Source organism: Myotis nattereri (assembly GCF_964212035.1).
Source record: "Myotis nattereri genome assembly, chromosome: 16".
NCBI classification, from domain to species: Eukaryota; Metazoa; Chordata; class Mammalia; order Chiroptera; family Vespertilionidae; genus Myotis; species Myotis nattereri.
This window is the reverse complement of record NC_138091.1, coordinates 7885839-8462554: the sequence shown is the minus strand read 5'-3', so window position 1 is coordinate 8462554 and position 576716 is coordinate 7885839. Positions and strand designations below refer to the sequence as shown.

General features: G+C 46.3%; 5 protein-coding genes and 1 pseudogene across 7 annotated transcripts; 3 read left to right on the top strand and 3 right to left on the bottom strand.

The window, feature by feature from the left end:
• Positions 1–58001: 58001 nt before the first annotated feature.
• On the top strand, positions 58002–70719 carry LOC308532624 (phosphofurin acidic cluster sorting protein 2-like; the record flags this gene model as incomplete). The annotated part of the gene is made up of 4 exons (XM_081110138.1): positions 58002–58049; positions 61502–61612; positions 63181–63297; positions 70297–70719. The coding sequence occupies 4 exons, from the start codon at positions 58002–58004 to the stop codon at positions 70717–70719; spliced, it is 699 nt and encodes a 232-aa protein (XP_080966264.1).
• An 82834-nt stretch (positions 70720–153553) lies between these two features.
• LOC308532623 (phosphofurin acidic cluster sorting protein 2-like) lies at positions 153554–166260 on the bottom strand (the record flags this gene model as incomplete). Its single annotated transcript, XM_081110137.1, is given in 6 exon segments — positions 153554–154009; positions 154013–154494; positions 154497–154800; positions 155002–157207; positions 165789–165900; positions 166236–166260. Coding segments are annotated over 6 exon segments (3585 nt in total).
• A 7251-nt stretch (positions 166261–173511) lies between these two features.
• Positions 173512–479322, top strand: LOC308532622 (phosphofurin acidic cluster sorting protein 2-like; annotated as a pseudogene). Its single transcript has 4 exons — positions 173512–173602; positions 173659–174300; positions 174470–174754; positions 479124–479322. The product of its transcript is annotated as a phosphofurin acidic cluster sorting protein 2-like (transcript).
• Positions 310172–322701, bottom strand: LOC308532557 (phosphofurin acidic cluster sorting protein 2-like; the record flags this gene model as incomplete). Its single annotated transcript, XM_081110088.1, has 5 exons — positions 310172–311510; positions 311625–313912; positions 321857–321965; positions 322360–322471; positions 322680–322701. 5 exons carry the CDS (start codon positions 322699–322701, stop codon positions 310172–310174), a joined length of 3870 nt encoding a protein of 1289 aa, XP_080966214.1.
• On the bottom strand, positions 388366–401069 carry LOC308532556 (phosphofurin acidic cluster sorting protein 2-like; the record flags this gene model as incomplete). The annotated part of the gene is made up of 4 exons (XM_081110087.1): positions 388366–389704; positions 389819–392020; positions 400725–400836; positions 401048–401069. The coding sequence occupies 4 exons, from the start codon at positions 401067–401069 to the stop codon at positions 388366–388368; spliced, it is 3675 nt and encodes a 1224-aa protein (XP_080966213.1).
• LOC308532914 (zinc finger protein 286A-like) lies at positions 444171–456927 on the top strand. Of its 2 annotated transcripts, none has more exons than XM_081110596.1 (6): positions 444171–444451; positions 444744–445030; positions 445951–446039; positions 450295–450409; positions 452526–452618; positions 456734–456927. In XM_081110596.1, exons 2-6 carry the CDS (start codon positions 444994–444996, stop codon positions 456754–456756), a joined length of 357 nt encoding a protein of 118 aa, XP_080966722.1. In that variant the 5' UTR covers positions 444171–444451; positions 444744–444993; the 3' UTR covers positions 456757–456927. The 2 variants fall into 2 exon arrangements, with proteins under 2 accessions (XP_080966722.1, XP_080966723.1); XM_081110597.1 differs by lacking the exon at positions 456734–456927 and adding an exon at positions 453738–454129.
• Positions 479323–576716: the final 97394 nt, after the last annotated feature.

Here is a 576716-nt window from a genome sequence, read left to right as displayed (position 1 = left end):
TCTCAATGCCAACACCTGCCCCTCCTGGAAGCCTGGACTCCGCCTCCCAGGGGAGTCAGCTTCCCTTTCTGCCCGACTCAGTGCTGGCCTCCCACGGGGGCACCTGACTGAGAACAGAGGCTGGTCAGCCAGCCTTGGGCCCCACTGCCACCCATCCCAGTGGCCCCAGCACTACCCGCTCCTGCTGTCCCATAAACTCCATCCTCGTGAGGCAGAACAGCAGAGAAACACCAAGGACCAATGTGGTACTGACCACCTGGCACACTGACTGGACAAACTGGGCAAATACCTGATGCCACCTTCCTGGGCAGGGACCCCACTTTTGTCCCCACCTCTCTGTGTTTTTATAGATCATTTGCTACAACAGGAGTTGGATCCACCATGTACCAGGTGAGCTCCTGCCCCTGCACAGCACAGTGGTCATTTGGCCACTTGTTTGCTGTGAATCTTCAGGTCACTGCATGTCTCTAAGTGATTGTTCCCCAGAATGTGAGGCCCAATAGGGTTATTGAAGGGTCTCAGTGGGGTGCCTCTGGGTGCCTGGACAATGGTGAGGTCTGCTGGAGGGCTGTGTTTTAGCCAATTGCTTATTTTTTCATTCTGTTGACAATGTCTCTGCCAAATTTGTGATTCTACTCAGGGCTCAGGGCTAAGCACTTTTCTCATTAGATAAAGAGATTGGAGATCCATTATGAGTCCCGGTCCTTGGTGAAGCCAGATCAGAAACCCCATGTTTGAGAGGTGGAGTTCAGACTCACCCAGCTGTCTGAGATGGGCATGGTTTGGGTTCATTCATTCAGCAAATATATGAGAAGCCCTGCCAGGTACAGACATATCTCTAAGCACTGACCATAATCCAGTGCACAGAGCAGACCCCAAGCCTGCACTCCAGAGCTTCCTTCTAGTCGAGAGGACTTCTGCAAGGACTCTTCCTTCTGCAAGAGGGCAGAGGTCTGAGGGCTTCTTCTAGGAAAAAGGGAAGGACTCAGAGAACTGTGCATGTAGATATGGGTGGAGTGGGCGAGTGGGGAAGTCAATGGACAGAGTGAGCCCCTCAGAAAATTCATACCCTTCTGCTTCTAATCCCAGCCCAGTCTGCACCCCTATCCCGGGACCGTGCTCACTAATCTGGTAGAACCTCCTCAGTGGCAGCTTGGCTGTTGCTCTCTACCCATGGGAGTTAACTGTCAATTAGAGGAGAAGAACCCCACAGGGCAGCTAGTGAATTAGGTAGCATGTAGGAGCAGGAGCCAAAGTTTGAGGTGTGAGGTAGTCTCTGGACATCAGAAATGCAGATGGATTTTCTTCGTTTACTCATTGATCAGCTATTCCTGGAGCACCTACTGTGTGCCAATGAGTGACATGAACAGAGTGGAAACCAGCTCTCCCTGTCCTCATGGAGTTGACATTTTGGCAGGAGGGTAGTAGGAGGGTACAGGGACACTGAGAGAGCATGTCAGGTTCCCCTGAAGAAGACGACGGCGGTTCCCTAATTGTTGCAGAGCTGTCATTTAGGTGGGCTTTCTGCCATGCCCTCTTGAATGACCAGGCACATCTCTGCCAGGACTGCCAGGTTGAATGTGGGCAAGGGATAGGTCTGCCTTCTGGATGGGCAGGAGCAGCAGGCACAGGACCCCAGGCTCTCTGAGTGGTGCTCTGGGAGGGTCATGTGGAAAAAAGGCCAGGCCTCAAACCCTGCTGTCTGTCTATCTCTCTCCCCAGGGTCATCTCCTGCATCTTGGGCATCTAACTGGACCAGTACCCTGAAGATTTTTATTAGCCGCCAGAATTTCCCAGCCTGATCATGCTTTTGGCCTCTATAGAGCTCACCTTTCCAGTCCTAGACCTGCCAACCCAGTGAGTTTAATAAGATTATTTATACTAGTGACCAGAAGACAATTCTGGATGTGTCCAATGAAATTAGAGCAGCCTGTGAGTGAGAGAAAGAGACAGAGCTGGGAACCAGTGGACTGAAACGTCTTGGGTTTGATTCCAGTCCAGGTACATACCTCAGTTGCAGGCTAGATCCTTGGCCCTGGTCTGGGCCAGGGAACGTTATCCTTGGGTGAAGATTGACAAAGAAAACTGTAGTGATAAGAATGGCACTGCCACTTGCATTAAAACCTCAGGCACGTTAGCTGAATTCTTTACGTCTTGTTCTTTTCACGTGAAAAATGAGTTGCAAGGATAAAATTGAATAATAAAGTGCTTAACATAGAGAGTTGGCATATGGTAGGCACTTAGTATATATTGCCCATTACTATTATAAATACACTAGAGGCCCGGTGCACGAAAATTTGTGCACTGGTTGTGGGGGGTCCCTCAGCCCAGCCTACCCCTTATCACATACTGGGAGCTCTAAGGGGATGTCCTAGTGACGGCTTAGGCCTGTTCCCTGTTCCCCTTGGGGAGCGGGCCTCAGCCACAGTCTGGCCTCCCTTTGTGGGAGGCGACCGGGCTCATCAGGGGAAGGCACCAGCCCCATCACCCCACTGTTGCAGCCATTGCCAGTCACCACAGCCACCAAGGTGTTTTCATCAACACGGACTCCAGTCCCTTCACCATGAAAAAAAGACAACTTTCTTTAGGGATTTTCAAGATGTGTCTTTCATAGGATATTGAAGTAGGGGATCCCTCGGGGGTGAAAGGCTGGGGTACTATGCATGTGGCTCTAGGAGTTAGTTCAGGCGGGCATTGCTACTTCCTGGTGTGCCAAGGAAGCATGTCATCGTGGAGTGTGCTCACACCATTGCAACAGCCACAGCGCTGAGACATACTTCCTGAGCTCTACTACAGGATATGGCATTTCTTTCTTTCTTCCTTTTTTTATCCTCACCTGAGGATATGTTTCCATTGAATTTTAGAGAATGTGGAAGAGAAAGCGAAAGACAGAGAGAAACATCAAAGTGAGAGGAACACTTTGATTGGTTGCTTCCTGTATGAGCCCTGACCTGGGCCCAGGCCAGGGAGGAGTCTGCAATCTAGGTACATGCCCTTAGTCAGAATTGAACCCGGACCCTGTGGTGGGCAGGCCGAGGCATTATCCACTGAGCAAAACCAGCTAGGGCAGGATATGACATTGCTTAGCCCTCCAGTAGCAGACCTTTCTTTTTTTCTCCAGGAGTGTGGTAAAAATACCTTAGATCACCTTATTCGATTCTCATTACGCAAGTTATTAAGAATATTACAAGTAGCATACAGGGAGCTTAGCCAATGAGCAGTCAGAAATGGTGTTTCCTTTGTAGTTACACCAATTGCTGGCTCTGCCCCTGCCCAGGCCTAATGCCTGTGGCCAAGTCATTAGGCCTGGGTAGGGGACGTCCAGCTCCTCGCCATGGCCGGCTCCGCCCATGTTCCCCACCATCGCTGGCTCCGCCACTGCCCAGGCCTAATGACTGCCTGGGCAGGGGACTCCCAGCTCCGCGCCTATGTATGCCAATTAACTGCCATCTTTGTTTGGTTAATTTGCATACTCATCCAATTGGCTGGTGGGCATAGCAAAGGTATGGCCAATTTGCATGTTTGTCTATTATTAGGTAAGATATGTATGTAAACAATCATCAGGTGGAAATACCATGTGTAACATCAACAAAATAATCTAAAGCAGTAAGATGTTAACAGGAATTGCCCAGGGCCTTCCAACACTCTATTTCTCCATTTAATCACAAATGCATGGACTTACGCATTTCTGGATAGAAAGATAAAATATTATAAAGGGACATACTCTCCTGGATTAATCTAAAATGTACATATATATGTAATATGCAAATTAGGCCAGGAAGCCTTAACGCAGTTGTTCTCAACCTATGGGTTGCGACCCCTTTGAGGGTTGAACAGCCCTTTCACAGGGGTCACCTAAGACCATTGGAAAACACATATATAATTACATATTGTTTTTGTGATAAGTATGTTCAATTTGTAACAATGAAAATACATCCTGCATATCAGATATTTACATTATGATTCATAACAGTAGCAAAATTACAGGTATGAAGTAGCAACAAAAATAATTTTATGGTTGGGGGTCCCCACAACATGAGGAACTGTATTAAAGGGTTGCGGCATTAGGAAGGTTTAGAACCACTGCTTTAAAGGGTCACGACCAGACAGGAGGAGGTTGCCTGTGCAGGTGAGGCCAGGGACAGAGATAGAGACAGACACAGGGGGCCTGCCTGAGCCAGAGCTGACACAAGCAGGGGGGGCAGGGAGGCCTGGGATGGGCAGAGTCACTGCGCCTGGCTAGGGCAGCCCAGGAAGGGACACAGGAAGGGAGCAGGGGGGCCTGGTGAGGAAGTCAGTGTGGGTCCCACTGCCTGCAGCATGGGTCAGGTCCAACTCCTGTGGCAGCCTTCAGGGTGCCTCCTCCCGTGATTTCAATAGAGCGCTGGGCCTCTAGTTTAAAGTAAAAAATTATAATAGGATTTTGGGGAAACAAACACTCTTCTAAATTTTAGCTACAAATAAATATGCAAACAAATCAGGAAACAGTTGACAAGAATATAGGAAGGGGACTTGCTCTGTCAATTAGGAAGGACTCTCAAGCAGTGCGGCCCTGGTGCTGGAGTGAGCAGGTCCTGGGAGATGGGCAGCGACATCAGGAACAGGGCGCAGCACACATGAGACTCAGGGGATTATTGTGGGGGCCCTTTGGCAGCAATTAGCACTGGGGCAGCTGCTCAATTATTGAGGGGAAAACTTTAGATCAATATTTCAGATCTCACCCAAGACATTTTAATGTATTTACGATTAATATATTTTACTGTCTTTTCCTTCTGAAAACCGAATGAAGGTGGAATCAAAATTTTAAAAATAAAAAATGAGAGAATATACATAAACTCTATTTAATTCCATGATATAAAGAACACTTTCCACATGTTGATGTCTCTTTTGGGTGAGATGTAAAGGAGAAAAAAGGTCAGTCCTATGAAGTCCTGAGCAAAGAGCCTTGCAGACAGAGAGGTGTGTGTGCAAAGGCCTGAGGTGGGAAAGAGCCCACTGGGGTGAAGGAATGACATAGGGGCCAGGGTGGCTGGAGTTAAGAGGAGAGTGTGAGACAGGACGTTGTGCTGGCCAACGGGGTCCCCACGCCTGCCGAATCCTGTTCAGGCTGTAAAATTTATTCCAAGTGCAATGAGGACATTTAGAGGATTTTAAGTGAAAGACATTTAGCAACTATCTTTCTGTTTGTACTTGAAAATAGTACTTTAATAATCAGTTTCAGCAGTTGCATTTTTGATCAGGTGCTTTTTCAGTGCCTAGCACTTTTTATTAACTTTTATAAAGATACGGTTTTTATTTTAGACTATTCATTCCTAGGTTTAATTTCTTAACAAACGTACAGCATCTGAGAAACTTATTTATTTATTTTTAATTTATTTTAATTTCAGTATCGTTGACATACAGTCTTATAACGTTATATTTTTTCTGGTGTACGATATAGTGAATTGACTATTTTATCACCTCACCAATTCATATAACCATCTGTCATCATGCAAACTTATCACAATATTATTGACTATATTTCCCTTCCCCTTTTCACCCACCCCCACACCCTCCCTTCTGGTAACCATTCCTTTTCTTTCTTTTTTTATGAGTCTGTTTTTGTTTTGTTTTGTTTTTTTTTTTGATTCCACATATACATAAAGCTCTATGGTAATAGTCTCTGGCTGCCTGACTTAGTTCACTTAGCATAATACCTTCTAGACTAGATCAGTGGTTCTCAACCTTTGCTGCACATTAGAATCACCTAGGAACCTGTTTAAAATCCTGATTTCTAGGCCTCATCCTCCGGAAATTCTGTTTCTTTGTTACTAATGTTGTGGCCCCACCCCATAACAAAGAAACAGAATTTCTGGGGGATAAGGCCCAGAAATCAGGATTTTAAAAAGATTCCCAGGTGATTCTAATGCACAGCCAAGGTTGAGAACCACTGTTCTAGACCCACCCATGTTGTTGCAAATGGTAAGATTTCCTTCTTATTTATGGCCCAGTAAGATTCCATTGTACATATGCACCACATCATCTTTATCCAGTCATCTGTTGATGGGCACTTAGGTTACTTCTGTATCTTGGCTATTGTCAATAATGCTGCAGTGAACATAGGGGTAGAGCATAGGTGTAGAGCTTTTAAAGCTCTCCTAATATTAAACCATACTTGTGTTCCAGTATAAGCTAATGAAGTAGATATGCTCATGTTTGGTCCTCTTAGTCACATTTATTAATAAGTTGGTCCACAGCTTTTTATTTTTATGTGCCAAACTTCCTTTTTATTATGATAACTGTTGCATTAACTTCCATATTAAATTTGTATCCACATATGTTTATTTTCTACTATTTGGATTTTGTTGAATTTTTGTAATATCATCTAATCTAATAAAAGAGAAACATGGTAATTGGCGTACGACCGCTACCCTTCCCATTGGCTAATGAGGGAGATATGCAAATTAACTGTCAGCCAAGATGGCGGCCGGCAGCCAGGCAGCTTGAAACTAACATTAGGCTTGCTTGCTTCAGTGGCGGAGGATTCCAACATTTCCCGCCTGCCTTGCCAGGCTCTGAGCCTGCAGTTTGAAACATTTTAATAAATATAGAAGCTAAAAAACCCCCAGAAACCAGCTTTCAGCGAACTGGGATCTCAGAGCTGGAGTCAGAGCTGGACTTATACATTGTTTCGATTACTTACTTTCAGCAGCGGAGGCCTAAGAGCTGGAGCCTCAGAGCTAAAGCTGGCCCAGAATTCAAAAAAAAAAGGAAAAAAGGAGCGGTTGGGAGCTTCCGTCACCCGCCAGCCTGAAAACAGCCCTCAGCCCCTCACCCAGACTGGCCAGGCACACCAGTGGGGACCCCCACCCTGATGGGTGTGTGACCAGCTGCAAAGAGTCCTCAGCCCCTCACCCAGGCTGGCCAGGCACCCCAGTGGGGACCCCAACCCTGAAGAGTGTGTAACCAGCTGCAAACAGCCATCATCTCCTCACCCAGGCTTGCCAGGCACCCCAGTGGGGACCCACACCCTGAATCAGAACACCCTTCAGGGCAAACCAGCCAGCCCCACCCATGCACCAGGCCTCTATCCTATATAGTAAAAGGGTAATATGCCTCCCAGCACCGGGATCAGTGTGACAGGGGGCAGTGCCCAAACCCCCTTATCGCCCTGTGGCTCTGTGTGTGACAGGGGGTGGGGCCGCAACCTCCCATCCGCCCTGCTCTGTTCGTGACAGGGGAAGGCGCCCCAACCTCCTGATCAGCCCTGCTCTGTACCTGATACGGAGGAGCTCCCCAACCTCTGATCGCCCTACGGCTCTGTGTGTGACAGGGTGCATCGCCCCGCCCTCCGCCCCGCCTATAGGCCCTGCTCTGTGTGTGAAGGGGTAGAGCCATAACCTCCCCATCGGCCCTGCCCTGAGTGTGAGAGTGGCGGCGCCCCAACCCCCTAATCAGCCCTGCTCTGTTGGTGATAGTGGGTGGTGCCACAACCCCCTGATCTGCCCTGCTCTGTGTGTGACAGGGGGCGGTGCCCCAACTCCCCTATCGGCCCTAGTCTCTGAGTGACAGGGGGGAGCTCCTCAACCCCCTGATCGGCCCTGCTCTGTGCATGACAAGGGGTGGTGCTGCAACCTCCCTATCGACCCTTCTTTGAGTGTGACAGCGGGCAGCGCCCCAATCCCCCAATCAGTCCTACTCTGAGCATGACTGGGGGTGGCATTGCATCCTCCCGATCCGCCCTGCTCTGTGCATGACAGGGGGCAGTGCCCCAACTCCCCAATCGGCCCTACTCTGAGCCCGACCAGGGGCTGCACCTAGGGATTGGGCCTGCCCTCTGCCACCCGGGAGCAGGCCTAAGGCAGCAGGGCGTTATCTCCCGAGGGATCCCAGACTGCGAGAGGGCACAGGCCCACTGAGGGGACCCCCTTCCACCCGAGTGCACAAATTTTTGTGCACTGGGCCTCTAGTTAAAAATAAAATGTAAAGGAAGTAAAAATCACCCAGGTCTTGTTAACAAAATTCTTCCAATTTTTGTTTTCTTACTAAATTATTTTTATTCACTCAATGTGCTGGTGAGCATACTCTGTAAATATTTTCATCATTTTTAATGGCTGCATGCTATTACATTTTGTGATTGCATCATATATATTTTTAATCAATATTGTGATGATGATATTTAGCTTTCTTTCTGTGTTCCTATTCAGACAATGCATCAGTAAATGTGTTTGCACATCACTTTTGGACAGATTTTTAGGTACATTCAAAGGGAAGCACACTTCATTGTTATACATATTGCCAGAGTGTCCTCCAGGGAGATAGTTTCAACTTGCATTCCCCAAGTTCATGGAAACTGTCAGGTTCATGCAGCCCTGCCAATCTGATCTGTGAAACAGGTTTAATTCTCACAGCTCTCCATACTGATAAATCAAGGTGAAGATAAACAAGTTGTTGTTTTTAAAAAATTAATATCTTAAGGAAATAGCAAAGGGAACTTTTTGGAGCTAAATCACAAATATTGAAAAAGGTATCTCTCCAAGACGCAAGGATAAGAATCATAAATGATACAGAAAATTATTGCAGATACATGAGACCCAGAAACTGTTTGCTTTTATGCTAGAAATCATTGTGATAAGATTAGTCACTGAAGCAAATACCAAACTGCTTATATTTGTTCTTCCAGTTTATTGTAAATTTAATTTTACATTTCTTGAAAGTCTTGGAAGTATGCTACACAGTCACTTCTCTCTCTCTCTCTCTCTCTCTCTCTCTCTCTCTCTCTCCCCCCCCCTCCTCTCTCACTCTCTGTTATTCTTTAAAAATACTGTCTCCATATTACTGAGTATTTTTCCACACACACCAAAAAGGAGAAAAATGTACATTCAACATTGTCGTTTTGTGACTTTAAAAAATAAAGTAACAAAAGGACATGCTTTTGATTAAGTTCTAGTTCTAGAAATTTATCTTAAGAATATAATTATCTATGATGGTGGGATTGGGCCAGGTGCTGGGTTGCTTTCCCTCATGGACTTTGTAAACCAGCACAGGAGAGAGCTCCTCAAAGCAAGCAGACAGGACAAAATAACCACAAACCCATAAATGCTGCAAGGAATCAGTAATCTGAAATAGAGAGTCATGGCGGGGTGGGGGAGGGGGGGCGGGGGTGGGTGAGAAAAGGCAACGTCTTAGATTAGATGGTCAGGGAGGTTTTCTCTGAGAGACATTTAAGCTGAGTCGGACAGCTGAGAGTGTCTGATACTCAGAGAGTTGGGAAAAGAGCTTTGCAAAGAGAAGGAAGAATATCTGCAAAGACACAAAAGTGTGTCTTAAGGACTGAAAGGAAGTCAGTGCTGGTGTTTTGTGAGTGAGGCTGTGAGAGACACTAGTTGGGGCTGGGAAGTCCATGGGACACAACAAGCCAGTGAGTCATTCTGTTTTATGTTTTAAGGACAATGAGAAGTCATTAAAGTGTCTTAAGCAGGTAGGGTGGGATGGCTGGTTTTAAGTTGAATGGATCACTCTGGTTGCAGGGAGGAGAACAGGTGGAAGACAGGACAAGATCAGAAGCAGAGAGAGCAGAGGCCCAGCAGATGGGGATGGTGGCCTGAACTAGGACAAGAGCAGGGAAAGTAGGAAAAGAACTGACTCCACTTGGAGATGAAATCATGACATGTCAATGGTGGACTGGGTCCTGGAGATACAAGGTAGGGTCAAATCAAGGATGACCCTTCATTTTAAACTAGGGGACCTACAGGAGGGTCCATAAAGGGTTAATATGGGGAAGAGTTTGAAGTCCTGAGAGGTGAGCAGGAGAGAGGGCAGGAAGGAATTTAGATGCATAAGTCTTGGATGCTGGTATGAATTTGGAAGAGGAGACACTACTGATAATAGAATGTAATTGAGTAAGACAGGGAAACAGGGCAAAGGAAAGTCACAGTAAAGGTAAAATTGGGGAATGAAAACCAAGACAGGAGGTCAGAAAATGTTACCACACTTTGAACGCTGCATCAAAGCAACAAAGTGGGGAGCTTTTAAATTATGAAGCCAGGGAAACAACTTTAACCACACTTTCCTTTGACAAGTTCAGAAAAAATAATTTCACTTGCAGATGAACAATAGGAAAAGTTGAGTACTGGAAAGAGTGTGAAAACATGGCCACTCATACATTTTAGGGAAACATTTTATTGGGACAAACTTATTAGAGAATAATTGAGAGCAAGGGTCCTCAAACTACGGCCCGCGGGCCACATGCGTCCCGCCGAAAACATTTATCCGGCCTGCAGGGTGTTTTTGCCACCGCTGTGTGCATAGGAATTTGTTCATAGTTTTTTTTTAAACTATAGTCCGGCCCTCCAACAGTCTGAGGGACAGTGAACCGGCCCCCTGTTTAAACAGTTTGAGGACCCATGATTAGGAGCATACATACAAATTAAAATATTCAATATTTTTGACACAATTCCACATTGAACTTATTTTATAGGAATTCAAGACAGTGTAAATGTTGAAATATATGAGTACTAGTAAATTTATGACAACATTGTCATCATAAAATTTGCATTACGGCAACATCTATCAATAGACAACAGAGAAAAAGACATTATTGTGCATACATAATGAAATACTTGTGCAGTTGTTAAATGGAGTCATGTTATCTTAAGGTAGACATGAATTTTTCATGATGAAGTTTAAATGAAAAGCACAAGTGTTGAGTAAGACTCCCTCCACGTTCTGCGTGGAGTAGGGTTCGGTATCTGAAAGAGGAGCCGCACAACAAATGAGAGAAAAAGGCACGAGATAATTTTGCAACATTGGGGGACCAGGCGGCCAAGTCCTGAAGGACTTCCACCCATGCTCAGGCTGCTCCAATCTTTTATTGATCCAGAGTAGCCCTTAGGCACGCGACCTGCCATTAACAGGCAGACTAGCCCATCAGCAAGGATTTACATAATAATAAATGGAGGAGTTCTTCCAGCTACCACTGTCTGCACAAACAGAGGTGGTGCCTACCTCAGACCTTTGCTAGGGCTTCAAAGGCACCCAGCCTTCTGGGGGTTTCGGGGAGTTCTCTGTCTATGCTTATCAGATAGTGAAGGCAATAAATAGTTTCCCACATCTCCCCCTTATTTTTTCATTAAAAAACCAGAAATAAACATATAAGAACAAAAAATGTTTAAGTCCCAAAATCAATGTCCAACAGTTCTGAGTCCATGTTTCAATGTCCGACAGTTCATGTGTACACGCCAGGAATGAAATGCTGGATCTGGATGGTGGACAAATGCAGGTCTGGTCCTCTCCGGTTTGGTCCTGGGCACCCTGCAGCGACGCACAGCTGCTGACTGCTAGCATGGCAAGGCGTCTTCACCATCTCCATCTCTGAACTGTCTCTTCCGTCTTTGTGGCTGGCTTTCTGTGATCCGTTGTCACAGGAATCCACATGGTCTCGTAGCTGTTCTCTGAAAGTCTACAAACAGTCTCGACCAAAGGTTAAAGGAAAAAAAAAACTTACTTGGGGTCTTTTCTTTCACATGATCTTTCCCTGGCTTACCCTGGCATAATGTGTGTTTTTCTGGGTGTCTCACTATTAGCATTATCAAAGAAAAAATTTTTTCTCTAAATGTAATTTAGTTACAGGATCTTTTTCCTTACATGGTATTCTTCCAATATATTTTCCACTATCCCCCTTTTTTTTCATTTAATTAGGAGACTTCTTGGAAATTTTATGATGCAGTCTAGATAGATTTAAATATTAAATTTTGGCAAGGAAAAAAAATGAACCTGAGCATGCTAAACTATTGAAAGGATGGTCAGCTCAAGATATCAAGTTTTATGCCACAACTGGTCCAGTTTTTCCTTTATCTACTTGGTCTAGAACAGCATTGCTGGATATTGGAGATACTAGAGAAGTGAGGTTTCACTCTGTTTCACTGATGATTCACTTCATATTACATTTGCCCCATACATAAGTAAGATGTTAGTAATAAGGGAAATTGGGTATGGTGTACATGGCTATTATCTTCACAATTTTTCTGTAAATCTGGAACTATTCTAAAATAAAAAAATCCATTAAAACAACACTCAGAAACCTAGGAAATGGTAGCAACTGATCATAGTGGAATGGACCACTGAAATGACGGGGGAGTATGGGAATTGTCTTAGAGGAAACACCACCTCCCTGCCATATGCTGGACTCTAATGCAACTAGAGGAAATGAGAGAGAGAGGTCAGTCTGGGAAAAATTTTAGGAGTTAAGAGGAAGGTCTCTTCTATAACCAGAGTGTCTTAGATTTCTGGGGAGGAGCAAGATGGCGGCGGTATAGGCAGATGTGTCCCAGGTCCTGTCCTGGAGCAAATGGAGTGAGCACCTGAAACTAGTAACATCCACCCCGAATTGGCGAAATTGCTCAGCTGGTGAGACCGTTTGCAGCCGGGAAGAGCAGAACTCCCCTGGAAGGGTAAAAAAAAACAGGGATTTGGGCAGGAAAGTTTGCCAGACCTCTGAACCCAGAGAGTCGGAGGGAGACCGCCTGGCAGACAGCCGTGTCCCTTGGGACAGGCACAGCCCCTGACAGGGGAAAGGAGAACCGCGGGATTCCTGGCGCCGCCAGGAAAATTGAGAGCTGGGTTCTGTGATCACAGAGGACTGAGCCTAAAGGGGGCAGCCTGAAGAGCTGACCAGACCATGCAGTCCCGGTAAGAGAAGAAGTTTACAGAAACCAAGCCTTTCCCGTTTCCGCGGCCAGCGTTTGTTTGTTTGTTTTTACTGAATCCTGTTCATGGGACATTTCGGATACAGACACTCACCTGTGCTGAAGAGAGGGAGAGTGTGCGGAGGAGTGGAATCTGGGGAGAGACTGAGGAGAGAAGAGGGGCCGGGAGAGGTGGCAGGGAATTGAGGGCTGAGACCCGCCCCCCCCCCCCCCCCCAGCCCAGGTCTGGGGCAGACATTCTCTCCAGAGAGTGAGACTCCTCCCCACAGCCCCCAGGCAAGGAGCACAGCCACACCCAGATTCCACCCTGTAGGAGATCAAGGATTAAAATAACCTGATCAGTCCTTGGGAGTTAACAGGTTCTGGCCTATAGAGGGATTTTCAATCCCAGCAACAACACAGCCCTGGTAACTAACTATTACGCAGCCAGCTCTGGGCAGTGAACCTCCACTGGACAGAGAGGCCCTATAGCCTCAGAGGCCAACCCCAGAACACTGCCACCCAGAGGCTGACCCACAAACTGACTCTTTGCTAAACACAAAATAAGGCAGTCTGGGAAACAAATGCGGCTTGCTTTAAAATAAGGACTGTGGTTTACAACACAGAGGAACAGTGTATCGCAGGGAAACTCAACACTCTCCTGAATACCTGGCAGGTCTAAGGCGAGCCACACTGAAGAATAGAAGAACCGAAGGACCTTCACTACTGCAATTTTTTTTTCTTTCTTTTTTTACCTTTTAACTAAGAAACCGATTTTTTTTCTTTTTTTTTCTTCTTTTTTTTCTTTTCTTCTTTTTCCATCACCTGATTTTACCCTTTTAATTACCACCTTCTTATTTTTAACCAGTATTATTACTGCTACCATTTTACCATTTTTTTAAAGTGCCATTTTATTTTCTCTTTATTTTATTTTGGGATTAGTGTTCTCCATTCTATTTTCATCGTTATATTATTGGTTGTTTCTAGTTTGCATTCATCTCCAGGGAGGTGTTGCTGGAATTTTTGGGATTAATGGCTGTTCCATAGGAATATTCTCCTCATATAAAATAAGTCTCCTCCCCTCTTCCACTTCATTCTCTTTTCGCTCTTTTTTTTTTCTTTTCTTTTATTTTCTCCCTTTTATTTTCCCCACTCCTTTTTCCCAATTTCATTTTTGCACTCCTTTTTTTGGTCCCTACTTTTCTTTTCTTTTTTCTCTTTTATCTTTTTCTCTTCCTTCTTCCTTATCCCCTAATTCTCTTAATTCAGGTGGTCACCTTTATTTGGGGTTATTAATATCGTGAATATATTTGTTTATAGTGCCTGGTACGTGGTGCCTTGTTGTGTTGTATTTTGTGCCTTTAAATCAACGCAGCAGATCCAAGCACAGCAGCCTCATGAGCACCACACCCTCTGCTGAGGAACAGCAGCTGTACGTGAAACCTCGCCCCACCAGCCAGAAGAGCCACCACAGCTATGAACAGCACCCACCAGAGGAGCTGCTGCCAACTGAAGAGCAGCTGCTACCGCAACCGCCCGAAGAGCAACCACAGACCAAGGAGTCACTGCCACCAAGGGAGCAACCACTGAACGACTCAACGTCTAGATATATCAGTGAGATCAAACATGGGTAGACAAAGAAACCCCCAAAATAAAGAGAAGGAGGACTCTCCAGAAAAGCAGCTAAGTAATACGAAGGCATGCAACATGACAGAAAAAGAATTCAGAATAAGGGTCCTAGAGTGCATAAACCGGATGGAGGAAAAAAACGACAACCTCTGCAAGAAGCTAGAAGAAACAGATGAAAAAATCAACAACTTAAGTAAGACCCAAGAAGAAATGAAGAGTGATATAGCTGCAGTGAAAAACTCCATTGAAAGTATCAACAGTAGACTAGGAGAAGCGGAGGACCGAATTAGTGAATTAGAAAACAAGGAAGCAAAACACACCCAAACTGAACTGCAATTGGAGAAAAAAATTAAAAGACAGGAGGAGAGCCTAAGGGAGCTTTGGGACAACATGAAACGAAACAACATACGAATAATAGGGGTACCAGAACAACAGAAGGATAAACAAGGATTAGAAAACCTATTAGAAGAAATAATATCAGAAAACTTCCCTGAGGTGGGGAAGAAAAAAGTCACACAAGCCCAGACAGTCCCAAACAAGGTGAACCCGAAAAGACCCACACCAAGACACATCATAATTACCATGGCAAACGTTCAGGACAAAGAGAGAATCTTACAGCCTGCAAGAGAGAGACGGAAAGTTACCGAGTGTCTGAGATTTCTGCATCCTCTGCCACCCCCGCCCCTCCTGGATGGTCAAGCTGAGGCTTTGTGATGTCAAGCCACACCATGGCAACCACTGATTTTGGGCAACCAGAGCTGAAGTGAGTGGCTCCTCCTTAACCTAAAGAGTATATATAGAGGTCAGGACCCTTTGAGTAGTGTCTGTTGCCTAAGGATAGCGAAACTTAATAAGACGATATTGTAGACGAGTAGAGATAGGGAATAAGACTCCAAACACAAGGATGGATGAAGAAACTACAAGTCCAAAAGTGAATTTATGTTTGTATTGTGAGAGGAGGGGTGGGATTGATGGTGGTGGTCGCAGTCATGAGGAACAGGGTTCTGTGTTAGTGCTGGAAGTGTATAATAAAGTATTTGGTTTCCTTTTTACATGGCAGACTATTTAATATTGTTAAACTATGGAAAGGATGGTCAGCTCAAGATGTGAAGTTTTATGCCACAACTGGTACACTTTTTCCTTTAACATCATGGTCTAGAACAGCATTGTTGTATATTGGAGATACTAGAGAAGTGAGGTTTGACTCTGTTTCACTGATAGGGAGGGATCTAAGGAGGGGGCAGGCATGTGAGAAGGGAGTAATGTAGATTTCTTTAGTTGTGGCACCAGACAAGCCATTCCATACTGAGCCAGACACTTAGAATAAGGCCAAGGAGAAGGATGAATGGCCCCACCCCATAACAAAGAAACAGAATTTCTGGGGGATGAGGCCCAGAAATCAGGATTTTAAAAAGATTCCCAGGTGATTCTAATGCGCATCCAAGGTTGAGAACCACTGTTCTAGATCCACCCATATTGTTGCAAATGGTAAGATTTCCTTCTTATTTATGGCCCAGTAAGATTCCATTGTACATATGCACCACATCATCTTTATCCAGTCATCTGTTGATGGGCACTTAGGTTACTTCCATATCTTGGCTATTGTCAATAATGCTGCAGTGAACATAGGGGTAGAGCATAGGCGTAGAGCTTTTAAAGCTCTCCTAATATTAAACCATACTTGTGTTCCAGTATAAGCTAAGGAAGTAGATATGCTCATGTTTAGTCCTCTTAGTCACCTTTATTAATAAGTTGGTCCACAGCTGTTTTTTTGTATGTGCCAAACTTCCTTTATATTTTGATATCTGTTGCATTAACTTCCATATTAAATTTGTATCCACATATGTTTATTTTCTACTATTTGGATTTTGTTGAATTTTTGTAATATCATTAAATATAAAATGTAAAGGAAGTAAAAATCACCCAGGTTTTTTAACAAAATTCTTCCAATTTTTGTTTTCTTACTAAATTATTTTTATTCACTCAATGTGCTGGTGAACATACTCTAAACATTTTCATCATTTTTAATGGCTGCATGCTATTACATTTTGTGATTGCATCATATATATTTTTAATCAATATTGTGATGATGATATTTAGCTTTCTTTCTGTCTTTCCTATTCAGACAATGGATCAGTAAATGTGTTTGCACATCACTTTTGGGCAGATTTCTAGGTACATTCAAAGGGAAGCACACTTCATTGTTATACATATTGCCAGAGTGTCCTCCAGGGAGGTAGTTTCAACTTGCATTCCCCAAGTTCATGGAAACTGTCAGGTTCATGCAGCCCTGCCAATGTGATCTGGGAAACAGCTTTAATTCTCACAGCACTCCTTACTGGTAATTCAAGGTGAAAATAAACAAGTTGTTGTTTTTAAAAAATTAATATCATTTTTTAAAAAATATATTTTATTGATATTTTACAGAGGAAGGGAGAGGGATAGAGAGTTAGAAACATCGATGAGAGAGAAACATCGACCAGCTGCCTCCTGCACACCTCCTACTGGGGATGTGCCGGCATCCAAGGTACATGCCCTTGACCGGAATCGAACCTGGGACCTTTCAGTCCGCAGACCGACGCTCTATCCACTGAGCCAAACCGGTCTGGAAAAAGATTAATATCTTAAGGAAATAGCAAAAGGAACTTCTTGGAGCTAAATCACAAATATTGAGAAGGGTATCTCTCCAAGATGCAAGGATAAGAATCATAAATGATACAGACAATTATTGCAGATACATGAGACCAAGAAACTCTTTGCTTTTTTGCAAGAAATCATTATGATAAGATTAGTCACAGAAGCAAATACCAAACTGCTTATATTTGTTCTTCCAGTTTATTGTAAGTTTAATTTTACATTTCTTGAAAGTCTTGGAAGTATGCTACACAGTCACTTCTTTCTCTCTCTCTCTCTCTCTCTCTCTCTCTCTCTCTCTCTCTCTCCCGCTCTCCTCTCTCACTCTCTGTTATTCTTTAAAAATACTGTCTCCATATTACTGAGTATTTTTCCACACACACCAAAAAGGAGAAAAATGTACATTCAACATTGTCGTTTTGTGACTTTAAAAAATAAAGTAACAAAAAGGACATGCTTTAGATTAAATTCTAGTTCTAGAAATTTATCTTAAGAATATAATTATCTATGATGGTGGGATTGGGCCAGGTGCTGGGTTGCTTCCCCTCATGGAGTTTGTAAACCAGCACAGGAGAGAGCTCCTCAAAGCAAGCAGACAGGACAAAATAACCACAAACGGATAAATGCTGCAAGGAATCAGTAATCTGAAATAGAGAGTCATGGTGGGGCGGGCTGGGGGGAGAGAAAAAGGCAACGTCTTGGATTAGATGGTCAGGGAGGTTTTCTCTGAGAGACTTTAAGCTGAGTCAGACAGCTGAGAGTGTCTGATACTCAGAGAGTTGGGAAAAGAGCTTTGCAAAGAGAAGGAAGAATATCTGCAAAGACACAAAAGTGTGTCTCAAGGACTGAAAGGAAGTCAGTGCTGGTGTTTTGTGAGTGAGGCTGTGAGAGACACTAGTTGAGGTTGGGAGGTCCATGGGACACAACAAGCCAGTGAGTCATTCTGTTTTATGTTTTAAGGACAATGAGAAGTCATTAAAGTGTCTTAAGCAGGTAGGGTGGGATGGCTGGTTTTAAGTTGAATGGATCACTCTGTTTGCCAGGAGGAGAACAGGTGGAAGACAGGACAAGATCAGAAGCAGAGAGAGCAGAGGCCCAGCAGAGGGGGAGGGTGGCCTGAACTAGGACAAGAGCAGGAAAAGTAGAAAAAGAACTGACTCCACTTGGAGATGAAATCTTGACATGTCAATGGTGGACTGGGTCCTGGAGATACAAGGTAGGGTAAAATCAAAGATGACACTTCATTTTAGACTAGGGGACCTCCAGGAGGGCCCATAAAGGGTTAATATGGGGAAGTGTTTGTACTCCTGAGTGGTGAGCAGGAGAGAGGGCAGGAAGGTATTTAGATGCATAAGTCTTGGATGGTGGTATGAATTTGGAAAGGAGGCGCTACTGATAATAGAATCCAATTGAGTAAGACAGGGAAACAGGTCAAAGGAAAGTCACAGTAAAGGTAAAATTGGGGAGTGAAAACCAGGACAGGAGGTCAGAAAATGTTACCACACTTTGAACGCTGCGTCAAAGCAACAAAGTCGGGAGCTTTTAAATTATGAAGCCAGGGAAACAACTTTAACCACACTTTCCTTTGACAAGTTCAGGAAAAATAATTTCATTTGCAGATGAGCAATAGGAAAAGTTGAGTACTGGAAAGAGTGTGAAAAAATGGCCACTCATACATTTTAGGGAAACATTTTATTGGGACAAGCTTATTAGAGAATAATTGAGAGCAGGGGTCTTCAAACTACGGCCCGTGGGCCACATGCGGCCCGCCGAAAACGTTTATTCGGCACGCCGGGTGTTTTTGCTGCCGCTGTGTGCATAGGAATTTGTCCATAGTTTTTTTTTAAACTATAGTCCGGCCCCCCAGCGGTCTGAGGGACCTTCAACTGCCCCCCTGTTTAAAAAGTTTGAGGACCCCTGATTTAGAGCATCCATACAAATAAAAATATTCAATCTTTTTGACACAACTCCAATTTGAACTTATTTTATAGGAATTTAAGAAACAGTGTAAACGTTGAAATATATGAATACTAGTAAATTTATGACAACACTGTCATCATAAAATTTTGGCATTACTGCAACATCTATCAATAGACAACAGAGTAAAAGACAATATTTTGCATACATAATGAAATACTTGTGCAGTTGTAAAAAGGAGTCATGTTATCTTAATTTAGACATGAATTTTCCAGGATGAAGTTTAAATTAAAAGCACAAGTTTGTGTGATCCTATTTTTAATTACCTTTATGTGTGCTTGTATGTTACCAGAAAAACCTGCAAGTCCATTACTAAATTATTATGATCAGGATTTTATTTTTAATTGACAAGATATTAAAAGAATCATTGTTCATATAATTTGATTCTATAATTCTATTTCCACTGATAGAGATCCTCATAAATCATTCAAAATGCTATACATTTTATAAAGAAAGATATCCATCGCAGCATTATGTATGTATTTTAAAAACAAAAAGAGCATAAAGACCCATTTAGGCAATACTTAAGCACATGATGGTACTGAAACAGATGAAATATTATGCAGCATGTTTACAGGCAACAGGCATTTCTTGTGAGATAAGAATGACAAGATTGAAACTATGTCAACATTCACAGGATAATACTAGGAACAAATATACTAATATGTTGCATGTGATTGTCTCTGGGTGATGGAATCTGAGGTGATTTGACTTCTGTCTGTTTGTCAGTGGACTGAGATCCAGGACTGCTCCTGGGTAAGAATTACTCTTTCCTTTGAAGGTCCCAAGGGCTCAGGCAAGGTCTTGGGGCCCAGAAGACATGGGTACTGTCTGCCTAAGGGGAGATCATGTGGCTAAGCCTCCAGGAAGGATTGGCTTCCCCCAAGCTGCTCATTCAGATACGAATCAGTAAGAAAATACTACCCACCAATGAGCTTGCTCAGTAAGTAACATTGGGTGTTGGATCTCCCTGAACAGTGTCTGAGAATATGGCTCTAGAGCAGCGGTTCTCAACCTGTAGGTCGCGACCCCTTTGGGGGTCGAACAACCCTTTCACAGGGGTCGCCTAAGACCATCGTAAAAAATATATATAATTACATATTGTTTTTGTGATTAATCAGTATGCTTTAATCATGTTCAATTTGTAGCAATGAAATTGTGGGTCACCACAATATGAGGAAGTGTATTAAAGGGTTGCGGCTTTAGGAAGGTTGAGAACCACTGCTCTAGAGCACCTCAGAGAAGCAGGCCATTGGATAAAGCCAGCATCCACTCTATTCTATCCATTGAGAGTTTGTCTCTCAGGACCAGACAGGCAACCAAAGGAAACACCGCAACAACTCTTTGAACACCAACTGACAAATGCATTTGCAGAGCATGCCCTGTGCTTCTCTGGGCACTTGAAGAAAAATGTGGAGGGAAATCCCAAGGTCCTTTCCCCCAATCAAGGAAGGCTTCAAGCGATCACTTTTGATCCACAGGTGTTTCTTGATACCTAATGGGTGTCTATTCCTGCCCTGGGCACCTAGGCACAGAGCGACCAGACATGGTGGAAGTTTGGTCCCCAGATCTCCTGACACCAGGTCATAAACTTGTGCAAAGGGGAAATAACAAGACATGTTAACCTGGATTATCTCTGATGCCAGAGATAAGACCTGGCACCATGGAGCCCCAGGGAAATGTGGAACTAGGCTGAGAGGGAGCATCAGGAGCCCCCCACCAGGTCAGGCATGAGGCTGCCTCAGGGCTCCCATCTGTGTCCTTACTAATGAGGCTCCAGGGAGGTTCTGCTTCCTCTTCCCTCCAGGTTCCTTGACTCAGATGCTGCATTAATCACTAGGAAGTCCTTTGCCATTCAGTTCCACCCGCTTAGTAGGTAAAAGTTGGATTATTTGGAAGGTCTCTCTGAAAACCAGTTCCCCATCGCAGATGTGGGTCTCCACAGGGCGAAGAGAAATAATGGGTAGGGAGGTGGGTGGTAGCTGTTGTTTTGATTTTTGTTTTCTTGGTTCAGGGCTCCGTAAATAACATGCTTCAATTCATCCCACCTCCTCACCACCATTCCTTGCAAGACAACTTCCAGGTTTTATTGTCTCTTATTACCGCAAATCTCCATTCCCTTCCTTTCCCTCCACATAGTAGCCACTTCAAAATTGGCATGTATGCTTAAAGAATTTATGTCTTTGTATGTCTGTGTGTTTGATAGACACAGGAAGTGTTGTGTTAAAAGTCCCATTGTGTTTCTCACTGTCTATGTTGACACTAATTTTTATGGTCCACTCTCCTTGCTGTGTAAATACTCAAATCCCTGCTTGTTTTATCTTTTTTACCAAAACATTCTCTCTACACACAAATTTTCTTAGTCAAAATTGAACCCTATCACTTTCTGCTTAAAGCATTTCAAAAACTTCCATTTACAATTAGAAAAAAAAAAAAAATTGGAAACCAGCCTATGAGGTCTCCTTTTTGGCTCCTACATACATCTCCAACCTCAACCAGTGTCCTTCTCTTTCTTCTGCTCCCCACACTTCATTCTCACTGGCTTTCATTCAGTTTGCTGAATTCACAAAACTCTTTCTTTCATCTCAGCACCTTTGCCTTCTCCCCCTCCCCCACCTCATCTCTAGGATGGGCTTTCTCTTTCTCAGCCTTCAAGCCTCTCCTAACTGTGAACATTGGTGCAGCCCTTCTGGAGAGACTTAGGCAATATTAGTCATCCTGGGCCAGGTTCCCTGGCAGCAGTGACTCCTGGGAAGTGGGACAGAGTTTAGTGAAGGAATGACCTCAGAAAAAGAAGATGGAGGGAGGTGAGCAGAGATGTGGACTCAGCACATTACGTTCAGCCTGGTCTTGAGAGGGGATCTGGAAGAGGAATTGTACCCATTGAGTGATTCCCATTTTAGGTAAGGAGCCAGGCTTATCTACCCAGTACCAGTCATTACTGGCCTCCCATGGTAGTGGACTGGGAGCACCTACCCGCTGAGGACAGGGGAAGGGCCATCAGGAGCCATGAGCAGCCAACATCCACAGCAGCTGGGAGGGGGGATGGCTGAACCAGCCAGTGAAGTTGCATCCACTAGTAAAACCTAAGGTGTGCAGGGCCTTCCTGCTAGAAATTCATTCTTAGCAACATACTCTAGAGAAGCTACATTCATGTGCCCATGAAGGATACAAGAAAGTCCATTTCAGCATTGTTTATGACGCTGGAAAACTAGAAATAAGCTAAATGTCCTTCAACAGGAGAAGAAAGTTATCATAGTAAATGCCTAGTAAAGCGGTGAAACTAATGGACTGCAGTATGTGTGGCAATGTGGACAAATCTCAAAGCATGATTTGTGTGGAAAAGAAAGTGTCAGGGTACATTCTGAATGATGCTATTGAAATCAAATTTCAAAAATGCAAAAACAACTCTAAATTAACTTGTGTGTACACAACCTTTGAGTAAAATTATAGAAAGCTACTTAGGGACAAGCACCAAGTGGATGATAGTAGGTAGCTCTGGGGAAGGAAAACTGGGATGGAATCAGGAGTTCAAAGGTCTCCCAACTGTCACCCTAATGTTCTATTTAAAGACACACAGGCAATGGCAGAATTTAAGATTTAATAGGAACACAGGTGATCACAATTTATTCTACATAGATTTTATTCTTTTACATTTAATCCTGAATAGTCACACTTTAAAAATTACAGAAAATATTCACGTGGCCCTATGTACACCTTGAGTGATACTTCTGTCTTTTTGTTTTCCCTATACTATCGTTTTACTTTCAGATGATAGCAGAAGAAAGTACACAGATGATCCATTTTCTCTGTTTAGACTCCATCACAGCACTTTGCCACATTTCATCATGTCACAGGAATTTGTTAGCCATGCTGTTCATATACAATGCAATTAACATCGCGTAAGGATATTTATGTCAGTGGGAAAATACTCATAAAAAAGGCTAATGTCCTTTAGGTGGAATTGACAGGACAAGTTTTGGGAACCCACTTATTCCAGGTGTCTCTTTGCTATCTATTCTAGCCCATATTTCCCGTGGTCCATTCCCACCCAGTGATGCTGATCAGAAGAACCAGATTCATGCTCTTAGACTCTGAGGGGTTATATTTTGACACAGAAGGCCTGCTCTCCCCCCTGTATCCCAGCCAAGGAAATGTTATTCAAAAAGTGATCAGAGGAGATTGGGCGCTTTGAGGGTGGTATGGCCATAGACAGGGAAGCATCTTTCAGATGCTCAAAACTCAGCGGGAAGGCGGGGGGGATGGGGGGTGGTGCGGTGAGGGGGAAAGATCAACCAAAGGACTTGTATGAATGCATATCAGCATAGGTGATGGATGTGGACAACAGGGGGAAGGGAGAGGGGGAGGGCAGGATTGGGGGGATAAGGTGATATTGGTGGGGTAATGACACATTTGTAACATCTTATTCAATAAAGAAAAAAAAATGATCAGTTCAAGATTGAGAATGAGAGGCCTATGTTATAGGTTCTCCTATGGTGATTCTTTTGCTCTTCGGACTTAGCAAAATTATATATATGAATATTCAAATATATAAGAGCATATTTAATTTTGCTAAGTACTTCTAGATGGCCCTCCTGGGTGCCTGTACTAGTTTACACTCCCATCATAGCCCATGATGTTCCCATTTGTCCCATAGCCTCACCAACACTTCCCATCATCACACTCTAATTTGTCTTGCAGATCGGTGTAAAGAGGGCCTCATTACTTCTCTGACTACAAGTACAATTCAACATCTCTGCATATCTTACTACAAGTGCAATTGAATACCTCTTCATACCTTGTTAACGTTTTGGGTTTCCCTTTATGAAATTCCCTTTTCATATACTCAACCCATTTTTATGTGACAGACATTTCTTATAAAATGTATCTATTAATCGCAACAAGGGATTTCAGAGATCACTTGCAGGTTTTAAGATAAAGCTCCCATAAACATTTGTGCTCAGGTTTCTGAGTGGATGAAAGTTTCTATTTCTCTGGCATAAATGCCCCAGAGTGCAATTGCTGGGGTGTGTGGTGGTTGCATGTTGAATTTCATAAGAAACAACCCAAGTACTTTCCCCAGTGGCTGTAATAGTCTACATTCCCACCAGCACTGTATGAGTGAGTTTTTCCACATCCTCCCCAGCATCGAGTGTCATCACAGTCTTTTGTTTCAGTTAGTCTCCTTGTGGTCTAAATAACCTTTTCCTAATGGCTTATGATGTTGAACTTTTCCAGTGCTCATGCGACATGTTATAGCCTCTTCAGTGAAGTGTCTGTTCATTTATTCTGTTTAATTCTCCAGTGAACCACCTGGGCCTGGATTCCCTTCCTTAGATGCTTTAACTACAAATTCAACTTCTTTCATAGACTAGTCAGGGCATCACTTTCTCTTGAGGAAGGTTGTATAGTTTGTTTCCTCCCAGGTATTGGTCCGTTTTGCCTAACTGGTTAGCGATATGCGCACAGCGTTTTTCTCTGTTTCTTGGTCAGTCTGGCTAGAAATCTGTTTGTTTTACCAGTATTTTTAGAGAAGCAGTTTTCTGGTTTGTTGAAGGCTTTTCAAATTCTTTGTTTTACTGATTTCTGCCATTATGTTTCCCCCTTTCCTTGTTTCTTCTAAGTCACTCTGTTGCTCTCTGTAATTTTCTATTTGGATACTTCAATCTCTCTTCCCAGCTGTAATGCTTTCCTTAGAAGTCTATTTAAAACAAAAACTCTGGCTTTTATGGCTGCTTTTGATATGCAGCTTTTCTTTATTGTTTTTTAGTTGGGAGTATTCCATAATTTCACTCATAATTTCTCTTGAACTCAGGGTTTGTATAGAATATACTTCACTTCAGCTTCTGCTGTATTTTCGAAACTGTCCAGATATTTGGTGATTTTAAAGCTATTCTTTATTATTAACTTCTTACCTTAGTGCATTAGGGTTAGAGAATATATAGGCATCATGCATTATGGTTCATGAACATATCAATGGAGAAAAAACATATATATCTTCTTTGGAATTTATTGAGACTTCCTATGTGGCATAGTGTGTGGTAATGATTTATTTTGTTTAAAAGACTGGGTATTATCTGTTAGTCTGATATAATATGTCTAACAAAGCAAACAATAACTTCCATTTGTCAAATTTTCTTATTTTAAAAAATCCTTTATTGCTTCCCATTTCATAGGTCCTATTTCAGATGGCAGGTTTAAAATTAATGAATTCTATTTTGCAAGACAAGGTGCTTTCCCATAACTTAAAGTACATGCACTTAAACGTATCCCTGTGATTTATTACACATATCTATATTTTCCTCAGCAAGACATGCTCTTTAATATGCCCTCCTGGGTATCATTCGTCTACCCTCATCAACTACACAGTGCTGACACTAATATTTTAGATTTTTTCCACTCTTTTCCTGTAATATTTTAGTCAAGAATAAAATGAGCATGGGGCCACATGGCTCACTTCTGGGATTTTTGGTTCTGGCTTCACCCAGGACACCGACCCCTCATAGACTCTCCAATCTGTATCTAAGGAGAAAGGAGCTTAGCCCAAGGCCTTGTGGAGAATCAAATGAGGCTGAGGCTTTGTCACGAGGCAGAGAAGATGGCCAATGAGCTCAACCACAGCCCGTGCAGCAGACCTCTCCACTGTCCAGGCACCCAGAGAGCACTTTCCAGGGAGGACCCCACTGAGTTTCAACACTAAACCTGTGAGCTTGACCCTAGGTCAGTGATGGCGAACCTATGACACGTGTGTCAGAGGTGACACGCGAACTCATTGGTTGATTTTTCTTTGTGACATGGCATTTAAGTATATAAAATAAATATCAAAAATATAACTCTTGCCAAAGCCGGTTTGGCTCAGTGGATGGAGCATCGGCCTGTGGACTGAGGGGTCCCGGGTTTGATTCTGATCGGGGGCATGTGCCTGGGTTGCGGGCACATCCCCAGTGGGAGATGTGCAGCAGGCAGCTGATCGATGTTTCTCTCTCATCAATGTTTCTGACTCTATATCCTTCTCCCTTCTTCTCTGTGGAAAATCAATAAAATATATTAAAAAAAATTTAAAAAATATAACTCTTTGTTTTACTATGGTTGCAAATATCCCAAAATTTCTATATGTGGCACGGCACCAGAGTTAAGTTAGGGTTTTTCAAAATGCTGACATGCAGAGCTCAAAAGTTTCGCCATCACTGCCCTAGGGTCACCCTGTGGTTAGAGGCACAAGCACTCAGAGACATGAAGTGCCCTGAAGACTCCCAGCAAGCAGGGGGCCGCGTGACCACTGTGCTGTGCAGGGACAGGTGCTCACCTGGTACATAGTTGGACCCACACCTTTTGGGTGGAACACATGTTCTGTCATAACACAGAGAGATGAGGGCGAAAGCATAGGCCCTGCTCAGGAAGGCGGGCAGCTGGTACTGCACCAGTGTGTCTAGCCGGTGTGCCTGGGGGGCTGTACCACACACCTATTTTTTTAGGAAAGCACGAGTGGATGGTGTGGGGCCGCCTGGCGGGTTGGCAGCTGGGGCCCAGGGCTGGGCTGACTGGTCTCCATGTTCTGCTCAGGATGCCCGCAATGGGAGGCCAGTCCTGGGCATCTGACCACCAGCTCTGAGTCCTGTGGAGGCAGAGTCCTGGCTTCCAGGAAGGGCAGGTGGAGAAGGGAGAACCCTTCTCGCTGGGAGTGTTAGGTGTCCTGAGGCCAAAACTCACCTTCCATGATTCTCCAGCTCAGCACTGCCCGCCTGACCCCCAGAGAGTTCTGGTTAATCAGCAGAGCAGTTGGGGCTCCCAGTGGGGGCTGCACATTAGCTTCCGGGTAGTGAGCACTTTTGTACTTAAGAAGGTTTCTCTTTGTGTTTCCAGGGTCGGTTTCTGCACTAAACTGAAAGGTGAACAGAAAAGCAGATGGGCCCTTCTGTGCTTGGCATCTGCAGGGTCGCAGGCAGGGCAGGAAGGTGGAGTCAGAATGTCTGGAGATGCAGATGGGGAAGTGGTGGATGCGGAAGGACCCTGGGCTGCCAGCTGGAAGAACTTCATTCCACACCACACCTTTGATGAGGACCCGCAGAATGTTCTCCTGCTCCTTCGCCCTGCAGACCAGGTGGCTTATGCCCCCAAGCACTGGCTTTTGGATTTTGGACTCCACGCCCTTGTTCTGGTTTTCTCGGGCGAAAACAACACCTTCTTTTTCTTCTCCTTGGTGAGTCCTGTCATGCACATGGTGGGTGTTCCTTTAGCCTGGCCACTGCTGGGCAGCCTGCTGACCTGGAGAGACTGGAAGGTGCACTTGAGAGTGTTGTTGGCGGTAGGCAGGTCTTTCTTTTTCGAGTCTTTCTTACTGTCTGTGGGCTGGGCTGCCGTCCAATAATCCACCTGACGCTCCATCAGCTTGGCGCCATCACCCTGGCTTGGGGAGGACAAACCCCACTCACTGACAAGATGAATGGGATGACAAGGCATCATTGGTAAACACAGGTAGGGACAAAGGGAAGGATAAAAGCACGCTGCAGCCCAAGGGGGTCCATCATCTGAGTCTCCCAACGTGTCTGAGGACTGTTGCACTGTACCAACTTTCACCTGCCACCCTGAAAAGAATGAACTATAAGGAATCCTCATTGGGTGTCTTTTGCTTGTAGGAGAGCAGGGCTTCCTTGATGGGAAGCTGAGAGGAACAGTTGTTCCCGTGATGTACTGCGTGATTCTCGTCACGATGTCCAGTGGGCCTTGTATGGTGCTCTGGGCCTCCAGGTTATGGAACAGGTCCCATCAGGCCAGGTCCTGGGAGAAGCTGTTGTAGCAGTAATGCATGGAGCCCAGGTACCTGGCCACAACGTTGGAACCCAGCGGGACGACCAGGAAGTGCACATCGCCCAGCCAGCCGAGCATCTTGTAGGACAGCAGCTCCAGGAAGACCCGCAGCACAGCGCTCAAGTAGTGCTGTGCCCCTTCCACCATCATCTTCAGCGGCTTAAGGGGCTGGGAATTATCGTTACAGTATCTCTGTATCCACCAGATGATGGAGCTGAAGGCCACAGGACGTCAGCCATGAAGCAGATGCACAGCACAGGCAGCATGTGCCCCTGCAGGGTGTCTGAGGGGAACTGCTCCTGCCAATCACAGGTTTGACCAGGATGATGTTCTCTGGCAGCTGGTCATCAGAGATGAGTATGCGGTTCAGCTGGTTGTACGTGGTCTTCCTGGGGATCTGCAGCTGGCTCCCTGGGTCTGGCCATGCTCATTGTCTGGGCTCTTGGCTCACTTGTTCTATGGCTGTGCCGTCTGCCGCCCCTTCAGGAACCTGCCCAGCCATGGTGGCGGGGATGCTTCCCCTTGGCCTTGGTGGAGGGGATGAGAGACTCAGTCTTGGTGATGCGCCTAGTGAGCAGCATCTTCTTGGTGAGCATGTCCAGGGCTGAGGTCTCTGCCTTTGGGCTGTCCTTGGGCGGTGCTGGGTGCTCCCCTGGGTGGGCATGCTCTGGGGCTCTAAGGGGGTGACACTGTCACTTGGCTATTGCTGACTGAGCTTGGTCTTTTTGGGCACTTCAGCTGGACTAGGGGGCTCCTTTGTTTTGCTTTGTTTGTTTTGTTAACCCTCAGCAGAGGTTATTTTTCCACTGAATTTTTAGAGAAACTTGAAGGGACGGGGAGAGACAGAAAGGGAGAGAGGCATGGATGTGAGAGAGACACATGGATTGCTTGCCTCCTTCATGTGCCATGGCCAGGGCTGGGGATCAAGCCTGTAATCAACACAGTTGTGCCCGTGACCAGATTTGAACCCGGGACCGTTTACTCCGTGCGCCAATACACTAGCCCTCAGCGGAACCAGCTAAAACTCAGAAGCTCCGCGTGGCTCTGGGCACCATGGATGCTCCCCATGTCCATTTCTGAACTGAAATGTGACAGGCCTTCGCAGTATGGCCTGAGCTTGGGTTTGGTGGTGCTGAGAAGGCTGTCATCTTCTTCCCTGTCGGGGCTACTGTCACTGGTTCTCCAGCATGTTAGACAGAAGGTGCGGGGCCTCCTCTACTTGGGGACATGATCTGCAAGGTCCTGCTCACGGTCCAGGGCCTCCTCCGACACTTAGGCCCTGCTCAGCCAAGCCACGACATTCTGCTTGTCATGGACCTTGTTGTGACTTTCAATCGTCACTGCTTCCTGATCCAGTTCCTATCCATGGGCGGCATCTTCACCGGCCTCCTGCTCAGAGAAGCTCTCATACTCCTTTTTAGAGTAGTGATTTGTAGACTTGGTCTTGGGCAGGCCTGCAGGGCGCTGTCCACACGGTGAGTGGACTGGCTAGACATGGAGGAGGTCAGGCTTCTGGCGACTTCGGGGGAGGGGGTGCTGTGGGCCACCAAGTCTGAAACACTGTGTCCGGGCTGCTTGATCCTGAGGGCTCACGTGTTTTCTTGCACTTTGGCCTTGATTGCAGACTCCTTTTGTCTCCGGGCCCTGTGTATGCTTCCGTCTGTTTCTGTGAGCTGGAGTGTGCCAACCCTTCAAAGAACAGTCTGAGCTTGGGCTTGTAGGTGCTGAGGGTGCTGTTCTCATCCTCCATGTCTGGGCCACTGTCCCTGGGGTTTCGCAGTGTGTTAAATAGAAGGTCCATGTCCACTCCAACTCTGGGACATGCTCTGTTGTGTCCTGCTCAGGTCCACAGCCTCCTCCAACACTTTGAACTTTCCCAGCCATGCCACCACTTTTTCCTTGATATTTTGTGGCCTGGTAATGCACATCTTTTCTAATATCCATGGCCCCTACTTCTTGAGCATCCCCATGTCAATTCCCTTCTCAGACAGATTCGGTCCATAGGTGGCATAGTTGCTGGCCTGTTGCTCAGAGGAGAAGCTCTGATGTACCCCCTCGGTGTAATTTACCCTTGACTTAGCCTTGCATCTGTCCTGTATGGCACTGTCCTCCCAGTGGATGGGCTGGTTGGACAGGGAGCAATCCAGATCTCGGCCACTTTAGCAGAAGCCTCCTCAGCCACTTTGTCCACCCTTCAGGGTTCGCTGCCTGACCTTGGCCATGCGGATGGCGCCCACAGGGAGTGTCTTCTAGCTCCAGATGGTCTGGTTCTTAAAGCACTTCCTCCAGTGCAACAGGGCCTGTAGCTTGTTGCCTTCTCACAGAGGAATTGGGAGTCCTGCAGTGAGGTCAACCCCAGGACTGTCTCCAGTTGTTCACTGGGGAACAGCATACTCCCGTAGGATGTATTGGAGCCCTGCATCTTCACAGTGATCACCATCGATATGAGGTTGGAGTACTGCATCTTCATGGCGATCACCATGGAGATGAGGTCCTTCTCCAACTTTTTGAACACCATCATCTTCATTAAGGTCAGGTTGCACAACCTGGGCACGAATCTGAGGCTGGGGCTGTCCAACTCCTGGGTAGCAAACAGGTTCTTGGGCATTGGTGTTGAACCTGGGCACAGGTGTGGGGGAGCGGGAGGTGTGGAGACCAGGACTGTGGGCAGCAAGGTAGCAGCAACTTCTTACAGCATACAGGTCCTGCTGCATTCTGGGGTGATGGTTTCCCTTCCTGTGTTGGGACAGAGGAGGGACATTCCCTCAGGGGCAGTTTATGAACTGCCTGGTGGGTTGGGGCTTTAGTTCGGACCAATCCCCTAAGTCCATGATTGGCAAACTGTGGCTTGCGAGCCACATGCGGCTCTTTGGCCCCTTGACTGTGGCTCTTCCTAAGCCTTAGGAGTACCCTAATAAAGTTAATAACAACATAGTTACCTATATAATTTAAGTTTAAAAATTTTGGCTCTCAAAAGAACTTTCAATCGTTGTGCTGTTATATTTGGCTCTGTTGACTAATGAGTTTGTCGACCACAGCCCTAAGCACTCAGTGACTGTTGTCAGGAGGTGGGGCACAAGTGATCCAAGAACTGTGTGTGTGAAAAGGAACCACATGCTCACTGACTAGCTCAGGGAAGCCCTGTGTGGTGTTCTTGCAAACTCAGAGACCTAAAGTTATCCAAAAGAATGTTCTGAAATGAAAACTTTCAAACTAAAAGCAGTTTATGGTGGGTAGTCATGTCCTAGGCTGGCATCTTCCCTGACAAAGGTCAATCTTAACCTTCACTGAGCCTGTCTATTGCCTTTTGGCATCTACAATAACATATAATTTGGAATGTCAAAGGAATTTTCCTATTTCCAGGCCCCTCATCACATAGGCAATGCTCTGTGGAGACCACAAATCCCTTCATTCTTACTGAGTTCATTGATGACTTGTAACTATCCTATATCCACCATGTAAAAGAAGTATGTCTGTGTCATTTTACTGTTTATCCAGTCACAGAGAATTTGCCACTTTGATTTCTCTGAAACCCTAATGCATCATCACTGGGTTTCCTGTTACCACCATACATCTCCTGTTCTGATTGTAATGTATAAAATAAGGTGCAAAACTGCCAGAGAGAATTTCTCAATCCGCTGAGATTTTCATCCTGCCAGTCATTGACAGTGGGACTTAAATAAACGACCAAATTCTTGACAAGTTTGAATGTTTCATACTTTAACATTTACTTGACGTAGTGGGTCAGGATTCCAAAAGAGCTCACCCAGGACTAACCCGTGGACATGGTGTCAGTGTTCAACAAAGGACCCATTGAACTGCTGGTTCTCCACCCATTCGGTGAACCTGGGTGATTTGTATCATAAATCCATGACTTTTCCCTTGCTGGTGGTAGAGGGTGAGATTTATTTGAGCTGTATTTTTAAATACTCCAGATAGAACTAAGATTAAGGGTTGATGGAACTTAGGTTAAGACAAGACAGTACGAAAAAAAATTGGGGGCTGTTGTTAAATTGTGGCTTTCCAATCGGAATTGCTTTCTGAGAATCAGAGGAAAAAAAAAAAAAACAAAAAAAAACAAAACCCCAAACATTATCATGTAAATTAGAGTTGAACTAAATCAGCTCCAAAAATACAGTGTCATATTCTCCCTCAGGTCCGAGTATTAGGTATTCCTAGGGAACTAAGAATCTCTGTGGATGTGTGATGTCATTCCTCATGATGTGCAGGAGCCCCAAAGCAAAATGTCAACACAATTGCAATTAAAGTGACTTGTTCTGGTGGGGGAGCACCCATAAGGTTTGGTCAACCGTTCCCTGACCCTCTGGTTGTTTGAGACAGCAGGGAGATCAACCGAGGCACATCAGAGGTTTGAATGTGATTTGAGGGGTGAGAGCCTCATGGAGCTCAACCGATAAGCAACACAGGTTGACCAACTACATTATATAACAACCCTAGAAAATTTGCTCCGATTCTGCAGATATCAGAAAGAAAAGAAAAACCACATACACATACACACAACTACAAAACAACAACAACAAAACACACCTAAAATTAACATGGGAAGTGGTGCCTCCAAGTCCAGGAGATGCCCGATCCCAGCCCTCACTAATATTCCTGATAGGAAGCTTTTACTTACACGTGCTTTACAGAAATGGGAAGATTTAATTAGAAAATATCCTCCAAAAAATGGCCAAAGTGCAGTTTTATTTGTGTGCCTAAATTAATTTTTGGCATGCAATAAAAATTAGGAAAATGGCAGGTCTAACATTAAACTGAATGAATGAATGGAAGCATATCTTGATTTGGAAATCAGGAGATTTTCAGAAGCACATATAAATTCCTTTAAAAACAATTCAGGAATTAGAAATTGTATAGACTGTCTCTGAACTCTTCTGAAGGTAATAATTGCCAACACCCCATTCTTCCACCTTCTCTAGTTCCCCCACTCTATTCTGCACCCTTTTCCATCCTTCTTCCTTTCCTTTCAGTCCCCTCCACTATCACTTCCTACTGACTTAAGAGAAAATGAGAATAGGAATTCTAACAACTCCCTTTGGAGTAAAGCTTGTCTCAGCAAGAGAGGAACCAGCAAATGTTCCTGATTTTCTCAATGACCCTGATGGATTCAAAAAGGAATTTAACTCTTAGAATATGTAATCCTGGATATTCTAACTGATTCCAATTAATATAGCTAATGGTTTTTGTCAGCAAATGCAACACAAATTCTAAATAAGGCTTTCAAGAAAATTCCTGTAGAGAAATCTGTTCACTGAAATGGGATGTAGAAAACCAATAACAAACAAACCACACACAAACACACACACACACACACACACACACACACACACACACACACACACAAATATAGGGTTGATCCATGGGTGTTTCCCTTCTCACTGATAGTTTGGGAGCAGGTGAAATTATCATAGAAAGAGAAGCCACTAAGACCCCTGTAGACACTGGGGCTACTCTATTTATTCCTAACCACAGCCAACTAATTATCTTCTCCTTCAGAGTAAATCATCTGTGCAAATGGCAGGAATATTTAACCAATGTCTGTTTTTAATCAAAACCTGTTTCCAACTAGGGAATGTTATAGCAATATTAGCAAATATCTCTCTTTGCTAATAAAATATGCCCCAAATCAGCTGATAGGGAGAGGTGTTTAGTTTGCTTATTTGTTTGTTTTATGAAATCAGTGATACACACACATGCTTTTTCCAGAAAGGTAATATGTGTTTAGAAATAAATGAACAAGATACTGAGCCCAACAGAGCCTGAGATGAACCCAGCGGTGTGTCCTCAAAGTAGGGGTTCTAGCTGCACCCAGGTTTCCTCGGGGGCTCTGGAAAAAGATCTGCTGGTGACATCATGCACAGACATGGAGAGGCATGGGGGGGATGGTGAGCATTCAGCAGGTAAATGAGCCTTTGGCCAGTATTTGACTGAAAAGGAGCCCAGAGTTGGAACCACAGGCATGGACCTCTGTCCAGTGCCCACCCAGGGTGGAGGGAGCTGGGCCCCTTTGTTGTGAGGTCAGGCTTATGCAGTTCTGAACCCAACCCTCAATGGAAAATTGGGAAACTGATGTCCATAGAGTGGCAGATATCACCCAATGTCCATGACATTCAGAGCCCAGAGTTCAGGAATGTTCAGACCTTCCAGGCCAAGGCTCCCACCTCTCCAACAGAGTTGGTCTGGACATTAGAAATCCTGACATACTGGGAAGCTCCTGCATGTTCCTCCGTCTCTAGGGCTAAGGAGGCGCTTTGTTCTGGGACCCAGAAAGAGCACTAGCTCTTTTTTTTTTACTAAGAGAAATATTTGTATTATTTTATTTTATTATGTTTTAAAGTATAACATATGTTTCCATTTTTCCCGTAGACCCCTCCCCAGCTACCCCCACCTGCAGCACATGCCCTTCTACCCCCTAAATGACTGTGTCCATTGATTATGCTTATATGCATGCATTCAATACCTTTGCTTGGTCTTTTACACTCTCCCCCACTCTCCCCTGCCTTCCTGCTGAGGTTTGAGGGTCTGTTTGATGCTTCTCTGTCTCTGGATCGATTTTTGTTCATCAGTTTATGTTATTCATTATATTCCACAAATGAATGAGACCGTGTGATATTTATTTTTTTCTGACTGGCTTATTTCACTTAGCATAATTCTCTCCATGTCCATGCAAGCTGTTGTGAATGGTAAGACTTCTTTCTTTTTTACAGCAGCATAGTATTCCATTATGTAGATGTACCACAGGTTTTTTCCACTCAGCTGCTGTTGGGCACTTACGCTGATGGGAATTTAGGCTGTTTCCAAATCTTAGCTATTGTGCTGCTATGAACACAGGGGTGCATATATCCTTTTTGATTGGTGTTTCTGCTTTCTTGGGATATATTCCAGAAGTGGAATTACTGGGTCAAATGGGAGTTTCATTTTTAATTTTTCAAAGAAGCTCCATACTGTTTTCCACAATGCCTGCTCCAGTCTACGTTCCCACCAGCAGTGCACAAGGGTTCCTTTTATTCCACATAATCACCAGCATTTGTCCTTTCTTGATTTGTGGATGATAGCCATTCTGACAAGTGTGAGACGGTATCCGATTTTGTTTTGAAAAAATATATTTTTATTGATTTCAGAGAGAGATAGAAAAAAATCAGTGATGAGAGAATCATTGATTTGCTGCCTCCTACATTCCTCTATTGGGGATCAATGCCCAAAACTGTGCATATGCCCTTGACCGGAATCAAAGCCTCTATCAAGACTCTATCCACTGACTAAACCGGCCAGGGCCCTCGTTTTTGTTTTCATTTGCACCTCTCACATGATTATTGACCAAAACCATGTTTTCACAAGGCCATGAGACATATGCAAACGGAACTTTTTTCCTTGTGACTAATAAGAAGAATTTTATTCAACTCACTGAAGTCACATGTCCACATACAACCGTCATCACTCTGGCCAGGTCAGTGAGCTGTGCTGATAACTCCACTCTGGAGCCTTGACCCAAACTCCCCAGACCACCTGGATATGGAAATTGGAGCTGTTAGAAAGGGGGAAATGGAAGTCATGTCCCCCACAAGCCATTGTCAAATAAAATGTCAACTTTTGGTTTCCATTCTGACATATGACCTTGTAAGTTCTTACTCTCATCCTTACAATAAGAAAAAAGATGAATAATCCAAAAAATCAGGAAGTCTTTTTAGTTCCATCAGATCATTGAAGTCATATGGCTATGAAATTAATCGTTGCCTCTGCAAACTACTGTATTCAGGCTTTGTTAATACAACCTAGCACTAGCATATGTGTGTGTGCGCGCACACAATCTCTCTCTCTCTCTCTCTCTCTCTCTCTCTCTCTCTCTCTCTCTCTCTCACACACACACACACACACACAATCAAATGACTCTGGGTGGAATTAAAAGAAAATCAGACACCAAGGAGGTGACAATAGGAAGAAAAAGAGGTTGTAGGCACTTTTGCCTTGTGGCATTCCTCCTCCTACTTTATAGCTACTTCCTTCAAGAGCGTAAATAACGCTAAGAAGCACATGCTGCAATAATCCATTGTGCAGGCAGAGAAGAGACAGGATCTAACAGGCACAATGACTTATGCAGGATCAAGAAGAGGTAAGAATGAGGGGTTGAGTCTGAGCCCTGGTCTGTCTCCTCAAACCTAGTACCCTGGCTGCAGCTAAACCTTGTGGAGAGGGTGTGTTCGTGTCACTGTGTACAATGTTGGTATTCCATGGAGAAGGTAGGTGAGCAGTCAGCAGCCCACAGGACTATCTATAGCTGTTATTAGGTGAGGGGAGTCATCAGGGAGGCAATTCCAGGAAGTGAGGTCACTTCCTAATAGAACTTGGAACCCCTGTAACCAGGCACCCACTTTCTAGCAACTGCCCAACTGCCACTCACTTGGCAAGAGACAGTTGACAGTTCAACATGTTCTCTTGTTGTGTTCCCAGTTGTGGGGGCTCTGGTTCCCGGAGACCCTGCAGGGAGCGTTGTTCCAGACTCTGTAGACGGTTCACCACTCGTGCCCGACATCTCTGGCCGTTTTCAAGAAGATCCCCTCAGGTAAGTGAAGGTGGCCTGGGTCAGACCCATTCACGCCAGGCCAGCTTCCTCTGTGGGCCATCCCTGTGCAGCCCACATCCCCCCTCTTCATGTGGTGGATAGGGGGTCCTGCAGGGAGAACCGTGGGAGTGTTTGGAGCAGTGGATAACCTCGATGTCCTGTGTGATCACACCCCAGCATAGGGCAGGCAGGTGGAGATGGGGCTCTAGAGGGGTCCCTTATCTATGCCAATGGGAGTCCTAGGCCCTCAGGCTGTCATGCCTTTTCCTTGCCATTAGAGGTCTCAAAAGATCACATTCTGTGTGTCTGGAGTGGAGAGTCACAAGTTTTAGAGAACCAGCAAAACAGGGCTCTGAGGTTTTCCTCTGGTGACTGGAAACTGTCTTTATAGAGCTCTGCACAGGAGAGCAGACCGGAGCCGACAGATGGGGTCTTCAATTCCACGCCCTTGCAGGCGGCACAGACACCTGAGATATCCTCAAGCCTGAAGCACCGCCGCAGGGTGAGTGTAGGTGCCCAATTGACCCAAACTCCAGGACCCCAGGGAGTCAACAGGACTCAGGTTCCAGAAGGCACCCTGCTACTCCCCTGAGATCCCTCCTAGTGTCCAGTTCCCAAAGGAATCTGGGTCCTCATCTCCTCCATGTCAGGAGCTGCGGCCTCCCACGGCTGCACATTGTATGGGGACCGCGACTGCTTATCACAGAGATCCATGTCTTTTTTCTGTGGGACCTGGACTTAAAACCTTCCGTTGCCATGACAACGGTGCCACCCTAAACATGCCACATGTCCTGACATCCAAATCCTCCACCCCAGGAAAAGCCTGTGTGTTCTCATCACACATTGGGATGTTCTGTCAGAAATCGCACGGGTGGCACTGTTAATACAAGCATGTGCTGTTTGTCCTCTGCTAAGAGAATGACCTAAGATACTAATGTGCTTCATATTCCTCACCTGCAATTCTACTTTTCCTGCCAAGAACCTTTTCTCTTATTAATGTGAAAAACTTTCAGAGCTCTGAAAAATTTGTGTGTGTTTATTTGATCCCAAGTGTCAACAATTGTGAGCGAGAAAAATCTCAATGGGTGGAGAGAATGCTCCTGAGAATGACAATTTTGCACCTTATTTTATACAATACAAGCAAAAGTGCAGACTTATGTGGGTTGCTTGAAATCCATGGGTGATTGATTAGGGAGACAGGAGAAAGCAAATTGGAGACACTTCTGTGATTGGATAAAGGGTAAAATGATAGGCACATATTTCTTTTACAATGGTGGATGTAGGATAGTTTCAAGTCAAAAATGAACTCAATAGCAACGAAGGGATCTCTGATCTCCGCAGAGCACAGAACAGTGCCTGAGCATGAGGTGTCCAAAATAAGGAAAATCCAATGATATGTTATCATAGAGGCAAAAAGGCAGTACACACACTCAGTTAAGGTAAAGATTGGTCTTTGTCAGGGAAGATGCCAGACAAGGATCTGACGACCCATCATGAGCTCCTGTTAGTGTTTTAATTTCAGACCATCCTTTGTAGTTACTTAAGGTCTCTGACTTTGCAAGGCTGCCTTGCAGGACTTCCCTGAGCTAGTCAGGTTAGCATGGGGCTCCTTTTTCATTCACACACCCTCCTTTTATTCAGAAATCGATACAAATTATGCATTGATGATGAGTGTTAGTGTTATGTCTTCCTGAACAATGGACCATTCGGGATAAGGTAAGACTATAACCTTAAATGGCATTCAAAGTGGAATTTTTATTATTAAACAAAATAAAAAGGCAGGTGCATGGGAGGCATGAGATCCTATGTGTTCTTGTTAAAAAATATTCTGTATCAATTTTATATTTTGAGCTAACATGAGCAGAGTCCGTTTGCTGCTTGTCTTAAGTTTTGGTATTTTGCATCTAGTATAACATTTACATACCAGGGACAAAAGCAACAACATTAAAGCAGGAACACTGCTTAGGAATAGAAAATGTCTACTACTAGACAAGAAAGTGACTAAGGAAAATAAGCATCCCAGCCAACCAAAAACCCTTTGCATGTATTTTCATAATTGCTTATTAAGCTAATTATGTTTCCTTCTTCATCCACTGTTCCTTGTACTTATGCTATGTTTGACCTGAAGAATTAAGACTCTCTACTGTTTCCTTACCATACTGATCATTAGAATGTACTTGTCTAGTAGGTGGGAAAACTTAGCAGATATCAAAATTCAACTACTCATAAGTAATAAGATGTGTAATAAAAATATAAAAATCAGTTGGTGTACATATAATCAATAACAGTTAGGAGATAGAAGAAGAAGGTTTGAGCAGCAGTAATCTGTCAGCATCCAGGCCTTGTTGACTTCTTGGGAAAGCTGTCAGCCCCCACGCCCAGTGGTTTCTCATCCTTGAAAAGTCTTCAGTCTCCTTGGTGGATGGAGGGCAGTGTCAGTGACAGAGATCCATTTATGGTTAGGCCTCTAATAAGGTAACATCCTTTTTAACACATTGGAGAGAGTCTTTAATTAATGTGTTTCAATAAACAAAATCTCCAGGTTGTAGGTTTTGGTCCTTGAAGTCTTTGTCTCTTGGGATTACTGTGAAATGAATGTCACTAATGTATCATTGCCTCTAACCTTCCTAGTGAGTCATGGATAGTAATGTAGAATTTCTGCTTTTCAGTTTTCCTTATATTTGAAAAACAAAATGATTTAAAAATCAGCAGTATTTTAAACAGAGTCATAACAATAATAACCATCTTCTCTTCATTTAGTTCCCTACCCATTTTGTTGTTTATCCTGGTTATTTGCTAGTATTTTCGTGAATTCATTCATTCCTTAGAGATCTATACTTCTGCATTCAGTTCAGAGATGTGACCTGCGTAGAAACCTGTTACTTAGAGTAAGTCAAGCCCTGACCAGTTTGGCTCAGTGGGTGGAGCTTAGACCTGAGGATTCAAGGGTCCCAGGTTCAATTCAGTTCAAGGGCATGTACATTGGTTGCAGGCACATTTCCAGTAGGGATTGTGCCAGAGGCAGCTGATCGATGTTTCTCTCTCATCAATAAAATCTATGAAAAGAATAAAAAAATAGAGTAAGTCAAGAGTCCTTTTCATGAATTTTTCTAAAGATGTAACATATTTGAAAATGCAGTAAAGTAAAACAATATCTATGAACGACAAAACAAAGTGGTATGGTTATAGTTTTGATTGCAATGCAATTGATGAAAAACTGCCTTTTTGGTAAAATATAACATTTCAAGGCAATAATTTTTGGATAACAACAATTACTGTAAAATTACAGAGAACGATATGAAAATATATAAGTATATGTATATATTTGGATTCAATACATAATTTCAATATAAAAGGAACAGAAAGCATGTAAGATTTTAAAACATTGTCCATGGCTTCTTGTATTGAGAATTGGATATAATTCATAAACTTCCAATGTTTGTGCCACAAATACCCGGAGTCGAACTGCCAGACACCCTCACAGGGAACCATGCTCTTGGCTGGCCTGGTGTCGCTGACCCCAAGACCACTGTTACAACAGAGTGTTTCCTATTTGAAATTTTCTTGAATCTTTTTATGTTCCTTCCTAGGGAAGGTTGAAATCTTTAGAACAACCATTTTAATAAAAATATAGGTACACAAATAGCACAGTTATTTATATTTTTTAATTTTTTAAAGCTTCTCAGGTAATTTCAAGCATATTAAGTAGTCCTAAATTAGTTAAAAACGTTTCTCTAATAAGGAGAGAGAATAAATCCTTGAGGTACTCCAGGGCCCATTGGAATTGACTCAAAGTCATCTCCTGTTTTAAAAGTGTCTTACAATAGAAACTTTGGGAAGGTTGCAAATATACTTGTGCAAAAGATTATACCATGGACTTTTTGTAAATCTACGTAAAGCAAACACAGACTTAGGGTAACTAACTCTAAAAGATATTAATCATACTTGCAAGCAGTTGTAATATTAAGTATTTTGTCCAGACTACAGAATTCTCCTTAATTTACAGAAGCATTTAATCTTTGTAGGCCAATAAAAGATTATATCCTAGTAATGTCATATGGAGGCTGACAATTCACCACACATAACACACAGATGAACACATATCACACAAAAACTATACACACAATTTGAATTATTTTTTTGGTAGAGAAATAAAAGAATATTTTTATATAAAACTTTCACAAAATTGTATAGCCTATACCCCCTTTTACAAACCTTTCCTCACCTTTTACAAACCTTCTTACCCATTCAGAAATAACTATCCTTAGAGAAACTTACATGTGACCTTTTCCTTCAAATATGACTCTCCATACCTCAAGCCTTCTATTGTCATAACTGTATAATTTCTTCCAACTTAACTGGAACTTTTAACTGTTAGGAGCATTAATTTCCAATCATAAGCACACAAGTGAACAAACAGCATTCCTTAGATTGACGTTGATGAACATATTTTAATCAAACTCTTACTTTCAAAAAACACACCTTCAGCAAAGCAAAAAACATTACATCAACAGCTCCAAATCCATTTTACAGACCTTCTGCAATTAAAAAACCCCAAAAGCAGTGAACTTCAGACTTGTCTAGCAATCAATGTGTCAGTATTCACGTTATTTCAAAATGTGTAGATATTTAATAACTTTCATTAAAACTTACTAAGTTAGAAAGATATAGTTGAAAAAGCTAAAGAGATTTGTGTAGGTGGGTAAGGTATTTTTTTTTTTCTATTGGGATAAATCATATCTTCCAGAGATCTGTATTTTTAAAAATGGCCTAGACAAGACGTCTTGGTGAACTGAGGTATTTTCACTTCAAAGGTTCTGGGACTTTGGTTGCATGAAGCCAATTATCTGTAAGACTCCAAAATGAATAGGGGAGGTTTGGGGAAGGGAGAAGGACTTTGTGGGCTTTGAATTGTTTCTGGAGCAAAACCTATGGCACCTTGAAAACTTCATTTGTAAAACAAGGATAGTCATTTTCAATACCTCAGGAACTGGGTTGCCCCCCCCGACAAATGTTAGCAAGGGATTGACAAATTCATTCACCCATTTTTGGATGGTTTCTTTCTATTTGGGAATATTTTTCTAGTTTCCAGAAAGCTCACAACTCTGAGAGGTATAAAGACTTTCAGGTATAAGAAACCGCCGTCTGTCTCCCCTGGGAATGGAAACACAGGTCCCAGGTACGAGATAGTCTTAAAGTTAATGGTGCCAAAGCCTCTCTATTACCCACTTTATATTGCAACCAGGTAATTGGTGTAACAAAAGAAGATTGGCTTCTTGTTTGAGGCACTCAGGGTCAAGTTACTCCCATTTGGTGAATATGTACCCCAAAAGAGAATTCTCACTTCACTGTGGGCTGGCCCCCCATCTTTAGGCAGAAATATGGGAAAGCCTAGTGTTAGAGGCATGTCTGCATGTCTCTGGGCTGTTTGGGGCCATTCTGAGTAGGGTGGGTACCCTGTTCAGCCATCTCTCAGGGTCTTGTGGAAGATAATACTGAAGAAGAGATGATTAGCAAACATTCGGTCAGTCTCAAGCTTAGTTTCCTCCTGGAAGGTTCCTTTAAAATCATTACTTTCCCTTTTGGTTCAGTATCTGGTTCATTTATTCTAAGTATATATGTTACTATTCTGGAGAAAGCATATGTCAGCATCACTGATTTCATTAAACAGTAAAAAAACCCCACTCACTAAACAGGGGAATTGGGGAAGATTTGATAAGCAAACCATATATATTCTCATAACATTCCCTAGTTGGAAGGAAACAGGTTTTGATTAAAAAACAGACATTTGTAGGAAAGCTTTATTCCGATGTTGAAAGCAAGTAATTGGTTGTGGTTAAAAGCAAATAAAATAGCCTCAATATATACAGGGTACTTAGTGGCTTCTCCCCCTCCCCCTTTTTTAAAATAGATTTTTTATTGATTTCAGAGAGGAAGGGAAAGGGAGAGAGAGATAGTAACATCAATGATGAGAGAGAATCTTCAATTGGCTGCCTTCTGCACGCCCCCTAATGGGGATCAAGCCTGCAACCTGGGCATGTGCTCTTGACCAGAATCAAACCTGGGACCCTTCAGTCTGCAGTCAACACTCTATCTCCTTAGCCAAACTGGCTAGGGCAATGGCTTCCCTTTTAATGATCATTTAAAATTCTCCCAAAGTATCAGTGGGAAGGAAAAACAAGCTTGGAGCAGCCCTAGGCATGTTTCTGTTTGTATCCTTTTTCTAAATCCTGTTTCAGTTTCCTATATCCCTAAAGTGTGGAGGCTTCTCTATAGGAGTTTTCTATAAACCTTATTTAGTACTTCTCTTGCTTTTGCTCCCAGAAACCAGGAGTATATTAATTGCAATAGGTTAAAATAGCCAGGATTACATGTTCCATCAGTTAAATTTCTCTGTGAACCAATCAGGGCCATAGAGAAAATGGAGGATGATTGCTGATTCCTCTCTGGCTGAGAGCAGCTTTTCTCCAAAGGGAGTTGGCAGAATTCCTAATCTCATTTTCCCTTAAGTCAGTAGGGAGGGGCAGTGGAGGGGACAGAAGGGGAAGAAAGAAGGGAAGGGAAGGAACACATCTGGACAAGGAAGCTCAGAGAGCAAAAGATATAGGGGACGTGCTATAGAAGGGGGAGGATGGGGTGTTAGCATGTATTAGCTTCAGGAGAGTTGGAAGGTAATCTCTGAAATTTATTGTTCATTTATTTTTTAAAGAGAATTTGTCTCTGCTTCTCCTTAGAAGTTTCTAATTTCCAAATCAAGATGTGCATCCTATGCACTCAATCAGTTCAATTTTCAGGCCGCCATTGTTATAGTTATTTGTTTCTTTTGTTTTATTTTGCCTGTGAAAAATTAATTTAGGCACCCAAAGAAAACTGTACATTGGCCATTTCTCAGTTCATATTTTGTAGTTAAATCTTCCTACATTTACCCTTCTGTAAAGCACTTGCAAGTCAAGGCTTCCTAACAGGAATATTAATGAGGGCTGGGGCCTGGGAGTTCCCAGCCATGGAGGCACAACTTCCCATGTTAATTATAGGTGTGCTTGTTGCTGTTGTTTTTATTGTTTGCTATCTTCAGAGTCTCAGCACAGTTTCTAGGAGTGTTATGTAGTGGGTTAAAGTTTGTTGCTTTATGGGTTGAGCTGCAAGTTGCTCACTCACCTAGAGTCTCATTCAACCTTCTTATGTGCCTCAGTTTCTCTCCTTGCTGACTACAACAACCAGAAGGGCTACCAGCAGAGGTGGACTAAACCTCATTAGTGCTCCCCCTGAAGAGCCAGTTAGTTTAATTGCAGTTGTGTGGGAATTTCCTTATGGGGCTCCTGCATGTCATGAGGAATGACCTCTGACACATCCGCAAAGATCCTCAGTTGTCTAAGAACATCTGAGATTCATGCAGGAAGGAGGATGTGCCCCTGTATCTTCTGAGCTGAACAAGATCAGCTCTCACTTAAACAGCTAAGGTGTTTGCCCAGACTCTCAAAAGGCAAATCCTATAGAAAAGCCAGGGGGAAAAACCAGTCCCATTTTCCCTCCTGTCTCTGCATAGCCTGGGATCTATCAACTGTTAACCTTTGTTCCACCAAGAGTATTACAAAATATGGCTCCAATAAAGTCAGCAACACAAGCAAGGGAAGGTCCTGAATCCAACAGACAAGTGTCACAAGTACACCGGCAGGCAGGGAACTGGTGCGTCAATGGACCCTTTGCTGGATGCCAGCACCAGGTGTAGGTCTGCAGGGTGGTGCTGGGTGAGATTTTCTGGAATCCTGCTGTATTGTGCCAAGTAAATGTCCATGTCAGAAGCATTCAAAACTGTGAACAATTGTTGAGATTTATCTGAGCCAAATGGTCATTTGCCTTGAATCAAAACCTCAATGGATTGAAATAATGCTCTGGAGAATGGCACTTGTCACCTTATTTTAGATATTACGGTCAGAAGTGGCGATGTATGTGAGTTGCATGAAATCCATTGGTGATAGATTGGATGAAAAGTGAAATGACAGACACATACTTCTTTCCCATAGGGGGATATAGGACAGAACAGCTAACAATGAACTCAATAACAGTGAGGGGATTTGTGGTCTCCGCAGAGCACAGAGTATCCAAAAAATAGGAAAATTCCTTTGACGTTCCAAAGCTATGTTCTTGTAGATTCCAAAAGACAGTAGACAGTCTCAGTTAAGGTAAATAATGACCTTTTTGCAGAAGATTCCAACCTAGGACCCAGCGACCCACCGTAAACAGCTTTTAGTTAAAACGTTTTAATTTCAAAGCATCTTTGTGATAACTTTAGGTCTCTGAGGTTAAAAGACCATCACCCAGGCCTTCTCTGACCTAATCACAGATTAGCGAGTGGCCGCTTTTTGTGTGTCCACACTCTCCTTTGATCACTCATGCCCCACTTCTTGCCACCAATCATGTCCCTCCTCTGTCCCACCACAGGAGAAAAAACCAGCAACCCTGAGTAGGAAAAGGTCCGGTAGGGTGCCAGCAGCTGCAGCTTCCTCACGAACTGTGGGCCTGGCCAGCACGTCCACGGTGCTCAAAATACTGGTCCCCCAGAACCTGTTCGCCACCTGGGAGGTGGACTGCTCCAGCCCCAGCTGCGTGCCCAGGTGGTGTAGTCTCACTGTAACGAAGCTAGTGATCTTCCAGAAGCTGGCCAAGGACCTCAACTCCGTGGTAATTTCCGTGAGGATGCGGGACTCCAAGGGCATCCTGAGGTCCCAAGAGATTGTGCTGCCCCGCAGTAGACCAGTGCACACCAACCTGGCGCTCACCTTCTCCCTGCAGTACAACCACTTCCTCAAGGGAGAAGGTAACAAGCTCCTGATCCTGCTGGAGCAGAGGAAGTGCTCTAAGAATAGAGATGTCCTGGGCTACAAGACACTGGCCTCTGGCGCCATCCACATGGCTGACGTCATGCAGCGAAACCCCAGGTGTGGCCAGATGGTGAGCCTCTTTGGCAGCATCAAGGAATCCTCCACTGCGGTGGCCGAGATCTGGATCTCCTCCCTGTGCAGTGAGCCCATCGAACACGAGGACAGTGCCATTCAGGTCAGCCCTAAGGCCAAGTCGGCAGGGAACTACGAGGGGCAGGATGAGCTGCAGGCCAGTGGCAGGGGAAAGCACAGACAGGACCTGCACAAGGATGCCTTGGAGAAGGGGGAACCAAAGAAGCAGCGGCCATCCATAGGAGGAAACCTGAAGCTGAAAGTCCTGGCGCTGTTTCACAGGTCCAAAGTGTCAGAGAGGGACCTTCGGTCTGACATGATGGGGAAACGCAGGAAAAGTGACCCATACCTGGAGGATGATGAGAGCGTCCTCAGCACCCCCAGGCCCAAGCTCAGGCCATACTTGGATGGCCTGTCAGACTCCAGTTTGCAGACGGAGATGTGGGGCAGCCACAGTGACAGGACCCAAACAGAGCCTCTGAGTCTGCCCCACATGCCCGAGAATTCGTGGGCCCTGGGAGGCAAGCAGCCAAGTGAGACGGACAATGGATTTGTGGCCCACAGCACACCCACCAGCAAGGTGGACAACATCCAGATCTCTCTGTCCATGCCGCCCATCAACCAGGAGAACAGCGCCAGGCAAGCCAGTCCCGAGGCTGAGTCCTCGGACAACTACTCTGAGTGCATGTGTGAGAGCTTCTTCTCGCAGCGGGAGGCCAGCTACCACACCGCTGACCAGGAGGAGGGTGACTATGATGAGGGGACTCTCATATTCACAAGGAGCACCCTGACCACGCAACAGAGCTACCAGCAGAAAGTCCTGTTATGGCTGCTCACAGTGCAAGGTTCGGAGGAGGTCCTGGACCCTGAGGAGGACCATGGCGAGCATGTCCCGGAGGTGGAGGAGGACCTGGACCTCCTGTATGACATGCTGCCGAACCCCAGTGACAGTGGCACAGACACTGAGGACGATGGCAGCGTCCTCAGCACCACCATACCTAAGCTTCAGCCATACTTTGAAGGGCTGTCTAGCGGCCCAGTCATGAAGGACAATCACAGTGTCCTCAGCAGCCCCAGTCCCAAGCTCAGGCCATACATGGAAGGCCTGTCAGACTCCAGCTTGCCGATGGAGATGCGGGGCCTCCACAGCACCAGGATCCAAAAGGAGCCTCTGAGTCTGGCCCACCCGCCTGAGAACGCGAGGGCCCCGGGAGGCAAGCAGACCAGCCACAGTGACTCCCAACTTGTGGCCTACAGCACACCCACCACTAAGATTCGAATGGCTTCCCTGTCCCGCCAGCCTATCGATCAGGAGGCCACTGCCATACCGGCCAGCACTAAGGCCCAAACCTCGCATAACCACCTCGCCAGCACATCTGAGAGCTGCTTCTTTGAGCAGCCGGCCAGTCACAATGCCGTCCACAGGCAGTCCCAGGAGAATAACTTGGACCAAGGGAATCTCATAGTAAGAAGGAGGTGCATGAACAGGCAACACAATTACCACCAGGAAGCCGTGGCATCTATGCTCAGGGCCCAAGTGTCGGAGAAGGTCATATCCTCAGAACAGGCCCTTGTGAGGCATGTCCCCAAAGTGGAGAAGGCTCTGCACCGTCGGTATGATATTGTGCTGAGCTCTAGTGACAGTAGCCTAGACACGGAGGACGATATCAGTGTCCCCAGCACCCCAAAGCCCAAACTCAGGCGATACTTTGACAGCATGTCAAGTGATAGTAGCTCTGACTCAATGGCCCACACAATTCGCTCCCCTGGGAAGCAGCTGGCACAGCTGGAGGACAACCGGGAGGCAGGGTCCTCCGCCCAGCATTGGTTCACCAAGAAGCTGCCATCCATAGTGCGCTTCACCAAGTCTCTGGTCCTGCCCTCCAGCAGGTCCAAGAGGAAGCAGGCTGGCCACCGGGGCTGCGGCACAGCCCTGAATGAGTGGGTTAACAGACTGGGCAACGAGAGCCCATACCCACAGAGCCAGTGGCAGATCCCCAGGAAGCCCATCCATGACCAGCTCCACAACATCCTCATTTGCCAGGACAAGATGCCCGAGAACATCATCCTGGTCAACACCTGCGCCTGGCAGGGCCAGTTACTTTCGGACATCCTGCAGGGGCACATGCTGCCCGTGGTGTGCACTTGCTCCACAGATGACGTCCAGGAGGCCTTCAGCATCATCGTCTCACACATGCAGAGATACTGCAACTGCGATTCCCAGGCCCTGACGCCTGTGAAGATGGCGGTGGCAGGGGCACAGCCCTACTTCAACGCTGTGCTGCGGGTCTTCGTGAGGCAGCTGTCCCAGCAGCCACCCCAATGGCTAGACTACATGCGCTTCCTGGTCATCCCGCTGGGTCCCCACCCCTTGGCCAGCTACCTGGGCTCCATGGACTGCCGCTACAACAACTTCTTCCAGGACCTGTACTGGCGGGACATGTTCAACAACCTGGAGTCTGAGAACACCTTGCAGGACACACAGGACGTTGTGTCGAGAATCTCTGAGTACGTTGCAGGGGCCAACTGTGTCTACCTGCTGCCCATTGCTGAGGCCATTCTCATGTCTAAGCAGCAGCGCCCCAATGAAAAGTCCACACAGCTCATCCCCTTTGTGGGGGCAGTGAAGGTTGGAAGAGTGGAACCATCTGCAGCCATGTCAGGAGGCTCAGATGATGTAGTCACCTCATGCTCCGGTGAGCTTCTGTCCCCTACCGGGAAGGCCTCACCCAACACACTCTCCCCCTCATCAATGAGTGGGAGCCTGTCCTCCACCAGTCAGAGTGTCCATGCACAGATGATGGAGCTGCAGGTGGATTACTGGACAGCAGCCCAGCCAATAGATACGAAGAGAGTCACAGAGAAGAAACAGCTGCCTACCACCAAAAACACACTCAAGTGCTTCTTCCAGTCTGTCCAGGTCAGCAGGCTGCCCCGCAGTGGTGAGGGCACAGCAACACCTGCCTTGTCCATGGCTGTGGTCACCAAGGAGAGAAAAAAGAAGGCGCCCAAGAAAACCACGGATGAGAATTTGGAGTCCCAAAGCCAGTGCATCCAGGGCATTGGTCGCCTGGTTTGCAGGGCCAAGCACCAGCAGAGCATGCTGCCGGTCGTCATCGATGGCGTCGAGTGGAATGACGTGGCGTTTTTCCAGTTGTCAGCCCAGTGGTCCTCCCACGTCAAGCATGTCCCCATCTGCATCTTCGGACACAACAATCCCACCTTCTAGCCCTGCCCCTTCCCCTGCCCTTCACTCTGCCTTGGCCAAGACCAGAAGGACCCAGCTGCTTTTCTGTGAAGAGTACAGTTTCCTACAGACACAGACCCTGGGAACGCAAAGAGAATGTGCTCACAGCCTGGAACCTAAGGGGGTTGCCCCTCCCTGGGAGCTCCTCAATGCTCTGTTCAGTAACCAGAAGGCTGTGGCGGGTGGGACTCAGGAGGGCAGTGTTGAGCTGGAGCATCATGGAAGATGTGTTTTGGCCTCCGGATGCCCAACATTCTCAGTGAGAAGGGTTCTGGCCTTGAAGACCTGCCCTTCCAGGAAGCCAGGACTCTGCTTCCCTGGGAGACAGCTCCAACCTGTGCCCAGACTCAGAGGTTGGCAGCCAGAGGTCAAGGGCTAACCTCTGATGGCAGTATTCTGAGCAGAACTTGGAGTCCAGTCAGCCCAGCCCTGGGGAAACAGCTGCCAGACAGCCAAGTGGTCTAGCACCACCTACTCAGGGTTACCAGTGAACTCCAGCCTCACAGGCAGAAAGAGAAAAGACCTGTATGGTGCGCATCGCCCTAGCACACTGGCTAGACAAAGTGGTCGATTACCTGAGGAGGGAACCCACCTTCGTTCCTGTTACTACAGAACATTTGTTACCACCCAGCAGCTGTGGAACCAATTATTTACCAGGTGAGCCCCTCCCCCTCCAGAGCACATGCTCACCAGGCCACCTGTTGGCTGTTTGCCTTCAGGTCACTGCAACTCTCTGAGTGTTTGTTCCTCTGAAACCTCCCAGAAGCAGGGAGCAGGCTCATAGGGTTATTGTAGGGACTCGCTGGGTTCCTCCCTGGTAAGTGTTCTCTGGGAGCCTAGGCAGTGGAGAGGTCTGCTGCAGGAGCTGTGATTGAACCAACTGGTGATTTTTTCTTTCTGTTGAAGAAGCCACTGCCAAATTGTGATTCTCTTTGGGGCCTTGGGTTTAGCTCTTTTCTAATATTCTAAAGAGATTGGAGATACTATTAGGGGTCTCTGTCCCAGGTGAATCCAGATTAGAGATGCCAGGGGTGAGCAGTGGAGCCCAGGCTCACCCAGCAATCTGAGGTGGGGCTGGTTTGGGCTCATTCAATCAGCACGTATATTAGAAGCCCTGCCTGGTACAGAAATGTTTCTAGGCAGTGACCATAACCCAGTGCTCAGAGCAGACCCCAAGCCTGCACTCCAGAGCTTCCTTCTGGGAGGGAGCGATTCAGTCCCACTAGGCTGCACAGGCTCATAGTGTCCACAGAACACCTGATGTGACGTCCTCCTGGCCTCCTCTCCCTATGGCTGCATCTTCGCGTATTGTGAAGAGGATGGTAAACCTCTGTTCAGCAGAAAACGTGAGTCAGTTTTGGATCCGATCCATGAGGGGAGTATGGAGACTGTGAATTCAAGGTGTTGGCAAAACCATGGATCCCACTCATGGTGGGATTTCTGCAAGAGGCAGAGGTCGGAGGGCTTCCCTAGAAAAAAGGACATGAGTCAGACAGCTGTGCAAGTGGATATGGGTGATGTGGGCGAGTGGGAAGGTCAGTGGACAGACAGCCCCTCAGACAATTCATAGCCTTCCACTCCTAATTCTAGCCCAGTATGCACCCCTATCCCGGGACCTTGCTCCCTAATCTGGTAGAACCTCCGCAGTGGCAGCTTGGGGTACCCCACCCTGTGGGAGTTGAGTTTCAGTGGGAGGCAAAGAACCACACAGGACAGCTAGTGAATGAGGCAGCATGTAGGTGCAGGAGCCAAAGTTGGAGGTGATAGGAAGGCCCTGGGGTTTGTTTTTTTGCTCAGTGGTCAGTATTCCTGAAGCACCTGCTCAGTGCCAATGAGTGACATGAACTGGGTGGACACCAGGCCTCTCAGTCCTAATGGGAGGGAACAGGGACACTGCGAGAGCATGTCAGGTTCCCCTGAAGAAGGGGACAGGTGGTTCCCTCATTGATCCCGAGCTGTCAGGTAGGAGGGCTTCATGCCAACCATTCCTGGGTGACCAGGCCCATCTCTGCCAGGACTGCCAGACTGAAGGTGGACGAGGAGAAGGTCTGGCTTCTGGATGGGCAGGAGCAGCAGGCATAGGACCTCAGGCTCTCTGAGTGGTGCTGTGGGAGGGCCGTGTGGAAGGGAAAGGCAGGCCTCACATTCTGCTGCTCACCTATCTCTCTCCCCAGGGCCATCTCCTGCATCCTGAGCATCTGGCTGGACCAGCACCTTCAGAATTTCCCAGCCTGATGATGCTGTTGGCTTCCATAGAGCTCAACTTGCAGTCTCCTACCTGCCAAACAAGGCCCAGTGCCTCAGCGGGAGCACCTGAGCCCACTGAGGCCGAGACAGGAGGAGGAGGAGGCCTCCGGGGGTGGTGTGGGTGAGTGTGCCTTTGGAAGGCACACAAAAGGGAGTGAGGGTGGTAACATGTCCTCTTCTTGCATCGACAGAACCAGCTCCAGAAGAACACCAGGAAAACCCTCAAGGGCAACGCCACCCTAGTGGCCTCTCCAGAGCCAGAGCCGGATCCAGGCCCAGCTTTCACTCAACTTCAAGAGGCAGAAGAACCACCTGCAGCATTTGAGCAACTCACCCCAGCATCTGTGCGGCCTGTGGTGCTAGATCCCAGGCCAGAGCGCGTGTCAGCAGCGATAGCAGAGAGGGCACCCTCCTAACCCCATTTAGACACAGTGTTAAATGTGTAATATTCTTGTTACATATGTTTATAATTTTATTATATTTTTATGATATTTAATCACATACAGTGTACTGTAGAGAAAATATACTGAAGTACTAAACAGAAAGTTAATTTAGAGTCTATAAAATTTAACCCTAAAAACCCTCAAAGCTTTGAGCAAGTCTGTTTTTCTGGACCCTGACCCACCCAGAGAGAACTGCCCTCACCTTCTCCACCTGCCCTTCCTGCAGCCAGGACTCTGCTTCCCAGGGAGCTGGATCCACCCTGTGCCCAGACACAGTGCTGAGCTCCCAGTGGGGGCATCCTAAGCCCAACATGGAGGCCTCTCAGCTCACCCCTGGGCCTCCATGTTGTCCCCAACACCACTCACTCAGGCTTCCAAATAAGCTTGACCTTCACAGGGCAAAAAAAATAATAATTAAAAATAAAAATGGACATGTAAGGTGCAGACCTCCAAGCAACTGGTCAAATACTTGGTGCCCAGCTTCCTGGGCAGCGTCCCCACCTTGGTCCGCACCCTCCCTTCTGTGTTAATACAGAACTTTTGGGACTCACCAACGTGTGTGGGACCAACCATGGACCAGGTGAGCCCTGCCCCTCCACAGCACAGTGGTCACTCAGCCACCTGTTGCTGTGAGTCTCCATATCACTGCATGTCTCTGAGTGTTTGTTTCTCTGAACATGGGGAGAGCCTAGGCCCAGCTTCTTGGGGTTATTGTAGGGACCTGGGGCGGCGGGAGGGGGGTTCCTCCCGGAAAAGGCCCGCTGGGAGCCTGGACTCTGTAGAGGTGTGCTTGAGGAGCCGTGGTTGTTCCAATTGGCCATTTTCTCTTCTTTTAAAGAAACTTGTGCCTTATTTGTGATTCTCCTCAGGACTTAGGCTAAGCTATTTTCTCTTTTGATAAAGACGTTGGAGATTCCATTAGGGGTCTCTGTCCTGGGTGAAGTCAGATCAGAAATCCCAGGCTCACCCAGCCTTCTGAGATGGGGGTGGTTTGGGCTCATTCATTCAGCAAAGGCCCTTACCCCAGGTCTGCACTCCAGTGCTTCCTTCTAGTCAGGAGTGATTCAGTCACTGTAGGCTGAACAGGCAGGTAGCATCCACAGGACAGTCGGTGTGACTTCTTCCTCAAAGTATCGCTGATCTACACGTATTATGAAGTAGAAAGTGGATCTCTGGACCAGCAGGAAAAGTAAACGGGCTTTGGATCAGAGCCTTAAGGAGAGTATGGAGATTTTGACTTGGAGAAGCTGGCAACACCCTGGATCCCATGCCTTGTGAGATTTCTGCAAGAGGGCAGAGGTCTGAGGGCTTCTGCTAGAAAAAAGGGAGGGAGTCAGAGAGCTGTGCATGTGGATTGGGTGGTGTGGGTGAGTGGGGACCGGGCTGGCCCACACCGAAAAGATCTCCCAGAGGCTGAGCTTAGGCAGGAGCATGGAGCCGCTCAGGTCAGTGCCCATGGCCTGCAGTCTGGAGGGCTTCCTGGGGTGGGGGCTTGAACTGGGACTTCAGTGATGGAGATGGGAGGTTCCTGCCTTGGAAGGCACACAAAGGCAGTCATGGTGGTAACATGTTCTATTCTTGAGTCTACAGAAGCAGCTCCAGAGCAAGGTGAAGAAATACCTAAAGGGGAAACACCAACTCTGGAGCCCTAACCTAAGCCAGAGCCGGCTCCAGGCACAGCTGTCACTGAGCTTCTAGTGTGGACCCACCTGCAGCTTGTGAGCCACTCGCCTGAGCTCTTATGAAGCCTGTGGTGCCAGGTCCTGGGCCACAGAGTGTGTCAGCTGCCACAGCAAATGGGGCTCCAATACACCCTTTATGTACAGTTTTAAAATATTTGTATTTATTTTTTATATGCTTACAATGTTACTGTATTTTTCTCATACTATTCAGTAACCTACAGTCTATTTTAAAGAAAATGTAACGAAAAACTGTTAAACATAAATGTAATTTCTATTCTATAAAATGCAACTCTACAATCCTTCAGAGCCTTAAGAAACTCTGTTGCTTCTGGGCCTCCATCGTGTTCCTATGAGTCATAGGTTGGGAAGAATTAGTCTCTCAGGAGCCATCTGCTCTACGAGTGATGATGCTCTTGAGGCCCAGGACAATGAGACTTTAGAGGAAATTGACTGAGGAGCATTGGGGCAGGGACCTTTTATATCAGGGCTGCCCTGGGAACCCACATTTTGTTTGACTTCATCTCCCAGCAGCACATGGGCCAAGCATGGCCTTAAGCGCCCCCTGGCATCCACGTTGCAGAATGCTGTAGGGCAGTGGTTCTCAACCTTGGCTGCACATTAGAATCACCTGGGAATCTTTTTAAAATCCTCATTTCTGGGCCTCATCCTCCGGAAATTGTTTCTTTTTTATGGGGTGAGACCACAACATTAGTAACAAAGAGACAGAATTTCCAGAGGATGAGCCCCAGAAATCAGGATTTTAAAAAGATTTCCAGGTGATTCTAAAGAGCAGCCAAGGTTGAGAACCACTGCTCTAGGGTTTAACCAGCAGCAAGCAGTTCCTGAACACTGACTTCCACCTGCACCTGCACAGAAACCCCACCTGCTCCACGGGCACTGAACAGCTTTCTGAGTCTCCTCTGTCGGCCGCAGCACTGAAGAGGGGGCAGGGCATGTCCCAGGGCCCGGAGTCCTCACTCATCTCCTCCACAGGCACCGCTTCCAAGTCTCCTCTGGGGTCAGCGCCTCTCTCCGCCCTCAGCCCCTGAGCTCTGGTTCAGCTGGGCTTTTTCCTGAGGCTCTTCTGTCTCACCAGAGCCCAGCGGCAATTCTTTCTCACGCCCCAAGGCTGAACAAGGTTGTGGATGTGGCCTGGCTTCTCCATTTACATCAGTCCTCCTCACCGCTCCAAACCACCCTGTAGAGAAAGGACTGACACCCTTCTAGGCACCATGCCCTGGAAAAGCTGCAAAGTCTCTGAACAAATGGGAATAAGCTTTGTACCAGGCATACAACCCATGCCCTCAAGATGAGCACCTCTCTGGGCTGACAGGGGTACTGAAAAATTCTAGTGGAATGTGATTTGTCCTATGGTTGCCATGGCACCATAAGCACTGAGAACAGGAGCCCATCTGGGGACCATACACAAGGCTCTTTAGGATCAGATTCCTAAAGCAAACCGGAAGATGCATAAGGACTTGTCTACCCACTTTATCCTGATTTTTCATGCTCCAAGGTAATTGAGGGAAGAATTGTGAGATTAAACAAAGGCTGGAGAAGTAAAGGGAGGGTAGGTCTACCTTAGAGGCATGGGCCTTTGTACATTTTGGATTGCTGTTAACAATATTAACATTCAGTAGTTGGGATGGACCAGAATTTGAACAAATATATTTAACAACACAACAAAAAATGGTTTTAGAGTTAGTCCTGTGTGCTGGAACAGCTAAGTACTAGGGACCAGCGATGCTAATGTCTTTTCATCACGATTATCATTGGAATACAGATATATGAGAACAATGAAATCATGTGGTTCCCATAGTACAAGTGGGCTTAGGGTGACAGGAAGAGGACATTTCTTTGTGGAGAAGTATGGTGTGTCCACTTCCAAAGAGAGTCCCTATAGAGAACTTTCTATATCTAGTCAGTGGAGATATATGATATTAACCAGGCAAGCCAGGCATTGAGAGACATTTCAGGCAGAGGGAAGAATTAGAAAAATAGAATTGAGTCAGGAAACAATAAGGAATGTGGGGGTGGGCTTGCAAGTACTGGGATCATCAGGGGGTTGGTTCCCAGGACCAGGACAGAGATGGCTGAGCAGAGAGCAAGTCAGACACCAGCTCTGGGAGCCCTGGCATGATGGTCCCAACAGTGACCCACAGACCTGGTGCAGGAGGAGAGAAGGGAAGCAGATGTTCCTGAGTTTGAGAGCAGGTGGAATGAGAAGCAGAAGGGCATGCACAATAGTGAGGAGAGAGTGAGGTGTAGGTGGTTAGATGTCACACATGTCCTAATGATGAAAAGCTGCAGAGTATGGTGAGGACAGATGTCCATGAAGTGGAGGGAGGTGATGGTCTCAGCACTGAGGTGCTAATGAAATGGTGGGAGTAAGAGGTGGACGAGGCAACTCAAGGACAATCTCGAGTTTCCTGCAGGTGAGACAGAAGGAGATTTTGGAGACTGTTGCCTACTTTGTCCCTAAAGAATGTGGCCTGATTGATGGGTTAGTAGAAGACTGTGGCAGAAGGTAGTGGTTACCCACCTGGATGATGGAATCTCAAGAAGGGGGGGGGGCTCCTGAAGCAAAAGAAGCATGTCTGGAGGAGGCCCTGAGTATACAGGTGAGTGCTGACTGGCCTGCTGGTGCCATGGAGACACCCCCAGCTGTGGGGAGAGCCAGCGCTTCTCAGGTAGCCCGTGTGTCCTGCTTGTTTCTGAAATCCTCAGCTGCTAGCACCCTTTATGATCTTGAAAAGCCCAAGGGTAATGACATGACCCTTCAGATGACAGATGAAGGGCCTGGTTATTTAGGATGCTCAGCATAGCTCTCCACTCCCCCCTCAGTGCCCTCTCCTCCCTGCTCCCCTTCAGTCCTGTCTGCTCACTGGGAACCCCGAGGTTGTCTGCAATCCAGGCCTAGTTTACTCCTCATACTTGGAGCACCATCACCAAGTGGTTTTCACAGACCAACAGCTCCTGGCTTTCAGAAACCATTGTGGGAATCAGCTCACCTCCATAGGGACACGCACACAGTCTTAAATACACAGATGCACACTGAGAGAACACAGCTTAGGAGCCCATGACACAGGACTAGGGAGCCAGGCCTCTAGGCACAACTGAGTGTCTCATTCCCAGTGCCCACATGTCCCCAATGCTCTCCACAGAACCCCTGTTTCACTGGTGCCCTCTTCCCTATGTCCTCCGCATCATGCTGGGCAGAAGTTGGTAGGTGTGAGGTGCTGTGTTGATACCTGGGCTCCTGCTCACTCACTGAAGTCCCTTGATTCTCAGATGCGGATCCAGACTTGAGGAGGAAAAGCATGGCTGGGTTAAGCAGAATGTTTTGTGCTGCTCACCCCTGGGACCTGGCACGTGGGCTGCACTAGGGAGCAGGGGCAGCTGTGGAGAAAAGGCCCTGCTGAGAGAGAGGGTCACTTATGCTGGAGGCCAGCGGGAGGGTGCCCTGCTAGCACCTTCCTGGGTAAATCCCCTCTGCAAATTTCAACAGTTAGATTTACCAAGAAGTGGCCATTTTAACAGCATATGTAGGCAAAGAAAAGCAGCAAAGAGGCCATATCTGGGAGAGGAGACACTTTATTGATACTCGGGGTATCAGAGGCCTGGGGTTGAGCTGGGCTCACTGGCTTCTCCCAAAAGGGTGCTGCTCCGTGGCTCTGATTGTGGCAGTCCATGGCTGTGTCCCCACCAAGGACAGAAAATCAGAATACAGGACATGTCTTCACTCTTTTCCCTTTCCTCAAAGATATGGGACAAGTCATTTTCTCAGAACAGCCCCAAATCTCAGCTTAAGGTGACAGAGTCAGTGGATCATGAAAGGGTCAAACAAAGTAGTAGACAGTGAGCAGAATTTCAGGTTCCAATAGGGACAGAGAGGGGCCAAGTCAGAACAGCCTCATTCCTCTGTGGACCGAGCAGGCGCTGAGCTGAGGGTGGGTGGGCGGGACGATGGTGACTGTCACAGACTTCACGTTATGGGACAATTGCTGAGACTGGAGGTGAAGCCCCTTCAATCACACACATTTCTCTTCCCATAAATACTAAGATGCCTGCTGTGCCCCTGAAAAGCCTTGGGGATTGCACCGGTGAAAAACTGACCTGCAGGTTCCTGTCTCAGAAGACACACTTGTAGAGGGTATAGACCTCCCACAGACACACACCTCTAACCGAGATGAGCAAGCAGCCAGCCTGGTTCTGCTGAGATCTCCTGTCAGTCACTGTCCTCAGGTCTCCCAGGTTTCAGAGACAGTTGGATGTCTTAATGGTAGGACCACTTGCTACCTAAAGATCACTATCACCAAGACAGGGCTACATGATTGACAGATATCTCTAATACGTCACTTGTAAGGTCAGAGATACTTTAGAGAGAAATATCTTTATACATGGCTGGAGGGAGAGAGGTAGTTAAGGAGGTGCATATACAAGGTGGGACACATGATTTTACATGTCTGTGTCACAAGTGACAGCTGCCAGGGAGTTGATCTTATTATTTTTGTTACTTCGAGAGGATTTACATTAACTTCCAAATTAAATTGAAGGAAAAAATCAAATGAATATTTCTTAGAGAAATCCTTGAAGTTGATGAAGCACCTTCTGAAAACAGGCGAACTTGTCAAAGTTGAAAGGGGGTCAAGGCCATTGTCATGAGCTGCAAATGCACTGCCCTCCAGTGGACAAGTGAGACATGGCACACATGGTTCTGACAGCAATAGAAGCAGACACCAAACTGAGCCTTGGCCTCGGCTTGCCTTTAGAACAAAATAAAATCAGTCAGAGTCAATTTTATGGGGTGCCTCCTGGTAGAAGTCATTGTCCTGTCACTTCACACTAGGAAGACACAGGCTTTGTCCCAGGTCTGGTATTTCAGGGAGTCTGCATTGAGCCCCTGAGTCAGGCCCTGAGTTCCCGGACAGAAAAGCCAGACAAGGTCCCAGTTCCTCGACTCCAGGGCAGGGGCAGGGAAGTGTGGGGATAATGGGCCTTCATCACAATGCAATTTGTCTGGTTGAAAACAATATACATAAATCAAAGCATGTTGATGGAAGCTGCCCTTGTCAGTGGAGAGGAAAGGGACTGATGACCGACATGGCAGACTTGGCAGATACTATCCCCCAGCATGCACTTCTCTATGACCTGTCCCATCGTGCTGATGGAAGCATATGAGGTGAGGTCCTAGGGATGAAGAAGGCTCATGAGGGAAGAACTCTGGGTTCTTGAGTGACCACAGAAGGATGCATCTCTCCAATCTGAGCATCCTCCCCACAACACCAGCACTGGTATGACATGCTATGAAAATTTGGGGGGATTTTTCCATAATTCAGCATAAGTTAATCCCCCCTAAGAGGTTTAAGCCACAGGATGAACTTACATGATTATCCTTCTAGGCCATTTAAAATGACAAAGTCAATTTGGCTCTAAGAACTGAGCTGATCTGTAATGGATGGATCTGCCTTTCTGTTCCCTCAGCAACTGTGTCCTGAGCACTCACACTGGTCCATGAGGAGAAACCATAGGGCCTGCCCTCTAGGAGCTCACAGGCTGCAGGCAAGGTAGACACAACCATGCAGAAACAGTCACGTGATAGGGAAGAGCAGTGGCTGTGTAGAAAGGAAGCAGGTGCTGAGAGGAGGGCTGGAGGCTTCTGGGTGAGGGGCTGAAAGCCTGCACTGAGGTGGCATTTATTTTCACATCAGCAGGACCAGAAGGATCCAGCCCTGCACACACTCAGGTGTAGTTAGCCCGGCGGAAGGCACAGCTAGCTGTGCAGACACTTAGAGGCAGAAAGTGTCTGGATAGAGAGGAGGTTAGAAAGATGGACGCATGGCTGGAGGGAACTGGGAGGAGATAAGGGAGGGAGGGAGGGCAGGCTCAGGGCCTGGTGTGGGATGACTGTGCTAGTGATCTATTGCTGAGAGTTACCCCACACTACAGACTTAACCAACAGACACGTATTAGCTCACAAGTCTGTGACAAGGAATCCCGCATGGCTCAGCTGGGACTACTGTGGTCTCACCTGAGGCAGGATCTGTCACTGAGGATCTGAGCTCACTTGGCGGCTGGGGGTCTTTAGGATTCAGTTTGGATGGAAGGCCTGACTCCTCTCTGTCTGTTGGTCTCATTCAGTGCCAGGCCATGTGGGTCCCTCCAGATAGCAACTCCCAGCACAGAGGCTTATTCCTCAGTGTGGCCTGAGAGACAGAGAGGTAGAGAGAGAGACAGACAGATGGACAGAGAGAAACAGTTCAGTGTGAGCAAGTGTGAGGCACCGACTTTTTGGAAAACAAAAATTAATTGATTTTATAGAGCACGGAAGGGAGAGACAAGTAGAGAAACATGCATGCAAGAGAGCAGCATCGATTAGTTGCCTCCTGTACCCGCCCCAACCAGGGATTGAACCTATAGCCTAGGCATGTGCCCTGTCATGGAATTACACCAGCAGCCTTTTGGTGCACAGAATGACACTGAACCAACTGAGCCTCTCTGGCGGGGCCAGGCACTGATGTTTAGAACCAAGTCACTGAGGTTGTGTTGGATCCCTTTGGCGTCTTCTCTGCAGGCACTACTGACACCCACACTTAAGGGGATGGCACACATTCACACCACAGGAGGAAGGTGAAGACCATGGGGAGTCCCTGAGGAGAGAACTGCTGACCTGAGAGGTCCATGCCTTGCCCAGGATCACAGACGGTCAGAATGCAGAGCTGGAAGTAAACCCAGCTGTGTGTCCTCAAATTTGGGATCCTAGGTGCACCCAGGTTTTCTCAGGGGCTCTGGTAAAGGCTGTGCTGGTAGAATCTTGTGCAGACATGCAGATGGCATGGGGGAGATGGTGGGCATTTGGCAGCCTAGACAGTATTTGTCTGAAAAGTCGCTCAGATCTGGAATCACGAAGGTGCTCCTCTGTCCACAATCCACCCACAGTGGAGAAAGCCAGGCCCCCTTATGTTGAGCTCATGCTTACGCAGTCCTGAAGCACATCCTCATTGGATAACTGGGAAATGGAAGCCCGTCGTCAGGCAGAGATTGGCCAGGGCACATGGCATTCAGGGTCCAGAGTTCAGGAAAGTTCAGACCTTCTAGGCCAGTGATGGCGAACCTATGACACGCATGTCAGAGGTGACACATGAACTCCTTTTTGGTTGATTTTTTTTGTTAAATGGCATTTAAATATATCAAATAAATAGCAAAAATATAAATCTTTGTTTTACTATGGTTGAAAGTATAAATTTTTTTTATGTGTGACACGGCACCAGAGTTAAGTTAGGGCTTTTCAAAATGCTGACACTCTGAGCTCAAAAGGTTCGCCATCACTGTTCTAGGCCAAGGCTCCCACTGCCCCCACAGAGTTGGTTTGGAAATTAGAAATCCTGACCTATTTGGCAGCTCCTGCCTGTTCCTCCCTATGTGGGGGTCGTTTTGTTCTGGGATCCAGAAAGGGAGCACTGGTATGCGTGCGCGAAAACACACACACACACACACACACACAACACACACAGAACACACACACACACAACACACACACACACAGTCTAGATCTGATGATCTTGGGTGGGGTTAGAAGAAAAGCAGACACAGAGGAGGTGACAACAGGAATGAAAAACAGGTTGGAGGCACTACCTACATGTGACAGTCCTCCTCCTACTTTACAGCTCCTCCCCCACAGGAGCCTGAACAGCCCTAAGAAGCACTTGCTGTGTAACCCATTGTGCAGGCAGGAGAGAGATGGGCACTGACAGGCACAATGACTTATCCAGGATCAAGAAGAGTAAAGAATGAGAGGTTGAGTCTGAGCTCAGGTCAGTTTCCTCAACTCTGGCACCCTGGCTGCACCCAGAGCTCCTAGAGAGCTGGGGGTGTGTTGGTGTCACTGTGTACAGATAAGGGGCTTCATGGAGAAGAGGGGTCTGCAGACAGCAGCCCACGGGACTATTTGCATCGCTGTCATGAGATGAGTGGACTCAGGGAAGACAATCCCAGGTATGAGGTCACTATCCAATAGAACTTGGAACCCCCGTAACCAGGCACCCACATTTTAGCCCAACAGGTAGCTCACTTGCCAGGAGGCATTTGCCCATGCAAGATGTTCTCTTGTTGTTTTCCCCGTGATTGGTGCTCTTGCTTCGGGAGACCCCGCAGTGAGAGCTTTTGGAGACGGTGCCGACGTTGGTTCAACCCTCGTTCCAGACGTATCTGGCCTTGTCCAAAAACATGGCCTCAGGTAACACAAGGTGGCCTGGGTCAGACCCATTCAGACCAGGCCACCTCTGTGCGCCATCCCTGTGCAGCCCACATCCCCTCCCCTTGATGTGGTGGGAAGAAGGACCTGAAGGGAGAAGCCTGGGGCAGGAACAGCTTTTGGGGCAGTGAATCCCCTAGAGGTCCTGCTGTGATCAGACCCCAGGACAGGGCAGGCAGGTGGAGATGGGCTTCCAAAGGGGTCCCTTATCTGTGCCAATGACACTCCTAGCCCTCTGGCTGTCAGACATTTTCCTCTGCAGGGGAGGTCTGAGTTCATCACACTGTGTGTGTGTCGGCAGTGGAGGGACACAGGGTCACAGAACCAGCAAACCAGGGCCCTGAGGCTTTCCCCCTGGTGACTGGGAACTGTCTTCACAGAGCCCCACGCAGGAGAACGGCGAGGAGCTGAAAGACGGGGTCCTCACCTCCATGCCCCTGCAGGAGGCACAGGAGCTCCATACAAGCTCCAGCGAGCAGCATGGCCCCAGGGTGAGTGCAGGTGCTGAGGTGACCCAGACTCCAGGACCCCATGCAGTCAAAGGGGTCCCTGGGTTCCAGAAGCTGCCCTGTTATTCCCTCAAGATCCATCCTGGATTCCAATTTCCAAAGTAATCTGGGTCTCCATCTCGTCCTCCCAACCCACTCTCACTGTCGTCATCTTTCAGATGAGATGCAAAGTCACTGCCCACAAAGTTTTAGGAATATCAGAAGAGAGACTTCGTACCATTTCACCTCATGCTCAGTCAAGTGTATTTTTGCATTTCTCTATAAACGCTCCCTTTTTAACACCCATCTCCAACTGTCCACGTCGGCCTGACCATCCTTACACACCTTCTCCCACTCTTACACATCATTGTGATTAGTGGCGATGCTTTTCCCAAAAGGACATGGGGCTCAAGGTACCAAGTCTCTTGCTTTGCCCTTTGCTGCCCCGAGGACCACATCCCTGTGGTCCTTCCAGGTCAGGAGCTGGGGCCTCCCAGGGCTGCACAACATACCGAGAGGGGGACCTGTTATCAGGGCTGGCGATCCAACTGATCACTCCTGTGGGATGTGGACATGATCACCTCCTGTGCCATGTCGAGGGTGCTGCCCTGAACACCCCACTTGTCCTAATATCCAGACCCTCCCACCCCTGGAAAAGCCTCTGTGTTTCCCTCTCAGAATGGGATGTTCTGTCAGAAATCCCAGGTTGACATTGTTCACACAAGGAGGTGCTGTCCATTCTTTGCTAAGAAAGTGACTAAGGTACTAATGTGTCTCATCATAACTCTACTCCAAGTTGATTCTGCCAAGAACCTTTTCTCTTGTCCATGTAGAAAACATGAAAACCTGTGAAGAATTTTTCAGAGTTTCTCTGAGCTAAAGTGTAAACAATTGCGCTGAAGCAAAATCTCAACCGAATGAGATAGTAATGCTCCAGAGAATGGCAGCTTTGCACCCTGATTTATACATTACAAAAAAAGAGAGACTTGTGTGGGTTGCATGAAATCCATTGGTGATAGATTAGGGAGGCAGGAGAAATCAAAGCAGGGAATCTCTGGGGTTGGATAAAAGGTAAAATGATAGACACGTACTTCTTTTACATAGGTGTGAGCAGGATAGTTAACAGTCAACAATGAACTCAATGACAATGAGCGGATTTGTGGTCTTTGCAGAATGATGCCTGTGCTTTGAGTGTTCTGAAAGAAGGAAAATTACTTTGACATTACAAAAATATGTTGCTGTAGATTCAAAAAGACAATAGACAAGCTCAGTTAAGGTAAAGATTGACCTTTGTCAGGGAAGATGACAGCCTGGGACATGACTACCCACCATACACTGCTTTTACAAGTAGTTTAAAAAACACTTTAATTTCGGATCATCCTTTGTGGTTACTTTAGGTCTCTGAGTTTGCAAGGCCACCAGGTTAGCATGTGGTCTCTGTGATCACTCTGGCCCCACCTCCAGCTACCATTCCCTGAGTGCTTGGGGTTCAGTCTGAGCTGTAGCCCCCAACCCACCAGGCAGTTTATGAGCTGACCCTGATGCTATGTGCCCCCTCTGTCCCAACACAGGGTGGAAATAAGGCCTCTATAGGGCCTGCGGCTGCAGGCCTGGACAGTATGCCCGCTGCACTCAACACTCAGGTGCCGATGAACATCTTCGCTACCTGGGCGGTGGACTGCTCCAGCCCCACCTGTGTGCCTCGGCAGTGCAGCCTCACCTTAAACAAGCTGCTGATCTACAAGGAGCTGGAGAAGGAGGTCAGGGGTGTGGTCATCAGTGTGAAGATCCAGGGCTGCCAGACCATCTTGAGGTCAGATGAGATCCTGCTGCCCCCCAGTGGTCAAGTGCAGACCAACCTGGCGCTGACCTTCTCCCTGCAGTACCCTCACTCCCTGAAGAAGAAAGGCAACACCTTGCAGATCCTGCTGCAGCAGAAGCAGCGCCTCAGCACCCAGGCCCTCGTGGGATATAAGACACTCGCCATGGGCACCATCAACATGGCTGAGCTGATGCTGCGACCCCTCCAGGGCGGCCAGATGCTGAGCCTCCATAGCACCATCACGGAGACATCTGCCCATGTGGCTGAGGTCAGCATCTCCTCCTTGTCCAGCCAGCCCATGGAAGTGGAGGACAGCACCCGGCGGGCTGGCCCCAAAGCCAAGTCCAGCTTTAGTTACTCTGACCATCAGGCTAGCCATGGTCCCAGGCTCTGGCAGGACCAAGAGGAGGAGGATTTTGACTTTGGGGAGTCCAAAAAGCAGCTCCAAGGAGTAGGAAGTGTGCCACCCACGACAGGGGAACAATATGCCATCGAAAAGGTTGGGGCGTGGCTGAGTGGGGCGAAACTGTGGGAGGAAGAACTGAGCCTGGAGCAGGAGTCTTGGGAGAATGTCATCAAGGAGGACCTCAATGCGCTGTATGATTCGATTGAGAACTTTAGTGACAGTAGCTCATGAGAGTGTCCTCAGCACCCCAAATCCCTGGCTCAGGCCATTCTAGGAAGACCTATGTTACCCCGGCTCTCAGAGGGAGATCTAGACCATCCACAGTGCCGGAGCCAGAAGGAGAGGCCAAATCCAACCAACGTGACAGGATGAGATGCTAGAAAGCAGCGGGCACATCAGCAAACCGAGTCTCTCCTCATTCTCTCCCCCAGATCCTCTGGGCAGCAGGTGGGCTGTTGGGGCTGGAGCCCATCCCAGAAGGAGCGACAAGGGGCACAGCCACACAACAAGCAGGTCAACAGCCTGGACAAGCACTGTCCTGACCGACCGAGCCAGCTGCAGATCCCCAGGATGACAGTGTATGATCACCTAAACTGCACCCTCATCTCTGACAGCCAGCTGCCGGGAACATCCTCTCCTCAATGCCTCTGACTGGCAGGGGCAGTTCCTGGCTGAGTCCTGCAGCAACACATGCTGGCGAGGTGTGCACCTGCTCCAAGCCTGAGGTCCAGGCAGCCCTCAGCACCATCATCTGGAGGATACAGGCCACTGGCCTCATCTCCTTTGAGGCTTGTGGTCCCAGGTCCTGGGCCACAGCATGTATCAGCTGCTATGGCAGGAGGGCTTCCCCTCCCTGATAACAGCAATATAAAAAAAAATATTGTTTATCTTACACATACTTCGAATTTTAGTGTATTTTTCTTATATGATTGAGTAAAAGAATACTTATTTAAAATAACATTTATTTAAAATAAATTTAAATTATATAAATTTTAACCCTATGATCCCTCAAAGTGTAAATTCCAAATTCAAGTACATTCACAATTTTTCACAACTGTCACATCACATCACAAACACACTCTAGTTCTGGAACATTTTCAGAACCCACAACCTAGGTATGTGCCCTGACCAGGAATCAAACCTGCCACCTTCTGGTGTATGAAATGACTGTCCAACCAACTGATGAGGCACCCTGTCCAGGGTGTGAGAGAGCAATATTTTCATTTGAATTTTTCATTCTGGTTTATACTGCAATTGGATACCTTTTCACATACTATTTGGCCTGTTTCTTGTTTTGGAATTTCAGTTGGAGGGCTTTTGCCCTCTTTCCCATTGGATTGTTAGGAAATCTCAGTTGCTGTGGATATCAGCTTTTTGCCATGTCACTTGCAAATGGTTTCTCTAGCTTGCCATTGTCTCCACTTGCTGTGTGTTTTGCCAGGGAAATGCCTTACATTTTGATGTGGTCAAATCTGTCTTCTCTTATGCTTTTGATTTTGTTTCTCACTTTGAGGGAAAGAGATGTTTTCTGTCTTATCTGGAAGATAGGCCAGGTTGTGTTGTGCTAACACAGCCCTAAACCTCAATGGTTTGCAGCAGCAAAAGTTAGTTTCATAGTCATGTGACTTCAATGAACTGATGGATTTCAAAAGGGTTCCTTTTTTCAGATTGTTCACCTGTTCTTAATTTTTTTATAGTGAGGATGAAAGTAAGGACTTCCAACTTCTTATATGTCAGAGTGGAAACCAGAAGTTGATGTTTTATTTGACAATGGCCTGTGGTGGACATGACGTCTATTTCCCCCTTTTCTTACAGCTTCCCGTTTCCACATCCAGGTGGTTCTGGGGAGTGTGGTTCAGGGCCCTGGAGTGGAGGTATCAGCACATCTAGCTGGCCTGTTGCCTTTTGGATCAGATGCGTTTTCAGTGGTTGTATGTGGACATAAGATTCTTTATACTAGTGACCAGAAAAAAATTCTGGATGTTCTCAATTAAATTAGAGCAGTCAGAGAGTGAAAGAGACAGAGCAGTCAGCCAGTAGTAGCGGGGAGCCAGCAGTCTGAAGGGTCTTGGGTTTGATTCCAGTAAGGGCACATACCTTGGTTGCAGGCTAGATCCTTGTCCCTAGTCTGGGAAGAGCAGTAGTCAACCAGTTGATTTCTCTCTCACATTGATGTATCTCTCTGTCTGTCCCCCTCCCTTCCATTCTCTCTAAAAAGCAATGGAAACTTATCCTTGGGTGAGGATTAACAACAACAACAACAACAATTTAGTGAGAAGAATGGCACTGCCACTTGCATTAAAACCTCAGGCATGTTGGCTGAGTTCTTTAAGGATTACTCCTTTCATGTGGAAAATGAGTTGCAAGGATAAAATTAAGTAAAAAGTGCTTAACATAAAGAATTGGCACGTGGTGGACACTCAATATATATGGTCCATTACTTTATAAATACATATGTATGTAAACAATCATCAGGTGGAAACACAAAGTGTAATGTCAACAAAACAATCTAAAGCATTAAGATGTTAACAGGAATGGCCCAGGGCCTTCCAATGCTCTATTTCTCCATTTAATCATAAGTGGATGGACTTACTAAGTTCTAGATAGAAAGATAATATATTGCAAGGGCACATAGTCTCATGAATTAATCTAAAATTTCCTTCTTTGAAGTAAAAATCAGAACAGGATTTTGGGGAACCAAAAACTATTCTAAATTTTATCTAAAAATAAATATGCAAACAAATCAGGAAACAGTTGAAAAGAATATAGGAAGGGGACTTGCTCTGTCAAGTAGAAAAGACTCTCAAGCAGTGCGGCCCTGGTGCTGGAGTGAGCAGGTCCTGGGAGCTGGGCAGCGACATCAGGAACAGGGCCAAGCTCATGTGGGACTGAGTGGATCATTATGGGGCCCTTTGGCAGCAAATAGCACTGGGGCAGCTGTTTATTGCCGTGGTTCTCAACTTTGGCTGCACATTAGAATCAGCTGGGAACCTTTTTAAAATCCTGATTTCTGGACCTCATCCTCAGAAATTCTGTTTCTTTGTTATGGGGTGGGGCCACAACATTAGTAACAAAGAAACAGAATTTTCGGAGGATGAGGCCCAGAAATCAGGATTTTAAAAAGATTCTCAGGTGATTCTAATGTGCAGCTAAGTTTGAGAACCACTGATTTAGGGGAACATATTAGATCAGTATTTCTGATCTTACCAAAAACATTTAAAATGAATTTAAGATGAATACATTTTACTGCGCCTTTTTTTTTCTTTTGAAAGTCTAATGCAGGTGGAATGAAAAATTTGAAAAAAAAAATGAGAGAATATGAATAGACTCTATTTAATTTTATGATGTAGAGATAGATCTAACACTTTCCACATGTTGATTTTTTTGGGGGGGAGATGAGATGTAAAGGAGAAAAAAGGTCAGTCTTATGAAGTCCTGAACAAAGAGCCTTGCAGACACAGATGTGTGTGCAAAGGCCCTGAGGTGGGAAAGAGCTCCCCGGGTTTTAGGAATGAAATACAGCCCAGGGTGGCTGGAGTAAAGAGGAGAGTGAGACAGGAAGTTGTGCAGAGCAAGGGGTCCAGAGCCTGCACAGTCTTGTTCAGGTTGTAAGATTTATTCCAGGTGCAATGAGGAATTTTAGAGGATTTTAAGTGAAAGATTTTAAGTGAAAGATATTTAGCAACTATCTTTCTATTTATATTTTACGAAGATATTTTAATAATCAGATATGGCTGTTGCATTTTGGATCAGATACTTTTTCAAAGCCTGTCACTTTTTATTAACTTTTATAAAGATACCTTTTTAAATTTTAGAATATTCATCCCTAGGTTTAATTTTCTAAAAAGCTTACAACATCTGAGAAATGTAATTATTTTCATTTGAAATTTATTTTTAAGAATAGTTGATATACAATCTTATATGGTTATAGTGTTTCAGGTGTTTGATATTGTAATTTGACAATTTTATCAGCTCACCAGTTTTTTCTTTCTTTCTTTTTTATTAATAATAGCTACTTCAATCTATATATATATATATATATATGTATGTATATATTTATTGATTGATTAAGATATTACATATGTGTCCTTATTCCCACGTTACCCCCTATCCTCCCGCTCTTGACCTCCCCTCCACCACCCATGGTCCGCGTCCATTGGTTAGGCCTATATGCTTGCATATAAGTCCTTTGGTTGATCTCTCCCCCTTACCCCCAACCTCCCCTACCTTCCCTTCAAGGCCCGACAGTCCAATCCATGCCTCTCCGTCTCTGGATCTGACATTGTTCATCAGTTTATGTTGTTCATTATATTCCACAAATGAGTGAGATCATGTGATATTTATCCTTCTCTGACTGGCTTATTTCACTTGGCATAAATGCTCTCCAGTTCCATCCATGCTGTGGCAAATGGTAAGAATTCCTTCTTTTTTACAGCAGAGCTACACATATAGTGGAAGTGCTATAGAAGGGGGAGAATGGGTGTCAGAATTTATTAGCTTCAGGAGAGTTCAGAGATAATCGCTGAAATTTCTTAATTTCGTTTTTAAAGAGAATTTATCTGTGCTCCTCCTTAGAAGTTTCTAATTTCCAAATCAAGATGTGCTTCCTATTCATTCAATCAGTTTAATTTTCAGGCAGCATTTTTCTAGTGGTGGTGTTTGTTTTTCTTACCTGAGAAAAATTAATTAAGGCACCCAAAGACAACTGAATATTGGCCATTTTTCAGTTAATATTTTCTAGTTAAATCTTCTCATTTCTGTAAAGCACTTGCAAGTCAAGGTGTCCTATCAGGAATAGTAATGAGGGCTGGAGTCTGGGATTTCCCAACCGTGGAGGCACAGCTTCCAATGTTAATGATAGGTGTGTTTGTGGCTCTTGTTTTTCTTGTTGTTTGGTATCTGCAGTCTCTCAGCAAATTTTCTAGAGGTGTGATGTAGTGGATTGAGGTTTGTTTCTTTATGGGTTGAGCTGCATGATGCTCACTTTCCCAGAGTCTCATCCACCCCTCTTATGTGCCTCGGTTGCTCTCCCTTTTGTCTACAACAACCAGAAGGGCCACAAGGGCAGGTGGACCAAACCTGATTAGTGCTCCCCTTGAAGAGCCAGGTAGTTAAATTACAGTTGTGTGAGAATTTCTCTATGGGGCTCCTGCATGTCGTGAGGACTGACCTCTGACACAGCAGCACACATTCTTACACATCTAAGAATACCTGAGATTCATGCAGGAAAGAGCATGTAATTTGATATTGAATTAAAATATTAAGTGAAAGATTTTGACAATCAAAATCCCCTTCATCCTCTGAGATGAACAAGACCAGCTGTCATTTGTACAGCCCAGGTGTTTGCCCCAGACTCTCAAATGGCAATTCCAATGGAAAAGCCAGTGGTCAAGTCCAGGCCCATTTTCCCTCCTGTCTCTCCTTAGCCTGGGATCTGTCAACCGTTAACCTTAGTTCCCCCAACAGTATTAACAATACGGCTCAAATAAAGTCCGCAGCACAAGCAAGGGAAGGTCCTGGGTCCAAGAGACAACTCACACAAGTTCACGGAACGGGCAGGGAGCTGGGAGGTCGATGGGCCCTTTGCTGCATCCTGGCACCAGGTGTAGGTCTGCACAGTGGTGCTGGGTGAGCTTTCCCGGGATCCTGCTGTACTGTGCCAAGTACATGTCAATGTAAGAAGCATTCAAAACTGTGAACAATTGTTGAGATTTTATCTGAGCCCACCTGTCAATTGCCATGAAGCAAAATCTGAATGCATTGAAATAATGCTCTGGAGAATGGCCGTGTTCACCTTATTTTAGATATTACCATCAAAAGTGGAGATGTTTGTTTGTTGTATCAAATCCGTTGGTGATAGATACACACATACTTCTTCACACTGGTGGATATAGGATAGAACAGCCAACAATGAACTTAATAACAATGAGGGGATTTGTGGTCTCCACACAGCACGGTGTGTCCAAAACAAGGAACATTGCTTTGACATTCCAAAGCTATGTTTTTGTGGATTCCAAAAGACAATAGACAGACTCAGTTAAGTTAAAGATTGACCATTTTTTAGAGAAGATGCCAGCCTAGATGTAGCGAAACACCAAAAACTGCTTTTGATTAGAAATGTTTTAACTTCAGGACATCCTTTGTGAATACTTTAGGTCCCTGAGCTTAAAAGACCAGCACCCAGGCATTCTCTGACCTAATCACAGGTTAGTGAGTGCCCACTTTTTGTGTGGCCACACTCTCCTTTGATCACTTATGCCCCACCTCTTGCCACCAATCATGTCCCTCCTCTGTTCCACCACAAGAGGACAAACCATCAACTCTGAGTAGGAAAAGGTCCGGTAGGGTGCCAGCAGCTGCAACTTCCTCACGAACTGTGGGCCTGGCCAGCACGTCCACGGTGCTCAAAACACTGGTCCCCCAGAACCTGTTAGCTACCTGGGAGGTGGACTGCTCCAGCCCAGCTGCGTGCCCAGGTGGTGCAGTCTCAGTTTAAAGAAGCTAGTGATCTCCAAGAAGCGGACCAAGGACCTCAACTCCGTGGAGTTTTCCGTGAATATACAGGACTCCAAGGGCATCCTGTGGTCCCAAGAAATTGTGCTGCCCCGCAGTGGAGCTGTGCAGACCGACTTGGCGCTGACGTACACCCTGCAGTACAACCACTTCCTCAAGAAAGAAGGCAAGAAGCTCCAGATCATGGTGGAGCAGAGGAAGCGCTATAAGAACAGGACCGTTCTGGGCTACAAGACACTGGCCATGGGCGCCATCTCCATGGCTGACGTCATGCAGCAAAACCCCAAGTGTGACCAGATGATGAGCCTCTGCCGCAGAGTCATGGAGTCCTCCACCAAGGTGGCCGAGACCTGGATCTCCTCACTGTGAAGTCAGCCCATCAACAAGGACATGGCCATGCAGAACCAGCCCCAAGGGCAAGTCCACAGGTAACTACACTGAGGGCAGGATAAGAGCTCCTTTTCTGAGTTGTAGGCAAGCTACAGTGGAAAGCACAGACAGGACCTGCACAAGGATGACTTCGAGAAGAGGAAGCCAAAGAAGCTGCAGTGATCAATAGAAGGAATCTTGAAGCAGAAAGCCCTGGCGCTGTTTCACAGGTCCAAAGTATCAGAGAGGGACATTCAGGCTGACATGATGGGGAACCGTAGGAAAAGTGACCCCTACATGGAGGATGATGAGATCATCTTTAGCAACCCCAGGCCCAAGCTCAGGCCGTACTTCAAAGGCCTGTCAGGCTCCAGCTAGCAGATGGAGATGTGAGGAAGCCACATTGCCAGAACCAAAACAGAGCCTCTTACTCTTGCCCACATCACGGAGAATGTGTGGGCCCTGGGATGAAAACAGCTAAGTGACAGTGACAATGAATTTGTGGGCTACAGCACACCCACCAGCAAGGTGGACAAGATCCATACCTCCTCCCTGTCCTTGCCATCCATCAACCATGAGGACAGCGCCAGACAAGCCAATCTCAAGGCTGAGTGCCCAGAGAACCACTCTAAGGGCAAGTCTGTGAACTTCCTCTCGAAGCTAGAGGCCAGCTGCAGTGCCAGCCACAGGCAGGACCAGGAGGAGGATGACTTCGACGAGGGGAATCTGATAGTCAGAAGGAGGTCCATGACTCGGCAACAGAACTACCAGCAGAAAGTCTTGTTATGGCTGCACACAGTCAAAGTGTCAGAGGAGATCCTGGACATTGGGCAGGAAGGACTATGTGGAGCATTCCAGGAGGTGGAGGAGGACCTGGACCTCCTGTATGACATGCTGGAGAATGCCAGTGACAGTGTCCAGATATTGAGGACTATGACAGCGTCCGCAGCACCCCAACACCTCCGCTCAGGCAATACTTCGAAAGCCTGTCTAGCAGCCCAGACATGACGACAATCACAGTGTCCTCAGCAGCCCCAATCCCAAGTTCAGGATATATATCTAAGGCCTGTCAGACTCCAGCTTGCAGATGAAGATGTGGGGCCTCCACAGTGCCAGCATCTGAAAGGAGCCACTGAGTCTGGCCCATCTGCCTGAGAATGCGTGGGCCCAAGGAGGCAAGCAGCCAAGCCACAGTGACTCCAAATTTGTGGCTTACAGCACACCCACCCGTCAGATGGAGAAGATTCTGGATGGCCACCCTGTCCAGTCAGCCCATGCATCATGATGTCGGTGCCATACAGGCCAGCACCAATGCCCAGACCTTGCATAACGACTCTGCCAACATGTCTGAGAGCTTCTACTTTCAGCAGGCAGCTAGCTAAAATGCCACCCACAGTTCATCCCAGGGGAATAACTTTAACGAAGAGAATCTGATAGTAAGAAGGAGATGCATGACCAGGCACCAGAATAACCAACCGAGAGCTGTGGAATGCATGCTCATGGCCCAAGTGTCGGAGGAGATCGCATCCTCACAACAGGCCCTGGACTTTCGGTATCACACTGTGGAGAGCTCCAGCAAGAGTAGTCTAGACGATGTAAGTGTCCCCAGCACCCCAAAGCCCAAGCTCAGGCGATACTTTGACAGCTTGTCAAGTAATAGTGGCTCTGACTCAATGGCCCAAGGAATTCGGTCCCCTGGGGAGCAGCTGGAGGACAGCCTCGAGGCACAGTCTTCCATCTGGGGTTGGTTCACCAAGATGCTCCCATCCATAGTGCGCTTCACCAAGTCTGTAGTCACCCCCTCCAGCAGGTCCAAGGGGAAACAGGCTGGCCACCAGGGCTGCAACACAGCCCTGAATGAGTGGGTCAACAGACTGGACAATGACGGCCCAGACCTACAGAACCAGCGGCGGATCCCCAGGAAGCCCATGAGTGACCAGCCAAACAACATCCTCATTTCCCAGGACAAGCTGGCCGAGAACATCATCCTGGTCAACACTTCGGACTGGCAGGGCCAGTTACTTTCAGAAATCCTGCAGGGGCACACACTGCCCGTGGTGTGCGCTTGTTCCACAGTTGATGTCCAGGAGTCATTTAGCATCATCATCTCCTGGATGCAGAGATATTGCAACTGCAGTTCCCAAGCTCTGATAGCAATTTTCCCACCAACAACCTCAATAGCTGGACTACATGTGTTTTCTGGTCAACCCGCTGGCTTCCCACCCCCTGGCCAGCTACCTGGGTTCCATGGAATGTCGCTACAACAACTTCTTCCAGGACCTATACTGGTGGGTTACGTTCAACAACCTGCAGTCCCAGAACACCTTTTAGGACACACAGGACGTTTTGTTGAGAATCACAGAGTAGGTGCCAACTGTGTCTACCTGCTGCCCATCGCAGAGGCCATGCTCAATGAGCAGTACAAGCGCCCCAATGAGAAGTCCTCACAGAAGCTCATTCCCTTAGTGGGGGCAGTGAAGGTTGGAAGAGTGGATCGATCTTCAGCCATGTCAAGAGATTCAGATCATGTGGACCCCTCATGCTCCAGTGTTCTTCCTGCCAGGAAGGGCTCACCCAACACACTCTCCCCTCTGTCAATGAGTGGGGGCCTGTCCTCCCCCAGCCAGTGTTTCCATGCAGAGATGGTGGAGCTGCAGGTGGATTACTGAACAGCAGCCCAACCAATATACACAAAGAGAATTGTGGAGAAGAAAGACCTGCCTACCGCCAAAAGCACACTAAAGTACTTCTTCCAGTCTTTCCAGGCCAGCAGGCTGCCCAGCAGTGGTGAGGACACAGCAACACCCATCATGTCCATGACAGTGGTAACCAATGAGATGAAAAGAAGGAGCCCAAGAAAAACCAAGAACAAGGATGTGGAGTCCACAAACCAGTGCATTGAGGGCATCCGTCACCTGGTTTGCAAGGCAAAGAACCAGCAGAAAATGCTGCCAGTTGTCACTGATGGCACAGAGTCGAACGACGTGACGTTCTTCCAGCTGACAGCCCAGTGGTCCTCTCACATCAAGCTCTTCCCCATCTGCATCTTTGGACATTCCAATTCCACATTCTAGCCCTGCCTCTCTCCCTGCCCTTCGCTCTGCCCTTGCCAAGCCCAGAAGAACACAGCTGCTTTTCTGTGAACAGATGGGTTTACTACAGACACAGACCCTGGAGACACCCAAGGAGAAACTATTTTGAGTATGAATGCACTCAGAGCCTGGAACCTTAGGGGGTTGTTTCTCACTGGGAGCTCCTAACTGCTCTGTTCAATAACCAGAATGCTCTGGTAAGTGGAAGGTAGTGTTGAGCTAGAGAATCATGGAAGGTGTGTTTTGGCCTCAGGATGCCCAGCATTCCCAGTGAAAAGGGTTTTGGCCTTGAGAACCTGCCCTTCATGGAAGCCAGGATTCTGCTTCCCTGGAAGCCAGCTCCAGCATGTGCCCAGACACAGAGCTGGGTGGCAAGAGGTCAAGGGCTGGCCTCTGACTGTGAGCATTCTGAGCAGAACAGGGAGGCCGGTCAGCCCAGCCCTTGGATCCAGCTGCCAATCAGCCAGCTGGTCAAGCACCACATTCTAGAGATTTCCAATGAACTTCAGCCTCACAGGGAGAAAAAAAACACACAAACAAACAAACAAAAAACCTGACCTGTATGGTACACATGGCCCTGGCATACTGGCTAGACAAAGTGGTCGAATACCTGAGAAGGGAACCCACCTACATTCCTGTCTATACTTACAGAACTTTTGCTACCACCCAACAGCTGTGGGACCAATTATTTACCGGGTGAGCTCCTCCCCTTCGAGAGCACATGATCACCAGGCCACCTGTTGGCTGTTTGCCTTCAGGTCACTGCAACTCTCTGAGTGTTTCTTCCTCTGAACCCTCGGTGAACCCAGGCGCTTGCTCATAGGGTTATTGTAGGGACTCACTGGGTTCCTCCCTGGTAAGTGTTCTCTGGGAGCCTAGACAGTGGAGAGGTCTGCTGGAGGGGCTGTGATTGAGCCAATTGGTTATTTTCTCTTCCTGTTAAGGAAGCCACTGCCAAATTTGTGATTCTCTTTGGGGTCTTGGGCTAAGCTGTTTATGCATTTCATAAAGAGATTGGAGATACGATTAGGAGTCCACTTCCCAGGTGAATCTGCATCAGGTATGCGTGGGGTGAGCAGTGGGGCCCCAGGGTCACCCAGCTATCTCAGATTGGGCTGGTTTGGGCTTACTCATTGAGCAGATATATTCGTCGCCCTGCCAGGTACAGACATGTCTCTAGGCACTGACCATAATCCAGTGCTCAGAGCAGACCCCAAGCCTGCACTGAAGAGCTTCCTTCTAGTCGGGAGTGATTCAGTCACACTAGGCAACACAGGCTCGTAGTGTCCACAGGACAGCCAATGTGACATCCTCCTGGTCAACTTTACCTATGGCTGCACCTGCCTATATTGTGAAGAAGACAATAGAACTCTGTTTCAGCAGAAAACGGGAGTCAGTTTTGGATAAGAGCCATGAGGGGAGTATAGGAATTGTGAACTCTAGGTGCTGGCAAAACCCTGTATCCCACACATGGTGGGATTTCTGCAAGGTGGCAGAGGTCTGAGGCTTCTCCTACAAAAAGGGAAGGAGTCAAGAGAGCTGTGCATGTGGATTTAGGTGGTGTGGGAGAGCAGTGGGAGCTCAGTGAGAGAGTCAGACCCTCAGCAAATTCATATCCTTCCCCTCCTAATCCAAACTTGCCTGCACCCCTATCCCGGGAACTTTGATCACTAATCTGGTAGAACCTCCTCAGTGGCAGCTTGGCAGGTGCACCCCACCCTGTGGGAGCTGAGTTTCAATGGGAGGCAAAGAACCACACAGGACAGCTCCTGAATTATGTAGCATGTAGGTGCAGGAGCCAAAGTTTGAGGTGATAGAAAGGCCCTGGGGTTCGTTTTTTCGGTCATTGGTCAGTATTCCTGAAGCACCTGCTCTGTGCCAATGAAAAACATGAACACGTTGGGCACCAGCCCTCTCAGTCATAATAGGAGTGTCGTGAGAGGAGCAGGGACTCTGAGAGAGCATGTCAGGTTCCCCTGGAGAAGGGAACAGGTGGTTTCCTCACTGTTCCAGAGCTGTCAGTTAGGAGAGAATTCTGCTAGCCCCTCCTGGGTGACCAGGCATTTCTCTGCAAGGACTGCCAGACTGAAGGTGGACAAGGAGTAGGTCTGGCTTCTGGATGGGCAGGAGCAGCAGATACAGAACCCCAGGCTCTCTGAGTGGTGCTGTGGGAGGGCCGTGTGGGAAGGAAAGCCCAGACCTCAGACCCTGCTGCCCACCTATCTCTATCCCAAGGACAATCTCCTGCATCCTGGGCATCTGGGTGGACCAGCACCTCCAGGATTTCCCAGCCTGATGATGCTGTTGGCTGCCCTAGAGCTCAACTTTCCAGTCGCTGACCTGCCAAACCAGGCCCAGAGTCTCCATTCACAGCTGCACCACTGAGGAGGAAACAGAGGAGGAGGAGGCCTCCGTGGGTGGTGTGGGTGAGTGAGCCTTTAGAAGGCAAAAAAAAAAAAAAAAGCCTTTCCTCTTCTTGAATCTACAGAACCAGCTCCAGAGCAACATCAGGAAAATGCTCAAGAGGCAACGCCACCCTAGTGGCCTCCCCAGAGACAGAGCCGGATCCAGGCCCAGCTTTCACTGAACTTCAAGAGGCAGAAGAACCACCTGCAGCATTTGAGCAACTCACCCCAGCTTCTGTGCGGCCTGTAGTGGCAGATCCCGGGCCACAGCACGTGTCAGCAGCCATGGCAGAGAGGGCACCCTCCTACCCCCATTTAGACGCAGTGTTAAATGTTTTCGGTTCTTGTTACATATGCTTATAATTTTACTATATTTTTATGATATTTAATAACATATAGTGTACCATAGAGAAAGTATACTGAAATACTCAACAGAAACTTAATTTAGATTCTATAACATTTAACCCTTTAAATCATCAGAGATTTGAACAAGTCTATATTTCTGGACCTTGACCCACCCAGGGAGAACTGTCCTCACCTTCTCCACCTGCCTTTCCTGGAAGCCAGGACTCTGCTTCCCAGGGAGCTGGCTCAGACCTGTGCCCAGACTCAGAGCTGGGTGACCAATGCCAAGGGCTGGCCTCCCATTGGGGGCATCCTCAGCCTAACATGGAGGCCAGTCAGCTCAGCCCTGGGCCTCCATGTTGACCACAACACCACTCACTCAGGCTTCCAAATAAACTTGACCCTCACAAGGAGAAAAAAAGACATGTAAGATGCAGATCTCCCAGGAACAGTGACTGGACAAACTGATCAAATATTTGGTGCCCAGCTTCCTGGGCAGTGTCCACACCTTTGACCCCACCCACATTTCTGTGTTAATAGAGAACATGTGCTACTAACCAACGTGTGGGACCAACCATGTACCAGGTGAGCCCGGCCCCTCCACAGCACAGTGGTCACTCAGCCACCTGCTTGCTGTGACTTCAGGTCATTACATCTCTCTGCGCGATTGTTTCTCTGAACATGGGGAGAGCTGAGGACCAGCCTCATAGGGTTATTGTAGGGACTAGGGGTTGGGGGAGGAATCTCCCTGGGAAAAGGCTCTCTGGGTGCCTGGATACTGGAGAGGTGTGCGGAGGGTCTGTGGTTGTTCTAATTGACCATTTTCTCTTCTTAACAAGCCTTCTGCCTTATTTGGATTCTTCTTGGGGCCTTAGGCTAAACTATTATCTATTTTGAGAAAAAGATTGGAGATTCCATTAGGCTTCCTTATCCTGGGTGAAGCCAGTTTAGAAATCCCAGGGGTTCCCCAGAGTCACCCAGCTATCTGAGATAGGGCTGGTTTGGGCTCATTCAGTCAACAAATGCCCTGACTCCAGGATTTCCCTCCAGAGCTTCCTTCTAGTCAGGAGTGTTTTAGTCACAATAGGTTGCACAGGCAGGTAGCATCCACAGGTCAGACCATGTGACTTCCTCGTTGCAATATCGTTGCACCTTGGCATATTTGGAAGCAAAAAGTGGATCTCAGGACCAGCAAAAAAAGTGAATGTGCTTTGTATCAGAGCCTTAATGGAAGTATGGAGGCTGTGACTTGGAGAAGCTGGAAAAACTTGGATCCTACGCCTTGCCTTGTGAGATTTCTGCAAGAGGGAAGAGGTCTGAGGGCTTCTCCTAGAAAACACAGAGGGGTTCAAAGACCGCTGTGCATGGTGGTGTCTGTGAGTGGGGAGGGAATGGAGTGGATTCCACAGAGAAGAGCTCCCAGAGGCTGGGATAGGCAGGAGCAAATAGTCCCTCAGGTCAGTGCCCCATGGCCTGCAGTGTGGATTACTTCCTGGGGTGGGCTCTTGAGCAGAGACTTCAGTGATGCAGATGAGAGATCCATTCTTTGGAAGGTACTCAAGTCAGTCAGTCATGGTGGTAATATGTTCTTTTCTTGGATCTACAGAAGCAGCTCCAGAGTAAGATCAAGGAACACCTAAAGAGGAAACACCAACTCTGGTGCCTTCTCCAGAACCTGAGCAGGCTCCAGGCACAGGTGTCACTGAACTTCCAGATGTGCAACCACCTGCTGCATTGGAGCAACTCACCGCAGCTCCTGTGAGACCTGTGGTCCCAGATCCTGGGCCACAGCCTGTGTCAGCTGCCAAGGCAGAGGGGGCTCCCGCCCCCTGACCCCTGCCCCTTATATGTGGTTATAAAATATTTGTGTTTATTATATATATACTTACAATTTTACTGTGTTTTTCTTATACTATTCAGTAGCATACAGTATATTTTAAAGAAAATTTAATGAAATACACTTAAACATAAATTTAATTTTGATCCTATAAAATTTAACTCTGTAATCCTTCAAAGCCTTGAGCAAGTCTGTTTCTTCTGGGCCTCACTCATGTTACTATGAGTCATACATTGGGAATAATTGGTCTCTTAGGAGCAATCAGATCTAAGGATATGACGTTCTTGAGATCCAGGACAATGAAACTTTGGGGGAAATTGACCAAGGAGCATTTGGGCAGGGACTCTTTATGTTAGGGCTGTCCCTGGGAACCCACATTTGACTTGACTTCATCTCCCACCAGCACATGGACAAAGCATGGCCTCAAGCGCTCCCTGGCTTCCACTTTCCAGAATGTTGTAGGGTTTAACCAGCAGCAAGCAGTTCCTGAACATTGATGGCCACCTGCACCTGAGACAGAAACTCCACCTGCTCCACTCGAACTGAACAGCATCCTGAGCATCTCCTCTGTAGGCCCATAGCACTGAAGAGCTGACAGGGCATGTCCCAGGGCCCAGAGTCCACACTCATCTCCACTACAGGCACCACTTCTAATCTCCTCTTGGGTCACAGCCTCTCTCCACTCTCAGCCCCTGAGCTCTGGTTCAGCTGAGCTTTTTCCTGAGGCTCTTCTGTCTCACCAGAGCCCAGTGGCCATTCCTTCTCATGCCCGAATGCTGAACAAGGTTCTGGATGTTGCCTGGCTTCTCCCTTTACATCAGTCCTCTTTAGCCCACCAAACAACCATGGAGAGAAGCGACAAAAACCCTTCTAGGCACCATGCCCTGGAAAAAGCTACAATATCTCAGCATAAACGGGAATAAACTTTGGACCAGACACACAAACCATGCCCTCAAGGACAACACCTGTCTGAGGTGACACGGGTATTAAAAAATTCTAAAAGAATGTGATGAGTCCAACAGTTAGCTTGGTACCATAAGCATTGAGAACAGCAGCCCATCTGGGGATCATACACAAGGCTCTTTAGGATGAGATTCTCAAAGCAAACCAGAAGATGAATAAGGATTAATCTACCCACTTTATCCTGATTTTTCATGCACCATGGCAATTGAGGGACACATTTTCAAATTAAGCAAAGGCTAGAAAGGAAAGGGAGCTTAGGTCCATTTTAGAGGCCATGGGCCTTTTTACATTTATGATTGCTGTTAACAGTATATGTCATGAACCAGATAACAAAAAAAAAATGGTTTTAGAGTAACTCCTATGTGCTGGAACTGCTAAGTACTAGAGATCAGTGATGCTAAAGTGTTTTCAACAACATTCTAATGTAATACAGAAACATGAGAACAATGATCTGATGTGGTTCCCATAGTACAAGTGGACTTAAGTAGACAGCAAGGGGACATTTCTTTGTGGGGAAGTATTGTGTGTCCACTTCCAAAGAGAATTACTAATGAGCAGTTGACATTTCTAGTCTGTGGAGATACATGATATTAACTAAGCAAGCGAGCCATTGAAAAACATTTCAGACAGAGGGAAGAATTAGAAATATTGAACTGAGTCAGGAAACAATAACGGATGTGGGGGTTGCAAGTACTGGGATCATCAGGATGTTGGTTCCCAGGACAGGAACATGGATGGCAGAGCAGAGAGGAAATCAGACACCAGCTCTGAGAGCCCTGGCATGATGGTCCCTAGCAGTGACCCGCAGTCCTGGTGCAGGCGGAGAGAAGGGAAGCAGATCTTCCTGCGTTTGAGAGCAGGTGGAATGAGAAGGGGAAGGGAATGGACAATAGTGAGGAGAGAGTGAGATGTAGGTGGGGCAAAGCTCAAACATGTCCTAAATGATGACAGGCTGCAGAGTATGGTCAAGACAGGATGTCCCTAAAGTGGAGGGAGGTGATGGTCTCTGCACTTAGTTGCTAATGAAATGGTGAGAGTAGGAGTTGGAGGTACATTCTCATGGATGAATCCCGAGTTCCTGCAGGTGGGACAGAAGGAGATTTTGGAGACAGTTGCCTAATCTGCCCCTAAATATGTGGCCTGATTGAAGGGTTAGTAGGAGACTGTGAGCAGGAGGTAGGGAGTGACCCACCCAGATGATGGGATCTCCAGGAGGGGGTCTTCTGGAGCAAGAGAAGCATGCCTGGTGGTGGCCCTGTGTATACAGCTGAGTGCTGACTGGCCTCTTGGCACCATGGAGTCACCCACATCTGTGGGAAGATCCAGTGTTTGCTCAGATAGCCCTGTGTCCTGCTTGTTTCTGAAATCCTCAGCTGTTAGTACCCTTTTGGATCTTGAAAGGCCCAAGGGTAATGACATGACTTCAGATGACAGATAAAGGGACCGGTCATTCAAGATGCCCAGCATGAGCTCTCCACGCCTCCCTCAGTGCCCTCTCCTCCCTGCTCCTCTTCAGCCCTCTCTGCTCACTGGGAACCCCGAGGTTGTCTGGAATGCAGGGCTAGCTTTACTCCTCGTACCTGGGGCACCCATCACCAAGTGGTTTCCCCTGACCCCAACCCCTGGCTTTTAACAAACCATTGTGAGGTTCAGCTCCGCCAACAGGGTGACTCTCTTCCCTCCACAGGACACCCACACAGGCTTAAACACACACACAGATGCACAGTGAGAGGACACACCTCAGGAGCCCAGGACACAGGACAAGAGATCCAGTCCTCTGGGCATAACAGTGTCTCATTCCCAGTGACAAGTGCCCACGTGTCTCCAGTGCCCTCCACGGAACCCCTGTTTCATGATGCCCGTTCCCCAATGTTGTCAGGGTCATGCTGGGGCAGAAGCTGGTAGGCCTGAGGCACTGTGTTGGTACTTGCTTTCCTGCTCACTCACTGCAGTTTCCTGATGCTGAGATGCGGATCCAGACGTGAGGAGGAAAAGCATGGCTGGGCCAGCAGAATGCTTTGTGCTGCTCACCCCTGGGACGTGGCATGTTGTCTGCACTAGGGAGCAGGGGCAGCTGTGAGAAAAGGCCCTGCTGAGAGAGGTGGTGACTTATGTTGGAGGCCAGAGGGAGGGTGCCCTCACGGCACCGTCCTGGGTCAATCCCCTCCTGCAAATTCCACAATTAGATTCACCAAGAAGTGGTGCTTTTGACAGCATATGTAGTCAAGAAAGGCAGAAAATGGGCCATATCTGGGGAGAGGAGTCACTTTATCAATTCTCTGGGGTCTTGGAGGCTTCGGGTTGGGCAGGGCTCACTGCCTTCTCCCGAAAGGGTGCTTCTGTTGCTCTGATTGTGGTAGTTCATGGCTGTCCCCCCACCAAGGACAGAAACTCAGAACACTGAACATGTCTTCATTCTTTCCCCTTTCCTTGAAGATATGGGACAAGTCATTTTCTCAGAACAGCTTCAAATCTAAGGCTAAGGTGACAGAGTGCACAGGCCCAGTTCCACTGGGTCATGAAAGGGGCATAGAGGGAAGATGACAGAAACAGAATTTCAGGTTCTGATAGCAAGGAAGTGGGGTACACAAGTCTTTGGAAGGTACACAAGTCAGTCATGGTGGTAATATGTTCTCTTCTTGGATCTACAAGAGCAGCTCCAGAGTACGATAAAGGAACACCTGAAGAGGAAACACCAACTCTGGTGCCTTCTCCAGTGCCAGAGCAGGCTCCAGGCACAGGTGTCACTGAACTTCCAGACGTGCAACCTTAGTAAACAGTGGCCAAGTCAGAGCAGCCTCCTTTCCCTGTAGGCGCTGAGCTGAGTGTGAGTGGGCAGGACTATGGTGACTGTCACAGACTTCAGATGACGGAGCAGTTGCTGAGACTGGAGTTAAAGCCCCTTGAATAGCACAGCCTTTTCTTTCCATAAATAATAAGATGCCTGCTGTAACCCCTGCAATGCCTTGGGGGTTGCACCGGTGAAAAAATTGGCCCTCAGGACTCCTATCTCAGGAGACACAGTTGTAGGGGGCCACACCTCCTACATCACACTCCTCTGACCAGAGATATGCAAGCAGCCAGCCTGGTTCTCCTGAGATGTCCTGCCAGTCAACCTCCTCCAGCCTCCCAGGTTCCAGAGACTGTTCTGCAGTCTTATGTGTAGACCACTTGCTACCCAAAAATCCATATCACCAAGATGGGGCTACATGATAGACAGATGTCTCTAATAAATCACATGTAAGGTCAGAGACACTTTGCACAGACCTTTATACATGGAGGGAGGGAGAAAGGTAGGGATGGAGGTGGACACTCAAGGTGTAATATGTGATTTTACATGTCTGTGGCACAAATGACAGCTGCCAGGCGAGGATCATCTTATTTTTGTAACTTGGAGGGTATTGACATTAGTTTTCAAATTAAATTGAAGAACATAATCAAGTGAATATTCCTCAGAGAGATCCTCCAAGTTCATGAAGCACCTTCTGAAGAAAGTGAAATTGTCAAATTTGGAAGTGGGTCAAGCTTATTCTCATGAGCTGCAAAGACTGCCTTCTAGTGGCCGAGTTCGACAAGGCTCATTTGTTGTGGGGCACCTGGTTCTGTCAGCATTGGAAGCAGACACCAAACTAAGCCTTTGCATGGGCTTGCCTCCAGACTACAATAAAATATTAAGAGTCAATCTTTTCGGGTACCTTCTAGTAGAAGTCATTGTCCCGTCATTTCACACTAGGAAAACACAGGCTTTGTCCCGAGGCTGGTATTTCAAGGAGTCTGTATTGAGCTCCTGATTCAGGCCCTGGGTTCCAGGACAGAAAAGCCAGGCAAGGTCCCAGCCACTGGACTTGAGGGCAGGGTCAGGGAAGTAGGGAGATAATGGGTGCACATCACCTTGCCATATGTTGGTAGAAAAAATAGTACATGAAATCAAAGCATATTGATGGAAGCCTTCTGATTAAACAAACATTTCAGATGATTGGATCATTCCCCCTCAAGCTATTTGTATACTTTCATCTAAATGTAAACACAGTTATTCCTAATATGGGGTCACCCTACATTCCCACTCACCATTCATTTAACATGAATATTATCCCTGTTCTTTAATAATTTTGAACCTATGATTGCACAGTTGCATAGCACTTCTTATGATACATTGTACATACCTGTCCTGCTGCCTACCACTTGGCTAACCACATCTGTTTGTCTCTTCAAGTGCAGTTCGACAGCTAAGAGCTCCAGGTAGCTTCCAAATGTACAATCATTCACTATCCCTCCAGAGCACACGCACCACATTCGTTACCCTTAAAGTGCCAGCACTTCATGCTATGTTTTATCTCCTTGAGATCAGAAGCTTGTCCCAGGCCAAGATTCTGCTCAATCAGACCTCCATCCAGCTCTTACCACAGCACTTGGCATATGATAAACAGTCCATAAAGACATGAACAGCAACATAATTCTAAATGAGTTCCTCATGGTGTCAGAGAACTAATTGTCCATCAAAACCCATTCACCCAACTTGGGGAGCACAGCTGCATGGCACAAGCCAGCCCCCCCTGGCTGCCCTCTGAGCTGCTGTTGACAGTGGGAGAGGACCAGAACTGAGGTGTGCTACGGTAGACCTGGAAGATACAATCCACTGGTCTAGATGTAATGACCTTGGGTGGGAGGAGAAGCAAAGCAGACACAGAGAAGGTGACAACTGGAAGGAAAGAGAGGTTGGAGGCACTACCTACATGTGACAGTCCTCCTCCTACTTTATAGCTCCTACCCAACAATGAGCCTGAACAGGCCTAAGAAGCACTTGTTGCAATAACCCATTGTGCAGGTGGGAGAGGGACAGACCCTGACAGGTACAATGACATATGCAGGATTAAAAAGAGGTAAGAATGAGGGGTTGAGTCTGAACCCAGGTCTGTCTCCCCAACTCTGGGACCTTGGGTGAGATTAGGCCTTCTAGGGTGCTGGGGAGAGGGGAGTGTTGGGGGCAACTGTGTACAGATATGGTGTTTCCCAGAGAATAGGGATCTGCAGGCAGCAGCCCACAGGACTATTCGCAGAGCTGTTAGTAGGTGAGGGGACTCAGGGAAGACAATCCCTGGAATTGAGGTCACTTCCCAATAGAACTGGGGGCCCTTGTAAACAGGCTCCCACATTCTAGCCACAGCCCAACTGCCAGCTCACTTTCCAGAAGGCGTGTGCCAGTTTAAGATGTTCTCTTGCTGTGTTCCCAGTGACTGGTGCTCTTGCTTCCGGAGACCCTGCAGTGAGAGCTTTTCCAGATGGTGGAGACCTTCATTCAACCCTCGTCCCTGTTCTCTCTGGCCATTTTCCAGAATATGGCCTAAGGTAACACAGGCGGCCTTGGCCAGACCCATCCTGGCTAGGCCACCTCTGTGCACCATCCCTTTGCAGCCCACATTGTTACAGAAAAACCGGAGAAGAACCAAACGACGCTCTGAGAGTTTGGAGTTACACTTTATTCACCACGGTGGGCTTAGGGAAATGAATCCAAATTCTAAGCCCCGCTACAAGCAGAACTTCCCTTTTGATGGAAGAGCCAGCCCTTTGTCTGCTTGCTGGTGGCGGCCTTGAAAACTACACAGTTCTATCCAATTAAAAATGCACCTGGCATGGCATTGGGTGTATCTAGTCTCTGGCCTACAAGGTCAGACAGCTAAGTTTATCTCCCCCATTATTCAAGCAGGCTAAAGCGGGCTAGAAAGCAAACTTATTTTTTGAATAAGAGGCCGTCTAAAGAATAGCAGAGAATTCCAAACAGTAGTTTTACAGAATAGGGGTGTGCCTTCACAACATAACCCCTGGGGCAGGAAGAGGCTGCTGGGTGGTGGATAACCTAGCAGTTCTGTCATGGTCACACCCCAGGAATGGAAGGCAAATGGAGATGGGCTTCCAGAGGAATATCTTATCCGTGCCAATGGGAATCTTAGGGCCTCAAGCTGTCATGCCTTTTCCTCCCCTTTGAGGGTCTAAGCGGATCATGGTGTGTGTGTGTGTGTCTGCAGTGGAGGGTCACAGGGACCAAGAACCAGCAAAAGAGGGCTCTGAGGCTTTTCTGGTGACTGGGACCTGTATTTACAGAGCTCTGCACAGGACAGTGAAATGGAGCTGACAGATGGGGTCCTCTACTCCATGTTCCTACAGGGGAAACAGGTGTCCCATACATCCTCAAGTGTGCAGCACAGCCTCAGGGTGAGTGTGGGTGCTGAGTTGACCCAGACTCCAGGACCCCATGTAGTCAAAGGGAACCTTGGGTTCCAGAAGCTGCCCTGTTACTCCCCTAAGATCCCTCCCAGATTCCAATTTCCAAAGGAATCTGGGTCCCCATCTCTTCCTCCCAACCCACTCTCACTGTCCATTCTCTGTCAGATGAGATGCAAAGTCACTGTCCACAAAGTGCTAGGAATTTCAGAGGAGAGACTTAGTTCCATTTCACTTTATGCTCAGTCAAGAGTATTTTTGCAATTTTTCTACTTACTTTGCCTTTTTAATGCCCATCCCCGAGTGTCCATGTTGGCCTGACCATCCTTACACACCTTCTCCCACTCTTACACATCATTGTGATTAGTAGGGATGCTTTTCCCAAAAGGACATGGGGCTCAAGGTACCAAGTCTGTTGCTTTGCCATTTGCTGCCCCGAGGACCACATCCCCTTGGCCCCTCCAGGTCAGGAGCTGGGGCCTCCCTGGGCTACACAATATACCACGAGAGGGACCTGTTATCAGGGCTAGCGCTCCATCTCTTCACTGCGGTGGGACCTGGACATCATCCCTTTCTGTTGCCATATCAACCATGTTGCCCTGAACATCCCACTTGTCCTAATTGCCTGACCCTCCCACCCCAGGAAAAGCCTCTGTGTTTTTATCTTTGAATGAGATGTTTTGACAGAAATCCCAGGACTGATACTGTTAATACAAGCATGTGCTGTCCGTCCTTTGCTAAGAAAAGACCTAAGGTACTAATGTGTTTCACCAGTCCCCACCTCCAATTCTACTTTTCCTGTCAAGAATATTTTCTCATGTCAATGTAGAAATTTTCAAACCTGTGAAGAAGTTTTGTGAATCTGAGCCAAAGTGTCACTAATTGCCTGGAAACAAAATCTCAATAGAAGGAGATAATGTTCTGGAGAATGGCAGTTTTGCACCTTATTTTATACATTACAATTCAAACAGGAGACCTATATGGATTCCACAAAATCCATTAGTGAGAGATTAGGGAGGCTAGAGACAGCTAAGTGGGGAAACCTCTGGGATTAGATAAATAGCAAGATGATAGACACATATTTCCTTCACTTATGTGTGTGTAGGACAGTTAACAGTCAACAATGAACTCAGTAACAATGAGGGTATGTGTGGTCTCTGCAGAGAGCAGAGTAGGGCATGTGCTTTCAGGAGTCTGAATAAAGGAAAGTTATATTGACATTCCAAAGATATGTTATACTATAGGCAAAAAGACAATAGACAGGCTCAGATAAGGTAACAATTGATCTTTGTCAGGGAAGATGCCTGCCTAGGACATGACTACCCACCATAAACTGATTTAGTTTAAAAGTTTTATTTCAGAACATCCTTTGTGGTTACTTTTGGTCTCTGAGTTTGCAAGGTAGCCAGGTTAGTGTATGCCCCTGTGGTCACTCCTGCCCCACCTCTTGCCACCAATCACTGAGTGCCTATGGGTTCAGTTTGAGCTGTAGCCCCCAACCCATCTGGCAGATTATGAGCTGCCTCTGATGGAACTTGCCGTCTCTGCCCCAACACCGGGTGGAAATAAGACCTCTATGGCGCCTGCAGCTACAGCTTTTTCACCACCCGCAGAGCTGGACAGCATACCCCCTGCCCGCAACAAACAGGTGCCCATGAACCTCTTTTCTCCCTGGGAGGTGGATTGCTCCACCTCCACCTCCACCTCCACCTGCATGCCCAGGCTGTGCAACCTCACCGTAACCAAGCTGGGGGTTCGAAAGGCCCTTGCAAAGGAGATCACCTCCTTAGTGATAGTGTGAGAATTAAGGACTCAAAGTGCATCCTGAGGTCTGATAAGATTCTGCTGCCCCCCAGTGGAGTAGTGAAGACTGACCTGGAGCTGACCTTCTCCCTGCAGGGCCCCCTCTCCCTGTAGGCAACAAACTGCAGATCATGCTGCAGCAGAAGCAACACCTTACAAAACAGATCATCCAAGGGTACAAGATGCGCCCAGTGGGTAACATAGACATGGCTGAGGTGATGCAGTGAGCCCCTGAGGATGGCCAGGTTTTGAGCCTCTACACAACCATCAGGGAGGCATCTGCCTATGTGGCGGAGGTCAGCATCTACTCCCTGTCCAGCCAGTCCATGGACCCTGAAAATAACACTCAGCAGGCCGGCCCCAAAGCCAAATCCAGGGTTCAGTACACTGAGAGGGAAGATGAAATCTTCTCTGAGCAGCAGGCCATCCATGATCCTGAGCAGGGGCAGGACCTGGAAAAGGAGGACTTCAATGTGGGAGAAGCAGAGAAGCAGCACAAAAGAATAGTAAGCATGCCATTCATGACCAGGCAACAATGTTCCAACAAGAAAGTTAGGATATAGCTGTGCAGGGTGCAAGTGTGGGAGGATGACCTGGACCTGGAGCAGGAGTCTTCAGAGCATGTCCCTGAGCTGGAGGACCTGGATATGCTGTATGACTCACTAGAAAACCTCAGTGACAGTGGCACATGACAATGTCCTTGGTACCCCGAAGCCCTGGCTCAGGCTAGACCTGGAAGACCTGTTCCACTCCAGCGCTCAGATGGAGATGGAGAATATCCACAGTGCCAAAGCCAGAAGGAGCCTCCAAGTCCAACCCATGTGCCTGAGAAGATGAGCCACAAGCAACCAAGGCACTGTGTCTCAGGCTCAGTGGCCCACAGCACGCCCACCCCAGGGAGAAACTGGCACAGCCCTAGGAATGACCAGAGGCATAGACCTCAGCCCTGGATGTGTCCACAGAGATGCTGCCAGATTGTGTCACCAAGACCAAGTCTCTTATCCTCTCCACCAGATCTCAGGAGAAGCAGGTGGGCTGCTGGGGCTGGAGCACATCCCAGAAGGAGCAGCAGGTGGGAGAACCAGGAACAAGTGGTCCAAAAGACAGGACAGCAAGCACTGCTGAGACCTGCCCAGCCAGCTATGCAGGGTGCAAGTGTGGGAGGAAGACCTAGACCTGAAGCACGAGTCTTCAGAGCAAGTCTCTGAGGTGGAGGAGGACCTGGATATGCTGTATGACTCACTAGAGAACCTCAGTGACAGTGGCCCATGACAGTGTCCTCGGTAACCCGAAGCCCTGGCTCAGGCTAGACCTGGAAGACCTGTTCCACTCCAGCTCTCAGATGGAGATGGAGAATATCCACAGTAGTCAAGTAGCCACAGCACCATTCACTCGGGGTTCCAAATAAACTTCACCCTCACAGACTAAAGAAAGGACCTGTAAGATGCACACTGCCCAGGCACCCTTCCTGGACAATCTGATCAAATCCCTCGTGCCCACCTTCCTGGGCAGTGACCCAACCTTCATACCCACCCACCATTCTGTGTTAATACAGAACATTTGCTACTAACAACCTGTGTGGGACCAACCATGTACCAGGTCAGCCCTGTCCCTCCACAGCACACACAGCCCTGACCCTCCACAGTGGTCACCCAGTCACCTGCTTGCTGTGCCTCTTCAGGTCACTGCATCTCTCCTATTGTTTGTTCCTCTGAACACAGGGTAAATTAAGGCCCAGCCTCATAGGGTTATTGTAGGGACTCCAAGGGGTTCTCAATAGAAAGTGCACAAGGGGTGCCTGGACAGTGGAGAGGACAGCTGGAGGGGCTGTGGCTGTGCTAATTCTCCATTTTCTCTCCCTCTTGACAAAGACTCTGCCTCATTTGCGATTTTTCTCTGTGCCTTGTACTAAGCTATTTTCTCTGTTGATAAAGAGATGAGAGATTCTATTAGGTATCTCTGTCCTGAGTGAAGGCAGATTAGAAATTCCAGGGGTGAGCAGTGGGGCTCCAGGGTCACCCAGCTATGTGAGTTGGGGCTGGTTTGGGCTCATTCATTCAGCAAATATATTTGAAGCCCTGCCAGGTACAGACCCATGTCTAGGTACAGACCCGTGTCTAGGCACAGACCATAATCCAGTGCACAGAGCAGACCCCAAGCCTGCACTGCAGAGCTTCCTTTTATTCAGGAGAGATTCAGTCACACTAGGCTGCACAGGCAGGTATGTCCACAGGATGGTTGATGTGACATCCTCCTGGCCTCCTGGTGTATCTCTGCATCTCCCCATGGATTGAAGAGGAGGGTGGACCTCTGTACCAGCAAAAACTATGAGTGGGTTTAGAATCAGACCCTTGAGGGGAGGATGGGGACTGTGATTTTCAGAAGCTCACAAAATTCTGGATCACACAAGTAGTGGGATTTCTGCAAGAGGACAGAGTTCTGAGACCTTCTCCTAGAAAAAAATGGAGGGAGTCAAAGAGAGCTGTGCATGTGGATTTGGGTGTTGTAGGTGAGTAGGAATGGGATAGAGCTGGGGCCACACAGAGAAGAGCTCCCAGAGGCTGGGGTTAAGCAGAATCATACAGTTGCTCAGGTCAGTGCCCAGAGCCTGCAGTCTGGAGGACTTCCTGGGGTGGGGGCTTGAACTGAGACTTCAGTGATGGAGATGAGAGGTTCCTTCCTTGGGAGGTGCACAAAAGGCAGTCATGGTGGTAACATGTTCTCTTCCTGGATCTACAGAAGCAGCTCCAGAGCAAGATGAAGAAACACCTAAGTGGGAAACACCAACTCTGGAGCCCTCTCCAGAGCCAGAGCAGGCTCCAGGCACAGCTTTCCCTGAACTTCTACATGTGGACCCACCTGCACTTGGTGAGCCACTCACATAGGCCCCTGCGAGTCCTGTTGTCCCAGGTCCTGGGAGGCAGCCTCTGTCTGCCATCACCAATAATAGCAATTTTTACAATGTTTGTGTTTATCTTACATACATACTTTGAATTTTACTGATTTTCTTATACTATTGAATGAAATGAAATGTATTTTGAATAAAATTTAGTAAGATACTATTAAACATTAATTTAAATGATACAAAATTTAATTCTTTCTTTCTTCAAAGTTTCAATTTCAACATCATTAAGTACATTCACAATTTTTGGCAACCACCACATCACATTACAATCTTCTCCAGAATATTTCCTCCGGACCAATCCAGGTGGTTCCAGTCATTGCTCATCCTCCCGACTCAGCTTCTGATAGTCCCTCATCTCCAAGTGTCCCCATGGATTTACCTATTGTGGGTTTTCATGGAAATGAAATCATAGCATATGAGGCCTTTGCTGTCTGACTACATAATGAATTACATGAGAAGACTGATTGTGATTTGGTGAGAATAAAAACAATTTTTATTAAGAGGTAAAAGTCCCCCAAAAGGTGAACATAATGAGTAAAAAAAAAAAAACACCCATATTAAATATTTGCATTACTTTGGGGGAATGGACCACTTTGAGAATTATGACATGAGAGCTGGTAACCATGGGGAAATGCTTGGATCGCTGAGACACCTTTCTTTTCCTGTTTCTATTGTGCATAGAATGAAAATATGAAAGTCAGATATTTTCCTTTATTGTCATATATTAAGTAATAAAATATAGGTTTTTTAAAGTTTTAGAAAAAATAATGTTTTAAAAATGTTTTTATTGACTTTAGAGACAGAGGGAGGGAGAGGGATAGAGAGATAAAAACATAGATGAGAGAAAACCATTGAATGGCTGCATGCCTCCTAAGGGGATCGAGCCAGCAACTGGGGTTGTGTGCCCTGACCTGGAATCATACTGGGGACCTCTTGGTTCCCGGGTCAACACAATACCACAGAGCCATATTGGTTGGGCAGAAAAAAATGATGTTTATTAGTTAAATAAGGATTTAAATGTGAACCAAAAGGAGATACACTCAGTGCTTCTACCAACAAATAATTGCCATGAACAAGAGGTTTCCATCTTTTCATCTCAGGGCTGCAGTGTGTGGGGTGTTGTTGGGAGAGCCTATCAGGACTCTGCTCTTGTGTGACCTGACATCTCCACAGGTGGGCACAGCACAGCCTCGTTCCCCTCATTCCTTCTCAGTGACCTCCACAAGAATACATCATAGGAAAGGTGTATTGTTACCTCGTCAGTGTGCAGCTGCCTGCCATATGGGACCTTACTTTGAAGGATGTAGGAAGCCACCCATTGTCTTCACTAGCAGAGAAGTGTAAACAAGGATCCCGGAATGCTGGTGAACCTTGAATACATGGCAAGGGCCAGCATTATGCACCGGTTGTCTAGTCCAGACAATTGGGGTTCAAGTTATTTCCTGATCAAATAGTCTCAGAGTAAATCCTTCTAATACTTACTGACCTTTAAGATAGTCTGTTTGTTACCACAATTACCTGTCTAAGAGCTAGATGTGTATCCATAATTGAATGAAAGGCTGGCAAACCCAGGGCACCGGGGAAAGTCATTCCCCTTAAATTGGGCTGGCCCACCTGGCCCCCAATATTTCCAAATTATTTCTTGTCTCTTTCATTTGTGTGCAGCCCTTCTTCCAGATCCTGAACCCTGAACCACATGGGAAGTAGGGGAACATTCACAGAAGGACTATTTTGTCTAGTAGCTCCTTGTTAGCATTGGCTATATGGCCACTGGCTCCTACTGTTGTTTCTTAAATCAGTGAGTGAGATACAAGGCGCCTTAATGAGCCAAATAATTAGGAGTCATTTATTGCAAGCAGCCCAGAGGGAGGTGTTTCTTCCAAATCTCTGGGCAAAGTCACACAGGAAGTCCTGTATTTGTACCTTTTGAGCTTCTTTGTCTGCAGATTTTACAAAGAGCTCTGTGTGAGTTATTGTTACAGACAGTTTGTAATCTTGGATACATAAAGAACAAACATTTAGCATAAGACTATGGGAATTATTATCAGTATTAGTTCATTATGTCAGATGGCTAGCTTGCAAGGTCAGACAGTGCTGATGGCCACAGGCTGCTTTACCTTCTTCACCCCATAAGGGCTCATGATCACGCCCTATTCCGGATTGTCCAAGCCATCCTCCGAATACCCTCAGCCACTGGGAAGTATAACGCCTTCTCCACCTGTGGCTGTGAAGGACAGATTGGCCAGAGAGGATAAATGGGAGTGTGCAGGCAGGAGCCAGTGCCTCTGACCAGGATCAGGAGCCCATTTCCCACGCCGTGACCAGGTTTATGCATAGGAACATGCAACACAGGACCTGCGGGTCTGCAGGACTCTCAGCGTTCCCAGGAGAACATTGGAGACTCTGCTTTGGTGGCCTCCATTCATTTACCCAACTGTCTGCAACATTGGCACCAAACAATGTTTGTTTTCTAAGTGTCTTCAATTGAACAGTGACATTCATAGGAGCAAAGTGAAGTATAATGTTAGCATTGATATAACTTAGAGTAAACTATGTAATATCTTTAGATTAGTAAGACAATGAAAACAGGCACACCCATATTACTTGGAAAATGCTTTTGCAATTTAATCTTTCCAGCTACTTTTAATCTCACTGCATGAATAATGTCTTATTTCAAACCCTACATTTCACAGTACTCCTGAGATGCTTAATGATTGCTATATTATGATAGTTAATGGATTTAAAAATGATATTTAAAACAGGGTATGTATTGTAACAAATGGCTATTGTCATTTGGGCAACGGGGAGGATGAAAATATTGGAAAAGTGAATGTCATGGAAGTATGCTACACAATCAATTTAGATAATTAATTTAGAGCATCTACAAAAATTAAGATATTCATTCTTTTTGAGATAATTCCACTCTTTGAACTTATTTTACAGGAATTCAAGCAACTGTGATGAAAATAAAATATGAGTACTAGTAAATTTATGACAACCTTGTCATCATAAAAATTTGGATTCACTACAACATCTATCAACAGATATGAGTAAAATACATTATTGTGCATCATAATGAATACTAACTAATTCAGTTATAAAAAAGTGATGTTTTCTTAATGCAGATATGAAAAAAGTTCCCATGATGAAGTTTAAATAAGAAACACAAGTTTGTGCAATCCTATTTTAATTATATACATGTGTGTTTGTATATTATCAGAAAAATCACACCATTAAGATTGGGTGTTTTATTATGTAAAAAACAAGCTATTAAAAATATAATGTTCATGTGATTTGACTCTAGAACTCTACTCCTATGGAATTAGTTTTATAAAGGAAGATATCCATCATAACATTTTGTACATTTTTTAAAATAAAGAGAGTCTAAATACCCATACCCATCAAATAGGAAATTTCTAAGCACATGATGGTCCCTAAACAGGTGAAATATTACGCAGCATTTTTATGGGACCAGACATTTCTTGTGGGATAAGGATAACAAGATAGAAACTATTTCGACACGCACAGGAAATACTAAAAGCAAATATGCTACTGTGTTGCATATGATTGTCTCTGGGTGATGGGATTTGAGGTGATTTTACTTCTGTTTCTCAGTGGACTGAGATCCACGACTTCTCCTGGGTAAGAATCGCTCATTCCTCTCAATGTCCCAAGGGTCCAGCACAGGACTTGGGGCTCAGAAGACATGAGTACTGTCTGCCTAAGGGAGACCATGTGGCTAAGCCTCCAGCAAAGTTTGGCTTCCCCCAAGCTCCTCGCTCAATATGAATGACTAAGAATCTACCACCCCGCTAGGAGCTTCCTCAGTAAGTAACATTGGGTGTTGGAATTTCTTGAGCTGGGTCTGAGAATGCGGCTCTGGAGCACCTCAGAGCAGCATCCACTCTATTCTCCACTGGGATTTTGTCTCACAAGGCTAGACAGAGAAACAGAGGCACTACCTCAACAAACTCCTTGAACACCAACTGAAAAATGCATTTGCAGAGCATGCCATGTGCTTCTCTGACCACTTGAAGAAAATATAGAGGGAAATCTCAAGTTCTTTGCCCCCAATCAAGGACTCAAGGGGTCACTTTTGATCCACAAGCATTTGTTGATACTTAATGGAAATTAGCCGATAAGGTTTACTTGTCTGGCTCCTCCATACATCTCCAACTTCTACCGGGGCACGGTGTCTACTCTTGCCCTGGGCACCTAGGCACAGAGCTACCAGACCTGGTAGAAGTTTGGTCCCCAGATCTCCTGGGACCAGGACATAAACTTGTGCAAAGGGGAAATAACAAGACATGTTAACCCGGATTATCTCTGATCCCAGAGATGAGACCCGGCTCCATGGAGCCCGCAGGGAAAGGGGGAATTAGGCTGAGACGGTGTATCAGGAGCATCCACCAGGTCAGGCATGAGACTGCCTCAGTGCCCCCATCTGTTTCCTCACTAATGAGGCTCCAGGGAGGTTCTGCTTCCTCTACCCTCCTGGTTCCTTGACTCAGATGCTGCATTAATCACTAGGAAGATCTCTGTCATCCAGTTCAACCTTCTTAGTGGGTAAAAGTTGGATGATTTGGAAGGTCTCTCAGAAAACCTGTTCCCCATCCCAGGCTTAGGTCTCCACAAGGTTAAGGAAAACAATGGGTAGGGAAGTGGGTGGTTACTGTTGTTTTGAATTTCCTTTTCTTCGTGCAGAGCTCCCTAAATCATATGCCTCAATCATGACACCTCATCACTTCCATTCCTTGTGAGGCATCTTCCTGGTTTTATTAAAATTTTTTTTTACATCTGATCTCCTTTTCCTTCTTCTCCCTCCACATATGTAGCTACTTCAAAATTGGCATGTATGCTTGAAGATACAGATATATTCATGTCTTTGTATGTCTGTATGTTTTATAGACACACATAGTATTGTGCTATAGATTCCATAGTGTTTCCTACTTTCTGTGTTGACACTATAATTTTTATGATCCACTGTCATTACTGTATGAATATACTAATCCCTGATTCTCTTATCTTTTTTCCAAACCATTCTCTCTACACACAGACTAATTTTCTTAAAGTCTAAATTGAACTGTATCACTTTTCTGCTTAAAGCATTTCAAGAACTTCCTATTACAATTAGGGAAACAATGGAAACCGGCGTATAATTTCTACTTGTCTGGCTCCTACATACATCTCCAACTTCCACCAGTATTATTCTCTTTCTTCTGCTCCCACACTTCAGCCACACTGGCTTTCTTTCAGTTTGTTGAATTCACAAAGCTCTTTCATCTCAGTGCCTTTGCCCTCTCCCCCTATCCCACCTCAACTTTTGAATGGCTTTCTCTTTCTCAGCCTTCAAGCCTCTCCTAACTGTGGACATTGTTGCAGCCATTGTGGAGAGACTTGGGCAATATTAGTCACCTTGGGTCAGGCTCCCTGGAAGTGGAACAGAGTAGAGTGAAGGAGTGACCTCAAAAGTACAAGATGGAGGGAGATGAGGAGAGATGTGGACTCAGCACATTACATGCAGCCTGATCCTGATAGGGGATCTGGAACAGGAATTGTACCCACTGAATGAGTCCCATTGGAGGTAAGAAGCCAGGCTTGTCTACCCAGGGCCAGTCATTACTGGCCTGTGGCTGAGCCTACATCCCAGGGCAGTGGAAGGGGAACACCTAACCCCTCTGGCCAGGGAAAGGGCAGTTTGGAGCCATTAGCCACCAAGATCTACAGCATCTGGGAGGTGGCTGAACCAGTCAGTGAAATTGCACCCACTAGTAAATCTTAAGGTGTGCGCGGCCTTCCGCCTACAAATTCATTGTTAGCAGCATACTCTAGAGAACCTTCATTCACGTGCCCAGAATGGAGTATACAAGAAAGTCCATGTCAGCATTGTTTATAATGGTGAAACACTAGAGATAATCTAAATTTCCTTCAACAGGAGAATAAAGCAATCGTAGTAAGTATCTATTAAAGCGATAAAAGTAATGGAATGGAGTATGTGTAGCCATGTGGATGAATCTCAAAATATGATTTGAGTGAAATAGCAAGTTTCAGGATACATTCTGATTGATACTATTGATATAAAATTTCAAAAATGTAAAATCAAAACTAAAATGTCTTGTGGATACACTACTTTAGAGTAAAATTATAAAAACGTACATAAGAAGGACAAGCACAAAGTGGATGATAGTACCTAGCTCTGGGGAAGGAAAAACTGAAATGGAATCAGGAGTTCAACGGTCTCCCAACTGCCACCCTAATGTTCCATTTAAAGACACAAATGCAAGGGCAGCATTTTATGATTTAGGAGTAATACCGGTGATTATATTTTTTTCTAGACCCTGGTCTATGTATTTGTAATACTCACACCTTAAAAAATTACAAAATATTCATGTGACTATATATACACCTAAAGTAATACTTCTTTATTTCTATGTCACCTCTTTACTGACAAATGACAACAGAAGAAAGTACACCAATGATTCATTTTCTCTTTTGAGGATCTATCACAGCACTTTGCCTCATTTTATCATGTCAGATAAATTTGTTAGCTATGCTGTTCATATACAATGCAGTTAACATTGCCTGAGAATGTTTTTGTCAGTGAAAAAATAATCATAAAAAGACTCACGTTTTTGAGATAGATAAGGTTTTGGAACTTATTGCAGCTGTTTCTTTGCTATCTATTCTAGCAAATATTTCCAGTAGCCCATGCCCACCCACTGATGCTGACCTGAAAGCTGGGTTCATGCTCTTAAACTCTTAGGGGCTACAATTTGACACAGAAGGCCTGCTTTTCTCATGTGTCCCAGCGCAGCAAATGTTATTCAAAAAATGACAATTCAAGCTTGAGAATGAGAGACCTATGCTATAAGTTCTCCTACAGTGATTCTTAACGCTCTTTGGCTTGTTTCCTGCGGGGCGGTGGCCAGGAGCAAGCATCTGATCATTTCCACTGAATGAGATCATATGAGGAGGCACGGCTCAGTGCCATGCACGTGAGGTAGTGCTTAGGTTTAGTTGAGCACACAGATCCTGAGTGATGAGAACGGGACCATGCGCAGTGAAAATGCTTTCCCTGACCATGTCTTACCTTGTCCCTGTGTGTCCATGTCTAGAGTACTGTGGACCCAGTCAGAGCAATGCTTCTTTTACCAAATGCATGTATCCACCAGAGTTTATTTATCCCTTTCCCCAGGTGATGAACACCTAACTGCACACCTCTACAAACAAGGCTGTGATGAACGGCCTTGCATGTCTCACTATGGACCTTAAGACGAGTCCTGTGAGGTATATGCCAGGAATGGGATTCTAGATAGATAGATAGATAGATAGATAGATAGATAGATAGATAGATAGATATAGATAGATGGATTAGTGGTTATATATACATGCAAATATATGTATATATAGTATATATCCTAATATAGGACATCAGAACAACTATCAGGACTTAGAAAAAGTATATATATGAATATTCAAATATATATAAAGTATTTAATTTTTCTGTGTACTTATAGATGGCCCTCCTGGGTGCCTGTACTAGTTTATGGTTTCATCACAGTCCATGGCATTTAGAGTGGTGTAAAAAGCATCTCATTACTTCTCTGACCAAAAGTAATATTTAACATATCTTCATATTGTGTTAACATTTCAGGTTTCCCTTTATGAAATTCCATTTTCATATACTTTACCCATTTTTTGTTCTGATTTTCTTCCTACCTTTATGTGACAGACATTTCTTACAAACTCTATATATTAATAGCAAAAAGGAATTTCAGAGATAGCTTGCAGGTGTTAAGGTAAAGCTTCTGTATTTGTACTCAGGTGTTTGAGGGGATGTAAGTTTCTATTCCTCTGGGATAAATGCCCAGGAGTGCAAATGCTGGGTTGTGTGGCAGTTGCATGTTTAGTTTGGTAAGAAACAACCAACCTGCTTTCCCCAGTGGCTGTAACAGTCTCCATTCCCACCAGCCCTGCATGAGTGACAGTTTCTCCACATCCTCCCCAGCATTGAGTTATTGCAGGGCTTTATTTCAGTTAGTCTCCTTGTGGTTTAATTAACCTTTTCCTGATGGTTTATGATGTTGAACTTTTCAAGTGCTCATGGGACATGTTATAGCCTCTTCAGTGAAGTGTCTATTTATTGCATTTAATTCTCCAGTGAAACTACCTGGGCCTGGGTGCCCTTCATTAGATGCTTTAACTACAAATTCAATCTCTTTAGTAGACTAGTCAGGGCGTCACTTTCTTTTGACTAAGGTTTCATAGTTTGTTTCTTTCAAGGAATTGGTTTGTTTCACCTAACTTGTTGGAACTATGGGCACAGTGTTTTTCTCTGTTTCTTGGTCAGTCTAGCTAGAAATCTGTTTATTTTACCAATGTTTGCAGAGAAGCAGTTTTCCAGTTTGTTGAAGGCTATTTTAAAATTCTTTGTTTTTTTTTGTTTTATTTTTTTAAATTTTTACTTTATTTATTTTTTTCTTTATTGATTAAGGTATTACATATATGTCCTTATAGCCCCATTACCCCACACCACACCACTCATGCCCTCACCTTCCTGGTGTCTGTGTCCATTGGTTAGGCTTCTATGCATGCATGCAAGTCCTTTGCTTGATCTCTCCCACTTACCCCCACCCTCCCCTACCTTCCTTCTGAGGTTTCACAGTCTGGTCAGTGCTTCTCTGTCTCTGGATCTGTTTTTGTTCATCAGTTTATGTTGTTCATTATATTCCATAAATGAGTGAGATCATGTGGTATTTGTCTTCTCTGACTGGCTTATTTCACTTAGCATAATGCTCTCCAGTTCCACTCAGCGTAGTATTCCATTGTATAGATGTACCAGAGTTTTTTAATCCACTCATCTGCTGATCAACACTTAGGCTGTTTCCAAATCTTAGCTATGGTGAATTGTGCCGCTATGAACATGGGGTGCATATATTCTTCCTGATTGGTGTTTTTAGTTTCTTAGTATATATTCCTAGAAGTGGAATCACTAGGTCAAAAGGGAGTTTCATTTTTAGTTTTTTGAGGAAGCTCCATACTGTTCTCCACAGTGGCTGCACCAGTCTGCATTCCCACCACCAGTGCACGAGGGTTTCTTTTTCTCCTCATCCTCGCCACCACTTGTTTGTTGATTTGTGGATGATAGCCATTCTGACAGGTGTGAGATGGTACCACATTGTCCTTTTGATTTCCATCTCTCAGATGACTGGTTACTTTGAACATGTTTTCATATGTCTCTTGGCCTTCTACATGTCTTCTTTACAAAAGTATCTATTTTGGAAGAAAATAATTCTTTGTTTTACTGATTTCTGCCATTATGTTTTTCCCCTTCCTTGATTCTTGGAGGTCACTCTGTTGCTTTCTCTAATTTACTATTTGGATAATTTTTAAAAAAATATATATTTTATTGATTTTTTAGAGAGAGGAAGGAAGAGAGATAGAGAGCTAGAAACATCGATGAGAGAGAAACATCGATCCGCTGCCTCCTGCACATCTCCCACTGGGGATGTGCCTGCAACCCAGGTACATGCCCTCGACCGGAATTGAACCTGGGACCTTTCAGTCGCAGGCCTATGCTCTATCCCAGGGGTGGGCAAACTTTTTGACTCGAGGGTGACAATGGGTTCTTAAACTGGACCGGAGGGTCAGAACACAAGCATGGATGGAGTGTTTGTGTGAACTAATATAAATTCAAAGTAAACATCATTATATAAAAGGGTATGGTCTTTTTTTTTATTTCAACAGTTTTATTCAGTTCAAATATTTTAACAAGAAGAATGTAAACACTAATTATTATAATTTGAAACTTCAAAAAAATGGAGGAATCATAGCACAATAACATACCTTATATTGAAGATGGCAAAGGCAAAATAAAATTGCCTAACAGAGGAAAGGTACAAAAGCCTTTCAAATTAAACTTAAATATAATAAAATAATTTAAAACTAAAACAAATAGAAAAGAACAAAATGTGTAAACAGTAAAACATTTTCTTTAGCGCAATTTCCAAATTATGTCCGGGACGTAGATGTAGATGGCAATGTAGACTGGGTTGAAAGGTTTTTGGTCTTTAAAACATCAACTTCAGTGGGAACAGTGTTGTTGGTCTCCTTTTTTAGCTAATGCATCAAAGTCTGGAGTTAGTTTTGTTGTGGCTATTCTCAGGATAGATCTGAGGTGTTCGTCAGTTAAGCTGGATCTGCGAGGGGCTTTGTTGATATTCATGACGCTAAATGTCTGCTCACAAACATAGGTTGACCCAAACAGCACCAGTATCTTCTGTGCCATCCTCCGGATGTTTGGAAAAGTGGCTTCATTAAGTGAAGCATAAAAGTCTCTTAGTTCAAGAGAGCTGAATTTCTCCTTTAGGAAAAAGTCAGACTGAAGATCGATGAGTTCCAGTTGCACCTCTTCTGGTGCTGTTTCAGGGTTTTGTGACAAAAGACAGGCCACCAGTTGAAGTGACTGGTCAATTTTTTCAACATCAGAAAACCGACGACAGAATTCTGCATGCAGGTCATCCAGTGATTTGCTATATTTATTCACGTTTTGGATGGTCTCCTTCTGTGTGGCTAGTGTGGCAAAATGAGTGAAGACTTTGTCTGAAATTTGTCTGGAAAAGAAAATCAGCTTTGATTTAAAGGCTTTCACATTAGTGTACATGTCATGTACATACAGATCTTTTCCCTGTAGCTTCACATTTAGCTCATTCAAATGTGAAAATATATCTACAGCAAATGCAAAGTCACACAGCCAATTCTTGTCACTCAGCTCAGTAAATTCGTCAGACTTCCCCTTTAATTTCAAAAATGCACCAATCTCTTCTTTGAGCTCCCACATTTGTTGGAAAACTTTGCCCAAACTCAACCAGCGGACACGAGAGGGTAAAGTAAGTCATGGTGATCCGCATCAGTTTCCTCCAGAAACTTAATAAACTGACGGTGCTGAAGTCCCTTTGCTTGAATGAAATTAACAAGCTTTACTACTGGATTAACAACATGATTAAGTTGTAATATAGACTTGCACAATGATTCCTGGTGAATAATACAGTGAAGAAAAATAACATCTTGGTTAGGGTTCTCCTCTTTCACTTTATTCTGAATTCTTTTTAGCAGTCCAACATTTTTTCCAGTTAAATTTGGAGATCCATCTGTTGTGACATTAGCAAGTTTACTCCATGGTAGCTTCATTTTCTCGATGACAGTAGACATCTGGTCATACAAGTCCTCTCCCCGTATTTTTCCTTTCAGTGGCTCCATGGCTAAAAACTCCTCTGTAATTTCAAAATTGTCACTAATCCCTTGGATAAAAATTAAGAGCTGAGCAGTGTCCTTTATGTCATTACTTTCATCCAATGCTAGTGAATAAAACTTAAAGAACTCTGCCTTACTATTTAACTTGCTGGCCAAGTCTTCATCAATCAGTTCCACTCGACGAGTCACTGTCCTGAGCGATAAACTGAGTTTTTCAAACTTGCCTTTGCTCTCTGGACACAAGAGACCTGCTGTCTCTATCATACATTCTTACAAAACTCGCCTTCAGAGAGAGGTTTGCTAGCTTTTGCTAATTTGAATGATAGCATAAAACTTGCTTTGGTAGTTGTCTCTTGAATTGCAGTTTGTCTGTGAAAAGACATTTTGCTGAGCCTGTAATTTAGCCATCAACCTCTGTGCAGTAGCCTCCTGTTCTTGAGGTGGTTGCTTGCTAGCAGAGTTGCCATGCTTTGTGGCAAAGTGACGGCTGAGATTGTACTCTTTGAAGACTGCAAGTGTTTCCTGGCATATCAGACATACCGGCATTGATCTGACTTCGGTGAAAAAATATTTTGTTGTCCACTCCCTCTTAAAAACTCGGCATTCACTGTCCACTTTCCCTTTCTTTGGTCTACTCATGTTTAATATTGGGCTAAAACCAACAGTACCGTTCTCTTATTAAATTCTTTACTAAAATAAGACAGTAAAGTGTAAAAACAAGTGATTAAATTTTCTCTACTATAACATTTTTGGTCTTCTAAAAATATATATATAACAAAATCATCTGAAAAAGTTCAGACATGGGACAGAGGCACACCCTGACCATAGAGAACAACCCCTTTCCTCCATAGGAAACCTGTGTATCTTTCACACAGGCCCTTTGTTTACGGTAACACACATAGCTGCACATTGCTGTGTCTTCCAGACACACTTGTATGGGAGGTGCTAAGGCAGTGCAAAACATGGGTAACCAGTAGTTACCACTAGCACTTCCGTTACTGGCAAAAAGTAGCCGCAGTGCACATAAGTGTGAAAGAGCCCATTATCAATGTCAGATTGCATCCACTGGACTCTATAAAAACAACCAAGTGCCACTTTTAAATGCCCATTGCAACAGTTTTTCTTATTAAAAGCTGGAAATGGCAGGATATTTATATATATACCCCTACTGTGACAGCCTGGCAGAGCATTACAAAGGAGAAAACCCAGCATCTGGTGATGTCCATAAGTACAAGACTTCAGGCTGTCATTACCAGGAAAGGGTTTCATCCAAGTATTAGATATGAACATTTGATTTCCAGTTTTTCATTTGTCCAATTACTTCTGAAACCCTGAAATTAAGTGATTTTGTAATAAAATCTTTAGTTCATCACATTTCTATACAATCTTTTTGTTCAACCCACTGAATTAGGGTTTGTTCACACTAGCCGTGCTGCCGTTGCAGTGTGGTGCAGTACTGCAATGCAGCGCAGCTAGGGTTAATGCAGGGTACACAGGTTTCCATCATGTTTGCGTTGATGCTAATGTGCAGTGGTGCATGTTAACACAAATGCCCTGTAACACGCATTTTTACAGCTGAAAGTCTTTGTTGTTTTATTAACAAGTCATTGTGATGTACAGAATGTGGGAACAGGAAAAAATTGTGTTTGAGTAGAGCTCTTAATTTTACCTCAGAAAGGCTCTGATATTGTGCTCTCCAGGGGCGTGTCTCCCTACATCACCACGATAACGTGTCTACCATTCCCAGGGTGAAGTAAGGAGACGCGTCCGCGGGCATTACAAGGAGCCTCTGGAAGATTGAGAGGTTGTTCCTTCTACTGAATGGGCGGATATATCCGCCCATTCAGAAGAAGGAGCTGCCGCCGTGTTTCCCGACGTTGCCATGTTAACACTGCTGCTGGTGAAGGAGCAGAGGGGAGAGCAAGAGAACCCTCCGCTCTTTTGGCTCCGTGGGCCGGATAGAACAGCTGAATGGGCCGGATCCGGCCCGCTGGCCGTAGTTTGCCCACAGCTGCTCTATCCACTGAGCCAAACCGGTTTCGGCCTATTTGGATAATTTGAACTCTCTTTACAATGGTAGTTCTTTCCTTAGAAGTCTATTTAAAACTAAAATTCTCTCTTTTATGACTGCTTTTGATTTTGTTTTTCTTTATTATATATTAGTTGTAAATATTCCGTAATTTCACTCTTGATTTCCTTTGAACCCAGGGTACATGTAGAATATACTCCACTTCAGGTTCACTTATGCTTTCTCATGTGCAGATATTTGGTTTTAAAGCTATTCTTAATTATTTACTCCTTAGCTTCCTGCATTATGGTTAGAGAACATACTTGCATTACGTATTATGGATCATGAACATAGCGATGGAGAAAAAACATATTTTTCCTTTAAAATTTATTGAGACTTCCTATGTGACATAGCACAAGCTAATGTTTTATTTATTTTTTTTTTAAGACTGGGCGTTAAATGTCAGGTGCTAATATAATGGGTGTAACAAAGCAAACAATAGCTTCCATTTGTCAAATTTTCTCCTGATTTAAAAAAAATAACTTACTGCTTCTCATTTCATAGGTCCTATTTCTTGAGAGAGGTTTAAAATGTACACACTCTATTTTACAAGCCAGCATCCTTTCCATTAACTTAAAATGCATGCAGTTAAATGCATCCCTAGGGATTTCTTACACACATGCATTTGTTCCCCAGCAAGACACACTCTTTAACATGCTCTCCTGTCTTGTATTCCCCTACTCTCATCCACTACACAGTATTGACACTATCTAGTATTTGAGAATTTTATTTAACACTTTCTATGTTTCCTTTTAGTCAAGAATAAACTTTGCTATGTTATTTCTCTGAAATCCACATCCACGCCTCTCTTTGACTCCTTCCCATTTTACTAGGAGAAGTCCTCCGACCTCTGGCCTCTTGCAGAAATCCCCCCATGTGTGGGATCCAGTTTTTGCTCAGCAACTGGAATTCACAGCCCTCATACTCCCCTCACTGCTATGAACCAAAGGCCACTCTCTTTTTCTCCAGTTCCAGAGATCCACCATTTTCTTCACAAATGGGAAGATGCAGGCACAGGTCCTGGTTGATGTCATTGACTGTCCTGTGGACACTAGGAGCCTGTGCAGCCTAGAGTGAATGACTCACTCCTAACTAGAAGGAAGCTCTGCAGTGCAGGCTTGGGGTCTGCTTTATTCCCTGGATTATGGGCAGTGCCTAGAGATGTGTGTGTACCTGGCAGGCCTTCTGATATATTTGCCAAATGAACACAAACCAGCCCCTCTCAGAGCTAGGTGAGCCTAGGGCCCCATTGCTCATCCCTGGGACTTTGGGTTCTGGCCTCACCGAGTTCACGGACCCCTCATAGAATCTCCAATCTCTTTATCTAAGGAGAAAAAAAGCTTAGCTCAAGGCTCTGAGGAGAATCACAAATGAGGTGGATCCTTGGTTAAAAGGAAGAGAAAATGGCCAATTAGCTCAACTATAGCCCCTCCAGCACACCTCTCTACTGTGCAGGCACTCAGAGAGGACTCCACTGAGTCTCTGCAATAAACATATGCGCTTACTCTTTGGTCCCCTCACCTCTCTGGGTTCAGAGGAACAAACAGAGACAGGAAGTGACCTGAAGACTCCCAGTAAGCAGGTGGCTCAGTGACCACTGTGCTGTGGAGAGGCCGGTGGTCACTGGAAAGTAGTTTCTCCCACACCTGTTGGGTGGTACTAATGTTCTGAAGTAACATGGAAAGGTAGGGATGAAATCAGAGTCCCTGCTCAGGAAGGCTGGCAGCTAGTATGCCACCAGTTTGTCCAGTCAGTATGCCTGGGGTCTGCATTATTCTGTTGTTGTTTTTTCTCTGTGAGTCTGGATTTTATTGGGAACCATGAGTAGGTGGTGCAGGGGCCACTTGGCTGGTTGGAGGTTGAGTCATAGGGCTGGGCTGACCGGCCTCTGTCTTATGCTCAGGATGCCTCCAATGCAAGGCCAGTCCTTGTCATCTGACCACCCAGCTCTGAGTCCTATGGAGGCAGAGTCCTGGCTTCCAGGAAGGGCAGGTGGAGAAGGTGAAAACCCTTTTCATGGGAGGGTTAGGGGTCCTCAGGCCAAAACACACCTCAAATGATTCTCCAGCTCAACAGCGCCCGACTGACCTCCCATCCGCCAGAGAGTTCTGGTTAAAAAACAGAGAAGTTGGAAGCTCCCAATGGGGCCACCACATTAGTTTCTGGGTTGTGAGCACATTTGTACTTAAGAAGGTTTCTCTTTGTGTTTCCAGGGCCAGTCTCTACTAAACTGAAATGTTAACAGAAAAGCAGTTGGGCCCTCCTGTCCTTGTCATCAGCAGAGCCACAGGCAGGGCTGAAAGCTGGACTCAGAGTGCCTGGGTGCAGGTGGGGAAGCATTTGATGTGGGAAGATCACTGGGCTTTCAGCTGGAAGAACTTCAGGTCATTCCACACCACACCTTTCATGAGGACCCACAGCATGTTCTGCTGGAGCTTGGCCTGCAGACGGGGCGGCTTATACTCTCCAGGCACTGGCTTTTGGACTCCATGACCTTGTACTTGGTTTTGTTGGGCAAAAACAGCACCTTCTTGTTCTTCTCCTTGGTGACCACTGTCATGGATGGTGGGTATTGCTGTATCTCTTCACTGCTCAGCAGCCTGCTGACCTGGAGAGAGTGAAAGTTTGCACTTGAGTGAGTGTTTGGCAGGAGGCAGGTCTTTCTTCTTAGAGTCTCTCTTCCTGTAACGTAGGCTGGGCTGCCATCCAATAATCTACGCAACCAAATCAGCTCAGTGCCATCGCCCTGGCTGGGGGAGGCCAAGCCACACTCACTGATGGGGAACAGAGTGGGGTGACAAGGCCTCTTTGGTGACTAGAGGTATGGAGAGTAGGATGGATGAAAGAATGCTGCAGCTCAAGGGGGCCCGTCATCTGAGTCTCTTGACATGGCAGAGGACAGTTCCACTATTCCAATATTTAACACCCCCCCCCCAACACGAAGGAAATGAATTGCAAGGACTCCTTTTGGGGGCTCTTCTGCTTGTAGGAGGGCATGGCATACTCAATAGGCAACTGGTAGGTACAGTTGGCCCTGTGATGTCCTGTTGTTTTCACCACAATGTCCAGCATGTCCTGTTTGGTGCTCTGTGACTCCAGATTATGGAATGGGTCCTGCCAGACCAGCTCCTGGAAGAAGTTGTTGTAGCAGTAATGCATGGAGCCATGGTACCTGGCCACGTCTGGGAACCCAGGGAAATGACCAGAAAGTGTACATAGCCCAACAAGTCGAGCATCTTGTAAGACAGCTGCACTAGGAAGATCCGCAGCACAGTGTTGAAGTAGTGCTATGCCCCTGCCACCAGGATCTTCACCATCTTCAGGGGCTGGCCATTACAGTTACAATATCTCTGCATCTGAGAGATGATAATGCTGAAGGCCATCTGGACATCAGCCATGGAGCAGGTGCACAGCGATACAGCGTGTGCCCCTGCAGGATGTCTGAGGGGAACTGCTCCTACCAGTCAGAGGTGTTGATGAGGATGATGTTCTCAGGCAGCTGGTCATCAGAGATGAGGATGTGGTTTAGCTGGTTGTACATGGTCTTTCTGGGGATCTGCAGCTGGCTCCCTGGGTCTGGGCAGCACTCATTGTCTAGGCTGTTGGCCCTCTTGTTTTGTGGATGAGGTGTCTGCCACTCCTTCATGTACCTGCCAAAGCCAGCATGGATGGGCTGCTTCCCCTTGGGCCTGGTGGAGGGGATGATGAGAGACTTGTCATGGTGATGCACCCACTGGGCAGCAGCTTCTTGGTGAGCATGTCCAGGGCTGAGGTCTCTGCCTCCAGACTGTCCTTGGACTGTGCTGGCTGCTCCCCTGGGTGGGCATGCTCTGGGGCACTAAGTGGAAGACACTGTCACTCACCATTGCTGCCGGGGTTGGTCTTCTCGGGCACCTCAGGCAGACTAGGAGCTCCTTCTGTTATTTATTTATTTATTTATTTATTTATTTATTTATTTATTTATTTATTTTGTTAATTTGCTCACCCTCATTTTTCCATTGACAGAGTGGAAGGGAAGGGGAGAGACAGAGAGCGAGGCAAGCATTAATGTGAAAGAGACCATGGATAGGTTACCTCCTGCATGTGTCACAACCAGGGCTTGGGATTGAGCCCGTAAACAACATGGGTGCCATTGACCAGAACTAATCCTGGGACCCTTTAGTCTGTGGGCTGAGGTTCTAGCCCTGAATGAAAGCTGGTAGGGCTTGGAAGCTCTGTCTGCCTCTGGGCACCATGGATGTTCCCATGTCCATTTTCAAACTGAAATGTGACAGATATTAGAAGTATGGCCTGAACTTGGGCTTGGTGATGCTGAGAATGCTGTCATCATAGTCCCTGACTGTGCTACTGTTGCTGGTGTTCTCCAGTATGTTAGACAGACTGTGAAGGTCCTCCTCCACTGGGGGACAAGATCTGCAGGGTCCCGCTCCAGGTCCTGGGCCTCCTCTGACAGTTGGGCCCTGCTCAGCCAAGGCATGACTTTCTGATTTAAGTTTGGATGTCTTGTCATGGACATTGTTGTGACTTTCAATAGTCGCTGCTTCCTGGGCTCCCCCATGTCAAAGTCTTCCTCGTCCAAGTCCTACCCGTGCGTGGCAACTTCCCTGGCTTCCTGCTCAGAGGAGCTCTCATACTCCTCCTTAGAGTAGTGATCTGTGGACTTGGTCTTGGGCTGGCCTGCATGGCACTGTCCTCATGCTAATCATGGAGGAGATACAGACCCAGGTGACTTTGGGCTTGGGGGTGCTGTGGGCCACCTTGGTCCAAACACTGTCGCTGGGCTGTTTGATGCCTGAGGCTCATGTGTTCTCTCATGCTTTGGCCAGATCTGCAGGCTCCTTCTGGCTCAGGGCCCTGTGGATGCTCTCCATCTTTCTCTGTTGCTGGAGGACGGTCCATCCGCTTGACACAGTCACTGCAGGGAATGTGCACACAACCAAGGTACATGCCCTTGACAGGAATCAAATATGAGACCCTTGAATCCGCAGGCCAACGCTCTATCTGCTGAGCCAAACCGGTTATGGCTGTACAATGGAATATTACTGGACCATAAAAAAGAAGGAAATCTTACCAATTGCAACAACATGGGGGGATCTAGAAGGTATTATGCTGCATGAACTAAGTCAGGCAGAGAAAGAAAATTACCATAGAGCTTTATTTATATGTGGACTCTAAAAACAAAAGAGAACAAAACAAAAACAGAATCATAATAAAAGTGACCAAAGGATGATTACCAGAAGGGAGGATGTGGGGGATGGGTGGAAAGGGGAAGGAAAATAGAGTCAGTAATATTGTGATAAGTTTGCATGGTGACGGATGCTTATGAGAATTGGTGAGGTGATAAAATTGTCAAATCACTATATCATACACCTGAAACAACATAAGCAATAGATGATTACATAGCAACCATACTTAAATAAAAATAAATTTCCCAGATACTGCAGTTTTTTTCAGAAAATTAAACCTAGGAATGAATATTCTAAAATAAAAAAGGTATCTTTATAAAAGTTAATAAAAAGTGATAGGCACTGAAAAAGCATCTGATCAAAAATACAACAGCCATAAATGACTATTAAAGTGCTATTGTGAAATGCAACTGGAAAAACATTTGCTAAATATCTTTCCCTTAAAATCTTTCACTTAAAATCCTCTAAAACTACTAATTGCACTTGGAATCAATTTTACAACCTGAACAAGACTCTACAGGCTCTGGACCCCCTTGGCCTGCACAACTTCCTGTCTCACTCTCCTCTTTACTCCAGCCACCCTGGCCTGTATTTCATTCCTTCACCCCAGTGGGCTCTTCCCCACCTCAGGGCCTTTGCACACACATCCCTCTGTTTTCAAAGCTCTTTTCTCAGGACTTCATAGGAAAGACATTTTTACTTCTTTACATCTCATCCAAAAAAGACATCAAAATATGGAAAGTGTTATCTATATAAATCATGGAATTAAATAGAGTCTATTTATATTCTCTAATTTTTTATTTTAGAATTTTCATTCCACCTGCATTTGATTTCAAATGAAGAAAAGGCACAGTAAATTCTTTTTATCTAAAATACCTTTAAGTGTTTTGGTGAGATCTGAAATATTGACCTAATATGTTCCCCTAAATAAACAGCTGCCCCAGTGCTATTTATGCCAAAGGACCCCATAATGATCCACTCAGTCCCAGGTGTGCTCACTACTTTTCCTGATGTTGCTGCCCAGCTCCCAGGACCTGCTCACTCCAGCACCAGGCCACACTGCTTGAGCTTCCTTTCTACTTGACAGAGCCAGTCCCCTTCCTATATTCTTTTCAACCACTTCCTGGCTTATTTTCATATTTACTTTTGGATAAAAATAGGATAGTTTTTGTTTCCCAAAAATCCTGTTATGATTTTGACTTCAAATAAGTAAATTTTATATTAATTCAGGAGAATATGTGCCTCTGCAATATTCTATCTTTCTATCTAGAAATTAGTAAATCCATTCCTTTATGATAAGATGGAGTAAAGTAGCATTGGAAGGCCCTGCACAATTCCTGTTAACACCTTGATGCTTTAGATAATGTTTTGATGTTTCACATTGTATTTGCACTTGATGAATGTCTATATACATTTACATCTATAATAATAAAAGCATAATATGCTAGTTAGACCAGATGTCCTTCCAGACGTCCTTCTGGACAACCTTCTGAATGATGCCAGGCCTGCGAGGGAAGCTTGGGTCCCATGTACCAGAGGGAAGCTGGTGCTAGCAGCTGGGGGAAGGAAGGCCTGTTCTGTATGAATTTCATGCATCGGGCCTCTAGTATATTTATGATAGCAATGGGCAATATTTACTGAGGGGCCACCACAGGTCAACTCTTTGTGTTAAACATTTTATTACTTAATTTTATTCTTGCAACTCATTCTTCACATGAAAAAGGCAAGTCTTAAAGAGCTCAGCTCACTTGCCTGAGGTTTCAGTGCAAGTGGCAGAGCTCAGACATGAATCCCAGAGTCTGACAACACAATCTTAACCATTGCATTATGGCCTCTGGGAACACCATTACCTTTGACTCTATTCAATATAAGTGGCCACTGTACTGAGGTTGCTTTTTTAAAATATGTAATTTATTGACTTCAGAGAGGAAGTAAAGATAGAAAGAGATGGAAACATCAATGATGAGTGAGAATTGTTGATGGGCTGCCTCCTGCACACCCTTTATGGGGGATTGAACCCACAACCTGGGCGTGTGTCCTGACAAGGAATCTAACCTTGACTTCCTGGTTCATAGGTTGGCGCTCAAACACTGAGCCATGCTGGCCAGGCTGAAGTTGCTTTTTATTTCTAGTGGCATTTCAGTTATTTATCTTAGGTTTAACAGATAGATCAACTTTTCAGCAAATAATAATACTTTCCCTTCACTTTTCCAATATTTTCATCCTCCCCATTGCCCAAATGACAATAGCCATTTGTTACAATACATACCCTGTTTAAATATCATTGTTGAATCCATTAACTATCATAATACAGCAATCATTAAGCATCTCAGGAATACTGTGAAATGTAGGGTTTGAAATAAGACATTATTCATGCAGTGAGATTAAAAGAAGCTGGAAAGACTAAATTGCAAAAACATTTTCCAAGTAATATGGGTGTGCCTGTTTTCATTGTCTTACTAATCTAAAGATATTACATAGTTTACTCTAAGTTATATCAATGCTAACATTATACTTCATTTTGCTCCTATGAATGTCATTGTTCAATTGAAGACACTTAGAAAACAAACATTGCTTGGTGCCAATGTTGCAGACAGTTGGGGAAATGGATGGAGGCCAGCAAAGCAGAGTCTCCAACGTTCTTCTGCTGGGAACGCTGAGAGTCCTGCAGACCCGCAGGTCCTGTGTTGCATGTTCCTATGCATAAACCTGGTCACAGCGTGGGAAATGGGCTCCTGATCCTGGTCAGAGGCACTGGCTCCTGCCTGCACACTCCCATTTATCCTCTCTGGCCAATCTGTCCTTCACAGCCACAGGTGGAGAAGGCGTTATACTTCCCAGTGGCTGAGGGTATTCGGAGGATGGCTTGGACAATCCGGAATAGGGCGTGATCATGAGCCCTTATGGGGTGAAGAAGGTAAAGCAGCCTGTGGCCATCAGCACTGTCTGACCTTGCAAGCTAGCCATCTGACATAATGAACTAATACTGATAATAATTCCCATAGTCTTATGCTAAATGTTTGTTCTTTATGTATCCAAGATTACAAACTGTCTGTAACAATAACTCACACAGAGCTCTTTGTAAAATCTGCAGACAAAGAAGCTCAAAAGGTACAAATACAGGACTTCCTGTGTGACTTTGCCCAGAGATTTGGAAGAAACACCTCTCTCTGGGCTGCTTGCAATAAATGACTCCTAATTATTTGGCTCATTAAGGCACCTTGTATCTCACTCACTGATTTAAGAAACAACAGTAGGAGCCAGTGGCCATATAGCCAATGCTAACAAGGAGCTACTAGACAAAATAGTCCTTCTGTGAATGTTCCCCTACTTCCCATGTGGTTCAGGGTTCAGGATCTGGAAGAAGGGCTGCATGCAAATGGAAGAGACAAGAAATAATTTGGAAATATTGGGGGTCAGGTGGGCCAGCCCAATTTCAGGGGAATGACTTCCACTGGTGCCCTGGGTTTGCCAGCCTTTCATTCAATTATGGATACACATCTAGCTCTTTGACAGGTAGTTGTGGTAACAGACAGACTATCTTAAAGGTCAGTAAGTATTATAAGGATTTACTCTAAGACTATTTGATCAGGAAATAACTTGAACCCCTATTGTCTGGAGTAGACAATCGGTGCATAATGCTGGCCCTAGACCTAAAGTAACCACAAAGGATGTTCTGAAATTGAAACTTTTAAACTAAATCAGTTTATGGTGGGTAGTCATGTCCTAGGCCAGCATCTTCCCTGACAAAGGTCAATTGTTACCTTATCTGAGCCTGTCTATTTTCTTTTTGGCCATAGTAAAACATATCTTTGGAATGTCAATATAACATTCCTTTATTCAGACTCCTGAAAGCACATGTCCCACTCTGCTCTCTGCAGAGACCACACATCCCCTCATTGTTACTGAGTTCATTTTGACTGTTAACTGTCCTACACACACGTAAGTGAAAGAAGCATGTGTCTATCAACTTGCTGTTTATCTAATCCCAGAGGTTTCCCCACTTTGCTGTCTCTAGCCTCCCTAATCTCTCACTAATGGATTTTGTGGAATCCATATAGGTCTCCTGTATTGTAATGTATGAAATAAGGTGCAAAACTGCCATTCTCCAGAGCATCATCTCCTTCTATTGAGATTTTGTTTCCAGGCAATTAGTGACACTTTGGCTCAGATTCACAAAACTTCTTCACAGGTTTGAAAATTTCTACATTGACATGAGAAAATATTCTTGACAGGAAAAGTAGAATTGGAGGTGGGGACTGGTGAAACACATTAGTACCTTAGGTCTTTTCTTAGCAAAGGACGGACAGCACATGCTTGTATTAACGGTATCAGTCCTGGGATTTCTGTCAAAACATCTCATTCGAAGATGAGAGCACAGAGGCTTTTCCTGGGGTGGGAGGGTCAGGCTACTAGGACAAGTGGGATGTTCAGGGCAGCAGGGTTGATATGGCAACAGAAGGGGATGATGTCCAGGTCCCACAGCAGTGAAGAGATGGATCGCTAGCCCTGATAACATGTCCCCCTCCTGGTATGTTGTGTAGCCCAGGGAGGCTCCAGATCCTGACCTGGAGGGGCCAAGGGGATGTGGTCCTCGGGGCAGCAAATGGCAAAGCAACAGACTTGGTACCTTGAGCCATGTCCTTTTGGGTAAAGCGTCCCTACTGATCACAACGATGTGTAAGAGTGGGAGAAGGTTTGTAAGGATTGTCAGGCCAACATGGACACTCGGGGATGGGCATTAAAAAGGCAAAGTAAGTAGAAAAAATTGCAAAAATACTCTTGACTGAGCATAAAGTGAAATGGAACTAAGCCTCTCCTCTGATATTCCTAGCACTTTGTGGACAGTGACTTTGCATCCCATCTGACAAAGAATGGACAGTGAGAGTGGGTTGGGAGGAAGAGATGGGGACCCAGATTCCTTTGGAAATTGGAATCTGGGAGGGATCTTAGGGGAGTAACAGGGCAGCTTCAGGAACCCAGGGCTCCCTTTGATTGCATGGGTTCCTGGAGTCTGGGTCACCTCAGCACCCACACTCACCCTGAGGCTGTGCTGCACACTTGAGGATGTATGGGACACCTGTTTCCCCTGTAGGGACAGGGAGTAGAGGACCCCATCTTTCAAGCTCCATTTCACTGTCCTGTGCGGAGCTCTGTAAATACACGTACCAGTCATCAGAAAAGCCTCAGAGCCCTCTTTTGCTGGTTCTCGGTCCCTTTGACACTCCACTCCAGACACACACACACACACCCCATGATCCGCTTAGACCCTGGAGGAAAAGGCATGACAGCTTGAGGCCCTAAGATTCCCATTGGCACGGATAAGATATTCCTCTGGAAGCCCATCTCCATTTGCCTTCCATTCCTGGGGTGTGACCATGACAGAACTGCTAGGTTATCCACCACCCAGCAGCCTCTTCCTGCCCCAGGGGTTATGTTGTGAAGGCACACCCCTATTCTGTAAAACTACTGTTTGGAATTCTCTGCTATTCTTTAGACGGCCTCTTATTCAAAAAATAAGTTTGCTTTCTAGCCCGCTTTAGCCTGCTTGAATAATGGGGGAGATAAACTTAGCTGTCTGACCTTGTAGGCCAGAGACTAGATACACCCAATGCCATGCCAGGTGCATTTTTAATTGGATAGAACTGTGTAGTTTTCAAGGCCTCCGCCAGCAAGCAGACAAAGGGCTGGCTCTTCCATCAAAAGGGAAGTTCTGCTTGTAGCGGGGCTTAGAATTTGGATTCATTTCCCTAAGCCCACCGTGGTGAATAAAGTGTAACTCCAAACTCTCAGAGCGTCGTTTGGTTCTTCTCCGGTTTTTCTGTAACAATGTGGGCTGCAAAGGGATGGTGCACAGAGGTGGCCTAGCCAGGATGGGTCTGGCCAAGGCCGCCTGTGTTACCTTAGGCCATATTCTGGAAAATGGCCAGAGAGAACAGGGACGAGGGTTGAATGAAGGTCTCCTCCGTCTGGAAAAGCTCTCACTGCAGGGTCTCCGGAAGCAAGAGCACCAGTCACTGGGAACACAGCAAGAGAACATCTTGAACTGGCACACGCCTCTTGGCAAGTGAGCTGGCACTTGTGTTGTTGCTAGAATGTGGGAGCCTGTTTACAAGGGCCCCCAGTTCTATTGGGAAGTGACCTCAATTCCAGGGATTGTCTTCCCTGAGTACCCTCACCTACTAACAGCTCTGCGAATAGTCCTGTGGGCTGCTGTCTGCAGATCCCTATTCTCTGGGATACACCATATCTGTACACAGTTGCCCCCAACACTCCCCTCTCCCCAGCACCCTAGAAGGCCTAATCTCAGCCAAGGTCCCAGAGTTGGGGAGACAGACCTGGGTTCAGACTCAACCCCTCATTCTTACCTCTTTTTAATCCTGCATAAGTCATTGTACCTGTCAGGGCCTGTCTCTCTTCTGCCTGCACAGTGGGTTATTTCAACAAGTGCTTCTTAGGGCTGTTCAGGCTCATTGTTGGGTAGGAGCTACAAAGTAGGAGGAGGACTGTCACATCTAGGTAGTGCCTCCAACCTCTCTTTCCTTCCAGTTGTCACCTTCTCTGTGTCTGCCTTGCTTCTCCTCCCACCCAAGGTCATTACATCTAGACCAGTGGATTGTATCTTCCAGGTCTGCCATAGCACACCTCAGTTCTGGTCCTCTCCCACTGTCAACAGCAGCTCAGAGGGCAGCAAGGGGGGGCTGGGTTGTGCCATGCAGCTGTGCTCCCCAAGTTGGGTGAATGGGTTTTGATGGACAATTACAGTTCTCTGACACCATGAGGAACTCGTTTAGAATTATGTTGCTGTTCACGTCTTTATGGACTGTTTATCATATGCCAAGCGCTGTGGTAAGAGCTGGATGGAGGTCTGATTGAGCAGAATCTTGGCCTGGGACAAGCTTCTGATCTCAAGGAGATAAGACATAGCATGAAGTTCTGGCACTTTAAGGGGAATGGATATGGTGCGTGTGCTCTGGAGGGATAGTGAATGATTGTACATTTGGAAGCTACCTGGAGCTCATAGCTGTCAAACTGCACTTTGAAGAGACAAACAGATGTGGTTGGCCAAGTGGTAGGCAGCAGGTCCGTTATGTACAATGTATCATAAGAAGTGCTATGCAGCTGTGCAATCTTAGGTTCAAACTTATTAAAGAACAGGGATAATATTCATGTTAAATGAATGGTGAGTGGGAATGTAGGGTGACCCCATATTAGGAATAACTGTGTTTACATGTAGGTGAAAGTATACAAGTAGCTTGAGGGGGAATGATCCAAACATCTGAAATGTTTCTTGTTTAATCAGAAGGCTTCCATCAATATGCTTTGATTTCATGTACTATTTTCTCAACCAATATATGGCAGGGTGATGTGCACCCATTATCCCCCCACTTCCCTGACCCTGCCCTCAAGTCCAGTGGCTGGGACCTTGCCTGCTTTTTCTGTCCTGGAACCCAGGGCCTGAATCAGGAGCTCAATACAGACTCCTTGAAATACCAGCCTCGGGACAAAGCCTGTGTTTTCCTAGCGTGAAATGACGGGACAATGACTTCTACTAGAAGGTACCCCAAAAGATTGACTCTTACATTTTTATTGTAGTCTGGAGGCAAGCCCATGCAAAGGCTCAGTTTGGTGTCTGCTTCCAATGCTGACAGAACCAGGAGACCCACAACACATGAGCCATGTCTCACTCGGCCACTAGAGGGCAGTCTTTGCAGCTCATGACAATAAGCTTGACCCACTTCCAAATTTGACAAGTTCACTTTCTTCAGAGGGTGCTTCATGAACTTGGAGGATCTCTCTGAGGAATATTCACTTGATTATGTTCTTCAATTTAATTTGAAAACTAATGTCAATACCCTCCAAGTTACAAAAATAAGATGATCCTCACCTGGCAGCTGTCACTTGTGGCACAGACATTTAAAATCACGTATTACACCTTGTGTGTGCACCTCCATCCCTACCTTTCTCCCTCCCTCCATGTATAAAGTTCTGTGCAAAGTGTCTCTGACCTTACATGTGATGTATTAGAGATATCTGTCTATCAAGTAGCCCCATCTTGGTGATATGGATTTTTGGGCAGCAAGTGGTCTACACATAAGACTGCAGAACAGTCTCTGGAACCTGGGAGGCTGGAGGAGGTTGACTGGCAGGACATCTCAGGAGAACCAGGCTGGCCGCTTGCACATCTCTGGTCAGAGGAGTGTGATGTGGGAGGTGTGGCCCCCTATAACTGTGTCTCCTGAGATAGGAGCCCTGAGGGCCATATTTTCACTGGTGCAACCCCCAAGGCCTTCAGGTGCACAGTAGGTATCTTATTATTTATAGAAAGAAAAGGATGTGCTATTCAAGGGGCTTTACCTCCAGGCTCAGCAACTGCCCCGTCATCTGAAGTCTGTGACAGTCACCATCGTCCTGCCCACTCACACTCAGCTCAGCGCCTACAGAGAAAGGAGGCTGCTCTGACTTGGCCACTGTTTACTGTTTACTGTTTACAATGCAGCAGGTGGTTGCACATCTGGAAGTTCAGTGACAGCTGTGCCTGGAGCCTGCTCTGGCACTGGAGAAGGCACCAGAGTTGGTGTTTCCTCTTTAGGTCTTCCTTGATCTTACTCTGGAACTGCTTCTGTAGATCCAAGAAGAGAACATATTACCACCATGACTGACTGACTTGTGTATCTTCCAAAGACTTGTGTACCCCACTCCCTCGGTATCAGAACCTGAAAGTCTTTTTACTGTCATCTTCCTTGTTTTCCCCTTTCATGACCCAGTTTACATGGGCCTGTGCACTCTGTCACCTTAGCCTTAGATTTGAAGCTGTTCTGAGAAAATGACTTGTCCCGCATCTTCAAGGAAAGGGGAAAGAATGAAGACATGTTCAGTGTTCTGAGTTTCTGTCCTTGGTGGGGGAACAGCCATGAACTACCACAATCAGAGCAACAGAAGCACCCTTTTGGGAGAAGGCAATGAGCCCTGCCCAACCCGAAGCCTCCAAGACCCCAGAGAATTGATAAAGTGACTCCTCTCCCTAGATATGGCCCATTTCTGCCTTTCTTGACTACATATGCTGTCAAAACCACCACTTCTTGGTGAATCTTATTGTGGAATTTGCAGGGGGGGGGGATTGACCCAGGACGGTGCCGTGAGGGCACCCTCCCTCTGGCCTCCAACGTAAGTCACCACCTCTCTCAGCAGGGCCTTTTCTCACAGCTGCCCCTGCTCCCTAGTGCAGACAACATGCCACGTCCCAGGGGTGAGCAGCACAAAGCATTCTGCTGGCCCCAGCCATGCTTTTCCTCCTCAAGTCTGGATCCGCATCTCAGCATCAGGAAACTGCAGTGAGTGAGCAGGAAAGCAAGTACCAACACAGTGCCTCAGGCCTACCAGCTTCTGCCCCAGCATGACCCTGAGAACATCGGGGAAAGGGCGTCAGGAAACAGGGGTTCCGTGGAGGGCACTGGAGACACGTGGGCACTTGTCACTGGGAATGAGACACTGTTATGCCCAGAGGACTGGATCTCTTGTCCTGTGTACTGGGCTCCTGAGGTGTGTCCTCTCACTGTGCATCTGTGTTTGTGTTTAAGCCTGTGTGGGTGTCCTGTGGAGGGAAGAGAGTCACCCTGTTGGCGGAGCTGAACCTCACAATGGTTTGTTAAAAGCCAGGGGTTGGGGTCAGGGGAAACCACTTGGTGATGGGTGCCCCAGGTACGAGGAGTAAAGCTAGCCCTGCATTCCAGACAACCTCTGGGTTCCCAGTGAGCAGAGAGGGATGAAGAGGAGCAGGGAGGAGAGGGCACTGAGGGAGGCGTGGAGAGCTCATGCTGAGCATCTTGAATGACCGGTCCCTTTATCTGTCATCTGAAGCCATGTCATTACTCTTGGGCCTTTCAAGATCCAAAAGGGTACTAACAGCTGAGGATTTCAGAAACAAGCAGGACACAGGGGCTATCTGAGCAGGAACTGGATCTTCCCACAGATGTGGGTGTCTCCATGGTGCCAGGAGGCCAGTCAGCACTCAGCTGTATACACAGGGCCACCACCAGGCATGCTTCTCTTGCTCCAGAAGACCCCCTCCTGGAGATCCCATCATCTGGGTGGGTCACTCCCTACCTCCTGCTCACAGTCTCCTACTAACCCTTCAATCAGGCCACATATTTAGGGGCAGATTAGGCAACTGTCTCCAAAATCTCCTTCTGTCCCACCTGCAGGAACTCGGGATTCATCCATGAGAATGTACCTCCAACTCCTACTCTCACCATTTCATTAGCAACTCACTGCAGAGACCATCACCTATCTCCACTTTACGGACATCCTATCTTGACCATACTCTGCAGCTTGTCATCATTTATGACATGTCTGAGCTTTTCCCCACCTACATCTCACTCTCTCCTCACTATTGTCCATTCCCTTCCCCTTCTCATTCCACCTGCTCTCAAACACAGGAAGATCTGCTTCCCTTCTCTCCTCCTGCACCAGGACTGGGGGTCACTGCTAGGGACCATCATGCCAGGGCTCTCAGAGCTGGTGTCTGATTTCCTCTCTGCTCTGCCATCCATGTTCCTGTCCTGGGAACCAACATCCTGATGATCCCAGTACTTGCAACCCCCACATCCCTTATTGTTTCCTGACTCAGTTCAATATTTATAATTCTTCCCTCTGTCTGAAATGTTTTTCAATGGCTCGCTTGCTTAGTTAATATCATGTATCTCCACAGACTAGAAATGTCAACTGCTCATTAGTAATTCTCTTTGGAAGTGGACACACAATACTTCCCCACAAAGAAATGTCCCCTTGCTGTCTACTTAAGTCCACTTGTACTATGGGAACCACATCAGATCATTGTTCTCATGTTTCTATATTCCATTAGAATGTTGTTGAAAACACTTTAGCATCACTGATCTCTACTACTTAGCAGCTCCAGCACATAGGACTTACTCTGATACCATTTTTTTTGTTAAATATATTTGTTCAAATTCTGGTTCATGACATGTACTGTTAACAGCAATCATAAATGTAAAAGGGCCCATGGCCTCTAAAGTGGACCTACCCTCCCTTTACTTTTCTAGCCTTTGCTTAATTTGAAAATGTTTCCCTCAATTGCCATGGTGCATGAAACTCAGGATAAAGTTGGTAGACAAATCCTGATTCATCTTCTAGTTTGCTTGGAGAATTACATCCTAAAGAGCCTTGTGTATGTTCCCCAGATGGACTGCTGTTCTCAATGCTTATGGTACCAAGCTAACTGTAGGACTCATCACATTATTTTAGAAATTTTTAATACCCGTGTCAACCCAGACAGCTATTGTCCTTAAGGGCATGGGTTGTGTGTCTGGTCCAAAGTTTATTCCCGTTTATCCTGAGATATTATAGCTTTTTCCAGGGCATGGTGCCTAGAAGGGTGTTAGTCGCTTCTCTCCAGGGTTGTTTGGAGGGCTAAAGATGACTGATGTAAAGGGAGTATCCAGGCTACATTCACAACCTTGTTCAGCATTAGGGCATGAGAAGGAATGGCCACTGGGCTCTGGTGAGACAGAAGAGCTTCAGGAAAAAGCTCAGCTGAACCAGAGCTCAGGGGCTGAGAGCGGAGAGAGGCCTGACCCCAGAGGAGATTAGAAGCGGTGCCTGTAGAGGAGATGAGTGTGGACTCTGGGCCCTGGGACATGCCCTGTCAGCTCTTCAGTGCTATGGACATACAGAGGAGATGCTCGCGATGCTGTTCAGTTCGAGTGGAGCAGGGTGGAGTTTCTGTCTCAGGTGCAGGTGGCCATCAGTGTTCAGGAACTGCTTGCTGCTGGTTAAACCCTACAACATTCTGGAAAGTGGAAGCCAAGGGGCTCTGGAGGCCAGGATTTGCCCATGTGCTGGTGGGAGATGAAGTCAAGTCAAATGTGGGTTCCCAGGGACAGCCCTGACATAAAGAGTCCCTGCCCAAATGCTCCTTGGTCAATTTCCCCCAAAGTTCCATTGTCCTGGATCTCAAGAACATCATATCCTTAGATCTGATGGCTCCTAAGAGATCAATTATTCCCAATGTATGACTCATAGTAACATGACTGAGGCCCAGAAGAAACAGACTTGCTCAATGCTCTGAAGGATTATAGAGTTAAGTTTTATAGGATCAAAATTAAATTTATGTTTAAGTGTATTTCATTAAATTTTCTTTAAAATAGACTCTATGCTACTGAATAGTATAAGAAAACCACAGTAAAATTGTAAGGATATATAAAATAAACACAAATATTTTAAAACCACATATAAGGGCCAGGGGGCGGGGGCAGGAGCCCCCTCTGCCTTGGCAGCTGACAAAGGCTCTAGGACCAGAGGTCTCACAGGAGCTGCGGTGAGTTGCTCCAATGCAGCAGGTGGTTGCACATCTGGAAGTTCAGTGACACCTGTGCCTGGAGCCTGCTCTGGCTCTGGAGAAGGCACCAGAGTTGGTGTTTCCTCTTTAGGTGTTCCTTGATCTTACTCTGGAGCTGCTTCTGTAGATCCAAAAAAAGAACATATTACCACCATGACTGACTGATTTGTCTACCTTCCAAAGAATGGATCTCTCATCTGCATCACTGAAGTCTCTGTTCAAGAGCCCACCCCAGGAAGTAATCCACACTGCAGGCCATGGGGCACTGACCTGAGGGACTATTTGCTCCTGCCTATCCCAGCCTCTTGGAGCTCTTCTCTGTGGAATCCAGCCCCATTCCCTCCCCACTCACAGACACCACCATGCACAGCGGTCTTTGAACCCCTCTGTGTTTTCTAGGAGAAGCCCTCAGACCTCTTCCCTCTTGCAGAAATCTCACAAGGCAAGGCATGGGATCCAAGGTTTTTCCAGCTTATCCAAGTCACAGCCTCCATACTTCCCTTAAGGCTTTGATCCAAAGCCCATTCACTTTTTCTGCTGGTCCTGAGATCCACTTTCTGCTTCCAAATATGCCAAGGTGCAGCGATATTTCAAGGAGGAAGGCACATGGCCTGACCTGTGGATGCTACCTGCCTGTGTAACCTATTGTGACTAAAACACTCCTGACTAGAAGGAAGCTCTGGAGGGAAATCCTGGAGTCAGGGCATTTGTTGACTGAATGAGCCCAAACCAGCCCTATCTCAGATAGCTGGGTGACCCTGGGGAACCCCAGGGATTTCTAAACTGGCTTCACCCAGGATAAGGATGCCTAATGGAATCTCCAATCTTTTTCTCAAAATAGAAAATAGTTTAGCCTAAGGCCCCAAGATGAATCCAAATAAGGCAGGAGGTTTTTTAAGAAGAGAAAATGGTCAATTAGAACAACCACAGACCCTCTGAACATCTCTCCAGTGTACAGGCACCCAGAGAGCCATTTCCCAGGGAGATTCCTCCCCCAACCCCTAGTCCCTACAATAACCCTATGAGGCTGGTCCTCGGCTCTCCCCATGTTCAGAGAAACAATCGCACAGAGAGATGTAATGACCTGAAGTCACAGCAAGCAGGTGGCTGAGTGACCACTGTGCTGTGGAGGGGCAGGGCTCACCTGGTACATGGTTGGTCCCACACGTTGGTTAGTAGCAAATTTTTTCTATTAACACAGAAATGTGGGTGGGGTCAAAGGTGTGGAAGCTGCCCAGGAAGCTGGGCACCAAATATTTGATCAGTTTGTCCAGTCACTGTTCCTGGGAGATCTGCATCTTACATGTATTTTTTTCTCCTTGTGAGGGTCAAGTTTATTTGGAAGCCTGAGTGAGTGGTGTTGTGGTCAACATGGAGGCCCAGGGCTGAGCTGACAGGCCTCCATGTTAGGCTGAGGATGCCCCCAATGGGAGGCCAGCCCTTGGTCTTGACCTGCCAGCTCTGAGTCTGGGCACAGGGTGGAGCCAGCTCCCTGGGAAGCAGAGTCCTGGCTTCCAGGAAAGGCAGGTGGAGAAGGTGAGGACAGTTCTCCCTGGGTGGGTCAAGGTCCTGAAAAATAGACTTGTTCAAAGCTCTGATGATTAAAGGGTTAAATTTTATAGAATCTAAATTAAGGTTATGTTTAGGAGTATTTCATTAAATGTTCTCTACAATACACTATATGTTACTGAATATCATTAAGAAGTACAGTAAAAGTACAAGCATATATAACAAATACAAAACATTAAATACTGCATCAAAATGGGGTTGGGGGCGCCCTCTCTGCAATGGCTGCTGACACAGGCTGTGGCCCAGGATCTGGCACCAAGGCCTCAAAGGAACTGGGTTGAGTTGCTCAAATGCTGCAGGTGGTTCTTCTGCCTCTTGAAGTTCAGTGAAAGCTGGGCCTGGATCCGGCTCTGTCTCTGGAGAGGCCACTAGGGTGGCGTTGCCTCTTGAGCATTTTCCTGATGTTGCTCTGGAGCTGGTTCTGTAGATCCAAGAAGAGGAAAGGCCTTTTTTTGCCTTCTAAAGGCTCACTCACCCACACCACCCACGGAGGCCTCCTCCTCCTCTGTTTCCTCCTCAGTGGTGCAGCTGTGAGTGGAGACTCTGGGCCTGGTTTGGCAGGTCAGCGACTGGAAAGTTGAGCTCTAGGGCAGCCAACAGCATCATCAGGCTGGGAAATCCTGGAGGTGCTGGTCCACCCAGATGCCCAGGATGCAGGAGATGGTCCTTGGGATAGAGATAGGTGGGCAGCAGGGTCTGAGGCCTGGCCTTTCCTTTCACATGACCCTCCCACAGCACCACTCAGAGAGCCTGGGGTTCTGTGTCTGCTGCTCCTGCCCATCCAGAAGCCCGACCTTCTCCTTGTCCACCTTCAGTCTGGCAGTCCTTGCAGAGAAATGCCTGGTCACCAGGAGGGGCTGGCAGAATTCTCTCCTAACTGACAGCTCTGGATCAATGAGGAAACCACCAGTCCCCTTCTCCAGGGGAACCTGACATGCTCTCCCAGTGTCCCTGCTCCTCTCACGACACTCCGATTATGACTGAGAGGGCTGTTGCCCACCGTGTTCATGTTATTCATTGGCACAGAGTAGGTGCTTCAGGAATACTGACCAATGACCAAACAAACGAACCCCAGGGCCTTTCTATCACCTCAAACTTTGGCTCCTGCACCTACATGCTACATAATTCAGGAGCTGTCCTGTGTGGTTCTTTGCCTCCCATTGAAACTCAGCTCCCACAGGGTGGGGTGCACCTGCCAAGCTGCCACTGAGGAGGTTCTACCAGATTAGTGATCAAAGTTCCCGGGATAGGGGTGCAGGCAAGTTTGGATTAGTAGGGGAAGGATATGAATTTGCTGAGGGTCTGATTCTCTCACTGAGCTCCCACTGCTCTCCCACACCACCTAAATCCACATGCACAGCTCTCTTGACTCCTTCCCTTTTTGTAGGAGAAGCCTCAGACCTCTGCCCTCTTGCAGATTCCCACCATGTGTGGGATCCAGGGTTTGGCCAGCACCTTGAGTTCACAGGCCCCATACTCCCCTCATGGCTCTGATCCAAAACTGACTCACGTTTTCTGCTGAAACAGAATTCTATCATCTCTTCCCAATACAGGCAGATGCAGCCATAGGTAGAGGAGAAGAGGAGGACATCACATGTGCTGTCCTGTGGACACTACGAGCCTGTGTTGCCTAGTTTGACTGAATCACTCCCGACTAGAAGGAAGCTCTTCAGTTCAGACTTGAGGTCTGCTCTGAGCACTGGATTATGGTCAGTGCCTAGAGACATGTCTGTACCTGTCAGGGTGACTAATATATCTGATGAATGAATAAGCCCAAACCAGCCCCATCTGAGAAAACTGGGTGACCCTTGGGCCCCACTGCTCACGCCAGGCATACCTGGTGCAGATTCACCTGGGAAGTGGACTCCTAATCGTATCTCCAATCTCTTTTTGAAATCTGGAAACAGCTTAGCCCAAGACCCCAAAGAGAATCACAAATTTGGCAGTGGCTTCCTCAAAAGGAAGAGAAAATAACCAATTGGCTCAATCACAGCCCCTCCAGCAGACCTCTGCACTGTCTAGGCACCCAGAGAATACTTACCAGGGAGGACCCCAGTGAGTCCCTACAATAACCCTAGCTCCTGGGTTCACCGAGGGTTCAGAGGAACAAACACTCAGAGAGTTGCAGTGACCTGAAGGCAAACAGCCAACAGGTGGCCTGGTGATCATGTGCTCTCAAAGGGGAGAGGCTCACCTGGTAAATAATTGGTCTCACAGCTGTTGGGTGGTAGCAAAAGTTCTGTAAGTATAGACAGGAATGAAGGTGGGTTCCCTCCCCAGGTATTCAACCACTTTGTCTAGCCAGTATAGCAGGGCCCTGTGCACCACACAGGTCAGGTTTTTTTTGTTGTTGTTTGTTTTTTTCTCCATGTGAGGCTGAAGTTAATTGGAAATCTCAAGAATGTGGTGCTGGGGCCATTTGGCTGGGTGTCAGCTGGATCCAAGGGCTGGCTCACCGGCCTCCCTGTTCTACTCAGAATGCCAACAATCAGAGGCTAGCCCTTGAGCTCTGGCCACCCAGCTCTGAGTCTGAGCACAGGCTGGAGCTTGCTCCCCAGGGAAGCAGAGTCCTGGCTTCCAGGAAGGGCAGGTTCTCAAGGCCATAACCCTTTTCACTTGGAAGGCTGGGGATCCTGAGGCCAAACCATATCTTCCATGATTCTCCAGCTCAACAATACCCTCCTGAACGTCCACGGACCAGAGCATTCTTGTATTGAACAGAGCAGGTAGGAGCTCCCAGTGAGAAACAACCCCCTTAGGTTCCAGGCTCTGAGTGCATTCGAACTCAAAACAGTTTCTCTTTGGGTGTCTCCAGGGTCTGTGTCTGTAGTAAACTGATCTGTTCACGGAAAAGCAGCTGTGTTCTTCTGAGGTTGGCCAAGGCAGGGGGAAGGGCAGGGAGAGAGGCAGGGCTAGAATGTGGAATTGGAATGTCCAAAGATGCAGATGGGGAAGAGCTTGATGTGAGAGGACCACTGGGCTGCCAGCTGGAAGAACGTCATGTCGTTCCACTCCGTGCCATCAGTGACGACTGGCAGCATTTCCTGCTGGTTCTTTGCCTTGCAAACCAGGTGACGGATGCCCTCAATGCACTGGCTTGTGGACTCCACATCCTTGTTCTTGGTTTTCTTGGGCGCCTTCTTTTTCATCTCATTGGTGACCACTGTCATGGACATGGTGGGTGTTGCTGTGTCCTCACCACTGCTGGGAAGCCTGCCGGCCTGGATAGACTGGAAGAACCACTTGAGTGTGCTTTTGGCGGTAGGCAGTTCTTTCTTCTCCACAATTCTCTTCGTGTCTATTGGTTGGGCTGCTGTTCAGTAATCCACCTGCAGCTCGATCATCTCTGCATGGACACTGTGGCTGGGGGAGAAGAGGCCCCCACTCATTGACGAAGGGGAGAGTGTGTTGGATGAGGCCTTCCTGGCAGGAAGCTCACTGGAGCAGTAGGGGTCCACATCATCTGAATCTCTTGACATGGCTGCAGTTGGTTCCACTCTTCCAACCCTCACTGCCCCCAGTAAGGGAATGAGCTTCTGTGAGGACTTCTCGTTGGGGTGCTTCTGCTACTCATTGAGAATGGACTCTGAGATGGGCAGCAGGTAGACACAGTTGTTACCTACTCTGTGATTCTCAACAAAATGTCCTGTGTGTCCTGCAAGGTGTTCTGGGACTCCAGGTTGTTGAACATGTCCCACCAATATAGGTCCTGGAAGAAGTTGTTGTAGCAACATTCCATGGAACCCAGGTAGCTGGCCAGGGGGTGGGAACCCAGCAGGATGACCAGAAAACGCATGTACTCCAGCCATTGGGTGGGTTGGTGAGAAAACTGCTATCAGAGCTTGGGAATTGCAGTTGCAATATCTCTGAATCCAGGAGATGATGATGCTGAAGGCCTCCTGGACATCAACTGTGGAACAAGCGCACACCATGGGCAGCGTGTGCCCCTGCAGGATGTCTGAAAGTAACTGGCCCTGCCAGTCTGAGGTGTTGACCAGGATGATGTTCTTGGGCAGCTTGACCTGGGAAATGAGGGTGTTGTTTGGCTGGTCACTCATGGGCTTCCTGGGGATATGCCGCTGGTTCTGTAGGTCTGGGCCATCATTGTCCAGTCTGTTGAACCACTCATTCAGGGCTGTGTTGCAGCCCCGGTGGCCAGCCTGTTTCCCCTTGGACCTGCTGGAGGGGGTGACTACAGACTTGGTGAAGCGCACTATGGATGGGAGCATCTTGGTGAACCAACCCCAGACAGAGGACTCTGCCTCCAGGCTGTCCTCCAGCTGCTCCCCAGGTGAATTCCTTGGACCATTGAGTCAGAGCCACTATCACTTGACATGCTGTCAAAGTATCGCCTGAGCTTGGGCTTTGGGGTGCTGGTGACACATCGTCTTCCATGTCTAGACTACTCTTGCTGGAGCTCTCCACAGGGTGATACCAAAAGTCCAGGGCCTTCTCTACTTTGGGGACATGCCTCACCAGGGCCTGTTGTGAGGATACGACCTCCTCTGACACTTGGTCCATGAGCATGCATGCCACAGCTCTCCGGTGGTAATTCTGGTGCCTGGTCATGCACCTCCTTCTTACTATCAGATTCCCTTCGTTAAAGTTATTCCCCTGGGATGAACTGTGGGTGGCATTTTAGCTAGCTGCCTGCTGAAAGTAGAAGCTCTCAGACATGTTGGCAGAGTTGTTATGCAAGGTCTGGGCCTTGGTGCTGGCCTGTACGGCACCGACATCATGATCCATGGGCTGACTGGACGGGGTGGCCATCCAGGATCTTGTCCATCTGACGGGTGGGTATGCTGTAGTCCACAAATTTGGAGTCACTGTGGCTTGGCTGCTTGCCTCCTTGGGCCCACGCATTCTCAGGCAGATGGGCCAGACTCAGTGGCTCCTTTCAGATGCTGGCACCGTGGAGGCCCCACATCTCCATCTGCAAGCTGTAGTCTGACAGGCCTTCCATGTATATCCTGAACTTGGGATTGGGGCTGCTGAGGACACTGTGATTGTCCGTCATGTCTGGGCTGCTAGATAGGCTTTCGAAGTATTGCCTGAGCTGAGGCGTTGGGGTGCTGAGGACACTGTCATTGTCCTCGATTTCTGGATCACTGTCACTGGCATTCTCCAGAATGTCATACAGGAGGTCCAGGTCCTCCTCCACCTCCTGGAATGTTCCACATAGTCCTTCCTGCCCAATGTCCAGGATCTCCTCTGACACTTTGACTGTGTGCAGCCATAACAAGACTTTCTGGTGATAGTTCTGTTGCCGAGTCATGGACCTCCTTCTGACTATCGGATTCCCCTTATCGAAGTCATCCTCCTCCTGGTCCTGCCTGTGGCTGGCATTGCAGCTGGCACTTAGCTTTGAGAGGAAGTTCTCAGACTTGACCTTAGAGTCGTTCTCTGAGCACTCAGCCTTGAGATTGGCTTGTCTGGCACTGTCCTCATGGTTGATGGACAGCATGGACAGGGAGGAGTTATGGATCTTGTCCACTTTGCTGGTGGGTGTGCTGTAGCCCACAAATTCATTGTCACTGTCACTTAGCTGTTTTCGTCCCAGGGCCCGCTCATTTTCTGTCATGTGGGCAAGATTCAGAGGCTCCATTTTGGTCCTGGCAATGTGGCTTCCTCGCATTTCCATCTGCTAGCTGGAGCCTGACAGGCCTTTGAAGTATGGCCTGAGCTTGGGCCTGGGGTTGCTAAAGATGATCTCATCAACCTCCATGTAGAGGTCACTTTTCCTCCGGTTACCCGTCATGTCAGCCTGAAGGTCCCTCTCTGACACTTTGGACCTGTGAAACAGCACCAGGACTTTCTCCTTCAAGATTCCTTGTATTGATCACTGCAGCTTCTTCGGCTTCCTCTTCTTGAAGTCATCCTTGTGAAGGTCCTGTCTGTGCTTTCCACTGTGGCTGGCCTACAACTCAGAAATGGAGCTCTTATGCTGCCCTCAGTGTTGTTACCTGTGGACTTGGCCTTGGGGCTGGTCTGCTTGGCACTGTCCTCCTCATTGATGGGCTGACTGCACAGTGAGGAGATCCAGATCTCGGCCATCTTGGTGGAGGACTCCTTGACTCTGCTGCAGAGGCTCACCATCTGGTCACACTTGGGGTTTTGCTGCATGACGTCAGCCATGGAGATGGCGCCCATGGCCAGTGTCTTGTAGCCCAGAACGGTCCTGTTCTTATAGCGCTTCCTCTGCTCCACCATGATCTGGAGCTTCTTGCCTTCTCCCTTGAGGAAGTGGTTTTACTGCAGGGAGAAGGTCAGCGCCAGGTCGGTCTGCACAGCTCCACTGCGGCCAGCACAATCTCTTGGGACCACAGGATGCCCTTGGAGTCCTGCGTATTGACGGAAATCACCACGGAGATGAGGTTCTTGGCCAGCTTCTTGGAGATCACTAGCTACTTTAAAGTGAGACTGCACCACCTGGGCACGCAGCTGGGGCTGGAGCAGTCCACCTCCCAGGTAGCTAACAGGTTCCTAGGTACCTGGGCTTTGAGCACTGTGGATGTGCTGGCCTGGCCCACACTTCCTGAGGAAGCTGCAGCTGCTGGCACCCTACTGGTCCTTTTCCTACTCAGCTTTGATGGTTTGTCCTCTTATGGTGGAACAGAGGAGGGACATGATTGGTGGCAAGAGGTGGGGCATAAGTGATCAAAGGAGAGTGTGGTCACACAAAGAGTGGGCACTCACTAACCTGTGATTAGGTCAGAGAATGCCTGGGTGGTGGTCTTTTAAGCTCACGGACCTAAAGTATTCACAAAGGATGTCCTGAAGTTAAAACATTTCTAATCAAAAGCAGTTTTTGGTGTTTCGCTACATCTAGGCTGGCATCTTCTCTAAAAAATGGTTAATCTTTAACTTAACTGAGCCTGTCTATTGTCTTTTGGAATCCACAAAAACATAGCTTTGGAATGTCAAAGGAATTTTCTTTGTTTTGGACACACCGTGCTGTGTGGGACCACAAATCCCCTCACTGTTATTAAGTTCATTGTTGGCTGTTCTATCCTATATCCACCAGTGTGAAGAAGTATGTGTGTATCTATCACCAATGGATTTGATACAACAAACATACATCTCCACTTTTGATGGTAATATCTAAAATAAGGTGAACACGGCCATTCTCCAGAGCATTATTTCAATGCATTCAGATTTTGCTTCATGGCAATTGACAGGTGGGCTCAGATAAAATCTCAACAATTGTTCACAGTTTTGAATGCTTCTTACATTGACATGTACTTGGCACAATACAGCAGGATCCCGGGAAAGCTCACCCAGCACCACTGTGCAGACCTACACCTGGTGCCAGGATGCAGCAAAGGGCCCATCGACCTCCCAGCTCCCTACCCGTTCCGTGAACTTGTGTGAGTTGTCTCTTGGACCCAGGACCTTCCCTTGCTTGTGCTGCGGACTTTATTTGAGCCGTATTGTTAATACTGTTGGGGGAACTAAGGTTGACGGTTGACAGATCCCAGGCTAAGGAGAGACAGGAGGGAAAATGGGCCTGGACTTGACCTCTGGCTTTTCCATTGGAATTGCCATTTGAGAGTCTGGGGCAAACACCTGGGCTGTACAAATGACAGCTGGTCTTTTTCATCTCAGAAGATGAAGGGGATTTTGATTGTGAAAATTTTTCACTTAATATTGTAATTCAATATCAAATTACATGCTCTTTCCTGCAGGAATCTCAGGTGTTCTTAGACAAGTAAGAATGTGTGCGGCTGTGTCAGAGGTCAGTCCTCACGACATGCAGGAGCCCCATAAATTCTCACACAACTGTAATTAAACTAACTGGCTCTTTAAGGGGAGCACTAATCAGGTTTGGTCCACCTGCCCTTGTGGCCCTTCTGGTTGTTGTAGACAAAAGGGAGAGAAACCGAGGCACATAAGAGGGTTGAATGAGACTCTAGGAAAGTGAGCATCATGCTCCTCAACCCTTAAAGCAACAAACCTCAATCCACTACATCACACCTCTAGAAAATTTGCTGAGAGACTGCAGATACCACAGAACAATAAAAACAAGAGCCACAAACACACCTATCATTAACATTGGAATTTGTGCCTCCACGGCTGGGAACTCCCAGACTCCAGCCCTCTACTATTCCTGATAGGACACCTTGACTTGCAAGTGCTTTACAGAAATGAGAAGATTTAACTAGAAAATATCAACTGAAAAATGGCCAATATTCAGTTGTCTTTGGGTGCCTTAATTAATTGTTCTCAGGCAAGAAATACAAACATCACCACTAGAAAAATGCCGCCTGAAAATTAAACTGATTGAATGAATAGGAAGTTCATCTTGATTTGGAAATTAGAAACTTCTAAGGAGGAGCACAGATATATTCTCTTTAAAAACGAAATTAATAAGAAATTTCAGAGATTATCTCTGAACTCTCCTGAAGCTAATCAATTCTAACACCCATTCTCCCCCTTCTATAGCACTTCCACTATATGTGTAGCTCTGTTGTAAAAAAGAAGGGATTCTTACCATTTGCCACAGCATGGATGGAACTGGAGAGCATTATGCCAAGTGAAATAAGCCAGTCAGAGAAGGATAAATACCACATGATGTCACTCATTTGTGGAAAATAATGAACAACATAAACTGATGAACAATGTCAGATCCAGAGACGGAGAGTCATCAATTGTACTGTCGGGCCTTGGAAGGAAGGTAGGGGAGGTTGGGGGTAAGGGGGAGAGATCAACCAAAGGACTTATATGCCAGCATATAGGCCTAATCAATTGACACGGACCACAGGGGGTTGGGGGGAGGGCATGAGCGGGGGGGTAGGGGGTAACATGGGGATGACACATATGTAATATCTTAATCAATAAATATATATACATATATATATATATATATATGAATAAAGTAGCTATCCTATCTAATAAAAGAGAAGCATGGTAATTAGCATACAACCGCTACCCTTTCCATTGGCTAATCAGGGCGATATGCAAATTAACTGCCAGCCAAGATGGCGGCCAGCAGCTAGGCAGCTTGAAACTAACATGAGGCTTGCTTGCTTCAGTGACGGAGGACACCAATGTTCCCCGCCTGCCGCTGCCGGCCTATGAGCCGGCAGTTTGAAACATTGTAACAAATATAGAAGCTAAACAAAACCCCAGAAACCTGCTTTTAGTGAGCCGGGATCTCAGAGCTGGAGTTATACATTGTTTCGATTATAGAACCCAAACAAACCAGATACCTGCTTTCAGCAGCAGAGGCCTCAGAGCTGAAGCCAGAGCTAAAGCTGGCCCAGAATAAAAATAAAAGAAAAAAAGGAGCAGTTGGGAGCTTCACCCTTCAACCCCTCACCCAGACTGGCCAGGCACCCCAGTGGGGACCCCCACCCTGAAGGGTGTGTGACCAGCTTCAAACAGCCATCATCCCCTCACCCAGGCTGGCCAGGCACCCCAGTGGGGACCCCCACCCTGATCCAGGACACCCTTCAAGGAAAACCAGCCAACCCCACCCATGCACGAGGCCTCTATCCTATATAGTAAAAGGGTACTATGCCTCCCAGCACCAGGATCAGCGGTGCCGAGAGGCCTCCCGGCAACAGTATCAGCATGTCAGGGGGCAACACCCAAACCCCCTGATCACCCTGCGGCTCTGTGTGTGACAGGGGGTGGGGCCACAGCCTCCCTATCCACCCTGCTCTGTTCGTGACAGGGGAAGGTGTCCCAAACTCCTGATCAGCCCTGCTCTGTGCATGATACGGGGGAGCTCCCCAACCCCCTGATCGGCCCTGCTCTGTGTGTGACAGGGTGCAGGCCCAACCCACACCCCGCCCCCCCCCTCCCGCCCCATGGGCCCTGCTCTGTGTGTGACAGGGGAGCCATAACCTCCTCATCAGCCCTGCCCTGAGTGTGACAGCGGCGGTGCCCCAACCCCCTGATCCACCCTGCTCAGTGTGTGACAGAGGGCAGTGCCTCAACTCCCCTATCGGCCCAACTCTGTGAGAGGGGAGAGCTCCTCAACCCCCTGATCAGCCCCGCTCTGTGCATGACAGGGGGCAGCTGCCCAACCCCCTAATGGGCCCTGCTCTGTGCCTGACAGTGTATGGAGCCCCAACCCCCCTGATGGGGCCTGCTCTGTGCGTGATAGGGGGCAGCGCCCCAACCAACTGATCGGCCCTGCTCTGTGTGTGACAGGGGGTGGCGCCGCAACCTCCCTATTGACCCTGCCTTGAGTGTGAAAGGGGGCGGCGCCCCAACCCGCTGATTGGCCCTACTCTGTGGGTGATAGAGGGCGGCGCCCCAACCCCCCCCATCCGCCCTGCTCTGTGTGTGACAGGGGGGAGCTCCTCAACCCCCTGATTGGCCCTGCTCTGTGCGTGACAAGGGGGAGCTCCCCAACCCCCTGATCGACCCTGCTCTGTGCGTGACAGGGTATGGAGCCCTAACCCCCCTGATGGGCCCTGCTCTGAGCGTGATAGGGGGTGGGACTGCAACCTCCCTATAGACCCTGTCTTGAGTGTGACAGGGGGCGGTGCCCCAACTCCCCAATCGGCCCTGCTCTGAGCCCGACCAGCGGCTGCACCTAGGGATTGGGCCTGCCCTCTGCCACCCTGGAGCAGGCCTAAGCCAGCAGGGCGTTATCTCCTGAGGGGTCCCAGACTGCAAGAGGGCACAGGCCAGGCTGAGGGACCCCCCCGTCCCCCCGAGTGTACAAATTTTTGTGCACTGGGCCTCTAGTTATTAATAACAAAGAAAGAAAGAAAGAAAGAAAGAAAGAAAGAAAGAAAGAAAGAAAGAAAGAAAGAAAGAACTGGTGAGCCGATAAAATTGTCAAATTACAATATCAAACACCTGAAACACTATAACTATATAAGATTGTATATCAACTATTCTTAAAAATAAATTTAAAATAAAAATAATTAAATTTCTCAGATGTTGTAGGCTTTTTAGAAAATTAAACCTAAGAATGAATATTCTAAAATTTAAAAAGTTGTCTTTATAAAAGTTAATGAAATTGACAGGCATTGAAAAAGCATCTGATCCAAAATGCAACAGCCATATCTGATTATTAAAATATTGTTGTAAAATACAAATAGATAGTTGCTAAATATCTTTCACTTAAAATCTTTCACTTAAAATCCTCTAAAACTCCTTATTGCACCTGGAATAAATCTTACAACCTGAGGTGGGAATGCAGACTGGTGCAGCCACTATGGAAGACAGTATGGAGTTTCCTCAAAAAACTGAAAATGGAACTCCCATTTGATCCTGTGATCCCACTTCTAGGAATATATCCCAAGAAACCAGAAACACCAATAAGAAAGGATATATGCACCCCTATGTTCATAGGAGCACAATTCACCATAGCTAAGATCTGGAAACAGCCTAAGTGCCCATCAGTAGATGATTGGATTAGAAAACTGTGGTACATCTACAGGATGGAATACTATGCTGCTCTAAAAAGGAAGGAACGCTTACCATTTGCAACGGCATGGATGGAACTAGAGAGAATAATGCTAAGTGAAATAAGCCAGTCAATGAAGGAAAAATACCACATGATCTCACTCATTCATGGATAATAGAGACCATTATAAACTTTTGAACAATAATAGATACAGAGGCAGAGCTGCCTCAAACAGATTGTCAAACTGCAGCTGGAAGGCCGGGGAGGGTTGTGGGGCAGGAGGTAGGGGGGTAAGAGATCAATCAAAGGACTTGTATGCATGCATATAAGCATAACCAATGGACAAAAGACACTGGGGGATAGGGAGGCTAGGGGACTGTCTAGGGCGGGTGGGGGGGCGGGGGGAATGGACACATATGTAATACCCTTTGTAATACTTTAAGCAATAAAATAAAAAAAATAAATCTTACAACCTGAACAAGACTGCAGGCTCTGGACCCCTTGAGCTGCACAACTTCTGTCTCACACTCGTCTTTACTCCAGCCACCCTGGCCTGTATTTCATTCCTAAAACCCAGGGAGCTCTTTCCCACCTCAGGGCCTTTGCACACACATCTGTGTCTGCAAGGTTCTTTGTTCAGGACTTCATAGGACTGACCTTTTTCCTCCTTTACATCTCATCTCCCCCCAAAAAACATCAACATGTGGAAAGTGTTATCTATCTCTACATCATGGAATTGAATAGAGTCTATTTATATTCTCTCATTTTTGGTTTTTAAATTTTTCATTCCACCTGCACTAGACTTTCAAGAGAAAAAAAGGCGCAGTAAAATGTATTCATCTTAAACTCATTTTAAATGTTTTTGGTGAGATCTGAAATACTGATCTAATATGTTCCCCTAAATCAGTGGTTCTCAAACTTGGCTGCACATTAGAATCACTTGGGAGTCTTTTTAAAATCCTGATTTCTGGGCCTCATCCTCCGGAAATTCTGTTTCTTTGTTACTAATGTTGTGACCCCAACCCATAACAAAGAAACAGAATTTCCGAGGATGAGGCCCAGAAATCAGGATTTTAAAAAGATTCCCAGCTGATTCTAATGTGCAGCCAAGGTTGAGAACCACGGCAATAAACAGCTGCCCCAGTGCTATTTGTTGCCAAAGGGCCCCATAATGATCCACTCAGTCCCACGTGTGCTGGGCCCTGTTCCTGATGTCGCTGCCCAGCTCCCACGACCTGCTCACTCCAGCACCAGGGCCGCACTGCTTGAGAGTCCTTTCTACTTGACAGAGCAAGTCCCCTTCCTATATTCTTTTCAACTGTTTCCTGATTTGTTTGCATATTTATTTTTAGATAAAATTTAGAATAGTTTTTGTTTCCCCAAAATCCTGTTACGATTTTTACTTCAAAGAAGTAAATTGTAGATTAATTCATGAGACTATGTGCCCTTGCAGTATTTTAACTTTCTATCTAGAACTTAGTAAGTCCATCCACTTAGGATTAAATGGAGAAATAGAGCATTGGAATACCCTGGGCAATTCCTGTTAACATCTTAATGCTTTAGATTGTTTTGTTGACGTTACACTTTACATTTCCAACTGATGATTGTTTACATACATATGTATTAATAAAGTAATGGACCATATATATTGAGTGTCCACCATGTGCCTATTCTTTATGTTAAGCACATTTTACTTAATTTTATCCTTGCAACTCATTTTCCACATGAAAGGAACAAGCCTTAAAGAACTCAGCTAACATGCCTGAGGTTTTAATGCAAGTGGCAGTGCCATTCTTCTCACTAAATTGTTGTTGTTGTTGTTGTTAATCCTCACCCAAGGATAAGTTTCCATTGATTTTTAGAGAGACTGGAAGGGAGGGGGACAGACAGAGAGAGATACATTGATGTGAGAGAGAAATCGACTGGTTGACTACTGCTCTTCCCAGACTAGGGACAAGGATCTAGCCTGCAACCAAGGTATGTGCCCTTACTGGAATCAAACCCAAGACCCTTCAGACTGCTGGCTCCCCGCTACTACTGGCTGACTGCTCTGTCTCTTTCACGCTCTGACTGCTCTAATTTAATTGAGAACATCCAGAATTTTTTTCTGGTCACTAGTATAAAGAATCTTATGTCCGCATACAACCACTGAAAAAGCATCTGATCCAAAAGGCAACAGGCCAGCTAGATGTGCTGATACCTCCACTCCAGGGCCCTGAACCACACTCCCCAGAACTACCTGGATGTGGAAACAGGCAACTGTAAGAAAAGGGGGAAGTCGACGTCATGTCCACCACAGGCCATTGCCAAATAAAACGTCAACTTCTGGTTTCCACTCTGACATATAGGAAGTTGGAAGTCCTTACTTTCATCCTTACTATAAAAAAATTAAGAACAGGTGAACAATCTGAAAAAAGGAACCCTTTTGAAATCCATCAGTTCATTGAAGTCACATGACTATGAAACTAACTTTTGCTGCTGCAAACCATTGAGGTTTAGGGCTGTGTTAGCAAAATACAACCTGGCCTATCTTCCAGATAAGACAGAAAACATCTTTTCCCCTCAAAGTGAGAAACAAACTCAAAAGCATAAGAGAAGACAGATTTGACCACATCAAAATGTAAGGCATTTCCTTGGCAAAACACACAGCAAGTGGAGACAATGGCAAGCTAGAGAAACCATTTGCAAGTGACATGGCAAAAAGCTGATATCCATAGCAATTCAGATTTCCTAACAATCCAATGGGAAAGAGGGCAAAAGCCCTCCAACTGAAATTCCAAAACAAGAAACAGGCCAAATAGTATGTGAAAAGGTATCCAATTGCAGTATAAACCAGAATGAAAAATTCAAATGAAAATATTGCTCTCTCACACCCTGGACAGGGTGCCTCATCAGTTGGTTGGACAGTCATTTCATACACCAGAAGGTGGCAGGTTTGATTCCTGGTCAGGGCACATACCTAGGTTGTGGATTCTGAAAATGTTCCAGAACTAGAGTGTGTTTGTGATGTGATGTGACAGTTGTGAAAAATTGTGAATGTACTTGAATTTGGAATTTACACTTTGAGGGATCATAGAGTTAAAATTTATATAATTTAAATTTATTTTTAAAAAATTTTATTTTAAATAAGTATTCTTTTACTCAATCATATAAGAAAAATACACTAAAATTCGAAGTATGTGTAAGATAAACAATTTTTTTTTATATTGCTGTTATCAGGGAGGGGAAGCCCTCCTGCCATAGCAGCTGACACATGCTGTGGCCCAGGACCTGGGACCACAAGCCTCAAAGGAGATGAGGCCAGTGGCCTGTATCCTCCAGATGATGGTGCTGAGGGCTGCCTGGACCTCAGGCTTGGAGCAGGTGCACACCTCGCCAGCATGTGTTGCTGCAGGACTCAGCCAGGAACTGCCCCTGCCAGTCAGAGGCATTGAGGAGAGGATGTTCCCGGCAGCTGGCTGTCAGAGATGAGGGTGCAGTTTAGGTGATGATACACTGTCATCCTGGGGATCTGCAGCTGGCTCGGTCGGTGAGGACAGTGCTAGTCCAGGCTGTTGACCTGCTTGTTGTGTGGCTGTGCCACTTGTCGCTCCTTCTGGGATGTGCTCCAGCCCCAACAGCCCACCTGCTGCCCAGAGGATCTGGGGGAGGGGATGAGGAGAGACTCGGTTTGCTGATGTGCCCGCTGCTTTCTAGCATCTCATCCTGTCACGTTGGTTGGATTTGGCCTCTCCTTCTGGCTCCGGCACTGTGGATGGTCTAGATCTCCCTCTGAGAGCCGGGGTAACATAGGTCTTCCTAGAATGGCCTGAGCCAGGGATTTGGGGTGCTGAGGACACTCTCATGAGCTACTGTCGCTAAAGTTCTCAATCGAATCATACAGCGCATTGAGGTCCTCCTTGATGACATTCTCCCAAGACTCCTGCTCCAGGCTCAGTTCTTCCTCCCACAGTTTTGCCCCACTCAGCCACGCCCCAACCTTCTCAATGGCATATTGTTCCCTTGTCATGGGTGGCACACTTCCTACTCCTTGGAGCTGCTTTTTGGACTCCCCAAAGTCAAAATCCTCCTCCTCTTGGTCCTGCCAGAGCCTGGGACCATGGCTAGCCTGATGGTCAGAGTAACTAAAGCTGGACTTGGCTTTGGGGCCAGCCCGCCGGGTGCTGTCCTCCACTTCCATGGGCTGGCTGGACAAGGAGGAGATGCTGACCTCAGCCACATGGGCAGATGTCTCCGTGATGGTGCTATGGAGGCTCAGCATCTGGCCGCCCTGGAGGGGTTGCAGCATCAGCTCAGCCATGTTGATGGTGCCCATGGCGAGCGTCTTATACCCCACGAGGGCCTGGGTGCTGAGGCGCTGCTTCTGCTGCAGCAGGATCTGCAAGGTGTTGCCTTTCCTCTTCAGGGAGTGAGGGTACTGCAGGGAGAAGGTCAGTGCCAGGTTGGTATGCACTTGACCACTGGGGGGCAGCAGGATCTCATTCGACCTCAAGATGGTCTGGCAGCCCTGGATCTTCACACTGATGACCACACCCCTGACCTCCTTCTCCAGCTCCTTGTAGATCAGCAGCTTGTTTAAGGTGGGGCTGCACTGCCGAGGCACACAGATGGGGCTGGAGCAGTCCACCTCCCAGGTAGCAAAGATGTTCATCGGCACCTGAGTGTTGAGTGCAGCGGGCATGCTGTCCAGGCCTGCAGCCGCAGGCCCCATAGAGGCCTTATTTCCACCCTGTGTTGGGACAGAAGGGGCACATAGCATCAGGGTCAGCTCATAAACTGCCTGGTGGGTTGGAGGCTACAGCTCAGACTGAACCGCAAGCAGTCAGGGATCGGTAGCTGGAGGTGGGGCCAGAGTGATCACAGAGACCACAGGCTAACCTGGCGGCCTTGCAAACTCAGAGACCTAAAGTAACCACAAAGGATGATCCGAAATTAAAGTGTTTTTTAAACTACTTGTAAAAGCAGTGTATGGTGGGTAGTCATGTCCCAGGCTGTCATCTTCCCTGACAAAGGTCAATCTTTACCTTAACTGAGCTTGTCTATTGTCTTTTTGAATCTACAGCAACATATTTTTGTAATGTCAAAGTAATTTTCCTTCTTTCAGAACACTCAAAGCACAGGCATCATTCTGCAAAGACCACAAATCCGCTCATTGTCATTGAGTTCATTGCTGACTGTTAGCTATCCTGCTCACACCTATGTAAAAGAAGTACGTGTCTATCATTTTACCTTTTATCCAACCCCAGAGATTCCCTGCATTGATTTCTCCTGCCTCCCTAATCTATCACCAATGGATTTCATGCAACCCACACAAGTCTCTCTTTTGATTGTAATGTATAAATCAGGGTGCAAAGCGGCCATTCTCTGGAGCATTGCTATCTCATTCGGTTGAGATTTTGCTTCAGCGCAATTGTTTACACTTTGGCTCAGAGAAACTCTGAAAAATTCTTCACAGGTTTTCATGTTTCCTACATGGACAAGAGAAAAGGTTCTTGGCGGAATCGACTTGGAGGTGAGTTATGATGAGACACATTAGTACCTTAGTCATTTTCTTAGCAAAGAATGGACAGCACCTCCTGTTGTGAACAATGTCAACCTGGGATTTCTGACAGAACATCCCATTCTGAGATGGAAACACAGAGGCTTTTCCAGGGGTGGGAGGGTCTGGATATTAGGACAAGGGGGTGTTCAGGGCAGCACCCTCGACATGGCAAAGGAGGCGATCATGTCCACATCCCACAGGAGTGATCAGTTGGATCGCCAGCCCTGATCACAGGTCCCCCTCTCGGTATGTTGTGCAGCCCAGGGAGGCCCCAGCTCCTGACCTGGAGGGAACACAGGGATGTGGTCCTCGGGGCAGCAAAGGGCAAAGCAAGAGACTTGGTACCTTGAGCCCCATGTCCTTTTGGGAAAAGCATCGCCACTAATCACAATGATGTGTAAGAGTGGGAGAAGGTGTGTAAGGATTGTCAGGCCGACATGGACACTTGGAGATGGGTGTTAAAAAGGGAACGTTTGTAGAGAAATTCGAAAATACACTTGACTGAGTATGAGGTGAAATGGTACAAAGTCTCTCTTCTGATATTCCTAAAACTTTGTGGGCAGTGACTTTGCATCTCATCTGAAAGATGACGACAGTGAGTGTGGGTTGGGAGGAGGAGATGGAGACCCAGATTACTTTGGAAATTGGAATCCGGGAGGGATCTTGAGGGAAGAACATGGCAGCTTCTGGAACCCAGGGACCCCTTTGACTGCATGGGGTCCTGGAGTCTGGGTCACCTCAGCACCTGCACTCACCCTGGGGCCATGCTGCTCGCTGGAGCACGTATGGGGCACCTGTGCCTCCTGCAGGGGCATGGAGGTGAGGACCCCGTCTTTCAGCTCCTCGCCGTTCTCCTGCGTGGGGCTCTGTGAAGACGGTTCCCAGTCACCAAGGGAAAAGCCTCAGGGCCCTGGTTTGCTGGTTCTGTGACCCCTGTGTCCCTCCCCTGCCGACACACACACAGTGTGATGAACTCAGACCTCCCCTGCAGAGGAAAATGTCTGACGGCCAGAGGGCTAGGAGTGTCATTGGCACAGATAAGGGGCCCCTCTGGAAGCCCATCTCCACCTGCCTGCCCTGTCCTGGGGTCTGATCACAGCAGGACCTCTAGGTGATTCACTGCCCCAAAAGCTGTTCCTGCCCCAGGCTTCTCCCTTCAGGTCCTTCTTCCCACCACATCAAGGGGAGGGGATGTGGGCTGCACAGGGATGGCGCACAGAGGTGGCCTGGCCTGAATGGGTCTGACCCAGGCCACCTTGTGTTACCTGAGGCCATGTTTTTGGACAAGGCCAGATACGTCTGGAACGAGGGTTGAACCAACGTCGGCACCGTCTCCAAAAGCTCTCACTGCGGGGTCTCCCGAAGCAAGAGCACCAATCACGGGGAAAACAGCAAGAGAACATCTTGCACTGGCAAATGCCTCTTGGCAAGTGAGCTGCCTGTTGGGCTAAAATGTGGCTGCCTGGTTACGGGGGTTCCAAGTTCTATTGGATAGTGACCTCATACCTGGGATTGTCTTCCCTGAGTCCACTCATCTCAGGGCAGCGATGCAAAGAGTCCTGTGGGCTGCTGTCTGCAGACCCCTCTTCTCCATGAAGCCCCTTATCTGTACACAGTGACACCAACACACCCCCAGCTCTCTAGGAGCTCTGGGTGCAGCCAGGGTGCCAGAGTTGAGGAAACCGACCTGAGCTCAGACTCAACCTCTCATTCTTACTCTTCTTGATCCTGGATAAGTCATTGTGCCTGTCAGTGCCCATCTCTCTCCTGCCTGCACAATGGGTTACACAGCAAGTGCTTCTTAGGGCTGTTCAGGCTCCTGTGGGGGAGGAGCTGTAAAGTAGGAGGAGGACTGTCACATGTAGGTAGTGCCTCCAACCTGTTTTTCGTTCCTGTTGTCACCTCCTCTGTGTCTGCTTTTCTTCTAATCCCACCCAAGATCATCACATCTAGACTGTGTGTGTGTGTGTGTGTGTTGTGTGTGTGTGTGTGTTTTCGCGTGCGCATACCAGTGCTCCCTTTCTGGATCCCAGAACAAAACGGCCCCCACGTAGGGAGGAAAAGGCAGGAGCTGCCAAATAGGTCAGGATTTCTAATTTCCAAACCAACTCTGTGGGGGAGGTGGGAGCCTTGGCCTAGAACAGTGATGGCGAACCTTTTGAGCTCGGAGTGTCAGAATTTTGAAAAGCCCTAACTTAACTCTGGTGCCGTGTCACACATAAAAAATTTTTATACTTGCAACTATAGTAAAACAAAGATATTTTTGATATTTATTTGATATATTTAAATGCCATTTAACAAAAAAGTCAACCAAAAAGGAGTTCGTGTGTCACCTCTGACACGTGTGTCATAGGTTCGCCATCACTGGCCTAGAAGGTCTGAACTTTCCTGAACTCTGGACCCTGAATGCCATGTACCCTGGCCAATCTCTGCCTGACGACGGGCTTCCATTTCCCAGTTATCCAATGAGGATGTGATTCAGGACTGCGTAAGCATGAGCTCAACATAAGGGGGCCTGGCTTTCTCCACTGTGGGTGGATTGTGGACAGAGGTACACCTTCGTGATTCCAGATCTGAGCGTCTTTTCAGACAAATACTGTCTAGGCTGCCAAATGCCCACCGTCTCCCCCATGCCATCTCCATGTCTGCACACGATTCTACCAGCACAGCCTTTACCAGAGAGCCTTTACTGAGAAAACCTGGGTGCACCTCGGATCCCAAATTTGAGGACACACAGCTGGGTTTACTTCCGGCTCTGCATTCTGACCGTCTGTGATCCTGGGCAAGGCATGGACCTCTCAGGTCAGCAGTTCTCTCCTCAGGGACTCCCCATGGTCTTCACCTTCCTCCTGTGGTGTGAATGTGTGCCATCCCCTTAAGTGTGGGTGTCAGTAGTGCCTGCAGAGAAGACGCCAAAGGGATCTAACACAACCTCAGTGACTTGGTTCTAAACATCAGTGCCTGGCCCAGCCAGAGAGGCTCAGTTGGTTCAGTGTCATTCTGTGCACCAAAAGGCTGCTGGTGTAATTCCATGACAGGGCACATGCCTAGGCTATAGGTTCAATCCCTGGTTGGGGCGGGTACAGGGGGCAACTAATCGATGCTGCTCTTTTGCATGGATGTTTCTCTACTTGTCTCTTTCCCTTCCTTGCTCTATAAAATCAATTAATTTTTGTTTTCTAAAAAGTTGGTGCCTCACACTTGCTCACACTGAACTGTTTTCTCTCTGTCTGTCTGTCTTTCTGTCTGTCTGTCTCTCTACCTCTCTGTCTCTCAGGCCACACTGAGGAATAAGCCTCTGTGCTGGGAGTTGCTATCTGGAGGGACCCACATGGCCTGGCACTGAATGAGACCAACAGACAGAGAGGAGTCAGGCCTTCCATCCAAACTGAATCCTAAAGACCCCCAGCCGCCGAGTGAGCTCAGACCCTCAGTGACAGATCCTGCCTCAGGTGAGACCACTGTAGTCCCAGCTGAGCCATGCGGGATTCCTTGTCACAGACTTGTGAGCTAATACGTGTCTGTTGGTTAAGTCTGTAGTGTGGGGTAACTCTCAGCAATAGATCACTAGCACAGTCATCCCACACCAGGCCCTGAGCCTGCCCTCCCTCCCTCCCTTATCTCCTCCCAGTTCCCTCCAGCCATGCGTCCATCTTTCTAACCTCCTCTCTATCCAGACACTTTCTGCCTCTAAGTGTCTGCACAGCTAGCTGTGCCTTCCGCCAGGCTAACTACACCTGAGTGTGTGCAGGGCTGGATCCTTCTGGTCCTGCTGATGTGAAAATAAATGCCACCTCAGTGCAGGCTTTCAGCCCCTCACCCAGAAGCCTCCAGACCTCCTCTCAGCACCTGCTTCCTTTCTACACAGCCACTGCTCTTCCCTATCACGTGACTGTTTCTGCATGGTTGTGTCTACCTTGCCTGCAGCCTGTGAGCTCCTAGAGGGCAGGCCCTATGGTTTCTCCTCATGGACCAGTGTGAGTGCTCAGGACACAGTTGCTGAGGGAACAGAAAGGCAGATCCATCCATTACAGATCAGCTCAGTTCTTAGAGCCAAATTGACTTTGTCATTTTAAATGGCCTAGAAGGATAATCATGTAAGTTCATCCTGTGGCTTAATCCTCTTAGGGGAGGATTAACTTATGCTGAATTATGGAAAAATCCCCCAAAATTTTCATAGCATGTCATGCCAGTGCGGGTGGTTGTGGGGAGGATGCTCAGATTGGAGAGATGCATCCTTCAGTGGTCACTCAAGAACCCAGAGTTCTTCCCTCATGAGCCTTCTTCATCCCTAGGACCTCACCCCATATGCTTCCATCAGCACGATGGGACAGGTCATAGAGAAGTGCATGCTGGGGGATTGTATCCTCCAAGTCTGCCATGTCGGTCATCAGTCCCTTTCCTCTCCACTGACAAGGGCAGCTCCCATCAACATGCTTTGGCTTATATATAGTGTTTTCAACCAGACAAATGGCACTGTGATGAAGGCCCATTATCCCCACACTTCCCTGCCCCTGCCCTGGAGTCGAGGAACTGGGACCTTGTCTGGCTTTTCTGTCCTGGAACTCAGGGCCTGACTCAGGGGCTCAATGCAGACTCCCTGAAATACAAGACCTGGGACAAAGCCTGTGTCTTCCTAGTGTGAAGTGACAGGACAATGACTTCTACCAGGAGGCACCCCATAAAATTGACTCTGACTGATTTTATTTTGTTCTAAAGGCAAGCCAAGGCCAAGGCTCAGTTTGGTGTCTGCTTCTATTGCTGTCAGAACCATGTGTGCCATGTCTCACTTGTCCACTGGAGGGCAGTGCATTTGCAGCTCATGACAATGGCCTTGACCCCCTTCCAACTTTGACAAGTTCGCCTTTTTTCAGAAGGTGCTTCATCAACTTCAAGGATTTCTCTAAGAAATATTCATTTGATTTTTTTCCTTCAATTTAATTTGGAAGTTAATGTAAATCCTCTCTAAGTAACAAAAATAATAAGATCAACTCCCTGGCAGCTGTCACTTGTGACACAGACATGTAAAATCATGTGTCCCACCTTGTATATGCACCTCCTTAACTACCTCTCTCCCTCCAGCCATGTATAAAGATATTTCTCTCTAAAGTATCTCTGACCTTACAAGTGACGTATTAGAGATATCTGTCAATCATGTAGCCCTGTCTTGGTGATAGTGATCTTTAGGTAGCAAGTGGTCCTACCATTAAGACATCCAACTGTCTCTGAAACCTGGGAGACCTGAGGACAGTGACTGGCAGGAGATCTCAGCAGAACCAGGCTAGTTGCTTGTTCATCTCGGTTAGAGGTGTGTGTCTGTGGGAGGTCTATACCCTCTACAAGTGTGTCTTCTGAGACAGGAACCTGCAGGTCAGTTTTTCACCAGTGCAACCCCCAAGGCTTTGCAGGGGCACAGCAGGCATCTTAGTATTTATGGGAAGAGAAATGTGTGTGATTGAAGGGGCTTCACTTCCAGTCTCAGCAATTGTCCCATAACGTGAAGTCTGTGACAGTCACCATCGTCCCGCCCACCCACCCTCAGCTCAGCGCCTGCTCTGTCCACAGAGGAATGAGGCTGTTCTGACTTGGCCCCTCTCTGTCCCTATTGGAACCTGAAATTCTGCTCACTGTCTACTACTTTGTTTGACCCTTTCATGATCCACTGACTCTGTCACCTTAAGCTGAGATTTGGGGCTGTTCTGAGAAAATGACTTGTCCCATATCTTTGAGGAAAGGGAAAAGAGTGAAGACATGTCCTGTATTCTGATTTTTTGTCCTTGGTGGGGACACAGCCATGGACTGCCACAATCAGAGCCACGGAGCAGCACCCTTTTGGGAGAAGCCAGTGAGCCCAGCTCAACCCCAGGCCTCTGATACCCCGAGTATCAATAAAGTGTCTCCTCTCCCAGATATGGCCTCTTTGCTGCTTTTCTTTGCCTGCATATGCTGTTAAAATGGCCACTTCTTGGTAAATCTAATTGTTGAAATTTGCAGAGGGGATTTACCCAGGAAGGTGCTAGCAGGGCACCCTCCCGCTGGCCTCCAGCATAAGTGACCCTCTCTCTCAGCAGGGCCTTTTCTCCACAGCTGCCCCTGCTCCCTGGTACAGCCCACGTGCCAGGTCCCAGGGGTGAGCAGCACAAAACATTCTGCTGGCCCAGCCATGCTTTTCCTTCTCAAGTCTGGATCTGCATCTCAGCATCAAGGGACTTCAGTGAGTGAGCAGGAGCCCAGGTATCAACACAGCACCTCACGCCTACCAGCTTCTGCCCAGCATGATGCGGAGGACATAGGGAAGAGGGCACCAGTGAAACAGGGGTTCTGTGGAGAGCATTGGGGACATGTGGGCACTGGGAATGAGACACTCAGTTGTGCCGAGAGGCCTGGCTCCCTAGTCCTGTGTCATGGGCTCCTGAGCTGTTTTCTCTCAGTGTGCATCTGTGTATTTAAGACTGTGTGCGTGTCCCTATGGAGGTGAGCTGATTCCCACAATGGTTTCTAAAAGCCAGGAGCTGGTGGTCTGTGAAAACCACTTGGTGATGGTGCTCCAAGTATGAGGAGTAAACTAGGCCTGGATTGCAGACAACCTCGGGGTTCCCAGTGAGCAGACAGGACTGAAGGGGAGCAAGGAGGAGAGGGCACTGAGGGGGGAGTGGAGAGCTATGCTGAGCATCCTAAATAACCAGGCCCTTTATCTGTCATCTGAAGGGTCATGTCATTACCCTTGGGCTTTTCAAGATCATAAAGGGTGCTAGCAGCTGAGGATTTCAGAAACAAGCAGGACACAGGGGCTCCCTGAGAAGCGCTGGCTCTCCCCACAGCTGGGGGTGTCTCCATGGCGTCAGCAGGCCAGTCAGCATTCACGTGTATACTCAGGGCCTCCTCCAGACATGCTCCTTTTGCTTCAGGAGCCTCCCCCCCCCCCTTCTTGAGATTCCATCATCCAGGTGGGTAACCACTACCTTCTGCCACAGTCTTCTACTAACCCATCAATCAGGCCACATTCTTTAGGGACAAAGTAGGCAAGAGTCTCCAAAATCTCCTCTGTCTCACCTGCAGGAAACTCGAGATTGTCCTTGAGTTGCCTCGTCCACCTCTTACTCCCACCATTTCATTAGCATCTCAGTGCTGAGACCATCACCTCCCTCCACCTCATGGACATCTGTCCTCACCATACTCTGCAGCTTTTCATCATTTAGGACATGTGTGACATCTAACCACCTACACCTCACTCTCTCCTCACTATTGTCCATGCCCTTCTGCTTCTCATTCCACCTGCTCTCAAACTCAGGAACATCTGCTTCCCTTCTCTCCTCCTGCACTAGGACTGTGAGTCACTGCTAGGGACCATCATGCCAGGGCTCCCAGAGCTGGTGTCTGACTTGCTCTCTGCTCAGCCATCTCTGTCCCGGTCCTGGGAACCAACCCCCCGATGATCCCAGTACTTGCAAGCCCACCCCCACATTCCTTATTGTTTCCTGACTCAATTCTATTTTTCTAATTCTTCCCTCTGCCTGAAATGTCTCTCAATGCCTGGCTTGCCTGGTTAATATCATATATCTCCACTGACTAGATACAGAAAGTTCTCTATAGGGACTCTCTTTGGAAGTGGACACACCATACTTCTCCACAAAGAAATGTCCTCTTCCTGTCACCCTAAGCCCTCTAGTACTATGGGAACCACATGATTTCATTGTTCTCATATATCTGTATTCCAATGATAATCGTGATGAAAAGACATTAGCATCGCTGGTCCCTAGTACTTAGCTGTTCCAGCACACAGGACTAACTCTAAAACCATTTTTTGTTGTGTTGTTAAATATATTTGTTCAAATTCTGGTCCATCCCAACTACTGAATGTTAATATTGTTAACAGCAATCCAAAATGTACAAAGGCCCATGCCTCTAAGGTAGACCTACCCTCCCTTTACTTCTCCAGCCTTTGTTTAATCTCACAATTCTTCCCTCAATTACCTTGGAGCATGAAAGATCAGGATAAAGTGGGTAGACAAGTCCTTATGCATCTTCCGGTTTGCTTTAGGAATCTGATCCTAAAGAGCCTTGTGTATGGTCCCCAGATGGGCTCCTGTTCTCAGTGCTTATGGTGCCATGGCAACCATAGGACAAATCACATTCCACTAGAATTTTTCAGTACCCCTGTCAGCCCAGAGAGGTGCTCATCTTGAGGGCATGGGTTGTATGCCTGGTACAAAGCTTATTCCCATTTGTTCAGAGACTTTGCAGCTTTTCCAGGGCATGGTGCCTAGAAGGGTGTCAGTCCTTTCTCTACAGGGTGGTTTGGAGCGGTGAGGAGGACTGATGTAAATGGAGAAGCCAGGCCACATCCACAACCTTGTTCAGCCTTGGGGCGTGAGAAAGAATTGCCGCTGGGCTCTGGTGAGACAGAAGAGCCTCAGGAAAAAGCCCAGCTGAACCAGAGCTCAGGGGCTGAGGGCGGAGAGAGGCGCTGACCCCAGAGGAGACTTGGAAGCGGTGCCTGTGGAGGAGATGAGTGAGGACCCCGGGCCCTGGGCCATGCCCTGCCCCCTCTTCAGTGCTGCGGCCGACAGAGGAGACTCAGAAAGCTGTTCAGTGCCCGTGGAGCAGGTGGGGTTTCTGTGCAGGTGCAGGTGGAAGTCAGTGTTCAGGAACTGCTTGCTGCTGGTTAAACCCTAGAGCAGTGGTTCTCAACCTTGGCTGCTCTTTAGAATCACCTGGAAATCTTTTTAAAATCCTGATTTCTGGGGCTCATCCTCTGGAAATTCTGTCTCTTTGTTACTAATGTTGTGGTCTCACCCCATAAAAAAGAAACAGAATTTCCGGAGGATGAGGCCCAGAAATGAGGATTTTAAAAAGATTCCCAGGTGATTCTAATGTGCAACCAAGGTTGAGAACCACTGCCCTACAGCATTCTGCAACGTGGATGCCAGGGGGCACTTAAGGCCATGCTTGGCCCATGTGCTGCTGGGAGATGAAGTCAAACAAAATGTGGGTTCCCAGGGCAGCCCTGATATAAAAGGTCCCTGCCCCAATGCTCCTCAGTCAATTTCCTCTAAAGGCTCATTGTCCTGGGCCTCAAGAGCATCATCATTCATAGAGCAGATGGCTCCTGAGAGGCTAATTCTTCCCAACCTATGACTCATAGTAACACGATGGAGGCCCAGAAGCAACAGAGTTTCTTAAGGCTCTGAAGGATTGTAGAGTTACATTTTATAGAACAGAAATTACATTTATGTTTAACAGTATTTCGTTACATTTTCTTTAAAATAGACTGTAGGTTACTGAATAGTATGAGAAAAATACAGTAACATTGTAAGCATATAAAAAATAAATACAAATATTTTAAAACTGTACATAAAGGGTGTATTGGAGCCCCATTTGCTGTGGCAGCTGACACACTCTGTGGCCCAGGACCTGGCACCACAGGCTTCATAAGAGCTCAGGCGAGTGGCTCACAAGCTGCAGGTGGGTCCACACTAGAAGCTCAGTGACAGCTGTGCCTGGAGCCTGCTCTGGCTTAGGTGAGGGCTCCAGAGTTGGTGTTTCCCGTTTAGGTGTTTCTTCACCTTGCTCTGGAGCTGCTTCTGTAGACTCAAGAATAGAACATGTTACCACCATGACTGCCTTTGTGTGCCTTCCAAGGCAGGAACCTCCCATCTCCATCACTGAAGTCCCAGTTCAAGGCCCCACCCCAGGAAGCCCTCCAGACTGCAGGCCATGGGCACTGACCTGAGCGGCTCCATGCTCCTGCCTAAGCTCAGCCTCTGGGAGATCTTTTCTGTGTGTGCCAGCCCGGTCCCCACTCACCCACACCACCCAATCCACATGCACAGCTCTCTGACTCCCTCCCTTTTTTCTAGCAGAAGCCCTCAGACCTCTGCCCTCTTGCAGAAATCTCACAAGGCATGAGATCCAGGGTGTTGCCAGCTTCTCCAACTCACAGTCCCCATACTCCCCTTAAGGCTCTGATCCAAAGCCCGTTCACTTTTTCTGCTGGTCCAGAGATGCACTTTCTACTTCATAATACGTGTAGATCAGCGATACTTTGAGGAAGAAATCACACCGACTGTCCTGTGGATGCTACCTGCCTGTGTAGCCTACAGTGACTGAATCACTCCTGACTAGAAGGAAGCACTGGAGTGCAGTCCTGTGGTCAGGGCCTTTGCTGAATGAATGAGCCCAAACCACCCCCATCTCAGAAGGATGGCTGAGCCTGGGGTCCCCCTGCTCACTCCTGGGATTTCTGATCTGGCTTCACCCAGGACAGAGACCCCTAATGGAATCTCCAACGTCTTTATCAAAGGGAAAATAGCTTAGCCTAAGTCCTGAGGAGAATCACAAATAAGGCACAAGTTTCTTTAAAAGAGGAGAAAATGGCCAATTGGAACAACCACAGCTCCACCAGCACAGCTCTCCAGAGTCCAGGCTCCCAGCGGGCCTTTTCCGGGAGGAACCCCCCTCCTGCTTCCCCAGGTCCCTACAATAACCCTATGAAGCTGGGCCTAGGCTCTCCCCATGTTCAGAGAAACAAACACTCAGGGACATGCAGGGATCTGGAGACTCACAGCAAGCAGGTGGCTGAGTGACCACTGTGCTGTGGAGGGGCAGGGTTCACCTGGTCCATGGTTGGTCCCACACACGTTGGTGAGTCCCAAAAGTTCTGTATTAACACAGAAGGGTGGGTCTGGACCAAGGTGGGGACGCTGCCAGTAAGCTGGGCACCAAGTATTTGACCAGTTTTTCCATTAACTGTTCCTGGGAGGTCTGCACCTTACATGTCCATTTTTATTTTTAATTATTTTTTTTTTTGCCCTGTGAAGGTCAAGCTTATTTGGAAGCCTGAGTGAGTGGTGTTGGGGACAACATGGAGGCCCAGGGGTGAGCTGACAGGCCTCCATGTTGGGCTTAGGATGCCCCCAATGGGAGTTCAGCACTGTGTCTGGGCACAGGGTGGAGCCAGCTCCCTGGGAAGCAGAGTCCTGGCTCCAGGAAGGGCAGGTGGAGAAGGTGAGGGCAGTTCTCCCTGGGTGGGTCAGGGTCCAGAAAAACAGACTTGCTCAAAGCTTTGAGGGTTTTTAGGGTAAAATTTTATAGACTCTAAATTAACTTTCTGTTTAGGAGTATTTCAGGATATTTTCTCTACGGTACACTGTATGTCATTAAATATCATAAAAATATAATAAAATTATAAATATATGTAAGAAGAATATTACACATTTAAGACTGTGTCTAAATGGGGTTAGGAGGGTGCCCTCTCTGCTATCGCTGCTGACACGCGCTCTGTCCCGGGATCTAGCACCACAGGCCGCACAGATGCTGGGGTGAGTTGCTCAAATGCTGCAGGTGGTTCTTCTGCCTCTTGAAGTTGAGTGAAAGCTGGGCCTGGATCTGGCTCTGGCTCTGGAGAGGCCACTAGGGTGGCGTTGCCCTTGGGGGTTTTCCTGATGTTCTTCTGGTGCTGGTTCTGTAGATGCAAGAAGAGGACATGTTACCACCCTCACTGCCTTTTGTGTGCCTTCCAAAGGCACACTCACCCACACCACCCCCGGAGGCCTCCTCCTCCTCCTCCTGTCTCGGCCTCAGTGGGCTGAGGTGCTCCCGCTGAGGCACTGGGCCTGGTTTGGCAGGTAGGAGACTGCAAGTTGAGCTCTATGGAAGCCAACAGCATCATCAGGCTGGGAAATTCGGAAGGTGCTGGTCCAGCCAGATGCTCAGGATGCAGGAGATGGCCCTGGGGAGAGAGAGAGGTGAGCAGCAGAATGTGAGGCCTGCCTTTCCCTTCCACACGGCCCTCCCACAGCACCACTCAGAGAGCCTGGGGTCCTATGCCTGCTGCTCCTGCCCATCCAGAAGCCAGACCTACTCCTTGTCCACCTTCAGTCTTGCAGTCCTGGCAGTGATGGGCCTGGTCACCCAGGAATGGTTGGCATGAAGCCCTCCTACCTGACAGCTCTGGATCAATGAGGGAACCACCTGTCCCCTTCTTCAGGGGAACCTGACATGCTCTCCCAGTTTCCCTGTTCCTTCCCATTAGGACTGAGAGGCCTGGTGTCCACCCAGTTCATGTCACTCATTGGCACTGAGCAGGTGCTTCAGGAATACTGACCAGTGAGCAAACAAACAAACCCCAGGGCCTTCCTATCACCTCAAACTTTGGCTCCTGCACCTACATGCTGCCTCATTCACTAGCTGTCCTGTGTGGTTCTTTGCCTCCCACTGAAACTCAACTCCCACAGGGTGGGGTACCCCAAGCTGCCACTGTGGAGGTTCTACCAGATAAGGGAGCAAGGTCCCGGGATAGGGGTACAGACTGGGCTAGAATTAGGAGTGGAAGGCTATGAATTGTCTGAGGGGCTGTCTGTCCACTGACCTTCCCACTAACCCACACCACCAATATCCACTTGCACAGCTCTCTGACTCATGTCCTTTTTTCTAGGGAAGCCCTCCGACCTCTGCCTCTTGCAGAAATCCCACCATAAGTGGGATCCATGGTTTTGCCAACACCTTGAATTCACAGTCTCCATACTCCCCTCATGGATCTGATCCAAAACTGACTCACGTTTTCTGCTGAACAGAGGTTTACCATCCTCTTCACAATACGCGAAGATGCAGCCATAGGGAGAGGAGGCCAGGAGGACGTCACATCAGGTGTTCTGTGGACACTATGAGCCTGTGCAGCCTAGTGGGACTGAATCGCTCCCTCCCAGAAGGAAGCTCTGGAGTGCAGGCTTGGGGTCTGCTCTGAGCACTGGGTTATGGTCAGTGCCTAGAAACATTTCTGTACCTGGAAGGGCTTCTAATATACGTGCTGATTGAATGAGCCCAAACCAGCCCCATCTCAGATTGCTGGGTGACCCTGGGCCCCACTGCTCACCCCTGGTGTCTCTAAACTGGATTCACCTGGGACAGAGACCCCTAATAGTATCTCCAATCTCTTTGGAATATTAGAAAAGAGCTAAACCCAAGGCCCCAAAGAGAATCCAATTAGGCAGTGGCTTCTTCAACAGAAAGAGAAAATGACCAGTTGGTTCAATCACAGCCCCTGCAGCAGACCTCTCCACTGCCTAGGCTCCCAGAGAACACTTACCAGGGAGGAACCCAGCGAGACCCTACAATAACCCTATGAGCCTGCTCCCTGCTTCTTGGAGGTTTCAGAGGAACAAACACTCAGAAAGTTGCAGTGACCTGAAGGCAAACAGCCAACAGGTGGCCTGGCGAGCATGTGCTCTGGAGGGGGAGGGGCTCACCTGGTAAATAATTGGTTCCACAGATGCTGGGTGGTAACAAATGTTCTGTAGTAACAGGAACGAAGGTGGGTTCCCTCCTCAGGTGGTCGACCACTTTGCCTAGCCAGTGTGCTAGGGCGATGCGCACCATACAGGTCTTTTCTCTTTCTGCCTGTGAGGCTGGAGTTCACTGGTAACCCTGAGTAGGTGGTGCTAGACCAGTTGGCTGTCGGGCAGCTGTTTCCCCAGGGCTGGGCTGACTGGACTCCAAGTTCTGCTCAGAATGCTGCCATGAGAGGCTAGCCCTTGACCTCTGGCTGCCAACCTCTGAGTCTGGGCACAGGTTGGAGTGTCTCCCAGGGAAGCAGAGTCCTGGATTCCTAGAAGGGCAAGTCTTCAAGGCCAGAACCCTTCTCACTGAGAATGTTGGGCATCCGGAGGCCAAAACACATCTTCCATGATGCTCCAGCTCAACACTGCCCTCCTGAGTCCCACCCGCCACAGCCTTCTGGTTACTGAACAGAGCATTGAGGAGCTCCCAGGGAGGGGCAACCCCCTTCGGTTCCAGGCTGTGAGCACATTCTCTTTTGGTTCCCAGGGTCTGTGTCTGTAGGAAACTGAACTGTTCACAGAAAAGCAGCTGGGTCCTTCTGGTCTTGGCCAAGGCAGAGCGAAGGGCAGGGGAAGGGGCAGGGCTAGAAGGTGGGATTGTTGTGTCCGAAGATGCAGATGGGGAAGTGCTTGACGTGGGCGGACCACTGGGCTGACAACTGGAAAAAAGCCACGTCATTCCATTCCACGCCATCGATGACGACCGGCAGCATGCTCTGCTGGTGCTTGGCCCTGCAAACCAGGCGACCAATGCCCTGGATGCACTGGCTTTGGGACTCCACATTCTCGTCCGTGGTTTTCTTGGGCGCCTTCTTTTTTCTCTCCTTGGTGACCACAGCCATGGACAAGGCAGGTGTTGCTGTGCCCTCACCACTGCGGGGCAGCCTGCTGACCTGGACAGACTGGAAGAAGCACTTGAGTGTGTTTTTGGTGGTAGGCAGCTGTTTCTTCTCTGTGACTCTCTTCGTATCTATTGGCTGGGCTGCTGTCCAGTAATCCACCTGCAGCTCCATCATGTGTGCATGGACACTCTGACTGGTTTAGGACAGGCTCCCACTCATTGATGCGGGGGAGAGTGTGTTGGGTGAGGCCTTCCCGGTAGGGGACAGAAGCTCACCGGAGCATGAGGTGACAACATCATCTGAGCCTCCTGACATGGCTGCAGATGGTTCCACTCTTCCAACCTTCACTGCCCCCACAAAGGGGATGAGCTGTGTGGACTTTTCATTGGGGCGCTGCTGCTTAGACATGAGAATGGCCTCAGCAATGGGCAGCAGGTAGACACAGTTGGCCCCCGCAACGTACTCAGAGATTCTCGACACAACGTCCTGTGTGTCCTGCAAGGTGTTCTCAGACTCCAGGTTGTTGAACATGTCCCGCCAGTACAGGTCCTGGAAGAAGTTGTTGTAGCGGCAGTCCATGGAGCCCAGGTAGCTGGCCAAGGGGTGGGGACCCAGCGGGATGACCAGGAAGCACATGTAGTCTAGCCATTGGGGTGGCTGCTGGGACAGCTGCCTCACGAAGACCGCAGCACAGCATTGAAGTAGGGCTGTGCCCCTGCCACCGCCATCTTCACAGGCGTCAGGGCCTGGGAATCGCAGTTGCAGTATCTCTGCATGTGTGAGACAATGATGCTGAAGGCCTCCTGGACGTCATCTGTGGAGCAAGTGCACACCACGGGCAGCGTGTGCCCCTGCAGGATGTCCGAAAGTAACTGGCCCTGCCAGGCGCAGGTGTTGACCAGGATGATGTTCTCGGGCATCTTGTCCTGGCAAATGAGGATGTTGTGGAGCTGGTCACGGATGGGCTTCCTGGGGATCTGCCACTGGCTCTGTGGGTATGGGCTCTCGTTGCCCAGTCAGTTGACCCACTCTTTCAGGGCTGTGTCGCAGCCCCGGTGGCCAGCCTGCTTCCTCTTGGACCTGCTGGAGGGCAGGACCAGAGACTTGGTGAAGCGCACTATGGATGGCAGCTTCTTGGTGAACCAATGCTGGGCGGAGGACCCTGCCTCCCGGTTGTCCTCCAGCTGTGCCAGCTGCTTTCCAGGGGAGCGAATTGTGTGGGCCATTGAGTCAGAGCTACTATCGCTTGACATGCTGTCAAAGTATCGCCTGAGTTTGGGCTTTGGGGTGCTGGGGACACTGATATCGTCCTCCGTGTCTAGGCTGCTGTCACTAGAGCTCAGCACAATATCATACCGACGGTGCAGAGCCTTCTCCACTTTGGGGACATGCCTCACAAGGGCCTGTTCTGAGGATATGACCTTCTCCGACACTTGGGCCCTGAGCATAGATGCCACGGCTTCCTGGTGGTAATTGTGTTGCCTGTTCATGCACCTCCTTCTTACTATGAGATTCCCTTGGTCCAAGTTATTCTCCTGGGACTGCCTGTGGACGGCATTGTGACTGGCCGGCTGCTCAAAGAAGCAGCTCTCAGATGTGCTGGCGAGGTCGTTATGCGAAGTTTGGGCCTTATTGCTGGCCGGCATGGCAGTGGCCTCCTGATCGATAGGCTGGTGGGACAGGGAGGCCATTCGAATCTTAGTGGTGGGTGTGCTGTAGGCCACAAGTTGGGAGTCACTGTGGCTTGGCTGCTTGCCTCCCGGGGCCCTCGCGTTCTCAGGTGGGTTGGCCAGACTCAGAGGCTCCATTTGGATCCTGGTGCTGTGGAGGCCCCGCATCTCCATCGGCAAGCTGGAGTCTGACAGGCCTTCGATGTATGGCCTGAGCTTGGGATTGGGGCTGCTGAGGACACTGTGATTGTCCTTCATGCCTGGGCCGCTAGACAGCCCTTCAAAGTATGGCTGAAGCTTAGGTATGGGGGTGCTGAGGACGCTGCCATCGTCCTCAGTGTCTGTGCCACTGTCACTGGGGTTCGGCAGCATGTCATACAGGAGGTCCAGGTCCTCCTCCACCTCCGGGACATGCTCCCCATGGTCCTGCTCAGGGTCCAGGACCTCCTCCGAACCTTGGACTGTGCGAAGCCATAACAGGACTTTCTGCTGGTAGTTCTGTTCCGTGGTCAGGGTGCTCCTTGTGAATATGAGAGTCCCCTCATCACAGTCACCCTCCTCCTGGTCAGCGGTGTGGTAGCTGGCCTCCCACTGCGAGAAGAAGCTCTCACACATGCACTCAGAGTAGTTGTCCGAGGACTTAGCCTCGGGACTGGCTTGCCTGGCGCTGTCCTCCTGGTCGATGGGCGGCATGGACAGAGAGATCTGGATGTTGTCCACCTTGCTGGTGGGTGTGCTGTGGGCCACAAATCCATTGTCCATCTCACTTGGCTGCTTGCCTCCAAGGGCCCACGAATTCTCGGGCATGTGGGGCAGACTCAGAGGCTCTGTTTGGGTCCTGTCACTGTGGCTGCTCCACATCTCCGTCTGCAAACTGGAGTCTGACAGGCCATCCAAGTATGGCCTGAGCTTGGGCCTGGGGGTGCTGAGGACGCTCTCATCATCCTCCAGGTATGGGTCACTTTTCCTGCGTTTCCCCATCATGTCAGACCGAAGGTCCCTCTCTGACACTTTGGACCTGTGAAACAGCGCCAGGACTTTCAGCTTCAGGTTTCCTCCTATGGATGGCCGCTGCTTGTTTGGTTCCCCCTTCTCCAAGGCATCCTTGTGCAGGTCCTGTCTGTGCTTTCCCCTGCCGCTGGCCTGCAGCTCATCCTGCCCCTCGTAGTTCCCTGCCGACTTGGCCTTAGGGCTGACCTGCATGGCACTGTCCTCGTGTTCGATGGGCTCACTGCACAGGGAGGAGATCCAGATCTCGGCCACCGCAGTGGAGGATTCCTTGATACTGCCAAAGAGGCTCACCATCTGGCCACACCTGGGGTTTCGCTGCATGACGTCAGCCATGTGGATGGCGCCAGAGGCCAGTGTCTTGTAGCCCAGGACGTTTCTGTTCTTAGAGCATTTCCTCTGCTCCAGCAGGATCAGGAGCTTGTTACCTTCTCCCTTGAGGAAGTGGTTGTATTGCAGGGAGAAGGTGAGCGCCAGGTTGGTGTGCACTGGTCTACTGCGGGGCAGCACAATCTCTTGGGACCTCAGGATGTCCTTGGAGTCCCGCATCCTCACGGAAATTACCACGGAGTTGAGGTCCTTGGCCAGCTTCTTGAAGATCACTAGCATCGTTACAGTGAGACTACACCACCTGGGCACGCAGCTGGGGCTGGAGCAGTCCACCTCCCAGGTGGCGAACAGGTTCTGGGGGACCAGTGTTTTGAGCACCGTGGACGTGCTGGCCAGGCCCACAGTTCGTGAGGAAGCTGCAGCTGCTGGCACCCTACCGGACCTTTTCCTACTCAGGGTTGGTGGTTTTTTCTCCTGTGGTGGGACAGAGGAGGGACATGATTGGTGCATGAAGTGGGACATGAGTGATCAAAGGAGAGTGTGGCCACACAAAAAGCGGCCACTCGCTAATCTGTGATTAGGTCAGGGAAAGCCTGCGTGATGGTCTTTCAACCTCAGAGACCTAAAGTTATCAGAAAGATGCTTTGAAATTAAAACGTTTTAACTAAAAGCTGTTTACGGTGGGTCGCTGGGTCCTAGGTTGGAATCTTCTGCAAAAAAGGTCATTATTTACCTTAACTGAGACTGTCTACTGTCTTTTGGAATCTACAAGAACATAGCTTTGGAACGTCAAAGGAATTTTTCTTTTTTTTTTGGATACTCTGTGCTCTGTGGAGACCACAAATCCCCTCATTGTTATTGAGTTCATTGTTGGCTGTTCTGTCCTATATCCCCCTATGGGAAAGAAGTATGTGTCTGTCATTTCACTTTTCATCCAATCTATCACCAATGGATTTCATGCAACTCACATACATCGCCACTTCTGACCGTAATATCTAAAATAAGGTGACAACTGCCATTCTCCAGAGCATTATTTCAATCCATTGAGGTTTTGATTCAAGGCAAATGACCATTTGGCTCAGATAAAATCTCAACAATTGTTCACAGTTTTGAATGCTTCTGACATGGACATTTACTTGGCACAATACAGCAGGATCCCAGAAAATCTCACCCAGCACCACCCTGCAGACCTACACCCGGTGCTGGCATCCAGCAAAGGGTCCATTGACGCACCAGTTCCCTGCCTGCCGGTGAACTTGTGACACTTGTCTGTTGGATTCAGGACCTTCCCTTGCTTGTGTTGCTGACTTTATTGGAGCCATATTTTGTAATACTCTTGGCGGAACAAAAGTTAACAGTTGATAGATCCCAGGCTATGGAGAGACAGGAGGGAAAATGGGACTGGTTTTCCCCCTGGCTTTTCTATAGGATTTGCCTTTTGAGAGTCTGGGCAAACACCTTAGCTGTGTAAGTGAGAGCTGATCTTGTTCAGTTCAGAAGATACAGGGGCATATCCTCCTTCCTGCATGAATCTCAGATGTTCTTAGACAACTGAGGATCTTTGCGGATGTGTCAGAGGTCATTCCTCATGACATGCAGGAGCCCCATAAGGAAATTCCCACACAACTGCAATTAAACTAACTGGCTCTTCAGGGGGAGCACTAATGAGGTTTAGTCCACCTCTGCTGGTAGCCCTTCTGGTTGTTGTAGTCAGCAAGGAGAGAAACTGAGGCACATAAGAAGGTTGAATGAGACTCTAGGGGAGTGAGCAACTTGCTGCTCAACCCATAAAGCAACAAACTTTAACCCACTACATAACACTCCTAGAAACTGTGCTGAGACTCTGAAGATAGCAAACAATAAAAACAACAGCAACAAGCACACCTATAATTAACATGGGAAGTTGTGCCTCCATGGCTGGGAACTCCCAGGCCCCAGCCCTCATTAATATTCCTGATAGGAAGCCTTGACTTGCAAGTGCTTTACAGAAGGGTAAATGTAGGAAGATTTAACTACAAAATATCAACTGAGAAATGGCCAATATACAGTTTTCTTTGGGTGCCTAAATTAATTTTTCACAGGCAAAATAAAACAAAAGAAACAAATAACTATAACAATGGCGGCCTGAAAATTGAACTGATTGAGTGCATAGGATGCACATCTTGATTTGGAAATTAGAAACTTCTCAGTAGAAGCACAGGCAAATTCTCTTTAAAAAATAAATGAACAAGAATTTTCAGAGATTATCTTCCAACTCTCCTGAAGCTAATACATGCTAACACCCCATCCTCCCCCTTCTATAGCACATCCCCTACATCTTTTGCTCTCTGAGCTTCCCTGTCCAGATGTGTTCCTTCCCTTCCCTTCTTTCTTCCCCTTCTGTCCCCTCCACTGCCCCTCTCTACTGACTTAAGGGAAAATGAGATTAGGAATTCTGCCAACTCCCTTTGGTGAAAAGCTGCTCTCAGCCAGAGAGGAATCAGCAATCATCCTCCATTTTCTCTATGGCCCTGATTGGTTCACAGAGAAATTTAACTGATGGAACATGTAATCCTGGCTATTTTAACCTATTGCAATTAATATACTCCTGGTTTCTGGGAGCAAAAGCAAGAGAAGTACTAAATAAGGTTTATAGAAAACTCCTATAGAGAAGCCTCCACACTTTAGGGATATAGGAAACTGAAACAGGATTTAGAAAAAGGATACAAACAGAAACATGCCTAGGGCTGCTCCAAGCTTGTTTTTCCTTCCCACTGATACTTTGGGAGAATTTTAAATGATCATTAAAAGGGAAGCCATTGCCCTAGCCAGTTTGGCTAAGGAGACAGAGTGTTGCCTGCAGACTGAAGGGTCCCAGGTTTGATTCTGGTCAAGAGCACATGCCCAGGTTGCAGGCTTGATCCCCATTAGGGGGCGTGCAGAAGGCAGCCAATTGGAGATTCTCTCTCATCATTGATGTTTCTATCTCTCTCTCCCTTTCCCTTCCTCTCTGAAATCAATAAAAAATCTATTTTTAAAAAGGGGGAGGGGGAGAAGCCACTAAGTACCCTGTATATACTGAGGCTATTTTATTTGCTTTTAACCACAACCAATTAATTGCTTTCACCATCGAAATAAAGCTTTCCTACAAATGTCTGTTTTTTAATCAAAACCTGTTTCCTTCCAACTAGGGAATGTTATGAGAATATATATGGTTTGCTTATCAAATCTTCCCCAATTCCCCTGTTTAGTGAGTGGGGTTTTTTTTATTACTGTTTAATGAAATCAGTGATGCTGACATATGCTTTCTCCAGAATAGTAACATATATACTTAGAATAAATGAACCAGATACTGAAGCAAAAGGGAAAGTAATGATTTTAAAGGAACCTTCCAGGAGGAAACTAAGCTTGAGACTGACCGAATGTTTGCTAATCATCTCTTCTTCAGTATTATCTTCCACAAGACCCTGAGAGATGGCTGAACATGGTACCCACCCTACTCAGAATGGCCCCAAACAGCCCAGAGACATGCAGACATGCCTCTAACTCTAGGCTTGCTCATATGTCTGCCTAAAGATGGGGAACCAGCCCACAGTGAAGTGAGAATTCTCTTTTGGGGTACATGTTCACCAAATGGGAGTAACTTGAACCTGAGTGCCTCAAACAAGAAGCCAATCTTCTTTTGTTACACCAATTACCTGGTTGCAATATAAAGTGGGTAATAGAGAGGCTTTGGCACCAGTAACTTTAAGACTATCTTGTACCTGGGACCTGTGTTGCCATTCCCAGGGGAGACAGACGGCGGTTTCATATACCTGAAAGTCTTTATACCTCTCAGAGTTGTGAGCTTTCTGGAAACTAGAAAAATATTCCCAAATAGAAAGGAACAATCCAAAAATGGGTGAATGAATTTGTCAATCCCTTGCTAACATTTGTGGGGGGGCGGGGGGCAACCCAGTTCCTGAGGTATTGAAAATGACTATCCTTGTTTTACAAATGATGTTTTCAAGGTTCCATAGGTTTTGCTCCAGAAACAATTCAAAGCCCACAAAGTCCTTCTCCCTCCCCCAAACCTCCCCTATTCATTTTGGAGTCTTACAGGTAATTGATTTCATGCAACCAAAATCCCAGAACCCTTGAATTGAAAATACCTGAGTTCACCAAGACGTCTTGTCTAGGCCATTTATAAAAATACAAATCTCTGGAAGATATGACTTATCCCAATAGAAAAAACAATACCTTACCCACCTACACAAATCTCTTTAGCTTTTTCCACTATATCTTTCTAACTTAGTAAGTTTTAATGAAAGTTATTAAATATCTACACATTTTGAAATAACGTGAATACTGACACATTGATTGCTAGACAAGTCTGAAGTTCACTGCTTTTGGGGTTTTTTTAATTGCAGAAGGTCTGTAAAATGAATTTGGAGCTGTTGATGTAATGTTTTTTGCTTTGCTGAAGGTGTGTTTTTTCAAAGTAAGAGTTTGATTAAAATATGTTCATCAACGTCAATCTAAGGAATGCTGTTTGTTCTCTTGTGTGCTTATGATTGGAAATTAATGCTCCTAACAGTTAAAAGTTCCAGTTAAGTTGGAAGAAATTATACAGTTATGGCAATAGAAGGCTTGAGGTATGGAAAGTCATATTTGAAGGAAAAGGGCAAATGTAAGTTTGTCTAAGGATAGTTATTTCTGAATGGGTAAGAAGGTTTGTAAAAGGTGAGGAAAGGTTTGTAAAAGGGGGTATAGGCTATACAATTTTGTGAAAGTTTTATATAAAAATACTCTTTTATTTCTCTACCAAAAATATAATTCAAATTGTGTGTATAGACTTTGTGAGATATGTGTTCATCTATGTGTTATGTGTGGTGAATTGTCAGCCTCCATATGACATTACTAAGATATAATCTTTTATTGGCCTACAAAGATTAAATGCTTCTGTAAATTAAGGAGAATTCTGTAGTCTGGACAAAATACTTAATATTACAACTGCTTGCAAGTATGATTAATATCTTTTAGAGTTAGTTACCCTAAGTCTGGGTTTGCTTTATGTAGATTTGCAAAAAGTCCATGGTATAATCTTTTGCACAAGTGTATTTGCAACCTTCCCAAAGTTTCTATTGTAAGACACTTTTAAAACAGGAGATGACTTTGAGTCAATTCCAATGGGCCCTAGAGTACCTCAAGGATTTATTCTCTCTCCTTATTAGAGAAACGTTTTTAACTAATTTAGGACTACTCAATATGCTTGAAATTACCTGAGAAGCTTTAAAAAATTAAAAAATATAAATAACTGTGCTATTTGTGTACCCACATTATTATTAAAATGGATGTTCTAAAGATTTCAACCTGCCCTAGGAAGGAACGTACAAAGATTCAAGAAAATTTCAAATAGGAAACACTCTGGTGTAACGGTGGTCTTGGTGTCAGTGACACCAGGCCAGCCAAGAGGATGGTTCCCTGTGAGGGTGTCTGGCAGTTCGACTCGGGTTATTTGTGGCACAAACATTGGAAGTTGATGAATTATATCCAATTCTCAATACAAGTAGCCATGGACAATGTTTTCAAATCTTACACGCTATCTGTTCCTTTTATATTGAAATTATGTATTGAATCCAAATATATACATATACTTATATATTTTCATATCGTTCTCTGTAATTTTACAGTAATTGTTGTTATCCAAAAATTATTGCCTTGAAATGTTATATTTTACCAAAAAGGCAGTTTTTCCTCAATTGCATTGCAATCAAATCTATAACCATACCACTTTGTTTTGTCGTTCATAGATATTGTTTTACTTTACTGCATTTTCAAATATGTTACATCTTTAGAAAAATTCATGAAAAGGACTCTTGACTTACTCTATTTTTTTATTCTTTTCATATATTATATTGATATTTTACAGAAAAAGAGAGGTCTAGAGAGTTGGAAACATTGATGAGAGAGAAACATCGATCAGCTGCCTCTGGCACAATCCCTACTGGAAATGTGCCTGCAACCAAGGTACATGCCCTTGACCTGAATTGAACCTGGGACCCTTGAGTCCTCAGGTCTAAGCTCCACCCACTGAGCCAAACCGGTCAGGGCTTGACTTACTCTAAGTAACAGGTTTCTACGCAGGTCACATCTCTGAACTGAATGAAGAAGTACAGAACTCAAAGGAATGACTGAATTCATGAAAATACTAGCAAATAACCAGGATAAACAAAAAATGGGTAGGGAACTAAATGAAGAGAAGATGGTTATTATTGTTATGACTCTGTTTAAAATACTGCTGATTTTTAAATCATTTTGTTTTTCAAATATAAGGAAAATTAAAAGCAGAAATTCTACATTACTATCCATGACTCACTAGGAAGGTTAGAGGCAATGATACATTAGTGACATTCATCTCAGTAATCCCAAGAGACAAAGACTTCAAGGACCAAAACTTACAACCTGGAGATTTTGTTTATTGAAACACATTAATTAAAGACTCTCTCCAATGTGTTAAAAAGGATGTTACCTTATTAAAGGCCTAACCATAAATGGATATCTGTCACTGACACTGCCCTCCATCCACCAAGGAGACTGAAGACTTTTCAAGGATGAGAAACCGCTGGCCATGGGGGCTGACAGCTTTTCCAAGAAGTCAACAAGGCCTGGATGCTGACAGATTACTGCTGCTCAAACCTTCTTCTTCTATCTCCTAACTGTTATTGATTATACGTACACCAACTGATTTTTATATTTTTATTACACACCTTATTACTTATGAGTAGTTGAATTTCGATATCTGCTAAGTTTTCCCACCTACTAGACAAGTACATTCTAATGATCAGTATGGTAAGGAAACAGTAGAGAGTCTTAATTCTTCAGCTCAAACATGGCATAAGTACAAGGAACAGTGGATGAATAAGGAAACATATAATTAGCTTAATAAGCAATTATGAAAATACATGCAAAGGGTTTTTGGTTTGCTGGGATGCTTATTTTCCTTAGTCACTTTCTTGTCTAATAGTAGACATTTTCTATTCCTAAGCAGTATTCCTGCTCTAATGTTGTTGCTTTTGTCCCTGGTATGTAAATGTTATACTAGCTGCAAAATACCAAAACTTAAGACAAGCAGCAAACGGACTCTGCTCATGTTAGCTCAAAATATAAAATTGATACAGAATATCTTTTAACAAGAACACATAGGATCTCATGGCCTCACATGCACCTGCCTTTTTATTTTGATTAATAACAAAAATTCCACTTTGAATGCCATTTAAGGTTATAGTCTTACCTTATCCCGAATGGTCCATTGTTCAGGAAGACATAACACTAACACTCATCATCAATGCATAATTTGTATTGATTTCTGAATAAAAGGAGGATGTGTGAATGAAAAAGGAGCCCCATGCTAACCTGACTAGCTCAGGGAAGTCCTGCAAGGCAGCCTTGCAAAGTCAGAGACCTTAAGTAACTACAAAGGATGGTCTGAAATTAAAACACTAACAGGAGCTCATGATGGGTCGTCAGATCCTTGTCTGGCATCTTCCCTGACAAAGACCAATCTTTACCTTAACTGAGTGTGTGTACTGCCTTTTTGCCTCTATGATAACATATCATTGGATTTTCCTTATTTTGGACACCTCATGCTCAGGCACTGTTCTGTGCTCTGCGGAGATCAGAGATCCCTTCGTTGCTATTGAGTTCATTGTTGACTTGAAACTATCCTCCATCCACCATTGTAAAAGAAATATGTTCCTATCATTTTACCCTTTATCCAATCACAGAAGTGTCTCCAATTTGCTTTCTCCTGTCTCCCTAATCTATCACCCATGGATTTCATGCAACCCACATAAGTCTGCACTTTTGCTTGTATTGTATAAAATAAGGTGCAAAATTGTCATTCTCAGGAGCATTCTCTCCACCCATTGAGATTTTTCTCGCTCACAATTGTTGACACTTGGGATCAAATAAACACACACAAATTTTTCAGAGGTCTGAAAGTTTTTCACATTAATAAGAGAGAAGGTTCTTGGCAGGAAAAGTAGAATTGCAGGTGAGGAATATGAAGCACATTAGTATCTTAGGTCATTCTCTTAGCAGAGGACAAACAGCACATGCTGTATTAACAGTGTCACCCGTGCGATTTCTGACAGAACACCCCAATGTGTGATGAGAACACACAGGCTTTTCCTGGCGGGGGAGGGTTTGGATATCAGGACATGTGGTATGTTTAGGGTGGCACCGTCGCCATGGCAATGGAAGGTTTTAAGTCCAGGTCCCACAGAAAAAAGACATGGATCTCTGTGATAAGCAGTCGCGGTCCCCATACAATGTGCAGCCCTGGGAGGCCCCAGCTCCTGACATGGAGGAGACGAGGACCCAGATTCCTTTGGGAACTGGACACTAGGAGGGATCTCAGGGGAGCAGCAGGGTGCCTTCTGGAACCTGAGTCCTGTTGACTCCCTGGGGTCCTGGAGTTTGGGTCAGTTGGGCACCTACACTCACCCTTCGGTGGTGCTTCAGGCTTGAGGATATCTCAGGTGTCTGTGCCGCCTGCAAGGGCGTGGAATTGAAGACCCCATCTGTCGGCTCCGGTCCGCTCTCCTGTGCAGAGCTCTATACAGACAGTTTCCAGTCACCAGGGGAAAACCTCAGAGCCCTGTTTTGCTGGTTCTCTAAAACTTGTGACTCTCCACTCCAGACACACAGAATGTGATCTGCTGAGACCTCTACTGGCAAGGAAAAGGCATGACAGCCTGAGGGCCTAGGACTCCCATTGGCATAGATAAGGGACCCCTCTAGAGCCCCATCTCCACCTGCCTGCCCTACCCTGGGGTGTGATCACAGCAGGACCTCGAGGTTATCCACTGCTCCAAACACTCCCGCGGTTCTCCCTGCAGGACCCCCTATCCACCACATGAAGAGGGGGGATGTGGGCTTCACAGGGATGGCCCACAGAGGAGGCTGGCCTGGCGTGAATGGGTCTGACCCAGGCCACCTTCACTTACCTGAGGGGATCTTCTTGAAAACGGCCAGAGATGTCGGGCACGAGTGGTGAACCGTCTACAGAGTCTGGAACAACGCTCCCTGCAGGGTCTCCGGGAACCAGAGCCCCCACAACTGGGAACACAACAAGAGAACATGTTGAACTGTCAACTGTCTCTTGCCAAGTGAGTGGCAGTTGGGCAGTTGCTAGAAAGTGGGTGCCTGGTTACGGGGGTTCCAAGTTCTATTAGGAAGAGACCTCACTTCCTGGAATTGCCTCCCTGACTCCCCTCACCTAATAACAGCTATAGATAGTCCTGCGGGCTTCTGACTGCTCACCTACCTTCTCCATGGAATACCAGCATTGTACACAGTGACACGAACACACCCTCTCCACAAGGTTTAGCTGCAGCCAGGGTACTAGGTTTGAGGAGACAGACCAGGGCTCAGACTCAACCCCTCATTCTTACCTCCTCTTGATCCTGCATAAGTCATTGTGCCTGTTAGATCCTGTCTCTTCTCTGCCTGCACAATGGATTATTGCAACATGTGCTTCTTAGCGATATTCACGCTCATGAAGGTAGTAGCTATAAAGTAGGAGGAGGAATGCCACAAGGCAAACGTGCCTACAACCTCTTTTTCTTCCTATTGTCACCTCCTCGTCGGTGTCTGATTTTCTTTTAATTCCACCCAGAGTCATTTGATTGTGTGTGTGTGTGTGTGTGTCTGTGTGGGTGTGTGTGTGTTTGGGTGTGGGTGTGTGTGTGTGTGTGTGTGTGAGAGAGAGAGAGAGAGAGAGAGAGAGAGAGAGAGAGAGAGAGAGAGATTGAGTTATCAGCACAGCTCACTGACCAGGCCAGAGTGATGACGGTTGTAAGTGGACATGTGACTTCAGTGAGTTGAATAAAATTCTTTTTATTAGTCACAAGAAAAAAAGTTCTGTTTTCATAGGTCTCATGGCCTTGTGAAAACATGCTTTTAGTCAATAATCATGTGAGAGGTGCAAATGAAAACAAAAACGAGGGCCCTGGCCAGTTTAGTCAGTGGATAGAGTGTTGGCCTGAGGAATGAAAAGTCCCGGCTTTGATTCCGGTCAAGGGCACATGCCCAGTTTTGGGCATTGATCCCCAATAGAGGCATGAAGGAGGCAGCTAATCAATGATTCTCTCATCATTGATGTTTTTCTCTCTCTCTCTGAAATCAATAAAAATATATTTTTTCAAAACAAAATCGGATACCGTCTCACACTTGTCAGAATGGCTATCATCCACAAATCAAGAAAGGACAAATGCTGGTGATTATGTGGAAAAAAAGGAACCCTTGTGCACTGCTGGTGGGAACGTAGACTGGAGCAGGCATTGTGGAAAACAGTACGGAGCTTCTTTGAAATATTAAAAATGAAAGTCCCATTTGACCCAGTAATTCCACTTCTGGAATATATCCCAAGAAAGCAGAAACACCAATCAAAAAAGGATATATGCATCCCTGTGTTCATAGCAGTACAATAGCTAAGATTTGGAAACAGCCTAAATTCCCATCAGCGTAAGTGCCCAACAGCAGCTGAGTGGAAAAAACCTGTGGTACATCTACATAATGGAAAACTATACTGCTGTAAAAAAGAAAGAAGTCTTACCATTCACAACAGCTTGCATGGACATGGAGAGCATTATGCTAAGTGAAATAAGCCAGTCAGATAAAAACAAATATCACACGGTCTCATTCATTTGTGGAATATAATGAATAAAATAAACTGATGAACAAAAATCGATCCAGAGACAGAGAAGCATCAAACAGACCCTCAAACCTCAGCAGGAAGGCAGGGGAGAGTGGGGGAGAGAGTAAGAGACCAAGCAAAGGTCTTGAATGCATGCATATAAGCATAATCAATGGACACAGTTATTAAGGGGATAGGGGCATGTGCTGCAGGTGGGGGTGGCTGGGGAGGGGTCTAGGGGAAAAATGGAAACATATGTTATACTTTAAACCATAATAAAATAAAATAATACAAATATTTCTCTTAGTAAAAAAAAATAGAGCTTGTGCTCTTTCTGGGTCCCAGAACAAAGCGCCCCCTGAGCCCTAGATACGGAGGAACATGCAGGAGCTTCCCAGTATGTCAGGATTTCTAATGTCCAGACCAACTCTGTTGGAGAGGTGGGAGCCTTGGCCTGGAAGGTCTGAACATTCCTGAACTCTGGGCTCTGAATGTCGTGGACATTGGGTGATATCTGCCACTCTATGGACATCAGTTTCCCAATTTTCCATTGAGGGTTGGGTTCAGAACTGCATAAGCCAGACCTCGCAAAAAGGGGCCCAGTCCCTCCACCCTGGGTGGGCACTGGACAGAGGTGCATGCCTGTGGTTCCAACTCTGGGCTCCTTTTCAGTCAAATACTGGCCAAAGGCTCATTTACCTGCTGAATGCTGACCATCTCCCCCATGCCTCTCCATGTCTGTGCATGATGTCACCAGCAGATCTTTTTCCAGAGCCCCCGAGGAAACCTGGGTGTAGCTAGAACCCCTACTTTGAGGACACACCACTGGGTTCATCTCAGGCTCTGTTGGGCTCAGTATCTTGTTCATTTATTTCTAAATACATATTACCCTTCTGGAAAAAGCATGTGTGTGTATCACTGATTTCATAAAACAAACAAATAAGCAAACTAAACACCTCTCCCTATCAGCTGATTTGGGGCATATTTTATTAGCAAAGATAGATATTTGCTAATATTGCTATAACATTCCCTAGTTGGAAACAGGTTTTGATTAAAAACAGACATTGGTTAAATATTCCTGCCATTTTCACAGATGCTTTACTCTGAAGGAGAAGATAATTAGTTGGCTGTGGTTAGGAATAAATAGAGTAGCCCCAGTGTCTACAGGGGTCTTAGTGGCTTCTCTTTCTATGATAATTTCACCTGCTCCCAAACTATCAGAGAGAAGGGGAAACGCCCATGGATCAACCCTATATTTGTGTGTGTGTTTGTGTGTGTGTGTGTGTGTGTGTGTGTGTGTGTGTGTGTGTGTGGTTTGTTTGTTATTGGTTTTCTACATCCCATTTCAGTGAACAGATTTCTCTACAGGAATTTTCTTGAAAGCCTTATTTAGAATTTGTGTTGCATTTGCTGACAAAAACCATTAGCTCTATTAATTGGAATCACTTAGAATATCCAGGATTACATATTCTAAGAGTTAAATGCCTTTGTGAATCCATCAGGGTCATTGAGAAAATCAGGAACATTTGCTGGTTCCTCTCTTGCTGAGACAAGCTTTTCTCCAAAGGGAGTTGTTAGAATTCCTATTCTCATTTTCTCTTAAGTCAGTAGGAAGTGATAGTGGAGGGGTTTGAAGGGAAAGGAAGAAGGATGGAAAAGGGTGCAGAATAGAGTGGGGGAACTAGAGAAGGTGGAAGAATGGGGTGTTGGCAATTATTACCTTCAGAAGAGTTCAGAGACAGTCTATACAATTTCTAATTCCTGAATTGTTTTTAAAGGAATTTATATGTGCTTCTGAAAATCTCCTGATTTCCAAATCAAGATATGCTTCCATTCATTCATTCAGTTTAATGTTAGACCTGGCATTTTCCTAATTTTTATTGCATGCCAAAAATTAATTTAGGCACACAAATAAAACTTCACTTTGGCCATTTTTTGGAGGATATTTTCTAATTAAATCTTCCCATTTCTGTAAAGCACGTGTAAGTAAAAGGTTCCTATCAGGAATATTAGTGAGGGCTGGGATCGGGCATCTCCTGGACTTGGAGGCACCACTTCCCATGTTAATTTTAGGTGTGTTTTGTTGTTGTTGTTTTGTAGTTGTGTGTATGTGTATGTGGTTTTTCTTTTCTTTCTGATATCTGCAGAATCGGAGCAAATTTTCTAGGATTGTTATATAATGTAGTTGGTCAACCTGTGTTGCTTATCGGTTGAGCTCCATGAGGCTCTCACCCCTCAAATCACATTCAAACCTCTGATGTGCCTCGGTTGATCTCCCTGCTGTCTCAAACAACCAGAGGGTCAGGGAACGGTTAACCAAACCTTATGGGTGCTCCCCCACCAGAACCAGTCACTTTAATTGCAATTGTGTTGACATTTTGCTTTGGGGCTCCTGCACATCATGAGGAATGACATCACACATCCACAGAGATTCTTAGTCCCCTAAGAATACCTAATACTCGGACCTGAGGGACAATATGACACTGTATTTTTGGAGCTGATTTAGTTCAACTCTAATTTAAATGATAATGTTTGGGGTTTTTTTGTTGTTGTTTTTTGCTCTGATTCTCAGAAAGCAATTCCAATTGGAAAGCCACAATTTAACAACAGCCACCAATTTTTTTTCCTACTGTCTTGTCTTAACCAAAGTTCCATCAACCCTTAATCTTAGTTCTATCTGGAGTATTTAAAAATACAGCTCAAATAAATCTCACCCTCTACCACCAGCAAGGGAAAAGTCATGGATTTAAGATACAACTCACCCAGGTTCACCCAATGGGTGGGGAACCAGCAGTTCAATGGGTCCTTTGTTGAATCCTAACACCATGTCCATGGGTTGGTCGTGGGTGAGCTCTTTTGGAATCCTGACCCACTACGTCAAGTAAATGTCAAAGTATGAAACATTCAAACTTGTCAAGAATTTTGGTAGTTGATTTAAGTCCCACTGTCAATAACTGGCAGGATGAAAATCTCAGCGGATTGAGATATTCTCTCTGGCAGTTTTGCACCTTATTTTATACATTACAATCAGAACAGGAGATATATGCTGGTAACAGGAAACCTAGTAGTGATGCATTAGGGTTTCAGAGAAATCAAAGCGGCAAATTCTCTGTGACTGGATAAACAGTAAAAGAACACGGACATACTTCTTTTACATGGTGGATATAGGACAGTTACAAGTCATCAATGAACTCAGTAAGAATGAGGGGATTTGTGGTCCGCAGAGCATTGCCTATGTGTTGAGGGGCCTGGAAATAGGGAAATTCCTTTGACATTCCAAATTATATGTTATTGTAGATGCCAAAAGGCAATAGACAGGCTCAGTGAAGGTTAAGATTGACCTTTGTCAGGGAAGATGCCAGTCTAGGACATGACTACCCACCATAAACTGCTTTTAGTTTGAAAGTTTTCATTTCAGGACATTCTTTTTGATAACTTTAGGTCTCTGAGTTTGCAAGAACACCACACAGGGCTTCCCTGATCTAGTCAGTGAGCATGTGGTTCCTTTTCACACACACAGTTCTTGGATCACTTGCGCCCCACCTCCTGACAACAGTCACTGAGTGCTTAGGGCAGTGGTCGACAAACTCATTAGTCAACAGAGCCAAATATAACAGCACAACGATTGAAAGTTCTTTTGAGAGCCAAAATATTTAAACTTAAATTATATAGGTAACTACATTGTTATTAACTTTATTAGGGTACTCCTAAGGCTTAGGAAGAGCCATAGTCAAGGGGCCAAAGTGCCGCATGTGGCTCGCGAGCTGCAGTTTGCCAATCATGGACTTAGGGGATTGGTCTGAACTAAAGCCCCAACCCACCTGGCAGCTCATATACTGCCCCTGAGTAAATGTCCCTCCTCTGTCCCAACACAGGAAGAGAAACCATCAGCCCAGAATGCAGCAGGACCTGTATGATGTAAGCAGATGAAGCTACCTTGCTGCCCACGTTCCTGGTCTCCACACCTCCCGCTCCCACATCCCTGTGCCCAGGTTCAACACCAATGCCCAAGACCCGTTTGCAACCCAGGAGTTGGACAGCCCCAGCCTCAGAATCGTGCCCAGGTTGTGCAACCTGACCTTAATGAAGATGGTGGTGTTCAAAAAGTTGGAGAAGGACCTCATCTCCATGGTGATCGCCATGAAGATGCAGTACTCCAACCTCATATCGATGGTGATCACTGTGAAGATGCAGGGCTCCAAGTACATCCTACGGGAGTATGCTGTTCCCCAGTGAACAATTGCAGACAGTCCTGGGGTTGACCTCACTGCAGGACCCCCACTTCCTCTGTGAGAAGGCAACAAGCTACAGGCCCTGTTGCATTGGAGGAAGTGCTTTAAGAACCAGACCATCTGGAGCTAGAAGACACTCCCTGTGGGTGCCATCCGCATGGCCAAGGTCAGGCAGTGACCCCTGAAGGGTGGACAAAGTGGCCGAGGAGGCTTCTGCTTAAGTGGCCGAGATCTTGATTGCTCCCTGTCCAACCAGCCCATCCACTGGGAGGACAGTGCCATACAGGACAGATGCAAGGCTAAGTCAAGGGTTAATTACTCCGAGGGGGTACATCAGAGCTTCTCCTCTGAGCAACAGGCCGGCAACTATGCCACCTATGGGCCGAACCTGGCTGAGAAGGGCATTGACATGGGGATGCTCAAGAAGTAGGGGCCATGGATATAAGGAAAGATGTGCATTACCAGGCCACAAAATATCAAGGAAAAAGTGGTGGCGTGGCTGGGAAAGTTCAAAGTGTTGGAGGAGGCTATGGACTCGAGCAGGACACAGCAGAGCATGTCCCAGAGTTGGAGTGGGACATGGACCTTCTATTTAACACACTGCGAAACCCCAGGGACAGTGGCCCATACATGGAGGATGAGAACAGCACCCTCAGCACCCACAAGCCCAAGCTCAGACTGTTCTTTGAAGGGTTGGCACACTCCAGCTCACAGACACAGACGGAAGCATCCACAGGGCCCGGAGCCAAGAGGAGCCTGCAATTATGGCCAAAGTGCAAGAAAACACGTGAGCCCTCAGGCATCAAACAGCTCAGAGACAGTGTTTCAGACTCGGCGGCCCACAGCACCCCCTCCCTCAAAGTCGCCTGAATCTGGACCTCCTCCATGTCTAGCCAGTCCACTCACCGTATGGGCAGCGCCATGTAGGCCGGCCCAAGACCAAGTCTACAATTCACTACTCTAAAAAGGAGTATGAGAGCTTCTCTGAGCAGGAGGCTGGTGAAGATGCCACCAATGGATAGGAACTGGATCAGGAAGCAGTGACTATTGAAAGTCACAACAAGGTCTATGACAAGCAGAATGTAGTGGCTTGGCTGAGCAGGGCCTAAGTGTCGGAGGAGGCCCTGGACCGTGAGCAGGACCCTGCAGATCATGTCCCCAAGTAGAGGAGGCCCCGCACCTTCTGTCTAACATGCTGGAGAACCAGTGACAGTAGCCCCGACAGGGAAGAAGATGACAGCCTTCTCAGCACCACCAAACCCAAGCTCAGGCCATACTGCGAAGGCCTGTCACCTTTCAGTTCAGAAATGGACATGGGGAGCATTCATGGTGCCCAGAGCCAGGCGGAGCTTCTGAGTTTTAGCTGGTTCTGCTGAGGGCTAGTGTGTTGGCGCACGGAGTAAACGGTCCCGGGTTCAAATCTGGTCACGGGCACAACTGTGTTGATTACAGGCTTGCTCCCCAGCCCTGGCCATGGCACATGCAGGAGGCAAGCAATCCATGTGTCTCTCTCACATCCATGCCTCTCTCCCTGTCTGTCTCTCCCCGTCCCTTCAAGTTTCTCTAAAAATTCAGTGGAAAAATAACCTCTGCTGAGGGTTAACAAAACAAACAAAGCAAAACAAAGGAGCCCCCTAGTCCAGCTGAAGTGCCCAAAAAGACCGAGCTCAGTCAGCAATAGCCAAGTGACAGTGTCTCCCACTTAGAGCCCCAGAGCATGCCCACCCAGGGGAGCACCCAGCACCGCCCACGGACAGCCCGGAGGCAGAGACCTCAGCCCTGGACATGCTCACCTAGAAGATGCTGCTCACTAGGCGCATCACCAAGACTGAGTCTCTCATGCCCTCCACCAAGGCCAAGGGGAAGCATCCCCGCCACCATGGCTGGGCAGGTTCCTGAAGGGGCGGCAGACGGCACAGCCATAGAACAAGTGAGCCAAGAGCCCAGACAATGAGCATGTCCAGACCCAGGGAGCCAGCTGCAGATCCCCAGGAAGACCACGTACAACCAGCTGAACCGCATACTCATCTCTGATGACCAGCTGCCAGAGAACATCATCCTGGTCAAACCTCTGATTGGCAGGAGCAGTTCCCCTCGGACACCCTGCAGGGGCACATGCTGCCTGTGCTGTGCATCTGCTTCATGGCTGACTTCCGGTGGCCTTCAGTTCCATCATCTGGTGGATACAGAGATACTGTAACGATAATTCCCAGCCCCTTAAGCCGCTGAAGATGCTGGTGGAAGGGGCAGAGCACTACTTGAGCGCTGTGCTGTGGGTCTTCCTGGAGCTGCTGTCCTACAAGATGCTCGGCTGGCTGGGCGATGTGCACTTCCCGGTCATCCCGCTGGGTTCCAGCGTTGTGGCCAGGTACCTGGGCTCCATGCATTACTGCTACAACAGCTTCTCCCAGGACCTGACCTGATGGGGCCTGTTCCATAATCTGGAGGCCCAGAGCGCCATACAAGGCACACTGGACATCGTGACGAGAATCACGCAGTACATCACGGGAACAACTGTTCCTCTCAGCTTCCCATCGAGGAAGCCCTGCTCTCCTACAAGCAGAAGACACCCAATGAGGATTCCTTATAGTTCATTCTTTTCAGGGTGGCAGGTGAAAGTTGGGACACTGCAACAGTCCTCAGACAGGTCGGGAGACTCAGATGATGGACCCCCTTGGGCTGCAGCGTGCTTTTATCCTTCCCTTTGTCCCTACCTCTGTTCACCAATGATGCCTTGTCATCCCATTCATCTTGTCAGTGAGTGGCGTTTGTCCTCCCCCAGCCAGGGCGATGGCGCCAAGCTGATGGAGCGGCAGGTGGATTACTGGACGGCAGCCCAGCCCACAGACAGGGAGAAAGACTCGAAGAAGAAAGACCTGCCTGCCGCCAACAACACCCTCAAGTGCACCTTCCAGTCTCTCCAGGTCAGCAGGCTGCCCAGCAGTGGCCAGGCCAAAGCAACACCCACCATGTGCATGACAGTACTCACCAAAAAGAAGAAAAAGAAGGTGTTGTTTTCGCCCAAGAAAACCAGGACAAGGGCGTGGAGTCCAAAATCCAAAAGCCAGTGCTTGGGGGCATAAGCAAATTGGTCTGCAGGGCGAAGCAGCAGGAGAACATTCTGCAGGTCCTTATCAAAGGTGTGGTGTGGAATGAAGTTCTTCCAGCTGGCAGCCCAGGGTCCTTCCGCATCCAGCACTGCCCCATCTGCATCTCCAGACATTCTGACTCAACCTTCCAGCCCTGCCTGCGACCCTGCAGATGCCAAGCACAGGAGGGCCCATCTGCTTTTCTATTCACCTTTCAGTTTAGTGCAGAAACCGACCCTGGAAACACAAAGAGAAACCTTCTTAAGTACAAAAGTGCTCACTACCCGGAAGCTAATGTGCAGCCCCCATTGGGAGCCCCAACTGCTCTGCTGATTAACCAGAACTCTCTGGGGGTCAGGCGGGCAGTGCTGAGCTGGAGAATCATGGAAGGTGAGTTTTGGCCTCAGGACCCCTAACACTCCCAGCGAGAAGGGTTCTCCCTTCTCCACCTGCCCTTCCTGGAAGCCAGGACCCTGCCTCCACAGGACTCAGAGCTGGTGGTCAGATGCCAAGGACTGGCCTCCCATTGCGGGCATCCTGAGCAGAACATGGAGGCCAGTCAGCCCAGCCCTGGGCCCCAGCTGCCAACCCGCCAGGCGGCCCCACACCATCCACTCGTGCTTTCCTAAAAAAATAGGTATGTGGTGCAGCCCCCCAGGCACACCGGCTAGACACACTGGTGCAGTACCAGCTGCCCGCCTTCCTGAGCAGGGCCTATGCTTTCGCCCTCATCTCTCTGTGTTATGACAGAACATGTGTTCCACCCAACAGGTGTGGGTCCAACTATGTACCAGGTGAGCACCTGTCCCTGCACAGCACAGTGGTCACGCGGCCCCCTGCTTGCTGGGAGTCTTCAGGGCACTTCATGTTTCTGAGTGCTTGTGCCTCTAACCACAGGGTGAACCTAGGGCAGTGATGGCGAAACTTTTGAGCTCTGCATGTCAGCATTTTGTAAAACCCTAACTTAACTCTGGTGCCATGCCACATATAGAAATTTTCGGATATTTGCAACCATAGTAAAACAAAGAGTTACATTTTTTAAACTTTTTTTAATATATTTTATTGATTTTCCACAGAGAAGAAGGGAGAAGGATATAGAGTCAGAAACATTGATGAGAGAGAAACATCGATCAGCTGCCTGCTGCACATCTCCCACTGGGGATGTGCCCGCAACCCAGGCACATGCCCCCGATCAGAATCAAACCCGGGACCCCTCAGTCCACAGGCCGACGCTCCATCCACTGAGCCAAACCAGCTTTGGCTAGAGTTATATTTTTGATATTTATTTTATATACTTAAATGCCATGTCACAAAGAAAAATCAACCAAGGAGTTCGCGTGTCACCTCTGACACACGTGTCACGGGTTCACCATCACTGACCTAGGGTCAAGCTCACAGGTTTATTGTAGAAACTCAGTGGGGTCCTCCCTGGAAAGTGCTCTCTGGGTGCCTGGACAGTGGAGAGGTCTGCTGCACGGGCTGTGGTTGAGCTCATTGGCCATTTTCTCTGCCTCGTGACAAAGCCTCAGCCTCATTTGATTCTCCACAAGGCCTTGGGCTAAGCTCCTTTCTCCTTAGATACAGATTGGAGATTCTATGAGGGGTCGGTGTCCTGGGTGAAGCCAGAACCAAAAATCCCAGAAGTGAGCCATGTGGCCCCATGCTCATTTTATTCTTGACTAAAAGATTACAGAAAAAGAGTGGAAAAAAATCTAAAATATTAGTGTCAGCACTGTGTAGTTGATGAGGGTAGAGGAATGATACACAGGAGGGCATATTAAAGAGCATGTCTTGCTGAGGAAAATATAGATATGTGTAATAAATCACAGGGATACGTTTAAGTGCATGTACTTTAAGTTATGGGAAAGCACCTTGTCTTGCAAAATAGAATTCATTAATTTTAAACCTGCCATCTGAAATAGGACCTATGAAATGGGAAGCAATAAAGGATTTTTTAAAATATGAAAATTTGAAAAACGGAAGTTATTGTTTGCTTTGTTAGACATATTATATCAGACTAGCAGATAATACCCAGTCTTTTAAACAAAATAAATCATTACCACATACTATGCCACATAGGAAGTCTCAATAAATTCCAAAGAAGATATATATGTTTTTTCTCCATTGATATGTTCATGAACCATAATGCATGATGCCTATATATTCTCTAACCCTAATGCACTAAGGTAAGAAGTTAATAATGAAGAATAGCTTTAAAATCACCAAATATCTAGACAGTTTAGAAAATACAGCAGAAGCTGAAGTGAAGTATATTCTATACAAACCCTGAGTTCAAAAGAAATTATGAGTGAAATTATGGAATACTCCCAACTTAAAAACAATAAAGAAAAGCTGCATATCAAAAGCAGCCATAAAAGCCAGAGTTTTTGTTTTAAATAGACTTCTAAGGAAAGCATTACAGCTGGGAAGAGAGATTGAAGTATCCAAATAGAAAATTACAGAGAGCAACAGAGTGACTTAGAAGAAACAAGGAAAGGGGGAAACATAATGGCAGAAATCAGTAAAACAAAGAATTTGAAAATAGCCTTCAACAAACCAGAAAACTGCTTCTCAAAAAAATACTGGTAAAACAAACAGATTTCTAGCCAGACTGACCAAGAAACAGAGAAAAACGCTGTGCGCATATAGCTAACCAGTTAGGCAAAACGGACCAATACCTGGGAGGAAACAAACTATACAACCTTCCTCAAGAGAAAGTGATGCCCTGACTAGTCTATGAAAGAAGTTGAATTTGTAGTTAAAGCATCTAAGGAAGGGAATCCAGGCCCAGGTGGTTCACTGGAGAATTAAACAGAATAAATGAACAGACACTTCACTGAAGAGGCTATAACATGTCGCATGAGCACTGGAAAAGTTCAACATCATAAGCCATTAGGAAAAGGTTATTTAGACCACAAGGAGACTAACTGAAACAAAAGACTGTGATGACACTCGATGCTGGGGAGGATGTGGAAAAACTCACTCATACAGTGCTGGTGGGAATGTAGACTATTACAGCCACTGGGGAAAGTACTTTGGTTGTTTCTTATGAAATTCAACATGCAACTACCACACACCCCAGCCATTGCACTCTGGGGCATTTATGCCAGAGAAATAGAAACTTTCATCCACTCAGAAACCTGAGCACAAATGTTTATGGGAGCTTTATCTTAAAACCTGCAAGTGATCTCTGAAATCCCTTGTTGCGATTAATAGATACATTTTATAAGAAATGTCTGTCACATAAAAATGGGTTGAGTATATGAAAAGGGAATTTCATAAAGGGAAACCCAAAACGTTAACAAGGTATGAAGAGGTATTCAATTGCACTTGTAGTAAGATAGGCAGAGATGTTGAATTGTACTTGTAGTCAGAGAAGTAATGAGGCCCTCTTTACACCGATCTGCAAGACAAATTAGAGTGTGATGATGGGAAGTGTTGGTGAGGCTATGGGACAAATGGGAACATCATGGGCTATGATGGGAGGGTAAACTAGTACAGGCACCCAGGAGGGCCATCTAGAAGTACTTAGCAAAATTAAATATGCTCTTATATATTTGAATATTCATATATATAATTTTGCTAAGTCCGAAGAGCAAAAGAATCACCATAGGAGAACCTATAACATAGGCCTCTCATTCTCAATCTTGAACTGATCATTTTTTTTTCTTTATTAAATAAGATATTACAAATGTGTCATTACCCCACCAATATCACCTTATCCCCCCAATCCTGCCCTCCCCCTCTCCCTTCCCCCATGTTGTCCACATCCATCACCTATGCTGATATGCATTCATACAAGTCCTTTGGTTGATCTTTCCCCCTCACCTCACCCCCCCCCCATTCCCCCCGCCTTCCTGCTGAGTTTTGAGCATCTGAAAGATGCTTCCCTGTCTATGGCCATACCACCCTCAAAGCGCCCAATCTCCTCTGATCACTTTTTGAATAACATTTCCTTGGCTGGGATATAGGGGGGAGAGCAGGCCCTCTGTGTCAAAATATAACCCCTCAGAGTCTAAGAGCATGAATCTGGTTCTTCTGATCAGCATCACTGGGTGGGAATGGACCACGGGAAATATTGGCTAGAATAGATAGCAAAGAGACACCTGGAATAAGTGGGTTCCCAAACCTTAATCTGTCAATTCCACCTAAAGGACATTAGCCTTTTTTATGAGTATTTTCCCACTGACATAAATATCCTTACGCGATGTTAATTGCATTGTATATGAACAGCATGGCTAACAAATTCCTGTGACATGATGAAATGTGGCAAAGTGCTGTGATGGAGTCTAAACAGAGAAAATGGATCATCTGTGTACTTTCTTCTGCTATCATCTGAAAGTAAAACGATAGTATAGGGAAAACAAAAATAAGTATCACTCAAGGTGTACATAGGGCCACGTGAATATTTTCTGTAATTTTTAAAGTGTGACTATTCAGGATTAAATGTAAAAGAATAAAATCTATGTAGAATAAATTGTGATCACCTGTGTTCCTATTAAATCTTAAATTCTGCCATTGCCTGTGTGTCTTTAAATAGAACATTAGGGTGACAGTTGGGAGACCTTTGAACTCCTGATTCCATCCCAGTTTTCCTTCCCCAGAGCTACCTACTATCATCCACTTGGTGCTTGTCCCTAAGTAGGTTTCTATAATTTTACTCAAAAGTTGTGTACACACAAGTTAATTTAGAGTTGTTTTTGCATTTTTGAAATCTGATTTCAATAGCATCATTTAGAATGTACCCTGACACTTTCTTTTCCACACAAATCATGCTTTGAGATTTGTCCACATTGCCACACATTACTGCAGTCCATTAGTTTTACCGCTTTACTAGGCATTTACTATGATAACTTTATTCTCCTGTTGAAGGACATTTAGCTTATTTCTAGTTTTCCACCGTCATAAACAATGCTGAAATGGACTTTCTTGTATCCTTCATGGGCACATGAATGTAGCTTCTCTAGAGTATGTTGCTAAGAATGAATTTCTAGCAGGAAGGCCCTGCACACCTTAGGTTTTACTAGTGGATGCAACTTCACTGGCTGGTTCAGCCATCCCCCCTCCCAGCTGCTGTGGATGTTGGCTGCTCATGGCTCCTGATGGCCCTTCCCCTGTCCTGAGCAGGTAGGTGCTCCCAGTCCACTACCCTGGGAGGCCAGTAATGACTGGCACTGGGTAGATAAGCCTGGCTCCTTACCTAAAATGGGAATCACTCAATGGGTACAATTCCTCTTCCAGATCCCCTCTCAAGACCAGGCTGAACGTAATGTGCTGAGTCCACATCTCTGCTCACCTCCCTCCATCTTCTTTTTCTGAGGTCATTCCTTCACTAAACTCTGTCCCACTTCCCAGGAGTCACTGCTGCCAGGGAACCTGGCCCAGGATGACTAATATTGCCTAAGTCTCTCCAGAAGGGCTGCACCAATGTTCACAGTTAGGAGAGGCTTGAAGGCTGAGAAAGAGAAAGCCCATCCTAGAGATGAGGTGGGGGAGGGGGAGAAGGCAAAGGTGCTGAGATGAAAGAAAGAGTTTTGTGTATTCAGGAAACTGAACGAAAGCCAGTGAGGCTGAAGTGTGGGGAGCAGAAGAAAGAGAAGGACACTGGTTGAGGTTGGAGATGTATGTAGGAGCCGACAAGGAGACCTCATAGGCTGGTTTCCAATTTTTTTTTCTAATTGTAAATGGAAGTTTTTGAAATGCTTTAAGCAGAAAGTGATAGGGTTCAATTTAGACTAAGAAAATTCATCTGTGTTGAGAGAATGGTTTGGAAAAGAAGATAAAACAAGCAGGGATTTGAGTATTTACACAGCAAGGAGAGTGGATCATAAAAATTAGTGTCAACATAGAAAGTAAGAAACACAATGGGATTTTTAACACAACACTTCTTGTGTCTATAAAACACACAGACATACAAAGACATAAATTCTTCAAGCATACATGCCAATTTTGAAGTGGCTACTATGTGGAGGGGGAGGAAGGGAATGGAGATTAGCGGTAATAAGAGTCAATAAAACCTGGAAGTTGTCTTGCAAGGAATGGTGGTGAGGAGGTGGGATGAATTGAAGCATGTTATTTACGGAGCCCTGAACCAAGAATACAAAAATCAAAACAACAGCCACCACCCACCTCCCTACCCATTATTTTCCTTCGCTGTGTGGAGACCCACATCTGCGATGGGGAACAGGTTTTCAGGGAGACCTTCCAAATAATCCAACTTTTACCTACTAAGTGGGTGGAACTGGATGGCAGAGGCCTTCCTAGTGATTAATGCAGCATCTGAGTCAAGGAACCTGGAGGGAAGAGGAAGCAGAACCTCCCTGGAGCCTCATTACTAAGGACACATATGGGAGCCCTGAGGCAGTCTCATGCCTGACCTGGTGTGGGCTCCTGATGCTCCCTCTCAGCCTAATTCCTCCTTTCCCTGTGGCTCCATGGTGTCAGGTCTTATCTCTGGGATCAGAGATAATCCAGGTTAATATGTCTTGTTATTTCCCCTTTGCACAAGTTTATGACCTGGTGCCAGGAGATCTGGGGACCAAACTTCCACCATGTCTGGTCGCTCTGTGCCTAGGTGCCCAGGGCAGGAGTAGACACCCATTAGGTATCAATAAACGCCTGTGGATCAAAAATGATCTCTTGAAGCCTTCCTTGATTGGGGGCAAGGACCTTGGGATTTCCCTCCACGTTTTTCTTCAAGTGCTCAGAGAAGCACAGGGCATGCTCTGCAAATGCATTTGTCAGTTGGTGTTCAAAGAGTTTGTTGAGGTGGTTCCTTTGGTTCCCTGTCTGGCCCTGAGAGACAAACTCTCAATGGATAGAATAGAGTGGATGCTGGCTTTATCCAATGGCCTGCTTCTCTGAGGTGCTCTAGAGCAGTGGTTCTCAACTTCCTAAAGCCGTGACCCTTTAATACAGTTCCTCATATTGTGGTGACCCACAATTTCATTGTTACAAATTGAACATGATTAAAGCATGCTTATTAATCACAAAAAAAATATGTAATTATAAATATTTTTTACGATGGTCTTAGGCGACCCCTGTGAAAGGGTTGTTCGACCCCCAAAGGGGTCGCGACCTACAGGTTGAGAACCGCTGCTCTAGAGCCATATTCTCAGAAGCTGTTCAGGGAGATCCAACACCCAATGTTACTTACTGAGCAAGCTCATTGGTGGGTAGTATTTTCTTACTGATTCGTATCTGAATGAGCAGCTTGGGTGAAGCCAATCCTTCCTGGAATCTTAGCCACATGATCTCCCCTTAGGCAGACAGTACTCATGTCTTCTGGGCCCCAAGACCTTGCCTGAGCCCTTGGGACCTTCAAAGGAAAGAGTAATTCTTGCCCAGGAGCAGTCCTGGATCTCAGTCCACTGACAAACAGACAGAAGTCAAATCACCTCAGATTCCATCACCCAGAGACAATCACATGCAACATATTAGTATATTTGTTCCTAGTATTATCCTGTGAATGTTGACATAGTTTCCATCTTGTCATTCTTATCTCACAAGAAATGCCTGTTGCCTGTAAACATGCTGCATAATATTTCATCTGTTTCAGTACCATCATGTGCTTAAGTATTGCCTAAATGGGTCTTTATGCTCTTTTTGTTTTTAAAATACATACATAATACTGTGATGGATATCTTTCTTTATAAAATTTATACCATTTTGAAGGATTTATGAGGATCTCTATCAGTGGAAATAGAATTATAGAATCAAATTATATGAACAATGATTCTTTTAATATCTTGTCATTTAAAAATAAAATCCTGATCATAATAATTTAGTAATGGACTTGCAGGTTTTTCTGGTGACATACAAGCACACATATAGGTAATTAAAAATAGGATCACACAAACTTGTTGTGGGAAACTGTTTATTGCCTTCACTATCTGATAAGCATTGACAGAGAACTCCCCAAAACCCCCAGAAGGCTGGGTGCCTTTGAAGCCCTAGCAAAGGTCTGAGCTAAGAGCCACCTCTGTTTGTCCAGACAGTGGTAGCTGGAAGAACTCCCCCATTTATTATTATGTAAATCCTTGCTGATGGGCTAGTCTGCCTGTTAATGGCAGGTCGCCTGCCTAAGGGCTACTCTGGATCAATAAAAGATTGGAGCAGCCTGAGCATGGGTGGAAGTCCTTCTGGACTTGGCCACCTGGTCCCCCAATATTGCAAAATTATCACGTGTCTTTTTCTCTCATTTGTTGTGCGGCTCCTCTTTCAGATACCGAACCCTACTCCACGCAGAACGTGGAGGGAGTCTTACTCAACATCTGGCACCGGACGGGTAATCTGGAAGTGTAGGCCTCGCTGGAGCGAGAAAAGGAAGTTTTCACCGAAAAGGTGTGGAAAGCTCACCGAAAAAAGGTGAGGGGAATCTACCGCACCCAATGCCCAGGATCAACTACAGAAGCCCGGGTCTGTAAGTACACTGGGAACGTTTTCTTAACCAGGCTAACAAACGGGGCAGGATTTGGCTTTAAGAAAGTAGATTCGGCTTTAAAAAGGTATATTTGGCTTTTAAAAACTAAGAAACTTTATTATAGGCTTTTGATTTGCATGTTTAAAGTGTTAAAATTTTAGAAGGTAATCTTCTACAGTTTTTGCATGTTATTATAGAACATAACCTTTGTTTTTCTTGAAAAAGGTACTCTTTTAGATCAGGCTGAAAAAAGAGTGCCATGGTCATCTTAATGTGGTTTCCTGTCCAAATTAAAATCTTAATTTGTATTTGGAACCTAAAATCTGCAATAAGAAATGAAACCCTGCTGCTGAGTCCCCCTCTGGTGTGGAGAGATTCAAAGGTGGCAAGAAAGGGCAGAGCTATAAGCTCTCCCACAATGAGATTACTTAATGTTTTATTTAAAAATTACCGGAGAACATCTTATGACAACCAAACTTTGGCTAAGATAACCTTGGGTGCTCACAGCCATTGCTTTAGAAAGCGAAATAGGGAAAAACTTAAAATGTCTTTTTCTATTAAGCATGACTTTGGGGAAAATATGCCATCTGAGTCATTTGCTGAAACTTCCTCCAAAAGCAGGATGGGGTGGAAAGAGAAAGGGAGCACATGGCGATCCAATATGGACGCCTCCTCTAATTTAAAGTCTCCTTCTTGTAATTGAAAAGTTTTACAAAAATTTAAAATGCGTCTGGGATTTCTGTTCCCGTGTAAAGAGAATACTTGGCTTGGAACTAATGCGCGCTCGTTCTGATTTTGGACATTTAGATAGAGTTTTGAGCTGGAATTTCTTTACAAATGTGCAGAATAAAACCCAAGACTGATTATTTCCTAAAGAAAATGGCGAATTTGACCCAGGGTAGAAATTCTAGCAACAAGATTGGTATTTTTCCATAATAATGTTAATGAAGCCTATTCCAAAGCTAACTTTAAGAACTCTACAAGGAAAATCAGTAAAATTGTCTCTGTTACAAAAATTTGCTAAATTAATTGCCTTAAAATAATTGAATTTGAATCTCATAGTTAATTGAAAAGGCTGGCCAAAACATTTCTAATGAGAAAAGGGGCTAGTTGCTTCCTGCCTGTAGCAAATTCTTAAAGAATATGGTCAATTTATATCTGATTGGTCCAGGGTAGGCCAAACCTGTTCTTCCAGGGAAAACAGTTCCTCCCCGAGGCCAATATTGAAACTTCCCACCAGCAAGCCAGGGGCAGGAAACAATGTAGCTACCACCTTGTTTCTTGACCTTCCCCAGAGGAAAAAATTATGGTCCTTTTAAAATCAAAGGCTGGGCCAGGCCTGCCTTGCCAGCCTCAAATGTGGTTTTCCAAAGCTGCTGGGAAATTTAAGACCTTGGGAGTTTATACCTAGGTATCTTGAAATGACATCATACTGAAATAAATGAGATCTGAGTATGCCTCATAGAAAATCTAGAGGACAGTATTAAATCTGTTGGTTGATTATGTCTTGCATTTTTAAAGTTTAGTCTTAATGTTACTGATTGAGAAATGCTAAAGATTTGAGTTGCCAGCTAAAAGTTTAAATTCGGATTGAATTGGGGAAAAACTGTATAATTATGATAGCTAAATGCCTTAAAAGTAAAAAATAATTTTTTTATTTTTGAGAAAATAATTTTTGTTTTCTCTGAAATAATTAGAATTCAAAATATGTTGCTTATTGATCTGATTAAAAAGGAGGATTAATTTTATGATCTCAACTGAATATTTTTAATACAAAAACCAGTTTAAACTTAATTGATATTCTTTAAGATAATTATAAAGGGTATAAACAGCTAATGAGATTTCTGTTTGTCTACAATATAATGTTGGCCATCTATCTTTTAGGGATTTTGGTTTCCTCTTCCCTTGTTTATTGTGAGAATAAGGAAATCATGTTTTCTGTCAGAGAACAGTGTAGACAGCCATAATGTTGAGCTGCCTGACTTGGCATCCGCCATGATGGCCACATGGCTTACCACGCCCTGGGGGCCACCATCTTGGAAGAGCAAAGGCCCCGCCCTCTGATTTAGCCAATCACAAAAGGAATGTCTGCTCACTGAGGCAGGATGGGATTTCAGGGGTGGAGTTTTAAGGCAGCATTTTACTGCGGAAATGTGGATGGGGCAGAAAGTGTGCTTGCCTCTCGGATTTATTTAATACTACTTATAAGAAGATATTTTTAATGCTTAATAAATTAGCAATCATGGTCTTAATATAATTTCAGTGGTATGATAGACCAATGTTTTAAGCAGTTGGCTTTATAAGGGCCGACAATAGAGGTCATATTTCTCAAAAGGCTTGTAGATACATTTTTAAAAGATAGCTTAAAATTTCAGTAGAACCACAGATATGCATATATCATAAACAAATTAAGAGTAGTTGATTCCATGGTCAAGACTCGATCCTATTATGTTGAGAACTGTTTAAAAAGTGTTGAAAATGTTTTAATTAGATATGTATTTGACAGTTTTTCCCGAGTGCAATATTTCAAAATATAATATACTTGGTTGCATAAGGAATTTCTGCCAAATAAAAGAAAAAATTGATTTATTAGTAGCAATGTCTTTATTTAAACTAACAAAAGCTCCTCGCCGCTGCATTTAAAATTAGGCTGGAAGTGAAGCAGCATTTGCATCTCGTGTATCAAAATAAAACTTTACTAAATTTACTAATCTTTGTAAGCAATTGAATTTTAATAAAGTAAAATTCTTCTAAAAAGTTACTGAAGGCTTCCCATGATCCCTCTGTATATGCAAATAAGCCAAAGAGTATATTCTTTAAAAATATAATTGCTAACATTTACAGATTGTTGTTGAAATACTAAATCTGACAATAATTAGTGACCATAAATGAAAAATCACTTGAAATATATAGCTTTGCGACAGTATTATTTAAAATCTCAAAAGGCAACCATGTTCCTTACATTTGTTGCTGTGTGAGGAAGAAAGCTGTTGGGAAGGAAATAAAAAGAGGTTTCCTTCAGATGTCTAACTAAAATTAAAAATCAATATATTGGGCCTCATAAGCTAAATTAAATAATTTGTGTTTTGCCTCCTTAAACAAAGTTTATGTAAATTTACTTAAAGACTAATAACAGAAATTTAATTACTGTCATTTACTGTCCATAACTTAGGACAAGTCAAGTTAAAAGAATAAATGTTATTTCAAACTGACTTAAAATTGGCAAATTGGGCTAAGTGGATATTCAGGGGAACTTAGCTGTCACCTATTAAAATATAAACCACTACAATTTTTACATAAGACCTCCATTATTATACCAAAAAATATTAGACAGGAACCAATTCCTGGAGCTTTAACTGTTTTTACTGATGGGTCATCTAATGGGAAAGCTGCCTATCATACTATAAATTCTGACCGAGTCATAGTGACCAGTCATACTTCTGTGCAAAGAATTGAATTAAAAGCTATTAAGACTACGTTGCAAGATTTCCAACAGCCAGTTAACATAATTTGTGATTCCTCTTATGCTTCGGGCCTAGTAAGTAGAATTGAAACTGCCCGGTTGAAATGGTTTAGTGACCAAAGTTTATTCTTACTATTTAAGCAAGTTCAACAGATTGTGCAGCAGAGAAAATACCCTTTTTATATCACCCACATCAGGGCTCACAGCATATTACCTAGCCCATTAACTAAGGGAAAGGCACATGCTGATCCATTGGTTGCTTTATTAAAAGAGGCTTCAGAGTCTCATCAGCTTTTAAAAATCCCAACTTGAAAAACAAAAAAGGGGGATGATGGAGAAATCACCTAGGAGTAGGCTGCACCTAGCTTTAATTACTCTAAATCTTTTCACTGGTGATGCTAATGGAAAGACACCTATGGAGCTACATTGGGGTCAGAATAAAAGGAACATCCCAGAGACCACCTGGGGCACGGTAAAGTGAAGTATGGTAACAATCCTTTCAGGTAAAAACTATAGTTTCATACTGGTCTTAGAAGGCACATTTTTCCTTTACCTGGGAAGGACAGCATAGCTATCCCAAAGTCAGAGGGCTCCAGATAACTTGTCAACTCAGTGCTCTGGAGACCCAGAACTGTAATTTAGATAGCATACTGTCTCTGCTTCTGTAAATTTCTTCTTCTTTTTTTAAACTAGGTTCCTCATTCCAAATCTTGAGTTTAAAATTTAAGTTGTCATGACCTGGAACAAAGAATATTCTTACATGGTGTTATTCACAAATTTCATTAATAATTTTTGATGCTTTACAACAGTATATTGTGCATTTATCCCAAACAAATTTACAAATGAATTTGAATGTATTACATGAAGGGATTTATTCCTTTCCACTGTGTGGAGGGCCTCCTGGGGAAGGCACTTAAGCATTCTGTGTTGACCGCTCTCAATTTTTTTTTTTTTTGCCTAAAGGATTCCAGTTGTCTACAGCTGTTATCTAGGCTCTCCGTTCAAGCTAAGATCATGAAAAGCTGGTACCATGGATCTGTCTCTTACCCAATGGCGTAAGCTGGGCCCTCTCTGGAGAAGAAACCTGGGTTCCCTATGATCAATGCCGGGGCCCCGCCAGCAGGCGAGGGGATCCAAAGGCAGTTGCTGGGCATGGAGGCCAGAGGGACATAGGCTATCAAGGAGACAGAACTGAACCTCACATCACCCTACTTGGCCCAGAGATGGCTGGAAGTCAAAGACGGGTAAGACCCCCACAGGGTGGGGTGACCAAAGACATGCACAGTCTTGGGCCAGTAGGAGAAAACTTGGGCATCAACAGAGGTGGGGCACAGATCCTCACCCCCCTGCCAATGGTGCAGGGGCTTGAACACTCACCCCTTCTGAGGAAGGTCTCCTGTCCCCATGGCTGCTTCTTGCTTACCATGCCCAGACCAGATCAGGAACCAAATAACAAAAGAGATTTGGTCCAGCTGAAATCAGAATCCAGATAAACAGAGGCTTGGCTAACAGACCCTATGTCTAAATCTAGTCTAACAACAGGAATGCTCAGAGCCTTCTCACATGCCTGCCCCCTCCTTAGATCCCTCCCCATCAGTGAAACAGAGTCAAACCTCACTTCTCTAGTATCTCCAATATCCAACAATGCTGTTCTAGACCATGATGTTAAAGGAAAAACTGTACTAGTTGTGGCATAAAACTTCACATCTTGAGCTGACCATCCTTTCAATAGCTTAACAATATTCAATAGTCTGCCATGTAAACAGGAAACCCAATTTTTTATGATACACTGCCAGCACTAAAACAACACCCTGTTCCTCATGACTGCGACCACCACCATCCATCCATCCCTCCTCCCACAATACAAACATAAATTCACTTTTGGACTTGCAGTTTCTTGATCCATCCTTGTGTTTGGAGTCTTATTCCTTATCTCTACTAGTCTACAATATCGTCTTATTAAGTTTCGCTATCCTTAGGCAACAGACACTACTCAAAGGGTCCTGGCATCTATATATACTGTTTCGGTTAATGAGGAGCCACTCACTTCAGCTCTGGTTGCCCAAAATCAGTGGTTGCCATGGTGTGGCTTGACATCACAAAGCCTCAGCGGAACACCCAGGAGGGGCGGGGGTGGCAGAGGATGCAGAAATCTCAGACACTATGGTTATAGAACAGACACCTTCCTCTTTACTCCTAAAATTTTTCCAAAGTGACCTCTCTCTCTCTCATATTCTCTAGTTCCATTATAGTCCAGCATATGGCAGGCAGGTGTTGATTCCTCTAAGACAATTGCCATACCCCCCCGTCATTTCAGTGGTCCATTCCACTATGTTCAGATATTAAGGTTTCCTAGGATTTTGAGTATTGTTTTAATGGATGTTTTATTTCTGAATTGTTCCAGATTTACAGAAAAATTGTGAGGATAATAACCATGTCCACCATACCCAATTTCCCTTATTACTAATATCTTCCTTATGTATGGGGCAAATGTAACAAGAAGTGATTCATCAGTGAAACAGTTAGAGTGAAACCTCATTCTCTAGTATCTCCAATATCCAGGAATGCTCTTCTAGACCAAGTTGTTAAAGGAAAAACTGGACCAGGTACGGCATAAAACTTCAGATCTTGAGCTGACCATCCTTTCAATAGTTTAACAATATTCAATAGTCTGCCATGTAAAAAGGAAATCAAATTCATTATTATACACTGCCAGCACTAACACAGCACCCTGTTCCTCATGACTGCGACCACCACCATCCATCCCACCCCTCCTCCCACAATACAAAGATAAATTCAATTTTGGACATGCAGTTTCTTCATCCATCCTTGTGTTTGGTGTCTTATTCCTTATCTCTACAAGTCTACAATATTGTCTTATTAATTTTCGCTATCTTGAGGCAGCAGACACTACTCAAAGGGTTCTGGCCTCTACATATAATCTTTAAGTTAATGAGGAGCCACTCATGTCAGCTCTGGTTGCCCAAAATCAGTGGTTGCTATGGTGTGGCTTGACATCACAAAGCCTCAGCTTGACCAACCAGGAGGGGCGGTGGTGGCAGAGGATGCAGAAATCTCACCCTGGTTATCGAACAGAGACCTTCCCGTAACTCCTAAAATTTTTCCCCAACTGTCCTCTCTCTCTCTCTCATTTCCTCTAGTTCCATGAGAGTCCAGCATATGGCAGGGAGGTGGTGTTTCCTCTAAGACAAATCCCATACTCCCCCGTCATTTCAGTGGTCCATTCCACTATGTTCAGTTGCTCCCATTTCCTAGGATTTTGAGTGTTGTTTTAATGGATGTTTTATTTTATTTTATTTATTGTTTTTATTGCTTAAAGTATTACAAAGGACAATACATATGTGTCTTTTTCCCCCCCTGCCTTTGACTGTCCCCTAGCCTACCCTATCCTCCAGTGTCTTATGTCCATTGGTTATGCTTATATGCATTCATACAAGTCCTTAGGTTGATCTCTTAACCCCCTACCTCCTGACTTCCAACCTCCCAGGCCTTCCCGCTGCAGTTTGACAATCTGTTTGAGGCAGCTCTGCCTCTGTATCTATTATTGTTCAAAGGTTTATAATGGTCTCTATTATCCATGAATGAGTGAGATCATGTGGTATTTTTCCTTCATTGACTGGCTTATTTCACTTAGTATTATTCTCTCTAGTTCCATCCATGCCGTTGCAAATGGTAAGAGTTCCTTCCTTTTTAGAGCAGCAGAGTATTCCATCATGTAGATGTACCACAGTTTTCCAATCCATTCATCTACTGATGGGCACTTAGGCTGTTTCCAGATCTTAGCTATGGTGAATTGTGCTGCTATGAACATAGGGGTGCATATATCCTTTCTGATTGGTGTTTCTGGTTTCTTGGGATATATTCCTAGAAGTGGGATCACAGGGATAAATGGCAGTTCCATTTTCAGTTTTTTGAGGAAATTCCACACTGCCTTCCATAGTGGCTGCACCAGTCTGCATTCCCACCAGCAGTGCACAAGTGTTCCTTTTTCTCCACATCCTCTCCAGCACTTGTCGTTTGTTGATTTGTTGATGATAGCCAGTCTCACAGGTGTGAGATGGTACCTCATTGTTGTTTTGATTTGCATCTCTCGGATGATTAGTGACTTTGAGCATGTTTTCATATATCTCTTGGCTTTCTGAATGTCCTCTTTTGAAAGATGTCTATCTAAGTCCTTTGCCCATTTTTTGATTGTACTGTTTAACTTCCTTTTGTTAAGTTGTATGAGTTCCCTATAAATTTTGGAGATTAGGCCCTTATCAGATATGACATTGGCAAATATGTTTTCCCACACAGTGGGTTTTCTCGCTGTTTTGTTGATGGTTTCTTTTGCTGTGCAGAAGCTTTTTATTTTGATGTAGTCCCATTTGTTCATTTTCTCTATAGTTTCAAGTGCCCTAGGAGTTGTATCAGTGAAGAAATTGCTTCGGTACATGTCTGAGATTTTGTTGCCTTTGGATTTTGCTGGTATTTGTATGGTTTCCCGTCGTATATTTAAGTCCTTTATTCCTTTTGAGTTTATTTTTTGTGTATGGTGTAAGTTCGTGGTCTAGTTTCATTTTCTTGCATGTATCTGTCCAATTTTCCCAACACCATTTATTGAAGAGGCTATCTTGGCCCCATTGTATGTTCTTGCCTTCTTTGTCAAATATTAATTGAGCATATTGGTTCGGGCTGATTTCTATTCGGGCTCTCTATTCTATTCTATTCTATTGATCTATATGCCTGTTCTTGTGCCAGTACCAGGCAGTTTTGAGAACAGTGGCTTTGTAATACAGCTTGATATCTGGTATTGAGATCCCACCTACTTTGTTCATTTTCAGAATCGCTGCAGCTATTCGGGGTCTTTTTTTTTTGATTCCAGATGAATTTTTGGAGAGTTAATTCTAGATCTGTGAAGTATGCCGTTGATATTTTAATGGGAAGTGTGTTGAATTTATAGATTGCTTTGGGTAGTATGGACATTTTAATGATGTTGATTCTACCAATGCATGAACATGGAATGTTCTTCCATCTGTTTATGTCTTCCTCTATATCTTTTTTCAAAGTCCTGTAGTTTTCTGAGAAGAGGTCTTTTACCTCTTCAGTTAAGTTTATTCCTAGGTAGCTTAATTTTTTTGGTGCGATGGTAAATGGGATTGTTTTTATAATCTCTCGTTCTGAAAGTTCACTATTGGTGTATAGAAATGCCTCAGATTTCTTGGGGTTAATTTTGTATCCTGCTACATTGCCAAATTCGTGTATTAAGTCTAGTAGATCTTTGATGGAGTCTCTAGGGTTTTGTATGTATAATATCATGTCGTCTGCAAATAAGGACAGTTTTACTTCCTCTTTTCCAATTTGGATGCCTTTTATTTCTTCTTCTTGCCGAATTGCAATGGCTAACACTTCCAGTACTATGTTGAACAGGAGTGGTGAGAGGGGGCATCCCTGTCTTGTTCCTGTTCTTAGGGGAAATGGTGTTAGTTTTTGTCCATTGAGTATGATGTTGGCTATTGGCCTGTCATATATGGCTTTTATTATGTTGAGGTATGATCCTTCTGGTCCCACCTTACTGAGAGTTGTTATCAAAAATGGGTGTTGAATTTTGTCAAATGCTTTTTCTGCATCAATTGATATGACCATGTGGTTTTTTTCTATCAATTTGTTTATGTGATGTATCACGTTTATTGATTTGCAGATATTGTACCATCCTTGCATCCCTGGGATAAATCCTACTTGGCCATGGTGTATGATCTTTCTGATGTACTGCTGGATCCGATTTGCTAAGATTTTGTTGAGGATTTTGGCATCTATGATCATAAGGGATATTGGCCTGTAATTCTCTTTCATTGTGTTGTCTTTACCTGGATTTGGTATTAGGGTGATGCTGGCTTCATAGAATGAGCTTGGAAGTGTTCCTTCCTCTTGAATTTTTTGTAGTAGTCTGTGGAGGACAGGTTTTAGATCTTCCTTGAATGTTTGGTAAAACTCCCCTGTGAAGCTGTCTGGTCCTGGGCTTTTGTTTGATGGAAGCTTTGTGATGACTGCTTCAATTTCTTCCATACTTATTGGCCTGTTGAGATTATTAGCTTCTTCCTGATTGAGTTTTGGAATGTTGTATTTTTCTAGGTATTTGTCCATTTCCTCCAGGCCCTCTGGTTTGTTGGAGTAGAGCTGCCCATAGTATTTTTTAACAATCATTTGTATTTCTGTGGGGTCTGTTGTTATTTCGCCTCTATCATTTCTGAGTTTGTTTATTTGGGTCCTCTCTCTTTGCTTCTTGGTGAGTCTGGCTAGAGGTTTGTCAATCTTGTTTATCCTTTCAAAGAACCAGCTCTTGGTTTCATTGATTTTCTGTATTGCTTTTTTGGTCTCTATGTCATTGTCATTTATTTCTGCTCTAGTCTTTATTATCTCCTTCCTTCTGCTCACTCTGGGGTTTTCTTGTTGCTCTCTTTCTAATTCTTTGAGTTGTAGAGTTAGATGATTTACTACCATTTTTTCTTGTTTTTTGAGATAGGTCTGTAGAGCTATAAACTTCCCTCTCAGGACTGCTTTCATTGTGTCCCATAGGTTTTGGATTGTTGTGTTTTCATTGTCATTAGTTTCCAGGATGTTTTTAATTTCTTCTTTGATCTCATTGGTAACCCAATCAATATTTAATAACATGCTATTCAGCTTCCAGGTGTTTGAGTATTTTGGGTTATTTTTATTGTAGTTTAATTCTAATATTATGCCATCATGGTCTGAGAAGATGCTTGTTATGATTTCAATCTTCTTGAATTTGGGGATACTTTGCTTGTGACCCAATATATGGTCTCTTTTTGAATATGTCATATGAGCACTTGAGTAGAATGTAAATTCCGTGGCTTTGGGTTGAAGTGTTCTGAAGATGTCTATTAAGTCCATGTGATCTAGTGAGTCATTTAGGATTGCTGTATCTTTGCTGATTGTTTGTCTAGAGGACTTATCCAGTGCTATCAGTGGTGTATTGAAGTCCCCTACTATGATTGTATTGTTGTCGATCTCTCCTTTCATATCTTCCAGGAGTTTTTTTATGAATTTGGATGCTCCTGCATTGGGTGCATATATGCTTACCAGGGTTATATCTTGTTGTTGTATTGATCCCTTTAGTATTATGAAGTGGCCTTCCTTATCTCTTGTTATGGCCTTCACTTTGAGGTCTATTTTGTCCGATATAGGTATTGCTACCCCAGCTTTCTTTTCCTTTCCATTTGCCTGAAAAATATTTTTCCATCCCTTCACTTTCAGTCTGTGTGAGTCCCTTCTAATGAGGTGGGTCTCTTGTAGACAGCAGATGTATGGGTCATGTTTTTTTATCCATTCAGCCACTTGACGTCTTTTGGTTGGAGCATTTAGTCCATTTACGTTTAAAGTTGTTATTGAAAGGTACTTGTTTGCAGCCATTTCTTTTTGTGTGTGGCTGTTTTCTTTGTCAGCTTTGTATTTCTTCTTTTTAGACCAGTCCCTTTAGCATTCCTTGCGTTGCTGGCTTGGTGGTGATAAACTCCCTTAGCCTTTTTTTTGTCTGTGAAGCTTCTTATTTCCCCTTCAAGTTTGAATGATAGCCTTGCTGGATAGAATATTCTTGGATTCAGTCCTTTGCTTTGCATCACTTTGTAAATTTCCGTCCATTCTTCTCTGGCCTGATGTGCTACTGTTGAGAAATCATTTGATAATCTAATGGGAGATCCTTTGTATGTAACTTTTCGTCTCTCTCTTGCAGCCTGTAAGATTCTCTCTTTGTCCTGAACATTTGCCGTGGTAATTATGTTGTGTATTGGTGTGGGTCTTTTCGGGTTCACCTTATTTGGGACTCTCTGGGCTTGTGTGACTTTTTTCTTCCCCAAATCAGAGAAGTTTTCTGATATTATTTCTTCGAATAGGTTTTCTAATCCTTGTTCCTCTTTCTGTTGTTCTGGCACCCCTATTATTCATATGTTGTTTCGTTTCATGTTGTCCCTAAGCTCCCGTAGGCTCTCCTATTGTCTTTTAATTTTTTTCTCCAATTGCAGTACATTTTGAGTGTGTTTTGCTTCCTTGTCTCCTAATCCACTAATTCGGTCCTCCGCTTCTCCTAGTCTACTGTTGATACTTTCAGTGGTGTTTTTTTATTTCAGCTATATCACTCTTCATTTCTTCTTGGGTCTTACTTAAGTTGTTGATTTTTTCATCTGTTTCTTCTAGCTTCTTCCATATGTTATTGATTTTTTCATCTGTTTCTTCTTGCTTCTTGCATAGGTAGTTGACTTTTTCATCTTTTTCTTAGCTTCTTGCAGAGGTTGTTGATGTTTTCTTTCATCCGGTATATGCACTCTAGGACCCTTATTCTGAATTCTTTTTCTGTCATGTTGCATGCCTCTGTATTACTTAGCTGCTTTTCTGGAGAGTCGTCCTTCTCTTTCCTTTGGCGGTTTCTTTGTCTACCCATGATTGATCTCACTGACAGATCTAGACATTGAGTCATTCAGTGGCTGCTCCCTGGGTGGCAGTGGTTCCTTGGGCTGTGGTTGCTCCTCGGGCAGTTGTGGTAGCAGCTGCTCCTCTGTTGGCAGCAGCTCCTCTGGTGGGTGCTGTTCACAGCTGTGGTGGCTCTTCTGGCTGGTGTGGGGAGGCTTCACGTACAGCTGCTGTTCCTCAGCAGAGGGTGTGGTGCTCATGAGGCTGCTGTTGCTTGGGTCTGCTGCGTTGATTTAAAGGCACAAAATACAGCACAACAAGGCACCACGTACTAGGCACTAAACACAAATATATTCACGATATTAATAACCCCAAATAAAGGTGACCACCCGAATTAAGAGAATTACGGGACAAGGAAGAAAGGAGAGAAAAAGATAAAAGAGAAAAAAGAAAAGAAAAGAAAAGAAAAGAAAAGAAAAGTATGGAAGAAAGAAAAAAAAAGTAGTGAAAAATGAAATTGATAAAAACAAGGGGGAAAGAAAAGAGAAAAAAAGAGAGAGAGAAAAAAAAATAGAGCGAAAAGAGAGAATGAAGTACATGAGGGGAAGAGGCTATGTATATGAGGAGAAAACTCCTATATAACAACCACTAATCCCAACAAACACCAGCAACAGCTCCCTGGAGATGAATGCAACCTTGAAACAACCAATAGTATCTAGAAAGTCAAGGGAAAACAGGAGCACAAAAATAACCAGGGGGGAGGGGGTGGAGCGATGGTAAAAACCAGAAGAAAAAAAGAAAAAGAAAAAGCAAAACAGCCTCACAACCAGTCCTAAACACACACACACACACACACACACACACACACACACAACAACAACAACAACAACAACAACAACAACAAACCAATATACTCAACAATCAAGCAAACAGCAGCAAAACAATAGAAAGATAAAAGAAGAAAAAAATTGGATAGTGAAGAAAGATAAGGGATATGTGTATAAGGTTTTAGAGCAATGAATTGGAAATAGGATATATAAGTAGGGTGAAATTTTGACAGGAGGTGAACAGAAGGAATAGGGAAAATCTAAAGCAGGAGTAGGGTAAGAGAAACAGGACAACAAAAGGAGAAAAGTGAGGGAAAGGGTTTTAGCAAAGAGGTAAAATTGAGGTAGGGAAAATTGATGCTAAAGAAATGATGAAACAGAATACAGAACACTAATCCCAAAATAAAATAAAGAGAAAATAAAATGCACTTTGAAAAATGGTAAAATGGTAGTAGTAATAATACTGGTTAAAAAATAAAAATGTAGTAATTTAAAGGGTAAAATCAAGTGATGGGAAAAAAGAGAAAAAAAATGGTTTCTTAGTTAAAAGGTGAAAAAAGAAAAAATAAAAAAGAAGAAAAAAAAATGCAGTAGTGAAGGTCCTTCGGTTCTTCAACTCGTCAGTCTGGCTTGCCTTAGTCCTGTCAGGAATTCAGGAGAGTGTTGAATTTCCCTGTGATACACTGTTCCTCCCTGTTGTAAACCACAGTCTGGATTTTAAAGCAGGCCATATATGACTCCCAGACTCCTTAATTTGTATTTAGCTAAGTAAGTTTGTGGCTCAGCCTCTGGGTGGCAGTGTTTTTGGGTTGGCCACTGAGGCTAAAGGGTCTCTCTGTCCCATAGCTTGGGTTTATCGTCTCTATTACACTTAAAACTGGTGTGGGGAAGTCTATTGCCCAGAGCTGGTTCCTTAATAGTTACCCACTCTGTGTTGTTGCTGGGATTGAAAATCTGGATGTTTTATTTTAGAATAGTTCCAGATTTACAGAAAAATTGTGAAGATAATAACCATGTACACCATACCCAATTTCCCTTATTACTAATATCTTACTTATGTTTGGGGCAAATGCAACATGAAGTGAATCATCAGTGAAACAGTGTGAAACCTCACTTCTCTAGTATCTCCAATATCCAGCAATGCTGTTCTAGACCAAGTAGATAAAGAAAAACTATACCATGGTGGTATAAAATTTCCCATCTTGAGCAGACAATCCTGTCAATAGTTTAACAATATTCAATACTCTACCATGTAAAAAGGAAATCAAATTCACTATTATACACTGCCAGCACTAACACCACACGCTGTTCCTCATGACTGCGACCACCACCATCCATCCCACCCCCCCGAATCCAGACCTAAATTAAACATCAGCTTCTTTTCTTCCTTGCTTACTGGAGGTTGTTGTCTTGCTTATTGGAGGTTTTCCCCTTCCTATAGTAAAACACAATTATCTAATTCTTTCTGTCTTTCTCCCTCTTGTCTACATTCCGCTTAAAGTCTAAAGTCACCGTTGGCACTATCTTGGTTATGTAGTTTGGAAACAAGTTAATCACAGAAAGACATTGGTTTTGGGGAAAAATTTGCAAAATGTTTAGGAAATGTGCTTGTAATTGGATGACAGTGGATTGAATGAGGAAGTGTCTGTGGCCAAAAAGCACAAGGCCAGAATCTTGGGAGAGGAATTATTGGGGAAGGGGTAGTTTTGAATATGGTATTCTGACCTTATCCACTTCTTCGTCATGCAGTTGAGAAACTGACTTCTAATTCACTTTAAGACTTGCAGTTTCTACATCCATCCTTGAGTTTGGAGTCTTATTCCTTATCTCCACTAGTCTAAAATATCTTCTTAGTAAGTTTGGCAATCTTGATGCAACGGACACTGCTCAAAGGGTCCAGGCCTCTATATAAACTCTCTAGGTGAATGAGGAGCCACTCACTTCAGCTCTGGTTGCCCAAAATCAATGGTTGCCATGGTGTGGCTTGACATCACTAAGCCTCAGCTTCACCATCCAGGAGGCGCGGGGGTGGCAGAGGATGCAGAAAATTCAGACACTCTAGACATAGAACAGAGACCTTCCTCTTCACTCCTAAAATTTTAACCAAACTGACCTCTCTCATTTACTCCAGTTCCATTATAGTCCAGCATATGGCAGACAGGTGTTGTTTCCTCTAAGACAATTCCCATTCTCCCCAATAATTTCAGTGGTCCATTCCACTATGTTCAGTAGCTAACATTTCCTAGGATTTTGGGTGTTGTTTTAATGGATGTTTTATTTTAGAATAGTTCCAGATTTACATAAAATTGTGAATATAATAACCATGTACATCATACCCAATTTCCCTTCTTACTAATATCTTACTTATGTATGCGGCAAATGTACCATGAAGTGAATCATCAGTGAAACAGAGTGAAACCTCACTTCTCTAGTATCTCCAATATACAGAAATGCTGCTCTAGAACAAGTTGTTAAAGGAAAAACTGGAACACTTGTGGCATAAAACTTCAGATCTTGAGCTGACCATCCTTTCAATAGTTTAATAATATTCAATAGTCTACCATGTAAAAGGAAATCAAATTCATTATTATACACTGTTAGCACTAACAAAACACCTTGTTCCTCATGAATGCGACCACCACCATCCATCCCACACCCCCAATCCAAACCCAAATTAAACATCAGGTTCTTATTCCTTGCAAGGATGGGAAAGTGTTGAGAGAAAAAAAATCCCCATTCAGACTTCTCCTTGTCCTTATTCTAAGTGTCTGCCTCATTATGGAAAGGCTCGTCTGGTGCCACAACTAAAGAAATCTACATTACACCCTTCTCACATGCCTGCCCCTCGTTAGATCCCTCACCATCAGTGAAAGAGAGTCAAAACTCACTTATCTAGTATCTCCAATATCCAACAATGCTGTTCTAGACCATGATGTGAAAGGAAATACTGTACCAGTTGTGGGATAAAACTTCAGATCTTGAGCTGACCATCCTTTCAATAGTTTAACAATATTCAATAGTCTGCCATGTAAAAAGGAAATCAAATACTTTATTAGACACTGCCAGGCCTAACTCAACAACCTGTTGTTCCTCATGACTGCGACCACCAGCATCCATCCCACACACCCCCCACCCATACAAACATTATTGACTTTATGACTTGCAGTTTCTTCATCCATCCTTGGGTTTGGATTCTTATTCCGTATCTCTACTAGCCTACAATATCGTCTTATTAAGTTTCGCTATCTTGAGGCAACACACATTACTCAAAGGGTCCTAGCCTCTACATATACTCTTTAGGTTAATGAGGAGCCAATTACTTCACCTCTGGCTGCCCAAAATCAGGGGTTGCCATGGTGTGGCTTGACATCACAAAGCCTCAGCTTCACTATCCAGGAGGGGCGGGGATGGCAGATGATGCAGAAATCTCAGACACTCAGGTTATAGAAGAGAGACCTTCCTTTTAACTCCTAAAATTTTTCCCAGACGGACCTTCTCTCTCATTTCCTCTAGTTCCATTATAGTCCAGCATATGGCAGGGAGGTGGTGTTTCCTCTGAGACAATTCCCATACTCCCCCGTCATTACAGTGGTCCATTCCACTATGATCAGTTGCTACCATTTCCTAGTAATTTTAGTGTTGTTTTAATGGATGTTTTATTTTAGATTAGTTCCAGATTTACAGAAAAATTGTGAAGATAATAACCATGTACACCATATCCAATTTCCCTTATTACTAATATCTTACTTATGTATGGGGCAAATGTAACATGAAGTGAATCATCAGTGAAACTGTTAGAGGGAAACCTCACTTCTATAGTATCTCCAATATCCAGCAATGCTGTTCTAGACCAAGTTGTTAAAGGAAAAACTGGAACACTTGTGGCAAAAAACTTCAGATCTTGAGCTGACCATCCTTTCAATAGTGTAACAATATTCAATAGTCTACCATGTAAAAAGGAAATCGAATTCATTATTATACACTGCCAGCACTATTACAATACCCTGTCTCTCATGACTGCGACCACCACCATCCATCCCACACCCTCAACCCAAACCTAAATTAAACTTCAGCTTCTTTATTCCTTGCCAGTTTGAGAAAGCGTTGAGAGAAAAAAATCCCCATTCAGACTTCTCCTTGTCCTTATTCTAAGTGTCTGCCTCATTATGGAATGGCTTGTGTGGTGCCACAACTAAAGAAATCTACATTACTCCCTTCTCGCATGCCTGCCCCTTCCTTAGATCCTCCCCATCAGTGAAAGAGAGTCAAAACTCACTTCTCTAGTATCTCCAATATCCAACAATGCTGTTCTAGACCATGATGTTAAAGGAAATACTGTAGCAGTTGTGGCATAAATCTTCACACCTTGAGCTGACCATCCTTTCATTAGTTTAACAATATTCAATAGTTTGCCATGAAAAAAGGAAATCAAATTCTTTATTAGACACTGCCAGCCCTAACACAACAACCTGTTCCTCATTACGGCGACCACCACCATCCACCCCCTTCCCCGACACCCCCCCCCCCGCAATACAAACATTATTCACTTTATGACTTGCAGTTTCTTCATCCATCCTTGGGTTTGGAGTCTTATTCCTTATATCTACTAGTCTACAATTTCATCTATTAAGATTCGCTATCTTGAGGCAACAGACACTACTCAAAGGGTCCTGGACTCTACATATACACTTTTGGTTAATGAGGAGCCACTTACTTCAGCTCTGGTTGCCCAAAATCAGTGGTTGCCATGGCGTGGCTTGACATCACAAAGCCTCAGCTTCACCATCCAGGAGGGGCGGGGGTGGCAGAGGATGCAGAAAATTCAGACACTCTGGTTATAGAACAGAGACCTTCCTCTTAACTCCTAAAAATTTAACCAAACTGACCTCTCTCTCTCATTTCCTCTAGTACCATTAAATCCAGCATTGGCTGGGAGGTGGTGTATCCTCTAAGACTATTCCCATACTCCCCCATCATTTCAGTGGTCCATTCCACTATATTCAGTTGCTACCATTTCCTAAGATTTTGATTGTTGTTTTAATGGATGTTTTATTTTATAATAGTTCCAGATTTACAGAAAATTGTGAAGATAATAACCATGTACACCATACCCAATTTCCCTTATTACTAATATCTTACTTATGTATAGGGCAAATGTAACATGAAGTGAATCATCAGTGAAACAGTTAGAGTGAAACCTGACTTCTCTAGTATCTCCAATATACAGCAATGCTGTTCTAGACCAAGTTGTTAAAGGAAAAACTGGAACACTTGTGGCATAAAACTTCAGATCTTGAGCTGACCATCCTTTCAATAGTTTAACAATAAACAATAGTCTGCCATGTAAAAAGGAAATCAAATTCATTATTATACACTGCCAGCACTAACACAACACCCTGTTCCTCATGACTGTGACCACCACCATCCATCCCACCCCCCCAATCCAAACCAAAATTAAACATCAGCTTCATTTTTCCTTGCCAGTTTGAGAAAGTGTTGAGAGAAAAATCCCCTATCAGACTTCTCCTTGTTCTTATTCTAAGTGTCTGGCTAAGTATGGAATGGCTTGTCTGGTGCCACAGCTAAAGAAATCTACATTACTCCCTTCTCACATGCCTGCCCCCTCCTTAGATCCCTCCCCATCAGTGAAAGAGTCAAAACTCACTTCTCTAGTATCTCCAATATCCAACAATGCTCTTCTAGACCATGATGTGAAAGGAAATACTGTACCAGTTGTGGCATAAATCTTCACACCTTGAGCTGACCATCCTTTCAATAGTTTAACAATATTCAATAGTCTGCCATGTAAAAAGGAAATCAAATTCTTTATTATACACTGCCAGCCCTAACAGAACAACCTGTTCCTCATTACTGCGACCAACACCATCCATCCCACCCCCGCCCAATACAAACATTATTGACTTTATGACTTGCAGTTTCTTCATCCATCCTTGGGTTTGGAGTCTTATTCCTTATCTCTACTAGCCTACAATATCGTCTTATTAAGTTTCGCTATCTTGAGGCAACAGACACTACTCAAAGGGTCCTGGCCTCTACATTTACTCTTTAGGTTAATGAGGAGCCACTTACTTCAGCTCTGGCTGCCCAAAATTAGTGGTTGCAATGGTGTGGCTTGACATCACAAAACCTCAGCTTCACTACCCAGGAGGGGCGGGGGTGGCAGAGGATGCAGAAATCTCAGACACTCAGGTTATAGAAGAGAGACCTTCCTCTTAACTCCTAAAATTTTTCCCAGACAGACCTCTCTCTCTCATTTCCTCTTGTTCCATTAGAGTCCAGCATATTGGCAGGGGGGTGGTGTTTCCTCTAAGACAATTCCCATACTTCCCCGTCATTTCTGTGGTCCCTTCTACTATGATCAGTTGCTACCATTTCCTAGGATTTTGAGTGTTGTTTTAATGGATGTTTTATTTCATATTAGTTCCCGATTTACAGAAAAATTGTAAAGATAATAACCATGTACACCATACCCAATAACCCTTATTACTAATATATTACTTATGTATGGGGCAAATGTTACATGAAGTGCATCATCAGTGAAACAGAGTGAAACCTCACTTCTCTAGTATCTCCAATATAGAGCAATGCTGTTCTAGACCAAGTTGTTAAAGGAAAAACTGGAACACTTGTGGCATAAAACTTCAGATCTTGAGTTGACCACCTTTTCAATAGTTTAACAATAAACAATAGTCTACCATGTAAAAAGGAAATCAAATTCATTATTTTACACTGCCAGCACTAACACAACACCATGTTCCTCATGGCTGCGACCACCACCATCCATTCCTCCTCCCGAATCCAAACCCAAATTAAACATCAGCTTCTTATTCCTTGGCAGTATGAGAAAGTGTTGAGACAAAAAATCCCCATTCAGACTTCTCCTTGTCCTTATTCTAAGTGTCTGGCTCAGTATGGAATGGCTTGTCTGGTGCCACAACTAAAGAAATCTACATTACTCCCTTCTCACATGCCTGCCCCCTCCTTTGATCCCTCCCCATCAGTGAAAGGGAGTCAAAACTCACTTATCTAGTATCTCCAATATCCAACAATGCTGTTCTAGACCATGATGTGAAAGGAAATACTGTACCAGTTGTGGCATAAAACTTCACATCTTGAGCTGACCATCCTTTCAATAGTTTAACAATATTCAATAGTCTGCCATGTAAAAAGGAAATCAAATTCTTTATTAGACACTGCCAGCCCTAACACAACAAACTGTTCCTCATGAGTGCAACCACCACCATCCAACACCCCCCCCCCCCGCCCCCGCAATACAAACATAAATTCACTTTATGACTTGCAGTTTCTTCATCCAATCTTGTGTTTGGAGTCTTATTCCTTATCTCTACTAGTCTACAATCTCGTCTTTTTAAGTTCCGCTATCTTGAGACAACAGACACTACTCAAAGGGTCCTGGCCTCTACATATACTCTTTAGGTTAATGAGGAGCCACTTACTTCAGCTCTGGCTGCCCAAAATCAGTGGTTGCCATGGTGTGGCTTGACATCACAAAGCCTCAGCTTCACTATCCAGGAGGGGCGGGGATGGCAGATGATGCAGAAATCTCAGACACTCAGGATATAGAACCGAGACCTTCCTCTTAACTCCTAAAATTTTTCCCAGACAGACCTCTCTGTCTCATTTCCTCTAGTTCCATTATAGTCCAGCATATGGCAGGGAGGTGGTGTTTCCTCTAAGACAATTCCCATACTCCCCCGTCATTTCTGTGTTCCCTTCCACTATGATCAGTTGCTACCATTTCCTAGGATTTTGAGTGTTGTTTTAATGGATGTTTTATTTTATATTAGTTGTAGATTTACAGAAAAATTGTGAAGATAATAACGATGTACACCATACCCAATAATCCTTATTACTAATATCTTACTAATGGGGCAAATGTAACATGAAGTGAATCATCAGTGAAACAGAGTGAAACCTCACTTCTCTAGTATCTCCAATATCCAGCAATGCTGTTCTAGGTCAAGTTGTTAAAGGAAAAACTGCAACACTTTTGGCATAAAACTTCACATCTTGAGTTGACCATCTTTTCAATAGTTTAACAATAAACAATAGTCTACCATGTAAAAAGGAAATCAAATTCATTATTATACACTGCCAGCACTAACACAACACCATGTTCCTCATGGCTGTGACCACCACCATCCATTCCTCCTCCCGAATCCAAACCCAAATTAAACATCAGCTTCTTATTCCTTGGCAGTATGAGAAAGTGTTGAGAAAAAAAATCCCCATTCAGACTTCTCCTTGTCCTTATTCTAAGTGTCTGGCTCAGTATGGAATGGCTTGTCTGGTGCCACAACTAAAGAAATCTACATTACTCCCTTCTCACATGCCTGAGCATTAGAATCACCTGGGAATCTTTTAAAATCATGATTTCTGTGCCTCATCCCCTAGATATTCTTTTTCTTTGTTATGGGGTGGGGCCACAACATTAGTAACAAAGAAACAGAATTTCTGGAGGATGAGGCCTAGAAATCAGGATTTGAAAAAGATTCCCAGTGATTCTAATGTGCAGCCAATGTGGAGAACCACTGGTCTAGAAGGTATTATGCTAAGTGAACTAAGTCAGGCAGGGAAAGACAATTACCATAGAGTTTTATTCATATGTGGAATGAAAAAAGCAAAACAAAACAAAAACAGACTCATATAAAAAGAGAGAAAAGATGTGGTTACCAGAAGGGTGGGTGTGGAGTGGGTGAAAAGGGGAAGGGAAATATAGTCAATAATATTGGGATTAAGTTTGCATGATGACAGATGGTTATATGAATTGGTGAGGTGATAAAATTGTTGATTCACTATATCATACACCAGAAACAATATAACCATATAAGATTGTATATCAACTATACTTAAATTAAAAATAAATAAAAGTTTCTCAGATGCTGTAGGTTTTTTAAGAAATTAAACCTAGGGCCCTAACTGGTTTGGCTCAGTGGATAGAGCATCAGCCTGCAGACTGAAAGGTCCCAGGTTTGATTCCAGTCAAGGGCATGTACGTGGTTGTGGGCACATGCCCAGTAGGGGGTATGCAGGAGGCAGATGATCGATGTTTCTCTCTCATCGATGTTTCTAACTCTCTATCCCTCTTCCTTCCTCTCTGCAAAAAAATTAATAAAATATATTTTTTTAAAAAAAGAAATTAAACCTAGGAATGAATATTCAAAAATAAATCCGTGTCTTTATAAAAGTTAATAAAATGTACTAGGCACTGAAAAAGCATCTGATCAAAAATGCAACAGCCAAGTCTGATTATTAAAGTACTATTTTCAAATACAAATAGAAAGATAGTTGCTAAATGTCTTTCACTTAAAATCGTCTAAAAGTCCTCATGGCACTTGGAATAAATTTTACAGCTTGAGCAAGACTCTGCAGGATCAAGGACCCCATTGACCAGCACAACGTCCTGTCTCACACTCTCCTCTTAACTCCAGCCACCCTGGCCCGTGTGTCATTCCTTCACCCCAGTGGGCTCTTTCCCACCTCAGGCCTTTGCACACACACATCTCTGTCTGCAAGGCTCTTTGCTCAGGACTTCATAGGACTGACCTTTTCTCTCCTTTACATCTCACCAAAAAAAGACATCAACATGTGGAAAGTGTTCTCTATATCATGGAATTAAATAGAGTTTATGTATATTCTCTCATTTTTTATTTTTAAAATTTTGATTCCACCTTCATTCGATTTTCAGAAGGAAAAGACAGTAAAATATATTAATCGTAAATACATTAAAATGTCTTGCGTGAGATCTGAAATATTGATCTAAAGTTTTCCCCTCAATAATTGAGCAGCTGCCCCAGTGCTATTTGCTGCCAAAGGGCCCCCACAATAATCCCCTGAGTCTCATGTGTGCTGCGCCCTGTTCCTGATGTCGCTGCCCAGCTCCCAGGACCTGCTCACTCCAGCACCAGGGCCGCACTTCTTGAGAGTCATTTCTAATTGACAGAGCAAGTCCCCTTCCTATATTCTTTTCTACTGTTTCCTGATTTGTTTGCATATTTATTTGTAGATCAAATTTAGAACAATGTTTGTTTCCCCAAAATCCTATTATAATTTTTACTTTAAACTAGAGGCCCAGCGAGCTATTGAAATCGCTGGACGAGGCACCTCGAGGGCTACCACAGGAGTTGGACCTGACCCGCGCTGCAGGCAGCAGGACCCGCACCTGACTTCTGCCCCAGGTACTGCCTGACCCCCTGCCTGTGTCCCTTCCAGGGCTTCCCTAGCCAGGCGCAGTGACTCAGCCAACCCCAGGCCTCCCTGGCCCCCGTGCCTGTGTCCGCTCTGGCTCAGGCAGGCCCCCTGTGTCTGTCTCCATCTCTGCCCCTGGCCTCACCTGCACAGGCAACCTCCTCCTGTCTGGTCGTGACCCTGTAAAGCAGTGGTTCTCAACCTTCCTAATGCTGCGACCCTCTAATACAGTTCCTCATGTTGTGGTGACCCCCAACCATAAAATTATTTTTGTTGCTACTTCATAACTGTAATTTTGCTACTGTTATGAATCATAATGTAAATATCTAATATGCAAGATGTATTTTCATTGTTACAAATTGAACATAATTAAAGCAAGTGATTTATCACAAAAACAATATGTAATTCTATATGTGTTTTCCAATGGTCTTAGGCGACCCCTGTGAAAGGGTTGTTCAACCCTCAAAGGGGTCGCAACCCACAGGTTGAGAACCACTGCATTAAAGCTTCCTGGCCTAATCTGCATATGACATATATATGTACATTTTAGATTAATTCAGGAGAGTATATGCCTTTGCAATATTTTATCTTTCTATCCAGAAATGAGTAAGTCCATGCATTTATGATTAAATGGAGAAATAGAGCATTGGAAGGCCCTGGGCAATTTCTGTTAACATCTTAGTGCTTTAGATTATTTTGTCGATGTTACACATGGTATTTCCACTTGATGATTGTTTACATACATATCTTACCTAATAATAGACAAACATGCAAATTGGTCATACCTTTGCTATGCCCTGCAGCCAATCGTATGAGTATGCAAATTAACCAAACAAAGATGGCGGTTAATTTGCATACATAGGCGCCCAGCGGCAATCGGAGCCTGCAATCAGAGCTGAGGGGTCTCCTGCCCAGGCCCAATGCCTTGAGGAGTTAGGCCTGGGCAGGTGTGGAGCCAGCAATGGCGCGGAGGATGTGAGGAGTCAGTGATCGGTGATCGCTTGGAGCTGGGAGTCCCCTGCCAGGCCTAATGCCTCGGCCAAAGGCATTAGGCCTGGGCAGGGGCAGAGCCGAAAATTGAGGAGAGCTCGGGATCCCCTGCCCAGGCCTTACACCTTGGCCAGAAGTGTTAGGCCTGGGCTGGTGTGGAGTCAGTGATCGCGGGGTGCAGGGGCAGAGTCAGCGATCGTGGGGACCGGGGCATCCCACGCTTAGGCCTACAGCCTTGGTGAGAGGCATTAGGCCTGGGCAGTGGTGGAGTCAGCGATGGCAGAGAGCAGGAAGTGGGCTTGCGATGGCTGGGAGAAGGGGCAGAGCCAGTGATCGCGGGGAGCAGGGTCAGATCGCACAATTGAGGGAGCTGGCGGTCCCCTGCCCAGGCCTAATGCCGAGGCATTAGGCTTGGGGATGGGCGGAGGGGGGATTGCAGGAGTGGGGGTCTCCTGCCCAGGCCTAATGACTCGGCCAGAGGAGTTAGGCCTGGGCAGAGGCCGAGCCGGCAATTGGTGTAACTACAGAGGAAACACCTTTTCTGACTGCTCATTGGCTAAGCTCCCTGTATACCATTGATAATATTCTTAGTAACTTGGGTAATAAGACTCTAATAAGGTGATCTAGGGTTTTTTAACCACACTCCTGTTGAAAAAAAAGGAAGGTCCGCTGCTGGAGGGCTAAGCAATGTCATATCCTGCCCTAGCTGGTTTTGCTCAGTGGATAATGCCTCAGCCTGCCCACCACAGGGTCCGGGCTCAATTCTGACTAAGGGCATGTACCTAGGTTGCAGGCTCCTCCCTGGCCTGGGCCCAGGTCAGGGCTCATACAGGAGGCAAACAATCAAAGTGTTCCTCTCACTTTGATGTTTCTCTCTGTCTTTTGCTTTCTCTTCCACATTCTCTAAAATTCAATGGAAACATAACCTCAGCTGAGGATAAAAAAAGAAAGAAAGAAAGAAAGAAATGTCATATCCTATAACACACATCTTGAAAATGCCTAAAGAAAGTTGTCTTTTTTTCATGGTGAAGGGACTGGAGTCCGTGTTGATGAAAACACCCTGGTGACTGCGGTGACTGGCAATGGCTGCAACAGCGAGGTGATGGGGCTGGTGCCTTCCCCTGATGAGCCGGGTCGCCTCCCACAAAGGGAGGCCAGACTGTGGTTTAGGCCCCCTCCCCAAGGGGAACAGGGAGCAGGCCTAAGCCGTCACTAGGACATCCCCTTAGAGCTCCCAGTATGTGATAAGGGGTAGGCTGGGCTGAGGGACCCCCCCACAACCAGTGCACAAATTTTCGTGTATTTATAATAGTAATTGGCAATATATACTAAGTGCCTACTATATGCCAACTCTCTATGTTAAGCACTTTATTATTCAATTTTATCCTTGCAACTCATTTTTCACGTGAAAAGAACAAGACGTAAATAATTCAGCTAACATGCCTGGGGTTTTAATGCAAGTGGCAGTGGCATTCTTATCGCTACAGTTTTCTTTGTCAATCCTCACCCAAGAATAACGTTCCCTGGCCCAGACCAGGGCCAAGGATCTAGCCTGCAACTGAGGTATGTACCTGGACTGGAATCAAACCCAAGACGTTTCAGTCCACTGGTTCCCAGCTCTGTCTCTTTCTCTCACTCACAGGCTGCTCTAATTTCATTGGAAACATCCAGAATTTTCTTCTGGTCACTAGTATAAATAATCTTATTAAACTCACTGGGTTGGCAGGTCTAGGACTGGAAAGGTGAGCTCTATAGAGGCCAAAAGCATGATCAGGCTGGGAAATTCTGGCGGCTAATAAAAATCTTCAGGGTACCGGTCCAGTTAGATGCCCAAGATGCAGGAGATGACCCTGGGGAGAGAGATAGACAGACAGCAGGGTTTGAGGCCTGGCCTTTTTTCCACATGACCCTCCCAGAGCACCACTCAGAGAGCCTGGGGTCCTGTGTCTGCTGCTCCTGCCCATCCAGAAGGCAGACCTATCCCTTGCCCACATTCAACCTGGCAGTCCTGGCAGAGATGTGCCTGGTCATTCAAGAGGGCATGGCAGAAAGCCCACCTAAATGACAGCTCTGCAACAATTAGGGAACCGCCGTCGTCTTCTTCAGGGGAACCTGACATGCTCTCTCAGTGTCCCTGTACCCTCCTACTACCCTCCTGCCAAAATGTCAACTCCATGAGGACAGGGAGAGCTGGTTTCCACTCTGTTCATGTCACTCATTGGCACACAGTAGGTGCTCCAGGAATGGCTGATCAATGAGTAAACGAAGAAAATCCATCTGCATTTCTGATGTCCAGAGACTACCTCACACCTCAAACTTTGGCTCCTGCTCCTACATGCTGCCTAATTCACTAGCTGCCCTGTGGGGTTCTTCTCCTCTAATAGACAGTTAACTCCCATGGGTAGAGAGCAACAGCCAAGCTGCCACTGAGGAGGTTCTACCAGATTAGTGAGCACGGTCCCGGGATAGGGGTGCAGACTGGGCTGGGATTAGAAGCAGAAGGGTATGAATTTTCTGAGGGGCTCACTCTGTCCATTGACTTCCCCACTCGCCCACTCCACCCATATCTACATGCACAGTTCTCTGAGTCCTGCCCTTTTTCCTAGAAGAAGCCCTCAGACCTCTGCCCTCTTGCAGAAAGAAGAGTCCTTGCAGAAGGACTCTCGACTAGAAGGAACCTCTGGAGTGCAGGCTTGGGGTCTGCTCTGTGCACTGGATTATGGTCAGTGCTTAGAGACGTGTCTGTACCTGGCAGGGCTTCTCATATATTTGCTGAATGAATGAACCCAAACCATGCCCATCTCAGACAGCTGGCTGAGTCTGATCTCCACCTCTCAAACATGGGTTTTCTGATCTGGCTTCACCAAGGACCGGGACTCATAATGGATCTCCAATCTCTTTATCTAATGAGAAAAGTGCTTAGCCCTGAGCCCTGAGGAGAATCACAAATTTGGCAGAGACTTTGTCAACAGAATGAAAAAAATAAGCAATTGGCTAAAACACAGCCACTCCAGCAGACCTCACCACTGTCCAGGCACCCAGAGGCACCCCACTGAGACCCTACAATAACCCTATTGGGCCTCACATATTGGGGAACAATCACTTAGAGACATGCAGTGACCTGAAGATTCACAGCAAACAAGTGGCCAAATGACCACTGTGCTGTGCAGGGGCAGGAGCTCACCTGGTACATGGTTGATCCAACTCCTGTTGTAGCAAATGCTCTATAAAAACACGGAGAGGTGGGGACAAAACTGGGGTCCCTGCCCAGGAAGGTGGGCACCAGGTATTTGCCCAGTTTGTCCAGTCAGTGTGCCCAGGTGGTCAGTACCACATTGGTCCTTGGTTTTTCTCTTCTGTTCTGCCTCCCGAGGATGGAGTTTATGGGACAGCATGAGCGGGTAGTGCTGGGGCCACTGGGATGGGTGGCAGTGGGGCCCAAGGCTGGCTGACCAGCCTCTGTTCTCAGTCAGGTGCCCCCATGGGAGGCCAGCACTGAGTCGGGCAGAAAGGGAAGCTGACTCCCCGGGGAGGCGGAGTCCAGGCTTCCAGGAGGGGCAGGTGTTGGCATTGAGAAGCTTTCTCAATGGCAGTTTTTGGGTCCTGAAGACCATCACCTTCAGTGATTGCCCAGCTCAACACTGTTGGCCTCCCACTTGCCAGAGCATTCTGGGTAATAAGCAGAGCAGTTGGGGGCTCCCTGTGGGCACCACCACATTAGTTTCCAGGTTATGAGCTTATTCACACTGAAAGGGTTACACTTTGTGTTTCAAGAGTCTGTCTCGGTGCTAAACCGAAATGTGAACAGAAAAGCAGCTCATCCTTCCTGGGCTGGGCCAGGGCAGAGGGAAGGGTAGGGGACGGGCAGGCTCAAAGGTGGGGTTGGAGCTTCCCACTATGCAGATGGGGAAGTGCTGGACATGGGAGCTCCAAGCTGTTCCACTCCACACCGTCAACAAGGACCCACAGTTGTCCTGCTGGTGCTTGGCCCTGCTGAACAGGCGGCTGATGCCCTCCAGGCACTGGCTCTGGTTCTCCAGTTCCTTGTCCTTGGTTTTCTTGGGAAAACACATCACCTTCTTGTTCTCCTTGTCCATGACCTGGAGGGCGTGGCTGCAGCCTCACCACTGCTGGGCAGCCTGCTCACCTAGAGAAACTGGAAGGGGAACTGGAGGGTGTTGTGGGCGGTAGCCTGGGCTTTGTTCTCAGAGTCTCCTTTTCTGTCTGTGGGCTGGGCTGCCATCCAGGAGTCCACCCACAGCCCCATCAGCTCAGCTCCAACACCCTGGCTGGGGGAGGACTCATCTCCTCTCACTGACGGGGAGTAGAGAAGGATGTGTGATGCCTCCTTGTTTGCCGCAGACCCGTATGGAGGGTGGACAACAGCACTCCAGAGCCCAAGCGGGCCGCATAATCTGAGTGTCCTGAGGCGACCCAGAATGGTCTCACAATACCAAGCTCCACAACCCCCACGAAGGGAATGATGTTCGAGGACTCCTCATTGGGTCTCCTCTGTTTGTAGCTGAGTGTGGCCTCCATGATGGGCAGTTGGTGGACACAATTGGCTCCTGTGACGCACTGTGTGGTTCTCATCACCAAGGGCAGCGTGTCCTGCACAGCCCTCTGGGCCTCCTTGTAGAACAGGTCCCGCCTGGGCAGGTTCTGGATGAAGCTCTTGTAGCGGTAATGCACGGAGCCAAGGTACCTGGCCACAAGGTAGGAACCCAACTGGATGACCAGGAAGTGCATGTAGCCCAGCCAGGGCGAGAGAGGCATAGGTTGTAGGACAGCAGCTTCAGGAAGACCCATAACACGGTGCTAAAGTAATGCTGTGCCCCTGACACCACGATCTTCACAGGCTGGGGGGCTGGGAATTATAGAGACGGTATCTCTGTTTCCATGAGATGATGGTGCTGAAGGCTGCCTGGACCTCAGCCTTGGAGAAGATGCACACCCCGGGCAGCATGTGTTGCTGCTGGACTCAGACGGGAACTGCCCCTGCCAGGCATGGGCGTTGAGGAGGAGGATGTTCTAGGGCAACTGGCTGTCAGAGATGAGGAAGTGGTTCAGCTGGTCATATACCGTCTCCCTGGGGATCTGCAGCTGGCTCAGGGGGTCGGTGCAGTGCTTGTTGTCCAGGCTGTTGGCCTGCTTGTTTCTGGCTCTGCCACCTGCTGCTCCTTCAGGGATCTGCTCCAGGCCCAGCGGCCAACGTGCTCCCCCTGGGATCTGGTGGAAGCGATAAGGAGAGACTCGGTCTGGTGATTCGCCCACTGGTGGCTTTGGGATCATCTTCTCTGTCACATGGGTTGGACCTGGAGGCTCCTCCTGGTGCTGGCACTGTGGATTCTCTAGCACTCCATCTGAGAGCTGGGCACTGTGGATGCTCTAGCTGGGCTGGGACAGGCCTTCCAATATGGCCTGAGTCAGGGCTTCGGGGTCCTGAAGACACTCTCATGAGTCACTCTCATGGTTCTCGAGTGAGTCATACAGCAGATCTAGGTCCTCCTCCACCTCAGGCACATGCTCCGAAGACTCCTGCTCTGAATCCAGGACCTCCTCCCACTCTTGCACCCTGAGCAGCTACGCCCCATCTTTCTTGTTGGCATCTTGTTGCCTGGTCATGAGTGGCGATCTTACTACACTTTGGTGTTGCTTTTTGGGATCCTCAAAGTGGAAGTCCTCCTCCTCTTGGTCCTGTCCATGCCCGGGATGGTAGCTGCAATGCTGATCTGAGAATATTTCATAATCTATCTCTGAGTAATGAACCAGGGACTTGGACTTGGAGCCAGCCTTCTGGGTGCTGTTCTTGGGGTCTATGGGCTGGCTGGACAGGGAGGACATGCTGACCTCAGCCATGTGGGCAGATTCCTCCATGTTGGTGCTATGGAGTCTCAGCATCTGGCCACCCTCGAGGGGTCGCTACATCACCTCTGCCATGTCGATGGTGCCCATGGGGAGTGTCTGGTAACCCAGAATGGTCTGGTTGTTAAGGCGCTGCTTCTGCTGCAGCAGGATCTGTAAGTTGTTGCCTTTATTCTTGAGAGAGTGAGGGTACTGTAGGGAGATGGTCAGCGCCAGGTCGGTCTTCACGTGACCAAGAGGGGACAGCGGAATCTCATCAGACCTCAAGTTGTTTAGGGCCCTGCATTTTTATAGTGATCACCACAGCCCTGAGCTCCTTCTCCAGCTTCTTGTAGATGAGCAGCTTGGTTAAGGTGAGGCTACACAGCCTGGGTACGCAGGTGGGGCTGGAGCATTCCACTTCCCAGGTGGAAAACAAGTTCATGGGCACCTGTGTGTTGAGTGTGGCGGGCATGCTTTCCTGGCCCGCGGGCACCGAAATGGTGGTCTGATTTCTATCCTGTGTTGGGAGAGGGTTACATGCCATCAGAGGCAGCTCATAAACTGCCAGGTGGGTTGGGCACTCCAGCTCAGACTGAACCCCAAGCACTCAGTGATTGGTGGCAAGAGATGGGGCAGGTGTGATTCCAGGGACCACATGCTAACCTGGCGGCGTGGCAAACTCAGAGACCTAATGTAACTGAAAAGGTTTGTCTGAACTTAAAGTGTTGTTTGTTTGTTTTTTGGTTATTTTTAAATAAAAGCAGCTTATGGTGGGTACTGTTGTCCTAGGCTGTCATCTTCCCTGAAAACGTCAATCTTTATCTTAACTGAGCCTGCCTATTTTTTTTAAATAAATCTTTATTGTTCAGATTATTATAGTTGTTCCCCTTTTTGCCCCCATAACTCCCCTCCTCCCGGTTCCCACTCCACCCTCTGCCCTTACCCCACGCCCCCTCCACTGTCCTCATCCATACATGAACAATTTTTGTCCATTCTCTTCCCGCATCCCCCACATCCCTTACCCCCTCAGAATAGTCAGTCCACTCCCTCTCTATGCCCCTGATTCTATTATATTCACCAGTTTATTCTGTTTTTCAGAATATTTGTTCACTTGATATTTAGATTCACTTGTTGATGTGTATTTGTTGTTCATAATTTGTATCTTTACCTTCTTCTTCTTCTCCTCCTTCTTCTTCTTCTTCTTCTTCTTCTTCTTCTTCTTTTTCTTCTTCTTCTTCTTCTTCTTCTTCTTCTTCTTCTTCTTCTTCTTCTTCTTCATTCTTCTTCCTCTTCTTAAAGGATACCTGTCAGCACTTCATATAATACTGGTTTGGATGGTGATGAACTTCTTTAACTTTTTCTTATCTGTGAAGTTCTTTATCTGACCTTCAATTTTGAATGATAGCTTTGATGGGTAAAATAATCTTGGTTGTAGGTTCTTGCCATTCATCACTTTGAATATTTCTTGTCACTCCCTTCTGGCCTGCAAAGTTTCTGTTGAGGAATCAGCTGAGAGTTGTATGAGTACTCCCTTGTAGGTAACTGACTTGTTTTCTCTTGCTGCTTTATGATTCTCTCTTTGTCTTTTGCTCTTGGCATTTTAATGATGATTTGTCTTTGTGTGGTCCTCTTTGGATTCCTTTTGTTTGGGGTTCTCTGTGCTTCCTGGACTTGTAAGTCTATTTCTTTCACCAGGTAGGGGACGTTTTCTGTCATTATTTCTTCAAATAGGTTTTCAATATCTTGCTCTCTCTCTTCTTCTGGCACCCCTAGAATTCCTATGTTGGTACGCTTGAAGTTGTCCTAGAGGCTCCTTACACTATCTTCATATTTTTGGATTCTTTTTTCTTTTTGCTTTTCCGGTTGGGTTTTTTTGCTTCTTCGTATTTCAAATCTGTGACTTGATTCTTGCTATCCTCTAGTCTGCTGTTAGAACTCTGTATAATGTTCTTTATTTCTGTCAGTGTATGTTTAATTTCTAGGTGGTCCTTTTTCATAACCTCGAGGGTCTCACTAGATTTCTTGAGGGTCTCACTAAGTTTATCGGTGGTCTCACTAGACTTATTGAGGGTCTTACTAAATTTATTGGAAGTTTCTAGAAAATTCTTGAAAAACCGTATAAGTTGGGTTTTGACCTCTATATCCAGTAATTTGTTTTCCTCCATTTCTGTCATTTGTGACCTGTTTCTTTGTCTCTGCATTTTTATGCTTTCCTGTGTTGATAGAGTGTCCTTTCTTTGCTAGCTATCCTATAGGGCCCAGTAGCTCAGCCTCCCCAATTACCGGAGATGGACACTCTTGGTGCACCACTTTGTGGGCTTTGTACACAGTGTAGTTGGAGTTAAGCCTTGGTTGTTGTAGGTATCACAGGGAGGAATTGACCTCCAGGCCAATTGGCTGTGAGAATGAGCTGTGTCTGCAGTGGGAGAACTTCTGTGTTGAAGACACCCTTATAGGGCAAGACTTGCTTCAGTGGGGCTTTGGTGCTCACTGAGTCTGTTCCCTGAGTGTGTCCCTTATGGATCTGAGGAGTTGTAATCTGGATGGTCCCACTCTGACCACTGGGTACAATGGCTCTTGGATCTCTAAGGAGGTGCTAATTTAGCCTCTGCCTAAGGCTGTCCAGCAGGAGCCCAGCTGTGAAGCAATGCAAGCCACTGGGGGCCTTGGGCCTTCTTTTGGGTATTCTCGCTTTCTCTGACCCAGCTGCAGTTTTTTAGGTAATTTTAGATTGCAAAGGGCCAGGCCTTTCATATGCAAAAGCCTCTGTGCACAGCTTGGGTGGGGCGGGTTATCAGGATCCACAGGCAGAGCAAGCAGCTTTGGCTTCTCCTCAGTCCTGCACTAAGAGGCCCTGCTTCTCAGTGTCCCAGTAATCAATGCAAGCACCTCTGACAGAAAGCCGCCCTCGAGTTCCGACTGATGCCAGACAGTACAGTTTCTCCTGTGTGAGTCTGGGTCCCCAGAGACTCATCTGGAACAGGAGTCAGGGCTGTAGGGAGATTGTGCCTCCCTCCCGATTGAAAAAGACAACCATGTCCTCAGTTGGCAGCCCTTTCCATGTGCACCTCCGTACCTCTGCACTTTACCTCCGCACCTCCTCTGAGTCTCAGTGTGCTTTTCTCTTTCCTTCTAGTTGTAGAATTTCCACTCAGCAGCCTTCCTGTGGTTCTGGATGATGTTCGTTTTGTCTTTTAGTTGTATTTTTGAAGTGGTTGTGCGAGGCAGCAATTTCCAGTGTTTACCTATGCCGCCATCTTGATTTTCCCCTGTCTATTTTCTTTTTACATCTATAACAACATATTTTTGTAATGTCAAAGTAATTTTCCTTTTTATTGAGACACTCTGAGCACAGGCACTGTTCTCCTCTCTGCAGAGACCACACATCCCCTCACTGTTATTGAGTTCATTGTTGACTGTTTACTGACCTATACACACCTAAGTGAAAGAAGTGCATGTCTATCATTTTACCTTTTTTCCAGGCCCAGAGATTTCCCTGCTGTGCTTTCTCCTGCTTCCCTCATCTATCAACAATGAATTTCATGAAACCACACAAGTCTCCACTTTTGATTGTAATGCTTAAAATGAGGTGCAAAGCTCCATTCTCCGGAGCATAATTATCTCATTCCATTGAGATTTTCTTCACTGCAATTGTCTACATTTTGGCTCAAAAAACTCAGAAAAATTCTGCACAAGTTTCCATGTTTTCTAGATGGACAAGAGAAAAGGTTCTCGGCAGGCAGGGTAGACTTGGGGGTGAGTTATGATGAGACACACTGGTATCTTAGTCTTTTCTTAGTAGAGAATGGACAACAGCTCCCTGTGTTACCAAGGTCACCCTGAAATTTCTGACAGAACATCCCATTCTAAGATGGGAACACAGAGGATTTTCCTGGGGTGGGAGAGTCTGGATATGAGGACAAGTGGGGTGTTCAGGGCAGCACCACTGACATGACAATAGGAGGGGGTCACGTCCAGGTCCCACAGCAGTGAACTGCTGGATCGCCAGCCCTGATAACAGGTCCCCCCTTGGTAAGTAGTGCAGCCCAGGTTGGCCCCGGCTCCTGACCTGCAGGGACCATGGGGATGTGGTCCTCTGGGAAGCAAATGGCAGAGCAACAGACTTGGTATCTTCAGCCACACGTCCTTTTGGGAAAAGCATCCCTATTAATCATGATGATGTGTAAGAGTGGGAGAACTTTTATAATGATTGTCAGGCCAACATGGACACTGGGACATGGGCATTAAAACAGGAAAGTCTCTAAAAAGAATATAAAAATACCCTTGACTGACCATGACGTGAAATGGAGCAAGGAATTGCTTCTGATATTCCTAAAACTTTGTGGGCAGTGACTTTGCATCTCATCTGAAGGGGGCTGGACAGTGAGAGTGGGTTGTGGGGAGGATACAGGCCCCAGATTCCTTTGGAAATTGGACTCTAGAAGGGACCTAGGAGAGTGGCAGGGCAGTTACTGGAACCCAGGGCTATCTTTGACTACATGGGATCCTGGAGTCTGGGTCACCTCAGCACCTGCACTCACCCTGCAGGAGTACAGCACGCTGGAAGATGTATGGGGCACCTATGCCTCCTGCAGAGGCATGGAGGTGAGGACCCCATCTTTCAGGTCCTCTCAGTTCTCCTGTGAGGAGCTCTGTAAAGACAGTTCCCAGTCACAAGGAGGAAAGCCTCAGAGCCCTGTTTTGCTGCTTCTCTACCCCTGTAATCCTCCACTCCAGACACACACAGACACACACACATAGTGTGGTCTGCTGAGATCTCCACTGCAGAGGAAAAGGTGTGACAGCCTGAGGGCTAGGATTCCCATTGGCACCAATAAGGGACCCCTCTGGAAGCCCATCTCCACCTGCCTGCCCTGTCTTAGTGGGTAATCACAGCAGGACCTCTAGGTGATCCACTGCCCCCGAAACCTGTCCCTGCCCCAGAGTTCTCCCTTCAGGTCCCTCTTCCCCAACACATGAAGGGGAGGGGATGTGGGCTGCGCAGGGATGGCACACAGAGGTGGCCTGGCCTGAATGGGTCTGACCCCGGCCACCTTGTGTTACCTGTGGCCAAATTCTAGGAAGTGGACACATACGTCAGGGATGAGGGTTGAACCAATGTCTGCACCGTCTGAAAAAGCTCTCACTGCGGGGACTCCGGAAGCAAGAGCACCAATCACCGGGAACACAGCAAGAGAACATGTTGCACTGGCAAAAGCCTCCTGGCAAGTGAGCTGCCTGTTGGGCTACATGTGGGTGCCTGGTTACGGGGGTTTTAAATTATATTGGATAGTGACCTTATTGTTAGGTCGGAGAGAGCCCAGGATCGGATACATGCAGACATGACAAGATAATGGACTTCCCCTGGAATTTCTCACAGATCAAGGTGCCAGACACAGATACCAGCTTCTTCTCCCTGAATTCACATACCCCCACACAGATAAGAACTTCGTCCTGAATATTCCGCCCATTCCCTGCAGCAGAGAATTCCTCACCTCATGTCCCTGCCCCTCACCCAACCACAGTATAAAAAAAGCGCCCCCCTCCCTGTTGTCGTGAATCCACGTGCCCTGTCCTTGGGGTACGTGGGTCTCCCGGGGACGCAGAATAAACCTTTTCCTTTCCTTTCTTTTCTGATTCACTGGACTCTATTTCTTGCGCCGCCTCCTGAGCCACCTAACCTAACATATAACAACATATTTTTGTAATGTCAAAGTAATTTTCCTTTTTATTTAGACACTCGAAGCACAGGCACTGCTCTGGTCTCTGCAGAGACCACACATCCCATCGCTGTTATTGAGTTGATTGTTGACTGTTTACTGACCTATACACACCTAAGTGAAAGAAGTGCATGTCTATCATTTTACCTTTTTTCCAGGCCCAGAGATTTCCCTGCTGTGCTTTCTCCTGCTTCCCTCATCTATCAACAATGAATTTCATGAAACCACAGAAGTCTCCACTTTTGATTGTAATGTTTAAAATGAGGTGCAAAGCTCCATTCTCCGGAGCATAATTATCTCATTCCATTGAGATTTTCGTCACTGCAATTGTCTACATTTTGGCTCAATAAACTCAGAAAAATTCTGCACAGGTTTCCATGTTTTCTAGATGGACAAGAGAAAAGGTTCTCGGCAGGCAGGGTAGACTTGGGGGTGAGTTATGATGAGACACACTGGTATCTTAGTCTTTTCTTAGTAGAGAATGGACAACAGCTCCCTGTGTTACCAAGGTCGCCCTGGGATTTCTGACAGAACATCCCATTCTAAGATGGGAACACATAGGCTTGTCCTGGGGTGGGAGAGTCTGGATATGAGGACAAGTGGGGTGTTCAGGGCAGCACCACTGACATGACAATAGGAGGGGGTCACGTCCAGGTCGCACAGCAGTGAACAGCTGGATCGCCAGCCCTGATAACAGGTCCCCCCTTGGTAAGTAGTGCAGCCCAGGTTGGCCCCGGCTCCTGACCTGGAGGGACCATGGGGATGTGGTTCTCTGGGAAGCAAATGGCAAAGCAACAGACTTGGTATCTTCAGCCCCACGTCCTTTTGGGAAAAGCATCCCTATTAATCATGATGATGTGTGAGAGTGGGAGAAGGTTTATAATGATTGTCAGGCCAACATGGACACTGGGAGATGGGCATTAAAACAGGAAAGTCTGTAAAAAAAATACAAAAATACCCTTGACTGAGCATGACGTGAAATGGAGCAAGGTCTCTCTTCTGATATTCCTAAAACTTTGTGGGCAGTGACTTTGCATCTCATCTGAAGGGGGCTGAGTGAGAGTGGGTTGTGGGGAGGATACAGGCCCCAGATTCCTTTGGAAATTGGACTCTAGAAGGGACCTAGAAGAGTGGCAGGGCAGTTACTGGAACCCAGGGCTACCTTTGACTACATGGGATCCTGGAGTCTGGGTCACCTCAGCACCTGCACTCACCCTGCAGGAGTACAGCACGCTGGAAGATGTATGGGGCACCTATGCCTCCTGCAGAGGCATGGAGGTGAGGACCCCATCTTTCAGGTCCTCTCAGTTCTCCTGTGAGGAGCTCTGGAAAGACAGTTCCCAGTCACAAGGAGGAAAGCCTCAGAGCCCTGTTTTGCTGCTTCTCTACCCCTGTAATCCTCCACTCCAGACACACACACACACATAGTGTGGTCTGCTGAGATCTCTACTGCAGAAGGAAAAGGTGTGACAGCCTGAGGGCTAGAATTCCCATTGGCATCAATAAGGGACCCTTCTGGAAGCCCATCTCCACCTGCCTGCCCTGCCTTAGTGGGTAATCACAGCAGGACCTCTAGGTGATCCACTGCCCGCGAAAGCTGTCCCTGCCCCAGAGTTCTCCCTTCAGGTCCCTCTTCCCCAACACATGAAGGGGAGGGGATGTGGGTTGCGCAGGGATGGCACACAGAGGTGGCCTGGCCTGAATGGGTCTGACCCCGGCCACCTTGTGTTACCTGTGGCCAAATTCTAGGAAGTGGACACATACGTCAGGGATGAGGGTTGAACCAATGTCTGCACCGTCTGAAAAAGCTCTCACTGCGGGGACTCCGGAAGCAAGAGCACCAAACACCGGGAACACAGCAAGAGAACATGTTGCACTGGCAAATGCCTCCTGGCAAGTGAGCTGCCTGTTGGGCTACATGTGGGTGCCTGGTTACGGGGGTTTTCAGTTATATTGGATAGTGACCTCATACCTGGTATTGTGTTCCCTGAGTCCCTTCATCTCATGACAGCTATGCAAGTAGTCCTGTGGGCTGCTGTCTGCAGACACCTCTTCTGCATGAAACACCTTTTCTGTACACAGTGGCACCAGCACACCCCTCTACCCAGCCCCCTAGAAGCTCTGGGTGCAGCCAGGGTCCCAGACTTGAGGAAACCTCCCTGGGTGCAGACTCAATCCCTCATTCTTACCTTTTCTTGATCCTGGATCAGTCATTGTGCCTGTCAGGGCCCGTCTCTGTCCTGCCTGCACAATGGGTTATGGAGCAAGTGCTTCTTATGGCTGTTCAGGCTACTGTGGGGGAGGAGCTATAAAGTAGGAGGAGGACTGTCACATGTAGGTAGTGCCTCCAACCTCTTTTTCCATCCTGTTGTCACCTCCTCTGTGTCTGCTTTTTTTCTAATCCCCCCCAAAGTCATCACATCTAGAGTGAATGTGTGTGTGTGTGTGTGAGTGTGTGTGTGTGTGTGTGTATGTGCACATGACAGTGCTCCCTTTCTGGACTCCAGAACAAATCAGCCCCCACAAAGGGAGGATCAGGCTGAAGCTGCCTAGTATGTCAGGATTTCTAATGTCCAGACCAACTCTGTGGGGAGGTGGGAGCCTTGGCCTGGAAGGTGTGAACATTCCTGAAGTTTGCACTCTGAATGTCATGTACCCTGGCCAATCCCTGCCTGAACAAGGGCTTCAATTTCTCAATTATCCAATGAGGGTGTGATCCACAACTACGTAAGCATGAGCTGAGCATAAGGGGGCCTGGCTTTCTCCACTGCGGGTGGGCTGAGGACAGAGGTGCACCTTTGTGATTCCAGATCTGGGCGCCTTTTCAGAAAAATACTGTCTAGGCTGCCAAGTGCTCACAGTCTCCCCTGTGCCATCTCCATGTCAGCACACGATTCCAGAGGCACAGCCTTTTCCAGAGCCCCTGAGCAAACCTGGGGGCACCTAGGACCCCCTCTGGGAGGACACAACTGGGTTTATCTCAGTCTTTGCATTCTGACCGTCTGTGATCCGGGGCAAGGCATGGACCTCTCGAGTCACTGGCTCCCTCCTCAGTAACTCCCCATGGACTCCACCTTTCTCGTGTGGTGTGAATGTGTGCCCTCCCTTTCAATGTGGCTGTTCTTAGTGACTCCATAGAAGACGGCAAAGGGATCCAACAGGAAATCCATGATTTGGTTCTCAAAGCCGGTGCCTGAGACAGACAGAGTGGTTGAGCATCGTCCTGTGCACTGAAGGATTGCCGTTCGTGTTCGGTTCCTGGTCAGGGCCCACATCTAGGTTGTGGGTTTGATTCCCAGTCTGGGTGCATACAGGAGGCAACCTATTGATGCTTCTCCCACACACTTTTGGTTCTCTCACTGTCTCGTCAATTTAAAAAAAAAATAACTTAAGAATTTTAAAGCAAATCCATTTTATTTTTTTAATCTTGATTGTTGAAAGGGTTACATATGTCCCCTTTTTACCCCATTGACGACTTCTAGCTGATCCCTACCCCCCACCCCAGGCCTTCACCACCCATTATCTGTGTCCCTGAGTTATGCAGATATGCATACAAGTTCTATAGTTGATTTATTCCCAACCTGAAAAGTTTTTCTTTACCTGTCAGACTGGCTATCATCAACAAATCAAAAAACGACAAGTGCTGGAGAGGATGCGGAGAAAAAGGAACACTTGTGCATTGCTGGTAGAAATGCAGACTGGTGCAGCCACTATGGAAGACAGTATGGAGTTTCCTCAAAAAACTGAAAATGGAACTCCCATTTGACCCTGTGATCCCACTTCTAGGAATATATCCCAAGAAACCAGAAACACCAATCACAAAGGATATATGCACCCCTATGTTCATAGCAGCACAATTCACCATAGCTAAGATCTGGAAACAGCCTAAGTGCCCATCAGTAGATGAATGGATTAGAAAACTGGTACATCTACAGGATGGGATACTCTGCTGGTCTAAAAAGGAAGGAACTCTTACCATTTGCAACAGCATGGACGGAACTGGAGAGCATTATGCTAAGTGAAATATGCCAGTCAATGAGGGAAAAATGCCACATGATCTCACTCATTCATGGATAATAAAGACCACTATAAACTTTTGAACAATAATAGACACAGAGGAAGAGCTGCCTCAAACAGATTATCAAACTGCAGCGGGAAGGCCGGGGAGGGTTAGGGGGCAGAAGGTAGGGGGGTAAGAGATCAACCAAAGGACTTGTATGCATGCATATAAGCATAACCAATGGACATAAGACACTGGGGGATAGGGGAGGCTAGGGGACTTTCTAGGGCAGGGGGAAAAAATGGACACATATATAATACCCTTTATAATACTTTAAGCAATAAAAAAAAATAAAATAAATAAAAATTTATGCTTATCCACTTGCTTACTCTGATCTGTTCTCTCTCTCTCTCTCTCTCTCTCTCTCTCTCTCTCTCTCTCTCTCCATTGAGGAATAAGCCTCTGTGCTATGAGTTGCTATCTGGAGAAACCCATGTGGCCCAGCACTGAATGAGACCAACAGAGAGAGAGGAAGTCAGGCCTTCCATCCAAACTGTATCCCAAAGACCACCCCCTCCCCCAAGTGAGCTCAGACCCTCAGTGACAGAGATCCTGCCACAGGTGAGACCACAGTAGTCCCAGCTGAGCCATGCAGGATTCCTTGTCACAGATGTGTGAGCTAATAAGTGTGTGTTGGTTAAGTCTCTAATGTGCGGTAACTGTCAGCAATAGATCACTAGCACAGTGTTCCCATACCAGGCCCTGGCCTTGCCCTTCTATCTCCCTCCTTTTTCCTCCCAATTGCCTCCAGCCCCCTGCCCCTCATTTCTCACACCCTCTGCCTCCAGTTTGGATGATGGCTGTGAAACTTAGGAAAGGACCTGCAAAGTAGAGCCAAACTGAAAAGTGTAATTCGAAAGAAGAAACAGCACCTGTTGAGACCACAGTTCTGAGCTTCCAAGGTAAGGAGACGTGCCAGGGTTCATGTCCCAGCATCAAGAAGGGTTCAAGAATCTGGAAAAGGCTGTGCGCAGATGACATAGAAATCCGGAGACTGATAAAGAGTCCGGAGACGAGTTATAATTTTGAAAGGCATTGGGGGTCAGAGGACCTTCAGCTAAAGGGACTGAAGAGTACCTCCTTGTCTAGGCCCCTTGCTTTTATTAACACAATTTGTCCTAAGGCAAGGTGGAGATAATACACTTCAAAAGGTAAGGTTTCAAAGGGTACAGAGGCATTGTCAGTTTGGGGAATAGCCTAAGGCTGTTCAGGTGTTTGGCCAGTAGGGGGCAATAACATGTAGATTAAGATGCCTTTTAGCTGTCTGGCAGCCACAATCAGTTTCCTATTCAGGTTTGGGGAAATGCCTTTAGCCATTCCCAACATTTGTGACTCAACCCTGTTGAGACCCCAAGTTTCATCAACCTTTTGATGAACCTCTTAAAATTATGGCATGCTGGAATTGGTCTACTGCAGAGACACTACAGGCAAGGCAGGCGGCTGCCCCTCCAGGCCCACTCCAAGTGCATGCAAGTGCACTGTCATCACCATGGATCTCTTAGGGAGACCTGCCCCTGATTCCCAGACCTCCTTTACTTTCACAAGCCTTCATCGGCTGCCATTGTAAAATCAGGATGAAGAGGGTATACAAACACTGATTCATCTTTCTGGTTTAGAAATCACATCCTAAAGAGAGCCTGTGCAATGCCCCCGCGATGGGCTCACATTCTCAGTGCTTATGGTCCTCAGGGGTCAGTGGGAGGTCTCATCAGACTCCATTCAGATTTCCTTTCTCTCTGTGTCAACACACAGGGTTGATCTCCTTGAGAGCAGGGACCCTGGGTGTGGTCCCCAGTGAGCGCCCATTTGTCCTGAGTCAGTGTAGCTTGTGCCATGGCGGGGTGCTGTACAAGGCTGCTAGGCCATCCTCACCAGAATGGTTCAGAGCACTGAGGAGGATTGATGGAAAAGGAGAAGCCAGGCTGTCTCCACAACCTTGTTCAGCCTTGGGGCGTGAGAAAGAATGGCTGCTGGGCTCTGGAGAGACAGAAGAGCCTCAGGAAAAAGCCCAGCTGAACCAGAGCCTAGGGTCTGAGGGCAGACAGACAGAGGCTCTGACCCCAGAGGAAATTTTGAAGCGGTGCCTGTGGAGGAGATGAGTGTGGACCCCGGGCCCTGGGACATTCCCTGTCCCCTCTTCAGTGCTGTGGGCCCACAGAGGAGATGCTCAGAAAGCTGTTCAGTGTCCGTGGGGCAGGGTGGACTTTCTGTCCAGGTGCAGGTGTCAGTAAGGGTTCAAGAACAGCTCTCTGCTGGTTAAACCCTACAGCATTCTGCGACGTGGACTCCAGGGGGCGCTTAATGCCAGGCTTTGTCCATGTGCTGGTGGGAGATGAAGTCAAACAAAATGTGGGTTTGCAGCCCTGACATCAAGGGTCCCTGCCCCAATGCTGGTGGGTCAATTTCCCCCAAAGTCCCATTGTCTTGGGCCTCAAGTACATCACATCCTTCGAGCAGATGGCTCCTGAGAGACTCATTCTTCCCAACCTATGACTAATAGTAACACGACGCAGGCTCAGAAGAAACAGACTTGTTCAAGTCTCTGAAGGGTTGTCGAGTTAAATTTTATGGAATCTAAATTAAATTTATATTTGAGTATTTCATTACATTTTCTTTAATTAGACTGAATGTTACTGAATAGTATGAAAAAATACATAAAGTTAAACATATATATGATGAACACAAATATTTTAAAACTTCATATTAATGAGGGGAGAGAGCCCTCTCTGTTGTGGCAGCTGACACACGCTGTGGCCCAGGATCTAAGACCACAGGTTCCAAAGGAGCTGAGGTGCGTTGCTCACAAGCTGCAGGTGGGTCCACATCTGGAAGTTCAGTGACGGCTGTGCCTGGAGCCTGCTCTGGCTCTGGAGAGGGCAGCAGAGTAGGCGTTGCCGCTTTAGGTGTTTCTTCATCTTGCTCTGGAGCTGCTTCTGTAGATCCAGGAAGAGAACATGTTACCACCATGACTGCCTTTTGTGTGCCTTACAAGAAAGAAATGTCCCATCTCCATCACTGAAGTCCCAGTTCAAGGCCCCACCCCAGGAAGCCCTCCAGACTGCAGGCCCTGGGCAATGACCTGAGTGGCTCTGTGCTCCTGCCTAAGCTCATCCTCTGGCGGCTCTTTTCTGTGTGGGCTAGCCTGATCCCCACTCACCCACACCACCCAATCCACATGCACAGCTCTCTGACTCCCTCCCTTTTTTCTAGCAGAAGCCCTCAGACCTCTGCCCTCTGGCAGAAATCTCACAAGGCATGAGATCCAGGGTGTTGCCAGCTTCTCCAACTCACAGTCCCCATACTCCCCTTAAGGCTCTGATCCAAAGCCCATTCACTTTTTCTGCTGGTCTAGAGATCCACTTTCTGCTTCACAGTACGTGTAGATCAGCGATACTTTGAGGAAGAAGTCATATGGGCTGTACTGTGGATGCTACCTGGCTGTGCAGCCCAGTGTGACTGAAATCACTCCTGACTAGAAGGAAGCACTGGAGTGCAGTCCTGTGGTCAGGGCCTTTGCTGAATGAATGAGCCCAAACCAGCCCCATCTCAGAAGGCTGGCTGAGCCTGGGGTCCCCCTGCTCACCCCTGGGAATTCTGATCTGGCTTCACCCTGGACAGAGACCCCTAATGGAATCTCCAACGTCTTTATCAAAAGGGAAAATAGCTTAGCCTAAGTCCTGAGGAGAATCACAAATAAGGCACAAGTTTCTTTAAAAGAAGAGAAAATGGCCAATTGGAACAACCACAGCTCCACCAGCACACCTCTCCAGAGTCCAGGCTTCCAGCGGGCCTTTTCCTGGGAGGAACCCCCCTCCTGCCGCCCCAAGTCCCTACAATAACCCTATGAAGCTGGGCCTAGGCTCTCCCCATGTTCAGAGAAACAAACACTCAGGGACATGCAGGGATCTGGAGACTCACAGCAAGCAGGTGGCTGAGTGACCACTGTGCTGTGGAGGGGCAGGGTTCACCTGGTCCATGGTTGGTCCCACACACGTTGGTGAGTCCCAAAAGTTCTGTATTAACACAGAAGGGCGGGTGCAGACCAAGGTGGGGACGCTGCCCAGGAAGCTGGGCACCAAGTATTTGACCAGTTTTTCCATTAACTGTTCCTGGGAGGTCTGCACCTTACATGTCCATTTTTATTTTTAATTATTATTATTATTATTATTATTATTATTATTATTATTATTTGCCTTGTGAAGGTCAAGCTTATTTGGAAGCCTGAGTGAGTGGTGTTGGGGACAACATGGAGGCCCAGGGGTGAGCTGACAGGAGTCCATGTTGGGCTTAGGATGCCCCCACTGGGAGCTCAGCACTGTGTCTGGGCACAGGGTGGATCCAGCTCCCTGGGAAGCAGAGTCCTGGCTGCAGGAAGGGCAGGTGGAGAAGGTGAGGGCAGTTCTCCCTGGGAGGGTCAGGGTCCAGAAAAACAGACTTGCTCAAAGCTTTGAGTGTTTTTAGGGTTAAATTTTATAGACTCTAAATTAAGTTTCTGTTTAGGAGTACTTAATATCATAAAAATATAATAAAATTATAAACATATGTAACAAGAATATTACACATTTAACACTGTGTCTAAATGGGGTTAGGAGGGTGCCCTCTCTGCTATCGCTGCTGACACGCGCTCTGGCCTGGGATCTAGCACCACAGGCCGCACAGATGCTGGGGTGAGTTGCTCAAATGCTGCAGGTGGTTCTTCTGCCTCTTGAAGTTGAGTGAAAGCTGGGCCTGAATCCGGCTCTGGCTCTGGAGAGGCCACTAGGGTGGCGTTGCCCTTGAGGGTTTTCCTGGTGTTCTTCTGGAGCTGGTTCTGTCGATGCAAGAAGAGGACATGTTACCACCCTCACTCCCTTTTGTGTGCCTTCCAAAGGCACACTCACCCACACCACCCCCGGAGGCCTCCTCCTCCTCCGGTCTCGGCCTCAGTGGGCTCAGGTGCTCCCGCTGAGGCACTGGGCCTTGTTTGGCAGGTAGGAGACTGCAAGTTGAGCTCTATGGAAGCCAACAGCATCATCAGGCTGGGAAATTCTGAAGGTGCTGGTCCAGCCAGATGCTCAGGATGCAGGAGATGGCCCTGGGGAGAGAGATAGGTGAGCAGCAGAATGTGAGGCCTGCCTTTCCCTTCCACACCGCCCTCCCACAGCACCAATCAGAGAGCCTGGGGTCCTATGCCTGCTGCTCCTGCCCATCCAGAAGCCAGACCTTCTCCTTGTCCACCTTCAGTCTGGCAGTCCTGGCAGAGATGGGCCTGGTCACCCAGGAATGGTTGGCATGAAGCCCTCCTACCTGACAGCTCGGGATCAATGAGGGAACCACCTGTCCCCTTCTTCAGGGGAACCTGACATGCTCTCGCAGTGTCCCTGTTCCCTCCCATTAGGACTGAGAGGCCTGGTGTCCACCCAGTTCATGTCACTCATTGGCACTGAGCAGGTGCTTCAGGAATACTGACCAGTGAGCAAACAAACAAACCCCAGGGCCTTCCTATCACCTCAAACTTTGGCTCCTGCACCTACATGCTGCCTCATTCACTAGCTGTCCTGTGTGGTTCTTTGCCTCCCACTGAAACTCAACTCCCATAGGGTGGGGTACCCCAAGCTGCCACTGCGGAGGTTCTACCAGATTAGGGAGCAAGGTCCCGGGATAGGGGTGCATACTGGGCTAGAATTAGGAGTGGAAGGCTATGAATTGTCTGAGGGGCTGTCTGTCCACTGACCTTCCCACTCGCCCACACCACCCATATCCACTTGCACAGCTGTCTGACTCATGTCCTTTTTTCTAGGGAAGCCCTCCGACCTCTGCCTCTTGCAGAAATCCCACCATGAGTGGGATCCATGGTTTTGCCAACACCTTGAATTCACAGTCTCCATACTCCCCTCATGGATCAGATCCAAAACTGACTCACGTTTTCTGCTGAACAGAGGTTTACCATCCTCTTCACTATGCGCGAAGATGCAGCCATAGGGAGAGGAGGCCAGGAGGACGTCACATCAGGTGTTCTGTGGACACTATGAGCCTGTGCAGCCTAGTGGGACTGAATCGCTCCCTCCCAGAAGGAAGCTCTGGAGTGCAGGCTTGGGGTCTGCTCTGAGCACTGGGTTATGGTCAGTGCCTAGAAACATTTCTGTACCAGGCAGGGCTTCTAATATACGTGCTGATTGAATGAGCCCAAACCAGCCCCACCTCAGATTGCTGGGTGAGCCTGGGCCCCACTGCTCACCCCTGGCATCTCTAATCTGGAGTCACCTGGGACAGAGACCCCCTAATAGTATCTCCAATCTCTTTGGAATATTAGAAAAGAGCTAAACCCAAGGCCCCAAAGAGAATCACAATTTGGCAGTGGCTTCTTCAACAGAAAGAGAAAATGACCAGTTGGTTCAATCACAGCCCCTGCAGCAGACTTCTCCACTGCCTAGGCTCCCAGAGAACACTTACCAGGGAGGAACCCAGCGAGTCCCTACAATAACCCTATGAGCCTGCTCCCTGCTTCTGGGAGGTTTCAGAGGAACAAACACTCAGAGAGTTGCAGTGACCTGAAGGCAAACAGCCAACAGGTGGCCTGGTGAGCATGTGCTCTGGAGGGGGAGGGGCTCACCTGGTAAATAACTGGTTCCACAGCTGCTGGGTGGTAACAAATGTTCTGTAGTAACAGGAACGAAGGTGGGTTCCCTCCTCAGGTAATCGACCACTTTGTCTAGCCAGTGTGCTAGGGCGATGCGCACCATACAGGTCTTTTCTCTTTCTGCCTGTGAGGCTGGAGTTCACTGGTAACCCTGAGTAGGTGGTGCTAGACCAGTTGGCTGTCGGGCAGCTGTTTCCCCAGGGCTGGGCTGACTGGACTCCAAGTTCTGCTCAGAATACTGCCATCAGAGGCTAGCCCTTGACCTCTGGCTGCCAACCTCTGAGTCTGGGCACAGGTTGGAGCTGTCTCCCAGGGAATCAGAGTCCTGGCTTCCTGGAAGGGCAGGTCTTCAAGGCCAGAACCCTTCTCACTGAGAATGTTGGGCATCCGGAGGCCAAAACACATCTTCCATGATGCTCCAGCTCAACACTGCCCTCCTGAGTCCCACCCGCCACAGCCTTCTGGTTACTGAACAGAGCATTGAGGAGCTCCCAGGGAGGGGCAACCCCCTTAGGTTCCAGGCTGTGAGCACATTCTCTTTGCGTTCCCAGGGTCTGTGTCTGTAGGAAACTGTACTCTTCACAGAAAAGCAGCTGGGTCCTTCTGGTCTTGGCCAAGGCAGAGTGAAGGGCAGGGGAAGGGGCAGGGCTAGAAGGTGGGATTGTTGTGTCCGAAGATGCAGATGGGTCATGCTTGACGTGGGAGGACCACTGGGCTGACAACTGGAAAAACGCCATGTCATTCCACTCGACGCCATCTATGACGACCGGCAGCATGCTCTGCTGGTGCTTGGCCCTGCAAACCAGGCGACCAATGCCCTGGATGCACTGGCTTTGGGACTCCAAATTCTCATCCGTGGTTTTCTTGGGCGCCTTCTTTTTTCTCTCCTTGGTGACCACAGCCATGGACAAGGCAGGTGTTGCTGTGCCCTCACCACTGCGGGGCAGCCTGCTGACCTGGACAGACTGGAAGAAGCACTTGAGTGTGTTTTTGGTGGTAGGCAGCTGTTTCTTCTCTGTGACTCTCTTCGTATCTATTGGCTGGGCTGCTGTCCAGTAATCCACCTGCAGCTCCATCATCTGTGCATGGACACTCTGCCTGGTGGAGGACAGGCTCCCACTCATTGATGCGGGGGAGAGTGTGTTGGGTGAGGCCTTCCCGGTAGGGGACAGAAGCTCACCGGAGCATGAGGTGACTACATCATCTGAGCCTCCTGACATGGCTGCAGATGGTTCCACTCTTCCAACCTTCACTGCCCCCACAAAGGGGATGAGCTGTGTGGACTTTTCATTGGGGCGCTGCTGCTTAGACATGAGAATGGCCTCAGCAATGGGCAGCAGGTAGACACAGTTGGCCCCTGCAACGTACTCAGAGATTCTCGACACAACGTCCTGTGTGTCCTGCAAGGTGTTCTCAGACTCCAGGTTGTTGAACATGTCCCGCCAGTACAGGTCCTGGAAGAAGTTGTTGTAGCGGCAGTCCATGGAGCCCAGGTAGCTGGCCAAGGGGTGGGGACCCAGCGGGATGACCAGGAAGCGCATGTAGTCTAGCCATTGGGGTGGCTGCTGGGACAGCTGCCTCACGAAGACCCGCAGCACAGCGTTGAAGTAGGGCTGTGCCCCTGCCACCGCCATCTTCACAGGCGTCAGGGCCTGGGAATCGCAGTTGCAGTATCTCTGCATGTGTGAGACGATGATGCTGAAGGCCTCCTGGACGTCATCTGTGGAGCAAGTGCACACCACGGGCAGCGAGTGCCCCTGCAGGATGTCCGAAAGTAACTGGCCCTGCCAGGCGCAGGTGTTGACCAGGATGATGTTCTCGGGCATCTTGTCCTGGCAAATGAGGATGTTGTGGAGCTGGTCACGGATGGGCTTCCTGGGGATCTGCCACTGGCTCTGTGGGTATGGGCTCTCGTTGCCCATTCTGTTGACCCACTCATTCAGGGCTGTGCCGCAGCCCCGGTGGCCAGCCTGCTTCCTCTTGGACCTGCTGGAGGGCAGGACCAGAGACTTGGTGAAGCGCACTATGGATGGCAGCTTCTTGGTGAACCAATGCTGGGCGGAGGACCCTGCCTCCCGGTTGTCCTCCAGCTGTGCCAGCTGCTTCCCAGGGGAGCGAATTGTGTGGGCCACTGAGTCAGAGCTACTATCGCTTGACATGCTGTCAAAGTATCGCCTGAGTTTGGGCTTTGGGGTGCTGGGGACACTGATATCGTCCTCCGTGTCTAGGCTACTGTCACTAGAGCTCAGCACAATATCATACCGACGGTGCAGAGCCTTCTCCACTTTGGGGACATGCCTCACAAGGGCCTGTTCTGAGGATATGACCTTCTCCGACACTTGGGCCCTGAGCATAGATGCCACGGCTTCCTGGTGGTAATGGTGTTGCCTGTTCATGCACCTCCTTCTTACTATGAGATTCCCTTGGTCCAAGTTATTCTCCTGGGACTGCCTGTGGACGGCATTGTGACTGGCCGGCTGCTCAAAGAAGCAGCTCTCAGATGTGCTGGCGAGGTGGTTATGCGAGGTTTGGGCCTTAGTGCTGGCCGGCATGGCAGTGGCCTCCTGATCGATAGGCTGGCGGGACAGGGAGGCCATTCGAATCTTAGTGGTGGGTGTGCTGTAGGCCACAAGTTGGGAGTCACTGTGGCTGGTCTGCTTGCCTCCCGGGGCCCTCGCGTTCTCAGGCGGGTGGGCCAGACTCAGAGGCTCCATTTGGATCCTGGTGCTGTGGAGGCCCCGCATCTCCATCGGCAAGCTGGAGTCTGACAGGCCTTCCATGTATGGCCTGAGCTCGGGACTGGGGCTGCTGAGGACACTGTGATTGTCCTTCATGCCTGGGCCGCTAGACAGCCCTTCAAAGTATGGCCGAAGCTTAGGTATGGTGGTGCTGAGGACGCTGCCATCGTCCTCAGTGTCTGTGCCACTGTCACTGGGGTTCGGCAGCATGTCATACAGGAGGTCCAGGTCCTCCTCCACCTCCGGGACCTGCTCCCCATGGTCCTGCTCAGGGTCCAGGACCTCCTCCGAACCTTGGACTGTGCGCAGCCATAACAGGACTTTCTGGTGGTAGTTCTGTTGCGTGGTCAGGGTGCTCCTTGTGAATATGAGAGTCCCCTCATCACAGTCACCCTCCTCCTGGTCAGCGGTGTGGTAGCTGGCCTCCCGCTGCGAGAAGAAGCTCTCACACATGCACTCAGAGTAGTTGTCCGAGGACTCAGCCTCGGAACTGGCTTGCCTGGCGCTGTCCTCCTGGTCGATGGGCGGCATGGACAGAGAGATCTGGATGTTGTCCACCTTGCTGGTGGTTGTGCTGTGGGCCACAAATCCATTGTCCATCTCACTTGGCTGCTTGCCTCCCAGGGCCCACGAATTCTCGTGCATGTGGGGCAGACTCAGAGGCTCTGTTTGGGTCCTGTCACTGTGGCTGCCCCACATCTCCGTCTGCAAACTGGAGTCTGACAGGCCATCCAAGTATGGCCTGAGCTTGGGCCTGGGGGTGCTGAGGACGCTCTCATCATCCTCCAGGTATGGGTCACTTTTCTTGCACTTCCCCATCATGTCAGACCGAAGGTCCCTCTCTGACACTTTGGACCTGTGAAACAGCGCCAGGACTTTCAGCTTCAGGTTTCCTCCTATGGACGGCCCGTGCTTCTTTGGTTCCCCCTTCTCCAAGGCATCCTTGTGCAGGTCCTGTCTGTGCTTTCCCCTGCCGCTGGCCTGCAGCTCATCCTGCCCCTCGTAGTTCCCTGCCGCCTTGGCCTTAGGGCTGACCTGCATGGCACTGTCCTCGTGTTCGATGGGCTCACTGCACAGGGAGGAGATCCAGATCTCGGCCACCGCAGTGGAGGATTCCTTGATGCTGCCAAAGAGGCTCACCATCTGGCCACACCTGGGGTTTCGCTGCATGACGTCAGCCATGTGGATGGCGCCAGAGGCCAGTGTCTTGTAGCCCAGGACGTTTCTGTTCTTAGAGCATTTCCTCTGCTCCAGCATGATCAGGAGCTTGTTACCTTCTCCCTTGAGGAAGTGGTTGTACTGCAGGGAGAAGGTGAGTGCCAGGTTGGTGTGCACTGGTCTACTGCGGGGCAGCACAATCTCTTGGGACCTCAGGATGCCCTTGGAGTCCCGCATCCTCACGGAAATTACCACGGAGTTGAGGTCCTTGGCCAGCTTCTTGAAGATCACTAGCTTCGTTACAGTGAGACTACACCACCTGGGCACGCAGCTGGGGCTGGAGCAGTCCACCTCCCAGGTGGCGAACAGGTTCTGGGGGACCAGTGTTTTGAGCACCGTGGAGGTGCTGGCCAGGCCCACAGTTCGTGAGGAAGCTGCAGCTGCTGGCACCCTACCGGACCTTTTCCTACTCAGGGTTGGTGGTTTTTTCTCCTGTGGTGGGACAGAGGAGGGACATGATTGGTGCATGAAGTGGGGCATGAGTGAATCAAAGGAGAGTGTGTCCACACAAAAAGCAGCCACTCGCTAATCTGTGATTAGGTCAGGGAAGGCCTGGGTGATGGTCTTTTAACCTCAGAGACCTAAAGTTATCACAAAGATGCTTTGAAATTCAAAAGTTTTAACTAAAAGCTGTTTACGGTGGGTCGCTGGGTCCTAGGTTGGAATCTTCTGCAAAAAAGGTCATTATTTACCTTAACTGAGACTGTCTACTGTCTTTTGGAATCTACAAGAACATAGCTTTGGAACGTCAAAGGAATTTTCCTTTTTTTTGGATACTCTGTGCTCTGTGGAGACCACAAATCCCCTCATTGTTATGGAGTTCATTGTTGGCTGTTCTGTCCTATATCCCCCTATGGGAAAGAAGTATGTGTCTGTCATTTCACTTTTCATCCAATCTATCACCAATGGATTTCATGCAACTCACATACATCGCCACTTCTGACCGTAATATCTAAAATAAGGTGACAAGTGCCATTCTCCAGAGCATTATTTCAATCCATTGAGGTTTTGATTCAAGGCAAATGACCATTTGGCTCAGATAAAATCTCAACAATTGTTCACAGTTTTGAATGCTTCTGACATGGACATTTACTTGGCACAATACAGCAGGATCCCAGAAAATCTCACCCAGCACCACCCTGCAGACCTACACCCGGTGCTGGCATCCAGCAAAGGGTCCATTGACGCACCAGTTCCCTGCCTGCCGGTGAACCTGTGACTCTTGTCTGTTGGATTCAGGACCTTCCCTTGCTTGTGTTGCTGACTTTATTGGAGCCTTATTTTGTAATACTCTTGGCGGAACAAAAGTTAACAGTTCATAGATCCCAGGCTATGGAGAGACAGGAGGGAAAATGGGACTGGTTTTCCCCCCTGGCTTTTCTATAGGATTTGCCTTTTGAGAGTCTGGGCAAACACCTTAGCTGTTTAAGTGAGAGCTGATCTTGTTCAGCTCAGAAGATACAGGGGCACATCCTCCTTCCTGCATGAATCTCAGATGTTCTTAGACAACTGAGGATCTTTGCGGATGTGTCAGAGGTCATTCCTCATGACATGCAGGAGCCCCATAAGGAAATTCCCACACAACTGCAATTAAACTAACTGGCTCTTCAGGGGGAGCACTAATGAGGTTTAGTCCACCTCTGCTGGTAGCCCTTCTGGTTGTTTAGTCAGCAAGGAGAGAAACTGAGGCACATAAGAAGGTTGAATGAGACTCTAGGGGAGTGAGCAACTTGCAGCTCAACCCATAAAGCAACAAACTTTAACCCACTACATAACACTCCTAGAAACTGTGCTGAGACTCTGAAGATACCAAACAATAAAAACAACAGCAACAAGCACACCTATAATTAACATGGGAAGTTGTGCCTCCATGGCTGGGAACTCCCAGGCCCCAGCCCTCATTAATATTCCTGATAGGAAGCCTTGACTTGCAAGTGCTTTACAGAAGGGTAAATGTAGGAAGATTTAACTACAAAATATCAACTGAGAAATGGCCAATATACAGTTTTCTTTGGGTGCCTAAATTAATTTTTCACAGGCAAAATAAAACAAAAGAAACAAATAACTATAACAATGGCGGCCTGAAAATTGAACTGATTGAGTGCATAGGATGCACATCTTGATTTGGAAATTAGAAACTTCTCAGGAGAAGCACAGGCAAATTCTCTTTAAAAAATAAATGAACAAGAAATTTCAGAGATTATCTTCCAACTCTCCTGAAGCTAATACATGCTAACACCCCATCCTCCCCCTTCTATAGCACGTCCCCTATATCTTTTGCTCTCTGAGCTTCCTTGTCTAGATGTGTTCCTTCCCTTCCCTTCTTTCTTCCCCTTCTGTCCCCTCCACTGCCCCTCCCTACTGACTTAAGGGAAAATGAGATTAGGAATTCTGCCAACTCCCTTTGGAGAAAAGCTGCTCTCAGCCAGAGAGGAATCAGCAATCATCCTCCATTTTCTCTATGGACCTGATTGGTTCACAGAGAAATTTAACTGATGGAACATGTAATCCTGGCTATTTTATCCTATTGCAATTAATATACTCCTGGTTTCTGGGAGCAAAAGCAAGAGAATTACTAAATAAGGTTTGTAGAAATCTCGTATAGAGAAGCCTCCACACTTTAGGGATATAGGAAACTGAAACAGGATTTAGAAAAAGGATACAAACAGAAACATGCCTAGGGCTGCTCCAAGCTTGTTTTTCCTTCCCACTGATACTTTGGGAGAATTTTAAATGATCATTAAAAGGGAATCCATTGCCCTATACAGTTTGGCTAAGGAGATAGAGTGTTGCCTGCAGACTGAAGGGTCCCAGGTTTGATTCTGTTCAAGAGCACATGCCCAGGTTGCAGGCTTGATCCCCATTAGGGGGCGGGCAGAAGGCAGCCAATTGGAGATTCTCTCTCATCATTGATGTTTCTATCTCTCTCTCCCTTTCCCTTCCTCTCTGAAATCAATAAAAAATCTATTTTAAAAAAGGGGGAGGAGGAGAAGCCACTAAGTACCCTGTATATATTGAGGCTATTTTATTTCTTTTTAACCACAACCAATTAATTGCTTTCACCATCGGAATAAAGCTTTCCTACAAATGTCTGTTTTTTAATCAAAACCTGTTTCCTTCCAACTAGGGAATGTTATGAGAATATATATGGTTTGCTTATCAAATCTTCCCCAATTCCCCTGTTTAGTGAGTGTTTTTTTTTTTTTACTGTTTAATGAAATCAGTGATGCTGACATATGCTTTCTCCAGAATAGTAACATATATACTTAGAATAAATGAACCAGATACTGAACCAAAAGGGAAAGTAATGATTTTAAAGGAACCTTCGAGGGGGAAACTAAGCTTGAGACTGACCGAATGTTTGCTAATCATCTCTTCTTCAGTATTATCTTCCACAAGACCCTGAGAGATGGCTGAACAGGGTACCCACCCTACTCAGAATGGCCCCAAACAGCCCAGAGACCTGCAGACATGCCTCTAACACTAGGCTTGCTCATATGTCTGCCTAAAGATGGGGGACCAGCCCATAGTGAAGTGAGAATTCTCTTTTGGGGTACATGTTCACCAAATGGGAGTAACTTGACCCTGAGTGCCTCAAACAAGAAGCCAATCTGCTTTTGTTACACCAATTACCTGGTTGCAATATAAAGTGGGTAATAGAGAGGCTTTGGCACCATTAACTTTAAGACTATCTCGTACCTGGTACCTGTGTTGCCATTCCCAGGGGAGACAGACGGCGGTTTCATATACCTAAAAGTCTTTATACCTCTCAGAGTTGTGAGCTTTCTGGAAACTAGAAAAATATTCCCAAATAGAAAGAAACCATCCAAAAATGGGTGAATGAATTTGTCAATCCCTTGCTAACATTTGTCGGGGGGGGCAACCCAGTTCCTGAGGTATTGAAAATGACTATCCTTGTTTTACAAGTGAAGTTTTCAAGGTGCCATAGGTTTTGCTCCAGAAACAATTCAAAGCCCACAAAGTCCTTCTCCCTTCCCCAAACCTCCCCTATTCATTTTGGAGTCTTACAGATAATTGGCTTCATGCAACCAAAGTCCCAGAACCCTTGAAGTGAAAATACCTGAGTTCACCAAGACGTCTTGTCTAGGCCATTTTTAAAAATACAGATCTCTGGAAGATATGACTTATCCCAATAGAAAAAACAATACCTTACCCACCTACACAAATCTCTTTAGCTTTTTCCACTATATATTTCTAACTTAGTAAGTTTTAATGAAAGCTATTAAATGTCTACACATTTTGAAATAACGTGAATACTGACACACTGATTGCTAGACAAGTCTGAAGTTCACTGCTTTTGGGGGTCTTTTAATTGCAGAAGGTCTGTAAAATGGATTTGGAGCTGTTGATGTAATGTTTTTTGCTTTGCTGAAGGTGTGTTTTTTCAAAGTAAGAGTTTGATTAAAATATGTTCATCAACGTCAATCTAAGGAATGCTGTTTGTTCACTTGTGTGCTTATGACTGGAAATTAATGCTCCTAACAGTTAAAAGTCCCAGTTATGTTGGAAGAAATTATACAGTTATGACAATAGAAGGCTTGAGGTATGGAGAGTCATATTTGAGGGAAAAGGTCACATGTAAGTTTCTCTAAGGATAGTTATTTCTGAATGGGTAAGAAGGTTTGTAAAAGGTGAGGAAAGGTTTGTAAAAGGGGGTATAGGCTATACAATTTTGTGAAAGTTTTATATAAAAATATTCTTTTATTTCTCTACCAAAAAAATAATTCAAATTGTGTGTATAGTTTTTGTGTGATATGTGTTCATCTGTGTGTTATGTGTGGTGAATTGTCAGCCTCCATATGACATTACTAGGATATAATCTTTTATTGGCCTACAAAGATTAAATGCTTATGTAAATTAAGGAGAATTCTGTAGTCTGGACAAAATACTTAATATTACAACTGCTTGCAAGTATGATTAATATCTTTTAGAGTTAGTTGCCCTAAGTCTGTGTTTGCTTTACGTAGATTTACAAAAAGTCCATGGTATAATCTTTTGCACAAGTATATTTGCAACCTTCCCAAAGTTTCTATTGTAAGAGACTTTTAAAACAGGAGATGACGTTGAGTCAATTCCAATGGGCACTGGAGTACCTCAAGGATTTATTCTCTCTCCTTATTAGAGAAACGTTTTTGACTAATTTAGGACTACTTAATATGCTTGAAATTACCTGAGAAGCTTTAAAAAATTAAAAATATAAATAACTGTGCTATTTGTGTACCTATATTTTTATTAAAATGGATGTTCTAAAGATTTCAACCTGCCCTAGGAAGGAATGTACAAAGATTCAAGAAAATTTCAAATAGGAAACACTCTGTTGTAACAGTGGTCTTGGTGTCAGCGACACCAGGCCAGCCAAGAGGATGGTTCCCTGTGAGGGTGTCTGGCAGTTCGACTCCGGGTATTTGTGGCACAAACATTGGAAGTTGATGAATTATATCCAATTCTCAATACAAGAAGCCATGGACAATGTTTTAAAATCTTACATGCTTTCTGTTCCTTTTATATTGAAATTATGTATTGAATCCAAATATATACATATACTTATATATTTTCATATCGTTCTCTGTAAATTTACAGTAATTGTTGTTATCCAAAAATTATTGCCTTGAAATGTTATATTTTACCAAAAAGGCAGTTTTTCATCAATTGCATTGCAATCAAAACTATAACCATACCACTTTGTTTTGTCGTTCATAGATATTGTTTTACTTTACTGCATTTTCAAATATGTTACATCTTTAGAAAAATTCATGAAAAGGACTCTTGACTTACTCTATTTTTTTATTCTTTTCATATATTTTATTGATGAGAGAGAAACATCGATCAGCTGCCTCTGGCACAATCCCTACTGGAAATGTGCCTGCAACCAATGTATATGCCCTTGAACTGAATTGAACCTGGGACCCTTGAATCCTCAGGTCTAAGCTCCACCCACTGAGCCAAACTGGTCAGGGCTTGACTTACTCTAAGTAACAGGTTTCTACACAGGTCACATCTCTGAACTGAATGCAGAAGTATAGATCTCTAAGGAATGAGTGAATTCACGAAAATACTAGCAAATAACCAGGATAAACAACAAAATGGGTAGGGAACTAAATGAAGAGAAGATGGTTATTATTGTTATGACTCTGTTTAAAATACTGCTGATTTTTAAATCATTTTGTTTTTCAAATATAAGGAAAACTGAAAAGCAGAAATTCTACATTACTATCCATGACTCACTAGGAAGGTTAGAGGCAATGATACATTAGTGACATTCATTTCACAGTAATCCCAAGAGACAAAGACTTCAAGGACCAAAACCTACAACCTGGAGATTTTGTTTATTGAAACACATTAATTAAAGACTCTCTCCAATGTGTTAAAAAGGATGTTACCTTATGAGAGGCCTAACCATAAATGGATCTCTGTCACTGACACTGCCCTCCATCCACCAAGGAGACTGAAGACTTGTCAAGGATGAGAAACCACTGGCCGTGGGGGCTGACAGCTTTCCCAAGAAGTCAACAAGGCCTGGATGCTGACAGATTACTGCTGCTCAAACCTTCTTCTTCTATCTCCTAACTGTTATTGATTATATGTACACCAACTGATTTTTATATTTTTATTACACACCTTATTACTTATGAGTAGTTGAATTTTGATATCTGCTAAGTTTTCCCACCTACTAGACAAGTACATTCTAATGATCAGTATGGAAAGGAAACAGTAGAGAGTCTTAATTCTTCAGGTAAAACATAGCATAAGTACAAGGAACAGTGGATGAAGAAGAAAACATATAATTAGCTTAATAAGCAATTATGAAAATACATGCAAAGGGTTTTTGGTTGGCTGGGATGCTTATTTTCCTTAGTCACTTTCTTGTCTAGTAGTAGACATTTTCTATTCCTAAGCAGTGTTCCTGCTTTAATGTTTTTGCTTTTGTTCCTGGTATGTAAATGTTATACTAGATACAAAATACCAAAACTTAAGACAAGCAGCAAACGGACTCTGCTCATGTTAGCTCAAAATATAAAATTGATACAGAATATTTTTTAACAAGAACACATAGGATCTCATGCCTCCCATGCACCTGCCTTTTTATTTTGATTAATAATAAAAATTCCACTTTGAATGCCATTTAAAGTTATAGTCTTACCTTATCCCGAATGGTCCATTGTTCAGGAAGACATAACACTAACACTCATCATCAATGCATAATTTGTATTGATTTCTGAATAAAAGGAGGATGTGTGAATGAAAAAGGGGCCCCATGCTGACCTGACTAGCTCAGGGAAGTCCTGCAAGGCAGCCTTGCAAACTCAGAGACCTTAAGTAACTACAAAGGATGGTCTGAAATTAAAACACTAACAGGAGCTCATGATGGGTCGTCAGATCCTTGTGTGGCATCTTCCCTGACAAAGACCAATCTTTACCTTAACTGAGTGTGTGTACTGCCTTTTTGCCTCTATGATAACATATCATTTGATTTTCCTTATTTTGGACACCTCATTCTCAGGCACTGTTCTGTGCTCTGCGGAGATCAGAGATCCCTTCGTTGCTATTGAGTTCATTGTTGACTTGAAACTATCCTCCATCCACCATTGTAAAAGAAATATGTGCCTATCATTTTACCCTTTTTCCAATCACAGAAGTGTCTCCAATTTGCTTTCTCCTGTCTCCCTAATCTATCACCCATGGATTTCAAGCAACCCACATAAGTCTGCACTTTTGCTTGTATTGTATAAAATGAGGTGCAAAATTGTCATTCTCAGGAGCATTTTCTCATCCCATTGAGATTTTTCTCGCTCACAATTGTTGACATTTTGGATCAAATAAACACACACACATTTTTCAGAGGTCTGAAAGTTTTTCACATTAATAAGAGACAAGGTTCTTGGCAGGAAAAGTAGAATTGCAGGTGAGGAATATGAAGCACATTAGTATCTTAGGTCATTCTCTTCGCAGAGGACAAACAGCACATGCTTGTATTAACAGTGTCACCCGTGCGATTTCTGACAGAACACCCCAATGTGTGATGAGCACACAGAGGCTTTTCCTGGGGGGGCAAGATTTGGATGTCAGGACATGTGGCATGTTTAGTGTGGCACCGTCGTCATGGCAATGGAAGGTTTTAAGTCCAGGTCCCACAGAAAAAAGACGTGGATCTCTGTGATAAGCAGTCGCGGTCCCCATACAATGTGCAGCCCTGGGAGGCCCCAGCTCCTGACATGGAGGAGACGAGGACCCAGATTCCTTTGGGAACTGGACACTAGGAGGGATCTCAGGGGAGTAGCAGGGTGCCTTCTGGAACCTGAGTCCTGCTGACTCCCTGGGGTCCTGGAGTTTGGGTCAGTTGGGCACCTACACTCACCCTGCGGCGGTGCTTCAGGCTTGAGGATATCTCAGGTGTCTGTGCCGCCTGCAAGGGCGTGGAATTGAAGACCCCATCTGTCGGCTCCGGTCCGCTCTCCTGTGCAGAGCTCTATACAGACAGTTTCCAGTCACCAGGGGAAAACCTCAGAGCCCTGTTTTGCTGGTTCTCTAAAACTTGTGACTCTCCACTCCAGACACACAGAATGTGATCTGCTGAGACCTCTACTGGCAAGGAAAAGGCATGACAGCCTGAGGGCCTAGGACTCCCATTGGCATAGATAAGGGACCCCTCTAGAGCCCCATCTCCACCTGCCTGCCCTACCCTGGGGTGTGATCACAGCAGGACCTCGAGGTTATCCACTGCTCCAAACACTCCCGCGGTTCTCCCTGCAGGACCCCCTATCCACCACATGAAGAGGGGGGATGTGGGCTGCACAGGGATGGCCCACAGAGGAGGCTGGCCTGGCGTGAATGGGTCTGACCCAGGCCACCTTCACTTACCTGAGGGGATCTTCTTGAAAACGGCCAGAGATGTCGGGCACGAGTGGTGAACCGTCTACACAGTCTGGAACAACGCTCCCTGCAGGGTCTCCGGGAACCAGAGCCCCCACAACTGGGAACACAACAAGAGAACATGTTGAACTGTCAACTGTCTCTTGCCAAGTGAGTGGCAGTTGGGCAGTTGCTAGAAAGTGGGTGCCTGGTTACGGGGGTTCCAAGTTCTATTAGGAAGTGACCTCACTTCCTGGAATTGCCTCCCTGACTCCCCTCACCTAATAACAGCTATAGATAGTCCTGTGGGCTGCTGACTGCTCACCTACCTTCTCCTTGGAATACCAACATTGTACACAGTGACACGAACACACCCTCTCCACAAGGTTTAGCTGCAGCCAGGGTACTAGGTTTGAAGAGACAGACCAGGGCTCAGAATCAACCCCTCATTCTTACCTCTTCTTGATCCTGGATAAGTCATTGTGCCTGTTAGATCCTGTCTCTTCTCTGCCTGCACAATGGATTATTGCAGCATGTGCTTCTTAGCGATATTCACGCTCATGAAGGTAGTAGCTATAAAGTAGGAGGAGGAATGCCACAAGGCAAAAGTGCCTACAACCTCTTTTTCTTCCTATTGTCACCTCCTTGGTGTCTGATTTTCTTTTAATACCACCCAGAGTCATTTAATGTGTGTGTGTGTGTGTGTGTGTGTGTGTGAGAGAGAGAGAGAGAGACAGAGAGAGAGAGAGAGAGAGAAAGAGAGAGAGAGAGAGAGAGAGATTGTGTGCGCGCACACACACATATGCTAGTGCTAGGTTGTACTGTGTTAACAAAGCCTGAATACAGTAGTTTGCAGAGGCAACGATTAATTTCATAGCCATATGACTTCAATGATCTGGTGGAACTAAAAAGATGTCCTGATTTTTTGGATTATTCATCTTTTTCCTTATTGTAAGGATGAGAGTAAGAACTTACAAGGTCATATGTCAGAGTGGAAACCACAAGTTGACATTTTATTTGACAATGGCTTGTGGGGGACATGACTTCCATTTCCCCCTTTCTAACAGCTGCCAATTCCATATCCAGGTGGTCTGGGGAGTTTGGGTCAAGGCCCCAGAGAGGAATTATTAGCACAGCTCACTGGCCTGGCCAGAGTGATGACGGTTGTATGTGGACATGTGACTTCAGTGAGTTGAATAAAATTCTTCTTATTAGTCACAAGAAATAAAGTTCCGTTTGCATATGTCTCATGGCCTTGTGAAAACATGGTTTTAGTCAATAATCATGTGAGAGGTGCAAATGAAAACAAAAACGAGGGCCCTGGCCGGTTTAGTCAGTGGAAAGAGTGTTGGCCTGAGGAATGAAAAGTCCCGGCTTCGATTCCGGTCAAGGGCACATGCCCAGTTATGGGCATTGATCCCCAATAGGGGCATGTAGGAGGCAGCTAATCAATGATTCTCTCGTCACTGATTTTTTTCTCTCTCTCTCTGAAATCAATAAAAATATATTTGTTTAAAACACAATGGGATGCCGTCTCACACTTGTCAGAATGGCTATCATCCACAAATCAAGAAAGGACAAATGCTGGTGATTATGTGGAAAAAAAGGAACCCTTGTGCACTGCTGGTGGGAACATAGACTGGAGCAGGCATTGTGGAAAACAGTATGGAGCTTCTTTGAAAAATTAAAAATGAAACTCCCATTTGACCCAGTAATTCCACTTTTGGAATATATCCCAAGAAAGCAGAAAACACCAATCGAAAAGGATATATGCATCCCTGTGTTCATAGCAGCACAATAGCTAAGATTTGGAAACAGCCTAAATTCCCATCAGCGTAAGTGCCCAACAGCAGCTGAGTGGAAAAAACCCGTGGTACATCTACATAATGGAATACTATGCTGCTGTACAAAAGAAAGAAGTATTGCCATTCACAACAGCTTGCATGGACATGGAGAGCATTATGCTAAGTGAAATAAGCCAGTCAGATATAAATAAATATCATACGGTCTCATTCATTTGTGGAATATAATGAATAACATAAACTGATGAACAAAAATCAATCCAGAGACAGAGAAGCATCAAACAGACCCTCAAACCTCAGCAGGAAGGCAGGGGAGAGTGGGGGAGAGAGTAAGAGACAAAGCAGAGGTCTTGAATGCATGCATATAAGCATAATCAATGGACACAGTCATTAAGGGGGTAGGGGCATGTGCTGCAGGTGGGGGTGGCTGGGGAGGGGTCGGGGGAAAAATGGAAACATATGTTATACTTTAAACCATAATAAAATAAAATAATACAAATATTTCTCTTGGTAAAAAAAAAAAAAGCTAGTGCTCTTTCTGGGTCCCAGAACAAAGCGCCCCCTGAGCCCTAGATACGGAGGAACATGCAGGAGCTTCCCAGTATGTCAGGATTTCTAATGTCCAGACCAACTCTGTTGGAGAGGTTGGAGCCTTGGCCTGGAAGGTCTGAACATTCCTGAACTCTGGGCTCTGAATGTCATGGACATTGGGTGATATCTGCCACTCTATGGACATCAGTTTCCCAATTTTCCATTGAGGGTTGGGTTCAGAACTGCATAAGCCTGACCTCACAACAAAGGGGCCCAGCTCCCTCCACCCTGGGTGGGCACTGGACAGAGGTGCATGCCTGTGGTTCCAACTCTGGGCTCCTTTTCAGTCAAATACTGGCCAAAGGCTCATTTACCTGCTGAATGCTCACCATCTCCCCCATGCCTCTCCATGTCTGTGCATGATGTCACCAGCAGATCTTTTTCCAGAGCCCCCGAGGAAACCTGGGTGCAGCCATGACCCCAACTTTGAGGACACACCGCTGGATTCATCTCAGGCTCTGTTGGGCTCAGTATCTTGTTCATTTATTTCTAAACACATATTACCCTTTTGGAAAAAGCATGTGTTGGTATCACTGATTTCATAAAACAAACAAATAAGCAAACTAAACACCTCTCCCTATCAGCTGATTTGGGGCATATTTTATTAGCAAAGATAGATATTTGCTAATATTGCTGTAACATTCCCTAGTTGGAAATAGGTTTTGATTAAAAACAGACATTGGTTAAATATTCCTGCCATTTGCACAGATGCTTTACTCTGAAGGAGAAGATAATTAGTTGGCTGTGGTTAGGAATAAATAGAGTAGCCCCAGTGTCTACAGGGGTCTTAGTGGCTTCTCTTTCTATGATAATTTCACCTGCTCCCAAACTATCAGTGAGAAGGGAAACACCCATGGATCAACCCTATATTTGTGTGTGTGTGTGTGTGTGTGTGTGTGTGTGTGTGTGTGTGGTTTGTTTGTTATTGGTTTTCTACATCCCATTTCAGTGAACAGATTTCTCTACAGGAATTTTCTTGAAAGCCTTATTTAGAATTTGTGTTGCATTTGCTGACAGAAACCATTAGCTATATTAATTGGAATCAGTTAGAATATCCAGGATTACATATTCTAAGAGTTAAATTCCTTTTTGAATCCATCAGGGTCATTGAGAAAATCAGGAACATTTGCTGGTTCCTCTCTTGCTGGGACAAGCTTTTCTCCAAAGGGAGTTGTTAGAATTCCTATTCTCATTTTCTCTTAAGTCAGTAGGAAGCGATAGTGGAGGGGACTGAAGGGAAAGGAAGAAGGATGGGAAAGGGTGCAGAATATAGTGGGAGAACTAGAGAAAGTGGAAGAATGGGGTGTTGGCAATTATTACCTTCAGAAGAGTTTAGAGACAGTCTATACAATTTCTAATTCCTGAATTGTTTTTAATGGAATTTATATGTGCTTCTGAAAATCTCCTGATTTCCAAATCAAGATATGCTTCCATTCACTCATTCAGTTTAATGTTAGACCTGGCATTTTCCTAATTTTTATTGCATGCCAAAAATTAATTTAGGTACACAAATAAAACTGCACTTTGGCCATTTTTAGGAGGATATTTTCTAATTAAATCTTCCCATTTCTGTAAAGCATGTGTAAGTAAAAGCTTCCTATCAGGAATATTAGTGAGGGCTGGGATCAGGCATCTCCTGGACTTGGAGGCACCACTTCCCATGTTAATTTTAGGTGTGTTTTGTTGTTGTTGTTTTGTAGTTGTGTGTATGTGTATGTGGTTTTTCTTTTCTTTCTGATATCTGCAGAATCGGAGCAAATTTTCTAGGATTGTTATATAATGTAGTTGGTCAACCTGTGTTGCTTATCGGTTGAGCTCCATGAGGCTCTCACCCCTCAAATCACATTCAAACCTCTGATGTGCCTCGGTTGATCTCCCTGCTGTCTCAAACAACCAGAGGGTCAGGGAACGGTTGACCAAACCTTATGGGTGCTCCCCCACCAGAACCAGTCACTTTAATTGCAATTGTGTTGACATTTTGCTTTGGGGCTCCTGCACATCATGAGGAATGACATCACACATCCACAGAGATTCTTAGTCCCCTAAGAATACCTAATACTCGGACCTGAGGGACAATATGACACTGTATTTTTGGAGCTGATTTAGTTCAACTCTAATTTAAATGATAATGGGTTTTGGGGTTTTTTTTCGTTTTTTTTGCTCTGATTCTCAGAACGCAATTCCGATTGGAAAGCCACAGTTTAACAACAGCCACCAATTTTTTTCCTACTGTCTTGTCTTAACCTAAGTTCCACCAACCCTTAATCTTAGTTCTATCTGGAGTATTTAAAAATACAGCTCAAATAAATCTAACCCTCTACCACCAGCAAGGGAAAAGTCATGGATTTAAGATACAACTCACCCAGGTTCACCCAATGGGTGGGGAACCAGCAGTTCAATGGGTCCTTTGTTGAATCCTAACACCATGTCCACGGGTTGGTCCTGGGTGAGCTCTTTTGGAATCCTGACCCACTATGTCAAGGAAATGTCAAAGTATGAAACATTCAAACTTGTCAAGAATTTTGGTCATTTATTTAAGTCCCACAGTCAATAACTGGCAGGATGAAAATTTCAGCGGATTGAGATATTCTCTCTGGCAGTTTTGCTCCTTATTTTATACATTACAATCAGAACAGGAGATGTATGGTGGTAACAGGAAACCCAGTGGTGATGCATTAGGGTTTCACAGAAATCAAAGCAGCGAATCCTCTGTGACTGGATAAACAGTAAAATGACACAGACATACTTCTTTTACATGGTGGATATAGGATAGTTACAAGTCAACAATGAACTCAGTAAGAATGAGGGGATTTGTGGTCTCCACAGAGCATTGCCTGTGTGTTGAGGGGCCTGGAAATAGGGAAATTCCTTTGACATTCCAAATTATATGTTATTGTAGATGCCAAAAGGCAATAGACAGGCTCAGTGAAGGTTAAGATTGACCTTTGTCAGGGAAGATGCCAGTCTAGGACATGACTACCCACTATAAACTGCTTTTAGTTTAAAAGTTTTCATTTCAGAACATTCTTTTTGATAACTTTAGGTCTCTGAGTTTGCAAGAACACCACACAGGGCTTCCCTGAGCTAGTCAGTGAGCATGTGGTTCCTTTTCACACGCACAGTTCTTGGATCACTTGTGCCCCACCTCCTGACAACAGTCACTGAGTGCTTAGGGCAGTGGTCGACAAACTCATTAGTCAACAGAGCCAAATATAACAGCACAACGATTGAAATTTCTTTTGAGAGCCAAATTTTTTAAACTTAAATTATATAGGTAAATACATTGTTATTAACTTTATTAGGGTACTCCTAAGGCTTAGGAAGGGCCACAGTCAAGGGGCCAAAGAGACGCATGTGGCTCGCGAGCCGCAGGTTGCCAATCATGGACTTATGGGATTGGTCTGAACTAAAGCCCCAACCAACCTGGCAGTTCATAAACTGCCCCTGAGGGAATGTCCCTCCTCTGTCCCAACACAGGAAGAGAAACCATCACCACAGAATGCAGAAGGACCTGTACGTTGTAACCAGATGCAGCTACCTTGCTGCCCACAGTCCTGGTCTCCACATCTCCCGCTCCCCCATCCCTGTGCCCAGGTTCAACACCAATGCCCAAGAACCTGTTTGCTACCTAGAAGTTGGATACCCCCGGCCTCAGATTCGTGCCTAGGTTGTGCAACCTGACCTTAATGAAGATGGTGGTGTTCAAAGAGTTGGAGAAGGACTTCATCTGTATGGTGATCGCCATGAAGATGCAGTACTCCAACCTCATATCGATGGTGATCACTGTGAAGATGCAGGGCTCCAATAGATCCTACGGGAGTATGCTGTTCCCCAGTGAACAACTGGAGACAGTCCTGGGGTTGACCTCACTGCAGGACCCCCACTTCCTCTGTGAGAAGGCAACAAGCTACAGGCCCTGCTGCACTGGAGGAAGTGCTTTAAGAACCAGACCACCTGGAGCTAGAAGACACTCCCGGAGGGCGCCATCCGCATGGCCAAGGTCAGGCAGCGAACCCTGAAGGGTGGACAAAGTGGCCTAGGAGGCTTCTGCTAAAGTGGCCGAGATCTGGATTGCTCCCTGTCCAACCAGCCCATCCACTGGGAGGACAGTGCCATACAGGACAGATGCAAGGCTAAGTCAAGGGTTAATTACTCCGAGGGGGTACATCAGAGCTTCTCCTCTGAGCAACAGGACAGCAACTATGCCACCTATGGACCGAACCTAGCTGAGAAGGGCATTGACATGGGGATGCTCAAGAAGTAGAGGCCATGGATATTAGGAAAGATGTGCATTACCAGGCCACAAAATATCAAGGAAATAGTGGTGTCTTGGCTGGGAAATTTCAAAGGGTTGGAGGAGGCTGTGGACTCGAGCAGGACACAGCAGACCATGTCCCAGAGTTGGAGTGGGACCTGGACCTTCTACTTAACACACTGCGAAACCCCAGGGACAGTGGCCCAGACATGGAGGATGAGAACAGCACCCTCAGCACCCACAAATCCAAGCTCAGACTGTTCTTCGAAGGGTTGGCACACTCCAGCTAACAGACACAGACGGAAGCATCCACAGGGCCCGGAGCCAAGAGGAGCCTGCAATTATGGCCAAAGTGCAAGAAAACACGTGAGGCCTCAGGCATCAAACCACCCAGAGACAGTGTTTCAGACTCGGCGGCCCATATCACCCCTTCCCCCAAAGTCGCCTGAATCTGGACCTCCTCCATGTCTAGCCAGTCCACTCACCATGTGGGCAGCGCCTGGAGGCCGGCCCAAGACCAAGTCTACAAATCACTACTCTAAAAAGGAGTATGAGAGCTTCTCTGAGCAGGTGGCCGGTGAAGATGCCGCCCATGGATAGGAACTGGATCAGGAAGCAGTGACTATTGGAAGTCACAACATGGTCCATGACAAGCAGAATGTAGTGGCTTGGCTGAGCAGGGCCTAAGTGTCGGAGGAGGCCCTGGACCGTGAGCAGGACCCTGCAGATCATGTCCCCAAGTAGAGGAGGACCCGCACCTTCTGTCTAACATGCTGGAGAACCAGTGACAGTAGCCCCGACAGGGAAGAAGATGACAGCCTTCTCAGCACCACCAAACCCAAGCTCAGGCCATACTGCGAAGGCCTGTCACCTTTCAGTTCAGAAATGGACATGGGGAGCATCCATGGTGCCCAGAGCCACGCGGAGCTTCCGAGTTTTAGCTGGTTCTGCTGAGGCAAGTGTATTGGCGCACGGAGTAAACGGTCCCGGGTTCAAATCTAGTCACGGGCACAACTGTGTTGATTACAGGCTTGATCCCCAGCCCTGGCCATGGCACATGCACGAGGCAAACAATCCATGTGTCTCTCTCACATCCATGCCTGTCTCCCTTTCTGTCTCTCCCCGTCCCTTCAAGTTTCTCTAAAAATTCAGTGGAAAAATAACCTCTGCTGAGGGTTAACAAAACAAACAAAGCAAAACAAAGGAGCCTCCTAGTCCAGCTGAAGTGCCCAAAAAGACCAAGCTCAGTCAGCAATAGCCAAGTGACAGCATCTCCCACTTAGAGCCCCAGAGCATGCCCACCCAGGGGAGCACCCAGCACCGCCCAAGGACAGCCCAGAGGCAGAGACCTCAGCCCTGGACATGCTCACCAAGAAGATGCTGCTCACTAGGCGCATCACCAAGACTGAGTCTCTCATCCCCTCCACCAAGGCCAAGGGGAAGCATCCCCGCCACCATGGCTGGGCAGGTTCCTGAAGGGGCGGCAGAGGGCACAGCCATAGAACAAGTGAGCCAAGAGCCCAGACAATGAGCATGTCCAGACCCAGGGAGCCAGCTGCAGATCCCCAGGAAGACCACGTACAACCAGCTGAACCGCATACTCATCTCTGATGACCAGCTGCCAGAGAACATCATCCTGGTCAAACCTCTGATTGGCAGGAGCAGTTCCCCTCAGACACCCTGCAGGAGCACATGCTGCCTGTGCTGTGCATCTGCTTCATGGCTGACGTCCTGTGGCCTTCAGTTCCATCATCTGGTGGATACAGAGATACTGTAACGATAATTCCCAGGCCCGTAAGCCGCTGAAGATGCTGGTGGAAGGGGCACAGCACTACTTGAGCGCTGTCCTGCGGGTCTTCCTGGAGCTGCTGTCCTACAAGATGCTCGGCTGGCTGGGCGATGTGCACTTCCTGGTCATCCCGCTGGGTTCCAACGTTGTGGCCAGGTACCTGGGCTCCATGCACTACCGTTACAACAGCTTCTCCCAGGACCTGGCCTGATGGGACCTGTTCCATAATCTGGAGGCCCAGAGCGACATACAAGGCACACTGGACATCGTGACGAGAATCACGCAGTACATCACGGGAACAACTGTTCCTCTCAGCTTCCCATCGAGGAAGCCCTGCTCTCCTACAAGCTGAAGACACCCAATGAGGATTCCTTATAGTTCATTCTTTTCAGGGTGGCAGGTGAAAGTTGGGACAGTGCAACAGTCCTCAGACACGTCGGGAGACTCAGATGATGGACCCCCTTGGGCTGCAGCTTGCTTTTATCCTTCCCTTTGTCCCTACTTCTGTTCACCAATGATGCCTTGTCATCCCATTCATCTTGTCAGTGAGTGGGGTTTGTCCTCCCCCAGCCAGTGTGATGGCGCCAAGCTGATGGAGCGGCAGGTGGATTACTGGACGGCAGCCCAGCCCACAGACAGGAAGAAAGACTTGAAGAAGAAAGACCTGCCTACCGCCAACAACACCCCCAAGTGCACCTTGAGTCTCTCCAGGTCAGCAGGCTGCCCAGCCGTGGCCAGGCCAAAGGAACACCCACCATGTGCATGACAGGACTCACCAAGGAGAAGAAAAAGAAGGTGTTGTTTTTGCCCAAGAAAACCAGGACAAGGGCATGGAGTCCAAAATCCAAAAGCCAGTGCTTGGGGGCATAAGCAAATTGGTCTGCAGGGCGAAGCAGCAGGAGAACATTCTGCGGGTCCTCATCAAAGGTGTGGTGTGGAATGAAGTTCTTCCAGCTGGCAGCCCAGGGTCCTTCCGCATCCAGCACTTCCCCATCTGCATCTCCAGACATTCTCACTGCACCTTCCAGCCCTGCCTGCGACCCTGCAGATGCCAAGCACAGGAGGGCCCACCTGCTTTTCTGTTCACCTTTCAGTTTAGTACAGAAACCGACCCTGGAAACACAAAGCGAAACCTTCTTAAGTACAAAAGTGCTCACTACCCGGAAGCTAATGTGCAGCCCCCACTGGGAGCCCCAACTGCTCTGCAGATTAACCAGAACTCTCTGGGGGTCAGGCGGGCAGTGCTGAGCTGGAGAATCATGGAAGGTGAGTTTTGGCCTCAGGACCCCTAACACTCCCAGCGAGAAGGGTTCTCCCTTCTCCACCTGCCCTTCCTGGAAGCCAGGACTCTGCCTCCACAGGACTCAGAGCTGGTGGTCAGATGCCAAGGACTGGCCTCCCATTGCGGGCATCCTGAGCAGAACATGGAGTGCAGTCAGCCCAGCCCTGGGCCCCAGCTGCCAACCCGCCAAGCGGCCCCACACCATCCACTCGTGCTTTCCTAAAAAAATAGGTGTGTGGTGCAGCCCCCCAGGCACACCGGCTAGACACACTGGTGCAGTACCAGCTGCCCGCCTTCCTGAGCAGGGCCTATGCTTTCGCCCTCATCTCTCTGTGTTATGACAGAACATTTGTTCCACCCAACAGGTGTGGGTCCAACTATGTACCAGGTGAGCACCTGTCCCTGCGCAGCACAGTGGTCACGCGGCCCCCTGCTTGCTGGGCGTCTTCAGGGCACTTCATGTCTCTGAGTGCTTGTGCCTCTAACCACAGGGTGAACCTGGGGCAGTGATGGCGAAACTTTTGAGCTCTGCATGTCAGCATTTTGAAAAACCCGAACTTAACTCTGGTGCCGTGCCACATATAGAAATTTTGGGATATTTGCAACCATAGTAAAACAAAGAGTTATATTTTTTTAATTTTTTTTAATATATTTTATTGATTTTCCACAGAGAAGAAGGGAGAAGGATATAGAGTCAGAAACATTGATGAGAGAGAAACATCGATCAGCTGCCTGCTGCACATCTCCCACTGGGGATGTGCCCGCAACCCAGGCACATGCCCCCGATCAGAATCGAACCCGGGACCCCTCAGTCCACAGGCCGATGCTCCATCCACTGAGCCAAACCGGCTTTGGCTAGAGTTATATTTTTGATATTTATTTTATATACTTAAATGCCATATCACAAAGAAAACTCAACCAATGAGTTTGCATGCCACCTCTGACACACGTGTCACAGGTTCACCGTCACTGACCTAGGGTCAAGCTCACAGGTTTATTGTAGAAACTCAGCGGGGTCCTCCCTGGAAAGTGCTCTCTGGGTGCCTGGACAGTGGAGAGGTCTGCTGCACGGGCTGTGGTTGAGCTCATTGGCCATCTTTTCTGCCTCGTGACAAAGCCTCAGCCTCATTTCATTCTCCACAAGGCCTTGGGCTAAGCTCCTTTCTCCTTAGATACAGATTGGAGATTCTATGAGGGGTCGGTGTCCTGGGTGAAGCCAGAACCAAAATCCCAGAAGTGAGCCATGTGGCCCCATGCTCATTTTATTCTTGACTAAAATATTACAGGAAAAGAGTGGAAAAAATCTAAAATATTAGTGTCAGCACTGTGTAGTTGATGAGGGTAGAGGAATGATACCCAGGAGGGCATATTAAAGAGCATGTCTTGCTGAGGAAAATATAGATATGTGTAATAAATCACAGGGATACGTTTAAGTGCATGTACTTTAAGTTATGGGAAAGCACCTTGTCTTGCAAAATAGAATTCATTAATTTTAAACCTGCCATCTGAAATAGGAACTATGAAATGGGAAGCAATAAAGGATTTTTTAAAATAAGAAAATTTGACAAATGGAAGTTATTGTTTGCTTTGTTAGACATATTATATCAAACTAACAGATAATACCCAGTCTTTTAAACAAAATAAATCATTACCACACACTATGCCACATAGGAAGTCTCAATAAATTCCAAAGAAGACATATATGTTTTTTCTCCATTGATATGTTCATGAACCATAATGCATGATGCCTATATATTCTCTAACCCTAATGCACTAAGGTAAGAAGTTAATAATAAAGAATAGCTTTAAAATCACCAAATATCTGGAGAGTTTCGAAAATACAGCAGAAGCTGAAGTGAAGTATATTCAATACAAACCCTGAGGTCAAAGGAAATTATGAGTGAAATTATGGAATACTCCCAACTAAAAAACAATAAAGAAAAGCTACATATCAAAAGCAGCCATAAAAGCCAGAGTTTTTGTTTTAAATAGATTTCTAAGGAAAGCATTACAGCTGGGAAGAGAGATTGAAGTATCCAAATAGAAAATTACAGAGAGCAACAGAGTGACTTAGAAGAAACAAGGAAAGGGGGAAACATAATGGCAGAAATCAGTAAAACAAAGAATTTGAAAAGCCTTCAACAAACCAGAAAACTGCTTCTAAAAATACTGGTAAAACAAACAGATTTCTAGTCAGACTGACCAAGAAACAGAGAAAAACGCTGTGCGCATATCGCTAACCAGTTAGGCAAAACGGACCAATACCTGGGAGGAAACAAACTATACAACCTTCCTCAAGAGAAAGTGATGCCCTGACTAGTCTATGAAAGAAGTTGAGTTTGTAGTTAAAGCATCTAAGGAAGGGCATCCAGGCCCAGGTGGTTCACTGGAGAATTAAACAGAATAAATGAACAGACACTTCACCGAAGAGGCTATAACATGTCGCATGAGCACTGGAAAAGTTCAACATCATAAGCCATTAGGAAAAGGTTATTTAGACCACAAGGAGACTAACTGAAACAAAAGACTGTGATGACACTCGATACTGGGGAGGATGTGGAAAAACTCACTCATACAGTGCTGGTGGGAATGTAGACTATTACAGCCACTGGGGAAAGTACTTTGGTTGTTTCTTATGAAATTCAACATGCAACCACCACACACCCCAGCAATTGCCCTCTGGGGCATTTATGCCAGAGAAATAGAAACTTTCATCCACTCAGAAACCTGAGCACAAATGTTTATGGGAGCTTTATCTTAAAACCTGCAAGTGATCTCTGAAATCCCTTGTTGCGATTAATAGATACATTTTATAAGAAATGTCTGTCACATAAAAATGGGTTGAGTATATGAAAAGGGAATTTCATAAAGGGAAACCCAAAACGTTAACAAGGTATGAAGAGGTATTCAATTGCACTTGTAGTAAGATATGCAGAGATGTTGAATTGTACTTGTAGTCAGAGAAGTAATGAGGCCCTCTTTACACCGATCTGCAAGACAAATTAGAGTGTGATGATGGGAAGTGTTGGTGAGGCTATGGGACAAATGGGAACATCATGGGCTATGATGGGAATGTAAACTAGGACAGGCACCCAGGAGGGCCATCTAGAAGTACTTAGCAAAATTAAATATGCTCTTATATATTTGAATATTCATATATATAATTTTGCTAAGTCCGAAGGGCAAAAGAATCACCATAGGAGAACCTATAACATAGGCCTCTCATTCTCAATCTTGAACTGATCATTTTTTTTTCTTTATTGAATAAGATATTACAAATGTGTCATTACCCCACCAATATCACCTTATCCCCCCAATCCTGCCCTCCCCCTCTCCCTTCCCCCATGTTGTCCACATCCATCACCTATGCTGATATGCATTCATACAAGTCCTTTGGTTGATCTTTCCCCCTCACCGCACCCCCCTCCATCCCCCCCGCCTTCCCGCTGAGTTTTGAGCATCTGAAAGATGCTTCCCTGTCTATGGCCATACCACCCTCAAAGCGCCCAATCTCCTCTGATCACTTTTTGAATAACATTTCCTTGGCTGGGATACAGGGGGGAGAGCAGGCCTTCTGTGTCAAAATATAACCCCTCAGAGTCTAAGAGCATGAATCTGGTTCTTCTGATCAGCATCACTGGGTGGGAATGGACCACGGGAAATATGGGCTAGAATAGATAGCAAAGAGACACCTGGAATAAGTGGGTTCCCAAAACTTGTCCTGTCAATTCCACCTAAAGGACATCAGCCTTTTTTATGAGTATTTTCCCACTGACATAAATATCCTTACGCGATGTTAATTGCATTGTATATGAACAGCATGGCTAACAAATTCCTGTGACATGATGAAATGTGGCAAAGTGCTGTGATGGAGTCTAAACAGAGAAAATGGATCATCTGTGTACTTTCTTCTGCTATCATCTGAAAGTAAAACGATAGTATAGGGAAAACAAAAAGACAGAAGTATCACTCAAGGTGTACATAGGGCCACATGAATATTTTCTGTAATTTTTAAAGTGTGACTATTCAGGATTAAATGTAAAAGAATAAAATCTATGTAGAATAAATTGTGATCACCTGTGTTCCTATTAAATCTTAAATTCTGCCATTGCCTGTGTGTCTTTAAATAGAACATTAGGGTGACAGTTGGGAGACCTTTGAACTCCTGATTCCATCCCAGTTTTCCTTCCCCAGAGCTACCTACTATCATCCACTTCGTGCTTGTCCCTAAGTAGCTTTCTATAATTTTACTCAAAAGTTGTGTACACACAAGTTAATTTAGAGTTGTTTTTGCATTTTTGAAATTTGATTTCAATAGCATCATTCAGAATGCACCCTGACACTTTCTTTTCCACACAAATCATGCTTTGAGTTTTGTCCACATTGCCACACATACTGCAGTCCATTAGTTTTACCGCTTTACTAGGCATTTACTATGATAACTTTATTCTCCTGTTGAAGGACATTTAGCTTATTTCTAGTTTTCCAGCGTCATAAACAATGCTGAAATGGACTTTCTTGTATCCTTCATGGGCACATGAATGTAGCTTCTCTAGAGTATGTTGCTAAGAATGAATTTCTAGCAGGAAGGCCCTGCACACCTTAGGTTTTACTAGTGGATGCAACTTCACTGGCTGGTTCAGCCATCCCCCCTCCCAGCTGCTGTGGATGTTGGCTGCTCCTGGCTCCTGATGGCCCTTCCCCTGTCCTGAGCGGGTAGGTGCTCCCAGTCCACTACCCTGGGAGGCCAGTAATGACTGGTACTGGGTAGATAAGCCTGGCTCCTTACCTAAAATGGGAATCACTCAATGGGTACAATTCCTCTTCCAGATCCCCTCTCAAGACCAGGCTGAACGTAATGTGCTGAGTCCACATCTCTGCTCACCTCCCTCCATCTTCTTTTTCTGAGGTCATTCCTTCACTAAACTCTGTCCCACTTCCCAGGAGTCACTGCTGCCAGGGAACCTGGCCCAGGATGACTAATATTGCCTAAGTCTCTCCAGAAGGGCTGCACCAATGTTCACAGTTAGGAGAGGCTTGAAGGCTGAGAAAGAGAAAGCCCATCCTAGAGATGAGGTGGGGGAGGGGGAGAAGGCAAAGGTGCTGAGATGAAAGAAAGAGTTTTGTGTATTCAGGAAACTGAACGAAAGCCAGTGAGGCTGAAGTGTGGGGAGCAGAAGAAAGAGAAGGACACTGGTTGAGGTTGGAGATGTATGTAGGAGCCGACAAGGAGACCTCATAGGCTGGTTTCCAATTTTTTTTTCTAATTGTAAATGGAAGTTTTTGAAATGCTTTAAGCAGAAAGTGATAGGGTTCAATTTAGACTAAGAAAATTCATCTGTGTTGAGAGAATGGTTTGGAAAAGAAGATAAAACAAGCAGGGATTTGAGTATTTACACAGCAAGGAGAGTGGATCATAAAAATTAGTGTCAACATAGAAAGTAAGAAACACAATGGGATTTTTAACACAACACTTCTTGTGTCTATAAAACACACAGGCATACAAAGACATAAATTCTTCAAGCATACATGCCAATTTTGAAGTGGCTACTATGTGGAGGGGGAGGAAGGGAATGGAGATTAGCGGTAATAAGAGTCAATAAAACCTGGAAGTTGTCTTGCAAGGAATGGTGGTGAGGAGGTGGGATGAATTGAAGCATGTTATTTACGGAGCCCTGAACCAAGAATACAAAAATCAAAACAACAGCCACCACCCACCTCCCTACCCATTATTTTCCTTCGCTGTGTGGAGACCCACATCTGCGATGGGGAACAGGTTTTCAGGGAGACCTTCCAAATAATCCAACTTTTACCTACTAAGTGGGTGGAACTGGATGGCAGAGGCCTTCCTAGTGATTAATGCAGCATCTGAGTCAAGGAACCTGGAGGGAAGAGGAAGCAGAACCTCCCTGGAGCCTCATTACTAAGGACACATATGGGAGCCCTGAGGCAGTCTCATGCCTGACCTGGTGTGGGCTCCTGATGCTCCCTCTCAGCCTAATTCCTCCTTTCCCTGGGGCTCCATGGTGCCAGGTCTTATCTCTGGGATCAGAGATAATCCAGGTTAATATGTCTTGTTATTTCCCCTTTGCACAAGTTTATGACCTGGTCCCAGGAGATCTGGGGACCAAACTTCCACCATGTCTGGTCGCTCTGTGCCTAGGTGCCCAGGGCAGGTGTAGACACCCATTAGGTATCAATAAACGCCTGTGGATCAAAAGTGATCGCTTGAAGCCTTCCTTGATTGGGGGCAAGGACCTTGGGATTTCCCTCCACGTTTTTCTTCAAGTGCTCAGAGAAGCACAGGGCATGCTCTGCAAATGCATTTGTCAGTTGGTGTTCAAAGAGTTTGTTGAGGTGGTTCCTTTGGTTCCCTGTCTGGCCCTGAGAGACAAACTCTCAATGGATAGAATAGAGTGGATGCCGGCTTTATCCAATGGCCTGCTTCTCTGAGGTGCTCTAGAGCAGTGGTTCTCAACTTCCTAAAGCCGCGACCCTTTAATACAGTTCCTCATATTGTGGTGACCCACAATTTCATTGTTACAAATTGAACATGATTAAAGCATGCTTATTAATCACAAAAAAAATATGTAATTATAAATATTTTTTACGATGGTCTTAGGCGACCCCTGTGAAAGGGTTGTTCGACCCCCAAAGGGGTCGCGACCTACAGGTTGAGAACCGCTGCTCTAGAGCCATATTCTCAGACGCTGTTCAGGGAGATCCAACACCCAATGTTACTTACTGAGCAAGCTCATTGGTGGGTAGTATTTTCTTACTGATTCGTATCTGAATGAGCAGCTTGGGTGAAGCCAATCCTTCCTGGAATCTTAGCCACATGATCTCCCCTTAGGCAGACAGTACTCCTGTCTTCTGGGCCCCAAGACCTTGCCTGAGCCCTTGGGACCTTCAAAGGAAAGAGTAATTCTTGCCCAGGAGCAGTCCTGGATCTCAGTCCACTGACAAACAGACAGAAGTCAAATCACCTCAGATTCCATCACCCAGAGACAATCACATGCAACATATTAGTATATTTGTTCCTAGTATTATCCTGTGAATGTTGACATAGTTTCCATCTTGTCATTCTTATCTCACAAGAAATGCCTGTTGCCTGTAAACATGCGGCATAATATTTCATCTGTTTCAGTACCATCATGTGCTTAAGTATTGCCTAAATGGGTCTTTATGCTCTTTTTGTTTTTAAAATACATACATAATACTGTGATGGATATCTTTCTTTATAAAATTTATACCATTTTGAAGGATTTATGAGGATCTCTATCAGTGGAAATAGAATTATAGAATCAAATTATATGAACAATGATTCTTTTAATATCTTGTCATTTAAAAATAAAATCCTGATCATAATAATTTAGTAATGGACTTGCAGGTTTTTCTGGTGACATACAAGCACACATATAGGTAATTAAAAATAGGATCACACAAACTTGTTGTGGGAAACTGTTTATTGCCTTCACTATCTGATAAGCATTGACAGAGAACTCCCCAAAACCCCCAGAAGGCTGGGTGCCTTTGAAGCCCTAGCAAAGGTCTGAGCTAAGAGCCACCTCTGTTTGTCCAGACAGTGGTAGCTGAAACTACTCCCCCATTTATTATTATGTAAATCCTTGCTGATGGGCTAGTCTGCCTGTTAATGGCAGGTCGCCTGCCTAAGGGCTACTCTGAATCAATAAAAGATTGGAGCAGCCTGAGCATGGGTGGAAGTCCTTCTGGACTTGGCCACCTGGTCCCCCAATATTGCAAAATTATCACGTGTCTTTTTCTCTCATTTGTTGTGCGGCTCCTCTTTCAGATACCGAACCCTACTCCACGCAGAACGTGGAGGGAGTCTTACTCAACATCTGGCGCCCAACGGGTAATCTGGAAGTGCAGGCCTCGCTGGAGCGAGAAAAGGAAGTTTTCACCGAAAAGGTGTGGAAAGCTCACCGAAAAAAGGTGAGGGGAAATCTACCGCACGCAATGCCCAGGATCAACTACAGAAGCCCGGGTCTGTAAGTACACTGGGAACGTTTTCTTAACCAGGCTAACAAACGGGGCAGGATTTGGCTTTAAGAAAGTAGATTCGGCTTTAAAAAGGTATATTTGGCTTTTAAAAACTAAGAAACTTTATTATAGGCTTTTGATTTGCATGTTTAAAGTGTTAAAATTTTAGAAGGTAATCTTCTACAGTTTTTGCATGTTATTATAGAACATAACCTTTGTTTTTCTTGAAAAAGGTACTCTTTTAGATCAGGCTGAAAAAAGAGTGCCATGGTCATCTTAATGTGGTTTCCTGTCCAAATTAAAATCTTAATTTGTATTTGGAACCTAAAATCTGCAATAAGAAATGAAACCCTGCTGCTGAGTCCCCCTCTGGTGTGGAGAGATTCAAAGGTGGCAAGAAAGGGCAGAGCTATAAGCTCTCCCACAATGAGATTACTTAATGTTTTATTTAAAAATTACCGGAGAACATCTTATGACAACCAAACTTTGGCTAAGATAACCTTGGGTGCTCACAGCCATTGCTTTAGAAAGCGAAATAGGGAAAAACTTAAAATGTCTTTTTCTATTAAGCATGACTTTGGGGAAAATACGCCATCTGAGTCATTTGCTGAAACTTCCTCCAAAAGCAGGATGGGGTGGAAAGAGAAAGGGAGCACATGGCGATCCAATATGGACGCCTCCTCTAATTTAAAGTCTCCTTCTTGTAATTGAAAAGTTTTACAAAAATTTAAAATGCGTCTGGGATTTCTGTTCCCGTGTAAAGAGAATACTTGGCTTGGAACTAATGCGCGCTCGTTCTGATTTCGGACATTTAGATAGAGTTTTGAGCTGGAATTTCTTTACAAATGTGCAGAATAAAACCCAAGACTGATTATTTCCTAAAGAAAATGGCGAATTTGACCCAGGGTAGAAATTCTAGCAACAAGATTGGTATTTTTCCATAATAATGTTAATGAAGCCTATTCCAAAGCTAACTTTAAGAACTCTACAAGGAAAACCAGTAAAATTGTCTCTGTTACAAAAATTTGCTAAATTAATTGCCTTAAAATAATTGAATTTGAATCTCATAGTTAATTGAAAAGGCTGGCCAAAACATTTCTAATGAGAAAAGGGGCTAGTTGCTTCCTGCCTGTAGCAAATTCTTAAAGAATGTGGTCAATTTATATCTGATTGGTCCAGGGTAGGCCAAACCTGTTTTTCCAGGGAAAACAGTTCCTCCCCGAGGCCAATATTGAAACTTCCCACCAGCAAGCCAGGGGCAGGAAACAATGTAGCTACAACCTTGTTTCTTGACCTTCCTCAGAGGAGAAAATTATGGTCCTTTTAAAATCAAAGGCTGGGCCAGGCCTGCCTTGCCAGCCTCAAATGTGGTTTTCCAAAGCTGCTGGGAAATTTAAGACCTTGGGAGTTTATACCTAGGTATCTTGAAATGACATAATACTGAAATAAATGAGATCTGAGTATCCCTCATACAAAATCTAGAGGACAGTATTAAATCTGTTGGTTGATTATGTCTTGCATTTTTAAAGTTTAGTCTTAATGTTACTGATTGAGAAATGCTAAAGATTTGAGTTGCCAGCTAAAAGTTTAAATTCGGATTGAATTGGGGAAAAACTGTATAATTATGATAGCTAAATGCCTTAAAAGTAAAAAATAATTTTTTATTTTTGAGAAAATAATTTTTGTTTTCTCTGAAATAATTAGAATTCAAAATATGTTGCTTATTGATCTGATTAAAAAGGAGGATTAATTTTATGATCTCAACTGAATATTTTTAATACAAAAACCAGTTTAAACTTAATTGATATTCTTTAAGATAATTATAAAGGGTATAAACAGCTAATGAGATTTCTGTTTGTCTACAATATAATGTTGGCCCTCTATCTTTTAGGGATTTTGGTTTCCTCTTCCCTTGTTTATTGTGAGAATAAGGAAATCATGTTTTCTGTCAGAGAACAGTGTAGACAGCCATAATGTTGAGCTGCCTGACTTGGCATCCGCCATGATGGCCACATGGCTTACCACGCCCTGGGGGCCACCATCTTGGAAGAGCAAAGGCCCCGCCCTCTGATTTAGCCAATCACAAAAGGAATGTCTGCTCACTGAGGCAGGATGGGATTTCAGGGGTGGAGTTTTAAGGCAGCATTTTACTGCGGAAATGTGGATGGGGCAGAAAGTGTGCTTGCCTCTCGGATTTATTTAATACTACTTATAAGAAGATATTTTTAATGCTTAATAAATTAGCAATCATGGTCTTAATATAATTTCAGTGGTATGATAGACCAGTGTTTTAAGCAGTTGGCTTTGTAAGGGCTGACAATAGAGGTCATATTTCTTAAAAGGCTTGTAGATACATTTTTAAAAGATATCTTAAATTTTCAGTAGAACCACAGATATGCATATATCATAAACAAATTAAGAGTAGTTGATTCCATGGTCAAGACTCGATCCTATTATGTTGAGAACTGTTTAAAAAGTGTTGAAAATGTTTTAATTAGCTATGTATTTGACAGTTTTTCCCGAGTGCAATATTTCAAAATATAATATACTTGGTTGCATAAGGAATTTCTGCCAAATAAAAGAAAAAATTGATTTATTAGTAGCAATGTCTTTATTTAAACTAACAAAAGCTCCTTGCCGCTGCATTTAAAATTAGGCTGGAAGTGAAGCAGCGTTTGCATCTCGTGTATCAAAATAAAACTTTACTAAATTTACTAATCTTTGTAAGCAATTGAATTCTAATAAAGTAAAATTCTTCTAAAAAGTTACTGAAGGCTTCCCATGATCCCTCTGTATATGCAAATAAGCCAAAGAGTATATTCTTTAAAAATATAATTGCTAACATGTACAGATTGTTGTTGAAATACTAAATCTGACAATAATTAGTCACCATAAATGAAAAATCACTTGAAATATATAGCTTTGCGACAGTATTTCTTAAAATCTCTAAAGGCAACCATGTTCCTTACATTTGTTGCTGTGTGAGAAAGAAAGCTGTCGGGAAGGAAATAAAAAGAGGTTTCCTTCAGATGTCTAACTAAAATTAAAAATCAATATATTGGGCCTCATAAGCTAAATTAAATAATTTGTGTTTTGCCTCCTTAAACAAAGTTTATGTAAATTTACTTAAAGACTAATAACAGAAATTTAATTACTGTCATTTACTGTCCATAACTTAGGACAAGTCAAGTTAAAAGAATAAATGTTATTTCAAACTGACTTAAAATTGGCAAATTGGGCTAAGTGGATATTCAGGGGAACTTAGCTGTCACCTATTAAAATATAAACCACTACAATTTTTACATAAGACCTCCATTATTATACCAAAAAATATTAGACAGGAACCAATTCCTGGAGCTTTAACTGTGTTTACTGATGGGTCATCTAATGGGAAAGCTGCCTATCATACTATAAATTCTGACCGAGTCATAGTGACCAGTCATACTTCTGTGCAAAGAATTGAATTAAAAGCTATTAAGACTGCGTTGCAAGATTTCCAACAGCCAGTTAACATAATTTGTGATTCCTCTTATGCTTCGGGCCTAGTAAGTAGAATTGAAACTGCCCGGTTGAAATGGTTTAGTGACCAAAGTTTATTCTTACTATTTAAGCAAGTTCAACAGATTGTGCAGCAGAGAAAATACCCTTTTTATATCACCCACATCAGGGCTCACAGCATATTACCTAGCCCATTAACTAAGGGAAAGGCACATGCTGATCCATTGGTTGCTTTATTAAAAGAGGCTTCAGAGTCTCATCAGCTTTTAAAAATCCCAACTTGAAAAACAAAAAAGGGGGATGATGGAGAAATCACCTAGGAGTAGGCTGCACCTAGCTTTAATTACTCTAAATCTTTTCACTGGTGATGCTAATGGAAAGACACCTATGGAGCTACATTGGGGTCAGAATAAAAGGAACAGCCCAGAGACCACCTGGGGCATGGTAAAGTGAAGTATGGTAACAATCCTTTCAGGTAAAAACTATAGTTTCATACTGGTCTTAGAAGGCACATTTTTCCTTTACCTGGGAAGGACAGCATAGCTATCCCAAAGTCAGAGGGCTCCAGATAACTTGTCAACTCAGTGCTCTGGAGACCCAGAACTGTAATTTAGATAGCATACTGTCTCTGCTTCTGTAAATTTCTTCTTCTTTTTTTAAACTAGGTTCCTCATTCCAAACCTTGAGTTTAAAATTTAAGTTGTCATGACCTAGAACAAAGAATATTCTTACATGCTATTATTCTACAAGTTTCATTAATAATTTTTGATGCTTTACAACAGTATATTGTGCATTTATCCCAAACAAATTTACAAATGAATTTGAATGTATTACATGAAGGGATTTATTCCTTTCCACTGTGTGGAGGGCCTCCTGGGGAAGGCACTTAAGCATTCTGTGTTGACCGCTCTCAATTTTTTTTTTTTTTGCCTAAAGGATTCCAGTTGTCTACAGCTGTTATCTAGGCTCTCCGTTCAAGCTAAGATCATGAAAAGCTGGTACCATGGATCTGTCTCTTACCCAATGGCGTAAGCTGGGCCCTCTCTGGAGAAGAAACCTGGGTTCCCTATGATCAATGCCGGGGCCCCGCCAGCAGGCAAGGGGATCCAAAGGCACTTGATGGGCATGGAGGCCAGAGGGACATAGGCTATCAAGGAGACAGAACTGAACCTCACATCACCCTACTTGGCCCAGAGATGGCTGGTAGTCAAAGACGGGTAAGACCCCCACAGGGTGGGGTGACCTAAGACACGCACAGTCGTGGGCCAGTAGGAGAAAACTTGGGCATCAACAGAGGTGGGGCACAGATCCTCACCCCCCCGCCAATGGTGCAGGGGCTTGAACACTCGCCCCTTCTGAGGAAGGTCTCCTGTCCCCATGGCTGCTTCTTGCTTACCATGCCCAGCCCAGATCAGGAACCAAATAACAAAAGAGATTTGGTCCAGCTGAAATCAGAATCCAGATAAACAGAGGCTTGGCTAACAGACCCTATGTCTAAATCTAGCCTAACAACAGGAATGCTCAGAGCATTCACAAGGATGTAAAGTGATCCTTTTCATTAATATTTACAGTGTAAATTAAGATTATTGTTAAAATATTAAATTTGACAGCAAAATAGTTTTCAAATTAAAGTCAAGTTTTCAAATTAATTAAATTTGGCTAATTTGAAATAAGTAATTGTTCAAAAAGTATTAACCAAAATTTTCATTTTGTGGTAAACATGCTATGAACCTAAAGCATGTTCAGGTTCATTTTTTTTGTGTGCAAAATATTAATATTTAAAGCTATCCAGACTGCATTATAAAATTTCCAAGAAGCCTTCTAATTAAATTAAAAAAGGGGGATAGTGGAAAAATATAGTGGAAAAAATGCCATGTAAGAAAATAGATCTTATAACTAAATTAAAATTTTTTCGTTAGCGAAACACCCAGAAAAAACTCACATTATGCCAGGGTAAGCCAGGGAAGATCATTTTAAAGAAAAGACCCCAAGTAAGGTTTTTTCCTTTAACCCTTGGTCGAGAATATGTGTGTATACTTTGAGAGAACAACTCCAAGACCATGTGGATTCCTGCAACAAGGGATCCCGGAGAGACACTGACCAGACTGCTCCAGCCACAAAGACAGGAGGGACAGTTCAGAGATGGAGATGGTGGAAGATGCTTTGCCATGCTAGCAGTCAGCAGCTGTGCGGCGCTGCAGGGTGCCCAGGACCAAACCAGAGAGGACCAGTCCTGCATTTGTCCACCATCCAGAACCAGCATTTCATTGCTGGCATTTACACATGAACTTTTGGACATTGAAACATGGAATCAGAACTTTTGGACATTGAAATTGGGACTTAATTACTTTTTAAAGAAAAATAAGGGGGAGATGCCGGAGTCCATTCATTGTATTCAATAGCTGAGTTTAGACAGAGACCCCCCAAAAGCTAGTAGCCCTTGAAAGTCCTAGTAAAGGTAAGGGCTTGAGTGTCCTAGCAAAAGTCAGGGCTGTGCACCTCCCAGTTAATCTAGGAACCACTCAGTTAATTTAGGTAATAATAGTTGAAGCATCCCCAATTTAGTTCCCTTAATTCCTTAGATACTTATATGTAGATCCTTGTTGATTATTGTTAATCAGATACTCCTGGAAATCTATTGATGAGCTAATCAGATACTCTACCTACACTCGGAAATCTATTGATGAGTTAATCAGATACTTTGTCTATTCCTGGAAATTGTCTGCTGATCTGTGTGTCATTGAAACCTCCTTACCAAGAGGGCTACTCCAGATCAATAAAACATTGGAGCAGCCTGAGGAGAGGAGGAATCCTTCTGGATTTTTCGGCCTGGTCCTCCAATATTGCAAAATTATCTCGTGTCTTTTTCTCTCATTGGTTGTGCAGCTCCTCTTTCAGATAACGAACACCACTCCACGCAGAACGTGGAGGGAGTCTTACTCGAAACTCTAGTATCTCCAATATCAAGCAATGCTGTTCTAGACCAAGTTGTTAAAGGAAAAACTGGACCAGGTGCGGCATAAAACTTCAGATTTTGAGCTGACCATCCTTTCAATAGTTTAACAATATTCAATGGTCTACCATGTAAAAAGGAAATCAAATTCATTATTATTCACTGCCAGCACTAACACAACACCCTGTTCCTCATGACTGCGACCACCACCATCCATCCCACCACCCCAATCCAAACCTAAATTAAACATCAGCTTCTTTTTTTTCCTTGCCAGTATGAGAAAGTGTTGAGAAAAAAAAAAAAAAACCCATTCAGACTTCTCCTTGTCCTTATTCTAAGTGTCTGGCTCATGACGGAATGGCTTGTCTGGTGCCCCAACTAAAGAAATCTACATTACTCCCTTCTCACATGCCTGCCCCCTCCTTTGATCCCTCCCCATCAGTGAAACAGAGTCAAACCTCACTTCTCTAGTATCTCCAATATCCAACAATGCTGTTCTAGACCATGATGTTAAAGGAAATACTGTACCAGTTGTGTATGGTGGTGTGTATGTACCCATAAAACTTCACATCTTGAGCTGAGCATCCTTTCAATAGTTTAACAATATTCAATCATCTGCCATGTTAAACGGAAACCAAATTCTTTATTATACACTACCAGCACTAACACACCACCCCGTTCTTCATTACTGTGACCACCAACATCCATCCAACCCACCCCAAATACAAACATAAATTCACTTTGGACTTGCAGTTTCTTCATCCATCCTTGTGTTTGGAGTCTTATTCCTTATCTCTACTAGTCTACAATATCGTCTTAAGTTTCGCTATCTTGAGGCAACAGACACTACTCAAAGGGTCATGGCCTCTATATATACTCTTTAGGTTAATGAGGAGCCACTCAATTCAGCTCTGGTTGCCGGAAATCGGTGGTTGCCATGGTGTGACTTGACATCACAAAGCCTCAGCTTGACCATCCAGGAGGGGCGGGGGTGGCAGAAGATGCAGAAATCTCAAACACTATGGTTATAGAACAGAGACTTTCCACTTAACTCCTAAAATTTTTCCAAACTGACCTCTCTCTCTCATATCCTCTAGTTCCATTATAGTCCAGAATATGGCAGGGACGTGGTGATTCCTCTAAGACAACTGGCATACTCCCCCGTCATTTCAGTGGTCCATTCCACTATGTTCAGATATTAACGTTTCCTGGGATTTTGAGTATTGTTTTAATGGATGTTTTATTTTAGAATAGTTCCAGATTTACAGAAAAATTGTGAAGATAATAACCATGTCCACCATACCCAATTTCCCATATTGCTAATATCTTACTTTTGTATGGGGCAAATTTAACATGAAGTGAATCATCAGTGAAACGGTTAGAGTGAAACCTCACTTCTCTAGTATCTCCAATATCCAGCAATGCTGTACTAGACCAAGTTGTTAAAGGAAAAACTGGACCAGTTGTGGCAAAAAACTTCAGATCTTGAGCTGACCATCCTTTCAATAGTTTAACAATATTCAATAGCCTACCATGTAAAAAGGAAATCAAATTCATTATTATACACTGCCAGCACTAACACAACACCCTGTTCCTCATGACTGCGACCACCACCATACACCCACCACCCCAAACCAAACCTAAATTAAACATCAGCTTCTTTTTGCCTGCCAGTATGGGAAAGTGATGAGAAAAGAATCCCCATTGATCCCTCTCCTTGTCCTTATTCTAAGTGTCTGGCTCAGTATGGAATGGCTTGTCTGGTGCCACAACTAAAGAAATCTACATTACTCCCTTCTCACATGCCTGCCCCCTCCTTAGATCCCTCCCCATCAGTGAAACAGAGTCAAACCTCACTTCTCTAGTATCTCTAATATCCAACAATGCTGTTCTAGACCATGATGTGAAAGGAAAAACTGTAACAGTTGTGGCATAAAACTTCACATCTTGAGCTGACCATCCTTTCAATAGCTTAACAATATTCAATAGTCTGCCATGTAAACAGGAAACCCAATTTTTCATGATACACTGCCAGCACTAAAACAACACCCTGTTCCTCATGACTGCGACCACCACCATCCATCCTACCCCTCCTCCCACAGTACAAAGATAAATTCAATTTTGGACATGCAGTTTCTTCATCCATCCTTGTGTTTGGTGTCTTATTCCTTATCTCTACAAGTCTACAATATCGTCTTATTAATTTTCGCTATCTTGAGGCAGCAGACACTACTCAAAGGGTTCTGGCCTCTACATATACTCTTTAAGTTAATGAGGAGCCACTCATTTCAGCTCTGGTTGCCCAAAATCAGTGGTTGCCATGGTGTGGCTTGACATCACAAAGCCTCAGCGTGACCAACCAGGAGGGGCCGTGGTGGCAGAGGATGAAGAAATCTCACCCTGGTTATAGAACAGAGACCTTCCCGTAACTCCTAAAATTTTTCCCCAACTGTCCTCTCTCTCTCTCTCATTTCCACTAGTTCCATGACAGTCCAGCATATGGCAGGGAGGTGGTGTTTCCTCTAAGACAAATCCCATACTCCCCCGTCATTTCAGTGGTCCATTCCACTATGTTCAGTTGCTCCCATTTCCTAGGATTTTGAGTGTTGTTTTAATGGATGTTTTATTTTATTTTATTTATTGTTTTTTATTGCTTAAAGTATTACAAAGGGCAATACATATGTGTCCTTTTTACCCCCTGCCTTTGACCGTCCCCTAGCCTCCCCTATCCTCCAGTGTCTTATGTCCATTGGTTATACTTATATGCATTCATACTAGTCCTGAGGTTGATCTATTACCCCCTACCTCCTGACTTCCAACCTCCCAGGCCTTCCCGCTGCAGTTTGACAATCTGTTTGAGGCAGCTCTGCCTCTGTATCTATTATTGTTCAAAGGTTTATAATGGTCTCTATTATCCATGAATGAGTGAGATCATGTGGTATTTTTCCTTCATTGACTGGCTTATTTCACTTAGCATTATTCTCTCTAGTTCCATCCATGCCGTTGCAAATGGTAAGAGTTCCTTCCTTTTTAGAGCAGCAGAGTATTCCATCATGTAGATGTACCACAGTTTTCCAATCCATTCATCTACTGGTGGGCACTTAGGCTCTTTCCAGATCTTAGCTATGGTGAATTGTGCTGCTATGAACATAGGGGTGCATATATCCTTTCTGATTGGTGTTTCTGATTTCTTAGGATATATTCCTAGAAGTGGGACCACAGGGATAAATGGCAGTTCCATTTTCAGTTTTTTGAGGAAATTCCATACTGCCTTCCATAGTGGCTGCACCAGTCTGCATTCCCACCAGCAGTGCACAAGTGTTCCTTTTTCTCCACATCCTCTCCAGCACTTGTCGTTTGTTGATTTGTTGATGATAGCCAGTCTGACAGGTGTGAGATGGTACCTCATTGTTGTTTTGATTTGCATCTCTCGGATGATTAGTGACTTTGAGCATGTTTTCATATATCTCTTGGCTTTCTGAATGTCCTCTTTTGAAAGATGTCTATCTAAGTTCTTTGCCCATTTTTTGATTGTACTGTTAACTTCCTTTTGTTAAGTTGCATGAGTTCCCTATAAATTTTGGAGATTAGGCCCTTATCAGATATGACATTGGCAAATATGTTTTCCCACACAGTGGGTTTTCTCGCTGTTTTGTTGATGGTTTCTTTTGCTGTGCAGAAGCTTTTTATTTTGATGTAGTCCCATTTGTTCATTTTCTCTATAGTTTCAAGTGCCCTAGGAGTTGTACCAGTGAAGAAATTGCTTCGGTACATGTCTGCGATTTTGTTGCCTTTGGATTTTGCTGGTATTTGTATGGTTTCCCGTCGTATATTTAAGTCCTTTATTCCTTTTGAGTTTATTTTTTGTGTATGGTGTAAGTTCGTGGTCTAGTTTCATTTTCTTGCATGTATCTGTCCAATTTTCCCAACACCATTTATTGAAGAGGCTATCTTGGCCCCATTGTATGTTCTTGCCTTCTTTGTCAAATATTAATTGAGCATATTGGTTCGGGCTGATTTCTATTCTGGCTCTCTATTCTATTCTATTCCATTGATCTATATGCCTGTTCTAGTGCCAGTACCAGGCAGTTTTGAGAACAGTGGCTTTGTAATACAGCTTGATATCTGGTATTGAGATCCCACCTACTTTGTTCATTTTCAGAATCGCTGCAGCTATTCAGGGTCTTTTTTTGATTCCAGATGAATTTTTGGAGAGTTAATTCTAGATCTATGAAGTATGCCGTTGATATTTTAATGGGAAGTGTGTTGAATTTATAGATTGCTTTGGGTAGTATGGACATTTTAATGATGTTGATTCTACCAATGCATGAACATGGAATGTTCTTCCATCTGTTTATGTCTTCCTCTATATCTTTTTTCAATGTCCTGTAGTTTTCTGAGTAGAGGTCTTTTACCTCTTCAGTTAAGTTTATTCCTAGGTAGCTTAATTTTTTTGGTGCGATGGTAAATGGGATTGTTTTTATAATCTCTCGTTCTGAAAGTTCACTATTGGTGTATAGAAATGCCTCAGATTTCTTGGGGTTAATTTTGTATCCTGCTACATTGCCAAATTCATGTATTAAGTCTAGTACCTCTTTGATGGAGTCTCTAGGGTTTTGTATGTATAATATCATGTCGTCTGCAAATAAGGACAGTTTTACTTCCTCTTTTCCAATTTGGATGCCTTTTATTTCTTCTTCTTGCCGAATTGCAATGGCTAACACTTCCAGTACTATGTTGAACAGGAGTGGTGAGAGGGGGCATCCCTGTCTTGTTCCTGTTCTTAGGGGAAATGGTGTTAGTTTTTGTCCATTGAGTATGATGTTGGCTATTGGCCTGTCATATATGGCTTTTATTATGTTGAGGTATGATCCTTCTACTCCCACCTTACTGAGAGTTGTTATCAAAAATGGGTGTTGAATTTTGTCAAATGCTTTTTCTGCATCAATTGATATGACCATGTGGTTTTTTTCTTTCAATTTGTTTATGTGATGTATCACGTTTATTGATTTGCAGATATTGTACCATCCTTGCATCCCTGGGATAAATCCTACTTGGCCATGATGTATGATCTTTCTGATGTACTGCTGGATCTGATTTGCTAAGATTTTGTTGAGGATTTTGGTGTCTATGTTCATAAGGGATATTGGCCTGTAATTCTCTTTCATTGTGTTTTCTTTACCTGGATTTGGTATTAGGGTGATGCTGGCTTCATAGAATGAGCTTGGAAGTGTTCTTTCCTCTTGAATTTTTTGTAGTAGTCTGTGGAGGACAGGTTTTAGATCTTCCTTGAATGTTTGGTAAAACTCCCCTGTGAAGCTGTCTGGTCCTGGGCTTTTGTTTGATGGAAGCTTTGTGATGACTGCTTCAATTTCTTCCATACTTATTGGCCTGTTGAGATTATTAGCTTCTTCCTGATTGAGTTTTGGAATGTTGTATTTTTCTAGGTATTTGTCCATTTCCTCCAGGCCCTCTGGTTTGTTGGAGTAGAGCTGTCCATAGTATTTTTTAACAATCATTTGTATTTCTGTGGGGTCTGTTGTTATTTCGCCTCTATCATTTCTGATTTTGTTTATTTGGGTCCTCTCTCTTTGCTTCTTGGTGAGTCTGGCTAGAGGTTTGTCAATCTTGTTTATCCTTTCAAAGAACCAGCTCTTGGTTTCATTGATTTTCTGTATTGCTTTTTTGGTCTCTATGTCATTGTCATTTATTTCTGCTCTAGTCTTTATTATCTCCTTCCTTCTGCTCACTCTGGGGTTTTCTTGTTGCTCTCTTTCTAATTCTTTGAGTTGTAGAGTTAGATGATTTACTACCATTTTTTCTTGTTTTTTGAGATAGGTCTGTAGAGCTATAAACTTCCCTCTCAGGACTGCTTTCATTGTGTCCCATAGGTTTGGGATTGTTGTGTTTTCATTGTCATTAGTTTCCAGGATGTTTTTAATTTCTTCTTTGATCTCATTGGTAACCCAATCAATATTTAATAACATGCTATTCAGCTTCCAGGTGTTTGTGTATTTTGGGTAATTTTTATTGTAGTTTAATTCTAATACTATGCCATCATGGTCTGAGAAGATGCTTGTTATGATTTCAATCTTCTTGAATTTGGGGATACTTTGCTTGTGACCCAATATATGGCCTCTTTTTGAATATGTCATATGAGCACTTGAGTAGAATGTAAATTCCGTGGCTTTGGGTTGAAGTGTTCTGAAGATGTCTATTAAGTCCATGTGATCTAGTGAGTCATTTAGGATTGCTGTATCTTTGCTGATTGTTTGTCTAGAGGACTTATCCAGTGCTGTCAGTGGTGTATTGAAGTCCCCTACTATGATTGTATTGTTGTCGATCTCTCCTTTGATATCTTCCAGGAGTTTTTTTTATGAATTTGGGTGCTCCTGCATTGGGTGCATATATGTTTACCAGGGTTATATCTTGTTGTTGAATTGATCCCTTTAGTATTATGAAGTGGCCTTCCTTATCTCTTGTTATGGCCTTCACTTTGAGGTCTATTTTGTCCGATATAAGTATTGCTACCCCAGCTTTCTTTTCCTTTCCATTTGCCTGAAAAATATTTTTCCATCCCTTCACTTTCAGTCTGTGTGAGTCCCTTCTAATGAGGTGGGTCTCTTGTAGACAGCAGATGTATGGGTCATGTTTTTTTATCCATTCAGCCACTTGACGTCTTTTGGTTGGAGCATTTAGTCCATTTACGTTTAAAGTTGTTATTGAAAGGTACTTGTTTGCAGCCATTTCTTTTTTTGTGTGGCTGTTTTCTTTCTCAGCTTTGCATTTCTTCTTTTTAGACCAGTCCCTTTAGCATTCCTTGCATTGCTGGCTTGGTGGTGATAAACTCCCTTAGCCTTTTTTTGTCTGTGAAGCTTCTTATTTCCCCTTCAAGTTTGAATGATAGCCTTGCTGGATAGAGTATTCTTGGATTCAGTCCTTTGCTTTGCATCACTTTGTAAATTTCCGTCCATTCTTCTCTGGCCTGATGTGCTTCTGTTGAGAAATCATTTGACAATCTAATGGGAAATCCCTTGTATGTAACTTTTCGTCTCTCTCTTGCAGCCTGTAAGATTCTCTATTTGTCCTGAACATTTGCCATGGTAATTATGATGTGTCTTGGTGTGGGTCTTTTCGGGTTCACCTTATTTGGGACTCTCTGTGCTTGTGTGATTTTTTTTTCCCCTCCTCAGGGATGTTTTCTGATATTATTTCTTCGAATAGGTTTTCTAATCCTTGTTCCTCTTTCTGTTGTTCTGGCACCCCTATTATTCATATGTCGTTTCGTTTCATGTTGTCCCTAAGCTCCCTTAGGCTCTCCTATTGTCTTTTAATTTTTTTCCCCAATTGCAGTACATTTTGAGTGTGTTTTGCTTCCTTGTCTTCGAATTCACTAATTTGGTCCTCCGCTTCTCCTAGTCTACTGTTGATACTTTCAATGGTGTTTTTTATTTCAGCTATATCACTCTTCATTTCTTCTTGGGTCTTACTTAAGTTGTTCATTTTTTCATCTGTTTCTTCTAGCTTCCTCCATATGTTATTGATTTTTTTCATCTGTTTCTTCTTGCTTCTTGCATAGGTAGTTGACTTTTTCATCTTTTTCTTCTAGCTTCTTGCAGAGGTTGTTGATGTTTTCCTCCATCCGGTATGTGCACTCTAGGACCCTTATTCTGAATTCTTTTTCTGTCATGTTGCATGCCTCTGTATTACTTAGCTGCTTTTCTGGAGAGTCCTCCTTCTCTTTCCTTTGGCGGTTTCTTTGTCTACCCAAGATTGATCTCACTGACAGATCTAGACGTTGAGTCATTCAGTGGCTACTCCTTGGGTGGCAGTGGTTCCTTGGGCTGTGGTTGCTCCTCGGGCAGTCATGGTAGCAGCTGCTCCTCTCTTGGCAGGAGCTCCTCTGGTGGGTGCTGTTCACAGCTGTGGTGGCTCTTCTGGCTGGTGGGGGGAGGCTTCACGTACAGCTGCTGTTCCTCAGCAGAGGGTGTGGTGCTCATGAGGCTGCTGTTGCTTGGGTCTGCTGGGTTGATTTAAAGGCACAAAATACAACACAACAAGGCACCACGTACTAGGCACTAAACACAAATATATTCACCATACTAATAACCCCAAATAAAGGTGACCACCCGAATTAAGAGAATTAGGGGACAAGGAAGAAAGGAGAGAAAAAGATAAAAGAGAAAAAAGAAAAGAAAGAAAAGTAGGGAAGAAAGAAAAAAAAAGTAGTGAAAAATGAAATTGATAAAAACTTGGGGGAAAGAAAAGAGAAAAAAAAAAGGGAGGGAAAAAAAATGAGTGAAAAGAGAGAATGAAGTACCTGAGGGGAAGAGGCTATGTATATGAGGAGAAAACTCCTATATAACAACCACTAATCCCAACAAACTCCAGCAACTGCTCCCTGGAATTGAATGCAACCTTGAAACAACCAATAGTATCTAGAAAGGCAAGGGAAAACAGAAGCATAAAAATAACCAGGGGGGATGGGGTGGAGCGAGGGTAAAAACCAGAAGAAAAAAAGAAAAAGAAAAAGCAAAACAGCCTCACAACCAGTCCTAAACACACACACACACACACACACACACACACACACACACACACACAAACAACAACAACAAAAAACCAATATACTCAACAATCAAGCAAACAGCAGCAAAACAATAGAAAGATAAAAGAAGAAAAAAAATTGGATAGTGAAGAAAGATAAGGGATATGTGTATAAGGTTTTAGAGCAGTGAATTGGAAAGAGTATATATAAGTAGGGTGAAATTTTGACAGGAGGTAAACGGAATAGGGAAAATCTAAAGCAGGAGTAGGGTAAGAGAAACAGGACAACAAAAGGAGAAAAGTGAGGGAAAGGGTTTTAGCATACAGGTAAAATTGAGGTAGGGAAAATTGATGCTAAAGAAATGATGAAACAGAATACAGAACACTAATCCCAAAATAAAATAAAGAGAAAATAAAATGGCACTTTGAAAAATGGTAAAATGGTAGCAGTAATAATACTGGTTAAAAAATAAATATGTAGTAATTTAAAGGGTAAAATCAGGTGATGGGAAAAAAAAGAAAAAAAAATGGTTTCTTAGTTAAAAGGTGAAAAAATAAAAAATAAAAAAGAAGAAAAAAAAATTGCAGTAGTGAAGGTCCTTCAGTTCTTCTACTCATCAGTCTGGCTTGCCTTAGTCCTGTCAGGAATTCAGGAGAGTGTTGAATTTCCCTGTGATACACTGTTCCTCCCTGTTGTAAACCACAGTCCGGATTTTAAAGCAGGCCATATTTGACTCCCAGACTGCCTTAATTTGTATTTAGCTAGGAGTCAGTTTGTGGCTCAGCCTCTGGGTGGCAGTGTTTTTGGGTTGACAACTGAGGAAAAGGGTCTCTCTGTCCCGTAGCTTGGGTTTATCTTCTCTATTACACTTAAAACTGGTGTGGGGACGTCTACTGGCCAGAGCTGGTTCCTTAATAGTTACCCACTCTGTGTTGTTGCTGGGATTGAAAATCTGGATGTTTTATTTTAGAATAGTTCCAGATTTACAGAAAAATTGTGAAGATAATAACCATGTACACCATACGCAATTTCCCTTATTACTAATATCTTACTTATGCTTGGGGAAAATGCAACATGAAGTGAATCATCAGTGAAACAGAGTGAAACCTCACTTCTCTAGTATCTCCAATACCCAGCAATGCTGTTCTAGACCAAGTAGATAAAGGAAAAACTGTACCATGGTGGCATAAAATTTCCCATCTTGAGCGGACAATCCTGTCAATAGTTTAACAATATTCAATACTCTACCATGAAAAAAGGAAATCAAATTCACTATTATACACTGCCAGCACTAACACCACACGCTGTTCCTCATGACTGCGACCACCACCATCCATCCCACCCCCCGAATCCAGACCTAAATTAAACATCAGCTTCTTTTCTTCCTTGCTTACTGGAGGTTGTTGTCTTGCTTACTGGAGGTTTCCCCCTTCCTGTAGTAAAATACAATTATCTGATTCTTTCTGTCTTTCTCCCTTTTGTCTACATTCAGCTTAAAGTCCAAAGTTACCGTTGGCACTATCTTGGTTATGTAGTTTGGAAACAAGTTAATCACAGAAAGACATTGGTTTTGGGGAAAAATTTGGAAAATGTTTAGGAAATGTGCTTGTAATTGGATGACAGTGGATTGAATGAGGATGTGTCTGTGGCCAAAAAGCACAAGGCCAGAATCTTGGGAGAGGAATTATTGGGAACGGGGTAGTTTTGAATATGGTATTCTGACCTTATCCACTTCTTCGTCATGCAGGTGAGAAACTGACTTCTAATTCACTTTAGGACTTGCAGTTTCTACATCCATCCTTGAGTTTGGAGTCTTATTCCTGATCTCCACTAGTCTAAAATATCTTCTTAGTAAGTTTGGCTATCTTGATGCAACGGACACTGCTCAAAGGGTCCAGGCCTCTATATAAACTCTCTAGGTGAATGAGGAGCCACTCACTTCAGCTCTGGTTGCCCAAAATCAGTGGTTGCCATGGTGTGGCTTGACATCACAAAGCCTCAGCTTCACCATCCAGGAGGGGCGGGGGTGTAAGAGGATGCAGAAATCTCAGACACTCTGGTCATAGAACAGAGACCTTCCTCTTAACTCCGAAAATTTTTCCCAGATGGACCTCTCTCTCTCATTTCCTCTAGTTCCATTAGAGTCCAGCATATGGCAGGGAGGTGGTGTTTCCTCTAAGACAATTCCCATACTCCCCCGTCATTTCTGGGGTCCCTTCCACTATGATCAGATGCTACCATTTCCTAGGATTTTGAGTGTTGTTTTAATGGATGTTTTATTTTTGAATAGTTCCAGATTTACAGAAAAATTGTGGAGATAATAACCATGTACACCATACCCAATTTCTGTTATTGCTAATATCTTACTTATGTATGGGGCAAATGTAACATGAAGTGAATCATCAGTGAAACTGTTAGAGGGAAACCTCACTTCTATAGTATCTCCAATATCCAGCAATGCTGTTTTAGACCAAGTTGTTAAAGGAAAAACTGGACCAGTTGTGGAAAAAAACTTCAGATCTTGAGCTGACCATCCTTTCAATAGTTTAACAATATTCAATAGTCTACCATGTAAAAAGGAAATCACATTCATTATTATACACTGCCAGCACTATCACAACACCCTGTTCGTCATGACTGCGACCACCACCATCCATCCCACACCCTAATCCAAACCTAAATTAAACATCAGCTTCTTATTCCTTGGCAGTATGAGAAAGTGTTGAGAAAAAAATCCCCATTCAGACTTCTCCTTGTCCTTATTCTAAGTGTCTGCCTCAGTATGGAATGGCTTGTCTGGTGCCACAACTAAAGAAATCTACATTACTCCCTTCTCACATGCCTGCCCCCTCCATAGATCCCTCCCCATCAGTGAAAGGGAGTCAAAACTCACTTATCTAGTATCTCCAATATCCAACAATGCTGTTCTAGACCATGATGTTAAAGGAAATACTGTACCAGTTGTGGCATAAAACTTCACATCTTCAGCTGACTATCCTTTCAATAGTTTAACAATAATCAATAGTCTGCCATGTAAAAAGGAAATCAAATTCTTTATTAGACACTGCCAGCCTCAACACAACAACCTGTTGTTTCTCATGACTGCGACCACCACCATCCATCCCACCACCCATACAAACATTATTGACTTTATGACTTGCAGTTTCTTCATCCATCCTTGGGTTTGGAGTCTTATTCCTTATCTCTACTAGCCTACAATATCGTCTTATTAAGTTTCGCTATCTTGAGGCAACAGACACTACTCAAAGAGTCCTAGCCTCTACATATACTCTTTAGGTTAATGAGGAGCCACTTACTTCAGCTCTGGCTGCCCAAAATCAGTGGTTGCCATGGTGTGGCTTGACATCACAAAGCCACAGCTTCACAATCCAGGAGGGGCGGGGATGGCAGAGGATGCAGAAATCTCAGACACTCAGGTTATAGAACTGAGACCTTCCTCTTAACTCCGAAAATTTTTCCCAGATGGACCTCTCTCTCTCATTTCCTCTAGTTCCATTAGAGTCCAGCATATGGCAGGGAGGTGGTGTTTCCTCTAAGACAAATCCCATACTCCCCCGTCATTTCAGTGGTCCCTTCCACTATGATCAGTTGCTACCATTTCCTAGGATTTTGAGTGTTGTTTTAATGGATGTTTTATTTTTGAATAGTTCCAGATTTACAGAAAAATTGTGAAGATAATAACCATGTACACCATACCCAATTTCCCTTATTAGTAATATCTTACATATGTATGGGGCAAATGTAACATGAAGTGAATCATCAGTGAAACTGTTAGAGGGAAACCGCACTTCTCTAGTATCTCCAATATCGAGCAATGCTGTTCTAGACCAAGTTGTTAAAGGAAAAACTGGACCAGTTGTGGCATAAAACTTCAGATCTTGAGCTGACCATCCTTTCAATTGTTTAACAACATTCCATAGTCTACCATGTAAAAAGGAAATCAAATTCATTGTTATACACTGCCAGCTCTATCACAACACCCTGTTCCTCACGACTGCGACCACCACCATCCATCCCACACCCCAATCCAAACCTAAATTAAACATCAGCTTCTTTATTCCTTGCCAGTATGAGAAAGTGTTGAGAGAAAAAAAATCCCCATTCAGACTTCTCCTTGTCCTTTTTCTAATTGTCTGCCTCATTATAAAATGGCTTGTCTGGTGTCACAACTAAAGAAATCTACATTACTCTGCCGGGGTCCAACCCCAGCAGGTCCAGGGGTTCCCAAAGGCGTAGAGGGAGTCGGCGAAGAAGGAATGACATGGAGACAGCATTCAGTTGATCAGCAGCCTAGCAAGGTTCTCCAGCCACGTTCTGGTCTCAATCTCCAGAGAGGTTCTGCTGTTTATTGTCTTGTTACATCCGTATTTATCCTAGTTGATTTTAATCCTGTCAATTTCTATTACAAAGTTTAGGGCGTTTCTTATCTCCATTCCAGGGAGTAAAGATTATGTAGCTTAAGCATGATTGTTTGTAGTGATTAACTACCCGCCTGGCACTTAGTTAAGGAGTTTCATCCCCTCCCTGACTTCAGGGAAAAAGTCCTACCTTGGGAAACAACCTTTCTCAGAGAGGTGACCTTGGTTAAAACACACAGCGCTAAGGGGAGCAAACATATTAAGAACAGTATGCTATATACGCCAGGTCCCTTGAAACATATGCTGTGCAGATGTTTCTTTCCTGCAGCGACTGTGTCAAGCAGCAAGGATGGACCGGCTTCCAGCATTACTCCCTTCTCACATGCCTGCCCCCTCCTTAGATCCCTCCCCATCAGTGAAAGAGAGTCAAAACTCACTTATCTAGTATCTCCAATATCCAACAATGCTGTTCTAGACCATGATGTGAAAGGAAATACTGTACCAGTTGTGGCATAAATCTTCACACCTTGAGCTGACCATCCTTTCAATAGTTTAACAATATTCAATAGTCTGCCATGTAAAAAGGAAATCAAATTCTTTATTAGACACTGCCAGCCCTAACACAACAACCAGCTCCTCATTACTGCGACCACCACCATCCTCCCAACCCCTACCCCCACCCCCCCTCCGCAATACAAACATTATTCACTTTAAGACTTTCAGTTTCTTCATCCATCCTTGGGTTGGGAGTCTTATTCCTTATCTCTACTAGTCTACAATTTCGTCTTATTAAGTTTCGCTATCTTGAGGCAACAGACACTACTCAAAGGGTCCTGGCCTCTACATATACTCTTTAGGTTAATGAGGAGCCACTTACTTCAGCTCTGGCTGCCCAAAATCAGTGGTTGCCATGGTGTGGCTTGACATCACAAAGCCTCAGCTTCACTATCCAGGAGGGGCGGGGGTGGCAGAGGATGCAGAAATCTCAGACACTCAGGTTATAGAACAGAGACCTTCCTCTTAACTCCGAAAATTTTTCCCAGACGGACCTCTCTCTCTCATTTCCTCTAGTTCCATTAGAGTCCAGCATATGGCAGGGAGGTGGTGTTACCTCTAAGACAATTTCCATACTCCCCCGTCATTTCAGTGGTCCCTTCCACTATGATCAGTTGCTACCATTTCCTAGGATTTTGGGTGTTGTTTTAATGGATGTTTTATTTTATATTAGTTCTAGATTTACAGAAAAATTGTGAAGATAATAACGATGTACACCATACCCAATAATCCTTATTACTAATATCTTACTTATGGGGCAAATGTAACATGAAGTGCATCATCAGTGAAACAGAGTGAAACCTCACTTCTCTAGTATCTCCAATATCGAGCAATGCTGTTCTAGACCAAGTTGTTAAAGGAAAAACTGGAACACTTGTGGCTTAAAACTTCAGATCTTGAGCTGACCATCTTTTCAATAGTTTAACAATAAACAATAGTCTACCATGTAAAAAGGAAATCAAATTCATTATTTTACACTGCCAGCACTAACACAACACCATGTTCCTCATGGCTGCGACCACCACCATCCATTCCTCCCCCCCCAATCCAAACCCAAATTAAACATCAGCTTCTTATTCCTTGCCAGTATGAGAAAGTGTTGAGAATAAAATCCCCATTCAGACTTCTCCTTGTCCTTATTCTAAGTGTCTGGCTCATTATGGAATGACTTGTCTGGTGCCACAACTGAAGAAATCTACATTACTCCCTTCTCACATGCCTGAGCATTAGAATCACCTGGGAATCTTTTAAAATCCTGATTTCTGGGCCTCATCCCCTAGAAATTCTGTTTCTTTGTTATGGGGTGGGGCCACAACATTAGTAACAAAGAAACAGAATTTCTGGAGGATGAGGCCTAGAAATCAGGATTTGAAAAAGATTCCCAGGTGATTCTAATGTGCAGCCAAGGTTGAGAACCACTGGTCTAGAAGGTATTATGCTAAGTGAACTAAGTCAGGCAGCGAAAGACAATTACCATAGAGTTTTATTCATATGTGGAATCAAAAAAACAAAACAAAACAAAAACAGACTCATATAAAAAGAGAGAAAAGATGTGGTTACCAGAAGGGAGGGTGTAGAGTGGGTGAAAAGGGGAAGGGAAATATAGTCAATAATATTGGGATAAGTTTGCATGATGACAGATGGTTATATGAATTGGTGAGGTGATAAAATTGTTGATTCACTATATCATACACCAGAAACAATATAACCATATAAGATTGTATATCAACTATACTTAAATTAAAAATAAATAAATAAGTTTCTCAGATGCTGTAGGTTTGTTAAGAAATTAAACCTAGGGCCCTAACTGGTTTGGCTCAGTGGATAGAGCATCAGCCTGCAGACTGAAAGGTCGCAGGTTTGATTCAGGTCAAGGGCATGTACATGGTTGTGGGCACATCCCCAGTAGGGGGTATGCAGGAGGCAGATGATCGATGTTTCTCTCTCATCGATGTTTCTAACTCTCTATCCCTCTTCCTTCCTCTCTGCAAAAAAATTAATAAAATATATTTTTTTAAAAAAGAAATTAAACCTAGGAATGAATATTCGAAAATAAAAACCGTGTCTTTATAAAAGTTAATAAAATGTACTAGGTACTGAAAAAGCATCTGATCAAAAATGCAACAGCCAAATCTGATTATTAAAGTACTATTTTCAAATACAAATAGAAAGATAGTTGCTAAATGTCTTTCACTTAAAATCCTCTAAAAGTCCTCATGGCACTTGGAATAAATTTTACAGCTTGAGCAAGACTCTGCAGGATCGGGGACCCCGTTGACCAGCACAACATCCTGTCTCACACTCTCCTCTTAACTCCAGCCACCCTGGCCCGTGTGTCATTCCTTCACCCCAGTGGGCTCTTTCCCACCTCAGGCCTTTGCACACACACCTCTCTGTCTGCAAGGCTCTTTGCTCAGGACTTCATAGGACTGACCTTTTTTCTCCATTACATCTCACCCAAAAGAGACATCAACATGTGGAAAGTGTTCTCTATATCATGGAATTAAATAGAGTTTATGTATATTCTCTCATTTTTTATTTTTAAAATTTTGATTCCACCTTCATTCGATTTTCAGAAGGAAAAGACAGTAAAATATACTAATCATAAATACATTAAAAACTCTTGGGTGAGATCTGAAATATTGATCTAAAGTATTCCCCTCAATAATTGAGCGGCTGTCCCAGTGCTATTTGCTGCCAAAGGGCCCCCACAATAATCCCCTGAGTCTCATGTGTGCTGCGCCCTGTTCCTGATGTCGCTGCCCAGCTCCCAGGACCTGCTCACTCCAGCACCAGGGCCCCACTGCTTGAGAGTCCTTCCTAATTGACAGAGCAAGTCCCCTTCCTATATTCTTGTCAACTGTTTCCTGATTTGTTTGCATATTTATTTGTAGATAAAATTTAGAAGAGTGTTTGTTTCCCCAAAATCCTATTATAATTTTTACTTTAAACTAGAGGCCCAGCGCTCTATTGAAATCGCTGGACGAGCCACCTCGAGGGCTGCCACAGGAGTTGGATCTGACCCACGCTGCAGGCAGCAGGACCCGCACCTGACTTCTGCCCCAGGCACCCCCTGACCCCCTGCCTGTGTCCCTTCCAGGGCTGCCCTAGCCAGGCGCAGTGACTCAGCCAACCCCAGGCCTCCCTGGCCCCCCTGCCTGTGTCCGCTCTGGCTCAGGCAGGCCCCCTGTGTCTGTCTCCATCTCTGCCCCTGGCCTCACCTGCACAGGCAACCTCCTCCTGTCTGGTCGTGACCCTGTAAAACAGTGGTTCTCAACCTTCCTAATGCTGCGACCCTTTAATACAGTTCCTCATGTTGTGGTGACCCCCTAACATAAAATTATTTTTGTTGCTACTTCATAACTGTAATTTTGCTACTGTTATGTATCATAATGTAAATATCTGATATGCAGGATGTATTTTCATTGTTACAAATTGAGCATAATTAAAGCAAGTGATTAATCACAAAAACAATATGTAATTCTATATGTGTTTTCCAATGGTCTTAGGCGACCCCTGTGAAAGGGTTGTTCAACCCTCAAAGGGGTCGCAACCCACAGGTTGAGAACCACTACGTTAAAGCTTCCTGGCCTAATCTGCATATTACATATATATGTACATTTTAGATTAATTCAGGAGAGTATGTGCCTTGGCAATATTTTATCTTTCTATCCAGAAATGAGTAAGTCCATGCATTTATGATTAAATGGAGAAATAGAGCATTGGGAGGCCCTGGGCAATTCCTGTTAACATCTTAGTGCTTTAGATTATTTTGTCGATGTTACACATGGTATTTCTACTTGATGATTGTTTACATACATATCGTACCTAATAATAGACAAACATGCAAATTGGTCATACCTTTGCTATGCCCAGCAGCCAATCGTATGAATATGCAAATTAACCAAACAAGGATGGCGGTTAATTTGCATACATAGGCTCCCAGCGGCAATCGGAGCCTGCAATCAGAGCTGAGGGGTCTCCTGCCCAGGCCTAATGCCTTTAGGAGTTAGGCCTGGGCAGGTGTGGAGCCGGCAATGGCGCGGAGGATGTGAGGAGTCGGTGATCGGTGATCGCTGGGAGCTGGGAGTCCCCTGCCGGGCCTAATGCCTCGGCCACAGGCATTAGGCCTGGGCAGGGGCAGAGCCCAAAATTGAGGATACCTGGGGATCCCCTGCCCAGGCCTTACACCTTGGCCAGAAGCGTTAGGCCTAGGCTGGTGTGGAGTTAGTGATCGCAGGGTGCAGCGGCAGAGTCAGCGATCGTGGGGACCGGGGCGTCCCACGCCTAAGCCTACAGCCTCGGTGAGAGGCATTAGGCCTGGGCAGTGGTGGAGCCAGCGATGGCAGAGAGCAGGAAGGGGGCTTGCGATGGCTGGGAGCAGGGGCAGAGCCAGTGATCGCGGGGAGCAGGGTCAGATCGCACAATTGGGGGAGCTGGCGGTACCCTGCCCAGGCCTAATGCGGAGGCATTAGGCTTGGGGATGGGCGGAGGGGGGATTGCAGGAGCTGGGGGTCTCCTGCCCAGGCCTAATGACTCGGTCAGAGGAGTTAGGCCTGGGCAGAGGCTGAGCCGGCAATTGGTGTAACTACAGAGGAAACACCTTTTCTGACTGCTCATTGGCTAAGCTCCCTGTATGCCATTGATAATATTCTTAGTAACTTGGTTAATCAGACTCTAATAAGGTGATCTAGGGTTTTTTACCACACTCCTGTTGAAAAAAAAGGAAGGTCCGCTGCTGGAGGGCTAAGAAATGTCATATCCTGCCCTAGTTGGTTTTGGTCAGTGGATAATGCCTCGGCCTGCCCACCACAGGGTCCGGGTTCAATTCTGACTAAGGGCATGTACCTAGGTTGCAGGCTCCTCCCTGGCCTGGGCCCAGGTCAGGGCTCATACAGGAGGCAACCAATAAAAGTGTTCCTCTCACTTTGATGTTTCTCTCTGTCTTTCGCTTTCTCTTCCACATTCTCTAAAAATCAATGGAAACATATTCTCAGATGAGGATAAAAAAAGAAAGAAAGAAAGAAATGTCATATCCTATGACACACATCTTGAAAATGCCTAAAGAAAGTTGGCTTTTTTTCATGGTGAAGGGACTGGAGTCCGTGTTGATGAAAACACCTTGGTGACTGCGGTGACTGGCAATGGCTGCAACAGTGGGGTGATGGGGCTGGTGCCTTCCCCTGATGAGCCCGGTCACCTCCCACAAAGGAAGGCCAGACTGTGGCTGAGGCCCGCTCCCCAAGGGGAACAGGGAGCAGGCCTAAGCCGTCACTAGGACATCCCCTTAGAGCTCCCAGTATGTGATAAGGGGTAGGCTGGGATGAGGGACCCCCCCACAACCAGTGCACAAATTTTCGTGCACTGGGCCTCTAGTGTATTTATAATAGTAATGGGCAATATATACTAAGTGCCTACCATATGCCAACTCTCTATGTTAAGCACTTTATTATTCAATTTCATCCTTGCAACTCATTTTTCACGTGAAAAGAACAAGACGTAAAGAATTCAGCTAACGTGCCTGAGGTTTTAATGCAAGTGGCAGTGCCATTCTTATCACTACAGTTTTCTTTGTCAATCCTCACCCAAGGATAACGTTCCCTGGCCCAGACCAGGGCCAAGGATCTAGCCTGCAACTGAGGTATGTACCTGGACTGGAATCAAACCCAAGATGTTTCAGTCCACTGGTTTCCAGCTCTGTCTCTTTCTCTCACTCACAGGCTGCTCTAATTTCATTGGAAACATCCAGAATTGTCTTCTGGTCACTAGTATAAATAATCTTATTAAACTCACTGGGTTGGCAGGTCTAGGACTGGAAAGGTGAGCTCTATGGAGGCCAAAAGCATGATCAGGCTGGGAAATTCTGGCGGCTAATAAAAATCTTCAGGGTACTGGTCCAGTTAGATGGCCAAGATGCAGGGGATGACCCTGGGGAGAGAGATAGACAGACAGCAGGGTTTGAGGCCTGGCCTTTTTTCCACATGACCCTCCCAGAGCACCACTCAGAGAGCCTGGGGTCCTGTGCCTGCTGCTCCTGCCCATCCAGAAGGCAGACCTATCCCTTGCCCACATTCAACCTGGCAGTCCTGGCAGAGATGTGCCTGGTCATTCAAGAGGGCATGGCAGAAAGCCCACCTAAATGACAGTTCTGCAACAATTAGGGAACCGCCTTCATCTTCTTCCGGGGAACCTGACATGCTCTCTCAGTGTCCCTGTACCCTCCTACTACCCTCGTGCCAAAATGTCAACTCCATGAGGACAGGGAGAGCTGGTTTCCACTCTGTTCATGTCACTCATTGGCACACAGTAGGTGCTCCAGGAATAGCTGATCAAGGAGTAAACGAAGAAAATCCATCTGCATTTCCGATGTCCAGAGACTACCTCACACCTCAAACTTTGGCTCCTGCTCCTACATGCTGCCTAATTCACTAGCTGCCCTGTGGGGTTCTTCTCCTCTAATTGACAGTTAACTCCCATGGGTAGAGAGCAACAGCCAAGCTGCCACTGAGGAGGTTCTACCAGATTAGTGAGCACGGTCCCGGGATAGGGGTGCAGACTGGGCTGGGATTAGAAGCAGAAGGGTATGAATTTCTGAGGGGCTCACTCTGTCCATTGACTTCCCCACTCGCCCACTCCACCCATATCTACATGCACAGCTCTCTGAGTCCTGCCCTTTTTCCTAGAAGAAGCCCTCAGACCTCTGCCCTCTTGCAGAAGGAAGAGTCCTTGCAGAAGGACTCTCGACTAGAAGGAACCTCTGGAGTGCAGGCTTGGGGTCTGCTCTGTGCACTGGATTATGGTCAGTGCCTAGAGACATGTCTGTACCTGGCAGGGCTTCTCATATATTTGCTGAATGAATGAACCCAAACCATGCTCATCTCAGACAGCTGGCTGAGTCTGAACTCCACCTCTCAAACATGGGGTTTCTGATCTGGCTTCACCACGGACCGGGACTCATAATGGATCTCCAATCTCTTTATCTAATGAGAAAAGTGCTTAGCCCTGATCCCTGAGTAGAATCACAAATTTGGCAGAGACTTTGTCAACAGAATGAAAAAATAACCAATTGGCTAAAACACAGCCCTCCAGCAGACCTCACCACTGTCCAGGCACCCAGAGGCACCCCACTGAGACCCTACAGTAACCCTATTGGGCCTCACATTCTGGGGAACAATCACTTAGAGACATGCAGTGACCTGAAGATTCACAGCAAACAAGTGGCCAAATGACCACTGTGCTGTGCAGGGGCAGGAGCTCACCTGGTACATGGTTGATCCAACTCCTGTTGTAGCAAATGCTCTATAAAAACACGGAGAGGTGGGGACAAAAGCGGGGTCCCTGCCCAGGAAGGTGGGCATCAGGTATTTGCCCAGTTTGTCCAGTCAGTGTGCCAGGTGGTCAGTACCACATTGGTCCTTGGTGTTTCTCTTCTGTTCTGCCTCACGAGGATGGAGTTTATGGGACAGCATGAGCGGGTAGTGCTGGGGCCACTGGGATGGGTGGCAGTGGGGCCCAAGGCTGGCTGACCAGCCTCTGTTCTCAGTCAGGTGCCCCCATGGGAGGCCAGCACTGAGTCGGGCAGAAAGGGAAGCTGACTCCCCGGGGAGGCGGAGTCCAGGCTTCCAGGAGGGGCAGGTGTTGGCATTGAGAAGCTTTGTCAATGGCAGTTTTTGGGTCCTGAAGACCATCACCTTCAATGATTGCCCAGCTCAACACTGTTGGCCTCCCACTTGCCAGAGCATTCTGGGTAATAAGCAGAGCAGTTGGGGGCTCCCTGTGGGCACCACCACGTTAGGTTCCAGGTTATGAGCTTATTCACACTGAAAGGGTTACACTTTGTGTTTCAAGAGTCTGTCTCGGTGCTAAACCGAAATGTGAACAGAAAAGCAGCTCATCCTTCCCGGGCTGGGCCAGGGCAGAGGGAAGGGTAGGGGACGGGCAGGCTCATAGGTGGGGTTGGAGTTTCCCACTATGCAGGTGGGGAAGTGCTGGACGTGGGAGCTCCACGCTGTTCCACTCCACACCGTCAACAAGGACCCACAGTTGTCCTGCTGGTGCTTGGCCCTGCTGAACAGGCGGCTGATGCCCTCCAGGCACTGGCTCTGGTTCTCCAGTTCCTTGTCCTTGGTTTTCTTGGGAAACACATCACCTTCTTGTTGTTCTCCTTGTCCATGACCCGGAGGGCGTGGCTGCAGCCTCACCACTGCTGGGCAGCCTGCTCACCTAGAGAAACTGGAAGGGGAACTGGAGGGTGTTGTTGGCGGTAGCCTGGGCTTTGTTCTCAGAGTCTCCTTTTCTGTCTGTGGGCTGGGCTGCCATCCAGGAGTCCACCTGCAGCCCCATCAGCTCAGCTCCAACACCCTGGCTGGGGGAGGACTCATCTCCTCTCACTGACGGGGAGTAGAGAAGGATGTGTGATGCCTCCTTGTTTGCCGCAGACCCGTATGGAGGGTGGACAACAGCACTCCAGAGCCCAAGCGGGCCGCATAATCTGAGTGTCCTGAGGCGACCCAGAATGGTCTCACAATACCAAGCTCCACAACCCCCACGAAGGGAATGATGTTCAAGGACTCCTCACTGGGGCTCCTCTGTTTGTAGGTGAGTGTGGCCTCCATGATGGGCAGTTGGTGGACACAATGACACAATTGGCTCCTGTGACGCACTGTGTGGTTCTCATCACCATGGGCAGCGTGTCCTGCACAGCCCTCTGGGCCTCCTTGTAGAACAGGTCCCGCCTGGGCAGGTTCTGGATGAAGCTGTTGTAGCGGTAATGCACGGAGCCCAGGTACCTGGCCACAAGGTAGGAACCCAACTGGATGACCAGGAAGTGCATGTAGCCCAGCCAGGGGGAGAGAGGCATAGGTTGTAGGACAGCAGCTCAGGAAGACCCATTACACGGTGCTTAAGTAATGCTGTGCCCCTGACACCACGATCTTCACAGGCTGGGGGTCTCGGAATTATAGAGACGGTATCTCTGTTTCCACGAGATGATGGTGCTGAAGGCTGCCTGGACCTCAGCCTTGGAGAAGATGCACACCCCGGGAAGCATGTGTTGCTGCTGGACTCAGACGGGAACTGCCCCTGCCAGGCAGGGGCATTGAGGAGGAGGATGTTCTAGGGCAGCTGGCTGTCAGAGATGAGGAAGTGGTTCAGCTGGTCATACACCGTCTCCCTGAGGATCTGCAGCTGGCTGAGGGGGTCGCGGCAGTGCTTGTTGTCCAGGCTGTTGGCCCGCTTGTTTCTGCCTCTGCCACCTGCTGCTCCTTCAGGGATGTGCTCCAGGCCCAGCGGCCAACGTGCTCCCCCTGGGATCTGGTGGAAGCGATAAGGAGAGACTCGGTCTTGGTGATGCGCCCACTGGTGGCTTTGGGCTCATCTTCTCTGTCACATGGGTTGGACCTGCAGGCTCCTCCTGGTGCTGGCACTGTGGATTCTCTAGCACTCCATCTGAGAGCTGGGCACTGTGGATGCTCCAGCTGGGCTGGGACAGGCCTTCCAATATGGCCTGAGTCAGGGCTTCGGGGTCCTGAAGACACTCTCATGGGCCACTGTCACAGTTCTCGAGTGAGTCATACAGCAGATCTAGGTCCTCCTCCACCTCAGGCACATGCTCCTAAGACTCCTGCTCTGAATCCAGGACCTCCTCCCACTCTTGCACCCTGAGCAGCTACGCCCCAACTTTCTTGTTGGCATCTTGTTGCCTGGTCATGAGTGGCGATCTTACTACACTTTGGTGTTGCTTTTTGGGATCCTCAAAGTGGAAGTCCTCCTCCTCTTGGTCCTGCCCATGCCCGGGATGATAGCAGCCCTGCTGATCTGAGAATATTTCATAATCTACCTCTGAGTAATGAACCAGGGACTTGGACTTGGGGCCAGCCTTCTGGGTGCTGTCCTTGGGGTCTATGGGCTGGCTGGACAGGGAGGACATGCTGACTTCAGCCATGTGGGCAGATTCCTCCATGTTGGTGCTATGGAGTCTCAGCATCTGGCCACCCTCGAGGGGTCGCTACATCACCTCTGCCATGTCGATGGTGCCCATGGTGAGTGTCTGGTAACCCAGAATGGTCTGGTTGTTAAGGCGCTGCTTCTGCTGCAGCAGGATCTGTAAGTTGTTGCCTTTTTTCTTGAGAGAGTGAGGGTACTGTAGGGAGATGGTCAGCGCCAGGTCGGTCTTCACTTGACCAAGACGGGACAGCGGAATCTCATCAGACCTCAAGTTGTTTTAGGGCCCTGCATTTTTATAGTGATCACCACAGCCCTGAGCTCCTTCTCCAGCTTCTTGTAGATGAGCAGCTTGGTTAAGGTGAGGCTACACAGCCTGGGTACGCAGGTGGGGCTGGAGCATTCCACTTCCCAGGTGGAAAACAAGTTCATGGGCACCTGTGTGTTGAGTGCGGCGGGCATGCTTTCCTGGCCCGCGGGCACCGAAATGGTGGTCTGATTTCTATCCTGTGTTGGGAGAGGGTTACATGCCATCAGAGGCAGCTCATAAACTGCCAGGTGGGTTGGGCACTCCAGCTCAGAATGAACCCCAAGCACTCAGTGATTGGTGGCAAGAGATGGGACAGGTGTGATTCCAGGGACCACAGGCGAACCTGGTGGCGTGGCAAACTCAGAGACCTAATGTAACTGAAAAAGTTTGTCTGAACTTAAAGTGTTGTTTGTTTGTTTTTTGGTTATTTTTAAATAAAAGCAGCTTATGGTGGGTACTGTTGTCCTAGGCTGTCATCTTCCCTGAAAACGTCAATCTTTATCTTAACGGAGCCTGCCTATTTTTTTTAATAAATCTTTATTGTTCAGATTATTACAGTTGTTCCTCTTTTTCCCCTCATAACTCCCCTCCACCCGGTTCCCACTCCACCCTCTGCCCTTACCCCACACCCCCCTCCACTGTCCTCATCCATAGATGAACAATTTTTGTCCATTCTCTTCCCGCATCCTCCACATCCCTTACCCCCTCAGAATAGTCAGTCCACTCCCTCTCTATGCCCCTGATTCTATTATATTCACCAGTTTTTCTGTTCATCAGAATATTTGTTCACTTGATATTTAGATTCACTTGTTGATGTGTATTTGTTGTTCATAATTTGTATCTTTACCTTCTTCTTCTTCTTCTTCTTCTTCTTCTTCTTCTTCTTCTTCTTCTTTGTTCTTCTTCCTCTTCTTAAAGGATACCTGTCAGCACTTCATATAATACTGGTTTGGATGGTGATGAACTTCTTTAACTTTTTCTTATCTGTGAAGCTCTTTATCTGACCTTTAATTTTGAATGATAGCTTTGATGGGTAAAATAATCTTGGTTGTAGGTTCTTGCTATTCATCACTTTGAATATTTCTTGTCACTCCCTTCTGGCCTGCAAAGTTTCTGTTGAGGAATCAGCTGAGAGTTGTATGGGTACTCCCTTGTAGGTAACTGACTTGTTTTCTCTTGCTGCTTTATGATTCTCTCTTTGTCTTTTGCTCTTGGCATTTTAATGATGATGTGTCTTGGTGTGGTCCTCTTTGGATTCCTTTTGTTTGGGGTTCTCTGTGCTTCCTGGACTTGTAAGTCTATTTCTTTCACCAGGTAGGGGACGTTTTCTGTCATTATTTCTTCAAATAGGTTTTCAATATCTTGCTCTCTCTCTTCTTCTGGCACCCCTATAATTCGTATGTTGGTACGCTTGAAGTTGTCCTAGAGGCTCCTTACACTATCTTCATATTTTTGGATTCTTTTTTCTTTTTGCTTTTCTGGTTGGGTTTTTTTTTGCTTCTTCGTATTTCAAATCTGTGACTTGATTCTTGCTATCCTCTAGTCTGCTGTTAGAACTCTGCATAATGTTCTTTATTTCAGTCAGTGTATGTTTAATTTCTAGGTGGTCCTTTTTCATAACCTCGAGGGTCTCACTAGATTTCTTGAGGGTCTCACTAAGTTTATCGGTGGTCTCACTAGACTTATTGAGGGTCTTACTAAATTTATTGGAAGTTTCTAGAAAATTCTTGAAAAACCGTATAAGTTGGGTTTTGACCTCTATATCCAGTAATTTGCTTTCCTCCATTTCTGTCATTTGTGACCTGTTTCTTTGTCTCTGCATTTTTATGCTTTCCTGTGTTGATAGAGTGTTCTTTCTGTGCTAGCTATCCTATAGGGCCCAGTGGCTCAGGCTCCCCAATTACCGGAGGTGGACACTCTTGGTGCACCCCTTTGTGGGCTTTGTACACAGTGTTGTTGGAGTTAAGCCTTGGTTGTTGTAGGTATCACTGGGAGGAATTGACCTCCAGGCCAATTGGCTGTGAGAATGAGCTGTGTCTGCAGTGGGAGAACTTCTGTGTTGAAGACACCCTTATAGGGCAAGACTTGCTTCAGTGGGGCTTTGGTGCTCACTGAGTCTGTTCCCTGAGTGTGTCCCTTATGGATCTGAGGAGTTGTAATCTGGATGGTCCCACTCTGACCACTGGGTACAATGGCTCTTGGATCTCTAAGGAGCTGCTAATTTAGCCTCTGCCTGAGGCTGTCCAGCAGGAGCCCAGCTGTGAAGCAATGCAAGTCACTGGGGGCCTTGGGCCTTCTTTTGGGTATTCTGGCTTTCTCTGACCCAGCTGCAGTTTTTTAGGTAATTTTAGATTGCAAAGGGCCAGGCCTTTCATATGCAAAAGCCTCTTTGCACAGCTTGGGTGGGGCGGGTTTCAGGATCCACAGGCAGAGCAAGCAGCTTTGGCTTCTCCTCAGTCCTGCCCTAAGATGCCCCGCTTCTCAGTGTCCCAGTAATCACTGCAAGCACCTCTGATAGAAAGCCGCCCTCGAGTTCTGACTGATGCCAGACTGTAGAGTTTCTCCTGTGTGAGTCTGGGTCCCCAGAGACTCACCTGGAACTGGAGTCAGGGCTGTAGGGAGATTGTGCCTCCCTCCCGATTGAAAAAGACAACCATGTCCTCAGTTGGCAGCCCTTTCCATGTGCACCTCCGTACCTCTGCACTTTCCCTCCGCACCTCCTCTGAGTCTCAGTGTGCTTTTCTCTTTCCTTCTAGTTGTAGAATTTCCACTCAGCAGCCCTCCTGTGGTTCTGGATGATGTTCGTTTTGTCTTTTAGTTGTGTTTTTGAAGTGGTTGTGCGAGGCAGCAATTTCCAGTGTTTACCTATGCCGCCATCTTGATTTTTCCCTTTCTACTGTCTTTTTACATCTATAATGTTAGGTCGGAGAGAGCCCAGGATCGGATACATGCAGACATGACAAGATAATGGACTTCCCCTGGAATTTCTCACAGATCAAGGTGCCAGACACAGATACCAGCTTCTTCTCCCTGAATTCACATACCCCCACACAGATAAGAACTTCGTCCTGAATATTCTGCACATTCCCTGCAGCAGAGAATTCCTCAGCTCATGTCCCCGCCCCTCACCCAACCACAGTATAAAAAAAGCGCCCCCTCCCTGTTGGCGTGAATCCACGTGCCCTGTCCTTGGGGTACGTGGGTCTCCCGGGGACGCAGAATAAACCTTTTCCTTTCCTTTCTTTTCTGATTCACTGGACTCTATTTCTTGCGCCACCTCCTGAGCCACCTAACCTAACATTTGGTGCCTTGAAACCTGGGTGGCGGGAGCACTCGCTTTGGCCGTCCCTCCAAGGCTGGGTGCCTGCCTCTCCCTCCTCGTGGCTCTGGACCCATCAGGACCGCTTCTCTTCAGCTCAGCAACTTTTCCCAGTTTGGCAGCATCAGCGGTGAGTCCCGCCCCGCCCCGCCCCGCCCCGCCCCGCGCTGGTCCCAGGTGGCCACCTGCCTGCTGGCATCTCTGTCCATAAAACGTGGCCACGTCAGAGATTGCCTCTCGGGACCCTTCCAGGAAGGCTCCTCCGGACCTGGGGGGGTAGCAGGGACGCCTCTACCCCGCCCACGGTCCCTCCGTCCCTCCGTAGCGTGGGTTAAACTGCTGGGACGCCAGCCTTTAGCCCGGCTACAGGCCACAGGGATCAAGCACAGGGGGATTCCAAATCCTCTAGGGTGCCAGCTCACCGATCTGGCTAAAACGGTACCTGACTTTAAGGTCACACCGATCTCAGTAAGTTCTGCCAAAGAACTGGGAAATTTGCCCAAGTTTCTCTCTCTCAGTCTCTCTCTCTCAGTCTCTCTCTCAGCCTCTCTCCATATCTCTGCGTTCCCGGTCCCTCCCCCAAAGTTCCTTCCGCCATTTCTCCTAGTCCTTTCCTTCCTACTCCCTCCGGGCTGTCCCTGCGCTGTGCCGCTCCCCGCACCGCTGAGCCCGCAGTGTGTGTGGTGCATGTGGGGGTGGGTTCATGTACTGTGTGTGGGTGGCGGAGTGCCGTAATCATCATCATTGTCTCCGTGCTCTCCCACCCCCCCTTCACCAGAGGCCACCACAAATTCCCCCCAGGCGTAAGCCGCCGCTCTCCCACGGGCCTCGTGCCCCAGTCCGTCCACACTCTCCCCTCCTCCACCCTGCTGGACTCTCCTCCAGCCACACCTTCCGTGGACCCACTGGCCCCGCCTCCCCACTTCTGCCGCCCCACAGCGGCCGGGAACTCAAACCGCCTTTTACAACCCCATGCCCTCCTCTGCCCAGTTGGTCCTTCCGCGCACCCCCACAGCCGCTAAAGCCTTAGCCACTGTGGGAGCCGGCAACAAAGTCCCCTGCCGCCTCTGCCTTCTTTCCCAGTCGGTGCACACACGCGTCCGTAGGCTCTACCTTCCTTCTGTCCTTCCTCCTCCGTTCTGCCCCTGGGAGGTTGCGGCTTTTAAACTCAACTGCCAATACCTCTCCCAGGCCCACCCTGGCCACCTCTCCCGCGCTCTCCCCTTCCCTTACAGGCCTGCCTTAGTAACCTGTACTCCACGCAGTGCCCTCTGTAAGGTCTAACCGCCCACCTTCCGCTGAAACTCCACCACCATGACTGCCAGCACTTTAGTTCACAGGTGGCCGGCCAGTTCCCTTTGCAAGAGGTTGCAGCTGTGCTCTCTTCAGACTCTCTTAAAGATAAGCTTCCTCCTCCCCTAGAGCCCAAATCCTAAGAACGTCAGCTCCAAAACAGCCTCTTCCATTTCTGCGCCCATTCTACCCCTGCCATAGTCCCGTCCAGGAACTGAGGGCATAGTCTGAATCTACGCCCCCCCACTCTCTAACCCGACCTTTAAGGTCTTTATTGGTCCTCAAACCCAGGTCCAAGATCGAGTGAAAAATGGCCTTGAAGGTTCTTAATGCCCTGGAGGAGCAGGCACACTCAGAATGGGAGGCCTGCCTTCCACAGGAGGTAGACCTGCAGACACGCCTTAGTTGTTTGTGGCCCTGAGGTTGATGGCAGCCGCCACGGCCCTAAGGGGACTGTGACCGGTGGGGGTGCAATGAAAGGAACGCCACCGGAGAATGCTTCAAATGCGGAAAAGAAGGCCACTGGGCAATGCAGTGCCCCTGGCCCCGAGCCCCGACCAAGCCCTGCCCGGCGTGAGGTCAAAATGGTCACTGGAAGAGTGACTGTCCCTGGAAAAGTGGCGGGCCCCTTACGCCTCAGCGTGGGGGGACCACCCTTCCAGTCCAGGACCCACCCGCTGGCCATGTTGGAACTGGCTGAAGACTGAAGAAGCCCAGCCTCGATGACTCCAATCCCCTTGCTGAGCCTCGGGTCACAATGAAGGTAGTAGGTCACCTTCCCGGTTGACACGGGGGCTGCCTTCTCTGTCCTTCCCTCCTTTTAGGGCCCCTTTATCCTTCCAAGATCTCGGACATGGGTATTGACGGCAAATCCACCTGCCCTCTGGCCACTGGACCCCTTCCCTGCCTCCTTGATGATAGCAGGCCCCATGCCCCTGTTAGGACGAGATATCCTCACCATCCTAGTGGCCATTCTGCAGCTCACTCTGAGCCCTTCAGCTTCCCTGCTCCTCCCACTCCTGGCCCCCTCCCTTTACAGGGACAAAGATCCTCCACTGCCATGCATCCCGTTATGGGGCCCAGTTGTCCCAGACCACAGTAGCCTAGCTCAGTCTTCGCCTCGCTCAGTCTTCACCATGAATGCCTTTTCTCCTTCTCTCCGCCACAACTGTCCCCTCCTCTGAACTGAAAACTGCTCTGACCTCGCCCCATCCCCTTCCACCCTCCCCAAAGGAAAAAATGCAGCAACTTTAAAATCCAAGTGGCTAGAGGCCTGGGAACAGGCTGTGCGACCTGCTCCCTCCCTCTCTGCCTTTTCTCCAGCCTCCAGGTCCCTGGCTTCCACTGCTCCTTCCATTTTCCCTTGGATATCAGCGCATTCTAACATTTCTTCCCACTTTCCCTGCAATACCTATCTCTCTCAGGCTCACCGAGTGCCTCCCACCATCCCCGTTGAAGATTCGGCGACACCATCCAGGACCGGATGACCGATCATTCCTCACAGGCTCTTACCTGGCAAGGGACCCTCCAATTTTGCTCAGGTTTTTCATATTTTCAGGTGAAACAGACACGGAATGATGAGGGAATCATCAATTCTACTGTCTGGATGGGAAATCCTCTAGTGTCACTCTCTATTTACGAACCCTGGACCTACTCCTATGCCCACCCTCATCAACACAACTTTCCATCTACTCTCCAACATCAATCCCTCCTCCTCTACATCCTGCTGGATTTCTGTCACTGGCTCGATCCCTCATCATAGCCTAGGCGTGGGCAAACTACGGCCCGCGGGCTGGATCCGGCCCGTTTGAAATGAATAAAACTAAAAAAAAAAAGACCGTACCCTTTTATGTAATGATGTTTACTTTGAATTTATATTAGTTCACACAAACACTCCATCTATGCTTTTGTTCTGGCCCTCTGGTCCAGTTTAAGAACCCATTGTGGCCCTCGAGTCAAAAAGTTTGCCCAGCCCTGTCATAGCCACTCAATTCCAACCTATTGCACCATCTAACTAAACTCTCTCTAGAAATTCACAGCTCCTGGCCAGACGTCCTGCCCATGGCCCTGACCAAACTCCAGCTACACCAAGGAGCCCCACTTTCTTGAGCCCTTTTGGCTCTTCATGCTCAACCACCGTCTCCTTACTGATCCGTCTCCCCTGGGTACGTATCTCCTATATCTGTCTTTAACCAGGCAATTGCTCCGAGAACACGAGAACAGGTTTCTGCCCAAGCCAGAGCTGACCAACCAGGACTCCCAAGACCAACCCTTCACCCTGGTGACTCGGTCCTCCTTAAGAACCTACAAACACAAGCCTTGGAGCCTAGGTGGACAGGACTTCACACTGCAATCCTCAGAGTCCCCACCGCGGCCAAGCTGCTTGGCGACCCCAGCTTGACGACCTGTCCTAGCACCGCCTCTCCAGACTCAAGAGGAACCCGGAGCAGCATGACATCTATAAATGTGAGGTGTTGGGCCCCACTAAGGTCTGCCTTAACCGCCCTCCCCTCCTCCTTCCTTCTCCTCCCTGCCGTGTGCAACCTACACCCACCCCCACCCGCTTATGTGTGGAGGTTCAAGGTCCGTGAAACCCACTACCAGAACAGCAAACAAGTCACCTGGCAGGTAGGATCTCAGGACTGCCCTCTGTTCGGATGTCAGACAAAGATCCAGATGGCTGTCGACATCCAGTCAGTGTCCAAAACTGGCTGACCCTATGTCTGTTTTGCTTACAACCAGCGGAACCCAGATAGATGTAATCAAGATGTCAACACCTATGGGGTTGCCACGGAAGAGACTATCATACCACACCACAGCCAGTCTCACCAAGGCCAGCCCAGGTACCTTCTTTTGGTGCAACGGCACCTTAAGGAACTGCATGAACTCCTCTGACCCCGGGCCTTGCTTCGTGGTCACAGTAGTTCCCCAACTAACCTTGTATGGAGAGTCGGAGCTCACTGGTTGCTCCCTCCATCCCATCCCTGGACCCGCCGGGCTGCCTTCCCCCTTGTCATGTTAGCGGTGAGTATTGCTGCCTCAGTAGGCCTCACTGGGGGGCCCTCGGGAACAGTCTGGTCACTGCTCAGTACTTTAATGACAAGCTCCAGTTAGCCCTGGAGTCTACTACCGCCTCTTTTTAGCCTCCCTACAGTGACAAGTGACATCAATAGCCCAAGTAGCCCTGCAGAAGCAGCTCGCCTCAGACCTTCTGACTGCAGAAAAATGAGGAACCTGTATATTCCTTCGGGAAGAATGCTGTTATTACATCAATGAGTCGAGTAGTGGAGCAAAACGTAAACATACAGACCCTGACTAAGCTGACTGAAGAACTACATGCAGGACACTTCCAGGACAACTCTCCTTCCAGCTGGTTCCAAAGCCCCTTAGCCACCTGAGTCCTACCCATGATAGGGCCCCTGATTCTCATCTGTGTCTATTTTTCTCCTAGCCCCCTGCCTCCTCAAGTTCATCCACTCCCGGATCGCGGAGATGTCACGAGTGACTGTGAATCAGCTCCTGTTCCACCCCTACACTCGGCTCCCCTCCGACCTACCTCTGCCAAACCCTGGCCTTTAACTGCCCCCCCCCCCCCTTCGCCACCTGTGGTCAGCTGGAAGCAGCCAGAAGGAGTTGCCATCCCTTATCACCAAAAGGCCCTTATCACCAAAAGGCCGGGATGTTAGGTCTGAGAGAGCCCAGGATCGGATACATGCAGACATGACAAGATAATAGACTTCCCCTGGAATTTCTCACAGATCAAGGTGGCAGGCACAGATACCAGCTTCTTCTCCCTGAATTCACATACCCCCACACAGATAAGAACTTTGTCCTGAATATTCCGCTCATTCCCTGCAGCAGAGAATTCCTCAGCTCATGTCCCCGCCCCTCACCCAACCACAGTATAAAAAAAGCGCCCCCCTCCCTGTTGTCGTGAATCCAGGTGCCCTGTCCTTGGGGTACGTGGGTCTCCCGGGGACGCAGAATAAACCTTTTCCTTTCCTTTCTTTTCTGATTCACTGGACTCTATTTCTTGCGCCGCCTCCTGAGCCACCTAACCTAACATATAACAACATATTTTTGTAATGTCAAAGTAATTTTCCTTTTTATTTAGACACTCGGAGCACAGGCACTGCTCTGGTCTCTGCAGAGACCACACATCCCCTCGCTGTTATTGAGTTGATTGTTGACTGTTTACTGACCTATACACACCTAAGTGAAAGAAGTGCATGTCTATCATTTTACCTTTTTTCCAGGCCCAGAGATTTCCCTGCTGTGCTTTCTCCTGCTTCCCTCATCTATCAACAATGAATTTCATGAAACCACACAAGTCTCCACTTTTGATTGTAATGTTTAAAATGAGGTGCAAAGCTCCATTCTCCGGAGCATAATTATCTCATTCCATTGAGATTTTGCTTCACTGCAATTGCCTACATTTTGGCTCAATAAACTCAGAAAAATTCTGCGCAGGTTTCCATGTTTTCTAGATGGACAAGAGAAAAGGTTCTCGGCAGGCAGGGTAGACTTGGGGGTGAGTTATGATGAGACACAGTGGTATCTTAGTCTTTTCTTAGTAGAGAATGGACAACAGCTCCCTGTGTTACCAAGGTCACCCTGGGATTTCTGACAGAACATCCCATTCTAAGATGGGAACACAGAGCCTTTTCCTGGGGTGGGAGAGTCTGGATATGAGGACAAGTGGGGTGTTCAGGGCAGCACCACTGACATGACAATAGGAGGGGGTCACGTCCAGGTCCCACAGCAGTGAAGAGCTGGATCGCCAGCCCTGATAACAGGTCCCCCCTTGGTAAGTAGTGCAGCCCAAGTTGGCCCCAGCTCCTGACCTGGAGGGACCATGGGGATGTGGTCCTCTGGGAAGCAAATGGAAAGCAACAGACTTGGTATCTTCACCCCACGTCCTTTTGGGACAAGCATCCCTATTAATCATGATGATGTGTAAGAGTGGGAGAAGGTTTATAATGATTGTCAGGCCAACATGGACACTGGGAGATGGGCATTAAAACAGGAAAGTCTGTAAAAAAAATACAAAAATACCCTTAACTGAGCATGACGTGAAATGGAGCAAGTTCTCTCTTCTGATATTCCTAAAACTTTGTGGGCAGTGACTTTGCATCTCATCTGAAGGGGGCTGGACAGTGAGAGTGGGTTGTGGGGAGGATACAGGCCCCAGATTCCTTTGGAAATTGGACTCTAGAAGGGACCTAGAAGAGTGGCAGGGCAGTTACTGGAACCCAGGGCTACCTTCGAGTACATGGGATCCTGGAGTCTGGGTCACCTCAGCACCTGCACTCACCTTGCAGGAGTACAGCACGCTGGAAGATGTATGGGGCACCTATGCCTCCTGCAGAGGCATGGAGGTGAGGACCCCATCTTTCAGGTCCTCTCAGTTCTCCTGTGAGGAGCTCTGGAAAGACAGTTCCCAGTCACAAGGAGGAAAGCCTCAGAGCCCTGTTTTGCTGGTTCTCTACCCCTGTAATCCTCCACTGCAGACACACACACACACAGTGTGGTCTGCTGAGATCTCCACTGCAGAAGGAAAAGGTGTGACAGCCTGAGGGCTAGGATTCCCATTGGCATCAATAAGGGACCCCTCTGGAAGCCCATCTCCACCTGCCTGCCCTGCCTTAGTGGGTAATCACAGCAGGACCTCTAGGTGATCCACTGCCTGCGAAAGCTGTCCCTGCCCCAGAGTTCTCCCTTCAGGTCCCTCTTCCCCAACACATGAAGGGGAGGGGATGTGGGTTGCGCAGGGATGGCACACAGAGGTGGCCTGGCCTGAATGGGTCTGACCCCGGCCACCTTGTGTTACCTGTGGCCAAATTCTAGGAAGTGGACACATACGTCAGGGATGAGGGTTGAACCAATGTCTGCACCGTCTGAAAAAGCTCTCACTGCGGGGACTCCGGAAGCAAGAGCACCAAACCCCGGGAACACAGCAAGAGAACATGTTGCACTGGCAAAAGCCTCCTGGCAAGTGAGCTGCCTGTTGGGCTACATGTGGGTGCCTGGTTACGGGGGTTTTCAGTTATATTGGATAGTGACCTCATACCTGGTATTGTCTTCCCTGAGTCCTTTCATCTCATGACAGCTATGCAAGTAGTCCTGTGGACTGCTGTCTGCAGACAGCTCTTCTGCATGAAACACCTTTTCTGTACACAGTGGCACCAGCACACGCCTCTACCCAGCCCCCTAGAAGCTCTGGGTGCAGCCAGGGTCCCAGACTTGAGGAAACCTCCCTGGATGCAGACTCAATCCCTCATTCTTACCTTTTCTTGATCCTGGATCAGTCATTGTGCCTGTCAGGGCCCGTCTCTGTCCTGCCTGCACAATGGGTTATGGAGCAAGTGCTTCTTATGGCTGTTCAGGCTACTGTGTGGGAGGAGCTATAAAGTAGGAGGAGGACTGTCACATGTAGGTAGTGCCTCCAACCTCTTTTTCCTTCCTGTTGTCACCTCCTCTGTGTCTGCTTTTTTTCTAATCCCCCCAAAGTCATCACATCTAGAGTGAATGTGTGTGTGTGTGTGTGTGTGTGTGTGTGTGTGTGTGTGTGTATGTGCACATGACAGTGCTCCCTTTCTGGACTCCAGAACAAATCAGCCCCCACAAAGGGAGAATCAGGCTGAAGCTGCCCAGTATGTCAGGATTTCTAATGTCCAGACCAACTCTGTGGGGAGGTGGGAGCCTTGGCCTGGAAGGTGTGAACATTCCTGAAGTTTGCACTCTGAATGTCATGTACCCTGGCCAATCCCTGCCTGAACAAGGGCTTCAATTTCTCAATTATCCAATGAGGGTGTGATCCACAACTACGTAAGCATGAGCTGAGCATAAGGGGGCCTGGCTTTCTCCACTGCAGGTGGGTTGTGGACAGAGGTGCACCTTTGTGATTCCAGATCTGGGCTCCTTTTCAGAAAAATACTGTCTAGGCTGCCAAGTGCTCACAGTCTCCCCTGTGCCATCTCCATGTCAGCACACGATTCCAGAGGCACAGCCTTTTCCAGAGCCCCTGAGCAAACCTGGGGGCACCTAGGACCCCCTCTTGGAGGACACAACTGGGTTTATCTCAGTCTTTGCATTCTGACCGTCTGTGATCCGGGGCAAGGCATGGACCTCTCGAGTCACTGGCTCCCTCCTCAGTAACTCCCCATGGACTCCACCTTTCTCGTGTGGTGTGAATGTGTGCCCTCCCTTTCAATGTGGCTGTTCTTAGTGACTCCATAGAAGACGGCAAAGGGATCCAACACGAAATCCATGATTTGGTTCTCAAAGCCGGTGCCTGGGACAGACAGAGTGGTTGAGCATCGTCCTGTGCACTGAAGGATTGCTCTTCGTGTTCGGTTCCTGGTCAGGGCCCACATCTAGGTTGTGGGTTTGATTCCCAGTCTGGGTGCATACAGGAGGCAACCTATTGATGCTTCTCCCACACACTTTTGGTTCTCTCTCACTGTCTCGTCAATTTAAAAAAAAAAATAACTTAAGAATTTTAAAGCAAATCCATTTTATTTTTTTAATCTTGATTGTTGAAAGGGTTACATATGTCCCCTTTTTACCCCATTGACGACTTCTAGCTGATCCCTACCCCCCACCCCAGGCCTTCACCACCCATTATCTGTGTCCCTGAGTTATGCAGATATGCATACAAGTTCTATAGTTGATTTATTCCCAACCTGAAAAGTTTTTCTTTACCTGTCAGACTGGCTATCATCAACAAATCAAAAAACGACAAGTGCTGGAGAGGATGCGGAGAAAAAGGAACACTTGTGCATTGCTGGTAGAAATGCAGACTGGTGCAGCCACTATGGAAGACAGTATGGAGTTTCCTCAAAAAACTGAAAATGGAACTCCCATTTGACCCTGTGATCCCACTTCTAGGAATATATCCCAAGAAACCAGAAACACCAATCAAAAAGGATATATGCACTCCTATGTTCATAGCAGCACAATTCACCATAGCTAAGATCTGGAAACAGCCTAAGTGCCCATCAGTAGATGAATGGATTAGAAAACTGGTACATCTACACGATGGAATACTATGCTGCTCTAAAAAGGAAGGGACTCTTACCATTTGCAACAGCATGGACGGAACTGGAGAGCATTATGCTAAGTGAAATAAGCCAGTCAATGAGGGAAAAATGCCACATGATCTCACTCATTCATGGATAATAAAGACCATTATAAACTTTTGAACAATAATAGACACAGAGGAAGAGCTGCCTCAAACAGATTATCAAACTGCAGCGGGAAGGCCGGGGAGGGTTAGGGGGCAGAAGGTAGGGGGGTAAGAGATCAACCAAAGGACTTGTATGCATGCATATAAGCATAACCAATGGACATAAGACACTGGGGGATAGGGGAGGCTAGGGGACTTTCTAGGGCAGGGGGAAAAAATGGACACATATATAATACCCTTTATAATACTTTAAGCAATAAAAAAAAATAAAATAAATAAAAATTGATACTTATCCACTTGCTTACTCTGATCTGTTCTCTCTCTCTCTCTCTCTCTCTCTCTCTCTCTCTCTCTCTCTCCATTGAGGAATAAGCCTCTGTGCTATGAGTTGCTATCTGGAGAAACCCATGTGGCCCAGCACTGAATGAGACCAACAGAGAGAGAGGAAGTCAGGCCTTCCATCCAAACTGTATCCCAAAGACCACCCCCTCCCCCAAGTGAGCTCAGACCCTCAGTGACAGAGATCCTGCCACAGGTGAGACCACAGTAGTCCCAGCTGAGCCATGCAGGATTCCTTGTCACAGATGTGTGAGCTAATAAGTGTGTGTTGGTTAAGTCTCTAATGTGCGGTAACTGTCAGCAATAGATCACTAGCACAGTGGTCCCATACCAGGCCCTGGCCCTGCCGTTCTATCTCCCTCCTTTTTCCTCCCAATTGCCTCCAGCCCCCAGCCCCTCATTTCTCACACCCTCTGCCTCCACTTTGGATGATGGCTGTGAAACTTAGGAAAGGACCTGCAAAGTAGAGCCAAACTGAAAAGTGTAATTCGAAAGAAGAAACAGCACCTGTTGAGACCACAGTTCTGAGCTTCCAAGGTAAGGAGACGTGCCAGGGTTCATGTCCCAGCATCAAGAAGGGTTCAAGAATCTGGAAAAGGCTGTGCGCAGATGACATAGAAATCCGGAGACTGATAAAGAGTCCGGAGACGAGTTATAATTTTGAAAGGCATTGGGGGTCAGAGGACCTTCAGCTAAAGGGACTGAAGAGTACCTCCTTGTCTAGGCCCCTTGCTTTTATTAACACAATTTGTCCTAAGGCAAGGTGGAGATAATACACTTCAAAAGGTAAGGTTTCAAAGGGTACAGAGGCATTGTCAGTTTGGGGAATAGCCTAAGGCTGTTCAGGTGTTTGGCCAGTAGGGGGCAATAACATGTAGATTAAGATGCCTTTTAGCTGTCTGGCAGCCACAATCAGTTTCCTATTCAGGTTTGGGGAAATGCCTTTAGCCATTCCCAACATGTGTGACTCAACCCTGTTGAGACCCCAAGTTTCATCAACCTTTTGATGAACCTCTTAAAATTATGGCATGCTGGAATTGGTCTACTGCAGAGACACTACAGGCAAGGCAGGCGGCTGCCCCTCCAGGCCCACTCCAAGTGCATGCAAGTGCACTGTCATCACCATGGATCTCTTAGGGAGACCTGCCCCTGATTTCCAGACCTCCTTTACTTTCACAAGCCTTCATCGGCTGCCATTGTAAAATCAGGATGAAGAGGGTATATAAACACTGATTCATCTTTCTGGTTTAGAAATCACATCCTAAAGAGAGCCTGTGCAATGCCCCCGCGATGGGCTAACATTCTCAGTGCTTATGGTCCTCAGGGGTCAGTGGGAGGTCTCATCAGACTCCATTCAGATTTCCTTTCTCTCTGTGTCAACACACAGGGTTGATCTCCTTGAGAGCAGGAACCCTGGGTGTGGTCCCCAGTGAGCGCCCATTTGTCCTGAGTCAGTGTAGCTTGTGCCATGGCGGGGTGCTGTACAAGGCTGCTAGGCCATCCTCACCAGAATGGTTCAGAGCACTGAGGAGGATTGATGGAAAAGGAGAAGCCAGGCTGTCTCCACAACCTTGTTCAGCCTTGGGGCGTGAGAAAGAATGGCTGCTGGGCTCTGGAGAGACAGAAGAGCCTCAGGAAAAAGCCCAGCTGAACCAGAGCCTAGGGTCTGAGGGCAGACAGACAGAGGCTCTGACCCCAGAGGAAATTTCGAAGCGGTGCCTGTGGAGGAGATGAATGTGGACCCCGGGCCCTGGGACATTCCCTGTCCCCTCTTCAGTGCTGTGGGCGGACAGAGGAGATGCTCAGAAAGCTGTTCAGTGTCCGTGGGGCAGGGTGGACTGTCTGTCCAGGTGCAGGTGTCAGTAAGGGTTCAAGAACAGCTCTCTGCTTGTTAAACCCTACAGCATTCTGCAACGTGGACTCCAGGGGGCGCTTAAGGCCAGGCTTTGTCCATGTGCTGGTGGGAGATGAAGTCAAACAAAATGTGGGTTTGCAGCCCTGACATCAAGGGTCCCTGCCCCAGTGCTGGTGGGTCAATTTCCCCAATAGTCCCATTGTCTTGGGCCTCAAGTACATCACATCCTTCGAGCAGATGGCTCCTGAGAGACTCATTCTTCCCAACCTATGACTAATAGTAGCACGACGCAGGCTCAGAAGAAACAGACTTGTTCAAGTCTCTGAAGGGTTGTCGAGTTAAATTTTATGGAATCTAAATTAAATTTATATTTGAGTATTTCATTACATTTTCTTTAATTAGACTGAATGTTACTGAATAGTATGAAAAAATACATAAAGTTAAACATATATATGATGAACACAAATATTTTAAAACTTCATATTAATGAGGGGAGAGAGCCCTCTCTGTTGTGGCAGCTGACACACGCTGTGGCCCAGGATCTAAGACCACAGGTTCCAAAGGAGCTGAGGTGCGTTGCTCACAAGCTGCAGGTGGGTCCACATCTGGAAGTTCAGTGACGGCTGTGCCTGGAGCCTGCTCTGGCTCTGGAGAGGGCAGCAGAGTAGGCGTTGCCGCTTTAGGTGTTTCTTCATCTTGCTCTGGAGCTGCTTCTGTAGATCCAGGAAGAGAACATGTTACCACCATGACTGCCTTTTGTGTGCCTTACAAGAAAGAAATGTCCCATCTCCATCCCTGAAGTCCCAGTTCAAGGCCCCACCCCAGGAAGCCCTCCAGACTGCAGGCCCTGGGCAATGACCTGAGTGGCTCTGTGCTCCTGCCTAAGCTCATCCTCTGGCGGCTCTTTTCTGTGTGGGCTAGCCTGATCCCCACTCACCCACACCACCCAATCCACATGCACAGCTCTCTGACTCCCTCCCTTTTTTCTAGCAGAAGCCCTCAGACCTCTGCCCTCTGGCAGAAATCTCACAAGGCATGAGATCCAGGGTGTTGCCAGCTTCTCCAACTCACAGTCCCCATACTCCCCTTAAGGCTCTGATCCAAAGCCCATTCACTTTTTCTGCTGGTCTAGAGATCCACTTTCTGCTTCACAGTACGTGTAGATCAGCGATACTTTGAGGAAGAAGTCATAGGGGCTGTACTGTGGATGCTACCTGGCTGTGCAGCCCAGTGTGACTGAAATCACTCCTGACTAGAAGGAAGCACTGGAGTGCAGTCCTGTGGTCAGGGCCTTTGCTGAATGAATGAGCCCAAACCAGCCCCATCTCAGAAGGCTGGCTGAGCCTGGGGTCCCCCTGCTCACCCCTGGGAATTCTGATCTGGCTTCACCCTGGACAGAGACCCCTAATGGAATCTCCAACGTCTTTATCAAAAGGGAAAATAGCTTAGCCTAAGTCCTGAGGAGAATCACAAATAAGGCACAAGTTTCTTTAAAAGAAGAGAAAATGGCCAATTGGAACAACCACAGCTCCACCAGCACACCTCTCCAGAGTCCAGGCTTCCAGCGGGCCTTTTCCTGGGAGGAACCCCCCTCCCGCCGCCCCAAGTCCCTACAATAACCCTATGAAGCTGGGCCTAGGCTCTCCCCATGTTCAGAGAAACAAACACTCAGGGACATGCAGGGATCTGGAGACTCACAGCAAGCAGGTGGCTGAGTGACCACTGTGCTGTGGAGGGGCAGGGTTCACCTGGTCCATGGTTGGTCCCACACACGTTGGTGAGTCCCAAAAGTTCTGTATTAACACAGAAGGGCGGGTGCAGACCAAGGTGGGGACGCTGCCCAGTAAGCTGGGCACCAAGTATTTGACCAGTTTTTCCATTAACTGTTCCTGGGAGGTCTGCACCTTACATGTCCATTTTTATTTTTAATTATTATTATTATTATTATTATTATTATTATTATTTGCCTTGTGAAGGTCAAGCTTATTTGGAAGCCTGAGTGAGTGGTGTTGGGGACAACATGGAGGCCCAGGGGTGAGCTGAGAGGCCTCCATGTTGGGCTTAGGATGCCCCTACTGGGAGCTCAGCACTGTGTCTGGGCACAGGGTGGATCCAGCTCCCTGGGAAGCAGAGTCCTGGCTGCAGGAAGGGCAGGTGGAGAAGGTGAGGGCAGTTCTCCCTGGGAGGGTCAGGGTCCAGAAAAACAGACTTGCTCAAAGCTTTGAGGGTTTTTAGGGTTAAATTTTATAGACTCTAAATTAAGTTTCTGTTTAGGAGTACTAAATATCATAAAAATATAATAAAATTATAAACATATGTAACAAGAATATTACACATTTAACACTGTGTCTAAATGGGGTTAGGAGGGTGCCCTCTCTGCTATCGCTGCTGACACGCGCTCTGGCCTGGGATCTAGCACCACAGGCCGCACAGATGCTGGGGTGAGTTGCTCAAATGCTGCAGGTGGTTCTTCTGCCTCTTGAAGTTCAGTGAAAGCTGGGCCTGGATCCGGCTCTGGCTCTGGAGAGGCCACTAGGGTGGCGTTGCCCTTGAGGGTTTTCCTGGTGTTCTTCTGGAGCTGGTTCTGTCGATGCAAGAAGAGGACATGTTACCACCCTCACTCCCTTTTGTGTGCCTTCCAAAGGCACACTCACCCACACCACCCCCGGAGGCCTCCTCCTCCTCCTGTCTCGGCCTCAGTGGGCTCAGGTGCTCCCGCTGAGGCACTGGGCCTTGTTTGGCAGGTAGGAGACTGCAAGTTGAGCTCTATGGAAGCCAACAGCATCATCAGTCTGGGAAATTCTGAAGGTGCTGGTCCAGCCAGATGCTCAGGATGCAGGAGATGGCCCTGGGGAGAGAGATAGGTGAGCAGCAGAATGTGAGGCCTGCCTTTCCCTTCCACACGGCCCTCCCACAGCACCACTCAGAGAGCCTGGGGTCCTATGCCTGCTGCTCCTGCCCATCCAGAAGCCAGACCTTCTCCTTGTCCACCTTCAGTCTGGCAGTCCTGGCAGAGATGGGCCTGGTCACCCAGGAATGGTTGGCATGAAGCCCTCCTACCTGACAGCTCGGGATCAATGAGGGAACCACCTGTCCCCTTCTTCAGGGGAACCTGACATGCTCTCGCAGTGTCCCTGTTCCCTCCCATTAGGACTGAGAGGCCTGGTGTCCACCCAGTTCATGTCACTCATTGGCACTGAGCAGGTGCTTCAGGAATACTGACCAGTGAGCAAACAAACAAACCCCAGGGCCTTCCTATCACCTCAAACTTTGGCTCCTGCACCTACATGCTGCCTCATTCACTAGCTGTCCTGTGTGGTTCTTTGCCTCCCACTGAAACTCAACTCCCACAGGGTGGGGTACCCCAAGCTGCCACTGCGGAGGTTCTACCAGATTAGGGAGCAAGGTCCCGGGATAGGGGTGCAGACTGGGCTAGAATTAGGAGTGGAAGGCTATGAATTGTCTGAGGGGCTGTCTGTCCACTGACCTTCCCACTCGCCCACACCACCCATATCCACTTGCACAGCTGTCTGACTCATGTCCTTTTTTCTAGGGAAGCCCTCCGACCTCTGCCTCTTGCAGAAATCCCACCATGAGTGGGATCCATGGTTTTGCCAACACCTTGAATTCACAGTCTCCATACTCCCCTCATGGATCGGATCCAAAACTGACTCACGTTTTCTGCTGAACAGAGGTTTACCATCCTCTTCACAATACGCGAAGATGCAGCCATAGGGAGAGGAGGCCAGGAGGACGTCACATCAGGTGTTCTGTGGACACTATGAGCCTGTGCAGCCTAGTGGGACTGAATCGCTCCCTCCCAGAAGGAAGCTCTGGAGTGCAGGCTTGGGGTCTGCTCTGAGCACTGGGTTATGGTCAGTGCCTAGAAACATTTCTGTACCAGGCAGGGCTTCTAATATACGTGCTGATTGAATGAGCCCAAACCAGCCCCACCTCAGATTGCTGGGTGAGCCTGGGCCCCACTGCTCACCCCTGGCATCTCTAATCTGGATTCACCTGGGACAGAGACCCCTAATAGTATCTCCAATCTCTTTGGAATATTAGAAAAGAGCTAAACCCAAGGCCCCAAAGAGAATCACAATTTGGCAGTGGCTTCTTCAACAGAAAGAGAAAATGACCAGTTGGTTCAATCACAGCCCCTGCAGCAGACTTCTCCACTGCCTAGGCTCCCAGAGAACACTTACCAGGGAGGAACCCAGCGAGTCCCTACAATAACCCTATGAGCCTGCTCCCTGCTTCTGGGAGGTTTCAGAGGAACAAACACTCAGAGAGTTGCAGTGACCTGAAGGCAAACAGCCAACAGGTGGCCTGGTGAGCATGTGCTCTGGAGGGGGCGGGGCTCACCTGGTAAATAATTGGTTCCACAGCTGCTGGGTGGTAACAAATGTTCTGTAGTAACAGGAACGAAGGTGGGTTCCCTCTTCAGGTAATCGACCACTTTGTCTAGCCAGTGTGCTAGGGCGATGCGCACCATACAGGTCTTTTCTCTTTCTGCCTGTGAGGCTGGAGTTCACTGGTAACCCTGAGTAGGTGGTGCTAGACCAGTTGGCTGTCGGGCAGCTGTTTCCCCAGGGCTGGGCTGACTGGACTCCAAGTTCTGCTCAGAATACTGCCATCAGAGGCTAGCCCTTGACCTCTGGCTGCCAACCTCTGAGTCTGGGCACAGGTTGGAGCTGTCTCCCAGGGAAGCAGAGTCCTGGCTTCCTGGAAGGGCAGGTCTTCAAGGCCAGAACCCTTCTCACTGAGAATGTTGGGCATCCGGAGGCCAAAACACATCTTCCATGATGCTCCAGCTCAACACTGCCCTCCTGAGTCCCACCTGCCACAGCCTTCTGGTTACTGAACAGAGCATTGAGGAGCTCCCAGGGAGGGGCAACCCCCTTAGGTTCCAGGCTGTGAGCACATTCTCTTTGCGTTCCCAGGGTCTGTGTCTGTAGGAAACTGTACTCTTCACAGAAAAGCAGCTGGGTCCTTCTGGTCTTGGCCAAGGCAGAGTGAAGGGCAGGGGAAGGGGCAGGGCTAGAAGGTGGGATTGTTGTGTCCGAAGATGCAGATGGGGACGTGCTTGACGTGGGAGGACCACTGGGCTGACAACTGGAAAAACGCCACGTCATTCCACTCGACGCCATCGATGACGACCGGCAGCATGCTCTGCTGGTGCTTGGCCCTGCAAACCAGGCGACCAATGCCCTGGATGCACTGGCTTTGGGACTCCACATTCTCGTCCGTGGTTTTCTTGGGCGCCTTCTTTTTTCTCTCCTTGGTGACCACAGCCATGGACAAGGCAGGTGTTGCTGTGCCCTCACCACTGCGGGGCAGCCTGCTGACCTGGACAGACTGGAAGAAGCACTTGAGTGTGTTTTTGGTGGTAGGCAGCTGTTTCTTCTCTGTGACTCTCTTCGTATCTATTGGCTGGGCTGCTGTCCAGTAATCCACCTGCAGCTCCATCATGTGTGCATGGACACTCTGACTGGTGGAGGACAGGCTCCCACTCATTGATGCGGGGGAGAGTGTGTTGGGTGAGGCCTTCCCGGTAGGGGACAGAAGCTCACCGGAGCATGAGGTGACTACATCATCTGAGCCTCCTGACATGGCTGCAGATGGTTCCACTCTTCCAACCTTCACTGCCCCCACAAAGGGGATGAGCTGTGTGGACTTTTCATTGGGGCGCTGCTGCTTAGACATGAGAATGGCCTCAGCAATGGGCAGCAGGTAGACACAGTTGGCCCCTGCAACGTACTCAGAGATTCTCGACACAACGTCCTGTGTGTCCTGCAAGGTGTTCTCAGACTCCAGGTTGTTGAACATGTCCCGCCAGTACAGGTCCTGGAAGAAGTTGTTGTAGCGGCAGTCCATGGAGCCCAGGTAGCTGGCCAAGGGGTGGGGACCCAGCGGGATGACCAGGAAGCGCATGTAGTCTAGCCATTGGGGTGGCTGCTGGGACAGCTGCCTCACGAAGACCCGCAGCACAGCGTTGAAGTAGGGCTGTGCCCCTGCCACCGCCATCTTCACAGGCGTCAGGGCCTGGGAATCGCAGTTGCAGTATCTCTGCATGTGTGAGACGATGATGCTGAAGGCCTCCTGGACGTCATCTGTGGAGCAAGTGCACACCACGGGCAGCGAGTGCCCCTGCAGGATGTCCGAAAGTAACTGGCCCTGCCAGGCGCAGGTGTTGACCAGGATGATGTTCTCGGGCATCTTGTCCTGGCAAATGAGGATGTTGTGGAGCTGGTCACGGATGGGCTTCCTGGGGATCTGCCACTGGCTCTGTGGGTATGGGCTCTCGTTGCCCATTCTGTGGACCCACTCATTCAGGGCTGTGCCGCAGCCCCGGTGGCCAGCCTGCTTCCTCTTGGACCTGCTGGAGGGCAGGACCAGAGACTTGGTGAAGCGCACTATGGATGGCAGCTTCTTGGTGAACCAATGCTGGGTGGAGGACCCTGCCTCCCGGTTGTCCTCCAGCTGTGCCAGCTGCTTCCCAGGGGAGCGAATTGTGTGGGCCACTGAGTCAGAGCTACTATCGCTTGACATGCTGTCAAAGTATCGCCTGAGTTTGGGCTTTGGGGTGCTGGGGACACTGATATCATCCTCCGTGTCTAGGCTACTGTCACTAGAGCTCAGCACAATATCATACCGACGGTGCAGAGCCTTCTCCACTTTGGGGACATGCCTCACAAGGGCCTGTTCTGAGGATATGACCTTCTCCGACACTTGGGCCCTGAGCATAGATGCCATGGCTTCCTGGTGGTAATTGTGTTGCCTGTTCATGCACCTCCTTCTTACTATGAGATTCCCTTGGTCCAAGTTATTCTCCTGGGACTGCCTGTGGACCGCATTGTGACTGGCCGGCTGCTCAAAGAAGCAGCTCTCAGATGTGCTGGCGAGGTGGTTATGCGAGGTTTGGGCCTTAGTGCTGGCCGGCATGGCAGTGGCCTCCTGATCGCTAGGCTGGCGGGACAGGGAGGCCATTCGAATCTTAGTGGTGGGTGTGCTGTAGGCCACAAGTTGGGAGTCACTGTGGCTTGTCTGCTTGCCTCCCGGGGCCCTCGCGTTCTCAGGCGGGTGGGCCAGACTCAGAGGCTCCTTTTGGATCCTGGTGCTGTGGAGGCCCCGCATCTCCATCGGCAAGCTGGAGTCTGACAGGCCTTCCATGTATGGCCTGAGCTCGGGACTGGGGCTGCTGAGGACACTGTGATTGTCCTTCATGCCTGGGCCGTTAGACAGCCCTTCAAAGTATGGCCGAAGCTTAGGTATGGTGGTGCTGAGGACGCTGCCATCGTCCTCAGTGTCTGTGCCACTGTCACTGGGGTTCGGCAGCATGTCATACAGGAGGTCCAGGTCCTCCTCCACCTCCGGGACCTGCTCCCCATGGTCCTGCTCAGGGTCCAGGACCTCCTCCGAACCTTGGACTGTGCGCAGCCATAACAGGACTTTCTGCTGGTAGTTCTGTTGCGTGGTCAGGGTGCTCCTTGTGAATATGAGAGGCCCCTCATCACAGTCACCCTCCTCCTGGTCAGCGGTGTGGTAGCTGGCCTCCCGCTGCGAGAAGAAGCTCTCACACATGCACTCAGAGTAGTTGTCCGAGGACTCAGCCTCGGGACTGGCTTGCCTGGCGCTGTCCTCCTGGTCGATGGGCGGCATGGACAGAGAGATCTGGATGTTGTCCACCTTGCTGGTGGGTGTGCTGTGGGCCACTAATCCATTGTCCATCTCACTTGGCTGCTTGCCTCCCAGGGCCCACGAATTCTCGTGCATGTGGGGCAGACTCAGAGGCTCTGTTTGGGTCCTGTCACTGTGGCTGCCCCACATCTCCGTCTGCAAACTGGAGTCTGACAGGCCATCCCAGTATGGCCTGAGCTTGGGCCTGGGGGTGCTGAGGACGCTCTCATCATCCTCCAGGTATGGGTCACTTTTCCTGCGTTTCCCCATCATGTCAGACCGAAGGAGCCTCTCTGACACTTTGGACCTGTGAAACAGCGCCAGGACTTTCAGCTTCAGGTTTCCTCCTATGGACGGCCGCTGCTTCTTTGGTTCCCCCTTCTCCAAGGCATCCTTGTGCAGGTCCTGTCTGTGCTTTCCCCTGCCGCTGGCCTGCAGCTCATCCTGCCCCTCGTAGTTCCCTGCCGACTTGGCCTTAGGGCTGACCTGCATGGCACTGTCCTCGTGTTCGATGGGCTCACTGCACAGGGAGGAGATCCAGATCTCGGCCACCGCAGTGGAGGATTCCTTGATGCTGGGAAAGAGGCTCACCATCTGGCCACACCTGGGGTTTCGCTGCATGACGTCAGCCATGTGGATGGCGCCAGAGGCCAGTGTCTTGTAGCCCAGGACGTTTCTGTTCTTAGAGCACTTCCTCTGCTCCAGCATGATCAGGAGCTTGTTACCTTCTCCCTTGAGGAAGTGGTTGTACTGCAGGGAGAAGGTGAGCGCCAGGTTGGTGTGCACTGGTCTACTGCGGGGCAGCACAATCTCTTGGGACCTCAGGATGCCCTTGGAGTCCCGCATCCTCACGGAAATTACCACGGAGTTGAGGTCCTTGGCCAGCTTCTTGAAGATCACTAGCTTCGTTACAGTGAGACTACACCACCTGGGCACGCAGCTGGGGCTGGAGCAGTCCACCTCCCAGGTGGCGAACAGGTTCTGGGGGACCAGTGTTTTGAGCACCGTGGACGTGCTGGCCAGGCCCACAGTTCGTGAGGAAGCTGCAGCTGCTGGCACCCTACCGGACCTTTTCCTACTCAGGGTTGCTGGTTTTTTCTCCTGTGGTGGGACAGAGGAGGGACATGATTGGTGGCAGGAAGTGGGGAATGAGTGATCAAAGGAGAGTGTGGACACACAAAAAGCGGACACTCGCTAATCTGTGATTAGGTCAGGGAAGGCCTGGGTGATGGTGTTTTAACCTCAGAGACCTAAAGTTATCACAAAGATGCTTTGAAATTAAAACGTTTTAACTAAAAGCTGTTTACGGTGGGTCGCTGGGTCCTAGGTTGGAATCTTCTGCAAAAAGGTCATTATTTACCTTAACTGAGACTGTCTACTGTCTTTTGGAATCTACAAGAACATAGCTTTGGAACGTCAAAGGAATTTTCCTTTTTTTTGGATACTCTGTGCTCTGTGGAGACCACAAATCCCCTCATTGTTATGGAGTTCATTGTTGGCTGTTCTGTCCTATATCCCCCTATGGGAAAGAAATATGTGTCTGTCATTTCACTTTTCATCCAATCTATCACCAATGGATTTCATGCAACTCACATACATCGCCACTTCTGACCGTAATATCTAAAATAAGGTGACAAGTGCCATTCTCCAGAGCATTATTTCAATCCATTGAGGTTTTGATTCAAGGCAAATGACCATTTGGCTCAGATAAAATCTCAACAATTGTTCACAGTTTTGAATGCTTCTGACATGGACATTTACTTGGCACAATACAGCAGGATCCCAGAAAATCTCACCCAGCACCACCCTGCAGACCTACACCCGGTGCTGGCATCCAGCAAAGGGTCCATTGACGCACCAGTTCCCTGCCTGCCGGTGAACCTGTGACACTTGTCTGTTGGATTCAGGACCTTCCCTTGCTTGTGTTGCTGACTTTATTGGAGCCTTATTTTGTAATACTCTTGGCGGAACAAAAGTTAACAGTTCATAGATCCCAGGCTATGGAGAGACAGGAGGGAAAATGGGACTGGTTTTCCCCCCTGGCTTTTCTATAGGATTTGCCTTTTGAGAGTCTGGGCAAACACCTTAGCTGTTTAAGTGAGAGCTGATCTTGTTCAGCTCAGAAGATACAGGGGCACATCCTCCTTCCTGCATGAATCTCAGATGTTCTTAGACAACTGAGGATCTTTGCGGATGTGTCAGAGGTCATTCCTCATGACATGCAGGAGCCCCATAAGGAAATTCCCACACAACTGCAATTAAACTAACTGGCTCTTCAGGGGGAGCACTAATGAGGTTTAGTCCACCTCTGCTGGTAGCCCTTCTGGTTGTTGTAGTCAGCAAGGAGAGAAACTGAGGCACAAAGAAGGTTGAATGAGACTCTAGGGGAGTGAGCAACTTGCAGCTCAACCCATAAAGCAACAAACTTTAACCCACTACATAACACTCCTAGAAACTGTGCTGAGACTCTGAAGATAGCAAACAATAAAAACAACAGCAACAAGCACACCTATAATTAACATGGGAAGTTGTGCCTCCATGGCTGGGAACTCCCAGGCCCCAGCCCTCATTAATATTCCTGATAGGAAGCCTTGACTTGCAAGTGCTTTACAGAAGTGTAAATGTAGGAAGATTTAACAACAAAATATCAACTGAGAAATGGCCAATATACAGTTTTCTTTGGGTGCCTAAATTAATTTTTCACAGGCAAAATAAAACAAAAGAAACAAATAACTATAACAATCGCGGCCTGAAAATTGAACTGATTGAGTGCATAGGATGCACATCTTGATTTGGAAATTAGAAACTTCTCAGGAGAAGCACAGGCAAATTCTCTTTAAAAGATAAATGAACAAGAAATTTCAGAGATTATCTGCCAACTCTCCTGAAGCTAATACATGCTAACACCCCATCCTCCCCCTTCTATAGCACGTCCCCTATATCTTTTGCTCTCTGAGCTTCCTTGTCCAGATGTGTTCCTTCCCTTCCCTTCTTTCTTCCCATTCTGTCCCCTCCACTGCCCCTCCCTACTGACTTAAATGAAAATGAGATGAGGAATTCTGCCAACTCCCTTTGGAGAAAAGCTGCTCTCAGCCAGAGAGGAATCAGCAATCATCCTCCATTTTCTCTATGGCCCTGATTGGTTCACAGAGAAATTTAACTGATGGAACATGTAATCCTGGCTATTTTAACCTATTGCAATTAATATACTCCTGGTTTCTGCGAGCAAAAGCAAGAGAAGTACTAAATAAGGTTTATAGAAAACTCCTATAGAGAAGCCTCCACACTTTAGGGATATAGGAAACTGAAACAAGATTTAGAAAAAGGATACAAACAGAAACATGCCTAGGGCTGCTCCAAGCTTGTTTTTCCTTCCCACTGATACTTTGGGAGAATTTTAAATGATCATTAAAAGGGAATCCATTGCCCTAGCCAGTTTGGCTAAGGAGATAGAGTGTTGCCTGCAGACTGAAGGGTCCCAGGTTTGATTCTGGTCAAGAGCACATGCCCAGGTTGCAGGCTTGATCCCCATTAGGGGGCGTGCAGAAGGCAGCCAATTGGAGATTCTCTCTCATCATTGATGTTTCTATCTCTCTCTCCCTTTCCCTTCCTCTCTGAAATCAATAAAAAATCTATTTTAAAAAAGGGGGAGGGGGAGAAGCCACTAAGTACCCTGTATATATTGAGGCTATTTTATTTCTTTTTAACCACAACCAATTAATTGCTTTCACCATCGGAATAAAGCTTTCCTACAAATGTCTGTTTTTTAATCAAAACCTGTTTCCTTCCAACTAGGGAATGTTATGAGAATATATATGGTTTGCTTATCAAATCTTCCCCAATTCCCCTGTTTAGTGAGTGTTTTTTTTTTTTTACTGTTTAATGAAATCAGTGATGCTGACATATGCTTTCTCCAGAATAGTAACATATATACTTAGAATAAATGAACCAGATACTGAACCAAAAGGGAAAGTAATGATTTTAAAGGAACCTTCGAGGGGGAAACTAAGCTTGAGACTGACCGAATGTTTGCTAATCATCTCTTCTTCAGTATTATCTTCCACAAGACCCTGAGAGATGGCTGAACAGGGTACCCACCCTACTCAGAATGGCCCCAAACAGCCCAGAGACATGCAGACATGCCTCTAACACTAGGCTTGCTCATATGTCTGCCTAAAGATGGGGGACCAGCCCACAGTGAAGTGAGAATTCTCTTTTGGGGTACATATTCACCAAATGGGAGTAACTTGACCCTGAGTGCCTCAAACAAGAAGCCAATCTTCTTTTGTTACACCAATTACCTGGTTGCAATATAAAGTGGGTAATAGAGAGGCTTTGGCACCATTAACTTTAAGACTCTCTTGTACCTGGGACCTGTGTTGCCATTCCCAGGGGAGACAGACGGCGGTTTCATATACCTAAAAGTCTTTATACCTCTCAGAGTTGTGAGCTTTCTGGAAACTAGAAAAATATTCCCAAATACAAAGAAACCATCCAAAAATGGGTGAATGAATTTGTCAATCCCTTGCTAACATTTGTGGGGGCGGGCAACATTGGTCCTGAGGTATTGAAAATGACTATCCTTGTTTTACAAGTGAAGTTTTCAAGGTGCCATAGGTTTTGCTCCAGAAACAATTCAAAGCCCACAAAGTCCTTCTCCCTTCCCCAAACCTCCCCTATTCATTTTGGAGTCTTACAGATAATTGGCTTCATGCAACCAAAGTCCCAGAACCCTTGAAGTGAAAATACCTGAGTTCACCAAGACGTCTTGTCTAGGCCATTTTTAAAAATACAGATCTCTGGAAGATATGACTTATCCCAATAGAAAAAACAATACCTTACCCACCTACACAAATCTCTTTAGCTTTTTCCACTATATATTTCTAACTTAGTAAGTTTTAATGAAAGCTATTAAATGTCTACACGTTTTGAAATAACGTGAATACTGACACACTGATTGCTAGACAAGTCTGAAGTTCACTGCTTTTGGGGTTTTTTTAATTGCAGAAGGTCTGTAAAATGGATTTGGAGCTGTTGATGTAATGTTTTTTGCTTTGCTGAAGGTGTGTTTTTTGAAAGTAAGAGTTTGATTAAAATATGTTCATCAACGTCAATCTAAGGAATGCGGTTTGTACACTTGTGTGCTTATGATTGGAAATTAATGCTCCTAACAGTTAAAAGTTCCAGTTAAGTTAGAAGAAATTATACAGTTATGACAATAGAAGGCTTGAGGTATGGAAAGTCATATTTGAGGGAAAAGGTCACATGTAAGTTTCTCTAAGGATAGTTATTTCTGAATGGGTAAGAAGGTTTGTAAAAGGTGAGGAAAGGTTTGTAAAAGGGGGTATAGGCTATACAATTTTGTGAAAGTTTTATATAAAAATATTCTTTTATTTCTCTACCAAAAATATAATTCAAATTGTGTGTATAGTTTTTGTGTGATATGTGTTCATCTGTGTGTTATGTGTGGTGAATTGTCAGCCTCCATATGACATTACTAGGATATAATCTTTTATTGGCCTACAAAGATTAAATGCTTATGTAAATTAAGGAGAATTCTGTAGTCTGGACAAAATACTTAATATTACAACTGCTTGCAAGTATGATTAATATCTTTTAGAGTTAGTTACCCTAAGTCTGTGTTTGCTTTACGTAGATTTACAAAAAGTCCATGGTATAATCTTTTGCACAAGTATATTTGCAACCTTCCCAAAGTTTCTATTGTAAGAGACTTTTAAAACAGGAGATGACGTTGAGTCAATTCCAATGGGCACTGGAGTACCTCAAGGATTTATTCTCTCTCCTTATTAGAGAAACGTTTTTGACTAATTTAGGACTACTTAATATGCTTGAAATTACCTGAGAAGCTTTAAAAAATTAAAAATATAAATAACTGTGCTATTTGTGTACCTATATTTTTATTAAAATGGTTGTTCTAAAGATTTCAACCTGCCCTAGGAAGGAATGTACAAAGATTCAAGAAAATTTCAAATAGGAAACACTCTGTTGTAAAAGTGGTCTTGGTGTCAGCGACACCAGGCCAGCCAAGAGGATGGTTCCCTGTGAGGGTGTCTGGCAGTTCGACTCCGGGTATTTGTGGCACAAACATTGGAAGTTGATGAATTATATCCAATTCTCAATACAAGAAGCCATGGACAATGTTTTAAAATCTTACATGCTTTCTGTTCCTTTTATATTGAAATTATGTATTGAATCCAAATATATACATATACTTATATATTTTCATATCGTTCTCTGTAATTTTACAGTAATTGTTGTTATCCAAAAATTATTGCCTTGAAATGTTATATTTTACCAAAAAGGCAGTTTTTCATCAATTGCATTGCAATCAAAACTATAACCATACCACTTTGTTTTGTCGTTCATAGATATTGTTTTACTTTACTGCATTTTCAAATATGTTACATCTTTAGAAAAATTCATGAAAAGGACTCTTGACTTACTCTATTTTTTTATTCTTTTCATATATTTTATTGATGAGAGAGAAACATCGATCAGCTGCCTCTGGCACAATCCCTACTGGAAATGTGCCTGCAACCAATGTATATGCCCTTGAACTGAATTGAACCTGGGACCCTTGAATCCTCAGGTCTAAGCTCCACCCACTGAGCCAAACTGGTCAGGGCTTGACTTACTCTAAGTAACAGGTTTCTACGCAGGTCACATCTCTGAACTGAATGCAGAAGTATAGATCTCTAAGGAATGAGTGAATTCACGAAAATACTAGCAAATAACCAGGATAAACAACAAAATGGGTAGGGAACTAAATGAAGAGAAGATGCTTATTATTGTTATGACTCTGTTTAAAGTACTGCTGATTTTTAAATCATTTTGTTTTTCAAATATAAGGAAAACTGAAAAGCAGAAATTCTACATTACTATCCATGACTCACTAGGAAGGTTAGAGGCAATGATACATTAGTGACATTCATTTCACAGTAATCCCAAGAGACAAAGACTTCAAGGACCAAAACCTACAACCTGGAGATTTTGTTTATTGAAACACATTAATTAAAGACTCTCTCCAATGTGTTAAAAAGGATGTTACCTTATGAGAGGCCTAACCATAAATGGATCTCTGTCACTGACACTGCCCTCCATCCACCAAGGAGACTGAAGACTTGTCAAGGATGAGAAACCACTGGCCGTGGGGGCTGACAGCTTTCCCAAGAAGACAACAAGGCCTGGATGCTGACAGATTACTGCTGCTCAAACCTTCTTCTTCTATCTCCTAACTGTTATTGATTATATGTACACCAACTGATTTTTATATTTTTATTACACACCTTATTACTTATGAGTAGTTGAATTTCGATATCTGCTAAGTTTTCCCACCTACTAGACAAGTACATTCTAATGATCAGTATGGAAAGGAAACAGTAGAGAGTCTTAATTCTTCAGGTAAAACATAGCATAAGTACAAGGAACAGTGGATGAAGAAGAAAACATATAATTAGCTTAATAAGCAATTATGAAAATACATGCAAAGGGTTTTTGGTTGGCTGGGATGCTTATTTTCCTTAGTCACTTTCTTGTCGAGTAGTAGACATTTTCTATTCCTAAGCAGTGTTCCTGCTTTAATGTTTTTGCTTTTGTTCCTGGTATGTAAATGTTATACTAGATACAAAATACCAAAACTTAAGACAAGCAGCAAACGGACTCTGCTCATGTTAGCTCAAAATATAAAATTGATACAGAATATTTTTTAACAAGAACACATAGGATCTCATGCCTCCCATGCACCTGCCTTTTTATTTTGATTAATAATAAAAATTCCACTTTGAATGCCATTTAAGGTTATAGTCTTACCTTATCCCGAATGGTCCATTGTTCAGGAAGACATAACACTAACACTCATCATCAATGCATAATTTGTATCGATTTCTGAATAAAAGGAGGGTGTGTGAATGAAAAAGGGGCCCCATGCTGACCAGACTAGCTCAGGGAAGTCCTGCAAGGCAGCCTTGCAAACTCAGAGACCTTAAGTAACTACAAAGGATGGTCTGAAATTAAAACACTAACAGGAGCTCATGATGGGTCATCAGATCCTTGTCTGGCATCTTCCCTGACAAAGACCAATCTTTACCTTAACTGAGTGTGTGTACTGCCTTTTTGCCTCTATGATAACATATCATTGGATTTTCCTTATTTTGGACACCTCATGCTCAGGCACTGTTCTGTGCTCTGCGGAGATCAGAGATCCCTTCGTTGCTATTGAGTTCATTGTTGACTTGAAACTATCCTACATCCACCATTGTAAAAGAAATATGTGCCTATCATTTTACCCTTTTTCCAATCACAGAAGTGTCTCCAATTTGCTTTCTCCTGTCTCCCTAATCTATCACCCATGGATTTCAAGCAACCCACATAAGTCTGCACTTTTGCTTGTATTGTATAAAATGAGGTGCAAAATTGTCATTCTCAGGAGCATTTTCTCATCCCATTGAGATTTTTCTCACTCACAATTGTTGACATTTTGGATCAAATAAACACACACACATTTTTCAGAGCTCTGAAAGTTTTTCACATTAATAAGAGACAAGGTTCTTGGCAGGAAAAGTAGAATTGCAGGTGAGGAATATGAAGCACATTAGTATCTTAGGTCATTCTCTTCGCAGAGGACAAACAGCACATGCTTGTATTAACAGTGTCACCCGTGCGATTTCTGACAGAACACCCCAATGTGTGATGAGCACACAGAGGCTTTTCCTGGGGGGGGAGGATTTGGATGTCAGGACATGTGGCATGTTTAGTGTGGCACCGTCGTCATGGCAATGGAAGGTTTTAAGTCCAGGTCCCACAGAAAAAAGACGTGGATCTCTGTGATAAGCAGTCGCGGTCCCCATACAATGTGCAGCCCTGGGAGGCCCCAGCTCCTGACATGGAGGAGACGAGGACCCAGATTCCTTTGGGAACTGGACACTAGGAGGGATCTCAGGGGAGTAGCAGGGTGCCTTCTGGAACCTGAGTCCTGCTGACTCCCTGGGGTCCTGGAGTTTGGGTCAGTTGGGCACCTACACTCACCCTGCGGCGGTGCTTCAGGCTGGAGGATATCTCAGGTGTCTGTGCCGCCTGCAAGGGCGTGGAATTGAAGACCCCATCTGTCGGCTCCGGTCCGCTCTCCTGTGCAGAGCTCTATCAAGACAGTTTCCAGTCACCAGAGGAAAACCTCAGAGCCCTGTTTTGCTGCTTCTCTAAAACTTGTGACTCTCCACTCCAGACACACAGAATGTGATCTGCTGAGACCTCTACTGGCAAGGAAAAGGCATGACAGCCTGAGGGCCTAGGACTCCCATTGGCATAGATAAGGGACCCCTCTAGAGCCCCATCTCCAACTGCCTGCCTTACCCTGGGGTGTGATCACAGCAGGACCTCGAGGTTATCCACTGCTCCAAACACTCCCGCGGTTCTCCCTGCAGGACCCCCTATCCACCACATGAAGAGGGGGGATGTGGGCTGCACAGGGATGGCCCACAGAGGAGTCTGGCCTGGCGTGAATGGGTCTGACCCAGGCCACCTTCACTTACCTGAGGGGATCTTCTTGAAAACGGCCAGAGATGTCGGGCACGAGTGGTGAACCGTCTACAGAGTCTGGAACAACGCTCCCTGCAGGGTCTCCGGGAACCAGAGCCCCCACAACTGGGAACACAACAAGAGAACATGTTGAACTGTCAACTGTCTCTTGCCAAGTGAGTGGCAGTTGGGCAGTTGCTAGAAAGTGGGTGCCTGGTTACGGGGGTTCCAAGTTCTATTAGGAAGTGACCTCACTTCCTGGAATTGCCTCCCTGACTCCCCTCACCTAATAACAGCTATAGATAGTCCTGTGGGCTGCTGACTGCTCACCTACCTTCTCCATGGAATACCAACATTGTACACAGTGACACGAACACACCCTCTCCACAAGGTTTAGCTGCAGCCAGGGTACTAGGTTTGAAGAGACAGACCAGGGCTCAGAATCAACCCCTCATTCTTACCTCTTCTTGATCCTGGATAAGTCATTGTGCCTGTTAGATCCTGTCTCTTCTCTGCCTGCACAATGGATTATTGCAGCATGTGCTTCTTAGCGATATTCACGCTCATGAAGGTAGTAGCTATAAAGTAGGAGGAGGAATGCCACAAGGCAAAAGTGCCTACAACCTCTTTTTCTTCCTATTGTCACCTCCTTGGTGTCTGATTTTCTTTTAATACCACCCAGAGTCATTTAATGTGTGTGTGTGTGTGTGTGTGTGTGTGTGTGAGAGAGAGAGAGAGAGACAGAGAGAGAGAGAGAGAGAGAGAGAGAGAGAGAGAGAGATTGTGTGCGCGCACACACACATATGCTAGTGCTAGGTTGTACTGTGTTAACAAAGCCTGAATACAGTAGTTTGCAGAGGCAACGATTAATTTCATAGCCATATGACTTCAATGATCTGGTGGAACTAAAAAGATGTCCTGATTTTTTGGATTATTCATCTTTTTCCTTATTGTAAGGATGAGAGTAAGAACTTACAAGGTCATATGTCAGAGTGGAAACCACAAGTTGACATTTTATTTGACAATGGCTTGTGGGGGACATGACTTCCATTTCCCCCTTTCTAACAGCTGCCAATTCCATATCCAGGTGGTCTGGGGAGTTTGGGTCAAGGCCCCAGAGAGGAATTATTAGCACAGCTCACTGGCCTGGCCAGAGTGATGACGGTTGTATGTGGACATGTGACTTCAGTGAGTTGAATAAAATTCTTCTTATTAGTCACAAGAAATAAAGTTCCGTTTGCATATGTCTCATGGCCTTGTGAAAACATGTTTTAGTCAATAATCATGTGAGAGGTGCAAATGAAAACAAAAACGAGGGCCCTGGCCGGTTTAGTCAGTGGAAAGAGTGTTGGCCTGAGGAATGAAAAGTCCCGGCTTCGATTCCGGTCAAGGGCACATGCCCAGTTATGGGCATTGATCCCCAATAGGGGCATGTAGGAGGCAGCTAATCAATGATTCTCTCGTCACTGATTTTTTTCTCTCTCTCTCTGAAATCAATAAAAATATATTTGTTTAAAACACAATGGGATGCCGTCTCACACTTGTCAGAATGGCTATCATCCACAAATCAAGAAAGGACAAATGCTGGTGATTATGTGGAAAAAAAGGAACCCTTGTGCACTGCTGGTGGGAACATAGACTGGAGCAGGCATTGTGGAAAACAGTATGGAGCTTCTTTGAAAAATTAAAAATGAAACTCCCATTTGACCCAGTAATTCCACTTTTGGAATATATCCCAAGAAAGCAGAAAACACCAATCGAAAAGGATATATGCATCCCTGTGTTCATAGCAGCACAATAGCTAAGATTTGGAAACAGCCTAAATTCCCATCAGCGTAAGTGCCCAACAGCAGCTGAGTGGAAAAAACCCGTGGTACATCTACATAATGGAATACTATGCTGCTGTACAAAAGAAAGAAGTATTGCCATTCACAACAGCTTGCATGGACATGGAGAGCATTATGCTAAGTGAAATAAGCCAGTCAGATATAAATAAATATCATACGGTCTCATTCATTTGTGGAATATAATGAATAACATAAACTGATGAACAAAAATCAATCCAGAGACAGAGAAGCATCAAACAGACCCTCAAACCTCAGCAGGAAGGCAGGGGAGAGTGGGGGAGAGAGTAAGAGACAAAGCAGAGGTCTTGAATGCATGCATATAAGCATAATCAATGGACACAGTCATTAAGGGGGTAGGGGCATGTGCTGCAGGTGGGGGTGGCTGGGGAGGGGTCGGGGGAAAAATGGAAACATATGTTATACTTTAAACCATAATAAAATAAAATAATACAAATATTTCTCTTGGTAAAAAAAAAAAGCTAGTGCTCTTTCTGGGTCCCAGAACAAAGCGCCCCCTGAGCCCTAGATACGGAGGAACATGCAGGAGCTTCCCAGTATGTCAGGATTTCTAATGTCCAGACCAACTCTGTTGGAGAGGTTGGAGCCTTGGCCTGGAAGGTCTGAACATTCCTGAACTCTGGGCTCTGAATGTCATGGACATTGGGTGATATCTGCCACTCTATGGACATCAGTTTCCCAATTTTCCATTGAGGGTTGGGTTCAGAACTTCATAAGCCTGACCTCACAACAAAGGGGCCCAGCTCCCTCCACCCTGGGTGGGCACTGGACAGAGGTGCATGCCTGTGGTTCCAACTCTGGGCTCCTTTTCAGTCAAATACTGGCCAAAGGCTCATTTACCTGCTGAATGCTCACCATCTCCCCCATGCCTCTCCATGTCTGTGCATGATGTCACCAGCAGATCTTTTTCCAGAGCCCCCGAGGAAACCTGGGTGCAGCCATGACCCCAACTTTGAGGACACACCGCTGGATTCATCTCAGGCTCTGTTGGGCTCAGTATCTTGTTCATTTATTTCTAAACACATATTACCCTTTTGGAAAAAGCATGTGTTGGTATCACTGATTTCATAAAACAAACAAATAAGCAAACTAAACACCTCTCCCTATCAGCTGATTTGGGGCACATTTTATTAGCAAAGATAGATATTTGGTAATATTGCTGTAACATTCCCTAGTTGGAAATAGGTTTTGATTAAAAACAGACATTGGTTAAATATTCCTGCCATTTGCACAGATGCTTTACTCTGAAGGAGAAGATAATTAGTTGGCTGTGGTTAGGAATAAATAGAGTAGCCCCAGTGTCTACAGGGGTCTTAGTGGCTTCTCTTTCTATGATAATTTCACCTGCTCCCAAACTATCAGTGAGAAGGGAAACACCCATGGATCAACCCTATATTTGTGTGTGTGTGTGTGTGTGTGTGTGTGTGTGTGTGTGTGTGGTTTGTTTGTTATTGGTTTTCTACATCCCATTTCAGTGAACAGATTTCTCTACAGGAATTTTCTTGAAAGCCTTATTTAGAATTTGTGTTGCATTTGCTGACAGAAACCATTAGCTATATTAATTGGAATCAGTTAGAATATCCAGGATTACATATTCTAAGAGTTAAATTCCTTTTTGAATCCATCAGGGTCATTGAGAAAATCAGGAACATTTGCTGGTTCCTCTCTTGCTGGGACAAGCTTTTCTCCAAAGGGAGTTGTTAGAATTCCTATTCTCATTTTCTCTTAAGTCAGTAGGAAGCGATAGTGGAGGGGACTGAAGGGAAAGGAAGAAGGATGGGAAAGGGTGCAGAATATAGTGGGAGAACTAGAGAAGGTGGAAGAATGGGGTGTTGGCAATTATTACCTTCAGAAGAGTTTAGAGACAGTCTATACAATTTCTAATTCCTGAATTGTTTTTAATGGAATTTATATGTGCTTCTGAAAATCTCCTGATTTCCAAATCAAGATATGCTTCCATTCACTCATTCAGTTTAATGTTAGACCTGGCATTTTCCTAATTTTTATTGCATGCCAAAAATTAATTTAGGCACACAAATAAAACTGCACTTTGGCCATTTTTAGGAGGATATTTTCTAATTAAATCTTCCCATTTCTGTAAAGCATGTGTAAGTAAAAGCTTCCTATCAGGAATATTAGTGAGGGCTGGGATCAGGCATCTCCTGGACTTGGAGGCACCACTTCCCATGTTAATTTTAGGTGTGTTTTGTTGTTGTTGTTTTGTAGTTGTGTGTATGTGTATGTGGTTTTTCTTTTCTTTCTGATATCTGCAGAATCGGAGCAAATTTTCTAGGATTGTTATATAATGTAGTTGGTCAACCTGTGTTGCTTATCGGTTGAGCTCCATGAGGCTCTCACCCCTCAAATCACATTCAAACCTCTGATGTGCCTCGGTTGATCTCCCTGCTGTCTCAAACAACCAGAGGGTCAGGGAGCGGTTGACCAAACCTTATGGGTGCTCCCCCACCAGAACCAGTCACTTTAATTGCAATTGTGTTGACATTTTGCTTTGGGGCTCCTGCACATCATGAGGAATGACATCACACATCCACAGAGATTCTTAGTCCCCTAAGAATACCTAATACTCGGACCTGAGGGACAATATGACACTGTATTTTTGGAGCTGATTTAGTTCAACTCTAATTTAAATGATAATGGGTTTTGGGTTTTTTTTTCGTTTTTTTTTGCTCTGATTCTCAGAACGCAATTCCGATTGGAAAGCCACAGTTTAACAACAGCCACCAATTTTTTTCCTACTGTCTTGTCTTAACCTAAGTTCCACCAACCCTTAATCTTAGTTCTATCTGGAGTATTTAAAAATACAGCTCAAATAAATCTAACCCTCTACCACCAGCAAGGGAAAAGTCATGGATTTAAGATACAACTCACCCAGGTTCACCCAATGGGTGGGGAACCAGCAGTTCAATGGGTCCTTTGTTGAATCCTAACACCATGTCCACGGGTTGGTCCTGGGTGAGCTCTTTTGGAATCCTGACCCACTATGTCAAGGAAATGTCAAAGTATGAAACATTCAAACTTGTCAAGAATTTTGGTCATTTATTTAAGTCCCACAGTCAATAACTGGCAGGATGAAAATTTCAGCGGATTGAGATATTCTCTCTGGCAGTTTTGCTCCTTATTTTATACATTACAATCAGAACAGGAGATGTATGGTGGTAACAGGAAACCCAGTGGTGATGCATTAGGGTTTCACAGAAATCAAAGCAGCGAATCCTCTGTGACTGGATAAACAGTAAAATGACACAGACATACTTCTTTTACATGGTGGATATAGGATAGTTACAAGTCAACAATGAACTCAGTAAGAATGAGGGGATTTGTGGTCTCCACAGAGCATTGCCTGTGTGTTGAGGGGCCTGGAAATAGGGAAATTCCTTTGACATTCCAAATTATATGTTATTGTAGATGCCAAAAGGCAATAGACAGGCTCAGTGAAGGTTAAGATTGACCTTTGTCAGGGAAGATGCCAGTCTAGGACATGACTACCCACTATAAACTGCTTTTAGTTTAAAAGTTTTCATTTCAGAACATTCTTTTTGATAACTTTAGGTCTCTGAGTTTGCAAGAACACCACACAGGGCTTCCCTGAGCTAGTCAGTGAGCATGTGGTTCCTTTTCACACGCACAGTTCTTGGATCACTTGTGCCCCACCTCCTGACAACAGTCACTGAGTGCTTAGGGCAGTGGTCGACAAACTCATTAGTCAACAGAGCCAAATATAACAGCACAACGATTGAAATTTCTTTTGAGAGCCAAATTTTTTAAACTTAAATTATATAGGTAAATACATTGTTATTAACTTTATTAGGGTACTCCTAAGGCTTAGGAAGGGCCACAGTCAAGGGGCCAAAGAGACGCATGTGGCTCGCGAGCCGCAGGTTGCCAATCATGGACTTATGGGATTGGTCTGAACTAAAGCCCCAACCAACCTGGCAGTTCATAAACTGCCCCTGAGGGAATGTCCCTCCTCTGTCCCAACACAGGAAGAGAAACCATCACCACAGAATGCAGAAGGACCTGTACGTTGTAACCAGATGCAGCTACCTTGCTGCCCACAGTCCTGGTCTCCACATCTCCCGCTCCCCCATCCCTGTGCCCAGGTTCAACACCAATGCCCAAGAACCTGTTTGCTACCTAGAAGTTGGATACCCCCGGCCTCAGATTCGTGCCTAGGTTGTGCAACCTGACCTTAATGAAGATGGTGGTGTTCAAAGAGTTGGAGAAGGACTTCATCTGCATGGTGATCGCCATGAAGATGCAGTACTCCAACCTCATATCGATGGTGATCACTGTGAAGATGCAGGGCTCCAATAGATCCTACGGGAGTATGCTGTTCCCCAGTGAACAACTGGAGACAGTCCTGGGGTTGACCTCACTGCAGGACCCCCACTTCCTCTGTGAGAAGGCAACAAGCTACAGGCCCTGCTGCACTGGAGGAAGTGCTTTAAGAACCAGACCATCTGGAGCTAGAAGACACTCCCGGAGGGCGCCATCCGCATGGCCAAGGTCAGGCAGCGAACCCTGAAGGGTGGACAAAGTGGCCTAGGAGGCTTCTGCTAAAGTGGCCGAGATCTGGATTGCTCCCTGTCCAACCAGCCCATCCACTGGGAGGACAGTGCCATACAGGACAGATGCAAGGCTAAGTCAAGGGTTAATTACTCCGAGGGGGTACATCAGAGCTTCTCCTCTGAGCAACAGGACAGCAACTATGCCACCTATGGACCGAACCTAGCTGAGAAGGGCATTGACATGGGGATGCTCAAGAAGTAGAGGCCATGGATATTAGGAAAGATGTGCATTACCAGGCCACAAAATATCAAGGAAATAGTGGTGTCTTGGCTGGGAAATTTCAAAGGGTTGGAGGAGGCTGTGGACTCGAGCAGGACACAGCAGACCATGTCCCAGAGTTGGAGTGGGACCTGGACCTTCTACTTAACACACTGCGAAACCCCAGGGACAGTGGCCCAGACATGGAGGATGAGAACAGCACCCTCAGCACCCATAAATCCAAGCTCAGACTGTTCTTCGAAGGGTTGGCACACTCCAGCTAACAGACACAGACGGAAGCATCCACAGGGCCCGGAGCCAAGAGGAGCCTGCAATTATGGCCAAAGTGCAAGAAAACACGTGAGGCCTCAGGCATCAAACCACCCAGAGACAGTGTTTCAGACTCGGCGGCCCATATCACCCCTTCCCCCAAAGTCGCCTGAATCTGGACCTCCTCCATGTCTAGCCAGTCCACTCACCATGTGGGCAGCGCCTGGAGGCCGGCCCAAGACCAAGTCTACAAATCACTACTCTAAAAAGGAGTATGAGAGCTTCTCTGAGCAGGTGGCCGGTGAAGATGCCGCCCATGGATAGGAACTGGATCAGGAAGCAGTGACTATTGGAAGTCACAACATGGTCCATGACAAGCAGAATGTAGTGGCTTGGCTGAGCAGGGCCTAAGTGTCGGAGGAGGCCCTGGACCGTGAGCAGGACCCTGCAGATCATGTCCCCAAGTAGAGGAGGACCCGCACCTTCTGTCTAACATGCTGGAGAACCAGTGACAGTAGCCCCGACAGGGAAGAAGATGACAGCCTTCTCAGCACCACCAAACCCAAGCTCAGGCCATACTGCGAAGGCCTGTCACCTTTCAGTTCAGAAATGGACATGGGGAGCATCCATGGTGCCCAGAGCCACGCGGAGCTTCCGAGTTTTAGCTGGTTCTGCTGAGGCAAGTGTATTGGCGCACGGAGTAAACGGTCCCGGGTTCAAATCTAGTCACGGGCACAACTGTGTTGATTACAGGCTTGATCCCCAGCCCTGGCCATGGCACATGCACGAGGCAAACAATCCATGTGTCTCTCTCACATCCATGCCTGTCTCCCTTTCTGTCTCTCCCCGTCCCTTCAAGTTTCTCTAAAAATTCAGTGGAAAAATAACCTCTGCTGAGGGTTAACAAAACAAACAAAGCAAAACAAAGGAGCCTCCTAGTCCAGCTGAAGTGCCCAAAAAGACCAAGCTCAGTCAGCAATAGCCAAGTGACAGCATCTCCCACTTAGAGCCCCAGAGCATGCCCACCCAGGGGAGCACCCAGCACCGCCCAAGGACAGCCCAGAGGCAGAGACCTCAGCCCTGGACATGCTCACCAAGAAGATGCTGCTCACTAGGCGCATCACCAAGACTGAGTCTCTCATCCCCTCCACCAAGGCCAAGGGGAAGCATCCCCGCCACCATGGCTGGGCAGGTTCCTGAAGGGGCGGCAGAGGGCACAGCCATAGAACAAGTGAGCCAAGAGCCCAGACAATGAGCATGTCCAGACCCAGGGAGCCAGCTGCAGATCCCCAGGAAGACCACGTACAACCAGCTGAACCGCATACTCATCTCTGATGACCAGCTGCCAGAGAACATCATCCTGGTCAAACCTCTGATTGGCAGGAGCAGTTCCCCTCAGACACCCTGCAGGGGCACATGCTGCCTGTGCTGTGCATCTGCTTCATGGCTGACGTCCTGTGGCCTTCAGTTCCATCATCTGGTGGATACAGAGATACTGTAACGATAATTCCCAGGCCCGTAAGCCGCTGAAGATGCTGGTGGAAGGGGCACAGCACTACTTGAGCGCTGTCCTGCGGGTCTTCCTGGAGCTGCTGTCCTACAAGATGCTCGGCTGGCTGGGCGATGTGCACTTCCTGGTCATCCCGCTGGGTTCCAACGTTGTGGCCAGGTACCTGGGCTCCATGCACTACCGTTACAACAGCTTCTCCCAGGACCTGGCCTGATGGGACCTGTTCCATAATCTGGAGGCCCAGAGCGACATACAAGGCACACTGGACATCGTGACGAGAATCACGCAGTACATCACGGGAACAACTGTTCCTCTCAGCTTCCCATCGAGGAAGCCCTGCTCTCCTACAAGCTGAAGACACCCAATGAGGATTCCTTATAGTTCATTCTTTTCAGGGTGGCAGGTGAAAGTTGGGACAGTGCAACAGTCCTCAGACACGTCGGGAGACTCAGATGATGGACCCCCTTGGGCTGCAGCTTGCTTTTATCCTTCCCTTTGTCCCTACTTCTGTTCACCAATGATGCCTTGTCATCCCATTCATCTTGTCAGTGAGTGGGGTTTGTCCTCCCCCAGCCAGTGTGATGGCGCCAAGCTGATGGAGCGGCAGGTGGATTACTGGACGGCAGCCCAGCCCACAGACAGGAAGAAAGACTTGAAGAAGAAAGACCTGCCTACCGCCAACAACACCCCCAAGTGCACCTTGAGTCTCTCCAGGTCAGCAGGCTGCCCAGCCGTGGCCAGGCCAAAGGAACACCCACCATGTGCATGACAGGACTCACCAAGGAGAAGAAAAAGAAGGTGTTGTTTTTGCCCAAGAAAACCAGGACAAGGGCATGGAGTCCAAAATCCAAAAGCCAGTGCTTGGGGGCATAAGCAAATTGGTCTGCAGGGCGAAGCAGCAGGAGAACATTCTGCGGGTCCTGATCAAAGGTGTGGTGTGGAATGAAGTTCTTCCAGCTGGCAGCCCAGGGTCCTTCCGCATCCAGCACTTCCCCATCTGCATCTCCAGACATTCTCACTGCACCTTCCAGCCCTGCCTGCGACCCTGCAGATGCCAAGCACAGGAGGGCCCACCTGCTTTTCTGTTCACCTTTCAGTTTAGTACAGAAACCGACCCTGGAAACACAAAGCGAAACCTTCTTAAGTACAAAAGTGCTCACTACCCGGAAGCTAATGTGCAGCCCCCACTGGGAGCCCCAACTGCTCTGCAGATTAACCAGAACTCTCTGGGGGTCAGGCGGGCAGTGCTGAGCTGGAGAATCATGGAAGGTGAGTTTTGGCCTCAGGACCCCTAACACTCCCAGCGAGAAGGGTTCTCCCTTCTCCACCTGCCCTTCCTGGAAGCCAGGACTCTGCCTCCACAGGACTCAGAGCTGGTGGTCAGATGCCAAGGACTGGCCTCCCATTGCGGGCATCCTGAGCAGAACATGGAGTGCAGTCAGCCCAGCCCTGGGCCCCAGCTGCCAACCCGCCAAGCGGCCCCACACCATCCACTCGTGCTTTCCTAAAAAAATAGGTGTGTGGTGCAGCCCCCCAGGCACACCGGCTAGACACACTGGTGCAGTACCAGCTGCCCGCCTTCCTGAGCAGGGCCTATGCTTTCGCCCTCATCTCTCTGTGTTATGACAGAACATTTGTTCCACCCAACAGGTGTGGGTCCAACTATGTACCAGGTGAGCACCTGTCCCTGCGCAGCACAGTGGTCACGCGGCCCCCTGCTTGCTGGGCGTCTTCAGGGCACTTCATGTCTCTGAGTGCTTGTGCCTCTAACCACAGGGTGAACCTGGGGCAGTGATGGCGAAACTTTTGAGCTCTGCATGTCAGCATTTTGAAAAACCCGAACTTAACTCTGGTGCCGTGCCACATATAGAAATTTTGGGATATTTGCAACCATAGTAAAACAAAGAGTTATATTTTTTTAATTTTTTTTAATATATTTTATTGATTTTCCACAGAGAAGAAGGGAGAAGGATATAGAGTCAGAAACATTGATGAGAGAGAAACATCGATCAGCTGCCTGCTGCACATCTCCCACTGGGGATGTGCCCGCAACCCAGGCACATGCCCCCGATCAGAATCGAACCCGGGACCCCTCAGTCCACAGGCCGATGCTCCATCCACTGAGCCAAACCGGCTTTGGCTAGAGTTATATTTTTGATATTTATTTTATATACTTAAATGCCATATCACAAAGAAAACTCAACCAATGAGTTTGCATGCCACCTCTGACACACGTGTCACAGGTTCACCGTCACTGACCTAGGGTCAAGCTCACAGGTTTATTGTAGAAACTCAGCGGGGTCCTCCCTGGAAAGTGCTCTCTGGGTGCCTGGACAGTGGAGAGGTCTGCTGCACGGGCTGTGGTTGAGCTCATTGGCCATCTTTTCTGCCTTGTGACAAAGCCTCAGCCTCATTTCATTCTCCACAAGGCCTTGGGCTAAGCTCCTTTCTCCTTAGATACAGATTGGAGATTCTATGAGGGGTCGGTGTCCTGGGTGAAGCCAGAACCAAAATCCCAGAAGTGAGCCATGTGGCCCCATGCTCATTTTATTCTTGACTAAAATATTACAGGAAAAGAGTGGAAAAAATCTAAAATATTAGTGTCAGCACTGTGTAGTTGATGAGGGTAGAGGAATGATACCCAGGAGGGCATATTAAAGAGCATGTCTTGCTGAGGAAAATATAGATATGTGTAATAAATCACAGGGATACGTTTAAGTGCATGTACTTTAAGTTATGGGAAAGCACCTTGTCTTGCAAAATAGAATTCATTAATTTTAAACCTGCCATCTGAAATAGGAACTATGAAATGGGAAGCAATAAAGGATTTTTTAAAATAAGAAAATTTGACAAATGGAAGTTATTGTTTGCTTTGTTAGACATATTATATCAAACTAACAAATAATACCCAGTCTTTTAAACAAAATAAATCATTACCACACACTATGCCACATAGGAAGTCTCAATAAATTCCAAAGAAGACATATATGTTTTTTCTCCATTGATATGTTCATGAACCATAATGCATGATGCCTATATATTCTCTAACCCTAATGCACTAAGGTAAGAAGTTAATAATAAAGAATAGCTTTAAAATCACCAAATATCTGGAGAGTTTCGAAAATACAGCAGAAGCTGAAGTGAAGTATATTCAATACAAACCCTGAGGTCAAAGGAAATTATGAGTGAAATTATGGAATACTCCCAACTAAAAAACAATAAAGAAAAGCTACATATCAAAAGCAGCCATAAAAGCCAGAGTTTTTGTTTTAAATAGATTTCTAAGGAAAGCATTACAGCTGGGAAGAGAGATTGAAGTATCCAAATAGAAAATTACAGAGAGCAACAGAGTGACTTAGAAGAAACAAGGAAAGGGGGAAACAGAATGGCAGAAATCAGTAAAACAAAGAATTTGAAAAGCCTTCAACAAACCAGAAAACTGCTTCTAAAAAAACTGGTAAAACAAACAGATTTCTAGTCAGACTGACCAAGAAACAGAGAAAAGCGCTGTGCGCATATCGCTAACCAGTTAGGCAAAACGGACCAATACCTGGGAGGAAACAAACTATACAACCTTCCTCAAGAGAAAGTGATGCCCTGACTAGTCTATGAAAGAAGTTGAATTTGTAGTTAAAGCATCTAAGGAAGGGAATCCAGGCCCAGGTGGTTCACTGGAGAATTAAACAGAATAAATGAACAGACACTTCACCGAAGAGGCTATAACATGTCGCATGAGCACTGGAAAAGTTCAACATCATAAGCCATTAGGAAAAGGTTATTTAGACCACAAGGAGACTAACTGAAACAAAAGACTGTGATGACACTCGATACTGGGGAGGATGTGGAAAAACTCACTCATACAGTGCTGGTGGGAATGTAGACTATTACAGCCCCTGGGGAAAGTACTTTGGTTGTTTCTTATGAAATTCAACATGCAACCACCACACACCCCAGCAATTGCCCTCTGGGGCATTTATGCCAGAGAAATAGAAACTTTCATCCACTCAGAAACCTGAGCACAAATGTTTATGGGAGCTTTATCTTAAAACCTGCAAGTGATCTCTGAAATCCCTTGTTGCGATTAATAGATACATTTTATAAGAAATGTCTGTCACATAAAAATGGGTTGAGTATATGAAAAGGGAATTTCATAAAGGGAAACCCAAAACGTTAACAAGGTATGAAGAGGTATTCAATTGCACTTGTAGTAAGATATGCAGAGATGTTGAATTGTACTTGTAGTCAGAGAAGTAATGAGGCCCTCTTTACACCGATCTGCAAGACAAATTAGAGTGTGATGATGGGAAGTGTTGGTGAGGCTATGGGACAAATGGGAACATCATGGGCTATGATGGGAATGTAAACTAGGACAGGCACCCAGGAGGGCCATCTAGAAGTACTTAGCAAAATTAAATATGCTCTTATATATTTGAATATTCATATATATAATTTTGCTAAGTCCGAAGGGCAAAAGAATCACCATAGGAGAACCTATAACATAGGCCTCTCATTCTCAATCTTGAACTGATCATTTTTTTTTCTTTATTGAATAAGATATTACAAATGTGTCATTACCCCACCAATATCACCTTATCCCCCCAATCCTGCCCTCCCCCTCTCCCTTCCCCCATGTTGTCCACATCCATCACCTATGCTGATATGCATTCATACAAGTCCTTTGGTTGATCTTTCCCCCTCACCGCACCCCCCTCCATCCCCCCCGCCTTCCCGCTGAGTTTTGAGCATCTGAAAGATGCTTCCCTGTCTATGGCCATACCACCCTCAAAGCGCCCAATCTCCTCTGATCACTTTTTGAATAACATTTCCTTGGCTGGGATACAGGGGGGAGAGCAGGCCTTCTGTGTCAAAATATAACCCCTCAGAGTCTAAGAGCATGAATCTGGTTCTTCTGATCAGCATCACTGGGTGGGAATGGACCACGGGAAATATGGGCTAGAATAGATAGCAAAGAGACACCTGGAATAAGTGGGTTCCCAAAACTTGTCCTGTCAATTCCACCTAAAGGACATCAGCCTTTTTTATGAGTATTTTCCCACTGACATAAATATCCTTACGCGATGTTAATTGCATTGTATATGAACAGCATGGCTAACAAATTCCTGTGACATGATGAAATGTGGCAAAGTGCTGTGATGGAGTCTAAACAGAGAAAATGGATCATCTGTGTACTTTCTTCTGCTATCATCTGAAAGTAAAACGATAGTATAGGGAAAACAAAAAGACAGAAGTATCACTCAAGGTGTACATAGGGCCACATGAATATTTTCTGTAATTTTTAAAGTGTGACTATTCAGGATTAAATGTAAAAGAATAAAATCTATGTAGAATAAATTGTGATCACCTGTGTTCCTATTAAATCTTAAATTCTGCCATTGCCTGTGTGTCTTTAAATAGAACATTAGGGTGACAGTTGGGAGACCTTTGAACTCCTGATTCCATCCCAGTTTTCCTTCCCCAGAGCTACCTACTATCATCCACTTCGTGCTTGTCCCTAAGTAGCTTTCTATAATTTTACTCAAAAGTTGTGTACACACAAGTTAATTTAGAGTTGTTTTTGCATTTTTGAAATTTGATTTCAATAGCATCATTCAGAATGCACCCTGACACTTTCTTTTCCACACAAATCATGCTTTGAGTTTTGTCCACATTGCCACACATACTGCAGTCCATTAGTTTTACCGCTTTACTAGGCATTTACTATGATAACTTTATTCTCCTGTTGAAGGACATTTAGCTTATTTCTAGTTTTCCAGCGTCATAAACAATGCTGAAATGGACTTTCTTGTATCCTTCATGGGCACATGAATGTAGCTTCTCTAGAGTATGTTGCTAAGAATGAATTTCTAGCAGGAAGGCCCTGCACACCTTAGGTTTTACTAGTGGATGCAACTTCACTGGCTGGTTCAGCCATCCCCCCTCCCAGCTGCTGTGGATGTTGGCTGCTCCTGGCTCCTGATGGCCCTTCCCCTGTCCTGAGCGGGTAGGTGCTCCCAGTCCACTACCCTGGGAGGCCAGTAATGACTGGTACTGGGTAGATAAGCCTGGCTCCTTACCTAAAATGGGAATCACTCAATGGGTACAATTCCTCTTCCAGATCCCCTCTCAAGACCAGGCTGAACGTAATGTGCTGAGTCCACATCTCTGCTCACCTCCCTCCATCTTCTTTTTCTGAGGTCATTCCTTCACTAAACTCTGTCCCACTTCCCAGGAGTCACTGCTGCCAGGGAACCTGGCCCAGGATGACTAATATTGCCTAAGTCTCTCCAGAAGGGCTGCACCAATGTTCACAGTTAGGAGAGGCTTGAAGGCTGAGAAAGAGAAAGCCCATCCTAGAGATGAGGTGGGGGAGGGGGAGAAGGCAAAGGTGCTGAGATGAAAGAAAGAGTTTTGTGTATTCAGGAAACTGAACGAAAGCCAGTGAGGCTGAAGTGTGGGGAGCAGAAGAAAGAGAAGGACACTGGTTGAGGTTGGAGATGTATGTAGGAGCCGACAAGGAGACCTCATAGGCTGGTTTCCAATTTTTTTTTCTAATTGTAAATGGAAGTTTTTGAAATGCTTTAAGCAGAAAGTGATAGGGTTCAATTTAGACTAAGAAAATTCATCTGTGTTGAGAGAATGGTTTGGAAAAGAAGATAAAACAAGCAGGGATTTGAGTATTTACACAGCAAGGAGAGTGGATCATAAAAATTAGTGTCAACATAGAAAGTAAGAAACACAATGGGATTTTTAACACAACACTTCTTGTGTCTATAAAACACACAGGCATACAAAGACATAAATTCTTCAAGCATACATGCCAATTTTGAAGTGGCTACTATGTGGAGGGGGAGGAAGGGAATGGAGATTAGCGGTAATAAGAGTCAATAAAACCTGGAAGTTGTCTTGCAAGGAATGGTGGTGAGGAGGTGGGATGAATTGAAGCATGTTATTTACGGAGCCCTGAACCAAGAATACAAAAATCAAAACAACAGCCACCACCCACCTCCCTACCCATTATTTTCCTTCGCTGTGTGGAGACCCACATCTGCGATGGGGAACAGGTTTTCAGGGAGACCTTCCAAATAATCCAACTTTTACCTACTAAGTGGGTGGAACTGGATGGCAGAGGCCTTCCTAGTGATTAATGCAGCATCTGAGTCAAGGAACCTGGAGGGAAGAGGAAGCAGAACCTCCCTGGAGCCTCATTACTAAGGACACATATGGGAGCCCTGAGGCAGTCTCATGCCTGACCTGGTGTGGGCTCCTGATGCTCCCTCTCAGCCTAATTCCTCCTTTCCCTGGGGCTCCATGGTGCCAGGTCTTATCTCTGGGATCAGAGATAATCCAGGTTAATACGTCTTGTTATTTCCCCTTTGCACAAGTTTATGACCTGGTCCCAGGAGATCTGGGGACCAAACTTCCACCATGTCTGGTCGCTCTGTGCCTAGGTGCCCAGGGCAGGTGTAGACACCCATTAGGTATCAATAAACGCCTGTGGATCAAAAGTGATCGCTTGAAGCCTTCCTTGATTGGGGGCAAGGACCTTGGGATTTCCCTCCACGTTTTTCTTCAAGTGCTCAGAGAAGCACAGGGCATGCTCTGCAAATGCATTTGTCAGTTGGTGTTCAAAGAGTTTGTTGAGGTGGTTCCTTTGGTTCCCTGTCTGGCCCTGAGAGACAAACTCTCAATGGATAGAATAGAGTGGATGCCGGCTTTATCCAATGGCCTGCTTCTCTGAGGTGCTCTAGAGCAGTGGTTCTCAACTTCCTAAAGCCGCGACCCTTTAATACAGTTCCTCATATTGTGGTGACCCACAATTTCATTGTTACAAATTGAACATGATTAAAGCATGCTTATTAATCACAAAAAAAATATGTAATTATAAATATTTTTTACGATGGTCTTAGGCGACCCCTGTGAAAGGGTTGTTCGACCCCCAAAGGGGTCGCGACCTACAGGTTGAGAACCGCTGCTCTAGAGCCATATTCTCAGACGCTGTTCAGGGAGATCCAACACCCAATGTTACTTACTGAGCAAGCTCATTGGTGGGTAGTATTTTCTTACTGATTCGTATCTGAATGAGCAGCTTGGGTGAAGCCAATCCTTCCTGGAATCTTAGCCACATGATCTCCCCTTAGGCAGACAGTACTCCTGTCTTCTGGGCCCCAAGACCTTGCCTGAGCCCTTGGGACCTTCAAAGGAAAGAGTAATTCTTGCCCAGGAGCAGTCCTGGATCTCAGTCCACTGACAAACAGACAGAAGTCAAATCACCTCAGATTCCATCACCCAGAGACAATCACATGCAACATATTAGTATATTTGTTCCTAGTATTATCCTGTGAATGTTGACATAGTTTCCATCTTGTCATTCTTATCTCACAAGAAATGCCTGTTGCCTGTAAACATGCTGCATAATATTTCATCTGTTTCAGTACCATCATGTGCTTAAGTATTGCCTAAATGGGTCTTTATGCTCTTTTTGTTTTTAAAATACATACATAATACTGTGATGGATATCTTTCTTTATAAAATTTATACCATTTTGAAGGATTTATGAGGATCTCTATCAGTGGAAATAGAATTATAGAATCAAATTATATGAACAATGATTCTTTTAATATCTTGTCATTTAAAAATAAAATCCTGATCATAATAATTTAGTAATGGACTTGCAGGTTTTTCTGGTGACATACAAGCACACATATAGGTAATTAAAAATAGGATCACACAAACTTGTTGTGGGAAACTGTTTATTGCCTTCACTATCTGATAAGCATTGACAGAGAACTCCCCAAAACCCCCAGAAGGCTGGGTGCCTTTGAAGCCCTAGCAAAGGTCTGAGCTAAGAGCCACCTCTGTTTGTCCAGACAGTGGTAGCTGAAACTACTCCCCCATTTATTATTATGTAAATCCTTGCTGATGGGCTAGTCTGCCTGTTAATGGCAGGTCGCCTGCCTAAGGGCTACTCTGAATCAATAAAAGATTGGAGCAGCCTGAGCATGGGTGGAAGTCCTTCTGGACTTGGCCACCTGGTCCCCCAATATTGCAAAATTATCACGTGTCTTTTTCTCTCATTTGTTGTGCGGCTCCTCTTTCAGATACCGAACCCTACTCCACGCAGAACGTGGAGAGAGTCTTACTCAACATCTGGCGCCCAACGGGTAATCTGGAAGTGCAGGCCTCGCTGGAGCGAGAAAAGGAAGTTTTCACCGAAAAGGTGTGGAAAGCTCACCGAAAAAAGGTGAGGGGAAATCTACCGCACGCAATGCCCAGGATCAACTACAGAAGCCCGGGTCTGTAAGTACACTGGGAACGTTTTCTTAACCAGGCTAACAAACGGGGCAGGATTTGGCTTTAAGAAAGTAGATTCGGCTTTAAAAAGGTATATTTGGCTTTTAAAAACTAAGAAACTTTATTATAGGCTTTTGATTTGCATGTTTAAAGTGTTAAAATTTTAGAAGGTAATCTTCTACAGTTTTTGCATGTTATTATAGAACATAACCTTTGTTTTTCTTGAAAAAGGTACTCTTTTAGATCAGGCTGAAAAAAGAGTGCCATGGTCATCTTAATGTGGTTTCCTGTCCAAATTAAAATCTTAATTTGTATTTGGAACCTAAAATCTGCAATAAGAAATGAAACCCTGCTGCTGAGTCCCCCTCTGGTGTGGAGAGATTCAAAGGTGGCAAGAAAGGGCAGAGCTATAAGCTCTCCCACAATGAGATTACTTAATGTTTTATTTAAAAATTACCGGAGAACATCTTATGACAACCAAACTTTGGCTAAGATAACCTTGGGTGCTCACAGCCATTGCTTTAGAAAGCGAAATAGGGGAAAACTTAAAATGTCTTTTTCTATTAAGCATGACTTTGGGGAAAATACGCCATCTGAGTCATTTGCTGAAACTTCCTCCAAAAGCAGGATGGGGTGGAAAGAGAAAGGGAGCACATGGCGATCCAATATGGACGCCTCCTCTAATTTAAAGTCTCCTTCTTGTAATTGAAAAGTTTTACAAAAATTTAAAATGCGTCTGGGATTTCTGTTCCCGTGTAAAGAGAATACTTGGCTTGGAACTAATGCGCGCTCGTTCTGATTTCGGACATTTAGATAGAGTTTTGAGCTGGAATTTCTTTACAAATGTGCAGAATAAAACCCAAGACTGATTATTTCCTAAAGAAAATGGCGAATTTGACCCAGGGTAGAAATTCTAGCAACAAGATTGGTATTTTTCCATAATAATGTTAATGAAGCCTATTCCAAAGCTAACTTTAAGAACTCTACAAGGAAAACCAGTAAAATTGTCTCTGTTACAAAAATTTGCTAAATTAATTGCCTTAAAATAATTGAATTTGAATCTCATAGTTAATTGAAAAGGCTGGCCAAAACATTTCTAATGAGAAAAGGGGCTAGTTGCTTCCTGCCTGTAGCAAATTCTTAAAGAATGTGGTCAATTTATATCTGATTGGTCCAGGGTAGGCCAAACCTGTTTTTCCAGGGAAAACAGTTCCTCCCCGAGGCCAATATTGAAACTTCCCACCAGCAAGCCAGGGGCAGGAAACAATGTAGCTACAACCTTGTTTCTTGACCTTCCTCAGAGGAAAAAATTATGGTCCTTTTAAAATCAAAGGCTGGGCCAGGCCTGCCTTGCCAGCCTCAAATGTGGTTTTCCAAAGCTGCTGGGAAATTTAAGACCTTGGGAGTTTATACCTAGGTATCTTGAAATGACATAATACTGAAATAAATGAGATCTGAGTATCCCTCATACAAAATCTAGAGGACAGTATTAAATCTGTTGGTTGATTATGTCTTGCATTTTTAAAGTTTAGTCTTAATGTTACTGATTGAGAAATGCTAAAGATTTGAGTTGCCAGCTAAAAGTTTAAATTCGGATTGAATTGGGGAAAAACTGTATAATTATGATAGCTAAATGCCTTAAAAGTAAAAAATAATTTTTTTATTTTTGAGAAAATAATTTTTGTTTTCTCTGAAATAATTAGAATTCAAAATATGTTGCTTATTGATCTGATTAAAAAGGAGGATTAATTTTATGATCTCAACTGAATATTTTTAATACAAAAACCAGTTTAAACTTAATTGATATTCTTTAAGATAATTATAAAGGGTATAAACAGCTAATGAGATTTCTGTTTGTCTACAATATAATGTTGGCCATCTATCTTTTAGGGATTTTGGTTTCCTCTTCCCTTGTTTATTGTGAGAATAAGGAAATCATGTTTTCTGTCAGAGAACAGTGTAGACAGCCATAATGTTGAGCTGCCTGACTTGGCATCCGCCATGATGGCCACATGGCTTACCACGCCCTGGGGGCCACCATCTTGGAAGAGCAAAGGCCCCGCCCTCTGATTTAGCCAATCACAAAAGGAATGTCTGCTCACTGAGGCAGGATGGGATTTCAGGGGTGGAGTTTTAAGGCAGCATTTTACTGCGGAAATGTGGATGGGGCAGAAAGTGTGCTTGCCTCTCGGATTTATTTAATACTACTTATAAGAAGATATTTTTAATGCTTAATAAATTAGCAATCATGGTCTTAATATAATTTCAGTGGTATGATAGACCAATGTTTTAAGCAGTTGGCTTTGTAAGGGCTGACAATAGAGGTCATATTTCTTAAAAGGCTTGTAGATACATTTTTAAAAGATATCTTAAATTTTCAGTAGAACCACAGATATGCATATATCATAAACAAATTAAGAGTAGTTGATTCCATGGTCAAGACTCGATCCTATTATGTTGAGAACTGTTTAAAAAGTGTTGAAAATGTTTTAATTAGCTATGTATTTGACAGTTTTTCCCGAGTGCAATATTTCAAAATATAATATACTTGGTTGCATAAGGAATTTCTGCCAAATAAAAGAAAAAATTGATTTATTAGTAGCAATGTCTTTATTTAAACTAACAAAAGCTCCTTGCCGCTGCATTTAAAATTAGGCTGGAAGTGAAGCAGCGTTTGCATCTCGTGTATCAAAATAAAACTTTACTAAATTTACTAATCTTTGTAAGCAATTGAATTCTAATAAAGTAAAATTCTTCTAAAAAGTTACTGAAGGCTTCCCATGATCCCTCTGTATATGCAAATAAGCCAAAGAGTATATTCTTTAAAAATATAATTGCTAACATGTACAGATTGTTGTTGAAATACTAAATCTGACAATAATTAGTCACCATAAATGAAAAATCACTTGAAATATATAGCTTTGCGACAGTATTTCTTAAAATCTCTAAAGGCAACCATGTTCCTTACATTTGTTGCTGTGTGAGAAAGAAAGCTGTCGGGAAGGAAATAAAAAGAGGTTTCCTTCAGATGTCTAACTAAAATTAAAAATCAATATATTGGGCCTCATAAGCTAAATTAAATAATTTGTGTTTTGCCTCCTTAAACAAAGTTTATGTAAATTTACTTAAAGACTAATAACAGAAATTTAATTACTGTCATTTACTGTCCATAACTTAGGACAAGTCAAGTTAAAAGAATAAATGTTATTTCAAACTGACTTAAAATTGGCAAATTGGGCTAAGTGGATATTCAGGGGAACTTAGCTGTCACCTATTAAAATATAAACCACTACAATTTTTACATAAGACCTCCATTATTATACCAAAAAATATTAGACAGGAACCAATTCCTGGAGCTTTAACTGTGTTTACTGATGGGTCATCTAATGGGAAAGCTGCCTATCATACTATAAATTCTGACCGAGTCATAGTGACCAGTCATACTTCTGTGCAAAGAATTGAATTAAAAGCTATTAAGACTGCGTTGCAAGATTTCCAACAGCCAGTTAACATAATTTGTGATTCCTCTTATGCTTCGGGCCTAGTAAGTAGAATTGAAACTGCCCGGTTGAAATGGTTTAGTGACCAAAGTTTATTCTTACTATTTAAGCAAGTTCAACAGATTGTGCAGCAGAGAAAATACCCTTTTTATATCACCCACATCAGGGCTCACAGCATATTACCTAGCCCATTAACTAAGGGAAAGGCACATGCTGATCCATTGGTTGCTTTATTAAAAGAGGCTTCAGAGTCTCATCAGCTTTTAAAAATCCCAACTTGAAAAACAAAAAAGGGGGATGATGGAGAAATCACCTAGGAGTAGGCTGCACCTAGCTTTAATTACTCTAAATCTTTTCACTGGTGATGCTAATGGAAAGACACCTATGGAGCTACATTGGGGTCAGAATAAAAGGAACATCCCAGAGACCACCTGGGGCACGGTAAAGTGAAGTATGGTAACAATCCTTTCAGGTAAAAACTATAGTTTCATACTGGTCTTAGAAGGCACATTTTTCCTTTACCTGGGAAGGACAGCATAGCTATCCCAAAGTCAGAGGGCTCCAGATAACTTGTCAACTCAGTGCTCTGGAGACCCAGAACTGTAATTTAGATAGCATACTGTCTCTGCTTCTGTAAATTTCTTCTTCTTTTTTTAAACTAGGTTCCTCATTCCAAACCTTGAGTTTAAAATTTAAGTTGTCATGACCTAGAACAAAGAATATTCTTACATGCTATTATTCTACAAGTTTCATTAATAATTTTTGATGCTTTACAACAGTATATTGTGCATTTATCCCAAACAAATTTACAAATGAATTTGAATGTATTACATGAAGGGATTTATTCCTTTCCACTGTGTGGAGGGCCTCCTGGGGAAGGCACTTAAGCATTCTGTGTTGACCGCTCTCAATTTTTTTTTTTTTTGCCAAAAGGATTCCAGTTGTCTACAGCTGTTATCTAGGCTCTCCGTTCAAGCTAAGATCATGAAAAGCTGGTACCATGGATCTGTCTCTTACCCAATGGCGTAAGCTGGGCCCTCTCTGGAGAAGAAACCTGGGTTCCCTATGATCAATGCCGGGGCCCCGCCAGCAGGAAAGGGGATCCAAAGGCACTTGATGGGCATGGAGGCCAGAGGGACATAGGCTATCAAGGAGACAGAACTGAACCTCACATCACCCTACTTGGCCCAGAGATGGCTGGTAGTCAAAGACGGGTAAGACCCCCACAGGGTGGGGTGACCTAAGACACGCACAGTCGTGGGCCAGTAGGAGAAAACTTGGGCATCAACAGAGGTGGGGCACAGATCCTCACCCCCGCGCCAATGTTGCCGGGGCTTGAACACTCACCCCTTCTGAGGAAGGTCTCCTGTCCCCATGGCTGCTTCTTGCTTACCATGCCCAGCCCAGATCAGGAACCAAATAACAAAAGAGATTTGGTCCAGCTGAAATCAGAATCCAGATAAACAGAGGCTTGGCTAACAGACCCTATGTCTAAATCTAGCCTAACAACAGGAATGCTCAGAGCATTCACAAGGATGTAAAGTGATCCTTTTCATTAATATTTACAGTGTAAATTAAGATTATTGTTAAAATATTAAATTTGACAGCAAAATAGTTTTCAAATTAAAGTCAAGTTTTCAAATTAATTAAATTTGGCTAATTTGAAATAAGTAATTGTTCAAAAAGTATTAACCAAAATTTTCATTTTGTGGTAAACATGCTATGAACCTAAAGCATGTTCAGGTTCATTTTTTTTGTGTGCAAAATATTAATATTTAAAGCTATCCAGACTGCATTATAAAATTTCCAAGAAGCCTTCTAATTAAATTAAAAAAGGGGGATAGTGGAAAAATATAGTGGAAAAAATGCCATGTAAGAAAATAGATCTTATAACTAAATTAAAATTTTTTCGTTAGCGAAACACCCAGAAAAAACTCACATTATGCCAGGGTAAGCCAGGGAAGATCATTTTAAAGAAAAGACCCCAAGTAAGGTTTTTTCCTTTAACCCTTGGTCGAGAATATGTGTGTATACTTTGAGAGAACAACTCCAAGACCATGTGGATTCCTGCAACAAGGGATCCCGGAGAGACACTGACCAGACTGCTCCAGCCACAAAGACAGGAGGGACAGTTCAGAGATGGAGATGGTGGAAGATGCTTTGCCATGCTAGCAGTCAGCAGCTGTGCGGCGCTGCAGGGTGCCCAGGACCAAACCAGAGAGGACCAGTCCTGCATTTGTCCACCATCCAGAACCAGCATTTCATTGCTGGCATTTACACATGAACTTTTGGACATTGAAACATGGAATCAGAACTTTTGGACATTGAAATTGGGACTTAATTACTTTTTTAAAGAAAAATAAGGGGGAGATGCCGGAGTCCATTCATTGTATTCAATAGCTGAGTTTAGACAGAGACCCCCCAAAAGCTAGTAGCCCTTGAAAGTCCTAGTAAAGGTAAGGGCTTGAGTGTCCTAGCAAAAGTCAGGGCTGTGCACCTCCCAGTTAATCTAGGAACCACTCAGTTAATTTAGGTAATAATAGTTGAAGCATCCCCAATTTAGTTCCCTTAATTCCTTAGATACTTATATGTAGATCCTTGTTGATTATTGTTAATCAGATACTCCTGGAAATCTATTGATGAGCTAATCAGATACTCTACCTACACTCGGAAATCTATTGATGAGTTAATCAGATACTTTGTCTATTCCTGGAAATTGTCTGCTGATCTGTGTGTCATTGAAACCTCCTTACCAAGAGGGCTACTCCAGATCAATAAAACATTGGAGCAGCCTGAGGAGAGGAGGAATCCTTCTGGATTTTTCGGCCTGGTCCTCCAATATTGCAAAATTATCTCGTGTCTTTTTCTCTCATTGGTTGTGCAGCTCCTCTTTCAGATAACGAACACCACTCCACGCAGAACGTGGAGGGAGTCTTACTCGAAACTCTAGTATCTCCAATATCAAGCAATGCTGTTCTAGACCAAGTTGTTAAAGGAAAAACTGGACCAGGTGCGGCATAAAACTTCAGATTTTGAGCTGACCATCCTTTCAATAGTTTAACAATATTCAATAGTCTACCATGTAAAAAGGAAATCAAATTCATTATTATTCACTGCCAGCACTAACACAACACCCTGTTCCTCATGACTGCGACCACCACCATCCATCCCACCACCCCAATCCAAACCTAAATTAAACATCAGCTTCTTTTTTTTCCTTGCCAGTATGAGAAAGTGTTGAGAAAAAAAAAAAAAAAAAAACCCATTCAGACTTCTCCTTGTCCTTATTCTAAGTGTCTGGCTCATGACGGAATGGCTTGTCTGGTGCCCCAACTAAACAAATCTACATTACTCCCTTCTCACATGCCTGCCCCCTCCTTTGATCCCTCCCCATCAGTGAAACAGAGTCAAACCTCACTTCTCTAGTATCTCCAATATCCAACAATGCTGTTCTAGACCATGATGTTAAAGGAAATACTGTACCAGTTGTGTATGGTGGTGTGTATGTACCCATAAAACTTCACATCTTGAGCTGAGCATCCTTTCAATAGTTTAACAATATTCAATCATCTGCCATGTTAAACGGAAACCAAATTCTTTATTATACACTACCAGCACTAACACACCACCCCTTTCTTCATTACTGTGACCACCAACATCCATCCAACCCACCCCAAATACAAACATAAATTCACTTTGGACTTGCAGTTTCTTCATCCATCCTTGTGTTTGGAGTCTTATTCCTTATCTCTACTAGTCTACAATATCGTCTTAAGTTTCGCTATCTTGAGGCAACAGACACTACTCAAAGGGTCATGGCCTCTATATATACTCTTTAGGTTAATGAGGAGCCACTCAATTCAGCTCTGGTTGCCGGAAATCGGTGGTTGCCATGGTGTGACTTGACATCACAAAGCCTCAGCTTGACCATCCAGGAGGGGCGGGGGTGGCAGAAGATGCAGAAATCTCAAACACTATGGTTATAGAACAGAGACTTTCCACTTAACTCCTAAAATTTTTCCAAACTGACCTCTCTCTCTCATATCCTCTAGTTCCATTATAGTCCAGAATATGGCAGGGACGTGGTGATTCCTCTAAGACAACTGGCATACTCCCCCGTCATTTCAGTGGTCCATTCCACTATGTTCAGATATTAACGTTTCCTGGGATTTTGAGTATTGTTTTAATGGATGTTTTATTTTAGAATAGTTCCAGATTTACAGAAAAATTGTGAAGATAATAACCATGTCCACCATACCCAATTTCCCATATTGCTAATATCTTACTTTTGTATGGGGCAAATTTAACATGAAGTGAATCATCAGTGAAACGGTTAGAGTGAAACCTCACTTCTCTAGTATCTCCAATATCCAGCAATGCTGTACTAGACCAAGTTGTTAAAGGAAAAACTGGACCAGTTGTGGCAAAAAACTTCAGATCTTGAGCTGACCATCCTTTCAATAGTTTAACAATATTCAATAGCCTACCATGTAAAAAGGAAATCAAATTCATTATTATACACTGCCAGCACTAACACAACACCCTGTTCCTCATGACTGCGACCACCACCATACACCCACCACCCCAAACCAAACCTAAATTAAACATCAGCTTCTTTTTGCCTGCCAGTATGGGAAAGTGATGAGAAAAGAATCCCCATTGATCCCTCTCCTTGTCCTTATTCTAAGTGTCTGGCTCAGTATGGAATGGCTTGTCTGGTGCCACAACTAAAGAAATCTACATTACTCCCTTCTCACATGCCTGCCCCCTCCTTAGATCCCTCCCCATCAGTGAAACAGAGTCAAACCTCACTTCTCTAGTATCTCTAATATCCAACAATGCTGTTCTAGACCATGATGTTAAAGGAAAAACTGTACCAGTTGTGGCATAAAACTTCACATCTTGAGCTGACCATCCTTTCAATAGCTTAACAATATTCAATAGTCTGCCATGTAAACAGGAAACCCAATTTTTCATGATACACTGCCAGCACTAAAACAACACCCTGTTCCTCATGACTGCGACCACCACCATCCATCCTACCCCTCCTCCCACAATACAAAGATAAATTCAATTTTGGACATGCAGTTTCTTCATCCATCCTTGTGTTTGGTGTCTTATTCCTTATCTCTACAAGTCTACAATATCGTCTTATTAATTTTCGCTATCTTGAGGCAGCAGACACTACTCAAAGGGTTCTGGCCTCTACATATACTCTTTAAGTTAATGAGGAGCCACTCATTTCAGCTCTGGTTGCCCAAAATCAGTGGTTGCCATGGTGTGGCTTGACATCACAAAGCCTCAGCGTGACCAACCAGGAGGGGCCGTGGTGGCAGAGGATGAAGAAATCTCACCCTGGTTATAGAACAGAGACCTTCCCGTAACTCCTAAAATTTTTCCCCAACTGTCCTCTCTCTCTCTCTCATTTCCACTAGTTCCATGACAGTCCAGCATATGGCAGGGAGGTGGTGTTTCCTCTAAGACAAATCCCATACTCCCCCGTCATTTCAGTGGTCCATTCCACTATGTTCAGTTGCTCCCATTTCCTAGGATTTTGAGTGTTGTTTTAATGGATGTTTTATTTTATTTTATTTATTGTTTTTTATTGCTTAAAGTATTACAAAGGGCAATACATATGTGTCCTTTTTACCCCCTGCCTTTGACCGTCCCCTAGCCTCCCCTATCCTCCAGTGTCTTATGTCCATTGGTTATACTTATATGCATTCATACTAGTCCTGAGGTTGATCTATTACCCCCTACCTCCTGACTTCCAACCTCCCAGGCCTTCCCGCTGCAGTTTGACAATCTGTTTGAGGCAGCTCTGCCTCTGTATCTATTATTGTTCAAAGGTTTATAATGGTCTCTATTATCCATGAATGAGTGAGATCATGTGGTATTTTTCCTTCATTGACTGGCTTATTTCACTTAGCATTATTCTCTCTAGTTCCATCCATGCCGTTGCAAATGGTAAGAGTTCCTTCCTTTTTAGAGCAGCAGAGTATTCCATCATGTAGATGTACCACAGTTTTCCAATCCATTCATCTATTGATGGGCACTTAGGCTGTTTCCAGATCTTAGCTATGGTGAATTGTGCTGCTATGAACATAGGGGTGCATATATCCTTTCTGATTGGTGTTTCTGGTTTCTTAGGATATATTCCTAGAAGTGGGATCACAGGGATAAATGGCAGTTCCATTTTCAGTTTTTTGAGGAAACTCCATATTCCCTTCCATAGTGGCTGCACGAGTCTGCATTCCCACCAACAGTGCACAAGTGTTCCTTGTTCTCCACATCCTCTCCAGAACTTGTCATTTGTTGATTTGTTGATGATAGCCAGTCTGACAGGTGTGAGATGGTACCTCATTGTTGTTTTGATTTGCATCTCTCGGATGATTAGTGACTTTGAGCATGTTTTCATATGTCTCTTGGCTTTCTGAATGTCCTCTTTTGAAAGATGTCTATCTAAGTCCTTTGCCCATTTTTTGATTGGACTGTTTAACTTCCTTTTGTTAAGTTGTATGAGTTCCCTATGAATTTTGGAGATTAGGCCCTTATCAGATATGACATTGGCAAATATGTTTTCCCACACAGTGGGTTTTCTCGTTGTTTTGTTGATGGTTTCTTTTGCTGTGCAGAAGCTTTTTATTTTGATATAGTCCCATTTGTTCATTTTTTCTATAGTTTCAAGTGCCCTAGGAGTTGTATCAGTGAAGAAATTGCTTCGGTACATGTCTGAGATTTTGTTGCCTTTGGATTTTGCTGGTATTTGTATGGTTTCCCGTTGTATATTTAAGTCCTTTATCCATTTTGAGTTTATTTTTTGTGTATGGTGTAAGTTCATGGTCTGGTTTCATTTTCTTGCATGTATCTGTCCAATTTTCCCAACACCATTTATTGAATAGGCTATCTTGGCCCCATTGTATGTTCTTGCCTTCTTTGTCAAATATTAATTGAGCATATTGGTTCGGGCTGATTTCTGGGCTCTCTATTCTATTCCATTGATCTGTATGCCTGTTCTTGTGCCAGTACCAGGCAGTTTTGAGAACAGTGGCTTTGTAATATAGCTTGATATCTGGTATTGAGATCCCACCTACTTTTTTCTTTTTCAGAATCGCTGCAGCTATTCAGGGTCTTTTTTTTATTCCAGATGAATTTTTGGAGAGTTCGTTCTAGATCTGTGAAGTATGCCGTTGATATTTTAATGGGAAGTGCGTTGAATTTATAGATTGCTTTGGGTAGTATGGACATTTTAATGATGTTGATTCTACCAATGCATGAACATGGTATGTTCTCCCATCTGTTTATGTCTTCCTCTATATCTTTTGTCAATGTCCTGTAGTTTTCTGAGTAGAGGTCTTTTACCTCTTCAGTTAAGTTTATTCCTAGGTAGCTTAATTTTTTTGGTGCGATGGTAAATGGGATTGTTTTTATAATCTATCGTTCTGAAAGTTCACTATTGATGTATAGAAATGCCTCAGATTTCTTGGGGTTAATTTTGTATCCTGCTACATTGCCAAATTCATGTATTAAGTCTAGTAGCTCTTTGATGGAGTCTCTAGGGTTTTGTATGTATCATATCATGTCGTCTGCAAATAAGGACAGTTTTACTTCCTCTTTTCCAATTTGGATGCATTTTATTTCTTCTTCTTGCCTAATTGCAATGGCTAACACTTCCAGTACTATGTTGAACATGAGTGGTGAGAGGGGGCATCCCTGTCTTGTTCCTGTTCTTAGGGCAAATGGTGTTAGTTTTTGTCCATTGAGTATGATGTTGGCTATGGGCCTGTCATATATGGCTTTTATTATGTTGAGGTATGATCCTTCTACTCCCACCTTACTGAGAGTTGTTATCAAAAATGGGTGTTGAATTTTGTCAAATGCTTTTTCTGCATCAATTGATATGACCATGTGGTTTTTTTCTATCAATTTGTTTATGTGATGTATCACGTTTATTGATTTGCAGATATTGTACCATCCTTGCATCCCTGGGATAAATCCTACTTGGCCATGGTGTATGATCTTTCTGAAGTACTGCTGGATCCGATTTGCTAAGATTTTGGTGAGGATTTTGGCATCTATGTTCATAAGGGATATTGGCCTGTAATTCTCTTTCATTGTGTTGTCTTTACCTGGATTTGGTATTAGGGTGATGCTGGCTTCATAGAATGAGCTTGGAAGTGTTCTTTCCTCTTGAATTTTTTGTAGTAGTCTGTGGAGGACAGGTTTTAGATCTTCCTTGAATGTTTGGTAAAACTCCCCTGTGAAGCTGCCTGGTCCTGGGCTTTTGTTTGATGGAAGCTTTGTGATGACTGCTTCAATTTCTTCCATACTTATTGGCCTGTTGAGATTATTACCTTCTTCCTGATTGAGTTTTTGGAATGTTGTATTTTTCTAGGTATTTGTCCATTTCCTCCAGGCCCTCTGGTTTGTTGGAGTAGAGCTGCCCATAGTATTTTTTAACAATCATTTGTATTTCTGTGGGGTCTGTTGTTATTTCGCCTCTATCATTTCTGATTTTGTTTATTTGGGTCCTCTCTCTTTGCTTCTTGGTGAGTCTGGCTAGAGGTTTGTCAATCTTGTTTATCCTTTCAAAGAACCAGCTCTTGGTTTCATTGATTTTCTGTATTGCTTTTTTGGTCTCTATGTCATTGTCATTTATTTCTGCTCTAGTCTTTATTATCTCCTTCCTTCTGCTCACTCTGGGGTTTTCTTGTTGCTCTCTTTCTAATTCTTTGAGTTGTAGAGTTAGATGATTTACTACCATTTTTCTTGTTTTTTTGAGATAGGTCTGTAGAGCTATAAACTTCCCTCTCAGGACTGCTTTCATTGTGTCCCATAGGTTTGGGATTGTTGTGTTTTCATTGTCATTAGTTTCCAGGATGTTTTTAATTTCTTCTTTGATCTCCTTGGTAACCCAATCAATATTTAATAACATGCTATTCAGCTTCCAGGTGTTTGTGTATTTTGGGTAATTTTTATTGTAGTTTAATTCTAATACTATGCCATCATGGTCTGAGAAGATGCTTGTTATGATTTCAATCTTCTTGAATTTGGGGATACTTTGCTTGTGACCCAATATATGGCCTCTTTTTGAATATGTCATATGAGCACTTGAGTAGAATGTAAATTCCGTGGCTTTGGGTTGAAGTGTTCTGAAGATGTCTATTAAGTCCATGTGATCTAGTGAGTCATTTAGAATTGCTGTATCTTTGCTGATTGTTTGTCTAGAGGACTTATCCAGTGCTGTCAGTGGTGTATTAAAGTCCCCTACTATGATTGTATTGTTGTCGATCTCTCCTTTGATATCTTCCAGGAGTTTTTTTATGAATTTGGGTGCTCCTGCATTGGGTGCATATATGTTTACCAGGGTTATATCTTGTTGTTGTATTGATCCCTTTAGTATTATGAAGTGGCCTTCCTTATCTCTTGTTATGGCCTTCACTTTGAGGTCTATTTTGTCCGATATAAGTATTGCTACCCCAGCTTTCTTTTCCTTTCCATTTGCCTGAAAAATATTTTTCCATCCCTTCACTTTCAGTCTGTGTGAGTCCCTTCTAATGAGGTGGGTCTCTTGTAGACAGCAGATGTATGGGTCATGTTTTTTATCCATTCAGCCACTTGACGTCTTTTGGTTGGAGCATTTAGTCCATTTACGTTTAAAGTTGTTATTGAAAGGTACTTGTTTGCAGCCATTTCTTTTTTTGTGTGGCTGTTTTCTTTCTCAGCTTTGCATTTCTTCTTTTTAGACCAGTCCCTTTAGCATTCCTTGCATTGCTGGCTTGGTGGTGATAAACTCCCTTAGCCTTTTTTTGTCTGTGAAGCTTCTTATTTCCCTTTCAAGTTTGAATGATAGCCTTGCTGGATAGAGTATTCTTGGATTCAGTCCTTTGCTTTGCATCACTTTGTAAATTTTCGTCCATTCTTCTCTGGCCTGATGTGCTTCTGTTGAGAAATCATTTGATAATCTAATGGGAGATCCCTTGTATGTAACTTTTCATCTCTCTCTTGCAGCCTGTAAGATTCTCTCTTTGTCCTGAACATTTGCCATGGTAATTATGATGTATCTTGGTGGGGGTCCTTTAGGGTTCACCTTATATGGGACTCTCTGGGCTTGTGTGACTTTTTTCTTCCCCACCTCAGGGAAGTTTTCTGATATTATTTCTTTGAATAGGTTTTCTAATCCTTGTTCCTCTTTCTGTTGTTCTGGCACCCCTGTTATTCATATGTTGTTTCATTTCATGTTGTCCCTAAGCTCCCTTAGGCTCTCCTATTGTCTTTTAATTTTTTTCTCCAATTGCAGTACATTTTGAGTGTGTTTTGCTTCCTTGTCTCCTAATTCACTAATTCGGTCCTCCGCTTCTCCTAGTCTACTGTTGAAACTTTCAATGGTGTTTTTTATTGCAGCTATATCACTCTTCATTTCTTCTTGGGTCTTACTTAAGTTGTTGATTTTTTCATCTGTTTCTTCTAGCTTCCTCCATATGTTATTGACTTTTTCATCTGTTTCTTCTTGCTTCTTGCATAGGTAGTTGACTTTTTCATCTTTTTCTTCTAGCTTCTTGCAGAGGTTGTTGATGTTTTCCTCCATCCGGTATATGCACTCTAGGACCCTTATTCTGAATTCTTTTTCTGTCATGTTGCATGCCTCTGTATTACTTAGCTGCTTTTCTGGAGAGTCCTCCTTCTCTTTCCTTTGGCGGTTTCTTTGTCTACCCATGATTGATCTCACTGACAGATCTAGACGTTGAGTCATTCAGTGGCTGCTCCCTGGGTGGCAGTGGTTCCTTGGGCTGTGGTTGCTCCTCGGGCAGTTGTGGTAGCAGCTGCTCCTCTGTTGGCAGCAGCTCCTCTGGTGGGTGCTGTTCACAGCTGTGGTGGCTCTTCTGGCTGGTGGGGGGAGGCTTCACGTACAGCTGCTGTTCCTCAGCAGAGGGTGTGGTGCTCATGAGGCTGCTGTTTCTTGGATCTGCTGCGTTGATTTAAAGGCACAAAATACAACACAACAAGGCACCATGTACTAGGCACTAAACACAAATATATTCACGATATTAATAACCCCCCAAAAAGGTGACCACCCGCATTAAGAGAATTACGGGACAAGGAAGAAAGGAGAGAAAAAGATAAAAGAGAAAAAAGAAAAGAAAAGAAAAGTAGGGAAGAAAGAAAAAAAAAGTAGTGAAAAATGAAATTGATAAAAACAAGGGGGAAAGAAAAGAGAAAAAAAAAAGAGAGTAAAAAAAAAAGAGCGAAAAGAGAGAATGAAGTACATGAGGGGAAGAGGCTATGTATATGAGGAGAAAACTCCTATATAACAACCACTAATCCCAACAAACTCCAGCAACAGCTCCCTGGAGATGAATGCAACCTTGAATCAACCAATAGTATCTAGAAAGGCAAGGGAAAACAGAAGCATAAAAATAACCAGGGGGGAGGGGTTGGAGCGAGGGTAAAAACCAGCAGAAAAAAAGAAAAAGCAAAACAGCCTCACAACCAGTCCTAAACACACACACACACACACACACACACACACACACACACAAACAACAACAACAAAAAAAAAACCCAATATACTCAACAATCAAGCAAACAGCAGCAAAACAATAGAAAGATAAAAGAAGAAAAAAATTGGATAGTGAAGAAAGATAAGGGATATGTGTATAAGGTTTTAGAGCAATGAATTGGAAATAGGATATATAAGTAGGGTGAAATTTTGACAGGAGGTAAACAGAAGGAATAGGGAAAATCTAAAGCAGGAGTAGGGTAAGAGAAACAGGACAACAAAAGGAGAAAAGTGAGGGAAAGGGTTTTAGCATACAGGTAAAATTGAGGTAGGGAAAATTGATGCTAGAGAAATCATGAAACAGAATACAGAACACTAATCCCAAAATAAAATAAAGAGAAAATAAAATGGCACTTTGAAAAATGGTAAAATGGTAGCAGTAATAATACTGGTTAAAAAATAAAAATGTAGTAATTTAAAGGGTAAAATCAGGTGATGGGAAAACAAAGGAAAAAAATGGTTTCTTAGTTAAAATGTGAAAAAATAAAAAATAAAAAAGAAGAAAAACAAATTGCAGTAGTGAAGGTCCTTCGGTTCTTCTACTCGTCAGTCTGGCTTGCCTTAGTCCTGTCAGGAATTCAGGAGAGTGTTGAATTTCTCTGTGATACACTGTTCCTCCCTGTTGTAAACCACAGTCCGCATTTTAAAGCAGGCCATATTTGACTCCCAGACTGCCTTAATTTTTATTTAGCTAAGAGTCAGTTTGTGGCTCAGCCTCTGGGTGGCAGTGTTTTTGGGTTGGCCACTGAGGCTAAAGGGTCTCTCTGTCCCATAGCTTGGGTTTATCGTCTCTATTACACTTAAAACTGGTGTGGGGAAGTCTACTGCCCAGAGCTGGTTCCTTAATAGTTACCTACTCTGTGTTGTTGCTGGGATTGAAAATCTGGATGTTTTATTTTAGAATAGTTTCAGATTTACATAAAAATTGTGAAGATAATAACCATGTACACCATACCCAATTTCCCTTATTACTAATATCTTACTTATGTTTAGGGCAAATGCAACATGAAGTGAATCATCAGTGAAACAGAGTGAAACCTCACTTCTCTAGTATCTCCAATATGCAGCAATGCTGTTCTAGACCAAGTAGATAAAGGAAAAACTGTACCATGGTGGCATAAAATTTCCCATCTTGAGCAGACAATCCTGTCAAGAGTTTAACAATATTCAATACTCTACCATGTAAAAAGGAAATCAAATTCACTATTATACACTGCCAGCACTAACACCACACGCTGTTCCTCATGACTGCGACCACCACCATCCATCCCACTCCCCGAATCCAGACCTAAATTAAACATCAGCTTCTTTTCTTCCTTGCTTACTGGAGGTTGTTGTCTTGCTTACTGGAGGTTTTGCCCTTCCTGTAGTAAAATACAATTATCTGATTCTTTCTGTCTTTCTCCCTCTTGTGTACATTCAGCTTAAAGTCCAAAGTTACCGTTGGCACTATCTTGGTTATGTAGTTTGGAAACAAGTTAATCACAGAAAGACATTGGTTTTGGGGAAAATTTTGGAAAATGTTTAGGAAATGTGCTTGTAAATGGATGACAGTGGATTGAATGAGGAAGTGTCTGTGGCCAAAAAGCACAAGGCCAGAATCTTGGGAGAGGAATTATTGGGGAAGGGGTAGTTTTGAATAAGGTATTCTGACGTTATCCACTTCTTCGTCATGCAGTTGAGAAACTGACTTCTAATTCACTTTAGGACTTGCACTTTCTTCATCCATCCTTGAGTTTGGAGTCTTATTCCTTATCTCCACTAGTTTAAAATATCTTCTTAGTAAGTTTGGCTATCTTGATGCAACGGACACTGCTCAAAGGGTCCAGGCCTCTATATAAACTCTCTAGGTGAATGAGGAGCCACTCACTTCAGCTTTGGTTGCCCAAAATCAGTGGTTTCCATGGTGTGGTTTGACATCACAAAGCCTCAGCTTCACCATCCAGGAGGGGCAGGGGTGTAAGAGGATGAAGAAATCTCAGACACTCTGGTCATAGAACAGAGACCTTCCTCTTCACTCCTAAAATTTTAACCAAACTGACCTCTCTCTCTCATTTCCTCCAGTTCCATCATAGTCCATCATATGGCAGGGAGGTGGTGTTTCCTCTAAGACAATTCCCATATTCCCCCGTCATTTCAGTGGTCCCTTCCATTATGATTAGTTGCTACCATTTCCTAGGATTTTGAGTGTTGTTTTAATGGATGTTTCATTTTTGAATACTTCCAGATTTATAGAAAAATTGTGAAGATAATAACCATGTACACCATAACCAATTTCCCTTATTCCTAATATCTTACTTATGTATGGGGCAAATGTAACATGCTGTGAATCATCAGTGAAACTGTTAGAGGGAAACCTCACTTCTATAGTATCTCCAATATCCAGCAATGCTGTTCTAGACCAAGTTGTTAAAGGACAAACTGGACCAGTTGTGGCAAAAAACTTCAGATCTTGAGCTGACCATCCTTTCATTAGTTTAACAATATTCAATAGTCTACCATGTAAAAAGGAAATCAAATTCATTATTATACACTGCCAGCTCTATCACAACACCCTGTTCCTCATGACTGCGACCACAACCATCCAACCCACAGCCCAATCCAAACCTAAATTAAAAATCAGCTTCTTTATTCGTTGCCAGTATGAGAAATCATTGAGAGAAAAAAATCCCCATTCAGACTTCTCCTTGTCCTTTTTCTAAGGGTCTGCCTCATTATGGAATGGCTTGTCTGGTGCCACAACTAAAGAAATCTACACTAATCCCTTCTCACATGCCTGCCCCTTCCTTAGATCCCTCCCCATCAGTGAAAGAGAGTCAAAACTCACTTATCTAGTATCTCCAATATCCAACAATGCTGTCCTAGACCATGATGTTAAAGGAAATACTGTACCAGTTGTGGCATAAAACTTCACATCTTCAGCTGACCATCCTTTCAACAGTTTAACAATATTCAATAGTCTGCCATGTAAAAAGGAAATCAAACTCTTTATTAGACACTGCCAGCCCTAACACAACAACCTGTTGTTCCTCATGACTGTGACCACCACCATCCACCCCCCCCCCCGCCCCATACAAACATTATTGATTCTATGACTTGCAGTTTCTTCATCCATCCTTGGGTTTGGAGTCTTATTCCGTATCTCTACTAGCCTACAATATCGTCTTATTAAGTTTCGCTACCTTGAGGCAACAGACACTACTCAAAGGGTCCTGGCCTCTACATATACTCTAGGTTAATGAGGAGCCACTTACTTCAGCTCTGGCAGCCCAAAATCAGTGGTTGCCATGGTGTGGCTTGACATCACAAAGCCTCAGTGTCACTATCAAGGAGGGGCGGGGGATGCAGAGGATGCAGAAATCTCAGACACTCTGGTTATAGAACCGAGACCTTCCTCTTAACTCCTAAAATTTTTCCCAGAGAGACCTCTCTCTCTCATTTGCTCTAGTTCCATTAGAGTCCAGCATATGGCAGGGAGGTGGTGTTTCCTCTAAGACAATTCCCATACTCCCCCGTCATTTCAGTGGTCCCTTCCACTATGATCAGTTGCTACCATTTCCTAGGATTTTGAGTGTTGTTTTAATGGATGTTTTATTTTATATTAGTTCTAGATTTACAGAAAAGTTGTGAAGATAATAACAATGTACACCATACCCAATAACCCTTATTACTAATATCTTACTTATGGGGCAAATGTAACATGAAGTGTATCATCAGTAAAACAGTGTGAAACCTCACTTCTCTAGTATCTCCAATATCCAGCAATGCTGTTCTAGACCAAGTTGTTAAAGGAAAAACTGGAACACTTGTGGCATAAAACTTCAGATCTTGAGCTGACCATCTTTTCAATAGTTTAACAATAAACAATAGTCTACCATGTAAAAAGGAAATCAATATCATTATTATACACTGCCAGCACTAACACAACACCATGTTCCTCATGGCTGCGACCACCACCATCCATTCCTCCCCCCCAATCCAAACCCAAATTAAACATCAGCTTCTTATTCCTTGGCAGTATGAGAAAGTGTTGAGAAAACAATCCCCATTCAGACTTCTCCTTGTCCTTATTCTAAGTGTCTGGCTCATTATGGAATGGCTTGTCTGGCGCCACAACTAAAGAAATCTACATTACTCCCTTCTCACATGCCTGAGCATTAGAATCACCTGGGAATCTTTTAAAATCCTGATTTCTGGGCCTCATCCCCTAGAAATTCTGTTTCTTTGTTATGGGGTGGGGCCACAACATTAGTAACAAAGAAACAGAATTTCTGGAGGATGAGGCCTAGAAATCAGGATTTGAAAAAGATTCCCAGGTGATTCTAATGTGCAGCCAAGGTTGAGAACCACTGGTCTAGAAGGTATTATGCTAAGTGAACTAAGTCAGGCAGCGAAAGACAATTACCATATAGTTTTATTCATATGTGGAATCAAAAAAACAAAACAAAACAAAAACAGACTCATATAAAAAGAGAGAAAAGATGTGGTTACCAGAAGGGAGGGTGTGGAGTGGGTGAAAAGGGGAAGGGAAATACAGTCAATAATATTGGGATAAGTTTGCATGATGACAGATGGTTATATGAATTGGTGAGGTGATATAATTGTTGATTCACCATATCATACACCAGAAACAATATAACCATATAAGATTGTATATCAACTATACTTAAATTAAAAATAAATAAATAAGTTTCTCAGATGCTGTAGGTTTGTTAAGAAATTAAACCTAGGGCCCTAACTGGTTTGGCTCAGTGGATAGAGCATCAGCCTGTGGACTGAAAGGTCACAGGTTTGATTCCGGTCAAGGGCATGTACGTGGTTGTGGGCACATCTCCAGTAGGGGGTATGCAGGAGGCAGATGATCGATATTTCTCTCTCATCGATGTTTCTAACTCTCTATCCCTCTTCCTTCCTCTCTGCAAAAAAATTAATAAAATATATTTTTTTTAAAAAGAAATTAAACCTAGGAATGAATATTCAAAAATAAAAACCGTGTCTTTATAAAAGTTAATAAAATGTACTAGGTACTGAAAAAGCATCTGATCAAAAATGCAACAGCCAAATCTGATTATTAAAGTACTATTTTCAAATACAAATAGAAAGATAGTTGCTAAATGTCTTTCACTTAAAATCCTCTAAAAGTCCTCATGGCACTTGGAATAAATTTTACAGCTTGAGCAAGACTCTGCAGGATCGGGGACCCCGTTGACCAGCACAACGTCCTGTCTCACACTCTCCTCTTAACTCCAGCCACCCTGGCCCGTGTGTCATTCCTTCACCCCAGTGGGCTCTTTCCCACCTCAGGCCTTTGCACACATACACCTCTCTGTCTGCAAGGCTCTTTGCTTAGGACTTCATAGGCCTGACCTTTTTTCTCCATTACATCTCACCCAAAAAAGACATCAACATGTGGGTAGTGTTCTCTATATCATGGAATTAAATAGAGTTTATGTATATTCTCTCATTTTTTATTTTTAAAATTTTGATTCCACCTTCATTCGTTTTTCAGAAGGAAAAGACAGTAAAATATATTATTCGTAAATACATTAAAATGTCTTGGGTAAGATCTGAAATATTGACCTAAAGTTTTCCCCTCAATAATTGAGCAGCTGCCCCAGTGCTATTTGCTGCCAAAGGGCCCCCACAATAATCCCCTGAGTCTCATGTGTGCTGCGCCCTGTTCCAGATGTCGCTGCCCAGCTCCCAGGACCTGCTCACTCCAGCACCAGGGCCGCACTGCTTGAGAGTCCTTCCTAATTGACAGAGCAAGTCCCCTTCCTATATTCTTTTCAACTGTTTCCTGATTTGTTTGCATATTTATTTGTAGATCAAATTTAGAACAATGTTTGTTTCCCCAAAATCCTATTATAATTTTTACTTTAAACTAGAGGCCCAGCGCTCTATTGAAATCGCTGGACGAGGCACCTCGAGGGCTACCACAGGAGTTGGATCTGACCCGTGCTGCAGGCAGCAGGACCCGCACCTGACTTCTGCCCCAGGTACCCCCTGACCCCCTGCCTGTGTCCCTTCCAGGGCTTCCCTAGCCAGGCGCAGTGACTCAGCCAACCCCAGGCCTTACTGGCCCCCCTGCCTGTGTCCGCTCTGGCTCAGGCAGGCCCCCTGTGTCTGTCTCCATCTCTGCCCCTGGCCTCACCTGCACAGGCAACCTCCTCCTGTCTGGTCGTGACCCTTTAAAGCAGTGGTTCTCAACCTTCCTAATGCTGCGACCCTCTACTACAGTTCCTCATGTTGTGGTGACCCCCAACCATAAAATTATTTTTGTTGCTACTTCATAACTGTAATTTTGCTACTGTTATGAATCATAATGTAAATATCTGATATGCAAGATGTATTTTCATTGTTACAAATTGAACATAATTAAAGCAAGTGATTTATCACAAAAACAATATGTAATTATATATGTGTTTTCCAATGGTCTTAGGCAACCCCTGTGAAAGGGTTGTTCAACCCTCAAAGGGGTCGCAACCCACAGGTTGAGAACCACTGCATTAAAGCTTCCTGGCCTAATCTGCATATTACATATATATGTACATTTTAGATTAATTCAGGAGAGTATATGCCTTTGCAATATTTTATCTTTCTATCCAGAAATGAGTAGGTCCATGCATTTATGATTAAATGGAGAAATAGAGCATTGGAAGGCCCTGGGCAATTCCTGTTAACATCTTAGTGCTTTAGATTATTTTGTTGATGTTACACATGGTATTTCCACTTGATGATTGTTTACATTCATATCTTACCTAATAATAGACAAACATGCAAATTGGTCATACCTTTGCTATGCCCAGCAGCCAATCGTATGAGTATGCAAATTAACCAAACAAAGATGGCGGTTAATTTGCATACATAGACACCCAGCGGCAATCGGAGCCTGCAATCAGAGCTGAGGGGTCTCCTGCCCAGGCCCAATGCCTTGAGGAGTTAGGCCTGGGCAGGTGTGGAGCCGGCAATGGTGTGGAGGATGTGAGGAGTCGGTGATCGGTGATCGCTTGGAGCTGGGAGTCCCCTGCCAGGCCTAATGCCTCGGCCACAGGCATTAGGCCTGGGCAGGGGCAGAGCCGAAAATTGAGGAGAGCTGGGGATCCCCTGCCCAGGCCTTACACCTTGGCCAGAAGCGTTAGGCCTGGGCTGGTGTGGAGTCAGTGATCGCGGGGTGCAGGGGCAGAGTCAGCGATCGTGGGGACCGGGGCATTCCACGCTTAGGCCTACAGCCTTGGTGAGAGGCATTAGGCCAGGCCAGTGGTGGAGTCAGCAATGGCTGAGAGCAGGAAGGGGGCTTGCGATGGCTGGGAGAAGGGGCAGAGCCAGTGATCACGGGGAGCAGGGTCAGATCGCACAATTGGGGGAGCTGGCGGTCCTCTGCCCAGGCCTAATGCCGAGGCATTAAGCTTGGGGTTGGGCGGAGGGGGGATTGCAGGAGTGGGGGTCTCCTGCCCAGGCCTAATGACTCGGCCAGAGGAGTTAGGCCTGGGCAGAGGCTGAGCCGGCAATTGGTGTAACTACAGAGGAAACACCTTTTCTGACTGCTCACTGGCTAAGCTCCCTGTATACCATTGATAATATTCTTAGTAACTTGGGTAATAAGACTCCAATAAGGTGATCTAGGGTTTTTTACCACACTCCTGTTGAAAAAAAGGAAGGTCCGCTGCTGGAGGGCTAAACAATGTCATTTCCTGCCCTAGCTGGTTTTGCTCAGTGGATAATGCCTCGGCCTGCCCACCACAGGGTCCGGGTTCAATTCTGACTAAGGGCATGTACCTAGGTTGCAGGCTCCTCCCTGGCCTGGGCCCAGGTCAGGGCTCATACAGGAGGCAAACAATCAAAGTGTTCCTCTCACTTTGATGTTTCTCTCTGACTTTCGCTTTCTCTTCCACATTCTCTAAAATTCAATGGAAACATATCCTCAGGTGAGGATAAAAAAAGAAAGAAAGAAAGAAAGAAATGTCATATCCTATAACACACATCTTGAAAATGCCTAAAGAAAGTTGTCTTTTTTTCATGGTGAAGGGACTGGAGTCCGTGTTGATGAAAACACCCTGGTGACTGCGGTGACTGGCAATGGCTGCAACAGCGGGGTGATGGGGCTGGTGCCTTCCCCTGATGAGCCGGGTCGCCTCCCAAAAAGGGAGGCCAGACTGTGGTTTAGGCCCCCTCCCCAAGGGGAACAGGGAGCAGGCCTAAGCCATCACTAGGACATCCCCTTAGAGCTCCCAGTATGTGATAAGGGGTAGGCTGGGCTGAGGGACCCCCCCACAACCAGTGCACAAATTTTTGTGCACTGGGCCTCTAGTGTATTTATAATAGTAATGGGCAATATATACTAAGTGCCTACCATATGCCAACTCTCTATGTCAAGCACTTTATTATTCAATTTTATCCTTGCAACTCATTTTTCACGTGAAAAGAACAAGACGTAAAGAATTCAGCTAACGTGCCTGGGGTTTTAATGCAAGTGGCAGTGCCATTCTTATCACTACAGTTTTCTTTGTCAATCCTCACCCAAAGATAACGTTCCCTGGCCCAGACTAGGGCCAAGGATCTAGCCTGCAACTGAGGTATGTACCTGGACTGGAATCAAACCCAAGATGTTTCAGTCCACTGGTTCCCAGCTCTGTCTCTTTCTCTCACTCACAGGCTGCTCTAATTTCATTGGAAACAACCAGAATTGTCTTCTGGTCATTAGTATCAATAATCTTATTAAACTCACTGGGTCGGCAGGTCTAGGACTGGAAAGGTGAGCTCTATGGAGGCCAAAAGCATGATCAGGCTGGGAAATTCTGGCGACTAATAAAAATCTTCAGGGTACTGGTCCAGTTAGATGCCCAAGATGCAGGAGATGACCCTGGGGAGAGAGATAGACAGACAGCAGGGTTTGAGGCCTGGCCTTTTTTACACATGACCCTCCCAGAGCACCATTCAGAGAGCCTGGGGTCCTGTGCCTGCTGCTCCTGCCCATCCAGAAGGCAGACCTATCCCTTGCCCAAATTCAACCTGGCAGTCCTGGCAGAGATGTGCCTGGTCATTCAAGAGGGCATGGCAGAAAGCCCACCTAAATGACAGCTCTGCAACAATTAGGGAACCACCGTCGTCTTCTTCAGGGGTACCTGACATGCTCTCTCAGTGTCCCTATACCCTCCTACTACCCTCCTGCCAAAATGTCAACTCCATGAGGACAGGGAGAGCTGGTTTCCACTCTGTTCATGTCACTCATTGGCACACAGTAGGTGCTCCAGGAATAGCTGATCAATGAGTAAACGAAGAAAATCCATCTGCATTTCTGATGTCCAGAGACCACCTCACACCTCAAACTTTGGCTCCTGCTCCTACATGCTGCCTAATTCACTAGCTGCCCTGTGGGGTTCTTCTCCTCTAATTGACAGTTAACTACCATGGGTAGAGATCAACAGCCAAGCTGCCACTGAGGAGGTTCTACCAGATTAGTGAGCACGGTCCCGGGATAGGGGTGCAGACTGGGCTGGGATTAGAAGCAGAAGGGTATGAATTTTCTGAGGGGCTCACTCTGTCCATTGACTTCCCCACTCGCCCACTCCACCCATATCTACATGCACAGCTCTCTGAGTCCTGCCCTTTTTCCTAGAAGAAGCCCTCAGACCTCTGCCCTCTTGCAGAAGGAAGAGTCCTTGCAGAAGGACTCTCGACTAGAAGGAACCTCTGGAGTGCAGGCTTGGGGTCTGCTCTGTGCACTGGATTATGGTCAGTGCCTAGAGACACGTCTGTACCTGGCAGGGCTTCTCATATATTTGCTGAATGAATGAACCCAAACCATGCCCATCTCAGACAGCTGGCTGAGTCTGAACTCCACCTCTCAAACATGGGGTTTCTGATCTGGCTTCACCACGGACCGGGACTCATAATGGATCTCCAATCTCTTTATCTCATGAGAAAAGTGCTTAGCCCTGAGCCCTGAGTAGAATCACAAATTTGGCAGAGACTTTGTCAACAGAATGAAAAAATAACCAATTGGCTAAAACACAGCCCTCCAGCAGACCTCACCACTGTCCAGGCACCCAGAGGCACCCCACTGAGACCCTACAGTAACCCTATTGGGCCTCACATTCTGGGGAACAATCACTTAGAGACATGCAGTGACCTGAAGATTCACAGCAAACAAGTGGCCAAATGACCACTGTGCTGTGCAGGGGCAGGAGCTCACCTGGTACATGGTTGATCCAACTCCTGTTGTAGCAAATGCTCTATAAAATCACGGAGAGGTGGGGACAAAAGCGGGTTCCCTGCCCAGGAAGGTGTTCATCAGGTATTTGCCCAGTTTATCCAGTCAGTGTGCCCAGGCGGTCAGTACCACATTGGTCCTTGGTGTTTCTCTTCTGTTCTGCCTCACGAGGATGGAGTTTATGGGACAGCATGAGCGGGTAGTGCTGGGGCCACTGGGATGGGTGGCAGTGGGGCCCAAGGCTGGCTGACCAGCCTCTGTTCTCAGTCAGGTGCCCCCATGGGAGGCCAGCACTGAGTCGGGCAGAAAGGGAAGGTGACTCCCCGGGGAGGCGGAGTCCAGGCTTCCAGGAGGGGCAGGTGTTGGCATTGAGAAGCTTTGTCAATGGCAGTTTTTGGGTCCTGAAGACCATCACCTTCAATGATTGCCCAGCTCAACACTGTTGGCCTCCCACTTGCCAGAGCATTTTGGGTAATAAGCAGAGCAGTTGGGGGCTCCCTGTGGGCACCACCACGTTAGTTTCCAGGTTATGAGCTTATTCACACTGAAAGGGTTACACTTTGTGTTTCAAGAGTCTGTCTCGGTGCTAAACCCGAAATGTGAACAGAAAAGCAGCTCATCCTTCCCGGGCTTGGCCAGGGCAGAGGGAAGGGTAGGGGACGGGCAGGCTCATAGGTGGGGTTGGAGCTTCCGACTATGCAGGTGGGGAAGTGCTGGACGTGGGAGCTCCACGCTGTTCCACTCCACACGGTCAACAAGGACCCACAGTTGTCCTGCTGGTGCTTGGCCCTGCTGAACAGGCGGCTGATGCCCTCCAGGCACTGGCTCTGGTTCTCCAGTTCCTTGTCCTTGGTTTTCTTGGGAAAACACATCACCTTCTTGTTGTTCTCCTTGTCCATGACCCGGAGGGCGTGGCTGCAGACTCACCACTGCTGGGCAGCCTGCTCACGTGGAGAAACTGGAAGGGGAACTGGAGGGTGTTGTTGGCGGTAGCCTGGGCTTTGTTCTCAGAGTCTCCTTTTCTGTCTGTGGGCTGGGCTGCCATCCAGGAGTCCACCTGCAGCCCCATCAGCTCAGCTCCAACTCCCTGGCTGGGGGAGGACTCATCTCCTCTCACTGACGGGGAGTAGAGAAGGATGTGTGATGCCTCCTTGTTTGCCGCAGACCCGTATGGAGGGTGGACAACAGCACTCTAGAGCCCAAGCGGGCCGCATAATCTGAGTGTCCTGAGGCGACCCAGAATGGTCTCACAATACCAAGCTCCACAACCCCCACGAAGGGAATGATGTTCGAGGACTCCTCACTGGGGCTCCTCTGTTTGTAGCTGAGTGTGGCCTCCATGATGGGCAGTTGGTGAACACAATTGGCTCCTGTGACGCACTGTGTGGTTCTCAACACCATGGGCAGCGTGTCCTGCACAGCCCTCTGGGCCTCCTTGTAGAACAGGTCCCGCCTGGGCAGGTTCTGGATGAAGCTGTTGTAGCGGTAACGCACGGAGCCCAGGTACCTGGCCACAAGGTAGGAACCCAACTGGATGACCAGGAAGTGCATGTAGCCCAGCCAGGGGGAGAGAGGCATAGGTTGGTAGGACAGCAGCTTCAGGAAGACCCATAACACGGTGCTTAAGTAATGCTGTGCCCCTGACACCACGATCTTCACAGGCTGGGGGGCTGGGAATTATAGAGACGGTATCTCTGTTTCCACGAGATGATGGTGCTGAAGGCTGCCTGGACCTCAGCCTTAGAGAAGGTGCACACCCCGGGCAGCACGTGTTGCTGCTAGACTCAGACGGGAACTGCCCCTGCCAGGCAGGGGCATTGAGGAGGAGGATGTTCTAGAGCAGCTGGCTGTCAGAGATGAGGAAGTGGTTCAGCTGGTCATATACTGTCTCCCTGGGGATCTGCAGCTGGCTGAGGGGGTCGGGGCAGTGCTTGTTGTCCAGGCTGTTGGCCCGCTTGTTTCTGGCTCTGCCACCTGCTGCTCCTTCAGGGATGTGCTCCAGGCCCAGCGGCCAACGTGCTCCCCCTGGGATCTCGTGGAAGGGATAAGGAGAGACTCGGTCTTGGTGATGCGCCCACTGGTGGCTTTGGGCTCATCTTCTCTGTCACATGGGTTGGACCTGGAGGCTCCTCCTGGTGCTGGCACTGTGGATTCTCTAGCACTCCATCTGAGAGCTGGGCACTGTGGATGCTCTAGCTGGGCTGGGACAGGCCTTCCAATATGGCCTGAGTCAGGGCTTTGGGGTCCTGAAGACACTCTCATGGGCCACTGTCACGGTTCTCGACTGAGTCATACAGCAGATCTGGGTTCTCCTCCACCTCAGGCACATGCTCCTAAGACTCCTGCTCTGAATCCAGGACCTCCTCCCACTCTTGCACCCTGAGCAGCTACGCCCCAACTTTCTTGTTGGCATCTTGTTGCCTGCTCATGAGTGGCGATCTTACTACACTTTGGTGTTGCTTTTTGGGCTCCTCAAAGTGGAAGTCCTCCTCCTCTTGGTCCTGCCCATGCCCGGGATTATAGCTGCCCTGCTGATCTGAGAATATTTCATGCTCTTTATCTGAGTAAAGAACCAGGGACTTGGACTTGGGGCCAGCCTTCTGGGTGCTGTCCTTGGGGTCTATGGGCTGGCTGGACAGGGAGGACATGCTGACCTCAGCCATGTGGGCAGATACCTCCATGTTGGTGCTATGGAGTCTCAGCATCTGGCCACCCTCGAGGGGTCGCTACATCACCTCTGCCATGTCGATGGTGCCCATGGGGAGTGCCCGGTAACCCAGAATGGTCTGGTTGTTAAGGCGCTGCTTCTGCTGCAGCAGGATCTGTAAATTGTTGCCTTTATTCTTGAGAGAGTGAGGGTACTGTAGGGAGATGGTCAGCGCCAGGTCGGTCTTCACGTGACCAAGAGGGGACAGCGGAATCTCATCAGACCTCAAGTTGTTTAGGGCCCTGCATTTTTATAGTGATCACCACAGCCCTGAGCTCCTTCTCCAGCTTCTTGTAGATGAGCAGCTTGGTTAAGGTGAGGCTACACAGCCTGGGTACGCAGGTGGGGCTGGAGCATTCCACTTCCCAGGTGGAAAACAAGTTCATGGGCACCTGTGTGTTGAGTGTAGCGGGCATGCTTTCCTGGCCTGCGGGCACCGAAATGGTGGTCTGATTTCTATCCTGTGTTGGGAGAGGGTTACATGCCATCAGAGGCAGCTTATAAACTGCCAGGTGGGTTGAGCACTCCAGCTCAGAATGAACCCCAAGCACTCAGTGATTGGTGGCAAGAGATGGGGCAGGTGTGATTCCAGGGACCACATGCTAACCTGGCGGTGTGGCAAACTCAGAGACCTAAAGTAACTGAAAAGGTTTGTCTGAACTTAAAGTGTTGTTTGTTTGTTTTTTGGGTTTTTTTTTAAATAAAAGCAGCTTATGGTGGGTACTGGTGTCCTAGGCTGTCATCTTCCCTGAAAACGTCAATCTTTATCTTAACTGAGCCTGCCTATTTTTTTAATAAATCTTTATTGTTCAGATTATTACAGTTGTTCCTCTTTTTCCCCCCATAACTTCCCTCCACCCGGTTCCCACTCCACCCTCTGCCCTTACCCCACGCCCCCCTCCACTGTCCTCATCCATAGATGAACAATTTTTGTCCATTCTCTTCCCGCATCCCCCATATCCCTTACCCCCTCAGAATAGTCAGTCCACTCCCTCTCTATGCCCCTGATTCTATTATATTCACCAGTTTATTCTGTTCATCAGAATATTTGTTCACTTGATATTTAGATTCACTTGTTGATGTGTATTTGTTGTTCATAATTTGTATCTTTACCTTCTTCTTCTTCTTCTTCTTCTTCTTCTTCTTCTTCTTCTTCTTCTTCTTTCTTCTTCTTCCTCTTCTTAAAGGATACCTGTCAGCACTTCATATAATACTGGTTTGGATGGTGATGAACTTCTTTAACTTTTTCTTATCTGTGAAGCTCTTTAACTGACCTTCAATTTTGAATGATAGCTTTGATGGGTAAAATAATGTTGGTTGTAGGTTCTTGCTATTCATCACTTTGAATATTTCTTGTCACTCCCTTCTGGCCTTCAAAGTTTCTGTTGAGGAATCAGCTGAGAGTTGTATGGGTACTCCCTTGTAGGTAACTGACTTGTTTTCTCTTGCTGCTTTATGATTCTCTCTTTGTCTTTTGCTCTTGGCATTTTAATGATGATGTGTCTTGGTGTGGTCCTCTTTGGATTCCTTTTGTTTGGGGTTCTCTGTGCTTCCTGGACTTGTAAGTCTATTTCTTTCACCAGGTAGGGGACGTTTTCTGTCATTATTTCTTCAAATAGGTTTTCAATATCTTGCTCTCTCTCTTCTTCTGGCACCCCTATAATTCGTATGTTGGTACGCTTGAAGTTGTCCTAGAGGCTCCTTACACTACCTTCATATTTTTGGATTCTTTTTTCTTTTTGCTTTTCCGGTTGGGTGTTTTTTGCTTCTTTGTATTTCAAATCTGTGACTTGATTCTTGCTATCCTCTAGTCTGCTGTTAGAACTCTGCATAATGTTCTTTATTTCCGTCAGTGTATGTTTAATTTCTAGGTGGTCCTTTTTCATAACCTCGAGGGTCTCACTAGATTTCTTGAGGGTCTCACTAAGTTTATCGGTGGTCTCACTAGACTTATTGAGGGTCTTACTAAATTTATTGGAAGTTTCTAGAAAATTCTTGAAAAACCGTATAAGTAGGGTTTTGACCTCTATATCCAGTAATTTGCTTTCCTCCATTTCTGTCATTTGTGACCTGTTTCTTTGTCTCTGCATTTTTATGCTTTCCTGTGTTGATAGAGTGTTCTTTCTGTGCTAGCTATCCTATAGGGCCCAGTGGCTCAGGCTCCCCAATTACCGGAGGTGGACACTCTTGGTGCACCCCTTTGTGGGCTTTGTACACAGTGTTGTTGGAGTTAAGCCTTGGTTGTTGTAGGTATCACTGGGAGGAATTGACCTCCAGGCCAATTGGCTGTGAGAATGAGCTGTGTCTGCAGTCGGAGAACTTCTGTGTTGAAGACACCGTTATAGGGCAAGACTTGCTTCAGTGGGGCTTTGGTGCTCACTGAGTCTGTTCCCTGAGTGTGTCCCTTATGGATCTGAGGAGTTGTAATCTGGATGGTCCCACTCTGACCACTGGGTACAATGGCTCTTGGATCTCTAAGGAGCTGCTAATTTAGCCTCTGCCTGAGGCTGTCCAGCAGGAGCCCAGCTGTGAAGCAATGCAAGTCACTGGGGGCCTTGGGCCTTCTTTTGGGTATTCTGGCTTTCTCTGACCCAGCTGCAGGTTTTTAGGTAATTTTAGATTGCAAAGGGCCAGGCCTTTCATATGCAAAAGCCTCTTTGCACAGCTTGGGTGGGGCGGGTTTCAGGATCCACAGGCAGAGCAAGCAGCTTTGGCTTCTCCTCAGTCCTGCCCTAAGATGCCCCGCTTATCATTGTCCCAGTAATCACTGCAAGCACCTCTGATAGAAAGCCGCCCTCGAGTTCCGACTGATGCCAGACAGTACAGTTTCTCCTGTGTGAGTCTGGGTCCCCAGAGACTCACCTGGAACTGGAGTCAGGGCTGTAGGGAGATTGTGCCTCCCTCCCGATTGAAAAAGACAACCATGTCCTCAGTTGGCAGCCCTTTCCATGTGCACCTCCGTACCTCTGCACTTTCCCTCCGCACCTCCTCTGAGTCTCAGTGTGCTTTTCTCTTTCCTTCTAGTTGTAGAATTTCCACTCAGCAGCCCTCCTGTGGTTCTGGATGATGTTCGTTTTGTCTTTTAGTTGTATTTGTGAAGTGGTTGTGCGAGGCAGCAATTTCCAGTGTTTACCTATGCCGCCATCTTGATTTTTCTCTTTCTACTGTCTTTTTACATCTATAATGTTAGGTCGGAGAGAGCCCAGGATCGGTAACATGCAGACATGACAAGATAATGGACTTCCCCTGGAATTTCTTACAGATCAAGGTGCCAGACACGGATACCAGCTTCTTCTCCCTGAATTCACATACCCCCACACAGATAAGAACTTCGTCCTGAATATTCTGCACATTCCCTGCAGCAGAGAATTCCTCAGCTCATGTCCCCGCCCCTCACCCAACCGCAGTATAAAAAAAGCACCCCCTCCCTGTTGGCGTGAATCCACGTGCCCTGTCCTTGGGGTACGTGGGTCTTCCGGGGACGCAGAATAAACCTTTTCCTTTCCTTTCTTTTCTGATTCACTGGACTCTATTTCTTGCGCCGCCTCCTGAGCCACCTAACCTAACATTTGGTGCCTTGAACCTGGGTGGCGGGAGCACTCGCTTTGGCCGTCCCTCCAAGGCTGGGTGCCTGCCTCTCCCTCCTCGTGGCTCTGGACCCATCAGGACCGCTTCTCTTCAGCTCAGCAACTTTTCCCAGTTTGGCAGCATCAGCGGTGAGTCCCGCCCCGCCCCGCCCCGCCCCGCGCTGGTCCCAGGTGGCCACCTGCCTGCTGGCATCTCTGTCCGTAAAACGTGGCCACGTCAGAGATTGCCTCTCGGGACCCTTCCAGGAAGGCTCCTCCTGACCTGGGGGGGTAGCAGGGACGCCTCTACCCCGCCCACGGTCCCTCCGTCCCTCCGTAGCATGGGTTAAACTGCTGGGACGCCAGCCTTTAGCCCCGCTACAGGCCACGGGGATCAAGCACAGGGGGATTCCAAATTCCAAACCTGACCTGAGCACACTTCTAGGGTGCCAGCTCACTGATCTGGCTAAAACGGTACCTGACTTTAAGGTCACACCGATCTCAGTAATTTCTGCCAGCGAACTGGGAAATTTGCCCAAGTTTCTCTCTCTCAGTCTCTCTCTCTCAGTCTCTCTCTCAGCCTCTCTCCATATCTCTGCATTCCCCGTCCTTCCCCCAAAGTTCCTTCCGCCATTTCTCCTAGTCCTGTCCTTCCTACTCCCTCCAGGCTGTCCCTGCGCTGTGCCGCTCCCCGCACCGCTGAGCCCGCGGTGTGTGTGGTGCATGTGGGGGTGGGTTCATGTACTGTGTGTGGGTGGCGGAGTGCCGTAATCATCATCATTGTCTCCGTGCTCTCCCACCCCCCCTTCACCAGAGGCCACCACAAATTCCCCCCAGGCGTAAGCCACCGCTCTCCCACGGGCCTCGTGCCCCAGTCCGTCCACACTCTCCCCTCCTCCACCCTGCTGGACTCTCCTCCAGCCACACCTTCCGTGGACCCACTGGCCCCGCCTCCCCTCTTCTGTCCGCCCCATAGCAGCCGGGAACTCAAACCGCCTTTTACAACCCCATGCCCTCCTCTGCCCAGTGGGTCCTTCCGCGCACCCCCACAGCCGCTAAAGCCTTAGCCACTGTGGGAGCCGGCAACAAAGTCCCCTGCCGCCTCTGCCTTCTTTCCCAGTCGGTGCACACAGGCGTCCGTAGCCTCTACCTTCCTTCTGTCCTTCCTCCTCCGTTCTGCCCCTGGGAGGTTGCGGCTTTTAAACTCAACTGCCAATACCTCTCCCAAGCCCACCCAGGCCACCTCTCCCGCGCTCTCCCCTTCCCTTACAGGCCTGCCTTAGTAACCTGTACCCCACGCAGTGCCCTCTGTAAGGTCTAACCGCCCGCCTTCCGCTGAAACTCCTCCACCATGACTGCCAGCACTTTCGTTCACAGGTGGCCGGCCAGTTCCCTTTGCAAGAGGTTGCAGCTGTGCTCTCTTCAGACTCTCTTAACGATAAGCTTCCTTCTCCCCTAGAGCCCAAATCCTAAGAACGTCAGCTCCAAAACAGCCTCTTCCATTTCTGCGCCCATTCTACCCCTGCCATAGTCCCGTCCAGGAACTGAGGGCATAGTCTGAATCTACGCCCCCCACTCTCTAACCCGACCTTTAAGGTGTTTATTGGTCCTCAAATCCAGGTCCGAGATCGAGTGAAAAATGGCCTTGAAGGTTCTTAATGCCCTGGAGGAGCAGGCACAGTCAGAATGGGAGGCCTGCCTTCCACAGGAGGTAGACCTGCAGACACGCCTTAGTTGTTTGTGGCCCTGAGGTTGATGGCAGCTGCCACGGCCCTAAAGGGACTGTGAGCGGTGGGGGTGCAATGAAAGGAACGCCACCGGAGAATGCTTCAAATGCGGAAAAGAAGGCCATTGGGCAATGCAGTGCCCCTGGCCCCGAGCCCCGACCAAGCCCTGCCCAGCGTGAGGTCAAAATGGTCACTGGAAGAGTGACTGTCCCTGGAAAAGTGGCGGGCCCCTTACGCCTCAGCGTGGGGGGACCAACCTTCCAGTCCAGGACACACCCGCTGGCCATGTTGGAACTGGCTGAAGACTGAAGAAGCCCAGCCTCGATGACTCCAATCCCCTTGCTGAGCCTCGGGTCACAATGAAGGTAGTAGGTCACCTTCCTGGTTGACACGGGGGCTGCCTTCTCTGTCCTTCCCTCCTTTTAGGGCCCCTTTATCCTTCCAAGATCTCGGACATGGGTATTGACGGCAAATCCACCTGCCCTCTGGCCACTGGACCCCTTCCCTGCCTCCTTGATGATAGCAGGCCCCATGCCCCTGTTAGGACGAGATATCCTCACCATCCTAGTGGCCATTCTGCAGCTCACTCTGAGCCCTTCAGCTTCCCTGCTCCTCCCACTCCTGGCCCCCTCCCTTTACTGGGACAAAGATCCTCCACTGCCATGTGTCCCGTTATGGTGCCCAGTTGTCCCAGACCACAGTAGCCTAGCTCAGTCGTAGCCTAGCTCAGTCTTCGCCTCGCTCAGTCTTCACCATGAATGCCTTTTCTCCTTCTCTCCGCCACAACTGTCCCCTCCTCTGAACTGAAAACTGCTCTGACCTCGCCCCATCCCCTTCCACCCTCCCCAAAGGAAAAAATGCAGCAACTTTAAAATCCAAGTGGCTAGAGGCCTGGGAACAGGCTGTGCGACCTGCTCCCTCCCTCTCTGCCTTTTCTCCAGCCTCCAGGTCCCTGGCTTCCACTGCTCCTTCCATTTTCCCTTGGATATCAGCGCATTCTAACATTTCTTCCCACTTTCCCTGCAATACCTATCTCTCTCAGGCTCACCGAGTGCCTCCCACCATCCCCGTTGAAGGTTCGGCGACACCATCCAGGACCGGATGACCGATCATTCCTCACAGGCTCTTACCTGACAAGGGACCCTCCAATTTTGCTCAGGTTTTTCATATTTTCAGGTGAAACAGACACGGAATGATGAGGGAATCATCAATTCTACTGTCTGGATGGGAAATCCTCTAGTGTCACTCTCTATTTACGAACCCTGGACCTACTCCTATGCCCACCCTCATCAACACAACTTTCCATCTACTCTCCAACATCAATCCCTCCTCCTCTACATCCTGCTGGATTTCTGTCACTGGCTCGATCCCTCATCATAGCCTAGGCGTGGGCAAACTACGGCCCGCGGGCTGGATCCGGCCCATTTGAAATGAATAAAACTAAAAAAAAAAAGACCGTACCCTTTTATGTAATGATGTTTACTTTGAATTTATATTAGTTCACACAAACACTCCATCTATGCTTTTGTTCTGGCCCTCTGGTCCAGTTTAAGAACCCATTGTGGCCCTCGAGTCAAAAAGTTTGCCCAGCCCTGTCATAGCCACTCAATTCCAACCTATTGGACCATCTAACTAAACTCTCTCTAGAAATTCACAGCTCCTGGCCAGACGTCCTGCCCATGGCCCTGACCAAACTCAAGCTACACCAAGGAGCCCCACTTTCTTGAGCCCTTTTGGCTCTTCTTGCTCAACCACCGTCTCCTTACTGATCCCTCTCCCCTGGGTACGTATCTCCTATATCTGTCTTTAACCAGGCAATTGCTCCGAGAACACGAGAACAGGTTTCTGCCCAAGCCAGAGCTGACCAACCAGGACTCCCAAGACCAACCCTTCACCCTGGTGACTCGGTCCTCCTTAAGAACCTACAAACACAAGCCTTGGAGCCTAGGTGGACAGGACTTCACACTGTAATCCTCTGAGTCCCCACCGCGGCCAAGCTGCTTGGCGACCCCAGCTTGACGACCTGTCCTAGCACCGCCTCTCCAGACTCAAGAGGAACCCGGAGCAGCATGACATCTATAAATGTGAGGTGTTGGGCCCCACTAAGGTCTGCCTTAACCGCCCTCCCCGCCTCCTTCCTTCTCCTCCCTGCCGTGTGCAACCTACACCCACCCCCACCTGCTTATGTGTGGAGGTTCAAGGTCCGTGAAACCCACTACCAGAACAGCAAACAAGTCACCTGGCAGGTAGGATCTCAGGACTGCCCTCTGTTCGGATGTCAGACAAAGATCCAGATGGCTGTCGACATCCAGTCAGTGTCCAAAACTGGCTGACCCTATGTCTGTTTTGCTTACAACCAGCGGAACCCAGACAGATGCAATCAAGATGTCAGCACCTATGGGGTTGCCACGGAAGAGACTATCGTACCACACCACAGCCAGTCTCACCAAGGCCAGCCCAGGTACCTTCTTTTGGTGCAACGGCACCTTAAGGAACTGCATGAACTCCTCTGACCCCGGGCCTTGCTTCGTGGTCACAGTAGTTCCCCAACTAACCTTGTATGGAGAGTCGGAGCTCACTGGTTGCTCCCTCCATCCCATCCCTGGACCCACGGGGCTGCCTTCCCCCCTGTCATGTTAGGGGTGAGTATTGCTGCCTCAGTAGGCCTCACTGGGGGGCCCTCGGGAACAGTCTGGTCACTGCTCAGTACTTTAATGACAAGCTCCAGTTAGCCCTGGAGTCTACTACCGCCTCTTTTTAGCCTCCCTACAGTGACAAGTGACATCAATAGCCCAAGTAGCCCTGCAGAAGCAGCTCGCCTCAGACCTTCTGACTGCAGAAAAAGGAGGAACCTGTATATTCCTTTGGGAAGAATGCTGTTATTACATCAATGAGTCGAGTAGTGGAGCAAAACGTAAACATACAGACCCTGACTAAGCTGACTGAAGAACTACATGCAGGACACTTCCAGGACAACTCTCCTTCCGGCTGGTTCCAAAGCCCCTTAGCCACCTGAGTCCTACCCATGATAGGGCCCCTGATTCTCATCTGTGTCTATTTTTCTCCTAGCCCCCTGCCTCCTCAAGTTCATCCACTCCGGGATTGCGGAGATGTCATGAGTGACTGTGAATCAGCTCCTGCTCCATCCCTACACTCGGCTCCCCTCCGACCTACCTCTGCCAAACCCTGGCCTTTAACTGCCCCTCCCCCCCCCTTCGCCACCCGTGGTCAGCTGGAAGCAGCCAGAAGGAGTAGCCATCCCTTATCACCAAAGGCCCCTTATCACCAAACGGCCCGGATTTTAGGTCAGAGAGAGCCCAGGATCCGATAAATGCAGACATGACAAGATAATAGACTTCCCCTGGAATTTCTCATAGATCAAGGTGCCAGACACAGATACCAGCTTCTTCTCCCTGAATTCACATACCCCCACACAGATAAGAACTTCATCCTGAATATTCCGCCCATTCCCTGCAGCAGAGAATTCCTCAGCTCATGTCCCCGCCCCTCACCCAACCACAGTATAAAAAAAGCGCCCCCCTCCCTGTTGTCGTGAATCCAGGTGCCCTGTCCTTGGGGTACGTGGGTCTCCCGGGGACGCAGAATAAACCTTTTCCTTTCCTTTCTTTTCTGATTCACTGGACTCTATTTCTTGCGCCGCCTCCTGAGCCACCTAACCTAACATATAACAACATATTTTTGTAATGTCAAAGTAATTTTCCTTTTTATTTAGACACTCGGAGCACAGGCACTGCTCTGGTCTCTGCAGAGACCACACATCCCCTCGCTGTTATTGAGTTGATTGTTGACTGTTTACTGACCTATACACACCTAAGTGAAAGAAGTGCATGTCTATCATTTTACCTTTTTTCCAGGCCCAGAGATTTCCCTGCTGTGCTTTCTCCTGCTTCCCTCATCTATCAACAATGAATTTCATGAAACCACACAAGTCTCCACTTTTGATTGTAATGTTTAAAATGAGGTGCAAAGCTCCATTCTCCGGAGCATAATTATCTCATTCCATTGAGATTTTCGTCACTGCAATTGTCTACATTTTGGCTCAATAAACTCAGAAAAATTCTGCACAGGTTTCCATGTTTTCTAGATGGACAAGAGAAAAGGTTCTCGGCAGGCAGGGTAGACTTGGGGGTGAGTTATGATGAGACACACTGGTATCTTAGTCTTTTCTTAGTAGAGAATGGACAACAGCTCCCTGTGTTACCAAGGTCGCCCTGGGATTTCTGACAGAACATCCCATTCTAAGATGGGAACACATAGGCCTGTCCTGGGGTGGGAGAGTCTGGATATGAGGACAAGTGGGTTGTTCAGGGCAGCACCACTGACATGACAATAGGAGGGGGTCACGTCCAGGTCCCACAGCAGTGAACAGCTGGATCGCCAGCCCTGATAACAGGTCCCCCCTTGGTAAGTAGTGCAGCCCAGGTTGGCCCCGGCTCCTGACCTGGAGGGACCATGGGGATGTGGTTCTCTGGGAAGCAAATGGCAAAGCAACAGACTTGGTATCTTCAGCCCCACGTCCTTTTGGGAAAAGCATCCCTATTAATCATGATGATGTGTGAGAGTGGGAGAAGGTTTATAATGATTGTCAGGCCAACATGGACACTGGGACATGGGCATTAAAACAGGAAAGTCTGTAAAAAAAATACAAAAATACCCTTGACTGAGCATGACGTGAAATGGAGCAAGGTCTCTCTTCTGATATTCCTAAAACTTTGTGGGCAGTGACTTTGCATCTCATCTGAATAGGGCTGAGTGAGAGTGGGTTGTGGGGAGGATACAGGCCCCAGATTCCTTTGGAAATTGGACTCTAGAAGGGACCTAGAAGAGTGGCAGGGCAGTTACTGGAACCCAGGGCTACCTTTGACTACATGGGATCCTGGAGTCTGGGTCACCTCAGCACCTGCACTCACCCTGCAGGAGTACAGCACGCTGGAAGATGTATGGGGCACCTATGCCTCCTGCAGAGGCATGGAGGTGAGGATCCCATCTTTCAGGTCCTCTCAGTTCTCCTGTGAGGAGCTCTGGAAAGACAGTTCCCAGTCACAAGGAGGAAAGCCTCAGAGCCCTGTTTTGCTGGTTCTCTACCCCTGTAATCCTCCACTGCAGACACACACACACATAGTGTGGTCTGCTGAGATCTCCACTGCAGAAGGAAAAGGTGTGACAGCCTGAGGGCTAGGATTCCCGTTGGCATCAATAAGGGACCCCTCTGGAAGCCCATCTCCACCTGCCTGCCCTGCCTTAGTGGGTAATCACAGCAGGACCTCTAGGTGATCCACTGCCCGCGAAAGCTGTCCCTGCCCCAGAGTTCTCCCTTCAGGTCCCTCTTCCCCAACACATGAAGGGGAGGGGATGTGGGTTGCGCAGGGATGGCACACAGAGGTGGCCTGGCCTGAATGGGTCTGACCCCGGCCACCTTGTGTTACCTGTGGCCAAATTCTAGGAAGTGGACACATACGTCAGGGATGAGGGTTGAACCAATGTCTGCACCGTCTGAAAAAGCTCTCACTGCGGGGACTCCGGAAGCAAGAGCACCAAACACCGGGAACACAGCAAGAGAACATGTTGCACTGGCAAATGCCTCCTGGCAAGTGAGCTGCCTGTTGGGCTACATGTGGGTGCCTGGTTACGGGGGTTTTCAGTTATATTGGATAGTGACCTCATACCTGGTATTGTCTTCCCTGAGTCCCTTCATCTCATGACAGCTCTGCAAGTAGTCCTGTGGGCTGCTGTCTGCAGACACCTCTTCTGCATGAAACACCTTTTCTGTACACAGTGGCACCAGCACACGCCTCTACCCAGCCCCCTAGAAGCTCTGGGTGCAGCCAGGGTCCCAGACTTGAGGAAACCTCCCTGGGTGCAGACTCAATCCCTCATTCTTACCTTTTCTTGATCCTGGATCAGTCATTGTGCCTGTCAGGGCCTGTCTCTGTCCTGCCTGCACAATGGGTTATGGAGCAAGTGCTTCTTATGGCTGTTCAGGCTACTGTGTGGGAGGAGCTATAAAGTAGAAGGAGGACTGTCACATGTAGGTAGTGCCTCCAACCTCTTTTTCCATCCTGTTGTCACCTCCTCTGTGTCTGCTTTTTTTCTAATCCCCCCCAAAGTCATCACATCTAGAGTGAATGTGTGTGTGTGTGTGTGTGTGTGTGTGTGTGTATGTGCACATGACAGTGCTCCCTTTCTGGACTCCAGAACAAATCAGCCCCCACAAAGGGAGGATCAGGCTGAAGCTGCCTAGTATGTCAGGATTTCTAATGTCCAGACCAACTCTGTGGGGAGGTGGGAGCCTTGGCCTGGAAGGTATGAACATTCCTGAAGTTTGCACTCTGAATGTCATGTACCCTGGCCAATCCCTGCCTGAACAAGGGCTTCAATTTCTCAATTATCCAATGAGGGTGTGATCCACAACTACGTAAGCATGAGCTGAGCATAAGGGGGCCTGGCTTTCTCCACTGCAGGTGGGTTGTGGACAGAGGTGCACCTTTGTGATTCCAGATCTGGGCTCCTTTTCAGAAAAATACTGTCTAGGCTGCCAAGTGCTCACAGTCTCCCCCGTGCCATCTCCATGTCAGCACACGATTCCAGAGGCACAGCCTTTTCCAGAGCCCCTGAGCAAACCTGGGGGCACCTAGGACCCCCTCTTGGAGGACACAACTGGGTTTATCTCAGTCTTTGCATTCTGACCGTCTGTGATCCGGGGCAAGGCATGGACCTCTCGAGTCACTGGCTCCCTCCTCAGTAACTCCCCATGGACTCCACCTTTCTCGTGTGGTGTGAATGTGTGCCCTCCCTTTCAATGTGGCTGTTCTTAGTGACTCCATAGAAGACGGCAAAGGGATCCAACAGGAAATCCATGATTTGGTTCTCAAAGCCGGTGCCTGAGACAGACAGAGTGGTTGAGCATCGTCCTGTGCACTGAAGGATTGCCGTTCGTGTTCGGTTCCTGGTCAGGGCCCACATCTAGGTTGTGGGTTTGATTCCCAGTCTGGGTGCATACAGGAGGCAACCTATTGATGCTTCTCCCACACACTTTTGGTTCTCTCACTGTCTCGTCAATTTAAAAAAAAAATAACTTAAGAATTTTAAAGCAAATCCATTTTATTTTTTTAATCTTGATTGTTGAAAGGGTTACATATGTCCCCTTTTTACCCCATTGACGACTTCTAGCTGATCCCTACCCCCCACCCCAGGCCTTCACCACCCATTATCTGTGTCCCTGAGTTATGCAGATATGCATACAAGTTCTATAGTTGATTTATTCCCAACCTGAAAAGTTTTTCTTTACCTGTCAGACTGGCTATCATCAACAAATCAAAAAACGACAAGTGCTGGAGAGGATGCAGAGAAAAAGGAACACTTGTGCATTGCTGGTAGAAATGCAGACTGGTGCAGCCACTATGGAAGACAGTATGGAGTTTCCTCAAAAAACTGAAAATGGAACTCCCATTTGACCCTGTGATCCCACTTCTAGGAATATATCCCAAGAAACCAGAAACACCAATCAGAAAGGATATATGCACCCCTATGTTCATAGCAGCACAATTCACCATAGCTAAGATCTGGAAACAGCCTAAGTGCCCATCAGTAGATGAATGGATTAGAAAACTGGTACATCTACACGATGGAATACTATGCTGGTCTAAAAAGGAAGGAACTCTTACCATTTGCAACAGCATGGACGGAACTGGAGAGCATTATGCTAAGTGAAATATGCCAGTCAATGAGGGAAAAATGCCACATGATCTCACTCATTCATGGATAATAAAGACCACTATAAACTTCTGAACAATAATAGACACAGAGGAAGAGCTGCCTCAAACAGATTATCAAACTGCAGCGGGAAGGCCGGGGAGGGTTAGGGGGCAGAAGGTAGGGGGGTAAGAGATCAACCAAAGGACTTGTATGCATGCATATAAGCATAACCAATGGACATAAGACACTGGGGGATAGGGGAGGCTAGGGGACTTTCTAGGGCAGGGGGAAAAAATGGACACATATATAACACCCTTTGTAATACTTTAAGCAATAAAAAAATAAATAAATAAAATAAATAAAAATTGATGCTTATCCACTTGCTTACTCTGATCTTCCCTCTCTCTCTCTGTCTCTCTCTCTGTCTCTCTCTCTCTCTCTCTCTCTCTCTCTCCATTGAGGAATAAGCCTCTGTGCTATGAGTTGCTATCTGGAGAAACCCATGTGGCCCAGCACTGAATGAGACCAACAGAGAGAGAGGAAGTCAGGCCTTCCATCCAAACTGTATCCCAAAGACCACCCCCTCCCCCAAGTGAGCTCAGACCCTCAGTGACAGAGATCCTGCCACAGGTGAGACCACAGTAGTCCCAGCTGAGCCATGCAGGATTCCTTGTCACAGATGTGTGAGCTAATAAGTGTGTGTTGGTTAAGTCTCTAATGTGCGGTAACTGTCAGCAGTAGATCACTAGCACAGTGGTCCCATACCAGGCCCTGGCCCTGCCCTTCTATCTCCCTCCTTTTTCCTCCCAATTGCCTCCAGCCCCCTGCCCCTCATTTCTCACACCCTCTGCCTCCACTTTGGATGATGGCTGTGAAACTTAGGAAAGGACCTGCAAAGTAGAGCCAAACTGAAAAGTGTAATTCGAAAGAAGAAACAGCACCTGTTGAGACCACAGTTCTGAGCTTCCAAGGTAAGGAGACGTGCCAGGGTTCATGTCCCAGCATCAAGAAGGGTTCAAGAATCTGGAAAAGGCTGTGCGCAGATGACATAGAAATCCGGAGACTGATAAAGAGTCCGGAGACGAGTTATAATTTTGAAAGGCATTGGGGGTCAGAGGACCTTCAGCTAAAGGGACTGAAGAGTACCTCCTTGTCTAGGCCCCTTGCTTTTATTAACACAATTTGTCCTAAGGCAAGGTGGAGATAATACACTTCAAAAGGTAAGGTTTCAAAGGGTACAGAGGCATTGTCAGTTTGGGGAATAGCCTAAGGCTGTTCAGGTGTTTGGCCAGTAGGAGGCAATAACATGTAGATTAAGATGCCTTTTAGCTGTCTGGCAGCCACAATCAGTTTCCTATTCAGGTTTGGGGAAATGCCTTTAGCCATTCCCAACATGTGTGACTCAACCCTGTTGAGACCCCAAGTTTCATCAACCTTTTGATGAACCTCTTAAAATTATGGCATGCTGGAATTGGTCTACTGCAGAGACACTACAGGCAAGGCAGGCGGCTGCCCCTCCAGGCCCACTCCAAGTGCATGCAAGTGCACTGTCATCACCAAGGACCTCTTAGGGAGACCTGCCCCTGATTTCCAGACCTCCTTTAATTTCACAAGCCTTCATCGGCTGCCATTGTAAAATCAGGATGAAGAGGGTAGACAGGTACTTATTCATCTTTCTGGTTTAGAAATCACATCCTAAAGAGAGCCTGTGCAGTGCCCCCGCGATGGGCTCACGTTCTCAGGGCTTATGGTCCTCAGGGGTCAGTGGGAGGTCTCATCAGACTCCATTCAGATTTCCTTTCTCTCTGTGTCAACCAACAGGGCTGATCTCCTTGAGAGCAGGAACCCTGGGTGTGGTCCCCAGTGAGCGCCCATTTGTCCTGAGTCAGTGTAGCTTGTGCCATGGCGGGGTGCTGTACAAGGCTGCTAGTCCATCCTCACCAGGGTGGTTCAGAGCACTGAGGAGGATTGATGGAAAAGGAGAAGCCAAGCTGTCTCCACAACCTTGTTCAGCCTTGGGGCGTGAGAAAGAATGGCTGCTGGGCTCTGGAGAGACAGAAGAGCCTCAGGAAAAAGCCCATCTGAACCAGAGCCTAGGGTCTGAGGGCAGACAGACAGAGGCTCTGACCCCAGAGGAAATTTTGAAGCGGTGCCTGTGGAGGAGATGAGTGTGGACCCCGGGCCCTGGGACATTCCCTGTCCCCTCTTCAGTGCTGTGGGCCCACAGAGGAGATGCTCAGAAAGCTGTTCAGTGTCCGTGGGGCAGGGTGGACTGTCTGTCCAGGTGCAGGTGTCAGTAAGGGTTCAAGAACAGCTCTCTGCTGGTTAAACCCTACAGCATTCTGCGACGTGGACTCCAGGGGGCGCTTAAGGCCAGGCTTTGTCCATGTGCTGGTGGGAGATGAAGTCAAACAAAATGTGGGTTTGCAGCCCTGACATCAAGGGTCCCTGCCCCAATGCTGGTGGGTCAATTTCCCCCAAAGTCCCATTGTCTTGGGCCTCAAGTACATCACATCCTTCGAGCAGATGGCTCCTGAGAGACTCATTCTTCCCAACCTATGACTAATAGTAACACGACGCAGGCTCAGAAGAAACAGACTTGTTCAAGTCTCTGAAGGGTTGTCGAGTTAAATTTTATGGAATCTAAATTAAATTTATATTTGAGTATTTCATTACATTTTCTTTAATTAGACTGAATGTTACTGAATAGTATGAAAAAATACATAAAGTTAAACATATATATGATGAACACAAATATTTTAAAACTTCATATTAATGAGGGGAGAGAGCCCTCTCTGTTGTGGCAGCTGACACACGCTGTGGCCCAGGATCTAAGACCACAGGTTCCAAAGGAGCTGAGGTGCGTTGCTCACAAGCTGCAGGTGGGTCCACATCTGGAAGTTCAGTGACGGCTGTGCCTGGAGCCTGCTCTGGCTCTGGAGATGGCAGCAGAGTAGGCGTTGCTGCTTTAGGTGTTTCTTCATCTTGCTCTGGAGCTGCTTCTGTAGATCCAGGAAGAGAACATGTTACCACCATGACTGCCTTTTGTGTGCCTTACAAGAAAGAAATGTCCCATCTCCATCACTGAAGTCCCAGTTCAAGGCCCCACCCCAGGAAGCCCTCCAGACTGCAGGCCCTGGGCAATGACCTGAGTGGCTCTGTGCTCCTGCCTAAGCTCATCCTCTGGCAGCTCTTTTCTGTGTGGACTAGCCTGATCCCCACTCACCCACACCACCCAATCCACATGCACAGCTCTCTGACTCCCTCCCTTTTTTCTAGCAGAAGCCCTCAGACCTCTGCCCTCTGGCAGAAATCTCACAAGGCATGAGATCCAGGGTGTTGCCAGCTTCTCCAACTCACAGTCCCCATACTCCCCTTAAGGCTCTGATCCAAAGCCCATTCACTTTTTCTGCTGGTCTAGAGATCCACTTTCTGCTTCACAGTACGTGTAGATCAGCGATACTTTGAGGAAGAAGTCATATGGGCTGTACTGTGGATGCTACCTGGCTGTGCAGCCCAGTGTGACTGAAATCACTCCTGACTAGAAGGAAGCACTGGAGTGCAGTCCTGTGGTCAGGGCCTTTGCTGAATGAATGAGCCCAAACCACCCCCATCTCAGAAGGCTGGCTGAGCCTGGGGTCCCCCTGCTCACCCCTGGGATTTCTGATCTGGCTTCACCCAGGACAGAGACCCCTAATGGAATCTCCAACGTCTTTATCAAAAGGGAAAATAGCTTAGCCTAAGTCCTGAGGAGAATCACAAATAAGGCACAAGTTTCTTTAAAAGAAGAGAAAATGGCCAATTGGAACAACCACAGCTCCACCAGCACACCTCTCCAGAGTCCAGGCTTCCAGCGGGCCTTTTCCTGGGAGGAACCCCCCTCCCGCCGCCCCAAGTCCCTACAATAACCCTATGAAGCTGGGCCTAGGCTCTCCCCATGTTCAGAGAAACAAACACTCAGGGACATGCAGGATCTGGAGACTCACAGCAAGCAGGTGGCTGAGTGACCACTGTGCTGTGGAGGGGCAGGGTTCACCTGGTCCATGGTTGGTCCCACACACGTTGGTGCGACCCAAAAGTTCTGTATTAACACAGAAGGGTGGGTGCAGACCAAGGTGGGGACGCTGCCCAGTAAGCTGGGCACCAAGTATTTGATCAGTTTTTCCATTAACTGTTCCTGGGAGGTCTGCACCTTACATGTCCATTTTTATTTTTATTTATTTATTTTTTTTGCCCTGTGAAGGTCAAGCTTATTTGGAAGCCTGAGTGAGTGGTGTTGGGGACAACATGAAGGCCCAGGGGTGAGCTGAGAGGCCTCCATGTTGGGCTTAGGATGCCCCCACTGGGAGCTCAGCACTGTGTCTGGGCACAGGGTGGATCCAGCTCCCTGGGAAGCAGAGTCCTGGCTCCAGGAAGGGCAGGTGGAGAAGGTGAGGGCAGTTCTCCCTGGGAGGGTCAGGGTCCAGAAAAACAGACTTGCTCAAAGCTTTGAGGGTTTTTAGGGTTAAATTTTATAGACTCTAAATTAAGTTTCTGTTTAGGAGTACTAAATATCATAAAAATATAATAAAATTATAAACATATGTAACAAGAATATTACACATTTAACACTGTGTCTAAATGGGGTTAGGAGGGTGCCCTCTCTGCTATCGCTGCTGACACGCGCTCTGGCCTGGGATCTAGCACCACAGGCCGCACAGATGCTGGGGTGAGTTGCTCAAATGCTGCAGGTGGTTCTTCTGCCTCTTGAAGTTCAGTGAAAGCTGGGCCTGGATCCGGCTCTGGCTCTGGAGAGGCCACTAGGGTGGCGTTGCCCTTGAGGGTTTTCCTGGTGTTCTTCTGGAGCTGGTTCTGTCGATGCAAGAAGAGGACATGTTACCACCCTCACTCCCTTTTGTGTGCCTTCCAAAGGCACACTCACCCACACCACCCCCGGAGGCCTCCTCCTCCTCCTGTCTCGGCCTCAGTGGGCTCAGGTGCTCCCGCTGAGGCACTAGGCCTTGTTTGGCAGGTAGGAGACTGCAAGTTGAGCTCTATGGAAGCCAACAGCATCATCAGGCTGTGAAATTCTGAAGGTGCCGGTCCAGCCAGATGCTCAGGATGCAGGAGATGGCCCTGGGGAGAGAGATAGGTGAGCAGCAGAATGTGAGGCCTGCCTTTCCCTTCCACACGGCCCTCCCACAGCACCACTCAGAGAGCCTGGGATCCTATGCCTGCTGCTCCTGCCCATCCAGAAGCCAGACCTTCTCCTCGTCCACCTTCAGTCTGGCAGTCCTGGCAGAGATGGGCCTGGTCACCCAGGAATGGTTGGCATGAAGCCCTCCTACCTGACAGCTCGGGATCAATGAGGGAACCACCTGTCCCCTTCTTCAGGGGAACCTGACATGCTCTCGCAGTGTCCCTGTTCCCTCCCATTAGGACTGAGAGGCCTGGTGTCCACCCAGTTCATGTCACTCATTGGCACTGAGCAGGTGCTTCAGGAATACTGACCAGTGAGCAAACAAACAAACCCCAGGGCCTTCCTATCACCTCAAACTTTGGCTCCTGCACCTACATGCTGCCTCATTCACTAGCTGTCCTGTGTGGTTCTTTGCCTCCCACTGAAACTCAACTCCCACAGGGTGGGGTACCCCAAGCTGCCACTGCGGAGGTTCTACCAGATTAGGGAGCGAGGTCCCGGGATAGGGGTGCAGACTGGGCTAGAATTAGGAGTGGAAGGCTATGAATTGTCTGAGGGGCTGTCTGTCCACTGACCTTCCCACTCGCCCACACCACCCATATCCACTTGCACAGCTGTCTGACTCATGTCCTTTTTTCTAGGGAAGCCCTCCGACCTCTGCCTCTTGCAGAAATCCCACCATGAGTGGGATCCATGGTTTTGCCAACACCTTGAATTCACAGTCTCCATACTCCCCTCATGGATCGGATCCAAAACTGACTCACGTTTTCTGCTGAACAGAGGTTTACCATCCTCTTCACAATACGCGAAGATGCAGCCATAGGGAGAGGAGGCCAGGAGGACGTCACATCAGGTGTTCTGTGGACACTATGAGCCTGTGCAGCCTAGTGGGACTGAATCGCTCCCTCCCAGAAGGAAGCTCTGGAGTGCAGGCTTGGGGTCTGCTCTGAGCACTGGGTTATGGTCAGTGCCTAGAAACATTTCTGTACCAGGCAGGGCTTCTAATATACGTGCTGATTGAATGAGCCCAAACCAGCCCCACCTCAGATTGCTGGGTGAGCCTGGGCCCCACTGCTCACCCCTGGCATCTCTAATCTGGATTCACCTGGGACAGAGACCCCTAATAGTATCTCCAATCTCTTTGGAATATTAGAAAAGAGCTAAACCCAAGGCCCCAAAGAGAATCACAATTTGGCAGTGGCTTCTTCAACAGAAAGAGAAAATGACCAGTTGGTTCAATCACAGCCCCTGCAGCAGACTTCTCCACTGCCTAGGCTCCCAGAGAACACTTACCAGGGAGGAACCCAGCGAGTCCCTACAATAACCCTATGAGCCTGCTCCCTGCTTCTGGGAGGTTTCAGAGGAACAAACACTCAGAGAGTTGCAGTGACCTGAAGGCAAACAGCCAACAGGTGGCCTGGTGAGCATGTGCTCTGGAGGGGGCGGGGCTCACCTGGTAAATAATTGGTTCCACAGCTGCTGGGTGGTAACAAATGTTCTGTAGTAACAGGAACGAAGGTGGGTTCCCTCCTCAGGTAATCGACCACTTTGTCTAGCCAGTGTGCTAGGGCGATGCGCACCATACAGGTCTTTTCTCTTTCTGCCTGTGAGGCTGGAGTTCACTGGTAACCCTGAGTAGGTGGTGCTAGACCAGTTGGCTGTCGGGCAGCTGTTTCCCCAGGGCTGGGCTGACTGGACTCCAAGTTCTGCTCAGAATACTGCCATCAGAGGCTAGCCCTTGACCTCTGGCTGCCAACCTCTGAGTCTGGGCACAGGTTGGAGCTGTCTCCCAGGGAAGCAGAGTCCTGGCTTCCTGGAAGGGCAGGTCTTCAAGGCCAGAACCCTTCTCACTGAGAATGTTGGGCATCCGGAGGCCAAAACACATCTTCCATGATGCTCCAGCTCAACACTGCCCTCCTGAGTCCCACCCGCCACAGCCTTCTGGTTACTGAACAGAGCATTGAGGAGCTGCCAGGGAGGGGCAACCCCCTTAGGTTCCAGGCTGTGAGCACATTCTCTTTGCGTTCCCAGGGTCTGTGTCTGTAGGAAACTGTACTCTTCACAGAAAAGCAGCTGGGTCCTTCTGGTCTTGGCCAAGGCAGAGTGAAGGGCAGGGGAAGGGGCAGGGCTAGAAGGTGGGATTGTTGTGTCCGAAGATGCAGATGGGGACATGCTTGACGTGGGAGGACCACTGGGCTGACAACTGGAAAAACGCCACGTCATTCCACTCGACGCCATCGATGACGACCGGCAGCATGCTCTGCTGGTGCTTGGCCCTGCAAACCAGGCGACCAATGCCCTGGATGCACTGGCTTTGGGACTCCACATTCTCGTCCGTGGTTTTCTTGGGCGCCTTCTTTTTTCTCTCCTTGGTGACCACAGCCATGGACAAGGCAGGTGTTGCTGTGCCCTCACCACTGCGGGGCAGCCTGCTGACCTGGACAGACTGGAAGAAGCACTTGAGTGTGTTTTTGGTGGTAGGCAGCTGTTTCTTCTCTGTGACTCTCTTCGTATCTATTGGCTGGGCTGCTGTCCAGTAATCCACCTGCAGCTCCATCATGTGTGCATGGACACTCTGACTGGTGGAGGACAGGCTCCCACTCATTGATGCGGGGGAGAGTGTGTTGGGTGAGGCCTTCCCGGTAGGGGACAGAAGCTCACCGGAGCATGAGGTGACTACATCATCTGAGCCTCCTGACATGGCTGCAGATGGTTCCACTCTTCCAACCTTCACTGCCCCCACAAAGGGGATGAGCTGTGTGGACTTTTCATTGGGGCGCTGCTGCTTAGACATGAGAATGGCCTCAGCAATGGGCAGCAGGTAGACACAGTTGGCCCCTGCAACGTACTCAGAGATTCTCGACACAACGTCCTGTGTGTCCTGCAAGGTGTTCTCAGACTCCAGGTTGTTGAACATGTCCCGCCAGTACAGGTCCTGGAAGAAGTTGTTGTAGCGGCAGTCCATGGAGCCCAGGTAGCTGGCCAAGGGGTGGGGACCCAGCGGGATGACCAGGAAGCGCATGTAGTCTAGCCATTGGGGTGGCTGCTGGGACAGCTGCCTCACGAAGACCCGCAGCACAGCGTTGAAGTAGGGCTGTGCCCCTGCCACCGCCATCTTCACAGGCGTCAGGGCCTGGGAATCGCAGTTGCAGTATCTCTGCATGTGTGAGACGATGATGCTGAAGGCCTCCTGGACGTCATCTGTGGAGCAAGTGCACACCACGGGCAGCGAGTGCCCCTGCAGGATGTCCGAAAGTAACTGGCCCTGCCAGGCGCAGGTGTTGACCAGGATGATGTTCTCGGGCATCTTGTCCTGGCAAATGAGGATGTTGTGGAGCTGGTCACGGATGGGCTTCCTGGGGATCTGCCACTGGCTCTGTGGGTATGGGCTCTCGTTGCCCATTCTGTGGACCCACTCATTCAGGGCTGTGCCGCAGCCCCGGTGGCCAGCCTGCTTCCTCTTGGACCTGCTGGAGGGCAGGACCAGAGACTTGGTGAAGCGCACTATGGATGGCAGCTTCTTGGTGAACCAATGCTGGGTGGAGGACCCTGCCTCCCGGTTGTCCTCCAGCTGTGCCAGCTGCTTCCCAGGGGAGCGAATTGTGTGGGCCACTGAGTCAGAGCTACTATCGCTTGACATGCTGTCAAAGTATCGCCTGAGTTTGGGCTTTGGGGTGCTGGGGACACTGATATCATCCTCCGTGTCTAGGCTACTGTCACTAGAGCTCAGCACAATATCATACCGACGGTGCAGAGCCTTCTCCACTTTGGGGACATGCCTCACAAGGGCCTGTTCTGAGGATATGACCTTCTCCGACACTTGGGCCCTGAGCATAGATGCCATGGCTTCCTGGTGGTAATTGTGTTGCCTGTTCATGCACCTCCTTCTTACTATGAGATTCCCTTGGTCCAAGTTATTCTCCTGGGACTGCCTGTGGACCGCATTGTGACTGGCCGGCTGCTCAAAGAAGCAGCTCTCAGATGTGCTGGCGAGGTGGTTATGCGAGGTTTGGGCCTTAGTGCTGGCCGGCATGGCAGTGGCCTCCTGATCGCTAGGCTGGCGGGACAGGGAGGCCATTCGAATCTTAGTGGTGGGTGTGCTGTAGGCCACAAGTTGGGAGTCACTGTGGCTTGTCTGCTTGCCTCCCGGGGCCCTCGCGTTCTCAGGCGGGTGGGCCAGACTCAGAGGCTCCTTTTGGATCCTGGTGCTGTGGAGGCCCCGCATCTCCATCGGCAAGCTGGAGTCTGACAGGCCTTCCATGTATGGCCTGAGCTCGGGACTGGGGCTGCTGAGGACACTGTGATTGTCCTTCATGCCTGGGCCGTTAGACAGCCCTTCAAAGTATGGCCGAAGCTTAGGTATGGTGGTGCTGAGGACGCTGCCATCGTCCTCAGTGTCTGTGCCACTGTCACTGGGGTTCGGCAGCATGTCATACAGGAGGTCCAGGTCCTCCTCCACCTCCGGGACCTGCTCCCCATGGTCCTGCTCAGGGTCCAGGACCTCCTCCGAACCTTGGACTGTGCGCAGCCATAACAGGACTTTCTGCTGGTAGTTCTGTTGCGTGGTCAGGGTGCTCCTTGTGAATATGAGAGGCCCCTCATCACAGTCACCCTCCTCCTGGTCAGCGGTGTGGTAGCTGGCCTCCCGCTGCGAGAAGAAGCTCTCACACATGCACTCAGAGTAGTTGTCCGAGGACTCAGCCTCGGGACTGGCTTGCCTGGCGCTGTCCTCCTGGTCGATGGGCGGCATGGACAGAGAGATCTGGATGTTGTCCACCTTGCTGGTGGGTGTGCTGTGGGCCACTAATCCATTGTCCATCTCACTTGGCTGCTTGCCTCCCAGGGCCCACGAATTCTCGTGCATGTGGGGCAGACTCAGAGGCTCTGTTTGGGTCCTGTCACTGTGGCTGCCCCACATCTCCGTCTGCAAACTGGAGTCTGACAGGCCATCCCAGTATGGCCTGAGCTTGGGCCTGGGGGTGCTGAGGACGCTCTCATCATCCTCCAGGTATGGGTCACTTTTCCTGCGTTTCCCCATCATGTCAGACCGAAGGAGCCTCTCTGACACTTTGGACCTGTGAAACAGCGCCAGGACTTTCAGCTTCAGGTTTCCTCCTATGGACGGCCGCTGCTTCTTTGGTTCCCCCTTCTCCAAGGCATCCTTGTGCAGGTCCTGTCTGTGCTTTCCCCTGCCGCTGGCCTGCAGCTCATCCTGCCCCTCGTAGTTCCCTGCCGACTTGGCCTTAGGGCTGACCTGCATGGCACTGTCCTCGTGTTCGATGGGCTCACTGCACAGGGAGGAGATCCAGATCTCGGCCACCGCAGTGGAGGATTCCTTGATGCTGCGAAAGAGGCTCACCATCTGGCCACACCTGGGGTTTCGCTGCATGACGTCAGCCATGTGGATGGCGCCAGAGGCCAGTGTCTTGTAGCCCAGGACGTTTCTGTTCTTAGAGCATTTCCTCTGCTCCAGCAGGATCAGGAGCTTGTTACCTTCTCCCTTGAGGAAGTGGTTGTACTGCAGGGAGAAGGTGAGCGCCAGGTTGGTGTGCACTGGTCTACTGCGGGGCAGCACAATCTCTTGGGACCTCAGGATGCCCTTGGAGTCCTGCATCCTCACGGAAATTACCACGGAGTTGAGGTCCTTGGCCAGCTTCTTGAAGATCACTAGCTTCGTTACAGTGAGACTACACCACCTGGGCACGCAGCTGGGGCTGGAGCAGTCCACCTCCCAGGTGGCGAACAGGTTCTGGGGGACCAGTGTTTTGAGCACCGTGGACGTGCTGGCCAGGCCCACAGTTCGTGAGGAAGCTGCAGCTGCTGGCACCCTACCGGACCTTTTCCTACTCAGGGTTGCTGGTTTTTTCTCCTGTGGTGGGACAGAGGAGGGACATGATTGGTGCATGAAGTGGGACATGAGTGATCAAAGGAGAGTGTGGCCACACAAAAAGCAGCCACTCGCTAATCTGTGATTAGGTCAGGGAAGGCCTGGGTGATGGTCTTTTAACCTCAGAGACCTAAAGTTATCACAAAGATGCTTTGAAATTAAAACGTTTTAACTAAAAGCTGTTTACGGTGGGTCGCTGGGTCCTAGGTTGGAATCTTCTGCAAAAAGGTCATTATTTACCTTAACTGAGACTGTCTACTGTCTTTTGGAATCTACAAGAACATAGCTTTGGAACGTCAAAGGAATTTTCCTTTTTTTTGGATACTCTGTGCTCTGTGGAGACCACAAATCCCCTCACTGTTATTGAGTTCATTGTTGGCTGTTCTGTCCTATATCCCCCTATGGGAAAGAAGTATATGTCTGTCATTTCACTTTTCATACAATCTATCACCAATGGATTTCATGCAACTCACATACATCGCCACTTCTGACCGTAATATCTAAAATAAGGTGACAACTGCCATTCTCCAGAGCATTATTTCAATCCATTGAGGTTTTGATTCAAGGCCAATGACCATTTGGCTCAGATAAAATCTCAACAATTGTTCACAGTTTTGAATGCTTTTGACACGGACATTTACTTGGCACAATACAGCATGATCCCAGAAAATCTCACCCAGCACCACCCTGCAGACCTACACCCGGTGCTGGCATCCAGCAAAGGGTCCATTGACGCACCAGTTCCCTGCCTGCCGGTGAACTTGTGACACTTGTCTGTTGGATTCAGGACCTTCCCTTGCTTGTGTTGCTGACTTTATTGGAGCCATATTTTGTAATACTTTCTGGGCAAACACCTTAGCTGTTTAAGTGAGAGCTGATCTTGTTCAGCTCAGAAGATAAAGGGGCACATCCTCCTTCCTGCATGAATCTCAGATGTTCTTAGACAACTGAGGATCTTTGCGGATTTGTCTGAGGTCATTCCTCATGACATGCAGGAGCCCCATAAGGAAATTCGCACACAACTGCAATTAAACTAACTGGCTCTTCAGGGGGAGCACTAATGAGGTTTAGTCCACCTCTGCTGGTAGCCCTTCTGGTGGTTGTAGTCAGCAAGGAGAGAAACTGAGGCACAAAGAAGGTTGAATGAGACTCTAGGGGAGTGAGCAACTTGCAGCTCAACCCATAAAGCAACAAACTTTAACCCACTACATAATACTCCTAGAAACTGTGCTGAGACTCTGCAGATACCAAACAATAAAAACAACAGCAACAAGCATACCTATAAGTAACATGGGAAGTTGTGCCTCCATGACTGGGAACTCCCAGGCCCCAGCCCTCATTAATATTCCTGATAGGAAGCCTTGACTTGCAAGTGCTTTACAGAAGGGTAAATGTAGGAAGATTTAACTACAAAATATCAACTGAGAAATGGCCAATATACAGTTTTCTTTGGGTGCCTAAATTAATTTTTCACAGGCAAAATAAAACAAAAGAAACAAATAACTATAACAATGGTGGCCTGAAAATTGAACTGATTGAGTGCATAGGATGCACATCTTTATTTGGAAATTAGAAACTTCTAAGGAGAAGCAGAGACAAATTCTCTTTAAAAAATAAATGAACAAGAAATTTCAGAGATTATCTTCCAACTCTCCTGAAGCTAATACATGCTAACACCCCATCCTCCCCCTTCTATAGCACGTCCCCTACATATTTTGCTCTCTGAGCTTCCTTGTCCAGATGTCTTCCTTCCCTTCCCTTCTTTCTTCCCCTTCTGTCCCCTCCACTGCCCCTCCCTACTGACTTAAGGGAAAATGAGATTAGGAATTCTGCCAACTCCCTTTGGAGAAAAGCTGCTCTCAGCCAGAGAGGAATCAGCAATCATCCTCCATTTTCTCTATGGCCCTGATTGGTTCACAGAGAAATTTAAATGATGGAACATACAATCCTGGATATTTTAACCTATTGCAATTAATATACTCCTGGTTTCTGGGAGCAAAAGCAAGAGAAGTACTAAATAAGGTTTATAGAAAACTCCTATAGAGAAGCCTCCACACTTTAGGGATATAGGAAATTGAAACAGGATTTAGAAAAAGGATACAAACAGAAACATGCCTAGGGCTGCTCCAAGCTTGTTTTTCCTTCCCACTGATACTTTGGGAGAATTTTAAATGATCATTAAAAGGGAAGCCATTGCCCTAGCCAGTTTGGCTAAGGAGATAGAGTGTCACCTGCAGACTGAAGGGTCCCAGGTTTGATTCTGGTCAAGAGCACATGCCCAGGTTGCAGGCTTGATCCCCATTAGGGGGCGTGCAGAAGGCAGCCAATTGGAGATTCTCTCTCATCATTGATGTTTCTATCTCTCTCTCCCTTTCCCTTCCTCTCTGAAATCAGTAAAAAATCTATTTTTAAAAAGGGGGAGGGGGAGAAGCCACTAAGTACCCTGTATATATTGAGGCTATTTTATTTGTTTTTAACCACAACCAATTAATTGCTTTCACCATCGGAATAAAGCTTTCCTACAAATGTCTGTTTTTTAATCAAAACCTGTTTCCTTCCAACTAGGGAATGTTATGAGAATATATATGGTTTGCTTATCAAATCTCCCCCAATTCCCCTGTTTAGTGAGTGGGGTTTTTTTACTCTTTAATGAAATCAGTGATGCTGACAGATGCTTTCTCCAGAATAGTAACATATATACTTAGAATAAATGAACCCGATACTGAACCAAAAGGGAAAGTAATGATTTTAAAGGAACCTTCCAGGAGGAAACTAAGCTTGAGACTGACCGAATGTTTGCTAATCATCTCTTCTTCAGTATTATCTTCCACAAGACCCTGAGAGATGGCTGAACAGGGTACCCACCCTACTCAGAATGGCCCCAAACAGCCCAGAGACATGCAGACATGGCTCTAACACTAGGCTTTCTCATATGTCTGCCTAAAGATGGGGGGCCAGCCCACAGTGAAGTGAGAATTCTCTTTTGGGGTACATATTCACCAAATGGGAGTAACTTGACCCTGAGTGCCTCAAACAAGAAGCCAATCTGCTTTTGTTACACCAATTACCTGGTTGCAATATAAAGTGGGTAATAAAGAGGCTTTGGCACCATTAACTTTAAGACTATCTCGTACCTGGGCCCTGTGTTGCCATTTCCAGGGGAGACAAACGGAGGTTTCATATACCTGAAAGTCTTTATACCTCTCAGAGTTGTGAGCTTTCTGGAAACTAGAAAAATATTCCCAAATAGAAAGAAACCATCCAAAAATGGGTGAATGAATTTGTCAATCCCTTGCTAACATTTGTGGGGGCGGGCAACATTGGTCCTGAGGTATTGAAAATGACTATCCTTGTTTTACAAGTGAAGTTTTCAAGGTGCCATAGGTTTTGCTCCAGAAACAATTCAAAGCCCACAAAGTCCTTCTACCTTCTCCAAACCTCCCCTATTCATTTTGGAGTCTTACAGGTAATTGGCTTCATGCAACCAAAGTCCCAGAACCTTTGAAGTGAAAATACCTGAGTTCACCAAGACGTCTTGTCTAGGCCATTCTTAAAAATACAGATCTCTGGAAGATATGACTTATCCCAATAGAAAAAACAATACCTTACCCACCTACACAAATCTCTTTAGCTTTTTCAACTATATCTTTCTAACTTAGTCAGTTTTAATGAAAGTTATTAAATATCTACACATTTTGAAATAACATGAATACTGACATATTGATTGCTAGACAAGTCTGAAGTTCACTGCTTTTGGGGGTTTTTTAATTGCAGAAGGTCTGTAAAATGGATTTGGAGCTGTTGATGTAATGTTTTTTGCTTTGCTGAAGGTGTGTTTTTTCAAAGTAAGAGTTTGATTAAAATATGTTCATCAACGTCAATCTAAGGAATGCTGTTTGTTCACTTGTGTGCTTACGATTGGAAATTAATGCTCCTAACAGTTAAAAGTTCCGGTTAAGTTGGAAGAAATTATACAGTTATGACAATAGAAGGCTTGAGGTATGGAGAGTCATATTTGAGGGAAAAGGTCACATGTAAGTTTCTCTAAGGATAGTTATTTCTGAATGGGTAAGAAGGATTGTAAAAGGTGAGGAAAGGTTTGTAAAAGGGGGTATAGGCTATACAATTTTGTGAAAGTTTTATATAAAAATATTCTTTTATTTCTCTACCAAAAATATAATTCAAATTGTGTGTATAGTCTTTGTGAGATATGTGTTCATCTATGTGTTATGTGTGGTGAATTGTCAGCCTCCATATGACATTACTAAGATATAATCTTTTATTGGCCTACAAAGATTAAATGCTTCTGTAAATTAAGGAGAATTCTGTAGTCTGGACAAAATACTTAATATTACAACTGCTTGCAAGTATGATTAATATCTTTTAGAGTTAGTTGCCCTAAGTCTGGGTTTGCTTTACGTAGATTTACAAAAAGTCCATGGTATAATGTTTTGCACAAGTATATTTGCAACCTTCCCAAAGTTTCTATTGTAAGAGACTTTTAAAACAGGAGATGACTTTGAGTCAATTCCAATGGGCTCTAGAGTACCTCAAGGATTTATTCTCTCTCCTTATTAGAGAAACGTTTTTGACTAATTTAGGACTACTTAATATGCTTGAAATTACCTGAGAAGCTTTAAAAAATTAAAAAAATATAAATAACTGTGCTATTTGTGTACCTATATTTTTATTAAAATGGATGTTCTAAAGATTTCAACCTGCCCTAGGAAGAAATGTACAAAGATTCAAGAAAATTTCAAATAGGAAACACTCTGTTGTAACAGTGGTCTTGGTGTCAGCGACACCAGGCCAGCCAAGAGGATGGTTCCCTGTGAGGGTGTCTGGCAGTTCGACTCCGGGTATTTGTGGCACAAACATTGGAAGTTGATGAATTATATCCAATTCTCAATACAAGAAGCCATTGACAATGTTTTAAAATCTTACATGCTATCTGTTCCTTTTATATTCAAATTATGTATTGAATCCAAATATATATATATATACTTATATATTTTCATATCATTCTCTCTAATTTTACAGTAATTGTTGTTATCCAAAAATTATTGCCTTGAAATGTTATATTTTACCAAAAAGGCAGTTTTTCCTCAATTGCATTGCAATCAAAACTATAACCATACCATTTTGTTTGTTTATTTTTTTTAATATATTTTATTGATTTTTTACAGAGAGGAAGGGAGAGAGATAGAGAGTTAGAAACATCGATGAGAGAGAAACATCGATCAGCTGCCTCCTGCACATCTCCTACTGGGGATATGCCCGCAACCCAGGTACATGCCCTTGACCGGAATCGAACCTGGGACCTTTCAGTCCGCAGGCCGACGCTCTATCCACTGAGCCAAACCGGTTTCGGCCATACCACTTTGTTTTGTCGTTCATAGATATTGTTTTACTTTACTGCATTTTCAAATATGTTACATCTTTAGAAAAATTCATGAAAAGGACTCTTGACTTACTCTATTTTTTTATTCTTTTCATATATTTTATTGATTTTTTACAGAGAAAGAAAGGTCTAGAGAGTTGGAAACATTGATGAGAGAGAAATATCGATCAGCTGCCTCTGGCACAATCCCTACTGGAAATGTGCCTGCAACCAAGGTACATGCTCTTGACCTGAATTGAACCTCTGACCCCTGAGTCCTCAGGTCTAAGCTCCACCCACTGAGCCAAACCAGTCAGGGCTTGATTTACTCTAAGTAACAGGTTTCTACGCAGGTCACATCTTTGAACTGAATGAAGAAATATAGAACTCTAAGGAATGACTGAATTCACGAAAATACTAGCAAATAACCAGGATAAACAACAAAACGGTAGGGAACGAAATGAAGGGAAGATGGTTATTATTGTTATGACTCTGTTTAAAATACTGCTGATTTTTAGTCTTTTTGTTTTCCAAATATAAGGAAAACTAAAAGTAGAAATTCTACATTACTATCCATGTCTCACTAGGAAGGTTAGAGGCAATGATACATTAGTGACATTCATTTCACAGTAATCCCAAGAGACAAAGACTTCAAGGACCAAAACTTACAACCAGGAGATTTTGTTTATTGAAACACATTAATTAAAGACTCTCTCCAATGTGTTAAAAAGGATGTTACCTTATTAAAGGCCTAACCATAAATGGATCTCTGTCACTGACACTGCCCTCCATCCACCAAGGAGACTGAAGACTTGTCAAGGATGAGAAACCACTGGCCGTGGGGGCTGACAGCTTTCCCAAGAAGTCAACAAGGCCTGGATGCTGACAGATTACTGCTGCTCAAACCTTCTTCTTCTATCTCCTAACTGTTATTGATTATATGTACACCAACTGATTTTTATATTTTTATTACATACCTTATTACATATGAATTGTTGAATTTCGATATCTGCTAAGTTTTCCCACCTACTAGACAAGTACATTCTAATGATCAGTACGGTAAGGAAACAGTAGAGAGTCTTAATTCTTCAGGTCAAACATAGCATAAGTACAAGGAACAGTGGATGAAGAAGGAAACATATAATTAGCTTAATAAGCAATTATGAAAATATATGCAAAGGGTTTTTGGTTGGCTGGGATGCTTATTTTCCTTAGTCACTTTCTTGTCTAGTAGTCGACATTTTCTATTCCTAAGCAGTGTTCCTGCTTTAATGTTTTTGCTTTTGTTCCTGGTATGTAAATGTTATACTAGATGCAAAATACCAAAACTTAAGACAAGCAGCAAACGGACTCTGCTCATGTTAGCTCAAAATATAAAATTGATACAGAATATTTTTTAACAAAAACATATAGGATCTCATGGCCTCCCATGCACCTGCCTTTTTATTTTGATTTATAATAAAAATTCCACTTTGAATGTCATTCAAGGTTAGAGTCTTACCTTATCCGGAATGGTCCATTGTTCAGCAAGACATAACACTAACACTCATCATCAATGCATAATTTGTATTGATTTCTGAATAAAAGGAGGATGTGTGAATGAAAAAGGAGCCCCATGCTAACCTGACTAGCTCAGGGAAGTCCTGCAAGGCAGCCTTGCAAACTCAGAGACCTTAAGTAACTACAAAGGATGGTCTGAAATTAAAACACTAACAGGAGCTCATGATGGGTCATCAGATCCTTGTCTGGCATCTTCCCTGACAAAGGTCAATCTTTACCTTAACTAAGTGTGTGTACTGCCTTTTTGCCTCTATGATAACATATCATAGGATTTTCCTTATTTTGGACACCTCATGCTCAGGCACTGTTCTGTGCTCTGCGGAGATCAGAGATCCCTTCGTTGCTATTGAGTTCATTGTTGACTTGAAACTATCCTATGTCCACCATTGTAAAAGAAATATGTGCCTATCATTTTACCCTTTTTCCAATCACAGAAGTGTCTCCAATTTGCTTTCTCCTGTCTCCCTAATCTATCACCCATGGATTTCATGCAACCCACATAAGTCTGCACTTTTGCTTGTATTGTATAAAATAAGGTGCAAAATTGTCATTCTCAGGAGCATTCTCTCATCCCATTGAGATTTTTCTCGCTCACAATTGTTGACATTTTGGATCAAATAAACACACACACACATTTTTCAGAGGTCTGAAAGTTTTTCACATTAATAAGAGAAAAGGTTCTTGGCAGGAAAAGTAGAATTGCAGGTGAGGAATATGAAGCACATTAGTATCTTAGGTCATTCTCTTCGCAGAGGACAAACAGCACATGCTGGTATTAACAGTGTCACCCGTGCGATTTCTGACAGAACATCCCAATGTATGATGAGCACACAGAGGCTTTTCCTGGGGTGGAGGATTTTGATGTCAGGACATGTGGTATGTTTAGTGTGGCACTGTCGCCATGGCAATGGAAGGTTTTAAGTCCAGGTCCCACAGAAAAAAGACATGGATCCCTGTGATAAGCAGTCCCGGTCCCCATACAATGTGCAGCCCTGGGAGGCCCCAGCTCCTGACATGGAGGAGACGAGGACCCAGATTCCTTTGGAAACTGGACACTAGGAGGGATCTCAGGGGAGCAGCAGGGTGCCTTCTGGAACCTGAGTCCTGTTGACTCCCTGGGTTCCTGGAGTTTGGGTCAATTGGGCACCTACACTCACCCTGCGGCGGTGCTTCAGGCTTGAGGATATCTCAGGTGTCTGTGCCGCCTGCAAGGGCGTGGAATTGAAGACCCCATCTGTCGGCTCCGGTCCGCTCTCCTGTGCAGAGCTCTATACAGCCAGTTTCCAGTCACCAGGGGAAAACCTCAGAGCCCTGTTTTGCTGGTTCTCTAAAACTTGTGACTCTCCACTCCAGACACACAGAATGTGATCTGCTGAGACCTCTACTGGCAAGGAAAAGGCATGACAGCCTGAGGGCCTAGGACTCCCATTGGCATAGATAAGGGACCCCTCTAGAGCCCCATCTCCACCTGCCTGCCCTACCCTGGGGTGTGATCACAGCAGGACCTCGAGGTTATCCACTGCTCCAAACACTCCCGCGGTTCTCCCTGCAGGACCCCCTATCCACCACATGAAGAGGGGGAATGTGGGCTGCACAGGGATGGCCCACAGAGGAGGCTGGCCTGGCGTGAATGGGTCTGACCCAGGCCACCTTCACTTACCTGAGGGGATCTTCTTGAAAACGGCCAGAGATGTCGGGCACGAGTGGTGAACCGTCTACAGAGTCTGGAACAACGCTCCCTGCAGGGTCTCCGGGAACCAGAGCCCCCACAACTGGGAACACAACAGGAGAACATGTTGAACTGTCAACTGTCTCTTGCCAAGTGAGTGGCAGTTGGGCAGTTGCTAGAGAGTGGGTGCCTGGTTACCGGGGTTCCAAGTTCTATTAGGAAGTGACCTCACTTCCTGGAATTGCCTCCCTGATGACTCCCCTCACCTAATAACAGCTATAGATAGTCCTGTGGGCTGCTGACTGCTCACCTACCTTCTCCATGGAATACCAACATTGTACACAGTGACACGAACACACCCTCTCCACAAGGTTTAGCTGCAGCCAGGGTACTAGGTTTGAGGAGACAGACCAGGGCTCAGACTCAACCCCTCATTCTTACCTCTTCTTGATCCTGGATAAGTCATTGTGCCTGTTAGATCCTGTCTCTTCTCTGCCTGCACAATGGATTATTGCAGCATGTGCTTCTTAGCGTTATTTACGCTCATGAAGGAAGTAGCTATAAAGTAGGAGGAGGAATGCCACAAGGCAAAAGTGCCTACAACCTCTTTTTCTTCCTATTGTCACCTCCTCGGTGTCTGATTTTCTTTTAATTCCACAAAGAGTCATTTGATTGTGTGTGTGTGTGTGTGTGTGTGTGTGTGTGAGAGAGAGAGAGAGAGAGAGAGAGAGAGAGAGAGAGAGAGAGAGAGAGATTGTGTGCGCGCACACGCACATATGCTAGTGCTAGGTTGAATTGTGTTAACAAAGCCTGAATACAGTAGTTTGCAGAGGCAATGGTTAATTTCATAGCCATGTGAATTCAATGATCTGGTGGAACTGAAAAGACTTCCTGATTTTTTGGATTATTCATCTTTTTTCTTATTGTAAGGATGAGAGTAAGAACTTACAAGGTCATATGTCAGAGTGGAAACCACAAGTTGACATTTTATTTGACAATGGCTTGTGGGGGACATGACTTCCATTTCCCCCTTTCTAACAGCTGCCAATTCCATATCCAGGTGGTCTGGGGAGTTTGGGTCAAGGCCCCAGAGTGGAGTTATTAGCACAGCTCACTGGCCTGGCCAGAGTGATGACGGTTGTATGTGGACATGTGACTTCAGTGAGTTGAATAAAATTCTTCTTATTAGTCACAAGAAAAAATGTTCCGTTTGCATATGTCTCATGGCCTTGTGAAAACATGGTTTTGGTCAATAATCATGTGAGAGGTGCAAATGAAAACCAAAACGAGGGCCCTGGCCGGTTTAGTCAGTGGAAAGAGTGTTGGCCTGAGGAATGAATAGTCCCGGCTTCGATTCCGGTCAAGGGCACATGCCCAGTTTTGGGCATTGATCCCCGATAGAGGCATGTAGGAGGCAGCTAATCAATGATTCTCTCATCATTGATGTTTTTCTCTCTCTCTCTGAAATCAATAAAAATATATTTTTTCAAAACACAATGGGATACCGTCTCACACTTGTCAGAATGGCTATCATCCACAAATCAAGAAAGGACAAATGCTGATGATTATGTGGAAAAAAAGGAACCCTTGTGCACTGCTGGTGGGAACATAGACTGGAGCAGGCATTGTGGAAAACAGTCTGGAGCTTCTTTGAAAAATTAAAAATGAAACTCCCATTTGACCCAGTAATTCCACTTCTGGAATATATCCCAAGAAAGCAGAAACACCAATCAAAAAGGATATATGCATCCCTGTGTTCATAGCAGCACAATAGCTAAGATTTGGAAACAGCCTAAATTCCCATCAGCGTAAGTGCCCAACAGCAGCTGAGTGGAAAAAACCTGTGGTACATCTACATAATGGAATACTATGCTGCTGTAAAAAAGAAAGAAGTCTTACCAGTCACAACAGCTTGCATGGACATAGAGAGAATTATGCTAAGTGAAATAAGCCAGTCAGAAAAAAATAAATATCACATGGTCTCATTCATTTGTGGAATATAATGAATAACATAAACTGATGAACAAAAATCGATCCAGAGACAGAGAAGCATCAAACAGACCCTCAAACCTCAGCAGGAAGGCAGGGGAGAGTGGGGGAGAGAGTAAGAGACCAAGCAAAGGTCTTGAATGCATGCATATAAGCATAATCAATGCACACAGTCATTAAGGGGGTAGGGGCATGTGCTGCAGGTGGGGGTGGCTGGGGAGGGGTCTAGGGGAAAAATGGAAACATATGTTATACTTTAAACCATAATAAAATAAAATAATACAAATATTTCTCTTAGTAAAAAAAAAAAAAACGAGAGCTAGTGCTCTTTCTGGGTCCCAGAACAAAGCGCCCCCTGAGCCCTAGATACGGAGGAACATGCAGGAGCTTCCCAGTATGTCAGGATTTCTAATGTCCAGACCAACTCTGTTGGAGAGGTTGGAGCCTTGGCCTGGAAAGTCTGAACATTCCTGAACTCTGGGCTCTGAATGTCATGGACATTGGGTGATATCTGCCACTCTATGGACATCAATTTCCCAATTTTCCATTGAGAGTTGGGTTCAGAACTGCATAAGCCTGACCTCACAACAAAGGGGCCCAGCTCCCTCCACCCTGGGTGGGCACTGGACAGAGGTGCATGCCTGTGGTTCCAACTCTGGGCTCCTTTTCAGTCAAATACTGGCCAAAGGCTCATTTACCTGCTGAATGCTCACCATCTCCCCCATGCCTCTCCATGTCTGTGCATGATGTCACCAGCAGATCTTTTTCCAGAGCCTCCGAGGAAACCTGGGTGCAGCTAGAACCCCTACTTTGAGGAGACACCGCTGGGTTCATCTCAGGCTCTGTTGGGCTCAGTATCTTGTTCATTTATTTCTAAATACATATTACCCTTCTGGAAAAAGCATGTGTGGGTATCACTGATTTCATAAAACAAACAAATAAGCAAACTAAACACCTCTCCCTATCAGCTGATTTGGGGCATATTTTATTAGCAAAGAGAGATATTTGCTAATATTGCGATAACATTCCCTAGTTGGAAACAGGTTTTGATTAAAAACAGACATTGGTTAAATATTCCTGCCATTTGCACAGATGCTTTACTCTGAAGGAGAAGATTATTAGTTGGCTGTGGTTAGGAATAAATAGAATAGCCCCAGTGTCTACAGGGGTCTTAGTGGCTTCTCTTTCTATGATAATTTCACCTGCTCCCAAACTATCAGTGAGAAGGGAAACACCCATGGATCAACACTATATATGTGTGTGTGTGTGTTTGTGTGTGTGTGTGTGTGTGTGTGTGTGTGTGTGTGTGTGTGTGTGGTTTGTTTCTAATTGGTTTTCTACATCCCATTTCAGTGAACAGATTTCTCTACAGGAATTTTCTTGAAAGCCTTATTTAGAATTTGTGTTGCATTTGCTGACAAAAACCATTAGCTATATTAATTGGAATCACTTAGAATATCCAGGATTACATATTCTAAGAGTTAAATGCCTTTGTGAACCCATCAGGGTCATTGAGAAAATCAGGAACATTTGCTGGTTCCTCTCTTACTGAGACAAGCTTTTCTCCAAAGGGAGTTGTTAGAATTCCTATTCTCATTTTCTCTTAAGTCAGTAGGAAGTGATAGTGGAGGGGACTGAAGGGAAAGGAAGAAGGATGGAAAAGGGTGCAGAATATAGTGGGGGAACTAGAGAAGGTGGAAGAATGGGGTGTTGGCAATTATTACCTTCAGAAGAGTTCAGAGACAGTCTATACAATTTCTAATTCCTGAATTGTTTTTAAAGGAATTTATATGTGCTTCTGAAAATCTCCTGATTTCCAAATCAAGATATGCTTCCATTCATTCATTCAGTTTAATGTTAGACCTGCCATTATCCTAATTTTTATTGCATGCCAAAAATTAATTTAGGCACACAAATAAAACTGCACTTTGGCCATTTTTAGGAGGATATTTTCTAATTAAATCTTCCCATTTCTGTAAAGCACGTGTAAGTAAAAGCTTCCTATCAGGAATATTAGTGAGGGCTGGGATCAGGCATCTCCTGGACTTGGAGGCACCACTTCCCATGTTAATTTTAGGTGTGTTTTGTTGTTGTTGTTTTGTAGTTGTGTGTATGTGTATGTGGTTTTTCTTTTCTTTCTGATATCTGCAGAATCGGAGCAAATTTTCTAGGATTGTTATATAATGTAGTTGGTCAACCTGTGTTGCTTATCGGTTGAGCTCCATGAGGCTCTCACCCCTCAAATCACATTCAAACCTCTGATGTGCCTCGGTTGATCTCCCTGCTGTCTCAAACAACCACAGGGTCAGGGAACGGTTGACCAAACCTTATGGGTGCTCCCCCACCAGAACCAGTCACTTTAATTGCAATTGTGTTGAAATTTTGCTTTGGGGCTCCTGCACATCATGAGGAATGACATCACACATCCACAGAGATACTTAGTCCCCTAAGAATACCTAATACTCGGACCTGAGGGCGAATATGACACTGTATTTTTGGAGCTGATTTAGTTCAACTCTAATTTAAATGATAATGTTTGGGTTTTTGTTTTGATTTTTTTTGCAATGATTCTCAGAAAGCAATTCTGATTGGAAAGCCACAGTTTAACAACAGCCACCAATTTTTTTTCCTACTGTCTTGTCTTAACCTAAGTTCCATCAACCCTTAATCTTAGTTCTATCTGGAATATTTAAAAATACAGCTGAAATAAATCTCACCCTCTACCACCAGCAAGGGAAAAGTCATGGATTTAAGATACAACTCACCCAGGTTCACCCAATGGGTGGGGAACCAGCAGTTCAATGGGTCCTTTGTTGAATCCTGACACCATGACCACGGGTTGGTCCTGGGTGAGCTCTTTTGGAATCCTGACCCACTACGTCAAAAAATGTCAAAGTATGAAACATTCAAACTTGTCAAGAATTTTGGTCGTTTATTTAAGTCCCACTGTCAATAACTGGCAGGATGAAAATCTCAGCGGATTGAGATATTCTCTCTGGCAGTTTTGCACCTTATTTTATACATTACAATCAGAACAGGAGATGTATGGTGGTAACAGGAAACCCAGTGGTGATGCATTAGGGTTTCAGAGAAATCAAAGCGAGGAATTCTCTGTGACTGGATAAACAGTAAAATGACACAGAGATACTTCTTTTACATGGTGGATATAGGATAGTTACAAGTCAACAATGAACTCAGTAAGAATGAGGGGATTTTTGGTCTCCGCAGAGCATTGCCTATGTGTTGAGGGGCCTGGAACTAGGGAAATTCCTTTGACATTCCAAATTATATGTTATTGTAGATGCCAAAAGGCAATAGACAGGCTCAGTGAAGGTTAAGATTGACCTTTGTCAGGGCAGATGCCAGCCTAGGACATGACTACCCACCATAAACTGCTTTTAGTTTAAAAGTTTTCCTTTCAGAACATTCTTTTTGATAACTTTAGGTCTCTGAGTTTGCAAGAACACCACACAGGGCTTCCCTGAGCTAGTCAGTGAGCATGTGGTTCCTTTTCACACACACAGTTCTTGGATCACTTGTGCCCCACCTCCTTTCAACAGTCACTGAGTGCTTAGGGCAGTGGTCGACAAACTCATTAGTCAACAGAGCCAAATATAACAGCACAACGATTGAAATTTGTTTTGAGAGCCAAATTTTTTAAACTTAAATTATATAGGTAACTACATTGTTATTAACTTTATTAGGGTACTCCTAAGGCTTAGGAAGAGCCACAGTCAAGGGGCCAAAGAGCCGCATGTGGCTCGCGAGCCACAGTTTGCCAATCATGGACTTAGGGGATTGGTCCGAACTAAAGCCCCAACCCACCTGGCAGTTCATAAACTGCCCCTGAGTGAATGTCCCTCCTCTGTCCCAACAAAGGAAGAGAAACCATAATGCCAGAATGCAGCAGGACCTGTATGTTGTAAGCAGATGCAGCTACCTTGCTGCCCACAGTCCTGGTCTCTACACCTCCCGCTCCCCCATCCCTGTGCCCAGGTTCAACACCAATGCCCAAGAACCTGTTTGCTACCCAGGAGTTGGACAACCCCAGCCCCAGATTCGTGCCCAGGTTGTGCAACCTGACCTTAATGAAGATGGTGGTGTTCAAAGAGTTGGAGAAGGACCTCATCTCCATGGTGATCGCCATGAAGATGCAGTACTCCAACCTCATATCGATGGTGATCACTGTGAAGATGCAGGGCTCCAAGTACAACCTACGGGAGTATGCTGTTCCCCAGTGAACAACTGGAGACAGTCCTGGGGTTGACCTCACTGCAGGACCCCCACTTCCTCTGTGAGAAGGCAACAAGCTACAGGCCCTGTTGCACTGGAGGAAGTGCTTTAAGAACCAGACCATCTGGAGCTAGAAGACACTCCCTGAGGGCGCCATCCGCATGGCCAAGGTCAGGCAGCGAACCCTGAAGGGTGGACAAAGTGGCCGAGGAGGCTTCTGCTAAAGTGGCCGAGATCTGCATTGCTCCCTGTCCAACCAGCCCATCCACTGGGAGGACAGTGCCATACAGGACAGATGCAAGGCTAAGTCAAGGGTTAATTACTCCGAGGGGATACATCAGAGCTTCTCCTCTGAGCAATAGGCCAGCAACTATGCCGCCTATGGACCGAACCTGGCTGAGAAGGGCATTGACATGGGGATGCTCAAGAAGTAGAGGCCATGGATATTAAGAAAGATGTGCATTACCAGGCCACAAAATATCAAGGAAAAAGTGGTGGTGTGGCTGGGAAATTTCAAAGTGTTGGAGGAGGCTGTGGACTCGAGCAGGACACAGCAAAGCATGTCCCAGAGTTGGAGTGGGACATGGACCTTTTATTTAACACACTGCGAAACCCCAGGCACAGTGGCCCAGACATGGAGGATGAGAACAGCACCCTCAGCACCCACAAGCCCAAGTTCAGACTCTTCTTTGAAGGGTTGGCACACTCCAGCTCACAGACACAGACGGAAGCATCCACAGGGCCTGGAGCCAAGAGGAGCCTGCAATTATGGCCAAAGTGCAAGAAAACACGTGAGCCCTCAGGCATCAAACAGCCCAGAGACAGTATTTCAGACTCGGCGGCCCACAGCACCCCCTCCCCCAAAGTCGCCTGAATCTGGGCCTCCTCCATGTCTAGCCAGTCCACTCACCGTGTGGACAGCGCCATGTAGGCCGGCCCAAGACCAAGTCTACAAATCACTACTCTAAAAAGGAGTATGAGAGCTTCACTGAGCAGGTGGCCGGTGAAGATGCCGCCCATGGATAGGAACTGGATCAGAAAGCAGTGACTATTGAAAGTCACAACAAGGTCTATGACAAGCAGAATGTCGTGGCTTGGCTGAGCAGGGCCTAAGTGTCGGAGGAGGCCCTGGACCGTGAGCAGGACCCTGCAGATCATGTCCCCAAGTAGAGGAGGACCCGCACCTTCTGTCTAACATGCTGGAGAACCAGTGACAGTAGCCCCGACAGGGAAGAAGATGACAGCCTTCTCAGCACCACCAAACCCAAGCTCAGGCCATACTGCGAAGGCCTGTCACCTTTCAGTTCAGAAATGGACATGGGGAACATCCATGGTGCCCAGAGCCAGGCGCAGCTTCAGAGTTTTAGCTGGTTCCGCTGAGGGCTAGTGTGTTGGCGCACGGAGTAAACGGTACCGGGTTCAAATCTGGTCACGGGCACAACTGTGTTGATTACAGGCTTGCTCCCCAGCCCTGGCCATGGCACATGCAGGAGGCAAGCAATCCATGTGTCTCTCTCACATCCATGCCTCTCTCCCTGTCTGTCTCTCCCCGTCCCTTCAAGTTTCTCTAAAAATTCAGTGGAAAAATAACCTCTGGTGAGGGTTAACAAAACAAACAAAGCAAAACAAAGGAGCCTCCTAGTCCATTGAAGTGCCCAAAAAGACCAAGCTCAGTCAGCAATAGCCAAGGGACAGTGTCTCCAACTTAGAGCCCCAGAGCATGCCCACCCAGGGGAGCACCCAGCACCGCCCACGGACAGCCCGGAGGCAGAGACCTCAGCCCTGGACATGCTCACCAAGAAGATGCTGCTCACTAGGCGCATCACCAAGACTGAGTCTCTCATGCCCTCCACCAAGGCCAAGGGGAAGCATCCCCGCCACCATGGCTGGGCAGGTTCCTGAAGGGGCGGCAGACGGCACAGCCATAGAACAAGTGAGCCAAGAGCCCAGACAATGAGCATGTCCAGACCCAGGGAGCCAGCTGCAGATCCCCAGGAAGACCACGTACAACCAGCTGAACCGCATACTCATCTCTGATGACCAGCTGCCAGAGAACATCATCCTGGTCAAACCTCTGATTGGCAGGAGCAGTTCCCCTCAGACACCCTGCAGGAGCACATGCTGCCTGTGCTGTGCATCTGCTTCATGGCTGACGTCCTGTGGCCTTCAGCTCCATCATCTGGTGGATACAGAGATACTGTAACGATAATTCCCAGGCCCGTAAGCCGCTGAAGATGCTGATGGAAGGGGCACAGCACTACTTGAGCGCTGTGCTGCGGGTTTTCCTGGAGCTGCTGTCCTACAAGATGCTCGGCTGGCTGGGCGATGTGCACTTCCTGGTCGTCCCGCTGGGTTCCAACGTTGTGGCCAGGTACCTGGGCTCCATGCATTACTGCTACAACAGCTTCTCCCAGGATCTGGCCTGATGGGACCTGTTCCATAATCTGGAGGCCCAGAGCGCCATACAAGACACACTGGACATCATGACGAGAATCACGCAGTACATCACGGGAACAACTGTTCCTCTCAGCTTCCCATCGAGGAAGCCTTGGTCTCCTACAAGCAGAAGACACCCAATGAGGATTGCTTATAGTTCATTCTTTTCAGGGTGGCAGGTGAAAGTTGGGACAGTGCAACAGTCCTCAGACACGTCGGGAGACTCAGATGATGGACCCCCTTGGGCTGCAGCGTGCTTTTATCCTTCCCTTTGTCCCTACCTCTGTTCACCAATGATGCCTTGTCATCCCATTCATCTTGTCAGTGAGTGGGGTTTGTCCTCCCCCAGCCAGGGCGATGGCGCCAAGCTGATGGAGCGGCAGGTGGATTACTGGACGGCAGCCCAGCCCACAGACAGGGAGAAAGACTCGAAGAAGAAAGACCTGCCTGCCGCCAACAACACCCTCAAGTGCACCTTCCAGTCGCTCCAGGTCAGCAGGCTGCCCAGCAGTGGCCAGGCCAAAGCAACACCCACCATGTGCATGACAGTATTCACCAAGGAGAAGAAAAAGAAGGTGTTGTTTTCACCCAAGAAAACCAGGACAAGGGCGTGGAGTCCAAAATCCAAAAGCCAGTGCTTGGGGGCATAAGCCACCTGGTTTGCAGGGTGAAGCAGCAGGAGAACATTCTGCGGGTCCTGATCAAAGGTGTGGTGTGGAATGAAGTTCTTCCAGCTGGCAGCCCAGGGTCCTTCCGCATCCAGCACTTCCCCATCTGCATCTCCAGACATTCTGACTCCACCTTCCAGCCCTGCCTGCGACCCTGCAGATGCCAAGGACAGGAGGGCCCATCTGCTTTTCTGTTCACCTTTCAGTTTAGTACAGAAACCGACCCTGGAAACACAAAGAGAAACCTTCTTAAGTACAAAAGTGCTCACTACCCGGAAGCTAATGTGCAGCCCCCACTGGGAGCCCCAACTGCTCTGCTGATTAACCAGAACTCTCTGGGGGTCAGGCGGGCAGTGCTGAGCTGGAGAATCATGGAAGGTGAGTTTTGGCCTCAGGACCCCTAACACTCCCAACGAGAAGGGTTCTCCCTTCTCCACCTGCCCTTCCTGGAAGCCAGGACTCTGCCCCCACAGGACTCAGAGCTGGTGGTCAGATGCCAAGGACTGGCCTCCCATTGCGGGCATCCTGAGCAGAACATGGAGTGCAGTCAGCCCAGCCCTGGGCCGCAGCTGCCAACCCGCCAGGCGGCCCCACACCATCCACTCGTGCTTTCCTAAAAAAATAGGTGTGTGGTGCAGCCCCCCAGGCACACCGGCTAGACACACTGGTGCAGTACCAGCTGCCCGCCTTCCTGAGCAGGGCCTATGCTTTCGCCCTCATCTCTCTGTGTTATGACAGAACATGTGTTCCACCCAACAGGTGTGGGTCCAACTATGTACCAGGTGAGCACCTGTCCCTGCACAGCACAGTGGTCACGCGGCCCCCTGCTTGCTGGGCGTCTTCAGGGCACTTCATGTCTCTGAGTGCTTGTGCCTCTAACCACAGGGTGAACCTGGGGCAGTGATGGCGAAACATTTGAGCTCTGCATGTCAGCATTTTGAAAAACCCGAACTTAACTCTGGTGCCGTGCCACATACAGAAATTTTGGGATATTTGCAACCATAGTAAAACAAAGAGTTATATTTTTTAAAATTTTTTTAATATATTTTATTGATTTTCCACAGAGAAGAAGGGAGAAGGATATAGAGTCAGAAACATTGATGAGAGAGAAACATCGATCAGCTGCCTGCTGCACATCTCCCACTGGGGATGTGCCCGCAACCCAGGCACATGCCCCCGATCAGAATCGAACCCAGGACCCCTCAGTCCACAGGCCAACGCTCCATCCACTGAGCCAAACCGGCTTTGGCAAGAGTTATATTTTTGATATTTATTTTATATTCTTAAATGCCATGTCACAAAGAAAAATCAACCAATGAGTTCGTGTGTCATCTCTGACTCACGTGTCACAGGTTCGCCATCACTGACCTAGGGTCAAGCTCACAGGTTTATTGTAGAAACTCAGTGGGGTCCTCCCTGGAAAGTGCTCTCTGGGTGCCTGGACAGTGGAGAGGTCTGCTCCAAGGGCTGTGGTTGAGCTCATTGGCCATTTTCTCTGCCTCGTGACAAAGCCTCAGCCTCATTTGATTCTCCACAAGGCCTTGGGCTAAGCTCCTTTCTCCTTAGATACAGATTGGAGATTCTATGAGGGGTCGGTGTCCTGGGTGAAGCCAGAACCAAAAATCCCAGAAGTGAGCCATGTGGCCCCATGCTCATTTTATTCTTGACTAAAAGATTACAGAAAAAGAGTGGAAAAAATCTAAAATATTAGTGTCAGCACTGTGTAGTTGATGAGGGTAGAGGAATGATACACAGGAGGGCATATTAAAGAGCATGTCTTGCTGAGGAAAATATAGATATGTGTAATAAATCACAGGGATACGTTTAAGTGCATGTACTTTAAGTTATGGGAAAGCACCTTGTCTTGCAAAATAGAATTCATTACTTTTAAACCTGCCATCTGAAATAGGACCTATGAAATGGGAAGCAATAAAGGATTTTTTAAAATAAGAAAATTTGACAAATGGAAGTTATTGTTTGCTTTGTTAGACATATTATATCAGACTAACAGATAATACCCAGTCTTTTAAACAAAATAAATCATTACCACATACTATGCCACATAGGAAGTCTCAATAAATTCCAAAGAAGATATATATGTTTTTTCTCCATTGATATGTTCATGAACCATAATGCATGATGCCTATATATTCTCTAACACTAATGCACTAAGGTAAGAAGTTAATAATAAAGAATAGCTTTAAAATCACCAAATATCTGGACAGTTTAGAAAATACAGCAGAAGCTGAAGTGAAGTATATTCTATACAAACCCTGAGTTCAAAAGAAATTATGAGTGAAATTATGGAATACTCCCAACTTAAAAACAATAAACAAAAGCTGCATATCAAAAGCAGCCATAAAAGCCAGAGTTTTTGTTTTAAATAGACTTCTAAGGAAAGCATTACAGCTGGGAAGAGAGATTGAAGTATCCAAATAGAAAATTACAGAGAGCAACAGAGTGACTTAGAAGAAACAAGGAAAGGGGAAAACATAATGGCAGAAATCAGTAAAACAAAGAATTTGAAAAGCCTTCAACAAACCAGAAAACTGTTTCTCTAAAAAAACTGGTAAAACAAACAGATATCTAGCCAGACTGACCAAGAAACAGAGAAAAACGCTGTGCGCATATAGCTAACCAGTTAGGCAAAACGGACCAATACCTGGGAGGAAACAAACTATACAACCTTCCTCAAGAGAAAGTGATGCCCTGACTAGTCTATGAAAGAAGTTGAATTTGTAGTTAAAGCATCTAAGGAAGGGAATCCAGGCCCAGGTGGTTCACTGGAGAATTAAACAGAATAAATGAACAGAAACTTCACTGAAGAGGCTATAACATGTCGCATGAGCACTGGAAAAGTTCAACATCATAAGCCATTAGGAAAAGGTTATTTAGACCACAAGGAGACTAACTGAAACAAAAGACTGTGATGACACTCGATGCTGGGGAGGATGTGGAAAAACTCACTCATACAGTGCTGGTGGGAATGTAGACTATTACAGCCACTGGGGAAAGTACTTTGGTTGTTTCTTATGAAATTCAACATGCAACTACCACACACCCCAGCCATTGCACTCTGGGGCATTTATGCCAGAGAAATAGAAACTTTCATCCACTCAGAAACCTGAGCACAAATGTTTATGGGAGCTTTATCTTAAAACCTGCAAGTGATCTCTGAAATCCCTTGTTGCGATTAATAGATACATTTTATAAGAAATGTCTGTCACATAAAAATGGGTTGAGTATATGAAAAGGGAATTTCATAAAGGGAAACCCAAAACGTTAACAAGGTATGAAGAGGTATTCAATTGCACTTGTAGTAAGATAGGCAGAGATGTTGAATTGTACTTGTAGTCAGACAAGTAATGAGGCCCTCTTTACACCGATCTGCAAGACAAATTAGAGTGTGATGATGGGAAGTGTTGGTGAGGCTATGGGACAAATGGGAACATCATGGGCTATGATGGGAGTGTAAACTAGTACAGGCACCCAGGAGGGCCATCTAGAAGTACTTAGCAAAATGAAATATGCTCTTATATATTTGAATATTCATATATATAATTTTGCTAAGTCCGAAGAGCAAAAGAATCACCATAGGAGAACCTATAACATAGGCCTCTCATTCTCATTCTTGAACTGATCATTTTTTTTCTTTATTAAATAAGATATTACAAATGTGTCATTACCCCACCAATATCACCTTATCTCCCCAATCCTGCCCTCCCCCTCTCCCTTCCCCCATGTTGTCCACATCCATCACCTATGCTGATATGCATTCATACAAGTCCTTTGGTTGATCTTTCCCCCTCAACTCACCCCCCCCCCCATTCCCCCCGCCTTCCTGCTGAGTTTTGAGCATCTGAAAGATGCTTCCCTGTCTATGGCCATACCACCCTCAAAGCGCCCAATCTCCTCTGATCACTTTTTGAATAACATTTCCTTGGCTGGGATATAGGGGGGAGAGCAGGCCTTCTGTGTCAAAATATAACCCCTCAGAGTCTAAGAGCATGAATCTGGTTCTTCTGATCAGCATCACTGGGTGGGAATGGACCACGGGAAATATTAGCTAGAATAGATAGCAAAGAGACACCTGGAATAAGTGGGTTCCCAAACCTTAATCTGTCAATTCCACCTAAAGGACATTAGCCTTTTTTATGAGTATTTCCCCACTGACATAAATATCCTTACGCGATGTTAATTGCATTGTATATGAACAGCATGGCTAACAAATTCCTGTGACATGATGAAATGTGGCAAAGTGCTGTGATGGAGTCTAAAAAGAGAAAATGGATCATCTGTGTACTTTCTTCTGCTATCATCGGAAATTAAAACGATAGTATAGGGAAAACAAAAAGAAGTATCACTCAAGGTGTACATAGGGCCACGTGAATATTTTCTGTAATTTTTAAAGTGTGACTATTCAGGATTAAATGTAAAAGAATAAAATCTATGTAGAATAAATTGTGATCACCTATGTTCCTATTAAATCTTAAATTCTGCCATTGCCTGTGTGTCTTTAAATAGAACATTAGGGTGACAGTTGGGAGACCTTTGAACTCCTGATTCCATCCCAGTTTTCCTTCCCCAGAGCTACCTACTATCATCCACTTGGTGCTTGTCCCTAAGTAGGTTTCTATAATTTTACTCAAAAGTTGTGTACACACAAGTTAATTTAGAGTTGTTTTTGCATTTTTGAAATTTGATTTCAATAGCATCATTCAGAATGTACCCTGACACTTTCTTTTCCACACAAATCATGCTTTGAGATTTGTCCACATTGCCACACATACTGCAGTCCATTAGTTTTACCGCTTTACTAGGCATTTACTATGATAACTTTATTCTCCTGTTGAAGGACATTTAGCTTATTTCTAGTTTTCCACCGTCATAAACAATGCTGAAATGGACTTTCTTGTATCCTTCATGGCCACATGAATGTAGCTTCTCTAGAGTATGTTGCTAAGAATGAATTTCTAGCAGGAAGGCCCTGCACACCTTAGGTTTTACTAGTGGATGCAACTTCACTGGCTGGTTCAGCCATCCCCCCTCCCAGCTGCTGTGGATGTTGGCTGCTCCTGGCTCCTGATGGCCCTTCCCCTGTCCTGAGCAGGTAGGTGCTCCCAGTCCACTACCCTGGGAGGCCAGTAATGACTGGCACTGGGTAGATAAGCCTGGCTCCTTACCTAAAATGGGAATCACTCAATGGGTACAATTCCTCTTCCAGATCCCCTCTCAAGACCAGGCTCTACGTAATGTGCTGAGTCCACATCTCTGCTCACCTCCCTCCATCTTCTTTTTCTGAGGTCATTCCTTCACTAAACTCTGTCCCACTTCCCAGGAGTCACTGCTGCCAGGGAACCTGGCCCAGGATGACTAATATTGCCTAAGTCTCTCCAGAAGGGCTGCACCAATGTTCACAGTTAGGAGAGGCTTGAAGGCTGAGAAAGAGAAAGCCCATCCTAGAGATGAGGTGGGGGAGGGGGAGAAGGCAAAGGTGCTGAGATGAAAGAAAGAGTTTTGTGTATTCAGGAAACTGAACGAAAGCCAGTGAGGCTGAAGTGTGGGGAGCAGAAGAAAGAGAAGGACACTGGTTGAGGTTGGAGATGTATGTAGGAGCCGACAAGGAGACCTCATAGGCTGGTTTCCAATTTTTTTTTCTAATTGTAAATGGAAGTTTTTGAAATGCTTTAAGCAGAAAGTGATAGGGTTCAATTTAGACTAAGAAAATTCATCTGTGTTGAGAGAATGGTTTGGAAAAGAAGATAAAACAAGCAGGGATTTGAGTATTTACACAGCAAGGAGAGTGGATCATAAAAATTAGTGTCAACATAGAAAGTAAGAAACACAATGGGATTTTTAACACAACACTTCTTGTGTCTATAAAACACACAGACATACAAAGACATAAATTCTTCAAGCATACATGCCAATTTTGAAGTGGCTACTATGTGGAGGGGGAGGAAGGGAATGGAGATTAGCGGTAATAAGAGTCAATAAAACCTGGAAGTTGTCTTGCAAGGAATGGTGGTGAGGAGGTGGGATGAATTGAAGCATGTTATTTACGGAGCCCTGAACCATGAAAACAAAAATCAAAACAACAGCCACCACCCACCTCCCTACCCATTATTTTCCTTCGCCGTGTGGAGACCCACATCTGCGATGGGGAACAGGTTTTCAGGGAGACCTTCCAAATAATCCAACTTTTACCTACTAAGTGGGTGGAACTGGATGGCAGAGGCCTTCCTAGTGATTAATGCAGCATCTGAGTCAAGGAACCTGGAGGGAAGAGGAAGCAGAACCTCCCTGGAGCCTCATTAGTAAGGACACAGATGGGAGCCCTGAGGCAGTCTCATGCCTGACCTGGTGTGGGCTCCTGATGCTCCCTCTCAGCCTAATTCCTCCTTTCCCTGGGGCTCCATGGTGCCAGGTCTTATCTCTGGGATCAGAGATAATCCAGGTTAATATGTCTTGTTATTTCCCCTTTGCACAAGTTTATGACCTGGTCCCAGGAGATCTGGGGACCAAACTTCCACCATGTCTGGTCGCTCTGTGCCTAGGTGCCCAGGGCAGGAGTAGACACCCATTAGGTATCAATAAACGCCTGTGGATCAAAAGTGATCGCTTGAAGCCTTCTTTGATTGGGGGCAAGGACCTTGGGATTTCCCTCCACGTTTTTCTTCAAGTGCTCAGAGAAGCACAGGGCATGCTCTGCAAATGCATTTGTCAGTTGGTGTTCAAATAGTTTGTTGAGGTGGTTCCTTTGGTTCCCTGTCTGGCCCTGAGAGACAAACTCTCAATGGATAGAATAGAGTGGATGCCGGCTTTATCCAATGGCCTGCTTCTCTGAGGTGCTCTAGAGCAGTGGTTCTCAACCTTCCTAAAGCCGCGACCCTTTAATACAGTTCCTCATATTGTGGTGACCCACAATTTCATTGTTACAAATTGAACATGATTAAAGCATGCTGATTAATCACAAAAAAAATATGTAATTATAAATATTTTTTACGATGGTCTTAGGCGACCCCTGTGAAAGGGTTGTTCGACACCCAAAGGGGTCGCGACCTACAGGTTGAGAACCGCTGCTCTGGAGCCATATTCTCAGACACTGTTCAGGGAGATCCAACACCCAATGTTACTTACTGAGCAAGCTCATTGGTGGGTAGTATTTTCTTACTGATTCGTATCTGAATGAGCAGCTTGGGTGAAGCCAATCCTTCCTGGAATCTTAGCCACATGATCTCCCCTTAGGCAGACAGTACTCATGTCTTCTGGGCCCCAAGACCTTGCCTGAGCCCTTGGGACCTTCAAAGGAAAGAGTAATTCTTGCCCAGGAGCAGTCCTGGATCTCAGTCCACTGACAAACAGACAGAAGTCAAATCACCTCAGATTCCATCACCCAGAGACAATCACATGCAACATATTAGTATATTTGTTCCTAGTATTATCCTGTGAATGTTGACATAGTTTCCATCTTGTCATTCTTATCTCACAAGAAATGCCTGTTGCCTGTAAACATGCGGCATAATATTTCATCTGTTTCAGTACCATCATGTGCTTAAGTATTGCCTAAATGGGTCTTTATGCTCTTTTTGTTTTTAAAATACATACATAATACTGTGATGGATATCTTTCTTTATAAAATTTATACCATTTTGAAGGATTTATGAGGATCTCTATCAGTGGAAATAGAATTATAGAATCAAATTATATGAACAATGATTCTTTTAATATCTTGTCATTTAAAAATAAAATCCTGATCATAATAATTTAGTAATGGACTTGCAGGTTTTTCTGGTGACATACAAGCACACATATAGGTAATTAAAAATAGGATCACACAAACTTGTTGTGGGAAACTGTTTATTGCCTTCACTATCTGATAAGCATTGACAGAGAACTCCCCGAAACCCCCAGAAGGCTGGGTGCCTTTGAAGCCCTAGCAAAGGTCTGAGCTAAGCGCCACCTCTGTTTGTCCAGACAGTGTTAGCTGGAAGAACTCCCCCATTTATTATTATGTAAATCCTTGCTGATGGGCTAGTCTGCCTGTTAATGGCAGGTCGCCTGCCTAAGGGCTACTCTGGATCAATAAAAGATTGGAGCAGCCTGAGCATGGGTGGAAGTCCTTCGGGACTTGGCCACCTGGTCCCCCAATATTGCAAAATTATCACGTGTCTTTTTCTCTCATTTGTTGTGCGGCTCCTCTTTCAGATACCGAACCCTACTCCACGCAGAACGTGGAGGGAGTCTTACTCAACATCTGGCACCGGACGGGTAATCTGGAAGTGTAGGCCTCGCTGGAGCGAGAAAAGGAAGTTTTCACCGAAAAGGTGTGGAAAGCTCACCGAAAAAAGGTGAGGGGAAGTCTACCGCACGCAATGCCCAGGATCAATTACAGAAGCCCGGGTCTGTAAGTACACTGGGAACGTTTTCTTAACCAGGCTAACAAACGGGGCAGGATTTGGCTTTAAGAAAGTAGATTCGGCTTTAAAAAGGTATATTTGGCTTTTAAAAACTAAGAAACTTTATTATAGGCTTTTGATTTGCATGTTTAAAGTGTTAAAATTTTAGAAGGTAATCTTCTACAGTTTTTGCATGTTATTATAGAACATAACCTTTGTTTTTCTTGAAAAAGGTACTCTTTTAGATCAGGCTGAAAAAAGAGTGCCATGGTCATCTTAATGTGGTTTCCTGTCCAAATTAAAATCTTAATTTGTGTTTGGAACCTAAAATCTGCAATAAGAAATGAAACCCTGCTGCTGAGTCCCCCTCTGGTGTGGAGAGATTCAAAGGTGGCAAGAAAGGGCAGAGCTATAAGCTCTCCCACAATGAGATTACTTAATGTTTTATTTAAAAATTACCGGAGAACATCTTATGACAACCAAACTTTGGCTAAGATAACCTTGGGTGCTAGCCATTGCTTTAGAAAGCGAAATAGGGGAAAACTTAAAATGTCTTTTTCTATTAAGCATGACTTTGGGGAAAATACGCCATCTGAGTCATTTGCTGAAACTTCCTCCAAAAGCAGGATGGGGTGGAAAGAGAAAGGGAGCACATGGCGATCCAATATGGACGCCTCCTCTAATTTAAAGTCTCCCTCTTGTAATTGAAAAGTTTTACAAAAATTTAAAATGCGTCTGGGATTTCTGTTCCCGTGTAAAGAGAATACTTGGCTTGGAACTAATGCGCGCTCGTTCTGATTTTGGACATTTAGATAGAGTTTTGAGCTGGAATTTCTTTACAAATGTGCAGAATAAAACCCAAGACTGATTATTTCCTAAAGAAAATGGCGAATTTGACCCAGGGTAGAAATTCTAGCAACAAGATTGGTATTTTTCCATAATAATGTTAATGAAGCCTATTCCAAAGCTAACTTTAAGAACTCTACAAGGAAAATCAGTAAAATTGTCTCTGTTACAAAAATTTGCTAAATTAATTGCCTTAAAATAATTGAATTTGAATCTCATAGTTAATTGAAAAGGCTGGCCAAAACATTTCTAATGAGAAAAGGGGCTAGTTGCTTCCTGCCTGTAGCAAATTCTTAAAGAATGTGGTCAATTTATATCTGATTGGTCCAGGGTAGGCCAAACCTGTTCTTCCAGGGAAAACAGTTCCTCCCCGAGGCCAATATTGAAACTTCCCACCAGCAAGCCAGGGGCAGGAAACAATGTAGCTACAACCTTGTTTCTTGACCTTCCTCAGAGAAAAAAATTATGGTCCTTTTAAAATCAAAGGCTGGGCCAGGCCTGCCTTGCCAGCCTCAAATGTGGTTTTCCAAAGCTGCTGGGAAATTTAAGACCTTGGGAGTTTATACCTAGGTATCTTGAAATGACATAATACTGAAATAAATGAGATCTGAGTATGCCTCATACAAAATCTAGAGGACAGTATTAAATCTGTTGGTTGATTATGTCTTGCATTTTTAAAGTTTAGTCTTAATGTTACTGATTGAGAAATGCTAAAGATTTGAGTTGCCAGCTAAAAGTTTAAATTCGGATTGAATTGGGGAAAAACTGTATAATTATGATAACTAAATGCCTTAAAAGTAAAAAATAATTTTTTTATTTTTGAGAAAATAATTTTGTTTTCTCTGAAATAATTAGAATTCAAAATATGTTGCTTATTGATCTGATTAAAAAGGAGGATTAATTTTATGATCTCAACTGAATATTTTTAATACAAAAACCAGTTTAAACTTAATTGATATTCTTTAAGATAATTATAAAGGGTATAAACAGCTAATGAGATTTCTGTTTGTCTACAATATAATGTTGGCCATCTATCTTTTAGGGATTTTGGTTTCCTCTTCCCTTGTTTATTGTGAGAATAAGGAAATCATGTTTTCTGTCAGAGAACAGTGTAGACAGCCATAATGTTGAGCTGCCTGACTTGGCATCCGCCATGATGGCCGCATGGCTTACCACGCCCTGGGGGCCACCATCTTGGAAGAACAAAGGCCCCGCCCTCTGATTTAGCCAATCACAAAAGGAATGTCTGCTCACTGAGGCAGGATGGGATTTCAGGGGTGGAGTTTTAAGGCTGAGTTTTACTGCGGAAATGCGGATGGGGCAGAAAGTGTGCTTGCCTCTCGGATTTATTTAATACTACTTATAAGAAGATATTTTTAATGCTTAATAAATTAGCAATCATGGTCTTAATATAATTTCAGTGGTATGATAGACCAATGTTTTAAGCAGTTGGCTTTATAAGGGCCGACAATAGAGGTCATATTTCTTAAAAGGCTTGTAGATACATTTTTAAAAGATATCTTAAATTTTCAGTAGAACCACAGATATGCATATATCATAAACAAATTAAGAGTAGTTGATTCCATGGTCAAGACTCGATCCTATTATGTTGAGAACTGTTTAAAAAGTGTTGAAAATGTTTTAATTAGCTATGTATTTGACAGTTTTTCCCGAGTGCAATATTTCAAAATATAATATACTTGGTTGCATAAGGAATTTCTGCCAAATAAAAGAAAAAATTGATTTATTAGTAGCAATGTCTTTATTTAAACTAACAAAAGCTCCTTGCCGCTGCATTTAAAATTAGGCTGGAAGTGAAGCAGCATTTGCATCTCGTGTATCAAAATAAAACTTTACTAAATTTACTAATCTTTGTAAGCAATTGAATTCTAATAAAGTAAAATTCTTCTAAAAAGTTACTGAAGGCTTCCCATGATCCCTCTGTATATGCAAATAAGCCAAAGAGTATATTCTTTAAAAATATAATTGCTAACATTTACAGATTGTTGTTGAAATACTAAATCTAACAATAATTAGTCACCATAAATGAAAAATCACTTAAAATATATAGCTTTGCGACAGTATTTCTTAAAATCTCAAAAGGCAACCATGTTCCTTACATTTGTTGCTGTGTGAGAAAGAAAGCTGTCGGGAAGGAAATAAAAAGAGGTTTCCTTCAGATGTCTAACTAAAATTAAAAATCAATATATTGGGCCTCATAAGCTAAATTAAATAATTTGTGTTTTGCCTCCTTAAACAAAGTTTATGTAAATTTACTTAAAGACTAATAACAGAAATTTAATTACTGTCATTTACTGTCCATAACTTAGGACAAGTCAAGTTAAAAGAATAAATGTTATTTCAAACTGACTTAAAATTGGCAAATTGGGCTAAGTGGATATTCAGGGGAACTTAGCTGTCACCTATTAAAATATAAACTACTACAATTTTTACATAAGACCTCCATCATTATACCAAAAAATATTAGACAGGAACCAATTCCTGGAGCTTTAACTGTGTTTACTGATGGGTCATCTAATGGGAAAGCTGCCTATCATACTATAAATTCTGACCAAGTCATAGTGACCAGTCATATTTCAGTGCAAAGAATTGAATTAAAAGCTATTAAGACTGCGTTGCAAGATTTCCAACAGCCAGTTAACATAATTTGTGATTCCTCTTATGCTTCGGGCCTAGTAAGTAGAATTGAAACTGCCCGGTTGAAATGGTTTAGTGACCAAAGTTTATTCTTACTATTTAAGCAAGTTCAACAGATTGTGCAGCAGAGAAAATACCCTTTTTATATCACCCACATCAGGGCTCACAGCATATTACCTAGCCCATTAACTAAGGGAAAGGCACATGCTGATCCATTGGTTGCTTTATTAAAAGAGGCTTCAGAGTCTCATCAGCTTTTAAAAATCCCAACTTGAAAAACAAAAAAGGGGGATGATGGAGAAATCACCTAGGAGTAGGCTGCACCTAGCTTTAATTACTCTAAATCTTTTCACTGGTGATGCTAATGGAAAGACACCTATGGAGCTACATTGGGGTCAGAATAAAAGGAACAGCCCAGAGACCACCTGGGGCATGGTAAAGTGAAGTATGGTAACAATCCTTTCAGGTAAAAACTATAGTTTCATACTGGTCTTAGAAGGCACATTTTTCCTTTACCTGGGAAGGACAGCATAGCTATCCCAAAGTCAGAGGGCTCCAGATAACTTGTCAACTCAGTGCTCTGGAGACCCAGAACTGTAATTTAGATAGCATACTGTCTCTGCTTCTGTAAATTTCTTCTTCTTTTTTTAAACTAGGTTCCTCATTCCAAATCTTGAGTTTAAAATTTAAGTTGTCATGACCTAGAACAAAGAATATTCTTACATGCTATTATTCTACAAGTTTCATTAATAATTTTTGATGCTTTACAACAGTATATTGTGCATTTATCCCAAACAAATTTACAAATGAATTTGAATGTATTACATGAAGGGATTTATTCCTTTCCACTGTGTGGAGGGCCTCCTGGGGAAGGCACTTAAGCATTCTGTGTTGACCGCTCTCAATTTTTTTTTTTTTTTGCCAAAAGAATTCCAGTTGTCTACAGCTGTTATCTAGGCTCTCTGTTCAAGCTAAGATCATGAAAAGCTGGTACCATGGATCTGTCTCTTACCCAATGGCGTAAGCTGGGCCCTCTCTGGAGAAGAAACCTGGGTTCCCTATGATCAATGCCAGGGCCCCGCCAGCAGGCAAGGGGATCCAAAGGCACTTGATGGGCATGGAGGCCAGAGGGACATAGGCTATCAAGGAGACAGAACTGAACCTCACATCACCCTACTTGGCCCAGAGATGGCTGGTAGTCAAAGACGGGTAAGACCCCCACAGGGTGGGGTGACCTAAGACACGCACAGTCGTGGGCCAGTAGGAGAAAACTTGGGCATCAACAGAGGTGGGGCACAGATCCTCACCCCCGCGCCAATGTTGCCGGGGCTTGAACACTCACCCCTTCTGAGGAAGGTCTCCTGTCCCCATGGCTGCTTCTTGCTTACCATGCCCAGCCCAGATCAGGAACCAAATAACAAAAGAGATTTGGTCCAGCTGAAATCAGAATCCAGATAAACAGAGGCTTGGCTAACAGACCCTATGTCTAAATCTAGCCTAACAACAGGAATGCTCAGAGCCTTCACAAGGATGTAAAGTGATCCTTTTCATTAATATTTACAGTGTAAATTAAGATTATTGTTAAAATATTAAATTTGACAGCAAAATAGTTTTCAAATTAAAGTCAAGTTTTCAAATTAATTAAATTTGGCTAATTTGAAATAAGTAATTGTTCAAAAAGTATTAACCAAAATTTTGATTTTGTGGTAAACATGCTATGAACCTAAAGCATGTTCAAGTTCATTTTTTTTTGTGTGCAAAATATTAATATTTAAAGCAATCCAGACTGCATTATAAAATTTCCAAGAAGCCTTCTAATTAAATTAAAAAAGGGGGATAGTGGAAAAATATAGTGGAAAAAATGCCATGTAAGAAAATAGATCTTATAACTAAATTAAAATTTTTTCGTTAGCGAAACACCCAGAAAAAACTCACATTATGCGAGGGTATGCCAGGAAAGATCATTTTAAAGAAAAGACCCCAAGTAAGGTTTTTTCCTTTAACCCTTGGTCGAGAATATGTGTGTATACTTTGAGAGAACAACTCCAAGACCATGTGGATTCCTGCAACAAGGGATCCCGGAGAGACACTGACCAGACTGCTCCAGCCACAAAGACAGGAGGGACAGTTCAGAGATGGAGATGGTGGAAGATGCTTTGCCATGCTAGCAGTCAGCAGCTGTGCGGCGCTGCAGGGTGCCCAGGACCAAACCAGAGAGGACCAGTCCTGCATTTGTCCACCATCCAGAACCAGCATTTCATTGCTGGCATTTACACATGAACTTTTGGACATTGAAACATGGACTCAGAACTTTTGGACATTGAAATTGGGACTTAATTACTTTTTAAAGAAAAATAAGGGGGAGATGCCGGAGTCCATTCATTGTCTTCAATAGCTGAGTTTAGACAGAGACCCCCCAAAAGCTAGTAGCCCTTGAAAGTCCTAGTAAAGGTAAGGGCTTGAAAGTCCTAGCAAAAGTCAGGGCTGTGCACCTCCCAGTTAATCTAGGAACCACTCAGTTAATTTAGGTAATAATAGTTGAAGCATCCCCAATTTAGTTCCCTTAATTCCTTAGATACTTATATGTAGATCCTTGTTGATTACTGTTAATTAGATACTCCTGGAAATCTATTGATGAGCTAATCAGATACTCTACCTACACTCGGAAATCTATTGATGAGTTAATCAGATACTTTGTCTATTCCTGGAAATTGTCTGCTGATCTGTGTGTCATTGAAACCTCCTTACCAAGAGGGCTACTCCGGATCAATAAAACATTGGAGCAGCCTGAGGAGAGGAGGAATCCTTCTGGATTTTTCAGCCTGGTCCTCCAATATTGCAAAATTATCTCGTGTCTTTCTCTCTCATTGGTTGTGCAGCTCCTCTTTCAGATAACGAACACCACTCCACGCAGAACGTGGAGGGAGTCTTACTCAAAATTCTAGTATCTCCAATATCAAGCAATGCTGTTCTAGACCAAGTTGTTAAAGGAAAAACTGGACCAGGTGCGGCATAAAACTTCAGATCTTGAGCTGACCATCCTTTCAATAGTTTAACAATATTCAATAGTCTACCATGTAAAAAGGAAATCAAATTCATTATTATTCACTGCCAGCACTAACACAGCACCCTGTTCCTCATGACTGCGACCACCACCATCCATCCCACCACCCCAATCCAAACCTAAATTAAACATCAGCTTCTTTTTTTCCTTGCCAGTATGAGAAAGTGTTGAGAAAAAAAAAAAAACCCATTCAGACTTCTCCTTGTCCTTATTCTAAGTGTCTGGCTCATGACGGAATGGCTTGTCTGGTGCCCCAACTAAACAAATCTACATTACTCCCTTCTCACATGCCTGCCCCCTCCTTAGATCCCTCCCCATCAGTGAAACAGAGTCAAACCTCACTTCTCTAGTATCTCCAATATCCAACAATGCTGTTCTAGACCATGATGTTAAAGGAAATACTGTACCAGTTGTGTATGGTGGTGTGTATGTACCCATAAAACTTCACATCTTGAGCTGAGCATCCTTTCAATAGTTTAACAATATTCAATCATCTGCCATGTTAAACGGAAACCAAATTCTTTATTATACACTACCAGGACTAACACAACACCCCGTTCTTCATTACTGTGACCACCAACATCCATCCCACCCACCCCAAATACAAACATAAATTCACTTTGGACTTGCAGTTTCTTCATCCATCCTTGTGTTTGGAGTCTTATTCCTTATCTCTACTAGTCTACAATATCGTCTTATTAAGTTTCGCTATCTTGAGGCAACAGACACTACTCAAAGGGTCATGGCCTCTATATATACTCTTTAGGTTAATGAGGAGCCACTCACTTCAGCTCTGGTTGCCGGAAATCAGTGGTTGCCATGGTGTGACTTGACATCACAAAGCCTCAGCTTGACCATCCAGGAGGGGCAGGGGTGGCAGACGATGCAGAAATCTCAGACACTATGCTTATAGAACAGAGACTTTCCACTTAACTCCAAAAATTTTTCCAAACTGACCTCTCTCTCTCATTTCCTCTAGTTCCATTATAGTCCAGAATATGGCAGGGACGTGGTGATTCCTCTAAGACAACTGGCATACTCCCCCGTCATTTCAGTGGTCCATTCCACTATGTTCAGATATTAACGTTTCCTGGGATTTTGAGTATTGTTTTAATGGATGTTTTATTTTAGAATAGTTCCAGATTTACAGAAAAATTGTGAGGATAATAACCATGTACACCATACCCAATTTCCCATATTGCTAATATCTTCCTTATGTATGGGGCAAATTTAACATGAAGTGAATCATCAGTGAAACAGTTAGAGTGAAACCTCACTTCTCTAGTATCTCCAATATTCAGCAATGCTGTACTAGACCAAGTTGTTAAAGGAAAAACTGGACCAGTTGTGGCAAAAAACTTTAGATCTTGAGCTGACCATCCTTTCAATAGTTTAACAATATTCAATAGCCTACCATGTAAAAAGGAAATCAAATTCATTATTATACACTGCCAGCACTAACACAACACCCTGTTCCTCATGACTGCGACCACCACCATACACCCACCACCCCAAACCAAACCTAAATTAAACATCAGCTTCTTTTTGCCTGCCAGTATGGGAAAGTGATGAGAAAAGAATCCCCATTGATCCCTCTCCTTGTCCTCATTCTAAGTGTCTGGCTCAGTATGGAATGGCTTGTCTGGTGCCACAACTAAAGAAATCTACATTACTCCCTTCTCACATGCCTGCCCCCTCCTTAGATCCCTCCCCATCAGTGAAACAGAGTCAAACCTCACTTCTCTAGTATCTCCAATATCCAACAATGCTGTTCTAGACCATGATGTTAAAGGAAAAACTGTACCAGTTGTGGCATAAAACTTCACATCTTGAGCTGACCATCCTTTCAATAGCTTAACAATATTCAATAGTCTGCCATGTAAACAGGAAACCCAATTTTTTATGATACACTGCCAGCACTAAAACCACACCCTGTTCCTCATGACTGCGACCACCACCATCCATCCCACCCCTCCTACCACAATACAAACATAAATTCACTTTTGGACTTGCAGTTTCTTGATCCATCCTTGTGTTTGGAGTCTTATTCCTTATCTCTACTAGTCTACAATTTCGTCTTATTAAGTTTCGCTATCCTTAGGCAACAGACACTACTCAAAGGGTCCTGGCATCTATATATACTGTTTAGGTTAATGAGGAGCCACTCACTTCAGCTCTGGTTGCCCATAATCAGTGGTTGCCATGGTGTGGCTTGACATCAAAAAGCCTCAGCGGAACACCCAGGAGGGGCGGGGGTGGCAGAGGATGCAGAAATCTCAGACACTATGGTTATAGAACAGACACCTTCCCCTTTACTCCTAAAATTTTTCCAAACTGACCTCTCTCTCTCTCATATTCTCTAGTTCCATTATAGTCCAACATATGGCAGGCAGGTGTTGATTCCTCTAAGACAATTGCCATACTCCCCCGTCATTTCAGTGGTCCATTCCACTATGTTCAGATATTAAGGTTTCCTAGGATTTTGAGTATTGTTTTAATGGATGTTTTATTTCTGAATTGTTCCAGATTTACAGAAAAATTGTGAGGATAATAACCATGTCCACCATACCCAATTTCCCTTATTACTAATATCTTCCTTATGTATTGGGCAAATGTAACAAGAAGTGATTCATCAGTGAAACAGTTAGAGTGAAACCTCATTCTCTAGTATCTCCAATATCCAGGAATGCTCTTCTAGACCAAGTTGTTAAAGGAAAAACTGGACCAGGTACGGCATAAAACTTCAGATCTTGAGCTGACCATCCTTTCAATAGTTTAACAATATTCAATAGTCTGCCATGTAAAAAGGAAATCAAATTCATTATTATACACTGCCAGCACTATCACAACACCCTGTTCCTCATGACTGCGACCACAACCATCCATCCCACACCCTAATCCAAATCTAAATTAAACATCAGCTTCTTATTCCTTGCCAGTATGAGAAAGTGTTGAGAAAAAAATCCCCATTCAGACTTCTCCTTGTCCTTATTCTAAGTGTCTGGCTCATTATGGAATGGCTTGTCTGGTGCCACAACTGAAGAAATCTACATTACTCCCTCCTCACATGCATGCCCCCTCCATAGATCCCTCCCCATCAGTGAAAGGGAGTCAAAACTCACTTATCTAGTATCTCCAATATCCAACAATGCTGTTCTAGACCATGATGTTAAAGGAAATACTGTACCAGTTGTGGCATAAAACTTACAATCTTCAGCTGACCATCCTTTCAATAGTTTAACAATATTAAATAGTCTGCCATGTAAAAAGGAAATCAAATTCTTTATTAGACACTGCCAGCCCTAACACAACAACCTGTTGTTCCTCATGACTGGGACCACCACCATCCATCCCATCCCCCATACAAACATTATTGACTTTATGACTTGCAGTTTCTTCATCCATCCTTGGGTTTGGAGTCTTATTCCTTATCTCTACTAGCCTACAATATCGTCTTATTAAGTTTCGCTATCTTGAGGCAACAGACACTACTCAAAGGGTCCTAGCCTCTACATATACTCTTTAGGTTAATGAGGAGCCACTTACTTCAGCTCTGGCTGCCCAAAATCAGTGGTTGCCATGGTGTGGCTTGACATCACAAAGCCTCAGCTTCACTATCCAGGAGGGTCGGGGGTGGCAGAGGATGCAGAAATCTCAGACACTCAGGTTATAGAACCGAGACCTTCCTCTTAACTCCTAAAATTTTTCCCAGACGGACCTCTCTCTCTCATTTCCTCTAGTTCCATTAGAGTCCAGCATATGGCAGGGAGGTGGTGTTTCCTCTAAGACAAATCCCATACTCCCCCGTCATTTCAGTGGTCCCTTCCACTATGATCAGTTGCTACCATTTCCTGGGATTTTGAGTGTTGTTTTAATGGATGTTTTTTTTTTAATAGTTCCAGATTTACAGAAAAATTGTGAAGATAATAACCATGTACACCATACCCAATTTCCCTTATTAGTAATATCTTACATATGTATGGGGCAAATTTAACATGAAGTGAATCATCAGTGAAACTGTTAGAGGGAAACCTCACTTCTATATTATCTCCAATATCCAGCAATGCTGTTCTAGACCAAGTTGTTAAAGGAAAAACTGGACCAGTTGTGGCATAAAACTTCAGATCTTGAGCTGACCATCCTTTCAATAGTTTAACAACATTCCATAGTCTACCATGTAAAAAGGAAATCAAATTCATTGTTATACACTGCCAGCTCTATCACAACACCCTGTTCCTCACGACTGCGACCACCACCATCCATCCCACACCCCAAACCAAACCTAAATTAAACATCAGCTTCTTTATTCCTTGCCAGTATGAGAAAGTGTTGAGAGAGAAAAATCCCCATTCAGACTTCTCCTTGTCCTTTTTCTAAGTGTCTGCCTCATTATGGAATGGCTTGTCTGGTGTCACAACTAAAGAAATCTACATTACTCTGCCTGGGCCAACCCCAGCAGGTCCAGGGGTTCCCAAAGGCGTAGACGGAGTCGGCGAAGAAGGAATGACAGGGAGACAGCTTTCAGTTGATCAGCAGCCTAGCCAGGATCTCCAGCCAAGTTCTGGTCTCAATCTCCAGAGAGGTTCTGCTGTTTATTGTCTTGTTACATCCGTATTTATCCCAGTTGATTTTAATCCTGTCAATTTCTATTACAAAGGTTAGGGCGTTTCTTATCTCCATTCCAGGGAGTAAAGATTATGTAGCTTAAGCATGATTGTTTGTAGTGATTAACTACCCGCCTGGCACTTAGTTAAGGAGTTTCATCCCCTCCCTGACTTCAGGGAAAAATTCCTACCTTGGGAAACAACCTTTCTCGGAGAGGTGACCTTGGTTAAAACACACAGCGCTAAGGGGAGCAAACATATTAAGAACAGTATGCTATATACGCCAGGTCCCTTGAAACATATGCTGTGCAGATGTTTCTTTCCTGGAGCGACTGTGTCAATCAGCAAGGATGGACCGGCTTCCAGCATTACTCCCTTCTCACATGCCTGCCCCCTCCTTAGGTCCCTCCCCATCAGTGAAAGAGAGTCAAAACTCACTTATCTAGTATCTCCCATATCCAACAATGCTGTTCTAGACCATGATGTTATAGGAAATAGTGTACCAGTTGTGGCATAAAACTTCACATCTTGAGCTGACCATCCTTTCAATAGTTTAACAATATTAAATAGTCTGCCATGTAAAAAGGAAATCAAATTCTTTATTAGACACTGCCAGCCCTAACACAACAACCAGCTCCTCATTACTGCGACCACCACCATCCATCCCAACCCCCTCCCCCACCCCCCCTCCGCAATACAAACATTATTCACATTATGACTTTCAGTTTCTTCATCCATCCTTGGGTTGGGAGTCTTATTCCTTATCTCTACTAGTCTACAATTTCGTCTTATTAAGTTTCGCTATCTTGAGGCAACAGACACTACTCAAAGGGTCCTGGCCTCTACATATACTCTTTAGGTTAATGAGGAGCCACTTACTTCAGCTCTGGCTGCCCAAAATCAGTGGTTGCCATGGTGTGGCTTGACATCACAAAGCCTCAGCTTCACTATCCAGGAGGGGCGGGGGTGGCAGAGGATGCAGAAATCTCAGACACTCAGGTTATAGAACCGAGACCTTCCTCTTAACTCCTAAAATTTTTCCCAGACGGACCTCTCTCTCTCATTTCCTCTAGTTCCATTAGAGTCCAGCATATGGCAGGGAGGTGGTGTTACCTCTAAGACAATTTCCATACTCCCCCGTCATTTCAGTGGTCCCTTCCACTATGATCAGTTGCTACCATTTCCTAGGATTTTGAGTGTTGTTTTAATGGATGTTTTATTTTATATTAGTTCGAGATTTACAGAAAAATTGTGAAGATAATAACCATGTACACCATACCCAATTTCCCTTATTAGTAATATCTTACATATGTATGGGGCAAATTTAACATGAAGTGCATCATCAGTGAAAGAGAGTGAAACCTCACTTCTCTAGTATCTCCAATATCGAGCAATGCTGTTCTAGACCAAGTTGTTAAAGGAAAAACTGGAACACTTGTGGCTTAAAACTTCAGATCTTGAGCTGACCATCTTTTCAATAGTTTAACAATAAACAATAGTCTACCATGTAAAAAGGAAATCAAATTCATTATTTTACACTGCCAGCACTAACACAACACCATGTTCCTCATGGCTGCGACCACCACCATCCATTCCTCCCCCCACAATCCAAACCCAAATTAAACATCAGCTTCTTATTCCTTGCCAGTATGAGAAAGTGTTGAGAAAAAAATCCCCATTCAGACTTCTCCTTGTCCTTATTCTAAGTGTCTGGCTCATTATGGAATGACTTGTCTGGTGCCACAACTGAAGAAATCTACAGTACTCCCTTCTCACATGCCTGAGCATTAGAATCACCTGGGAATCTTTTAAAATCCTGATTTCTGGGCCTCATCCCCTAGAAATTCTGTTTCTTTGTTATGGGGTGGGGCCACAACATTAGTAACAAAGAAACAGAATTTCTGGAGGATGAGGCCTAGAAATCAGGATTTGAAAAAGATTCCCAGGTGATTCTAATGTGCAGCCAAGGTTGAGAACCACTGGTCTAGAAGGTATTATGCTAAGTGAACTAAGTCAGGCAGCGAAAGACAATTACCATATAGTTTTATTCATATGTGGAATCAAAAAAACAAAACAAAACAAAAACAGACTCATATAAAAAGAGAGAAAAGATGTGGTTACCAGAAGGGAGGGTGTAGAGTGGGTGAAAAGGGGAAGGGAAATATAGTCAATAATATTGGGATAAGTTTGCATGATGACAGATGGTTATATGAATTGGTGAGGTGATAAAATTGTTGATTCACTATATCATACACCAGAAACAATATAACCATATAAGATTGTATATCAACTATACTTAAATTAAAAATAAATAAGTAAGTTTCTCAGATGCTGTAGGTTTGTTAAGAAATTAAACCTAGGGCCCTAACTGGTTTGGCTCAGTGGATAGAGCATCAGCCCGCGGACTGAAAGGTCGCAGGTTTGATTCCGGTCAAGGGCATGTACGTGGTTGTGGGCACATCCCCAGTAGGGGGTATGCAGGAGGCAGATGATCAATGTTTCTCTCTCATCGATGTTTCTAACTCTCTATCCCTCTTCCTTCCTCTCTGTAAAAAAATTAATAAAATATATTTTTTCAAAAAAGAAATTAAACCTAGGAATGAATATTCGAAAATAAAAACCGTGTCTTTATAAAAGTTAATAAAATGTACTAGGTACTGAAAAAGCATCTGATCAAAAATGCAGCAGCCAAATCTGATTATTAAAGTACTATTTTCAAATACAAATAGAAAGATAGTTGCTAAATGTCTTTCACTTAAAATCCTCTAAAAGTCCTCATGGCACTTGGAATAAATTTTACAGCTTGAGCAAGACTCTACAGGATCGGGGACCCCGTTGACCAGCACAACATCCTGTCTCACACTCTCCTCTTAACTCCAGCCACCCTGGCCCGTGTGTCATTCCTTCACCCCAGTGGGCTCTTTCCCACCTCAGGCCTTTGCACACACACCTCTCTGTCTGCAAGGCTCTTTGCTCAGGACTTCATAGGACTGACCTTTTTTCTCCATTACATCTCACCCAAAAGAGACATCAACATGTGGAAAGTGTTCTCTATATCATGGAATTAAATAGAGTTTATGTATATTCTCGCATTTTTTATTTTTAAAATTTTGATTCCACCTTCATTCGATTTTCAGAAGGAAAAGACAGTAAAATATATTAATCATAAATACATTAAAAACTCTTGGGTGAGATCTGAAATATTGATCTAAAGTATTCCCCTCAATAATTGAGCGGATGTCCCAGTGCTATTTGCTGCCAAAGGGCCCCCACAATAATCCCCTGAGTCTCATGTGTGCTGCGCTCTGTTCCTGATGTCTCTACCCAGCTCCCAGGACCTGCTCACTCCAGCACCAGGGCCCCACTGCTTGAGAGTCCTTCCTAATTGACAGAGCAAGTCCCCTTCCTATATTCTTGTCAACTGTTTCCTGATTTGTTTGCATATTTATTTGTAGATAAAATTTAGAACAGTGTTTGTTTCCCCAAAATCCTATTATAATTTTTACTTTAAACTAGAGGCCCAGCGCTCTATTGAAATCGCTGGAAGAGCCACCTCGAGGGCTGCCACAGGAGTTGGATCTGACCCGCGCTGCAGGCAGCAGGACCCGCACCTGACTTCTGCCCCAGGCACCCCCTGACCCCCTGCCTGTGTCCCTTCCAGGGCTGCGCTAGCCAGGCGCAGTGACTCAGCCAACCCCAGGCCTCCCTGGCCCCCCTGCCTGTGTCCGCTCTGGCTCAGGCAGGCCCCCTGTGTCTGTCTCCATCTCTGCCCCTGGCCTCACCTGCACAGGCAACCTCCTCCTGTCTGGTCGTGACCCTGTAAAGCAGTGGTTCTCAACCTTCCTAATGCTGCGACCCTTTAATACAGTTCCTCATGTTGTGGTGACCCCCAAACATAAAATTATTTTTGTTGCTACTTCATAACTGTAATTTTGCTACTGTTATGTATCATAATGTAAATATCTGATATGCAGGATGTATTTTCATTGTTACAAATTGAGCATAATTAAAGCAAGTGATTAATCACAAAAACAATATGTAATTCTATATGTGTTTTCCAATGGTCTTAGGCGACCCCTGTGAAAGGGTTGTTCAACCCTCAAAGGGGTCGCAACCCACAGGTTGAGAACCACTGCATTAAAGCTTCCTGGCCTAATCTGCATATTACATTATATATGTACATTTTAGATTAATTCAGGAGAGTATGTGCCTTGGCAATATTTTATCTTTCTATCCAGAAATGAGTAAGTCCATGCATTTATGATTAAATGGAGAAATAGAGCATTGGAAGGCCCTGGGCAATTCCTGTTAACATCTTAGTGCTTTAGATTATTTTGTCGATGTTACACATGGTATTTCCACTTGATGATTGTTTACATACATATCGTACCTAATAATAGACAAACATGCAAATTGGTCATACCTTTGCTATGCCCAGCAGCCAATCGTATGAGTATGCAAATTAACCAAACAAAGATGGCGGTTAATTTGCATACATAGGCTCCCAGCGGCAATCGGAGCCTGCAATCAGAGCTGAGGGGTCTCCTGCCCAGGCCTAATGCCTTGAGGAGTTAGGCCTGGGCAGGTGTGGAGCCGGCAATGGCGCGGTGAATGTGAGGAGTCGGTGATCGGTGATCGCTGGGAGTTGGGAGTCCCCTGCCGGACCTAATGACTCGGCCACAGGCATTAGGCCTGGGCAGGGGCAGAGCCGAAAATTGAGGAGACCTGGGGATCCCCTGCCCAGGCCTTACACCTTGGCCAGAAGCGTTAGGCCTAGGCTGGTGTGGAGTCAGCGATCGTGGGGACCGGGGCGTCCCACGCCTAAGCCTACAGACTCGGTGAGAGGCATTGTGCCTGGGCAGTGGTGGAGCCAGCGATGGCATCGAGCAGGAAGGGGGCTTGCGATGGCTGGGAGCAGGGGCAGAGCCAGTGATCGCGGGGAGCAGGGTCAGATCGCACAATTGGGGGAGCTGGCGGTACCCTGCCCAGGCCTAATGCGGAGGCATTAGGCTTGGGGATGGGCGGAGGGGGGATTGCAGGAGCTGGGGGTCTCCTGCCCAGGCCTAATGACTTGGCCAGAGGAGTTAGGCCTGGGCAGAGGCCGAGCCGGCAATTGGTGTAACTACAGAGGAAACACCTTTTCTGACTGCTCATTGGCTAAGCTCCCTGTATGCCATTGATAATATTCTTAGTAACTTGGGTAATAAGACTCCAATAAGGTGATCTAGGGTTTTTTACCACACTCCTGTTGAAAAAAAAGGAAGGTCCGCTGCTGGAGGGCTAAGAAATGTCATATCCTGCCCTAGTTGGTTTTGGTCAGTGGATAATGCCTCGGCCTGCCCACCACAGGGTCCGGGTTCAATTCTGACTAAGGGCATGTACCTAGGTTGCAGGCTCCTCCCTGGCCTGGGCCCAGGTCAGGGCTCATACAGGAGGCAAACAATCAAAGTGTTCCTCTCACTTTGATGTTTCTCTCTGTCTTTCGCTTTCTCTTCCACATTCTCTAAAAATCAATGGAAACATATCCTCAGGTGAGGATAAAAAAAGAAAGAAAGAAAGAAATGTCATATCCTATGACACACATCTTGAAAATGTTAAAGAAAGTTGGCTTTTTTTCATGGTGAAGGGACTGGAGTCCGTGTTGATGAAAACACCTTGGTGACTGCGGTGACTGGCAATGGCTGCAACAGTGGGGTGATGGGGCTGGTGCCTTCCCCTGATGAGCCCGGTCAACTCCCACATAGGAAGGCCAGACTGTGGCTGAGGCCCGCTCCCCAAGGGGAACAGGGAGCAGGCCTAAGCCGTCACTAGGACATCCCCTTAGAGCTCCCAGTATGTGATAAGGGGTAGGCTGGGCTGAGGGACCCCCCCACAACCAGTGCACAAATTTTCGTGCACCGGGCCTCTAGTGTATTTATAATAGTAATGGGCAATATATACTAAGTGCCTACCATATGCCAACTCTCTATGTTAAGCCCTTTATTATTCAATTTTATCCTTGCAACTCATTTTTCACGTGAAAAGAACAAGACGTAAAGAATTCAGCTAACGTGCCTGAGGTTTTAATGCAAGTGGCAGTGCCATTCTTATCACTACAGTTTTCTTTGTCAATCCTCACCCAAGGATAACGTTCCCTGGCCCAGACTAGGGCCAAGGATCTAGCCTGCAACTGAGGTATGTACCTGGACTGGAATCAAACCCAAGACGTTTCAGTCCACTGGTTCCCAGCTCTGTTTCTTTCTCTCACTCACAGGCTGCTCTAATTTCATTGGAAACATCCAGAATTTTCTTCTGGTCACTAGTATAAATAATCTTATTAAACTCACTGGGTTGGCAGGTCTAGGACTGGAAAGGTGAGCTCTATAGAGGCCAAAAGCATGATCAGGCTGGGAAATTCTGGCGACTAATAAAAATCTTCAGGGTACTGGTCCAGTTAGATGCCCAAGATGCAGGAGATGACCCTGGGGAGAGAGATAGACAGACAGCAGGGTTTGAGGCCTGGCCTTTTTTCCACATGACCCTCCCAGAGCACCACTCAGAGAGCCTGGGGTCCTGTGCCTGCTGCTCCTGCCCATCCAGAAGGCAGACCTATCCCTTGCCCACATTCAACCTGGCAGTCCTGGCAGAGATGTGCCTGGTCATTCAAGAGGGCATGGCAGAAAGCCCACCTAAATGACAGCTCTGCAACAATTAGGGAACCACCGTCGTCTTCTTCAGGGGAACCTGACATGCTCTCTCAGTGTCCCTGTACCCTCCTACTACCCTCATGCCAAAATGTAAACTCCATTAGGACAGGGAGAGCTGGTTTCCACTCTGTTCATGTCACTCATTGGCACACAGTAGGTGCTCCAGGAATAGCTGATCAATGAGTAAACGAAGAAAATCCATCTGCATTTCTGATGTCCAGAGACTACCTCACACCTCAAACTTTGGCTCTTGCTGCCTAATTCACTAGCTGCTCTGTGGGGTTCTTCTCCTCTAATTGACAGTTAACTCCCATGGGTAGAGAGCAACAGCCAAGCTGCCACTGAGGAGGTTCTACCAGATTAGTGAGCACGGTCCCGGGATAGGGGTGCAGACTGGGCTGGGATTAGAAGCAGAAGGGTATGAATTTTCTGAGGGGCTCACTCTGTCCATTGACTTCCCCACTCGCCCACTCCACCCATATCTACATGCACAGCTCTCTGAGTCCTGCCCTTTTTCCTAGAAGAAGCCCTCAGACCTCTGCCCTCTTGCAGAAGGAAGAGTCCTTGCAGAAGGACTCTCTACTAGAAGGAAGCTCTGGAGTGCAGGCTTGGGGTCTGCTCTGTGCACTGGATTATGGTCAGTGCTTAGAGATATGTCTGTACCTGGCAGGCCTTCTCATATATTTGCTGAATGAATGAACCCAAACCATGCCCATCTCAGACAGCTGGGTGAGTCTGAACTCCACCTATCAAACACGGGGTTTCTGATCTGGCTTCACCACGGACCGGGACTCATAATGGATCTCCAATCTCTTTATCTAATGACAAAAGTGCTTAGCCCTGAGCCCTGAGGAGAATCACAAATTTGGCAGAGACAAAGTCAACAGAATGAAAAAATAAGCAATTGGCTAAAACACAGCCCTCCAGCAGACCTCACCACTGTCCAGGCACCCAGAGGCACCCCACTGAGACCCTACAATAACCCTATTGGGCCTCACATTCTGGGGAACAATCACTTAGAGACATGCAGTGACCTGAAGATTCAGAGCAAACAAGTAGCCAAATGACCACTGTGCTGTGCAGGGGCAGGAGCTCACCTGGTACATGGTTGATCCAACTCCTGTTGTAGCAAATGCTCTATAAAAACACGGAGAGGTGGGGACAAAAGCGGGGTCCCTGCCCAGGAAGGTGGGCATCAGGTATTTGCCCAGTTTGTCCAGTCAGTGTGCCCAGGTGGTCAGTACCACATTGGTCCTTGGTGTTTCTCTTCTGTTCTGCCTCCCGAGGATGGAGTTTATTGGACAGCAGGAGCGGGTAGTGCTGGGGCCACTGGGATGGGTGGCAGTGGGGCCCAAGGCTGGCTGACCAGCCTCTGTTCTCAGTCAGGTGCCCCCATGGGAGGCCAGCACTGAGTCGGGCAGAAAGGGAAGCTGACTCCCCGGGGAGGCGGAGTCCAGGCTTCCAGGAGGGGCAGGTGTTGGCATTGAGAAGCTTTGTCAATGGCAGTTTTTGGGTCCTGAAGACCATCACCTTCAATGATTGCCCAGCTCAACACTGTTGACCTCCCACTTGCCAGAGCATTCTGGGTAATAAGCAGAGCAGTTGGGGGCTCCCTGTGGGCACCACCACGTTAGTTTCCAGGTTATGAGCTTATTCACACTGAAAGGGTTACACTTTGTGTTTCAAGAGTCTGTCTCGGTGCTAAACCGAAATGTGAACAGAAAAGCAGCTCATCCTTCCCGGGCTTGGCCAGGGCAGAGGGAAGGGTAGGGGACGGGCAGGCTCAAAGGTGGGGTTGGAGCTTCCCACTATGCAGGTGGGGAAGTGCTGGACGTGGGAGCTCCAGGCTGTTCCACTCCACACCGTCAACAAGGACCCACAGTTGTCCTGCTGGTGCTTGGCCCTGCTGAACAGGCGGCTGATGCCCTCCAGGCACTGGCTCTGGTTCTCCAGTTCCTTCTCCTTGGTTTTCTTGGGAAAACACATCACCTTCTTGTTGTTCTCCTTGTCCATGACCTGGAGGGCGTGGCTGCAGCCTCACCACTGCTGGGCAGCCTGCTCACCTAGAGAAACTGGAAGGGGAACTGGAGGGTGTTGTTGGCGGTAGCCTGGGCTTTGTTCTCAGAGTCTCCTTTTCTGTCTGTGGGCTGGGCTGCCATCCAGGAGTCCACCCACAGCCCCATCAGCTCAGCTCCAACACCCTGGCTGGGGGAGGACTCATCTCCTCTCACTGACGGGGAGTAGAGAAGGATGTGTGATGCCTCCTTGTTTGCCGCAGACCCGTATGGAGGGTGGACAACAGCACTCTTGAGCCCAAGCGGGCCGCATAATCTGAGTGTCCTGAGGCGACCCAGAATGGTCTCACAATACCAAGCTCCACAACCCCCACGAAGGGAATGAAGTTCAAGGACTCCTCATTGGGGCTCCTCTGTTTGTAGGTGAGTGTGGCCTCCATGATGGGCAGTTGGTGGACACAATTGGCTCCTGTGACGCACTGTGTGGTTCTCAACACCATGGGCAGCGTGTCCTGCACAGCCCTCTGGGCCTCCTTGTAGAACAGGTCCCACCTGGGCAGATCTTGGAAGAGGCAGTTGTAGCGGTAATGCACGGAGCCCGGGTACCTGGCCACGAGGTGGTAACCCAGCAGGATGACCACCAAGTGAATGTAGCCCAGCCAGGGGGACAGGGGCACAGGTTGTAGGAGAGCAGCTTCAGGAAGAGCCATAGCACAGCACTAAAGTACTGCTGTGCCCCTGACACCACGATCTTCACAGGCTGGGGGGCTGGGAATTGTAGTGACGGTATCTCTACATCCATGAAATGATGGTGCTGAAGGCCGTCTGGACCTCAGTCTTGGAGCAGGTGCATAGCCCAGGCAGCATGTGATCCTGTGGGACTCAGACAGGAACTGCCCCTGCCAGTCGGATGTGGGAAACTGCTTATTGCCTTCACTATCTGATAAGCATAGACAGAGAACCCCCCGAAGGCTGGGTGCCTTTGAAGCCCTCCCAAAGGTCTGAGCTAGGAGACACCTCTGTTTGTCCAGACAGTGGTAGCTGAAACTACTCCCCCATTTATTATTATGTAAATCCTTGCTGATGGGCTAGTCTGCCTGAAGCAGGGGGTCACCTGCCTAGGGCTATGCTATGGGTGCATCCCAGATCAATAAAAGCTTGGTGAGGCCTGAGCACAGGGAGGGGAAGTCCTTCTGGACTTGCCGCCTGGTCCCCCAATATTGCAAAATTATCTCGTGTCTTTTTCTCTCATTTGCTGTGCGGCTCCTCTTTCAGATACCGAACCCTACTCCACGCGAGTCGTGGAAGGAAACACACTCAACAGTCGGAGATGTTGAGCAGGAGGATGTTCTGGGGCAGCTGGCTGTCAGAGATGAGGAAGTGGTTCAGCTGGTCATATACCGTCTCCCTGGGGATCTGCAGCTGGCTCAGGGGGTCGGGGCAGTGCTTGTTGTCCAGGCTGTTGGCCCTCTTGTTCCTGGCTCTGCCACCTGCTGCTCCTTCAGGGATGTGCTCCAGCCCCAGCAGCCCGCCTGCTCCCCCTGGGATCTGGTGGAAGCGATAAGGAGAGACTCGGTCTTGGTGATGTGCCTGCTGTTTGCTTGGGGCTCATCTTCTCTGTCACATGAGTTGGACCTGGAGGCCCCTCCTGGCGCTGGCACTGTGGATGCTCTAGCTCTCCATCTGACAGCTGGGCTGGGACAGGTCTTCCAAGTATGGCGTGGGCTTCGGGGTGCTGAGGACACTCTCATGGGCCACTGTCACGGTTCTCTAGTGAGTCAAACAGCAGATCCAGGTCCTCCTCCACCTCAGGGACATGCTCCGAAGACTCCTGCTCTGAGTCCAGGACCTCCTCCCACTCTTGCATCCAAGCCCCAAATTTCTTGTTGGCATCTCCTTGCCTGGTCATGAGTGGCGATATTACTACACTTTGGCGTTGCTTTTTGGGCTCCTCCAAGTCGAAGTCCTCCTCCTCTTGGTCCTGCCCATGCCAAGGATCATAGCTGCCCTGCTGATCTGAGAATATTTCATACTCCACCTCTGAGTAATGAACCAGGGACTTGGACTTGGGGCCAGCCTTCTGGGTGCTGTCCTTGGGGTCTATGGGCTGGCTGGACAGGGAGGACATGCTGACCTCAGCCATGTGGGCAGATTCCTCCATGTTGGTGCTATGGAGTCTCAGCATCTGGCCACCCTCGAGGGGTCGCTGCATCACCTCAGCCATGTCGATGGTGCCCACGGTGAGCCTCCGGTAACCCAGGATGGTCTGTTTGTTAAGGCGCTGCTCTGCTGAAGCAAGATCTGCAGCTGCTTGCCTTCTCTCTTGATGTAGTGAGGATACAGCAGGGAGGTCCGCACCAGGTCAGTCTTCACTTGACCACTAGGGGGCAGCAGAATCTCATCAGACCTCAAGAAGATTTTGGAGCCTTGCATTTTAGTAGTGGCCACCACAGTGCTGAGCTCCTTCTCCAGCTTCTTATAGAAGAGCAGCTTGGTTAAGGTGAGGCTACACAGCCTGGGCACGCAAGTGGGGCTGGAGCATTCCACCTCCCAGGTGGAAAACAAATGCATGGGTATCTGTGTGTTGAATGCAGCGGGCATGCAGTCCAAGCCCGCGGCCGTCAAGGTGGTGGTCTGATTTCTCACCTGTGTTGGGAGAGGGGACTCATGCCATCAGAGGCAGTTCATAAACTGCCAGGTGGGCTGGGGGCTCCAGCTCAGACTGAGTCCCAAGCACTCAGTGATTGGCGGCAAGAGGTGGGACAGGAGTGATCCCAGGACCAGATGCTAAACTGGGGGTCTTGCAAACTCGGAGACCTAAAGTAACCACAAAGGATGGTCTGAAATTAAAGTGTGGTGTTTTTGTGTTGTTGTTGTTTTTAACTAAAAGCAGCTTATGGTGGGTACTGGTGTCCTAGGCCAGTGGTCGGCAAACTGCGGCTCGCGAGCCACACGCGGCTCTTTGGCACCGTGAATGTGGCTCTCCCTAAGTCTTAGGAGTACCCTAATTAAGTTAATAACAATGTACCTACCTATATAGTTTAAGTTTAAAAAAATTGGCTCTCAAAAGAAATTTAAATCATTGTATTGTTGATATTTGGCTCTGTTTACTAATGAGTTTGCTGACCACAGTCCTAGGTTGTCATCTTCCCTGAAAAAAAGTCAATCTTTATCTTAACTGAGCCTGTCTATTGTCTTTTTGCATCTATGACAACATATTTTTGGAATGTCAAAGAAATTTTCCTTTTTATTCAGACCCTCAGAGTCAAGCACTGCTCTGCTCTCTGCAGAGACCACACATCCCCTCACTGTTATTGAGTTCATTGTTGACTGTTAACTGTCCCATACACACCGAAGTGAAAGAAGTGCATGTCTATCATTTTACCTTTTTTCCAGGCCCAGAGATTTCCCTGCTGTGTTTTCTCCTGCTTCCCTCATCTACCAACAATGAATTTCATAAAACCACACAAGTCTCCACTTTTGATTGTAATGCATAGAATGAAGTGCAAAGCTGCCATTCTCTGGGGCATTACTATCTCATTCCGTTGAGATTTTGCTTCACTGCAATTGTCTACACTTTGGCTCAAATAAATTCACAAAAATTCTGCACAGGTTTCCACGTTTTCTACATGGACAAGAGAAAAGGTTCTCGGAAGGCAACATAGACTTGGAGGTGAGTTATGATGAGACACACTGGTATCTTAGTCATTCTTAGTAGAGGGTGGACAACAGCTCCCTGTGTTACCAAGGTCACCCCGGGATTTCTGACAGAGCACCCCATTCTAAGATGGGAACACATAGGCTTTTCCTGGGGTGGGAGAGTCTGGATATGAGGACAAGTGGGGTGTTCAGGGCAGCACCGCTGACAAGAAAACAGGAGGGAGTCACGTCCAAGTCCCACAGAAATGAACAGCTGCATCGCCAGCCCTGATAACAGCCCCCCCCTCTCGGTATGTTGTACATCCCAGGGCAGCCCCAGCTCCTGACCTGGAGGGGCCACAGGGATGTGGTCCTCAGGGCAGCAAAGGGCAAAGCAACAGACTTGGTACCTTAAGCCCCATGTCCTTTTGGGAAAAGCATCGCCACTAATCACAATGATGTGTAAGAGTGGGAGAAGGTGTGTAAGGCTTGTGAGGCCGACATGGACACTTGGAGATGGGCATTAAAAAGGGAAAATCTGTAGAAAAATGCAAAAAACACTCTTGACTGAACATGATGGGAAATGGTACAAAGTCTCTCTTCTAATATTCCAAAAACTTTGTGGGCAGTGACTTTCATCTCATCTGAAAGGGACTGGACAGTGAGAGTGGGTTGTGGGGAGGATATGGGCCTCAGATCCCTTTGGAAATTGGACTCTAGGAGGGACCTAGGGGAGTAGCAGGGCAGCTTCTGGAACCTCGGGCTGCCTTTGACTACATGGGATCCTGGAGTCTGGGTCACCTCAGCACCTGCACTCACCCTGCGGCCATGCTGCACGCTGGAAGGTGTATGGGCACCTGTGCCTCCTCCAGGGGCATGGAGGTGAGGACCCCATCAGTCAGCTCCTCTCTGTTCTCCTGTGCGGAGCTCAGGACTGGGAACCATAAAGACAGTTCCCAGTCACAAGGAGGAAAGCCTCAGAGCCCTGTTTTGCTGGTTCTCTACCCCTGTAATCCTCCACTGCAGACACACACACACACACACACACACATAGTGTGATCTGCTGAGACCTCCACTGCAGAGGAAAAGGTGTGACAGCCTGAGGGCTAGGATTCCCATTGGCATAGATAAGGGACCCCTCTGGAACCCCATTTCCACCTGCTGGCCCTGTCCTGGGGTCTGATCACAGCAAGACCTCTAGGGGATCCACTGCCCCAAAAGCTGTTCCTGCCCCTGGTTTCTCCCTACAGGTCCCACTTTGCAACACATGAAGGGGAGGGGATGTGGGCTGCACAGGGAGCGGGGTGGGGGGAATGGGGGGGGGTAAATAAGGTGTGAATACCAGGAGGCACAGACAATGGGAGCTGGACAAAGGGTGCCATCCTGTGGGAACTAAAAACCATCCTTCCCCAAGGTGTGCGAAAGCCACTGGCAAGTTTTAAGCAGGAAAGTGCCGTTATGTTCTTGCTTTAGGATGGTCACTGGCCGCAAAAGGTGGAGAACAGATTGGTGTAAAGCAACGCTGAGTGAGTCAGAGAAATCAGTTGGGAGGCTGACCGTAACCCTAGTGAAAGGGCGGGGGCCAAAACGAAGGGAAAGCCAGTGGCCAGAGAGCGATGGACACGTGGGAGAGTTCTTTACGAAATAAGAAACAGGACTGGGCGGTAACCGCAGTGGGAGAAGAGCTGAGGATATTCTCACTCCTGCTTGTGCAGATGGGCGTGTGAAGAGGAGGCAGCTGACACACTGAGCCGGGTGGGGAGGTGAGGAGAGACTAACCACGCTTTGAGGGAACCGCCTCTCCTGATAAAGCTGATGTCACGCTTGCTCACAAGGACATGGTGCTCAGATTTACTGGGACTGTTTGAACACTTTCCACTTCTCTCCCTCACTGGGGCATTTTCAGTGTTACCAGTCGTCTATGGAGGCACGAACATTGGTGTCCCTGTACACCCCACTGTTCCTAAAAGTACACCTTCCGTGTTATTTGAAGGCCAAGGAGTGTGTTGAGGTAAAATATACGGAAAAGGCATAGGCTGCTCGCATACATCTTACGTTACGTTAACGCAGGTGGAACTCCTCGGCGGCCCTGAGCCCCGGACCGTGGTCCCCCCAGCGCCGCGCCGCACAGACTAGGCTCCGAGTCCCTGACGTCAGCGCTCTCCCGGGCGATGCTCCTCACGTGGGTGATGCAGCCCGTACTCTCGCGAGAAGGAGCGAGTCGGCTTCTTCACGTCCGGACCCCAATTCCCACCCCCGGACCCCAATTCCCACCCCCACCCCCCCCCAACCCCACCCCCCGACAGCGCCACGTGTGCTCCCACCTGCTGAGAAACGGAGGTTGGCCGTGCCCGGGGCCTTCTGGGAATCGTAGTTCTGGGCTGGATGAGGCTCGCCAGCCTCGCCCCATCCCCTTCTTACGCATGCGCGGCTCCGGGCTGGCCCCAGAGGTTCGGAGCCTTTGTCAAGCCCGGATGGGAGGTGAGTGGGGTTCGGAGGCCGCTTTTCAGCGCTCGGCTCCGGTGGCGGCCCCCAGGCAGCAGTCTGTGCCGAGCCGGGGCCGGAGCGCGCATTTGTGGAAGGGGCCTCGAGGGCGGACCATGAGCCCATCCCCTCCCGCTCCGGCCGGACTCCCTCCGGCGGCTGCCGCCTCCCGGGGACGCGGGTGCGAGCGCGGTGCTGGCGGGCGCGACGGGCGGGGCGCGGGCCGGCGCGGGCTTCAGAGAGAGCCCGAACCCGGCGCCATCTCCTCCAAGCTGCTCGGTCCCCGCAGGTACAGTGCCGAGCGGCCGGAACAGGCATCCGAGGATCCGTCTCGGGGACCTGGCCCCCCGCGGGATCCAGGTGCCGACATCCCGGGACCGAGGAAGAAGCGGGGCCTGACCTGACCCGGCCTTTCCGCAGCGCCCCGAGGGCCGGCCGGCGGGAGGACGGGGCTTCTCGCGGTGACGTGCCGAGAGGTCCGGATTGAGGAGCGGGGAGGCGGGAGCTCCGAATCTTCGGAACCGGGAGGATTGGGGATCATGGAGGCAGATTGGGCCGAGATGCCCGCGAAGAGAGGTGAGAGTTGCGGGGATGTTGGACTGTGTGTGGAAGGGGCCGTTCCTCCCCGAAAGGAAATGGGCTGCCCCCGGGGAGGTGGCCCTTGGCGGGCGGCTCTGCCAGTCTCCTTTGTCTGGGACGTGGCTGGGCTCCTTGCCTGAGCATGCAGGGCTTGGTGTGGGGGACCCCCTCTCCCCCTGAGCTGGTGCACAGTGGGTCCTGGAAAGCCACCCCAAAATGTTAGCAGCTCAGGCCAGAGCACAGCCTCAGTCACTTTTTCTCCCACGTTCTTTTCACCCAGCTGTCAGGGAGTCTGAGAACGTAGCGTATTTGGCTGGCAGAAAACATCTCCCCACCTCTGTTACTCCCGTGGCACAACAATCCTGTTATGTCAGTGGCGCAGATACTGCTGTTTTGCATCGCAGAGAACAGGCGCAGAGGGCGGTGATTGACTAGTCCGGACTTTCTTGAAGTTTGGTCTGTGACCTCATGTCAGCCTTTTCTAATGGACTCAGTAGAAAATGTTTTCTCCTGACCCATGGCCTGCTCATTAGATTTCTGGAGTGCACCTCAGACCCAACTACTAGTAGCAATTATTAGGAAGGGGAATCTAGTGATCTACATTTACATAAGCTTGCAGGGTGATTTTTGAGAACTGAGCCTATTTTTCTTATATTAATTTAATGTACATTAAGCTTGGAAATAAACTGGCTTATTATTCTCATTTCTAGATTAGAGAGTGCCCCTGCCAGTAGGTGTTATGTCCAAGTGGCAACGTTCCTGGACTTTCTCCATGACCCCAGGGTCAAGGGTTGTCTGGGCTGCCTTCAGGTGCAGTATTTGAGGGAGCATCATTCCTAGAGGGAGGAATTTTTGTCTTGTAAATCTGAAGCACAACATAGATTTAGATCCCACAATTACCGCTTTCTTGCCCGTAGCTACGTCTTTCCAGGATTCTTTCTATTCCCAAGAGAAGAGCACAGAAAAGGGAGAAGTGGCAGCTCTCCGCCTCACAGCCAGATCCCAGGTGAGTCTGTACTGATTATTGAAATTCCACCTTATTTCTCAGAGTACAGGCACACCCTTCTTTTTGATGTCAAGTTTCTTTGTCTACTAGAGCCCATCTGGGGAGCTGAGTTCTAATCTAAGACTACTCGGGTGGCTAATGGACTCAGTAGAAAATGTTTTCTGCTAACCCATGGCATCTTCTCCATCTAGTTATACTTATTGTCAGTCACCAGGCAGGTAAGGAGCATAATTACCCTTCTTTGCCTGTTGTGCTAGTTGCTGAGCTTGGTAACGTAGGAAACTATTTTAATAGAAAATATGGGGCATATCTTAATCTTCAGTTGATTATTCAGGATTCTTTTGTATTTTGGTTGTAATTCCAATTTGGTCCTGGGGGTGTGTCTGTGTAGCATCCACTTACTCTGCCACCATTTTTAATCTTCGGGGTGTATCTTAAAATTTATGTTTCTGCAAGGGAATCAACATACACATGACTGTTATGTAAGAAATTAAGAAAGCACCTTTCTTTAGTGCTGAAGTGAGTTATGAAAATAGTAAGTGCTCAAAAGTTCAGAATAGCACTTGAAAAGGAAAGCCTACGGAAGGCTTAACTTAAAGAGTTAAAATCCAGCCCTCCAAGATGATGAATGCACAAGTTTAGAAAGTGAAACAGTTTTCCAATCTGTCTTAACAAAGGCAAATATTAAGAATTGTTTCATTTAAGTGGTGGTTGGCCTAGCTGATTTGGCTTAATGGGTAGAGTGTTGGCCTGCGGACTGAAAGGTCCCGGGTTCAATTTCGGTCAAGGGCACATGCCAGGTTGTGGGCTCGATCCCAGTAGGGGGTGTGCAAGAGGCAGCTGATTAGTGATTCTCTCTCATCATTGATGTTTCTATCTCTGTCTATGCCTCTCCCTTCCTCTCTGAAATAAAGAGAAAAAAAGAAAAAAAAAATTTAAATCGTGGTTGTACTATATGGGTGATTCGTGTATTGGTCTTTCAACGTTTGGATGTTTGAAATTTTTATTAAAAGAAGTTAGGTAAGAGAAAAGAGCTCTTCATGATGTGTGTGGCCACGATTCCTGAATTAGCCTTTTTCTTTGCTACTGTGATTCCAAGTGTAAAAAGTCCATATTGTGCATTGGTACTGTTTGTAAAAGTGACTTCTTGGGGTCCTTATATACTTCCCTGTCTTCATTGGTTTCTCAACTGCCTTACATTAGTATTGAAGACTATTAGTCAAGAAGCTTTAAGTTGCAGATGATAAAAGCTCAAACTGATGTAAGGGAAAGGTATTTATTGGCTATCATGACTGAAAAATCCAGGTCTAACTAGAAAAAGAGCTCAAGTAATAACATTAGAACCCATTTCCTCCATTTCACTGACTTCTTCTTTTCTCTCTGTGGGTTTTCCTCTCAAGCAAGTGTTCTTCCTCCTGCTGGCCCCTACCACATCTAGGCTTACAGCTTCCCAGGCTGAGGACCCCAGACAAAGGGCAGCTTCCCTCCTATTCATTCCAGCAAAAGTCCAGGGGTTAACTCTTTGACAGCCATTACGCCCATTCTTGGACCAATTTGGGCAGACCTATGGAATATACCTGCACACACACATGGAAGCACACATACCACCATGACTCAGAGATACAATGAATCCTACCTGAACTCACTGGCCAGCATAGTAGCCAAGGAAAATCCAAGTACAAGTGCCAGAGGAACACTTTGACTCAAGACAGTTAGCGCCTCAGATAGATTAAACCTTTTATGGAAATTTTTTAAAACTTTTGTCCTTTTTGCATTGCATTAGATGTGGTGTGATGCTAATATTATAACTATCTTATTAGAATTTGCCTGGACTGTGTTTTGTATTTCCTGTATTCAATTTTTTAAAAGTATTAAAGTTTTAATTCTTGTCTGGTTGTAACCAGGTGAACAGCACAAACATATGTAAATGTAAAAGTAATATTACTTCCTCCTCAAATTCAGTCCCCTTCTTCTCCCTACTGAGGGTAACAGTTTGATTTCCCAGTATATCTCTCCATATGCTCTTGGTGAACTTGCACTCCTATATTCAGACATGTAATGTTTCCTTTGATTTCTCCCACTGCCAGTCCCCAACTTTGGGGTGTTTTTAGGAGGGTTGTTGTATAAACAGGATTTGGCTTTTTTTAAGGGAAATTAATTCACCAGGCCAGTGTGGCTCAGTTAGCTGAGTGTTGTCCCATGCACCAGGAGGTCACTGGTTTGATTCCTGGTCAGGACACATGCCTGAGTTGGGGGCTCAATCCCCAGTAGAAAATGAACAGTAGGCAGCCAATCCATGTTTCTATCTCTCCCTCTCCCTTCTCTCTGAAATCAATAAAAAAAACATTTACTTTTTTTTTAAAAGGGAAATTAACTCATTCGCATTAATATGATCGTATGTTTCGAATTTTCCTTGCCATGTGATTTTTATATTCTATTTACTATGCTTTCCTTGTTTCTTTTGTGTGTGTTTCTGCTTTTTGTGCATTGGTTTGCATTTGTGTCCTGATTTTTTCTTCTAATTGTCTGGAAGTTAATTCTCATTGAGTGTCAATTTAGCTGTGGATATGCAGGCTGTAAGATCTCAGTCATTTTTCCTCAAAATGTCTTGTCTACTTAGTGATTTACATTTTATTTTATTTTCCAAGGATGATTGTTGTATGTTTTTAAGTCTCAGATTATTTCTGTTTTTGGAAACTATTTTGAAATAATTTAAGACTTAAAGAAATGTTAACGGTAGAAAGATTTCTTACCTACTAGGATTAAGGTTAGGATTTACCCTCCATTCATATTCTCCAAAAGATAACACTTTATCTCACTTCATTCTTATTTTCCAAAATCAGGACACTAGCATTGATACAGTACTACAACCTACTGACCTTATTTAGACCTCCCAGCTAACCTATTGTTCTTGTCTCCCCCCCCCCCTTTAATTTCTGCTTTTATCCTGTAATTCTTTCTGTTTCTCTTAGTATGTTGTTCTTTCTCTAACTTGACCTGTATGCTTTGCTCATTTATTTACATTATTTTTTAATGAAATGGAAGTGTTTAAAGCTATGAAATTACCTCTGAGTATAGTTTTAGTGATTTGGCATTGGTTTTGCATTTTATTATTTTGACATTCTGATTTTTTTTTCAGTTATCAGTTTTTGCTCTGTTCTATTTATGCTTGGAATCTATTTAAATTTACTTTGTTACTTTTGAAAATGCTTCATGAATGTTTAAATAGGTGTTTTCTATCCAGTTATAGCATTTGATGATATATATTTATTTCAGTAACCTTGGAATATTATTCACATTCTCTATGGTTTTATTTTAAAAGGCATGTAATGCCTTGGCTGGTATGGCTCAGTTGGTTGGTGTGTCGTCCCATGTACCGGAGGTCACGGGTTCAATTCATGGTCAGGGCACATACCTAGGTTGCAGTCAGGGCATGTATGGGAGGCAAGGAATCGATGTGTCTGTAGCACATCAATGTTTCTCTCTCTCTCTCTCTCTCTCTCTCTCTCTCTCTCTCTCACGCTCTCACTCTCTCGCTCTTGTTCTTTCTTTCCCTCACTCTCTAAAAAGTAAAAATAAACTTCATATTCTCTAAATAAATAAATAGGCATATAATAATACTTATATGTATTTACCTCCTTACAGTTTTGTTGCTGTTTTTTGTCTTATAAAACTTAATTCTATGGTATTTACACATAAACCTCAGTTCTTTCTGGTCCCTTACTCAATCTGTTGCCATCATTTTTCAGTTACTGCTTTTGCTTTAAATTAATTCCATGCTTAATTGGATTTGGTGCTCACTGCCAGTCATTTCATTCCATGACTTATCCACTCACAAGGTCTGTATTTCAACTCATCTTCTGATTGGCTAGATTGATTCTTCAAGTTTTTATTGAGGACGCACGAGGAGAGTTATGCAGACAGGCTTTTTCCTCCTCTATTTTGTTTACTTTGCCAAACTGCATCGTCAACTCATTAGTTCATGGTTTATTTTTAACTCTTTATTTCCCAGAAAAGTGATGTCTCTCAATGGAGAAACTCTCATATTGAACCTAGCAGAGCGCGCCTGGCACATAACTGATACCAGTGGCTTTACATAGAATATTCAGACTCTGAATACTAGTAGAACACTTGTCATTTATCGCTGTCACTTCAGATGGACTCAGTCGCTCTGCTCCAGGGCCACCAGAACTGCGGGGGGCGAGGGATGCTGTCAAGTGAAAGATGGTGAACAGAAGTATGTTTTGTGTCTTAGGCGTCCGTGACGTTCAAGGATGTGGCCATGGACCTTACCCCCGAGGAGTGGGGGAAGCTGGATCCTGCACAGAGGGACGTAATGCTGGAGAACTATAGGAACCTGGTCTCGCTCTGTAAGGACGGCTTCTCATTGTGACTCTGCAGTCTGCTCAGGGACATCATTCTTTATTGACAGTGAAATAGCTTCACAAAGCCTTCGCTTTTCCATTCCGGAGTCATAGAGTCTGAATCCTGTTGGACCCAGAGACAATCTATTCCTGTTCTAGGTTCTTGGTGAACTGCCTATGCTTGTTTTGTATTAGGATTTTTTGGATTCAAGTGACAGAAACCTAATTCACACTAGCTTAGGGGGCAGGGAGTCGTTCTTTTTTTCCATTGATTAAAAAAAAAACACCATATTTATTGTAAGTTAAGTAAATTAATCTATTTTTTTTAAAGAGATAACATTTTCCTGAGCATCTTCTGGAATTGAGTAACTGTTGATCCTGCCTAAATTTTTTTTTTTTTTCAGATGGTTCTGTTTTCGTTTTCCCCTTACCCCTAAGTGCAGTGCTTACCCCTAGAGAGGGCAAATTACTTTTTAAGGTATTTCTCTTCTCTGAAGTTTGTGGCCTTACGAATTTTCAACTAAAAGCCCATATTAACAGCTTGTCGATACTGATATGGGATAAGTACAACCGCACTTTCTAGAAATCTGTCATTTCTAAAGTCTGTCCTCAGCATGTTACCCCCCAGCTGTTGTGGTCTACTTAAAGTTGTGCTTTTCATATGCGCAGCTCAGGACTCGAAAAGATTGGATGGTATTTGTATATAGATTTTGGTGCTCCTCCATAGTTACTTTCTCTATTGGTAGTCCTTTGATAGAACTAAATTGCACTTTCTCAGCAGCAGTAAGACTTTTGCTTTTTACTTGTACTTGATTGCCCCACACCGTGATCTGGAAGTATCCTCAAGGTGAATATGAATACTACAACATAAGTTTGCTTCTGTACTGTAGCCCAAATGTTATTGCTCATCTCTGCCTTCAAAATGTGGCTTTTGAAGTTAAATTGGGTTATTTACCTGTCTTTCTATAAAACAGTTAAATCCATTGGCATATTGATGGGAGGTAGAAAGATGGGGTGTTTTTTATCTGATTAAGCTTGCTCTTACCTAGGCATTGTGAAACTGGATTAAGTGTGGACTTATAAATATTTGTCTTCCTTCAGTCATAATGCTGGGCCTCATACGTATCCCTACCTTTCCTCCAGGGGTAGATACTTCTCCCAGCTGCACTGGGTTTCCGCCACTTTCCTCAGGTAACAGTGCTGGAGCCCATCGCCTGGCGATGAGGCTTCTGTTAATGAGGAGAGGTGGGTTTAGCTAGAGTTTAGGTATTGGATTCCATTCCCCACGTGGGAAAAATCTTGATTCAGGGAATCAAATATATAACCAGGAATTTCTTTCTTTTTTCTTTTTTAAATCCTGTGGCTTGGCTTTGCCCTACTGGCTTTATTCCTAGGGTCTCCCCATGTGGCAAAGATGGCCTTTAGTAGCTCTAGGTTATATTATTCTTCCAATTAGAGAACTAAGGGAAAAAGGTAGTGCTTCTATCCTAGGAGTTTCAGCAAAGAGGGTCACATGTTGGTTAATGAAACAACGACTAGAGCCAGGGAAATAGGTTACTCTGGGCAGTTTGGAGCCTGTGTGTACCTGTGTGCATGTGTGTGCACACACGTGTACAAGTGCATATATGTGTTTGTATGGATGTGGTAAGAACTATGTTACCCCTCCCCAACCTCATGTAATAAAATCCCTAGGAAAGTGGGTTCTAGTAGCTAAAGAAGGAAGAAAGGAAAAGCAGAAGACAAAAATTCTAGTTACCACAGTCACAACGTGTGGTGCTGCCACTGGGGTCCTCTTTTCTCCAGTTCCTTCCCTAAGCTGAGGATTGGTCTGCAGCGTCTCTCTGGAACTTCCTCAGTGAAGAAAGATGAGTTCTCCTCTTTTGACGGGCACGAACACTTGTGTTTTCCAGTGCATAGAAACTCCTTACCAGGCCCAGATTCCTGCAGATATCTTAAGCTTCATGTGGAGGTCCATCTTCCCTCACTCCAGATCTTCCTGTAATTCCCGTCCTCTTTGTAGATCAGGGATTTGGCACTATGCTCTAGGATAGATGTTTGCCCATCACAAGTAGCTATTAGTAAGTCCCATTTCTTTCTTTCTTCCTTTCTTTCTTTTGATCAGGGCTTCCAGTTTCCAAGCCTGAGAACTACAATTTGGAGAATGGAAAGGAAACATTGAATCTTGAGAGAAAAGTTCCCAGAAGCAGCTATTCAGGTGAGTCAAATAGATGGGAGTCCTCAGAAATAATAGCCCCTAAGGACAGTGAAGAATTGGCACTTTTCGGTGCTTAAGAAAGACTATATTAGCAGTGCCTACATGCTTTATCCTATAATATAGGACCTATATAATAAAAGCATAATATGCAAATCGACCAAACGAGGGAACCACCAGTCGGCAGGGGGGCCGGGCCAGCGAGCAGGTGGCACCAGGCCGGCCAAGGCGCATGCCATCGGGCAGAGGGAGGGGATAGCGATGGGGCGGGAAGGTACTGTTGTATGGGCAGCTACATTTTTTTGCCCTAATTATAAAAAATAGTACATAGCATGATCCTTCTGAGGCAGCAGTACCATTTTCCCCATCTTATGGGAGGAAAACTGAAGCAGAGAGAAGTTAAGTAATTGGCTTTGTCACACAGTTATTATAAGTGTCAGAGTCAGGGTTGAGCACAAAATGTGCAAGCCAGAGTCCATGCATGTCATCACTGCATCATCCTGTTTTTTTCAGTGTTAGAGTAGCCTTGCCAGGTTTTAATTTTTAAATCTAAGAACCTGTTCCCAGTATATAGGGTCGGGTCCCTAGGCCTGACCGGCGATCAGGTCCATCTGCAGGGCGACCAGCAGGCAGGGCAATTGGGGGGCAGGGGGGCCCCCAGCTGGCGGTCTGGCACCATCCGCTGGCCCGCCCCACCCCCAATCACCTCCCTTTCGGGAGGCAGTGTGTGTCATAGCCACCAGCCATTCTGCCTTTCAGTCGGTTTGCATATTAGGGTTTTATTATATAGGATATGTATATATATATATATATTTTTTAAATTAATTTCAGAGAGGAAGGGAGAGAGATAGAAACAGCAATGATGAGAGAGAGGCATTGATCAGCTGCCTCCTGCATGCCCTTTACTGGGGATCGAGCCCGCAACCTGGGCATGTGCCCTGACCAGGAATCAAACCTTGACCTCCTGGTTCATAGGTTGAAGCTCAACCACTGAGACACACCAGCCGGGCTATTTTTTAAATATTTTAAATGAATATAGCAATTTAAATATATATAAAAGTCGAGAGAAAAACCAAACACGCTAATATTTTGCTTCATTTTGCCTCTTTTTCTTTTTTTCAGTATAAATAAAAATGTAACTACAGGTCTCTGAAGTTTCACAAGTTGAACACAGCTCCCAAATCAAGAAACAACCTTTCCAGCAGCCCTAGAGACACCCTGTGCCCTCTTTAAGTCACTGCCCTCCTTCCTAGAGTAACCGTATCCTAACTTCTAATACCCGGATTAGTTTTGATTTAGTTTTATACAAACAGAGTCATACTGTATATACTCTTGTGCCTGACTTCCTTCACTAAAGATTACTGTGAGATACATTCATTTTGTAACATTTAGTTATAGTTCATTCTCATTGTTGTACGGTCTTTCATTATGTCAGTATACTAGATTTTTGAGTAGTTCCAGTTTTTAGCTATATGAGTCATGCTGCTTATGTATATTCTCTCTTTTGATGAGCACATGTGTGCATTTCTGTCGGATATATACATTAAGTAGAATTGTTGGGTTGGAGGGTAGATCATGCTCACTTGTGGTAGATATTGTCAAAAGATCCCCAAAGTACACTGCCAGTGTGGCTCGGTCAGTTAGAGCGTTGTCCCGAGCACCAAATGGTCGCAGGTTCAGTCTCAGTCAGGGCACATACCCAGGTTGTGGGCTCAATCAATGCTTCTCTCTCACATCAATGTTTCTCTCTCTCTCTCTCTCTCTCTCTCTCTCTCTCTCTCTCTCTCTCTCCCCCCCTCCCTCCCTCTCCCTCTCCCTCTCCCTCTCCCTCTCCCTCTTCCCCTTCCCCTCCTTCTCGCTTCCTCTCCCTCCCTCACTTACTCCCTTCCTCTCCAAGTCAATAAAAACATATGCTCGGTGAGGATTTAAAAAATAATAAAGAATTTTTTTTAAAAAGGAAAGAAAGAAAATCCAGCCTCACCCCCAATATATAGTAGGAAAAGGGAGGAGGATTTTATGGTCTCTTCCGATACTTGTGGCTGTTCTGATACTACACTAAAACTGAGCAAGTGGTAGTTTCTTAAAGATTAGTTAACAGTGTGGCATCTGAAACTATATCCATGGTTTTTCATACTCTTACATTAAAACCTATTGATATTTTCACCCTAGCTGGGTTGGCTCAGTGGATAGAGCGTCAGCCTGCAGACTGAAGGGTCCCAAGTTCATTTCTCGTCAAGGGCACTTACCCAGGTTGCAGGCTCAATCCCCAGTAGGGGTATGCAGGATGCAGCTAATCAATGATTCTCCCTCATTATTAATGTTTCTATCTCTCCCTTCCTCTCAGAAATCAATATAAAAAAAAACACATTGATTTTTTGGAAAATACTGGTTCACTGAGTTATGGAGATCTTCCAAATATTGGCACATTTCATTATACAATATTTAAAAAATAACAGTCCTGGCCAGGTAGCTCAGTTGGTTACAGCATCATTGGATACACCAAGATTGTGGGCTTGATCCCCAGTCAGGGCACCTACAAGGACTAGCCAATAAGTAAGTGGAACAACAAACTGATGTTTCTGTCTTGCTCTCCCTCTCTCAAATTAATAAAGGTATTTTAGACAGTTTTCGATGTCACCACTGACATTGTCAGAAAAGTCTTCTAAGTATTTGGAAGACCAGCTGTCGGCCCCTGACTAGCCATCAGGCTATCTATCAATGGTAGTTGAATGTTTTTCAAAATTGTAATTTATTCCTGGAAGCTCAAATTTTATCAAACACTGTCAGTTGTTTTTCTTGACATGACAGGCTCACTTCATTCATCTTTAGAAAATATCTGCCAAATATCCAACACGGGTAACATAATTTGTCAGTTGTTCTTTCCAGAAATATGTGGTCCATGAAAAAGATGGCTAGTTCAGCTCACAACTCAAACTATCTCATGAGTGGTTATCTTCAAGACAACCATCATACTGTGACATAACCAGCATTGCTTTATGAATATGTCCTATTTCATCAATCCAGAACGTTAAAAAGGCATGTTCTCAAGGTTTGAAGTTTTTAAAAGTTAATAATGTTTACCGTTGTCCAGCTGGAGTGACTCAGTGTTTGAGAATCATTCTGTGCACCAAAAGGTTGCAGGTTTGATTCCTGCACAGGGTACCTACCTGGGAGGTTGTGGGTTTGATCTCCAGTAAGTTAACCGATTGATCTCTCTCTCTTTCTCTCTCTCTCTCTCTCTCTCTCTCTCTCTCTCTCTCTCTCTCTCTCTCTCTCTCTCTCCCTTTCTCTCTGTAAGCCTGTCCTCAGATGAGGGTTAAAAAATAATAACAATAATACTGTTTACTCAGGCATTTTTTATATATATTTTTTTATTTCAGAAAGGAAGGGGGAGAGAGAGAGAAACATCAGTGATGAGAGAGAATCATTCAATCAGCTTCCCCCTCATCAATGTTCTTTGCTGCTCTCCAAGGAACACTGGTGGGGCCGCCCATCCTCTGTGATGGGCACGCAAGCTCTTGCCACGTCACAGGCTATTTCCACTGGAACACAGCCATGCCCACATATTATACACTGTCCGTGGCTGCTTTTGTAGCACCATCTGGTACTTTACAGACAAAGCTTTGGGCCCTGGTGTACGGAATAAAGTCAGCGTTCCCTGGCACAGCCAGCAGGACTGTACGACCAGGCCTCCACCAGTCCTCCCTGCCTTGTCTCGGTGTGCGTTCTCTGCAGCCCCCTAAAGGGATGGTCCTCTGACCAGCTCATCTCATGACTCTCTGTTGCTACTCTTGCCTGGAGCTCTCTTCTGAGCTCCCCAGCTCCCAGCTAACACCAACCAGTCATCCAAAAGGTTGCACTGAAATGTTACCGGTTCTATTCCTGCTCAGGGTGTGTGTGGGAGGCAACTGATGGATATTTCTCACATCGATGGCTCTCTTCTCTCCTCTTCTCTCTCCTCTCCTCTCCTCTCCTCTCCTCTCCTCTTCTCTTCTCTTCTCTTCTCTTCTCTTCTCTTCTCTTCTCTTCTCTTCTCTTCTCTTCTCTTCTCTTCTCTCTCCCCCTTCCACACTCTCTGAAAAACAAATTAATAAAAACGTGGGTTTTTTTTAATTCAGCTCAAGACAGGACTCTTCAGTGACGCCATCTCTGCACCTCGCCAGCCCTCCTGAAGCTCCCTCCCCGTGAGCTCGAGGCATCTATTGTTGTGCCTCCTGAGCTCTTGCAAACATTTCCCACAACTTCTGCTGGTGTCTGCTTCTTCGCCTCCAGACTACAAGTCCCTGGAGAGTAAATGTGTGTTTTAATCACTTTTATATTCCCAGAGCTTGGGTTTTTACCTGGAAGACAGTAGATATTTAATACATGTTGAATGAATGACTAATTGAATGAATGAATGCAGAACCAGCTCGTAACTTCCCATATTTTCCCTGCTCCCCATATGCACTCATGGTCTGGCCTCATGGCCCAATCCCACCTCACAGAGCCTGAGCCTGTCTTGTCCTAGCCATGCCCTTCCAGAATCCAGACCTTCTCCTCCAGAGGCAGCCCTGCTGCTCCTGCCCACACTCATGTCCTTCACATGCAGGTCAGTGTGGCTGTCAGCGACCCCCTGGTTCTGTCCTGCTGCCTGACGGACTGGGTCCTGTGAGCACCTCTTGCCTGACAGGCGTTTGCAGGTGTCACAGCTGAGTCCTGTGCCAGAATCCGGGCTCCGGCATTTTCTATGTCTGTCACCCTTGGGGAACTCAGCTCCTGGACTCCACTTTCCTCATCACTGAAATGGAAGTGATTAAATGTGCTTCACTGGCTGATATGATGATGATATAATATGTAAAAACAACCAGCATCAACCTGGGACATAGATGCACATTTGTTCATTGAAACATTTATTTACTGATTGTTCATTAGATGACAGGGAGTGAACAAGAGACAAAACTGACACCAAGTTCCTGCCCTCATGGGGCTGGTTTTCTGGTCAGGCAGAGAGACAATAACAAGAGATGTATAAAGCTTAGACGGTGCAAAGAGCTTGGAGACTGAGAAAGCAGGGAAAGGGGAGGCATTGCACTGTCATTAGACAGTTATTTTTTAACGGTTTTCCATCAGAAAGTCTCATAAATCTTAGGAGTCCGCATGTAATGCTTTAGAATGTTAGCCAGTGGGGTAAGCATTTGATAAAAATACTAGTTGGGTGAATCAAGAAAAGAATGAGAGGAGGAGGAAGTGTGCCCCTCATCATTCCTCAGCAAATGCTTTTTAATATTTCTAACACCAGCCAGGAGGGCCTTCTGCGCTCAGGGACAAAGCTGTAGGTGGTAGGAGTAGTTATGTGAGAGGGATCAGCAAGGGAGAATCTGAATTTGGAGAAAACAAGTCAGAAGTTTCACCCAAACATCTGGGCTGATCCGGTGATAGGGGATCAGAGACCGGAGAAGGACTCAATGAGATGGCATTTCATGGGAAAATTTGGAGACTAAACCCAAGGTCCTTCAGAGAGGAGATGGGGCCTTTGCTCATCGTCATTCCACACCACAATCACAGGGAGAATTCTGGATAAGGAGGTGGTGATGGAGGGAGAGGTGAGGAGGGACCTACGTTGGGCTTCCAGGCATTTCTCCTTTCAGTCTTTTTTAAAAAAATACATTTTATTGATTTTTTACAGAGAGGAAGGGAGAGGAATAGAGAGTCAGAAACATCAATGGGAAACACCAATCAGCTGCCTCCTGCACACCCCCCACTGAGGATGTGCCCGCAACCAAGGTACATGCCCTTGACTGGAATCGAACCTGGGACCCTGCAGTCCTCAGGCCGACAGTCTATCCACTGAACCAAACCAGTCAGGGCCAGTCTATTCTTTCTATCTCCACACACAAGCCCTTCTTCACAGCACTCTGACTCTGCTTAGCCCATCCCTTACCTGTCAGTCCAGCATGTGAATTTCAGGGCCCAGAACTCTCTGACTTTTCCTTCCCCTCCATTGACTCACAAAGCAGTTACTTCTGAGGGAGGCCCAGACCTCCCAGGATTCACAAACGGCAGGAGAGAAAAGGCACAGACAAGAGTCAGTAGGACATGACATGTTGAGGCAGTTCCACCAAATGGAAAGAAACAAATAGATGCAAGGTCAAGTCCCAACTCGAAGAGCAACTCTATTGTTAGGGTCGCCAAAGGAGGAACACAGGAGGCCAAAAGGGGTAAAGAATTACAAGTTGAGCCCTGACTGGTTTGGCTCAGTGGATAGAGCGTCGGCCTGTGGACTAAAGGGTCTCAGGTTCGATTCCGGTCAAGGGCATGTACTTTGGTTGTGGGCACAACCCCAGGAGAGAGTGTGCTGGAGGCAGCTGATCGATGTTTCTCTCTCATCGGTTTCTAGCTCTCTATCTCCCTTCCTCTCTGTAAAAAATCAATAAAATATATTTTTTAAAAAAGAATTACAAGTTGATTGTGACATCTGCTAGCAGCAGGACTGAGACCTCAGTGGCATCAGTGGGGAAGAGTAGGGGGCGCAGGATATTGATGTCTCTTGTAAGGGTCAGTCAGAGTAACCGGTGGGGCAGGTGCAGGTGGTCACTGGAAACTGGGTGAGGCGGTTTCCTGGAAGCCAAAGGCTGTGAATCATGAGACCTACATTGAGAATTAACAGGACAGTGCGGGCGGGGGCAGGACCCCAAGAAAAGCATAATGGAGAGCCAGAATGTGCCGAACATCTATGACCTTGTAAGTCAGTTTTCCAATAGGTATTATTAAAGGATTTTTTTAAGTTAAGCTCATGACTCCTATAAACGTACAGTGACTCTATCTCAAAGATTTTATTTAAGTCATTAATGAATGGGGGAACCATAAGATATGGCAACCAGTTGAGAGGAGAATTCAAAGAAGACATCTGTAGGTGATCAGAATTCTGAAATAAAATTACCAACATCTGCAACACCGGTCAGTCACCACCGGAAATAACCAGCGGCACCTCCACCACAACCATCTCCGTTTCTGAGAATGAGAGTCCTTTGCATCGCTTCAGTTTCCCAGGACCCCCAGAGTGGTAGCTAGGTCCAAGGTGACATGCCCGGCCCCCACACAGTCAGATAACCTGGGGCGCTGCTCAAGAAAACACCCAACAGCTACGTTTCGGTTGTAGTTGGGTCCCCTCCCCATTTCAAAGCCGTCCACAAATTTTCTTAACAGAAATCGGGGGATACTGTCTGAAGTAATATGTTTAGAACACCCAGCAGAGTTCTTGGCACAGACGGGCGCTCAATATGTGGAAATGTCCTCCCCTGTCCTTCAGTCAGATCGGAGCACAGGGAGAGATGTTCAGAAATGCAAACACTGCGGAGAAATGCGTCCCAGGGGCCCCAGGGGCCGGAGGTGAGAATCCTCACACTGGGCTGGGAAAGTCCAAATTCTTTCCCCAGCGGCACCGGTTCGGGAGGAAGTCACGGAGCGCCATCCCCACACCGCCTTTCCCTGTCATCACGGCACCTGCCCTATGGCCACGTCTGTCTCGCACGTTACACCTCAGCGAGGTGGGCTGTCCGTGCTGCGCTCATTCCCTTTTCACAGCGGAGGACAGTGGTTCAGATTAAATCACTGGACTAAAGTCACGTGGCTGGTAAGTGGCGGAGCCAGGATTGAACAGACTCACGTTTCAGAAGACTTCGAGGAAAGGTTTACATCAAAGACCCCTCCCCGGTCCTCAAGGCTGAGTGAATTGCTCTCTGTGCGTCTGGAAGCCTGTGAATCCAACACAGCTTTCCTTGGACAGACAGGCTTAAGTCAGTCATACCTTTCGTATTGCAGATTATTAATCTATTACAGTGACTTCATCAGCCTGTGAAATAACTGTCCCTATGATGTAAATCTACTAGCTCCCTCGCCAAACCGCACCCACCAGCATTTTGTGAAGGCTGGGCCAGGGCTCCGTGGGCCCAGGTTACACAGGGGCAGTTCTAGGGGACTTTGGGGGAGCTGTTTGCTGGATGCTGGAGGAACAGGCTCCTGCCCTTCAGACAGAACCCGTCCCAGGCAAAGGGCAAGGCTGGAGGGACAGTTGCCTGCAGTGACTGAGCCCCACACCCTGCCCCATGCAAGACTCTCAGAATCCTCCTCCAGGCCCCCAGCTGTGACCTCCTGACCACCCATTGGAGCACAGCGTCTAGACCAGTGATGGCGAGCCTTTTGAGCTCGGCGTGTCAGCATTTTGAAAAACCCTAACTTAACTCTGGTGCTGTGTCACATATAGAATTTTTTTGATATTTGTAACCATAGTAAAACAAAGATTTACATTTTTGATATTTATTTTATATATTTAAGTGCCATTTAATAAAGAAAAATCAACCAAAAAAAAATGAGTTCGCGTGTCAGAGGTTCGCCATCACTGATAGACCCAGAATTCCCCCCAACAATCGCCTCCTCACCTGCATCTGCTCCACCTCTCTCCTCCCTTCAGCCACAGCCTGCTGACGCGTGAGTCAGATGATGCCACTTCTCAGCTCAGAAACAGCAGTGGCTCTCTGCTGCAGATGGCCTTTCGGGAACAGATTGCACAAGGCAATTTAGCGTTCAGGATGTGCACAAGAAAGTGCATTTTCAGGGACTGACATCTGTGGTGAAGGAAGGAAGGAAGGAAGCAAGATTGAGCAGAGAGAGAAGTTACACGGCGATTCAAGTTCCACCAATGACAGCTTCAGTCACCCCTGGAGGATTCTGGTCAACGCCATTCAGGGAGGTTCACATTTCTGTCTCCAGCCACCTCGCCTCCACAATTACAGGAAAGGAAGACACAGACACAGGGTTTCCCTCCCCTGTCCCCTGCCTTCTCATTATCCCAGGGACGAGTCACTCTGAAGACAGGGCAATGTGGCTGTTGTCTCATAAATTCTCTGATTTCATGTCTCCATGTCGATTAAATATTTCTGTATTCCTACCCCAGGGCTTGAGGAGTAATACTAGCTTAATGTATTAAGAGGAAAGTAATTCAATGTTTGTTCTAGGGTAATTGTAGATAATTGCATGACAATTGAGCTGGTGATATAATTAGTGGATCTTAATTGGAGGCCCCTTTATGATCAATGTTTAATTTACTAACAACTGTTTTGGCTTAAGGGCAAATAAAATGCTCATCATTGGCCTTGCACACCCTTTACTTGCTGAACCAGCTCCCTTCCTGGCGGGCTGCAGTGAAATGATACTGTCTGCAGGCTGTGTGACCTCTAGGAAGTGTTGTATCCTCTCTGGAACTTAGTTTTATTGTCTGTAAAATGGGAGCATTGAAAAGAATAGTACTAAGAGCTAACATGTTGAGTATCTACTATGAGCAGGATACTCACAAGCACATGTGTGTAACTCATTGTAAGTGACTAATTCATTATGTGTTCTAAGCAAACGGAGGTAACTTACATGGGGGTAACTCATTTAGCCCCAATAACAGCCCTATAGTTAGGTGTTGTTTTTATCACCTCCATTTGTGGAAGAGGAAACAGACACAGAGGAACTTGTCCAAGAAATAGAGGAAAAGGGATTTGGCTCCAGAGCCCATCCTGTCATTAGGTAAGGCCTACGCCAGGCATGTCAAACTTGCGGCCTGTGGGCTGCATGCCTCGTTTATTTGGCCCAGGTTAGCCTTCGAGTTGGACACGCTTGGCCCACGCTGTCTCATTGTAATCCTTAGTTTCTCTTCTAGCACAAAGGATCTACATGCTCCAGTCCTCTGGACACACAAATCTTTCCACCCAGTATTATTATTATTATTAATTTTTTAATGTTTTTATTGATTTTTAGAGAGAGAGGAAGAGAGAGGGAGAGAAAGATAAAAACATCAATGAGAGAGAAATATGGATTGGCTGCCTCCTGCACAGCCCCCACTGGGGATGGAGCCCGAAACCCAGGCAAGTGCCCAGACTAGGAATTGAACCAGTGACCTCTTGGTGCATGGATCGCTGCTCAACCACTGAGCCACACCAGCCAGGCCCATTGTTCTTTATCCATCCTTGATTTAGAGTTTTTCATATAGCTGAGTTCTTGGCTTTGACCTTTTCTGATTTGTTGCCAGTAATGTCCTGCTTCTGCAGCTCCCATAGCCCCCTGTATGAGTGAGGACGGGCTAGGGTATCCTGTGGTAACAGCCCCCAACTCTAAATGGCTTATAACAATGGAGTTTCCTTTCTCACTCGTGTTCCATGTCCAGTGAGGATTCTGTTTTCTGGGCTTCTCACTGTCAGCTTGTGGATCTGCCCCATGCTGTCTTCACTCCAGGACCAGGGCTGAGAGAGAAGCCCAACATTATCAGACTCATAAAGGGAAAAAGAAATGGCAGAGCCACAGCTGGCTTTTAAACCTTCTGCTTAGAATACCACATGAGACAGGTTCACAGTTCTTGGTTAAAGTGAGTCACATTGCAACCCAGAGCTCAAAGGAGTGGAGATTTTTATTCTTCTGCAAGCAGGGACACACAAAGCCACATAACCGAGTCTGTCAATAGGGTGGGGGACACATCGTTTTCCCACTGGGAGAGGCAGCAAATACACTGAACGATAACAGACTCGACCACACATCCCTCCACTCTGTATCCTTGCTTTCTGACTTGAGCTACGTCGTCATCCCCCTGCCCCTGGGCTCCTGAGCACTGCTCCTGGGCATGAGATTCCTTCCTTCCTCTTGGAATGCTCTCTGGAAGGGCTCGGGGAATAGCCCATGATAAACACCTGAAGTCTAAATACAGAGCAACATGTTTTTTACAGTGCCCAGTGCTGGGGAAGGAAAACACTTTCCCTCAAAGTTCTTTTGGCTGGACTAGTCATCACATTGACCTGTGGCAGATTCACAGGAGAAAATGAACAAACTTAATCACATATGTACATCCAGGGGATTCTTAAGACTATGGGAGTCCAGGGCAAATTGGCTGATGTGCCAACTTGAGCTAAAGAGAAAGCAGGGTAGTTTGGGACTTCAAATGGCAGGAAGGCAATTCACATGGAGATAGGAAGCAAATGTTTCCTTAACAAACATTGGTAAACATTTGCAGGGCCATCCTTTTTTTTTTGTAATCCTCACCAGAGAATATTTTTCCATTGTTTTTTTGTTTTGTTTTGTTTGAGAGAGAGAGAGAGAGAGAGAGAGAGAGAGAGAGAGAGAGAGAGAGAGAGAAACATCAATGTGAGAGAGACACCCTGATTGGTTTGATTCCTGCACACGCCCCAGTGGGGGTCATGCTCTAACAACTGAGCACATCGGCCAGGGCTGCAGGGCCATCTTTTTCAATGGGACACAGAAAGGACTTTCGTCTAGTGGGCCTTGATGGTTCCTCTCTGTCTGTAACCATTATAGTCATCTGTGCTGATAGCTCCCTTCCTGGAGCAGGTCCTCTGTCTAAATTCCTTAGGTCAGTTAGGGGGAAGGACAAAGGTTCTTCCTAAGTCTTTTGTTTCTTAAAAAATAATGAGTTTGAAATAATCAGTTCTCCTAAAAAGCATATTTAAGAGGTAGCAAAATCTGCCGCTCTCACCAGCATCTTCCTACAAGATACCTCCCTCTCCTTCGCTCCTGGACTGCTTCCTTTTATGCCTCTTCCCTGCCCCCAAATTGCTGGCCACATGTTGCCAGGGCCCTGCATAATTGAAGCTGGCTAATCCCATCAGTTCTTTCTTCCTCTTGTAAGAGTCACAGTGGTTCTCACCATCCCCTTGGGAGCAGAGATTTGAGAGGGGATCACCTGTCAGAATAATAAACCTCTCCCTTGATGATAATGATGATCTCTCACAGTATAATAAGCTTGATCAACAGCAATGTATGTCTCACCTCCACCTCACTTCCTGCTAACCAGAGTAAAGGTGGGAAGGAATCCTGTATAATAAAAGGCTAATATGCAAATAGACCGAACAGCAGAACAAACGAACAACTGGTTGCTATGATGCGTGCTGACCACCAGGGGGCATGCGCAGAACATGGCGGCCATTGGCCACAGCGGGATGGTAGAGCAGGTGAGTGGGGCGCCAGACCAAGGTGGGGCGCCGGTTGCTGTCATCGAGGCGAGCCTCTGGTGGTTACTGAAAATTCTTTGCTCCTGCGCACCGCAGTCCTGCCCGGCACTCGCACCTGCTGCTGGCGCTAGCCCCACTTGCACCCACAGCTGACACCAGAGCCGCCACTCACACCCACTGCTGGTGCTCAGCACCAGTCCCAATTGCTTGGCGCTGTCAGCAGGTGCAAGCGGCGACTACCAGCCCCGATTGCCCCTGAGGGCTTCTCCACCTCCCCCTGCTCTTGAGGGGCGATCGGGGCAGCAGCTGCCACTCACACCCGCTGCTGGCACCAGCCCCGCTTACACCTGCAGCTGGTACCAGAGCCACCGCTCACACCTGCTGCCGGTGCCTGGCTCTGGTTCCATCAGTGCGTAGGAGCGGCGGCAGCAGGAGCGGGGTTGCTGGAAGATGGAGGACCAGGGGTCACGGCAGGAGGAGCTGGGCAGGGGCACCGAGGATGGGCCAACACCCACCTCTGTACCCACTGCAGCCTCATGGTCCACGGTTCCTTTCAAGGTGCACGAATTAGTGCACTGGGCCCCTAGTAAGGCATAAAGATGACAAAGGGGTTAGAGACCCCTCAGCTATTTTCTCAGTCCTAACCCCAGTCAGAAATCGTCCTGTTCCTTCTCTCTTCTTAGTTTCTTTCTCTTCCATTCAGTGTTACCTTCCTTCATTTTGACCTCTTCATATTCAACCCTCATTCTCCCAGTTTCCTTTGTTCCATCCCCTATAATTCCCTTTAATCTCAATTTTTAATCTTTCATCTCCTGGTGCCCTGTCCCTATGGCTCTGGAAGGCAGAATAGCAGGGGGCAGGGGGCTTCATTTCTTGCCCCAGCTTAGCCACTGACTTGCAGAGTGATGCTGACAAACACCCTGGGGAAATGTTAGTCTGCCTTGCACCCAGCCTGGCATGTAGCAGGTACTTGGCCATTATTTCTAAGGTAAATGGATACCTGAGTGAATGGACAGATGCAGCTTCTCTAAAAGGCGCTCCAAGGACCCTCTCAGCTCTGAAATCTCGTGATCCTGTGTGATTCTATAAAATCCCCACTTCCCCAGCGCCCCTGGGGACTGACAAGGCAAAGATACCAACTCACATAGCAGTAAATGTCCAAGTGATTTTTTTTTTTTTTTTTTTTTTTTTACCAAACCTCTTATTTTTTTTTTTTTTATTTGTCCAAGTGATTTTTATAGCTAATTGACAAACTAAATGTAGGTAAACCACTAGGACCAGATGGCACTCACCCAAGAACAGAGAAGGAACTCAGGGGTGAAAATTGGGGAATTGTTGGCCAAAACGTGTAAGTGCTCATTACAAAGGGGTGCAGTACCAGAGAGGGTGGCTGTGCCTCCACAGAGGACCCTGGGAACTGTTGAACAGTGGGACTGGCTGTCAAACGAGGTAGGTCAGTGATGGCGAACCTTTTGAGCTTGGCGTGCCAGCATTTTGAAAAACTCTAACTTAACTCTGGTGCTGTGTCACATATAGAAATTTTTTTATATATTTGCAACCATAGTAAAACAAATATTTATATTTTTGATATTTATTTTATATATTTAAATGCCATTTAACAAAGAAAAATCAACCAAAAAAATGAGTTCGTGTGTCACCTCTGACACGCGTGTCATAGGTTCGTCATCACTGATCTAGGGCTATGTGTGTGTGTGGGGGGGGGGGGGCATTAGGAGGGTAATTTGCATGCAGAATCATAGCTGCAAGGGAACCCGGGAAAAGTAGTTTTAAGCTTTTAAGCCTTCCCAGTAAAGGAAAATACTAGAAGTTGAGGATGAATTCTGAGGACTAATTATCTGTACATACCACAGTTTGTAAAAGAGGAGGAGATATTCCAAAAGGTATTTTTAAAGGATGGGGTTACAATAGGGTATCATAGGCTGGTTGTTTGTGTTCAAAATTCATATGTTAAAATCTAACCCCCAATGTGATGGTATTTGGAGGTGAGGCCTTTGGGGGGTGGGGCCTTTGGTGGACCATTCATGGATGGGATTAGTGCCTTCATAAAAGAAACCCTAGAGACACCCCCCCTCTCCCATCCCTTCCGCCATAGGAGGCGACAGCAAGAAGACAGCTGACAAGAAAGTGGAGTCTCACCGGACACCAGTCTTGGACTTCCTAACCTCCAGAACACTAAGAAATAAATGTTTGTTGTTTATAAGCCACCCAGTCTATGATATTTTTGTTATTGCAATTCTGAGGGATTAAGACACATAGGTTTGAAGAATCATGGCTCCTTGGCAAGACTAAAATATGGGCTCAGGCACCTGCTGCTTTCTCTGCCTCTCTTCTCTCCTCCCCTCTCTCTTTGGAAACATTGAGGTTAGACCTAGTCCCGGTGGGAAGTGGAGGAAGGAGAGGGGATGGATTTCTTGTGAACAGGACACCTATTACTCGTACCTGAGAGGGAGGTGGGCAGAGAAGAGCTGATAGGACTAGGGAGCTGGAGAACATCTGCATGGTGGTAGCGACAAGGCCAGGGCCCCCTTTCTCTGCATCCCCTTTCTCACAAGCCTCAAGAAATCCTTCTCTCATCTTCCCTTCCCACTACATGCCCACCACAAAGCTTCTCTTCAGGGATGCTGGCATTGCAGGAAGGCCCTATCATCAGAATGAGTTTCTGTGGAAGGTCCCAGGACCACTGCCAGCTGCCCCCTGGGCAAAGGACTTTTCCCGGGGCCACCTTTGTTGGTGGAGAAAATAGCACCAGTTGTTACCTGAGATTGGACCTCAGTTCAGCACCACTGGCACTTGAGTTCTTGCTAGAAAGGATTCAGATCCAAGACTCAAACTATAAGAGAAAGTTTAGACAGTCACAGAGGTAGAAGACTTGAGACAAAGGATAACTGCACCCAGGAACCAATTACAGAGGCAAAGGAAGGGCCCTGGGAGCTCAGGAAGAAGAGAGAGGCAAGGAGCCTGTGCCTGGCTGGAGGAGTCAGGGAGGCACAGACTAATGTTGTGGCCCCATCTCATGACAAAGAAACAGAATTTCTGAAGGATGAGGCCCAGAAATCAGGATTTTAAAAAGATTCCCAGGTGATTCTAATGTGCAGCCAAGGTTGAGAACCACTAGGTTAAGGCTTAGGGAGTGGTTGAGCAAGGGCTTGTATGGGAGTCCTATGAGGCTATTCTCTGACCCCTTGCTCCCCCTCTAAGGGGCTCTACCACATGGTTAGTAACATGCCAGAGAGGAAAGGTCCTGGGAGGGTCTGACTGCATGACCAGAAATATGCTAGGGGAGGAAAGATTACCCTGCGTGTGAGGCCCTTGTTTTCCTAGTTTTTCCCTTTGCTAGGCGCCCGGAGCTTTTTGCCCTGGTGGCCTTCTGTACTTGGCCCATTGTCCTTGCTCGGCTCATGCCTGTCTACCTGCCTACCACAGCTGGAAGAGGGCTGGGCTCAGTATCTTCCTGGGCATGTCTCCTCGCCCTGGCATTCTGTGCTGGCTGAATGCCATTTCTGGAAACCCTCATCTGTCCTTCCAATGAGAATAGCTCCTGTATGCTCTACAGCAGTGGTCCTCACACCTGAGCAGATGCCAGCGCTCCTGGAGGGCTTGTGTAAATAGAGCTGCTGCCTCTGAGGAGGGGCCTGTGAATCTGCATTCCTAAAAGGCTCCCTGGGGATGAAGATGCTGTTGGGTACAAAAGCTGTGACCTTGTCATTCAAAGTGATGTTCCCAGGACCAGCATGAAAATCACCTGGAGACATTTGGAAATGCCCACTCCAACCTGAACCTATTGAATTAGAATCTACATTTTAACAAGGTCCCCGGGTATGTGTGTGCACAGGGACATGTGACACGCACTAGTTTAGAGACATGCTCTTGAGCGCCCAGGTGAGCACGGAGCTTGGAGCAGGTGGAGAGGAATGACTGTCCCCATCTTGCCAGGCACATTGACGAAAAACTAGTGTCTTCAAAACAGCCTCTACCCCTCCCTGCTCACACACCCACACCCCCTACAACCACCATCAAGGAGAATTATCTAATTACCCATCTCTGCCACTACTCCAGCCTGGGGCAGGGTATTTTCCAGGGGATTTTGCTAGGGGAGAAAACTCCACCCACTTACTCTTAGCAACTCTCTCCCTCAACAGATACTTACCTGCCAGGGCTGCCCCAGTCCCATAGTTGCTTGTCAGTCTCTTCTCTGGGACAGAGGCAATTGGCCATATTACGTCCCTTGGGCTCCTGGGGGCTAGCTGAGCCCCAACAACCCCAATCCACTTCCTTCACCAGCATGGGAGGGAGTCGGTTTCCCCGCACGTTCAGGGCACTCCCTTTTCCAATGTTCTTCCTTTCTGCAAAATGCACATTGATTTTTCCCAAGCCTGGGTTGGACTCCTTTTCTCCCACGAGGCTTTTCTTTGCCCTTATTGTCTCTGCGGCCCCTTGGGCCTCCCTCCTCACTCATGGCCAGGAGGACCTTGGCCATTTGGGTGTTTAAACCTGCTGTCGGGTCCTCCCGATTGTCAAAAACCTTCTGGGCCACCTCAACCAATTTAGAGATTGATTTCTCCTCAAAGCCTTCTAATTTCTGTCATTTTTTCCTAATATTTGGGGCCAACTGGGAAACAAATGCAACATTGACAGCCCTCCGACTTTCCGGGGCATCAGGGTTAGGCCCCTGGACTGTCTCTGTCACCTTAGAGAGGTTTGTGGGTCTCCAAGCAGCAGCTCAGATGCCCCCTAATAGAGTCTGGCAATACCGATTGAGAGCCCCCTTTCCCCTTTCACTATAGGGGTTCCAGTTGGGTTGCTTGGCGGGAAACACAGCCTTTAATCTGTCTTTTATTTGTTCTTTCAGAACGGACTAAAGGAGCTTTATTTCCCTACAGGGTCTTATATGTCACAGGGCCTCATAGGGTCTGTAATTCCTGTAACAGAGGGCTAGTATTTACCACTTTATTAACCCCCTCTGTTCTAGACAGGCCTTCCCCAGTTTCCTACAGTTGAGGTTTTGTGCCACCCCTGACATGGGCATGGTCGCACAGACCTGTAAGACAGTATACAGGTTGCTAACTGTCAACTCGCTCTCAATAGAGACCAAAATTTAATGGGTATTCTTCTTTGCCCACCTGGGCAACTGCCCTCTCAGCAGCTAGACACCCTTTACTTTTTGGGTTCACCCTACATAGCCTTCTTCCAGGACAGTTTACACATAGGCCAGTTCTTCTAGCCACAAATACAGTTTGTCCAATTTCCTTAAAATGTATTCTGGCACAGGAGAAAGTTGTTTTGCTGTACATAGGTAGTGTAACCCCTATGCAACTGGGCTCGGACCTCTGCCTAGCAAATTGCAGTCTATAAGTTCAATATGCAGCCTCTGGTCCTCCTAACTAACCCAACGAGGTTTCGGCTAGTCTCTGAGTCAGACTCCTCCTCTCTTGGAGAATTTCAAAGTCCTGATGGCTCCCAGGTCCAGGGAGAGTGCCCTTTTTTTTTTTTTTTTAACTCTGTTTATTAGTTATAGGGCCCCGCTTTCCTTGTCTTCCCACCAGTCCCCTTTATGGCAGAGCAGCGACCAGGCCTCTTTGAAGGGAGTGCACTGGAAGGGGATATCAGCCCCTCCTCTTCCAGCAGCAACAGGTACTAAATCCTTTCAGTACATTTGCAAGCAGGGAGCTTTTACTAGCTCTCTCTGCAGCTTTCATAGATCTCAGGCTTGCTACTCTATTTCTGGGGCTGTAGGAAGGCTAGTACCAGTCACTGGCTTCTGGCTTAACTGCTGTAGCCTGCAAGCCAAAGGCCTAAGTACTTTCTCACTGCTGCTGCTGCTGCTTCTTTTTTTAGGGCCACTGCAGGCAGCTCAGGCATCTAGCCCCCCTTCTTTGATCATTCACTCCCCAATCTGGTCTGGAGCTGGGAATAGCGCCTCGGTCTGCCTTGCTTCCCCAGAGGGCTGCCTGTCTAGCCCCAGATCTAGAGAGCCGGCCTGCCGTAGTGGCAACTGCAGGACTGGCGGATGTCGCAAGGTCCTGCAGGTTATCCCCCTCTGTCTCTCTCCCTCCATACGCTGTCCCCTGCCTAGTATGGGATGGACTGAAGGCATTGAAGAACAACAAAACCCCTCCCATCCGGAAGGAAGACAATTGGCATCAGGGGAGGTAGGGGCTCCGGGTCAAGAGCTGGTGGTGTGGCCTGGACTTGAGGCCGGGGCTCACCCAGATCCAGTGCCTGGGGACCATGGGGGGCGGCCAGCTAATGGGTTCTTCCTGCTCTCCCTGAAGGACCGGGGGAGCCTTTCCTTTTTGGGGCCCGGCCAAAAGAATTGTCTGTCTCTGTCCCAATTTCCCCTCAGGAGGCATGCCCTCATCTACCGGGGTTTCTTGGACAATATGTCAACCCAAACCTGAATATAAGGAATTTGATCAGGATGCCCTGGGCGGCCATATATGACATAATGGACCCGGTAGGCAGTGGTCAGATCAAAAGACCCTGCATCCGGCCACCCCTCCTGGAAAGTGGGCCACTTCCATTCACAGAATCGCTGTAAATCAAAAGCATTAACATTATAACTTTTAAATCTACCCCAGAACTTTAGTTTAATACAGTAAATTATAACCTAGGTAAGAGCAACTGATAGACAGAAATCCTTATTAACTAAGTGGGCAGATTCCCTTTAACAGTGAGCAAAAGACTCTGAGAAAAATAATTTTCGCAGCTGCCGAGAGACTATTTGCTGACTGTTAAGGGGCCAGCCCAAACGTTCAGTCAAGCGTATCAACAGAAAGCAGAATAAATCAAAGTAGCTTTTACTTCACACAGACCAGTAATGATTTACACCTTTTTCCTCCGTCTCTGTAGTAAATTGGCTAGTCCCACACAAACAAACTTTGTCCCGACCCCATGATGATCGGTGGTGAGAGACAGAGAAGGGAGGGGGTGACCTGTTTTCACAGGTCCTCACTCAGATGCCCGCCTGGCCGCGTCCCTTGGGAGCTTAGATTCATCGTAGCTAAGGTGCACCTGTATAAACCCCGGGCCTGGTCACCTCCACATGGGGGTGAGTCACCGTTATGCCATATGACGAATCGCGGAACCGCAGGTTGGGGCCCACTCGGACTCCGTAACCGAAGTCGTGGAGCCACACAAAGGAGCGGAGAGGGCAGGCCCCCTCCCTCCACACTCACACACTTTCACCAGACATTCACTCAGAGTTTGAACAATCCACCCAATTCCTAACAATTTCCCAATTCCTGAGGGAGCTTTATAGCTTCCCAGGAGGTGATCAAGCTCCCCTTCCACTCACCCAGAGTGGGCCTGACTGATAGGGGGTCGACGAAGATGACTGAAACTATCCCATTTGACAAAGACAAAGACAACAAAGAACAAAGACAAAATAAATCAGCCAAATGCAACCTAAGGTTGGCCGGAACCTGCAGCTTTCTCCTTGAAGTCCTGAAAATTTTTCAAAAAACATTGCAGCAGGGTGTACACAGAAGCAGACAACTCTTTGACAATAAACACCAAAACAAACAAATACCAGACAGACAAACCCAGTGCAGCCTACAGCCGCACGAACCAGGGAACCCGGCCACCATCGTGGAGGCGGGTCAGGACCAGGAGTACCGCTGCTTCCAGCCCTCCATATAGGTCCTTCCGTGGGACGTCCCAATTCCAGTTTAACGACCTGTCTCTTCCCTCTCTCGAGAGTCCAGGTGGCTCGTTTTCTGAATTGAAAGTTTTTGGGTGGACTGGAGGCCTCCTTGGTAGTCGTTCTCCACAGGTGTGGGGTATCTCACTGAGTGCCTGGCAACAAGTGGGGGAGAGCCTCCTGCCCTAAACAAGGGGTCCCTCTCACCCCTGCCGGGGGAGAGCCTCCAGCCCTAAATAAGGGGTCCCTCTCCTCCCTGCCGGGTATCTCGATGGGGCCTCCAAATGTTATGGGTTGGCTCAGCGAGATAGACCACCGACTCAGAATTTAAATTTAAGAGCCTTTATTAAGCTGGCCAGCTGACCACAGCGCCTATCTCCCCCTCTGGGAGCTTCGGAGCATGTGGCAGAGATCAAGGGTGCAGTATGATCCTTTATAGCACAACAGTGTTACCTTAGACGTTCATAGAAAGTTCATAAGCACAAAGGAGGGGGCGGGGTAAACAGAGGCACACCTGGATGGAGCGTATCATAACACATTGTTTTTCTAAGACAATCTAGCAATTTTTCTTCCGTGGTTCCTAACTCTGACACAATCCTCCATACGTCAGTCCCCACTCCCAGCACATTCAATATCTCATGTCCCATTTCCTCCCCTTAGCACATTCTGTAACATTCTGTAACCCTTCCATGCCACAGTCCCTCACCCTAGCACAGTGAAAGCACTTAATAGGGTGTAGTTAAGATCAAATAAAATAGCCTCAGTATATGCAGGGCACTTCTCCCCCTCCCACTTTTTTAAAATAGATTTTTTATTGATTTCAGAGAGGAAGGGAAGGGAGAGAGAGATAGAAACATCAATGATGAGAGAGAATCATCAATTGGCTGCCTCCTGCACGCCCCCTAATGGGGATAGAGACCACAACCTGGGCATGTGCTCTTGACCAGAATCAAACCTGGGACACTTTGGTCTGCAGGCGACACTCTATCTCTTGAGCCAAACTGGCTAGGGAAATGGCTTCCTTTTAATGATAATTTAAAATTCTCCCAAAGTATCAGTGAGAAGGAAAAACACGCTTGGAGCAGCCCTATGCTTGTTTTTGTTTGTTTCCTTTATCTAAATCCAATTTCAGTTTCCTATATCCCTAAAGTGTGAAGGCTTCTCTATAGGAGTTTTCTATAAACCTTATTTAGTAATTCTCTTGCTTTTGCTCCCAGAAACCAGGAGTATATTAATTGCAATAGGTTAAAAGAGCCAGGATTACATGTTCTATCAGTTAATTTTCTCTGTGAACCAATCAGGGCCATAGAGAAAATGGAGAATGATTGCTGGTTCCTCTCTGGCTGAGAGCAGCTTTTCTCCAAAGGGAGTTGGTAGAATTCCTCTTCTCATTTTCCCTAAGTCAGTAGGGAGGGACAGTGGAGGGGACAGAAGGGATAGGAAGAAAGGAAGGGAAGGAACACATCTGGACAAGGACGCTCAGAGAGCAAAAGATATAGTGGACGTGCTATAGAAGGGGGAGGATGGGGTGTTAGTATGTATTAGCTTCAGGAGAGTTGGAAGATAATCTCTGAAATTTCTTGTTCATTTCTTTTTTATATAGAATTTATCTGTGCTTCTCCTTAGAAGTTTCTAATATCCAAATCAAGATATGCGTCCTATTCACCCAAATCAGTTTAATTTTCAGGCCGGCATTTTACTAGTATTTGTTTGTTTGTTTTGCCTGTGAAAAATCAATTTAGGCACCCAAAGACAACTGCATATTGGCCATTTTTTTAGTTGATATTTTCTAGTTGAATCTTCCTACATTTACATTTCTGTAAAGCACTTGCAAGTCAAGGCTTCCTATCAGGAATATTAATGAGGGCTGGATTCTGGGAGTTCCCAGTCATGAGGGCACAACTTCCCATGTTAATTACAGGTATGCTTATTCTTGTTGTTTTTATTGTTGTTTGGTTCCTGCAGAGTCTCAGCACATTTTCTAGGAGTGTTATGCAATGGGTTAAAATTTGTTGCTTTACGGGTTGAGCTACAAGATGCTCACTCCCCTAGAGTCTCATTCAACCTTCTTATGTGCCTCAGTTTCTCTCCTTGCTGACTACAACAACCAGAAGGGCTACCAGCACAGGTGGACTAAACGTTATAAGTGCTCCCCCTGAAGAGCCAGTTAGTTTAATTGCAGTTGTGTGGGAATTTCCTTATGGGGCTCCTGCATGTCATGAGGAATGACCTCTGACACATCCGCAAAGATCCTCAGTTGTCTAAGAACATCTGAGATTCAAGCAGGAAGGAGGATGTGCACCTTTATCTTCTGAGCTGAACAAGATCAGCTCTCACTTAAACAGTTAAGGTGTTTGCCCAGACTCTCAAAAGGCAAATCCTATAGAAAAGCCAGGGGGAAAAACCAGTCCCATTTTCCCTCCTGTCTCTCCATAGCCTGGGATCTATCAACTGTTAACCTTTGTTCCACCAAGAGTATTACAAAATATGGCTCCAATAAAGTCAGCAACACAAGCAAGGGAAGGTCCTGAATCCAACAGACAAGTGTCACAAGTTCACCGGCAGGCAGGGAACTGGTGCGTCAATGGACCCTTTGCTGGATGCCAGCACCGGGTGTAGGTCTGCAGGGTGGTGCTGGGTGAGATTTTCTGGGATCCTGCTGTATTGTGCCAAGTAAATGTCCATGTCAGAAGCATTCAAAACTGTGAACAATTGTTGAGATTTTATCTGAGCCAAATGGTCATTTGCCTTGAATCAAAACCTCAATGGACTGAAATAATGCTCTGGAGAATGGCAGTTGTCACCTTATTTTAGATATTACGGTCAGAAATGGAGATGTATGCGGGTTGCATGAAATCCATTGGTAATAGATTGTATAAAATGACAGATAAATACTTCTTTCCCATAGGGGGATATAGGATAGAACAACCAACAACGAACTCAATAACAATGAGGGGATTTGTGGTCTCCGCAGAGCACAGTGTGTCCAAAAAAAAGGAAAATTCCTTTGACGTTCCAAAGCTATGTTCTTGTAGATTCCAAAAGACAGTAGACAATCTCAGTTAAGGTAAAGCAGGACCTTTTTAGGAGAAGATTCCAGCCTAGGACACAGCGACCCACCGTAAACAGCTTTTAGTTAAAACGTTTTAATTTCAAAGCATCTTTGTGATAACTTTAGGTCTCTGAGGTTAAAAGACCATCACCCAGGCCTTCCCTGACCTAATCACAGGTTGGAGAGTGGACACTTTTTGTGTGACAACACCCTCCTTCAACCACTCATGCCCCACTTCTTGCCACCAATCATGTCCCTCCTCTGTCCCACCACAGGAAAAAAACCACCAACCCTGAGAAGAAAATGGACCAGTAGGGGGCCAGCAGCTGCAGCTTCCTCACGAACTGTGGGCCTGGCCAGCATGTCCACGGTGCTCAAAACACTGGTCCCCCAGAACCTGTTCGCCACCTGGGAGGTGGACTGCTCCAGCCCCAGCTGCGTGCCCAGGTGGTGTAGTCTCACTGTAACGAAGCTAGTGATCTTCAAGAAGCTGGCCAAGGACCTCAACTCCGTGGTAATTTCCGTGAGGATGCGGGATTCCAAGGGCATCCTGAGGTCCCAAGGGATTGTGCTGCCCCACAGTAGACCAGTGCACACCAACCTGGCGCTCACCTTCTCCCTGCAGTACAACCACTTCCTCAAGGGAGAAGGTAACAAGCTCCTGATCCTGCTGGAGCAGAGGAAATGCTCTAAGAACAGAAACGTCCTGGGCTACGAGACACTGGCCTCTGGCGTCATCCACATGGCTGACGTCATGCAGCGAAACCCCAGGTGTGGCCAGATGGTGAGCCTTTGCCGCAGCATCAAGGAATCTTCCACTGCGGTGGCCGAGATCTGGATCTCATCCCTGTGCAGTGAGCCCATCGAACACGAGGACAGTGCCATGCAGGTCAGCCCTAAGGCCAAGGCGGCAGGGAACTACGAGGGGCAGGATGAGCTGCAGGCCAGCGGCAGGGGAAAGCACAGACAGGACCTGCACAAGGATGCCTTGGAGAAGGGGGAGCCAAAGAAGCAGCGGCCATCCATAGGAGGAAACCTGAAGCTGAAAGTCCTGGCGCTGTTTCACAGGTCCAAAGTGTCAGAGAGGGACCTTCGGTCTGACGTGATGGGGAAACGCAGGAAAAGTGACCCATACCTGGAGGATGATGAGAGCGTCCTCAGCACCCCCAGGCCCAAGCTCAGGCCATACTTGGATGGCCTGTCAGACTCCAGTTTACAGACGGAGATGTGGGGCAGCCACAGTGACAGGACCCAAACAGAGCCTCTGAGTCTGCCCCACATGCCCGAGAATTCGTGGGCCCTGGGAGGCAAGCAATCAAGTGAGAGGGACAATGAATTTGTGGTCCAAGGCACACCCACCAGCAAGGTGGACAAGATCCAGATCTCCTCCCTGTCCATGCCGCCCATCGACCAGGAGGACAGCACCAGGCAAGCCAGTCCCGAGGCTGAGTCCTTGGACAACTACTCTGAGTGTAAGTGTGAGAGCTTCTTCTCGCAGCGGGAGGCCAGTTACCACACCGCTGACCAGGAGGAGGATGACTTTGGTGAGGAGAATCTCATATTCATAAGGAGCACCCTGACCAGGCAACAGAACTACAACCAGAAAGTCCTGTTATGGCTGCGCACAGTCCAAGTGTTGAAGGAGGTCCTGGACCCTGAGCAGGACCATGGGGAGCATGTCCCGGGGGTGGAGGAGGACCTGGTCCTCCTGTATGACATGCTGCCGAACCCCAGTGACAGTGGCCCAGACAGTGCGGAGGATGGCAGCGTCCTCAGCACCCCCATACCTAAGCTTCGGCGATACTTTGAAGGCCTGTCTAGCGGCTCAGACATGAAGGACAATCACAGTGTCCTCAGCAGCCCCAATCCCAAGCTCAGGCCATACATGGAAGGCCTGTCAGACTCCAGCTTGCCGATGGAGATGTGGGGCCTCCACAGCACCAGGATCCAAAAGGAGCCTCTGAGTCTGGCCCACCCGCCTGAGAATGCGAGGGCCCCGGAGAGAAGCAGACAAGCCACAGTGACTCCCAACTTGTGGCCTACAGCACACACACCACTATGATTCGAATGGCCTCCCTGTCCCGCCAGCCTAGCGATCAGGAGGCCACTGCCATGCAGGCCAGCACCAAGGACCAAACCTCACATAACGACTTCGCCGCCACATCTGAGAGCTGCTTCTTTGAGCACGCGGCCAGCAAGAATGCCGTCCACAGGCAGTCCCAGGAGAATAACTTGGACCAAGGGAATCTCATAGTAAGAAGGAGGTGCATGAACAGGCAACACAATTACCACCAGGAAGCCGTGGCATGTATGCTCAGGGCCCAAGTGTCGGAGAAGGTCATATCCTCAGAACAGGCCCTTGTGAGGCATGTCCCCAAAGTGGAGAAGGCTCTGCACCGTCGGTATGATATTGTGCTGAGCTCTAGTGACAGTAGCCTAGACACGGAGGACGATATCAGTGTCCCCAGCACCCCAAAGCCCAAACTCAGGCGATACTTTGACAGCATGTCAAGTGATAGTAGCTCTGACTCAATGGCCCACACAATTGGCTCCCCTGGGAAGCAGCTGGCACAGCTGGAGGACAACCGGGAGGCAGGGTCCTCCGCCCAGCATTGGTTCACCAAGAAGCTGCCATCCATAGTGCGCTTCACCAAGTCTCTGGTCCTGCCCTCCAGCAGGTCCAAGAGGAAGCAGGCTGGCCACCGAGGCTGCAACACAGCCCCGAATGAGTGGGTCAACAGACTGGACAACGAGAGCCCAGACCCACAGAGCCAGTGGCAGATCCCCAGGAAGCCCGTCCGTGACCAGCTCCACAACATCCTCATTTGCCAGGACAAGATGCCCGAGAACATCATCCTGGTCAACACCTGCGCCTGGCAGGGCCAGTTACTTTCGGACATCCTGCAGGGGCACACGCTGCCCGTGGTGTGCACTTGCTCCACAGATGACGTCCAGGAGGCCTTCAGCATCATCGTCTCACACATGCAGAGATACTGCAACTGCGATTCCCAGGCCCTGACTCCTGTGAAGATGGCGGTGGCAGGGGCACAGCCCTACTTCAACGCTGTGCTGCGGGTCTTCGTGAGGCAGCTGTCCCAGCAGCCACCCCAATGGCTAGACTACATGCGCTTCCTGGTCATCCCGCTGGGTCCCCACCCCTTAGCCAGCTACCTGGGCTCCATGGACTGCTGCTACAACAACTTCTTCCAGGACCTGTACTGGCGGGACATGTTCAACAACCTGGAGTCTGAGAACACCTTGCAAGACACACAGGCTGTTGTGTTGAGAATCTCTGAGTACATTGCCGGGGCCATCTGTGTCTACCTGCTGCCCATTGCTGAGGCCATTCTCATGTCTAAGCAGCAGCGCCCCAATGAGAATTCCTCACAACTCATCCCCTTTGTGGGGGCAGTGAAGGTTGGAAGAGTGGAACCATCTGCAGCCATGTCAGCAGGCTCAGATGATGTAGTCACCTCATGCTCCGGTGAGCTTCTGTCCCCTACCGGGAAGGCCTCACCCAACACACTCTCCCCCCCTTCAATGAGTGGGGGCCTGTCCTCCACCAGCCAGAGTGTCCATGCACAGATGATGGAGCTGCAGGTGGATTACTGGACAGCAGTCCAGCCAATAGATAGGAAGAGAATCGCAGAGAAGAAACAGCTGCCTACCACCAAAAACACACTCAAGTGATTCTTCCAGTCTGTCCAGGTCAGCAGACTGCCCCGCAGTGTTGAGGGCACAGCAACACCTGCCATGTCCATGACAGTGGTCACAAAGGAGAAAAAAAAGAAGGCACCCAAGAAAATCAAGGACGAGAGTGTGGAGTCCCAAAGCCAGTGCATCCAGGGCATTGGTCGCCTGGTTTGCAGGGCCAAGCACCAGCAGAGCATGCTGCCGGTCGTCATCGATGGTGTGCAGTGGAATGACGTGGGGTTTTTCCAGCTGGCAGCCCAGTGGTCCTCCCACGTCAAGCACTTCCCCATCTGCATCTTCGGACACAACAATCCCACCTTCTAACCCTGCCCCTCCCCCTGCCCTTCAGTCTGCCTTGGCCAAGACCAGAAGGACCCAGCTGCTTTTCTGTGAACAGTTCAGTTTCCTCCAGACACAGACCCTGGGAACCCAAAGAAAATGTACTCACAGCCTGGAACCTAAGGGGGTTGACCCTCACTGGGAGCTCCTCAATGCTCTGTTCAGTAACCAGACGCTGTGGCGGGTGGGACTCAGGAGGGCAGTGTTGAGCTGGAGCATCATGGAAGATGTGTTTTGGCCTCAGGATGCCCAATATTCTCAGTGAGAAGGGTTCTGGCCTTGAAGACCTGCCCTTCCAGGAAGCCAGGACTCTGCTTCCCTGGGAGACAGCTCCAACCTGTGCCCAGACTCAGAGCTCCGCAGCCAGAGGTTAAGGACTAGCCTCTGATTGCAGCATTCTGAGCAGAACTTGGAGTCCAGTCAGCCCAGACCTGGGAAATAGCTGCCAACCAGCCAACTGGTCCAGCACCACCTACTCAGAGTTACCAGTGAACGTCAGCCTCACAGGCAGAAAGAAAAAATGACCTGTATGGGGCATATCGCCCTAGCACACTGGCTAGACACAGTGGTCGATTACCTGAGGAGGGAACCCACTTGTGTTCCTCTCTGTTTCTACAGATCATTTGCTACCTCCCAACAGCTGTGGGACCAATTATTTACCAGGTGAGCCCCTCCTCCTCCAGAGCACATGCTCACCAGGCCACCTGTTGGCTGTTTGCCTTCAGGTCACTGCAACTCTCTGAGTGTTTGTTCCTCTGAAACCTCCGAGAAGCAGGGAGCAGGCTCATAGGGTTATTGTAGGGACTCGCTGGGTTCCTCCCTGGTAAGTGTTCTCTGGGAGCCTAGGCAGTGGAGAAGTCTGCTGCAGGGGCTGTGATTGAGCCGACCTGTCATTTTCTCTTCCTTTTGAAGAAGCCACTGCCAAATTGTGATTCTCTTTGGGGCCTTGGGTTAAGCACTTTTCAAATATTACAAAGAGATTGGAGATAATATTAGGGGTCTCTGTGCCAGGTGAATCCAGATTAGAGATGCCAGGGGTGAGCAGTGGGGCCCAGGGTCACCCAGCAATCTGAGATGGGGCTGGTTTGGGCTCATTCAATCACCAAATATACTAGAAGCCCTGCCAGGTACAGAAATGTTTCTAGGCACTGACCATAACCCAGTGCTCAGAGCAGACACCAGGCCTTCACTCCAGAGCTTCCTTCTGGGAGGGAGCGATTCAGTCCCACTAGGCTACCAAGGCTCGTAATGTCCACAGGACACCTGATGTGACATCCTCCTGGCCTCCCCTACTTATGGCTGCATCTTCACGTATTGTGAAGGGGAGGGTAGACCTCTGCTCAGCAGAAAACGTGAGTCAGTTTTGGATCAGATCCTGAGGGGAGTATGGGGACTGTGAATTCAAGGTACTGGCAAAACCCTGGATCCCACTCATGTTTGGATTTCTGCAAGAGGGCAGAAGTTGGAGGGCTTCTCCTAGAAAAAAGGACATGAGTCAGAGAGAGCTGTGCAAGTGGATATGGGTGGTGTGGGCTATTGGGGAGGTCAGTGCACAGAAGCCCCTCAGACAATTCATAGCCTTCCACTCCTAATCCCAGCCCAGTCTGCACCCCTATCCCGGGACCTTGCTCCCTTATCTGGTAGAACCTCCTCAGTGGCATCTTGGTGTACCCTGCCCTGTGGGAGTTGACTTTCAGTGGGATGCAAAGAACCACACAGGACAGCTAGTGAATGAGGCAGCATGTAGGTGCAGGAGCCAAAGTTTGAGGTGATAGGAAGGCCCTGGGGTTTGTTTGTTTGCTCACTGGTCAGTATTCCTGAAGCACCTGCTCAGTGCCAATGAGTGACATGAACTGGGTGGACACCAGGCCTCTCAGTCCTAATGGGAGGGAACAGGGACACTGGGAGAGCATGTCAGGTTCCCCTGAAGGAGGGGACAGGTGGTTCCCTCATTGATCCCGAGCTGTCAGGTAGGAGGGCTTCATGCCAACCATTCCTGGGTGACCAGGCCCATCTCTGCCAGGACTGCCAGACTGAAGGTGGACGAGGAGAAGGTCTGGCTTCTGGATGGGCAGGAGCAGCAGGCACAGGACCCAAGGCTCTCTGAGTGGTGCTGTGGGAGGGCCGTGTGGAAGGGAAAGGCAGGCCTCACATTCTGCTGCTCACCTATCTCTCTCCCCAGGGCCATCTCCTGCATCCTGAGCATCTGGCTGGACCAGCACCTTCAGAATTTCCCAGCCTGATGATGCTGTTGGCTTCCTTAGAGCTCAACTTGCAGTCTCCTACCTGCCAAACCAGGCCCAGTGCCTCCATTCTCAGCAGGAGCACCTGAGCCCACTGAGGCCGAGACAGTTGGAGGAGGAGGCCTCCGGGGGTGGTGTGGGTGAGTGTGCATTTGGAAGGCACAGAAAAGGCAGTGAGGGTGGTAACATGTCCTCTTCTTGCATCGACAGAACCAGCTCCAGAGCAACATCAGGAAAATGCTCAAGAGGCAACGCCACCCTAGTGGCCTCTCCAGAGCCAGAGCCGGATCCAGGCCCAGCTTTCACTGAACTTCAAGAGGCAGAAGAACCACCTGCAGCATTTGAGCAACTCTCCCCAGCTTCTGTGTGGCCTGTGGTGCCATAACCCGGGCCAGAGCTCATGTCAGCAGCCATGGCAAGAGAGCACCTCCCAACATCCATTTAGATACAGTGTTAAAAGTTTTCTGTTCGTGTTACATATATTTATAATTTTACTATATTTTTATGATATTTAATAACATACAGTGTACCGTAGAGAAAGTATACTGAAATACTTCTAAACATATCTTAATTTAGATTCTATAAAATTTAACCCAAAAACCCTCAAAGCTTTGAGCAAGTCTGTTTTTCTGGACCCTGACCCACCCAGGGAGAACTGTCCTCACCTTCTCCACCTGCCCTTCCTGGAGCCAGGACTCTGTTTCCCAGGGAGCTGGCTCCACCCTGTGCCCAGATTCAGAGCTGACCTCCCACTGGGGGCATCCTAAACCCAACATGGAGGCCTGTCAGCTCACCCTGGGCATCCATGTTGTCCCCAACACCACTCACTCAGGCTTCCAAATAAGCTTGACCTTCACAGGGCAAAAAAAAAAAAAATAATTAAAAATAAAAATGGACATGTATGGTGCAGATCTCCCAGGAGCACTTAATGGAAAAACTGGTTAAATACTTAGTGACCAGCTTCCTGGGCAGCGTCCCCACCTTGGTCTGCACCCACCCTTCTGTGTTAATACAGAACTTTTGGGACTACCCAACATGTGTGGGAACAACCATGGACCAGGTGAGCCCTGCCCCTCCACAGCACAGTGGTCACTCAGCCGCCTGCTTGCTGTGAGTCTCCAGATCCCTGCATGTCCCTGAGTGTTTGTTTCTCTGAACATGGGGAGAGCCTAGGCCCAGCTTCATAGGGTTATTGTAGGGACTTGGGGCGGCGGGAGGGGGGTTCCTCCCACGAAAAGGCCCGCTGGGAGCCTGGATTCTGGAGAGCTGTGCTGGAGGAGCTGTGGTTGTTCCAATTGGCCATTTTCTCTTCTTTTAAAGAAACTTGTGCCTTATTTGTGATTCTCCTCAGGCCTTAGGCTAAGCTATTTTCTCTTTTGCTAAAGACGTTGGAGATTCCATTAGGGGTCTCTGTCCTGGGTGAAGCCAGATCAGAAATCCCAGGGGTGAGCAGGGGGACCTCAGGATTACCCAGCCTCACCCAGCCTTCTGAGATGGGGCTGGTTTGGGCTCATTCATTCAGCAAAGGCCCTGACCCCAAGACTGCACTCCAGTGCTTCCTTCTAGTCAGGAGTGATTCAGTCACACTGGGCTGCACAGGCAGGTAGCATCCACAGGGCAGCCAATATGATTTCTTCCTCAAAGTATCGCTGATCTACACGTGCTGTGAAGCAGAAAGTGGCTCTCTGGACCAGCAGAAAAAGTGAACGGGCTTTGGATCAGAGCCTTAAGGGGAGTATGGGGATTTTGACTTGGAGAAGCTGGCAACACCCTGGATCCCATGCCTTGTGAGATTTCTGCCAGAGGGCAGAGGTCTGAGGGCTTCTGCTAGAAAAAAGGGAGGAGTCAGAGAGCTGTGCGTGTGGATTGGGTGGTGTGGGTGAGTGGGGACCGGGCTGGCCCACACAGTAAATAGCTCCCAGAGGCTGGGCTTAGGCAGGAGCACAGAGCCACTCAGGTCATTGCCCAGGGCCTGCAGTCTGGAGGACGTCCTGGGGTGGGGGCTTGAACTGGGACTTCAATGATGGAGATGGAAGGTTCCTTCCTTGGAAGACACACAAAGGCAGTCATGGTGGTAACATGTTCTCTTCCTGGATCTACAGAAGCATCTCCAGAGCAAGATGAAGAAACACCTAAAGGGGAAACACCAACTCAGGAGCCCTAACCTGAGCCAGAGCAGGCTCCAGGGACAGCTGTCACTGAGCTTCTAGTGTGGACCCACCTGCAGCTTGTGAGCCACTCGCCTGAGCTCTTATGAAGCCTGTGGTGCCAGGTCCTGGGCCACAGAGTGTGTCAGCTGTCACAGCAAATGGGGCTCCAATACACCCTTTATGTACAGTTTTAAAAGATTTGTTTTTTTGCCGAAACCGGTTTGGCTCAGTGGATAGAGCGTCGGCCTGCGGACTCAAGGGTCCCAGGTTCGATTCCGGTCAAGGGCATGTACCTGGGTTGTGGGCACATCCCCAGTGGGAGATGTGCAGGAGGCAGCTGATTGATGTTTCTCTCTCATCGATGTTTCTAATTCTCTATCTCTCTCCCTTCCTCTCTGTAAAAAATCAATAAAATATATTTAAAAAAAAAAGATTTGTTTTTATTTTCTATATGCTTACAATGTTACTGTATTTTTCTCATACTATTCAGTAACCTACAGTCTATTTTAAAGAAAATGTAATGAAATACTGTTAAACATAAATTTAATTTATATTCTATAAAATGTAACTCTACAATCCTTCAGAGCCTTAAGAAACTCTGTTGCTTCTGGGCCTCCATCGTGTTACTATGAGTCATAGGTTGGGAAGAATTAGCCTCTCAGGAGCCATCTGCTCTACGAATGATGATGCTCTTGAGGCCCAGGACAATGAGACTTTAGGGGAAATTGACTGAGGAGCATTGGGACGAGGACCCTTTATATCAGGGCTGCCCCTGGGAACCCACATTTTGTTTGACTTCATCTCCCAGCAGCACATGGGCAAAGCATGGCCTAAAACGCCCCTGGCGTCCACATTGCAGAATGCTGTAGGGCAGTGGTTCTCAACCTTGGCTGCACATTAGAATCATCTGGGAATCTTTTTTTTTTTTTTTTTTTTTTTCTTAGCAGCAAGCGAGGATTTATTGAAAGCTGGCCAGCGTCTGCAACAGGTGCCTCCGTAGGAAGCCCCACCCTGCTGGAGCCCCAAGCCTTTCTCTAGGAGTCTATTTAAGGGTGTTAACTGAAAGGACAAAGCAGAAACATATTCTCCTCCCTCTCCTCTATCTTGCCTTGTAGGGCTGGGCCCTCAGCCCAAGCCCCCTCCTTTTCTGAGTGACCACAAGAATGCCGGTATTGACCCAACTCCCCCAACCACCACCTGAGTGGACCAACGAAGCTCCAGGAATGCACCTAAGGTCCTGATAAGGCTATAGTGGGGGACGGCCCAAGCCTCAGGATGTGCTGGTCACTTCCTGACCTTTGTGCTGTAAGACCCTGATGAAAAACCCTGACCTAAATGACCAATCTCTGTAGCCCACGTCACCCCCTAAGCCCACCCAAATAACTAGCCCTATATAACCTTTGTTCTCCTGGGACACACTCTCTCGCCTTACCGCTGCGTAGGACAGAGGCCGGGAGCCAAACCTAGGTTTGATTAATAAAGACTCCTTGCTTTTGCATCGGAAGAGGCTCCCTGGTGGTGGATTATTGGGGACCCCGAACTCTGGGCATAACATTAACCATCAATGGAAGCCGGTGTGGTGTCACACCTGGCTGGAGCATTTAACCACAACCTATTCCTTTAAATCGGTGTCATACCTGGCTGGAGCATGTCCAGGCCTCCAAGAAGTACAGATTAACATCAAGATACATAGAGTACAAAGAAGTTACCCATTTCACTATATGATGCTAAGTGTGCATGTCCATCACATTCCCTACTGGTCTTTAGGATGAATCAGACTCTGAATTCATCGCTAGTATCTACTAGCAAATAGGGTCTAAAATATTAATCCTACTATAAGCAAAAATAAGGGTCCAGCCACCGCTGACAGGAGGGTCGTCAGCCAGGGGGACCAGGAGAAGAGATTCTCATACCAGTTCCCTGCTGCCTTGCGAGCATCCGCTCTGTCAGCCAACCTCTTTCTTAGTTGGCTTAAACTTTCTTGGATCACTCCCGAGCGGTTGCTGTAAAAACAGTAAGCTTCTCCCAGGGCTAGACAGAGTCCCCCTTGCTTCAAGAATAATAACTCTAAGCCCCTCCTGTTCTGTAAAACCACTTCAGCCAGTGACCATACTGATTTCTCTAGTTTCCCTATGGACTTTTCCATGTTGCTTAGGTCCTGGTTGATCTGGCGGCCCATCTCTTGGTAGTTCTCGTCCCCCTTGATGAGGGCTGCTGTTCCCACAGCTGTGGATCCTGCTAAACCCAGCCCTACTAGGAGGGGAACAAGTATTGGGGCCCTCTTGACCCACCTTGGCTCTATCAGGAGATGCTCCCGCCCCCTTCTCCAGAGTAATAATATACCTGGGGTAAAATATGGGTCAGTATACATAGAGATGGGCTCCCCCCCTTCTTGCATAGTCAAAGAGAGAACACACGGGGTGATTCCTGTGGTACATGCCCACTAAGTTCCATTTGGGGCTACCAGGTTCCAGAGGACCCCAGCTCCCGTCTCTCTTCTTAATCTTAGGGTCTGGTTACAATTGTGCTGATAAGGGGAGTCTTTTAGTGAGTAGTTGGCTGAGGCTGCACACAGTCCCGTGCCAGAGATGTCCCCTAGAGTGAGCTCCCTCCTTCTGTGTCCCTATGGTCAAAGTCCTGGTGTCTCTCGGTCCGTGGAGACATTCCAGACATTTCGGTTAGAGTCCCCAAAGTCGGCACTCACTCCTATGCCCACATAATAGGGCGGCTCGGGGTGCTGAGGGCTACGGTGTATGGACCATCCCACCGCGGTTCAAGTCCTCCGGGCTGGTGCCACTTGACCCAGACGAGGTCTCCTGGCGAAAACTGGTGTCCCCTGGGCTCCTCCTGCTGTTCAGTCTCTCTGTGAGCCTCCTTCACAGTCCTCTGGGCTGCTGTGGCGCTTGCTGGAGTGCCTGCCAAGACTTAAGCAAATTACGGGTAGAGAGACGGGCGACCTCCTCCTCCCCCAACCTGGGCACCAATGGCAGCAGTTGCTCAAATATTATCTCAAAAGGAGTTAGCCCTTGGATGTACGGGGTGCACCTAGCTCTGAGGAGAGCAAAAGGAAGGAGACTTACCCAGTTTTCACCAGTCTCTAATGTTAACTTAGTTAATGTTTCCTTTAAGGTCCAATTCATTCTCTCTACCTGTCCAGAACTCTATGGTCTACAAACACAATGCAATTTCCTAGTAACCTTCAGGGCCTTAACTACGGATTGGGTAACTTTGGTGATAAACGCTGGGTTATTTTCAGACCCCATGTATAGTGGTAGGCCAAACCGGGGGACAATTTCAGTGAGGAGTTTTCTAACTACTACCTGTGCTGTCTCTGCCTTGGTTGGGTGTGCCTCAGGCCAGTCAGAGAAGGTATCAATGAAAACCAGCAAGTATTTATACCCTCCTTGTCCTCCTGGTATCTCAGTGAAGTCCACTTCCCAGTGTTCTCCGGGGTTCTGACCTCGGAATCGCTGCCCTGGCACGCCCACAACAGGGGGCCCTTGGTTCACCCGGGCACACACTTGGCACCTTCTAACCAACTCTTGAGATATTTTCTGGAGTCCTGGGATGTAAAATTCTCTTCCTAGTAGTTCTGATAGCTTCGTTCCCCCCTGCTGGGGTCCAACCCCAGCAGGTCCAGGGGTCCCCAAAGGTGTGGACGGAGTCGGCGAAGAAGGAATGACACGGAGACAGCGTTCAGTTGATCAGCAGCCTAGCCAGGATCTCTAGCCAGGATCTCCAGCCAAGTTCTGTTCAGGATCTCCAGCGAAGTTCCCCTGGGAATCTTTTTAAAATCCTGACTTCTGGGCCTCATCCTCCGGAAATTCTGTTTCTTTTTTATGGAGTGAGACCACAACATTAGTAACAAAGAGACAGAATTTCCAGAGGATGAGGGCCAGAAATCAGGATTTTAAAAAGATTTCCAGGTGATTCTAATGTGCAGCCAAGGTTGAGAACCACTGCTCTAGGGTTTAACCAGCAGCAAGCAGTTCCTGAACGCTGACTTCCACCTGCACCTGCACAGAAACTCCACCTGCTCCAAGGCGCTGAACAGCTTTCTGAGTCTCCTCTGTCGGCCCGCAGCACTGAAGAGGGCACAGGGCATGTCCCAGGGCCCGGGGTCCACACTCATCTCCTCCACAGGCACCGCTTCCAAGTCTCCTCTGGGGTCAGCGTCTCTCTCCGCCCTCAGCCCCTGAGCTCTGGTTCAGCTGGGCTTTTTCCTGAGGCTCTTCTGTCTCACCAGAGCCCAGCAGCAATTCTTTCTCACGCCCCAAGGCTGAACAAGGTTGTGGATGTGGCCTGGCTTCTCCATTTACATCAGTCCTCTTCACTCTTCCAAACCACCCTGTAGAAAAAGGACTGACACCCTTCTAGGCACCATGCCCTGGAAAAAGCTGCAAAGTCTCTGAACAAATGGGAATAAGCTTTGTACCAGGCATACAATCCATGCCCTCAAGATGAGCACCTCTCTGGGATGACAGGGGTACTGAAAAATTCTAGTGGAATGTGACAACTCCTATGGCTGACATGGTACCATAAGCACTGAGAACAGGAGCCCATCTGGGTACCATACACAAGGCTCTTTAGGATCGGATTCCTAAAGCAAACCGGAAGATGCATAAGGATTTGTCTGCCCACTTTATCCTGATTTTTCATGCGCCATGGCAATTGAGGGAAGCATTGTGAGATTAAACAAAGGCTGGAGAAGTAAAGGGAGGGTAGGTTTACCTTAGAGACCATGGGCCTTTGTACATTTAGGATTGCTGTTAACAATCCTAACATTCAGTAGTTGAGATGGACCAGATTTTGAACAAATATATTTAACAACAAAAAAAAAAATTGTTTTAGAGTAAGTCCTGTGTGCTGGAACTGCTAAGTACTAGGGACCAGCGATGCTAAAGTCTTTTCATCACGATTCTCGTTGGAATACAGATATATGAGAACAATGAAATCATGTGGTTCCCATAGTACTAGAGGGCTTAGGGTGACAGGAAGAGGACATTTCTTTGTGGAGAAGTATTGTGTGTCCACTTCCAAAGAGAGTCCCTATAGAGAACTTTCTATTTCTAGTCAGTGGAGATATATGATATTAACCAGGCAAGCCAGGCATTGAGAGACATTTCAGGCAGAAGGAAGAATTAGAAAAATAGAATTGGGTCAGGAAACAATAAGGGATGTGGGGGTTGCAAGTACTGGGATCATCAGGGAGTTGGTTCCCAGGACAGGAACATGGATGGCTGAGCAGAGAGCAAGTCAGACACCAGCTCTGGGAGCCCTGGCATGATGGTCCCAACAGTGACCCACAGTCCTGGTGCAGGAGGAGAGAAGGGAAGAAGATGTTCCTGAGTTTGAGAGCAGGTAGAATGAGAAGCAGAAGGGCATGGACAATAGTAAGGAGAGAGTGAGGTGTAGGTGGTTAGATGTCACACATGTCCTAAATGATGAAAAGCTGCAGCGTATGGTGAGGACAGGATGTCCCTGAAGTGGAGGGAGGTGATGGTCTCAGCACTGAGGTGCGAATAAAATGGTGGGAGTAAGAGGTGGACGAGTCAACTCAAGGACAATCCCGAGTTTCCTGCAGGTGAGACAGAAGGAGATTTTGGAGACTGTTGCCTACTTTGTCCCTAAAGAATGTGGCCTGATTGATGGGTTAGTAGGAGACTGTGGCAGAAGGTACTGGTTACCCACCTGGACGATGGAATCTCAAAGAGGGGGCGCTCCTGAAGCAACAGAAGCATGTCTGGAGGTTGCCCTGAGTACACAGGTGAGTGCTGACTGGCCTGCTGGTGCCATGGAGACACCCATAACTGTGGGAGAGCCAGCGCTCCTCAGGTAGCCCGTGTGTCCTGCTTGTTTCTGAAATCCTCAGCTGCTAGCACCCTTTATGATCTTGAAAAGCCCAAGGGTAATGACATGACCCTTCAGATGACAGATAAAGGGCCTGGTTATTTAGGATCCTCAGCATAGCTCTCCACTCCGCCCTCAGTGCCCTCTCCTCCCTGCTCCCCTTCAGTCCTGTCTGCTCACTGGGAACCCCGAGGTTGTCTGCAATCCAGGCCTAGCTTCACTCCTCATACTTGGAGCACCATCACCAAGTGGTTTCCCTAGACTCCCAGCTCCTGGCTTTTAAGAAACCATTGTGAGAATCAGCTCACCTCCATAGGGACACGCACACAGTCTTAAATACACACAGATGCACACTGAGAGAACACAGCTTAGGAGCCCATGACACAGGACTAGGGAGCCAGGCCTCTAGGCACAACTGAGTGTCTCATTCCCAGTGCCCACATGTCCCCAATGCTCTCCACAGACCCCTGTTTCACTGGTGCCCTCTTCCCTATGTCCTCCGCATCATGCTGGGGCAGAAGCTGGTAGGCGTGAGGCGCCATGGTGATACCTGGGCTCCTGCTCATTCACTGAAGTACCATTTAAAATGACAAAGTCAATTTGTCTCTAAGAACTGAGCTGATCTGTAATGGATGGATCTGCCTTTCTGTTCCCTCAGCAACTGTGTCCTGAGCACTCACACTGGTCCATGAGGAGAAACCATAGGGCCTGCCCCCTAGGAGCTCACAGGCTGCAGGCAAGGTAGACACAACCATGCAGAAACAGTCACGTGACAGGGAAGAGCCGTGGCTGTGTAGAAAGGGAGCAGGTGCTAAGAGGAGGGCTGGAGGCTTCTGGGTGAAGGGCTGAAAGCCTGCACTGAGGTGGCATTTATTTTCACATCAGTAGGACCAGAAAGAGACAGCCCTACACACCCTCAGGTGTAGTTAGCCTGGCGGAAGGCACAGCTAGCTGTGCAGACACTTAGAGGCAGAAAGTGTCTGGATAGAGAGGAGGTTAGAAAGATGGATGCATGGCTGGAGGGAACTGGGAGGAGATAAGGGAGGGAGGGAGGGTAGGATCAGGGCCTGGTGTGGGACGACTGTGCTAGTGATCTATTGCTGAGAGTTACCCCACACTACAGACTTAACCAACAGACACGTATTAGCTCACAAGTCTGTGACAAGGAATCCCGCATGGCTCAGCTGGGACTACTGTGGTCTCACCTGAGGCAGGATATGTCACTGAGGATCTGAGCTCACTTGGCGGCTGGGGGTCTTTAGGATTCAGTTTGGATGGAAGGCCTGACTCCTCTCTGTCTGTTGGTCTCATTCAGTGCCAGGCCATGTGGGTCCCTCCAGATAGCAACTCCCAGCACAGAGGCTTATTCCTCAGTGTGGCCTGAGAGACAGAGAGGTAGAGAGACAGACAGATGGACAGAGAGAAAACAGTTCAGTGTGAGAAAGTGTGAGGCACCGACTTTTTAGAAAACAAAAATTAATTGATTTTATAGAGCAAGGAAGGGAGAGAAGTAGAGAAACATCCATGCAAGAGAGCAGCATCGATTAGTTGCCTCCTGTACCCGCCCCAACCAGGGATTGAACCTATAGCCTAGGCATGTGCCCTGTCATGGAATTACACCAGCAGCCTTTTGGTGCACAGAATGACACAGAACCAACTGAACCTCTCTGTCTGGGCCAGGCACTGATGTTTAGAACCAAGTCACTGAGGTTGTGTTGGATCCCTTTGGTGTCTTCTCTGCAGGCACTACTGACACCCACACTTAAGGGGATGGCACACATTCACACCACAGGAGGAAGGTGAAGACCATGGGGAGTCCCTGAGGAGAGAACTGCTGACCTGAGAGGTCCATGCCTTGCCCAGGATCACAGAGGGTCAGAATGCAGAGCCGGAAGTAAACCCAGCTGTGTCCTCAATTTTGGGATCCTAGGTGAATCCAGGTTTGCTTAGGGGCCCTGGAAAAGGCTGTGCTGGTAGAATCATGGGCAGACATGGAGATGGCATGGGGGAGACGGTGGGCATTTGGCAGCCTAGACAGTATTTGTCTGAAAAGACGCTCAGATCTGGAATCATGAAGGTGCACCTCTGTCCACAATCCACCCACAGTGGAGAAAGCCAGGGCCCTTATGTTGAGCTCATGCTTACTCAGTCCTGAGTCACATCCTCATAGGATAACTGGGAAATGGAAGCCCATAGTCAGGCAGAGATTGGCCAGGGTACATGGCATTCAGGGTCCAGAGTTCAGGAAAGTTCAGACCTTCTAGGCCAGTGATGGTGAACCTACACGTGTCAGAGGTGACACACGAACTCATTTTTTGGTTGATTTTTCTTTGTTAAATGGCATTTAAATATATAAAATAAATATCAAAAATATAAATCTTTGTTTTACTATGGTTGCAAGTATAAAAATTTTTTTATATGTGACATGGCACCAGAGTTAAGTTAGAACTTTTCAAAATGCTGATACTCCGAGCTCAAAAGGTTAACCATCACTGTTCTAGGCCAAGGCTCCCACCTCCCCCACAGAGTTGGTTTGGAAATTAGAAATCCTGACCTATTTGGCAGCTCCTGCATGTTCCTCCCAATGTGGGGGCCGTTTTGTTCTGGGATCCAGAAAGGGAGCACTGGTATGCGCGCACTCGAAAACACACACACACACACACACACACACACACACACACACACAGTCTAGATGTGATGATCTTGGGTGGGATAAGAAGAAAAGCAGACACAGAGGAGGTGACAACAGGAAGGAAAAAGAGGTTGGAGGCACTACCTACATGTGACAGTCCTCCTCCTACTTTACAGCTCCTCCCCCACAGGAGCCTGAACAGCCCTAAGAAGCACTTGCTGTGTAACCCATTGTGCAGGCAGGAGAGAGATGGGCACTGACAGGCACAATGACTGATCCAGGATCAAGAAAAGGTAAGAATGAGAGGTTGAGTCTGAGCTCAGGTCGGTTTCCTCAACTCTGGCACCCTGGCTGCACCCAGAGCTCCTAGAGAGCTGGGGGTGTGTTGGTGTCACTGTGTACAGATAAGGGGCTTCATGGAGAAGAGGTGTCTGCAGACAGCAGCCCACGGGACTATTTGCACCGCTGTCCTGAGATAAGTGGACTCAGGGAAGACAATCCCAGGTATGAGGTCACTATCCAATAGAACTCGGAACCCCCGTAACCAGGCACCCACATTTTAGCCCAACAGGTAGCTCACTTGCCAGGAGGCATTTGCCAGTGCAACATGTTCTCTTGCTGTTTTCCCCGTGATTGGTGCTCTTGCTTCTGGAGTCCTCGCAGTGAGAGCTTTTGGAGACGGTGCCGACGTTGGTTCAACCCTTGTTCCAGACGTATCTGGCCTTGTCCAAAAACATGGCCTCAGGTAACACAAGGTGGCCTGGGTCAGACCCATTCAGACCAGGCCACCTCTGTGCGCCATCCCTCTGCAGCCCACATCCCCTCCCCTTGATGTGGTGGTAAGAAGGACCTGAAGGGAGAAGCCTGGGGCAGGAACAGCTTTTGGGGCAGTGAATCACCTAGAGGTCCTGCTGTGATCAGACCCCAGGACAGGGCAGGCAGGTGGAGATGGGCTTCCAGAGGGGTCCCTTATCTGTGCCAATGACACTCCTAGCCCTCTGGCTGTCAGACATTTTCCTCTGCAGGGGAGGTCTGAGTTCATCACACTGTGTGTGTGTCGGCAGTGGAGGGACACAGGGGTCACAGAACAAGCAAACCAGGGCCCTGAGGCTTTCCCCCTGGTGACTGGGAACCGTCTTCACAGAGCACCACGCAGGAGAACGGCGAGGAGCTGAAAGATGGGGTCCTCAACTCCATGCCCCTGCAGGAGGCACAGGTGCCCCATACATGCTCCAGCGAGCAGCATGGCCCCAGGGTGAGTGCAGGTGCTGAGGTGACCCAGACTCCAGGACCCCATGCAGTCAAAGGGGTCCCTGGGTTCCAGAAGCTGCCCTGTTCTTCCCTCAAGATCCATCCTGGATTCCAATTTCCAAAGTAATCTGGGTCTCCATCTCCTCCTCCCAACCCACTCTCACTGTCCGTCATCTTTCAGATGAGATGCAAAGTCACTGCCCACAAAGTTTTAGGAATATCAGAAGAGAGACTTTGTACCATTTCACCTCATGCTCAGTCAAGTGTATTTTTGCATTTCTCTACAAACGTTTCCTTTTTAACACCCATCTCCAAGTGTCCACGTCGGCCTGACAAGCCTTACACACCTTCTCCCACTCTTACACATCATTGTGATTAGTGGCGATGCTTTTCCCAAAAGGACATGGGGCTCAAGGTACCAAGTCTCTTGCTTTGCCCTTTGCTGCCCCGAGGACCACATCCCTGTGGTCCCTCCAGGTCAGGAGCTGGGGCCTCCCTGGGATGCACAACATACCGAGAGGGGGACCTGTTATCAGGGCTGGCGATCCAGCTGTTCACTGCTGTGGGATCTGGACATGATCCCCTCCTGTGCCATGTCGAGGGTGCTGCCCTGAACACCCCACTTGTCCTAATATCCAGACCCTCCCCCCGTGGAAAAGCCACCGTGTTTCCATCTCAGAATGGGATGTTCTGTCAGAAATCCCAGGTTGACATTGTTCACACCAGGAGGTGCTGTCCATCCTCTGCTAAGAAAATGACTGAGGTACTAATGTGTCTCATCATAACTCTCCTCCAAGTCGATTCCGCCAAGAACCTATTCTCTTGTCCATGTAGAAAACATGAAAACCTGTGAAGAATTTTTCTGAGTTTCTCTGAGCCAAAGTGTAAACAATTGCGCTGAAGCAAAATCTCAACCGAATGAGATAGCAATGCTCCAGAGAATGGCAGCTTTGCACCCTGATTTATACATTACAATCAAAAGAGAGACTTGTGTGGGTTGCATGAAATCCATTGGTGATAGATTAGGGAGGCAGGAGAAATCAAAGCAGGGAATCTCTGGGGTTGGATAAAATGTAAAATGATAAACATATACTTCTTTACATAGGTGTGAGCAGGATAGCTAACAGTCAGCAATGAACTCAATGACAATGAGCGGATTTGTGGTCTTTGCAGAATGATGCCTGTGCTTTGAGTGTTCTGAAAGAAGGAAAATTACTTTGACATTACAAACATATGTTGCTGTAGATTCAAAAGGACAATAGACAAGCTCAGTTAAGGTAAAGATTGACCTTTGTCAGGGAAGATGACAGCCTGGGACATGACTACCCACCATACACTGCTTTTACAAGTAGTTTAAAAAACACTTTAATTTCGGATCATCCTTTCTGGTTACTTTAGGTCTCTGAGGTTGCAGGCCGCCAGGTTAGCGTGTGGTCTCTGAGATCACTCTGGCCCCACCTCCAACTACCAATCCCTGAGTGCTTGGGGTTCAGTCTGAGCTGTAGCCTCCAACCCACCTGGCAGTTTATGAGCTGACCCTGATGCTATGTGCCCCTCTGTCCCAACACAGGGTGGAAATAAGGCCTCTACGGGGCCTGTGGCTGCAGGCCTGGACAGCATGCCCGCTGCACTCAACACTCAGGTGCCGATGAACATCTTCGCTACCTGGGCGGTGGACTGCTCCAGCCCCACCTGTGTACCTCGGCAGTGCAGCCTCACCTTAAACAAGCTGCTGATCTACAAGGAGCTGGAGAAGGAGGTCAGGGGTGTGGTCATCAGTGTGAAGATCCAGGGCTGCCAGACCATCTTGAGGTCGGATGAGATCCTGCTGCCCCCCAGTGGTCAAGTGCAGACCGACCTGGCGCTGACCTTCTCCCTGCAGTACCCCCACTCCCTCAAGAGGAAAGGCAGCACCTTGCAGATCCTGCTGCAGCAGAAGCAGCGCCTCAGCACCCAGGCCCTCGTGGGATATAAGACGCTCGCCATGGGCACCATCAACATGGCTGAGCTGATGCTGCGACCCCTCCAGGGCGGCCAGATGCTGAGCCTCCATAGCACCATCACGGAGACATCTGCCCATGTGGCTGAGGTCAGCATCTCCTCCTTGTCCAGCCAGCCCATGGAGGTGGAGGACAGCACCCGGCAGGCTGGCCCCAAAGCCAAGTCCAGCTTTAGTTACTCTGACCATCAGGCTAGCCATGGTCCCAGGCTCTGGCAGGACCAAGAGGAGGAGGATTTTGACTTTGGGGAGTCCAAAAAGCAGCTCCAAGGAGTAGGAAGTGTGCCACCCATGAGCAGGGAACAATATGCCATCAAGAAGGTTGGGGCGTGGCTGAGTGGGGCGAAACTGTGGGAGGAAGAACTGAGCCTGGAACAGGAGTCTTGGGAGAATGTCATCAAGGAGGACCTCAATGCGCTGTATGATTCGATTGAGAACTTTAGCGACAGTAGCTCATCAGAGTGTCCTCAGCACCCCAAATCCCTGGCTCAGGCCATTCTAGGAAGACCTATGTTACCCCGGCTCTCAGAGGGAGATCTAGACCATCCACAGTGCCGGAGCCAGAAGGAGAGGCCAAATCCAACCAACGTGACAGGATGAGATGCTAGAAAGCAGCGGGCACATCAGCAAACCGAGTATCTCCTCATTCTCTCCCCCAGATCCTCTGGGCAGCAGGTGGGCTGTTGGGGCTGGAGCACATCCCAGAAGGAGCGACAAGGGGCACAGCCACACAACAAGCAGGTCAACAGCCTGGACAAGCACTGTCCTGACCGACCGAGCCAGCTGCAGATCCCCAGGGTGACAGTGTATGATCACCTAAACTGCACCCTCATCTCTGACAGCCAGCTGCCGGGAACATCCTCTCCTCAATGCCTCTGACTGGCAGGGGCAGTTCCTGGCTGAGTCCTGCAGCAACACATGCTGGCGAGGTGTGCACCTGCTCCAAGCCTGAGGTCCAGGCAGCCTTCAGCACCATCATCTGGAGGATACAGGCCACTGGCCTCATCTCCTTTGAGGCTTGTGGTCCCAGGTCCTGGGCCACAGCATGTGTCAGCTGCTATGGCAGGAGGGCTTCCCCTCCCTGATAACAGCAATATAAAAAAAAATATTGTTTATCTTACACATACTTCGAATTTTAGTGTATTTTTCTTATATGATTGAGTAAAAGAATACTTATTTAAAATAAAATTTATTTAAAATAAATTTAAATTATATAAATTTTAACCCTATGATCCCTCAAAGTGTAAATTCCAAATTCAAGTACATTCACAATTTTTCACAACTGTCACATCACATCACAAACACACTCTAGTTCTGGAACATTTTCAGAACCCACAACCTAGGTATGTGTCCTGACCAGGAATCAAACCTGCCACCTTCTGGTGTATGAAATGACTGTCCAACCAACTGATGAGGCACCCTGTCCAGGGTGTGAGAGAGCAATATTTTCATTTGAATTTTTCATTCTGGTTTATACTGCAATTGGATACCTTTTCACATACTATTTGGCCTGTTTCTTGTTTTGGAATTTCAGTTGGAGGGCTTTTGCCCTCTTTCCCATTGGATTCTTAGGAAATCTCAATTGTTGTGGATATCAGCTTTTTGCCATGTCACTTGAAAATGGTTTCTCTAGCTTGCCATTGTCTCCACTTGCTGTGTGTTTTGCCAGGGAAATGCCTTACATTTTCATGTGGTCAAATCTGTCTTTTATGGTTTTTGATTTTGTCTCTCACTTTGAGGGCAAGAGATGTTTTCTGTCTTATCTGGAAGATAGGCCAGGTTGTGTTGTGCTAACACAGCCCTAAACCTCAATGGTTTGCAGCAGCAAAAGTTAGTTTCATAGTCATGTGACTTCAATGAACTGATGGATTTCAAAAGGGTTCCTTTTTTCAGATTGTTCACCTATTCTTAATTTTTTATTGTGAGGATGAAAGTAAGGACTTCCAACTTCCTATATGTCAGAGTGGAAACCAGAAGTTGACGTTTTATTTGACAATGGCCTGTGGTGGACATGACGTCTATTTCCCCCTTTTCTTACAGCTGCCCGTTTCCACATCCAGGTGGTTCTGGGGAGTGTGGTTCAGGGCCCTGGAGTGGAGGTATCAGCACATCTAGCTGGCCTGTTGCCTTTTGGATCAGATGCTTTTTCAGTGGTTGTATGTGGACATAAGATTCTTTATACTAGTGACCAGAAAAAAATTCTAGATGTTCTCAATTAAATTAGAGCAGTCAGAGAGTGAAAGAGACAGAGCAGTCAGCCAGTAGTAGCGGGAGCCAGCAGTCTGAAGGGTCTTGGGTTTGATTCCAGTAAGGGCACATACCTTGGTTGCAGGCTAGATCCTTGTCCCTAGTCTGGGAAGAGCAGTAGTCAACCAGTCGATTTCTCTCTCACATCGATGTATCTCTCTCTCTGTACCCCTCCCTTCCATTCTCTCTAAAAATCAATGGAAACTTATCCTTGGGTGAGGATTAACAACAACAACAACAACAATTTAGTGAGAAGAATGGCACTGCCACTTGCATTAAAACCTCAGGCATGTTAGCTGAGTTCTTTAAGGATTGCTCCTTTCAAGTGGAAAATGAGTTACAAGGATAAAATTAAGTAAAAAGTGCTTAACATAAAGAATTGGCACGTGGTGGACACTCAATATATATGGTCCATTACTTTATAAATACATATGTATGTAAACAATCATCAGGTGGAAACACAAAGTGTAATGTCAACAAAACAATCTAAAGCATTAAGATGTTAACAGGAATTGCCCAGGGCCTTCCAATGCTCTATTTCTCCATTTTATCATAAGTGGATGGACTTACTAAGTTCTAGATAGAAAGATAAAATATTGCAAGGGCACATAGTCTCATGAATTAATCTACAATTTACTTCTTTGAAGTAAAAATCATAACAGGATTTTGGGGAACCAAAAACTATTCTAAATTTTATCTAAAAATAAATATGCAAACAAATCAGGAAACAGTTGAAAAGAATATAGGAAGGGGACTTGCTCTGTCAAGTAGAAAGGACTCTCAAGCAGTGTGGCCCTGGTGCTGGAGTGAGCAGGTCCTGGGAGCTGAGCAGCGACATCAGGAACAGGGCCGAGCACATGTGGGACTGAGTGGATCATTATGGGGCCCTTTGGCAGCAAATAGCACTGGGACAGCTGTTTATTGCTGTGGTTCTCAACCTTGGCTGCACATTAGAATCATCTGGGAACCTTTTTAAAATCCTGATTTCTGGAGCTCATCCTCCGGAAATTCTGTTTCTTTGTTATGGGTTGGGGCCACAACATTAGTAACAAAGAAACAGAATTTTCGGAGGATGAGGCCCAGAAATCAGGATTTTAAAAAGACTCCCAAGTGATTCTAATGTGCAGCCAAGTTTGAGAACCACTGATTTAGGGGAACATATTAGATCAGTATTTCTGATCTTACCAAAAACATTTAAAATGAATTTAAGATGAGTACATTTTACTGCGCCTTTTTTTTCTTTTGAAAGTCTAATGCAGGTGGAATGAAAAATTTGAAAACAAAAAATGAGAGAATATGAATAGACTCTTAATTTTATGATGTAGAGATAGATCTAACACTTTCCACATGTTGATTTTTTGGGGGGGGGAGATGAGATGTAAAGGAGAAAAAAGGTCAGTCTTATGAAGTCCTGAACAAAGAGCCTTGCAGACACAGATGTGTGTGCAAAGGCCCTGAGGTGGGAAAGAGCTCCCCGGGTTTTAGGAATGAAATACAGCCCAGGGTGGCTGGAGTAAAGAGGAGAGTGAGACAGGAAGTTGTGCAGAGCAAGGGGTCCAGAGCCTGCACAGTCTTGTTCAGGTTGTAAGATTTATTCCAGGAGCAATGAGGAATTTTAGAGGATTTTAAGTGAAAGATTTTAAGTGAAAGATATTTAGCAACTATCTTTCTATTTATATTTTACGAAGATATTTTAATAATCAGATATGGCTGTTGCATTTTGGATCAGATGCTTTTTCAAGGCCTGTCACTTTTTATTAACTTTTATAAAGATACCTTTTTAAATTTTAGAATATTCATTCCTAGGTTTAATTTTCTAAAAAGATTACAACATCTGAGAAATGTAATTATTTTCATTTGAAATTTATTTTTAAGAATAGTTGATATACAATCTTATATGGTTATAGTGTTTCAGGTGTTTGATATTGTTTTTGACAATTTTATCAGCTCACCAGTTTTTTCTTTCTTTCTTTCTTTCTTTATTAATAGCTACTTCATTCATATATATATATATATATATATATATATATATATATATTTATTTATGAAGATATTACATATGTGTCCTTATTCCCACGTTACCCCCTATCCTCCCGCTCATGACCTCCCCTCCACCACCCATGGTCCGCGTCCATTGGTTAGGCCTATATGCTTGCATATAAGTCTTTTGGTTGATCTCTCCCTCTTACCCATACCCTCCCCTACCTTCCCTCCAAGGCCCGACAGTCCAATCCATGCCTCTCCGTCTCTGGATCTGACATTGTTCATCAGTTTATGTTGTTCATTATAGTCCACAAATGAGTGAGATCATGTGATATTTATCCTTCTCTGACTGGCTTATTTCACTTGGCATAATGCTCTCCAGTTCCATCCATGCTGTGGCAAATGGTAAGAATTCCTTCTTTTTTTACAAGAGAGCTACACATATAGTGGAAGTGCTATAGAAGGGGGAGAATGGGTGTCAGAATTGATTAGCTTCAGGAGAGTTCAGAGATAATCGCTGAAATTTCTTATTAATTTCGTTTTTAAAGAGAATTTATCTGTGCTCCTCCTTAGAAGTTTCTAATTTCCAAATCAAGATGTGCTTCCTATTCATTCAATTAGTTTTATTTTCAGGCGGCATTTTTCTAGTGGTGGTGTTTGTTTTTCTTACCTGAGAAAAATTAATTAAGGCACCCAAAGACAACTGAATATTGGCCATTTTTCAGTTAATATTTTCTAGTTAAATCTTCTCATTTCTGTAAAGCACTTGCAAGTCAAGGTGTCCTATCAGGAATAGTAATGAGGGCTGGAGTCTGGGAGTTCCCAGCCGTGGAGGCACAACTTCCAATGTTAATTATAGGTGTGTTTGTGGCTCTTGTTTTTCTTGTTGTTTGGTATCTGCAGTATCTCAGCAAATTTTCTAGAGGTGTGATGTAGTGGGTTGAGGTTTGTTTCTTTATGGGTTGAGCTGCATGATGCTCACTTTCCCAGAGTCTCATCCAACCCTCTTATGTGCCTCGGTTGCTCTCCCTTTTGTCTACAACAACCAGAAGGGCCACCAGGGCAGGTGGACCAAACCTGATTAGTGCTCCCCTTGAAGAGCCAGGTAGTTAAATTACAGTTGTGTGAGAATTTCTCTATGGGGCTCCTGCATGTTGTGAGGACTGACCTCTGACACAGCAGCACACATTCTTACTCGTCTAAGAACACCTGAGATTCATGCAGGAAAGAGCATGTAATTTGATATTGAATTAAAATATTAAGTGAAAGATTTTGACAATCAAAATCCCCTTCATCCTCTGAGATGAACAAGACCAGCTGTCATTTGTACAGCCCAGGTGTTTGCCCCAGACTCTCAAATGGCAATTCCAATGGAAAAGCCAGTGGTCAAGTCCAGGCCCATTTTCCCTCCTGTCTCTCCTTAGCCTGGGATCTGTCAACCGTTAACCTTAGTTCCCCCAACAGTATTAACAATACGGCTCAAATAAAGTCCGCAGCACAAGCAAGGGAAGGTCCTGGGTCCAAGAGACAACTCACACAAGTTCACAGAACGGGCAGGGAGCTGGGAGGTCAACGGGCCCTTTGCTGCATCCTGGCACCAGGTGTAGGTCTGCACAGTGGTGCTGGGTGAGCTTTCCCGGGATCCTGCTGTACTGTGCCAAGTACATGTCAATGTAAGAAGCATTCAAAACTGAACAATTGTTGAGATTTTATCTGAGCCCACCTGTCAATTGCCATGAAGCAAAATCTGAATGCATTGAAATAATGCTCTGGAGAATGGCCGTGTTCACCTTATATTAGATATTACCATCAAAAGTGGAGATGTTTGTTTGTTGTATCAAATCCGTTGGTGATAGATACACACATACTTCTTCACACAGGTGGATATAGGATAGAACAGTCAACAATGAACTTAACAATGAGGGGATTTGTGGTCTCCACACAGCACGGTGTGTCCAAAACAAGGAACATTGCTTTGACATTCCAAAGCTATGTTTTTGTGGATTCCAAAAGACAATAGACAGACTCAGTTAAGTTAAAGATTGACCATTTTTTAGAGAAGATGCCAGCCTAGATGTAGCGAAACACCAAAAACTGCTTTTGATTAGAAATGTTTTAACTTCAGGACATCCTTTGTGAAAACTTTAGGTCCCTGAGCTTAATAGACCACCACCCAGGCATTCTCTGACCTAATCACAGGTTAGTGAGTGTCCACTTTTTGTGTGACCACACTCTCCTTTGATCACTTATGCCCCACCTCTTGCCACCAATCATGTCCCTCCTCTGTTCCACCACAAGAGGACAAACCATTAACTCTGAGTAGGAAAAGGACCGGTAGGGTGCCAGCAGCTGCAGCTTCCTCACGAAGTGTGGGCCAGGCCAGCTCATCCACGGTGCTCAAAACACAGGTACCCCAGAACCTGTTAGCTACCTGGGAGGTGGACTGCTCCAGCCCCAGCTGCGTGCCCAGGTGGTGCAGTCTCAGTTTAAAGAAGCTAGTGATCTCCAAGAAGCTGACCAAGGACCTCAACTCCATGGAGTTTTCCGTGAATATACAGGACTCCAAGGGCATCCTGTGGTCCCAAAAAATTGTGCTGCCCCACAGTGGAGCTGTGCAGACTGACTTGGCGCTGACGTACACCCTGCAGTACAACCACTTCCTCAAGAAAGAAGGCAAGAAGCTCCAGATCATGGTGGAGCAGAGGAAGCGCTATAAGAACAGGACCGTTCTGGGCTACAAGACACTGGCCATGGGCGCCATCTCCATGGCTGACGTCATGCAGCAAAACCCCAAGTGTGACCAGATGATCAGCCTCTGCCGCAGAGTCATGGAGTCCTCCACTAAGGTGGCCGAGACCTGGATCTCCTCACTGTGAAGTCAGCCCATCAACAAGGAGGACATGGCCATGCAGAACCAGCCCCAAGGGCAAGTCCACAGGTAACTACACTGAGGGCAGGATTAGAGCTCCTTTTCTGAGTTGTAGGCAAGCTACAGTGGAAAGCACAGACAGGACCTGCACAAGGATGACTTCGAGAAGAGGAAGCCAAAGAAGCTGCAGTGATCAATAGAAGGAATCTTGAAGCAGAAAGTCCTGGCGCTGTTTCACAGGTCCAAAGTATCAGAGAGGGACATTCAGGCTGACATGATGGGGAACCGTAGGAAAAGTGACCCCTACATGGAGGATGATGAGATCATGTTTAGCATCCCTAGGCCCAAGCTCAGGCCGTACTTCAAAGGCCTGCCAGGCTCCAGCTAGCAGATGGAGATGTGAGGAAGCCACATTGCCAGGACCAAAACAGAGCCTCTTACTCTTGCTCACATCACGGAGAATGTGTGGGCCCTGGGACAAAAACAGGTAAGTGACAGTGACAATGAATTTGTGGGCTACAGCACACCCACCAGCAAGGTGGACAAGATCCATACCTCCTCCCTTTCCTTGCCATCCATCAACCATGAGGACAGCACCAGACAAGCCAATCTCAAGGCTGAGTGCCCAGAGAACCACTCTAAGGGCAAGTCTGTGAACTTCCTCTCGAAGCTAGAGGCCAGCTGCAGTGCCAGCCACAGGCAGGACCAGGAGGAGGATGACTTCGACGAGGGGAATCTGATAGTCAGAAAGAGGTCCATGACTCGGCAACAGAACTACCATCAGAATGTCTTGTTATGGCTGCACACAGTCAAAGTGTCAGAGCAGATTCTGGACATTGGGCAGGAAGGACTATGTGGAGCATTCCAGGAGGTGGAGGAGGACCTGGACCTCCTGTATGACATGCTGGAGAATGCCAGTGACAGTGTCCAGATATTGAGGACTATGACAGCGTCCTCAGCACCCCAACACCTCAGCTCAGGCAATACTTCGAAAGCCTGTCTAGCAGCCCAGACATGACAACAATCACAGTGTCCTCAGCAGCCCCAATCCCAAGTTCAGGATATACATCGAAGGCCTGTCAGACTCCAGTTTTCAGATGAAGATGTGTGGCCTCCACAGTGCCAGCATCTGAAAGGAGCCACTGAGTCTGGCCCATCTGCCTGAGCATGCGTGGGCCCAAGGAGGCAAGCAGCCAAGCCACAGTGACTCCAAATTTGTGGCTTACAGCACACCCACCCGTCAGATGGAGAAGATTCTGGATGGCCACCCTGTCCAGTCAGCCCATGCATCATGATGTCGGTGCCATACAGGCCAGCACCAATGCCCAGACCTTGCATAACGACTCTGCCAACATGTCTGAGAGCTTCTACTTTCAGCAGGCAGCTAGCTAAAATGCCACCCACAGTTCATCCCAGGGGAATAACTTTAACGAAGAGAATCTGATAGTAAGAAGGAGATGCATGACCAGGCACCAGAATAACCAAACGAGAGCTGTGGAATGCATGCTCATGGCCCAAGTGTCGGAGGAGATCGCATCCTCACAACAGGCCCTGGACTTTCGGTATCACACTGTGGAGAGCTCCAGCAAGAGTGGTCTAGACGATGTAAGTGTCCCCAGCACCCCAAAGCCCAAGCTCAGGAGATACTTTGACAGCATGTCAAGTAATAGTGGCTCTGACTCAATGGCCCAAGGAATTCGGTCCCCTGGGGAGCAGCTGGAGGACAGCCTCGAGGCACAGTCTTCCATCTGGGGTTGGTTCACCAAGATGCTCCCATCCATAGTGCGCTTCACCAAGTCTGTAGTCACCCCCTCCAGCAGGTCCAAGGGGAAACAGGCTGGCCACCAGGGCTGCAACACAGCCCTGAATGAGTGGGTCAACAGACTGGACAATGACGGCCCAGACCTACAGAACCAGCGGTAGATCCCCAGGAAGCCCATGAGTGACCAGCCAAACAACATCCTCATTTCCCACGACAAGCTGGCCGAGAACATCATCCCGGTCAACGCTTCGGACTGGCAGGGCCAGTTACTTTCAGAAATCCTGCAGGGGCACACACTGCCCGTGGTGTGCGCTTGTTCCACAGTTGATGTCCAGGAGGCATTTAGCATCATCATCTCCTGGATGCAGAGATATTGCAACTGCAGTTCCCAAGCTCTGATAGCAATTTTCCCACCAACAACCTCAATAGCTGGACTACATGTGTTTTCTGGTCAACCCGCTGGCTTCCCACCCCCTGGCCAGCTACCTGGGTCCCATGGAATGTCGCTACAACAACTTCTTCCAGGACCTATACTGGTGGGTTATGTTCAACAACCTGCAGTCCCAGAACACCTTTTAGGACACACAGGACGTTTTGTTGAGAATCACAGAGTAGGTGCCAACTGTGTCTACCTGCTGCCCATCGCAGAGGCCATGCTCAATGAGCAGTAGAAGCGCCCCAACTAGAAGTCCTCACAGAAGCTCATTCCCTTAGTGGGGGCAGTGAAGGTTGGAAGAGTGGATCGATCTTCAGCCATGTCAAGAGATTCAGATCATGTGGACCCCTCATGCTCCAGTGTTCTTCCTGCCAGAAAGACCTCATCCAACACACTCTCCCCTCCGTCAATGAGTGGGGGCCTGTCCTCCCCGAGCCAGTGTTTCCATGCAGAGATGATGGAGCTGCAGGTGGATTACTGAACAGCAGCCCAACCAATATACACAAAGAGAATTGTGGAGAAGAAAGACCTGCCTACCGCCAAAAGCACACTAAAGTACTTCTTCCAGTCTTTCCAGGCCAGCAGGCTGCCCAGCAGTGGTGAGGACACAGCAACACCCATCATGTCCATGACAGTGGTAACCAATGAGATGAAAAGAAGGAGCCCAAGAAAACCAAGAACAAGGATGTGGAGTCCACAAACCAGTGCATTGAGGGCATCCGTCACCTGGTTTGCAAGGCAAAGAACCAGCAGAAAATGCTGCCAGTTGTCACTGATGGCACAGAGTCGAACGACGTGACGTTCTTCCAGCTGACAGCCCAGTGGTCCTCTCACATCAAGCTCTTCCCCATCTGCATCTTTGGACATTCCAATTCCACATTCTAGCCCTGCCTCTCTCCCTGCCCTTCGCTCTGCCCTTGCCAAGCCCAGAAGAACACAGCTGCTTTTCTGTGAACAGATGGGTTTACTACAGACACAGACCCTGGAGACACCCAAGGAGAAACTATTTTGAGTATGAATGCACTCAGAGCCTGGAACCTTAGGGGGTTGTTTCTCACTGGGAGCTCCTAACTGCTCTGTTCAATAACCAGAACGCTCTGGTAAGTGGAAGGTAGTGTTGAGCTAGAGAATCATGGAAGGTGTGTTTTGGCCTCAGGATGCCCAGCATTCCCAGTGAAAAGGGTTTTGGCCTTGAGAACCTGCCCTTCATGGAAGCCAGGATTCTGCTTCCCTGGAAGCCAGCTCCAGCATGTGCCCAGACACAGAGCTGGGTGGCAAGAGGTCAAGGGCTGGCCTCTGACTGTGAGCATTCTGAGCAGAACAGGGAGGCCGGTCAGCCCAGCCCTTGGATCCAGCTGCCAATCAGCCAGCTGGTCAAGCACCACATTCTAGAGATTTCCAATGAACTTCAGCCTTACAGGGAGAAAAAAAACACACAAACAAACAAACAAAAAACCTGACCTGTATGGTACACATGGCCCTGGCATACTGGCTAGACAAAGTGGTCGAATACCTGAGAAGGGAACCCACCTACATTCCTGTCTATACTTACAGAACTTTTGCTACCACCCAACAGCTGTGGGACCAATTATTTACCGGGTGAGCTCCTCCCCTTCGAGAGCACATGATCACCAGGCCACCTGTTGGCTGTTTGCCTTCAGGTCACTGCAACTCTCTGAGTGTTTGTTCCTCTGAACCCTCGGTGAACCCAGGAGCTTGCTCATAGGGTTATTGTAGGGACTCACTGGGTTCCTCCCTGGTAAGTGTTCTCTGGGAGCCTAGACAGTGGAGAGGTCTGCTGGAGGGGCTGTGATTGAGCCAATTGGTTATTTTCTCTTCCTGTTAAGGAAGCCACTGCCAAATTTGTGATTCTCTTTGGGGTCTTGGGCTAAGCTGTTTATGCATTTCATAAAGAGATTGGAGATACGATTAGGGGTCCACTTCCCAGGTGAATCTGCATCAGGTATGCGTGGGGTGAGCAGTGGGGCCCCAGGGTCACCCAGCTATCTCAGATTGGGCTGGTTTGGGCTTACTCATTGAGCAGATATATTCGTTGCCCTGCCAGGTACAGACATGTCTCTAGGCACTGACCATAATCCAGTGCTCAGAGCAGACCCCAAGCCTGCACTGAAGAGCTTCCTTCTAGTCGGGAGTGATTCAGTCACACTAGGCAACACAGGCTCGTAGTGTCCACAGGACAGCCAATGTGACGTCCTCCTGGTCAACTTTACCTATGGCTGCACCTGCCTATATTGTGAAGAAGACAATAGAACTCTGTTTCAGCAGGAAACGTGAGTCAGTTTTGGATAAGAGCCATGAGGGGAGTATAGGAATTGTGAACTCTAGGTGCTGGCAAAACCCTGTATCCCACACATGGTGGGATTTCTGCAAGGTGGCACAGGTCTGAGGCTTCTCCTACAAAAAGGGAAGGAGTCAAGAGAGCTGTACATGTGGATTTAGGTGGTGTGGGAGAGCAGTGGGAGCTCAGTGAGAGAGTCAGACCCTCAGCAAATTCATATCCTTCCCCTCCTAATCCAATCTTGCCTGCACCCCTATCCCGGGAACTTTGATCACTAATCTGGTAGAACCTCCTCAGTGGCAGCTTGGCAGGTGCACCCCACCCTGTGGGAGCTGAGTTTCAATGGGAGGCAAAGAACCACACAGGACAGCTCCTGAATTATGTAGCATGTAGGTGCAGGAGCCAAAGTTTGAGGTGATAGAAAGGCCCTGGGGTTCGTTTTTTCGGTCATTGGTCAGTATTCCTGAAGCACCTGCTCTGTGCCAATGAAAAACATGAACACGGTGGACACCAGCCCTCTCAGTCATAATCGGAGTGTCGTGAGAGGAGCAGGGACACTGAGAGAGCATGTCAGGTTCCCCTGCAGAAGGGAACAGGTGGTTTCCTCACTGTTCCAGAGCTGTCAGTTAGAAGGGGATTCTGCTAGCCCCTCCTGGGTGACCAGGCATTTCTCTGCAAGGACTGCCAGACTGAAGGTGGACAAGGAGTAGGTCTGACTTCTGGATGGGCAGGAGCAGCAGACACAGAACCCCAGGCTCTCTGAGTGGTGCTCTGGGAGGGCCGTGTGGGAAGGAAAGGCCAGGCCTCAGACCCTGCTGCCCACCTATCTCTATCCCAAGGACCATCTCCTGCATCCTGGGCATCTGGGTGGACCAGCACCTCCAGGATTTCCCAGCCTGATGATGCTGTTGGCTGCCCTAGAGCTCAACTTTCCAGTCGCTGACCTGCCAAACCAGGCCCAGAGTCTCCATTCACAGCTGCACCACTGAGGAGGAAACAGAGGAGGAGGAGGCCTCCGTGGGTGGTGTGGGTGAGTGAGCCTTTAGAAGGCAAAAAAAAAAAGCCTTTCCTCTTCTTGGATCTACAGAACCAGCTCCAGAGCAACATCAGGAAAATGCTCAAGAGGCAACGCCACCCTAGTGGCCTCCCCAGAGACAGAGCCGGATCCAGGCCCAGCTTTCACTGAACTTCAAGAGGCAGAAGAACCACCTGCAGCATTTGAGCAACTCACCCCAGCTTCTGTGCGGCCTGTAGTGGCAGATCCCGGGCCACAGCGCGTGTCAGCAGCCATGGCAGAGAGGGCACCCTCCTACCCCCATTTAGACGCAGTGTTAAATGTTTTCGGTTCTTGTTACATATGCTTATAATTTTACTATATTTTTATGATATTTAATAACATATAGTGTACCATAGAGAAAGTATACTGAAATACTCAACAGAAACTTAATTTAGATTCTATAACATTTAACCCTTTAAATCATCAGAGATTTGAACAAGTCTATATTTCTGGACCTTGACCCACCCAGGGAGAACTGTCCTCACCTTCTCCACCTGCCTTTCTTGGAAGCCAGGACTCTGCTTCCCAGGGAGCTGGCTCAGCCCTGTGTCCAGACTCAGAGCTGGGTGACCAATGCCAAGGGCTGGCCTCCCATTGGGGGCATCCTCAGCCTAACATGGAGGCCAGTCAGCTCAGCCCTGGGCCTCCATGTTGACCACAACACCACTCACTCAGGCTTCCAAATAAACTTAACCCTCACAAGGAGAAAAAAAGACATGTAAGGTGCAGACCTCCCAGGAACAGTGACTGGACAAACTGATCAAATATTTGGTGCCCAGCTTCCTGGGCAGCGTCCACACCTTTGACCCCACCCACATTTCTGTGTTAATAGAGAACATTTGCTACTAACCAACGTGTGGGACCAACCATGTACCAGGTGAGCCCGGCCCCTCCACAGCACAGTGGTCACTCAGCCACCTGCTTGCTGTGACCTCAGGTCATTACATCTCTCTGCGTGATTGTTTCTCTGAACATGGGGAGAGCTGAGGACCAGCCTCATAGGGTTATTGTAGGGACTAGGGGTTGGGGGAGGAATCTCCCTGGGAAAAGGCTCTCTGGGTGCCTGGATACTGGAGAGGTGTGCGGAGGGTCTGTGGTTGTTCTAATTGACCATTTTCTCTTCTTAACAAGCCTTCTGCCTTATTTGGATTCTTCTTGGGGCCTTAGGCTAAACTATTATCTATTTTGAGAAAAAGATTGGAGATTCCATTAGGCTTCCTTATCCTGGGTGAAGCCAGTTTAGAAATCCCAGGGGTTCCCCAGAGTCACCCAGCTATCTGAGCTAGGGCTGGTTTGGGCTCATTCAGTCAACAAATACCCTGACTCCAGGATTTCCCTCCAGAGCTTCCTTCTAGTCAGGAGTGTTTTAGTCACAATAGGTTGCACAGGCAGGTAGCATCCACAGGTCAGACCATGTGACTTCCTCGTTGCAATATCCTTGCACCTTGGCATATTTGGAAGCAAAAAGTGGATCTCAGGACCAGCAAAAAAAGTGAATGTGCTTTGTATCAGAGCCTTAATGGAAGTATGGAGGCTGTGACTTGGAGAAGCTGGAAAAACTTGGATCCCACGCCTTGCCTTGTGAGATTTCTGCAAGAGGGAAGAGGTCTGAGGGCTTCTCCTAGAAAACACGGAGGGGTTCAAAGACCGCTGTGCATGGTGGTGTCTGTGAGTGGGGAGGGAATGGAGTGGATTCCACAGGGAAGAGCTCCCAGAGGCTGGGATAGGCAGGAGCAAATAGTCCCTCAGGTCAGTGCCCCATGGCCTGCACTGCGGAGGACTTCCTCGGGTGGGCTCTTGAGCAGAGACTTCAGTGATGCAGATGAGAGATCCATTCTTTGGAAGGTACACAAGTCAGTCAGTCATGGTGGTAATATGTTCTTTTTTTGGATCTACAGAAGCAGCTCCAGAGTAAGATCAAGGAACACCTAAAGAGGAAACACCAACTCTGGTGCCTTCTCCAGAGCCAGAGCAGGCTCCAGGCACAGGTGTCACTGAACTTCCAGATGTGCAACCACCTGCTGCATTGGAGCAACTCAACGCAGCTCCTGTGAGACCTGTGGTCCCAGATCCTGGGCCACAGCCTGTGTCAGCTGCCAAGGCAGAGGGGGCTCCCGCCCCCCCCCCTGCCCCTTATATGTGGTTATAAAATATTTGTGTTTATTTTATATATCCTTACAATTTTACTGTGTTTTTCTTATACTATTCAGTAGCATAGAGTCTATTTTAAAGAAAATTTAATGAAATACACTTAAACATAAATTTAATTTTGATCCTATAAAATTTAACTCTGTAATCCTTCAAAGCCTTGAGCAAGTCTGTTTCTTCTGGGCCTCACTCATGTTACTATGAGCCATACATTGGGAATAATTGGTCTCTTAGGAGCAATCAGATCTAAGGATATGACGTTCTTGAGATCCAGGACAATGGAACTTTGGGGGAAATTGACCAACAAGCATTTGGGTAGGGGCTCTTTATGTTAGGGCTGTCCCTGGGAACCCACATTTGACTTGACTTCATCTCCCACCAGCACATGGACAAAGCATGGCCTCAAGCGCTCCCTGGCTTCCACTTTCCAGAATGTTGTAGGGTTTAACCAGCAGCAAGCAGTTCCTGAACACTGATGGCCACCTGCACCTGAGACAGAAACTCCACCCTGCTCCACTCGAACTGAACAGCATCGCGAGCATCTCTGTATGTCCACAGCACTGAAGAGCTGACAGGGCATGTCCCAGGGCCCAGAGTCCACACTCATCTCCTCTACAGGCACCACTTCTAATCTCCTCTTGGGTCACAGCCTCTCTCCACTCTCAACCCCTGAGCTCTGGTTCAGCTGAGCTTTTTCCTGAGGCTCTTCTGTCTCACCAGAGCCCAGTGGCCATTCCTTCTCATGCCCTAATGCTGAACAAGGTTCTGGATGTTGCCTGGCTTCTCCCTTTACATCAGTCCTCTTTAGCCCTCCAAACAACCCTGGAGAGAAGTGACAAAAAACCTTCTAGGCACCATGCCCTGGAAAAAGCTACAATATCTCAGCATAAATGGGAATAAACTTTGGACCAGACACACAAACCATGCCCTCAAGGACAACACCTGTCTGAGGTGACACGGGTATTAAAAAATTCTAAAAGAATGTGATGAGTCCAACAGTTAGCTTGGTACCATAAGCATTCAGAACAGCAGCCCATCTGGGGATCATACACAAGGCTCTTTAGGATGAGATTCTCAAAGCAAACCAAAAGATGAATAAGGATTAATCTACCCACTTTATCCTGATTTTTCATGCACCATGGCAATTGAGGGACACATTTTCAAATTAAGCAAAGGCTAGAAAGGAAAGGGAGCTTAGGTCCATTTTAGAGGCCATGGGCCTTTTTACATTTATGATTGCTGTTAACAGTATATGTCATGAACCAGATAACAAAAAAAAATGGTTTTAGAGTAACTCCTATGTGCTGGAACTGCTAAGTACTAGAGATCAGTGATGCTAAAGTGTTTTCAACAACATTCTAATGTAATACAGAAACATGAGAACAGTGATCTGATGTGGTTCCCATAGTACAAGTGGACTTAAGTAGACAGCAAGGGGACATTTCTTTGTGGGGAAGTATTGTGTGTCCACTTCCAAAGAGAATTACTAATGAGCAGTTGACCTTTCTAGTCTGTGGAGATACATGATATTAACTAAGCAAGCGAGCCATTGAAAAACATTCAGACAGAGGGAAGAATTAGAAATATTGAACTGAGTCAGGAAACAATAAGGGATGTGGGGGTTGCAAGTACTGGGATCATCAGGAGGTTGGTTCCCAGGACAGGAACATGGATGGCAGAGCAGAGAGGAAATCAGACACCAGCTCTGAGAGCCCTGGCATGATGGTCCCTAGCAGTGACCCGCAGTCCTGGTGCAGGCGGAGAGAAGGGAAGCAGATCTTCCTGCGTTTGAGAGCAGGTGGAATGAGAAGGGGAAGGGAATGGACAATAGTGAGGAGAGAGTGAGATGTAGGTGGGGCAAAGCTCAAACATGTCCTAAATGATGACAGGCTGCAGAGTATGGTCAAGACAGGATGTCCCTAAAGTGGAGGGAGGTGATGGTCTCTGCACTGAGTTGCTAATGAAATGGTGAGAGTAGGAGTTGGAGGAACATTCTCATGGATGAATCCCGAGTTCCTGCAGGTGGGACCGAAGGAGATTTTGGAGACAGTTGCCTAATCTGCCCCTAAATATGTGGCCTGATTGAAGGGTTAGTAGGAGACTGTGAGCAGGAGGTAGGGAGTGACCCACCCAGATGATGGGATCTCCAGGAGGGGGTCTTCTGGAGCAAGAGAAGCATGCCTGGTGGTGGCCCTGTGTATACAGCTGAGTGCTGACTGGCCTCCTGGCACCATGGAGACACCCACATCTGTGGGAAGATCCAGTTCCTGCTCAGATAGCCCCTGTGTCCTGCTTGTTTCTGAAATCCTCAGCTCTTAGTACCCTTTTGGATCTTGAAAGGCCCAAGGGTAATGACATGACTTCAGATGACAGATAAAGGGACCGGTCATTCAAGATGCTCAGCATGAGCTCTCCACGCCTCCCTCAGTGTCCTCTCCTCCCTGCTCCTCTTCAGCCCTGTCTGCTCACTGGGAACCCAGAGGTTGTCTGGAATGCAGGACTAGCTTTACTCCTCGTACCTGGGGCACCCATCACCAAGTGGTTTCCCCTGACCCCAACCCCTGGCTTTTAACAAACCATTGTGAGGTTCAGCTCCGCCAACAGGGTGACTCTCTTCCCTCCACAGGACACCCACACAGGCTTAAACACACACACAGATGCACAGTGAGAGGACACACCTCAGGAGCCCAGGACACAGGACAAGAGATCCAGTCCTCTGGGCATAACAGTGTCTCATTCCCAGTGACAAGTGCCCACGTGTCTCCAGTGCCCTCCACGGAACCCCTGTTTCCTGACACCCGTTCCCCGATGTTCTCAGGGTCATGCTGGGGCAGAAGCTGGTAGGCCTGAGGCACTGTGTTGGTACTTGCTTTCCTGCTCACTCACTGCAGTTTCCTGATGCTGAGATGCGGATCCAGACTTGAGGAGGAAAAGCATGGCTGGGCCAGCAGAATGCTTTGTGCTGCTCACCCCTGGGACGTGGCATGTTGTCTGCACTAGGGAGCAGGGGCAGCTGTGAGAAAAGGCCCTGCTGAGAGAGGTGGTGACTTATGTTGGAGGCCAGAGGGAGGGTGCCCTCACGGCACCGTCCTGGGTCAATCCCCCCCTGCAAATTCCACAATTAGATTCACCAAGAAGTGGCAGTTTTGACAGCATATGTAGTCAAGAAAGGCAGAAATGGGCCATATCTGGGGAGAGGAGTCACTTTATCAATTCTCAGGGGTCTTGGAGGCTTCGGGTTGGGCAGAGCCCACTGCCTTCTCCCGAAAGGGTGCTTCTGTTGCTCTGATTGTGGTAGTTCATGGCTGTCCCCCCACCAAGGACAGAAACTCAGAACACTGAACATGTCTTCATTCTTTCCCCTTTCCTTGATGATACGGGACAAGTCATTTTCTCAGAACAGCTTCAAATCTAAGGCTAAGGTGACAGAGTGCACAGGCCCAGTTCCACTAGGTTATTAAATGGGCAAACAGGGAAGATGACAGTAAACAGACTGTCAGGTTCTGATAGCGAGGAAGTGGGTTACACAAATCTTTGGAAGGTACACAGTCAGTCAATCATGGTGGTAATATGTTCTCTTCTTGGATCTACAGAAGCAGCTCCAGAGTACGATAAAGGAACACCTAAAGAGGAAACACCAACTCTGGTGCCTTCTCCAGAGCCAGAGCAGGCTTCAGGCACAAGTGTCACTGAACTTCCAGATGTGCAACCACCTGCTGCATTGTAAACAGTAAACAGTAAACAGTGGCCAAGTCAGAGCAGCCTCCTTTCTCTGTAGGCACTGAGCTGAGTGTGAGTGGGCAGGGCGCTGGTGACTGTCAGAGACTTCAGATGACGGGGCAGTTGCTGAGCCTGGAGGTAAAGCCCCTTGAATAGCACAGCCTTTTCTTTCTATAAATAATAAGATACCTACTGTGCACCTGAAGGCCTTGGGGGTTGCACCAGTGAAAAAATTGGCCCTCAGGACTCCTATCTCAGGAGACACAGTTGTAGGGGGCCACACCTTCCTACATCACACTCCTCTAACCAGAGATGTGCAAGCAGTCAGCCTGGTTCTCCTGAGATGTCCTGCCAGTCAACCTCCTCCAACATCCCAGGTTCCAGAGTCTGTTCTGCAGGCTTATGTGTAGACCACTTGCTACTCAAAATCCATATGGGGCTGCATGATAGACAGATGTCTCTAATACATCACATGTAAGGTCAGAGACACTTTGCACAGATCTTTATACATGGAGGGAGGGAGAAAGGTAGGGATGGAGGTGCACACACAAGGTGTGATACATGATTTTACATGTCTGTGCCACAAGTGACAGCTGCCAGGCAAGGATCATTTTATTTTTGTAACTAGGAGGGTATTTACATTAGTTTCCAAATTAAATTGAAGAACATAATCAAGTGAATATTCCTCAGAGAAATCTTCCAAGTTCATGAAGCACCTTCTGAAGAAAGTGAACTTGTCATATTTGGAAGTAGGTCAAGGTCATTGTCATGAGCTGCAAAGACTGCCCTCTAGTGGCCGAGTGAGACATGGCACACATGTTGTGGGGCTCCTGGTTCTGTCAGCATTGGAAGCAGACACCAAACTGAGCCTTTGCATGGGCTTGCCTCCAGACTACAATAAAACAGAAAGAATCAATCTTTTGGGGTACCTTCTAGTAGAAGTCATTGTCCCGTCATTTCACACAAGGAAAACACAGGCTTTGTCCCAAATCTGGTATTTCAAGGAGTCTGTATTGAGCTCCTGATTCAGGCCCTGGGTTCCAGGACAGAAAAGCCAGGCAAGGTCCCAGCCACTGGACTTGAGGGTAGGGGCAGGGAAATGTGGGGATAATGGGTGCACATCACCCTGCCATATGTTGGTTGAAAAAATAGTACATAAAACCAAAGCATATTGATGGAAGCCTTCTGATTAAATAAGAAACATTTCAGATGATTGGATCATTCCCCCTCAAGCTATCTTTCACCTACATGTAAACACAGTTATTCCTACCATGGGGTCACCCTATATTCCCACTCACCATTCATTTAACATGAATATTATCCCTGTTCTTTAATAATTTTGAACCTATGATTGCACATCTGCTTAGCACTTCTTATGATACATTGTACATAACTGACTTCTGCCTACCTCTTGGCCAACCACATCTGTTTGTCTCTTCAAAGTGCAGTTCGACAGCTATGACCTCCAGTTAGCTTCCAAATGTATAATCATTCACTATCCCTCCAGAGCACACGCACCATATCCATTACCCTTAAAGTGCCAGAACTTCATGCTATGTCTTATCTCCTTGAGATCAGAAGCTTGTCCCAAGCCAAGATTCTGCTCAATCAGACCTCCATCCAGCTCTTACCACAGTGCTTGGCATATGGTAAACAGTCCGTAAAGACGTGAACAGCAACATAATTCTAAACGAGTTCCCCATGGTGTCAGAGAACTTTAATTGTCCATAAAAACCATTCACCCAACTTGGGGAGCACAGCTGAATGGCACAACCCAGCCTCCCTTGGCTGCCTCTGAGCTGCTGTTGTCAGTGGGAGAGGACCAGAACTGAGGTGTGCTACGGCAGACCTGGCAGATACAATCCACCGGTCTAGATGTAATGACCTTGGGGGGGAGGAGAAGCAAAGCAGACACAGAGAAGGTGACAACTGGAAGGAAAGAGAGGTTGGGGGCACTACCTAGATGTGACAGTCCTCCTCCTACTTTATAGCTCTTATCCACCAATGAGACTGAATAGCCCTAAGAAGCACTTGTTGCAATAATCCATTGTGCAGGCGGGAGAGATACAGGCCCTGACAGGTACTATGACTTATGCAGGATTACGAAGAGGTAAGAATGAGGGGTTGAGCCTGAACCCAGGTCTGTCTCCTCAACTCTGGGACCTTGGCTGAGATTAGGCCTTCTAGGGTGCTGGGAATAGGGGAGTGTTGGGGGCAACTGTGTACAAATATGGTGTTTCCCAGAGAATAGGGATCTGCAGACAGCAGCCCACAGGACTATTTGCAGAGCTGTTAGTAGATGAGGGGACTCAGGGAAGACAATCCCTGGAATTGAGGTCACTTCCCAATTGAATTGGGGACCCTTGTAAACAGGCTCCCACATTCTAGCAACAACCCAACTGCCAACTCACTTGCCAAGAGGCATGTGCCAGTTCAAGGTGTTCTCTTGCTGTGTTCCCAGTGATTGGTGCTCTTGCTTCCGGGGACCTCACAGTGAGAGCTTTTGCAGATGGTGGAGACCTTGATTCAACCCTCGTCCCTGTTCTCTCTGGCCATTTTCCAGAATTTGGCCTAAGGTAACACAGGCGGCCTTGGCCAGACCAATCCTGGCTAGGCCACCTCTGTGCACCATCCCTTTGCAGCCCACATTGTTACAGAAAAACTGGAGAAGAACCAAACAACTCTCTGAGAGTTTGGAGTTACACTTTATTCTCCGCGGTGGGCTTAGGGAAATGAATCCAAATTCTAAGCCCCGCTACAAGCAGAACTTCCCTTTTTATGGAAGAGCCAGCCCTTTGTCTGCTTGCTGGTGGCGGCCTTGAAAACTACACAGTTCTATCCAATTAAAAATGCGCCTGGCATGGCATTGGGTGTATCTAGTCTCTGGCCTACAAGGTCAGACAGCTAAGTTTATCTCCCCTATTATTCATGCAAGCTAAAGCAGGCTAGAAAGCAAAGTTATATTTTGAATAAGAGGCCATCTAAAGAATAGCAGAGAATTCCAAACAGTAGTTTTATAGAATAGGGGTGTGCCTTCACAACATAGTCCCTCATGCATGAAGAGGTGGCTGGATGGTGGATAACCTAGCAGTTCTGTCATGGTCACACCCAAGGACTGGCAGGCAGATGGAGATGGGTTTCCTAAGGAATCTCTTATCTGTGCCAATGGGAATCTTAGGCCCTCAGGCTGTCATGCCTTTTCCTCCCCTTTGAGGGTCTAAGCGGATCATGGGGGGTGTGTGTGTGTGTCTGGAGTGGAGTGTCACAGGGACTGAGAACCAGCAAAAGAGGGCTCTGAGGCTTTTCTGGTGACTGGGACCTGTATTTACAGAGCTCCGCACAGGACAGTGAAATGGAGCTGACAGATGGGGTCCTCTACTCCCTGTCCCTACAGGGGAAACAGGTGTCCCATACATCCTCAAGTGTGCAGCATGGCCTCAGGATGAGTGTGGGTGCTGAGGTGACCCAGACTCCAGGACCCCATGAAGTCAAAGGGGTCCCTGGGTTCCAGAAGCTGCCTTGTTACTCCCCTAAGATCCCTCCCAGATTCCAATTTCCAAAGGAATCTGGGTCCCCATCTCTTCCTCCCAACCCACTCTCACTGTCCATTCTCTATCAGATGGGATGCAAAGTCACTGTCCACAAAGTGCTAGGAATATCAGAGAAGAGACTTAGTTCCATTTCACTTTATGCTCAGTCAAGAGTATTTTTGCAATTTTTCTACTTACTTTGCCTTTTTAATGCCCATCCCCGAGTGTCCATGTTGGCCCGACAATCCTTACAAACCTTCTCCCACTCTTACACATCATTGTGATTAGTAAGGATGCTTTTCCCAAAAGGACATGACTCAAGGTACCAAGTCTGTTGCTTTGCCATTTGCTGCCCCGAGGACCACATCCCCTTGGCCCCTCCAGGTCAGGAGCTGGACCCTCCCTGGGCTACACAACATACCAGGAGGGGGACCTGTTATCAGGGCTAGCGATCCATCTCTTCACTGCTGTGAGACCTGGACATCATCCCCTTCTGTTGCCATATCAACCATGCTGCCCTGAACATCCCACTTGTCCTAATAGCCTGACCCTCCCACCCCAGGAAAAGCCTCTGTGCTCTCATCTTCAAATGAGATGTTTTGACAGAAATCCCAGGACTGATACCGTTAATACAAGCATGTGCTGTCCGTCCTTTGCTAAGAAAAGACCTAAGGTACTAATGTGTTTCACCAGTCCCCACCTCCAATTCTACTTTTCCTGTCAAGAATATTTTCTCCTGTCAATGTAGAAATTTTCAAACCTGCGAAGAAGTTTTGTGAATTTGAGCCAAAGTGTCACTAATTGGCGGGAAACAAAATCTGAATAGAAGCAGATAATGCTCTGGAGAATGGCAACTTTGCACCTTATTTTATACATTACAGTTCAAACAGGAGACCTATATGGATTCCACGAAATACATTAGTGATAGATTAGGGAGGCTAGAGACAGCAAAGTGGGGAAACCTCTGGGATTAGATAAACAGCAAGATGATAGACACATGCTTCTTTCACTTATGTGTGTGTAGGACAGTTAACAGTCAACAATGAACTCAGTAACAATGAGGGGATGTGTGGTCTCTGCAGAGAGCAGAGTGGGGCATGTGTTTTCAGGAGTCTGAATTAAGGAAAGTTATATTGACATTCCAAAGATATGTTATACTATAGGCAAAAAGACAATAGACAGGCTCAGATAAAGTAACAATTGACCTTTGTCAGGGAAGATGCCAGCCTAGGACATGACTACCCACCATAAACTGATTTAGTTTAAAAGTTTTCATTTCAGAACATCCTTTGTGCTTAATTTAGGTCCCTGAATTTGCAAGGTAGCCAGGTTAGCGTGTGCCCCCGTGGTCACTCCTGCCCCACCTCTTGCCACAATCACTGAGTGCCTGGGGGTTCAGTTTGAGCTGTAGCCCCCAACCCATCTGACAGTTTATGAGCTGCCTCTGATGGAACGTGCCCCTCTGTCCCAAAACAGGTTGGAAATAAGACCTCTATGGGGCCTGCAGCTACAGCTTTTCCACCACCCGCAGAGCTGGACAGCATCCCCCCTGCCCACAACAAACAGGCGCCCATGAACCTCTTTCTCCCTGGGAGGTGGATTGCTCCAGCTCCACCTCCACCTGCATGCCCAGGCTGTGCAACCTCACCTTAACCAATCTGGTGGTTCTAAAGGCCCTTGCAAAGGAGATCACCTCCTTAGTGATAGTGTGAGAATTAAGGCCTCAAAGTGCATCCTGAGGTCTGATCAGATTCTGCTGCCCCCCAGTGGATTAGTGAAGACTGACCTGGAGCTGACCTTCTCCCTGCAGGGCCCCCTCACCCTCTAGGCAACAAACTGCAGATCATGCTGCAGCAGAAGCAACACCTTAAAAAACAGACCATGCAAGGGTACAAGATGCTCCCAGTGGGTAACATAGACATGGCTGAGGTGATGCAGTGAGCCTCTGAGGATGGCCAGGTTTTGAGCGTCTACACAACCGTCAGGGAGGCATCTGCCTACATGGCGGAGGTCAGCATCTACTCCCTGTCCAGCCAGTCCATGGACCCTGAAAATAACACTCAGCAGGCGGCCCCAAAGCCAAATCCTGGGTTCAGTACACTGAGAGGGAAGATGAAATCTTCTCTGAGCAGCAGGCCATCCATGATCCTGAGCAGGGGCAGGACCTGGAAAAGGAGGACTTCAATGTGGGAGAAGCAGAGAAGCAGCACAAAAGAATAGTAAGCATGCCATTCATGACCAGGCAACAATGTTCCAATAAGAAAGTTAGGATATAGCTGTGCAGGGTGCAAGTGTGGGAGGATGACCTGGACCTGGAGCAGGAGTCCTCAGAGCATGTCCCTGAGCTGGAGGACCTGGATATGCTGTATGACTCACTAGAAAACCTCAGTGACAGTGGCCCATGACAGTGTCCTTGGTACCCCTGAAGCCCTGGCTCAGGCTATACCTGGAAGACCTGTTCCACTCCAGCGCTCAGATGGAGATGGACAATATCCACAGTGCCAAAGCCAGAAGGAGCCTCCAAGTCCAACCCATGTGCCTGAGAAGATGAGCCACAAGCAACCAAGGCACTGTGTCTCAGGCTCAGTGGCCCACAGCACGCCCACCCCAAGGAGAAACTGGCACAGCCCTAAGACTGACCAGAGGCATAGTCCTCAGACCTGGATGTGTCCACAGAGATGCTGCCAGATTGTGTCACCAAGACCAAGTCTCTTATCCTCTCCACCAGATCTCAGGAGAAGCCGGTGACCTGCTGGGGCTGGAGCACATCCCGGAAGGAGCAGCAGGTGGGAGAACCAGGAACAAGTGGTCCAACAGACAGGACAGCAAGCACTGCTGAGACCCGCCCAGCCAGCTATGCAGGGTGCAAGTGTGGGAGGAAGACCTAGACCTGAAGCAGGAGTCTTCAGAGCAAGTCCCTGAGGTGGAGGAGGACCTGGATATGCTGTATGACTCACTAGAAAACCTCAGTGACAGTGGCCCATGACAGTGTCCTCGGTACCCCAAAGCCCTGGCTCAGGCTATACCTGGAAAACCTGTTCCACTCCAGCTCTCAGATGGAGATGGAGAATATCCACAGTAGCCAAGTAGCCCCAGCACCTCTCACTTGGGGTTCCAAATAAACTTCACCCTCACAGACAAAAGAAAGGACCTGCAAGATGCACACTGCCCAGGCACCCTTCCTGGACAATCTGATCAAATCCCTCGTGCCCAACCTTCATACCCACCATTCTGTGTTAATACGGAACATTTGCTACTAACAACCTGTGTGGGACCAACCATGTACCAGGTCAGCCCTGTCCCTCCACAGCACACACAGCCCTGACCCTCCACAGTGGTCACCCAGTCACCTGCTTGCTGTGACTCTTCAGGTCACTGCATCTCTCCAATCATTTGTTCCTCTGAACACAGGTTAAACTAAGGCCCAGCCTCATAGGGTTATTGTAGGGACTCCAAGGGGTTCTCCATAGAAAGTGCACACTGGGTGCCTGGACAGTGGAGAGGACAGCTGGAGGGGCTGTGGCTGTGCTAATTCTCCATTTTCTCTCTCTCTTGACAAAGCCTCTGCCTCATTTGCGATTTTTCTCTGTGCCTTGTACTAAGCTATTTTCTCTGTTGATAAAGAGATGAGAGATTCTATTAGGTATCTCTGTCCTGAGTGAAGGCAGATTAGAAATTCCAGGGGTGAGCAGTGGGGCTCCAGGGTCACCCAGCTATGTGAGATGGAGCTGGTTTGGGCTCATTCATTCAGCAAATATATTTGAAGCCCTGCCAGGTACAGACCCATGTCTAGGTACAGACCCGTGTCTAGGCACAGACCATAATCCAGTGCACAGAGCAGACCCCAAGCCTGCACTGCAGAGCTTCCTTTTATTCAGGAGAGATTCAGTCACACTAGACTGCACAGGCAGGTATGTCCACAGGATGGTTGATGTGACATCCTCCTGGCCTCCTGGTGTATCTCTGCATCTCCCCATGGATTGAAGAGGAGGGTGGACCTCTGTACCAGCAAAAACTGTGAGTGGGTTTAGAATCAGACCCATGAGGGGAGGATGGGGACTGTGATTTTCAGAAGCTCACAAAATTCTGGATCACACAAGTAGTGGGATTTCTGCAAGAGGACAGAGTTCTGAGACCTTCTCCTAGAAAAAAATGGAGGGAGTCAAAGAGAGCTGTGCATGTGGATTTGGGTGTTGTAGGTGAGTAGGAATGGGATAGAGCTGGGGCCACACAGAGAAGAGCTCCCAGAGGCTGGGGTTAAGCAGAATCATACAGTTGCTCAGGTCAGTGCCCAGAGCCTGCAGTCTGGAGGACTTCCTGGGGTGGGGGCTTGAACTGAGACTTCAGTGATGGAGATGAGAGGTTCCTTCCTTGGGAGGTGCACAAAAGGCAGTCATGGTGGTAACATGTTCTCTTCCTGGATCTACAGAAGCAGCTCCAGAGCAAGATGAAGAAACACCTAAGTGGGAAACACCAACTCTGGAGCCCTCTCCAGAGCCAGAGCAGGCTCCAGGCACAGCTTTCCCTGAACTTCTACATGTGGACCCACCTGCACTTGGTGAGCCACTCACATAGGCCCCTGCGAGTCCTGTTGTCCCAGGTCCTGGGAGGCAGCCTCTGTCTGCCATCACCAATAATAGCAATTTTTACAATGTTTGTGTTTATCTTACATACATACTTTGAATTTTACTGATTTTCTTATACTATTGAATGAAATGAAATGTATTTTGAATAAAATTTAGTAAGATACTATTAAACATTAATTTAAATGATACAAAATTTAATTCTTTCTTTCTTCAAAGTTTCAATTTCAACATCATTAAGTACATTCACAATTTTTGGCAACCACCACATCACATTACAATCTTCTCCAGAATATTTCCTCCGGACCAATCCAGGTGGTTCCAGTCATTGCTCATCCTCCCGACTCAGCTTCTGATAGTCCCTCATCTCCAAGTGTCCCCATGGATTTACCTATTGTGGGTTTTCATGGAAATGAAATCATAGCATATGAGGCCTTTGCTGTCTGACTACATAATGAATTGGATGAGAAGACTGATTGTGATTTGGTGAGAATAAAAACAATTTTTATTAAGAGGTAAAAGTCCCCCAAAAGGTGAACATAATGAGTAAAAAAAAAAACAAAAAACACCCATATTAAATATTTGCATTACTTTGGGGGAATGGACCACTTTGAGAATTATGACATGAGAGCTGGTAACCATGGGGAAATGCCTGGATCGCTGAGACACCTTTCTTTTCCTGTTTCTATTGTGCATAGAATGAAAATATGAAAGTCAGATATTTTCCTTTATTGTCATATATTAAGTAATAAAATATAGGTTTTTTAAAGTTTTAGAAAAAATAATGTTTTAAAAATGTTTTTATTGACTTTAGAGACAGAGGGAGGGAGAGGGATAGAGAGATAAAAATATAGATGAGAGAAAACCATTGAATGGCTGCATGCCTCCTAAGGGGATCGAGCCAGCAACTGGGGTTGTGTGCCCTGACCCGGAATCATACTGGGGACCTCTTGGTTCCCGGGTCAACACAATACCACAGAGCCATATGGGCTGGGCAGAAAAAAATGATGTTTATTAGTTAAATAAGGATTTAAATGTGAACCAAAAGGAGATACACTCAGTGCTTCTACCAACAAATAATTGCCATGAACAAGAGGTTTCCATCTTTTCATCTCAGGGCTGCAGTGTGTGGGGTGTTGTTGGGAGAGCCTATCAGGACTCTGCTCTTGTGTGACCTGACATCTCCACAGGTGGGCACAGCACAGCCTCGTTCCCCTCATTCCTTCTCAGTGACCTCCACAAGAATACATCATAGGAAAGGTGTATTGTTACCTCGTCAGTGTGCAGCTGCCTGCCATATGGGACCTTACTTTGAAGGATGTAGGAAGCCACCCATTGTCTTCACTAGCAGAGAAGTGTAAACAAGGATCCCGGAATGCTGGTGAACCTTGAATACATGGCAAGGGCCAGCATTATGCACCGATTGTCTAGTCCAGACAATTGGGGTTCAAGTTATTTCCTGATCAAATAGTCTCAGAGTAAATCCTTCTAATACTTACTGACCTTTAAGATAGTCTGTCTGTTACCACAATTACCTGTCTAAGAGCTAGATGTGTATCCATAATTGAATGAAAGGCTGGCAAGGCCAGGGCACCAGTGGAAGTCATTCCCCTTAAATTGGGCTGGCCCACCTGGCCCCCAATATTTCCAAATTATTTCTTGTCTCTTCCATTTGCATGCAGCCCTTCTTCCAGATCCTGAACCCTGAACCACATGGGAAGTAGGGGAACATTCACAGAAGGACTATTTTGTCTAGTAGCTCCTTGTTAGCATTGGCTATATGGCCACTGGCTCCTACTGTTGTTTCTTAAATCAGTGAGTGAGATACAAGGCACCTTAATGAGCCAAATAATTAGGAGTCATTTATTGCAAGCAGCCCAGAGGGAGGTGTTTCTTCCAAATCTCTGGGCAAAGTCACACAGGAAGTCCTGTATTTGTACCTTTTGAGCTTCTTTGTCTGCAGATTTTACAAAGAGCTCTGTGTGAGTTATTGTTACAGACAGTTTGTAATCTTGGATACATAAAGAACACACATTTAGCATAAGACTATGGGGATTATTATCAGTATTAGTTCATTATGTCAGATGGCTAGCTTGCAAGGTCAGACAGTGCTGATGGCCACAGGCTGCTTTACCTTCTTCACCCCATAAGGGCTCATGATCACGCCCTATTCCGGATTGTCCAAGCCATCCTCCGAATACCCTCAGCCACTGGGAAGTATAAAGCCTTCTCCACCTGTGGCTGTGAAGGACAGATTGGCCAGAGAGGATAAATGGGAGTGTGCAGGCAGGAGCCAGTGCCTCTGACCAGGATCATGAGCCCATTTCCCACGCCGTGACCAGGTTTATGCATAGGAACATGCAACAGAGGACCTGCGGGTCTGCAGGACTCTCAGCGTTCCCAGGAGAACAACATTGGAGACTCTGCTTTGGTGGCCTCCATCCATTTCCCCAACTGTCTGCAACATTGGCACCAAACAATGTTTGTTTTCTAAGTGTCTTCAATTGAACAATGACATTCATAGGAGCAAAGTGAAGTATAATGTTAGCATTGATATAACTTAGAGTAAACTATGTAATATCTTTAGATTAGTAAGACAATGAAAACAGGCACACACATATTACTTGGAAAATGCTTTTGCAATTTAATCTTTCCAGCTACTTTTAATCTCACTGCTTGAATAATGTCTTCTTTCAAACCCTACATTTCACAGTACTCCTGAGATGCTTAATGATTGCTATATTATGATAGTTAATGGATTTAAAAATGATATTTAAAACAGGGTATGTATTGTAACAAATGGCTATTGTCATTTGGGCAACGGGGAGGATGAAAATATTGGAAAAGTGAATGTCATGGAAGTATGCTACACAATCAATTTAGATAATTAATTTAGAGCATCTACAAAAATTAAGATGTTCATTCTTTTTGAGATAATTCCACTCTTTGAACTTATTTTACAGGAATTCAAGCAACTGTGATGAAAATAAAATATGAGTACTAGTAAATTTATGACAACCTTGTCATCATAAAAATTTGGATTCACTACAACATCTATCAACAAATATGAGTAAAATACATTATTGTGCATCATAATGAATACTAATTCAGTTATAAAAAAGTGATGTTTTCTTAATGCAGATATGAAAAAAGTTCCCATGATGAAGTTTAAATAAGAAACACAAGTTTGTGCAATCCTATTTTAATTATATACATGTGTGTTTGTATATTATCAGAAAAATCACACCATTAAGATTGGGTATTTTATTATGTAAAAAAACAAGCTATTAAAAATATAATGTTCATGTGATTTGACTCTAGAACTCTACTCCTATGGAATTAGTTTTATAAAGGAAGATATCCATCATAACATTTTGTACATTTTTTAAAATAAAGAGAGTCTAAATACCCATACCCATCAAATAGGAAATTTCTAAGCACATGATGGTCCCTAAACAGGTGAAATATTACGCAGCATTTTTATGGGACCAGACATTTCTTGTGGGATAAGGATAACAAGATAGAAACTATTTCGACACGCACAGGAAATACTAGAAGCAAATATGCTACTGTGTTGCATATGATTGTCTCTGGGTGATGGGATTTGAGGTGATTTTACTTCTGTTTCTCAGTGGACTGAGATCCACAACTTCTCCTGGGTAAGAATCGCTCATTCCTCTCAATGTCCCAAGGGTCCAGCACAGGACTTGGGGCTCAGAAGACATGAGTACTGTCTGCCTAAGGGAGACCATGTGGCTAAGCCTCCAGCAAGGTTTGGCTTCCCCCAAGCTCCTCGCTCAATATGAATGACTAAGAATCTACCACCCCGCTAGGAGCTTCCTCAGTAAGTAACATTGGGTGTTGGAATTTCTTGAGCTGGGTCTGAGAACGCGGCTCTGGAGCACCTCAGAGCAGCATCCACTCTATTCTCCACTGGGATTTTGTCTCACAAGGCTAGACAGAGAAACAGAGGCACTAACTCAACAAACTCCTTGAACACCAACTGAAAAATGCATTTGCAGAGCATGCCATGTGCTTCTCTGACCACTTGAAGAAAATATAGAGGGAAATCTCAAGTTCTTTGCCCCCAATCAAGGACTCAAAGGGTCACTTTTGATCCACAAGCATTTGTTGATACTTAATGGAAATTAGCCGATAAGGTTTACTTGTCTGGCTCCTCCATACATCTCCAACTTCTACCGGGGCACGGTGTCTACTCTTGCCCTGGGCACCTAGGCACAGAGCTACCAGACCTGGTAGAAGTTTGGTCCCCAGATCTCCTGGGACCAGGACATAAACTTGTGCAAAGGGGAAATAACAAGACATGTTAACTCGGATTATCTCTGATCCCAGAGATGAGACCCGGCTCCATGGAGCCCGCAGGGAAAGGGGGAATTAGGCTGAGACGGTGCATCAGGAGCACCCACCAGGTCAGGCATGAGACTGCCTCAGTGCCCCCATCTGTTTCCTCACTAATGAGGCTCCAGGGAGGTTCTGCTTCCTCTACCCTCCTGGTTCCTTGACTCAGATGCTGCATTAATCACTAGGAAGATCTCTGTCATCCAGTTCAACCTTCTTAGTGGGTAAAAGTTGGATGATTTGGAAGGTCTCTCAGAAAACCTGTTCCCCATCCCAGGCTTAGGTCTCCACAAGGTTAAGGAAAACAATGGGTAGGGAAGTGGGTGGTTACTGTTGTTTTGAATTTCCTTTTCTTCGTGCAGAGCTCCCTAAATCATATGCCTCAATCATGACACCTCATCACTTCCATTCCTTGTGAGGCATCTTCCTGGTTTTATTAAAATTTTTTTACATCTGATCTCCTTTTCCTTCTTCTCCCTCCACATATGTAGCTACTTCAAAATTGGCATGTATGCTTGAAGATACAGATATATTCATGTCTTTGTATGTCTGTATGTTTTATAGACACACATAGTATTGTGCTATAGATTCCATAGTGTTTCCTACTTTCTGTGTTGACACTATAATTTTTATGATCCACTGTCATTACTGTATGAATATACTAATCCCTGATTCTCTTATCTTTTTTCCAAACCATTCTCTCTACACACAGACTAATTTTCTTAAAGTCTAAATTGAACTGTATCACTTTTCTGCTTAAAGCATTTCAAGAACTTCCTATTACAATTAGGGAAACAATGGAAACCGGCGTATAATTTCTACTTGTCTGGCTCCTACATACATCTCCAACTTCCACCAGTATTATTCTCTTTCTTCTGCTCCCACACTTCAGCCACACTGGCTTTCTTTCAGTTTGTTGAATTCACAAAGCTCTTTCATCTCAGTGCCTTTGCCCTCTCCCCCTATCCCACCTCAACTTTTGAATGGCTTTCTCTTTCTCAGCCTTCAAGCCTCTCCTAACTGTGGACATTGTTGCAGCCATTGTGGAGAGACTTGGGCAATATTAGTCACCTTGGGTCAGGCTCCCTGGAAGTGGAACAGAGTAGAGTGAAGGAGTGACCTCAAAAGTACAAGATGGAGGGAGATGAGGAGAGATGTGGACTCAGCACATTACATGCAGCCTGATCCTGATAGGGGATCTGGAACAGGAATTGTACCCACTGAATGAGTCCCATTGGAGGTAAGAAGCCAGGCTTGTCTACCCAGGGCCAGTCATTACTGGCTTGTGGCTGAGCCTACATCCCAGGGCAGTGGAAGGGGAACACCTAACCCCTCTGGCCAGGGAAAGGGCAGTTTGGAGCCATTAGCCACCAAGATCTACAGCATCTGGGAGGTGGCTGAACCAGCCAGTGAAATTGCACCCACTAGTAAATCTTAAGGTGTGTGCGGCCTTCCGCCTACAAATTCATTGTTAGCAGCATACTCTAGAGAACCTTCATTCACGTGCCCAGAATGGAGTATACAAGAAAGTCCATGTCAGCATTGTTTATAATGGTGAAACACTAGAGATAATCTAAATTTCCTTCAACAGGAGAATAAAGCAATCATAGTAAGTATCTATTAAAGCGATAAAAGTAATGGAATGGAGTATGTGTAGCCATGTGGATGAATCTCAAAATATGATTTGAGTGAAATAGCAAGTTTCAGGATACATTCTGATTGATACTATTGATATAGAATTTCAAAAATGTAAAATCAAAACTAAAATGTCTTGTGGATATACTACTTTAGAGTAAAATTATAAAAACGTACATAAGAAGGACAAGCACAAAGTGGATGATAGTACCTAGCTCTGGGGAAGGAAAAACTGAAATGGAATCAGGAGTTCAACGGTCTCCCAACTGCCACCCTAATGTTCCATTTAAAGACACAAATGCAAGGGCAGAATTTTATGATTTAGGAGTAATACCGGTGATTATATTTTTTTCTAGACCCTGGTCTATGTATTTGTAATACTCACACCTTAAAAAATTACAAAATATTCATGTGACTATATATACACCTAAAGTAATACTTCTTTATTTCTATGTCACCTCTTTACTGACAAATGACAACAGAAGAAAGTACACCAATGATTCATTTTCTCTTTTGAGGATCTATCACAGCACTTTGCCTCATTTTATCATGTCAGATAAATTTGTTAGCTATGCTGTTCATATACAATGCAGTTAACATTGCCTGAGAATGTTTTTGTCAGTGAAAAAATAATCATAAAAAGACTCACGTTTTTGAGATAGATAAGGTTTTGGAACTTATTGCAGCTGTTTCTTTGCTATCTATTCTAGCAAATATTTCCAGTAGCCCATGCCCACCCACTGATGCTGACCTGAAAGCTGGGTTCATGCTCTTAAACTCTTAGGGGCTACAATTTGACACAGAAGGCCTGCTTTTCTCATGTGTCCCAGCGCAGCAAATGTTATTCAAAAAATGACAATTCAAGCTTGAGAATGAGAGACCTATGCTATAAGTTCTCCTACAGTGATTCTTAACGCTCTTTGGCTTGTTTCCTGCGGGGCGGTGGCCAGGAGCAAGCATCTGATCATTTCCACTGAATGAGATCATATGAGGAGGCACGGCTCAGTGCCATGCACGTGAGGTAGTGCTTAGGTTTAGTTGAGCACACAGATCCTGAGTGATGAGAACGGGACCATGCGCAGTGAAAATGCTTTCCCTGACCATGTCTTACCTTGTCCCTGTGTGTCCATGTCTAGAGTACTGTGGACCCAGTCAGAGCAATGCTTCTTTTACCAAATGCATGTATCCACCAGAGTTTATTTATCCCTTTCCCCAGGTGATGAACACCTAACTGCACACCTCTACAAACAAGGCTGTGATGAACGGCCTTGCATGTCTCACTATGGACCTTAAGACGAGTCCTGTGAGGTATATGCCAGGAATGGGATTCTAGATAGATAGATAGATAGATAGATAGATAGATAGATAGATAGATATAGATAGATGGATTAGTGGTTATATATACATGCAAATATATGTATATATAGTATATATCCTAATATAGGACATCAGAACAACTATCAGGACTTAGAAAAAGTATATATATGAATATTCAAATATATATAAAGTATTTAATTTTTCTGTGTACTTATAGATGGCCCTCCTGGGTGCCTGTACTAGTTTATGGTTTCATCACAGTCCATGGCATTTAGAGTGGTGTAAAAAGCATCTCATTACTTCTCTGACCAAAAGTAATATTTAACATATCTTCATATTGTGTTAACATTTCAGGTTTCCCTTTATGAAATTCCATTTTCATATACTTTACCCATTTTTTGTTCTGATTTTCTTCCTACCTTTATGTGACAGACATTTCTTATAAACTCTATATATTAATAGCAAAAAGGAATTTCAGAGATAGCTTGCAGGTGTTAAGGTAAAGCTTCTGTATTTGTACTCAGGTGTTTGAGGGGATGTAAGTTTCTATTCCTCTGGGATAAATGCCCAGGAGTGCAAATGCTGGGTTGTGTGGCAGTTGCATGTTTAGTTTGGTAAGAAACAACCAACCTGCTTTCCCCAGTGGCTGTAACAGTCTCCATTCCCACCAGCCCTGCATGAGTGACAGTTTCTCCACATCCTCCCCAGCATTGAGTTATTGCAGGGCTTTATTTCAGTTAGTCTCCTTGTGGTTTAATTAACCTTTTCCTGATGGTTTATGATGTTGAACTTTTCAAGTGCTCATGGGACATGTTATAGCCTCTTCAGTGAAGTGTCTATTTATTGCATTTAATTCTCCAGTGAAACTACCTGGGCCTGGGTGCCCTTCATTAGATGCTTTAACTACAAATTCAATCTCTTTAGTAGACTAGTCAGGGCGTCACTTTCTTTTGACTAAGGTTTCATAGTTTGTTTCTTTCAAGGAATTGGTTTGTTTCACCTAACTTGTTGGAACTATGGGCACAGTGTTTTTCTCTGTTTCTTGGTCAGTCTAGCTAGAAATCTGTTTATTTTACCAATGTTTGCAGAGAAGCAGTTTTCCAGTTTGTTGAAGGCTATTTTAAAATTCTTTGTTTTTTTTGTTTTATTTTTTTAAATTTTTACTTTATTTATTTTTTTCTTTATTGATTAAGGTATTACATATATGTCCTTATAGCCCCATTACGCCACACCGCACCACTCATGCCCTCACCTTCCTGGTGTCTGTGTCCATTGGTTAGGCTTCTATGCATGCATGCAAGTCCTTTGCTTGATCTCTCCCCCTTACCCCCACCCTCCCCTACCTTCCTTCTGAGGTTTCACAGTCTGGTCAGTGCTTCTCTGTCTCTGGATCTGTTTTTGTTCATCAGTTTATGTTGTTCATTATATTCCATAAATGAGTGAGATCATGTGGTATTTACCTTCTCTGACTGGCTTATTTCACTTAGCATAATGCTCTCCAGTTCCACTCAGCGTAGTATTCCATTGTATAGATGTACCAGAGTTTTTTAATCCACTCATCTGCTGATCAACACTTAGGCTGTTTCCAAATCTTAGCTATGGTGAATTGTGCCGCTATGAACATAGGGGTGAATATATTCTTCCTGATTGGTGTTTTTAGTTTCTTAGTATATATTCCTAGGTCAAAAGGGAGTTTCATTTTTAGTTTTTTGAGGAAGCTCCATACTGTTCTCCACAGTGGCTGCACCAGTCTGCATTCCCACCACCAGTGCACGAGGGTTTCTTTTTCTCCTCATCCTCGCCACCACTTGTTTGTTGATTTGTGGATGATAGCCATTCTGACAGGTGTGAGATGGTACCACATTTTCCTTTTGATTTCCATCTCTCAGATGACTGGTTACTTTGAACATGTTTTCATATGTCTCTTGGCCTTCTACATGTCTTCTTTACAAAAGTATCTATTTCGGAAGAAAATAATTCTTTGTTTTACTGATTTCTGCCATTATGTTTTTCCCCTTCCTTGATTCTTGGAGGTCACTCTGTTTCTTTCTCTAATTTACTATTTGGATAATTTTTTAAAAAATATATATTTTATTGATTTTTTAGAGAGAGGAAGGGAGAGAGATAGAGAGCTAGAAACATCGATGAGAGAGAAACATCGATCCGCTGCCTCCTGCACATCTCCCACTGGGGATGTGCCTGCAACCCAGGTACATGCCCTCGACCGGAATTGAACCTGGGACCTTTCAGTCGCAGGCCTATGCTCTATCCCAGGGGTGGGCAAACTTTTTGACTCGAGGGTGACAATGGGTTCTTAAACTGGACCGGAGGGCCGGAACACAAGCATGGATGGAGTGTTTGTGTGAACTAATATAAATTCAAAGTAAACATCATTATATAAAAGGGTACGGTCTTTTTTTTTTATTTCAACAGTTTTATTCATTTCAAATATTTTAACAAGAAGAATGTAAACACTAATTATTATAATTTGAAACTTCAAAAAAATGGAGGAATCATAGCACAATAACATACCTTATATTGAAGATGGCAAAGGCAAAATAAAATTGCCTAACAGAGGAAAGGTACAAAAGCCTTTCAAATTAAACTTAAATATAATAAAATAATTTAAAACTAAAACAAATAGAAAAGAACAAAATGTGTAAACAGTAAAACATTTTCTTTAGTGCAATTTCCAAATTATGTCCGGGACGTAGATGTAGATGGCAATGTAGACTGGGTTGAAAGGTTTTTGGTCTTTAAAACATCAACTTCAGTGGGAACAGTGTTGTTGGTCTCCTTTTTTAGCTAATGCATCAAAGTCTGGAGTTAGTTTTGTTGTGGCTATTCTCAGGATAGATCTGAGGTGTTCGTCAGTTAAGCTGGATCTGTGAGGGGCTTTGTTGATATTCATGACGCTAAATGTCTGCTCACAAACATAGGTTGACCCAAACAGCACCAGTATCTTCTGTGCCATCCTCCGGATGTTTGGAAAAGTGGCTTCATTAAGTGAAGCATAAAAGTCTCTTAGTTCAAGAGAGCTGAATTTCTCCTTTAGGAAAAAGTCAGACTGAAGATCGATGAGTTCCAGTTGCACCTCTTCTGGTGCTGTTTCAGGGTTTTGTGACAAAAGATAGGCCACCAGTTGAAGTGACTGGTCAATTTTTTCAACATCAGAAAACCGACGACAGAATTCTGCATGCAGGTCATCCAGTGATTTGCTGTATTTCTTCACGTTTTGGATGGTCTCCTTCTGTGTGGCTAGTGTGGCAAAATGAGTGAAGACTTTGTCTGAAATTTGTCTGGAAAAGAAAATCAGCTTTGATTTAAAGGCTTTCACATTAGTGTACATGTCATGTACATACAGATCTTTTCCCTGTAGCTTCACATTTAGCTCATTCAAATGTGAAAATATATCTACAGCAAATGCAAAGTCACACAGCCAATTCTTGTCACTCAGCTCAGTAAATTCGTCAGACTTCCCCTTTAATTTCAAAAATGCACCAATCTCTTCTTTGAGCTCCCACATTCGTTGGAAAACTTTGCCCAAACTCAACCAGCGGACACGAGAGGGTAAAGTAAGTCATGGTGATCCGCATCAGTTTCCTCCAGAAACTTAATAAACTGACGGTGCTGAAGTCCCTTTGCTTGAATGAAATTAACAAGCTTTACTACTGGATTAACAACATGATTAAGTTGTAATATAGACTTGCACAATGATTCCTGGTGAATAATACAGTGAAGAAAAATAACATCTTGGTTAGGGTTCTCTTCTTTCACTTTATTCTGAATTCTTTTTAGCAGTCCAACATTTTTTCCAGTTAAATTTGGAGACCCATCTGTCGTGACATTAGCAAGTTTACTCCATGGTAGCTTCATTTTCTTGATGACAGTAGATATCTGGTCATACAAGTCCTCTCCCTGTATTTTTCCTTCCAGTGGCTCCATGGCTAAAATCTCCTCTGTAATTTCAAAATTGTCACTAATCCCTCGGATAAAAATTAAGAGCTGAGCAGTGTCCTTTATGTCATTACTTTCATCCAATGCTAGTGAATAAAACTTAAAGAACTCTGCCTTACTATTTAACTTGCTGGCCAAGTCTTCATCAATCAGTTCCACTCGACGAGTCACTGTCCTGAGCGATAAGCTGAGTTTTTCAAACTTGCCTTTGCTCTCTGGACACAAGAGACCTGCTGTCTCTATCATACATTCTTACAAAACTCGCCTTCAGAGAGAGGTTTGCTAGCTTTTGCTAATTTGAATGATAGCATAAAACTTGCTTTGGTAGTTGTCTCTTGAATTGCAGTTTGTCTGTGAAAAGACATTTTGCTGAGCCTGTAATTTAGCCATCAACCTCTGTGCAGTAGCCTCCTGTTCTTGAGGTGGTTGCTTGCTAGCAGAGTTGCCATGCTTTGTGGCAAAGTGACGGCTGAGATTGTACTCTTTGAAGACTGCAAGTGTTTCCTGGCATATCAGACATACCGGCATTGATCTGACTTCGGTGAAAAAATATTTTGTTGTCCACTCCCTCTTAAAAACTCGGCATTCACTGTCCACTTTCCCTTTCTTTGGTCTACTCATGTTTAATATTGGGCTAAAAACAACAGTACTGTTCTCTTATTAAATTCTTTACTAAAATAAGACAGTAAAGTGTAAAAACAAGTGATTAAATTTCTCTACTATAACATTTTTGGTCTTCTAAAAATATATATATAACAAAATCATCTGAAAAAGTTCAGACATGGGACAGAGGCACACCCTGACCATAGAGAACAACCCCTTTCCTCCATAAGAAACCTGTGTATCTTTCACACAGGCCCTTTGTTTACGGTAACACACATAGCTGCACATTGCTGTGTCTTCCAGACACACTTGTATGGGAGGTGCTAGGGCAGTGCAAAACATGGGTAACCAGTAGTTACCACTAGCACTTCCGTTACTGGCAAAAAGTAGCCGCAGTGCACATAAGTGTGAAAGAGCCCATTATCAATGTCAGATTGCATCCACTGGACTCTATAAAAACAACCAAGTGCCACTTTTAAATGCCCATTGCAACAGTTTTTCTTATTAAAAGCTGGAAATGGCAGGATATTTATATATATACCCCTACTGTGACAGCCTGGCAGAGCATTACAAAGGAGAAAACCCAGCATCTGGTGATGTCCATAAGTACAAGACTTCAGGCTGTCATTACCAGGAAAGGGTTTCATCCAAGTATTAGATATGAACATTTGATTTCCCGTTTTTCATTTGTCCAATTACTTCTGAAACCCTGAAATTAAGCGATTTTGTAATAAAATCTTTAGTTCATCACATTTCTATACACTCTTTTTGTTCAACCCACTGAATTAGGGTTCGTTCACACTAGCCGTGCTGCCGTTGCAGTGTGGTGCAGTACTGCAATGCAGCGCAGCTAGGGTTAATGCAGGGTACACAGGTTTCCGTCATGTTTGCGTTGATGCTAATGTGCAGTGGTGCATGTTAACACAAATGCCCTGTAACACGCATTTTTACAGCTGAAAGTCTTTGTTGTTTTATTAACAAGTCATTGTGATGTACAGAATGTAGGAACAGGAAAAAATTGTGTTTGAGTAGAGCTCTTAATTTTACCTCAGAAAGGCTCTGATATTGTGCTCTCCAGGGGCGTCTCCCCCTACATCACCACGATAACGTGTCTACCATTCCCAGGGTGAAGTAAGGAGACGCGTCCGCGGGCATTACAAGGAGCCTCTGGAAGATTGAGAGGTTGTTCCTTCTACTGAATGGGCAGATATAAATCCGCCCATTCAGAAGAAGGAGCTGCGGCAGTGTTTCCCCACGTTGCCATGTTAACACTGCTGCTGGTGAAGCAGCAGAGGGGAGAGCAAGAGAACCCTCTGCTCTTTCGGCTCCGTGGACCGGATAGAACAGCTGAATGGGCCGGATCCGGCCCGCTGGCCGTAGTTTGCCCACGGCTGCTCTATCCACTGAGCCAAACCGGTTTTGGCCTATTTGGATAATTTGAACTCTCTTTACAATGGTAGTTCTTTCCTTAGAAGTCTACTTAAAACTAAAATTCTCTCTTTTATGACTGCTTTTGATTTTGTTTTTCTTTATTATATATTAGTTGTAAATATTCCGTAATTTCACTCTTGATTTCCTTTGAACCCAGGGTACATGTAGAATATACTCCACTTCAGGTTCACTTATGCTTTCTCATGTGCAGATATTTGGTTTTAAAGCTATTCTTAATTATTTACTCCTTAGCTTCCTGCATTATGGTTAGAGAACATACTTGCATTATGTATTATGGATCATGAACATAGCAATGGAGAAAAAACATATTTTTCCTTTAAAATTTATTGAGACTTCCTATGTGACATAGCACAAGCTAATGTTTTATTTATTTATTTTTTAAGACTGGGCGTTAAATGTCAGGTGCTAATATAATGTGTGTAACAAAGCAAACAATAGCTTCCATTGTCAAATTTTCTCCTGATTTTAAAAAAATAACTTACTGCTTCTCATTTCATAGGTCCTATTTCTTGAGAGAGGTTTAAAATGTACACACTCTATTTTATAAGCCAGCATCCTTTCCATTAACTTAAAATACATGCAGTTAAATGCATCCCTAGGGATTTCTTACACACATGTATTTGTTCCCCAGCAAGACACACTCTTTAACATGCTCTCCTGTCTTGTATTCCCCTACTCTCATCCACTACATAGTATTGACACTATCTAGTATTTGAGAATTTTATTTAACACTTTCTGTGTTTCCTTTTAGTCAAGAATAAACTTTGCTATGTTATTTCTCTGAAATCCACATCCACGCCTCTCTTTGACTCCTTCCCATTTTACTAGGAGAAGTCCTCCGACCTCTGGCCTCTTGCAGAAATCCCCCCATGTGTGGGATCCAGTTTTTGGTCAGCAACTGGAATTCACAGCCCTCATACTCCCCTCACTGCTATGAACCAAAGGCCACTCTCTTTTTCTCCAGTTCCAGAGATCCACCATTTTCTTCACAAATGGGAAGATGCAGGCACAGGTCCTGGTTGATGTCATTGACTGTCCTGTGGACACTAGGAGCCTGTGCAGCCTAGAGTGAATGACTCACTCCTAACTAGAAGGAAGCTCTGCAGTGCAGGCTTGGGGTCTGCTTTATTCCCTGGATTATGGGCAGTGCCTAGAGATGTGTGTGTACCTGGCAGGCCTTCTGATATATTTGCCAAATGAACACAAACCAGCCCCTCTCAGAGCTAGGTGAGCCTAGGGCCCCATTGCTTATTTCTGGGACTTTGGGTTCTGGCCTCACCGAGTTCACGGACCCCTCATAGAATCTCCAATCTCTTTATCTAAGGAGAAAAAAAGCTTAGCTCAAGGCTCTGAGGAGAATCACAAATGAGGTGGATCCTTGGTTAAAAGGAAGAGAAAATGGCTAATTAGCTCAACTATAGCCCCTCCAGCACACCTCTCTACTGTGCAGGCACTCAGAGAGGACTCCACTGAGTCTCTGCAATAAACATATGCGCTTACTCTTTGGTCCCCTCACCTCTCTGGGTTCAGAGGAACAAACACTCAGAGACAGGAAGTGACCTGAAGACTTCCAGTAAGCAGGTGGCTCAGTGACCACTGTGCTGTGGAGAGGCCGGTGGTCACTGGAAAGTAGTTTCTCCCACACCTGTTGGGTGGTACTAATGTTCTGAAGTAACATGGAAAGGTAGGGATGAAATCAGAGTCCCTGCTCAGGAAGGCTGGCAGCTAGTATGCCACCAGTTTGTCCAGTCAGTATGCCTGGGGTCTGCATTATTCCGTTGCTTTTTTTTCTCTGTGAGTCTGGATTTTATTGGGAACCATGAGTAGGTGGTGCAGGGGCCACTTGGCTGGTTGGAGGTTGAGTCATAGGGCTGGGCTGACCGGCCTCTGTCTTATGCTCAGGATGCCTCCAATGCAAGGCCAGCCCTTGTCATCTGACCACCCAGCTCTGAGTCCTATGGAGGCAGAGTCCTGGCTTCCAGGAAGGGCAGATGGAGAAGGTGAAAACCCTTTTCATGGGAGGGTTAGGGGTCCTCAGGCCAAAACACACCTCAAATGATTCTCCAGCTCAACAGCGCCCGATTGACCTCCCACCCGCCAGAGAGTTCTGGTTAAAAAACAGAGAAGTTGGAAGCTCCCAATGGGGCCACCACATTAGTTTCTGGGTTGTGAGCACATTTGTACTTAAGAAGGTTTCTCTTTGTGTTTCCAGGGCCAGTCTCTACTAAACTGAAATGTTAACAGAAAAGCAGTTGGGCCCTCCTGTCCTTGTCATCAGCAGAGCCACAGGCAGGGCTGAAAGCTGGACTCAGAGTGCCTGGGTGCAGGTGGGGAAGCATTTGATGTGGGAAGATCACTGGGCTTTCAGCTGGAAGAACTTCAGGTCATTCCACACCACACCTTTCATGAGGACCCACTGCATGTTCTGCTGGAGCTTGGCCTGCAGACGGGGCGGCTTATACTCTCCAGGCACTGGCTTTTGGACTCCATGACCTTGTCCTTGGTTTTGTTGGGCAAAAACAGCACCTTCTTGTTCTTCTCCTTGGTGACCACTGTCATGGATGGTGGGTATCGCTGTATCTCTTCACTGCTCAGCAGCCTGCTGACCTGGAGAGAGTGAAAGTTTGCACTTGAGTGAGTTTTTGGCAGGAGGCAGGTCTTTCTTCTTAGAGTCTCTCTTCCTGTAACGTAGGCTGGGCTGCCATCCAATAATCTAAGCAACCAAATCAGCTCAGTGCCATCACCCTGGCTGGGGGAGGCCAAGCCACACTCACTGATGGGGAACAGAGTGGGGTGACAAGGCCTCTTTGGTGACCAGAGGTATGGAGAGTAGGATGGATGAAAGAATGCTGCAGCTCAAGGGGGCCCGTCATCTGAGTCTCTTGACATGGCAGAGGACAGTTCCACTATTCCAATATTTAACACCGCCCTCCCCCCCCCCCCACAACACGAAGGAAATGAATTGCAAGGACTCCTTTTGGGGGCTCTTCTGCTTGTAGGAGGGCATGGCATACTCAATAGGCAACTGGTAGGTACAGTTGGCCCTGTGATGTCCTGTTGTTTTCACCACAATGTCCAGCATGTCCTGTTTGGTGCTCTGTGACTCCAGATTATGGAATGGGTCCTGCCAGACCAGCTCCTGGAAGAAGTTGTTGTAGCAGTAATGCATGGAGCCATGGTACCTGGCCACGTCTGGGAACCCAGGGAAATGACCAGAAAGTGTACATAGCCCAACAAGTCGAGCATCTTGTAAGACAGCGGCACTAGGAAGATCCGCGGCACAGTGTTGAAGTAGTGCTGTGCCCCTGCCACCAGGATCTTCACCATCTTCAGGGGCTGGCCATTACAGTTACAATATCTCTGCATCTGAGAGATGATAATGCTGAAGGCCATCTGGACGTCAGCCATGGAGCAGGTGCACAGCGATACAGCGTGTGCCCCTGCAGGGTGTCTGAGGGGAACTGCTCCTACCAGTCAGAGGTGTTGATGAGGATGATGTTCTCAGGCAGCTGGTCATCAGAGATGAGAATGTGGTTTAGCTGGTTGTACATGGTCTTTCTGGGGATCTGCAGCTGGCTCCCTGGGTCTGGGCAGCACTCATTGTCTAGGCTGTTGGCCCTCTTGTTTTGTGGATGAGGTGTCTGCCACTCCTTCATGTACCTGCCAAAGCCAGCATGGATGGGCTGCTTCCCCTTGGGCCTGGTGGAGGGGATGATGAGAGACTTGTCATGGTGATGCACCCACTGGGCAGCAGCTTCTTGGTGAGCATGTCCAGGGCTGAGGTCTCTGCCTCCGGACTGTCCTTGGACTGTGCTGGCTGCTCCCCTGGGTGGGCATGCTCTGGGGCACTAAGTGGGAGACACTGTCACTCACCATTGCTGCCGGGGTTGGTCTTCTCGGGCACTTCAGGCAGACTAGGAGCTCCTTCTGTTATTTATTTATTTATTTATTTATTTATTTATTTATTTATTTATTTTGTTAATTTGCTCACCCTCATTTTTCCATTGACAGAGTGGAAGGGAAGGGGAGAGACAGAGAGCGAGGCAAGCATTAATGTGAAAGAGACCATGGATAGGTTACCTCCTGCATGTGTCACAACCAGGGCTTGGGATTGAGCCCGTAAACAACATGGGTGCCATTGACCAGAACTAATCCTGGGACCCTTTAGTCTGTGGGCTGAGGTTCTAGCCCTGAATGAAAGCTGGTAGGGCTTGGAAGCTCTGTCTGCCTCTGGGCACCATGGATGTTCCCATGTCCATTTTCAAACTGAAATGTGACAGATATTAGAAGTATGGCCTGAACTTGGGCTTGGTGATGCTGAGAATGCTGTCATCATAGTCCCTGACTGTGCTACTGTTGCTGGTGTTCTCCAGTATGTTAGACAGACTGTGCAGGTCCTCCTCCACTGGGGGACAAGATCTGCAGGGTCCCGCTCCAGGTCCTGGGCCTCCTCTGACAGTTGGGCCCTGCTCAGCCAAGGCATGACTTTCTGATTTAAGTTTGGATGTCTTGTCATGGACATTGTTGTGACTTTCAATAGTCGCTGCTTCCTGGGCTCCCCCATGTCAAAGCCTTCCTCGTCCAAGTCCTACCCGTGCGTGGCAACTTCCCTGGCTTCCTGCTCAGAGGAGCTCTCATACTCCTCCTTAGAGTAGTGATCTGTGGACTTGGCCTTGGGCTGGCCTGCATGGCACTGTCCTCATGCTAATCATGGAGGAGATACAGACCCAGGTGACTTTGGGCTTGGGGGTGCTGTGGGCCACCTTGGTCCAAACACTGTCGCTGGGCTGTTTGATGCCTGAGGCTCATGTGTTCTCTCATGCTTTGGCCAGATCTGCAGGCTCCTTCTGGCTCAGGGCCCTGTGGATGCTCTCCATCTTTCTCTGTTGCTGGAGGATGGTCCATCCGCTTGACACAGTCACTGCAGGGAATGTGCACACAACCAAGGTACATGCCCTTGACAGGAATCAAATATGAGACCCTTGAATCCGCAGGCCAACGCTCTATCTGCTGAGCCAAACCGGTTATGGCTGTACAATGGAATATTACTGGACCATAAAAAAGAAGGAAATCTTACCAATTGCAACAACATGGGGGGATCTAGAAGGTATTATGCTGCATGAACTAAGTCAGGCAGAGAAAGAAAATTACCATAGAGCTTTATTTATATGTGGACTCTAAAAACAAAAGAGAACAAAACAAAAACAGAATCATAATAAAAGTGACCAAAGGATGATTACCAGAAGGGAGGATGTGGGGGATGGGTGGAAAGGGGAAGGAAAATAGAGTCAGTAATATTGTGATAAGTTTGCATGGTGACGGATGGTTATGAGAATTGGTGAGGTGATAAAATTGTCAAATCACTATATCATACACCTGAAACAACATAAGCAATGGATGATTATATAGCAACCATACTTAAATAAAAATAAATTTCCCAGATACTGCAGTTTTTTTCAGAAAATTAAACCTAGGAATGAATATTCTAAAATAAAAAAGGTATCTTTATAAAAGTTAATAAAAAGTGATAGGCACTGAAAAAGCATCTGATCAAAAATACAACAGCCATAAATGACTATTAAAGTGCTATTGTGAAATGCAACTGGAAAAACATTTGCTAAATATCTTTCCCTTAAAATCTTTCACTTAAAATCCTCTAAAACTACTAATTGCACTTGGAATAAATTTTACAACCTGAACAAGACTCTACAGGCTCTGGACCCCGTTGGCCTGCACAACTTCCTGTCTCACTCTCCTCTTTACTCCAGCCACCCTGGCCTGTATTTCATTCCTTCACCCCAGTGGGCTCTTCCCCACCTCAGGGCCTTTGCACACACATCCCTCTGTTTTCAAAGCTCTTTGCTCAGGACTTCATAGGAAAGACATTTTTACTTCTTTACATCTCATCCAAAAAAGACATCAAAATATGGAAAGTGTTATCTATATAAATCATGGAATTAAATAGAGTCTATTTATATTCTCTCATTTTTTATTTTAGAATTTTCATTCCACCTGCATTTGATTTCAAATGAAGAAAAGGCACAGTAAATTCTTTTTATCTAAAATACCTTTAAGTGTTTTGGTGAGATCTGAAATATTGACCTAATATGTTCCCCTAAATAAACAGCTGCCCCAGTGCTATTTATGCCAAAGGACCCATACTGATCCACTCAGTCCCAGGTGTGCTCACTACTTTTCCTGATGTTGCTGCCCAGCTCCCAGGACCTGCTCACTCCAGCACCAGGCCACACTGCTTGAGCGTCCTTTCTACTTGACAGAGCCAGTCCCCTTCCTATATTCTTTTCAACCAGTTCCTGGCTTATTTTCATATTTACTTTTGGATAAAAATAGGATAGTTTTTGTTTCCCAAAAATCCTGTTATGATTTTGACTTCAAATAAGTAAATTTTATATTAATTCAGGAGAATATGTGCCTCTGCAATATTCTATCTTTCTATCTAGAAATTAGTAAATCCATTCCTTTATGATAAGATGGAGTAATGTAGCTTTAGAAGGCCCTGCACAATTCCTGTTAACACCTTGATGCTTTAGATAATGTTTTGATGTTTCACATTGTATTTTCACTTGATGAATGTCTATATACATTTACATCTATAATAATAAAAGCATAATATGCTAGTTAGACCAGATGTCCTTCCAGACGTCCTTCTGGACAACCTTCTGAATGATGCCAGGCCTGCGAGGGAAGCCTGGGTCCCATGTACCAGAGGGAAGCTGGTGCTAGCAGCTGGGGGAAGGAAGGCCTTTTCTGTATGAATTTCATGCATCGGGCCTCTAGTATATTTATGATAGCAATGGGCAATATTTACTGAGGGGCCACCACAGGTCAACTCTTTGTGTTAAACATTTTATTACTTAATTTTATTCTTGCAACTCATTCTTCACATGAAAAAGGCAAGTCTTAAAGAGCTCAGCTCACTTGCCTGAGGTTTCAGTGCAAGTGGCAGAGCTCAGACATGAATCCCAGAGTCTGACAACACAATCTTAACCATTGCATTATATGGCCTCTGGGAACACCATTACCTTTGACTCTATTCAATATAAGTGGCCACTGTACTGAGGTTGCTTTTTTAAAATATGTAATTTATTGACTTCAGAGAGGAAGTAAAGATAGAAAGAGATGGAAACATCAATGATGAGTGAGAATTGTTGATGGGCTGCCTCCTGCACACCCTTTATGGGGGATTGAACCCACAACCTGGGCATGTGTCCTGAAAAGGAATCTAACCTTGACTTCCTGGTTCATAGGTTGGCGCTCAAACACTGAGCCATGCTGGCCAGGCTGAAGTTGCTTTTTATTTCTAGTGGCATTTCAGTTATTTATCTTAGGTTTAACAGATAGATCAACTTTTCAGCAAATAATAATACTTTCCCTTCACTTTTCCAATATTTTCATCCTCCCCATTGCCCAAATGACAATAGCCATTTGTTACAATACATACCCTGTTTAAATATCATTGTTGAATCCATTAACTATCATAATACAGCAATCATTAAGCATCTCAGGAATACTGTGAAATGTAGGGTTTGAAATAAGACATTATTCATGCAGTGAGATTAAAAGAAGCTGGAAAGACTAAATTGCAAAAACATTTTCCAAGTAATATGGGTGTGCCTGTTTTCATTGTCTTACTAATCTAAAGATATTACATAGTTTACTCTAAGTTATATCAATGCTAACATTATACTTCATTTTGCTCCTATGAATGTCATTGTTCAATTGAAGACACTTGGAAAACAAACATTGTTTGGTGCCAATGTTGCAGACAGTTGGGGAAATGGATGGAGGCCAGCAAAGCAGAGTCTCCAATGTTCTCCTGGGAACTCTGAGAGTCCTGCAGACCCGCAGGTCCTGTGTTGCATGTTCCTATGCATAAACCTGGTCACGGCGTGGGAAATGGGCTCATGATCCTGGTCAGAGGCACTGGCTCCTGCCTGCACACTCCCATTTATCCTCTCTGGCCAATCTGTCCTTCACAGCCACAGGTGGAGAAGGCTTTATACTTCCCAGTGGCTGAGGGTATTCGGAGGATGGCTTGGACAATCCGGAATAGGGCGTGATCATGAGCCCTTATGGGGTGAAGAAGGTAAAGCAGCCTGTGGCCATCAGCACTGTCTGACCTTGCAAGCTAGCCATCTGACATAATGAACTAATACTGATAATAATTCCCATAGTCTTATGCTAAATGTGTGTTCTTTATGTATCCAAGATTACAAACTGTCTGTAACAATAACTCACACAGAGCTCTTTGTAAAATCTGCAGACAAAGAAGCTCAAAAGGTACAAATACAGGACTTCCTGTGTGACTTTGCCCAGAGATTTGGAAGAAACACCTCCCTCTGGGCTGCTTGCAATAAATGACTCCTAATTATTTGGCTCATTAAGGTGCCTTGTATCTCACTCACTGATTTAAGAAACAACAGTAGGAGCCAGTGGCCATATAGCCAATGCTAACAAGGAGCTACTAGACAAAATAGTCCTTCTGTGAATGTTCCCCTACTTCCCATGTGGTTCAGGGTTCAGGATCTGGAAGAAGGGCTGCATGCAAATGGAAGAGACAAGAAATAATTTGGAAATATTGGGGGCCAGGTGGGCCAGCCCAATTTAAGGGGAATGACTTCCACTGGTGCCCTGGCCTTGCCAGCCTTTCATTCAATTATGGATACACATCTAGCTCTTAGACAGGTAGTTGTGGTAACAGACAGACTATCTTAAAGGTCAGTAAGTATTATAAGGATTTACTCTAAGACTATTTGATCAGGAAATAACTTGAACCCCTATTGTCTGGAGTAGACAATCGGTGCATAATGCTGGCCCTAGACCTAAAGTAACCACAAAGGATGTTCTGAAATTGAAACTTTTAAACTAAATCAGTTTATGGTGGGTAGTCATGTCCTAGGCCGGCATCTTCCCTGACAAAGGTCAATTGTTACCTTATCTGAGCCTGTCTATTTTCTTTTTGGCCATAGTAAAACATATCTTTCGAATGTCAATATAACATTCCTTTATTCAGACTCCTGAAAGCACATGTCCCACTCTGCTCTCTGCAGAGACCACACATCCCCTCATTGTTACTGAGTTCATTGTTGACTGTTAACTGTCCTACACACACGTAAGTGAAAGAAGCATGTGTCTATCATCTTGCTGTTTATCTAATCCCAGAGGTTTCCCCACTTTGCTGTCTCTAGCCTCCCTAATCTCTCACTAATGTATTTCGTGGAATCCATATAGGTCTCCTGTATTGTAATGTATGAAATAAGGTGCAAAACTGCCATTCTCCAGAGCATTATCTGCTTCTATTGAGATTTTGTTTCCAGGCAATTAGTGACACTTTGGCTCAGATTCACAAAACTTCTTCACAGGTTTGAAAATTTCTACATTGACATGAGAAAATATTCTTGACAGGAAAAGTAGAATTGGAGGTGGGGACTGGTGAAACACATTAGTACCTTAGGTCTTTTCTTAGCAAAGGACGGACAGCACATGCTTGTATTAACGGTATCAGTCCTGGGATTTCTGTCAAAACATCTCATTCGAAGATGAGAGCACAGAGGCTTTTCCTGGGGTGGGAGGGTCAGGCTACTAGGACAAGTGGGATGTTCAGGGCAGCAGGGTTGATATGGCAACAGAAGGGGATGATGTCCAGGTCCCACAGCAGTGAAGAGATGGAGCGCTAGCCCTGATAACAGGTCCCTCTCGTGGTATATTGTGTAGCCCAGGGAGGCTCCAGATCCTGACCTGGAGGGGCCAAGGGGATGTGGTCCTCGGGGCAGCAAATGGCAAAGCAACAGACTTGGTACCTTGAGTCATGTCCTTTTGGGTAAAGCATCCCTACTAATCACCACGATGTGTAAGAGTAGGAGAAGGTTTGTAAGGATTGTCAGGCCAACATGGACACTCGGGGATGGGCATTAAAAAGGCAAAGTAAGTAGAAAAATTGCAAAAATACTTTTGACTGAGCATAAAGTGAAATGGAACTAAGCCTCTCCTCTGATATTCCTAGCACTTTGTGGACAGTGACTTTGCATCTCATCTGACAGAGAATGGACAGTGAGAGTGGGTTGGGAGGAAGAGATGGGGACCCAGATTCCTTTGGAAATTGGAATCTGGGAGGGATCTTAGGGGAGTAACAGGGCAGCTTCAGGAACCCAGGGCTCCCTTTGATTGCATGGGGTCCTGGAGTCTGGGTCACCTCAGCACCCACACTCACCCTGAGGCTGTGCTGCACACTTGAGGATGTATGGGACACCTGTTTCCCCTGTAGGGACAGGGAGTAGAGGACCCCATCTTTCAAGCTCCATTTCACTGTCCTGTGCGGAGCTCTGTAAATACACGTACCAGTCATTAGAAAAGCCTCAGAGCCCTCTTTTGCTGGTTCTCGGTCCCTTTGACACTCCACTCCAGACACACACACACACACCCCATGATCCGCTCAGACCCTGGAGGAAAAGGCATGACAGCCTGAGGGCCTGATTCCCATTGGCACAGATAAGAGATTCCTTAGGAAGACCATCTCCATCTGCCTGCGAGTCCTGGGATGTGAACATGACAGAACGGCTAGGATAACCTAGCGGCCCCTTCCTGCCCCAGGGGTTATGTTGTGAAGGCAAACCACTATTCTGTAAAACTACTGTTTGGAATTCTCTCCTATTCTTTAGATGGCCTCTTATTCAAAAAATAAGTTTGCTTTCTAGCCTGCTTTAGCCTGCTTGAATAATGGGGGAGATAAACTTAGCTGTCTGACCTTGTAGACCAGAGACTAGATACACCCAATGCCATGCCAGGTGCATTTTTAATTGGATAGAACTGTGTAGTTTTCAAGGCCTCCGCCAGCAAGCAGACAAAGGGCTGGCTCTTCCATAAAAAGGGAAGTTCTGCTTGTAGCGGGGTTTAGAATTTGGATTCATTTCCCTAAGCCCACCGTGGTGAATAAAGTGTAACTCCAAACTCTCAGAGCATGGTTCGGTTCTTCTCCGGTTTTTCTGTAACAATGTGGGCTGCAAAGGGATGGTGCACAGAGGTGGCCTAGCCAGGATTGGTCTGGCCAAGGCCGCCTGTGTTACCTTAGGCCATATTCTGGAAAATGGCCAGAGAGAACAGGGACGAGGGTTGAATGAAGGTCTCCTCCGTCTGGAAAAGCTCTCACTGCAGGGTCTCCGGAAGCAAGAGCACCAATAACAGGGAACACAGCAAGAGAACATCTTGAACTGGCACACGTCTCTTGGCAAGTGAGCTGGCACTTGTGTTGTTGCTAGAATGTGGGAGCCTGTTTACAAGGGTCCCCAGTTCTATTGGGAAGTGACCTCAATTCCAGGGATTGTCTTCCCTGAGTACCCTCACCCACTAACAGCTCTGCAAATAGTCCTGTGGGCTGCTGTCTGCAGATCCCTATTCTCTGGGAAACACCATATCTGTACACAGTTGCCCCCAACACTCCCCTCTCCCCAGCACCCTAGAAGGCCTAATCTCAGCCAAGGTCCCAGAGTTGGGGAGACAGACCTGGGTTCAGACTCAACCCCTCATTCTTACCTCTTTTTAATCCTGCATAAGTCATTGTACCTGTCAGGGCCTGTCTCTCTCCTGCCTGCACAGTGGGTTATTTCAACAAGTGCTTCTTAGGGCTGTTCAGGCTCATTGTTGGGTAGGAGCTACAAAGTAGGAGGAGGACTGTCACATCTAGGTAGTGCCTCCAACCTCTCTTTCCTTCCAGTTGTCACCTTCTCTGTGTCTGCCTTGCTTCTCCTCCCATCCAAGGTCATTATATCTAGACCAGTGGATTGTATCTTCCAGGTCTGCCGTAGCACACCTCAGTTCTGGTCCTCTCCCACTGTCAACAGCAGCTCAGAGGGCAGCAAGGGGGGGCTGGGTTGTGCCATGCAGCTGTGCTCCCCAAGTTGGGTGAATGGGTTTTGATGGACAATTACAGTTCTCTGACACCATGAGGAACTCGTTTAGAATTATGTTGCTATTCATGTCTTTATGGACTGTTTAACATATGCCAAGCGCTGTGGTAAGAGCTGGATGGAGGTCTGATTGAGCAGAATCTTGGCCTGGGACAAGCTTCTGATCTCAAGGAGATAAGACATAGTATGAAGTGCTGGCACTTTAAGGGTAATGGATATGGTGCGTGTGCTCTGGAGGGATAGTGAATGATTGTACATTTGGAAGCTACCTGGAGCTCATAGCTGTCGAACTGCACTTTGAAGAGACAAACAGATGTGGTTGGCCAAGTGGTAGGCAGCAGATCCGTTATGTACAATGTATCATAAGAAGTGCTATGCAGCTGTGCAATCTTAGGTTCAAACTTATTAAAGAACAGGGATAATATTCATGTTAAATGAATGGTGAGTGGGAATGTAGGGTGACCCCATATTAGGAATAACTGTGTTTACATGTAGGTGAAAGTATACAAGTAGCTTGAGGGGGAATGATCCAAACATCTGAAATGTTTCTTGTTTAATCAGAAGGCTTTCATCAATATGCTTTGATTTCATGTACTATTTTCTCAACCAATATATGGCAGGGTGATGTGCACCCATTATCCCCCCACTTCCCTGACCCTGCCCTCAAGTCCAGTGGCTGGGACCTTGCCTGCTTTTTCTGTCCTGGAACCCAGGGCCTGAATCAGGAGCTCAATACAGACTCCTTGAAATACCAGCCTCAGGACAAAGCCTGTGTTTTCCTAGCGTGAAATGACGGGACAATGACTTCTACTAGAAGGTACCCCAAAAGATTGACTCTTACATTTTTATTGTAGTCTGGAGGCAAGCCCATGCAAAGGCTCAGTTTGGTGTCTGCTTCCAATGCTGACAGAACCAGGAGCCCCACAACACATGAGCCATGTCTCACTCGGCCACTAGAGGGCAGTCTTTGCAGCTCATGACAATAAGCTTGACCCACTTCCAAATTTGACAAGTTCACTTTCTTCAGAGGGTGCTTCATGAACTTGGAGGATCTCTCTGAGGAATATTCACTTGATTATGTTCTTCAATTTAATTTGAAAACTAATGTCAATACCCTCCAAGTTACAAAAATAAGATGATCCTCACCTGGCAGCTGTCACTTGTGGCACAGACATTTAAAATCACGTATTACACCTTGTGTGTGCACCTCCATCCCTAACTTTCTCCCTCCCTCCATGTATAAAGTTCTGTGCAAAGTGTCTCTGACCTTACATGTGATATATTAGAGATATCTGTCTATCATGTAGCCCCTACTTGGTGATATGGATTTTTGGGCAGCAAGTGGTCTACACATAAGACTGCAGAACAGTCTCTGGAACCTGGGAGGCTGGAGGAGGTTGACTGGCAGGACATCTCAGGAGAACCAGGCTGGCCGCTTGCACATCTCTGGTCAGAGGAGTGTGATGTGGGAGGTGTGGCCCCCTATAACTGTGTCTCCTGAGATAGGAGCCCTGAGGGCCATATTTTCACTGGTGCAACCCCCAAGGCCTTCAGGTGCACAGTAGGTATCTTATTATTTATAGAAAGAAAAGGCTGTGCTATTCAAGGGGCTTTACCTCCAGGCTCAGCAACTGCCCCGTCATCTGAAGTCTGTGACAGTCACCATCGTCCTGCCCACTCACACTCAGCTCAGCGCCTACAGAGAAAGGAGGCTGCTCTGACTTGGCCACTGTTAACTGTTTACTGTTTACAATGCAGCAGGTGGTTGCACATCTGGAAGTTCAGAGACAGCTGTGCCTGGAGCCTGCTCTGGCTCTGGAGAAGGCACCAGAGTTGGTGTTTCCTCTTTAGGTCTTCCTTGATCTTACTCTGGAACTGCTTCTGTAGATCCAAGAAGAGAACATATTACCACCATGACTGACTGACTTGTGTACCTTCCAAAGATTTGTGTACCCCACTCCCTCGGTATCAGAACCTGAAAGTCTGTTTACTGTCATCTTCCTTGTTTTCCCCTTTCATGACCCAGTTTACCTGGGCCTGTGTACTCTGTCACCTTAGCCTTAGATTTGAAGCTGTTCTGAGAAAATGACTTGTCCCATATCTTCAAGGAAAGGGGAAAGAATGAAGACATGTACAGTGTTCTGAGTTTCTGTCCTTGGTGGGGGAACAGCCATGAACTACCACAATCAGAGCAACAGAGAAGCACCCTTTTGGGAGAAGGCAATGAGCCCTGCCCAACCCGAAGCCTCCAAGACCCCAGAGAATTGATAAAGTGACTCCTCTCCCCAGATATGGCCCATTTCTGCCTTTCTTGACTACATATGCTGTCAAAAGCACCACTTCTTGGTGAATCTAATTGTGGAATTTGCAGGGGGGGATTGACCCAGGAAGGTGCCGTGAGGGCACCCTCCCTCTGGCCTCCAACATAAGTCACCACCTCTCTCAGCAGGGCCTTTTCTCCACAGCTGCCCCTGCTCCCTAGTGCAGACAACATGCCACGTCCCAGGGGTGAGCAGCACAAAGCATTCTGCTGGCCCAGCCATGCTTTTCCTCCTCAAGTCTGGATCCGCATCTCAGCATCAGGAAACTGCAGTGAGTGAGCAGGAAGCAAGTACCAACACAGTGCCTCAGGCCTACCAGCTTCAGCCCCAGCATGACCCTGAGAACATCGGGGAACGGGTGTCAGGAAACAGGGGTTCCGTGGAGGGCACTGGAGACACGTGGGCACTTGTCACTGGGAATGAGACACTGTTATGCCCAGAGGACTGGATCTCTTGTCCTGTATCCTGGGCTCCTGAGGTGTGTCCTCTCACTGTGCATCTGTGTCTGTGTTTAAGCCTGTGTGGGTGTCCTGTGGAGGGAAGAGAGTCACCTTGTTGGCTGAGCTGAACCTCACAATGGTTTGTTAAAATCCAGGGGTTGGGGTCAGGGGAAACCACTTGGTGATGGGTGCCCCAGGTACGAGGAGTAAAGCTAGTCCTGCATTCCAGACAACCTCTGGGTTCCCAGTGAGCAGACAGGGCTGAAGAGGAGCAGGGAGGAGAGGGCACTGAGGGAGGCGTGGAGAGCTCATGCTGGGCATCTTGAATGACCGGTCCCTTTATCTGTCATCTGAAGCCATGTCATTACCCTTGGGCCTTTCAAGATCCAAAAGGGTGCTAACAGCTGAGGATTTCAGAAACAAGCAGGACACAAGGGCTATCTGAGCAGGAACTGGATCTTCCCACAGATGTGGGTGTCTCCATGGTGCCAGGAGGCCAGTCAGCACTCAACTGTATACACAGGGCCACCACCAGGCATGCTTCTCTTGCTCCAGAAGACCCCCTCCTGGAGATCCCATCATCTGGGTGGGTCACTCCCTACCTCCTGCTCACAGTCTCCTACTAACCCTTCAATCAGGTCACATATTTAGGGGCAGATTAGGCAACTGTCTCCAAAATCTCCTTCGTCCCACCTGCAGGAACTCGGGATTCATCTATGAGAATGTACCTCCAACTCCTACTCTCACCATTTCATTATCAACTCACTGCAGAGACCATCACCTCCCTCCACTTTAGGGACATCCTGTCTTGACCATACTCTGCAGCTTGTCATCATTTAGGACATGTCTGAGCTTTTCCCCACCTCCCCCACTCTCTCCTCACTATTGTCCATTCCCTTCCCCTTCTCATTCCACCTGCTCTCAAACGTAGAAGATCTGCTTCCCTTCTCTCCCCCTGCACCAGGACTGCGGGTCACTGCTAGGGACCATCATGCCAGGGCTCTCAGAGCTGGTGTCTGATTTCCTCTCTGCTCTGCCATCCATGTTCCTGTCCTGGGAACCAACCTCCTGATGATCCCAGTACTTGCAACCCCCACATCCCTTATTGTTTCCTGACTCAGTTCAATATTTCTAATTCTTCCCTCTGTCTGAAATGTTTTTCAATGGCTCGCTTGCTTAGTTAATATCATGTATCTCCACAGACTAGAAAGGTCAACTGCTCATTAGTGATTCTCTTTGGAAGTGGACACACAATACTTCCCCACAAAGAAATGTCCCATTGCTGTCTACTTAAGTCCACTTGTACTGTGGGAACCACATCAGATCATTGTTCTCATGTTTCTATATTCCATTAGAATGTTGTTGAAAACACTTTAGCATCACTGATCTCTAGTACTTAGCAGTTCCAGCACATAGGACTTACTCTGATACCATTATTTTTTGTTAAATATATTTGTTCAAATTCTGGTTCATGACATGTACTGTTAACAGCAATCATAAATGTAAAAGGGCCCATGGCCTCTAAAGTGGACCTACCCTCCCTTTACTTTTCTAGCCTTTGCTTAATTTGAAAATGTTTCCCTCAATTGCCATGGTGCATGAAAACTCAGGATAAAGTTGGTAGACAAATCCTTATTCATCTTCTAGTTTGCTTGGAGAATTACATCCTAAAGAGCCTTGTGTATGATCCCCAGATGGGCTGCTGTTCTCAGTGCTTATGGTACCAAGCTAACTGTTGGACTCATCACATTCTTTTAGAATTTTTTAATACCCGTGTCAACCCAGACAGCTATTGTCCTTGAGGGCATGGGTTGTGTGTCCAAAGTTTATTCCCATTTATCCTGAGATATTATAACTTTTTCCAGGGCATGGTGCCTAGAACGGTGTTAGTCGCTTCTCTCCAGGGTTGTTTGGAGGGCTAAAGAGGACTGATGTAAAGGGAGTATCCAGGCTACATTCACAACCTTGTTCAGCATTAGGGCATGAGAAGGAATGGCCACTGGGCTCTGGTGAGACAGAAGAGCCTCAGGAAAAAGCTCAGCTGAACCAGAGCTCAGGGGCTGAGAGCGGAGCAAGACTCTGACCCCAGAGGAGATTAGAAGCGGTGCCTGTAGAGGAGATGAGTGTGGACTCTGGGCCCTGGGACATGCCCTGTCAGCTCTTCAGTGCTATGGGCCTACAGAGGAGTTGCTTGGGATGCTGTTCAGTTCGAGTGGAGCAGGTGGAGTTTCTGTCTCAGGTGCAGGTGGCCATCAGTGTTCAGGAACTGCTTGCTGCTGGTTAAACCCTACAACATTCTGGAAAGTGGAAGCCAGGGGGCGCTGGAGGCCAGGATTTGCCCATGTGCTGGTGGGAGATGAAGTCAAGTCAAATGTGGGTTCCCAGGGACAGCCCTGACATAAAGAGTCCCTGCCCAAATGCTCCTTGGCCAATTTCCCCCAAAGTTCCATTGTCCTGGATCTCAAGAACATCATATCCTTAGATCAGATGGCTCCTAAGAGATCAATTATTCCCAATGTATGACTCATAGTAACATGACTGAGGCCCAGAAGAAACAGACTTGCTCAAGGCTCTGAAGGATTATAGAGTTAAATTTTATAGGATCAAAATTAAATTTAAGTTTAAGTGTATTTTATTAAATTTTCTTTAAAATAGACTCTATGCTACTGAATAGTATACTAAAACCACAGTAAAATTGTAAGGATATATAAAATAAACACAAATATTTTAAAACCACATATAAGGGGCGGGGGGGGGGGGCGGGCGCGGGGCGGGAGCCCCCTCTGCCTTGGCAGCTGACAAAGGCCCTAGGACCAGAGGTCTCACAGGAGCTGCGGTGAGTTGCTCCAATGCAGCAGGTGGTTGCACATCTGGAAGTTCAGTGACACCTGTGCCTGGAGCCTGCTCTGGCTCTGGAGAAGGCACCAGAGTTGGTGTTTCCTCTTTAGGTGTTCCTTGATCTTACTCTGGAGCTGCTTCTGTAGATCCAAAAAAAGAACATATTACCACCATGACTGACTGATTTGTCTACCTTCCAAAGATTGGATCTCTCATCTGCATCACTGAAGTCTCTGTTTAAGAGCCCACCCCAGGAAGTAATCCACACTGCAGGCCATGGGGCACTGACCTGAGGGACTATTTGCTCCTGCCTATCCCAGCCTCTGGGACCCAGGCTCTTCTCTGTGGAATCCACCCCATTCCCTCCCCACTCACCGACACCACCCAAATCCACATGCACAGTGGTCTTCGAACCCCTCTGTGTTTTCTAGGAGAAGCCCTCAGATCTCTGCCCTCTTACAGAAATCTCTCAAGGCAAGGCGTGGGATCCAAGGTTTTTCCAGCTTATCCAAGTCACAGCCTCCATATTTCCATTAAGGCTTTGATCCAAAGCCCATTCACTTTTTCTGCTGTTCCTGAGATCCACTTCCTGCTTCCAAATATGCCAAGGTGCAGCGATATTTCAAGGAGGAAGGCACATGGCCTGACCTGTGGATGCTACCTGCCTGTGCAACCTATTGTGACTAAAACACTCCTGACTAGAAGGAAGCTCTGGAGGGAAGTCCTGGAGTCAGGGCATTTGTTGACTGAATGAGCCCAAACCAGCCCTATCTCAGATAGCTGAGTGACCCTGGGGAACCCCAGGGATTTCTAAACTGGCTTCACCCAGGATAAGGAAGCCTAATGGAATCTCCAATCTTTTTCTCAAAATAGATAATAGCTTAGCCTAAGGCCCCAAGAAGAATCCAAATAAGGCAGAAGGCTTGTTAAGAAGCGAAAATGGTCAATTAGAACAACCACAGACCCTCCGCACACCTCTCCAGTGTACAGGCACCCAGAGAGCCTTTTCCCAGGGAGATTCCTCCCCCAACCCCTAGTCGCTACAATAACCCTATGAGGCTGGTCCTCGGCTCTCCCCATGTTCAGAGAAACAATCACGCAGAGAGATGTAATGACCTGAGGTCACAGCAAGCAGGTGGCTGAGTGACCACTGTGCTGTGGAGGGGCAGGGCTCACCTGGTACATGGTTGGTCCCACACGTTGGTTAGTAGCAAATGTTCTCTATTAACACAGAAATGTGGGTGGGGTCAAAGGTGTGGACGCTGCCCAGGAAGCTGGGCACCAAATATTTGATCAGTTTGTCCAGTCACTGTTCCTGGGAGGTCTGCACCTTACATGTATTTTTTTCTCCTTGTGAGGGTCAAGTTTATTTGGAAGCCTGAGTGAGTGGTGTTGTGGTCAACATGGAGGCCCAGGGCTGAGCTGACTGGCCTCCATGTTAGGCTGAGGATGCCCCCAATGGGAGGCCAGCCCTTGGCATTGGTCACCCAGCTCTGAGTCTGGGCACAGGGCTGAGCCAGCTCCCTGGGAAGCAGAGTCCTGGCTTCCAGGAAAGGCAGGTGGAGAAGGTGAGGACAGTTCTCCCTGGGTGGGTCAAGGTCCAGAAAAATAGAGTTGTTCAAAGCTCTGATGATTTAAAGGGTTAAATTTTATAGACTCTAAATTAAGGTTATGTTTAGGAGTATTTCAGTATACTTTCTCTACGGTACACTGTATGTTATTAAATATCATTAAGAAGTACAGTAAAAGTACAAGCATATAACGAACACAAAACATTAAATACTGCATCAAAATGGGGTTGGGGGCGCCCTCTCTGCAATGGCTGCTGACACAGGCTGTGGCCCAGGTTCTGGCAGCAAGGCCTCAAAGAACTGGGTTGAGTTGCTCAAATGCTGCAGGTGCTTCTTCTGCCTCTTGAAGTTCAGTGAAAGCTGGGCCTGGATCCAGCTCTGTCTCTGGAGAGGCCACTAGGATGGTGTTGCCTCTTGAGCATTTTCCTGATGTTGCTCTGGAGCTGGTTCTGTAGATCCAAGAAGAGGAAAGGCTTTTTTTTTTTTTTTTTGCCTTCTAAAGGCTCACTCACCCACACCACCCACGGAGGCCTCCTCCTCCTCTGTTTCCTCCTCAGTGGTGCAGCTGTGAGTGGAGACTCTGGGCCTGGTTTGGCAGGTCAGCGACTGGGAAGTTGAGCTCTAGGGCAGCCAACAGCATCATCAGGCTGGGAAATCCTGGAGGTGCTGGTCCACCCAGATGCTCAGGATGCAGGAGATGGTTCTTGGGAAAGAGATAGGTGGGCAGCAGGGTCTGAGGCCTGGCCTTTCCTTTCACATGACCCTCCCAGAGCACCACTCAGAGAGCCTGGGGTTCTGTGTCTGCTGCTCCTGCCCATCCAGAAGCCCGAACTACTCCTTGTCCACCTTCAGTCTGGCAGTCCTTGCAGAGAAATGCCTGGTCACCCAGGAGGGGCTGGCAGAATTCTCTCCTAACTGACAGCTCTGGAACAATGAGGAAACCACCTGTTCCCTTCTCCAGGGGAACCTGACATGCTCTCCCAGTGTCCCTGCTCCTCTCACGACACTCCGATTATGACTGAGAGGGCTGGTGTCCACCGTGTTCATGTTTTTCATTGGCACAGAGTAGGTGCTTCAGGAATACTGACCAATGACCGAAAAAACGAACCCCAGGGCCTTTCTATCACCTCAAACTTTGGCTCCTGCACCTACATGCTACATAATTCAGGAGCTGTCCTGTGTGGTTCTTTGCCTCCCATTGAAACTCAGCTCCCACAGGGTGGGGTGCACCTGCCAAGCTGCCACTGAGGAGGTTCTACCAGATTAGTGATCAAAGTTCCCGGGATAGGGGTGCAGGCAAGTTTGGATTAGGAGGGGAAGGATATGAATTTGCTGAGGGTCTGACTCTCTCACTGAGCTCCCACTGCTCTCCCACACCACCTAAATCCACATGTACAGCTCTCTTGACTCCTTCCCTTTTTGTAGAAGAAGCCTCAGACCTCTGCCACCTTGCAGAAATCCCACCATGTGTGGGATACAGGGTTTTGCCAGCACCTAGAGTTCACAATTCCTATACTCCCCTCATGGCTCTTATCCAAAACTGACTCACGTTTCCTGCTGAAACAGAGTTCTATTGTCTTCTTCACAATATAGGCAGGTGCAGCCATAGGTAAAGTTGACCAGGAGGATGTCACATTGGCTGTCCTGTGGACACTACGAGCCTGTGTTGCCTAGTGTGACTGAATCACTCCCGACTAGAAGGAAGCTCTTCAGTGCAGGCTTGGGGTCTGCTCTGAGCACTGGATTATGGTCAGTGCCTAGAGACATGTCTGTACCTGGCAGGGCGACGAATATATCTGCTCAATGAGTAAGCCCAAACCAGCCCAATCTGAGATAGCTGGGTGACCCTGGGGTCCCACTGCTCACCCCACGCATACCTGATGCAGATTCACCTGGGAAGTGGACCCCTAATCGTATCTCCAATCTCTTTATGAAATGCATAAACAGCTTAGCCCAAGACCCCAAAGAGAATCACAAATTTGGCAGTGGCTTCCTTAACAGGAAGAGAAAATAACCAATTGGCTCAATCACAGCCCCTCCAGCAGACCTCTCCACTGTCTAGGCTCCCAGAGAACACTTACCAGGGAGGAACCCAGTGAGTCCCTACAATAACCCTATGAGCAAGCGCCTGGGTTCACCGAGGGTTCAGAGGAAGAAACACTCAGAGAGTTGCAGTGACCTGAAGGCAAACAGCCAACAGTTGACCTGGTGATCATGTGCTCTCGATGGGGAGAGGCTCACCCGGTAAATAATTGGTCCCACAGCTGTTGGGTGGTAGCAAATGTTCTGTAAGTATAGACAGGAATGAAGGTGGGTTCCCTTCTCAGGTATTCGACCACTTTGTCTAGCCAGTATGCCAGGGCCATGTGTACCATACAGGTCAGGTTTTTTGTTTGTTTGTTTGTGTGTTTTTTTTCTCCCTGTGAGGCTGAAGTTCATTGGAAATCTCTAGAATGTGGTGCTTGACCAGCTGGCTGATTGGCAGCTGGATCCAAGGGCTGGGCTGACCGGCCTCCCTGTTCTGCTCAGAATGCTCACAGTCAGAGGCCAGCCCTTGACCTCTTGCCACCCAGCTCTGTGTCTGGGCACAGGCTGGAGCTGGCTTCCAGGGAAGCAGAATCCTGGCTTCCATGAAGGGCAGGTTCTCAAGGCCAAAACCCTTTTCACTGGGAATGCTGGGCATCCTGAGGCCAAAACACACCTTCCATGATTCTCTAGCTCAACACTACCTTCCACTTACCAGAGCGTTCTGGTTATTGAACAGAGCAGTTAGGAGCTCCCAGTGAGAAACAACCCCCTAAGGTTCCAGGCTCTGAGTGCATTCATACTCAAAATAGTTTCTCCTTGGGTGTCTCCAGGGTCTGTGTCTGTAGTAAACCCATCTGTTCACAGAAAAGCAGCTGTGTTCTTCTGGGCTTGGCAAGGGCAGAGCGAAGGGCAGGGAGAAAGGCAGGGCTAGAATGTGGAATTGGAATGTCCAAAGATGCAGATGGGGAAGAGCTTGACGTGAGAGGACCACTGGGCTGTCAGCTGGAAGAACGTCACGTCGTTCGACTCTGGGCCATCAATGACGACTGGCAGCATTTTCTTCTGGTTCTTTGCCTTGCAAACCAGGTGACGGATGCCCTCAAAGCACTGGCTTGTGGACTCCACATCCTTGTTCTTGGTTTTCTTGGGCTCCTTCTTTTCATCTCATTGGTGACCACTGTCATGGACATGATGGGTGTTGCTGTGTCCTCACCACTGCTGGGCAGCCTGCTGGCCTGGAAAGACTGTAGGTCTGGGCCGTCATTGTCCAGTCTGTTGACCCACTCATTCAGGGCTGTGTTGCAGCCCTGGTGGCCAGCCTGTTTCCCCTTGGACCTGCTGGAGGGGGTGACTACAGACTTGGTGAAGCGCACTATGGATGGGAGCATCTTGGTGAACCAACCCCAGATGGAAGACTGTGCCTCGAGGCTGTCCTCCAGCTGCTCTCCAGGGGACCGAATTCTGTGGGCCATTGAGTCAGAGCCACTATCACTTGACATGCTGTCAAAGTATCGCCTGAGCTTGGGCTTTGGGGTGCTGGGGACACTTACATCGTCTAGACTACTCTTGCTGGAGCTCTCCACAGTGTGATACCGAAAGTCCAGGGCCTGTTGTGAGGATGCAACCTCCTACGACACTTGGGCCATGAGCATGCATTCCACAGCTCTGGGTTGGTAATTCTGGTGCCTGGTCATGCATCTCCTTCTTACTATCAGATTCCCTTCGTTAAAGTTATTCCCCTGGGATGAACTGTGGGTGGCATTTTAGCTAGCTGCCTGCTGAAAGTAGAAGCTCTCAGACATGTTGGCAGAGTCGTTATGCAAGGTCTGGGCATTGGTGCTGGCCTGTATGGCACCGACATCATGATGCATGGGCTGACTGGACAGGGTGGCCATCCAGAATCTTCTCCATCTGACGGGTGGGTGTGCTGTAAGCCACAAATTTGGAGTCACTGTGGCTTGGCTGCTTGCCTCCTTGGGCCCACGCATGCTCAGGCAGATGGGCCAGACTCAGTGGCTCCTTTCAGATGCTGGCACTGTGGAGGCCCCACATCTTCATCTGCAAGCTGGAGTCTGACAGGCCTTCGATATATATCCTGAACTTGGGATTGGGTCTGCTGAGGACACTGTGATTGTCGTCATGTCTGGGCTGCTAGACAGGCTTTCGAAGCATTGCCTGAGCTGAGGTGTTGGGGTGCTGCGGACGCTGTCATAGTCCTCAATATCTGGACACTGTCACTGGCATTCTCCAGCATGTCATACAGGAGGTCCAGGTCCTCCTCCACCTCCTGGAATGCTCCACATAGTCCTTCCTGCCCAATGTCCAGGATCTCCTCTGACACTTTGACTGTGTGCAGCCATAACAAGACTTTCTGGTGGTAGTTCTGTTGCCGAGTCATGGACCTCCTTCTGACTATCAGATTCCCCTCGTCGAAGTCATCCTCCTCCTGGTCCTGCCTGTGGCTGGCACTGCAGCTGGCCTCTAGCTTCGAGAGGAAGTTCACAGACTTGCCCTTAGAGTGGTTCTCTGGGCACTCAGCCTTGAGATTGGCTTGTCTGGCGCTGTCCTCATGGTTGATGGATGGCAAGGACAGGGAGGAGGTATGGATCTTGTCCACCTTGCTGGTGGGTGTGCTGTAGCCCACAAATTCATTGTCACTGTCACTTAGCTGTTTTCATCCCAGGGCCCACACATTCTCCGTGATGTTGGCAAGAGTAAGAGGCTCTGTTTTGGTTCTGGCAATGTGGCTTCCTCACATCTCCATCTGCTAGCTGGAGCCTGACAGGCCTTTGAAGTATGGCCTGAGCTTGGGCCTGGGGATACTAAAGATGATCTCATCATCCTCCATGTAGGGGTCACTTTTCCTACGGTTCCCCATCATGTCAGCCTGAATGTCCCTCTCTGATACTTTGGACCTGTGAAACAGCGCCAGGGCTTTCTGCTTCAAGATTCCTTCTATTGATCACTGCAGCTTCTTTGGCTTCCTCTTCTCGAAGTCATCCTTGTGCAGGTCCTGTCTGTGCTTTCCACTGTAGCTTGCTTACAACTCAGAAAAGGAGCTCTTATACTGCCCTCAGTGTAGTTACCTGTGGACTTGCCCTTGGGGCTCGTTCTGCATGGCCATGTCCTTGTTGATGGGCTGACTTCACAGTGAGGAGATCCAGGTCTCGGCCACCTTGGTGGAGGACTCCATGACACTGCGGCAGAGGCTCATCATCTGGTCACACTTGGGGTTTTGCTGCATGACATCAGCCATGGAGATGGAGCCCATGGCCAGTGTCTTGTAGCCCAGAACGGTCCTGTTCTTATAGCGCTTCCTCTGCTCCACCATGATCTGGAGCTTCTTGCCTTCTTTCTTGAGGAAGTGGTTGTACTGCAGGGTGTACGTCAGCGCCAAGTCGGTCTGCACAGCTCCACTGCGGGGCAGCACAATTTCTTGGGACCACAGGATGCCCTTGGAGTCCTGTATATTCACGGAAACTCCACGGAGTTGAGGTCCTTGGTCCGCTTCTTGGAGATCACTAGCTTCTTTAAACTGAGACTGCACCACCTGGGCACGCAGCTGGGGCTGGAGCAGTCCACCTCCCAGGTAGCTAACAGGTTCTGGGGTACCTGTGTTTTGAGCACCGTGGATGAGCTGGCCTGGCCCACACTTCGTGAGGAAGCTGCAGCTGCTGGCACCCTACCGGACCTTTTCCCACTCAGAGTTGATGGTTTGTCCTCTTGTGGTGGAACAGAGGAGGGACATGATTGGTGGCAAGAGGTGGGGCATGAGTGATCAAAGGAGAGTGTGGCCACACAAAAAGTGGGCACTCACTAACCTGTGATTAGGTCAGAGAATGCCTGGGTGCTGGTCTTTTAAGCTCAGGGACCTAAAGTATTCACAAAGGATGTCCTGAAGTTAAAACATTTCTAATCAAAAGCAGTTTTTGGTGTTTCGCTACATCTAGGCTGGCATCTTCTCTAAAAAATGGTCAATCTTTAACTTAACTGAGTCTGTCTATTGTCTTTTGGAATCCACAAAAACATAGCTTTGGAATGTCAAAGCAATGTTCCTTGTTTTGGACACACCGTGCTGTGTGGAGACCACAAATCCCCTCATTGTTATTAAGTTCATTGTTGACTGTTCTATCCTATATCCACCAGTGTGAAGAAGTATGTGTGTATCTATCACCAACGGATTTGATACAACAAACAAACATCTCCACTTTTGATGGTAATATCTAATATAAGGTGAACACGGCCATTCTCCAGAGCATTATTTCAATGCATTCAGATTTTGCTTCATGGCAATTGACAGGTGGGCTCAGATAAAATCTCAACAATTGTTCACAGTTTTGAATGCTTCTTACATTGACATGTACTTGGCACAGTACAGCAGGATCCCGGGAAAGCTCACCCAGCACCACTGTGCAGACCTACACCTGGTGCCAGGATGCAGCAAAGGGCCCGTTGACCTCCCAGCTCCCTGACCGTTCTGTGAACTTGTGTGAGTTGTCTCTTGGACCCAGGACCTTCCCTTGCTTGTGCTGCGGACTTTATTTGAGCCGTATTGTTAATACTGTTGGGGGAACTAAGGTTAACGGTTGACAGATCCCAGGCTAAGGAGAGACAGGAGGGAAAATGGGCCTGGACTTGACCACTGGCTTTTCCATTGGAATTGCCATTTGAGAGTCTGGGGCAAACACCTGTGCTGTACAAATGACAGCTGGTCTTGTTCATCTCAGAGGATGAAGGGGATTTTGATTGTCAAAATCTTTCACTTAATATTTTAATTCAATATCAAATTACATGCTCTTTCCTGCATGAATCTCAGGTGTTCTTAGACGAGTAAGAATGTGTGCTGCTGTGTCAGAGGTCAGTCCTCACGACAGGCAGGAGCCCCATAAATTCTCACACAACTGTAATTTAACTACCTGGCTCTTCAAGGGGAGCACTAACCAGGTTTGGTCCACCTGCCCTTGTGGCCCTTCTGGTTGTTGTAGACAAAAGGAAGAGAAACCGAGGCACATAAGAGGGTTGATTGAGACTCTGGGAAAGTGAGCATCATGCAGCTCAACCCCTAAAGCAACAAACCTCAATCCACTACATCACACCTCTAGAAAATTTGCTGAGAGACTGCAGATACCAAACAACAATAAAAACAAGAGCCACAAACACACCTATAATTAACATTGGAAGTTGTGCCTCCATGGCTGGGAACTCCCAGACTCCAGCCCTCATTACTGTTCCTGATAGGACACCTTGACTTGCAAGTGCTTTACAGAAATGAGAAGATTTAACTAGAAAATATCAACTAAAGAATGGCCAATATACAGTTGTCTTTGGGTGCCTTAATTAATTTTTCTCAGGCAAGAAATACAAACATCACCATTAGAAAAATGCCGCCTGAAAATTAAACTGATTGAATGAATAGGAAGTTCATCTTGATTTGGAAATTAGAAACTTCTAAGGAGAAGCACAGATATATTCTCTTTAAAAACGAAATTAATAAGAAATTTCAGAGATTATCTCTGAACTCTCCTGAAGCTAATAAATTCTAACGCCCATTCTCCCCCTTCTATAGCACTTCCACTATATGTGTAGCTCTGTTGTAAAAAAGAAGGGATTCTTACCATTTGCCACAGCATGGATGGAACTGGAGAGCATTATGCCAAGTGAAATAAGCCAGTCAGAGAAGGATAAATACCACATGATCTCACTCATTTGTGGAAAATAATGAACAACATAAACTGATGAACGATGTCAGATCCAGAGACGGAGAGGCATCGATTGGACTGTCGGGCCTTGGAGGGAAGGTAGGGGAGGTTGGGGGTAAGGGGGAGAGATCAACCAAAGGACTTATATGCAAGCATATAGGCCTAATCAATTGACACGGACCACAGGGGGTCGGGGGGAGGGCATGAGCGGGGGGATGGGGGTAACGTGGGGATAAGGACACATATGTAATATCTTAATCAATAAATATATATATATACATATACATACATATATATATATATATGTATATGTGTGTATATATATATATATATATATATATATATATATATATGAATAAAGTAGCTATCCTATCTAATAAAAGAGAAACATGGTAATTAGCGTACAACTGCTACCCTTTCCATTGGCTAATCAGGGCGATATGCAAATTAACTGTGAGCCAAGATGGCGGCCAGCAGCTAGGCAGCTTGAAACTAACATGAGGCTTGCTTGCTTCAGTGACAGAGGACTCCAATGTTCCCCGCTTGCCGCTGCCGGCCTCTGAGCCGGCAGTTTGAAACATTGTAACAAATATAGAAGCTAAACAAAACCCCAGAAACCTGCTTTTAGTGAGCCGGGATCTCAGAGCTGGAGTTATGCATTGTTTCGATTATAGAACCCAAACAAACCAGATACCTGCTTTCAGCAGCAGAGGCCTCAGAGCTGAAGCCAGAGCTAAAGCTGGCCCAGAATAAAAATAAAAGAAAAAAAGGAGCAGTTGGGAGCTTCAGCCCTCAGCCCCTCACCCAGACTGGCCAGGCACCCCAGTGGGGACCCCCATCCTGATCCAGGACACCCTTCAGGGCAAACCAGCCAACCCCACCCACGCACCAGGCCTCTATCCTATATAGTAAAAGGGTACTATGCCTCCCAGCACCAGGATCAGCGGTGCCGAGAGGCCTCCCGGCACCAGGATCAGCATGACAGGGGGCAACGCCCAAACCCCCTGATCACCCTGCGGCTCTGTGTGTGACAGGGGGCGGGGCCACAACCTCCCTATCCACCCTGCTCTGTTCGTGACAGGGGAAGGTGCCCCAAACTCCTGATCAGCCCTGCTCTGTGCATGATACGGGGGAGCTCCCCAACCCCCTGATCGGCCCTGCTCTGTGTGTGACAGGGTGCAGGCCCAAACCACCCCCCCCATGGGCCCTGCTCTGTGTGTGACAGGGGAGCCATAACCTCCTCATCAGCCTTGCCCTGAGTGTGACAGTGGCAGTGCCCCAACCCCCTGATCTGCCCTGCTCAGTGTGTGACAGGGGGCGGTGCCTCAACTCCCCTATCGGCCCAACTCTGTGAGTGACAGGGGAGAGCTCCTCAACCCCCTGATCAGCCCCGCTCTGTGCATGACAGGGGGCAGCTGCCCAACCCCCTAATGGGCCCTGCTCTGTGCGTGACAGGGTATGGAGCCCCAACCCCCCTGATGGGCCCTGCTCTGTGCGTGATAGGGGGCAGCGCCCCAACCAACTGATTGGCCCTGCTCTGTGCGTGACAGGGGGTGGCGCGGCAACCTCCCTATTGACCCTGCCTTGAGTGTGAAAGGGGGCGGCGCCCCAACCCCCCAATCAGCCCTACCCTAAGCATGACTGAGGGTGGCATCGCAACCTCCCAATCTGCCCTGTTCTGTGCATGACAGGGGGCGGTGCCCCAACTCCCCAATCGGCCCTGCTCTGAGCCCGACCAGCGGCTGCACCTAGGGATTGGGCCTTCCCTCTGCCACCCGGGAGCAGGCCTCAGCCAGCAGGGCGTTATCTCCTGAGGGGTCCCAGACTGCAAGAGGGCACAGGCCAGGCTGAGGGACCCCCTTTCCCCCCAAGTGTACAAATTTTTGTGCACTGGACCTCTAGTTATTAATAACAAAGAAAGAAAGAAAGAAAGAAAGAAAGAAAGAAAGAAAGAAAGAAAGAAAGAAAGAAGGATAGAACTGGTGAGCCGATAAAATTGTCAAATTACAATATCAAACACCTGAAACACTATAACTATATAAGATTGTATATCAACTATTCTTAAAAATAAATTTAAAATAAAAATAATTAAATTTCTCAGATGTTGTAGGCTTTTTAGAAAATTAAACCTAAGAATGAATATTCTAAAATTTAAAAAGCTATCTTTATAAAAGTTAATGAAATTGACAGGCATTGAAAAAGCATCCAATCCAAAATGCAACAGCCATATCTGATTATTAAAATATTGTTGTAAAATACAAATAGATAGTTGTTAAATATCTTTCACTTAAAATCTTTCACTTAAAATCCTCTAAAACTCCTTATTGCACCTGGAATAAATCTTACAACCTGAGGTGGAAATGCAGACTGGTGCAGCCACTATGGAAGACAGTATGGAGTTTCCTCAAAAAACTGAAAATGGAACTCCCATTTGACCCTGTGATCCCACTTCCAGGAATATATCCCAAGAAACCAGAAACACCAATCAGAAAGGATATATGCGCCCCTATGTTCATAGCAGCACAATTCACCATAGCTAAGATCTGGAAACAGCCTAAGTGCCCATCAGTAGATGATTGGATTAGAAAACTGTGGTACATCTACATGATGGAATACTATGCTGCTCTAAAAAGGAAGGAACTCTTACCATTTGCAACGGCATGGATGGAACTGGAGAGCATTATGCTAAGTGAAATAAGCCAGTCAATGAAGGAAAAATACCACATGATCTCACTCATTCATGGATAGTAGAGACCATTATAAACTTTTGAACAATAATAGATACAGAGGCAGAGCTACCTCAAACAGATTGTCAAACTGCAGCGGGAAGGCCGGGGAGTGTTGGGGGGCAGGAGGTAGGGGGGTAAGAGATCAATCAAAGGACTTGTATGCATACATATAAGCATAACCAATGGACATAAGACACTGGGGGTTAGGGAGGCTAGGGGACTGTCTAGGGCGGGGGGGGGGGGGAAATGGACACATATGTAATACCCTTTGTAATACTTTAAGCAATAAAATAAAAAAATAAATAAATCTTACAACCTGAACAAGACTGCAGGCTCTGGACCCCTTGACCTGCACAACTTCTGTCTCACACTCGTCTTTACTCCAGCCACCCTGGCCTGTATTTCATTCCTAAAACCCCGGGAGCTCTTTCCCACCTCAGGGCCTTTGCACACACATCTGTGTCTGCAAGGCTCTTTGTTCAGGACTTCATAGGACTGACCTTTTTCCTCCTTTACATCTCATCTCCCCCCAAAAAACATCAACATGTGGAAAGTGTTATCTATCTCTACATCATGGAATTGAATAGAGTCTATTTATATTCTCTCATTTTTTGTTTTTAAATTTTTCATTCCACCTGCACTAGACTTTCAAGGGGAAAAAAGGTGCAGTAAAATGTATTCATCTTAAACTCATTTTAAATGTTTTTGGTGAGATCTGAAATACTGATCTAATATGTTCCCCTAAATCAGTGGTTCTCAAACTTGGCTGCACATTAGAATCACTTGGCAGTCTTTTTAAAATCCTGATTTCTGGGCCTCATCCTCTGGAAATTCTGTTTCTTTGTTACTAATGTTGTGACCCCAACCCATAACAAAGAAACAGAATTTCCGAGGACGAGGTCCAGAAATCAGGATTTTAAAAAGACTCCCAAGTGATTCTAATGTGCAGCCAAGGTTGAGAACCACAGCAATAAACAGCTGTCCCAGTGCTATTTGTTGCCAAAGGGCCCCATAATGATCCACTCAGTCCCACATGTGCTCGGCCCTGTTCCTGATGTCGCTGCCCAGCTCCCACGACCTGCTCACTCCAGCACCAGGGCCGCACTGCTTGAGAGTCCTTTCTACTTGACACCCTTCTTATATTCTTTTCAAATGTTTCCTGATTTGTTTGCATATTTATTTTTAGATAAAATTTAGAATAGTTTTTGTTTCCCCAAAATCCTGTTATGATTTTTACTTCAAAGAAGTAAATTGTAGATTAATTCATGAGACTATGTGCCCTTGCAATATATTATCTTTCTATCTAGAATTTAGGAAGTCCATCCACTTAGGATTAAATGGAGAAATAGAGCATTGGAAGGCCCTGGGCAATTCCTGTTAACATCTTAATGCTTTAGATTGTTTTGTTGACATTACACTTTACATTTCCACCTGATAATTGTTTACATACATATGTATTAATAAAGTAATGGACCATATATATTGAGTGTCCACCATGTGCCTATTCTTTATGTTAAGCACATTTTACTTAATTTTATCCTTGCAACTCATTTTCCACATGAAAGGAACAAGCCTTAAAGAACTCAGCTAACATGCCTGAGGTTTTAATGCAAGTGGCAGTGCCATTCTTCTCACTAAGTTGTTGTTGTTGTTGTTGTTAATCCTCACCCAAGGATGAGTTCCCATTGATTTTTAGAGAGAATGGAAGGGAGGGGTACAGAGAGAGAGATACATCGATGTGAGAGAGAAATCAACTGGTTGACTACTGCTCTTCCCAGACTAGGGACAAGGATCTAGCCTGCAACCAAGGTATGTGCCCTTACTGGAATCAAACCCACGACCCTTCAGACTGCTGGCTCCCCGCTACTACTGGCTGACTGCTCTGTCTCTTTCACTCTCTGACTGCTCTAATTTAATTGAGAACATCCAGAATTTTTTTCTGGTCACTAGTATAAAGAATCTTATGTCCACATACAACCACTGAAAAAGCATCTGATCCAAAAGGCAACAGGCCAGCTAGATGTGCTGATACCTCCACTCCAGGGCCCTGGACCACACTCCCCAGAACCACCTGGATGTGGAAACAGGCAGCTGTAAGAAAAGGGGGAAATAGACGTCATGTCCATCACAGGCCATTGCCAAATAAAACGTCAACTTCTGGTTTCCACTCTGACATATAGGAAGTTGGAAGTCCTTACTTTCATCCTTACTATAAAAAATTAAGAACAGGTGAACAATCTGAAAAAAGGAACCCTTTTGAAATCCATCAGTTCATTGAAGTCACATGACTATGAAACTAACTTTTGCTGCTGCAAACCACTGAGGTTTAGGGCTGTGTTAGCACAACACAAGCTGGCCTATCTTCCAGATGAGACAGAAATCATCTTTTCCCCTCAAAGTGAGAAACAAACTCAAAAGCATAAGAGAAGACAGATTTGACCACATCAAAATGTAAGGCATTTCCCTGACAAAACACACAGCAAGTGGAGACAATGGCAAGCTAGAGAAACCATTTGGAAGTTACATGGCAAAAAGCTGATATCCACAGCAATTGAGATTTCCTAACAATCCAATGGGAAAGAGGGCAAAAGCCCTCCAACTGGAATTCCAAAACAAGAAACAGGCCAAATAGTATGTGAAAAGGTATCCAATTGCAGTATAAACCAGAATGAAAAATTCAAATGAAAATATTGCTCTCTCACACCCTGGACAGGGTGCCTCATCAGTTGGTTGGACAGTCATTTCATACACCAGAAGGTGGCAGGTTTGATTCCTGGTCAGGGCACATACCTAGGTTGTGGGTTCTGAAAATGTTCCAGAACTAGAGTGTGTTTGTGATGTGATGTGACAGTTGTGAAAAATTGTGAATGTACTTGAATTTGGAATTTACACTTTGAGGGATCATAGAGTTAAAATTTATATAATTTAAATTTATTTTAAATAAATTTTATTTTAAATAAGTATTCTTTTACTCAATCATATAAGAAAAATACACTAAAATTCGAAGTATGTGTAAGATAAACAATATTTTTTTTTATATTGCTGTTATCAGGGAGGGGAAGCCCTCCTGCCATAGCAGCTGACACATGCTGTGGCCCAGGACCTGGGACCACAAGCCTCAAAGGAGATGAGGCCAGTGGCCTGTATCCTCCAGATGATGGTGCTGAAGGCTGCCTGGACCTCAGGCTTGGAGCAGGTGCACACCTCGCCAGCATGTGTTGCTGCAGGACTCAGCCAGGAACTGCCCCTGCCAGTCAGAGGCATTGAGGAGAGGATGTTCCCGGCAGCTGGCTGTCAGAGATGAGGGTGCAGTTTAGGTGATGATACACTGTCATCCTGGGGATCTGCAGCTGGCTCGGTCGGTGAGGACAGTGCTTGTCCAGGCTGTTGACCTGCTTGTTGTGTGGCTGTGCCCCTTGTCGCTCCTTCTGGGATGTGCTCCAGCCCCAACAGCCCACCTGCTGCCCAGAGGATCTGGGGGAGGGGATGAGGAGAGACTCGGTTTGCTGATGTGCCCGCTGCTTTCTAGCATCTCATCCTGTCACGTTGGTTGGATTTGGCCTCTCCTTCTGGCTCCGGCACTGTGGATGGTCTAGATCTCCCTCTGAGAGCCGGGGTAACATAGGTCTTCCTAGAATGGCCTGAGCCAGGGATTTGGGGTGCTGAGGACACTCTCATGAGCTACTGTCGCTAAAGTTCTCAATCGAATCATACAGCGCATTGAGGTCCTCCTTGATGACATTCTCCCAAGACTCCTGCTCCAGGCTCAGTTCTTCCTCCCACAGTTTCGCCCCACTCAGCCACGCCCCAACCTTCTCGATGGCATATTGTTCCCCTGACGTGGGTGGCACACTTCCTACTCCTTGGAGCTGCTTTTTGGACTCCCCAAAGTCAAAATCCTCCTCCTCTTGGTCCTCCCAGAGCCTGGGACCATGGCTAGCCTGATGGTCAGAGTAACTAAAGCTGGACTTGGCTTTGGGGCCAGCCCGCCGGGTGCTGTCCTCCACTTCCATGGGCTGGCTGGACAAGGAGGAGATGCTGACCTCAGCCACATGGGCAGATGTCTCCGTGATGGTGCTATGGAGGCTCAGCATCTGGCCGCCCTGGAGGGGTCGCAGCATCAGCTCAGCCATGTTGATGGTGCCCATGGCGAGCGTCTTATACCCCACGAGGGCCTGGGTGCTGAGGCGCTGCTTCTGCTGCAGCAGGATCTGCAAGGTGTTGCCTTTCTTCTTCAGGGAGTGAGGGTACTGCAGGGAGAAGGTCAGCGCCAGGTTGGTCTGCACTTGACCACTGGGGGGCAGCAGGATCTCATCTGACCTCAAGATGGTCTGGCAGCCCTGGATCTTCACACTGATGACCACACCCCTGACCTCCTTCTCCAGCTCCTTGTAGATCAGCAGCTTGTTTAAGGTGAGGCTGCACTGCCGAGGCACACAGGTGGGGCTGGAGCAGTCCACCGCCCAGGTAGCGAAGATGTTCATCGGCACCTGAGTGTTGAGTGCAGCGGGCATACTGTCCAGGCCTGCAGCCGCAGGCCCCATAGAGGCCTTATTTCCACCCTGTGTTGGGACAGAGGGGGCACATAGCATCAGGGTCAGCTCATAAACTGCCTGGTGGGTTGGGGGCTACAGCTCAGACTGAACCCCAAGCACTCAGGGATCGGTAGCTGGAGGTGGGGCCAGAGTGATCACAGAGACCACATGCTAACCTGGTGGCCTTGCAAACTCAGAGACCTAAAGTAACCACAAAGGATGATCCGAAATTAAAGTGTTTTTTAAACTACTTGTAAAAGCAGTGTATGGTGGGTAGTCATGTCCCAGGCTGTCATCTTCCCTGACAAAGGTCAATCTTTACCTTAACTGAGCTTGTCTATTGTCTTTTTGAATCTACAGCAACATATTTTTGTAATGTCAAAGTAATTTTCCTTCTTTCAGAACCCTCAAAGCACAGGCATCATTCTGCAAAGACCACAAATCCGCTCATTGTCATTGAGTTCATTGTTGACTGTTAACTATCCTGCTCACACCTATGTAAAAGAAGTACGTGTCTATCATTTTACCTTTTATCCAACCCCAGAGATTCCCTGCTTTGATTTCTCCTGCCTCCCTAATCTATCACCAATGGATTTCATGCAACCCACACAAGTCTCTCTTTTTTTGTAATGTATAAATCAGGGTGCAAAGCTGCCATTCTCTGGAGCATTACTATCTCATTCGGTTGAGATTTTGCTTCAGCGCAATTGTTTACACTTTGGCTCAGAGAAACTCAGAAAAATTCTTCACAGGTTTTCATGTTTTCTACATGGACAAGAGAATAGGTTCTTGGCGGAATCGACTTGGAGGAGAGTTATGATGAGACACATTAGTACCTCAGTCATTTTCTTAGCAGAGGATGGACAGCACCTCCTGGTGTGAACAAAGTCAACCTGGGATTTCTGACAGAACATCCCATTCTGAGATGGAAACACAGTGGCTTTTCCACGGGGGGAGGGTCTGGATATTAGGACAAGTGGGGTGTTCAGGGCAGCACCCTCGACATGGCACAGGAGGGGATCATGTCCAGATCCCACAGCAGTGAACAGCTGGATCGCCAGCCCTGATAACAGGTCCCCCTCTCGGTATGTTGTGCATCCCAGGGAGGCCCCAGCTCCTGACCTGGAGGGACCACAGGGATGTGGTCCTCGGGGCAGCAAAGGGCAAAGCAAGAGACTTGGTACCTTGAGCCCCATGTCCTTTTGGGAAAAGCATCGCCACTAATCACAATGATGTGTAAGAGTGGGAGAAGGTGTGTAAGGCTTGTCAGGCCGACGTGGACACTTGGAGATGGGTGTTAAAAAGGAAACGTTTGTAGAGAAATGCAAAAATACACTTGACTGAGCATGAGGTGAAATGGTACAAAGTCTCTCTTCTGATATTCCTAAAACTTTGTGGGCAGTGACTTTGCATCTCATCTGAAAGATGACGGACAGTGAGAGTGGGTTGGGAGGAGGAGATGGAGACCCAGATTACTTTGGAAATTGGAATCCGGGATGGATCTTGAGGGAATAACAGGGCAGCTTCTGGAACCCAGGGACCCCTTTGACTGCATGGGGTCCTGGAGTCTGGGTCACCTCAGCACCTGCACTCACCCTGGGGCCATGCTGCTCGCTGGAGCTTGTATGGGGCTCCTGTGCCTCCTGCAGGGGCATGGAGGTGAGGACCCCGTCTTTCAGCTCCTCGCCGTTCTCCTGCGTGGGGCTCTGTGAAGACAGTTCCCAGTCACCAGGGGGAAAGCCTCAGGGCCCTGGTTTGCTGGTTCTGTGACCCTGTGTCCCTCCACTGCCGACACACACACAGTGTGATGAACTCAGACCTCCCCTGCAGAGGAAAATGTCTGACAGCCAGAGGGCTAGGAGTGTCATTGGCACAGATAAGGGACCCCTCTGGAAGCCCATCTCCACCTGCCTGCCCTGTCCTGGGGTCTGATCACAGCAGGACCTCTAGGGGATTCACTGCCCCAAAAGCTGTTCCTGCCCCAGGCTTCTCCCTTCAGGTCCTTCTTCCCACCACATCAAGGGGAGGGGATGTGGGCTGCACAGGGATGGCGCACAGAGGTGGCCTGGTCTGAATGGGTCTGACCCAGGCCACCTTGTGTTACCTGAGGCCATGTTTTTGGACAAGGCCAGATACGTCTGGAACAAGGGTTGAACCAACGTCGGCACCGTCTCCAAAAGCTCTCACTGCGGGGTCTCCCGAAGCAAGAGCACCAATCATGGGGAAAACAGCTAGAGAACATCTTGCTGTGGCAAATGCCTCTTGGCAAGTGAGCTGCCTGTTGGGCTGAAATGTGGGTGCCTGGTTACGGGGGTTCCAAGTTCTATTGGATAGTGACCTCATACCTGGGATTGTCTTCCCTGAGTCCACTCATCTCATGACAGCGATGCAAATAGTCCTGTGGGCTGCTGTCTGCAGACCCCTCTTCTCCATGAAGCCCCTTATCTGTACACAGTGAGACCAACACACCCCCAGCTCTCTAGGAGCTCTGGGTGCAGCCAGGGTGCCAGAGTTGAGGAAACCGACCTGAGCTCAGACTCAACCTCTCATTCTTTACTCTTCTTGATCCTGGATAAGTCATTGTGCCTGTCAGTGCCCATCTCTCTCCTGCCTGCACAATGGGTTACACAGCAAGTGCTTCTTAGGGCTGTTCAGGCTCCTGTGGGGGAGGAGCTGTAAAGTAGGAGGAGGACTGTCACATGTAGGTAGTGCCTCCAACCTGTTTTTCATTCCTGTTGTCACCTCCTCTGTGTCTGCTTTTCTTCTAATCCCCCCCAAAGTCATCACATCTAGATTGTGTGTGTGTGTGTTTGTGTGTGTGTGTGTTCTGTGTGTGTTGTGTGTGTGTGTGTGTGTTGTGTGTGTGTGTGTTTTTGAGCATGTGCATACCAGTGCTCCTTTTCTGGATCCCAGAACAAAACGGCCCCCACATAGGGAGGAACAGGCAGGCGCTGCCATATAGGTCAGGATTTCTAATTTCCAAACCAACTCTGTGGGGGAGGTGGGAGCCTTGGCCTAGAACAGTGATGGTGAACCTTTTGAGCTCAGAGTGTCAGCATTTTGAAAAGCCCTAACTTAACTCTGGTGCCGTGTCACATATAAAAAAATTTTTATACTTGCAACCATAGTAAAACAAAGATTTATATTTTTGATATTTATTTTATATATTTAAATGCCATTTAACAAAGAAAAATCAACCAAAAAATGAGTTCGTGTGTCACCTCTGACACGCGTAGGCTCGCCATCACTGGCCTAGAAGGTCTGAACTTTCCTGAACTCTGGACCCTGAATGCCATGTACCCTGGCCAATCCCTGCCTGACTATGGGCTTCCATTTCCCAGTTATCCTATGAGGATGTGCTTCAGGACTGCGTAAGCATGAGCTCAACATAAGGGGGCCTGGCTTTCTCCACTGTGGGTGGGTTGTGGACAGAGGTGCACCTTCGTGATTCCAGATCTGAGCGTCCTTTCAGACAAATACTGTCTAGGCTGCCAAATGCCCACCATCTCCCCCATGCAATCTCCATGTCTGCCCATGATTCTACCAGCACAGCCTTTTCCAGAGCCCCTAAGCAAACCTGGGTGCACCTAGGATCCCAAATTTGAGGACACAGCTGGGTTTACTTCTGGCTCTGCATTCTGACCGTCTGTGATCCTGGGCAAGGCATGGACCTCTCAGGTCAGCAGTTCTCTCCTCAGGGACTCCCCATGGTCTTCACCTTCCTCCTGTGGTGTGAATATGTGCCATCCCCTTAAGTGTGGGTGTCAGTAGTGCCTGCAGAGAAGACGGCAAAGGGATCCAACACAACCTCAGTGACTTGGTTCTAAACATCAGTGCCTGGCCCAGCCAGAGAGGCTCAGTTGGTTCAGTGTCATTCTGTGCACCAAATGGCTGCTGGTGTAATTCCATGACAGGGCACATGCCTAGGCTATAGGTTCAATCCCTGGTTGGGGCGGGTACAGGAGGCAACTAATCGATGCTGCTCTCTTGCATGGATGTTTCTCTACTTCTCTCCCTTCCGTGCTCTATAAAATCAATTAATTTTTGTTTTCTAAAAAGTCGGTGCCTCACACTTGCTCACACTGAACTGTTTTCTCTCCGTCTGTCTGTCTGTCTGTCTGTCTCTCTCTCTACCTCTCTGTCTCTCAGGCCACACTGAGGAATAAGCCTCTGTGCTGGGAGTTGCTATCTGGAGGGACCCACATGGCCTGGCTCTGAATGAGACCAACAGACAGAGAGGAGTCAGGCCTTCCATCCAAACTGAATCCTAAAGACCCCCAGCCGCCGAGTGAGCTCAGACCCTCAGTGACAGATCCTGCCTCAGGTGAGACCACTGTAGTCCCAGCTGAGCCATGCGGGATTCCTTGTCACAGAATTGTGAGCTAATACGTGTCTGTTGGTTAAGTCTGTAGTGTGGGGTAACTCTCAGCAATAGATCACTAGCGCAGTCATCCCACACCAGGCCCTGAGCCTGCCCTCCCTCCCTCCCTTATCTCCTCCCAGTTCCCTCCAGCCATGCGTCCATCTTTCTAACCTCCTCTCTATCCAGACACTTTCTGCCTCTAAGTGTCTGCACAGCTAGCTGTGCCTTCCGCCGGGCTAACTATACCTGAGTGTGTGTAGGGCTGTCTCTTTCTGGTCCTACTGATGTGAAAATAAATGCCACCTCAGTGCAGGCTTTCAGCCCCTCATCCAGAAGCCTCCAGTCCTCCTCTTAGCATCTGCTCCCTTTCTACACAGCCACTGCTCTTCCCTATCACGTGACTGTTTCTGCATGGTTGTGTCTACCTTGCCTGCAGCCTGTGAGCTCCTAGAGGGCAGGCCCTATGGTTTCTCCTCATGGACCAGTGTGAGTGCTCAGGACACAGTTGCTGAGGGAACAGAAAGGCAGATCCATCCATTACAGATCAGCTCAGTTCTTAGAGCCAAATTGACTTTGTCATTTTAAATGGGACTTCAGTGAATGAGCAGGAGCCCAGGTATCAACATGGCGCCTCATGCCTACCAGCTTTTGCCCAGCATGATGCGGAGGACATAGGGAAGAGGGCACCAGTGAAACAGGGGTTCTGTGGAGAGCATTGGGGACATGTGGGCACTGGGAAGGAGACACTCAGTTGTGCCTAGAGGCCTGGCTCCCTAGTCCTGTGCCTTGAGCTCCTGAGCTGTGTTCTCTCAGTGTGCATCTGTGTATTTAAGACTGTGTGCGTGTCCCTATGGAGGTGAGAGAGTCACCCTGTTGGCTGAGCTGATTCTCACAATGGTTTCTTAAAAACCAGGAGCTGGGAGTCTAGGGAAACCACTTGGTGATGGTGCTCCGAGTATGAGGAGTGAAGCTAGGCCTGGATTGCAGACAACCTCGGGGTTCCCAGTGAGCAGACAGGGCTGAAGGGGAGCAGGGAGGAGAGGGCACTGAGGGCGGAGTGGAGAGCTATGCTGAGCATCCTAAATAACCAGGCCCTTTATCTTTCATCTGAAGGGTCATGTCATTACCCTTGGGCTGTTCAAGATCATAAAGGGTGCTAGCAGCTGAGGATTTCAGAAACAAGCAGGACACACGGGCTACCTGAGGAGCGCTGGCTCTCCCACAGTTATGGGTGTCTCCATGGCGCCAGCAGGCCAGTCAGCACTCATCTGTGTACTCAGGGCAACCTCCAGACATGCTTCTGTTGCTTCAGGAGCCCCAGTCTTTGAGATTCCATCATCCAGGTGGGTAACCACTACCTTCTGCCACAGTCTCCTACTAACCCATCAATCAGGCCACATTCTTTAGGGACAAAGTAGGCAACAGTCTCCAAAATCTGCTTCTGTCTCACCTGCAGGAAACTCGGGATTGTCCTTGAGTTGCCTCGTCCACCTCTTACTCCCACCATTTCATTAGCACCTCAGTGCTGAGACCATCACCTCCCTCCACTTCAGGGACATCCTGTCCTCACCATACGCTGCAGCTTTTCATCATTTAGGACATGTGTGACGTCTTCCCACCTACACCTCACTCTCTCCTCACTATTGTGCATGCCCTTCTGCTTCTCATTCCACCTGCTCTCAAACTCAGGAACATCTGCTTCCCTTCTCTCCTCCTGCACCAGGACTGCGGGTCACTGTTGGGACCATCATGCCAGGGCTCCCAGAGCTGGTGTCTGACTTGCTCTCTGCTCAGCCATCTCTGTCCCGGTCCTGGGAACCACCCCCCCCCCCCAATGATCCCAGTACTTGCAAGCCCACCTCCACATTCCTTATTGTTTCCTGACTCAATTCTATTTTTCTAATTCTTCCCTCTGCCTGAAATGTCTCTCAATGCCTGGCTTGCCTGGTTAATATCATATATCTCCACTGATATATTTCTATTTCTCCACCCTAGAGAAATAGAAAGTTCTCTATAGGGACTCTCTTTGGAAGTGGACACACAATACTTCTCCACAAAGAAATGTCCTCCTCCTGTCACCCTAAGCCCACTTGTACTATGGGAACCACATGATTTCATTGTTCTCATATATCTGTATTCCAATGATAATCGTGATGAAAAGACATTAGCATCGCTGGTCCCTAGTACTTAGCTGTTCCAGCACACAGGACTTACTCTAAAATCATTTTTTTTTGTTAAATATATTTGTTCAAAATCTGGTCCATCCCAGCTACTGATGTTAGAATTGTTAACAGCAATCCTAAATGTACAAAGGCCCATGGTCTCCAAGGTAAACCTACCATCCCTTTACTTCTCCAGCCTTTGTTTAATCTCACAATGCTTCCCTCAATTGCCTTGGCGCATGAAAACTCAGGATAAAGTGGGTAGACAAATCCTTATGCATCTTCTGGTTTGCTTTAGGAATCCGATCCTAAAGAGCCTTGTGTATGGTCCCCAGATGGGCTCCTGTTCTCAGTGCTTATGGTACCATGTCAGCCATAGGAGTTGTCACATTCCACTAGAATTTTTTAGTACCCCTGTCAGCCCAGAGAGGTGCTCATCTTGAGGGCATGGGTTGTATGCCTGGTACAAAGCTTATTCCCATTTGTTCAGAGACTGCAGCTTTTCCAGGGCATGGTGCCTAGAAGGGTGACAGTCCTTCCTCTACAGGGTGGTTTGGAGCGGTGAAGATGACTGATGTAAATGGAGAAGCCAGGCCACATCCACAACCTTGTTCAGCCTTGGGGCGTGAGAAAGAATTGCCGCTGGGCTCTGGTGAGACAGAAGAGCCTCAGGAAAAAGCCCAGCTG

Bases quoted from the DNA above. Each gene is read 5' to 3' on its own strand.
- LOC308532914 (XM_081110596.1), top strand. From the start codon at position 444,994: ATGGAGGCAGATTGGGCCGAGATGCCCGCGAAGAGAG. The intron at 445,031-445,950 runs GTGAGAGTTGCG...TCTTGCCCGTAG, and splicing joins CGAGATGCCCGCGAAGAGAG to CTACGTCTTTCCAGGATTCT. The intron at 452,619-456,733 runs GTGAGTCAAATA...TTTTTAATTCAG, and splicing joins TCCCAGAAGCAGCTATTCAG to CTCAAGACAGGACTCTTCAG.